Genomic DNA, 564126 nt, shown 5'->3' with positions numbered 1-564126 from the left:
GATTAGCTCTTACATGTATGTTCATCTATTGATACATGCAGAGGAACCAAACCCCAAATACAGTGGCCATGCATGCATTTTTCCGAAGAGTCTGGATCAGCTCTTCGTACGAGGAGAGTAGTAATTACTATTCACTTTCCTTGTACAGGGGCAGTATGAAATGGAATCTGTCCAATGCAGAACATTCCGTTTTAAATATTTTTTCTATTATTTTAATTCCTTCCGCTCAGCATGTAGATAAAATAATCTTGTTTTATCATTTTCTTTTATTTCAAAGAAAGTAATGTCAATAAAATAATCAAATTTCTTGTCTTTCTGTCTCCTTCACTCCGGGGATCCGATTTCTTCCTTTTTAAGCATTGTGTCTCGTCACACCATTTGTGGTTCTGGGTCGTCGTGTGGGAGAGAATGGATCACCTACACGTACGTGTAGGTGAACGTATCTTTGAGAGGCAACCATATGTGTTTTTTGTTTCCATAAATACCCCTTCTCGATCTCCTTGTAATGATAAAAATAGGACATGTGATTACCTCTCACATGTACCCATCTGCACGTACATTGATGGTAGCCTTGGTTCCAATTTGGATCCTCTACTATCTATCCGCTGCATGCAATCTCACACAAGCAAAGGCAAAATGATCGCCCTGCCCACTTCACACAGGCAAGTGGCAGTAGAGGATCCCGATTGGCGTTGGGTCCCTTTAATTAATTAACCATGTATTTTGGCTGGTCACATTAGTAGTCCAATTCTCTAGCATTGTAACATTGAGGATTTGGATCCTCTACAGTGCAGCTAACTGTCCTGCCTGTGCTGCACAGACACAGGGCCGCACACAAAATCCACCTTACCCCTGCGCGAGCACCTTATTTGAATGGAAGTAAGGCGATCTTTGCATGCAACCTTGTTCCTGCACGGCACAGGCAAGATGGGCAGCTACGCCATAGAAGATCTAGATTGCAAGATTGAAGAATGGACATTTGATCCGATTGAAGGATCCAAGTGTGAGATTTACTGCAGTCATCAGTTGCTGGAAAGTTCTATCAAAATAAAAGCAGTTGCTGGAAAGCCTGGAAAGCCGTACACCCATATCCAAATTAGAAAACTGATAAGGGAAGATGAAGGGAGAACTTCATTTGAGTATTGGACAGGTGTCGATCCGTCGTGCTACCACCATACAAAGGAAAAGGTAATGCTCATCCGGACATCTTTCCACGTACGTTTTAACTTTTATTATTATTTTGTGATCTTCTTTAATTTATATTTATCTGTTGTCCGCCGCCAAAAGGGAAAAATGGAAAAAGGATATAAAAACCATCCTCTCTGATCACTTATAAATTTAGACGATTTATTAGTAATGGATTGCTGATCAGTCCAGGCTCCTCTCCCAGCCTGCAAAAATCGCTATTTCTTAAGAACCACAAGAAATGATCATCCAGGTTGGATGGCCGTGGGTGGGCCCCGGCCGGTTTCAGTCGACTGGGGTGGAAGAATTAACGAAGTTTGGTGGGTTCGCTCTGATCACAACGCGAGGTTTTCATTTTTATGGACGACTTTGAAATAATAATAAAACAACCTAACCACTTATCGGAAACGAGAGAGAAATATAGTGAAAAAACCAAAAGAAACGTGTGAAAGAGAAAATCTGGAGTGAACACAGGATTCACAGGCCAACGAAGAGAGAGAGGGGGTTGGGCCGTTGGGGAAGATGGGTTGTGTAAATTACGATTTAATCCTTTATTAAAAATCTTCTTAAATTCTTGAATTTATTCAAATTTTTTTTTTTTTTTTCTATTTCTCACCGTGAATGTGATTTCACTGAACTATCCCATAAAAATTTATTTCGAAGCACATCTTTTATTTTAGTTTTAATTTAAGAGAGTAACTGATGTCTTGTTATATTTGGATAAATAACAAACGTTTATGATGGGCTGGCCTAACAATATTTGCACGTTGCAAGCAGCCATCCAAGGAAGCAGGATTGGGCCAAGCCCACTTCAACAACAGCATTCTTATAACTTTGTATTGTATTAATTTTTTTTTATTAAGCAATAAACACGAAAGATTACCACTTTTCATCGATAAAATAAGTTTTTTATTATTATTATTATTTTTTATTCATGCTCAATCAAGTTCAATCAGGGTCGGGCTAGGCTAGGGTAATCTGGGGCAGAATTGGGCTTGGGTCAAGGGTTTTATTAGGCCCTTACAGTGCTGGGCTGGGTTTGGGCCAATTTTAATACCCATAGCGCCGCGCTAGGCGTTCAAGGGATTTTTATCCTCTAAAGTTCTTTTGCACCTCATTGAAGCATTCAACCGTCCACTCAATATTTGAGAGGACAAAAAGACCGTCATTTTCCATGTTTCTATAGTTGGATGCTTAAGTGAGGTGCACTCACATTTGAAAAGATAAAAATATGTGTCCAATTCCTCTCCAACTACCCATTTAACGGTTGGAGGATTTGAACACGCATTCTAACACCATTGGAAGGGTAGGTTGGAAAGGGGTTGGAGTTGGAGAGGATCTTTTTCTTAGGAGATGAGGGTGGCTGCATAATGGCATGTGATATAGGAAGACTCAAACCCTAGACCAAGCTTAGGACCCTCCATTCAAAAGGTAAGTGTAAACAAATGGTTTCCTTCAAATGAAGAATAAAATTTGGGAAAAAGAACACTATTGACTCGTATGGTTCTTGAGCCAAATACAGGAGTGTGCAAAATTACCATCTAACCCTCTCTTAATAAAAAATCTCATCCTTGCTGATGTTCTTGTGCATGTTCTCCTTGACCCCCACACTGGTGTAGGGATTTCATGACCAAAGCATTGTTCTCTTGCCCATAAAATTTATCAAAGTAACATAGGCAAAAGTTTTCTTTTGTGAAACATCCACTTTTCCAGATTCATTATTACCCCAACCTTTATTATACGTAGTCGATAATACTTCCTCTCCGATACCCTTTGCACGCCATCCAAACCCCTCAATCAAGGGATTTCCCTTTGATTGTGGGTGAAGAAAAATTTAGTCCAACTTAATATATTTTAAACAAACTTTCAAATGAAGTATCCCTTATGATTGAATAAGGGAGGCATGTTTTCACCTCCTATGGGTTTGCTCAGCTGGTTTAAAACAATGTGCTTCGATCACAGGGTTTCAGGTTCCCGGGTTTTTCCCCAAGGCCTGAATTGTAAACCCGGGTGTTTCCAGCCCTGTACATGACCACTCGCACCCTCTATTTTACGAATTCGGATCCTTTACTGTCGAGCTGCCCGGCAGGATCGTGCTACCTAGACATGGTGTTGCGAGCAATGTCCGCCTTACCCCTGCCCAAACGCCTTGCCGAGTGGAGATAAGGCGGTTTTTACATGCAGCACCGTGTCTGGGCCGCACGGTGCTGCTGGGCAGCTCGGCAGTAGAGGTTCTGGAATTCTATTTTACATTTGAATGGAACGCATGAAATCTTACACAGTAAGTCCAATTCCTGAACCGGCTTATTTATTTAAGCGACAACATGATACAGTGAGGAGTATGAACACCCAAGAGGACTTCCATAGTACTCCTCACTAGAAGGAGATGGCGAAGCCACAGCTAACAGAAAAAATTTCCCCATAGACTTGACCCTTTTTTGATTTGTTAAATTTCCCCGAATACTTGCCTTCTCTTTGTTTAAAAATTTCTCCCAAGATTTGTCCTTTTAAAAAAGAAAAAAAAAACATTTTCTGATTTTCTAGTTGCAAACTCTTGTTAGCGTGGGTCAATGGCGAGTCCTTCAGTTGGCCTATTTTCTCTAAACTTTATGGGAAATCACCTCGTTGCTTCACCCACAGAGAAAAAGGTGAGTGGATGAGTGGGGGAAAATAGAAAGGATTTGTCACGCCCAACCAATAGGGAAATAAGAAAGTGAATAATCCATCATCTTCAGTGGCGGCTCAGCTCAACTTTCCATGCATTGATCCCCAGTTCACTATAAATTTAGACTGTTTAGTTCTCAAGCTTGCACTGAAACAGTGATACCATGAAAATGGCTAACAACAACAGCAAGAAATGGTTACTCAGGTTTGATAGCTCTCGCCGTTGGAGAAGACGCCAAAACAGCCATAGTACTACTAAATTCGATTGGAAGAGCAATGTAATGTTTGGGTTTGCTCTCACAATCGTATTAAGTTTTATTGATATCAAATACCAAGGTAGAGGAGGGGAGCTGTTTGGGAGTCATGGTGTGACCATTATCCTTTCCATATCTGCCATGCTTGTGGCTGTCTCTGCTTCCACAGCAGTGAAGTTCTTGAATGGTTTACTTCCACGATGGGCAAGGCTTGCCTTATCTCGTGTCAGTGTTTTCTGTGCATTCCAGACCTTATTCATGCTTGGATCCGTTCTCATATTCGACAAGACTGCACAGGTTGGGTTTATCTTCTGGGTTTTGCCCATTTTATTGTTTTTACCCATTAATCCTTTGAAGCAGCTTAGGGTTCGGGTTAGATTTCTCTGGCCATGGTTAACTGCTAAGCTAGCTTTCTTTTATGAGCTTATCTTTGGAAGAGATGATCAACAATTGTCCATCGAAACTCAGCTGCGTAGTTGCAGTTTCGTAACGGGTCTGTATTTGTTTGTGTCATCTCAGTATCATACCAGATAATAATAATGTGTTTTTCTATGAATTAAGAAGGGTTCTAGCTCTGCTTGTAAGATATGAATCGTCTCAATCTCTTTGGAGTTGCCAAAATTAAGAATCCAATCCAATATTTTGCCAGTGATTTTGTAAAATTTGATCGTGCGTGTAGATACAAATACATGAGAATGGATCATCCGCACATACCAATAGGTGAACGTACATATGAGAGCCAACCACCTGTATCAGTATCGTATCGTCCGTATCGGTTTTGTTGGTCGTCGATACCGTTTCCGTGCTGATATTGTATCGGTAGCACGGTACGGATAAGGGGTAAAATGATCAAAAAAATATTTTTTAAAGAATTTCAAAGGTATTTTTGTCCAATACAGCCGATCCAAGCTGATACTGTATCGATATTATATCGATTTTGTGGGTTACCGATATCAATTCTGATACTGTGCACTAAAACCATGAGGGAAGGAGGGATTTTTATGAAAACAAAATTAAAATGTGATTGGATCTCACATGTATGTTCACCTGATGGTACGTGCAGAGGAACCGAACTCCAAATACAGTGGCCATGCATGCATTTTTCCAAGGAGTCTGGATCAGTGGTAATTACTATTCACTTTCCTGTACACAGGGGGAGTATGAAATGGAATCTGTCCAATGCAGAACATTCCGTTTTAAATATTTTTTCCATTATTTTAATTCCTTCCTCTCAGTATGTTGATAAAATAATCTTGTTTTTTCATTTTCTTTTATTTCCAAGAAAGTAATGTCAATAAAATAATCAAATTTCTTGTCTTCCTGTCTCCGTCACTCTGGAGATCCGATTTCTTGCTTTTTAAGCATTGTGTCTCGTCACACCATTTGTGGTTCTGGGCCGTCGTGTGGGAGAGAATGGATCACCTACACGTATGTGTATGTGAACGTACATTTGAGAGGATGTTTTTTATTTCCATAAATACCCCTCCTTTATCTCCTTGTAAATGATAAAAATAGAACATGTGGTTCACATGTACCCATCTGCACGTACGTTGATGGCAGTATTGGGTCCAATTTGGATCCTCTACTACCTGTCTATGTGATCGCATGCAGCCTCACACAGGCAAAGGTAAAATGATCACCCTATCTACTGCCTGGATGGGGTCTATGCCCATTGCCTGTGTGAGGTTGCATGACAGCCGCACAGGCAAGCAACAACAAAGGATCCCGATTGGCGTTGGGTCCCTTCAATTAATTAACCATGTATTATGGCTGGTCACATTAATGGTCCAATTCTCTAACATTGTAACATTCAATGAGATTTACACAACGCCAAGATTGAGGATTTGGATCTTCTAAGGAGTAGTTGTCTGTCTTGTCTGTGCTACACAGACATTGGGTCGCATGTAAAGACCATCTTACCCCTGTCCGAGTATCTTGTTCAAATAGGGGTAATTAAAGTGGTCTTTTCACACAACCCTGCGTCTGCACAGCACAGACAGGATGGACAGCTACGCCATAGAAAATCTGGATTGCAAGATTAAAGAATGGACATCAATTTGAATCCTCTACTGCTGAACTGCCCAGACACAATGAGATATGCAATAACCGCCTTATCCCTACTCAGGCAAGACACTTGGACAGGAGTAAGATGATCATTTCCCACCTTGTTGTGTCTCGACACTATCGTTCTATCAGCCAACTCCACGAGAAAGGATCTGGATCCAATGGACATTTGATCTGATTGGATCCAAGTATGAGACTTACTGCAGGCATCAGTTAGTTGGAAAGCCGTACACGCATATCCAAATTAGAAAATTGATAAGGAAGATGAGGAGGGGACCTTCAGAATGAGTTGTCCATTTGAATATTGGACAGGTGTCGTGTAAGCACCATTCAAAGGAAAAAAGTAATGCTCATCCGGACATCTTTCCACGTACGTTTTAACTTTTAGTTATTATTATGTGATCTTCTTTAATTTATATCTATCTGTCGTCCGCCGCCAAAAGGGGAAAATGGAAAAAAGATATAAAAACCATCCTCTATTGGACTTGGATCTTGTGCAGCTCCCTGTCCAGCACCAAAACCCACCCTGAATACAGGGGGAGGTAATCATTTCACATGTGAAGCTCAGGTGGGATCCATCTGTGAAATGACTATCTTACCCCTATTTTTCTTGTCATTTAATGGTACTGCACAGGAACAGCTCCCACCATGGCGGAATAAGATTTTTTCCTCTTTTATTGGACTTGGATCTTGTGCAACTGTATTATTCAACTTTATGTTTTATATTTCTCAGATGACATGACTATGCATGCATTTGTGAAACCCCCTAATAACAAACACTTAAAGCGTACTAGGCTTTCCATTTATTTTCCATTTCTATGAAAACAGCTTTTGCATGACTTAGTCTTTATCTATAAAAACATTGATTTCTGCTTTCCATACACTACTACTTGGAGCTAGCGAGATTATGAGAGCTGAGATTAATGCATGATAGGGACGAATAATCATCTTTTTAACAATCTAACGCCCTCTATTTTGTATTTTCATAACAAAATTCCAGCTAGCATTCAAATTAGAAACACAGAAGTGATATATTGGAGGAAACTAAATAACCGTAAATATAATATTTTCATAATTACATTGGAAGGGTGAAAAGGCCAATGCATGATTTTTTGATAAATTGATATCTTGGTACATGAATACCTGATACATAATAGATAATGGTGTAAGTTGATTCGGTTCAGGATAACTATTATCTATTACCTACACAAAAGAAGAAAAGTACAGCTTATATAAGTAAATTCTTTTTTTTTTTTGTTTGTTGATGGATATAATTTAGTTGTTTTTGAATTCTGATGATTTGGGTAATAAAATTCGATGTTGTTTGTCTACCTTTATAAATTAATCGGGTCGGGTTGGGTCTGGATATGGATATAGAAATGCAGAATCCAACACAATACATATCTTGTTATATACTTACTGCAAAGAAGAAATCTATGATTTCTTCTTCAGTCAGTGGGTCCCCCATATGAGAATGTAACGAATAGAATCCACTCATTCATAGCCACTCGTGCCATCTCCGGAGTGAATGGTCATGCCATGGGATTTAAGTTCGACCCAGTTGATTGGGTTGGCAAAGCCGCATCCGGTGGAGGAATATGCGAACCAACGATTAAACCAACTCCTGTAGGCCCACCCAACTGGGGGAGATTGGTCTCTCTTTCGGACAGGCTAACCGGTTCAACCGACAGTCCACGGCCCAGTGGTTGAACACCACTCTCGTCCAAAATGTCCCTAAATATAAGGTTGCAAGCCCCTTCCAAGACTTGCTCGATACCTTCACGGAAGACTTGTCTATTGGCATAAAAATGTTCTAGACTCCAGAGTGAAATCCCGGTCCAAAATATTTGAAATGAGAGGAAGTAGAGTAGTTGAAGAATTTGTCATTTCCTCTGATTCAATGTATGCCAGTGCAGCTTGTGCCTCTGCAGCAACAAGCGTGAGTTTGGTATCATTATCTCTGTGGCTACCTTTTGTATGATTGATGTAGATATGACATGCATTATGGCCAAGCCACTTAAGGAATAACCAATTAAAAGCCAATAATCACCATAGTAGAGCAGACGCTTCTGATTCCATCCATACTAATCACGGAATTAAGATCTGACGTTCAAGGTCGTAGAGGGACAAGATGGTTCCGAATGCATGAATCCATTTCAGTGGATGATCGAGGATTACGATGACTGCGCACTTTATATATATATAAAACAAAATGTGGGGCCAGTCAAGATGATCTGGGCCGTTGGTGCATCAAATATATTTTTTTTAATAGAAGATCGAGTTAATTTGCAAAACTTGGTTACTATACTGTCATTTATAGGAGATCCGATCAAACAGAGGAGTCCCTTCACAAAGGAAGCGTGTATTACTAGTTAGGAAAAGGTATGTTCTCGTTTCGTGGTGGAAATGTGGAATGCATGGCTTGGAGTTAGTAGAAGAAAATGCAAGTATGGTGTTCGTAGATATATAAGTAAATTACTCCCCCCCTCCCCTCGATTATGTTCGAATGATAAATCCCTCCCCTGGATATTGCATAATGACTCTCCCCTCCCTTGCATTAATAAAATTCTATCAATAGTACCCATTTCGTTAAAAATGACTGTTAAGTGATGACATCACCTTAAATATATTCATTTAAGCCCATAAATACCCTTATGATTGTGATATACCAAGATTACCCTCCCTAATGCCCTTCTTCTTCTTCTTCTACCTACAACGCCATTTGCCCCCAACCCAGATGAATTACACGAATAAGAAACCAAAAAACAAAATGATTTGAACAATCAAACAGCACCAACTGGTTTCCACCCAAGTTTTTGTTTTTTACATCGACACCATACTTGATCGCCACGCCTGTAAGGGTATCAAATTTAGAAACATGATGTTCAATATAATTAACGTCACCGTCGGAGAAGAAGATGACATAGGGAACAAAAGCAAATTATTGGACATTGTCGTCTGATTGTTCTCCCTGCTATCACACATTCGATCTAACGCAAACTGGTGATTTCCATTTCCATTGCCCCCACTTTTATCTAACTACATCACTAATAATTTTCCTCAATCCAAGAAAACCCTAAATCGTTCAAATCCTAAAGAACTCTCATCATACCATCACCTATAACCCTTCGAAAACCAAGGATTCTCAAAAGGCCTACAAAATTTTCTCTCGTTTTGCACAGATCAGGAAATGCCACACCAAAATCTTAATAGAATTCACACAAAAAAAAAAAAAAAAAAAAAAAAACCCCACTGGTAAAATTGCAGGAAATGAGGAATTCACAGTTATTCGTAACCTTTTGGTACGACAAATCATGAGGAAAGGGATTAAAAGAACGAAAACCCATAAAACACCAGAGATGGAGCGAAATGGGTTTCTTAGATCTCGGCGCACCGTTATCAGATTTGGATTTAGTCTTGTGTTCCAGTGTAGAATTTTGCTTTGACGATTCTTCCTCTGTTCCAGCCTTTAGGATGCTATTAGGAGGGTCGTTGGCATTTTCTGCATCCAGCAGTAGCCAATTTTGCCGCTGTTCATGGTGGTTTTGGGTTTTGAAATCGGGTTGACAAAGGGACAAAGGGATTATTTAGGTCGTTTTTACCGACAACGATGGCCTGCATTTGGATCACCGTCAATAGGCCGTCTTTTGCCAGGACTGCTCTGATTCATCAAGGGCGATATCGGTCCAAGCCAAGATGGGAGTTGCAGGTCCAAGCCGAGATGGGAGTTGCAGATCCAAGCCGATATGAGTTGCAGGCGGTTTCAACTCCTCATCTTCGAGTTTCTCTTTTCCAATGGTTGAAGACGATAGGGAAAGAGAAAGAAGTAGAATGTCTTAAGACACTAGGGTAATATGGTCTTTTTGTAAGACTTAACTCTCAGAGGGTAATACGGTCTCTTTCTAACACTTAACTTTCAAAGGGTAATATGGTCTTTTACTAACACGTAACAGCCATTTTTAACGGAATGGATACGATTGATAGAATCTTGTTAATGCAGGGGAGGGGAGGATCATTACGCAATACCCAAGGGAGGGGTTTGTCATTTGACCATAATCGAGGGGAGGGGGGAGTAATTTACTGTAGATATATATATGAATCCGAATTGGTCTGGGATTCATTCCTTATCTTTTCCTTTTGTTTTATTTTACTTTTTCAGACGGGTACTCCAAACATTTTGTTTAATTTTCTTATGGTGTTTTTGGCGGGATTCTTGATCGTCGAAAAGGGAGTGGAGGTAATAATCTAAATGTCATATATGAGTCATGTTTTTCTTTTTGTTTCTTTCATTCAAATAGTTTTGTTGTTTCATATGTTATAGATACACTATAGTTTATTGTTTGGTTTAGCCGAGTTCATAAATTTTGTCCAGTGCATGCATTAATTATTAATATGTACTTCCCATTTTCATTTTTGTTTTACTTTTTCAGAAGTTGGTGCATGCATGGCTGGAGCAACTAGAAGACGAAGAGGAGAGAGAAGTAAGAGAAGCGGCAGAGACTCTGTTGATCTTAAAATATGGTAGGCAACAGAAAGAGTGAGCTGCAATTAATTGAAGAGTAAATCGTGGGTTAAGCCAGGTAACAAGTTGGTGACGACTTCGCACACTCGCTCTTTTGACTTAAAAAATCAAACAAAAAATGTGTGTTGTTGGGAAAAAGTGGTGTAGGGATTATTACGTGAAGCTATTAATTATTTGTAAAGTTGTTCATCTTAAACAATGTTGTTTTTCTGCACAAGTTGATTAACCCTAAACAATTAGTTTCTTGTACAGGCTTTATTAGGGCTGCAATAGGGTCAGGTTGGACCAGGATTTATAGAACCCTAGCCCAACCCTAAGTCCCTTTAGCTGGGCCCAGACCTAACCCGATGCTGACTTAGGGCCAGAAAAATCCAACCCTGATCCGCCCTCAGGGTCGGGCCGGGCTGACCCTGATTGGCCCTGATCATGAGGAAGGGAAGGAAATGCGTGGGCTGGATGGGCCAGGGAGAAAAGTATCAATTTTAAATAAAATAACACTGTAATAAAATATAATATATCACTTATTGTCTTCATATATAATATATTATATAACAAAATGTGGGTGACGTTTAAAGTTTATAATATATATTTTATTGTATAACTTAAAACAGGGTTGGGCCGGGCTGGACCAGGCTTAGCCCGAGGCCTCAACCCTAACCCAACCCGACCCTTACTCAGGGCCAAACTGACACCCCCTAGGCTGTATATTTAGGCTGACTTAATTAGCTTACAATCTAGTTGGATTTGGTTATGCAATGAAATAATTCGAGCTAAAATGTTTGTTATTCTTTCTATAATGAAACCCACTCATTTTCCAATCAAATACTAGTATTTATAATTATGGTCATTTTAATATCAAAGACTTTGGTCCATTAAAATTTTTTCTTTGCAATAAGATTGTTAGATCCACTAAAGGGATTTTTCTATCTCGAAGAAAATATACATTGGAGATGCATGCTTAGTGATGCAGGTTCACTTGGATCTATACCAGTCAAATAAAGACTCTTATATTTCGACAAAACAGCGTGGCAAATCTTTTTTACCAAAGCTGTTAGTCAAGAGTAGTACGTATTATTTTCTTCGTAGCAAGTTGGGCTTCCATGATGTTCACACTTCCAACTTGAGGGGGAATGTTGAGTTTTATTAGTTGGGTCAAGACCCGTACCTAGGGAGAGAGGTAAGATCAGTGAAGAACTCAATTTAAGGAGTAATGCAGCCGCGAAACATAAGAATATTGAACTCTCCTCCTCCCGTGGATGTAAGCAAATGCCGAACCATGTAAACCTTCTCATTTTTCCTCTTTCTTTTTTATGTTTCCATTAATTATTAACATATAGGAATCAACTCTTGTAACTCTTACACACAAGAAACCCATTGTAGGAGCTCATGATTTTGTTTTCTTCCATAGCTTTAGAAACTGAAGAGAACTCTCAAGCACACCAAAATCCAACCTCTTCTATGCCAACCCACGAACCCATGTACAATTGGATTCAATCCCTTTTCCTTCAGCTGTTAAACCATCTTGCCCTTTTCTTACTTCGCAATCATCATTTTGAAATTTTATTTTAGGAGAATGTTCTCTAGGCCGCAGCGCAGACACATAAACTTGCCACTCAGGGGGTAGGGAGGTCATTACGCCCACCCCATGTGCAATTTTGACATGTAAATGGAAATTACAGTCATTTTAAGAAAAACCATGTTTGGCATGGCCGGCCAGGCCCACCAAGGGTTCATCAAATACAAATGGACAAACTTGTTTAGGTCTCAAGGAAAAAAGAGCTTTTATAGAAGTTTTTCATTATTCTTACTTATGTTTCATATTTCTCAGATGACTGACAATGCATGCATTTGTGAAACCCCCTAATAACAAACCCTTAAAAGAGCGCTAGGTTTTCCATTTATTTTACATTTCTATGAAAACAGCTTTTGTATGACTAGTCTTTATCTATAAGAACATTGGCTTTTGCTTTTCATACACTACTACTTGGAGCTAGCGAGATTATGAGAGCTGAGATTAATGCATGGTAGGGATGAATAATCATTTTTTTAACAATCTAACACCCTCTATTTTGTATTTTCATAGCAGAGTTCCAGCTAGCATTCAAATTAGAAACACAAAAAGTGATATATTGGAGGAAACTGAATAAGGTAAGTATAATTTTTTCATAATTACATTTGCAGGGTGAAAAAGCCAATGCATGAATTTTTGATAAATTGATCGATATCTTGGTTAAGAAATGAATAACCGATACATAATAGATAAGAGTGTAAGTTGGTTCGGTTCAGGGTCAGTGGTAATGGTGTTCATCAACGAACCCAAGGAGGGTAGTCACTATTTGGGAAAGTATATTTCCGTTCGGCAGTGATGAGAGAATATGTTAAAGCTGTTGGAAAAGGTGCCGGTGTTTCGACCCAAGAAGCAAGTCCAGGGGAGGAGGGCCGAATAGATTATCCGTAATTTCAAAATAGAATTTATAATTAATTATAGGGAAGAAGTTCTCTGTCCGGGAGTGTGGCCTACGCCAACACTCCCATGAGTCTATCTCTCTCCTCCCCATGTGAAAAGACATCTCTGCCCCCTTTTTTTAAAGGAGGAGAGAGATAGACATAAGGGAGTGCTGGCATAGGCCACACTCCCGTAAAGAAAACTACTTCCCTTAATTATAATAGAGGATAACTATTATCTATTAGTAAAGCTTATATAAGTAAATTCTTTTTTTTTTTTTTTTTTTTTTTTTTTTGTTGGTAGATATAATTTAGTTGTTTTTTAATTCTGATTATTTGGGTAATAAAATTCGATGTTGTTTCTCTACCTTCATACCTTAATCGGATCGGGTCAGGTCGGGTCGGGTCTGGATATGGATATAGAAATGCAGAATCCAACACAATACATATATAGTTAGTTATGGGAAACAGTTTTCTGTCAGGGAGTGTGGCCTAGCACTCCCATGTGTCTATCTCTTTCCTTTTTAAAATAAGGGGGTAAAGATGTCTTTTCAAATGGAGAGGAGAGAGATAGGCTCATGGGAGTACCGGCATAGACCACACTCGCCCGGACAGAGAATTTTCTCCCTATAGTTATATACTTACTCAGAAGAAATCACGGATTTCTTCTTCCGTCAGTGCCGAGTGAGTCCCCCCATAAGAGAATGTAACGAATAGAGTCCGCTCATTCAAAGGCGCACTCGTGCCATCTCCGGAGTAAATGGTCGTGTCTGGGTTGGCAAAGCCGCAACCGGTGGAGGAATATCTGAACCAGCGGTAAGTTAAACCAACTCCTGCAGGCCCACCCAACCGGAGGAGACTGATCTCTCCTCAACACAAGCGTGAGTTTGGTGTCTTCATATATCTGAATTGGTTCCGAATGCATGAATCCATTCCAGTGGATGATCGAGGATTACGATGACTCCTCTCCTCGATCGGATCTCCTATAAATAATAGTATAGTAACCAAGTTTTGCAAATTAACTAGATCTTCTATAAAAAAATATATATATTTGACGCACCAACGGCCCAGATCATCTTGACTGGCCCTACATTTTGTTTAATTTTCTTATGCTGTTTTTGGCAGGATTACTGATCGTCAAAATCGTCAAGATTAAGGTTCTAGAGAAGCAGCTCCCCAAATTTCCAATTCTTTGAAGGGAGTGGAGCCAATAACCGAAATGTCATATATGAGTCATTTTTTTTCTTTTTGTTTCTTTCTTTCAAATAATTTTGGTGTTTCATATGTTATAGATCGATAGATACACTAGTTTATTGTTTGGTTAGCCGAGTTCATAAATTTTGTCCAGTGCATGTATTAAATATTAATACGTATTTTCCATTTTCTTTTTTATTTTATTTTATTTTTTCAGAAGCTGATGTATGCATGGCTGGAGCAACTAGAAGAAGAAGAAGAGGAGAAAGAAGTAAGAGAGGTGGCAGAGACTCGGCTCATCTTGAAGTATGGTAGGCAACGGAAAGAGTGAGCTGCAATTAATTGAAGAGTGAATCTTCTGGGTTAAGCCATGTAACTAAGGGTGTTAAATGGTTCGATTTTGGTTAAATGGTTCGGTTCAGTTTGGTTTTGATTGATTGAAGATACAAACCGTAACCAGACCGTCTCTTAATCAAAACCTGGACCATTTGGTAAATGGTTTCGGTTAAATGGTTCTAAACAATTTTTCACGGTTTTGGTTAGACAGTTGTGTACACATTTTCTACTCTATTTATTAATACTTGTTATTAGTTAATAGTTATTGCTCATTACTTACTATGTTATTAGGTTTTTTTTTTTTGGAAAAAGGAAATCATTAATGAAGAAACATAACTGCTTAGTAGTTGTTACTTGCTAGATTTTGACTTTTTGTTTATAAAAAAGAAAAAATTGTTAAGTTTTTGAATAGTTAGACGGTTTGGTTATAATCGGTTTTAATTGAATTACACGATTTAAAACCTTTGGATTAATCGGCCTAAATTGAATCAAATCGATTAAATAAACGATGTCATTTCTAAAATCATAATCGGACCATTTAACTAAACGGTCTATCGATTTCGGTTTAAACGGTTCTGTTTGGTTTCGGTTTAGTGTTGACACCCTTACATGTAACAAGCTGGTGAAGACTTCATTAATTAGGCCGGGTTGCACCTATCACCTTACTGTTCACGTTATTACTAGTAGTAGTAGTAGTACAAGATTTCATTAATTAGGGTTGCAGCCAGGGATATTAGGTCCTGTTTGGCATTTGCCCTTCCACTTGGCTGGGGGAGGTCCAAAAAAATTCATCTTTGAAACTCTTAGACAGACTGCATGTAAATTCTTGAATGAAATATAAATGGATTAACCCACCATGACCACAATCTGGATCGTCTACGGCCTGCCTGCCCGTAGCAGCCTCCTAATGAGGCGTGGTGCAATGACCACCTTACCTCTGCCCGAGTGTCTTGCCTGAGTAGGGTTAAGGAGGTCATTGCGCCGCACCTCATTAGGAAACTGCTACGGCTCCTATGGGCAGCAGGTCGTAGAAGATCCTGATCCGCAGCAGCAAGAACTCCCCACTTACATCTTATTCTGAACCAAAGGAGATCGATCGATGCAAAATATGCAATGTTCTAACAACTATAAATTAAATGCAAAATTATGGAATGTTCTTGTATTATGGTCTTCTAGCTAGCAACTATTAAATATAGGATCTCAATGTAACAAGGTGGGAATTAGAACTGTTTTGTACGTACGGTGTGGCTATAACCACCTTGGAGCATTAATTATTGGACTTGCATAAATTACATTATAGAAATCAAATCTATAGCTTTCCTCCTTAAGATGATGTGCCTCTAATTCAATTTTTGGATCCTCCATCTCTGCTGTCACATGTCAGCCTGATTTTACAAATAAAGGAGGTCATGGATTATGAGAATGGTAGTTGTTGGAACCTGAGTACGTACACTATGTCAATACTCGATCTTTGATTGGATTATATTCAGCTCATCCTAGACTCGACTCGACTCGGAGCAAGTTTTAATGGAAATTGATTTAAAAATGACATAAAAAAGAAAAAAGCACAAACAAAAACAAAGAGGCAATTCCTTGAGTGAAGGAAGGAAAGACCATGAGAGGGAGAGATAGGGGGATACTTGGAGTGTGGAGAGGAGTCGCCACCGCCGCACCGTCATCATCGTCATCGCCGGCAGGTAGTGAGTGAGGAGAGGAGGGTTTGGTCTGCAAAATAAATGCCACGTCAAAACACAGTTGGATTAGATCTAGGGCAAACCATGATTCTTCGAGTGAAATACTCCCATTTACCTGAAGTTGCAAGGGCAGGAGCTTCGTTCGTGCGAGGAAGATGAACGCCTTCGAATCTGAATGTTATGGCAGAGAAGGAGTTAGGGATTTAGAAACAAAGAGGTTCGTGAGGGTGTTTTGTCAACGTGAGGTCGGGCCCAGAATTAGTCGGTCCAATCGGGTGCCGAACGGACCAAGACCCTACACTGGGACTGCCCGGTTATTAAACGTGTCGGGTTCAAGCCCGACATATTTAGTAAACGGGCCGTGCTTTAGTCGGATGGGCTTGGTCAGTATTACCGGGCCGGGCCGGGCCGGGCCTGGAATTGACACCCTTAATTTCCTCTACTCATTTTAAGCTGAAATTGTACCCATAAGATGCACTTGCCTGGTCGTCCATCACATGGATTAACCCATTTCTCTCCCCCCTCTCTCTCTCTTCCTTTCACAGTTTCACGGTTACATCGTCTCTGTCTGTATTAATGAGAGAAAAAGATGTGGATTTCAGATTTCTAACTCTTAGAGAGGTGCAGGAACTGCATCAACCCAAGCAACCAAAATGGGTGGGTGGAATGGGACGTGAAACCATCATAGGACCACCGAACACCCATTTTTGGAAAATTCTAACCTTATTCTCTCTCTTCTTGGTACTACTGTCAAGATAATCATGGATACGTACAGCCAAGTGTCAATTTTCTTTTGACCCAAAACATCGTCTCTCTGATTTTACTCCTTTTTAATAAGAGAGAGAGAAAACCCTCCATCAGATTTCTCACTGCATCTGCATGCAATGTACCTTTTTTAAGTTTCTTTCTTCTTCTTCTTCTTTTTCTTTTTCAAATTTAAATTATGGGAAGCAACCATGTGTCTTCCTTCTTGTTTTGAGAGAGAGAGAGAGAGAGAGAGAGAGAAAAGGGTTTGTACCCTGTAATAGTAAGAGTAGATAAAGTTTATTGGAAGCTCTTGCATCTTTATTGTTACCCATTTATTGCCCCTCTTTTCTTGAACTCTATGTAGAAAGATAGGGTTTATTAGAAAGATACCAAATTTCTCAAGTTTTGATCCTAATTCACTAAAAATACCATGTTTATAGAGAGAGAGAGAGAGAGAGTTAGTTTTCATGAATTGGAAATAAATTGGAGATATCTTTTTATGCCAATAAAGTAGAAGGGTGAAGTGGGAATCCATTAGGCTAGCTGAGTGATAAAGTTGGGAAATCAAATTGGAGGGGACCAAACAGATTTTTAATCCTAATTAGCTTACCTCTTCAGGTAGTTGCTCACATGTATGGATTGAATTCCCTAAAAAATCACTGCCACAACCAAATGATGACCCTTGGCTTGCACTCATTTTTTGCAACTTCACCAATAAATGGTAGAGACAGAATACATGAAACTATTAAAAGAAAAAAAAAAAAGGGAAATTTTTACCAGGAACCTTAAAGAGACATGGAAGAATTACAGAAGTTAATTAACCCTAAACAATTAGTTTCTTGTATAGGCTTTATATTTAGGCTGACTTAAGTAGCTTTACAATCTAGTTGGATTTGGTTATTCAAAGAAATAATTCGAGATAAAATGTTTGTTATTCTTTCTATAATGAAACCCACACATTTTCCAATCAAATATTAGTATTTATAATTATAATTATAATTTGACATTATGGATAACAATCCAAAAGCTTATTTAGAGGTTGCAGCTGGGTCTGGTTTAACAAAATAAAACTTAGTTTAATTCAGTTGCAGATTAGCCCAGATGGCCAGGTTTGAATTTTCCATTCCAATCTGGATCAAATTAACCATCTTTTGTGCCCTAAAATAATTTCAGCCCTCTTTATTTTTTATTCTTTGTCCCTCATTTAAACCCTCATGACTGATAAGAAATATCTCAAGCAGTGACCAATCATTTGTCTTAATTCTAAGCTTACCTAAATAATAATATAGAAATTTTCCAAAACACTTAAAATTGATGCTTGACAGAACCCAAGAAATACCAAATATATTCAGAAAATAGGAGCTGAGAACTCAAGAATGTGATACTCTGTCATTACCTATTATGCCTAGCTAGGGTTTTGGCCAACTTCCCTTTATTTAACCTAATTTGGGTACTATTCTGGTTTCCTACTCTCTGCAAAACTTACTATAATAAGTAATACCCATGAAGAACGAAGCTGCTTGTCAACAAAGAGGCAGTGGGTGGTTAAAGGTCACTTGTTATCTTTTTTTCTTGTTCGAATTTGGACTAGTTAACACAGTAAATTACAACCATACCATTCCACTTCCAATTTAGGTTCACTGATAAGGTGCAATTTGGTAATTTTTAATGAAATAAGTGAGGGGTCAAGTTGGGACTTTATTAAGATGTCTTCTCTTTACACTTCACTCTACAAGTATCACACGCTTCATTTCATTCTCTCTACTCCAACAAGAAACCAAAGCAAGAAGAGGTAATTAACTCAGGCTAGCTGAGCACTCCACCTTCTCTTCCTTCCTCTCTAGCTTTTCTCTTCTTTCATCTCCTTCTCTAAAGCCTTTTGGGTTTTTCAAAGACCAATTAAGTTTCCACTTCTGATGACAGTTCTTTGAGCCTATATTAATCCTTTATTTAAACTTTCTTGCTAAAACCAAAACCTCCATCTTTGTTATTTTCTTGTAATTCTTTTCAAGAATATTGATCTTTAAATTAGTTTTTGTGACTTAAACAAGGATATTCAAGCATAAGAAATAATAATGGGTAAAATTTCCTTTTCTTTTCTTCTTTCCCTAACAGGAAGAGAGACATAGCTACAGTACTGCTGGATAATTATGGGGAGGGGAAAGATAGAGATCAAGAGGATCGAGAATACTACCAACAGGCAAGTTACCTTCTCGAAACGCCGAGGAGGGTTGTTGAAAAAGGCTCATGAACTTGCTGTGTTGTGTGATGCCCAACTTGGGCTCATCATTTTCTCTAGCACTGGCAAGATGTATGAATATTGCAGCTCCCACTGCAGGTCTGCTTCTACCTTTTTTGTTTTCCTTTTTCAATTCTAGTTTTCTAAGGTGGGTTGTGCATATGGGTGATTCTTGTTTTTTTTTTTTTTTATTTGTAAATCTGTGATTCTTCTTGCAGTAGCATCTTTTGTTATATTGTAGTTGGAGTTTGAATTTTGAAGCTTAATAGCTTCATATGATCTAATTAATCTTTCTTTTTTCTTTACTTAAACAGCTTAATCTAAGACTTACATTGTCCCTTCTTTTCAGTCTTACTACATGAGTGTTCTGCATTGCATTGATCTGTGTGTGTATGTGTATGTGAGTGTGTATGTGTGTGTGTAACTTGGATCTTTTGCTAGGTTTTTTTTTTTTTTTTTTTTTTCTCTGCCTTCCTTTTTTATTTCGCGTTTTCATTTCTGATTTTCTAACTGTTAATTATATGAATTGCTACTCTAATTGGGATTCAGTTCAGTTGGTATTAACATGTGTAGGGAATACTATAGTATTCTTGTGGATTGTTTTGTGAAATAATTGTTGAATGTTCATTCTGATATTTTTGTGGATTTTTTGTGAAATAATTCTTGAATGTTGATTCTGATCCTAATAAATTGATGAGAGTCTGTTATACTAAATTTATCAAATTACAACAATAATCTATATATTGCTGATATATAATTCCACATTAGTTATGAGCAAGCCCTTTTTTTTTTTTTTTTTGAATAATCATTAAAGTTTCTTCATCCATTAACCCTTCATTGATGTTGAGATCTCCTAGCCTATTGGAGACATCTTCTTGGGTGAATGTGATCCACTTATCAAAGGATTTCTGTAAATTAAGAACCTTGAATGATGAGTTACTCTTAAATCACAACATTTATGATGATATAAGAAAATTATGTATATACAGTGCTAGTGTACACACTCTCTCCTCTCTGACCCCCTACATCTGAATCATGAGGTTCTTCCTCCAATGCACTCATTGGCTTGGCGTGGGAGATACCAATACACACTGGTAGCGACGATGCTAACATCATTTTACAAAACATTAAAATTTTCATTACCAATTAATTACTATCCCCTAACATTTTGATTTCATTGTGATGTATGTTATAATAGCATGCAACAAATCATGGAAAGATACCAAAAGGTGTCAGGGACTCGTATCCAGGAGTATGACAACAAGGTAAATTAATTAATTCAATCTTAATTAATATTAATATTGTTTATCAAGAAGACTAGCTACTAAAAGATGCATGGGAGGGGTTTAAGATTTTATTTTGAAGTTTTTTATTATTATTGTTTTTGAATTTGTTGGGCAGCAAGTATTCAATGAATTGACAAAGATGAGGAGTGAGACTGATAAGCTTCAAGCAAGCATGAGACATTTCTATGGAGAGGATTTGGGTTCTTTACCTTATAACGACTTGCATCAGCTTGAAGAAACACTTGAGAACTCTGTTAACAAAATAAGAGCCAGGAAGGTAATTAATATTCTAAACCTTTCAATTCCCAAGTGAAATTGGATCTCTCTCTCTCTCTCTCTCTCTCTCTCCTGTTGGGTGGGAGCTACTGGGTTGCTAGAATGAAATTTTGGGTTGAAATCAGACTTTATTAATGTAATCTTTGTTTAACAACTTACAGAACCAGCTAATGCAACAACAGCTTGACAATCTTCGTAGGAAGGTATATATGAACAATCTTTCTCTCTCTCTCTCTTTGTTTTGTTTGATACTGATTAGTCTGTGTCACTTGCAGGAGCAAATCTTACAGGACCAGCACAACCAGATGTACCGTTGTGTAAGTTTAGTTTTACCGTGATGCTTAATTTCTATGCTTTAATTAAAAAATCATTAGGGCAGACCTCGGCGCAACTAAGTTTGCTCCATTGCTACCCAATGGTCAGGAAATAGTCTCTCCCCGAAGCCCCAGCTGGAAGGGGGATAAAAATGCGTAACACCCCTCCCCCCCACCTCTCCTGTGCGAGTTCAGTTTCTCTACACATAAACGTACATGTTCGAGGCAACCACATGTTCCATTTTTTGTCATATACAAGGGGAGGAGAGGTATTTATGAAAACAAAAGAGACATGTCATTGCCTCTCAGACATGCACGTACATGCAGATAATCCATTCTCTCCTATGCTCCTATTGAATTCGCATATCCATCTCCTTTGCCCTAGCCGGCCTTTTAATTATTTTGTAAGGGAAAAAAAAAATAAAACAAAGTTTTATTGTAGTCTGTGGGCCCATTCAAATATAATCAGGTTGAGAATCCTACCATGCAGACCCATTTAGTGGGCCCATTATGGATGATATTACAAGTTCTGAGATGGTGTCACATTGTGGAAATTTATCTCCTTCAGTTTTCTGCACAGCCCAGTTCTTCAGTTCCTCTAATAAGGGGGGTGGACTACACCCGGACAGACTGTTCGGGAAGGAGTAGGGTAGTCATTAAGCCCCCTCCCCACCCCCCTTGTTAGGGGGTGCATTATTTGCATGGTAATATAAATAAGTTAGGTTTTATTTGAAGTTTGAAGATAGGTAGGTAATTAAGTGTGTAATTTAATAAGTGGTGTTTTATGGTGTGATGGATGGCTAATTAAATAGATTCAAGAGCTGGAGCAGCAGCAAGTAGTGATGGAACAGAAGAGCATGGAACAGCAGCAGCAGCAGCAACCAGTATTGGATATTGGGCTTTATGCAGATGATTTGGGGAGAAACATGCTTCATCTCTCCCCTCTCTCTCCACCTCCTCCTCCTCATCATCAGTTTCACACTACTACTCATCCTCATCATCGTCTTCAGCCTACTCAGCCTAACCTCCAAGAAGCTACTACTACTACTCTCCCACGCCATGCTTTGCAGCTTTAATATTAATTGGTACTGATTAATTCCCTACTATGTATATACTCACCCTCCTCTCTTCCCTTGCCAAAATTAGCCCTATACATGTATAGGTCATTTTAGTTTTAGGGTAGGTATCCTAGTTTATTCACATTTTACTACTTATTTTTGCAGGTATGTGAGATCCCATGTAAAAGGGCTTCATCAGATCATGAAGAAGGATTGTCATGAGGAGTTTGCTTGTCAGATCATGAACCTCCATCATCTCAACTACTATAAAGTGTTAATTTGTTAATTGAGTACTATAATATATATAATATTTGGTGTTGATTGTTACTTTGTTTGTGTTGTGTTGTGTTGTGGATTTTATAAACTAATACATTAATTATATATGTAGCATTGTGAGCATATATTATTTTCAGTAATTCTCCATATGTTCCTTACTAGCTTCCTCTAGCTATTACATTCACTTGAATACATATCCATTCTAACTATAATTAAGAATAATTATACTATGACTTAAGGTTTTCTTGGTACTTAAATTTATCAAGTTTTTAATTTACATCTTAATATATCAAATTTGGATCAACAAAAATGACTCAATAAGTCTGAATTGTTAAACCCCGATTGGATTACTTGTAAATTTCAACAAATTATGCATTTTGAAGCCTACATGTAAGGGAGAGAGGATTCTTAATAAAATTTATTGCACGCCCTACCAAATTCGCCATGTTAGAATTTCTCTCACTCACAATACATTTTATTGACAAGTCAATAGTTTGATAAGACTAATTAGTCTAAATGATTTGATTATTCTGACTAATGATTTCATCAGAATTTGTTGAATACATTAATTGTTGGAATAATATTGTACTATTTTTCCAACCAATTTGATTAAGACATAAGTGAAGTATCATAGGTAGTAGTTAAGGTCTCTCTATTTAATTAGCTGATAATAACAAGTGAAAAAAGTCAAGTTTCTAACAAATAAATTAGGCCAATAAAACTTGAAATTAATTTGTCTTGCCCTTGACCCCTAGCTAGCTTGTTGACTTATCTTGCTCTTAGTTTCCAATATAATTAATTTTCCTCTATATATATTAATCTCATTCCCTTAGGATGTCATACCATTTTCTATATTGTTACTGTATATTAATTATTTATATAGTTATAATTAATCTCTTACAATTAAGTAATAAAATACCTTGGTCCTTAATTAATTTGCTAAAACAACATAATTCACACTAAAATACTTGTTTTAAGAGTAGAAAATTGCCATAAACTATCCCTACTTTGAAAGATATAAAATACCAGAGTATAATTGAAGACAATTGATGTCTTGCCTAAATATCCAAATTGTCATGAGAAAGACCTTTTATTATGATTAGGGTAAATTACACATCACCCCTTGATTTTCAAACAAAACTCAGATCATCCCCTGTTTTTTTTAAAAACTCAAATCACCCCCTCTACAGTAACGGTGTTAGTCTGTTGTTAGTTATTGGTGTGAAAGGATTGTTTTACCCTTGTACTAAAACATTAGAATTAAATTTATAATACTACCCATCCTTCATCTTCAACATTGGCCAAGGGTAGAATAGGGATTTAAATTTATTTAACTGGCTCACATCATCACCTAACTACATAAAACGAACGGGAAGGACTAATTTGTCATAGTGGGGTCTAAAGCAGGGGGTGATTTGAGTTTCGTTTGAAAACCAGGGGGTGAAGTGTAATTTACCTTTATGATTATAGAAATTAATTACGGATTACTTATATGCATCTACACTTTTCACCTTTCCATAATGTGTCACTTGAAGGGGGTCTCACCCACTAAGAGAATAACGGTCCCTTAAAAATATATTCAATTGAGATCAAACAGCAGTTCCGATTCTGATTCAAGCTGCAGCGATTAAGATCGGTGGAAATCAGGATTGGTGTCAACCGATTCCGTTATGCATTGGCCGATTTATCAATCCGATTCTCGATTTTTGAAATCCTTTTATAGGGCAGTGACTAAACAGTGACCTTTACAAGGATTATTGGGTATGAAGGAGATCGGTCTTCATTGATCTTGATTTGAATCGTCTTGGTATTTATTGAAAATTGGTTGAACTTCGTGGACTTGGGCAGACTCCACCTAACTCTATTAGATTCAGTTCATGCATAATCGCGATTATTTAAAATCAAACCCGATCAATTCCGAGTCAAATTCAACAACATCCTGATCTGGTTTTTAAAACCATGGGTAAGCTCTTAATACTTGAGTTGCAGCCATTCATCTGGTCAAACCATTTTTTGTTTTCTCCCCCCACCAAGGCCCCAGTCCAGTTGTCGTTGCAAGAATATTGGATTTTTATTCTCAACCTCTCAAAGGGAACCTTTTATCCTTCTCTAGAGAATGAATAAGGAGTTGCCATCTAGATTAAGGTCTAGGATCCATGAAAATGACTCCAATAGAGACTAGTCAAACCAAAAATTGTGATATGAATCATGTTGTGGACCCAGGAAGGTGTTAGGCACCTCGTTCTATCTGTTTCAACCTATTTTCCTATTTACTTGGTCAAAATTAAATTAAACGCAAAACGAGGGCAAGAAAAAAACCAAAATATATAGAACTAAACAGTAGATACATACCTCATGCATTTGGCTTCACAACAATAGATTAGCATCTAAAGAATATAAAATAAAATACACACGCTTAATAAAGGCTAAAAACAATAAACATGCAATATTTACAAGATAACACCATTAACTAATTAAACATGCAAAACCCTAACTAGATGTATGGAATAACAAAGAAATAAAAAGACCTAATCATCGATAGCGAAACTACTAAATAAGAACATAAACACAACCTAAATAATAACAAAAATAATAATAAAATAATTCAGATAAAATGTAAATCATTCTATATGCATAAAATACCTAAAAATGCATGAATTCATCAAAGAAAACTCTAGAAATATAAGAAAATTCAAAATAAAGTGGAGGATCATCCCAAACATTTACTAGCATTAGAGATATGATAAAGATATATAAAATTAATGTCCAAAAAAAATAAAATTGAAAATGACAAAAATACTCTTAAGTCTAAATGAAGCCTAAAATTATAAATAAACATAGAAAAATCTTTAAAATATGAAAAAGAATGAAAAAGGCAGATCCATAACAAAACCTCAAAAGGAATTAAATTCGCATTCGCACTTGAAAACAGAGGAAAACAATCCTATGAAGAAGCTTATATGCAATGAATGAAGTCTATATGTAATATTGAATCATAAATCATGGCAAAGATTGAAATAAAGCAAGATCATTACATGAATGATGAAAAGAGTCTTCTAACATGTACTAAATTACTAAAACATAAAAAAGAAACAAAGAATAAAAAAACAACAACAACAAAATAGGATTTGATCCATAACAATACATCATACTACGATCTAAAGAGGTAATAGCAACATAAACTTCTTAATTACCATGCAAAGTATGAATGAAGTAAACAACTAAATGACTTGAATAAAAGGTAGAAGGCTTTGAAAAACCAACTTGTGATTGAAAAGCCATTGCTTCAAGTTTGGTGGAGATTCAACTTTGCTAGGGATTTCAAACTCTGCACCTTTAACCTCACTTGTTCTAATCTTAAGTAATAAATTAACTTTTTTTCCCTATCCCTCATTTTCCCAAGGATATTCAATTGGCTATTCCATCACGGCCATGAGCTCAGAAGGGTACAATTAATGAAGATCGATCACAATGGGGCACCAACAATGCAACCATATCCCTAGCTATTTGGTTCAGTTGGGCAATGAAGAAACTCTCAGAGATATTTTTCCCCTTTGAAAGATACAGGAGCGAAACAATCAACCTATTGATATTGGAATAAGACCCAAAAGATTCTTCTATGTATCATTTTTGGGGACCACATATGGTTTTGCGACTCAAAGGTAGACTCTTAAGTCTTAGGGCTTGATTAGTTGATGAAGAAAAAGGATGGTTTTTGACTTTGAAGGTAACTATTTTCACCATATTCATTTTTTTCGTTTTTGGAGCTACATGATATTAGCATAAGCTTCTCATTCGAGGTTGAAGTGAAATTTTGTTGTGAAGTTATTTGGACTGGTTCATTCTAGTTTGAACCAAGTTGAGGGCTAGTCCAAATTTATTAAAACTTTGAAAATGTATATTTTTTTCTCTAAAAATTCAAATTGAGTGATTCAAAAGGCATTTTAAAGTGTTTTTCAAACACTTCCAAATGATATTGAGTTTGGGGACTGTATTGATCAATAAAAATTATTTTCAATGTGGACCCCACGTGGTTAAAATAGAATATTTTTCAAATTATGGTGCAAATAAATTGTTTGCAAATAAAATTTAATCATGATGAAATACAGCATGAAAATCATTTTATTTGGAAGTTTGGTTGGATTTTGAGGTCAATTAACTAGAGTTAAATTTTGTCTAACCTCTATCATACCCCTCTCCCCCCCCCCCCCCACCACACACACACAAAAAAACAAAAAAAAAAAATCATGTCTAACTACATGGGTGTTTTGTTCATTTCACCTAGACAATCTCCAACGCCTTCAAAATTATGATGTATTTTTCAAAGTTAAAATAAAACATTTCTTTATTTCTCAAACAAGTGTTCATCATTAGATCTTTATCCCCTCTAGGTCCCTGTTCGGCCTAGTTCACAAGTGCCCCTAACAAAAAAGGCACAATGAACACCTTAACCCTGCCTGAACATTCTATCCGGGTGAGGTCCACCCCCCTTATGAGAGGCACTGGAGAATTAGACCAGACAAAAAACTGGAGGAGATAATTTTTCATTCATCATTACTATATACGTCTTTCGGTGTCACATAATAAAGTACATACAATCATATATTAAATCAGATCCATCATCTGCCACTTGATTAGGCAAAAGGGCTAAGAAATAAATGCCCTTGATGAATCATACCTTCCAATTCCAAAAGGGCAAAAAGGCAAGGTGTATCAGTCAATACCCCTATCCTTTTGAGACAAAAAAAGGATTAAAAATGACGAACATTCTCTTTTACAGATGCCGCGTAAGCTAATAATAATCTATAACTTAAGACTTTTAATTAAGTCGTCAATGATGGAACAGGTAAACGCTTTAGAAGCTCCAAGAGTGGAGGGTCACTCTTAAGTCCCAGTCACCTCGCTTAGAAACTTATGGAAGAGGCAAACCAAGAAACACAACATATATTCCTTCTTTCTTTCATATTTTCATTGAAAGTTATAACGAAGTACTACTACTAACTAGTCAACTGATTTTAGCCAACAAAATGTGTTCCATGGTGATTAAAAAAAAAAAAAAAAAAAAGAAGATAAATAATTACTGTTTTAGGGGTCCTTACACTTACACGTGGGAGAAGACTACTTAGGTTTTTTTTAGTCAATAAAATGTGGGATTGGTCTTAGATTGCCTTTCGTGGGTTCTCTTTGGATTCCAATCGGGTCTAATCCATGGGTTATCCATTATCTAAAATTTATAATAACAAACATTAAAAGGCTTGAATATTTTACAAAACTAAATACCCTAAAATCAAATCAAATAAATAATAAGCACAAGTTATCATGCTCGCATGAGTACATAGACCCGTTTTAATTCAGTCAGATTAGCATAATTGTGTTAGGCCTAAAGGTCAGTATATTTACTGTCTACCCCATGGTTTTAGTGCATAGTATCGAAATGGGTATTGATGACCTGTAAAATCGATATGATATCAATGTGGTATTGGTTTGGATCGGCTGTATCGGACAAAAATACTTTTGAATTCCTTTAAAAAAAATGAGTTTTCTGATTATTTGACCCCTTGTTTGTACCATACTACCGATATAATATCGACATGCTGTCGATATTGATGATTAGCAAAATCGATATGTATCATCCGATACGGATAATACAATACCGATACTTAGAACCATGATCTACCCTACATAAAAAAATAAAATCGTTTCTTCTCTACCATCAATTGATTTTAAGATAGCAATGGACACTTAATCAAAAACTTCAACAATTAATCTCAGAACCAAGATTCCTCGATACCCTTTGAGGGTCAGGTTTTGGGTAATAGGTAATCGGATGGGGTAACAAGGCGGTTGGGGAAACAACAATCTCAAAAATAAATGCTAATTTTTGGATTCATCTTAAAGCGCGTTGTTTGTTGCTTTCACCTTGAAGATTCCCAAACCAATTGGGTCCCTCCCTGACTCAATTTCTCAGAAGTCAGCGTTTTCAATTGCAGAGTAGTTGATAAATTGGATATAAAAATAATTGGAAGAGAACAAGTGCCCAAATAAAACTGGATACTGTTTTCACGCGGCTCCATAACAATTAGATCCGAGTAATCAGAGAAGGGTTGGTCTCTTGTCATTCACATCTTCACCCAAAACTTAATTCCAATTAAAAACCCACAAAAAATTTTTAATTAAATTAATTTCTCTTATAAAATTCACACAATCCAGTCAAAGAAGGATTAACACGAGAAGAGATTCTTTGGTTGTTGGGAATTTGGGTATACAGAGGATTCCAAAAAAGCTGCACATGATATGATTTTCCCAAAATTGGACTTGTTTGATATTATATAATTATATAGGATTAAAATCAAATAATAATTATTATTCAATTAAATGAAGGTATATTCGGAGATGGGTAGAAGTGGGCGATTACGACACGGCATAGCTTCCTCGAAATTCATGTGGTTGTTTGTTTTTGGGTTTTAATCTATCCTAATCTAATTTTTCTTCTTGGTTTTTTTTTATCTCTCTCTCACCAAGAAGGGAAGCTCAGAATTTTTGTTCTTTTGAGCCTTTGGTTGGGTTGGTAGAGAAAGGGCGACGTGGGTTTCTCCTTACTCAGAAATTTCTGTGAGAGCACCACCGGTTTTGAAGCTCTAAGCTGTAGTGATGGTTTTCTGCTTGTTTTTCCTTCTGGGTGGCTGTAGCACTTAACAAAATTGTAAGTCTTTTGATTCATCTCTTGTTTGAACCTTACAAAAGTATGATTTGTCCTTTCTGTTTGTTTTATTTCTAGACTAAGAAAGGAAGTCTTCTTCTTCTTCTTCTTCTGTTACTCTGTTTTTGTTATGGGTTCTTCTCAACATTTATTGGGTTCCACAATACATTGGTTAGGAAGGCTTCATTTGTTTCTATTTTACTTCGCCACTAAGCAAACCTTCTGGTTTCATCTACTGAGTCATTTGGTAGATGACCCATTAAACTTTGCTTCTTCTTCTTCGATGGGTCATGGGTGGGATTCCTATCTAAGGTAGTACGAGCTTACAGGATTTCTAATCTTTCTTAGTTTATTAATTTCAATTATTTTTGTTTTTTCTGCCTTCTTTCCATTCCATTTTCGACAGAGATGTAAAACATTTTTATTTATTTAATTGAGTTTGTGGATTTTATTTTGGGTTCTTTGAGTTAATTCTTCTCCTCCATATCCCTTCCCCCTTTTTATACAGAACTGGAAGAGAGATGGGAGAAAAGGAAATTCTTGAAGCAGAGGACAATATTGCCTTGCCACTTCTTCCACCTTTAACTGTTGCAGTGGCTATTAGTGGTAGTGGACAAAGCAATTCCATTCTCAGATGGGCACTGGAGACGTTCATTCCCGAGGGGAGAATTTTATTCAAGTTGTTGCATGTTCGCCCAAAAGTTTCTACAATCCCTAGTCCCTGTAAGTAGTCTCTTTCATATGGTTCTCCTAAAATATTTAAAAGAAAATAAAAGATCAAATTTTGTTCTAGAATTCTAGACTCAGATTGAATAAAATGGTGAAACTAGTAGATTTACAGAAAGGGGGAAAATAGAAAAGGATAAGAACTTGCAGATGCAGAATCAGTAAAACAGGTCTGAACGAGTGACCCTAGGATTCACCCCCAAATAGGCATGAGCTAACAGAGTCTGTGCTGTACACTGAAATTTTACCCACCATAAGCAAAAACCTTTCAGTTCCAACATGGCTAGCATAAATTAACATTTATGAAAGCTTTCAAACACAAAGATGTTGCCTGTGGAAGATTTGCAGTGCAAAACTATCTTTTCTTCCCAAAAATGGTACAGGTGAAACAATATGACATGGGTAAGTAGGAAGAAATCCTCCTACAGATGGACACACAGAATACATAGTATAACAATTTGGCATTTATGCTACCTAAAATAATTGATAACGTTAGGTTTTCTTTTTGAAATTATTTTTCTTGTCTTAAATAAAACTTCCCTTGATTGTTCAATGGCAAGAACATTTTCCATCTGTTAAAGGGTAGTGTTTGTTTGCTTGTGTGTATAGCCTATCATAAAGTTAATCAGAAGCGGCTCAGGTTTCTGTTTTGATGTAGGTGTTCATACTGTTCCGTTTACCATCTCAAAGAGTAGCTACCAACTTGAAGCTTCTTGTACTCCTGGGGTTTTTTGTCCTTATTAAATCCCATTTTTTTGACAGTTAGGCAATCTCATCTAAGTGACAACAGAAAACAACAATTAATACACAGAACACATCAAACAAACACAAGTTTTGGTTGTTTGAATTGAGTAATGATTATCTGACTATAATGAAAAGTTCTCAAAGAATAAACATTTAAATTAAAATGACTTATTTCTGGTGGGATTTGTCAGTGGGTAACCTTCCTCTCTCTCAAGTACGAGAAAATGTAGCAGCTGGATACATAATGGAAGTGGAAAGAAAAACAAGTGAAATGCTTCTTCCCTACAAGCAAATGTGTACTAAAAGAAAGGTTGAACTCACTCTCTCTCTCTCTCTCTCTCTCTCTCTCTCAGGAAGGCTGATAAATAAGTAAACTGTATTTTCTTGGTCATGGTTGCAGGTGCAAGTAGATGTCGTGGTGATTGAAGCAGATGATGTAGCACGTACAGTATCTGGAGAGGTTGCCAAGTTCACCATCAGCAAGCTTGTCATAGGAGCTTCATCCCATAGCTTGTTCAGAAGGTAACAACACAGGATCCATTCAGTTAGGAAAGTGTGGCCCTTTATGGATTATTGCTGAAGATTATTATCTCCACAGTTTTTTTAATGAAATTTGAACAACACAGGATCCATATTATTGAGCCCTCTGATCTACAGTCATAATCTTGTATCACTTGTTTGATTTCATTACAAGAAAAGAAACTTTTCATAATTTTCCTCATAAATAGATTTGATAATTAAGAGCATGAAGACTTCAATGCCACACATCTCTCCCCCCCCAAAAAAAAAAAAAAAAAGTCTTCTATACTATGATACACTTTAGAATCAGTTTGCTATTCTTTGGAAGTACTCCTGTGATGATGGATGGGTTTGCGGTCCCCTGGTAAGAGCTGCATAGCCAATTTTCTTGTTCTATAGAAGAGGGTATTAGATGTTATAAATATAGGCACTTGTAAATTATTTTCACTGTTACATCTGGTCAGGATGTGCCTAACCCAATCTTGCCCCCCTTCCAACAACTTAGAGACATCATCCACATTCATTTATCTTTGATGCCTCTTTAGTTCTAAGTCTTTTGTGGAATCATTTTTCCATATTACATAATTTTGGTGAACTTTTTATTATTTTACTATCAGTCTATCTCATCATTGTTTTGATCCCCCCCCCCCTTCTTTTTGGTGTTGGTGGGGAGAGTAGGAAAGTTTGTTAGTTTAGTCTTTTTAAGAAGCTAAAAGGATAGGTATGGAAGAATTGAGATTTAGGGGTATCTTTTTTTTATAAAACTTTGTTGGGGGCCTTGGGGCAGTTGAAGTTGCAATTCAATTTACTTTATGTCCATATATCTTCACAGAAAAGCTACCTAGCCAACCTTCATAATTGAATGCCATTACTGTATAGGTAGATGTCATTGTGAAAAGACCTAATTACTGGATAATTCATAGGTAAAGCCAAAGGGTGTGAACTGTAACATTCATTAAATGAGGGAAGGGCCTTGACTCACACTCTGTGGACGAAACTTGCGGAGGATCCCTTAGGCCCCGTTTGTTTAGATGGGAAGGTGGAGTGGGATTGTTGGGAAGATGGGACCCACATGTGGTAGAGTTTTGTTGGGGTGGAAATGTTGAAGTAAAGTTGAGATAAAGTTACTTTTCCCATGAATAGTAACCAAAGTCCCACCAATCTGGTGGGACTTTGGATAGCAAAGGGGTGGGATTTTGATGTGCCGCATCAGCAAACAAAGTAATTATGATGTCCCCTGAGCTTTTGTAAGTTCACCACCCCAAATTAACCAAACAAGATTGGGGTGGTATTTTGAAGTGCCACATCAGCATTTTCCCATCCCACCTAAGTCCCCTCTAAACAAATGGGGCCTTAGGTTTTCAAGGCATTGGATTCTCACCAAAATGTTTCCGTTACTCAAGGCAACATTCTCGCTTCTGCTTCGTCCACACCTGCTCGCGCGGGTACTTCCCTCTAAGGCGGAACGCTCCCCTAGCAATGCATTTTTACATCCCTCAGATTCAGCAGATCGCTTAGCCCCGTTCATCTTTGGCGCAAGAGCGCTCGATCAGTGAGCTATTACGCACTATAACACAAAAGATGTATTATTTATACATAATATGTTGGTGCTGTCAGCATGCAAATATTCACATTTTGACAAGAAGTGAGCATGACTAGAATCCGTAGTTGTTAAGGCGTTGTTGGTCTGGGTTTAGGTTATGGATATTTTTGTGTGTTGCTGTTTGCCATTTTTTTTCTTTATCCTATTTCCCTTTATAACTAAATGTCTTTAGATAATATTTGCTAATAATAGAGAAGATGGGCGACGGACTTATGATGGCTTTCATTCCTTGATTCTTGTTTTCTCCCTTTACTTTCATTCTTCTGTTCCCTTTGTCCTTCTAATTGATCACCAACCCATTAAAACAGTTGATCCATTCTAGAGCCAAGTTCGAAACTTCTTAACTGTGTTTTTTTTATTCTTTATTCTCTCAATTTCATTATTTTCTTTCTTCATGAATCTGTTTATTAATGAAAGAAATATTTATAGGAAACTTAAGGGCCAAAATATATCCTCAAGAATCTCAGAATGCACACCCAGATTTTGTACAGTCTACGTTGTATCAAATGGAAATTTGAAATCTGTGCGTCCATCAACTTCAGAGCCAAACATCAGCACTAAAGGTGAAAGTGGTGATACAAGTGATTCTGACAACAGTTCAAGTTATGGTTTCAGCTTACTAACAGGTATCTATCTCTTTCACTTAATGTTTGACCTTCGTATTTGGAAATCAGATATAAGCACCCGGTAGGACCACTAGTTTCCTTAGTTTAAAAACGATTAGTGAGTTGTACATATGAACACTTGAATTGAAGACCTACTTTATAACAAATGAGAGCTAACCAATATGCCAAAGAATGGATTCTTGCTTAATGCTTTCATCTGACCAATTGGAGACCTACTCTTATCTTTTTTATCTTTCCCAATTTTTAATTTTGTAATTTTTTTCTCCTAACCGCAGTTCAGACTGGGCTAAACTGTTCAAAACCAGATCAAACTGTAACCAAGCCTATTTTTGGTTCAGTGCCTGTTTCGGTCAGTTTCAAAAATTATGTTTGTTAGCTACTTAGCTACCACAGAGTGTTCTACCCTTTCATCTTCCTCACATTGGAAGCCATAACCTTTTCTAGGCTTTAATTTTGGTTGTAAATTATGTTTGGCTGACTTCATGCATCTCCTTGGTTTGTTTATATATAGATGATTAGGCCCATAGCATAATGTGAAGGATTGTACCCTTCCTATTATTTTTTAAGTATCGTGGATGTTATGACGCAATTTTTGTCATTTTAGTTTGCGTGTTTCTCCTATCATCCTGGTTACTGTAAGGAACTTCCAAAATATTCTTGGTAGTACATACTGCATGAACTATCTCTTGGCTTAACTTGAAGTTATAATGAGAAATCTTCATTCAGATATGAAGATATGTCCCCTCTGGTGCCTTCTGAAATCTAAGATAACGTACATAAACTTTTGTTTGAAATTATAAAGAACTTGTTTAAGTTGGGTTGGGTTTAAGAATGCTGAATTTGTTACCAAGCTGAAAAAGCATGGCAATTTTTTGTTAAAACTGATTTAATGCAGTGCTGCAAACTTGCTTTAGTATTTCTCTACTCTTTTGATATTTGGCACGGGAAGACCCATGAAGCAGTTTCATACTCTCATTCCTGTCTTCCTTTTCTACCATATCAGTGGTTTCAAGCCTTTTCAACTATTAACCAGATCCTACTTTATACAGAATCAACTCCAAACCATTCTAGAGGTCCATCTGGGGATACCAATGATGTGGAGGATGTTATGAGTTCATATTCCGGTGATGGAGATATCCGAAATGTTGTAAGTAGATTTTCTAGTTATGAAAGCTTTCAGACAGATTATGGATCATGTGTATCTGCTTGTGCATCCACTTCAGAAGCTCCAACTGACTTTGGTTCATTAGGAGGGCAGGTAATTTTATTTTATTTGTTTTTTAATGTATAAAATTCAGTGCAATGATATTCATTAGTGAATAGGCATTAAGATGAGAAAAGTTCACGACAGGTGTGTGTGAACTGATTAATGGGATTATCATAGCCATCTGGCCTTCTTCTGCTTCTTGTTCTTGCATTTCTAATTTTAAACAAAGAACGTCTTATCCATATGCAGGTTGATATTAACTTTGAGTTAGAAAGGCTGAGAATTGAACTCAGACATGCCAAAGGAATGTATGCAATAGCTCAACAAGAGAAAGTCGATGCATCTCGGAAGGTAAGCTCAGGTCCCTATACTAAAAGAACTGACAAGGAATTTCGAATCTCTTGAGTAATTTATATAGAGGATGAGCAAGAATCAGTCATGAGTTTTATGTGTAATCATGCTTATGCTTATAATTTGAAGCAGCTAAATGATCTAAGTAAACGCTGGAAGGAAGAAGCAGTTAAGGTCATGGAGGTCACCTCCAAGGAGGAGGAAGCTAGAGAATTGGCAAGACAAGAGAAAAAGAAACATGAAGCAGCGACGAAGGAAGCTGAGTACATAAAAGAATGTGCCGAAAGAGAAGCTTTACAAAGGAAGCAATTTGAGATTAAAGCCAACCAGGATGCCAAAGAGAAAGAAAAGCTTGAGAAAGCCCTTACAAGTCCTGATCAGCCATATGAAATTTTCACATGGGAAGAGATTGTATCAGCAACTTCATCATTCTCTGATGATCTTAGGATTGGGATGGGAGCATATGGTTCAGTTTACAAGTGTTGTTTGAATTATACAACCGCAGCTGTGAAAGTCCTTCACTCCAAAGAGAGTCAGTGGACCAAGCAATTCCAACAGGAGGTAAAGAAATTATTTTTTAGAAGAGAACCCTGAATTGATCTTATTTCTTCAACTATAAGCATACGGTCTTTCATGAAGTCATTATGTCTCAAACCCTCATGGCCGTTTGACGAGTTGCAGACCCTTTGATCTTCCAAGTTTAAATGAACAATCAATGTTTAACAGACAACTGGAGTAATAAAACTGTGAGGGGTTAAAAAAGATACAAAGCACATTTTAATCCATTGTAATATGATTCTAAAAAAGATTCAGGTACAAAAAGGTATGGATTGGATCCCCAAGTATCTAAACTAGAAAAATCTGAATTTAAAAAAATTCATCTGGAAAGAAAAAGTACAAATAATAATTTAGAAGCAATCAATGTATTCTTTCATAAAGTGAAGTCTATATGAGGAAATGAGGTGGCACTCATAAATCACCATTAAATATGATAAGCAGTTCACTAGGTCTACCATACTGATGGAGTCACTCTAAAAAGTTGACAAGAAGATGGGAAGAGTGTTATGAGGTTTATTAATTCCTTAAACAAAGCAATTTTTACTATTTTACTGAACATACTGAAACCAAAATGTAAGCTACATAGAATTATTTCATTTTTTCACTCAAACATATTACAACTCTATCATAAGATTCAAGATTCAAATTATAAATTCTTAGTTGCAAGACAGAACATCAGAGGATTTTTATCGAAAGGGATTCATGCATTTCAAATTGTTTAGGTTTTTGAAAATTTAGTAAATATTTGACCTTTAGTGCCTTTAACTTTATTCTGCACTGAGAATTCATTGTTTCCTTTAAACTTCTTGATAAAAAAAAACATTCATGTATGTTTTGTTCATTTCTTTCAGATTGAAGTCTTGAGCAAAATCCGTCATCCCCATTTGCTTCTTCTTCTTGGAGCCTGTCCTGATCATGGCTGCCTAGTTTATGAGTACATGAAGCATGGGAGCCTGGATGAGAGGTTGCTTGGGAAATATAATACACCCCCCATCCCATGGTTTGATCGGTACCGAATAGCTTGGGAAGTAGCCTCTGCCTTGATTTTCCTACACAACTCAAAACCAAAACCAATCATCCATTGTGATCTGAAACCAGCAAACATCTTGCTTGATCATAACTTTGTCAGCAAGATAGGTGATGTAGGCCTTTCCATGTTGCTTCCTTCAGACCCTTCTTCAGTAGCTACCATGTACAGGGATTCAGGCCTTGTTGGGACTCTTTGCTACCTAGATCCCGAGTATCAACGGACTGGGTTGATCTCACCCAAGTCCGATGTTTATGCGTTTGGAATGGTGATCTTGCAGTTGCTAACTGCAAAACCTGCCATTGCATTGACCCGCATAGTGGAAAAGGCTATAGAAGATGGCCGCTTGATGGACATTTTGGATTTGGAGGCTGGGGAGTGGCCAATTGAAGAAACACAAGAATTGGCTGTATTGGGATTGAGCTGCACAGAACTACGCCGCCGTGACAGACCTGATTTGAAGACACAAGTCCTTCCTATTTTGGAGAAATTGAAAGAGATTGCTGATAAGGCCAGAGATTTGGCACCCAGTGTCGGATCATCCCCTCCACAACATTTCCTCTGCCCAATATTTCAAGTATACCTCTTCTCTTACACATAAGTAAAAAATTGTTTGCTTTTATCATCTTCTCCTTGCTATTTTGCAGCACTGGATTGGAATTTTAACATGGGAATTGATTGTTTTCATACAGGATGTAATACATGATCCCTGTGTTGCTGCAGACGGCTACACGTATGACCGCAAAGCAATTGAGTCATGGCTCAAAGACAATGATAACTCACCAATGACTAATTTACCTTTAGCCAATAAGAATCTTATACCAAATTATTCTCTTCTTTCTGCAATTATGGAGTGGAAGTCCAGAAGGTAATGGCACCTGACCCTCTCAATTCAGCTGAACATCCATGGGCTCTCTCTGATCTTCAAGATAATTTTTTTTTTCTTTTTTTTTTTTAACTTGTAAATATATAGTTGTATAGATTATCTGCTTTGTTGAGGCAGTGCTGAGTTGAGTTTGAGTTGTATAGATTAAGTAATTTGAAAAGGTAAATTTTGATTGATTACTCATATCTAGGTAAGTCTTAACCAGGCTGTGGTGCTTAGTTTTAATTTCAACTTCATTTTACACATTTTGATACCTAACACCATGGATCTTGTTGTCACAAAATAAATATCATTAAGGTCCAGCCTAACACCAATGATCTTGTTGTCACATAATAATTATGGTTAAGATCCCACCCAACATCAGGGATCACATAATAATTATCATTAAGACTCCACCCAACACCAGGGACAGTGTGTGTCAACCATTGAACTATTTGCCTTTTTATTCATTATTAGGGAGAAAGAACGCCACATGGTCGCACCTAGACACGCCGCCTACGTGAAATGATCACCTCAGGGCCTTTGTCATGGCACAAGGGTAATTTTTGTACTTGATCGATACGCCAAAAGCTCTAGAGCTGATGGAAGATCTAGGTTGGCCCAATCTAGCATCCATACACTAGAGTAAGCTCATTAGATATGAATTTATTTCCTCTCCTGTCCGTTGTCCGGACAGGACCGTGCTGTCCCCTCACATGGGGGTGCGAAATGATGACTTAACCTCGCCCGAGCAGTGTGTTCAGGTAGGGGTTAGGTTGTCATTTTGTGCCCCCATTTGAGGGGACAGCACGGTCCTGTCCGGGCAGCGGACAGGAGAGGATAACGATTCCATTAAATACATAACAGACCACCATGGTGTGCACTGCTTGACCGGATGGTGTTCTCTTTCCCTTATTATTATTATTTTTTTTTTGGAGAAGGTGAAAAGGTTATATACATGGATGATGGATCTAGTCCATGGTGAAGAGAGAGAATCTCTTCACCATTGGGATGTGATCCTTTGATCAGATCTAAACTAGTCTCTCCAGATTATCAAATTTGATTTCGAAGCTCTGTAGAAACATTGAGGAAGATGGAATTTACGACTTACCCTTGGTCTACACATAACAAGACCCTTATCCAAATAGCCATAAAATTAATCATTATAATTTTACTCCTAATGCAAGCCAATATGATCCGATTCATATCAAACCGGGGCGGTCACCAATACCTATAACTTGGGTCCAACAACCCATTCGAGTGTACCACCAGAGTGATTATTATGTAAATAATTTTACATACTTATTTATATCTTATTATTGAAATAGAATGTGCTTTGGGATTCATTTTCGTTATCTGGGGCTTCATTTGGATAACATGAGATTCTGGTGGGCCCAATTATATGGGATGGTGGTATTCGATTGAATTGGGCTTTCAAATTGAAAAATGGATAATTGACATTAATCGATAAATGTCCAAATGGTTAAATTTATCATATCACTCTTCCACGTGACAAAAATAAAGCATCCGCCATGAAATTCTTTTCTAGGTAGGTTTCTTGGAAAAACTTATCCATAAAATGTTATTAGAAATGAAAAGTAACAAGATTAAACTTGCTCCATTAATGAATATATTAATATTGTAGCATATTGTTATGTGTGTCTTGAATTCTTGTACCTGTTTTGAAGATTGATCCACTCCGACATATCTTGGTGGCGACTCAAATGGAAATTTATATGCCTTACCCATCTTGTTGTAGAGGGAGACGATTTTGGGGTTTGTTTTAACTGAAATTTTACACTATTAAATCTTCCTTGTAACTATCATAGTAGTTGTTTTAGGACCATGGGGGGAGGGGGTTTAAAGGAGATTCATTGAAATACCATTAAGCAAACATCACATGGCTTAGCTAGCTAATTTAGTGAAGATTAATATTTCCAACCAATGATCTTAAATCCAGCCTTACAAGTATGCACTGCACATGGGTAGGTATCACTACATTTATAGATTTGAACAGAAGAGAGATATAAATATATATATATATATTTACAAGTAGTCTAAAATTAAAGGATACTAACATGTTAATATTGATTCTTAATTTGATTATTTTGAGAGGAAGGAGGATGGAAGCTTCATATACTAACAACACCTCAAATACCAAGGCATCTATTCCATATATTCTCCTATAATACTCTACTATGATTCCATATTTTTATTACCTCTTTAACACACTTGGATATGTGTGTGTATGTGTATATGTGCTTGTGCATGTGCCGTATCTCTGGTCGCGATTTTTTTAATATTTTTCGTATATTTCTTACGTGTGAGTGTGTTAATATCATATCATTTGCTTCTCTTAATTACTCATTATTATGTATGTAAAAGCGTGTCTTATCATAAAGTAACATTAACTTAACTCCTCTTTTTAAAAAAAGAAAAAAGGGGGAAAAAAATTAAAGAGAAAAACCAAACAGACCCTTACAAAACAAGCATTCTTATTTTTGTGGTTTAAAAGTAGGTAACACTAACACTAACACACAATCGTATTCCATTACTTTAGGGCACATGTGGGGCTTCAAAATAATAGGTTACAAAATTAATTCATAGAGTAATAATAGACCTTGTAAGCTAGAGCCACCCTACCCAATAGAAACAATCAGATTGGAATCTCTTACAGCATGGTTAGTGCAATCTCTCTTGATTGGGCGGTTGGTCAATGTGGGTCCCTGTCAACTAACCCTCCAGTTTCCCTCGTACCAATCCTTATTAAAAATCATAGAAATTAATGTGGGGATATCATCATAGCTAAGATTATAAAATAAGCTTAGGAAATGATTAGATAAGAATCAGTTTGGGAAATAAATAATTCATAAAACCCTCATGTGCTTCTGCTCATCATTCCCAATTATATCATGGGGGATATTATTAATTTTTTTTTATAGTTTATAATATTGCATTATAATATACCAACCAAATCAACCAAACATGCCTTCCAAGAAGTACACAAGACCTTCTCATCATACTCTCAATTATCTATTATTAATTAGCCCAAGTACATGGGGTATTGTACCGTCTTGAAAGCCTAAAGGGTTAAAAATGTAATTTAGATAAAAGGGCAAGAGATTGATGTCTGGTGATGTATCACCTGCACCACAGCAAGGGCCAATGAGCGTGGTCTTATGCCTGGACGTAGGAACCACGTGACTAGTTAGCGTTCTTTTTCCCTTTAGATGATTACTCCAAAATCTTCGTACTATCCCACACAGTCCAAGCTCACATTGATTCACTATTTCATAGGAGAGGTTTCTTTGAGCAAGTAGAATAGAAGAGTGCACAAATGAGCTGCATTAAAATGGTATTGTACATTTGAGGGTAGCGAAATCATTTCATATGAAGAGAAAAGAGATGGACAGAGAAGTGATAGTGCACCCTACCCCTACATACCCTAGCGATTCAGAGAACTTTTTCTTCTATTTTATTTATGGGATCACTCTCACGCTGCGTGGATTCTGCACTAGCTTGGTGGGCAATGAGAGCGTAGGACAACATCCAATTGGGATTATTTCTTAGGGGTAGGACCCTCCTTATGTCTAGGTGCAAGGGCTATGCAACTTGGCCGTCTCCTTTTTCCCTTTAATTATGGGAAAAAGAACATTGTCAGGTCGTATGGCTCTTGCGCTCAAACATAGAAACACACTTACCGTCCCACCCTCATGAAGTCAAAAACAAGGGCCACGCAACTTGGCAATCTTCATTTTCCCTTTAATTATGGAAAAAAGAACATTGTTAGGTCATATGGCTCTTGCACTTAAACATAGAAACACGTTTACCGCCCCATCCTCGTGAAGTAAAAAACAAGGGTCATGCAACTTGACCGTCTCTTTTTTTCATTTAATTATGGGAAAAAGAACATTGTCAAGTCATATGGCTCTCGATGCTTACCGTCCCACCCTCGTATAATAAAAAAAAGCTCATCCATACTAATGTTTCTACACTCACATTGCTCCACAACACCCTCCCCCCCCGGCCAAAACACACACTGATGTAAGGACCATGCAACCGGACAGCAATCTTTTACCTTTTATTTATTTATGCAAAATATCAGGTATTTAAGTGGGTCACACGAACTGAAGCACCAAAGGGCATAACCGACGGTCACATGATGTACAACTAAGCCCATCACATGGTCAAGGTATAGTAAAAAGCTTCCTCCACACGTGCAGGCCACATCAACACACGAATATGTCTACCTAAACTCGCATGTGCACGTGAGGCTAAAATTACGAAACGGGAAGGAAGGTTACGACTGTTGGGTTTGATCGGACGGTTGGGGGAAGCATCGTACTTATCTGTGGTCACATAAGATAAGACCTACTTGCTGACTGGGCAGGGAATGATTTGCTTCACCGACCTTCACCGGAAAAGAAGGCGAAAAGAAGCAGCGAATTACGATAATTTTGATGATTAAAGAAATCGTGACCAAATGATTTAGTTTCGAGGGGCCCGCCCAGGGGTCTGACCGTTGACCAGATCCTGCAAAAAACAGGGGAAACTTTGACTGCATGTGCACACGTACGGGTTCCGAGATCACACGGTCGCCTCGCTGTCGTCGACTCTGTTCCCCGGATTTCCACGTAGGCTTCACATGAATGCAAACCTATACAATTCACAAGGGAGCTGAAGCCCCTCGGATTAGTAATCTAATTACCTAAATGCCCTCATATAAATAATCTTGGTTAGTACTTGGTAGAAACAATAATGATGATTAGGTATTGGACTATTCAGTTCTTAGTAGTCTTAGGTAAGCCTTTTTGTTACTCAGCTGAAACCCTTTGGAGCATAATCTAATTACCAAAATGCCCTCATGTGTTTTTCTTGAGAGGTTTTCAAGCTATTCCTCGTATCCTTCTCCTATATAGTCTGTTTTGTGATTTGAGCCCATGACGCGTGGTATCCGACTTTGATAACAAATATTAGATACTTGATGATATATCAAAATCTTCAGAATTGATGGAACGCATTAATTCAAGCCCCTTAACCTATCTCATACTAGATTATTCTGTTGACCCCAATCTAATACATATACAATAAATCGAACCGTTTAAACACATAACATTGTCATAGAATCTGTTCCCTCCCGCAATCCCTGATTGGCCAGTGATAGATGATATTAGAGCTAACCCAAAGGTAGTGTGAATATGGGTCCAAGGGCACTATAACATGGGTACCATGCAAGGTTATGGATCCCCTTAGCCTCCCCTGTGAGAATGGTAAGGATTGAGTGGGGAAGCTTTCACAGCCTCACAGACTCCCTTCCCTCCAAGTGAGGACACGAAGGACACTAGTGATTTGAACATATAAACGAGGAAAGGAACCCCCTAGAAGGTAATATCTTTTAGTGTGTGTGGGAGTGGACCCTTGTATCAAGTTCTTGAAAAAAATTATTAAAAATAAGACATTTGTTGACCAATCTTATATCATTGAATCCTAATGCACGAATTGATGGTGGTGATTGGAATGGGTGTACCGTGTACCTATTGCGAGCCAACAAAGAGGGTAATTTAGTAAATAAGGAGAACGAGGACTGAAGTATAAATTATGTGAGAGGGCCAAGGTCACGTGGAAATCACATGGGAGATAAGCCTCGTACGGGGCAAGCGTAAGGGGGAAAAGGTTGTGGGGCCATGAAAAGCCTGAAAGGGAGTTGTCGGATAGCGAAACTGATCCATTATTAGAGGGGAACACGTGGGACAGCTAGCACGCACCTGTGGGGACACTTAATCATTACCCGACAGGTTGCCGGATTTTAATGTTCCATCATAATCCCACTTGATATATTATCAAATCCAAATCTCCCCTAATCTAATCTTATTTATTTAATTAATATAGTAGTATAACTTAAACACTCATAATATCATCATAATCCTCCTGTGACTGTCCTACCTAAATGACGTATATACCCTCACTGTTTCCTTCTATAATGAATGCCGCCGAACACAAGCCTGCTCTGTTTCATGAATGCTATTATTGTGTCTCCACTCATATGGGTTTTTCCCTTATTTGTTTGTGAGTTGTGAAGAAATGATTTCACTTTACTTTACTTGTAATCAAACGGAGGTGATAGGGCAAACTTGTATTATATAATATGGGTTTTAACTTGATGTCACCAAGTTGGTGACATTTGTTTTGGAAAGTGGTAACCGTATATCATTTCTATTATCGGTAATTAACTCAATGGGTTAGAACTTTTTGTAGACAAAAAATGACCCAATGGTCCTCCTATTCACATGTTTAATTTCAATTTAATCATAGTTAGCCACATGGTAAACACAATACTATTTAAAGCTGTCAAACGACAAAATAGGAGTGCATATATGGTCATATATTGGATGATATGGCATTACATGTAGAGGTGTCAATCAGTTGGTTGGGGCTGGTTTTGATCTGTGTTGAATCGATTTCAGTGTGATAAGGGTGAATTTGAAACCAAGCCAATAAAGAAAGCTTTGGCTTTGGATTCTTAATGATTTCTCTAAGCGTTTGTTATTAATTTCGTTTTAGATTCAGTCTGATTTTTTACCCAATTTCTTATAATGATCGGTTTGATTGGTTCGAACTGGTTTCACCGACTAGACTAGGTTTTGACACCCAAAATTACATGAATAGGAAAATGATTAAATATAAAATTAGCCATATGACTACTTCAAATCATTTTTTTAAGGGACTATCTAGATGACACCCTTATAGCTGTATTTAGAACTCGACACCTTCTTTTTAGTGTTCAATGTTTTATTAATAAAAAGTTATCTAAGTTGAGAATAAAAAAAAATAATTAATAATTGAAAATAATTTATCAGTGTCATTATAAAAAAAATTATGAGCTTACATTTTTTTTTCAAATATTAATGAATTTTTTGAGTATAAATAGAAAATGATAAGATTTATTTTCATTAAAAAATTTTATTATATTAAAAAGATTACAAAAAAGTTATAAATTATTTGATGATCAATGGTTAGATTTGCTATAACATTTTTTCAAGTGATAAATAAGGGGGAGGGTTCCTTACACTGTGTAAGTGCAATTTTGGATGAATAAAAGAATACTCTTTCAAATCTGACAAACAAGATAAGGGTTTTTATGACATTTCACCCTCTCATATGAACATTTACATATAAAAAGATGAACAATTTTATTATTATTATTTTTTTTGGGTATAAATGAACAATTTCATTGTTGAGTTGGCGTTGAACAAAATCTTTTTCTGATAAAATAATAACTATGATTATAATGCATGTGTCACCACGAATCAGTGTAAGTGACAACAAAATAAATTTATAATTGTCCCGTCAATTAAAATTGTGCATAAGGGCATTAATGTAATTGATGACGGGGGTGGGGGACTATCTTGGCTGTGCCTGAAAAGAAGAGCGAGAGAGAGAGAGAGAGAGAGTTGGGAGTCCAATGATTGTGAGAAGTGCGTGTCTGGGCTTGGAGGGACAACATGACACGCACGGCTGTAGCTTTGAGGGACCCACATGTCACGTCTTTCTATATCCTCTACGTACGTGTCGGAGCAGGACATGCTTGTTCCACGTGAGTTGGGGCACCGTTTTCTCCTCAATTTTCCCTTCCTCAGCCTCCACCCCCCACCCCCACCCCCACCCCCACCCCCACCCCATTTTGGGTTGTGCGTGTTCTCAGACTCACCTTCCCCACGTGAACGCCACTCTCCCTTGTCCCTCCCCTTTCTGGTTTCTTCCCCCCACCGCTCACTTCTACAGAAGTTCTACTTGGCTCACGTCTTCTCTCCACTTGTGAATTTGAACGTTTAAATTGTAACCATTAGATTGGTATCAGATCCAATACTCACGTCATCCCTACGTTAAGAGGAAAAAAAGGAGTACTGATTGTGGACCGACCCGGATTGATCACGACAACAGAAGTCATGCCGGAGTACCCATCAAAGCCGTCTAATCAACAGTTGATGATTGACAAGTCAGAGATTCCTTCTTTACTTGTGACAGTATGGACCCAGTATTATTAGGATGGGAACAACAGGATGACATAAATCCCAACTCAGAAGTAGTGGCCCACCAACTCAAGAATCCATCTAGATCCAAATCCATTTAAACCATCCGGGTTTGTGGATTGGGTCAAATATTGCCCAATACTCAATGTTTGGACGGAATCACCCTCACTCTATGCGAATTGTTTTTTGTTCCGCTCTATTATGAGGACATTTTTGTCATATAATAAAACCTTGAAACTCCTCCTATAGTCCTATGTCCTTCCTATCTCTAGATATAATTGAAGAAGAATTTATTACCCTCAGAAACGCCAATATTCCTTACAAAGGAAGCATTTTTATTACCAAAAAAAACATAGCAAAATAAATGGCATTTACGGAAGAGAACTTAAGAAAGGTCATTTAAAGCCATAGATATCTTTTGTACACTTTTTTTCTGAAACTGCTTAAGGCAGTTTTGCACTTTGCAGTTTCGGAGTTCCGGAAACCGACGAACGAAAGCATTGAAACCCCTTGAATGTATCTATCACCATTTATATTGTAACTGTTATTATAGTCAACGGTCAACCAGCCAGTGTGGTGAGAATTGTGTGAACTTAACCTGTGATTTAACTATGATTAGGTTAAGGTAAGGGTTAAAGGAGTCTAGAGAGTTATGATTGAGATAATAGGGACGCCAGGGCGCCCTGACATAAGTCATGATTGAACGACACCTCTATAAAAGGCCTTCTCTCTTCACCACTGTACTGGAAAGCTGAAAGCGTTCTCCAAATTCTCCATTCCTCTCTCTCTTTTCCCTGATTCCCTCTCTAAAGTCTTACTCCTCTTCTGTGTGGTTTCTTTCTCAGATTTCAAACCCTAAACTTAACTCTTTTGGTGGAACTAAAAATCTGAAGAAGAAGAAGAAGAAGAACCAGAACGGAAGAAAAGATGATGGTTGAGAAGGAAGATTTAGGGTTGAGCTTGAGCTTGAGCACTTCGGATAGTCGACATCCGTTGCAGCTAAATCTCATGCTTTCCTCTGTTTCGTCTTCGACTCCTCCTCCGTTCATGCTTCAGAAGAATTCCTGGAATGAGGCGTTTGCATCTTCAGGTAATGTTTATCCATGGATTCTTTCTATTTCACTCCTTCGTTTCAATTTTTTTTTTCTTGTAGGAACGTTAGATCCGTTTAACACTTCAGTTTTGGAATCTTAGATCTGGTGTGGCACATGTGATTTTCTCCTTTGTGTTTGTTCTCACAGTCGCACAGATCTCTGGATTCAACTTCCATTCTGTAATTGGTTTTTCTAATCTTCAATCTTAATGTTACATGCAAAGAGCCTCTGCTTCAAATATTCTACCTTTTCCTCATGTTTTCTCCCTTTTTGTTTTAATCTTTACCAAATGAAAAAGTGAGCTTTAAGTCGTTCGTCGCCTTTCCAAAGCCGATGCGTAGTAATCAGAACACAAATCCCCTGTTTTCTTTCCCACTTTCCTTGCTTATCAGATCTATGACCTAAACCGATTCTGGTTTATTTAGTTTTTCTCTTTAATAGTCTTCAATCCTGGAGATCTATTGGATATAAACTTGGCTTCGATGTCCTTTAACCTTGTTTTCTGTTTCTTATTTTCCAGATCGCAACTTAGAAATCTACAGGGGAGATACAAGATCGTTCCTTAAAGGAATTGATGTGAACCGGTTGCCATCAACTGCCGAGTGCGAAGAAGAAACCGGTGTCTCCTCTCCGAACAGCACGATATCGAGCTTGAGCGGAAAGCGAAGTGAGAGGGATACAAACGGAGACGAGCTTGAGATTGAAAGAGCCTGTTCGCGTGGAATCAGTGACGAAGAAGACGGCGACGGATCCAGGAAGAAACTCAGACTGTCCAAGGATCAATCCGCTATTCTCGAAGAAAGTTTCAAAGAACACAACACCCTCAACCCCGTATGTATAAATAGTCGTTCCCCTGTTTAGCAGCATATATAGCTTCTCTTTCAGTTGCGGAGAAAAAGTATTTGGCCGTCTTTAACATTTATTCTATTTGGTATTAACAGAAGCAAAAGCTTGCGTTGGCGAAGCAACTGAACCTTAGACCTCGACAGGTGGAAGTTTGGTTCCAGAACAGGAGAGCAAGGTGAGATACGTCTCTGATTGATGAGTTGAGCTCATAGTGTTTATTCTTGGAAGAAGAAGAAGAAGAAAAAGAAGAAATCTTCAAAATAGCTCAAGTATTAACGTGTTTTATGTAAAATTAATTTACAGGACCAAGTTGAAGCAGACTGAGGTGGACTGCGAGTTCTTGAAGAGATGCTGTGAGAACTTAACAGAGGAGAACAGGAGGTTACAGAAGGAGGTACAAGAGCTAAGGGCACTTAAGCTATCCCCGCAGTTCTACATGCACATGACCCCACCCACCACCCTCACAATGTGCCCCTCATGCGAGCGTGTCGCCGTGTCATCGACGTCCTCTGCTGCAGCTTCGGCTGCGGGAGCAACTGCACCACCGTCGACTCCTCTCAACAGCCATCGATTACTCCGCTCCACCATCGCCCCATCCCCATCAACCCATGGACTTCATCTCCGATCCAGCACCAACACCACCACCACCACCACCACCACCACCACCGACCCTTCCATACCCCTGCTCCTTGGTAGTAATTAGTTTCCAAAGGTAAGGGCATTTCGGTCATGTAGGAATCATCAGTTTGAAACTTGGTAACCGTAGGGGTCGGAACTCTGTCGGGGAGTTGGGGATATTTGTACGGAAGAGGAGGAAGCAGTTTTATTCGCATACTCGCTCTTTTGACTTGAAAAATCAACCCAAAAAATTTGTGTTGTTGGGGAAAAAGTGGTGTAGGGATTATTAGGTGAAAACTGTTAATTAAAGAGTTAAAAAGGCATGAATGAATGAATATATACGAAAGATGATTCGATCGTCCCTTTAAGTCAATTCTGTGGTTTATTGTCGTTCGGGTAGGGGAAAATTATGTCAAAGCGGTTTAAATTTCTGTTGATAATATGTTGTAGGGTTTGTAAAGTTGTTCATCTTAAACACTGTTGTTTTTCTAATCCAAAAATTAAGTAAAACTATATATAGTAGTAGTTACCTATATGAAAATGGTTACTAAGAATTTCCCTTTATATATAATATAATATGTTCTATAAATTAGATTTTTTTTTTTTTTTTTTGGGGGTAAAAGTTCTATGATTAGATTAGTGGTAGACATATCTCGGGTTTTAATAAGACAGGAAATTTAATTATTTCTTATGTACTCTTCAAGTAACTCCAGCTGTTCGGAAGGAAGAGACTCAGATACTTTAAAAAATTGGTTTTGGTGGAGTGAGGTTTTAAGTCCACATAATCACAACTTGTAAAGGGGGAGAAACTACTGGGAATAAAATGATGTAAGAGCGGAATTACTATTAAGTATTAACTCATGGAACCAAAGAGGTATCAGTATCGGATTCGATGGATTGGCCGGATCCTATGGTTTATTGGTCCTCGAGGTCAATATCGACACTTGGTCAATACTGGATTGATTATCGCTATTGCATCAAGAATAAATTGTCCGATCCAAGACAATACCGGCCAATCCGGATCAATATCAATACAGACCGATAAAGATCCTGAAAAATTGATATCTCAATCCCAGCTATAACTTTGTGTTCTACCTATTAAGCAAGAGTAAGGCAAACATCCCTGAGCGCTAAAAGGTAGCATGAGTTAGGTTTACATCATAATATCAGATTTCGTTTGGATATTTATCCAAACTTGTTAAGAGTAAAGACAATTAGGTCTTCATCCATGGTTCTTAATCTCGGGATTGGTCTCAGGGTCGGTCAAGAGCCTCGAGGCTGAAATTGATCTGATACTAATCAAGATCAACCAAAATCAGTCCAGATCGGATAGATTTACCTCTTATTTTTTTTTTTTTAAATAAAAATTGGTTTTTATTATTTTTTCATCCTTCTTTTGACTATACCATTGGGTTAGTATAAGATTCATCAAGATTCATGATCGGCCTCGATCGATACTAATCCAATTCAATTAATATATGCCGATCTTATTCGAGATTACAAACCTTGAAACACTAGAAGCTTATAGAAACTAGAATCAAATCGAAATCAATTAATAAAAATGAAAATAAAAAAATTAATATTGTCACATGGCAGCTCAAATGAGGCCTAAATTAGGCAGGATTCACCCTCCCTCCCCTATTTATTGTGTCAATTTTGATCTCAATTAGTCTCTTCTGCAATGCTAAAACAAAAGAAAATAGTGGAAAAACACAAAACAAATAATAATTCAAAATATACAAGAAAAAAAAATGCAATCCAATTCAGGGTCATTGGATTTTAAAACATAGCTGGCCGGTACATGATTTACGTTTCTCATTAAGCAGTTCACAACAACAACATAGCCTTATCCCAATTAAATGGGACCGGTTACATGGATCCTTGCTCTCTAAACAGTTCTATTCAAAGTCATAGGTTGTAGAAGGCCTAGGCTAAGCATGTCTTTCTTCATCACCTCTATTTGGGTTATTTTAGGATTGCAACTAGCTCTTTTAGATCTTTTAATTTGAATCAAATCACTCCTCTGAACTAGAACAGCCAAAGGCCTCTATTGAATATGGTCATATCACCTCAAACAACTTTCTCATATCTTATGATGAATCGCAGCTATTCCCAACTCAGCTCTAATGTGGACATTCCTTATGTTTTTCCTAATTGTGTTACACATCCATATAAACATCCTTATCTCCGTTGCATTAGTTTAATTATATGCTGCTTCTTAACTGCCTAACATTCCACACCATACATTATAGCTAGTTGTATGATAGTCCTATAAAATTTTCCTTTAAGCTTTAAAAGAATACGCCACAGATCACACAACACTCTGGACACATCTCTCCACTTTAACCAACCTATTTTAATTCTCTAAACAACATAATCCTCGAGATCACCTTTTTTATTAATGCTTGAACCCAGATACCGAAAATAATCAATCACGATCTCCCTCTCCTCAATATCATCTTCATATTTATCTAATTGAAATATACCATGTGGCAGAACGTTGGGACTCTCAAAAATTGCATAAACACTTCCAGTACATGATGGTTCAATGTTCATACTAAAATTTAGTCATATTTATGTATGTAAAAGGATATGTTATCTATGAATCTATCAAAAATGGACTGTTGACAGAACCAACTCTCCAAGTGGGCAAAAAAGATAACAACTCATTAAAAGCAAATATTTTGTTATTTAGCAGTGGAGAAACCTTTTTCCCTTACCATATGAGCAGCAGCAGATTATTTCAGTTAATTGATTGATTCCGATATGGATGGGAGTGTCTACAGAAATGAATGAGAAAAGCTCTGTTACCAGCCTATGCCTCTCACATGGTGGGTGGGTGGTATATCTCTGTTTTAGTAATGGAGAGGAACCCTATATAAATAGCTAGCCTATCACATGGTGGGTCTTTGTATTCAAAGGCATGTGCTATGTCTTGTTTAAACAGGAAAAGCTGCAACTCATCTCTCAGCCCCAGTTCATCATGTCCAATTTAATTCCCTTTTTTTTTTTATAAAAAATTTGTAGATTTTATTGAACAGTTGCTGTTGTTCTTTCCTTGGGACTTTTTCCACCTTTGGTCGGTTCCCTCTTTGTAAAAACCTGAAGAGCTAAAAGGAAGATTCTGTCTTTAAGTACCCTTTTAGAATGATAGACCAGCCCCAGTAGGTACTACTAGGTAGGCAGTAGCTACTATTCAGAAAAGCTTTCTTAAATCCCAATTTCCAATATATTTGTTGTTCTGCTTTTATGCCAACCATAGTAAAATAGGGTATCTATGGATGCCCATCTATTTGTATCACATAGCATAGGGCTGAGATTTTACAAGGAATAAAGCTTCAAAAGTCAGTTGTTCACATGTCAAGTTTTCATTTCAATAAAATTTTTTTTTTTTTTTAAATAATTTTTTCAATGCTCATTCCTAAAGAGAGAATTTTCTTTACATTTTTTCTTCTTCCTCCTCAAGCAATGATGATTAGTAATATAAGTCCATAAGAGAGAATTTCCCAATGTTCATTTTTCACATTCACCTCCGAGGGTCACTCCTGTGACCTGCAAGTATCAAACACGAGTGAAGATCTTGAAATGATATTCTATATCAAACATGGAAGTGAAGATCCTGAAATGATAATCTATCTATATACAACCCACTTTCCTTGCTTTATTTGAAAACTCAGTTACTGGAAATCAGATGACTGACCCCATTTAGTTGAGATAAGACTAAATTGAGTCATCAAAAAGTCTGATCTGGCTCTACCCGTCTACCGAGTCTACCAATGTTTATATGGCCAAATCCTCACCCGTATTAGATTATGATCATTCTATGTATCAGGGTGATATCATAGGCTCGATCTGATCCCAATACTTAGTGGTATGAAAAACCTAAGGTCAGGTTTACCCTAAAAACAAAAAAGAGAACAAAAGCCCAGAGTACACCGTACCAGCAGCACCTGTCGAAAGAAAAGATGCAAATATCCAATGAGTCCAAGATCCAAGGTGATGATTATGATATTGGTCCAGTATGTTGGTGCAGGAAATCTACTGATGCTAGCTAGGGATAACATCCATCAACCAATCTTTCACCTTTCCTTACAAAACCACAAAGTACCAACCATCATAGGACTACAGGAACTTAAACAGACTTACTAATCACACACTTCAATTCCTCAAGGAAGCTGTGGTAGGCAGGGTAGTACGAAACCAATAATCCCAAGAAACAAATGTCCAGTAGAGGAAAGATACAAGACAGAGTGATGGGTCAATAATATTGATGAGCTGAATTATTGGATCCGACAGCATCTTTGATCATGGTAGGAAGCTGTCCGATTCAACCCTCATGTCACTATCACCTTTTCATTGATGAGCTCCAAAGGTGATGAGATATCAAACAGGGTGAAATCTAAATCCACTGTTACTCAGATCTCTAAAAATGAATTGGTGTGACCCACTAAAATATGTATAATGTTTTGATCTCACTACTACTGGCCTCCTTACTCTTCTTCTTCTGCAGGGTTGATGTGGGACTACTAGACCTGGGAGTTCAGTCCAAAATATAAATTCTCAAACAGAAAATGTTTTATTGAAATTATTTCTACAAAATCATCAACCTTCAGACTGCAGCCTATTTGACACAAATAGATGAAAGTTGTATGTAAAAGATAGGATAAATAGCTACAAATGTTTTCTTATCTACACTGTGTTTAACAATGCTGAAGCTCATTTAAGTATCAAACTATGTTGATGGTGTCAGAAAGGGCACGCAATATGCAACCCAACCCAGCTCTCTCAGTCAGCTTTTCATGAATCCGGAGGCACTGATCACATGTTGGACGATCACCGGTAGCCAAACCTCTATACAAGTACCTACATAAAATGATAGGAAATAGTTACTTTGCATTAAGTAATTACAGTTCACAAGACAAGCAACCATCATTAAATTAAAAATAATGATGGAAGACAAATGGTGTAGCTACACCTAAGTAGTTGGGTATAAGTCTTATACTTGTTGAATTTAGAAGAAGCAACCATCAAACTATGAGAGGGCGAGCCTTGGTGCAATGGTAAGGTTGCTCCATTGTGACCAAGTGGTCACAGGTTTGAGTCTGGAAACAGCCTCTGCGAAAGCAGGGGTAAGGTTGTGTAGTAGTAGTTGCTATTTTAGTAGTTGTTTCTATCTTGTAATGTCTCTGTAAGTTAGATCTTAGATTAAAGAATAGTTTCGATTTTAATATTGTATTATCTTGTAATTTGTAGAGGGCTTCTCCACATAAGGGGGGACTCCTAGTTGCTGTTATTAGTAAAAAGGAGGGCTGCTATTACACCCCACAATTTTGAAGTTGAAAAAGTAAGATTGGCTTGAGTGCTGTGAGCAAGGTTTCAGAAGACGAATCGAATCGGTCAGTGCTGATTCTGATCTGAATCGGCCGGAATCAGCCAGAATCGGCTGAAAATAGAGTAAAATTGGCCGGAATTGACTGGACTGTCACAATCGAGACCAATCTGAATCGGCCAATTCACCGATCCGATTCCCGATTTTTATAACCGTGGCTGTGAGAGAGGTGGGGGTTGGAGGCCCTATCGGGTAGTGAGAGACAGTCTATACCCCTGGTAGTACAGAATACTGTCCTCCCACTGTGACACAATAGAGAATCAGAACCCGGTTCTAAAACAGAACTAGACCTCGAACAAAATGGGGCAGACCAATCAAATGTCAAAAGGTCCAGTCAACAGGTACCCTGGTCAGGTTACCGGGTCGACCCAACGGCTCATGTGCATGCCTTGCCGGCACACGTTAGCACACCAGAAATGTACAGTTTGGTTTTATGTCAGGAATATCCATACTATGAATTTATATGAGAGGGTTATCCATAAAACTATTGTCTCATAATATGAAGTTATGTGAGGATTATTGAAACCCACCTGAGAAAAGAAACTACTATTTCGGGTAACCAATTTGGTTTTATGCCAAGAAGATCCATGATGGAAGCTATTTTCTTACTTAAGAGGCTCATGGAAAGATTTAGAGACTGCAAGAAGGATCTCCATATGGTTTTTATGGACCTAGAAAAAACATATGACAAAGTCCCTAGGGAGTTAATCTGGCATATACTAAAGAAGAGAAAAGTTTCAAGCAAAATCCATGGACAAAATTAAAGATATTGTATGATGGTGTGGTGACTAGCGTAAGAATTTTGGGGGGTCTCCCATTACAATTGGGTTACATCAAGTATCCGCTTTAAGCCCTTATTCATTTACGCTTATCATGGATGATTTAACCAGAGACATATAAGATGAGGTTCCTTGGTGTATGTTTTTTGTTGATGATTATGTCTTGGTGGAAGAGACGAGCAGGGATTAACGCCAAGTTAGAGTTACGGAAATCAACCTTGAAATCAAAAGGTCTTAAGATAAGTAGATCAAAGACAAAGTATTTGGTGTGTAACTTTACTTGCACTAGGACGGTTAATGAGGTGGTGAATATTGAGGAGAGGGAGAATCCACAAAGTGATTATTTTAGGTATATAGGCTCAATCATAAATAAAGAATGTGATATAGAGGATGATATTGCTCATAGAATTACAATATGAAGGATGAAATGGAGAGGTGCGTCCTCCGGATGATATTGCTCATAGAATTACAATATGATGGATGAAATGGAGAGGTGCGTCCATCTTATGAGTAGATGATCTGTTATTAATTTGGAGTTGAACTGCAGTGTTGATGCGTGGAAATTGTTAGTGCCTAATTCTGAACTCTTAGTTACAATTTCAATAGCTCTATAATATCTCCAAATCCAACAATGGATTTGAGCCATACTTTGAGAGGGAAGGACTTGAGGAGACCTAGTTATCTTATTAATTTGGGGCTGAACACACTTGTCATTTGGGAGATATCATCAGTTTATTTTGCTGGTTCTGTCCATATGGGATTCTGCCTATGGGAGGATTCTGAAACCTGCTAAGATGTTAGCTTAAATCCACCACCTGTTGTCCTAAACTTGACCAATCCAGGCCAAGGTACTAAAACTCGGGTCTCGGTACCAACTCGACTCTTGGAAAAACCGAGACGAGTCGAGATCTCGCCGAGTTGGTGCATTTTTTTTTTTCAACTCGAAGCCTCAACTTTGGGTCAACCCGAGATCTAGACCCGAGATCCGAGATCTCGCCGAGATATGTCGAGTTTTGTCCAATTAGGTAAGGTATTTAAGTGGTAGGTGGGTTAAAGTAATGGGTCGAAACCGAGATCTAACCAAGATCCAACCGAGATCCGAGATCTCGCCGAGATATTGCACTTTTGAGACTCGAGGCAGTCTCGTCTCGGCTTTTCCAAAAACCAAGAAACTCGGCGAGATCTCGGGAGTTCTCGAACTATGATCCAGGCAAGTATCGGCCGAGTTGCTTAGGGATTGGCATAGACAATCTGATACCCAAGTACTAAATCCTTGACTGGCATCCACCCTCCTATCTGGTTCCATGCACATCATACAAATAACTAAGTCACCATGACCTGGGATTGAATCCCGCCTTCACATGGGGGATTGGCTAGGGGAGGGGGGGTTGATTCCTAAAATGGAATCCCATCAGACTTGTCATATTCTTTTGGATGAAAGAGACAAATACAGTTATTGATTCATTCAAGGGGGACGGGGGAGGGGGGAGAAAGATAATAACAGATGAGTAAAGAGTAAGTTCATCCAATTGGATTATCCAAACGTACAACATCTGTTGGTGGGACCCAGGTTCCAAACTTCCTCAGTCTATGCAACAAAGAATGAATAGGCAAGAAAGGATACATTCGTTATGCTATGAGGTGAGTGTGCCTCATCCATATATATTGTGTGGATCGCTCTATTACATAACTATATGTAAGAAAGATTATACATATAAATATATAAAGATGCACATTTGAATCTAAGCAGAAGAATTCCAGACAAGAAAACAGTTCTTTGAATACCATATTCATTTCGATGTGTTAAATAAGAAACTGCAAAAGCATATTCTCGAACATGGAACTTCAGTATATCCATGTTCCCGAGCCAAAGACCAAACCTGCAGGTTCAGTCCTTGCTTGCTTCTAAATAGGACTTCAACCTCGACATGCAATTTTAACATTCCTCAGTGAAGCCCTCGGTGCATTCTTAAATCTCAGACCCAAACACAATGCAGATTCAAAAATTGACTTCTGTCCTTATGGGTTGTCAATCAAGTCACGTTGGATCAGATCAAAATCTATCCAAAATGGCTGAAATAAGAGCATCATTTGGTCCTAGAGCACAGATAACTGGATCCATATCACATCGTCAGACCATGAATACAAAGAAGCTTCTTGAAAGACCCTCAACTTCTTTTCTCTATTAGCTTCTTAAATGAGTATCAACCTTCCTTTACCATAAGTTTCTACAAATATTATGATCTACCTCTCTTCACTATTAGAAGAAGAAGTTATGCAGACTGTCCTCGATGGGGATACCAAACATAAGTCTATTATTAGGCCTCCATTGAAGCTAGACCCAGATCAACCTTGTTTGCAGAATACTGCACCATATTTAATATAGACTATTTAAGCACTAAATATTTAAGAATTCTTTCATAATGTGAGTCACTTACTAAATTAACCATACCCTCCCTTGATGGAAAGAGATGGATTTTTATTAAATCATTTCACAAGATGGTTTTCATTAAATCATTTCTGAGTACTTGGCCAAAAATATCAACAAATAAGACATGGATTTTATAAAATATTATAAAATTGAAGACAATATGTCTCATGTAAATTACTTAGAGCTTCTCTTTTAAAGGGCATCGTCATACTCTGTTTTGGTTACTTGAAGGGAAGTAGTAGTGATCCATTGTTTCTTTTGTCATGTAGACCAAGTGAGTTTAAACTTTTCCAAGGGAGATCAATTACTTTCAAATATTTGGGAAAGGATGTCTCAACTATACTTCATCCATTTTTAACCACTCTCAATAGCAAATCATTATCTCATTGACTACAAAATTTTCTAATGCCTGTTTGAGTTATGGTAGAAATCAATTTCCTTGAACTCAGAAAAATTAGCAACTATAATTAAAAGATAGCTCCATTCATGAGTAAACATTAATAAGATAAAACCCATCTACGCAAATCAATTTGAAGCTTAGAGGGCCATGGCAGGTTATGGCAGGTTTCCTGAAGATGGGTGGAGCATTCCCAACATGCAAGGGAGAAAGAAAACCCGAATTCTCTCAGTAGTCTTGTGCTAGACCATAGGGCTTGATGCCCAGGAAACTTAAGAAGAACCTAAAATTTAAAGAACAAATCCAAAAGAAGAAGCCCCCAATAAATCACTTTTGATAAGCTAAAACTCAGGTTAATCCAGAAATTCAGGATTAACACAGTTTGTAGAGCAAACAAACCAACACTAGGGTTTGTTCTAAAGTATTGAAGAAGGTGAACTAGCAGAATAATGGACCTTAGTTCCATTATCAACTCTTGGGTTTGTTGATAAGAAATCACTTTTGATAAGCTAAAACTCAGGTTAATCCAGAAATTCAGGATTAACAGAGTTTGTAGAGCAACCAAACCAACACTAGGGTTTGTTCTAAAGTAAAGTAAGAGGAAGGTGAACTAGCAGAATAATGGACCTTAGTTCCACTGAATTTCACATGAATGAATAACTATCAGAATGACCAAACAGTTACGAGTTCCTTGTACAAGGGCTAGGTCTAGTCTCAAAGGGACATAAATGCATAGCAGAATATGTACATCTTTGGATCTTCTTCCCTGTGGACTTGCTTGGCTAGGGTTTTGTTCAAGTATCTGAGATTCAAATAATTCTCTCCATTCCTTCCCTTATATGGAAAGAATCAGATAGGGATATTGCCACTATGCTCCCCTTTCCCATTGTCAAGTTGGGTCTCCTAGACCAGTTAGCATCTTACACATAGACAACAGCCATCCCCAGGGAGCCTACCATAAAGAAATTTTCATGTAGGAGAACTTAGAAGAATATAGTGTCAATAATCCTGCATTTAGGGCTTTCCAAAACATCGATACAAATTGTCCAATAAGGTTAAAATTTTTGTAGGCTAAAAGGACAGATCTGGGACTGAAGAATTCAGGTCAGTTTTCGACTAAAATAAACGATCTAGATTATTTTGATTGTTTTGTGGGATGGTCAAACAGCTTTGAAAGCCAGACATCAGCGGTTTTTAAAATGACGGGGCTATTAAGACCACGAGTGGATTGGTTGAGTGACTAGACTTAGACACTCTTAGATTTAATAGAGTGAGTGATATCTGAAAACACAGCTTACAATTATAAAACAATAGGTCAATATGTGAGAAAACTAGATTTCTAAATCTGTTTGTTTTCAGGTAAAAACCGCATAAAAGGGAAAATTTCAAGCAAAATCCAAACTTCTTGTACTCATTTTACCAGCAAAATTTCCTTCTACATGGTTTTCACCTGGAAAAAAATGGAGACAAACTGTAATAAGGATTTTAGATTTGGGCTCTGGCCCTCAGGTTTATTAGGTATTTAAAAGCTAACATCAGAGCTGAATTTAGTTCACTTTATCTAAAAATACTAGACAAAAACTACATCTTAGCAATCCACCTTACCATTTTCTTTTTCCTTCTTGTTTTCCTTTTTCTTTTCTTTTATCTTTGGGGCAGGAAGGTGTATCATGTAACTCACCACTGGGGTTCATGGGACATGGGAAAGTTACATGTCATGCTGGAGATTTAAGGACTTGCATGCTCTAAAGCTTAAAACCAGTAAATAATTTAACATGGTACATCATTATAGACAACTAAAATACATCTATGCCACTATCAAAGGATCAAGTCACTTTGTGCCACACCTAACAAGCAAGAGAGAGAGAGAGAGAGGGAGAGAGACTAAACCTCTCAAGATTTTCTCATGTACCCCAAGGAGATAGCTCAATTGGCAAGTACCAACATTTCACAATAAAGAGGTCATGAGTTCAACTCACTTTGGGGCCTACCTATCAAAAAAAAGTCTCCTCTACTATATGGACTATTCCTCATATTTACCCTTCATAAATAATAATGGCAAGATATCTTTGGAGCTTTCATTATTTAGACACTCTAGATACTTGGTGCTAGCCACTTGGGACTTCGACAGGGTTTTGAGGTACTGTTTTCTTCCTTAAAGAATGCCATTGCAGTGAGAGGGGGCAGGGGAAGAGGTCACATTGTTATTAAACATACTAATGAAGATTAAAGAAGTAGCAATGGACACAGAAACCATTTAATTATTACTTTGTAAGGAATTTCAAGAGAACTGAATAAGTGGTAAAACCGAACAAACTGTGAATGCACCCAACGATCAAACAAGAACACTTCATTGTTAACATGTCCAAAGGTGGGAAATGTAAATTTTGGTGGTGGCACTGATTTTCTAGGTATGTTCTCAAAGCCCTTGGTGACTACTACTGGTCAAAAAAGGGAAGGGGGGGGGGGGGGAGGGTAGGGTAGAAATGTTTTTAAATTAAAGGGGTGGTATCAGATATTGACAACAACAAAACCACTATACGCAGTAGAACCCAAGACATAAGACAATAAAATCTATGTAAAGAAAATAAATAGAAATAGTATATATTAGTGTGCCTAAGTAGAGAATACCAACAGAATATATGATGAATAATGATAATATTATGGTGGCTGAGCATTAAAATTCAGAGAGTTTTAAAAAATTGATAAATAAATAGCAAAGTCAATAGCCCCATACTGTAAAATCCCTACCTAGTTGTACAAATTTTAGAGGTGATCAGACTCGGACTCAAATCATCAACTAAGAACACCTAGTGAACGGACTAGTGCTTGAACTATTGATGACTCACTCGGTCCATGCTCTAGAAGCCTGGGAGACGTTTTGATACACTGCCTTTACCAACCTAAGTTGGAAATAAGACCACATTTTGCCTTTGGTCAAAGGCTGGCATCGCTTTAAATATGTGGAATGATAACAGAGGATTTACCATGCAAGGCAGAATAAATTCACAGGTTGAGAAGTTGATATACATTAGTCTCCAAATATGTACTCAACTACCCTCCCTTGCCCCACAATGTGAATGTGATAACCCAACCTCTCTCGAGATAAAACTATAAACAGATGACTACCAAAAATTCTAATAACTGATCAATACTCAATAAGGGTTCAAGTAATGAAACAAAAAGAATGAGAAAAGAGAAGGCTTACTTCATGAGGATGTCATAGTACTCAGGATCTAATGCAGAGAACATCCCGTCAACGTCTTTTATAGCCATCATAGCACGATGCACCACAATCCAATTCGCAGACTGAAAGAACAATTCAAATTCTCTTCAGTCCAAAATCTAAAACCCAGACTTAAAAAAAAAAAAACAACTTTCGAATTTTAGAAGGAGGGAAATGAAAACATGAATAGAGAGAATTGATACTTTGCATCTTTCATCTTTGGTCTTCGGGGGTGCGCCTTCGAGAGCCGTTTTGAGAGCCTCAACAGGTTTGTACCTGGTGCAAGGATCAATCTAGGGTTTCAGAAAGAGGAAAGAAAGAAACTTATAAGTTTTAACTTCAATAATACCCGGCCTCTGCAACAAAAGAAATACGATGAGAGGTTTATTGAGGGGACAGATAGGGAGGATAGCTAGTGAACATACTGTTTGAGTAAGCTTTCGATCTTTCGTGACTTGTGTTCAATTCTAACGATGATTGCCTCTGTATTGTCTGCCTCCACAAACCCTTCTTGCCTGGCCATTTCCCTCTCTCTCTCTCTCTCTCTCTCTGCGCTTTTATCTTTTCATCTTTTCAGGTGAAAGAAGACCAAGGCCGGAATCGGTGTAAAGCCTAGTAGAAAAACAAGTTGAATCGGTTCGGTCTGAACAGACTGTAATTTGGATTGGTCTAAGGTCAATTCCGAATCAAATCGGCCAATTCTCATTCCATCGATTTCGGATTCCTTGAACCGGAACTCTTAGAGTGCAGCTCAGATTCTTGTATGGGTTAGAGCCGCACAAATGGAATCAGGATGTGAGATCCACCTCTCTTGGATTCCATCTATGCAGCGGCTCAGATTGTACAAGAACCTGAACCAGCCTCGAACTCTCAAGAGGTCAATCAAGAAGTGGAGTGGTTAGGACCAATTGGCTATAACTTTAAAGTGAACTAAAAGGGAACAACTAACGCTTGAGTGATCAAAAAGGGTTTGGATATATAGCTGCCCTTACTCAACCACCTAAGTAGTTATGAGCATTTTATGTCGGTGGTTGGCCTCTAACAATTCAATAATTAGGCAATTTATATGCCTCACTTTAGAGGGTGGATCTTGGCGCAAGAGTACGTAAAGTTGCTCTATTGTGATCAAATGATCACAGGGGTTTGAATCTCTGTATACAATTTTTCAACTAAACGGGGGGACGAGGTTAAGACTGCGTACGCTATGACCCTCCCTCCCGAGACGAGGGACTTTAACATCAATTTATAGAAGAAAAAAAATAAATAAATAAATTGGTTGATATTAGTTACTTCACTTTCACTCAGTCTACTTCCAACCAAACGTAATGAATTAAATTGAATGAAACAACACTCACGATGCTGAGGTTGTAGATCAGTAGATCTTATCTGGAGTGGAGGGAGAATTATTTATTCCCACAAAGGAAATTGGCTATTAATTATGTAGATATGAATGTATGGCTTGGCTTGGCAAGTAATGATCATTAAGGCTCCTCTATTCTTAGGAATCACATTACCAAAACATTAAGACCACACACACAAATATCGTTTTCAAAAATATCTACATTGTCTAAGTAGGAAAAAAAGTATAATTTGAAAACCCCAAGGAGATAGCTCAGTTGGCAAAGACTAACATTTCACGGTTATATAATTTCGATCGAGATCCAATTATGGATTGTTTCATGGTGATTCAGATCAGTGTCGAATTAATATCGATCGAGATCCGATTTTCAATACCTTAAACCATCCTCCAAAAAGATAGATAAGAAAGAGAGAGAATTATATAGGGAAAAAAAGAGTCTAAAAGCTCAATTAATTTAATTCTGAGCATCTAATCCAAACTTGTGTAGGAGATAGACATGCATGACTAGGAAAGGACAGATTTATGATTTTGTATGATCAGAGGTGGATATCTCATGTGGGTTTCCAATGCAACTTTCGGTCACAAAAATTCTTCACGTAAAGGAAGATGGATACCTTGTCACCCTCCCCCCTTCACCATTGTTTTTACTCTACACTTATTCCCCTCTCTCTCTCTCTCTCTCTCCCCAAGTTACTAACAGACTACCAAATAGGATAGGGTTCTTACAGATGCATGGATGGGTCAGGCTGACCCACTTGGCTGCTGTAAAAATGAATCAATTGAATTATGATAATGGAATCTCCTTTCTTTTTTTTTTTTTTTTTTTTTTTGTGATTTAGTCAAAAACCATAAGGCATTATTAGGTGGAGAGAGAGTTCCTCGACTATATGAAGAAACCAAAGATCTTAACCAACAAATGTGGGATTATACATTTATAACTCCTAACATCTCAACACTCCACTTCATGTATAGCTAGCTTTGGTATATCTGATTTTACACATAAATAAATAGCTTAAGGAGGACAATAAAGAGGTATGATGCAACTGAAAGAAAAAGAAGAATGAGGAAGATGGAAAAGCAGGAGATTATCGACTGTGGCCTACATCCACGAGGAGAACGGAAGGCATTGTTTTCTTTTATTTTCTAAATATGTATTCTAGATACTACATGGTTATGATCCAACCTGATACAATTCAACACAACTATTTTGGAATTTAAAATCGAACAAGAATAAACCTAGAAGGGCCTTGATTAAAAAAAAAAAAAAAACAAAGAAGAAGAAAGAAGAAAGAATTAGAATTTAGATAAGGAATCCTTAATATTGTATGAGAAGACTATACTTTGAATGGTTGGTTGTAAACACACTCTCATTTCAATTAAAAAAAAAAAAGATTTTAGTATCAAATGGAAGCATGACATGTGTTTTAACAAAGGTCTCTCTCTCTCTCTCTCTCTTGGATAACTTACCACAAGAGCATCTAACATTCTTTCTTCTCAAAAATCCATTTCAAAGGTGCATCTGAAAAAATTGGAGAGAAAGGGAGGAAAAGCGTTTTCTCCAAGCACACACCCACCTTTGAGAACTAATGCCCCCAAAAGAAAGCGTAGGCACCCAAAAAAGAAGAATCCTGACCAATTCTCACGCAACTTGACTGTCCCCAATATTTTCCCCATATCCCAACTTTGCCCCTGTTCTTCTGTGTACTTCAAGGATCAATTTATGACTTAATGACAGAGTAATTACCTATATAATAAGATTTTTGTATTCCTCATTGTACTATTCTGACCAAAATATTGTCGATTAACCCCAACAATGACCAAAGGGAATTTAGCTCGTCTCCAGGGAGCCCAGCATGCATAGGGTGCTGTCAGTCGTTGGCTTGTGCCGCACACATCTCTAGGTGTGCACCGAGATCTATGCGGCATAGCTTAGCCGCTGGATGTCCCCTGGCAGCATCTTGGGCGCTAGGCTCCCTAGAGACGTCCCTGATCCAACCAAAGGGGTTTGTGTTAATTTGCAATTCATTTTGGACATGAACAATAGCAATTGATTCGAAGGATTTCTTTTTACACTATTTCGAAAACCTAAATATCGGATTTCCGATCCTAAGAGGAAAGTTACCCCAACCATATTGATCAGCATTACCAAAAATAAATAAATAAAAAAAACAATTGCCCATGTTGAGAAATTTTGATCTTAATCCTGATGTGAGAGAAAGAAGATTGGGTGTATGGATTCCAATAAATCAATGGGAAAGTAGGAAACAGAAAAACTTGCATTGGAACAAAGGGTGGGGGATCAAGAAATTGTTTGGAACAAAGAGTGTGATATGGATTTAGTATATATAACATTCAAGGTCTTTCTTGTTTTTTCACAAAGAGATTTGGATCCTCTGCAGCCTGGGGTTGTGCGGCCATTGTAATACGCGCAACTCCTAGGTCACCACCTCAACACAGATACACATTCAATGGTTGGGCATCGAGCTCCTCAAAAATGTCGTTCAAAATTCAAATTTGAAAGGAGCTCAATGTCCAACAATTGGATGGGCATCTATACTACGGTGGCGACTTGGGAAAATTCAAATGCAGCATAACTCTCACTTGAACCAGTCATGAATGTACTTGGATCTTCATTAATAGGATTTTCCCTTCATCTAATCAGTAAAATAGCAGAAAATCAAGTCTTAGAAAAAAAAATTCATAAAAATATTCACCATAATCATGTACAATTAGATTTTAAAATCTTGGTGCAGCCTTCTATTAAAGAAACTAAGAATTGAAAGGCAAAAGTAGTTGTTTTGTGTTTTTTGTGTTTTTGGTTTTTTAAATTTTCTTCCTCAAGTAATCTTGTCATCCAACATTTATTTAAAAAAAATTAATAAGGGGGGTGAGAGGTTATTTGTGTCATTTAGTTCCAAACGGCAAAAAGGAACCAAAGCTGCAAAGCAAAGCAAAGCTTGAATCTGCTCTCTCATCTCTTCTCAAACATTCCCCTTTTATATCTCTGCTTTTCCATTTTCCTTACACCCGAAGTCTTCTTTATCATTTCTTCATCGTCTCTTCACTCATTCATCTGTGAGAAAGCAAAGTTTCAAGACCCAAAACGAATAAGAGTTTGTCTCTGTTCTTCAATGGAGGATGAAGACAATTCCGCCAAATCCCAACGGCTAGTTTCAGACATGGGCTCTCCAACTGCACAAACCCAACCAAACCCAAGTAAGTTCTACTGGCATTTCCTGTCTAAAGCTGTTCTTGTTACAGTTTTGCTCGTTATTCTTCCACTTTTCCCTTCTCAAGCTCCTGAGTTTGTAAACCAATCAGTTCTAACCAGAAGCTGGGAGCTTTTTCATCTTTTATTCGTTGGTATTGCTGTATCATACGGCCTATTCAGCCGTCGAAATGTGGAAACAGAGAAGGAAAACCAATCAAAAATCGATACTGCACAAAACTATGTCTCTAGAATTCTTCAGGTATCGTCGGTTTTCGATGATGATGTCGATAGCCAATTTGGGTCTGATGAGAACAACAAGGTTCAAACTTGGAATTCTCGTTACTTTAGAGGGGAACCCATGCTTGTAGTTGAGCAAGAAAGTTCAGTTGCTGATGAACAGAATAGCACCGTTACTAAGATCAGTAACAGACCTCTGCTTTTGCCTGTTCGGAGCTTGAAATCGAGGGTTTCAGACTCAGATGCTCTTGAATCCATTAAAGAACCCCATGGGTTCTCTGGTTCGCTTAGTAGGTCCAGTTCTGGTTCGAGAAGTTCTTCTAATGGTTCTGTCAAAACTAGGAATGGGGATATTGGGGCTGTGGATCCTCTAGACTTGGAGGAGAGATTGCAGGAAAATGTTGTTCTTCGTTCCCCAATTCCTTGGAGATCGAGATCTGGAAGGATGGAAATGAAAGAAGAATCTGAAGATGTTACTCCTACTCCTTATTCTCTTCCTCCCTCAGCTGATGAAGCTGAAATCGACAGGGACAGGCTCCGCTCTCAATCTTTTCGATCCGTATCATGGTCATCCCGGACTAATTCGACATCACCCTCACCAAAGAAACACTCTCCTTCACCTTCTCTTTCACCAGAATTGCGAGCCAAGAACGTGGAAGATTCAGGAAGGAAGAAGAATTATTACACTTCTTCTCCCCCTCCTCCCCCTCCACCGCCCCCCCCAGTAAGCCGCAAATCTCCACTGATCACATCGAATTCTAATCCAGTTAGTAATGGATATTCTTCTGAGAATATGGGAATTAAGAAAAGTTTCAAAGATGAATTGGAGGATTTGAGTAGGAGCAGTAGAGGGGATCTCAGGAGCAGAAATGATCCTAGCCTGGACACCTTAAGGGCAGAAGTGAAATCAAGAGTCTATACTGAAGGTACATCAATGGCCAAATCGGTTCGAACAATTAGAGCAAATGAAGCCATTGCAGAGGCCAGGAAAGCAAGAGAATACAGTGGAGAGCGGCTGGAGGACAAAAAAGGGAAAAGATGGAAGGAGGTTGAAGCAATGTTCATGACAAAAACAGGAAGAAGAGCAGGAGGATTTGATCAACTGCCGATAAACACAGAGAACCCGAGTCTAGAGAGTCCCTGCCCCATGCCAAAGTCACCACTCTCCAAGTATCAGATAGAAGAGAAGAAAGAATCCTATGACAAGGTTATCGTGGAAGCTGATGAGGACTCGGATGGCGAGTCTGACACCGAGGCTGATGTTGATGACTCTCAAGGAAGCTTGGACAAAGAAAAAGTTGCCTCCAACAGTGGCACTGATGCAGGGGTTGATAGTGAGGTTGATAAGAAGGCAGCTGAGTTCATAGCCAAGTTTAGAGAGCAAATCAGGCTTCAAAGGATTGAGTCAATCAAGAGAGCAAGTGGGAAAGGCAGTAATAGAGCCTCTTCACAATAAACCCAATGCTTGTTCTGCTTCCAAAGAATTCAAGCAAGATGCATTTGTAGTTGGCATTTCTCTTCTACTTCTTTTCCTGTTTATGTTTTTACTTCTCACCTGAGTATCAAAGTGTTTTTGAATTATAAATCTGGTATATTGGCATATGGAAATCTGCATGGTTTACAGCCTGTGAAACCAGCAGTTTCATTGGAAAAATGTTGCAGTACTTGTTTCTTCATTTTCTTGGTGCTGGCAGCCTTAATGCCTTCAGATCTTTGTACTTATAAATTAAACCACATCTTTTTTTTTTCAAAGCATGTGGTGGCTTATTCAGTTGCCCTCTTCAAAAAAGACTCGTGTCTGTCTATGATGTGTGAAGATGTTGTGTGTGAAAGTGAATGTGTCTATGCAGTAGGCATCTTCAACTAAAACTATCTGCTATGATTAAAAGTTAAATCTATTCTGTTATAAAACGGCTAACTTGTTTGCTTTCTGGTTACAATAAGAGGAAGGAATCCCTCTTTCTGGCATAAGATACATTCAAGGGGGGGGGGTCATAGAGTATGACAACTCATGAGTGGGACTCCATGGATCATACACTGAGTTGTCCCAGCTATCAACTTGTTACAATAAGATTAGTAATGCATCACATACATGAGATTAAAAGAAAATAAGCGAGCAAACCAACCGCCTTTTCCTACAACAGCACTTGTACTACAATCCCCATCATAATTCCTTCAATTACTTGTAGTCATCCATCGAAAGGGAGGGGGAGCAAAGAGATTAGTTCTGTCAATTCTCTTGTACATCTAACGAAAACGATAAATGCTATGTTTGATATGCATTCTCGGACTATGGTCAGAGTGTACAGCCATTGATGGTTGTACACCATCACCACATGGTGAAGGAAAACTTTCCCCTTTTTCTATTTAGCTAGACTGTGTTTGGTATGCATTCTCGGAAGGGAAAAGTTTTCCTTCACCATGTGGTGAGGGTGTACAGCCATCAATGGCTTTACACTCTGACCCATATCTATGAATGGATGATAATACCCTTACCCCTTGCATGATACCCTCTCAAAGCCATCCAAAGGGCCCCGGTCAAGGGATTCTGAACATGGCTGAAGGAAAACTCATCCATAAAAGAATCTATGCACGAAAATACGATCAATTGTATATGGCATTTATTGTTTGTCCCAGAGAATACTCAAAGGATCAATGAGTATCCTAACTACACAAGTAAATAACTTACTAAAAAGTCATTTGATGTACAAACTTGGGCAAGCAAGACACATGGTTCAGAAACCAAACCAAACTAAACTGGACCCTCATCAGAAATTGGGTTGGGTATGTTAGGTTCAAGTTAGACCTGACCGAATTTGAACCTTTGGGTGGTTGCATTAGCCATTCTAGGAATATATATATACAGCCTATGTTATACTTCACAAAACTGATGTGAATCACTAGATCTCCATGGAAGAGAAAAGAAGAGAATAATCTGACAGTGATAGGACGATTTGTAGAAAATGCTGAAAGGGTAAAGGAGATTTATCCAAATTTAAGTGGTGGGGTCTAATTTGGACTCTGAGTTATTTGGGCCCTAAGGATAAAGAAGATAAACCAGAAATCTGCCTCGGTTATCCAGCATTTGCCTTTTTCGGAGGGACAAAGCGAAAAGGTCCAAAGAAGAAAAAGCTGTTAACAAAAGACTAATTACAAGAGCGCAAACTAATAATCTTACTCATGTGGGTTTGCTTCCTCTGTTTCTGGACATAAGTTTTAAAAAACCAGAATTGAACATGGGTTGATTCGAATAGGATAGAAATTGGTTAGAATTGGTTCAGAATTGACTGAAACTCTATAAAGTAAAATTAAGAAGAAGAATCAAGATTTCTAAAAATTTGGGATTTTTTAGAGGTTTTTTTTTATTTTATTCAAAAGACCTATTGTTCTTGCTATAAGAGTTAAGTTTCATTAATTTGATAGCCAAAAATAAAGATAAAAAAGTATTCATGATTGATATCAAAATAGGTTGCAGGAAAAAACCTTCGAATTGGAATCCGAGACCTGCCGCAATGCTTGCATGGCTGGGATTATCATCTTCATAATCCAATGTGAGCGTTGGGATAGCAATTCCCCAGCAATTCCCCATAAACTTGTCTCCTCCTCCTTTACTGATCTCCTCTTCCTTTACTGACCATTGACTTGCTTTCTTTATCCCAAAATGATTGGTTAATCCATTGTTTCAAACAGTTCATAGGCACAAGGGACCCTCTTAGATTTCTTAATGCCCAACCAAAAAAAGCGAAGTGTTAGGCAGAAACATTCACCATTAAAGAGAGGACGAGATGGCACACACATGCAACCCTTTTGAACTACCACAATAACATGTATAAAAATTCCCATCGCAACTAAAACCCTTTTTTGTTATATAAATCAGTCTTGTAAAGCAACTGTCCCCTAAGCCTTCCCTATTTTCCTTTAATATATAAGCTTTCATGTGATATACCTAAAATCAACCCACATATGGCAAGTTGGCACGAGGCAAGGCTAGAACGATGTACTCAACTACTATTATATAGATTAGATTCCCTAAATCAATGTTGCAGTGTGCCAAAGATGACAGGACGCACCACCTTCACGCAGAAAGGTTTGAGTGCACCGTCGTCAAGTAGACAGGTCTAGACACTCCACCGCCATGCTAAGAAGTCAGATTCATTCCCTTTTTCCTTTAATGTATAAGCTTTCACGTGAAAATACCTAAAATCAACCCACTTATGGCAAGTTGACACGAGGCAAGGCTAGAACGATGTACTCAACTACTATTATATAGATTAGATTCACTAAATCAATGTTGCAGTGTGCTAAAGATGACAGGACGCACCACCTTCACGCAGAAAGGTTTGAGTGCACCGTCTTCAAGTGGACAGGTCTAGACACTCGACTGCCATGCTAAGAAGTCAGATTCATTCCATTTTTCCTTTAATGTATACGCTTTCACGTGAAAATACGTAAAATCAACCCATTTATGGCAAGTTGACACGAGGCAAGGCTAGAACGATGTACTCAACTACAATTATGTAGATTAGATTCACAAATCAATGTTGCAGTGTGCCAAAGATGACAGGACGCACCACCTTCACGCAGAAAGGTTTGAGTGCACCGTCCTCAAGTGGACAGGTCTAGACACTCCACTGCCAAGCTAAGAAGTCAAATTCATTCCCTTTTCCTTTAATGTATAAGCTTTCACATGAAAATACCTAAAATCAACCCATTTATGGCAAGTTGACACGAGGCAAGGCTAGAACGATGTATTCGAACTACTATTATATAGATTAGATTCACTTAGTCAACGTTGCAGTGTGCCAAAGATGACAGGATGCACCACCTTCACATAGAAAGGTTTGAGTGCACCACCCTCAAGTAGACAAGTCTAGACACTCCTCCGCCATGCTAAGAAGTCAGATTCCTTCACCATTTCTCATATATATAGGAAGGTTCCTTCACCATTTCTCCTATATGTAGGAAGGTGAAGCTTGAGGTAAACGCTCTAGACAACATATGGAATTATTTCATTCACTACTGCTCTCTTATCATCCCAAACTCTTATCTTGTTGTCTGGGTTCTGATTCAAGCATTGGAGAGTCCCTCGCGGAGTCCAACTCTGTCCATCTCTTGTGTTCACTCCCTAGTTTAAGGTATGCAGGTCTCCCAATGACAAGTCATCCATTTAGATTTCAACGACAACATCACCCATGCTAAGCGATCTCAAAATCATTGTAGCTTTTCTGTTGGATCATAGCATTTGAACTTTATATGATTCTTCTCTAAGCCTTGCTCATGTCGAGATCAAAGGTCTTAAAGGAATAGAAGGTCAATTGACCATTGAACTTGACATGAACGGTGTTATCTCAAGCAAATTATGCTCAAGCTTAGCTTGGAATCAAAATGTGTTCAATCCGTGAACTATGAAGCTCTTATTAACAGGAAGAAGTAAGATCTACTTCTCAAATGTCACAATGGCAAATTTGTTTGGGCTCCTCTTTTACTATCTAGTGAGACCATGGTTCCTAAAAAAATGGTGATTTTTTTATTGGAAAAAGGCTCTCTGAGCCTAAGACGTACACTGCACCTTCTCACATTCAATATTATATTAATTATTTTGAAGAGAGAGAAACAATGATATAAAAAAAGAATGTGATAGGTGCACTGTACCTTGCTTGCTCAGAGAACCTTCAGCCTTTTTTCATACACTCCCCTGAACTTATTGTGTTGAATGCCTCCCTGGTTTCAGACCCAATCTCTTACTTGGGTGGTGGAATGTTGAGGTTCTAAGATCTTCAACCCTACAAAGTTGGAGTGGATTGTTTACATTCCCTTGAGCACTCAAGATATTTCTCACAAATTAATTTGGCACTTCATAAATAATGTTTTTTTTTATTTATGAAAAGACAAATAATGTTTCCTTATACGGTAGGATTAACTTATTATTTGGCTAAAAGGCTCTCTCTCACTCAAGCTTCACCTATCCAATCCAGCTTGGAAAAATATCTGGTCTATCCAAATGCGTCCAAGATAATAAGAGGTCTTTCAAAGGTTTATAGGTTTATTTTTTTTATGTTTCTTATTTTAACTAAAGTGATGAACCGAGAAGTTATAACCTTCTTTTAATTTGTCATTTTGTCTTATTCGCAAAAGTCTTCAAAATAATTTGAAAGCCACTTCTCATTATTTTATTCTATTGTTGCCTTCCACGCTTTTCAAATACACATATAAAATAAAATGATATTACCCGACATTGAAAGAACAAGTACGCTATACTAAAAAGCAAAAAATATATATATACTATAATTACTTTTTCACAAACCTTGATTACAATAAGATTTTTTTTCTTCTAATCTATGTATTTTTCCATGGATCTAATGGAGTATTTGCTAGAGATAGTCTAAGCTAGAGTTCTACCAAAAAAAAAAGAAGCTAGAGAATTCATTTCATAAAGTGGGGATTATAGAGAATAGAATCACATAAATTGACAAATAGCATCTAGAAACAATGACTTTCTTCCATCTGCATCCACTCAGGTTTTTCCCACTCTAATTAAAATCTAGGGCAGATGTTCTCTATGCTGCAGTGCAGCCTACGCCCAGACACATGAGCCTGCCATTGAGAGGGGCAGGGTGGTCCTTCGCCCACCCCCATGTGTCTGGGCGCAACCGACGCCCCCAGCACAGAGAACATTTGGCCTAAAATCTATTAATAACATTCTCTGAGTAGCTAGTGTAGAGTACGCTAGCACACCTCTGTGTCTATCTCTCTCCTCCTTAAATGAAATGACCCCACTACCCTTCAATGTATGATACCATTTTATCTCTTCTCATTGGTGTACTCTTTTATACTTTTTGCTCTGAGAATTCTCCCCCCAAAAAAATTATTAAATGACACAGATTTTTACCATAAATTTGTTGTGGCTCTTAAGAAAGGGTTTTTTTTCTCAACTTTCATATAATGTTCCCTTTGAGGAATCTAGAAAAGGTGCGATTTGAGTCAAGCCACATTCCATTAACAGAGAAAATCCGTACGTCACCACCTACCAAGTTAATTTGTTACGCTAGTGTATCAACCATTGGTTTCAGATAACCTTTTAGGTCTTGAGATCAGACAAGCGAAATTGGTTGGTAATGATATACCAAATCGAGCTCCCTAAAATGACGTTGATGTTAGCTTAGGGCCCACATGACGTTATTAATTGAAATGGTCCCTGGCGAACGGTATTAACCCTCCGGACAAAACTTAGATTCTCTGAAGATTATCTCCAGAAGTAACCGATCTTTTAGGATCCGCATTTAGTGATGCTACTTCATAATTCACAACCATCAGATTGGTATCAGAAGGTGAACGAGATTCTACTTTGACGTAAAATGCTTAATAGCTCAGAATACCATTGGATTTCAACACTGTAATGTGGGACCCAATGGCGGTAGAGCAGGGACAATAAAGTAACTTCACTAGAAGTTAATGAATGGCGTTTTTGCATTTTCAGCTTCATATGATCTCGTTGCCCTTTCCGTTTCCGTTTCCGTTTCCGTTTGTCTCTATTTTATCATTTTTAATCTTTCCCGATCGAGAGAGAGAGAAGAAGAAGAAGTGTGTGGAGCGTGGTTGTTGTTGCTTGTTGTGGAGCGATATTTCGATTTTCAGAGTTTGTTGCAGAAGAGAGAGGACGGTAAAGACTAAAGAGTGAACCTGAAGAATCTGGGGTTTTTTTTATTATCTTTTGAAGCTTTTTGAGGTTCGATTCGATCGATAGGGGGACGGATAAGGCATCGCTTGTTAAAGAGTGAATCTTTTTTTTTTTTTGTTCGTTTCGATCTAGGTTAGATCTGGTGCAATCTGGCGAAGAATATGTTCTGTTTTTGCTTCGATCTCTCTTGGTGAATCAGAATTTGATCTCTTGTCGAAACTTTAGGCTTCATTCGTTGATTCCGTGTTGATTTGGTTTGTTTTGGAGGTTGGGGGAGATAGGAATTCTGAAGCTTTTTGGTGCAGAAGAGAAGCTGACATTGAAGGGAAGAAGAATTGGCTTCTGGGAATTGTGAGTTTTCTTTGTACATATTTTTTGAAATTAAAGATGTCAAAGTTAATTTTTTTCTGTTCAAGGAGAAATTATTTTTTATGACTTGCAATTCGTGGCTGTGGTAGGGATAATTTTTGGTTTCGGGGAAATCTAAGTTTAAACGTCGTTGGTGGAATTGGATTGGAAGCATGTATATTGAGGAATTGAAGAAAGGGGACCTGGAAAGTAGAGAGAAAGAGTCGGTTGCTGATGTTTCCCATAGCGGAATTGCTGTTTCGGATGCGAAAAGGTCTTTGATTGGTGTAGGAGCTCGTGTTCTGTTCTACCCAACTCTGCTGTATAATGTTGTCCGGAACAAGATTCAGTCGGAGTTTCGTTGGTGGGATGGGGTTGATGAGGTACATGATGCATGCATGTCATTTTTCCCTTTGTCTGTTTACTAGACTCTACGTCCTTCGCTCCTTGCTTCTCTCTCTGTCCCTGTGTTGTTTCTTGTGCTAAGGATATTATCTGTGCATCACTGTATCCTGAAACTATCAGTTATATTTTTCTCCTTAGGGCCTACACAATTGTAGTCGATTTGCGAAGAAAATGATAACTTTATAACCCTTTCATCCAAAAGAAAGAGAAATGAAGAGCGCTTGTGGGTGGGGAAAAGTATAAGCATATTGATAGTTCAAAACCATGAGTAAAGGAGTGAGGGTAATCAATTAAGGGATCTAATACCAGATGATGGTTCTTGTAAATTTAGAGAAGACATTAGAAGTAATTGGTCGTATCTGCTCAATATGCTTATGACCTAATGCTAGTAATGTTACTATCTATGCAGAAGGATCAACATGAGGTTTTATTGGCTTGATTCAAGTTTGGCCTCTGTATGATGCAAACCTGAAAATTGAAAGGATAAAACAAACTTTACCAATAAGTATAGTGAGGAGTTTAAATGTGAATAATGAATTTTTGGCTTCACTCTGCTAGCATTCAATCATTAATTAGAGTCTGCGATTTTCCCATTTGATGTGGCTAAACTTCTTAACAGTCATCCATTTCTCACAAGCATTTTTTAGTGGTTTCACATGAAAGGATCTGCTTTTGTATTTGCTTTTCCATTTTTTAAAAATTCAAGCATTTTGTAGCGTAGGTTACTGTTTTTGTGGGTTTAAGTATCTGAAGCCAAGGATTAAAGTATCGGTATCGGGTATCTTATTGGAAGGGTTATTTTAAAAGATGTATCAGATCGTATCGAAGAGATGTGAGATACGTTCAAGATACGCATGTAAATGGTCAAGAAACGTATGGAAATGCTTAGGATACATGAAAAATACAGTTTTGAAGCATCAAACATTATAAATAATTATATAAATATTATGTCTAAAAAGGAAAAAAAATACGACACGACAAATGCATTCAATTGATTATGTATAAAGGATGAGTTTCTTACATGTTACTAACACCAAAAAAGATGTCTTTTTCAGTTTGGGGAAGATTTAGGGTTTAGATGCACACAAGATTGCCAAAAAAAAAAGAAGAAAGAAAAAGAGTTGATGTAATCATTTAGGTTGCAAAATTTGAACTATTAATTCAGAGTTTTGATAAATAAATGTTCTTGCAAAAATCTCATTTTGATCCCTGATTTTAGGTTATGTAATCCCCAAATAATGATGAAATCAACACTACTAGAGCTGCTTTTGCCTGTAGAAGCAAAGAACCAAGTTGATTTTGTCAAAAAAATTAGAATGCCTTATAGGAGCTCTCGTTAAGTGTTTTGCAGTCATGGATCGTGTTCTGTAATTTATAAGTGATGTATCGAGCATGTTGATAGGTATCTGCCATGTATCGACCATATTGGGTCAGTTTCAACCCAATACAGTCGATCCTTTTTTTTTAAGTATTGTATCGGTACCTTAAAGATATGGTACATATCGGTTTGTATCTATCTGCAGATACGGTAGGATACTTAAAACCTTGTCTTAAGCTCTTCATTATTTCTGGTGTTAGTAACATGTAAATCATGCATTGTGTGTGTTAAGAAATATCAACGTTGTAAAACCATCCTTTCCTATTGTTTGCTAATAAATCATTTATCAGTTTATATTGCTAGGGGCTGTTCCATTTCCTACGGATGTTCCCCGCCTTCAACAACTTGGTGTTTGTGGAGTGATCACGCTAAACGAGCCGTATGAGACATTGGTTCCCACTTCACTGTATCGTGTGAGTATTTCTTTTTGGTATTTTATGTTATTTCATCTGAGGTGCAGTTTTCTCTGTTCCCAGTTTTTATTCTACTAGTTCTACCTACTTTTGAGCATGATGTGTACTGCTTTCTTCTTAAAAAAGAACTCTTCTTGAGGTTTCTTAAATTTTGTAAAGTCATTCTGTCATAACTTTACTACAACTCAACTAAGCCTTATCCTGACTAAATGGTGTGTTTACACAGACCCTATTTCTCAATTAAATTCTATTTGAAACCATCTTTTCCTGATTATTTTGTGGTTAACCTAAATGAAGTAGGTGCTTCATTTGGACTTGACCTGGGGCATTAGCAATTTATATGTTAGCGAATACAAAATTTAATTTACCATGTCACCATTTTTATTTTTATTTTTTTTTATACCATCTTTGATGATAGTCCAAAGTTCTGTCCTGCTTGATTAGCTTTTTTAGCTTATGTTTTTGGCTCACTGCATTTTAATATGCTTGGTGGGAATTCTTTTTGTATTATTTATTCTGCTCCATTATATCATCTATTATGCATGTGCTGAGTCCTCAGTCTCCCAACCTTTAAGTTGGTGGATAGCCATGGGTTTTCCTACCTTCTTTAATTAGGTACTATGCCCTGCAAAATTTAGATTCATACATACTTACGTGGATAACCCTTCTAGATGCTGTTCTGCTTTGTTTCACCTGTCCGGTGACTATAGTGATTTCAGTTTGTTGAAATGAGTTCTTATTAGAGAGAAGTTTTTTTAATGCTCACCTTAGTGGATGGATGAAACTTGTCTAAGATTTATGGTCTTCATAATACACATGCACCATTCGTTATGGATTATTTTATCGTTTCTTTGATCCCTATTTTTAGTGCCAGCTGCTATTATGGCCATTTTATTCATCCATTTTCTCAATAAAATTATTGTAGGCTCGTGGAATTGAACATCTGGTAATTCCTACTAGAGATTACCTTTTTGCTCCATCGTTTGGAGATATATGCCAAGCTGTAGACTTCATACACAGTAAGTCTTTTATTTACTCTTTTTTTTTCCCCATCATTTATATTCTTTCGTTTCTCGTCTTCCTATACATGTCAATTTATGCCAACTATTTGTGGCAACATAAACACATCCTTTGCTGCCATTCCACACTATGGAGGAGCATATCGTTAGTTAAACCAGGAGTCCTCTACCCTGACCCAGTTCTTTATGCCCTTTCCTTGTTTGGCTTTCAACCTTGCATCATTTCACTTCAACTTTATCTCCAATTATTATTATTTTTTGTTCTCCAAATTAACCTCTGAAACTTCCATGAGAATGGTGTTATTTTCACCATTAATCAGCAGCTGGGGGATGAACCAGCCTGATCAAATGCAATCTTGGAATTATTACATGGGCTGTCCATAGATACCCATGGACAGGCCCATCCATAAAACCTGCGCCCTCTGATTTTAGTTGTTTGTTCTTTTGTGAAGAGAATGCTTCTTTTGGGAAAACGACATATGTTCACTGTAAAGCAGGCCGGGGACGTAGTACAACTATTGTTCTTTGTTATCTGGTCTGTGCTAAACCCAGATGTCTTTGTTCATGGTTAAATAATCGAGGTTTTCTGCAAGAATATTAAGTGTTTACTCTCCTGGTGGGTATGCAGGTGCAGCACAAGCAGATGACACCTGATGCTGCATATGAATATGTGAGATCTATTAGACCGAGGGTGCTCTTGGCATCTTCACAGTGGGAGGTATGATAGCTTTACTAAATTTTCAACCTCAAATTTCCCTTGGCATATAATTGAACAGTTTATGGTTTCTATAAACTTAAAATCATACTCACAGCATGATTACAGTGTTGCTAGTTTTGCACATGCTTCATTTTACATACACATGTGGGTTATGAAATGAGTCTGCTCAATCATGCTGGATCTAGTGAAACTGTTACTGTTTTATTTATTTATTTATTTTTTATCATGCTGCAATGATGCATGTTAATACACATGCTGGTGCATCTTCAAAGAGTCTGATTAATGATCACAATCTTAGGCATGTGCTTGGTTGCCGCCTGGAATGAAATGATTTCCCTATGGTTCGCCTTAGCATGCGACTATGTTGTTAAAGGGGATGGGCTCATTTCCATTGAAAAAAAGAATAATAGTAGAGGTGGTTTCATTTGGTTCAAGCCAATATGAGCCACCTATCAAAAAACAATCCAATTTGAGCCAGATGAATGAATTGTTGAAGCATTACCATATGCATACAAATGTTATGGGACTCAACATGAAGTAGTTTCATTTTATGTAGCAACAGATGTGCCTTAGTTACAATGTATGAAAATAACAGTAAATTGTTCAGCACAATCACTTCTGTATTTTCAGAGCTAGGTCATCTTTTGAACTTTATAGTTTATAGATGGTAATAAAAGGATTGGATAACCCAATTGTTTCCAATTAAATGGCATTTACTACGTTCTTAGCTCTAATAATTTGGTTGATGAGTTGCAGGCTGTCCAAGAGTACTACCGTCTCAGGGTGAAGGGAGCCTGTGTCTCTAGCTTCTTGCACAATCCATTTGTGAAAGCATTAGCTTCCCCAGCCGCAACCAAAGACTTTGCAGCCTTTGATGACGGCTCTGTAGTAGTTGTAACCAAAGCTGACCTTGATGGATATGATGCTAGCTGCGACTCTAGTATTGTTGGCAATGAGGTATGGGCAGAGCTGAGCCTGGTCTATAGGGTACAGTTTGCTGGTCAAGGAGTCCTGGCAAGGCTTTCATGTCTGTGGCTTCGCTGCCACACACGACAGAGAATATCAGGTGAGAAGCTCAGCAGGGAGAGCAGCTGCTCTGTGGAGGCCGACAAGTTGCGAGGGGTTGGTGTAGACATTCATGTCTATTGAGAGGTGCTGATGTGTTGGTGAAGGTGTACAGAGGTTTTATTGGTCTTTTTTCTTTTGGGAGTGGAGCTCGGCATGCCCTCACCTGGAAGTAAAGTAGCACGCCCTGCAATAACTGTCATGTAGCAGTTTAGGTGGGGCCGAAATTTTGTGTATAGGTGAACCTCAAACTCACCTGTCAAATTCAGGTCCAATCCAAGTCTGTCCAGTGGCAAAACAAGGTATTTACTGCATTGACATACACAAGACGGTATGTCTACATATGAGAGGATACCTTGTGTTTTGGTCTGAAATTTGCCTCGTGGTAAATCCATATCAACGGTCAGAATATTCAGATCACACTTTCACCTGGCAAAAAACACAGGGTGTATTGGTCTGCTTCCAGGTGAGGGCGTGCTTGAATCTCTCGCCCATTTTTTTTTCCTCCCCCCTTCCAAAGGTTGGTGTTATATAAGAAGACAGGCAAAGCAAATAATAAAGGAGTCCTTTTTTCGTATTTGTAAAAGCAAGCAAAAAGATGGAACCAAAGTCTGGCTGAAGGTTGTGGGTCGTTTTCTCCCCCCAACCTCTAAGTTATAATGTTCTGTATGTGTACATAAAGTAATATTCATTTCATTAATGCTTTTCTCTCTCTCTCTCTCTCTCTCTCTCTCTCTCTTGCAAGTAGCTACTATAATACGAAGCTCTGATTGGAGAAAAGGAAAATTGCAAGCATAAGCTGTGATAGTTACACCAGAAGCAGAAACACTTCTGGGTGGAGATGTGTTTAACATTGAGAGACTCGAAGGTTCTTCTGTGTGGTGTGCTAGAAGGAATGGATGTTGTTGGGCTACGTTTTGATGCCTGACAGATGAGGGAAGTAGAATGAAGTGACGGATTAACTCACAAGTTCCCCTCATAATAGTAAAAAGATTGACTTGTTTGGAAAGCAGGGGATAGCAAAGAATGGAATTTTTTTTGTTACACATTGTTCTCTTGTTTTTAACTTTTACAAAATCTATCCCCGACCACTAAATCCTTTGGGAAAATGTGGGTGTCACCATCTTCCTCTCACAAACCAAACGTCCTTGTGTTTCTGTACTCTTCTAACATTAAGTAGTAAAAAGGAAATTGGGAGAGGGTTCTTGAGCAAGTGGCACAGTGGAGCCCATCAATAAGATGTGGCAAATAGAATCTAATATGGGAGGGCAGCAAGGTCTTTTTAGCAGAGGACGAGAGAGAGTGTTACGATTGGAAGAACTCACCCTCATAAATCGGTCTACAAGGGGAGAAAACCCAATATTATATATGCCTACATCCAATCCCTTATGGGACCGATGTAGGACTATTGCACATAACATTACCCCACCCTTTAATGGCCGACGTCCTCGTCGGCCCACTCCGGATCAGGTAGCCCTTTCTAGGCGGTTCCACTCTGCTCCAGGACCCTTTTCTGACAGTAGGTAGCCCTTTCCTGGTGGCAGGTAGCCCTTTCCTAGTGGCTCGCACTCTGGCACCAATTCGCCCCCCCAAGTAGCCAACCGCAAAGGACAGGTCAATGAAAGCACCAATGTTACGATTGGAAGAACTCACCCTCATAAACCGGTCTACAAGGGGAGGGAACCCAATATTATATATGCCCACATCCAATCCCTTATGGGACCGATGTGGGACTATTGCACATAACATTATCCCACCCTTTAACGGCCGACGTCCTCGTCGGCCCACTCCGGATCAGGTAGCCCTTTCTAGGCGACTCCACTCTGCTCCAGGACCCTTTTTCGGCGATAGGTAGCCCTTTCCTAGTGGCTCGCACTCTGGCACCAAGTCGCCCCTCCCAAGTAGCCAATCGCAAAGGACGGGTCAATGAAAGCACCAATGTTACGATTGGAAGAACTCACCCTCATAAACCGGTCTACAAGGGGAGGGAACCCAATATTATATATGCCCACATCCAATCCCTTATGGGACCGATGTGGGACTATTGCACATAACAGATAGACACAGAAGTCCTACTCCAACTTGATTAGAGAGGTTTTAGAAGATTTGAGATTTCACCATGGATGCAGTGTCTCAGCTTGTCTCAAGCCCTGGTGGGAGTTGGAGGATGCAACCCAGCAAAAACAGGGGGGTTTTGATCATTTTATAAGGGGCACCTGTGAAATGACCCAAACACCCCAATTTTTTGGTGGGCTGGATCCTCCACCTCCTGCCTAGACTGGAAGAGATCCGAATACTTTTCCCCAAGAAGTCTCTTCCACTTCCATATTGATTGAAGCACGTTAACAATCTTTTTACTTTAAGTATATTCCGGGGAGAGAGGAACCCAAGTTTAATTTCTTTTCTTATATTTTTCTCTCCCCCTAGCTAACCTCCAGAAAAAGCCTTTTTTTATAGGGGACATAATTCGTTTTTTTTGTTTGTGGGTTAGTGGCCACAACAACTACAACACTTGAGAGGTTGGGTTTCCATAATTAATTCTTGGGGCCAGGGTTCTTGCTTCGAAACCTGGCCCCACCAAATCGTATCTGATTTGTCTACCCAGAATATCCGATCACATCAATTTTCATGACCCTACCTCTAAATAAGCATTAACCATCGGATTGAGACAGAGTAGTGGGGCCTTCTCTCTAATACACGTTTATCCCTGATCTAATGGTCATAAGAGCCCTACTGATGTCAACCTATCTTCACTGATTGAATGATTCCTTTCTATCTCTCGTCGTCCGTTTTCAGGTGGTCCAGTGGTTTCCAGGTGGGTGGGCAGTGGGTCCCCTCGTCGTACGTGGACGGTGGACGTTGGACGTTGGACGTTGGACGTGAATGTTTGTCTTCTTTCCTTCCTGGGGGCCGGCGCGAATGTTTGTCTTCTTTCCCTCCACGGCTCTCTTGCAAATCAATTTTGGTTTTCTGTCACCATCCCTACTTTCTTTACTTCTACGAATACTGTTCAAATGAAGAAACAAATGCCTTAACACAGACCAACCTTGAAACCCTACTGTTTCTCTTCTTCTTCCCAGTTCAATACCTCCATTACTTCTGATCTGTGCTGTCCTGAATCGTTAAGATTTCTTCTTTTAACCATGAATCGTGTTCTGGGTTTTCTGTTCTTATTGGGTCTCTCTTCAATTGCTTTTGCGGAAGAGAAGTTCGATTCTCACCTTCCGAGACCATTAATCCTCGAATACCCTGAAACCCATGAAACTCAATTGAAAGGATTGGATTATGATGAGCTACAGTTACAGTGTTCGAGCTGGAGGTTTGCAGTTGAGGCTAATAACCTAAACCCATGGAAGACGACCCCGCCCGAATGCGCTGACTATGTGAAGGATTACATGACAAGCAAAGCTTACACTTTTGATCTGGAGAGGGTTTCCATAGAAGCGGGTACTTACGCGAGGAGTCTTCAGCTCACTGGAGATGGGATGGATGCCTGGATTTTCGATATCGATGAGACACTGCTCTCAAATCTTCCGTATTATACCGACCATGGGTTCGGGTGAGTTCATTTTTTTTCACCTTTGTTTGTGATTAGATTTTGGTCTGAACTGAAATCTGTTTAATTGATCTTTCTGTGAATTTTTGTTTAATTGAGGTGATGGGTTTTGCAAGAAACTGATTCTCTAACATGGGTTTCAATGGAAATGCAGTTTAGAGGTTTTTGATGGGCGTGAGTTTGATAAATGGGTGGAAAAAGCTGCTGCTCCTGCCATAGAGTCAAGTTCGCAGTTGTATAAAGACGTTTTGGGGTTGGGATTCAAGGTCTTCTTGTTGACGGGGCGGAGTGAAAAGCAGAGGAGTGTTACTGTTGAAAATTTAAGAAATGCAAGATTTCAGGATTGGGACAAGCTTATATTGAGGTATGGATTTTTCTTGTTGATTGAAAGTTCGGGTCCCTCACCTCCTAGTAGAATATTATGTGTTCGAACAATTGGCAAAAATTATTTTTATTGTTGCGTAGAATGATTGATCTTAATAATTGATTTTGAGTTTCTCTGATTAGTATCCGTTGATGCTTAGATCCAAAGATTTTCCTCCCTTAATGGTTAATTTGACAAGGGTTCCATTTGTTGAATCATAAGATCCTTTCATTTTCTTTTTAATTTGATAGCCTATCCATAAAACCTTTCTCTCTCTCCCCCCCCCCCCCCCCCCCCCCCCCAAAAAAAAAAGAAAAAAAAAGAGGCAAGATTTGATTCCAGGTCTCAGCTATCGGCTGCTAGAGACCATAACACCAGAGGGGTGGTTCCTCAAAAGATCCTTCGATTATGGTTGATATTTTTCTTCAATATAAAGGGCTAAAAAGGAAGTTCCATCAGACCAACGATCTAGATATCATGCATTTGTGCTGCAAATAGTGGTTTTAGTCTGGTATTACCTATCTATTTAGTGGTTGATGACTTATATTCTTTGTTACTTTAAGATCTTAGGTTTCTTGTCATAGTTCAGGATTTTGTATGAATTTTATGTGTGAATTATGCTTTGTTACTTTAAGATCTCAGGTTTCTTCCCATAGTTCAGGAATTTGTATGAATTTTAAGTGTGAATCATTCTGCAGTTTGGGTTCTTTGCTTATTGTTAGAGTATGAAAGGACTGATGATTACAGCATACTAGAGAAAGAGAGGGCTTTACCCATGCACTCAATGTATGCCAAGGCTCTCATTTAGGACCTTATATGAAAGATTAGTTTCGTTACTCGTACTTGTTAACAACTCAAGATGGTAACTGGTATATAAATAACCCAAATTTATATCTCAATTGGGATCTCTCACAGAGACAACTTAACATGGTGAACAATACTGTTTTTCAATAATTTCCTTCTTTCGTAACATTTGATGACTGTAAAGTTTTGTTGCTTTCAAAGTACTTCTAAGCTCCTAAAAAGATTTTGTCTTGGTGAAATGAAAACCAAATTAGTTACTAGAAATGTTACATCAACTGTATCAACATACACTTGATCTGCTCATGCTATGAAATCCAGGGTATAATTTACAATCACCACTGTCATATGGTGAATGGTTTTGGCCTTTGATTCTAATACAGTACTAAGATTGTGACTACAATCACCATTATCATATGTTAAATAGTTTGGCCTTTGATTCCTCCAAGTCAATAGTCAAGACTGATTATCTCACTAATTTTAGAAATTGGCACCTAAACTCTTGTTCCTCCATTACAAGCACACAATCGAAATGTAGAGCGCCGTAATTTGTGAACAGGGCACATGTACTAGCTAGGAGAACATTGAGAAACTCATGGATTATTAGTTCATCTAGAGCCTTATCTGGCAAAGCCGTATAATTTCGGATTTTCACATCTTTGAAACTTATGTGCATGGTTCAATGCCATACGGGATATTAGCTCCTGACATCTCAGTTCTTCTAACTCCCCAGAAACTTGAATTTACAGTCGTGAAGTTCCTGGCTAGCTCAGTTGGCAAGGTATATTGTAGACCCGGGACCCTCCCTGCTATTTGTGCTTTCATCAGGTGCACAGGCTGCTGATTAATTTTCTCTCCAGACCCAAAAGAAGAGGGGGAAAACTTTTACAATCTTTAAATTAATCTACAGGTACGATTGATAAAATTTTTTTGTTATGGGACTCGAAGGAAACTTGATTCCCTTCAATTTGGTTGTGTGGAACAAGGTGACAAGAAAAACCTCACTGTCTTAGGTCTTTGCTGTGTTTCGACGTTAGCAATGTGCTTTCTATTCAATATATTGTTACTGTATTCTATTGTTTTCAATTTTTAGTTGCTGTCAACATTATTGATCTAAGATTTATTGCAAATTCATTTTGTGTTATCGACTGGCATTTTTATTCTAGATGTTCAGATATTCGAGGTTCGAACTCTGGACACTGTTCATCATTTTATTTATTTCTCAAGTCATTTACTAGTGTGCCATGCTAGGCATTCAATAATTTCAAGTGATACTTTTTCATTTCTTACCTCTGCAGAGCCTTGGAGGACCATGGAAAAACCGCAACTCTATACAAGTCAGAGAGGAGGAGCGAGATGGTGAAAGAAGGATATAGAATTCTGGGGAACTCTGGAGACCAATGGAGTGATTTACTTGGTTACACCATATCAAATCGTTCCTTCAAGCTTCCAAATCCCATGTACTATATTCCCTGATAAGAATGACAGAAGCAAACTTTTCAATTTTTATCAAAAACCCATTTATAACTGTAGTCAGCTATCTGACTCCTATCAAGTGTAAATCATATAAACTCCAACATATCATTGTGTAAGTAATTTTACATTAGAAAGCGACTCTGACTTTCTCTCTCTTTCTCTCTCTAATATAATTACCAAATATGGTAAGAGTTGAGATTATACAATCATGATTATAAAACTTTACTTTCTCTTTTTCAGGGGTGATTTCAGTACCTTTACAAGTAACCAGATGCTACCGGTATGAAATCAGTACTTGCAAATTAACCCTTGACCAAGGTCTACAAATTGGGTCCATTCTAGCAATATAACTTGTAGAGCTTTCAAATGGGTTGTTCAAGCTCACATGAGCACCACAAAATCTTTTCATTATAGGGTTTTGTGGTTGGCAAGATCTTCATATAGGATCTTTACAAGGTATTTTGCTTAATGCTTTCGATTTGTGAGATTTTGTATAAAATCTTTACAAGATCCAAAGATGTGTAAGTATTCTGAAAATTTTTTAGAATTTATTCACCCAAAAAAATCTTTAAGTCAGATTGAAAACTAAAAAGGAGAAGAAGAAGAGTCTTTAAGCTGGGTAATATGGTTGAATTGGGTAATATGATTGAATTGAATCATCAAAATCTGATGTGATAGATGCAAAAGAAACTGTTGAGCCAACTGTCATTGACCGCATTAGCCATTTAGCCTCCCTATGGCAGAGATAATCATTGACAAAGGAAGCTTTCCTTCCTATAATGTGGAGAAAACCCTTTTTTAGTGATATAATACAGTGGTAGGTTGCCAACTTTTTATCCAACATTCCAGCATGTAAGTTGGGCTGGCTAATATCATAATTCTTTATTGAAGTCAAGTAATGTTTAAGAGTCCATCAGAGTTCTGAGACATGCTTAATAGAATTAAATTATAGATCATAAAATATACTTCCTTGCTATTTATTAGATAATAAACAGCAATATTTATTAGTTAGAAAGTGGGCCTTGGCGCAACAGTAAGGTTGCTCCATTGCGAACTAGTGGTTGCGGGTTCAAGTTTGTAAAATGGGGATAAGGCTGCATACATTATGATCTTCCCCTGACCCTGCAATGGCGGGAGCTTTGTACATTGAATATTCCCTTTTTCTTTAAGGTACTGGATATTAGTTCTTTTTCAAAAATATTTGAAGCAGAGTGCCCTCTAGTCCTCCACAGATCTATTGTAGAGAATTTTTCTTTACAAATTAGATCAATCTATTGCTATTATGAGAGAAGGGGTTTATGTGGTATATCATATGTATTGTGGTGTACATGCTTCATTAAAAATTATGTAATGTAAAAATATAGAAGTGAGTTAAGTCATGAATGTCTTACCCCCCAAAAAAAAAAGAGTTATGAATGCAATTGTATCTTATAGTAATTATGTTTAGTGTATCCTAAAGGTTGTTAATCATCCATTATGGAACCAATTGTTAATTTAATCTAATATATGTATTAGATTAAATTAACAATTCAATCTAACACATATATTTTGCTTATATGTATTAGATTGAATTGTTAATTTCATATTGTATCTATTCTAGGGTCATCTAACCATGATATATAGCATTTAAAATCCACCATGTTAATATGAAAGTACATATGTACGTTCACAAAACCCAACTTTTTTCCTGATTAAATTACATCTAAGATTGGATCGAGTTTCCCTCCACCCACGGTGAATGGGATCTCATTCACCAAGGGGCGTGAGAGGGCGGGAATGGATTTCGGTAAGGTATTTTGGAACATACTAAAACCCTAGGAAGGTTTTGTGAACTCTAATATAGCGGGTGAACCATCGTCATCTATGGGTTTAAGATTTATTAAAATATTTTTTTTTGAGAGAAGGGTGACTGTTTACCTTTTTGTTTAACTTGGACAGGAATTCTAAAGAGCTCAACTTTAATTATCCAAAGCTCAAACTTTAGATATAAAAAAAATTTCTGTTAAATATGAGAAGAGTTGTCAATTTGGGTCAACATTGTGATAGTTACATACATTAGATAGAAATTACAATGAAAAAATACATATTGGCATGTAACATAGACAAGCAAAGTACTATTGCTAAATTTTCTATACATGAATTTACACTAATGGCAACGGACCGTAGAAGATCAAATGAAAGAAATAAAAACTTATTAAACATTAGGCTTTGCCTTTAGACAGTTTTCTTTCACTGCATTAAAAGATTCATCACACCATCCTAGGGTTCACAAACGCCTATTACATTTTAGTATTTTTCTCAAAATACCCTTTGATACCTTTCTGTATGCATCTGAAACCCCGCGATGAATGAATCACCGTGGCCTTAGGAAAACTTAGTCCTTTTCTTTATCCTTATCATAGTTAACATAGACGTGGGCCCAATTAATCACTTTAGCTACCAAATCTAACTTTAAACTACATTTCATCATAGTGTACACTTCTAGAAAAAGTAGAAATAATCACTAATTACTTTATGGATCATTTTCACTATGGATTTAACCACAAATGTCCCTACTTAGTCATTAATCATGATTAAAGTCAATGTACAAGAGTTCGACAAGTTTTATCTTTTTAATAAACTCTTTGACTTTCGAATGTTGGTTTCTAATATCAACATTCTTCTTTTTCTCGAAATTCATTCTACATGCTAAGTTGCTAACCAATCATGTAGCCCCAATACCAGCGTAGTAGCTAACGAAATTGCATATAGAGGTATTGATTTGTGTCTAGGTATAGGAATCACGCTAACCATGTGATGGGATGGATTTGATTTTAAATCTGATATTCGATTGAAAAAAAATAAGGAAAATAGTTTTCTGTACGAGTCTATCTCTCTTTTTCCCATGTGAAACAACACCTCTGCCCCCTTGTTTTAAGAAGGAGAGACATGGGAGTGCTGACATAGGTCACACTTCCGTACAGAAATCTTTTTCCCAAAAATAAAATAAAATAAAATATAATTCTCTTCTTTATAATTGTTAAAAATGGAATTGTAGTAGTTCACATCTAAGATTGGAATTTGGATCGTCTGCAATTGCCCGTCTTGCCTGCGCTGCGTAGACACAGGGCCATGCACAAAGACCGCCTTACCCTTTCTCGAGCACCTTGCCTGATTGGGGGTAAGGCGGTCTTTACGTGCGACTCTATATCTGTGTAGCACAAGTAGAACGGGCAGCTGCGCCGTAGACGATCTGCATCCGTGAGAGAGATCGGTTGCATGGAATCATTCTCTACCTGAGTTACCGACCCGAGTAACTAACGGCAACGATTGGGCTAAAACCCTAGCCTGACAGACGGCAGACATGTCAACCGTCACGATGTAACCATCAATTACCTCACATGGCTGGGGCCACTGTTTTGCTGGAGTGTATGAGAAAATAACACGTGTCATTCAATTTTCACATCAGATGATCAATCACATGCCGAAAGGATTTTTTCGTCATTTCAACACCGATAGAAACTTGTCTTACGTACAGCTGTGCAGACCAGTTAAATCAATTAGATTCTGCCACGTGTTTTTTTACCCTGTTTCATCAACAAGGGATTCCTTTTCTTCCTTCTGAGTTCTCTTCTCCTCCTTTTTCTCTTTACCGGAAACAAAAAAAAAAAATTCTCCTCCTTTTCCTCCTCTGCAAATTAAGCATCTCCCTCAAGGAAGCTCTCCTTCCATACTCCATACCAAGAACTCAAGAAGGGCCCAGTTTCCAGAAATAGAAGCTTTTTCCATCTCAACTTCTCTGAAACCTCAAAAGGTTTTTCTTTTATCTTTCAGACGCTCAGAGCTCTTTAACCTGGAATCTGCATTTTTTTCTTCTAGGTTTTAAAGTAAACTTCTTTATGTCTAATTTTTGTACTATTCAGTTGGAAACAAATGAAACTGATCTTACTTGTTTAGGGTTTTGAATTCTTTCATTACCCTTGATTGAGGCTGGATCTTCATTTATGCACTCTGAAATGGGATTCGACCACCTTCTCAAAATCTTCATTGGTTTGCTCTCTGCAATTTTTTTGATTGGTCTTGTATACGCCATCTACTTCGTTCGTAAGAGAAGGTTGAAAGATGGGTATTCAGAGAAGAGGAGCTCTGGAAGGAAAGAAGAATTTGAAGTGGAAACAGAGGATTTGTTCAGTTTCCCAGGTGTTGAGAATCTCACAATCCATGACATCTTGGATGCTCCAGGAGAGGTTGTGGGTAAATCGAGGTATGGAACACTGTATAAAGCTTCTATAGAAAGGCTCAATTTGGATGTGCTGCTTCGGTTTCTTAGGCCAACCTGCACAAGAAGGTTGAAAGAGATTCTTCCTGCAATTCAGATGCTGGGGTTCATCAGACATCCCAATTTGGTGCCTCTTCAGGCTTTCTATGCGGGGCCAAGAGGAGAGAAGCTTTTTGTCCACCCCTTCATAGGCCATGGAAATCTGGCCCAGTTCATTCGAGGTAATCTGCTTAGTTTTCTTTCTAATTTTGATAATTCGTGTTCGTCTCCATTGGTGTTCAAATCTCTTTTGGAAAAAAAAATCTAGAATTTTTATCGTATTTGGCAATTATTCATGACAGAGTAACACAGCTGTATCTTGACTCCTACCTATCTATTCAAGTATGGGAACTCAAATTGCTTTCACAGTATTAACTCATTGTTGAAAGAGATAGCTGAAAATCTCAAATTTTCCCTCCTGGCTTCTGGGTTTTGTTTTTAATGTTTTGCATTACTTCATCCTTTTATATCGTTAAAAAACAATCTTTCTGTTCATGTTTGTATGGTACTCCTGTAAATGGTAAATCATTTTCTTTCACAATTTCTTCGATCTCCCTCTGTCTCCTTAAAATTTTGTTTTTTGTTTATGATATTCCACTTAACTTTCTTTCCTTATTTATTTACTTTTATTGGGTCTGATCTACTTCTCTCATTCTTCAGCCTTTATTGTCCTAGAGGATTTTGGTTTACCAGGTTCCAGCTCAAATAGAAAATATGAATTTTTCTTTAGGGTGGCTTTTTTTACTTCATCATTCTGCAAAATTCAATATGTTAAATGGGGGACAATGTTTTCTTATGAACAGATGGAAATGGTGAATCACACAAATGGGCTGTCATTTATAGGATCACACTTGGTATTGTCAAAGGACTTGATCATCTACACTCTGGATTGCCATTTCCCATTCTCCATGGAAATCTGAAGTCAAAGAACATTTTGCTTGATGAGAATCATCAACCTTATGTGTCTGATTTTGGCCTGCATCTTCTATTAAATTCATCAACCAGTCAAGAAATTGTCGACATTTCTGCAAGTCAGGGGTACAAAGCCCCTGAGCTCATGAAGATTAAGGAAGCAAGCAAAGAGAGTGATATATACAGCCTTGGGGTCATTTTACTTGAAATACTTACAGGGAAGGAGCCTATTGGTGCAAATGCATCTTCTCGTCCAGATGTGTATCTGCCCAACTCCATGAGAAAAGCTATCCTTGAACATAGAATATCAAATATGTTTCACCCCAGTATACTTAGTAACAGAGGCAATGATCAAAACCCAATTACTGAGGAACGTCTTCTCATGTTCTTTCAGTTGGCAATGACTTGTTGTTCTCCTTCCCCTGCTTTGAGACCAGATATCAAGCAAGTCCTCAAAAAGCTCGAAGAAATTGGGCACTGAGAAACCTTTGGTTTAGTGCACTATAGTCTGGTTTCTCTCTTGATGTGTTCATGATCCAGATGGTAGAAAATGGATAAAAATATAGTTCCATGATTTAATGCTGACTGGATGGGCAATTTGCTGAGAGTGATTGTAATGGGGAAGGCATTATCTGTGGGTGAGGAAACAGGACAGCTCTTGAACATCAGTTAAAACTCCAGCCATCCGAAGAGGATGTTGGATTGAATTGGTGATTGGATGTGTTGGGTTCAGGGTTTTATTATTGCCAAGAGTTCAGTACCACAGGATTGTAGATTCAGTCGTGGCCCAGATTGGATATTGTCGATAGCTTAATCGACCCAAACATTACAGTGAGGAAGAACAAAATAGGGACAGCCAAAATACCCAAGAAGGTTTGTTTCAATACTCAAGAAACTTTAACCCTGAATTGGGAGTGTACACTGGTTAGTTGGGACGATGAAGTAGAGTTCAAATGAATTGTGAAGGTTAAGTAACAGGAAGACAAAGAAGCAAATGTTCCAAAAATTTTTTGTACCATTGATATCAGGCAACTCATAAAAATCTAAAGAATCCATTGATGATACTGCTTCATTTGTTTTTCTGTTTCATTGTCCACTACATTGGCCTCTATATCAGTAGCGAAGTTAATGGGAAAAGGCATTTCCATCGCGCAAAGGATTCAATCCAGCCATAGGTTTCCCTATGGCTACCTTGTTACGACTTCACCCTAGTTAAAGACCCCACCATGATGTGCACCAATAAGACCACCAAAAAGCCTTTGTAAACGTGCAATGTGTAATAACCTGGTCCCTTCGTCCTCCCTCTAATAATTATTTAACAAATGCACAAGAAATCTCTACTTGGTTGCATGATCTCTACACAAGCGTCTAGGCCAATAGGTGCGCATACCTGGGTATTTATCCAGGGGGTCGAGGCATCATCTCACGGTGCCCTGTGAGAGGACATACGAAACACCACCAAATAGAGATCTTTTTTCCTTAAAAATATATGTTGACAGAGAAAATGGTCACTACAGGTTAGTGGAAAGAATTTATTTCCACACCTACTAGTCTTTTGCTACGTGGACAACTATTATGAATATTTTGACGTTTGATAGAAACGTCATAGTCTCATTTAATTATATGTTAAATTTTAGAGCCTAACTCAATCAAATATCCTTTTCTGTATTGGTATGCATTCAAAATACTCCAACCACTTACTGTGTTGTCTCCCATATCTCTCTTTTCAAAACTTTGTTTGCCGTATGACAAATTCCATTTGATTGAAACCTAACGAACAAAGCCTAGATGTGCCACATGGTGGTTGTTGGCATTTAAAGTGAGTGAGTGTGTAGAATAGACTCCATTTAGGATAAGTGAAATCAGAAACACATAAATCATAAAATTGAGTTCTTACAACAATTAAAGAATCCATATCCGATTATCATCTGGATATCAAAAGCTATCAGAATTCACATTCTAAATTTGATTATCCCAATAAATGGATATGAATTCGAATCAAATTCAGATTTTTGACTATCCATTTATACCTCCAGCCAATATAAAAGAGACCCAATTGAAATTAAGAAAATGAAACAAAAGAGAAAATTAAGAATCAATTTGAGATTGTTCCAGGAATGTTCCAATATAACAATTCCAAACCAATCCTACAAGATTAAAAACAAAAAAAAAGTTAGTCAAACACTTGCACCAAACTAAAGAAAAAGAAACAAAGAAATAAAGAGAACAGGTCCCAACTCCCAACAATCCAACAACACATTCCTTAAGTCACGGATAACATTCAAAGTATTCTGTCGTTATAAGGAAAATTTTATAACGTGGAACAGATTTAACAACAACCTCTTTATATTTTCATGTTCGATCATTATAATACATTATTAGGTGACCAAGAGCGACCGATCATGGACCACTTATATCTATTGTAGAGTTTCAATAATAGTATATGATTGAAATTTTCTTGAACTTTTTGATGTAGAAATCTACAGCACCAAAAATATGTTCTCTTGTTGGGTTGAAAACGATGACATGTAATTGAGTTGAATCATATCGAAACGATATTCTTCTTAACGTTTTTAATGCTCGTGTAATCGGATTAATATTATGTTTATACCTCCAAGATAAAACAACTCTCTAATCATCACTTAAAACACACATAGGGTTGGTCTTCTCTCTGCCGAAGGAGGAACAGGACTGGTTCGTTTTTTCGCTGGAGACAGGAATGGTGAGGTATGAGGAAGACGATTGATTTGTTAAGGATAGGATGAAAGGGTATAAGAGTCATTTTATATCCAAAGTAATGACGTGAATGTTTACTTCCTAACGGACTATTCTTTTACCACAATCAGAGACTAGACCGAAACAAAACTCTTGGAAGGGAATTAATCTCGACAGTGTCTGAACAAATCCTTATGCCAAGTATTACTAATAATGAACAGAGAAAGTTGTTTTGGAAGCTCACTTTAACCGTGAGTGGTGCCTTTGTATTTATAATTGAATTGGTATACTGTTCAATTAAAGTTTGTTACAACCAAGTAATGAGAGTCTTAAACAATTGTGAGTCTTCAAGTGAGAGTCCTCAGGGTGGAAAACAGGTGGAAAACAGGGGATCGGTTGAGGTTGTTTTGCTGATAAGGTTTGCTGAGTCAAACCTTATCACTTGGTTCAAGGTTTGTTAAACCTTATCATTTGAATCACTTGGATCGTTATCATCCCCCTGCAAACTATTCGGCAGTAGGCGCAAAAGTTTGGAACGATGTACTGTGAACAACGGCTTGTCCAGACCTTTAGTGAAGATGTCTGCAAGTTGGTTGTTGGAACGAACAAACTGGAGCCGAACCGTGTTATTGAGAACCAAGTCACGAACAAAGTAATAGTCGACCTCAATATGTTTTGTTCTAGCATGTAGAACAGGGTTGGCAGCCATCTGTGTCACGGAAAGGTTATCACAGTGTACGACCACAGGCAGCCCAATCGATACCCGAAGATCCTTTAGCAGGTAGGAGACCCATAGAAGTTCTGAAACTGTAATAGCCAAGGCCTTGTATTCGGCTTCGGCGCTTGATCGAGACACAGTGGGCTGATTTTTGGATCCCCAAGACAATAAATTTGGACCGAGAAATGTGCAAAACCTGGTTGTAGATCGACGGGTGTCGGAGTAGCTAGCCCAATCGGCATCGGAGAAAGCAGCAACAAGATTCAGTGGGCCTGCTCTTATTGGTAACCCAGCCCCCATGGTGTGCTTAAGATATCTTAGAATACGTTTGACAGCATGAAGATGCACCGTTCTGGGGGCGTGCATGAATTGGCACACTTGATTGACTGCATAAGAGATATCTAGACGTGTCATTGTAAGGTATTGTAAAGCACCAACAACTTGACGCTATTCTTTTGGATCTGGAAGTAAAGTGCCATCAGCTGTTGAGATTTTAGAATCGGATGGAACAGGAGTAGCACATGGTTTGCAGTTTGTCATGCCGGTTCGCTGAAGAAGCTCTAGTGTGTATTTTGTTTGTGAGAGAACAAGTTCAGATGAGTGGCGTTTTGCCTCAATACCCAAAAAATAGTGTAGCTCGCCTAGATTAGACAGAGAAAATTCCTTGTCGAGACGAGCGATAAAGTGGTCAACATGAGTGCCTTTGTCACCGGTAAGAATTATATCATCAACATATAATAACAAAATGAGAATACCGGTGGTAGAGTGATTGACAAACATCGAGCTATCTGCCTGGCTTTGGGTAAACCCGTCCTTAAGTAAGAAGCACCTAAACCTGTGAAACCATGCACAAGGTGCTTGGCGAAGGCCATACAGTGCCTTATGGAGGCGACACACATGGGAGGGTGCTGTTTTATCAACAAAACCGGGGGGCTGCTACATATAGACCTCTTCCTGTAAATGGTCATGTAAGAATGCATTTTTCTCGTCAAGTTGGCGAAGTGGCCAATTGTGAGTCACAGCCAAGGATAGCACAACATGGACTATGGCAGGCTTGATGACGGGGCTGAAGGTTTTTGAGAAATCAAGGCCAGGCTGTTGGTGAAAGCCTTTGGCCACAAGTCGTGCTTTATACCGCTGTATAGATCCATCACTGTGAGTCTTTGTCCTATAGACCCACTTGCATCCAACGTTGTTCATGTCCTTTGTAGAAGGTACTAGAGACCAAGTATTATTTTTCTTCAGTGCATTATATTCTTCACACATTGCTTGAACCCAGTGGGGTTGTTTGGCTGCTTTTGCAAATGAGACAGGATCAGGTGGTGTGGAACTGGCAATGGCAGAAAATGCTTGTGGTAGTGGGTGCTTGGTGGTGAGTAGAGAGATGGGCACTCGTGGACGCCGTGTACCTGTTTGGCTGCGAGTGACCATGGGATGTGGTGGTGGGGGTGATGGAGGAGGTGGGGGAGGTGGTGGCGAACTGATGGCTGGTTGAAGGTTCGATGATTCAGAGTGATTAGAAGTGGTGGGTGGAGAAGAAGCTGAAGTATTGGAAGAAGAGGATTGATTGTGGGTGGTGTTGATGGATGTGTCAGTAGTGGGTAGGGGTGTCAACCGGTCGGGCTCGGTCGGTCTTGGTCGGGCCTAGCCAATTTTACAGGCTGCACCGTGTTCGACCATTTAGGCATTCGGGCTTGCCTTGGGCGGACATGGTACGGTTTCATTTCGGTCGGTAGGTGTTGGGTCTTTAATCGGGGCAGCCTTATTCGGGCTAAACGGGCCTAAACGGCTCAAAACGGGCTAATGAGCCGTTCAACTCTAAACGGTCTCTAAACGGTGTGGGTTTACTAACTGACATGCAACTAGAATTTTAAGTTCAAACCATCACACCATTGGACAATCACGGTACACCTCAACTCAAAGTCAAATAAAGCTTAACCCAACTAAAATAGTAGCACAAAACGAATAGAAGCACATCTAACAAAGTAAGCAGAGGGATAAAAAATAGCAGCACAACACCGAATAGAAGACACATCTAACAAAGTAATATCTAAAAACTAAAAACTAAGCCGCATTTCACCTATGTTAGTGTATGTAACCAATAAATGTCAAACCAACAAAGAAACAAACAAAAACAAGAAATTCGGAGGGAAGGGGAGGGGAAATTTATAAGTTAAAGGGTCGGGCTGTAACCAGTCGGTCTAGGTCGGGCCTAGAATTGGTCGGTCCGATCGGGCGCCCGACAGGCTAGGACCTCACACCAGGACCGCCCAATTACTAAACGTGTCGGGCCTAGCCCAGGTCAGGCTAGGCTTTAACCGGACGGGCTCGATCGAGGCTACCGGGCTGGGCCTAGAATTGACACCCCTAGTAGTGGGTGGAGAGGGAGAGGGTGAAAATGGTGGTGGTAAGGTAAAGGTAACAGTGGTTGGGGATGGTGATGTAGGTGCAGCTTGTTGTCTAGAATTTGCAAAGGGAAAAATTGTCTCATTAAATAGAACATGCCGAGACACATATACCCTGCCAGTTGTAATGTCAAGGCAACGATAGCCTTTGTGATAAAGGCTGTAGCCTAGGAAAACACACTCTTGTGACTTTGGTGAGAGCTTGTCATGGCGATATGGGCGGAGATTTGGGAAGCACTGGCAGCCGAAGACACGCATTGTAGAGTAGTCAGGACATGAACCAAATAATACTTTATGAAGGGAACGGTCTTGTAGAACAGTTGTAGGCAACCGATTAATAATATAGATGGCTGTTGTGAAGGCTTTAAGCCAATACCGTTTGGGCATTTTTGCTTGGAACAGTAATGTCAATCCCATCTCCGTTATATGACGATGCTTTCGTTCTGAAACCCCGTTTTGTTCAGGGGTATGCGGACATGAGATCCTTGAAACAATACCACATTTGTCGAGGTAATCCTTAAATGAACCACGTGTGAGCTGAAGTCCTCCATCACTTTGAAAACATTTGATGGTGGAGGAGAGAATATTTTCTGCCATGCTTTTAAAATGTTGAAAACAAGTAAGTGCATCAGATTTTGATTTTAACGGGTAAAGCCATGAGAACCGACTGAAATCATCTATAAAGACAATGTAGGAATTATAACCACTAATTGATAAATGTCTTGTAGGACCCCAGAGATCACAATGAACAATGTCCAAAGGAAAATAAGATTGACGAGTAGACAATGAAAAAGGAAGTTTATGATGCTTGCCCATTTGGCATGGGCCACAGAGCTTATTTTTGTCCTCACGACCAACAAAACCAATGCCTTTTGATTGCTGTAATTGAAGAAGAGTTCTAGAAGAGGAGTGTCCTAGTCGGTTGTGCCAAACTGAAGCTGGTAATTGAGCTCCAAGGAAAGCCATGGAATGAGCCACCGGAGCTGGCATGGTGTAGAGATCATCAATGAGAGGGCCCGTCATGTGTGTCATTCCTGTTTGTAAATCCTTAACATAGAACCCCCAAGGAAAGAATTCAACAGAACAGTCATTATCCTGAGTAAGCTTTGAAATGGAAACCAGATTCTTAGCAATTTGAGGAACAACTAGCACATTTTGAGTTGCAAAGATGAGGTAGTAGTTGGTAAATTAGTATTGCCAATGCGAGAGATAGGTAAGCTCTTACCATCACCAACTGCAACCTGATCGGTGCCTGTGTAAGGAAGAGACTGTTGAAGTAAAGAAGTATCGAATGTCATGTGAGAGGTGGCCCCCGTGTCTGGAATCCATTGCTGTTCATTTAGTGGTGGCGGTGGGAAGGGAGAATTTGTATGAAGACCAGCATAAGGAGAGGGTGGAGTTTGGGCAGCACTGTTTCGACTTGCTGCATAGCGGAAATAACATTTGCTTGCAGGGTGGCCAAACTTCGCACAGATCTGGCATTTGACTGCATTTGAAGGAGATGACGGGCGAGGGGACTGATTTGAGCCACCACGGAATGCAGGATTGTAATTGTTACGGCCCTGATTTTGCTTGTAGTTGCCATAGTTGCGGCCCAAATTCTGTTTGGGTTTGTGCACGGGAGGACCCAAACTGGGCTTCAAGTCAGCAGGCTGCTGGGTTTCAACATGCAGTAATGCCGTCTAGGAAGATGGATCAGGCATCGGAGAGGAACTAGTGCCATACCCGCGTCGGAGTTGCTGCTCATGAGTCAAGAGTTTGGCTCGAAGGTCAGAGAAAGTCACTGGAGTGATGTTCTCAATAGTGATGATGAAGGGACTGTATTCTTGGCCAAGACCATTGAGTGTGTAACCAACTAAATCAGAATCTTTAACCTTTTCATCAATGGCAGCAAGGGAATCAGCAATTGATTTGACTTTGTGAAGATAGTCGGAGATTGTAGAAGAGACTTTGGTAATGGTTTGCAATTCACTTCGCAAGAAGGACTTGCGTGCAGTGGATTGTTGTTGGAAGAGCTCAGCCAGTGAGTCCCACGCTTCCTTTGCTGTCCGTAGACCATGAATGTGGGAAGACAGAGACTGGCGTAGTGTGGCATTAATGCAAGCACGCACAAAGTGGTTTTGTTTGCGCCAGGTTTTGTACGTGGGGTTGGGAGTGGTGGTGACAATGCCGGATTCTGAAGTGGTGGTGATGTGTTGTGGCGGTTTTGTGATAGTGCCATCAACATAGTCCATGAGATCGCAGCTTATAAAGATTGATTCAAGCTGCTCCTTCCATAGTAAGTAGTTGTCTCCTTCAAGTTTTACGGCTACAAGGTTGGAGAGGTTGGTTATGGGAAAAGGGTTGTTACCGATAGGTGTGGTATCCATTGGAGAAGGTGTAGAAAGGAAAAAAAAAAACAGGAAATTCAGGTGCTTACAGTGCTGGCTCGGATACCATAATAATGAACAGAGAAAGTTGTTTTGGAAGCTCACTTTAACCGTGAGTGGTGTCTTTGTATTTATAATTGAATTGGTATACTGTTCAATTAAAGTTTGTTACAACCAAGTAATGAGAGTCTTAAACAATTGTGAGTCTTCAAGTGAGAGTCCTCAGGGTGGAAAACAGGTGGAAAACAGGGGATCGGTTGAGGTTGTTTTGCTCAGCTAACCTTATCACTTGGTTCAAGGTTTGTTAAACCTTATCATTTGAATCAATTGGATCGTTATCAATTACTATGGGAGAGGCTATGGCGATATGAAGTGGACTCTTACAAGCTTTATCGAAGGGAATTGAAGACTCGGAGGTTGAATCAGATTGCATGGAAATCATCTCGCCTCTAAATAGAAGTGATCACTCAGCCAATTTTGATCTACAACCAATAGTAAATGATATTACCCTGTTAACCTCCTATTTTCATCACTGTAAGTTCCAATTTACCTTACCCCCTGAGTGTGCAACAACTCGACTGACTCGTTGGCTCGGAAGGTCCTATCTATGATGGATAGGATAGAATGACCATATTCCAATCCATGGATTCAGGATCTATGTAATTCTGATCTCATGAGTTCTACTCATTCGGATGAATAAATTTATATTTACCCTAAAAAAAAACAAGGTAGTTTTTTGAAACTTCGAATTTATTATTGTTTTAGGTAAAGTATAGGGGTGATTCTGATACGACGGATCCAAAAAACATAGTTATAGGGATTCTTCCTCCATTACTTTTGCCAATTATATTATGGAAAAGTTCCTTACATGGGACGTAGGGGCACACCCAGACACATTGAGGGCAAAAATGACTGCCCCACCCACATTGGTGGAATTTTTGCCCCCCAGTATGCCAGCACGCACCCTATCATTGTGGCTACCACACGTGCATGGCCCCGACGCTGCTATGCAAAGAATGGTTCCCCATTATATTAAACCACACCTTCGGAAAATTATCTCCTGCAATTCGCTACCCAGTCCATTTCCCCAAGTCCCTCTAATAGGGGAGGTGGACCCCACCTAGGCAATGTGTTTAGGTAGGGGGAAGGGTGGTCATTCCTCCCCCCCCCCCCCACAATGAGAGGAATTGCAAGAAATGGACGAACAGGGAATTGTAGGGGGGATAAAGATCCCACCCTCTTCCCCCAAAACTCCCTAACTCCCTCTCCTTGGTGAAGCTGATCCCATGACTTCCCACCGTCCTACCTACTGTTTTCCACGTGTCCCTCTTTCCTACATCGACCCGAAATTAGAAGATCCCAGCCACTCAACCCAAGGATCCCTTCTGGAAGGTCAGAGGCAGTTCAGCGATCCACCAATGATCCTTCTGAGTTCTGACCCTAAACTGATATAACAATCCCAACCTCCGTCCTGATTCGGTATGTCCAGTACCACAACACTACCGTGATCCTTACAATTCTTCACTTCGTAGTCAGTATCTCCCCCTCAGTACCAACGTTCTCTATCTATGTATCGATAATTCCTATCATCGTACGGTTGATTCGTCAACGCATCATCTTCATCACCGCTTCCTCACCAATAGATCAGAATATTTTTCTAACAGAAACAAATACCGGTCGAACCATTCACCTTTTTTATCTCTTTCCCGGGAATCCAGTATATTTTATGTATATACAACACCTTCTCCCTTTTACAGCAGTTTTCTTCGTGCCTGAATTCCGTCGGTGATTGAAGATCTCCTGCGTAATCTCCTTCTTTAGGTAATTGGAATCCGAAACACTTTAATTTTTAGGGAATAATTTTTATTTGTATCTTCGAGTCTGGATCTTGAGGCGTACGATTATCTGCTCTGCATCTATTGATTGGCCGTAAAAGATTGAACTTTTATTGTTCTTATTCAGTTTATCTTGAGGCTTACGATTTGATTTCAATCTATATGTCTTTGGTTTGATGGAAAAGCTTCTTTCACATGTATGTCTTTGGTTTGATTGATATGGTTTAAGGAAAAATCCCCCCTTAAGAAAAAAAAAATAAGGTTTATTAGGGGGCTAGTGCTTCAAACTGTCGAATTTTGTTAACTTTAGGAGAAATATCTGAAATTCGCATGGACATCTTGTTATTTGGATAAATTTATACGTTTTTGCATGGGTGATACAATATTTCAAGTGGGTTCAAATTTGTTTATCTAAAAACCCTTTAATCCACAAGAAATTTTCATGTGAAAATTTCTCTCGAAGAATTTTTAGATGAAAGGATGGATTTTTCTTTTCGGGAGGGCAGGTTATGGCTTTTTAGAAGTTTTTTATGACTCAATGCCTTTTCCAGATGCATTGCACAATGGTGATGTTGGTCTGTTCTGTTGATTTTGCAGGGGACTTGAATTTTTACAAAATGGCAAATAATAAGGGGGAGGAAGCTTCCTCCCGTGGCAATGGATGGGAAGTTGTATCACTTACGGCATCGGCATATTCTTCTGCTCCAGGTCCAAATAGAGTTGATGATGATAAAGGCAATGAGTTCGGTCAGTATGATGAGGAAACCTCTAGTGCAATGTTCATGTCTGATCACTTTGTGTTTCCACCTAGCGAGCATGAGAACTTACCACTGGAGCCAGACATGAATGAGATTGATAATGTACCAAAGGGTGAAGGTGTAGCTTCCTACGAGCTGCAAAGAATTGATATGAATAAATCTGACAAGAAAAATGTAGAAAATCGGAATGTCAAAGAGTTGCGAGTACCAGATGAGTTTCCTGGAATAATGTTCTTTGATGAAAAGGGTAATAGGCTATCTGTTCGTGGTGCAGAGTTTGAAGAAGGCATGGGCTCACAAGGGCCAAATCCGGTTGGTGAAGAGAAGAGCATGTACAGCTCTGCTAAGTATAGTTCTTTCAATAGTGAAGCAGATACTAGTGGATCGACTGTTTATGATGGGCATGCAGCTGTCACTGAATCATGTGATCCTTCTCAGAGAAGTTTAGATTCCCCTTCAGATTTTTCAAAGTCAATAAGTCATACAAAAGAAGTTCAATTTAATAAGTCTGGGCTTCCATGCAAGGCATGGTGGAAGAAAAGGGTAGCTTCCTTGTACACGAATGCGAAGGAGGTGAATGCATTTTGGTCTATTTTTGTCGCTGCAACTCTGATGGGCCTTGTTATTCTTGGTCAGCGGAGGCAGAAAAATAATGTGGCAAGCTCAGCCACTTAAGTGGTAATTCAGCATGCTACTCTTCTCCTTGAAACAGGAAATGAATCAGTCAGGATAATTGAGTCATGAAGCTTTGCTGATAAGTATTACTTCTGTTTGTGTTTGTGCTTATGTGTTTCACTGTTTATGCATTTGTCTGTGTATGCTTGACCATTTATGGACCAGTTCATCTCCTGAACTTTAAATCTTTGACATGTGTGTGGGTGTGTGAGTGGCAAGTAAGATCTCTCAAAATACCTCATGGTTGTAATATGTTATACATAGTAACAAAATCATTATAAGTACATGGTTTTACGTTATTTGAAATGTCAAGTTCAAACAGAGTTATTTCATGCGTACAGGGATCCGCATGGGAAAAATAGATGTAGGTAGAAAAATTGAAGTTGGTTTGGGAAGTTCTGTTCTTATGTTGCCATTGTTCAGGAGACTAGAAAACTTAGACATTCATTGTATCACAGATAAACATGGAGCAGGGTACTTGATACATGCCAGTAGGACGTTTGACTGTGTATGTGATATATTTCCATGCTATTGATGTAGTGTGTGGCAATGCTGGTTAGTTCACGTGCTGAAAGAAATGAAGCGCAGATATCTCCTTGTGTCTAGCTTTGCATTTGGGTGCTTTTGCCACATCATCTTCTCATCTAGGTGATATAATTCTCAGTTTTACCTGTGGGTTATTACTGCCAGTAACATGTTGCTGGAACTAGAAGTGTAATCGTAAGTGCTATTCCATTGAAGAGCTGCCAACTCCTCTTTCTGACCATCTCTTGTATGGTGGACATAGATAGCATTTACAACAAGAAAAAAAACTGGGAACGATGTCAAACAAATAGCCTGAGATGGTTTCGAGTTCTAGAAACACTAACTGTGAAACTTGAGGTTACTCAAGAAAATAACCATGTTTGGGACACTTTTCTCCATATGTTGAATTGTTGATCCATCCTTAGGAAGCTGCATTTAGCTGATGTGTTAGTGGGATTGAGTTGATGGCTGGAACTTAGTTTTTTCTTATTTTACAAGATCATGGCACATGATAAGCCTCAGGTGTCAAGCCATTGGGACCTTAGCTTCAGTTCCCTTACTGATTATTCATGTCAGGTCTAAACACTGGGAATTTTCCATCATGATGCAGGACTACCAGGCTGTGATTCCAAACTGGTGCAGAACTTATCCAGGAAGGGGCTTAATCAGGTGATTCTATGTTTAGGTTATTATTGACAGAACCTGATAAATCCTGCTGCATCAAAAGAAAAATTGCTGTAGTTGAGTTTTCTATATGGATCATTGGGTAGATAGGACATACCAGTTAAAAGGCTTTGATGCATTTCTAAGACTTAGAACAACTAAAAGGCAGAATGAACATGGATTAAGGAATTGGAAAAGGAACTTTACAATTCTGTTCTGAAAATTAAGGCACAATGGTGAAACAGAATTTTGTTGCTTAACCTCAGTAATTGGGATAAGCCTTTGACCGTGCTGGTCATGATGTTAGTGCTGATGTGAGGGAAATTCATTGATGATCATGCAGTTGAACACATTGATAGTTCCAGGGCTGTGAGTTTGCAGTTCACATTGTAATGCTTGACTACTTACAGCTCTGAGGCTGTAACTCATCGTGATTGATGTCATTGTGGGAATCCATAACCTGGATTACTTGTGATCATAAATTGCAGGGAGTGTCTGCCCAGACCCAAAACCCCCTCCTCTAGACTTGGGAGTTGGAGCTGGACTATGGAGTCCTCATAGAAGGCAAAGAGATACTCTTCCCCTATTTAGGGGGGAATAAAAGGCCTCTGGTAATTGGAAATGATTACAACAAGGTTGGTATTTCTCTATAAGCAGAACAACAATTAAAAAACATGTTCATATGACACTAACAGACACAATAAGGTGCTGATATTGAGATGAGAAAATGGGGCAAGTCGGCAACTGGGTTACACAGAACCAGAAATTAATGCCTGCAGAGAAGGTAGGAAAATATTTGGCTCTTCAGCTGACTCAAACATGTAAAGACCATTGCTCTGTTGCAGGTTCAAGACTCAAAAAAGCTTGTAAATGCCTATTAGTTTGTGGATTATAGTGAGAAAAGACATGAGATTCATGCTTAATGAAATTAATTGATCGATTTATAATAGAATGTCGATCGGTAGAACGTGCCAAATGTTGCTGAACCTGAAGACTGGGATATGAAACTGATGATATGAGGTAGTAGTTCCCCAAAATTGCTTTGGTAGCTCTCCATGGTGGAGGATGGCTGCTAATGTTAGTATGTAGGCTTCAGGGACCATCTGGCAGGCTACGCTTGGAAATTATAAACATTTTGGGGGACATTAGATATGAGTATATACCGAACTGCTTTTTGTGTATACTCATACTTGGAGATGAAAGGCAATGTTCAAACTTGCAAGGACAAATTGCTGTTCTCTCACTCTCTCTTAGTAAAACAGTATTTTCTTTCATATAATTGTTGTAAAATAGATAACTAAACACATTTCTATGATAAAATATTGGATGTAAAGCTATAACATGTCTCTATTGTTTTAAGTGCATAGCGTGTGACATGCCTTTTATATTTATGTAGGGACTAAGGATATATGGACAGCACCATCCACATTTCCTAGTTGTGCCATCTGACAAGTCAGATGGGCTGAATTTGGTGAACAAGTAGACCACCCCTCCCCCTTCTCACATGTCAAAATTCAGCCGAAACAGAGTTTGCCACATTTCAAAATAGTTGATAGATTCAGGACTACCAAGTGTGTGTGTTTATGTATTGAGTATGGACCATAAGTGGTGCATGGACATACAAGGGAGGGTATGTTATTTCTTGGGAGGAAAAATTGCCACATCATCGTTCCACTTGGAATAAGTAGCCGTGACACCCAGATAAGGAAAAGGAAATGTGGGCAGACTGCCCATATTTTATTCCCCCCCCCCCCCTTTGTGTAGAATAAATTGTATTAGTCAAAAAACTTGAAACCTAAAACGATACACGATCTATTTAGGTTTTAAAACCATAGAATCACTTCGGATGATTTTCTTTGGTTTCTAATAGTTCAAAGGTGTGTATTTATGTATTCATTGCAAAATTTCAAAGGATATCCCACATTTAACCATGTTTTACCAATTTTTTTTTGACCCATTTTGCACATTTGGACAATATTTTGATTTGATCATGCAGGAAATGAGCTGTTCTGTCAAAATATGAAACCTTGGATGAAGGGTAAATATTGAGCGGAGGGCTTATATACTGAAGAGAGAGAGAAAGAGAGGGTCATCCCCAAACTGCATTTATTTTTCTTCCCTAATGACTGACCTTTTATTTTGATTGCAGTGAGCAGAAGATGAAGTGGGTACCCAGAGTTCCAAAGATGTAATTGTGGGCAGAGCCCCAGAGAGTTCTACTACGGCCCTCCAAAGAATTACAATGACGATGGAAAAGGCAGAGAGATATTGAAGAAGCTAATTAAGAGTCTCAACGTGTTAGGAGTCCCAACTCCTAATTTGTAAAGCGTTGGAGATAATATAAAAAGAGGCGTGTACCATTATTGAATTATTGGATATATATTCTCTGTATATATATATTTATATATCTCTTCATTTGTTAATGCAGGTAATAGAAACTGGCATGATGCTTTTGACTCAAGAAACTTAACAAACAGATTCATCTTTTAGTATAAAACAAATCATCAATTGTAGTTTTTGTTTTTGGTAATAATCATCTTTGTACTTTTAATGGGAGCTGTAGACATATATAAGGCCTAGAGCAATCAATCTTCCAACCCTGAATCTAAGGAACATATTTAGACATATCATCAATCATCATCTAATCATAGATTAATTTTTAAATTAAATTAATATCTCCATTTGTAAATATAATGTTTTCAAAATTATTTAAGAAATCCAGGATTTTAAAAGAAAAAAGAAAAAAGAAAAAAGAAAAAACCCTATTCCTGACCCTTTTGCGCATGGAATCTGTGATCAAGGGTTTCCTCCATGGTTTCACTTTGGGAGCATTGATCTTTTCCCCATATTGTAAATCCAAAATTTTATATTCCTTAATTGATTGCATATTAGATTTTGAGTAGATCAGCACTAATTCAAGTATCATCAAATATACATTGACCCAAACATACACCCAGACTGATCTTGTTGCACCTTATTCAGTCCTAATTCCTCGGAAAAGAATATTTGATAACAACATTTGATTGGATCCATTTATACAGAAATTCAATTCATTAAACCTATTATGTAGTTCTCAAACACAATATTGATTCATTTCACTAACAAAAAGACTGGAAAAATAACCAAAAATAAATGAAAACCAAATACCTTCCACAGTGACCTCACACAATAATGGTGAAGAAATTTATTTCCAAGTCATAAGAAAGAATTAATCACTATCTTGGAATATATACCCCACCTCCCCCCCCCCCCAAAAAACCAAAAACAAACAAAAAAGCAAAAGAACCATTACAATTGTTTTAATAAGTGATTAGGAAGCCTGTTTCAAAACTAGTTAAAAGCAAGAACCTATGTTTTGATCACAGTATTACTGGAACCTCAACCTGATCTCTTCGTCCGCTAATTATCTCGTGCCATCAGGTGATAGGTTCTGTAAGGAGGTAAACATGAAGTTGCCAGAAAATATAGCCTCTTTATCTGTCAATCCACAGGTACTTACATTAGACATCAGGAAAATTGAAAACCATGGTGGTGACTGGTGAAGGCTTCCAAATACCTTCTCCCATGCAGAAAGGAAGGCATCTGAATGAGAGGACTTGTATGGTTTCAATTGGGTAGAGCAGAAGAGTAGCCATACAGGTTTAAGTGGCTTGCATGCAAGGGAATGTGTGACTACTATTCAATTCATCCAATATAATGGTGCAATCTATCCCACATTTAGAATGTAAATAGAAACATGGAATATCCAGCATGTGAACTCATATGCTGCCAGTAAAACATTCCAATGGCCTTTCAAGACCAATAACTGTACTCCCTTTTTTATTTCGGAGACAAGCTGGGCTCAGTGTCAGGAAACTGACAGGTGCATAATTTTACCCAAATAAGCTACAAGCTCAAGAAACATGGGTAAAACAATGAGGCAATCAAATATAATTTTCTTACGATGAATACAAAGATACAAATGGAATTAGAAAATGGGATGAGGAAAACCTACCTGTCAATGTCAAGCAATAAGATTCCCGGCGAACATATCTGGACATTGCCTGAAAACATAAGCAAGGGCACAGTTGTTTTAGTTCTTCAATACTTGGTCAGGAAACAGGCTTGGCTTGTGAATACATGAAGCCGCAATATGATTATGAACTTGGGTGTAACACTTCATGAAAGTCCATGATAGGATATGTGCAAAGGTACCATATTCAAAATTAAGGGGTGTCTAAAGAAAAGAGAGTGAAGCCAGGAAGAATAGCTTGTAGCAGGCATCAAATAATTAAGACATGATCCATTTACATAAGCCATGTATCAGTTACAGAGTAAGGGCTCACAACAGTAGTTATCTATCAAAGGGCGGCCCTTGGTTGGGTCTCAACACTCTCTGGCCTAACCACAACTAATCATCCGGCCAAAGCAATATCTGCTGAGCCAGATCAAATTGTTAGTCTCATCACCACCTCGTATGACAACTGTACCGTTATGATATACAGTTTACCATTCAGATGCTCTTAGAAAGATAGGCAACAAATGGCAGCAAGGCGACACTAACTGAATTAACAGAGAAGAATACAAGAGCATACCTGGATGACAACTGATGCGGCATCATTTGGCTTTGATGAACCATCATCGGAGAACACATTCCTGTAACAAGAGTGGGCATCATAACAGAGCATCAAAGTAACAAGGCGACAAGCAAATGCCATTGCCAAGATGTACGTCTGTATATGTATGTGTATGTGTTTGTGAGTGTGTGTGCATGTGTGTTTTATGTAACTATAGAACCTTTGTATAATTTGCAAGATTGGGTGTATTTGGCTGCAATATTGGATATGCTTCCATTATTTTGCAGGAAGGACGTCATGTCAAGTCACAAGCATTTGGATGCAATTGGCCTTCTGCCTTTTTACTGGCCAACAGCTAAAGGAATGCTGATGCCAGTCACCCAATGGGAACAACCCCCCACCCGCAAAAAAAAAAAAAAAAATTGTTCTGTGTTTTCCAGATTTCACGGACATGAAAATGCTGGCCATCATCTCAACCAATAAAATTTTTTGTAACTAAAATGAGAGGTTCAGATTAAATAATGGCTTGCGAAATGGAAAGTTACCTCCAAATCACATTCTCAAGCTCATCCTGTTTAGCCTCAGGAAGCATTGCAGCATTATATGCAACAACATTCCCATAGAATATCTTCTCCAGATCCTTCATCCATCTAGTCAAAAGTAAGTTGACCTGTAAATGAAAGGAGAAAAGAAACATAAACCATTTGTTAGTCAGTAAAAAACAAAAAAATAAAAAAAAGAAGTAAAAGTACCAAATCACTCTACTAAGGGCTTATTCAAGTGAAATTATTGATTGACACCCTAACAGCTTTCCACCAAATTACCAACCCAACCTCTTCCTGGTCATAACTAGAGCTCTGATGCTCAACAAAAAAGAAATAAAATTCAGCCATAGAATGGAACTTCCCACAACGTAAGGAGGTAGGTAGATCTGGAAGAAATGCAGAGTGAATGCATCTTTTCACACAAGTTCAAACTCAATATTCATTTGATCAAGGTAAGAATGGATTAACCGTGACATTGTGGATGGTTTTCAAAACTGATATGAAATGGTGCATTCACCCTGTGTTTCTTCCAGATCTACCCTCTTCCCACAAGGCAAGGGGTAGATCTGGAAGCATGGAAAGAGAACTAGGTCGAAACCTGTCGAAACAACCGAGACGAGATGTGGGTGGAGTCAAAAAAGTCACTGGTTTCGACCAGTTTCGACCTATATTTCGAAAGTTCCGACACTCATGCCCATCGAAACTTGAGGAAACTTGGCTCGAAACCAGGACAAACAGTTATTTATGCCTGAAACTATGACAGACACTTATTTAAATAAATGTTTAACTTAAGATATTATTCACAAATAAGCAAATACCCCCTATTTGAATCCAATAAAAATAGTTAAAAAATTCAAATTCCAAAAGGATAAAAAGTCAACCCCCCCAGTTCAAGAACAAAAATTGGATTTTCGGTGGTAGGTGCAATTTTCAACTTTTAAATGTTGGGGTTTTTCTCAAATCTAAAAATTTCATAAATCTTAATATGGTAAAACATTGCTAAAAACCAAAAGTGCGGTAAATTATTCATTTGTTTTGATGTCTAAAAAATGTTTTCATTTAGAGCGATTTTGACAGCATTTGCACACACCAAATTAAGTTTGACCATTACATAACTCCTTCAATACAAATCAGATTTAAGCAATCTCGGTTTCTAGCTGGTCAAAACCCGAATTTTGGAACCTTGTCTGGAAGAAGTGAAGAGTGAATGCACCATTTCTCACCAGTTCAATCTCAATCAAGGTACTAAAACTCAGGTCTCGGTACCATCGACTCTTGGAAAAACCAAGACGAGTCGAGATCTCGGCGAGATCGGAGTTGGTGCATTTTTTTTTTTTCAACTCGAAGCCTCAACTTTGGGTCAACCCGAGATCTGGACCCGAGATCCGAGATCTCGCCGAGATATGTCGAGTTTTGTCCAATTAGGTAAGGTATTTAAGTGGTAGGTGGGTTAAAATAATGGGTCGAAACCGAGATCTCGCCGAGATATTGCACTTTTGAGACTCGTAGGCAGTCTCGTCTCGGCTTTTTCAAAAACCGAGAAACTCGGCGAGATCTCGAACTATGATCTCAATATTCATTTGATCAGGTAGGAATGGAATATCCATGACATAGATTCATTGTGGATGGTTTGCAAAACTACAAAATGATACAAAATCATGAAATGGTGTTAGACTTTGTGATGCAGTTCAGAAGAACAAGAAGGCCAGCAGCAAACCAGGCCATCGGTTGAGTCAAATTGGGCCAAGAATGGACCAATAGGCTTAATTTTGAGTGCCTAATAGGTTACCATGGGCTGACTATTTTTGGGTTTTCTATAGTAATGAGTCAATTCTATAAGCCCAAATGGGATTAAACAATTAGTTTCTATTTTGTTAAGATTCTAGAATAGTTTCTATTTCGAAGAAGACTTGGGATTCTACCTACCATATATAGGGGTATCCTACAACAACAACAACAACAACAACTCAGCCTTACCCCAACCAAGGTACTAAAACTTGGGTATCGGTACCAACTCGGCTCTTGGAAAAACCGAGACGAGTCGAGATCTGGCCGAGTTGGTGCATTTTTTTTTTTCCAACTCGAAGCCTCAACTTTGGGTCAACTCGAGATCTGGACCTAAGATCCGAGATCTCGCCGAGATATGTCGAGTTAGGTGAGGTATTTAAGTGGTAGGTGGGTTAAAAAAATGGGTCGAAACCGAGATCCGAGATCTCGCCGAGATATTGCACTTTTGAGACTCGCAGGTAGTATCGTCTCGGCTTTTCCAAAAAACCGAGAAACTCGGCGAGATCTCGCGAGTTCTCGAACTATGATCCCAACTAAATGGGGTCGGCTACATGGATCCTAGCAAAGACAAAATAATAAAGATAAAAGAAAAGAAATTGAACACAGCAACAACAAATCAGTCTTATACAAACTAACTGGGGTCGACAACACGGATCCTTTCCCTCCAATCAGCTCTATTCGACGTCATACTTGAAACAAGACCTAAACTATGCATGTTTTTCCTCACCACTTCTCCTAGGGTCATTTTAGGCCTGCCCCTAGCTCTTTTAGGACCTTCAATCATAATCGAGTCACTCCTCCGAACTGGAGCATCCGAAGGCCTCCGTTGAACATGGGCATGCCACCTCAAACAACTTTCTCGTAGCTTGTCTTGAACCGAGGTTACTCCTAAACCACCCCTCCATACATAGGGTTTCCTATTTTGCTTATTTCCATGAAGTTATAAATAAAGAGTAAGGGATCATACCCACTACCAACGATTTGAACAATTTATTAAGCTTATGTTTGCTGATTACTGAGAGATTTAGAACTCTTTTGCTGTGAGATGCAGTGAAGCCCTCGGTGGGATGGCAACGTAGTTTCGTGGGACGCCACGTTGGATTGGTGAGATGCTAATCAAGTTCTATGTGGGAAGCCTAGTTCATATCCTTCATCTTCTATCTTATAACTTCTTCTTCTCTTTTTCCATTGATTCCTGTCATTGATAGCAGTATCCTGCCATAGTTTGAACCTTGTGACAGCACCATTCTTGGCCTTGTTTCTAGTATTCCTTTTAGTTACAGTTAAGGATAATTGTGTTTAATGAACTCTGAATTCTATTATCTAGTTTCTATTCTGTTGGGTTAATGAACTGTGAATTCTGGCTATCGGCTTAAGATGATTCTTACATATTGTGTTCCATATGACGAGTGGAGAATCTGATCTTTGTTTGATGCTGTGCTGCTGTGTGGTTGTGAAGTTATAGCTTTGTTTCTAATTCTAGAACGTAGTTTCCATTTTGATTCACTTGCCCATATCTTACATCCAACAATTATATTGGAATAAACTTTAAGGGTTTGAAGTACAGGGGAGACCTAGTTTCAGTAGTAATTTGGGAATTATCTGAGTTCTATTTTGGGAGTTATAGAAGATCTACTGCTGGTTTGAGTTTCTATGATTCTGCCTGTGGGTGGGCTTCTCAAATCTACTATTTTGTTAGATTGAATCCATTAAAAAGCTAAATAAGATAGTATACAACAACAAGATGAAGGCCAAGGCCTATGCACAAAGGGAAGAAAAAAAGGGATGGGGGTTACTGATCTCTTTCTCTCTGACAGAGACATTTCTTTGAGCTAGAAGAGATCAGCCTTTCTGGATCAGATGAATATGCTTCCAAGGGGCTCCAAAGGGAACCTTCATTCATCCAATTATTCTTTGCATACACACACAAGTGATGCCAATACATTTTAAACCGGTAGCATGATAATGGTCATGTAAGTAAATGGCTGAACCATATTAGGTTACAAAAGTGTGTAGTAAGAAGGTACTAATCACTTAATGATCACTTACCCCTGCCTTGGATACTCTCAGCTCTAAGTCATGATTGTAAATCTCATACACATATTGCCCAAGCTCAACACCCTCCTTTCCTTCTTCTTTCAAGCGGTGCAAGCAAAGCCACATGTGAAGTACAAGCAAAGAAAACGTTGTTTTGAAGTTTTTCTCCAAGTTAAATACTGCATATGAAAGAGAGCATTAACATCAGTCATTATTTGATATTTGGAGACAACAATATGCCAGGTTAAGGATAGCTAATTGACAATGATTATCATTATCTAAGTCCATAACGAAAGGCAAAATCCCTTGTTAGAACAAACGACGGATTACAACAAAGGGCCTGGAAATATTCTTGTTGGGATAAACAAAGAAAACGAAAGAAAATAGTTATGTTCTTAAGACGTATACTGAGGTACTTCGAAGTTTGAAGTCATCTCCAGATCACATATTCATTGCTCCAGAAGAGAGATTTTTGGAGCTGAGATGTGCTCAATATAGGAGAGAATTGCTCAAAATCTTCATTGTCGAGCAAGTTCCTCTCCTCCAAGTTAACTTGGCCTATCTTCGGAGCTATTTGCAGAAACAATAGCATGTGGAAACTGGTGATTGAAGACTAAAAATGAAGATAACAGATTGGCAGTATGTATTTCTTGAAAGGGGGCAAAACTTTATCAAGTACTCTGACATACTCTTGCTCATTGCATTTCTCGTGTCCATCACTGCTAGGACGGAGATGGATCACCATAGTGGAGTGGAACCCAGTGCACAAACCTAGAAGACCTGGGGGTGAGCAAGGGCCATTGGCTGCTTTTTCCTCCTACAATTCTTATCTAGCAGGCTCCTGCCAGATGACTTTCACCCTTTTCCACTGTTTTGGCCATGCAATCTGCAGAAAACATTTTCATCCCACACAACCAACACACCATAACTTGAGTACTCAAACCTGTCCCCATGGAAGCATTTCAGCCCAAGCATCCAAACACAACCTAAGCCACACAAAAAATGACAAGGCTCTCTTGTTATTGGTTGTGTCAATTTACATGGAAAATGAAAGCATTCGAGGATCTGTCATAGCTACAGTAAAGGCCAATGAGTGGAAAAGCAGAAGGTTAAATTAGTCATGAAGTTTTTGGAAAGTTATCGTGAACCTGCAGATAGCATTAGTAATATAAGGTTCTAGAATCCAAGTAAAAGGGTTTGGCTATGGTTTTTTCAGGTACCGGCTGTCGACCTGACGAACCAACCCTCCTCCTTTATCCGGTCTTGGGACTGGCAGCAAGTACTAGAGAAAATAAGTGTTTCAAGTAAATATGTGGACATAAATAAAGATATGTATGGTGTTCTGGTTACTAGTGTAAGAACTAAGAACTGCGGGGGATCAAGGTGCGTCCGGAGTGTTATGTGATCTACGTATTCCTTTAAAACATAAAGGAAAATTTTATAAGACAGTCATACAACGGCTATGATGTATGGGGCAGAATGTTGGGCAATTAAAAAGCATCATATAGATAAACTCAATGTAGCGGAGATGAGGATGTTGAAATGGATGAGTAGCAAAACTAGGAAGGATTAAGTAAGGAATGATCATATTAGAGCTGATTTGGGAGTAGCTCTAATACATGATAAGCTACGAGAAAATCGTTTGAGGTGGCATGACAGAGGCCTGTGGATGCTCCAACACAGAGGAGTGATTTGATTCAGATTGAAGGAACTAAAAGAGTCAGAAGGAGAAGCGGTCAGGAAAGAAATGCATAGCTTAGACCTTGTATCAAGTATGACCTTGAATACAGTTGATTGAAGGGCAAGGATCCATGTAGCCGACCCCATTTGATTGGGATAAGGCTGAATTGTTGTTGTTGTTGTCGTTGTTGACAAAAATTCTCCATACTGAGTAAGGGCGGGCTTTGGGAGTAGATGATCAAGGGTCTGTTCAGAATAACTTTTCATGAAAAAATGGTAGGGATTTCTAGATTGTCTGCTTGACAGAATAAATTTCAGGATAAGTTGGAGGTATTCACAAATAAGTTGCTTTGGAGGTATTCCAAGACAAGTTAGTTTGGTTCATCCAGCTTGATTAGACAAGAAGAAAAGTTTCAATTATCAATATTTGGTTAAAGTATCCAAATTTCCCATGAGAGGCATAGTGCATCATTTGAACTTCCATTGCAAAGAAGCAATAAAAATTTTAAAAATAAAAACAAGAAGTTATCTAAGAATTTTTAGCCTTTACAAAAGAAATCATAAGTGTAGTCTAAACTTCTAACATCATGAATCCTTTTAAAATTAAGACTACTACTCCATCTAATTACTTCATTTTCCAAAGAAAAGAAGAAAATCACCATCATAAATAGGCTGTTTGTCAACTTGTGAAATGATACGCCGGTATATCACGTTTGCCCCTCGAATGGATTTACTTTGCTTGCTATAAAACAACAATAGCTTCAAGATAGTACGCCGAAAGCCCTCATATTTTGGCTCCTCAATTCTCAGAGGTGAGTCTGGTGCCAAAGCCAATGAAGAGGGTTTAGACCAAAACAACTTATTTAAGTTCACCTGACAATAGGAAATACAGAAATACAGAATTTCAGCAACTAAGAAGCTCTAAATAGAGTTTGAAACAATTTAATGAGTTTGGGAAATGCACCAGTGACCAAGTGAAATATAAGAATATACAAGTCCAATTGTAACATGCAAGTAAGCTTGTACTTGCATACACTGCTGTGTTATTTTTAGTGGGCTTCTTGACTGGACAAGGTTTTCATATATTTTTTCAGCAATCCATTCACTTAAAAGGAGGGGGAAGGACCCAAATTACAAGTTAAAAATTCACATGACACAAAAATGAATGAAATTAAAACGTGAGTTTTTTTTTTTTTTTTTTTTTTGGGGGGGGGGGGGGAGGAGGAGGATGTTAGAACTGAGATTCCAATCACAATCATGCGAACGGAAACTATATAAAATGTTATCAGCAAACTGAATAAAACGATTTTTCATAGAATTCTTAGAAAACCACAACGATGGTCAGTGAATTCAATCATGGTTTTGCTTCATACCTCCGGCTTGGTTGAGACCCCATGAAGTGGAGAATTTACCACAGTTGCAGTTGCAGCTGCAGCAACCTTGGAATAGTTTCTAGACCCATCATAAAGATATTTTGAGAATTCCATGTTCTTCCGTAGTCCAACCTTGGAGAGCTGGCTAATTGCTGTGCTCCACCTCGGCAACATTGTTGGCTATCTCTATCTCAATTTGAAGACAGCTCTATTTCGTCGTAACCTTAAAGGTACAGGTTTGATCACTCACCTACCAAATACGATGAAAACATAACAAGGGTTAATCGATTTCTCCACAACTTGAAATGGGTTTTCAAGATCTATTGACTGAAATCGTAAATTTTCGATGAGAATCAAACAACATTTTTTCAAAGGTTGTAGTACTTGAAAATATACAAACAAGTACACCAATACCAACCTCCGAGTTCAAGTGAGAGAAGAAAGTAGAAAGGGTTCTTCTTCTTCCTTCCTTCTTCGATTCGATAAAACTGTGCCAACTGCAAACGAACTGCGTTTTACGCCATTAATGGAGGGAAAGGGTTTGCTTTGCTCTCCTGGGGAGGCTTCCTGTTTCTAAGGCATCAATGCCCGTACATCCGTTTGAGAGGTTCACCATCAGGACACGTGTCTAACTTAGAGTGGATTAGAACCCGGACCCACGCTTCCCTCACGGAGTAACGGGGTTTTTCTCCTATGAAGATTTATAGGGACTTCGTCGTGGATCAGATGAAACCCTAATGGCTGTGTTTGGTTGGATAGAAAAAGAAAAGAAAAAAAACCTAGAAAAAAATAAAAAGCAAAAAAAAAAATTTAAACACGTGTGTGAGAGAGTTCCCCAGTCCCTAAAAAGTTCAACTTTTGAGTTGTAACATTTCAACAATTCCAACCGACTCTCATCCCAATTCTCTGTTCCTGAGTAAAAGAAAGCCAACTAGATAGATGCTGGAAGCTTGAAAACTCAGAGAAGCTATGCAGCTAATCTCAACCACTTCTCTTAACTATTCCTCCTCGTTTCCATGTAAGGCCTCTCTCTCTCTCTCTCTCTCATTGTCTCTGTGTCTGTGTTTCCCATATCTGGTGAAGATGAGGTCGAAATGGGCCTTCGAACTCACAATGTTTATTCTGATAAGGGATAAAAAGGACTTTTGAATCATGGGTTTTGCTCAAAAAAAGTTTGTGGGTATCTGGAGCATTATTTTTCTCATAACCTGCTCATGTAGAATTTTCTCTGGTTCTTCTGCCTTAAATGACTTCCAGAAATTGATTCTCTTTTTCTTGCTAACGAACGCTCTTCGTGCAGGCAGAACTCCGTCGCTAGACCCGACACTCAGGTCCTTCTTCTGCTTCCAGAAGAAACAAACTCTGTTATGCTGCTTCAGTCGCAATCACAATGATGAAAAGTAAGAATTTTGGGTGAATATTGTTTTTAAATCCTTTTGTGGTGTGTCTTTAAAGATGGTCTAATTGCTTACGATGAATAGCTTATGTACGAGCAGAGAATTCTCCAGATACACACTGTGTTCCGGAGAGAATTTGAGCAGGAGGTTTCTCCTGTTCTTTTTAGTCACGTCAGGCTTGTTTCCTACATCTGCATCTGGAAAGACGAAGAGTAAGAGCACATACGATGAAAAGCGCTTGCTTGAACAGAACAGGCGGATGCAAGAAGCCAATAATGTCCCTCCAGACTTCCCAAATTTTGTTAGAGAAGGTTTATCTTGTTCCTTTAATACCCTTCTTAGATAAAAAGAAGTGTGTGATGAGATGTTAATAATACTATGAGCTAGTTCACTTTAATTTATTCATAAACATTCACAATCTGTGTAATTAATGAATTTGCATCTTATGTTTTACATTCACCCGAAGGATATTGATGTCGCTATATTTGCACTATGAATCTAATTATATGAAACGAGTTCTGTATCATACCCTTGTTTTCTGCTGCTACTGAGGCTTAAAATTACAGCAGTAAGATTGATTCCTCAGCTCACACTCACCTTGATCTTTGTAAGGTAGAACCACTTGTTTCTAAAAATTATAATTTTTTTCTATGAAATATTATTCAAGTATATTGCCCATAGATCCTGTGAAAAACTAATAATTTCAATGGGAGGTCTACATTTTTTTTTTTTAAGAATGAGTCTGGGTTTATGTTATTTCATATTGTAACTGCACAATTTCTTTATTTAAACGACTGTTAGTTTGCTATCACATAGTTTGGCCAGACTGACTTGAGCAATGTTGCCTCTAGGTATGTTACACTAAGTTCGACTTAAATAGTGCATTCCATGTTTGAATTCTCCAGCTTCATGAATTAGATATGCTGATATATGGAGTTTATTTGAAAGATTCAGAAATGCCCATTAGGAAAGCTCATTTTGAAACTAGTTGTTACCGACTGTTGTACAGAAGGTTGGCACCTTCTGCTCAACTCCATATGGTTAACAACAATGTTTGGAAAATATTCAGGTTTCCAGGTGAAGGTTGTGGCATCTGACAACTACATCAAGCGTGACTCAGGACTTATATACTCGGATATTGAAGTTGGTAAAGGTGATTGCCCAAAGGCTGGTCAACAGGTTTTTACTTTCATCGTCTTTTAAAGTTAGGCTTCCTTTCTTGATAATTACTACTCATTGCACAAAAGGCCTTCAAAGTTCAAACATAGGATGAAAATGGTCCGTCGTGAGAAAGTTACTGGCTTTTCATGGCATATGCTAGCATGTTGATCTCATTGAAGTTAAACTGACTCTAATAATTGTAATGTATGAAATGCGTATGAACGGAAGAATAAAGAAGTTCATAAATATTTATTATCAAGTAACATTTCTCTTTGTGATATTAAAAAAGAGCAGTTCATAAATATCACCCAAAGTCAATTCATTTGAAGGCCAAGTTTAGTGAATCAAGATCTGATGATTTGGCAAAGAGGGGTTAGGGGTGAGTTGAGCACTATATATTTGCGGACTCTATTAACACAGCTTGTAAGAATCATGTAGTTTTTGGGTGATTACAGTGATCACCCTATTAGGGTCAAATCACTATTCTTATTCTCTGCCCCTAACTCTTCCTCCAGCCTATTTTGTTTAAGTAAATCGTCATCCTGTTCCAAAGATCCACACGTCATTCACTGACAATCTGATTGTCCTCTTGCTGCACTTGATTTTGCTTCAATCATTTTTTAAGACTATTACTTCCTTTTGTTCTATGAAGACAGGAAGATTTACTTTGTGAAGTCTTTAAAGCACAGGTTTCATGCATGACAATTCACATGGATCCCCAAAAAACCCAAAAAAATGTGATTTGCTACAGTTTCCAACTGAAATTTAGTGAAATTACCAATCAATGTTAATACACTTCAAAAAATTCAATCAAGGTTGGCTAAGATGGTGTTCTCTAGACATTCCTTGTATTTGGGCCCCTAACCCATTGTGTAGTATTTCTGTGGGTTCTTGGCCTTTGCTCCCTGTTGTTGTGTTGTTTTTGTCTTTTGGGATTTTTTTCTTCGCTCCTAGTAAAGTTTTTGGTTAATTATCCGCCCTGAAAAAAGAAAAAGGTTTAATTCAGGTACTTTGATGACAGGTGACTTTTCACTATATTGGCTTTAATGAATCAGGCCGTCGTATTGATAGCACATACTTACGGGGTTCTCCTGCAAAAATCCGGATGGGCACCAATGCATTGGTTCCAGGTGAAAAATAATGCTCAAAAATAGATAATCATTCTTGTTTCTTTCTTCATGAATACCGTGACTATTGTTAACAGATAGAATCAATGGATTCAATGCAGGATTTGAGGAAGGAATCCAGGACATGAGACCTGGAGGGAAGAGAAGAATAATCATTCCACCAGAACTTGGACCACCAGTATGTTTGGGATTTTTTTATCTTGCTGTTGAATGGCACTGTTGCTCTTATTTTCCTTTTAAGCAGTGCCATCGACACTCCAATTTTTTGCTCTGAACACTTAATCTGCCTTTCTTCAGGACAGTGGGTTAAAAGGTTGGAGTGTTAGTACTCCCCCTTTTATTTTCCATCTTTGGTTTGGTGAAATATCAATGACACTGCTGACTATCTGCACTCCTATAGTTGTGGACTCTGTAGGTCTGTGCTGGTGTAGGTTCAGTGAAACAGTTGAAACATGGACACTGTTGGTTTCAGCTGTGGATTTGACCCCTCCCCCCTAGATCATTTTAATTCGCCTTCCAGCAAGAAGCCAAAAATTGCTATGGTTCATTGGAGTTTATTTTAACATCCCCCCCCCCCCTACAAATGGCAGCTCGTACAAACAACTTTTTGAGTGGATGGAAAATTATATTAAAGGGAAAAAAAAAAGATTACAATAGCTAGATAAGCTAGACAAGGGACGGATCACGGATCCCTAACCAGAGAGACAAAACCACCATCAAAAAGATGATACAACAAAAGACGGGGGAAGAAACAACTAGCGAAAAAGGAGGATACATAAAAAAACAGGGGTAGGGGAAAGTACAAAGAGTAAAGGATACAGTAAAAGCTAGGGGAGCAAACAATAGTATAAAGGATGATACATCAAAAGCCAGGGGAGAAATAAGAGGAAGATCCCAAAAAGAGGCAAGATACCTATTTCGAATAGTATCTAGGCATAGTGATCGAATGGGAAGAAGTTTGTTTCTAATCTCAAATGTGATGGCTTCCCAAATTTGCTCAATAGAACGCGTCAAGGATGACCATTTATTTTATTTCTTACCAAACATAATGAATCACAATACTACAAGCCAACTTACCAATGGTGTCATATGATGATTTACCACTGAAGTTTTTCAAAATCCACCGCCATTCTATGTTGAACAGAAGGATAACTCTAGGGTGAGGCCAAAATTTCCTAAAACGATAGGAAAATATAGGTGATCCACACTTTCCAAGGAATTCCAACAAAGGCAACAGATAGGGATTGACAAATTTCTTTGAAGAAGAAAATCCTGCGTAGGAGGCGAATTGGTCATAAGTCATAACTCTCTAAACAGTAAAATGATGTCTAGGGATACTGACTCCAAACCAAACCATCCTATACCAGGGAACTTTAGGGCCCATAGATCTGATCACGTTCCAAGAAGATGAAGGGGAGAACTTTTTGGAAGAATTTGCAGCCTAATGAAAAGAGTCTCGACTACCTCTAGGTTTCAATCTAATGCTAGGAAGTTTACTCCAACCCTCAATGCGATTAAGAGAATTGCTAGGGCCGGAAAGCCAAGAACCATCACAGATAATGGAAGACACTTTATCTGATCTACTTGAGGCCAACATCATACCAATTCTATCACCATATTTGGAATGAGAACACCATCAAGATGCCAATTGTTGAGCCAAAGAAAAGTGTCAGAACCATCATCAATACTAGTCTGAGGAATTGCTGACGAGATGTCTATATTTAAGAATCTTCCTCCAAGCCCAGGAAGTATCAATAGGATACAAGAGAGTCTAGATGGAGATAGATTTCAGGAATCTAGAATAAATCCAATCAACCCAAATACTCTTCTTTTTTGAAGCAATATTCCAGATAAGCTTAATGATACCAGCAATATTAGATTCCTAGACCCTAGGAAGCCCCAGCCCACCTTCATCTTTTGGAGACAAACCTTAGCCCAACTCATGTAATGAAGAAAATTGGGGCTCTCCTGCCCTTCCAAAGAAAAAGGACATGATTAACTCAATCTTAGAAGAAATAGAAGCTGGTTGACCAAAAACTCTCGACCAAATTGCTGCATAATTGATCTAATAAGTTCAAGTCTACCAGCAAAAGAGAGGATCTTACTCTTCCATAATTAAAGAATCTTCCTAAGCCTATCAAGAATAGGGGAATAGTGATGAGCAGAAACCATGGAAGAAATCAAAGCAAGACCCAAATAGGTAACAAGAAGACCTTCAAGGGAACCAAAATATCCCTAAGCTGAGCTTTCTCATTAGAAACACTTGCAGAGAATGAAAGTGATCTCTGGGTGTTAATGGAAAGGCCAAACATCACCTCGAGAAAAGATTCAATGCCTCAGAAATTGCTAACACGGAGGGAGGGATGCTTTGGCGAAAATTATAAGATCATCAGCAAAAGCTAAATGAGTGATCATTAAAGCCTTACATTTAGGGATAGGCTGAAATCGGCTGAATGAAATTTGCCTCAGTTCTAATCGACAAGATTCTAGAATTGCCCTCCATAGTGAAAGAGAAAAGCAACGGAGAGATAGGACAACCCTGGTGAATCCTCAATTTAGATTGGAAGAAACCCTGAAGGGAACCATTGACTAGGACTGAAAAATTAGTTGATGAAATACAACAGTGGATCCAATGAATGCAATTCGGTGGGAAGTCCATTCTAAACAGAATGTGATCAATATATTCTCATCTGATTGAATCAAAAGCTTTATGAATGTCAAACTTAAGGAGGATAGCAACATGATGATTTTTCCTATCAAAACCCCTAAGAATTTTATGACATAGAAGGATATTATCTGTAATATTCCTACCGGGGATAAATGCTGCTTGATTATGGCTCACTAAAACATCAATTACCAATTCAAGTCTGTTGACAATGATTTCAGCAATAAACTTATATAGAAGATGTTGAGATTGACTACTTTACCCAATAGGGGTAATTTAGTCCTTATTAGTTTAGTTATTTTATGCTTTAATTCTTCCTTTTTTCTGTTTTTTATCCCTTCTATCCGATCTCTATTTGGGAGTCCTAGTTGTACTTGGAATTCCTAATAGGAATAGGATTGGGGATTCATACTTTGATTGTAACTTGATATTATTATAAATAAGGGGTTGGGTGATCGATCTAAGACACTCAAGCATTCATATTCAAAGCTGCTTACATGGTATCAAAGCAAACATAAGAGCCCTAGCCACCTCCAAGAGGTGGCGGTTTTTCCTCTCAACCACACCATTTTGGGCTGGAGTGTCGACACAGCTGGTCTAATGGAGGATTCCATGGGCAACAAAGTATTTTTGGAACTAACCTTCTATATACTCTTTCCCATTGTCACTCCTCAAAATTTGAAGAGTGGCATTAAATTGGGTCTTAACCAACTGATGAAAGTGCTGAAAACATGTAAAAACTTCATTTTTTGTGTGCATAAGGTATAGCCAAGTGAGCCTAGAATTGCAGTCAATAAAAGTGACATAGCACCGATGGCTAGACAAGGAAGTTTTCCTACTAGGACCCCACACATCAGTATGAACAACATGAAATAAGGAAGAGGATCTTTTATTAGAAATAGGATAAGTTGAACTTGTCTGTTTAGCCAAGACACAAGGCTCACAAAAAAAGTCTTCCGTATTACCGTCTTTAACTAATGCTGGAAATAAATTTGATAAAGTACCTAAAGGAGGATGGCCTAGCCTAGAGTGCCATTTATGTAATTCAGAAGAGAAAGATGTCAAAGGTAAAGCCTAGGTAGTTGTAGGATCGCCATCAAGCAGATACAATCCGCCATGCACTTTACCCGATCCAATCGTCTTCCCCAAGTTCAGTTCCTGAAAAACACAGTAAGTGGGAAAAAAGGTCACTTTACAATTCAGGGATTTAGTGATACTGCTAATGGAAAGAAGATTAGTTGTAAATTTGGGAATATGCAACACAGATGACAGGGTAAGTAAGGGAAGGAGAACAACCAATGGATTCTTTCCCTGAGATGGAGGAGAGGGACCCATCAGTAATTTTGACTTTATCATTACCAGAAGCAGGAGAATATATATTAAAAAGGCTGGAAGAACCTGTCATGTGATCAGTAGCACCGGAGTCTATGATCCATGAAGTGGAAACTACTGATGCACAATGTCCAACAAAGGAAATACCTGTAAGGGCAAAGAAGGAACCTGAATTGGCAGCAGATGCAGTAGAGGCAGCGGATGTGTTCAACATTCGACGTAGAGCCTGGAGTTCTTCCTAGGAGAAACCGATATCAGGAGTGGGAGTTGGAGCTACACTTTCAGTGTGATTGGCTTTGTTTTTAGATTTAGCATGACCACGTTTGGCCTCAAAATCCGCAGGCTTCCCATGTAATTTCCAACACTGAGCCTTAATGTGATATGGTTTGTGACAATGCTCACACTTCACAGGCTCTTTGGTGGTAGTAATAGTAGCAACACTGTCAGAAGAAGTAACAGGGGTGAAGCCAGCAGTCTGTAAGGCGAATCTCTCAACTTTGGGAGTAAGCATCATGGCAGCCCTTCGTGTCTCTTCACTGTGAACATAAGAAAAGGTCTCCTCTAGAGTGGGGAAAGGAACCCGACCAAGGACTTGTATCCGGATAGGGTCATAATCATCATTGAGTCCAACCAGGAAATTATAGACCCGAAAGTAATCAACATAAGAATGATAGGCAGTAATGTCAGTAGTAGTAGTAGGTTGAAACCTAGCATAATGATCCAATTGCTGCCATAAACACTTGAGGGCAGCATAGAATTTAGTGATAGACATCTCCTTCTGAGTAGTGTTTTGGAGTGTTTTCCTTATTTCATAAACTTGAGCACCACTTCCTGATCGACCATAAATTCCCTTGACAGCAGTCCATATCTGAGTAGCAGTGTCAAGGAGGAGATATTGACTGGAAAGGTCAGTGGTCATATAATTTAGAACAAATGACATCACCATAGCATCGTTGGCAGCCCATTTAGTACGGGCAGCACTTTCTTCAGCAGGCTGTTTGGTGGTGCCGGTAAGATGGCCAATGAGTCCCCTACCAGCCACAGTCAAGGATAATGATCTGGCCCAAATTAAGTAATTTGTACCATCAAGCTTAATGGCAGCAGCATAGGGAAGGAAGTCATTCCTAGTCTGACCATCCCCTCCAGAAGTAGCAGTAGTTGTCTCTGAATCACCCATAGTTCAGGTAGAAACCGATCCACAAATTTGAAAAAAACAAATCTTCAAAAACTGAATCAGATCTGAAGTATGGGTTTTGAAGTTGCAGCAATTTCAGCCGTCAGAATAGGCTGAAACTGGGATTGAATTCCCTGTAGGTGGTGGGGAATAAGCCTTCAAAAAATCAGAAAATTCTGATGATGGAATAAGAAACCCTAATAGGGTTGGTTACACAATCGAGTAGAACCCTGGGTTTTGAAACTGTATGAGTTTCAGCCGTCAGAACAGGTTGCAACAGTGATCGAATAGTTCCCTTGTAGTGGAGAAGGTACCCTCCAAAAATTGACCCCTTCTGATGAGCCAATAAGAAGCCCTAAATTTGAAGAAATTAAGGAATAGTTGAATGCAAAGGAATTACAGGTTTAAATCTGATGTAGTTTGGATTCAAATATGCAGTCTTGAAAGCGAGTAAGATGTAGATCAATAAGGGCAGGGATTAATCTCCAAAAAAAACACAGAAATCCTGCTTGTAAAAGACAGCAGCTCGATCTCCAAGGTTTGGAAGAAACCTGCGGCAGATTTTGATCACACCAATTTGTAGAAGCTTCAGTGAGGTGTCATTGAGGGCAGCAGCTAAATCTTCATTGGATCACCTCAAAGTTGCTGCCCTGAATGAGATAGAGAGTCTGAGAGAGTTGGAGAAGAAGAAAACCAATAGCCGAGAGAGTTGAGAAGAAAACCAAAAAAAAATCGTGGGGGGGGGGGGGTTGCTCTTCAGATCAGATGAGGCTCTAATACCATGTAAGCAACTTTGAATATGAATGCTTGAGTGTCTTAGATCGATCACCCAACCCCTTATTTATAATAATATCAAGTTACAATCAAAGTATGAATCCCCAATCTATCCCTGTTCAGACTCCTATCCAGAGGACTATTAGTGAATTTCAGAGGAGGATTGATGATAGTACTGTGAAGACCTATGTAAGGAAACATGAGCAGGTTCAATCAACTGTTGCTCCAGTACCAATCCAACTGTCGACCTCGGATCCAGAACCTGCCTCTCCACCTCGCAATGTCCCTTCCCTTTATTGGGGGGAATGCTGTCCTTACTGCGGCCTATTTAATTAATAGGCTGCCCGTATTCTTCTTTCCAAAGCCCTTATTGAGCTATTACTTGGCTCTTCTTCCTTTATAGTCCCACCTAAGGTGTTTGGCTACGTTTGTTATGCTAGGGATACACGGTCCCCTGGTAAACTTGAACCACATAGTCTCCGCTGCATTTTCTTGGGTTACTCTGCTACACAGAAGGGGTACAAATGTTATTACCCTCCATCCCGCAGGACTTTTGTCAGCATGGATGTTGTCTTTCATGAAAGTGTTCCATATTATATAACCCCACCTCTTCAGGGGGAGAGTGTTAGTGAAGATGTGCTGACTCTTGACTCTCCACCTCCACTTCAGTCTATTTACCACGAGTCTGAACCAGTTCGGGCTGTCCCTAGTACTCCCTCTGAGTCAGGGAGAGAGCTTCCTATACAAGGGGAGACTATTTCTATTCAGGGGGAGCAATCTATCCCTGTTCAGACTCCTATCCAGAGGACTATTAGTGAATTTCAGAGGAGGATTGATGACAGTACTGTGAAGACCTATGCAAGGAAACATAAGCAGGTTCAATCAACTGTTGCTCCAGTACCCATCCAACTGTCGACCTCGGATCCAAAACCTGCCTCTCCACCTGGTAATGTTCCTTCTCCTTCAGAGGAGGATTGATGACAGTACTGTGAAAACCTATGCAAGGAAACATAAGCAGGTTCAATCAACTGTTGCTCCAGTACCCATCCAACTGTCAACCTCGGATCCAGAACCTGCCTCTCCACTTGCTAATGTTCCTTCTCCTGAATTACCTATTGTTCTTCGCAAAGGTGTCAGAACCTGCACTTAGCATCCCATATCTCATGTTGTTTCTTATGATTCCCTTTCCCCATCCTTTCGTGCTTTTATTTCCTCTCTTTCTTCTGTTCGTATTCCTAACACTTGGCAGGAAGCTCTATCAGATGGAAAGTGGAAGGCAGCTATGATGGAAGAAATGGAAGCCTTAAAGAAAAATACCACATGGGAGCTTGTGGTTCTTCCACCTGGGAAGAAAACCGTTGGATGTAAATGGGTGTTTGTGGTGAAACAGAAGGTGGATGGCACTATGGATAGGTATAAGGCACGACTTGTTGTCAAGGGGTTCACTCAGACATACGGTATTGATTACCAGGAAACTTTTGCACCTGTTGCAAAGTTGAATACTGTTCGTGTGTTATTATCTTGTGCAGTCAACCTTGGATGGGACGTACAGCAGCTAAATGTAAAAAATGCCTTCCTAAATGGAGCACTGGATGAGGAGGTGTATATGGACATTCCACCAGGGTTCTCTTGTGATAGAAACCAAGGAAAAGTGTGTAGGTTGAAGCGTGCACTTTATGGGCTGAAGCAGTCACCTCGAGCATGGTTTGGCCGGTTCCACAAGGCCATGATTTTTGTGGGCTATAAGCAGAGTAATGCTGATCACACACTCTTTATAAAGAGGGCTGGTGAAAAACTCACTGTTCTTATGGTCTACGTTGATGATATAGTGGTTATTGGCAATGATGGTGACGAGATCAGACGATTGAAGACCTTCCTTGGACAAGAATTTGAGATTAAAGATCTAGGTAAACTATGATACTTTCTTGGGATTGAAGTGGCCAGATCTTCTAAAGGCAGTTTTCTCTCCCAGGGGAAGTATGTCCTAGACTTGTTGGCTGACACCGGGTTGCTAGGCTGCCATCCTTTAGATACTCCTATGGATCCTACTGTTCGACTCAAGGAGAAAGAGGGTGAGCCTGTTGATAAAGGCCGGTACCAAAGACTTGTGGGGAAGCTGATTTATCTCTCACATACTCGTCCTGACATTGCTGTCACCGTGAGTACTGTGAGCCAGTTTATACATGATCCCTACTCTTCTCATATGGAGGTTGTTCTTCGTATCTTGCACTATTTGAAGTCAACTCCTGGAAAAGGAATTCTTCTGTCTACGCATGGTCATCTACGGATAGAAGCATACACTGATGCTGATTGGGCTGGTTCTGTAGATTGCAAATCTATTTCTGGGTATTGCTCCTTTGTAGGTGGAAATCTTGTCACATGGCGTAGCAAGAAGCAAAATGTAGTTGCTCGTTCTAGTGCAGAAGCTGAGTTTCGAGCTATGGCACAAGGTATTTGTGAGTTACTCTGGCTTAAAGGTTTGCTACAAGATCTTGGTGTTCCTATTCGTCTTCTTATGATGTTGTACTGCGACAACAAGGCTGCAACCAGCATAGCACACAACTCAGTACAGCATGATCGTACCAAGCATGTTGAGGTGGATAGGCATTTCATCAAAGAGAAGTTAGAAGATGGGCTGATTTGTATTCCCTTTGTGACATCTACTGATCAACTTGCTGATATCTTCACCAAGGGATTGTCTAGGAAATTGTTTCATCCCAATCTAGTCAAGTTGGGCATGATCGACATCTTTGCTCCAACTTGAGGGGGAGTGTTGAGATTGACTACTTTACCCGATAGGGGTAATTTAGTCCTTATTAGTTTAGTTATTTTATGCTTTAATTCTTCCTTTTTTCTATTTTTTATCCCTTCTATCCGATCTCTATTTGGGAGTCCTAGTTGTACTAGGAATTCCTAATAGGAATAGGATTTGGGATTCATACTTTGATTGTAACTTGATATTATTATAAATAAGGGGTTGGGTGATCGATCTAAGACACTCAAGCATTCATATTCAAAGCTGCTTACAGAAGATTTGCTTAGGGACAAGGCAAATATAAGTATGATTAATGCTTCTTATCTTTGGCTGAAAAAAGAAGCAACGAATTTCCTTAATAAGATCTTTAATATTGTCCTAGGAAGAAAGGAAAAGCCTGTCACACCCCGGCCCGGTTAGTAAGGGCAAGGTGTGACCGAATGCCAACTGGCATTCAATCGATCCCCCAGGATCAATTAGTGCAGTACTCCATATCACAGTTCATAAACACAGTAAATCATTACAGCGGAAGAGAATAAACAGTGATAATAACAATAATAATAAAGGAATTAAATGATAACTGAGTATTTATATTATGTGAAACCTGTGATACATGTATAATTCTCAAAAGGCACCACAAGTACAAAAGTAGAATAGTAACTACATATTATATTTCACAAAAAGTTTATAAACACAAAAAGATTAGCCTGCTCCATCAGGCCAAATCAAGTGAACGCGCATGCATCGCATCCACAGAAGGTTTCATGAACTTCAAACTTTTGTACTGCACGGTCTCCCTCGGTGTGGAAGTCAGAAGCAGTAATATCAACATCATCTGGTTTCTCAAAACTAGCAGCACTATCTGAAAAAGAAGAGGTACCACAGGGGTGAGCTCCACTGAGCCCAGTAAGGAAAATATGCAAACACAAGCATATAGTCCATGATGCATGACCTATATCTAAGAATGCTACTAACATCAATGTCTAGGTCTCATGAGGTATAAATGCTACTGTAGTAGGTATGATATTCCCAGTCACAGAATGAACTCATCGGTCTTCCCAAGAATACCACTCTACTACAGTGGAGACCCGCCAGTTCCGGAATATACACATCAAACCCCAACGAACCCCCAGTGATAACCCTACTGTTGTTCCCATTCCGGTATGTACTCATTAGACCTGGGACAATGAATGACATTCCGGTATTAACCCTTCAGACCTGCCACGGGTTATCCAACACCGTACCCTTGTTGGCAAGGGTCGTAGCATTTGGGTTAATGATAGCCTAACCATATGCATTTCTAAACATGATGTCATATGAGGCAGCGATAGATAGTAATTTAGAAGTCCAACATCATTTCTCAACACATCACAATAGATCATAGTAAAAGTATGCAAATGCAAAAATGAGATGACACCTATAACTTGCATACTTCTAATGCAAAGCAAAAGCTATAAAAACTACATGAATATACTATTAGGATGATGGATGTAAATGGCAGCCAGCATAAATAAAAATTAAAGAAGAAACATTCCTAAGAAAGTCAGAATTCCCTTACCTGTACTGGAGAATATCCCTAGACAAATGAAGCTCCAATACACACCAAATACCTGACCACTTGATGTTATTAGTCCCTAAATAACCAATATATAACAAATATTAGGTCTAATATAGTCCTAGGTAAAATCCTAAGGCACCCAAGAACCCAAACCAAGCCAATAGGTAGAACCAGATTCAGAACTGGCTGATCCGGTTCACTTGGCAGTGTCTGTTTTGGGATCCAAAGTCCATGGATCATTGAAGTATGGGGCTACTTTCCCAAAATTAGTTTAGGGCTTTGATAGATTACAGCAATTGGAAGGTTTTGACCCATTTGCATGTAGGATCAGATTAGGGTTTCAAATAAAATTTTAATAATTATTAATTCTGCAAGTTTTCTTAAGAAAATGGCTGAAATGAGAGAAGGAGATGAGGGATTGATATTACAGCCTGGTTTTAGTAACCTACCAAGCTATAACTAAGTCTTAAATGGGGATTTTATCAAAAGCCATCTAAGCTATTAGGTCTAGGCTGAAATAGGTCTTAATTCTAAGAAGAAATCAGCATGTCATATAGAGAAAAAATAGGGATTTAGGGTTACAGGTTGTTCCTAGAATAATAAATTGGTTAATTAGGTCTTCAATTTAGGGTTTTGAACAACCCAATTTAGGGTTTATCATGTTAGGGTTGATATGGGTCAATGATTCATCCATTAGAGAAGAGAGAAGAGAGTAATTTGGGAAAAACAGGTTCAGGTTTAGAGGCTTTACCTGAATTGAGAGGGTTCTTGATGATGACAGCCCCAATATCCAATTCCAATTGAATCTCAAGGTTGGAAGAGAGTAATCCCAGCTTTTCTTCTCCTTTTCTTAGTTTTCTTCTAAGCTCCCAAGGCTGGAACGATTTCTATTTGGTGTAAAAATGAAATCCTAAGCTAAGGATTTCTTATATATAAAATCTACTAAGGGCTGTTTGTTACTTATTAGTTAAAATCAGTTTTTAAAATGTAATTTCCTAATCTATTTTTAAAGTAATTTAATTACTTAATTCTAATTTTTAAGTTGTAATTTAGGATTTTAAAAGTAATGGAAGTGGGCCCGGGTATGTTGGCACCTAAGCAGTCTAGATCTACAAAGGGGTGTGGGTCCCACTAGGTAAAATGTACCATTCTGCCCCTAGTACAGTAATTAAACAAGAACAGTATATATATATACATAGAATGGGGTTCTTACCTATATACCAGCCTAGGATATGGTGAGGTTCCGCATATGCTCGACCCAGCATGTCTGGCATAAGAAACTGATGTGCTGGAACCCGACAGGATTTTCAGACTCAAGGATAGCTAGCTGTCCTGGCTCCTCGGAATCCTCTATAGGTGTGTCAAAGGATTGATCTGAAACCATCAGGCCCAGGAGCTTTCTGAGCCTTATGAGTTTTAATAGCAAAAATAATCTCCTCCTCAGAAGGGATGGCAGTAAGACTCCTCTGAAGGTCAGGAGGGACCTTCAAAATTTGAATGTCCTCAGGAATTGGATCAATGGGATTGAGAGTAGAGGGATTAAACTGGTAGAGAAGTGGGATACAAAAGCAATTTAATCAATTCCGGATTAGAAATGAAGGAATCCTATGAGTTTCCAAGTCTATAAATGGAATTGAGACTCTGCTAGCCCTCATAGACTAATGAAATAGGTCGTATTAGAGTCCCCAAGAGATAACCAATTAATTCTGGTTTTTTTCTTGAAGAAACTTTCATCTTGCTTAAGAAGAGCTCCTAATCTAGAAGAAATAGCCCTCTCATTCTCTGCTAAACCTGGATTCTGAAGGTCATCTTGAAGTTTAGATTGAATATCAAAAAGAAGAGACCTACAATCATGAATAGCCTGAGAAATATTCTCAAAACTATTCTTGTTCCAATCCCCGAGAGCTAGTTTAATAGCTTTTATTTTTTGGGCGAAAATGATGAGAGGACAAAGTCCTTCACCGGAGAGCTCCAAGCCCTGGCTAACAAGAGGGAGAAAATAACTATGGCTGGTCCACATGTCAAAAAATTTGAATGGCTTTGGACCGAAGGAGGCATATAGGCTGATCAAAATAATTGCAGGACTATGATCAGAAATACCAAGGGGTTCAAATTAGCATGAGAAGCAGGAAAGGAAGAAGTCAGCTATCATTGACAAGGACACGGTCTAATTTGCAAGAAATTTTAGAATCTGAAATTCCCCTATTAGACGAAGTAAATTTGAAACTGTCCATCGAAGGTCTGAAACATCAACAGAACTAAGACAAGTAGCAAATTCAGAAAGAGAAATATCATCAACAGGACCCCCCCCCCCCCCAATTTTTCATGTGAAGAAAGCACAGCATTAAAATCCCCAGCTAGACACCAATTATCAGACCCAACCTAACTAGAAAGGTTAACAAGGGAAGACTATAGATTACCCCTTTCAGACAGAATTGGATGCATAAATGGCAGGGAAGAAGAAATCATGATTACTCTGCAAAACAGTGACTATGAAGTGCATGAACTGATCAGAAGTAGATAACAATTGAATAGCAACCTTACCTTTGTTCCAAAAGCACCAAATTTGACCATTCTGATGGTGATGATAGTTATGATTAAATCCCCATGATGGCACAATCGAAGAACAAATAGAATCAGAATTCAGCTCCTTAATCTTTGTTTCCAAAAGAACTCATAATAAAAAACGTTGGTGCTGCAAATGATTCCTGATTTCTGCCCAAATAACTTGAGTTCTTGTCTATAGATTACAATATGTCAATGGTCAGCATCATTTGTGTCTTACAAATGAGTAAACCCGTAAGACTAATAAATAAATTAGTAAGTCGATAAGGCCACATTTGGTTATCTACTCAGAGAAAGTGGAAAAGAAAGTTTAGTTATTGAGTGAATATAAGAGGAAATTATTAAGAAAACAAGTTTTTGTTGTTTGGTTGTATTAGAAACCATCAATGAAGTTTCTGTCCCTCCTCAGAGGCAGAAGCAAAGGTAACTAGAGCGGGGAGCAAAATCCATAACCATTCAAACAACCCTCCGATTGTGCTATGAGATTCATTAGTGCGACACGGCCAGTGAGGCACAGGCAAGCTATCAAGAGAAAAAAGGGGCAATCGGACTCAATGCCACAGGGCAAAGAGCGCCTTTGTGCTGCATGGTGGCCTGCATTACACCTTTCGGAAAAGGAAAAGCTTTGTGTATGGCGCGCCACACCAGCCTGCAGAGCCCTTTCCGGATCAATTGCCCTCTTGAATCCGAAGTTCGCAGGTTTCTTATTCCAATTTTATGAGTAAGGTTGCTTGCCTAGAGATGTTCATGCAAAATGGAAATGGTATCTTCTCAATTCCTTTCCCCACTTTTTCCAACAGAACAGGTGGGACAATTTTTTGGAGATGGGTTTCCCTTAAATAGTTATGTTTTTCTCCTAACCTTATCTTCAAAAAGACAACCTAATGACCATATCCCTTGATGTTCCCACAGCATATGGGAGAACAATCAATCACAGCCTAAAGGGGAAGATAATCAAAATAAGTGCTCTTTTGAATGAAAGGCATTTACATCAATTTGTTTGCTTTTCTAGGTAATTTTGATCATTGAAGTAGCAATGGTGATGAAGTGTTTTTGTATTTTACAGGTGGGCCCATCTACATTTTTCAGCTCAAAACAATTTGAGGTTTTCGACGTGGAATTACTCGACATTCAAGATTGTCAGAGGAGGACAATAGGTTTTTATTCTGATGTTGTGTGCAACTAAGATCAGTTGCATTTTCTTTATCCTCATGTCCAAACAATGACCTATTTACAGATTTTGAATCGAGTTTCAAGAAAGCAGTTATCATCTCCCCCCCCCCCCCCCGCCTTCTATTTTTTTTGGTTTGGCAATGAATGTGGAATAAGCAATTACAAAAAGCGAAGTAGTTTACTTTAGTGGGCCAAGAAAGCTGAATGGTCACCAGATGATAGTGCCATACTGATTTGGGATTCACATCTTGAGTATAAGGTACCTCATTTGTTCTTCAGCCCTTTATTTGAACATCTATTGCTCCAGCAAGATCTGATTCCTGTACTTCTTGTTTTAAACTTTCATACACAATATCAGAATTCTTCAGATGGAGCTACAGTAGCATCAAATTGTATCATTTCGCTTTCAATGCTTGATTCTGTAATCCTATATTGGCAATACCACCTCTTCTGCAATTTGTTGTTGCTGCACTTGTTCAATCTCCTATTACAACCTTAATGTACAATTGGGATAACTGTGTAGAACACAAAATTTCCCAAGCTTCTTTATTTACTGCAAATCCTGGTCTCTTGTGGGAAATTGGAATTCTCCTTTCTATGGGCCTGAAGCAAAGTGATCTCCTAGACCAAACATCTTCTTTATTCAGATGATTCTGACTAGTATTATTTTGCAGTAGAAAATGTAGAATGTTTCCCAAACAAAGCCCGTTCAAATGATTAAGATCATGTAACAAAATTTGATTTAACTGTTTTTGTTTGCATCCACTGAATGGAAGATCCTAATCCCGTGTGAATGTGCCTCATGTATTAAAATGTAGGAATATGGAAAGTCCTGTGTTCAAATTAATTCTTGTGTTCACTTCGCAAGACATTACTACTACTCTTTCCCCTCTTCAAGCATTAGGTCGTTTTTATTGTGTAAATTTTGTTTCTGGTTTGGTTTGTTGTTGAGAAGAAAAACATAGCTATCTTCTGTTCATGGAAGATATTTGCTGAATTTATGCACCTATCTTCTGTTCATGGTCCTTGCAGTGCAGCTGTTTTCAAGGTATTTATTTTTTTCTCTTTTAGTTCCATTATTCATATAATATAAGTATTATTTTGTTCTTTTTGGAGAATTCTACTTACTTGAGGTCTTGGGGTTCATTTCTTAAAATTCCTAGGAGGTGGATGAGCCTTTGCAACTTGATATGTCAAGACTACATTTGAGTGATGATTTTATACAAGGCAATTCTGGTGAGCATTTCCCAGTGCTCATTAAAATCCATTTTCATTTATCAATAGACAAGCTGCACAAATGCCAATAAATAAATAAATAAATAATAGAATAATAATAATAATAAGCTCTATATTATTAGTCTGTTAAATTTAAGTATATTATTAAGTTATTAAGGTGTGCTTAGAAAGCTCCTCACTTGTTTTTTGATTGAGATAGGCCAAAACCAAGTAAGATCAGAATTAATATGGGCATGCTGGAACTTGGGTTGTGTCCATATGTAGTAAATATATAATTGAATTGAAAGATATATCTAGATCCAGTAAAGATGTTTCTGGAATCTGGCTTTATTTGGATCAAGGTTATCAGGTTGTGGTTTCGAGCCTGATTTTGACCAGGTTTGAAATCGAAATAATTTGCAAAATCGTGAAATTTTGGTTGAAACCTGGAGGGTTTCAGTGGATGGTTTCAAGGTCCAAATAGCCAAATTAGGTCCAAAATTTCTAGGTAACCCTATTTTAGGTCCTAGGTTGATAGTGGAACCCTTAGATTGTGAAAAAAAAAATACACTCAATATTGTAATTTGATTTTGGACCCTAGGTTGATAGTATTTACCCTATTTTTTGCAACAATTCATTTTCAGAGAAAAGTTATATAACTTCAATTTTGAATTCTACACAAAACTTCAACAAATGCCACAAATCGTCGCTTTTGATACGTTCCATTACTGCCCAACAATTTTTCCACGCTTGTATGAGAGTGATTTGGCTAAAAACCACCAAAAAAAAAAAAAGGCCATAGTTTCCAGAAGCCTTAAGAGTCGAAACCAATGAAATGTTCGAAACTATACATTTTAAATCAAATGTTTGTATCATTTCGGTCGAAACAATACCAATACCATATATATCATCGTCAAAATCTTGCACTTTTCACACATCGCATGGAGTTTCGTTTTGACATTTTGTGAACTTGAAATATTTCACGAAATTTCAGCGAAACCTTGAACATTGATTTGGATTCTTCAGTAATGGGAAAATAGGTTCAAAGCAAGTGGGTTTGAAAACTATGATTTTCATCTTTTTTGAAGTAATTGCCTTGGAAAAATACAATGGGTACTTATTGTGCTTCTTTCTAGTCTGTGTTCCATTTTCCACTCTGTTTTTGCCTGCTTTCTTTCTTTCGTTCTCTTTTTCTTGTACTTCTATCTTTGGGGGTTTGGGGCTGTGATTGGATCACAACAATTCTTCCATTTTCTTCCTGTCCTTGTTCCTTCTCTGTAAAATAGGATGTTCTAATTAGACATAAAATTAAATCGTATAGAATGAAGTCTTACTAGTCGGGAAGAAATAAATTATACAAGCAATAAGTAAGAATTTAAAAGTCATAAAATATTAGTGTTGATTTTGAGTGAAATGCTAAGAAGATATACTATTTTCAGAAACCCAAAGTTAACAGTTCCTATTGTTATGGAACAATGACAGCCAGTATCTCTTCACCCGCAGCGATAGCATGCCCAACCATTCTATGGATATGGGCATCTGCAAATTTTTATCCTCTGCTGTCCGCTGCCCAGACAGCAGAGTGCTGTCCCCTCACATGGGCACGAAATGACGATTTAACCATTCTCGGGCAGTGTGTTTGGGCAGGGTGGTTAAATCGTCATTTCGCACCCATGTGAGGGGACAGCACTTTGCTGTCCGGGCAGCGGACAGCAGTGGATAACGATTCGGCATCTGCCACCTTGAACTTGTGGCTATCCTGCTGGTGCAGAAAGAACCAATCCGTGCAGTTGCTTGGGATCCATCTTGCCTGCTTCTTGTTCTGTGCACTGGTAGTTCCCACTTGTATATGTGTAACCCCTCTGGTGCCTAATGTGTGAGTATTCCATTGTCACAGTTTACCATCACTGATCTGAAATGGAATTTAGATGGAAGGTGTGAATGACCGCTAATGAAAGGAAACACTTAACGAAAGGATTAGTGAGTTTAAATTTGATTTTAGTTGTATGTTTGCTCTCAATTTTATACATTATGGAAAAAGCAATTTACAGATACATTCTCGAGTTTTAATGTATGACGAAGACATCTGTGACTTTGTTGTAAAATTGCTATCTAAGTTCTCTCGCTGTAAGATACTGCTATCAGTGTTCACAACCATAGTAGTCAATTCTGAATGGATTTACGAAGCCCCAGGTGAATCAGTTTCAGTTTCTTTCGTAAATTTTCGAAGAGGTTGAAGTTGCGCAACATTCTTGACAGGAATCTGTCATTACCCTTTGAAGATATGCTTAACTGTTTGGGAGGTGAATCAGTACCAAATCCATATTTTCCTAGAGAGGAGCATAGCACCTCTTTTATTTACCATATCCCCTAGTCATGCTCAAGGAGTATAAGCTGCAATTTTTAGCTAACGATGATAATGTTTTTGCACCTGGAGCGAGCGCTTTTCATTTCAATGTAAAGATTGCATTCCAAGTAAGGGGCACTACTTCAAGTGTTTCAAGTCGTGTGCAATGTTCCTACACATCGTACGCATCAAATGCTATGGAAATTCAAAATGAAGTGGCTTCATTTGGAAGGACAACCAATTATATGAATACATAATAACTGGTCAAATTACATCTTCCCTCCTATAAAAAGGAGGGGAAGGGGTGAGGGACATGATTCCTGGAGACAATCAACAAGCCATGCGTAAGCTAAAAATTGCAGCTTCACATTCTTATGCCTGCAAAGAACTCAAACACGGCCACAAATTTTTTCTCCCCAGCTAGTCAGCCATTTAAACCAAGTCACAAAGGGTCAGCTTCCTGCAGCCAGACAAGAAAAGAAGAGAGTGGTTTCAGGTATGGAAAGCAGAAGTTACAGGGCCCCAGCAAAGTCCTTTTCTTCATGCGGGCAGCACAAAATCTTTATCATCACCCACAGAGAAGTGGTTGCCAAGTTATTAATCAATGCTCTGTGCAGATTTGAAGGAGAGCTGGTGCGGTATTTATACAGTCACTTTAACCAGATATAACCGTATAAAAATAGATGATCGGCTGGGCACTGTAGAAGGAGAGAAACTTCTGGATATCTTTTAAGGTCCTCCATTGTGGAAAGTTGACTATCCCCCCAAAGAAGTTGGGAAGATTTTCCATCAGACAATTTTTATGTTTACATTTTGTTACTCAAAAATCGATACATGAGAGCTCTACAGACAATCATTTTGAATTTTGCGCCCCTATTTGCTTCTTTATGATATACAACCTTTATGACTGTGCACTGAAAAATACAATGCAGGGCTTGCCGGTAAAACTAATAATACAGAAATACAGCATAAGCCCAATCAAGTAGAAAAGTAACCATCCAAAAAATTTGTTGGTTATTAACCTTCTTCTGTTGGTGCCCGATGATAAATTATTTTTTCTTTTGAACTTACCGGATCCGCATGATATTGCCCATAAAATGCATAGATACCAACTGAGACAATGCTGAGGATGACAAATCTTATCCATGCTTCATAGTGTAGCTGCAGAAAGAACACAAATGGTTATAAATCTTTGAATTATTTCCCTTTTCGTTTTAGCCTCAATTTCATCCAGAATTAGTTGTCAAACAATGTTTCATCATGTCCATATGTATTGAAAGCAAACCTGAGCAAACAAGAAGATGTTGAAGAATATGCAAGCAACTGGAACGATGGGAACTCCTGGACAAGAAAACCCTGAAGCTTCCATATAGGCCTGAAAGTAGAACAGAAAGATGCATGTTAGTGAAAAGAAAGAAGGGGATTATTTAAACACTATTTCTTCCTGATCCATTCATATACAACATGAACAGGTTACACCATACATGCAAATATTATTTGGTAAGGTCCTGGTTCTATGCTGCCTTATTGCCACAACTAGAAGAAAGGCTTAATTCTACCTTGTTTTTTCAATCTACAGATACAGAAACAATAACCAGATTAGCAAGAGAACCTCTTGTTTCCTGGAAACTACAGTCCCAAAAGAGAATACCCAGTAGAGAAAAAAATGCAGCATTCCACCAAATATTCAAGTTACTTATTCAAAGCCATTCTGTGAACATGGACATGAAAAATATAAAAAATGATGGCATACATAGAAGGTGAAGGGCCTGGAAGGAATTAGTTTATCAACCAGGATTAGGAAGAGCCAAGTGAGATTTCGAGCAAGTCCAATTCCCAATGCTTCAGTTGAATAGAAATAAAATGGATAGCAGCAAAAGACCTTCCATGGTCTGAGTATACTGATAAACATGGTATTTGATAAAGATTCCACCCAAAAATGAGAGGAATGATTGGCTTTGGAGAATCATAAAGGTAGCATAATGCACCTTTTTCTGTGTGAGTGAGTGTTGGGTTGATTGATATTTCCAACTTCATTACTGCTGAACTAAAGGCAATTATCAATGGCTCTGGAGTCTCATCCTCCCATGGTTGGATTTCAGTCTTGGTCATTAGGAGGCTGACTTCCAACTCTGATGGTCAATGGAGGTTCCTTCTCATTAGGAGAGCTAATTTTTTCTGGGTGGGAACTTTTCTTTCTTTAGAATAAGTGGAGGGGTGTAAATAGGGTTTTCTTTTATTTCGGCTATTATCAATCATGTTACAGCCTTTCTTAATTGATGACCTTTGGCCTACCTGTTTTTTGTATCAAATACGTTCATAGTTCCCCCCCCCCCTCCCCCCCCATTTTTCTCTTTAGAAAAAATCAGTTAATTCTTATAGAGAAAATTCAAGGGTATATGACCAGCTAGCCACCAATATCATTAACTTATTCTCTCCCACCTGGTCCAGAAGAAAAGGCCATTAGTTCCCATCAGAACATCGAAAGTCCCGCTGTATTGTACCATGCAGCTATCATAGATCACCATCTTCTTGCCCCTTCCTTCTTTTTTTACCCCCTAGAACTAATATTTCCAATCAATTATTTGGTTACAGTTTGGCCCACTCAATTTCTTTTTCCTTCTGTTGGAGGGGGATTTTGCTCCATTAAATAACTTCCCAAATATTCATTAGTTGGTATGTAAAAATGCACAACTGCACAAGTTCACGAAAAAATTGAAGTGAATATCATTGATGAACTACATTAAGAAAATAAATAATAAATATAATTTGGAAATGGTACTCACTTGACGATAATAAAGAGCAACTGCACCAAGTATTCCCGTTATTATAGGTACCAGCAACCAGATAAGAGCATCAAAACGGTAGCAAAGTCCTGCAACAAACCCACTGCAGGCAACTGCGACAAGGCACATGACACCTTCCTGCCAATTTGAAATCCACCTTGAAGAAACTAAACTTGATGCTTTATCCTTCCAACGAAGGCTTACAACACATGCTGAAACAACAGAGTAGCCTGTCTGCAGAAAAAGTGATATCATGTCAGGCATGTGAAACAATTTTAAAACTTATAAAACAAATATCTCAGTACGTCAAAGAGAAAGGTTCAAACTCCATACCAACGAGCCAACCGAAAGGATGTGTGATAGTACATGCACATTAAATAGCCCTCCCAAGATGCCAGCAACCACTCCAACCCACACCTGAGAGTGAATAGGAGTGTGACGCGTAGGATGTACTTTGGCAAATATTGAAGGCAGTAGACCATCCCTTCCAAGCCCAAAATATAACCGAGACTGCTTAAGAGAAACATGCAATCATTAAATACACAGAATCACATACTATGCCATTAACACAAGGCAATCACATTAAATTCGGAAGTGATTCACCTGAACATACAAGCCAACTAGAAGGGTTGTAGTAAGCCCAGCAACAGCACCTATGCTTATCAAAATAGTAACCCATTTCAAGCCCTTGGATGCAAAAGCTTCAGATAATGGAGCATCTTCACCAAGAAACTTGTAGGGTACCATTCCAGTGATCACTAAGCAGACAGCAACATATAATATTGCACAAGCAAGAAGACTTCCAAGAATTCCTATTGGTAAATCTCTCTGAAGGTTCACAAGAGGTCAGAAAAAAACAGATAAAAGGAGTTAAAAAGAATCAAATAGCTCTACAACTAGGAGAACAAAGTAAACATGCACTAAGGTGGGACGCCTAGTAAGGAAGGATGTTGACATACCTGTGGTTTTTTAGATTCTTCAGCTGAATTAGCTACTGCATCAAATCCAACATATGCAAAAAATACTACTGTTGCTCCAGTCATTACTGCTTTAAACCCATTTGGAGCAAAAGGAGACCAATTTGATACATCAACCTTAAAAGAACCAACTACAATGACCAGAAGAACAATAATTATCTGCATCAAAATTTCAAAGGTATCAGTTTCTCAGGACAGAAAACTTCTTATTAAAAATTCATCATTATCTTATTTTGAAAGGAAATTTTGGAGATCATACAAAGGTCAATGATGCAGTTTATGAGCATGACACAGGTCCAAGAATATGAGAAAAATAGGAAGAGTATTGAAACACAGTTCCTAATATCAATAAAATAGAAGACTAATAACCAATATGGGCCACAAAGTGGGTTAGCAGGTGTGTGTGTCAGTGTGTGTGGGTGTGTATGGGTGTGGGTGGGTGTGGGTGGGTGTGTGTGTGTGTGTGAGAGAGATAGAGAGAGAACCACAAAGAGCAAACCTTGTGTAAACGATAACTTGTCAAAAATGTTCGTTATTGGCAATTTCAACCCAGAAGTATGAGGATGCATATGCATAACAGTTTACCGATGGGGTCATGACATATGGTATAGAAATAGCATAACAATGCCTAATAAATACTAGTGCTTTTGTGGTACATGGTGGACATGGAGAGTGTATTCCTCTTTCTTTCTTTTTCTTTTTTTTTTTTGGGGGGGGGGGGGGTGTGGGTTTCCAGTGTGAGACAACTGGTGGATCCCAACTCTACAGCAGAAGCACAGATAATCCCAATGTTTAATAAAACAGGTACCTCTCTCTTTTTCCAAACCATATTTCACAAGACAGGTACACTGACAAAAAAGCCCATCAATGGAAGTAAAGTTTTAGGATAAAAGAACCACCTTTGTTGTAGTCATAATTGAGTTCAAAGCAGATGATTCCCGAACACCAAGGCAGAGAATTATTGTCAAGACTGCTAAGAGAATTGGAGCTAATATGTTAATCGATAAAGTTCCTCCAAAGAACTCTTTGCCACCATGGCCAATCCAACTTGGAATGTGATTCTTGAATAAGGGAAAGAGCTCCAGTATGTTCACAAAATAATTTGCCAAGCTTCGTGCTATGCTAGCTGCCCCAATATGGTAGTCAAGCATCAGTTGTCCAAACACGAGAAATGCTGTAAGCTCATTGAATGCTGTGTATGAATACAAGTATGCTCCCCCAACAACAGCAGGAAAACGGGACGCCAGTTCGGCATAACAGAGTGCATTAAGCACACAAGATGCTCCAGCCAGAATGAAACTAACTGTGACAGCTGCATCAGAGCAGACAAGGGCAGATAACAGAAACAGGTGAACGATCAGCTAAATACATGCCAAATATCATGCTTTGAGGAAGTTAACTACAGAGCTGTATTGCATCTCATTCTTCTTAAAAAAAAACAAACAAAAAAGAAGATTCCAATGCTTGATGGATTCTATGTTTCTAACGCCCCATCGCATTCCAGAATGAACATTTCAGATTTCCTTCCTTTACCTCACTGGAATGACATAAATTAGCATCCATCATAGGTGGTGACTTGTGACTTACCTTTCCAATATTTCTGAGATGCAAAAATAATAAAAAGAGAAATATCGAAGAATTGTATTCACCTTAAATCAACAACCCACATTATTATGTAAAATATCCACAAATTAAACAACTACGTTTTAGTTTTTAATAAACAAATCAAAATGAAAAAGAAAGAAAAACAGAGGAAAAGAGAAGGCAGAAAAGGTGCCTATCTTATTGGAAACTAAACAACAATTTGAAACCAAACATGGCACAAAACAATAAAAAACATATCAGAGATAAGTCGTCTTCCCAACAAATAAGATGAGAGGATCCAAACTAACAAAGAACATAATTCCAAAAAAATAAGTAGGTGCAGAACTTCAAAGTTATCTGTTTACAAAATATTGTTCCAAGTACAGAATTCACACCCAAAAAAAAATTTGTAATTTCCAGTCTAAATCGAACTGAACCACCTTCCAGAAAGAGATTCAGATGAATATTGATACAGAAACGATAACACTAAATTAAAATTTAACAAGGAGCCAATTCCAAATCGAAGAAAACAAATAAAACCAGGGCGAATTCCAGTACTCCAAACTATGTAATTAAGGAAAAGAGATGACTGTACCAGGTCCAGCATCGCGAGCAACAGTTCCGGTGACGACAAAGATGCCAGCACCAATTGATGCACCGATACCTAAAAGAATAAGATCGAATAGGCCGAGACGGCGAACGAGAACTTCACCGGAACTTGTATGGACAGTAGTGTCCAAGGAAGAACTAACGAGAGGCTTGGATCTAATAGCTGAAGACCGAAAGTGAGCGAACCAAGAAGACGCAGAAGACGAAGATGAACCAGAGTATCTCTTCTGCTCTGCCATTATTATCGACAAAACGACCAAGATAGAGAGAGATGATCGGAAACGAACTGCCACGCAGATTCCAACTTAATCCTTAATAATAATATATAAAACAACAAAAAATGATTTTTTTGGTCAAACAACAAAAAATAATAGAACACCAGTGAGCATGTTTGCTTTTGTGACTTCTGACGCAATTACGACCAAGTTCAGTTGATCCCGTATCGACGGCTAGAGAAAGATACTAGCCAAAAGAATGATGCTGATCTAACGGTTATCAAGATGGGTATTAGAACATGGATTCGAAGCGATGATTTGGAATCTAGAAAATAAAGGAAGCCGAGATACAAGGGTCTTCCATGATGATGGATCTGCTGCTGAAGGACCTCGACCTTCAGTGGGTCCTGTGGGTCTGATCTAACGGTTCTCAAGATGGGTATTAGAACATGGATTCGAAGCGATGATTTGGAATCTAGAAAACAAAGGAAGCCGAGATACAAGGGTCTTCCATGATGGTGGATCTGCTGCTGAAGGACCTCGATCTTCAGTGGGTCCTTTGGGTCAAGGTTTGATGATGGGTGTCTTGATTGGACATGTTCCTACCACCACTCTTCCCTCCCAAGCAGGGTTTTAATAATTGGTATCGGTATCGATTGACATCGATTTGGATCGGATCGGCCCGTATAGGTCTCAAATCGAGGGGGTTCTTCTCCTACCCGCAATGATATGGGGTCTTGAATCTTGAATGCATAGGACAAATAAATGTCAACCATTGGATTTTAAGATGTCACATGTCATCCAACGAAGCCCCTCATTGCACCTTACTGGTAGAGATGAAGGCGCCGGAGGGGATTTTTATTTTTTTATCCAAGAAAAGGCAAGAAAAGGAAAAATATTTCCAAAGAAAATTAGAAGTTAGCTCATTGTGAGGTGGGGGATGAGGGAGGTATTTGGATCCTCTGTGGCCTGAAGTTGAGTGGCCATTGTGTTGTGCTCAACTCACAGGCTGCCACGTGGATTTAATACCGATCTAATGATCGATAGATGACGGTCTGGCATTTTTTTATTTTGAGTAATAATTTTGAATTGAGCTCCTCTACCAACCATTGGATTAACATGAAATCCACGTGGTGGCATGTGAGTTGAGCGCAACACGATGGCTGCTCAACTCTAGGCCGTAGAGGATCCAAATCCGGTTAGGGGGCCTTGATAGAAAAGTGGAAGAGAGAGAGAAATCAAACTACAGGACCTTATGGGGAAGTGGTAGGTGGAGATAAGATTTGCATCCAAACTTGCCTTTTACTTCATGGTTGAATGTGACAGAAAATGTTTTTTTCTCATGAACTTGATATATATATGCTTACAGTAAGGTGGTGTTCCGAAATAGAAAACCAAACTTGAATAAGCTGCCACAAGTTAAAGCAATATTGTCATCCACCAGATCAATTCTGAAAGCAGTAATAAGAACAACACTAGCAAGGGTGGTGTGGGAAGAAAATCCAAGTTTGGTCACAACTCACTACTGAAACTACTGGAAGTTGAGCTTCTGAGAAAGGAATAATACAAGTAGTTCTTGGATCTTAACTTTGAAACAGCAATGGTTGATGAGTCTGATGTAAAAGAGGTTTTGTAGTGGACTTGTCAATGGTCTGCTACACTAAAAATGGTACAGATTTAAAAGTGAAGGAAAAGTAAAAGGGAAAAGGATTTCCAACATCAAAAAAGGTTGAAAGCTCATTATGATAACTATCAATAGAACCATTGGCAATTTGGTAGCTTTACTTTACAATTAACTATTGAAGGGAGAGAAAAATTTCTGCTTAATGGCTACGTGACGTGGGGGTGAGGGGGCTGAGTTAGAACTAGAAGGAGATTTTTTGTTTTGGTGAATAAAGAATTCATTACCAAAGAGAAAGGAGATACAGTAAAGGAAAATAAATACAGCAAAGCAACCAAAGCTAAACCACTTTGGTATCTGAAAGGAGATTATCTAATAGAGACATGGAAGGGGACTTGGAATCTGGAATCAAGAGTAACTTATAAGAGTTTCACATTGTGGAAATGGAGGGAAGTGTTGAAGAGAGAAAAATTAAACAATAAGATCTTCAGGGACTTGGGAGGGGAAGATATTTTCTATATCCAAACTTGCTTTGTACTTCATGGTTGGATGTGACACAGAATTTTTCTTAACTTGGCAAGGCGTGAGAATCACAAATTACTAGCAGAAATAGCCATCCTTGGTCTAGGAACTTGATATGCTCACAGTAAGGTGTTCAGAAATAGAAAACCAAAACTAAAAATGTCTCTGTTTAGCAACAGAAGGAATTCCATGTTCATCCACAGCTGAAACTGTTGAAAGTTGAGCTTTTGAGAAAGCATTAGAAGCAGTTATTGGTTCTTAACGTGGACCAGCAATTGTTAAGGATGATGCAAAAGAGGTTTTGTAGTGGCCTTGTCTGGAATAATTAAGCAGTTTGGCTGTGGCCCTTTGCCCCATTTACTCCTTTTAGATGTTAAAAAGTTTTCATGAATTCTATAAAAGATTTAAGTTGTTTGATTGCCCGTGAGATAGCTAATATTGAGGTTATATGTTTAAATGTTAATGCATGAGAAAAATTATACTTGTTCCAGTCAATTCAAACATTCCAACCAAGTCTGGCAGGGTCAACTCTATCGGATAAAAAGAGAAGATCTAAAAGAAGATGAGAAGTGAGACCTCAACATTAATTCACAAACATAGAAGGGCAAAAATTGGAAGGGGGGGGGGGAAAGGAGGAGACGAGGAATTTATGAGTGAGAATTAAGTAATAGGATAGGGTTTGCTTGTTGAGGTTTTGGTGTCTTGACTTCTGATGATGGACTATTGTGTGGAGCCTCCAGGGGCCAATTGTTTCACTATATGGGTATTTCGGTAAATTTCCTGTATAGGGTTTCGCTATAAATCTGTAGCTAGAGTTCTTTCTCTGTATTGAAAATCTTGCGACTGTAACCCTATTCTCCATTGATAGTGAAACATATCTCATCTCACCGTGGACGTAGGCAATCCTGCCGAACCACATAAATCTTTGTGCGCATTGTGTGATTGTATTTGCGATTTCCATTCTTCTCTGCATCGTGTTAGGTTTTACATTTCTAAGATAATAAGATGGTTGGAATCTGTTGCTAGATATACTTGGGATTATCTTTCAAAAGATATTGCCACATACACAGTCCATTATGAAGACATTTACATACCATCACAGCTGTTCAATTCCAAGTATAACCTGCCAACAGATACAATCCTTTACAATACAACATCCTGACTGCACCAGCCTCTTAAATTGAGCAACAGAAGGAAAGAGACATTGTTAGGTATAAGAAAAAACTCCAAACAAGCTGAATTAAATCTATCCCAAGAATGCTTGGTAATTAGAGCTTCTTCTGCAGCTGGCTCATGAAAACTGTTATCTGATCTGAAATTTCCAGATAAGCATGGTAATGTCATAAAATGCGTAGATGCGACTGAGATGATGATTAGAACAAAAAATATTAGCCATGCTTCATGGAGTAGCTGGAGAAAAAAGAACACCACATGGTTACTTATCTTTGTTTCCTTCCATCAAATTTTATCCAATCCGACTATGGTTATATGTTGATATGAGCAAGATGCATAGAATTCAGAAGCAAACCTAAGCAAACAAAAAGAAAATGTTGTAGAATATGAAAATACCTGAAAAAACAGGAACCATTAGGCAAGAAAACCTGGGAAAGTCCACATTAGACCTGAACAGTAAAAACAGAAAGAAGCAGAATGAAATTTGAAACAATATGACCTGCAAGATGCAATTGTAGGTCACTGCAGTAAATATGGTGCAACTCAAATAAATCCACCCCAGATCCTGCAAAAAAATGCCACTGACAGCCTGCACACAAATATTATTCCCACTGATTAATGTATTGCTACAATTAACTGAACTTTTCGATCTATAAATACAAGAAATTACAGAGCCAAACAATTCATAATCACCATTAGTCCCGATACTTAAGGCAGCAGAAGATAAGAATAGTCAAAAGAGGCAAGGGAATTTCCATCTCCTGTTTATCCAATTTCTGGATATCCCATAGAAATGAAAAGTGATCTGTTTCATATTGCTGTACGCATGAAAGACTATAAGAGCCACCCCAAAAAAATAATAAAAATTAATTAATTAATTATGAAATCTTTTTTTCAGTTGGTTCAAGTTTCTAAAGCGGAAATAATCAAGAATAGAGCATTTTGAGACCTGATTGAAGTGCAAGCTAGTATTATGGCTTTTTCTAGCTGCAATCATTTCAGCCAATGGACAGGAGGCTATTCCAATTTGCACAGACCACAATTATTTTGCCTTAATTATTGCGAACAACAATGCGAAAAACTGATAGTCTGTTAGAAGCCACGAAATATAATGCTTGAGTGATCATAATCGATCACACATGCCCTGTATTTATATTAAGCTAAATAATAAAGAATCCAAGTACAAATAGGAATCTACCTCAGTCCTAATCCTATTAGGGATTCCTAGTACAACTAGGAATACCAAACTAGGACTCGGCTGAGGGAGAAAAACAATAAAAAAAGAGAAAAATAAAAGAGGGAATAAAGAGGGAAAATCCTAATATGACTAGGAGTACTTCCCCAATCGGGTAGGGGACAGTCCTAATAGAATTAGGACTGCTTACCCCAATCGGGTAAGTGATAAGTAGCCTATTTCAACACTCCCCCTCAAGTTGGAGTAAATATGTCGATCATGACCAACTTGACTAGATTAGGATGAAACAATTTTCCAAATAATCCCTTGGTGAAGATATCAGCAAGTTGATCAGCAGATGTCACAAAGGGAATACAAATCAGCCCATCTTCCAACTTCTCTTTGATGAAATGCCTATCCACCTCAACATGCTTGGTACGATCATGCTGTACTGGGTTGTGTGCTATACTGATTGCAGCATTGTTGTCACAGTACAACATCATAGGAAGACGAATAGGAACACCAAGATCTTGTAGCAAACCTTTAAGCCAGAGTAACTCACAAATACCTTGTGCCATAGCTCGAAACTCAGCTTCAGCACTAGAACGAGCAACTACATCTTGCTTTTTGCTACGCCAAGTGACAAGATTTCCACCTACAAAGGAGCAATACCCAGAGATAGACTTACGATTCGCAGAACCAGCCCAATCGGCATCAGTGTATGCCTCAATCCGTAGGTGACCATGTGCAAACAGAAGAATTCCTTTTCCAGGAGCTGACTTCAGATAGTGCAGAATACGAAGAACAGCCCCCATATGAGAAGAGTAGGGATCATGCATAAACTAACTCACAGTACTCATAGCGACAGCAATGTCAGGACGAGTATGTGAGAGATAAATCAGCTTCCCTACAAGCCTTTGATACCGGCCTTTATCAACAGGCTCACCCTCTTTTTCTTTGAGACGAACAGTAGGATCCATAGGAGTATCTGAAGGGTGACAGCCTAACAACCCGGTTTCAGCCAATAAGTCTAGGATATACTTTCTTTGGGAGAGAAAGATGCCCTTAGAAGATCTGGCAACCTCAATCCCGAGAAAGTATCGTAGTTTCCCTAGATCTTTAATCTCAAATTCTTGTCCAAGGAAGGTTTTCAACCATCTGATCTCATCACTATCATTGCCAGTAACCACTATATCATCCACGTAGACTATAAGAACAGTGAGTTTTTCACCAACCCGCTTTAGAAAGAGTGTGTGATCAGCATTACTCTGCTTATAGCCCACAGAAATCATCGCCTTGTGGAACCGGCCAAACCATGCTCGAGGTGATTGCTTCAGCCCATATAGTGCACGCTTCAATTTGCACATTTTACCTTGGTTTTTTTCACAAGAAAAACCTGGTGGAATATCCATGTACACCTCCTCATCCAATTCCCCATTCAGGAAAGCATTTTTTACATCCAGCTGTTGTAAATCCCATCCAAGGTTGACTGCAAAAGATAACAACACACGAACAGTATTCAGCTTTGCAACAAGTGCAAAGGTTTCCTGATAATCAATGCCGTATGTCTGAGTAAACCCCTTGTCCACTAGTCGTGCCTTATACCTATCCACGGTGCCATCCATCTTCTGTTTCACTACAAACACCCACTTACATCCAACTGTTCTCTTCCCAGGTGGAAGAACCACAAGCTCCCACGTGTTATTTTTCTTCAAGGCCTCCATTTCTTCCATCATTGCTGCCTTCCACTTTCCATCTGATAGAGCTTCCTACCAATGGTTAGGAATACAAACAGAAGAAAGAGAAGAAACAAAATCATAAAAGGATGGAGAAAGGGAGTCATAAGATACAACAAGGGATATGGGATGTTGAGTGCAAGCCCTGACACCTTTGCGAAGAGCAATAGGTAAATCAGGAGAAGGAACATTACCAGGTGGAGAGGTAGGTTCTGGATCCAGGTTCGGCAATTGGATGGGTACTGGAGCAACAGTTGATTGAACATGCTTATGTTTCCTTGCATAGGTCTGTACACCACTGTCATCAATCATCCTCTGAAATTCACTAATAGTTCTCTGGACAGGGGTAGTTCTCTGGACAGGAGTCTGGACTAGGGTAGATTGCTCCCCCTGAATAGGGATGGTCTCCCCCTGTATAGGGACCTCTCCCCCTGACTCAAAGGGAGGACTAGGGGAGAAAGAACTAGGAGCAGGCCGATCAGGCTCATTGTAAACAGACTGAAGTGGAGGTGGAGAGTCTATAGTCAGCACATCTTCACTAACACTCTTCCCCTGAAGAGGAGGGGACACATAATAGGATGCATTCTCATGAAAGACGACATCTATGCTGACGAAGGTCCTACGGGATGGAGGGTAATAACATTTGTACCCCTTCTAAGTAGCAGAGTAACCTAAGAAAATGCAACGGAGACTACGTGGTTCAAGTTTACCAAGGGACCGTGTATCCCTGGCATAACAGACGCATCCAAACACCCTAGGGGGGACAACAAAGGATGAAGAGCCAAGTAGGAGCTCAATGGGGGGTCGGGATTGAAGAACCCGACTAGGCAGCCTATTAATTAAATAGGTTGCAGTAAGGACAGCATCCCCCCAATAAAAGGGAGGTACATTGCGAGCAAACATAAGTGCTCTAGCGACCTCCAAGAGGTGGTGATTTTTCCTCTCAGCCACACCATTTTGGGCTGGAGTGTCAACACAGCTGGTCTGGTGGAGGATCCCATGGGTAGCAAGGTAATTTTGGAACTAACCGTCCATGTACTCTGTCCCATTGTCACTCCGCAAAATGCGAAGAGTGGCACTGAACTGGGTTTTAACCATCTGGTGAAAATGTTGAAAACATGAAAAGACCTCACTCTTTGTGTACATGAGGTAGACCCAAGTAAATCTAGAAAAACAATCAATAAATGTGACATACCACCGATGACCCAAAAGTGAAACTTTTCTACTAGGACCCCACACATCAATATGAACAACATGAAATAAGTAAGAAGACCTATTATTATAAATGGGATAATTTGAACGTGTCTGTTTGGCCAAGACACAAGGCTCACAAAAAAAATCTTCCTTATTACATTCTTTAACTAATGCAGGAAATAAAGTGGATAAGGTTCCTAGAGGTGGATGACCTAGTCTAGAGTGCCATTTATGTAATTTAGAAGAAAAAGATGCCGGGTGATAAAGCCTAGAAGGTAATGCCTGGGTAGGAGCAGGGTCGCCATCAAGCAGGTACAATCCGCCATGCACTTTATCCGATCCAATCGTCTTCCCCAAGTCCAGTTCCTGAAAAACACAATGAGTAGGAAAAAAAGTCACTTTGCAATTTAGAGATTTGGTAACACTGCTAATGGAAAGAAGGTTAGTGGTAAACTTGGGAATATGCAGCACAGAAGACAAAGTAAGGGAAGGGGAACATCCGATGGATCCTTTCCCTGAGATAGAGGAGAGGGACCCATCAGCAATTTTAACCTTATCTTTCCCAGAAGCAGGAAAATATGAATGGAAGAGGTCAGAAGAACCTGTCATATGATCAGTGGCACCAGAGTCTATAATCCATGGAGTAGAGACAACCGATGCGCAATGACCAGCTAAGGAAATACCTGTACGGGCAAAGAAGGAACCTGTATTGGCAGCAGATGTAGTAGAGGCAGGGGAAGTGTGTAACAGACGCCGGAGAGCTTGGAGTTCTTCCTGGGAGAAACCAATATCAGTAGTGGGGCCTAGAGGTACACTTTCAGTACGATTGGCTTTGTTTTTAGGCTTAGCATGACCCCGTTTGGCCTCAAAATCAGCAGGCTTCCCATATAGTTTCCATTACTGTGCCTTAGTGTGATATGGTTTGTGGCAATGACCACACTTCACAGGCTCTTTGGCTATAGCAGCGGTAGCAATACTCTCAGAAGAAGGAGTTGAGGTGGAGTCAGAAGCCTGTAAGGCTGATCTCTCAACTTTAGGAGTAACCATCATAGCAGCCCATCGAGTCTCTTCACTGTGAACATATGAAAAAGTTTCCTCTAAAGAGGGGAAAGGAACCCTACCAAGGACCTGCACCCGAATAGGATCATAATCATCATCAAGGCCAGCCAAAAAATCAAACACCCGAAACTGGTCCACATAGGAGTGATAGGCAGTAATGTCGGCAGTAGTAGTAGGCTGAAATCGAGCATAATGATCCAGTTGTTGCCATAAGCATTTGAGGGCAGCATAGTACTTAGTGACAGATAACTCCTTCTGAGTAGTGTTCTGAAGGGTCTTCTTGACCTCATAAACCTGTGCACCACTTCCTGATCGGCCATAGGTTCCCTTGACAGCAGTCCATATCTGAGTAGCAGTGTCAAGGAGGAGATACTGGCTAGAGAGGTCAGTGTGCATAGAATTCAAAACAAAGGACATGACCATAGCATCGTTGGCAGCCCATTTAGTACGGGCAGCACCTTCCTCGATGGGTTGTTTGGTGGTGCCGAAGGTGTCCAATGGAGGTTTCTACCAGCCACAGTCAAGGAGAGAGATCTGGCCCATATGAGATAATTGGTGCCATCTAGTTTAATGGCGGCAGCATAAGGGAGGAATTCTGTCCGGGACTGAGAATCCCCTCCAGAGTTGGCTGTGGTAACATCTGAATCTCCCATGGTGTATAAAACTTGGGCAGCAATGATGTAAAAAAAAAACCAGTAACTTCTGATGAGGGAATAAGAAACCCTAAATTTGAAAAAAATTAGGAATAGCTTAAAAAAGTTGCAGGTCTGAATCTGATTTAGTTTGGATTCAAAAAACTGCAATCTGAAAGTATGCAGGTGTAGATCAACAAGTGCAGGAACCAATCTCCAAGAAAAATACAGAAATCCAGCTTGAAAAAGGTAGTAGCTCAATCTCCAAGGCTGGGAGGAAACCTGCGGCAGATTCTGATCACGCCCAAGTTTATATAATCTTCAGTGAGGTGGCATTGAGGGCAGCAGCTAAACCTTCATTGGATCACCTCAAAGGTGCTGCCCTGAATGAGAGATAGAGTCCGAGAGTGGGGGAGAAGAAGAAGACCTGTAGCCGAGAGAGTTGGAGAAGAAGAAGAACCAGAAAATTTGAGGGGAGGAGCTGCTCTTCAGATCAGATCAGAGGTGGCTCTGATACCATGTTAGAAGCCACGAAATATAATGCTTGAGCGATCATAATCGATCACACAGGCCCTGTATTTATATTAAGCTGAATAATAAAGAATCTAAGTACAAATAGGAATCTACCTCAGTCCTAATCCTATTGGGGATTCCTAGTACAACTAGGAATACCAAACAAGGACTCGGCTGAGGGAGAAAAACAATAAAAAAAGAGAAAAATAAAAGAGGGAATAAAGAGGGAAAATCCTAATATGACTAGGAGTACTTCCCCAATCGGGTAGGGGACAGTCCTAATAAAATTAGGACTGCTTACCCCAATCGGGTAAGTGATAAGTAGCCTATTTCAACATAGTCCCTGGCTTAAATTATTAGAGCAATGTGTTGACCCATCAAAATTAATTTTGAATACATTTGGCACAGGAAACTCCAAGCTATAAACCAAACATGTGAGCTCATAGTTCTGTTGTTGTGCAAATTGTGCATGGAAGAATGGATTGACATAATCTTTCTGAAAGCTTGCTGTGCTTTCACTGGTAGCCTCTTTAGGTTGCAATAGTTGTCAGAATAAAGCATGGAATTTAAAAAGAGACAGTAATCTCCGGAAGCTGTGAATTTCCAAAGTAGGACATCTTCACAGCTATGATGAGGAGAGGGGGATGGAGGAATAGCTATTAGGCTGGAAACAATTGGAGCAGGCCATTGTTGCTGTAATAGATTCTAAGTTCTATTGGGAAGAATCAGATTAGATACCTTCCTCGAAAAGAGAAATACACCTTAGTGAGATGGCGGAGACAGAGACTAACTCAGATTGGGCACCCACAGTTGTGTCTATATGTCAATGCAATCTCCATTGCCATGTCTCCAAGTAAGACCTTTCCACTAGAGAGGCCTTGTTTAACAAATTGCTTTGAAAGCCCAAGAATCAGCCTTTTTAGATATGTAATCCAAGAAAGAGGAGGTTGGAAAGTGTTTCTTTTTCATCTGCTGCGGCCAAATTGATTGAATTTGCTGCACAACAGCACAAGGGACCAAGCTCTTTGTCTAAAGAGTCTTTGCAAAGTGGCCCTGCCAAGTGCCAACTTGAGATTTAAACCCCTCGGAACTTTTGGCTTGAAACACTCGGTGCCATTGTGAATAATAAATTCATTATCAAAGGGAAGAGGACTACAGCAGCCCCCGAAAAGGGGAGAAAAGAAAAATCAAAATACAAATACACAAGCGAATCTGAGTCTCAAACAAAAGAGGCAGAGACTTGGAGGGGGACAGAGGGGAGACCCCAAGATACAACAATATGCCTGTTCCTTGGGGTGTCTTTACATATAGAGGGAGCAGCCAAGAGCTTGGTTTTAATTTCAGAAGAAATGGAGTCCCAAATCTGTTGGAGAGGTTCAGAGTTGGAGGTCCATTTCCTGATATTGCATTCCATCCAAATGTGATTGATAACAGCACAAAAAGACAGCTTGCCTATCGAATCACAAAGAGAAGACCCGGCAAAGGACATATCTACCCAATCCACTCCCTATCAAAAGGAAGAATTCTCAGCCTTCTAAGCCATCATTTAACTAAGATACCTATCCAAATGGATGAGGAAAGGGGGCAGCCAAAAAATAGATGATCTATATCTTCCATAGCATTCCAGCAAAGGCAACAACATAGGAGAGACAGCAATCTTCCGATGGCGAAGGAAGGACTGTGTTGGAAGGCAGTTGGAAAATACCCGTCAGGTCATAAATCAATGCCTAGGAATGTGGTGCTTGAACCAGACTAATTTCCTCCAAGGAGACAGAGAGCCTCTAGTACGAATGAAATCTCATGCAGCCTTGGAGTTGGAGGAACCCGAGGAGTTCGGGGACCAAATAACACAATCACCTCTCCCAGAGGGTCAACTGTCTTTTTCTGTGACTCTTCATGTTTCAATAAAAATATTTCATTCCTGCTAATCTAAAAGATCAAGTGTCTACCACAACTAAATATTTTGAGTTCTAAAATAGCACCATTGTACGTCTTATACGTATATAGGTACGTCAGGTAATTATGAAAACCTTATACGAACTTCAGGAGGTTGATTAATGGAAATAGAACAGTTAACCTAATAAAATTAACATGATCAGAGTACGGTAAAAACTTTCGCAGAAGTAATATGACCAAATAGGTGCACTTCGTTCACAAATAATATCCATTATTTCTAAGCTGAAAAGCCAATAATAAAATTAACATGATCAGAGTCTTATTGGATCTAATGGAAAATCTTTTGCTGAACCCCTGATGTTGCAACTCCTATTCTCGCAAATTTTCCATGTTAAATGTTATGTCTCAGAAAAAAAAATCTCAGATCAAACAAGAAGAGCTTATTGAGGTAAGAACTCAACAAAAATTCACCAATAAAGAAGGAAGGGGGGAAAAGGAAATAGAAAAGATAAATTCATGATTACCATTTAATAGTAGGACAAATTTCTGTAAACTGATCAGAATGTATGAACAGGTTGCTAGATAAAACTTAGAATGACCTATTAGAAGATATTGACACATATACATTACATTTTCAAACATATCTACATAGCCATTGCAACTGCTCAATTACAAGTAAAGCCCGGGTGACAGATACAATATGATATAACACAACATCATGTCAGCACCAGTTTCTTGAATTGAGCAACAGAAGGAAAGGCACGTGGTTGAAATTAATAGTACAATAATACAGTCCCATCAAGTTTCGATACTATCCCGAGTCTGGTTGGTAATTAGAGCTTCTTCTATAGATGGCTGGTCATAAGCAAGTATCTGATTTGAACTTTCAGGATTAGCATGGTATTGCCCATAAACTGCATAGATAACGACTGAGATGATGATGACAACTACAAATCTCAACCATGCTTCCTGGTGCAGCTGGAAAAGAAAACCACATATTGTTAATCTATCAATCTCAAATTCCTTTCTTTTTCCTATCAAATTTTATGGACAATCAATCCAATGATAGTTATATATTGATATGTACAAGCACTTTACACTTTAGAAACAAACCTGAGCAAACAAAAAGATGTTGAAGAAGATGCAAGTAACTGGAAAAACAGGAACTACTGGACAAGAAAACCCAGGTGGGTCCACATAAACCTGAACAGAAAAAACAGAGAGAAGATAGTTAAAAGAAAGGAGGCAGAGTGAAATTTGAAATAGTATGACCTACAACATATACTAGTAGGCCAAGATACTGCATCAGGAAACATGCTGCAAGTCAGCTGCACAAAAATATTATTCCCTCTGATTTACATTCCCTTCCAAACTTGCCTTTTCGATTTATAAAAGTAATAAAAGAGCATCACAACTCATAACCAAATTTAGTCCCATGAGAGGATTACTTCAAGCAGAAGGAAATCAGAGAAATGTAAAAAGAGGCAACAGGAATTACACTTCCTGTTTTTCCCATCACTTGATATCCTAATCAAGTTGAGTGTTGCATAAAGGATCGAACAAGACAATTTCACACAAGTGACTAGATACTGACACCATGATCTCTATCCTTTATTCTTTAATGTAATTTTCCCCTTTCTCTCTGATTAAAAAACTCATGCTTTTAATGAGTGCTTAGAAGGCAGACCGATCGACTCTCCCTCCGTTCTTGCTTTTCATGAGTGCTTAGAAGATCTTGGCCTTGATGACCTTCGGTGGACTGGCTCCCCCCTCAGCTGGAACAACCGCCGCTCGGGCCTTGACTGCATCGCCTGCAAGCTTGATCGCTTCATTTCTAATGAGGCTTGGCTCTCCTCCTTTCCCCACTCTCTTGCCAATTTCCTTCTTCAAGGCTTGTCTGATCACTGCCCCTGCCACAACCAAATCCATTCCTATTCTTCTTTTGGTCCCAAGCCTTCCAAATTTTTTGACATGTGGACTTCCCACCATCTTTTCCTCCCCACCGTCCTAAAGGCTTGGCGCACCCCGGTCTCCTCTCCTTCCCTCCCCCTCATCGCTCTTTCCAGGAAGCTCCGCAATACCATAGCTGCCCTGAAAAGGTGGAATCTCTCCACCTTTGGTAACATCAACTCCAGGCTCTCCTCTTGTAATTCCAATCTCTCTTCCTTCCAGGTCAGACTTCAATTTGACCCTCTCAACCCTTCTCTTGCCTCTGAGGAAAAAACCCTCTCTAAGGAATTGCATTCCCTTTCCTCCCTTGAGGAAAGCTTTCTTCGCCAGAAAGCCCGCATCAAGTGGCTTGAGCTTAAAGACTCTAACTCTGCCTATTTCCACAGATCTCTAAAAGCTCGCCTCAATTCTAACTCCATCACCCTTCTTCACTCCTCTGATAGCTCCCCCCTCACATCGGTCCATGACATCAAATCTGCCTCCATCTCTTTCTTCGCCAATCTTTTCAATCCCCCCCTTTCTCTGCCCCCTCGATTCCCCCGAATCTAATAAATAAGTTCCCCCCCCCCCCAAGTCGCGGACTCCCTCATTAGTATCCCCTCGGATGATGAGATCTCTAACGCTATCCGCTCCCATAAGTCCAACAAAGCTCCTGGCCCTGATGGCTTCAGTATGGGTTTCTTCCTCAGTTGCTGGGATTCCATCAGGGGTGACCTCTTCAAAGCCATCCGCAGCTTCTTCTACAAGCCCAGCCAGCTGGCCCAAGTTAATCAGACTTTCATCTGTCTCATCCCCAAAAATGAGGGAGTCACCTCTCTCTCGGATTTCAGGCCCATTTCCCTCTGCAACCTCATTTACAAATTCATTGCCAAAATCCTTGCCAACAGAATTAAGGCTGTGATCCCCACTCTTGTTAGCCCGAACCAATCCGCCTTCATTTCTGGTCGTAGCATTGTAGACAACATCATCCTCTGCTCCGAGATCGTGAGGGGTTTTGACCGCAAATCTCATTCTCCGGCCGCCCTCATGAAGATTGACCTCCATAAAGCTTTTGACTCCCTTCGTTGGGGGGTTTTGACCGCAAATCTCATTCTCCGGCCGCCCTCATGAAGATTGACCTCCATAAAGCTTTTGACTCCCTTCGTTGGGACTTCATTTGTGGAGTGCTCTCCCAAATGGGCTTTCCCCCTGCCTTTGTCCGTTGGATTCATGCTTGTATCTCTTCTCCCTCCTTCTCCGTTCCTGTCAATGGTTCCCCTACTGGCTTCTTCCATTCCAAAGTGGGTATCCGTCAAGGTTGTCCCCTTTCCCCCTTCCTCTTCTCCATCGCCTTGGAAATCAAACGAATCTCCATCTCATCTCTCCCATCCCTAAATGCAAGCATATCAACCTCACCCATCTCGCTTTTGCTGATGATCTGATAATCTTCTCTAAAGCTTCTCACTCTTCATCTCTGCTATCATGGATTCCCTTCACCTATTTGAATCCCTCTCTGGTCTCCGCATCAATCTCCTCAAATCTAAAATCCTTCTCTCTAGTATTCCTGATTTGGATAGAGACTCCCTCCTTCACCTGACCGGCTTCACCTTAGGCTCCCTCCCAGTTAAGTACCTTGGTCTCCCCCTCATTCCGGCCCGGCTCTCTAAGTACCATTGCATTCCTATGCTGGACAACATCCACAAGCGTCTACAGTTATGGAAAAGCAAACTCCTTTCCTATGCCGGCCGCCTCGGTTGTATTCGCTCCGTCCTCCAAGCTACTTACATCTACTGGTGTGGGATCTTTGCCTTACCTAAAGCTACGTCTCAAGAGATGGAGCGCCTCTTCTGCGCCTTCCTCTGGAAAGGGGCCGAAACCTCCAGGTTTCTCCACCCTGTCTCTTGGAAGTCCATCTGCCTTCCCAAATCTGAGGGAGGCCTTGGGATTCGTCATATCAAAGATTCTAATACCGCTGGCATCCTCAAGTTGATCTGGAAAATCTCCTCCCGCCAGGATTCCATCTGGGTCAACTAGGTCTACTCTCATCTTCTCAAGTCCGACTCCTTATGGACTGCCTCCATCCCCTCTGATGCCTCCTGGATTTAGAGAAAGATCCTTGCCCTCCGCCCCCTGGCCCTTCGTGGAATCTCTACCTCCATTGCCCGAGGATCCTCTACCTTCCTCTAACTTGACCCTTGGCCCCCCTTGGTATCCTGTTCTACGTTCTGGGCCCCAAGTCCATCTATTCCTCTAGTTTTCCAAAAAATGCCCCCCTTTCCATTCTCATTTCCTCTGGGTCCTGGTCCCCCCCTTGCTCAACCCCTCTATTGTTGATCAGATTTGGCCTGCTCTCCCCCCCCCCCCCCCCCCCCAATGATGACAAACTTTTGTGGTTGCCCTCTCCCAATGGCCTCTTCACCTCCTCCTCTGCTTGGAACTTCGTCCGCCTCTCCGCCCCCTCAGTCCCCTGGCACAACCTTGTCTGGTTCAAAGGACACATTCCTCGCCATAGCCTTACCACCTAGAGAGCCCTCCGCCATTGCCTCCCAACCCAAGCCTTCCTTAACCACCACCACATCCATCCCCCACCTGCTCCCTTTGTTGGAATGGTCTTGAGGACATCCCCCACCTCTTCTTTGACTACCCTTTCACCACTACCATCTGGAAAAAAGCCCTTTCATCCATTTGGCACCATTGTAGGAGACCCCTACCCTTTGACAGAGAATGGCCCTGGGTGACTAAGTCCTTCGCAGGGACCTCGATCTGTGACACCATAGGCAAGCTAATCTTTGGAGCTGCTTTACACCACATCTGGATGGAGCGTAACATTAGGAGACGGACTTCCAACTCTCGATCCTTCGATATGATTTGGAAAGCCATCTCCTTTGACGTCTCTTCCAAGCTCAGCCATATCCCTCTTCGAGCTATCAGAGACACCCCTAGGAACAGGCACATTGCAGTCTTTTGGGGTCTTGATCTGGACTCTCTTTTTATTTCCACCTCTGTGTAGGTCGACTGTTGTTTCTCCCCTCCCCCCCTTTTCCCTTGTATATTCTTTTCTCCCTTTCTCCCTGCCCCCCCCCCCCCGGGGTAAGGTATTACATTTTATTCACCCAAAAAAAAAACTCATTGCTCCTGAAATGTATAAATTGTGGAAATACTTCCACTTCCCAAGATCATTTCCATTACAGAGCCTTGCAACATTCAAAACACTTGCTAATCAAGTGAATGAAATATTGGTACTAACTTCAAGCAAGTTAAGTAGCAATCGGACAAAAATAAACTTGATGAATGATATTTATGCAAAAGAAACATCTTAACATGTAAAGCATACATAATACTCACATGACGATAATGAAGAGCAACAGCAGCAATTACTGCTATCACTGCAGTCACTAGGTACAAAACAAATGAAGCACCAAAACGGAAGCAAAGTCCTGCTCCAAAGCCACAGCAGGCAATTGTGAGAAGGCAAAGGACACCTTCCAGCCAGGCTGAAATCCACCTTGTAGAAACTTCACTTTCTGCTGCATCCTTCCAACGAAGAGTTACAACACATGCTGAAACAACAGAATAGCTACTCTGTAAATAAACCAGGTAGGTGTAAGTGAGGTGGCTTAATTATGAATAGAACAAAATTCAGCTTCGATCAACCATAAAAAATAATTAAAAAGAAACATCAGACTGAACAACATCCCAAACATGTTAGACAGAAAGCTAAAACAAGATCATACCAATGAACCAACAGAAAGAATGTGTGAGAGCAGATGCACATCAAATAGCCCTGCCAAGATGCCAGCAATCACCCCAACAAATATTTGAGAAAAAATAGGAGTCCGACGTGTTTGGTGTACTTTTGCGAACACTGAAGGTAGTAAACCATCCCTTCCAAGTCCCAGATAAAACCTAGACTGCTCACAATAGACACCTGATCAGTAACTACGGAGGAATAAATGCTGTGCAAGGGTGGCATGTTACTTAAAATAAAATCTGAAGAGACTCACATGAACATACAAATGAACCAGAAGCGTTGTGGTAAGCCCAACAATAGCACCAATGCTGACAAAAATAGAAACGAATTTCAAGCCCTTAAGTTCAAAAGCTTGAGCCAAAGGAGCATCACCAGCAAGAACCTTGTATGAAACCATCCCAGTAATCACGAAGCAGACACCAATATATAAGGTTGCACAGATAAGAAAACTCCCAAGAATTGCTATTGGTAAATCCCTCTGAAAGTTAAAAAAAAAGTAGATGAAAGTAGTTAGAAGAATTGGATTGAAGCATAACCTAAAAAATACATCAAATACGCATTGGTTAGGAATGCCTAGCACCAAAAGGCATCAGGCTATTGTCAAGTTGACATACCTGTGGTCTTTTACATTCTTCAGCTGAACTAGTCACTGCATCATATCCTAAATATGAGAAGAATACTACACTTGCTCCGGTTACTATTGAAGTAAACCCATTTGGAGCAAATGGAGACCAATTTGATACATCAACCTCAAAAGCACCAATAATGATGACAAGGAGAACGATGATTATCTGCAAAAGAAGCATTGTCATACCAGTATATCAAGACACAGCCAACTTAGCCTCTATAATGCACTACTGATTGTGACATGGAAGCTTGAACATTAATAAGGGCCACTGATGCAATCAAAAGCATTATAAAGGTGCAATGATATGGGGAAAATAGGAATATTATAAAGCCTGAGGAGCATCAGTTCTGGATATACTACTTTCAAATTGTTCAAACTGAAAATTTGAAGGTCCAAATATAAACTTTTGTATGTAATCATGTGCAAGATGAATGAATGCATACCCACACAGCATTAAATGAATAGTATTATATAAGAAAAATCAATCTGGTCTACTAGAGTAAACAGGGCACCTTTGTTAAAGTCATAAATAAGTTCAAAATAGACAATCCTCCAACACCTCTGCACAGAACTATTGTCAAGAGTGCAACAAGAATTGAAGCTAATATATTAATTGACATAACTCCTCCAAAGAACTCTTTGCCTCCTCCATGTCCCAACCAGCTTGGAATATTTTCCTTGAAAAATGGAAATATCTCTAGCATGTTCACCATATAGCTTGCCAAACTCCTTGCTACGCTTGCTGACCCAATATGGCCATCAAAAATAAGTTGAGTAAAAACAATGAAAGCTGTGAGTTCATTGAATGCTGTATATGAATACATGTATGGCCCCCCAACAACAGCAGGAAAACGAGATGCCAGTTCGGCGAAACCAAAAGCATTTAGTGCACTCACAATTCCAGCAAAAGCATAACTAACTGTGACACCTGCAGTTGAAAAATCAGATAATATCCAAGTTATACAATCCTGACATTCCTTTCAGTTATATCTAATCAGAAAAATTTTAAGTTTTGAGAAAGAGAAAGTTAAACAGAGCAAAATTCTACAGATTATCCGAAACCAGTAAAGCATAAGTGTTTCCATCAAGATTTTTTTTTTTTCCCCATTCCCCAATTCCCTAGAATGCTTGAAATAATTAAAAGCAATTCTCCATAAGTTTTGTTTGAAAGAAGGATCTAAGTCCAAACAAAAGGACCCAGATTCTTAGGAGCTCTTCTGTTTAAAAACAAACAACCAAAAGGACCGATTCTGAACTTGGAAGATAGTATGCAAAGAAAGAACTCAAGAATCGCCCAGGGAAGAGGGGAGGGGGGAGGGGGAAGAAAAAAGACAATTTTTCTGTTGGTTTTAAAATTTCCAAAGAGGATTTCACAGTTCAAATTATACTTGGGCCAACATCATGAGCGACTGCGCCAGTAATGGCAAAGATTCCTGCACCAATTGTTCCTCCAGCACCAAGAAGGATAAGATCAAAAAGATTCAAACGACGAAGAAGGCCTTCGCCTGACACCGTGGATGTATAAGCTTCCGAAGAATAAGGAGTTAGAGTTTTGGCCCTGAGAGCTGAAGAACAGAAACGGGACAGCCACGATGAAGAAGAAGACGAACCCATTAACAATAACGAAGAGAAAACAAAAAAAAAAAATCAAAATCTTGATTCGTTTCTGTTTCTTCCAACTTCCCATTTTTATAAATTCAAAAGCTCAGATCAACAAACAGAGACTGACGTCAAGCGACAGGGAATACAGACGTTGTTCCTTACGTTCGCTGTGGCGCCCTTTTTGATTTTTTCCCTCAAAATGAGTGTTGAGAAGGATGTTTAGAGTGGTACAACCCAACACGGCACTTAGGTGCGCCCCAAATTCCGTGTGTTGGAATAAGTAATCAATGCAATGATGCCGTCATTCTGAAAGTGGAACTGACACCTCTATTCATTGGCGTATTTTGCACTTGACAGGACACTTTATTTTAATTTTTTTTGTTTTACTTTTAAAAATTATTAAATATTAAAATAAGGAGTATAAACGGATTTGAAAGTGATTTATCGTTCTATTATTTTTATAGAGGTTTTTCGAATATATATGTGAAATGATAAAATTTATTTTCAGCAGAAAAATATGTTATAGTAGAAAACTAAAAAAGATAAAATTGTAGAGGGGCGTTGTTCTCTGTGCCGTAGTGCAAGGGTGTCAATTGATTCGGTTTCGATCATTCGGTTCAATTTTGGTTCGATTTCATGAAGTGATAGTGTGATCCAAATCCGAACCGAAAATCACCTCAGTTCTAGAATTAAATCCAAATCCGCACTTGCTCGATTTGGTTCGATTACAATTCCAATTCAATTCTTGATACGATTTTAATTCAGTTATACAACTCGGTTCATATTCGGTTTGCTAAACAATTCTACTATTTAGCTTTAAATTCCAAACAACATCTGTTAGTAAAAGTCTTACAAATGCCCATCTTGTATTTAGGAGTATATATAAATTGTAAAATTATAAGAATGCATTTGAATAAATGGGTATTTTGAGGGAGGCATTTGATAAAAACCCTTAATTTTTTTGGGAGAATTTTCACAGCGGAACTATTACTCCGTCAATTTAAACCACCATCTTTCTTTCAAAAACATAAGGGAAATTTCGGCGCCACCCCCTCTGTTGGACCGTTATCTTAATGTCACATCACTAAGGTCTAAAATTTCAATTCCGACCCAAAAACTAACGGGTTATGTGTGTAAGTTAAATGACTAATATACCTCTTACAAGACCCCGGGAGAATTTTCACAGCGGAACTACTACTCCGTCAATTTAAACCACCATCTTTCTTTCAAAAACATAAGGGAAATTTCGGCGCCACCTCCTCTGTTGACCGTTATCTTAATGTCACATCACTAAGGTCTAAAATTTCAATTCTGACCCAAAAACTAACGGGGTTACCTGTGTGTAAGTTAAATGACTAATATACCTTTTACAAGACCCCGCCCCTGTTCCTGGGCTCCTCCGCCGCTGCTGCCATTCGCGCCTAACAAATACAACACCATCGCTGCTGCAAACGCATACCCAATCCCAGGGAAAGAACCATGGCTGAAACAATGGGGATCGGTGATGTGGAGCTAAAACAATGGAGGTCAGTCCACTCTGAGGCAGGGAAAAGGGGAAAATACCATGGCTGCATCACCTCTTCCATCTCCGGTGAGGTTGGATTCCCTCCCCCGGACGCCTTTCCTCTCTCTCTCTGATTTTCTTCTCTGATCTGTGGGCGGGGGGCCAGTTGGCACCGACAGCCGGAATCTCAAATCGCTGCAACGATGCCTGGCGGCGATGATGCCTATGTTCATCTCCTTCCCATCGATAATGCCGATGACCTCCCGGATGGGTGCCTGTCCTACATCTTCAAGTCCCTGGGTTCCCTAGATCGCGAAAGGTGCTCTCTTGTCTGCCGCTTTTGGCTCCGTGTAGAGAGTCAGTGTCGACATCGCCTCTTCCTCAAGGCTGAATCCAATCTCCTCACCAGCATCACTTCTCTCTTCACTCACTACGACGCCGTCACCACACTCGCCCTCAAATGTGTTCGCAAAAGCAGACCCATCCACATCAGCGACGACGCTCTTGTCCTCTTCTCTCTCCACTGCCGTAACCTCACTTCCCTCAAGCTCCATTCTTGCCGCAAGTTAACCGATGTAGGCATGGCCGCTGTCACCGTCAATTGCCAGGGATTGAAGAAGCTCTATTGTAATTCCTGCAAATTTGGTGCCAAGGGCATGAACGCTGTCCTCGATCACTCTTCTTCCCTCGAAGAGCTCTCCGTCGTGAGTCTTGGCAAGCTCTATTGTAATTCCTCCATTGGTAAGTTCTTCTCCTGATTTTTCCCTTTCTCTTCTTTATTCTTCTGCTGTTTCCTGGGTTTTTTTTGGCTTGATGTCTGCATTTTCTGTTTTTTTGGCTGTAAAATCAATCTGATGGTAGATGCCTCTTCTTTCAGCTGCAAGAGCTCAGAGATCTGTGTTGAAAAAATTCTTGATGGCTTTGTTCCGCAGGCACAAAAGGAGAGAAGTAGGGTCTGAGAAAAAAACAAGAAAGTTCAGTGGGAGATGGGTTCGGTTAAGGTCGAGTAAAGCTATAGGTAAATCCAGTGGTGGCTATGGTGGTTTCAATCGGTGGGTTTTGGATGTAGAAGAAAAGATAATAAAAAATATAAAAAAATTAGAAAACCAGAAGAAGAAAAAGAAGAAACAGAAGTTATAGAAGAAGAAGTCGTAGGGTCTAGTTCTTCCTCGGCTCGGTGAAGGTCCGGCGATGGTGTCTCAGCTTCTTTGTCTCCCCAAAACCCTTTTGCTATTTTTCTTTTGTTTTTTAAATCTCTCTCTCAGTTGCAGAGAGGTGAGAGGTGACTAAATGAGTGTCTGCAAGGGTGCAGAGGTGAGAGCTGGCAGCGGTGACCAGTTGCCCAGTGGCAGAGATGGGGAGTGAAGAAGAAGACTAGGTTTCAGCCCTTTTAAGGGGAAGGGCAAAATAGTCTTTAACAAAAATCTAACCTGCTGACATCACTAATTAACAGAACAAATGCTAACCCCGTTAATTTTTGGGTCAAAATTGATATTTTGGTGCTTAGTGGTATGACATTAATATAACGGTCCAATAGAGGGGGTGTCGCTGAAAATTTCCCAAAAAATAAAAACTTGAAAAAGGAATCCTACTCAAGAAGAAAATTGTATCATGAGGATAAAAATCCTCTACAATACTAGCGGGGCGACAGTGCACATCCGATGGTACAGCAGAGGCTATGTGTGCCACCTGGCCTCTGTTGTACCGTCGGATGTGCACTACAGCCCTACCGGGATTGTAGAGGATCCTGGTCCGTCCATGATACTCTGGTGGATGAAAACTATTTCTCCCCATTTATGAAAAGTAAATGGTTTCTTGCAACAGCCAACATAAGAAGGCCTTTTATGTGTTTTCCACTTTTATTCTGTCATGTAAAGGAATATGAGAAAATTCTATCTATTGAATAAGAGATTTTCTTATTGACAACCTTAAGGTGTAAAATGCTTTATAATTTTATTTTTTTTACCTTTGTAAGTCACTTACACATTTTTCCTATTCAATATTGCATGTTATTTTCAAATTATTTTGAAAACCATTATTTATCCGTCAGAAGAATTTTTTTTTTAAATAATACAAAGGGCACTCAAAAGAAGGTGTTAAATATTAAATACACCAATAGAGGTAAGGGTGTTAAACGGTCCGATTTCGGTTAAATGGTTCAGTTCGGTTCGATTTTGGTTGTTTGAGGGTAGAAACCGTAACCAGACCGTTTAACTAAATGGTCTCATAATCAAAACTATGACCGTTTGGTAAACGGTTTCGATTAAATGGTTCTATACGGTTTTACACGGTTTCGGTTAGACGATTATTAAATGGTTTCATAAACCATTTACTAAGTCTAATTTACATTGGTTACCTGTTGCATTTTTTAATAGAAAATGGATTTTCTATTAATCTTTCCAATCAGAAATTCCACCTAATGCATCTCTTTTAATCTCCCTATTTCCTGATAGCTTCTTTAAAATCCACAACTTTTTTAGAACCTGTAATATTTATACATTAGAACACCTGAGATAAAATTATGGTCCTAATTTCTCTATGAAAAAAAACAAATTAAATCTTAAAACTTAGTTTAGAGATTTAACTAAAGATAACAGCAAAAAACGAAGTTGTTTGAAAGAACATCCACTAGGTCTCTATAAATTGGGGGCAAGAAGAAGATAAAAATTAAGAATGGTTGGATCCCCATTGATATCGGCAGCTGCAGCTTCCATGGCGCCTTTCGCATCTCTACTAATGACAAAATCAAACGTAAAGGCCACACCAACGTTCACAATTGGGGGCCTTTGGCAGTGCACATAACCATTAAGGAAGACGCTTATAAAAATTAAGAATGAATAGGAACAACGGATTGAAGTGGTAGCTAGTATTATGGCTTTTTCTAGCTGCAATCATTTCAGCCAATAGACAGGAGGTTATTCCAATTTGCACAGACCACAATTATTTTACCTTGATCCCTGCGAACAACAATGCCAATAACTGATAGTCCTTGGCTTAAATTATCAGAGCAATGTGTTGACCCATCAAAATTAATTTTGAATACATTTGGCACAGGAAACTCCAAGCTATAAACCAAACATGTGAACCCATAGTTCTGTTGTTGTGCAAATTGTGTATGGAAGAATGGATTGACATAATATTTCTGAAAGCTTGCTGTGCTTTCACTGGTAGCCTCTTTAGGTTGCAATAGTTGTCAGAATAAAGCATGGAATTTAAAAAGAGAGTAATCTCCGGGAGCTGTGAATTTCCAAAGTAGGACATCTTCACAGCTATGATGAGGAGAGGGGGATGGAGGAATAGCTATTAGGCTGGAAACAATTGGAGCAGGCCATTGTTGCTGTAATAGATTCTAAGTTCTATTGGGAAGAATCATATTAGATACCTTCCTCGGAAAAAGAAATACACCTGAGTGAGATGGTTGAGGCAGAGACTAACTCAGATTGGGCACCCACAGTTGTGTCCATATATCAATGCTATCTCCATTGCCAAGTCTCCAAGTAAGACCTTTCCACTAGAGAGGCCTTGTTTTACAAATTGCTATGAAAGCCCAAGAATCAGCCTTTTTAGATATGTAATCCAAGAAAGAGGAGGTTGGAAAGTGTTTCTTTTTCATCTGCTGCGACCAAATTGATTGAATTTGCTGCACAACAGCACAAGGGACCAAGCTCTTTGTTTAAAGAGTCTTTGCAAAGTGGCCCTGCCAAGTGCCAACTTGAGATTTAAACCCCTCGGGACTTTTGGCTTGAAACAGTCGGTGCCATTGTGAATAATAAATTCATTACCAAAGGGAAGGGGACTACAGCAGCCCCCAAAAGGGGGGGAAATAAAAATCAAAATACAAATACACAAGCGAATCTGAGCCTCAAACAAAGAAGGCAGAGGCTTGAAGGGAGACAAAGGGGAAACCCCAAGATACAACAATATGCCTGTTCCTTGGGTGTCTTTATATATAGAGGGAGTAGCCAAGGGCTTGGCTTTAATTTCAGAGGAAATGGAGTCCCAAATCTGTTGGAGAGGCCAAGAGTTGGAGGTTCATTTCCTGATATTGCATTCCATCCAAATGTGATTGATAACAACACAAAAAGACAGCTTGCCTATCGAATCACAAAGAGAAGACCCGGCGAAGGACATGTCTACCCAATCCACTCCCTATCAAAAGGAAGAATTCTCCACCTTCTAAGCCATCATTTAGCTAAGATACCTATCCAAATGGATGAGGAGAGGGGGCAGGCAAAAAATAGATGATCTATATCTTCCACTGCATTCCAGCAAAGGCAACACATAGGAGAGACAGCAATCTTCCGATGGTGAAGGAAGGACTGCGTAGGAAGGCAGTTGGAAAATACCCGCCAGGTCGTAAGCAATGCCTAGGAATGTGGTGCTTGAACCAGACTAATTTCCTCCAAGGAGACAGAGAGCCTCTAGTACGAATGAAATCCCATGCAGCCTTGAAGTTGAAGGAACCCGAGGAGTTCGGGGACCAAATAACACAATCGCCTCTCCCAGAGGGTCAACTGTCTTTTTCTGTGACTCTTCATGTTTCAATAAAAATATTTCATCCCTGCTAATCTAAAAGATCAAGTGGCTACCACAACTAAATATTTTGAGTTCTAAAATAGCACCATTGTACGTCTTATACGTATATAGGTACGTCAGGTAATTATGAAAACCTTATACGAACTTCAGGAGGTTGATTAATAGAAATAGAACAGTTAACCTAACTAGGAGGAAAGAACCAAAAGGGAAAAAGGAGAAGGGGCAGAGAGGGAGGAAGAATGTGCAATAATAACTCCATTTGGGTGTTCTCAATTTCCCATAGTTCAACAAAGTACGGCAAAAACTTTCACAGAAGTAATATGACCAAATAGATGCACTTCGTTCACAAATAATATCCATTATTCCTAAGCTGAAAAGCCAAAAATAAAATTAACATGATCAGAGTCTTATTGGATCTAATGGAAAATCTTTTGCTGAACCCCTGATGTTGCAACTCCTATACTCGCAAATTTTCCATGTTAAATGTTATGTCTCAGAAAAAAAAATCTCAGATAAAGAAGAGCTTATTGAGGTAAGAACTCAACAAAAATTCACCAATAAAGAAGGAAGGGGGAAAAGGAAATAGAAAAGATACATTCATAATTACCATTTAATAATAGGACAAATTTCTCTAAACTGATCAGAAGGTATGAACAGGTTGCTGGATAAAACTTAGAATGACCTATCAGAAGATATTGACACATATACTACATTTTCAAACATATCTACATAGCCATTGCAACTGCTCAATTACAAGTAAAGCCAGTGTGACAGATACAATATGATACAACACATCATGTCAGCACCAGTCTCTTGAATTGAGGAACAGAAGGAAAGGCACGTGGTTGAAATTAATAGTACAATAATACAGTCCCATCAAGTTTCTATACTATCCCGAGTCTGGTTGGTAATTAGAGCTTCTTCTATAGATGGCTGGTCATAAGCAAGTATCTGATTTGAACTTTCGGGATTAGCATGGTATTGTCCATAAACTGCATAGATAACGACTGAGATGATGATGACAACTACAAATCTCAACCATGCTTCCTGGTGTAGCTGGAAAAGAAAACCAAATATTGTTAATCTATGAATCCCAAATTCCTTTCTTTTTCCTATCAAATTTTATGGACAATCAATCCAATGATAGTTATATATTGATATGTACAAGCACTTTACACTTTAGAAACAAACCTGAGCAAACAAAAAGATGTTGAAGAAGATGCAAGTAACTGGAAAAACAGGAACTACTGGACAAGAAAACCCAGGTGGGTCCACATAAACCTGAACAGAAAAAACATAGAGAAGAGAGTTAAAAGAAAGGAGGTAGAGTGAAATTTGAAATAGTAGGACCTACAACATATACTAGTAGACCAAGGTACTGCATCAGAAAACATGCTGCAAGTCAGCTGCACAAAAATATTATTCCCTCTGATTTACATTCCCTTCCAAACTTGCCTTTTCGATTTATAAAAGCAATAAAAGATCCTCACAACTCATAACAAAATTTAGTCCCATGAGAGGATTACTTCAAGCAGACCAAAATCAGAGAATCGTAAAAAGAGGCACCAGGAATTACACTTCCTGTGTTTCCCATCACTTGATATCCTAATCAAGTCGAGTGTTACATATACAACCAAAAAAAAAAGTCGAGTGTTACATAAAGGTTCGAACAAGACAATTTCACACAAGTGGCTAGATACTGACACCATGACCTCTATCATTTGTTCTTTAATGTAATTTTCCCCTTTCTCTCTGATAAAAAAACTCATTGCTCCTGAAATGTATAAATTGTGGAAATACTTCCACTTCCCAAGATCATTTCCATTACAGAGCCTTGCAACATTCAAAACACTTGCTAATCAAGTGAATGAAATATTGGTACTAACTTCAAGCAAGTTAAGTAGCAATCGGACAAAAATAAACTTGATGAATGATATTTATGCAAAAGAAACATCTTAACATGTAAAGCATACATAATACTCACATGACGATAATGAAGAGGAACAGCAGCAATTACTGCTATCACTGCAGTCACTAGGTACAAGACAAATGAAGCACCAAAACGGAAGCATAGTCCTGCTCCAAAGCCACAGCAGGCAATTGTGAGAAGGCAAAGGACACCTTCCAGCCAGGCTGAAATCCACCTTGTAGAAACTTCACTTTCTGCTGCATCCTTCCAACGAAGAGTTACAACACATGCTGAAACAACAGAATAGCTAGTCTGTAAATAAACCAGGTAGGTGTAAGTGAGGTGGCTTAATTATGAATAGAACAAAATTCAGCTTTGATCAACCATAAAAAATAATTAAAAATAAACATCAGACTGAACAACATCCCAAACATGTTAGACAGAAAGCTAAAACAAGATCATACCAACGAACCGACAGAAAGAATGTGTGAGAGCAGATGCACATCAAATAGCCCTGCCAAGATGCCAGCAATCACCCCAACAAATATTTGAGAAAAAATAGGAGTCCGACGTGTTTGGTGTACTTTTGCGAACACTGAAGGTAGTAAACCATCCCTTCCAAGTCCCAGATAAAACCTAGACTGCTCACAATAGACACCTGATCAGTAACTACGAAGGAATAAATGCTGTGCAAGGGTGGCATGTTACTTAAAATGAAATCTGAAGAGACTCACATGAACATACAAAGAAACCAGAAGCGTTGTGGTAAGCCCAACAATAGCACCGAAGCTGACGAAAATAGAAACGAATTTCAAGCCCTTAAGTTCAAAAGCTTGAGCCAAAGGAGCATCACCACCAAGAACCTTGTATGAAACCATTCCAGTAATCACGAAGCAAACACCAATATATAAGGTTGCACAGATAAGAAAACTCCCAAGAATTGCTATTGGTAAATCCCTCTGAAATTTAAAAAAGAGTAGATGAAAGGAGTTAGAAGAATTGGATTGAAGCATAACTTCAAAAATACATCAAATACGCATTGGTTAGGAATGCCTAGCACCAAAAGGCATCAGGCTATTGTCAAGTTGACATACCTGTGGTCTTTTACATTCTTCAGCTGAACTAGTCACTGCATCATATCCTAAATATGAGAAGAATACTACACTTGCTCCGGTTACTATTGAAGTAAACCCATTTGGAGCAAATGGAGACCAATTTGATACATCAACCTCTAAAGCACCAATAATGATGACAAGGAGAACGATGATTATCTGCAAAAGAAGCAGTGTCATACCAGTATATCAAGACAAAGCCAACTTAGCCTCTATAATGCGCTACTGATTGTGACATGGAAGCTTGAACATTAATAAGGGCCACTGATGCAATCAAAAGCATTATAAAGGTGCAATGATATGGGGAAAATAGGAATATTATAAAGCCTGAGGAGCATCAGTTCTGGATATACTACTTTCAAATTGTTCAAACTGAAAATTTGAAGGTCCAAATATAAACTTTTGTATGTAATCATCTGCAAGATGAATGAATACATACCCACACAGCATTAAATGAATAGTATTATATAAGAAAAATCAACCTGTTTCATACCCACACAGCATTAAATGAATAGTATTATATAAGAAAAATCAATCTGTTCCACTAGAGTAAACAGGGCACCTTTGTTAAAGTCATAAATAAGTTCAAAATAGACAATCCTCCAACACCTCTGCACAGAACTATTGTCAAGAGTGCAACAATAATTGGAGCTAATATATTAATTGATATAACTCCTCCAAAGAACTCTTTGCCTCCTCCATGTCCCATCCAGCTTGGATTATTTTCCTTGAAAAATGGAAATATCTCTAGCATGTTCACCAGATAGCTTGCCAAACTCCTTGCGACGCTTGCTGACCCAATATGGCCATCAAAAATAAGTTGAGTAAAAACAATGAAAGCTGTGAGCTCATTGAATGCTGTATATGAATACATGTATGGCCCCCCAACAACAGCAGGAAACCGAGATGCCAGTTCGGCGAAACCGAAAGCATTTAGTGCATTCACAATTCCAGCAAAAGCATAACTAACTGTGACACCTGCAGTTGAAAAATCAGATAATATACAAGTCATACAATACATTCCTTTCAGTTATATCTAATCAGAAAAATTTTAAGTTTTGAGAAAGAGAAAGTTAAACAGATCAGAATTGTATAGATTATCCTAAACCAGTAAAGCATCAGCGATTCCATTAAGAATTTTTTTTTCCCATTCCCCACTTCCCTAGAATGCTTGAAATAATTAAAGTAATTCTCCATAAGTTTTGTTTTAAAGAAGGATCTAAGTCCAAATAAAAGGACCCAGATTCTTAGGAGCTCTTCTGTTTAAAAACAAACAACCAAAAGGACCGATTCTGAACTTGGAAGATAGTATGCAAAGAAAGAACTCAAGAATCGCCCAGGGAAGAGGGGAGGGGGGAGGGGGAAGAAAAAAGACAATTTTTCTGTTGGTTTTAAAATTTCCAAAGAGGATTTCACAGTTCAAATTATACTTGGGCCAACATCATGAGCGACTGCGCCAGTAATGGCAAAGATTCCTGCACCAATTGTTCCTCCAACACCAAGAAGGATAAGATCAAAAAGATTCAAACGACGAAGAAGGCCTTCGCCTGACACCGTGGATGTATAAGCTTCCGAAGAATAAGGAGTAAGAGTTTTGGCTCTAAGAGCTGAAGAACAGAAACGGGACAGCCACGATGAAGAAGAAGACGAACCCATTAACAATAACGAAGAGAAAACAAAAAAAAATCAAAATTTTGATTCTTTTCTGTTTCTTCCAACTTCCCATTTTTATAAATTCAAAATCTCAGATCAACAAACAGAGAGTGACGTCAAGCGACCGGGAATGTAGACGTTATTCCTTCTGTTCGCTGTCGCGCCATTTTTGGTTTTTTCCCTCAAAATGAATGTTCAGAACGATGTTTAAAGTGGTACAACCTAGCACGGTACTTAGGTGCGCCCTAAGATGAATTTTTATCCGTTACTGTGTGCATCGTGCTACGCAGCAGCGGCCATGTATGTACAGTGACCCACTCCAATTACAGCAGTAGATAAAAGTCCACCTAAAATTCCATTTGTTGGAAGAAGTAATCAATGCAGTCACCACTATGATGCCGTCATTCTGAAAGTGGAAATTTGACGAGGATATTTATTACACCTCTTGGCGTATTTTTCACTTGACAGTTACACCTTATTTTAATTCTTTGTTGTTTTACTTGTAAAAATTATTAAAATAGAAAATTTAATCGGATTTGAAAGTGATTTATCGCTCTATCATTTTTATACATACTTTTCAAGTACACATGTGAAATAATAATATTTATCTCTATCAAAAAATATGTGTAAGTAAGTATCTTTTTTCCATCTCTTGATTCATCATTTGATTTAGTGGATGTAGAGGCTTAGCCAAATAAAAAATTGCTTGTGTAATATAAATGCCCCTTTTTAGAATTGCAAAGTTTCAATGGTTGCGGTTACTCTATTGATTTTAGGATTTTTCTTTTCCAAATGGTTTAAGGTTTGATTTTCAGTTTAAAACACTAAATGATTTGAAGAAGATGAGGGCAATTTAATCACTTTACTCTTTAATTTTGGTGGGTTTTTGTTAGAAGGGCATTTTGGTAATTATATTTTCTGAAACTAATGTTTAACGTCTCAAACTAACGAACTGGACTAAAATGTTACAATGTTTTGAAAGTAAAAAAACACATGTCAATTGTAAAATTATAAGGGTGCATTTGAATAAATGGATATTTTGACAGGAGCATTTGACAAAAACCTGAACTACTATGTCAATTTAAACCACAATCTTTATTTCAAAAAACAAAAAACTTAAAAAAGGAATCCTTCTCAGGTAGAAAATTGTATCATGGTTCATGAGCCCATGATACTCTGGTGGATGAAAACTATTTCTCCCCATTTATGAAAAGCAAATGGTTTCTTGCAACAGCCAACATAAGAAGGCCTTTTATGTGTTTTTCATTTTTACTGTGTCATATAAAGGAATATGAGAAAATTCTATCTATTGAATAAGAGATTTTTTTATTGACCACCTTAAGGTGTCAAATGCTTTATAATTTTATTTTTTCACCTTTGTAAATAGTCTACACATTTTTTCTTTTCAATATGTTTTCAAATTATTTTGAAAACCATTATTTATCCTTCTGAATAATTTTTTTTTAAATAATACAAAGGGCACTCAAAAGAAAGTGTTAAGTATTAAATACACCAATAGAGGTAAGGGTGTTAAACGTTCCGATTTCGGTTAAATGGTTCAGTTCGGTTCGATTTTGGCTGCTTGAGGGTAAAAATCGTAACTGACTTAAATGGTCTCATAATCAAAACCAGGACCGTTTGATAAACGATTTCGGTTAAATGGTTTTATACGATTTTACACGGTTTCTGTTAGACGGTTACTAAATGGTTTCATAAACCATTTACCAAATCTAATTTACATTGGTTACCTACTGTATTTTTTAATAGAAAATAATAAAAAAATATATTTTCTTTTAATCTTTCCAATCAGAAATTCCACCTAATGCATCTCTTTTAATCTCCCTATTTCCTGATAGCTTCTTTAAAATCCACAACTCTCCTAGAACTTGTAGTATTTATACATTAGAACACCTGAGATAAAATTATGGTTTTAATTTCTAGATGGAAAAAAACAAATTGAATCTTAAAACTTAGTTTAGAGATTTAACTAAGATAACAGCAGAAAACGAAGTTGTTTGAAAGAACATCCACTAGGTCTCTACACATTGGGGGCAAGAAGAAGATAAAAATTAAGAATTGTTGGATCCCAATTGATATCGACAGCTGCAGCTTCTATGGCGCCTTTCGCATCTCTACCGATGACAGAATCAAACGTAAAGACCACACCAACATTCACAATTGGGGGCCTTTGGTAGTCCACATAATCATAAGACACTTATAAAAATTAAGAATGAAATAGGAACAATGGAAGCCATAGTTAGTGCTTCAAAATACGGAGACCCATAAGCACATAATAGTATGAATCAACAGCTCCCCTAAAACTGAGGTTTTTAAATGGTTAGACAGTTTGGTTTTAATAGGTTTTAATTGGATTACACGGTTTGAAATTTTTGGATTAATTGATCTAAATCAAATCGAATCGATTAAATAAACGATATCATTTCTAAAATCATAATCGAACCATTTCCCAAAATGGTCTACCGATTTTGATTTAAACGGTTCAATTCAATTTCAGTAAACAGTTTTGATTTGGCTTTGTTACCCTTAAATAGAGGTATCATTTATACAATCTCATTTGGTTGGAATAAGACTAACATGTTGCTTTTGTTGTATGAAATATCAATCCATCTGTTTTCAACTATTTTTTTAAAGAAAAAATAATATATACGCAACCCCAAATTTATACGCCCTCTCACGTATTCTTTTTCGTTTCCTATCTCTCATGTCCCATCATTATGATGTAGATCCTTGTGGAGTACACTCCAACATCCACTGAAACAGATGTTTCCGTCTCTAGCACTTTCAATTTCCCTCCTCTTTTTCTCAACTTGTCTCTTTTTCATTTTAAGATTTCCACTTCCACATCTTTAATTTACAACATGCCAAACTACAATTGTTTTTTCCTAAGAGAAATTGCATAATTTACGAGGCTCCCGCCACTGCAGGTTTAGGGAGAATCATAATGCACGTAGTCTTACCCCTGTTTTTACAAAAAAAAAACTATTTCTATACTAGATCCCATGACCCCTTGATCACAATGGAGCAAACTTTTCCACCTTCTTCCTAACAGACATTGCACCTATATCAATTTCCTCGCGCATGTACAATAACAACTCAGCCTTATCCCAACTTAATGTGGTTGGGTACATAACTACATCCTTCCTTGCCCTCCAATCAGATTTATTTGAAGTCATACTTGATACAAGGCCTAAACTATGCATGTCTTTGCTCACTACTTCTCGGTCATTTTAGGCCTACCCCTAAAAGTAAAGGTCTAAGTCTCTTGGCTAAAAGTTTATAAATAATTTTATATACAACATTACACTGACTGATTGGGCAAAAAAGATCCACTTTATTAGCAGCTAACTGTTTCAGGACAAAAGTATGTAATGTGTTATTAATCTCAACAGAAAAAAAACACTTGGTGAAAAAATCAAAGAGAAGATTAAAAAGATCACGATGGACAATGTCCCAACAATGTTGAAAGAGAAAGACCTAAAACCCATCAGGCCAGGGGCTTTACAGAGACTCATACTAAAACACTACATCTTTGATTTCCTCAAGGGATGGAATTTGAATGAGTGCATCATTCTCTACAGAGGAAAGAACATTAACAAAGAGATCCTCCAAATAGGTGGGATCTAGAGGATTGAGATGGTGAAAAGCTGATGAGAATGGTCAGAGAAGATCCTACCAATCTCAGAGGGATTAGAAACTAAGACACCGGAGTCGGTACAAATTGAGAGAATTTGATTACATAATTATCCCTAGACTTCTGCATCTAGAAAATTTCCTCTGGTTTCAATAAATAGTTGAGCTGAAGTTCGAATGCGGATATGAGCTCAAGATTGGAGGGAGGAGGGTCAGAGTATTGAGAAAGTTGTGATTGAACAAAGAAAGACTCCTTAAGAGAAGGAATAATACCAAAACCCTCTTTATTCCTATTGCAAATTGAAACTCTAACACCATCAAAAGGAGAGAGATGGGCTCGCAAGATGATCATTTAGAGGTGCTTATGGCTTCATTCAAGCAAATTGCAAATATTGCAAGTAGTAAAAACATATGAAATGTCTTCCAAACTAGAACAACAGCACAGGAAATAGGGTATTAGAACTGAGAAACAGAAAGAATTATAACCTGTTATGACTGAATTTCAGAACCAGAAAACCCTATTAATAAAAGTGGAATTCAAAGAAGAATGAAGAAGAGAGATTGCAGAGAATGTAATTTGGTGTGGTGATGCAGTTGCTTTCCATATACTTGAAGAGAAGTCTGATGGATGGGGATGCAATTGCGTTTCCACCGCAACTGCAACTCCCTTCCAAACCAGGATCCAGTCTTCGGTTAAGGCAATGACGCTGGAGGGGATATTGCAGGAAGAGGGAGGGGTTGGGGCAGGGGAGAGAAACCGGCAGGGAGAGAGAAAAGAGGGAGGAAGGAGATGAGCTGGTGGGTTGCAGGACGAGAGAGAGAGACAGGAGTGGTGGTGGAGAAAATGGTATTGCACCAACTTACGAATTTAATGGCTGAGAAACAGCAAGGGGATCCAATGATCAATAAAACACAAGCATGTAATATTCTATTATAGTATTATACAGCACTAGTGTATAGATCTCCCTCCCATAAATTTTCAAATACTTCATATGCCTAGACTTACAAAATACGCAACAAAAGTTACAAAGCAATTAGCTCCACACCTCCACCTCTAAGTTGTAGGCTCTTGAACAAAGTAACTACTTGAACTGAATTTCGTTTCGATGCCAGCTACATGCAAATGCTAGAAGAGGTTAAACACCTTCAGGGTCACCAGTGCGTGTTGGCTCAAATAGATGTAAACCTTTTTTCCAATTAAAGACTTTTCACCTCCCTTGACACTTATATATTTGGAAAAATAGAAGAGAGAAATCTTGATCCAGCAAAGCTTACAATTAATCTCTTTCACAAGTCAATATGTGAAGCATGATGGACGCAAATAAACCACTGACCATCAATCTTCTCAAATACATTTGTCACAAACTGTTTCCCCCAACTGCTGCCTTTGGTCTTGACCACTTCAATGCATGTCACATACCCAACATCGCCTCTGACATGAACTTGAGCATCTTTTACCTCAATCTCAAATGGGAATTCGTAGTCTGCCCACACAAACTCCCAGCTTCCCATGACGAGATCATAACCAGATATCCCACCGACACCAGGATGCACAACACACACATGATCCCCTTTTGCCCACAGGGCTTGCATGGCAGCCATATCCCCTTTCCTGAATGAATTGTAGAACCGATTATTTGCTGCTAGAACAGAAGCCTTGCTGTCCTCATGAAGAAGCCGGAGGCTATCCCTGATTTTTGCTGCTCGAGCATAGTTTTCTTCCTCAATGGCTATCTGAAGGTCCCGTTCTAATGTTTGCTCATCCAAGACAATGCTCTCACCGCTCCAAGCCCCCTCTGAATTTTCACCTTTAACATGGCAACGTCTCCAAGAAAGCAGGTGATGTGGTACTGTACCAAGTGACAACATAACTAGAAGTCGGAACCACTTTCAGCTTTTGAATATAAGAACTGATTTATTGGATACCAATTAAAGAGAAAACATGCACTTGAAGGAAGCTCAGAACAGATTCAACAGTTGCATATTATCTAGTTCATAACTTAAATATTCTATTCCTCCACTGATCTTGTGGTTTGTGGGGAAAAACAAAAAACCCCATAACATAAAAATAAGAGCAAGAGGTCGCTGTCTGGTCGTGTCCTGCACTGGCGTGGAGGCCAATGAGAGCAATCCCAGGAGCATATACATCGATGGGACTTTTTATTTCACAGAGGGTGGGAGACTGGGAGGTAATTTCAGCACTTGTGTATCTGGGCGCAGGGGCTACGTGACCAAGCAGCATTCTTTTTTCCCAAAAATAAAATATCCAATTTCTATTTTACCGGATAAATTGTTTATATTCCATCCAGAACTGGTAAAACCAACATTTAACAGAAACAACAAATACGGTTCAAACCCTGTTCAAACAATCACTATCTAGTGCAATCTTAAAACTTGTAAAGAATGACAATGACAATCCAATTCACGCTCATCATATCAATTCAATTTAAAAAAAAAAAAAACAATTCAGGCTAATAATAAGAACCACATGGATGTACCTCAACTCTTCAATTGCATTGATTCATGACGAAAACAATATAGGATGATCACTTGTGCCATTTGATATTTGGGAACATGATGTAAATGTTGGCTCATGTGGCCCAAACTGTCACCTCAGCTGTCTCTATTAAAGCCGTTGTTGTTTTGAGTGGTTAAAGGTTCAATGGTTACATGGGATAAGTCGCATTTTTTTAAGAGGTTGCATCACCCCCACTTTCCTTGATTGGAGGAGTGGATTGAGATGATAGTTACACACAACAGTCCTGGTTTTGCAATTGAGTTTCAGATTATCCATCAGTCTCTACATCTGAAAAGTTTGAAAAAACTAGAAAACCAACAGTTGACTTAAGAGATAAGTCACTTTAGGAGAGACCCTTAAGAGGTTTTATGCAACCAAACTACTAGTAGATAGGAATCAGCAAGTTGGACAGTGATGGCGGGGATGATTGGTCCAACTGGAAGGAAGTACAATTTATTATTCTAATTCTAGGTTTATTTTTGTAAACCAATATGATAATGGATAATTCCTTGAACCCCAACAGTACACATTGGTGGTAGTACATGTCCCCTTACACACACTCTCCTCCTTGACACTCTCTCCTCCCTGGCCATGTGGGCCCCCCTTGATTACGAATTGTGAGGCACTTCCTCCGGTGCACCCATTGGCTTGGCGTTGGAGATGTCAATACACGCGGATGGTGCGTAGGTCTCCCCCTGTTGATATTTATACTTTTCTCAATAATTAGGTCTTTGATAGTTTGATATGATGATTATTTTTCCCCCCCAAGAAAATAACTCCTGACGATTGAACAAATAGAAACAATGCTTCTCAACAGTGCAACAAACCTACTTCATTCTCATAGGGATAACATAATATTCAGATCTATCATGGGGCATGGGGTGCTTCTTGGTATGCTTCCAGCGAAGATCAGTTGTTGCTTATCTTCCTTCATCTACGTATAATCTGATTCTGATTTTTTTTTATTTAAAAAAAAAAGGGGATGTATACTCTTGGTAGGAAGCAAATAAGTCATATTTAATAGGACTGAATGATAAATCAAGTGATCTCTCATAAAATTACCAAGCGTTCAACTCAAAAAACAGAAGAAATGGGCAAAAAACCATCAACAAGTTTAAAAAGGATAACTCAGAAAGCCAGAAATTGGTTAGCTGAAGATCACATGGAGCTGTCAGATAAAACAAGAGGAATTCATAAAAGGAAATAGCTATATATCTTATGTCATGTTTACTGAAAATTTGGACAAGGATAAGTTAAAGACACAGGGAAAGAACACTTACTATTTGGAGAAGGATAAGTCAAAGAGACAGGGAAATGGCACTTACTTACTTGGACCATGGGTTTTACCCATAAACTAAGACGATGATGACCTCGCAAGCACCAGATCCCTTCTCCACTCCCACGAGAAATTGCTAGAACTGTATTGCTGTGCTTTGTGAGAAATGGAGAATGATAACAGGGCAGCCAAAGATTATTTGCAGATGAGCACGGCATGGTGTTGAGCTCCCAATGATCACAAAGGCATACCTAGAACAGAGCATTTTTTAAATGTCAAAAAACAATAGAATATAAAACGAAACACCACAATTTTCCAAAAAGCATACAAATTTTGAATGTTTAGGCAAATAGCATAGAGGCAGAGAGTGATTAGATCTCCATTGTCAAACACCCAATACTCCAAGAAACCATTTTCTATCAAACAAGATTAAAGCATCACCAATCATTCAATCAGTCAAGTAGTCCGTTATACATTATCCACCACCAATAAACAGATATCTGGAAGCTTGAAATCAGGATAATGGAATATCATAGACAGTCACATGACACTTCTAATCTTATATCCTGTTTTGTTGGACCGATATTATGGAATTAGTAAAGAAAGTTTAATATTAAATAGTGACCAGAATAACTACGAGATCAGTACGGCTAAGATTAACGCATGGGGATAATCTACAAGCATATACAGATGAAGAACAACTCACAATACTGACACTTCACTTCCTTAAAGAGAGAGGAATGAGACACTGAGCCCTAATTTCAAAACACAAAAACCAACCATTAGAGACAACCAATAAAAACTCATACTCGACACTCTAAAGGGCAGCCATTACGACTCCAAACTAAGAACAAAACCGCGCAATCCGTCAACTACCTACGCAATTCAGGCATGAATGAAACTGATGAAAGGGAAGAAAAAGAAAACGAATTTATGTACAAGTACAATTCAGTGATTATTGAAACAAAATGTTGGAAGAAAAGAGGAAGAAGAATAAGAAAAGAAAAATGTTATCGATGATGAAAGAAAAAGAGAAGTATAGGAGTAGGAACCTTCTCTCTCTCCGTTTCTCCGTTCTCCGAAGAACAAAACTATGGCGTGCTACAATTGCTCTAACCAGACAAGACCACCTATTGGGTTGATCGAACGGAACATAGATTAGGGTTTTGATTCGGAAGCTCTGAGCTGCAGATGGTTTTTGAGCTGTTGGTGATAACGACTTCTTTGAGCGCTCTAATTCTTACTGTTAATTTTATGGTAAATGAGTAAATCTGTCGTAAATATCTGAGGCAATTGAAAGGAACAAAATTTTGGGGGAGGGTCGGTTCGGTCTGGTTTTGATAGAGTTAAATAGGTTTTGGGCTGATAATGAGCCAAACCAAAATTAAACTGGAGTCCAATTTCGGTTTCACTTCGGTTCGATCTGAGTTGAAAATAATGATTTTTTATCGATTTTTGGGTTTAGTTCAATTTCTGATTTCGATCAATCAGTTTCGTGTTTTGTCGGTTTTGATTTGGACTAAATTGGTTGTTTCAGTCTATCAGATGGTTCGGGCGAAGAATACTCACAAAATCGGTTGAATCATATAAACATTTCCGTTGATAACGATTTATGATTTCGACCAATTCCATCATTCTAAGGATCAACATAAAAAAGGGTGGGTCAAACAGAATGTACTGACTACTGATTCAACCTCATATTCAGAATTTAAAATCATTGTATCAACACCACCTAGCAATTGGCATATGTGTTTAGCATAGAAAAAAGGGAGAATGTTCTCTGTGCCGCAGCGCAGACTGTGTCCAGGCACATGGGCCTGCCACTCAGGGGGGGCAGGGTGGTCATTGTGCCCACCCCCATGTGCCTGGGCGCAGCCTGCGCTACAACACAGAGAACAACGCCCATACTAAACTCATAATAATACTATTGTAAGACATTTTGTGTGTGTGTGTGTGTGTTAGGCCCCACACCACTAGCCAGACAAGGATCCACTAAGGGACAAAAACAGACCCACAAGGATCAATCTGTTTTGTTTTTTGTCGGTTTTGATTTGGACTAAGTTGGTTGTTTCAGTCTATCAAATGGTTTGGGCGAAGAATACTCACAAAATCGGTTGAATCATATAAACATTTCCATTGATAACGATTTATGATTTCGACCAATTCCATCATTCTAAGGATCAACATAAAAAAGGGTGGGCCAAACAGAATGTACTGACTACCGATTCAACCTCAGATTCAAAATTTAAAATCATTGTATCAACACCACCTAGCAATTGGCATATGTGTTTAGTATAGAAAAAAAAGGAGAATGTTCTCTGTGCCGCAGTGCAGACTATGTCCAGGCACATGGGCCTGCCACTCAGGGGGCAGGGTGGTCATTGCACCCACCCCATGTGCCTGGGCGCAGCCTGCACTACGGCACAGAGAACAACGCCCATACTAAACTCATAATAATACTGTTGTAAGACATTTTGTGTGTGTGTGTGTGTGTGTGTTAGGCCCCACACCATTAGCTAGACAAGGATCCACTAAGGGACAAAAAAGGACCCACAAGGGGTCACCAAGGAGGCTTTGGGCCACAATTTTTACTACACTACTGCATTATTGCTATTATTTTTAAACTATGTGTTATACCTAAATTTAACCACCCAATAGGATCGAGCCAGGCTGACAAGATAAGGCAACCCGAGGTCCAATGGACCACTACCACGATCCGAACCAAAGAATGGGAAGCCAAAGGTGGCCTCGAGCACCACATGGTCACAAAACAAACCTTCCTTAGGTCCGTCCATTCCTACATGGAACTACCAAAATAAAAGCAGGAAAAGAGGAAAGGAGGGATCACTCCCCTAAAGAGATTCTTTTAGAAATATTCTCACAAAGAAAAGAAACTACCATATCGGGACTCTCTCAAGGACTGCCTAGCTCTTGACTAACGCTATATATACTCAGGTATAACCTCTTACAACCTTAACTTGATTGTTTTTAATTGTTGCTCAGAGAGATCTGACTTAAGCATCGGAGAGTCCCCTACTAGTGTGAACCGACTCTCTGGTGTCTACCTTATTCTTCTGTGCAGGTCCAAACCCAGGAGAATCCTTAGAGGAGATTTCTCGACGCAACACTATGGATGATCATCATATATTGCATTAATTATAATTTACGACACTGATACAATTGCCAAACTCATTATTATCTATTATTGTTTTGAACTTGAAGCACAACTATCACTTTTAAAAAAAGTAAATATAGAGTACCACCTAATAAACATAAATATCTTTGTTTTTGAATTACAATTATGGGAATGTGATAATAACCTTGAGTCACTGCTAGTTATGACTTTGCATTTGGTCTCTATCAATAAAATTAGTAGTTATTACTTTGGGGCGATATATTATGGGGCACAGGCTGCACCTAGACACATGGGGTAGGACGTAGCGGTCATTTTTGCCATTTAGGGGGGCTAGAGCGGTCAAAATGACCGCCCCATTTGTCTAGGTGCATCATGCGTTCCAAGTGCAAAGAACATTTCCCCTATTACTTATTAGGGAGTTATTTCTTTTAGGTTTTAAAAAACTATGTATTTTGAGATGAAAGGAAAGGGAAATAAGTTAGAACTTGTGAGATATTGTCACAACCTCTACAATCATTCCTTGCAAACCTTAGAATGAATCCAAGTTGGTGTGAAGCAATCGGACCTTTATCCGCTGTTGTAACTGGAGCACTGCTGTGCTCATCGTGCGGTGCAGCAACGACCATGCGTGCATAGTGGGGCCCGCTATGCACATATGGCCGTTGTTGCGCCGCACGATGCGCACAGCAGCGCTCCAATTACAGCAGCAGATAAAAATCTCTTCCCTATTTCTTCTTTTTTTGGCTACCGCTTCCCTTTTTGTTTCTTATTTCTTATTTCATAGGCCTTTGCCCAGTCTCTCCCCCTATTCATTTTCTCTATGGGTTACAATAAGACTGGTTTATGGTTTGATGTGGATTCCCAAACCTGCTTTCACCATATTTTGACTCCAAAACTTCAGGAAATCCAACTTTTTCTATTAGCCTAAACTTGATTTACACCATTTTTCACACCAGCCCTAGTTTTTCCCACTTTTAATTTAAATTACAACTCCCGACCACTATGAGGTTCATCAATTAAGCAATGAGGCAGAAACATTCTTTGGAGTGTGTGAAACTAAGAGATTTAAGGTTCAAGGCTTGGTTGAGAAGAAGATTCGTTAGAGTTCGGTAGTGACTTAGCACTTTATCACAACATTCTAACTCGTCGGACAACAAAGGAAATCACTAACCTATCATGTATCGTTTATTAAATTTTCTAATCCTCATAATGAATTTTCTGTACTTGTATTTGGAAATTTTTGTCATTTATGGCTGTTGTTTGACCTAATTTTATGGATGTACATTGTGAATTTAGTGTGAATATACCTTCCCAAACTTGTCATCCTGCATACTAGCCAATTACGAAAAATAATTGAACTTGAGTACACTCCAATTATAACCTATTTTAGAGCACAATTACTGCATTGGAGGAAATGCAATAATCGATATTAGTTACTAATTGGTGATCAATAATGTAATTAGATTGTCAAGAAGATGATTTACATTTCCAATATGGTAGACATGTTTAACATCATCTCATAAAAAAAAAAAAAGCTTAATCCTTAAGTAAAGATAATTGTACCTGAACACATTCAATTGAGTCGTCCTCGAACAATCAAATTACAGATATTGGATTATCTCACTAACCTAATCACATCAATAAACAAAAGATGATCATCAATGGAGTTACCACATTGATTGAAGAGGTAATCTTATCTTGAAGTATAATTACAACGACAATATACAGAGTATTATACTTATTAATAAAGCTGACATATTATGTTAGTACTCATGGCTTTAAGTTTGTCATATTTGTGTGTTTTTTTTTTTCTCCATGATATAAAGAGCAACTGCTTTACTTTTTGGTTTACAACATACTTCACACAGGGAGATTAAGATCAAGGAAGGCTGGATTTCAACAAAGGAGCTTCTTCAGCACCTCCCACAACCATGGCCATGGGAGATGGTGCCTTTGTTGATTGATCTTAATGGATATCTTCAAGACAATGTACCTCCTTTTGTAATTGAGGACAGTTCTATCTTGTTTTGGTTAACTAACTTTGCTAGGAAGGCAGTGCAATACCATCGGCTATTTATGTATGGCGTTGATGATGTAAACAGTTTGTTTATCCTTTAATTTATAAAGTTTTCTTTTTTCCATCCAAAAAAAAAAAAGAGCTCTATGTTGGGGAGTGTGGCCCTTGCGTGTGTGTAAGGGCCAATGAGAACGCACATGAAGCATCATGGGGGCGGAGTTTTTGTCTTTCATTGGGGCCGAGGTGGACATAACCCTCCCCCCACAGGAAACTTTTCTCCATAATTTTATTTATCAACAATGCAACCTATACCTGAATTATGAATTGCGACTAAAATATGATCAAGTACATATAATTCAACCATTATAAACCATGTATCTATACATGTAGTAAGTATAATACAATTCTTCTTTTTGCATTCAACAATTAACAAGTATATTCTTGTCCTCTTTATTTACAAGGATTAATAGGGTCCATTTGTACTTTAGGAAAAAATGTTTTTTATGTAAAAACTGTAGATTTTGCCTAAGATTTTCACTTTTTGTTCTTATACGATTTCATTTGAGCCACAAACTTATCCTTCTAGTTAGATTATTCTTGGAAACAAATAGATTGTAATAAAATAAGGAAGAGGGATAGGCACACCGCCTGTGTGCGGTAAGTGGGTGACAACAATGGGGGCGCGAGACGGGGCATGGGAGTCATTTGAGAGAGAGAGAGAGAGAGAGAGAGAGAGAGAGAGAGAGAGAGAGAGAGAGAGAGAGAGAGAGAGAGCTGGCACGAGCTTGTGGCATTTCGACGGTGTGCCAACCCATTCCCATAAAATATATAGAGATTCCGCAATGACAATAGTACATTAAAGCAACACAATCAAAATGATAAAACATATGTACAACACTGTTGTTTATTTATTTATGTTTTAATTTTCATATATGCCAAAGCCCAAATCGAGCTATCACCCTGCAACTTCGCCCTATCAATGAAGACATCTGTCTCCTGGCTAACTTTGATCATTGTCAGTTTAGTTTTATCCCAAGGGATGTGACTTGAGTTGCGCACTCCTGTGCCCAGAAGGCTTTGTCGATGACATGTAAGATAGATTGGCCAAATTCTACTCCTTGGCTTCATGAATTATGTGTAAATGTAGTCTCGTGCTATTCATGTCCTCCTTAATAAATTCTTCTTTACCAAAAGAAAAAAAATTCTCAAATGTGAGATAACATGCCTATGATATGTAAGCATAATTTGATCAAAGTGTGTATGTTAAAACTCTAAATTGACCTAATTATCAAAGTGTAACATACACAAACACAACTTTAAATGTATTGATATCAAATTTTTTTTTTTTTGAATTTAAAATTTTACCAACAAATTTTGATTCAACTATAATGTTGAAACAATCTTATAAGAAGGTCTTTTTGATCCTCTTGCAAACCCAAGTCAAGTGTGTATTGCCAACATTCCCTCGCACCCATAAAAATGGAAGTTTCAAAAATCCCAAGGATTCCTAAAATATAGTCCATTAGTCCCTGGAAACAAATATATGAATTTGCATTTGATGTATTGGCATTTAGTAGAAATTAGCACTAGAAAGTATATAAACTCATATATAGACCATCACCCCTACCACAGCCCCTCCTGACCTCCTCACACCACCAAAGGCAGAATTCTGTGCCTTCCTGTGATGCTACTATCAAATTACAAGAAAGGAGAGAAGGGCAGACAGTTTTGAGGGTTTGGCTTCTGCTTCTCTGCATTATCATCTACACCTTTTCTTTCCAATTCTTGCTTAGCTTCACCGCCCTTTTCTCCTCTTCTTCTCTAAATTTCATTTTCGTGGAAACCGCCGAAAGAAAGGGCACGGATTGTGATTACGGTAGCTTGGAAGATTAGGGTTTTACATAGAATACCAAAACTGGAAGAAGATTATGTTTTGAGGTACGAGAATAATGAATCTGTTTCTGCTATGTGCTATTGATTTTATTCCTCATAAAGGCATTAGAATTTAAGAAAAAAGATTTTGTTGGGTTGGATATTTATGCTCGAATTTGTATAGCTTATACGCCCACATCTCTATATAACATGTAAATCTTTGTTTTTGTGGCAATTCAGTCGCTGGTTTGAGGGTTAGGGTTGATGAGGTTGCCTTGCTTTGTTTTGGTGGGTTAAATTGTTCAGTAAGTCTGTGGGAATTGAAGGGTTTTTGGTTAAGATATGACTCGAAGGGTGAGGAGGAAGGGACCACAGTCGAAGGACAAGGAGAAGACAATTGCGCCAGGTCACTCGGGAATCGGTGATGAGAGCACCAGTTCGGAGAGGGATGGGGAGGTTGATTGGACGAGCTTGCCTGATGATACCGTTGTGCAGCTGTTTTCATGTCTGAATTATCGAGACCGGGCAAGCTTGGCTTCGACCTGTAGAACATGGCGGGCTTTGGGTTCTTCTGCTTGTTTATGGAACTCTTTGGATCTTCGTGCCCACAAGTGTGATGCTACTACAGCAACTTCCATGGCTTCCCGTTGTGTGAAGCTTCAGAAGCTCCGATTTCGAGGGGCTGAGGCGGCCAATGCTATAATTAATCTCCAGGCACGTGGTTTACGCGAAATCAGTGGAGATTTCTGTCGTGATATTAGTGATGCAACTCTCTCTGTGATGGCAGCTCGGCATGAGGCACTTGAAAGCCTCCAGCTTGGGCCAGATTTCTGCGACAGGATCAGTAGTGATGCTATCAAAGTAGTTGCTCTCTGTTGCCTTAAGTTGAAGAGGCTGCGGCTTTCGGGCATTCGGGACATTGATGGAGATGCTATCAATGCATTGGCAAAGAATTGTGGGCAGCTGACAGAGATTGGTTTCATGGACTGTGTGAATGTTGATGAGGTGGCATTGGGAAATTTAGTCACAGTTCGTTTTCTATCAGTTGCGGGGACAAGAAACATCAAATGGAGTTCAGCTTCGCAGATTTGGAGTAAGCTGCCCAACTTGATTGGGTTAGATGTTTGTAGAACTGATATAAGCTCCAGTGCTGTTTCGAGATTGTTGTCCTCATCACAGAGCTTGAAGGTCTTGTGTGCCCTTAACTGTACCCTTCTTGAAGAAGGCGGCAACTATATGGCATATAATCACAAGGGTAAGTTATTACTTGCTCTTTTCAATGACATTTTCAAAGCAGTGGCTTCATTATTCGCCGATATTACAAACAATGATAGAAGTGTATTCTCGGATTGGAGGAATTTGAAGATTGGGGATAAAAGCTTAAATGAGCTTATGACTTGGCTTGAATGGATTCTCTCGCATTCACTGCTGCGTATTGCTGAGTGCAACCCACAGGGGTTGGATAGTTTCTGGCTCAGGCAAGGGGCTGCATTGTTACTGAATCTAATTCAGAGCTCACAGGAGGATGTTCAAGAAAGAGCGGCTACAGGACTTGCTACGTTTGTTGTCATTGATGATGAAAATGCTACAGTCCATTGTGGAAGAGCTGAGGCAGTTATGCGGGATGGTGGAATACGTCTACTTCTAGATCTTGCAAAATCTTATCGAGAAGGTCTGCAGTCAGAATCTGCAAAGGTAAGAGTGTTGGTCTGAGTTTAACAGAGTTTCTGAGCTTGCTTCTTGCATGTAATCAGGGAAATTCAGATGACTGTTTTACACTCTTGAGATATGCAGGCTATAGCAAACTTGTCTGTTAATGCGAAAGTTGCAAAAGCTGTTGCAGAAGAAGGAGGGATCAATATACTTGCTGGTTTAGCAAGGTCTATGAATAGGTTGGTTGCTGAAGAGGCTGCTGGCGGACTTTGGAATCTTTCTGTAGGAGAGGAGCACAAGGTTACTTTTGCTGCAGCTCCTTGATGATGCTTTATTCCAATTTTTTTGGTTATTATATATCAATTCTCTCTCTCTCTCTCTCCCTTCTCCCCCCAGGGTGCCATTGCTGAGGCAGGTGGTGTAAAAGCTCTAGTGGATCTTATCTTCAAGTGGCCTTCCTCCGGTGGTGATGGAGTTCTTGTATGTGCTTGCTTATTGTGGATCATTTACGTTCTGATGATGGAATGTTTTTGTGCTTGGTTCTGGTGCTGCTGTATGAGAAGATTAAATTGATTTGGTGTTTTTTTGGTTGATGTCAGGAACGTGCTGCTGGTGCGCTCGCAAATTTGGCAGCTGATGATAAATGTAGCATGGAAGTTGCTCTAGCAGGTGGTGTACATGCTTTGGTGATGCTTGCTCGGTCTTGCAAGTACGAGGGAGTGCAAGAACAGGTATCACTGTTCTCCTTTTGTTTGAGAAATTATTGACCTTTCATCTTATGGTGCATGGAATGGGATCTGTAAGACAACAACTATTCCGACACGAAGTCATTGTGGATGTATTATGTTTAGGTTGAGATGCGCTTATTATCTTCTGAACTTAAATCAGCTGGCCTCCCATTCCTCTTGTAGGGTTTCCCCCTCATGAATATTCCTTTCTTAGACCTATTGAAAAACAATTTATTCCTATATTAGATCTTTATTGGAAAAGATATATTCCTTATTTTGGTAGGTTTGGTCTCAGGGGCCTCCAAGTTATCCCTGTAGAACTTTCTGTTATTTCTTTCAATATCTTCTTTGTTACAGTAAAAAGAGGTTGTTGGTACTGATTTCTTTCTAGGCTGCTCGTGCTTTAGCTAATTTGGCTGCTCACGGAGATAGTAACAGTAACAATGCTGCAGTTGGACAAGAAGCAGGTGCACTTGAAGCACTTGTGCAACTAACTTGCTCCCAACATGAAGGTGTCAGGTAATTTACTCTGTTTCTTCTAAAATTACTAAGCATAAAACAACGCATTGATGCTGATCCGGGGTTCAAAACCCTACTCGGATTGCTTATGGGCCCACCCAATCAGCATAAGTCTAAATGATAGAAGGGCAATGGCAATCTAGTTTAATAACCAGAATTTCCTAAGGGTTAAATTCATAGGTAAAAAAAGTAGGATCTAATAGGAGTTAGATTTATTGTGTAAGGACATACTTGGAAGCAAAGTTAAGGTAAGGGACAAGTTATAATTATTAGAGAAGAGAAGGGTAATTATGGAAAGTGGGTGAATAAAATAAGATCACAAGAATCGTGGGGAAGGACTTTGTGTTCAACCTGGAAAGAATTGCAGACGGTGGAACCAGCAGGGGAGAAGATGGTTTCGAGCAACAATACTCCTTCAAGCAAGATCGATTTGAACTCAAATTTCAGGGGAGGATTCCTCACCCGCTAACCTGTTAAACCAACTCAACAGTCACTCGAATCTGCCACCAGAAACTAGGTAATAAATCTCTGAAACAAGGCCTGGCAGTAACAGTAGGTCTGGGCCTGAAACTTAACTTCAATCTCTGGTTGGAGGAAGGCTTAGGAATTGAAACTTGGGTAGTTGGTTCGCTCAAGGGAAAGAAGCCTACGGCTTGGGGCCAATCGACTAGGTTTAGTGATTCAGCGAGGCCTTATCCTGAATCTGGTGATACCGTCCAGCAAGGAGTAACTCAAGAGAGGGAAAATAAAAGGGAAGAACTTGGAGGAGGAGAGAGGTTCAAAATAGAAGAAAAGAGAAGAACAATGAGGCGAGAGAGATAGGGAGGAGAGGTCTCACAACCTGATTCGTACTGTTCTGGTAACCAATCCATTCAACACTTTCATTCCAAAATCTACTTCCATCGTTGGGTTACACATCTATTTATAAAACCTAGAAAATAAAGACTCCTAGTTACTTCCTAAAACTTAGACTAACAAAACTAGAAACTAAATAAAACTCAAAATGGAAACTTCCTTACATGTCTAATAGCTACCCTAAAATAAAAGATTACATATATTTTCCAAATAAAATAATTCCTAAATATCCTACTGACCTTAAAAATCCACTTCGATCTGGTTCGTTTTCATATGGGTCCCCTAACGGGTTTAGCCTGGTCCAAGAAATTGCTCCTTCATCATGCATGCTGTTCTCAAATATGTGGAGTATTTATTGTAGTTATTGTTGTCGTTCACAGAATTTTTTTCTGATCATTAGTGGATAGCCGCATGGTTTTTTTTTTTTTTTTTTTTTTTGGGAGGTTGGGGGGGGGGGGGTTGGTCATTATGACTTGATTTAAGTCTATCTTGGGCCTTTCCATTGATGCATGTATCTCTAGTCATTCTTTGGCTCTGATTGCATTTAGTTTCCAGTATTTCCCTCATTTCTAGCCATGTGACCTGGAAATTTGAAACAGGACCAGTACAAAATGCTTTGCTCTATCCTTCCTTCTTGTATCCACCTGTCCAGGCAACTTAGCATTTACTGCTTTTGGCCTGCATTGGAGGTCTAGTTATCAACAGTGGTGACGTTCATTTTAGTTGAGCCTGATCAAGCTATCTCAATTGAATTTCATATTGGGGTTGCCACCCCTAGGTTTGCCCCTTTATTTTCTCTGTTTTAGTCAACTGAATTATAAAATGTGATTTTCTCAGCTAAATTTGGCATCAAATACGTTTTACTGTTTCACACCAATTTGCTCTTCAAGTAAGAACTGTTCCTATTGGTGTTCCTCTCTCTCTCTCTTTCTCTCCCCTTAGATCAGTATATGTTGGTCCTGATTCATAAAAAAGAAGAGTGTATGTTGGCCTTGCAGAACTCTGGTTGACATTTTACTGAATAATCAATCTATCCTTTATCATAGATAATTTTAACTGTGATAATGGAAACAGTCACTTTGGGAGTATAATTTGAATTGACAATCTTGACAAATATCCTCTATCCATCCACTATTGTAGTTGCACCACTTATACACTTCCCTTCCCTCTCTTTGGGCATTTCGATTTAAAAGACTGACAATCTGAGTTTTTTTGCATTTATCCCTGGAAAAAAATAAGGAAAAATCTGGGTTATATTCTCTTCATCAAAATTGTTCTCTTTCTCTCTCTCTCTAATTAAAAATTGGTGTATTGACATTGCTATTTTATTTGGTTATCTCAAATGGAATGTCTAAGTTTAATGTATCAATTGGTTTCCTAATTTAGCCGATCTGATTACATAGAAATAGAAAATTTCTCACATTCTTATCCTGTTACCTTTACTTTGTGGGTTTAAATAGTTTAATTGATATATTGGTCTCTAATTCTAAACTTTATGTGCTTTAATTCTTTGTAGAAGGGAGAGAGAATTTTTTGGGGGGGGGGGGAGGTGCTTTATTTACCTGTTTTGGTGCCATGACAACTTCATATTTACTCATAAAACAGGCAAGAGGCTGCTGGCGCTTTGTGGAATTTGTCATTTGATGACAGAAATCGAGAAGCAATTGCTGCAGCTGGTGGTGTTGAGGCTTTGGTATGTTTATATCTTTTGTGTAAACCGGACCTTAGTAGTCCTGTTCAACCTTTATTTGAGTTTACTAATATACTTACAATTTTTTATATTCAATTTACATACAAAACGATTGCTTGAATAAATGTTTCATGCCCTTGTCCATTTGCAGAAATTGTAATTCAGATTCTTTTGCCCTCCCACTCTTTTTGGTATTTGGGTGTACACATAATGAGGAATAAATCAATTGCTCATCCCATTTGCCTTTCCCCAAAAACAGAAAAAAAGAAAAGAATGAATGAGGAATATAAATACTCACTGGTGCTAAGTGGGATCAACGGAGTGTAATGAACTCTTCTATGGCCTGTCCACTTTAAGTTTACCTTTATATCTTAGTTGCAACTTTTCTGCTTCTCTTTTAGCTTATTTTCTGTTGAACTTAAAATCAATATGAAGAACAAATATTTGGTCTATAGGTTTCTCTTGCACAGAATTGCTCAAATGCTTCCCAAGGTCTTCAGGAACGAGCTGCAGGTGCTTTGTGGGGATTGTCAGTGTCAGAAGCTAATAGGTATGTCTGGAAAATATTATTTTTCTTCCTGGTATTGTCACATTGTGCATTACTTTATACATTTTCTTTCCTAAAACAAGTTTTGGATGTGCCTGAAAGCATTTCTTTTGGTTGTTGCATGCTCTGTTTTTTAGAATAGATTCTTGAAATTTAGTGCATGGTTGAAGAGCATTCTGGCTTCAATTACCAGATTTTTAGTTTTCTTAGTTCTACTAACCTATGTTACTTTCTTGAGCTCTCAATGAGTGTTTGCATTTTCCTGTGCCCTTGTTGGAGTTGATACAAACAATAGGCTGGGAGTAAAATGAACAAGTACCCTTGAGCCTTTCTCTTTATGAGGAATCGTCAATGAATTGGCTAAGCAATGGGAAAGAAGAAGAAATCCCAGCATTAAATTTTGCAGCAAGCATAAATAGATAAATAAATGAATAAATCTGGTAATAGAAAATGTCCTACAAGATTTCTTAATACTTCCCCATGGATACTTAATAATACCTGACAAAACAAATGATTTTTGAAGGAGGAGAATGCTAGTAGATTGTTCGGTGGGGGAAACTTTTGCCAAGTCTTTTCAATGAATCCGGACTTGATATTTTGTGTTTTTCTGACAATATTATCATTGATGAGGACATCACTCAAGGATTTAGGACTTATCAGAGGAGACACAGACACATGCAGCAACATGTCACTTCATTATGGCTAGATGACCAGTGTTATGTGTAGTTATTTTTATTATTTTGTTGTACTTCTATTTGAGGCCAGATTATTATCTTATTTTGTTGTAGTGTTGTTATTATGTTGTAGTTATATGGGTAGTTATTTTAGGAAATAATTGTTTAGAGGTTTTATATGTAGGTTATATGGGTAGTTATTTTAGACAAGGATTGAGGTTTTGGTTTCAAGGCTGGTTACGGCCATGGCCGAAACCAAGATATCTCGGGTTCTAACTGAAATTTGGGATTTTTCGGGCCAATCAAAACCTAGATTTTGAGGCCCAGAAAATGGTTTTTTGACCAGTTTTTTTGTGCTTCCTATTTGTTCCATTTTACACCTATTCCATGAATTAGTTTCACAAAAAAACCACCCAAAATGGTTCTTGCAGTTTGGACTCAAGTTTGCTAGTGTATGCTGAAATGCTGCTGTACACACTCTCTTTTATAAACACTGATTACATATAATTTAGCCACTGGAAATGTAAATATGCAATTAAAACAATCAAAACATTCATTAGGTTAGGGAAATACATGTATTGAACTCTCACCACTCAATATATGGAGTGTCTTGGCGGGTCTAATCCACTAGCTGCATACCACTGAAGATGTTGGTGACGTTCCGCCGAATGCAGCACATATGTATCCCATGACAGATTTTGTGCCCAACACTATGTCTATGTACTAATTCTTCCAAAAATTAGATTTGAGGGAAAAAAGTAAAAAAACATTACCTTCAAGCTTCAATCACACAAATCCAAGCTGTAGAAGGTTGAATGAGTAGAAGAATACCAAAAAGTAGGAGGGAGTCAAGTGATTTGGCAAAAAACTGCAATTTTTTGGCAAAATCCCCCTTAGCAGTGTCAAAACTTGCAAAAGTTGGGAAACCTGTCGAAATAGGATCAGAACCTGGTACATACTAGTTTTGACATTGGTTTCGTCTTGGATAAGGTTGAAACAAGTTTTGACCGAAACTTAAAAGTTAAAACCCATGATTTTAGGAAATAACTGTTTTTGTTGTGTAATGTTATGAGGCCCTTTGTACTCATTAACGGAAGAATGAAAGTATTTGGAACTTGTGACACTTTTTCTTTCTGCAGCATGAGTGACTATGCAATTCTTGGAGTGAATCCAAGATGGTTTGAAGGCAAGATACAAATTTATCTTCTTCTCTGTATCTACAACAAACCATCCTTGTTCAATCCCCAAAATTCATTGTTGTTCTTTCAACTTTAGTAGCCCCATAAACCCAAATAAATCATACATGTACTGATTGTGATGAAAGATGTGGTATCCCAAATTCCATTGACCCTCCTTAGCCAATTGTCCAAGAAACCCAATTTTTCCTTCTTGCCCAGACTTGATTATTGCAAAATTTCTTACCAGTTCTTGTATCAGTCCCATATTTTCCAATTTTTGTCTCAACTTCAGCCTCCCAAATAGCTTGGATATTCTTCTACTAACAACGAGGCCTTCTAAACACATTCAAAACCTTTGCTTGGATGGGTTGATTTCTTGATGAATCGTGAAATAAAAAAGATCTTTTTTATCCATTTTCTCTATTATTTGTATTTGATTATGATAATAATCTGTCCCAGTCTTAGTATTTTTTTGAGATGAAAGATGTGGTATCCCAAATTCCATTGACCCTACTTAACCAGTTGTCCAAGAAACCCAATTTTTCCTTCTTGCCCAGATGTGATTATTGCAAAATTTCTTACCAGTTCTTGTATCAGTCCCAAAATTTCCAATTTTTTTCTCAACTTCAGCCCCCTTAATACCTTGGATATTCTTCTACCAACAACAAGGAGACCTTCAGAATACATTCTGTGGAGTTAGGTAGTGATTTAGCACTTATTCACAGCATTCTAACCCGTGGGACAGTAAAGAAGGTACTGATCTCATGTTTCTTTTATTAAATTTTCCTTTGCATACATAACATCAAATTCTGTACATATAATTTTTTTTTATTTCTTTATTTATGTCTGTACTTGTTGAGAATTTCTGCTCTTTATGCTGAGATGTATGAGTTGGATACCCATCTCAGCCTTCCTACCTTCCAGATTTCCAGTTAGGATAATTTTCTAGGTTTCCCAGACCTGTCCACCAATCATCTTATCACTTCCTAGCTATTTGGGGTCCGCTACATTAAAAAACTTGTATCAGAGGCTTTAAAGGTAATTTAGTTATGATTTTCTGTTTAACCGTGTTATACTTTTTTAAGCTTGCAGTTTCAAATTTTAGTAAAATCTTTCTCAAGGAATTTTAATTATGATTCTATTGGCAATTTGGAATTGTCCTTTTATTATTGTATTCTGTGTAAAATTCTCCCATAATCTGAGAAGGAAATCACCTTTCACCTTTCTACTACTATTTATTTATTCTCTTTTTTTAGCATTGCTATTGGACGGGAAGGAGGTGTTGCACCCCTTATTGCACTGGCACGGTCAGATGTTGAAGTAAGTATTCCATCTTGGTTAATATCTTCTTTCTGTCCTTGTGAAGGTTTTTATTTTCCTTCATTATTGGTATTGTTTGCTTTGTTTTTATTTATTCACTGTTCTAGTTAGTTATTGGGCAAGAGGGTTGGTCAACCGGCATGTGTACATATGGGACTGCCTCCTGAATGCTTTTAGATTGGAATCTATGTATCTTACTGAATTATGCATATATTTCTTCTGTGGGGAATGGAAGTGTGTTATTTGTTCTGGAACTTTTGGTTATCTGTGACCAATTAAGGCCATGTTTGGGAGAGATTTATGGCATCTGGAAGCCAAAAATTGTTGTTTTATTGCTTCCGGAAGCCAAAAAGTTGCTTCCAAAAGCTCATCCAGGCTGCCCTGAAGTTTTTATAAATTTTGTGTCTATTAAATCTTGTTTTTAGTGTTGGTCAAATCAAAGTTAGGAATAGTCTGTGGGATCAGAATTTATGTATCTTATTTCTACGGGGAATGGAAAGATTACAGCACTGTTTTTGACACTATTAAGCGTGCATAAAATGACATTACGTGTTTCATGGGTTATGAGTTGAAGTAATAAAAGATGTTGTAGTCTTGGCCTTCTTTTAATCTTTATAATAATATTAAAAAAAAGGAAATGAAGGATTTATATAAGTGTTACTGTGTTCTCCCAGCATATGATGTTTTACACTGCAGCACTTCACGCCTTTGGCTGGTCATGAGCCTCTCATGTATTGTATATGGTGCTGGTGCTGGTGCTGCAAAATTAACCATTGCAAAAAAATAAGACAAAAGAAATTAAAAATAATATAGAAATAAATAAATAAAGTAATTTTCCATTGATTAACATACTCTTGTTTACGATGCAGCTGTTGCAAGCTGTTGTAAATTAGTGAACAAATGGTGATCTTTTGTAACCACTGATATGCGTCTGGACTCCCTTTAGTATGGAGATGCCAGTACTTCTCTTTTCTTTTTCTTGTCCTTTTCTTGCTGGTTAGAGGCTGAGCTTTCTGAGCCATGTTCCATCTTTCTATCTTCTGTTTTTCTTTAATAAATTTTTTATTTAATTTATGATTTAAAAGAAAAGGGACCTGCAATTATTCCTGTATCATTTTTCTGTCTTTTATGAACCAAGGTCTAGATCATTTATTGACCAAGTTCTTAGATACAAAGGTGCTGCATGTGCTTGTGAGCATGCATGTGTGTTTTTGTTGTAGGAGCTTTTACTCAACTCAAAGATGAAATAAGGTTGCTTGCTCTTGTTATCTGTGCAACTATACTTCTCTAATAAGTGATATAGTCGGGTTTTAGCTTTAAGTAGCTGCATAATGCATGTTCATTCTTGCTTTCAGTGTGTCCCATGGTATTACATATTAAAACTTTTGCCTTACCTAGTAATGCTTGGGGTTGAAGCATTGAATACTATATCTTCTGAGAAAGTGGTACCTGAGGTCTGCAAATACAAGTCTGTGTGCTTTTATCTTTGTACAGATACTCATATAAGTGTATATTGACTAGAACCCTTATGTGAGAAATGTTATCATTTGGCCTTGAATGGAAGTACTTTTTGCATACTAAGAGACTGTAAATTAAGCAATTTTTACTTTTACAGGATGTGCATGAGACTGCAGCTGGGGCACTATGGAACCTTGCTTTTAATCCAGGCAATGCTCTTCGTATTGTTGAGGAAGGGGGAGTTCCAGCTCTTGTTCATCTATGTTCTTCGTCAGAATCAAAAATGGCTCGCTTTATGGCTGCTTTGGCATTAGCTTACATGTTTGATGGGAGGTACATTATTAGTTTGGTTATGCTGCTTAACATGATCACCTTGTCTATGTTCACTGCTCCCCAACCGAAACTCCTTTTCTGTATGCGTTTGTGTGCTTGTATGTTCCCGAGTTTACTTATCATCAAGGTCCCCATTTTTCAACCTAATGTCACTCTATCCATTTGTCAACATGCTGCTATAATTCTAACAGGGAAGCCAAAAGTTGGTAAATGGTATGAAATGTATTTGTTCCGTGGTGTCAATGCATGATGATGTGAATGGTGCCCTCAGGTACAAAATCATGGTATCTAACTGAGAGCATGGTATAAAGGGTTGGTCAGCTGGGGCTGTTCCTACTTGTATCAGAGGTCCAATGATCAATCCAAATCCAGATTGGCTAATCCATCATGGATTGGGTTGGTGTTAGCTGGACTGATCTGTGATGTATGCATATTTGGGGCATTTGCATGGTCTACTGCTTAACTGATGATTAACTTTGGATGATGTGCTGACTGCTGAAAACATTAGTACACATACTTTTTGGATTGGCTTAATGGTCTATATACTTTCTAAAATGTTATGCATATTCTGTGCAGGATGGATGAAATTGCATTGATAGGGTCTTCATCAGAAGGTGTTTCAAAGAGTGTCAGCTTAGATGGTGCTAGGAGGATGGCCTTGAAGCACATTGAAGCCTTTGTGCTTACATTTTCTGATCCACAAACCTTCTACACAGCTGCTTCATCATCAGCTCCTGCAGCCTTGGCACAAGTAGCTGAAGGAGCACGTATTCAGGAAGCTGGGCATCTGAGATGCAGGTTTTTATTTCATTCACATTTCATTCGTATACATACAAATTTTTCTATTGATTGCTTTACTGCTGTAATTCTATGTTCCCCATTTTTGTTGGACATCATTGCCAGTATGAGGAGTAAACATGCAGTGCTCGACTGACCCGAAAATTTTGTATTGTTAGTAATTTTTGGATTTTTGTACCAATCATAGTTCATGTGAACATCCTATACATTAACATATTGAAGCCTAAAAACAATGTTTAAACAAGAAAAATTTACTTGTGGAATTTTTATGTTGGTCTTCTTTGATACATGCTTCCTATTTCTGTAATGATTTCATTTTTATTTGTTCATCCTTTCTTATCATATGAACCAATGTCGGTCTGACGTATTAGCGTGTGTTATCATGGGGCATTGTCATTTCAATATGTTACTGGTGCCTAGCAGGATTGATGTACTATTTTGGAACTTAATGTGTTCCACTCCTTAAATATTTATGGCTTTTATTTTTATCTTTGTAATTGGATAAGGCTATGTTGTTGTTGTTGTTATCTTTATTATTATTTATTTTGTTTATCGATTTTTCAGCGGAGCTGAGATTGGAAGGTTTGTTACCATGCTTCGAAATTCTTCTTCCATACTAAAGGCCTGTGCAGCTTTTGCTCTTCTCCAGGTAAGGACAGTATGTCTGTTACCTAGATCTGCTTTGTTTGGAGTCAATTTCTTTGATTTTTGTTTCCAAGTGTTGGTGAAAATGACAAAAATATTTCTTGTCTTAAATGAATTCCTTTACTCTTGTTGCAGTTTACCATCCCAGGGGGCCGGCATGCAGTGCACCACGCTGGTCTCTTGCAGAAGGCTGGAGCAGCTAGGGTGCTACGTGCTGCAGCTGCAGCGGCCACGGCTCCTATTGAAGCCAAAACATTTGCAAGGATTGTACTCCGGAATCTTGAGCACCATAATGTAGAGCCGTCCTTATGAAGGACTGATATGACAGAAGCAAAAAGTTCAACTGCTACCTCAGGTGCCAATGGCTTTCTGCTCTTGAGTAGTCCTACAAGGTGGTGGTGGTATATATTCTGCACAAATGTAAACTAAATTTGTCAAGAAGTGGTGTGTGGCTTGCTCCCATGTGCTCATGTGGATCTTTCTGCACAATTAGTTCCGGTCTTTGGTGTTCTTGAGAATCAAGAAACAGGGATGTGGATTTGGTCTTATCTCATACCCCGCCCCCCCTTTTTTGTTGCTTTTTACCTTTTCTAGTCCTTAGAAATTTGGTGTGCGAGTGATTTTTCCTCCCTCTTTTTTTTGTTCATTTTGTTCTTAGCATGTACAAGGTACTGGGGTGTCAATAGACCAGTATCAATCATTTTTGCATTCTATATTCATTAGAAAGGTGTTATATCATAATTATATGTTTTTAAGTTATTTAGGATTTAAAAACTCTTGCAGAAAATATTTATCAGTTTCTGATTGTTGGCTTCATTTTTGAGTACTTTCTTTCTTGCAAATGAGTGAGTAGGGCCTGGATTGGTGCCTTGATGTTTGCACTAAGGTGTTGCTGCTGATGGCTTTACTCATTCTTATAAATGCCAAGACTCCTTGGTTTCCTCAGTGCACCATGATGCCTTTGTTGGTTCAGTAGCCATACATATTATCCAACAGTAATTTGTAGTTTGTCCATCCCTGGCATTCATGGAGAGTTGGAGACAATAATCTCTCTGACAGACTCATTTGCAATTTTTCTGGCTTAAAGGTTACTACTACATTTCTAAGTTATCCATAGGTCATATATGACCCTTTAGATCCTCTTGCATTTTTGTGCTCTATTCATAGATCAGATATGATATGATCCTTTAAATCATTAATCTTCTCTTGTTGTTATATAGGGAGACTTTCCTTGAACCTTCCTTGCACCATCACACTCATGCACACTGATTAGTTTTTGTTGTAGTTGATGTTAACTTCTCATGGGTCTTGTCTCCCTTCTTTTTTGTTTTTTTCTTTTTGCCCCTGAAGTGATTCCAGTCACACGTATTGCAGTGATGCATTTATCTTTCCTTGTATAAATCCTCCTTTCAAGTCCTGTCCAGTGTCCACCATCTGCCTCATTCAGTATCTTTATGTCAGCTCTGTAATAGCACATCTTTGCATCATTCATCCTTCTTTAAGTCTCTAATCCTAAAGATAGAATTATATCCTTATGGATGACACAAGCCACAGAACTCAAGATATTGGAAATGGTAATTCATGGTAATCTGCCTCCCTTTTTGACTTTAAAATTTGTTATGGGCAATGGTTCAGTTAGAATGTGAACAGGTGCAGGGAGGATGGTTTTTAATTAGTTAAGAGTTTGAATCTAGCAGTTTCATTGTTTGTTAGCCAAACAGTGATGAACCCTTGCCCTCATGGATGATCAATTATCCACATGAACTCAAATTCCTAGTTATCCACAATTATTCCATTTTTAGCAAACCTGCCCAAGCTTTTCTTTCTCTAATTTGGGCCAATTGGCATTTTCCCACTCGATTATTAAAATGGGATAGGTTTAGGTTAGCCCTTAATATGTTTATATTAGTGGTCCCAAAGATCATTTTCTTCTCTCTCAATGACCAGTACGGTTGGTATGTTCTTTCTTAAATATGTTAGTGGTTTTTTGAAACAAAAAGCGTGATAACCTAGGAAAAAGAATGCTTCTTGGTCTCTCTCTCCCCCAAGCTTTAATAGACAAATGAAATAAAGATATTTTCCATACAACTATATGGGCTTTTTTTGTTAATCATTTCCTCTATCCTTTCTTGACCATCTGGGTTTCGTAAAGATGATATCATTTTCTGTGCCACCATTAGTATAGGGGAGACTCCCCCACGTTGACAGCATAGGGAACCCTTTCCTTAGATTTTCCCTATATATAAGACATAAGTTTCCCATGCTATTAGCGTGGGGGGAATCTCCCATGTCACACCAATCACATTGTGAGGTGATTCCGTTCAATAGTCGCCTAGTGGGACTTAGATGGTATATGAGGAGAGAGAGTGTCGTTGCAAGGACTACAATTCATTATGTGAGAGGGCTAGGGAACATGCGGTTTAATTAATCGAAATTAAATCGATGATTTGACCGATCAGAATCGGCTGTGACTGATCTGAATTCCAACAGATTCATGCCAAGAAACTCTAGAAGGCTGATTCATGCCAAGAAACACCATAATCACTGAGTTTTCAGATCTGAGGTCTGATTCTAAGATTTACCACACGCATAGATTGCATATATTTTTCTCATAAGTAGGCATACATACCTTCATGTATCTGTTTATTTTTTATGGGGTAAACATCTTCTATCCCAACCACAGAAATAACTGGACCCCATGATGGACTAATGTGGGTCCCACTATTTCAATGGCTAGGATCGCCGTACCAGAGTGTTGTTCCTCTAAGGCGAGTCTGGTTAACATTTTCTCCCATTTATCTAATAATTTTTTTGGTAACCCCATTTATCTAATAATAACATAAATAAAATCCTAATCCTATTTATTCTGTTCATTTGTAGTTAAGTTAGGTACCCAGTACACACAGGGCCCACTGTATTTATTTTAATTAAACTTAATTAATTAAATATCCGATCTAAAAAAATCACATTAAATCAGATTAACCGTTTCTGTCAGTTCACCTCTCTCTTGTCTCTTATAAGATAAGATTCTCACCTACACATGTCGGCGACGCGTCTACGCTTTCATTTCTTAGGCTTTTCGTTAAGTTATTGTGAGACCGACACCTTCTGCTCTCTCTCTCTCTCTCTCTCGGTTGTTTTCTTAAGTCGTTGGTCTCACACTCTCCACTATAAACAACGAAGTAAAGCTTTATCGTGGTTTTCTTTTTCTCTTGTGGGGGTTAATGAACTTACTCGTTTTCCTCTCTCTTCTTCAATTTTTTCTTCGTTTCGCTTGTTTGATCAGAGTTTTCGAGATTTTTGAAGAAAAGGATCGACCATTTCTGTTCAGTTTGACTCTGTAAATTAAGTTTTTTTTTGGCTTTCTCTGTTTCAAATTATCTTTGATTTCTTCTTGTTTTTGAATTGGGAATGCGGAGTTAATACTTTGAGATTATGGATTGTGGTCCTAGAGAGAATGTTGTTTGCTCGGAATCCATTAATGGCGGTCGGGATGTTTGGAGTTCCAAAGATTCTGCTTCTTCTGCTGATCATCTTGTCGTTATGGCCAACGGTATCCTCGGACGGTAATTCTGTTTGGGAAAAAGGTTTTATCGATTATTGTTTCGTTTTCTAGTTCTGAGACTATGTTTTTTTTTAGGAGAACTCTTTTGATTTTGTTTCTCGTTTTTTAGTTCTGAGACACACTGTTTTTTTTTTAAAAGGAAATTACTGGTTTGTTTTTTTTTTTTTTGACGGTTTAGGGTTTACCTTGGTTTGATGTTGAAGAAAGTGTGTAAAACTTTGATTTTTAAGATTAAATTGTTGGATTTGAGTTTGTATAAACTATGTGATGTTCGCTGAGATCAGAATTAATTTCTCTCATTAGCTTGTTTGTTTTATTATCGTCATCATCAACACATCAACACCTAGATTGGGTTATTAGGCTTGTGTTTTAGAGGCTTCTAATATATTGTTTACACTGTGGCTACTTTTCTTTTTTCCTTGCAGTTCAAAAGACTGGAAGTTTGCAGCTGAGCAGTTTGCTAGAATGCTTCCTGACAAAGTGATTGTTCATTGTAAGAATTGTTTCTTGATACTTCCACTTGCTGATACTGATCATTATTCTATTACTGTGTTTGGGTGTCTTTGAATTCCATGAAATAAGAATACAGATTCCAGTGGTTCATTCTTCATAATAGAAAGAGATAAGCATGCATCACATTATGAGTAATTTATTTACTGACATTATCTTAATTTGCATTGGTTTAAAATGTAATTTATATCTTAAAGAAGAGAAGCATAGGAGGAAATCAATTAATGAACAAATTGCCACCACAGACCTCTGGTGGTTCATATTGTATTTTAGCTTGCTTGTTGAACTTGGTTGCCTGTTTTGCAGGTAGTGAACGCAATGAGTCTAAGATGACGTTAGATGGTGTGGATGTTATGGGCGAGAGATTGGTTGAGGAGGTTGGTGTAGCTCCAACATTCATTCTATGTACTGTTTTATGTATTTAAAATATATGATTAATGTCCCTGCCATATTCTTTGATTTTATTGAAACAAAATGTGTCTACTTTTGGAATTTTATTTTTATTTTATTTGATAACTATGTAAAGTTTAGGTTGTTGAAGTAATTAAACGGAAGCCACATGTACGGAAAATTTCTTTCATTGCACATTCTATGGGAGGTTTAGTGGCAAGATATGCAATTGGGAGACTGTATAGACCTCCTAAGACAGAACCTGTGGAGGGTGCACGTTGCGAAGATTCAAGAGGCACTATCTATGGTTTAGAGGCAATGAATTTTATCACTGTTGCTACGCCTCATCTTGGATCTAGGGGCAACAAACAGGTATTCTTTCTATCTTTGTATCCATCCTGAAGATATTTGGATTTCATAGCAGCATGTCTGTGGGTACCATGTAAGGAAGGTTAAACTGAATTTACCAGTAGTGTTCTCCTACATCTTTTGTGGTGTACCAGATGGGATTTAGAGAAAAGGATAGGTTATTAGGTTTTATGAATATATTGGAAAAATATCTAAATTTCTATTTCTCACTTTTCCTTTATGCGAATAACAAAAAGTTATTGGGAAGAGAAGATACCAAAGTACAAAAGGATGTCATAACTCATAAAGATTCAAAAAACACTACAAAACAGTATATGGTGCACGCTAAATGGGTGTAAAAGAAGGCAATATGTGTTCCAACCATACCCCCCACTAGAAAGTATTGTTCTCCGCAAAATAGACCTATTAACCAACTTGCAGGAAGTCTGGGATGAAAACTGTTACAAAAAGTTTTGCATTGCTGCATGTAGAAATGTTGTGTTGCAAAATAGATATAGTAACCTACTTGCAGGGAAAAGTTTTGCATCAGTGTTAGAACTACAAGCTTGGAATAATGCCTTGGCCTTTGCTTCTGAGTTGCCAAATACAGTGTGGGATCTTAATCTTCCTCTTTTTCTAGTTGACCTCTTGCCTGGGACTGCTGTGGTGGAGGATGCATCGACTCATTCCTCAAAAATCAAAATCCAATTGTTCTAGTTGTTGAAAATCCTAGCAGGGGGTTTGGGGGGGGGGGGCGCTTAAAAGAAAGAACAAACAGATCCCTTTTGGAGAGAAAAGGGGGAAAATTTTCCAAGACCCTTTAAATACCTAACTTATTTTAGTAGAATTTAATACGAAAATATGGCAATTCACTCCCCATAAGAAGCTATCTTGTACATAAATACTTTTGGGCAAACTTAATACTCAGTCCAAAAATTAAATATTATGAGAACTGTTTACACTAAAAGGACAGAAGATCAAAATCTATTGAGACTTGGACCTGAGTGGTCCTCACTAGACCCCAAAATCTGGAATGACAGAGATGGGCCACTTTTCTGATGGATATCTGGCCTGATAAGAGAGGGAGAGATTAGTTCATCAGAAAGGTATTTATTGGCATTCAATTTTTGAATAAATCATTCCAATGGGGAAGTGATTTTCTTCTTCTTCTTTTTTTTGCTGCTTAATATAATACCTCTTGATTGTTTACGACTAGATCTTCTTGCCTTATCAAGCACTTGGGAATTCTTCTACATTTGCAGGTTCCATTTCTTTTTGGTGTATCTGCATTTGAGAAAGCTGCATGTCTTATTATTCATTGGATATTTGGGAGAACTGGCCGACATCTTTTTCTTACCGACTTTGAGGAAGGGAAACCTCCATTGCTTCAACGCATGGTGGATGATTGGGGTGACCTTTATTTCATGTACGACATTTATTTTCCTCGTTGAAAGTTAATATGGTAGATAATTTGCTTTTTTATGTGTTTTTATTTCTAGCGAAAAGGAAATCAAAATTATGATGCCAATTCTCTCTAATGTAGGTCTGCACTTCGTGCATTCAAACGGCGGGTGGCATATTCCAATGTTGGCTATGATCGTATCCTTTTTCTTCCATTAACCTGACTTGATGTTTGAGTAATCCCCCTCCCCTTCCCCCCCCCCACCCCAAATAAAATAAAATAAAAAAAAATAAAAAAAATCTGACTCATGTTTATGCATTCTTTTCAAGAAATAAGTCAATCTATTTTCTTAACTGAATGCTATTTAGATATTGTGGGCTGGAGAACATCATCAATTAGACGTGATAGGGAACTGCCAAAGGTAATATTTGAAGCTCACATAATCCATGCATACGGATGATACATATCGAGATTAGCCATGACGATACGATATAGAATTGATATGGTACCGATACAGACCAATACACTCGATATACAGGCTGCCAAAACCTAAGTGGATCCCATTTACATTCAAAAAACGATGTAAGAGGAGTGATTAAACAAACAAAATTTTGAATTAAAGCTCATCAAAGTGGAGATCAAACATCAAAGCCGGGGTTGAACTATGTTAGAAAAGATTGATTTTTTGCTTGAATCTTGGTTTTCTTGCTTATTTTTACCAAGTATCACATCTAAACTGGAAAACTGACATAGATTTAGATCATCTTGAATGATTTGTGATCTATAATAACTTGAGGCCCTCATGAGCCGCCTCCTCTGCCTTCTTCTCCGTTGACATTTGCCAATTGGAGAGGTATACTTATATATTTCTTGCTTGGTTTGGACCTTTAGAGGTTATTTTAAGCCAGTATCCTAATATGCAAATAGATGTTTCTTTTTCAAATCTTCTTGCTTTATTGTTTTCTATTACTTATTGTAGGTCTGATAATTGATATTGTACTTGCCAATGAAAATTTGAATCACATAGATGCCATTAAGATAGAGATAACATGACATTGGTTTGGCATTGTTATTTTTTGCTTATTTATGGTGCATAATGCTTAAACCACTTATTTTGCACATGTCATAGGCAAATGTATACTTATGAAAACATATATAGTGTCTCTAAGCATCTCTCCAATACGTCTCTTAAAACAAGCTTTCCTATACGATGCTCAATACCGATGCTTGACATCTTGCAGATACTATCTCTTTTCTACATGTCACTTTGCAATTCCATGACTGGCATCTTATTTTGTTCTTTGTTTTTCATTGCTAGTGGGAGGATTCTCTTAATGAGAAGTATCCACATATTGTGTATGAAGAATACTCGGAAGCAAAAGATGGTGAGCAGCCCATCTCAGTGGAAGATAAAGGTTCTGATATGCTTGAAGGTTTGTATCTTTGGTGTTGGTTTTAACAAGCCCCCAAAAAGTTAATTGGGAGATTGTTTCTCTTCAGTATTGTTCACATATTTGGTTTTAGAGCATATTTTATGTTCTTCCAATTCCCTTTGGTTCTATCTCAGACTGCAGTTCCCCTCCCCCCCTCGACAGTTATGGTTTTCCTACTTAGTATGTTTGGTGTATTCTGATTATTTCACTTATTGGACTATTATATCAAGTAGGATGATTTTGTTATAACTTATAAACCACTACAAGCCTTGCTAATGTAAGGCTAGAAGCAGAATAGGTCCAATCCCAGGCAGGATGAAATAAAAAATCTCCAAAGAACAAGAAAGAGAGCAATGGGATCCCAAAGAGAACAATGGGATCTCAAATTGGTTGGAGAAGAATGATGAGACTTCAAAAAAGAAAACCAAAAGAAATATTCCCACAAAGTTAATAACATGTTGAAGCTGCAATTGGAGTTGAATGGTCTTGAAGTTGTAGAATGAAACCTCAAATCAGAAGATCACAATCAGCACTTTAGGGTTTTGAAACCCAAGATTCCTTCCAAGAATCAATGTTGGGGAATTGATCTCTGCAGTGACAATGGATCTTGGACTTGGCAACAACTTGAAATTGATAAGAATACCCAAGAGATTGATGTGAACAACTTGCAGAGAATTTCCAGCAAACTTGAAGGACTTCTTTATATCGGCTGGACTGAATAGGGTTTGGAATCAAGAACCGATGGAAGGGGACGGGGGAATGGAATGGGGCATCTCACCCTTGGCCTCTCACCTATCCTATCTTAGGATTTCAACATTGCATAGACAACTTTCAATTCAATCAAAGTCGTGTACAATGCTGGCCTCCCTTACAAACTTATATAAAATACTCAAAAGTAGACTAAGACACTAAAAAGGAAAGGCCTAACCCAATCCTTAAGTAATAAGGTATCCTAAATTGACTAGGAAAGTGAAATAATAAAGAAAACAGTTTCAAAATAGGACTCTAACTAAACTAATGAAGCAAATCCCGTTTTCTCACTTTCTACCCCTATTTTAGGCTCATTAAATAGGCCAATTACAAAAACACATAGAATCAAAGGCCCAATACATACATAACCCATCCCCAAGGCTTATTTCCACTAAAATAAGCCCTCTAAGTGACTTATCTGCATCACTTAGCTATTGGATATAGTTATGGACTTATGGGTATTAGAAGAGAAAGTCAGGGGCATAATAGTTTTCTTAACAGTTTCAACTTCTTGTGATTTGTTTGGAGTCTTTTGGCCTTATTGTAATGTAGAACCAATTTAACTAAGAACCAAATTTACAGGAGGATCTCCCTATTATGCCAACAGTATAACATAACACCAGTTCCAGCAGTATTAGAAACACTAAACAGTTCCAAACAGTAGGGTATCTAACTCGTAAGACTCAGAATATGCACCGAAACCATGAACCTGGTCTGGAGATCTGATGCTCGAAGCCTGCTACACTAGATCACCAATTACAGTAGCTGCAAGGTATCTTCTTAAAGCTTTAGTCATTGCTTGATGGAGCAGCAATAGAATAGTCTTCTCAGGCCAAGCAGCAACTTCCAGCAGCAACAATGAAGCTTCAATTGTGTCTCAGATGTAGATGAACTCACAGAACAATAAAATAGAAACTAAGAACAAAACAGAAAATATTGAAGAAGGGGATAGGGAAGGGATAGATGGTTTGAGTCCCTCACTCGCACCTAGGCATGTCACCTCACATAGGACTCTCTCCTACACTGCTTTACACAGTTATTAGCAAAAGCCATAAACTCCATCTTCATTAAATCTTGGGGGAGGACTCATAAGGTCCATTACATATAAAGTGGCTGTAGCCAGCAATAAAAGGGAAAGGCAACATAATAGAAAGTCTTGAACTGAAAGTAACTAAGATCCTAACTATTAAATAAAATAGGAAAGTATCTAATAGAAATATTGAAACAATAAAAGATCCTAACTAACTAGTGTCATTACAATAAAGAATATCTACTTTCTAAAAGTGAAATTAGAAACTATATAGTGACAGCAATAAAATCTGATCTTCCTCCACTTGATATCTCTAATTGGAGCCTACAGGGTCTTCTAGAAATTATCCCCATGCAAGGCATCAACTATTTCTGAACAGTATTATGTGAACAGTACCTTGAACTGCATCATGTCGGAGCAGCATGAGAAGAAACATAGGACACAATAGATTCAGTGTTGTAAAAAAAAAAAAAATAGATAAATAAAAAAATAAATAAAAATATATATATATATATATATATATATTTTGCTTTAAGCCAGCAAAAAAGGTCTCTTTATGTTGTAGATGACTCCTGAAATCAAGCTTTGAAATAAAATAGAATTTAGAGATGATATACAAGGTCCATATTTTTAGATCTGAATACAGTTCATATAATCATATCCTGATTTACAAGAAAATCGTAGTCGATTGAAAGGAATCAATATTTTTTATTGATTCAAACTGGTATATGTCAAAAGTAGAACTTATCTGCAATGAAGTGTTCTATTAGATTTAAGAAAAGAAAAAATTTGAAACAGAAGGAACAGTAGCATATGTTTTCCCATCAAACCTTTGGATGAAAGAGAACCATTTCCTTCCAAACATATAGATTCCATTCTGTAAATCTCTATAAAAATGTTTGATTACAGATTATAAAGATCCACATACAAACCTTTCTAGAACTCTAGTTGAAACTTTGCTTGTAGAATAGGTCTATTACGTTATTCTCTCTAAACAAAACCAATTTATCAGATGATTATGAGAAAACCTTAAAAACGTAAGATAGAGAAATCTGATCCATCAGAACACTTCAAATAATTCTTATCTATTGGAATAGATAATTGATTTGCCTTCTGCAGCTGGACTCTTTTCCAATAATAAAGGACTTACAATTAAACACCCCACGCTTAACACAAAATCCCATGCTTTTGGCCTACAGTGCTACTGTACTCCCCATGACCAAAACAGCTTCTAATATGATCTTTTGAAATATTTATTCTGCTGAAAGCTGACAGTAATACTGTAGGTGTCAACTATTTGATTCATGTGGTAAAATTAGACTCCTTGAACTTTGGGAGGAGTTAAATTCATGCAACACAAATAATAGATCAAATTTGGTATTTGGCATGTTTGTTTTGGGATATAGTCCCTAATGGGTCAATTGGAAGAGGTAATTCACTTGCTCCCGTTGGATTCCTTATGAATGACCAGATCACTCCTTCCCCCAACAAGAGGTGGGAAAATCTATTTGCTTAGTGAACTCTCTCTACCTACCTGTCAACTGAGCTTGATTACATAACCAGGAGAGAACAATTGACCAAAATGATTGAGGTAAGTAGGTAAAAATGTCATTATATGGAGTATTAATTATAAGTAGATCAGTAGAATAAGGTAGGGCTCTGTGGCTGAGAAACTAGTGATAAAAGAACCAAGGAGATGCTTTTAGCATGATGGTATTAGAATCAAATGGCTAGGAGCATGTACATGTCCTCTTAACGCTGGAAGGAAGGTAATGATTACTAACTCTGAGAAAACATAGCCATTCCTTACAGTGATTGGCTAGACCAAGCCTGAAATTGCATTACAAGGTCTAGTTTAGAATAATATGGTAGCCTTACTGCAAATCAAGGATCAGAGCCATGCAGAAATAGTGGTGCCCATGAAGTTTTGTGTTGGCATTATTTAGTTTTTCTCAACTTTCCGGGTGATAGTAATTCCTTCCTGCATGGAAAGCCATTTTACAAGGAGCGTTGGATTGAACGGTGTTGCAGCATATGATGTTTGGCCTTTTGATGGTTTTGCCCCCCTTTTTTTTGGGGGGGGGGGGGTTTGTGTTGGTGGGGGCACAAAGTTGCAATAACACGGAGAGAGACCATGGGAGGCTGTCAACAATTACCAACTCTGATCAGCAATGCCTAGTGCTTTTTTACAGGGAACTAAGGAGATGAGTGCCCTCAAGAATTGATCGAATTGATCGAATTGATCGAATTGATCATACTCGTCTCATACTTGGGGTAGTTGCACAGACTTGGTCAGTGTAAACAGCTTTGAATATGCTCCTACTAGGAATTCCTAATACAACTAGGAATGCCAGAATAGGACTCGGCTGAGGAGAATAACAATAAAAAGAGAAAAAATAAAGAAAAGAAAAGATAATATGACTAGGACTAGTTACCCCAATCGGGTAAGTAGCCTATTTCAACACTCCCCCTCAAGTTGGAGCATAAATATCAACCATGCCCAACTTGACCAGAATAGGATGAAAAACCTTTCCACTTAAACCCTTAGTGAACACATCAGCAAGCTGGTCAGCGGATTGCACAAAAGGAACACACACCAACCCTCCTTCTAACTTTTCTTTAATAAAATGCCTGTCAACCTCCACATGCTTGGTACGATCATGTTGAACAGGGTTGTGAGCAATGCTAATAGCAGCCTTGTTGTCACAATACAACATCATGGGAAGAGGAACAGGAGTACCAATATCTTGCAATAAACCTTTGAACCATAACATCTCACAAATACCTTGTGCCATAGCACGAAACTCTGCTTCAGCACTAGACCTTGCCACGACGTTCTGCTTTTTACTACGCCACGTAACAAGATTGCCACCAACAAATGAGCAATAGCCAGAAATGGACTTTCTGTCAGAGGAACCAGCCCAATCTGCATCAGTATATGTTTCAACACGAAGATGACCATTCGGAGACAAAAGAATACCTTTACCCGGTGCTGATTTTAAATACCGAAGGATCCGGATAACAACATCCATGTGAGAGGAATGTGGGTCATGAATGAACTGACTAACCATACTCACAGATACTGCTATGTCAGGTCTTGTATGAGACACATAAATGAGCTTACCAACCAATCTTTGATAACGACCTTTGTCGACAAGAGTACCCTCCTTTTCTTTAAGTCTGGTAGTAGCATCCATAGGTGTATCAGAAGGATGACACCCTAGCATCCCAGTCTCGGTTAATAAATCTAGGATGTACTTTCTTTGAGAAAGAAAGATGCCTTTAGAAGACCTAGCAACTTCTATCCCTAGAAAGTACTTTAGTTTTCCTGGATCTTTTATTTCAAATTCTCGCCCAAGATAAGTTTTCAACTGGGTGATTTCATGATTGTCATTCCTGGTCACCACAATAGCATCCACATAAACTATTAGAAGAGTTACCTTTTCAATATTTTTCTTGATAAACAAGGTATGATCAACGTTGCTCTGCTTATAACTTGCAGAGACCATTGCCTTATGAAATCGTCCAAACCAAGCACGGGGGGACTGTTTCAGCCCGTATAAAGCACGCTTCAGTTTACAAACTTTCCTGCTGGTTTTATCACAAGAGAAACCAGGTGGAATGTCCATGTACACTTCCTCGTCAAGTTCTCCATGGAGGAAGGCATTCTTCACATCTAATTGTTGTAACTCCCAGCCAAGATTCACTGCACAAGAAAGTAGCACTCTGACGGTGTTTAATTTCACAACTGGTGCAAAAGTCTCCTGATAATCGATCCCATAAGTCTGAGTAAATCCCTTTGCAACCGAACGTGCTTTGTATCGATCCACAGTGCCATCTACCTTCTGTTTCACCACAAACACCCACTTACATCCAACTGGTTTCTTTCCTGGAGGAAAAACCACAAGTTTCCATGTATCATTCTTTTTTAAGGCTTGCATTTCTTCCATCATTGCTGCTTTCCACTTTCCATCGGTAAAAGCTTCCTGCCAATTTTGGGGAATACGAACAGAAGAAAGAGAGAAGACAAATGTACAAAATGATGGAGAAAGGGAGTCATAAGAGACTACATGAGAAATGGGGTGCTGGGTACAAGCCCGAATACCTTTACGATGAGCAATAGGTAAATCAGGAGACGAAGGAGAAGATATGTTACCTGGAGATTGATCTGGTTCCAGAGCCGACAACTATGGTGGTGTTGATGCTACAGTGGATGGAAGCTGCTTGTATTTGGAATGTCCCCTGTGATATGTTTTGAGATTAGAGTCGTTAATTTTCTTTTGAAATTCCCTGATGGTATGTTGGACTGGAGTCATCTCCCCCTGAAGGGAATTGTCACTCATAGGATTTTCAGCAACCTCTAAGTTCTCCCCCTGGGGAAAATCCGGTGGGGAACCATTAGAGGGAAGAGGGGAGGAAACAATAGTCGGTTGAGGGGTGGGAGAAACAGGTGGTTGGACTCGAGTCTGTGTCTGTATGGGAAGGTCAACCATCACATCTTCACTGAAAGTCTCCCCCTGAAGAGGTGTGGATGGATAATAGGAGAGAGTTTCATGAAAGACAACATTCATACTGGTGAAGGTACGACGTGTAGCTCTGATACCAACTGTTCCAATGTAGGGAAAGGATCTTTGCCTAGAATTTGAACCCTAATTGGGTCGTATTCCACATTAAGGCCAGCCAAAAAATCATAAACCCTAATTTTGTCAACATGCTTTTTGTAAGTAGCAATGTCAGTGGCATTAGTGGGCTAATAATCAGAGTAATGATCAAGTTCTTGCCAACACTTGCGGAGTTCAGCATAGTATTGAGGGATGGATAAATCATTCTGCTTGGTGTCATGGATTTTCTTCCTTAATTCGTAGACCTGAGCATCATTCCCTACTTGTGAATAGGTGTCTCTGGCAGCCTTCCATATCTGGGCAGCAGTGTCTAGGAGAAGGTAGCCCGGTGCAATTGAAGGATGCATGGAATGAATAAGATATGACATGACCATGGAGTCAGTAGATAACCATTTAGTCTTGGCAGCTCCTTCTTTAATAGGGATAGGAGTAGTGCCTGTAAGGTGTCCTGTGTAGCCACGGCCAGCAACTGTAAGTTAAGTGGATCTGGACCACATTAAATAATTTGTCCCATCTAGTTTGGTGGGAGAAGCAAAAGGAAGATACTCTGGTCGAGAAGATCCATCAAAGTCAGTTGAAGTGATGTCAGACATCATGTATGGGTTTGTAAATTCCCACAAATTTAGTCGTCAGAAATGGCTCAAACTGGGATCGAATTCCTTGCAGGTGGTGGGGAATAAGCCTTCAAAATTTCAGAAGCTTCTGATGATGAAATAAGAAACCCTAATAGGGCTGGTTACAAAATCGAGTGAAACCCTAGGTTTTGAAACTGTATGAGTTTCAGCCGTCAGAACAGGCTGAAATAAGGATCAAGTATCTCCCTTGTAGTGGAGAAGAGACCCTCCAAAAATTAGCCCCTTCGGATGAGCCAATAAAAAGCCCTAAATTTAAGAAAATTTAGGTATATCTGAATGCAGGTAATTGCAGGTTTGAATCTGATGTGGATTGGATTCAAATCTGTAATCTGAAATATGTAAGGTGTAGATCAGCAAGTGCAGGGATCAATCTCCAAATAAAAACCAGAAATCCAGCTTGAATAAGGCAGCAGCTCGATCTCCAAGGATTGGAGGACACCTGCGGCAGTTTCAGATCACACCAGTCTTTGTATAATCTTCAGGGAGGTGTCATTGAGGGCAGCAGCTAATTCTTCATTGAATCACCTCAAAGATGCTGCCCTTGATGAAATAGAGAGTCTGAGAGAGTTGGAGAAGAAGGAAACCAGTAGCCAAGAGAGTTGGAGAAGAAAACCAGAAAAAATCAAGGGGAAGGCTGCTCTTCAGATCAGAGATGGCTCTGATACCATGTAAACAGCTTTGAATATGAATGCTTGTCTCAAGCCCTTTATTTATAATAACTTGAAGTACAATTGATCAAAGTGAAATTAGGAATAATAATACCTCAGTCCTAATCCTACTAGGAATTCCTAATACAACTAGGAATGCCAGAATAGGACTCGGCTGAGGAGAATAACAATAAAAAGAGAAAAAATAAAGAAAGGAAAAGATAATATGACTAGGACTAGTTACCCCAATCGGGTAAGTAGCCTATTTCAACAGTCAGTTTAAACTATGAAAGTTTGGGACGGAGGTAGACATGGTTCATTCTATTTCCTTTCACTGAGAAACTTAAAGGAGGTAATGGCTATCTCATTACCCATAGCTAGGAACCATTAGCCTACAAAGATCTTAAACAACTGGTCTCTCAATAACCCTTCGAAATAGCAAAATCAGCAACTTGGTCAAAGGATGATAGAATCTGGTTGCAACTCTGATAACAAGGCCTAACTGTGGAAAAGGAATCCCACCAACTCCAACCTTGGCATCCCACCAAGGTTTCACTATTGCATCCCATGGTAGAGCAGCTCTGAATCCCACAGAACTCACACAAGCTCATGGCTAATATTTTTCCCCAAATCGTTGGGGTGGGTCAAGGTTCATGAAGTCAGTTTCGATCTTTGTGAAACCACCAACTTTCGGTCAAAACTCTGCTTATTTCGGTGATCAAATGAACATATTTTGGCCCGAAACTTCATGGAGATCCTAACTAAGCATCCCTAAACACAATGGAACCTTTATATTGTTAAAGAACACACTCAAAATATTAGTTTGGTTTTATATCGTAGGTTGGTAGTGTATGGTGTACCTTGGATGTATATTTCTCAAATATAGCCTATGCTACGTAGTTTAGTATTATAATATACAAGAATAAACTAAAATAGGCCATTGCAATACCAAAAAAAAAAAGTTGTACCCAGTGCACAAGGCTCCCGCTACTGCGGGGTCTGGGGAGGGTCATAATGTACGCAGTCTTACTCCTGCTTACGCAGAGAGTTGTTTCCAGACTCGAACTCGTGACCACTTGGTCAGTTGGTCAGAATGGAGCAACCTTACCATTGCACCAAGGCCCGCCCTCATGCAATTGCAATACAAATGGAGAAAAATCATTTCACATTATTAATGTCAAATGTTACAACTACAAGTACACTATACATGTACAAGTGTTACAACTATAAAGTGAACAGTCAACCACTAAGTATGAACCCTATTTAAAAAAAAAAGTGTTATAAGAAAATCAAATTTTAAATCAGAAAAAAAAAAAAAATAAATCTGGCTTCGTGAAGCCTAATCACTAGATATTTACCCTATTTTTTTGCGAAAATTAACCTTGAGGAAAAAGGGTATACCTCAAACTGTGAGTCTTCAAAAAATCTAACTCAAATGCATCAAATTCACTGTAGATGCGTTGTAGAAGCCTCCAAGATTGGCAAGTGAAATGGCCAAAAAACTCAAAAGCTATGTGTTGGAGCTGATTCGTAGGTTTCAGTCGAAATGGGTCGAAACAGCAACCCATTTCGACTGAGATTTGGTATTTACATCAAACGAAAGTACCAGTTCGGTGGAACGAAACGTTGCATGCAGTTTCATTTCGATCAAATTTTTTCGCAAGATTTCGGTCGTTTTGAGCGAAATCTCAAACCATGGGGTGGTTATGATCCCCTCTTCTTTATTTATAACTTCGATGAAATAATCAATATAGGAAACCCCTAATTTATGGTAGGAAGAATCCCTTACAACTTAAGGTTTTTGACAAAATAGAAACTAACACTAACCCCGTATAGGACTCATCCCTCATGTTCGAGCTTATAGAATTGGCACATTACAATGGTAAACCCAAAAATACTAAGCCCATAGCCCATATTATCCATTAGACGCTCAAAATTAAACATATTGGTCCAGTTTGACCCAACCAATGATCTGGTTTGTTGCTGGCCTTCTTGTTTTTCTAAACTACATCTGGAGGGAACTAGATTCTTTATCAGTTTGTAGTGCTCCTTTAAATAAATTTTGATAATAAATCTGGTTAGTCTCATTTTTGTTTTTCATTTTTATGTTTTTGTTTTTGTTTTTTTTTTTTTTGGGGGGGGGTGGGGGAAGGGATAAGAGATTATATTAAAAACAAAAAAGGGTACCATGCAAGTATATTGCACAAGAACATGATAAGGCTTCAGATGGCAAGCCAGTTGGTGGATCTCATTCTCAACTTGAAAGAGACATTCCTAGCTGCAGTAAAGAATATAACTCTCCTTATGATATTCAAATATCTCCATGAACCTCTGATTAATTACCTACAAATGTTACCCCTCAAATCAGAATCCCAGGATACAACCCCTGAGAGGAAGATGTAATTTATGAGTTTGCAAATATTTGTGTAATTTATGCTCTTGCTCAGTTAGATGTTCTTAGTTCTCCAGAAAGTTTTGCTTGAATCACTCACTTGTTTTTTAGGTGAATAAATTTTATTGGCCAGGATCATGTATGATTGCAAAAATTTTGATGTATTATTTTATATCTGCTCAATGATTGTTATTAACATGTTCCTTCACTTGGACTCTTGCCATGCAAAAGAGATAGTGAGAGGTCTCTCTCGTGTGACATGGGAGAAGGTAGATGTTAGCTTTCACAGCAGTAGGCAGAGAAATGCTGCACATAGTATCATTCAGGTAGCTCTCTCTTTCTCTGAGCATTCAATTTCCAGTTATTATGCACCACTTAAATTGCAATAATTCTTACAGGGGAATGCAGTGTTTTTTTTTTAGGGGGGGGGGTGTTCCTAGACATCATACATATGCACATTGGTAGGAGGTCTTGCCATTTAAGAGACCATTTATAGTAGAGAAGTTATTTTATTATATTGTTTTGTTAAAGATGTTATATTCAACTGTATGAGCATAGTATGATAAAATGGCCAAAGTAGACGACTTAAAATAGTAGCTAAAATTGTATAATTTAGTGATTGGTTAATGACAAAGAAAAAAAAAGATATAGTTGGTAACTGTGTCTGAATGTTTGACTCACCTTTCTTTTTCTTCTCCTCACTTTCTTCCCCACCCCCTTGCCCTTTATTTGGTTCATGTGTTCTCATGCCACTGCAATGTTATTGCAACCGGCCAACTTGTGTACACGCATGAGGGCATGCTCCCATATGCGGACACATGGAAATATTTACACAACCTTACTCCTTGATCTGATGCTTCAATCCCAATGCATGCATTAGTATGTCCAGTGTCATTCTTGGTACTCTCTGTATTTGAACTTGCCTGTCAATTCAGTTCAGCATGATTCTAACTAATTGATGAAGAGACTTTATTTTGGATTGTAAAGAATAGCTTACCATTTCTCATACTTCCATTAATCAAAATTCTGGTAGGTCCACAAAATGGGTATGCTTTGTTTCTGATGCTTTGCTTGTATCTGTGTTAGAGTACACCATCGTATTTGTGCTAGTTGAATTTAAGACAGACTACTGCTTCATGCCTTGTCTGCTCATTCACTGCCATGCCTTATTCCTCATTTTTTATGATGTCCTTTATTTTGGGATCAGTATAGTACTAACTAAAATAATCCCTTTGTGAATGTTTTGTCTTTTGCCCTGTGTGCCTTTTCTTCATAGGGGGTGAAAATCCAATTATCCCCTTCTGACCAAATATTTCTTTCAGGTCAAGGATCACTTCATGCACTCAGAAGGTGAAGATGTTATACAGCACATGATAGACCATTTCCTTACATAGAAGTCGAGCAACTGTAAACTATTAGACTGCTCGTGGTGTTAATTCCAGATCATTTCAACGATTGTTAGATCTGGTGAACTGCTCTCTCTCTTGGACTCTTGGTCCCGGTTTGAAGAGCATTCTGTTCTACCAGAAGCTCTTGTTGTCCCAGGTTGAAGGCCATCTAGTCTCATGCTATCATATGTTCTGAGGGAAATAAGAATATGAAATAAAATTTTGCTGATTCATTATTTGTTGTATTGTGCATGTACATGAATATGTATCTGTCAATAAGCGCACATGCTATTTTCAAATGAGAAGGATCAGGCTCTGCAAGGCTGTTTGATCAAAAGTTCCCTTAGGTATCCAATCAAAACATTTATGTTTGCCATTCTATGGAAATCCAAGTTGCCTGTCTTAGTTGTTGTTGCTAACAAAAAAGGGGCGCTGTTCTCTGTGTCGCAGTGCAACCTGCGCCCAGGCACATGGGGGTGGGCGCAATAACCACCCTGCCCCCCTGCACAGGCTGCTCATGTGCAACTAAACCAGCAAAGAGCTCTACATGGGGCTCTCCACGTCTTTTTGTAAGAAGCAAGGTGGGAGGAACCACTGATGTTGTCACCTAGACCAACCAAACACAATGAGTAGCACATGCAAAGTTATGAATTGTATTACTATATGTGAAACCCAGGTTAATGGAAACATTCATTGATGCAAATTGGATAAATAATTGACAACAATTTGATATTCAGCTCCAGATTTTCTAAACATTATAATAATATCAAGGGAGAGAATTCGCTACACTATCCGAGTGCAGTTTCAGGTGAATGAGATAACCCTGTTAGAATCTGACAATAGGGGAAAGGGTATTTATGACATATCATCCTCTCACATGAACAGTTCTATGTCAAGAGTGTGCAATATCATTTTTCAACTGGCATTGTGCACAACTTTTAGCCTAACATCAAGTATGGTAAGTAGAGCTTTAAGTGCTAACAATCATGATTCTAAAACTTTTCTTTTTCTTTGATTTCACTCCCCTACCCTTTCCCCTAACTTGCAACCAGCCGGAGTCCAAAGAATTATAGAAGCTCATTGTTTTAAACCATATAAGTTTTTGTACACATGCTAATAGTGTCTGATTGATCTCTGATGCAAATACTGCCTTACAGCCCTTGATCTGTGACCAAATTCCCTAATTCGACCTTACAGTCCCAACAATAAATATTACAACCCAGAAAATCCGGTATGATACATGCAGTAGATACAAACAAACCCATAAATTTTAGGTTCATTTCCCATCCATTGGTAAACAAACCATGGTCATATATGTACTTTTGGATCAAGTGTGAAGCAATACTCCATTCCAAGTGTCCTTAACTACTTTAATGAAACTCCAGATTGAAGGCCACTGATATGGCGACAATTCTACAATCATCCCTTTGGTTGATGCCGCCTCCAAATATGGCACAATATATTTCTTCATATCACTATCGGAAATTCCAAGATGAAACAAACCCATAAATTTTAGGTTCATTTCCCATCCATTGGTAAACAAACCATGGTCATATATGTACTTTTGGATCAAGTGTGAAGCAATACTCCATTCCAAGTGTCCTCAACTACTTTAATGAAACTCCAGATTGAAGGCCACTGATATGGCGACAATTCTACAATCATCCCTTTGGTTGATGCCGCCTCCAAATATGGCACAATATATTTCTTCATATCACTATCGGAAATTCCAAGATGATTTCCTGATACACTGACGTATTTAACCTTTCCAGCGTCGTCCAGGGTTTTCAGACCAATCCAGTCTTCAACATACAGTGCTGTCTGCATGGGCAATGGGGTCAGTCAAATCATAGTAGGCAAACACAAAAAACAAAAATCAGTTATAACAGAATGTGAGATCCTAAATTGTCTCACTACTCATCCTGGAAGGAAAACATAAAAAACACTTCGGTTGCTGCATTTGAAAGTAGCCTTCATGTTCTTAATTTCAATGCGTTAGGAAAATGCAGATATTAGAACTATGCTTGAGAATGAACCAAATAATTCATACTTACATCAGTTGTGAGATAGTCATAAATTACGATTCCTGTATTTCCTTCTCTTTACTTCTTCTATTCTCTATTTTCTGTGATCTTTACATACAACTCAACTATACTTTATCTCATCTAGATGGGGTCACCTACACGGATCATGTTTTGCCATTCAACTCTATTTAGGGGCATACTTGCTCTATAATCTTTACATATTCTGGAAAAGTCAAGGATATTATTATAATATTATAACAGTGCAATCTAATTATGATTTATGAACCCGAAAAGAATTCAACTGGGATCAGGTGACAACAAAGGATGTTTTGAATATATATAATTAGCACTTCTAAATTTTTATATCACGGAACCAATATTTTCCTTATCCTGGAAAACTATAGGGGCAAACTCAATCAACATTAAAAAGCTGTCTGACAAGGAATATGATAACCGAGTAGCTATTACTCATAGGACTGAGTTATCCTTCACCCACGATGAAGATAGAATCTCTTCATCCACCACTGGTGGTTGGAAGTGACTCCCAGAAGGCTGGAACAGTGCCAAGGGCATTTCAGACTTCGTACAATGAGGGGGAAGTAATTATGATATCCCAGTGGTGGGAGATTCTTCACCCATAGTGAAAAACTTTTTTCTCCTTAATCATAAATCATAATACTGAAAGCTACATACTTTGACCATTTTGTGTGCTGTCAAACTCATGGGCCATCTTCCCATAAACCCACTGGGAATTCAAAACCATGCAACTTGGGGTGGCCCGAATCCTCTTAGGTACTCAGAACTGCAAAACACAGGTGCTTCTCCTGGCATATCGAGTGCTATTCCCCAAATGCCTGATGGTTTCAGTGCCCCTGAATTGCCAATGAAGTCCCAGCAGACATTCAACACAAAATCTATTCTATTTGTAGGACAGCTTGGTCAATAAATATGGATGGAAGGCTATAGAGCAGAATAAATTTTCTTAGGGCCGCACTATTTTACCATTGTTAAGAACAAAAATTCCTTTGTGTGGCTTAAGTATAGAAATTCCTTTAAACATGGCAAATTCCAAGTTTAACCAAAAGAAAATGACTGCGCGAAATTAAAAACAAAAAGCAACTGAAAGCAAATAGGCTTGTCAAATTGTCAGATCATAAGCTGTTAACCTCCAGCTAAGCATTAAAATCTGAAACAAAAAAACTTACTTCTTGTGGAGGTAAAACTGAATTGAAGGCCCCATCTGGATAGTATCCAAACCAGGAAGTTTCACGAGGTATTAAAACCGTGTCATCTTCAAACTGGTGAGCATAGAAAGATAAAAAAAAGAAAATGAATGAAAATGTCAGAAAGATTAAAATACTGACATATGTTCAGTAGCAGAGATAGATCAGCTAGAACCTAAGCAGACATGATTGACAGCAGCAAGATAAAAGCACTTTCCGCTCACCATGACAAGCACCAAATTCTGCAAGCTACTGAATCGTTCCTTATAAGTGGCATTCCTCTTGTTAGGAAGTTCATTGTTGAGCTTAGGGAGAAACCTACAGCCTTTTAGATAATCGGGAATATCCTACAAATGGAAAAGCTTATTCTCATGCTTCCTTATTGTAAGAGCAAAATTGATATATTCCACATGAAGTTGGTGATGGGCAAATCAAATTCTATTGAAGGACAAGAAACACATGTAAACTACTCTATGCAATCCTAATAGGTGAAACATTTGTCCCTGTAAATTATTGACATGCGTGTACCTATGTAAGATTTACGTAGAGTTGGCAGATTTAGATGATAAAAATGGAGCTGCATACAGCAATTTAATTGAATGGCATGATAGAATTAACTAACATCAAACATCACCATATCTAAATAATTCCAAAATGATTAGAACATGTACAAACATTTAACCCCTCCCCCCACCCCCCCCAAGGGATGAGTGGATGACAGGGATATGCCCAGGATGGATTATGCTTTCTTCTGAATCATCCCCTTTTCATAAAAGTTTTCTTTCTTTAAAAAATGAAAAAAACTGAATGATTGATGATCATAAATCCTTTGAAATAAATAAAAAAAATAGCTAGAGAGTATATCACTGAAAAAAATTATGATGTAAGAGATCAGCTGGTCAAAACATCTCTTACACACAGTGAAAAGGATTTTACTCACCGTCGGAATTTTAAGATAACCACTGGGAGCCAAGTGAGCCTGCAACTCCATTGAATCAAAGTCAGGTACTGATATCTATCTCACAGATAACATAATAGGGACAAAATTGGAAAATTTTAAAAGGGCAATAACTTGCCAAACAGGAAAGAATTCAAATACTACAGCAAACTCAAATGCTAAAAGTAACATAGAAGGTCTAACAAAGAAGAGACCTGGACATAGTCGGAGTATATCTCTAACTTGATTAAGTTGTCAACGATGATGCAGAATAAACCAGACTGCAAAAGGAAGATGGATCTTTAACAACCTAAACAAGACTTCAAATTGGCTAAAAAAATGCTCTAAATTAAAATACTAAGTTCTATGGATTTCTAATCAGATATAATTCCAGAAGTAATTGGATCAAATTTGACACAGATACACCAGCATCTGAATTATAATCCAATTAGTACATATGCTGTCAGATTTCAATCTGGTATCTGAACGACATTTAATTTTAGTCCCAAATTCGAATCCACTGATACCCCCAAAAGTTAAAGAGTTAATAAAAATAACACGACATAGAATACACTATACTTACTAAAGATAACTATTATATGATTGGGAAAAAGATTCCTGCCAGGTTGCGTAGATCCTGCGCCCAGACACAGGAGCGCACAAAATTACTGCTCCACACCCAGTGAAATAAAAAAAAATCCCATCCATATTGATTCTCCTGTGTACAATCATTGGCCCCAGCGCTGATGCAGGGGCTATGCAACCTGGCAGCAATCTCTTGCCCTAAGGATTATATAACTTTGAAATAGTAGTGGAGTGTATATATCAATATGTGATTGCATCTGATACTACCCTGATACCAAAAAAATCCAGATTTGATCTAATATCATAATCTGATAATCCAGATAAAGAGACGTCAACTCAGACTGGAGTTGGATATGGGGCTATCAATTTACACCCTTAGATCTACATTGGACCTCAACGTTTTAGCAGACACCCAGAAAAATTTATATCACAAGACATGTGACCAGCTGTCAACCACAAGTGGAGAACTTCAGGTACTCCTCCATGACCTGTGTTTGAATCCTATCAGAAGTAGTCAATATTGGGGCACCTAGAGGATCTCTTTAGTAGAGAGAGAGAGAGAGAGAGAGAGACTGTTAGGACCATTCCATTAGATCAATCTTCACCTCTTCTCCCCTTCTAGGAAGATAGTTTTCCTGGTAAGGTGATTAATTAACAAAAAAAAACTCTCTCTCCTCTCTCTTGGTGTGGTGGAGTTCACGAACGGTTGTTTCAGTGCACTGGATATACAGTGATAATCATGAAAATGCCGACAGAACACTTACTCCACAAAGTGGTACAGAAGCAGTGCCAGCATGAGGACCACCTAGTGAGACAAAATTCTTAACCTGTTTCCAAGATGAAAAAGGGGGAGGGAATCAAGGAACCACCAACAATATTAATTTTAACTTCAAAGGAAAAAATTGGAAGAATATAATTGAAAGATGAATGATAGTTGTAAAGGACCTCTGAAATGGAAAGCTACAATCACTCATAAGAAACAGATTAGAATCAATTCCATGTATTCTTAGAGATATCCGAAATAGGCGATCTTGATATATGTTGAACCAGTCAATGGTATAGAATATCAGAAGCAAAAGAAAACCTAAATAGATGTGGTTAAAAATATCAATTGTAACGTATAAATGGACAAATGTGTCAATATTAGAACATAGAAGAATACAAAATACCACTCTGGGATCAATTAGTGATTCATAAAGCTTCAGCTACATTTGCAGAGTAGAACAAAAAAAATGAATTAGCACTATTGACCCCGTGATCAACCATTAACACCTTCCTTGTTGGGGCTCCGCACACTGGGAAAACGCTCTAGCAATGGGAAACTGGCCACTAGTTATGAATCTCCAATAAGGTATCAAGAGGTCTATCACAGTCAGGTGCGAAGCAATTGCCCCTAATTGTACAATACCCCTCTTCCATTTTGGGGGGTTGAGACTTTCATTTCATAGCGTAACAGTAAGGTTTAAATCTATTATCCCTTTCAATAAATCTATACTCAGCATCGATATCTATCTATCTATCTATAGATTCTTTACATAGCACACAAAGACGGGATGGCATTTCCATAATTAACAAAAGCCATTCATTTGTGATATTACAGATATAGTTGGGTTTTCAGTTCTTGTAGTTTTAGATCCATGGTTATATCCTTGTTGCTTTTGTTGTACTCCTAGTTTGTTCTCTACTCTTTCCATATCAATAAATTGCAAATTATAGATTTATAAAAAAAATCATCATAGTTAAAGAGAAAGCTAAACTAAAAGGTTGATAGAGCTGTCATCAGGGAAGAAACTCAAATGGATCATGTGGGGGGTATTTTATGCTTAATGGGTGCAGTTTTATTAAAACCATGGAGATGTCAAATTTCACAAAATGATGGCCTATTTGGGATTCATTCATTAAGAAATACTCGTCATAATTCTTAACAATTCCACTAGGGCATACCCAATGCACGAGGCTCCCGCCACTGCGGGGTCTGGGGAGGGTCATAATGTACACAGCGTACCCAATGCAGAGGCTCGTCATAATTTAACAATTCCACCATTGAAAATAAAATAACTTTCCACAGGAGAAGTGCTCTTAGGAAATCATTTTTTTGTCTTAAAAAATCTTTTTTATTTGACAGGACATGTCCTCAGAATGCTGACCAAAGGCACAGAAAGCAAATCATCTATCAGTGCTCTCGACTTAAAATCCATGCATTCGCTTAAGGGACCACAGTTCAAAGTCCAAAATAGGTTCTCATTACCATGATGCTGGGAAATCTGATGATAATTCCTATAAGAAAAGAATAAAGTGACAGTGTGGTTAGGTAATCAGAGTTGTGATAGTATGGATGATCAGGTTAACTATTCTGAGCATTTGCTATCTGATACCAGAAATGCTCACTTTATAAACAGAAATTCAACACTTAAAAATAAGGCAAAAACAGGCCAACCATGATTGCTTCCTAGTTGGCACACCTATTTGTGCTCCCTATAATAGTTCTCCGCTAGTATAAACTTTTACGTTTAATAATTTAGGGGTCCACCAATACTTCCACTGAAGAAACATTGCACCAATGAGTGCCCTGCTAGTGCATTAATCAATTTTTATATGATCACTTAGAGATCCTTTATCACTTGAAGAAAGTAAAACCTCCGACCCGTTTAGCCTCCTTCACTCCTTACGAAGCTGCTACAAATTAATGCAATTAATATGGCAATGTAATATTCCATCAAGAACAGCCTCCTTTTCAGTTCAGTGAGGCAATTATGCATGCAAAAGTTAACTTCAAGATGAAAAAAGAAAGCCTTAGAAATTTATAAATTAAATTGAACAATTGAAAAGATAATATAGCAAATTAATAAAATTTCTTACAGGTGGCCCCCCTTCACAAAACTCGACAACCCCTCGACCAATTAAGTTGCCCTGAAAACAAAAGAACAATTTAAGCTGTTGTATACCATAACTGTCAGTTGCTTCAGCATCACAAACAAAAAGAAATTTTGAAGTAAGAATGGAGAAACTAATGAGAAATAAAAATAGCATTCCATTAAAAAAGGTCAACACAAACTAGAAGGAGCTTCTTTTTGCAAGCAGATTAGAACTTCACTTTCTGGGAGAAAATTCCGTGAAATATACTGGCTTCGTCCAGAGTCTGTTCCCTCGAGTTGTTCAGAGGATCCTCTACAACATATCATCCTCCTTAACATTCATGGTATCTTTTTAAAAAAATTGAACATAATCATGAATGAAAATCCATCCTGGGCATGTTGTGGAAGTCAAGGACATGACAAGTTCAGTAATTAAGTAGTCCAAGAACTACCCAAACATGGATTCTATGCAATACAGATAATAAAAAAAAGGGCGTACCCAGTGCACGAGGCTCCCACCATTGCAGGGTCTGGGGAGAGTTATAATGTATGTAGCCTTACCCCCGCTTTATGGAGACGTTGTTTCTCTTAAAAGTTTTTCGTTTTGATAATGCTTTTGAATATACTCAAAGTGAGATTTCCTCTTCTTGTTTTGAATGTGGTATTATTCATCAAACCAATTGCTCATAAATTCCTCACCAGAATGGTGTGGCTAAATGGAAAAATCGCCATTTGTTGGAAGTTGCTCATTCTTTGTTAATCCATATGAATGTTCCCAAGAGTTTTGGGGGGGATGCTATTTTGACAGCTTGTTACTTGATTAATACAATGCCCTCATCTGTTCTTGACAATAAATTTCTTGTGCATGTTGTTTTTCCTAATTCTACACTATGTTCCATACCATCTCGTGTTTTTGGATGCACTTGTTTTGTCCAAAATTTACGCCCAGGTTTTGATAAATTGTCTCAATGAGCTATCAAGTGTGTTTTTCTTGGGTATATTCTTGCACTCAAAATGATTATCGCTGTTATAATCATGTTTCTTGACAGCAGTTTATCAATGCAGATATTTCATTCTTTGAGTGTACACCATATTTTTCTACTGAGAGTCATGACTTGAACATTGAAGTTTTCAGTTCTCTTTCTCTTGTTCCCTCTTTCAGAGTCCTCGACTAATTCTCGGTCAGTACCACTACATGTGTCGACGGCACCCTAAGCTGTCACCTCCTTCTGTACAGCCCTCTACATAGTCCAATTCCTTGTTGTGCAATCCTTCGACTGCTGACTTATCAGTTGTTCTACGAAAAAGTACTTGTTCTTGTACTCATCAATATATGGTTGCATATCCTATTGAAAATTTTGTTTCTATCTCACATCTCCCATCCTCTGTTCATAACTTTGCCTAATCTTTATCTACACAATCAGTTCCTCAAACATACTAGGAAGCGTTATCTCATTCTGGATGGAAGACGGCTATGGATGTGGAAATGGATGCTTTACTTTCTCGACAGGCATGGACTCTGGTTGACTTACCCCCAGATAAGGAACTCATAAAGTGTCGTTGGGTGTATACCATTAAGTATAATCCTGATGGTTTTGTTGAGCGGCTCAAAGCCCAATTGGTGGCTAAGGGTTATACTTAAAACAATGGAATGAATTATTTTGAGACCTTTTCTCTTGTTGTTCATTTGAACTCTACTCTCGTGTTGATTTCTTTGATTGTTAATCTTGATTGGCCCTTATTTCAGTTTGACATTAAGAATGCTTTTCTATATAGTGACCTACATAAAGAGGTGTATATGACGTAACCTCCCAGGTATGTTGCTAAGGGGGGAATTCACAGAAAGTTTGTAGGATGTGCAAGGCTATTTATGGGTTGAAACAGTTTATGGGAGCTTGGTTTGATGAGTTTAGCCAGGTTGTTTCTAGTTTTGGTTTTTCCCAATGCTATTCTTGATCATTTTATATTTGTTCATCGTCAGGGTTTTAAGGTGATTGTGTTGGTGGCTTATGTTGATGATATCATTGTTTGTTTCTGGTAATGACTTATTTGGTATTGAAGCTGTGAAAGCTTATTTACAGCAGCATTTTCAAATGAAGGACTTGGGAGCTCTTTGGTATTTTCTGGGCAATGAGGTAATTTGTAGCTGGAAGGGTATTAGTTTGTCTCATAGGAAACATATTCTTGATCTTCTATCAGAGACTGGTAGACTTGGTTGTAAACCTATTTGAAACTTGGGGCTTATAGGAGGCTAGTTGGTAAACTAATTTTATTGTTACTAGACCTAACATCTCCTTTGTTGTTGGTATTATAAGCATAGTTGTCAAGGAGGCGCCTAGGCGTCCAGGCAGATCGGTAGGGGCCTAGGCGATTGCCGCCATAGTGTAGGGCGCCTTGCACTGGTTTAATTGGTATCGGACCAGGTTCTGGCACTTATTTATGTCAAATATCATTTAAGTAAATGTTTTATATTTGTATTTCATTTATTTAAGATATTATTCATAAATAAGAAAATATCCCCTTATTTGAATCCAATAAAAATAGTTAAAAAATCAAATTCCAAAAGGATAATAAGTCAACCCCAAGTTCAAGAACAAAAACTAAATTTTTAGCAGTAGGTGAAAATTTCAACTTTCTAATGCTGAGTTTTTTTTTCTGAAATCTAAAAATTACATAAATCTTAATATGGTAAAAAACATTGCTAAAAAGCCAAAGTGCGGTAAAATATTCATTTGTATTGATATTTAAAAATATTTTTTCATTCAGAGCGATTTTGACACCATTCGCGGGCACCAAATAAGGTTTGACCGTAACATAAATCCTTCACTATAAATCAGATTTAAGCAATCTTGGATTTGTTGGAAAGCTGGTTTTGTGTTCTACCTAATACAAAAAGTCTCATGTAAAAATAAAATCATTTGATCAGTCAAACATCTTAGAGAACAATAACATTTCTTTAAATCGCCATTTGTTGGAAGTTGCTCATTCTTTGTTAATCCATATGAATGTTCCCAAGAGTTTTGGGGGGGATGCTATTTTGACAGCTTGTTACTTGATTAATACAATGCCCTCATCTGTTCTTGACAATAAATTTCTTGTGCATGTTGTTTTTCCTAATTCTACACTATGTTCCATACCATCTCGTGTTTTTGGATGCACTTGTTTTGTCCAAAATTTACGCCGAGTTTTGATAAATTGTCTCAATGAGCTATCAAGTGTGTTTTTCTTGGGTGTATTCTTGCACTCAAAATGATTATCATTATTATAATCATGTTTCTTGACAGATTTATCAATGCGAGATATTTCATTCTTTGAGTGTACACCATATTTTTCTCTTTGAGTCAGACTTGAACATTGAAGTTTTCGGTTCTCTTTCTCTTGTTCCCTCTTTCGAGTCCTCGACTAATTCTCAGTCAGTACCACTACATGTGTCGACGGCACCCTAAGTGTCACCTCCTTCAGACCCTCTACATAGTCCAATTCCTTGTTGTGCAATCCTTCATCTTGACTTATCGGTTGTTCTACGAAAAAGTACTTGTTCTTGTACTCATCAATATATGGTTGCATATCCTATTGAAAATTTTGTTTCTATCTCACATCTCCCATCCTCTGTTCATAACTTTGCCTAATCTTTATCTACACAATCGTTCCTCAAACATACTAGGAAGCGTTATCTCATTACGGATGGAAGACGGCTATGGATGTGGAAATGGATGCTTTACTTTCTCGACAGGCATGGACTCGGTTGACTTACCCCGGATAAGGAACTCATAAAGTGTCGTTGGGTGTATACCATTAAGTATAATCCTGATGGTTTTGTTGAGCGGCTCAAAGCCCAATTGGTGGCTAAGGGTTATACTTAAAACAATGGAATGAATTATTTTGAGACCTTTTCTCTTGTTGTTCATTTGAACTCTACTCTCGTGTTGATTTCTTTGATTGTTAATCTTGATTGGCCCTTATTTGATTTGACATTAAGAATGCTTTTCTATATAGTGACCTACATAAAGAGGTGTATATGACGTAACCTCCGTGTATGTTGCTAAGGGGAATTCACGAGAAAGTTTGTAGGATGTGCGAGGCTATTTATGGGTTGAAGCTTTTTATGGGAGCTTGGTTTGATGAGTTTAGCCAGGTTGTTTCTAGTTTTGGTTTTTCCCAATGCTATTCTTGATCATTTTATATTTGTTCATCGTCAGGGTTTTAAGGTGATTGTGTTGGTGGCTTATGTTGATGATATCATTGTTTGTTTCTGGTAATGACTTATTTGGTATTGAAGCTGTGAAAGCTTATTTACAGCAGCATTTTCAAATGAAGGACTTGGGAGCTCTTTGGTATTTTCGGCAATGAGGTAATTTGTAGGCTGGAAGGGTATTAGTTTGTCTCATAGGAAACATATTCTTGATCTTCTATCGAGAGTAGACTTGGTTGTAAACCTATTTGAAACTTGGGGCTTATAGGAGGCTAGTTGGTAAACTAATTTTATTGTTACTAGACCTAACATCTCCTTTGTTGTTGGTATTATAAGCATAGTTGTCAAGGAGGCGCCTAGGCGTCCGGGCGGATCGGTAGGGGCCTAGGCGATTGCCGCCATAGTGTAGGGCGCCTTGCAGACCGGTTTAATTGGTATCGGACCAGGTTACGGCACTTATTTATGTCAAATATCATTTAAGTAAATGTTTTATATTTGTATTTCATTTATTTAAGATATTATTCATAAATAAGAAAATATCCCCTTATTTGAATCCAATAAAAATAGTTAAAAATCAAATTCCAAAAGGATAATAAGTCGACCCCAAGTTCAAGAACAAAAACTAAATTTTTAGCGGTAGGTGAAAATTTCAACTTTCTAATCTTGAGTTTTTTTTGAAATCTAAAATTACATAAATCTTAATATGGTAAAAAACATTGCTAAAAAGCCAAAGTGCGGTAAAATATTCATTTGTATTGATATTTAAAAATATTTTTTCATTCAGAGCGATTTTGACACCATTCGCGGGCACCAAATAAGGTTTGACCGTAACATAAATCCTTCACTATAAATCAGATTTAAGCAATCTTGGATTTGTTGGAAAGCTGGTTTTGTGTTCTACCTAATACAAAAAGTCTCATGTAAAAATAAAATCATTTGATCAGTCAAACATCTTAGAGAACAATAACATTTCTTTAAATCGCCATTTGTTGGAAGTTGCTCATTCTTTGTTAATCCATATGAATGTTCCCAAGAGTTTTGGGGGGGATGCTATTTTGACAGCTTGTTACTTGATTAATACAATGCCCTCATCTGTTCTTGACAATAAATTTCTTGTGCATGTTGTTTTTCCTAATTCTACACTATGTTCCATACCATCTCGTGTTTTTGGATGCACTTGTTTTGTCCAAAATTTACGCCCAGGTTTTGATAAATTGTCTCAATGAGCTATCAAGTGTGTTTTTCTTGGGTGTATTCTTGCACTCAAAATGATTATCGCTGTTATAATCATGTTTCTTGACAGCAGTTTATCAATGCAGATATTTCATTCTTTGAGTGTACACCATATTTTTCTACTGAGAGTCATGACTTGAACATTGAAGTTTTCAGTTCTCTTTCTCTTGTTCCCTCTTTCAGAGTCCTCGACTAATTCTCGGTCAGTACCACTACATGTGTCGACGGCACCCTAAGCTGTCACCTCCTTCTTTACAGCCCTCTACATAGTCCAATTCCTTGTTGTGCAATCCTTCGACTGCTGACTTATCAGTTGTTCTACGAAAAAGTACTTGTTCTTGTACTCATCAATATATGGTTGCATATCCTATTGAAAATTTTGTTTCTATCTCACATCTCCCATCCTCTGTTCATAACTTTGCCTAATCTTTATCTACACAATCAGTTCCTCAAACATACTAGGAAGCGTTATCTCATTCTGGATGGAAGACGGCTATGGATGTGGAAATGGATGCTTTACTTTCTCGACAGGCATGGACTCTGGTTGACTTACCCCCAGATAAGGAACTCATAAAGTGTCGTTGGGTGTATACCATTAAGTATAATCCTGATGGTTTTGTTGAGCGGCTCAAAGCCCAATTGGTGGCTAAGGGTTATACTTAAAACAATGGAATGAATTATTTTGAGACCTTTTCTCTTGTTGTTCATTTGAACTCTACTCTCGTGTTGATTTCTTTGATTGTTAATCTTGATTGGCCCTTATTTCAGTTTGACATTAAGAATGCTTTTCTATATAGTGACCTACATAAAGAGGTGTATATGACGTAACCTCCCAGGTATGTTGCTAAGGGGGGAATTCACAGAAAGTTTGTAGGATGTGCAAGGCTATTTATGGGTTGAAACAGTTTATGGGAGCTTGGTTTGATGAGTTTAGCCAGGTTGTTTCTAGTTTTGGTTTTTCCCAATGCTATTCTTGATCATTTTATATTTGTTCATCGTCAGGGTTTTAAGGTGATTGTGTTGGTGGCTTATGTTGATGATATCATTGTTTGTTTCTGGTAATGACTTATTTGGTATTGAAGTCTGTGAAAGCTTATTTACAGCAGCATTTTCAAATGAAGGACTTGGGAGCTCTTTGGTATTTTCTGGGCAATGAGGTAATTTGTAGCTGGAAGGGTATTAGTTTGTCTCATAGGAAACATATTCTTGATCTTCTATCAGAGACTGGTAGACTTGGTTGTAAACCTATTTGAAACTTGGGGCTTATAGGAGGCTAGTTGGTAAACTAATTTTATTGTTACTAGACCTAACATCTCCTTTGTTGTTGGTATTATAAGCATAGTTGTCAAGGAGGCGCCTAGGCGTCCAGGCAGATCGGTAGGGGCCTAGGCGATTGCCGCCATAGTGTGGGCGCCTTCCTGGTTTAATTGGTATCGGACCAGGTTCGCACTTATTTATGTCAAATATCATTTAAGTAAATGTTTTATATTTGTATTTCATTTATTTAAGATATTATTCATAAATAAGAAAATATCCCCTTATTTGAATCCAATAAAAATAGTTAAAAAATCAAATTCCAAAAGGATAATAAGTCAACCCCAAGTTCAAGAACAAAAACTAAATTTTTAGCAGTAGGTGAAAATTTCAACTTTCTAATGCTGAGTTTTTTTTTCTGAAATCTAAAAATTACATAAATCTTAATATGGTAAAAAACATTGCTAAAAAGCCAAAGTGCGGTAAAATATTCATTTGTATTGATATTTAAAAATATTTTTTCATTCAGAGCGATTTTGACACCATTCGCGGGCACCAAATAAGGTTTGACCGTAACATAAATCCTTCACTATAAATCAGATTTAAGCAATCTTGGATTTGTTGGAAAGCTGGTTTTGTGTTCTACCTAATACAAAAAGTCTCATGTAAAAATAAAATCATTTGATCAGTCAAACATCTTAGAGAACAATAACATTTCTTTAAATCGAAAGCAGTTCAATTACTTATTGACAAGATCATATTTTCAAAGAACAGTATAAACCAAATGCATGTTTTGATTGTCTCAAACTTCCAATGGTTTCTTTAGTTCTGCTGTCTTCTAGTTCTATGTTCATTTTTGATAACTTTATGTGGCTTAATATTGATTTTTGATTATTTAATGTGACTTAATGTTGATTTTTGATGATATAAGGTAGATATTGTAGCATACTAAATAATGTTAGAAAAGATGGAAAATAATTAATAACACTTGGGCACCTAGGCAACGCCTAGGCGGGCGCCTTGTCGCCTAAGCGCTTAGGCACCCCTCTACCACCTTAGGTCGCCTTACCGCCTTGACAACTATGGTTATAAGTCAGTTTATGGAAAAACCTAAGCAGCCCTATTGGGAGGCAGTGTGTCGTATCTTGAAGTATCTTAAGGGTTCTTTAAGGAAAAGTCTTATTTATAGCCGTTAGGGTCATACTGATAACAACAACAACATAGCATTATCCAATTAAATGGGCTCGACCACATGGATCCTTGCTCTCCAATCAGCTCTATTCGAAGTCATTCATGGTACAAGACTTAAGCTAATCATGTCTTTCCTCACCACTTCTCCTATGGTTAATTTAGGCCTCCCCCTGGCTCTTTTGGTTCCCTCAATCTAAATCAAGTCACTCTGTACTGAGGCATCCGAAGGCCTTCATTGAACATGGTCATGCCACCTCAAACGACTCTCTTTAAGATTATCATGGATTGGAGCTACTCCCAACCCAGCTCTAATATGGTCATTCTTTACTTTATCCTTCTTAGTTTTCCCACACATCCATTTCAACATCTTCATCTCCGCTATGGATAGTTTATTTATATGATACTTCTTAACAGCCCAACATTCTGCACCATCAATCATAGCTGGTCAAATGATAAAAAAAAGAACGTACCGAGTACGCGAGGCTCCCACCATTGCAGGGTCTGGGGAGGGTCATAATGTACGCAGCCTTACCTCTGCTTTCGTAGAGAGGCTATTTCCAGACTCCAACCCGTATCCACTTGGTCACAATGGAGCAACCTTACCATTGCACTGAGGTCCGCCCTCTGATAATTGGTCGAATGATAGTCATATAAAATTTCCCTTTAAGCTTTAAAGGAATACATAATGTAGTTCTAGATAGGGTAAAGCCCTACTAGAAGCCAATTAAACCAGGACCAATAACAAGGAACTAAGGGGTTGTTGGTTCTGCAGCTTCAATAGGACAGAATTGCAGTTTTAGGTCAAATCTAGGGCTTAGGTTAGGCTAATGGAAGGGGGGTTTAGGGGGTATGGCTAGGTAGGTTTATAGGACTCTAATAATGTAGGTATTATAGAGTTTTAAGTGTTTTGAAAATTCTATAAAACTCGGCAGTAAGTCAGGATCGACTATGGGTTTTGGGGAAATTAATGAAGGATGAGGGGATTAGGGTTTTGATGGACAAATATGGCTGAGCAACAAAATCTAGAGTTTAATGGAATTAGGGTTTAATGGAATTCAAGCAAAAATAAAGGGGGATCAATTGGGGAAGGGAGTAGAGGATTAGAAGAAGAAATTAATGAACAAGTTGCAGCAGAAATCCACTAGCAGCAGCTTGGGATCCTCCCGGCCGTCACGGCGCAAGGAGTTGATCGGATTCCACCAATCCCTTTCCACCTTGATAGAACCACAAGGATGCACACTCACAAGGAGCACAGGAGCAGCAACAATGGCAACCAACAAGCAAAAGTTTTTTTTCATTAATCAAATTCGTGTTCAATGCTGGCATCTCTTACAAACTTATATAGAAGACTAAAAAATAGACTTAGACACTAAAAAGGAATGGCCTAACCCTATCCCTAACCTATTAGGTAACTTAAACTGACTAGGAAACTAAAATACTAAAAGAAATAGACTCAAAACCTAGCTGAACTTATAGAATCCTAATCCATCTCAACTTACATCACATGACCACTTAAGTTATCACATGATCACTTAAGTGATCACATGACCACTAATTACATAAAAATCAAAACTAAGGAATTAAAACAGCTAATCTCGTATGCAACCTAATTACCCATATTTTAGGCCCATAAAAGTGGCCTATTACATAGAAAACTCATGGGATCAAAGGCCCAACATATATATATCCCAACCCTAGACTTATTTCTAAAGAAATAAGCCCATTTCGGTGATGAATCTGCATCAATACACCGATCACACAGTACTCCAGGCTCACCTTTCCACTTTATCTACCCTATTTTAATCCTCTGGGCAACGTCAACTTCTATGCATAGTTGTCATGGCGCCGCCATGGAGTCCTGGCGCTGGATAAACTGGCATATCGACCTTCGACATGGCTCATGTATAAATATCGCCCGATATGGCGTATATGGCGACGCCATGGACGCCATATCACGATATATGGGCATATCGGTCGATATAAGTGTAAAAAACTCAGGTTTTAAATTTTTTTTTTTTAAAAGCTTAAATGCTTTTTCCTTCATTTGTATTGGTCACATTAACATTAAAAATTAAAACCATTAAAGATTAAACAGTACACTTTAGTAGTATTCCCTAAATCCCTAATTGGAATTGAAATTTGGGGATTTTAGAAATCACAAAGTTTGTCAAGACAGAAGAGAGACTTCGTGAGACGTCTGGAGACTGAAGGAGTCAAGAAGACGAAGAAGTGAGAAGAAGAAGAAGAACTGAAGCTGCAAGTCCGCAACTCTCGGCAAGTTTGAACCCCTCCGTGAACCTCCAGGTAAGTAATTTTTATTTTTTATTTATTTGGTTCTTCTTCTTCTTCTCCAATCTCCACCAGTCCTCCGTGAGTGCGACTCGATCCTTCTTCTTGAGTTCTTCTTCTTCTTCTTCTTCTTGATTCTTCTCACTTCTTCGTCTTCTTCACTTCCAAGCAACTTTCTCCGTCAGTTCTTCTTCGTCTTCTTACCTTGCGATTGCGAGTTTGCACACGATGGACCTCTCGTTTTTTTTTTTTTTTCCTTTTTCTTCTTTTTGCCTTGTAGTTGCAGGCTTGCTTACGATCGCAGACCTCCCAGTTTTTTTTTTTTTTCTTCTTCTTGCCTTGCATTTGCAGGCTTGCACACAATCATAGACCTCTCGGTTTTTTTTTCTTCTTCTTGCCTTGCGATTGCGAGGCTTGCACATAGAAAGAGAAGGTGTTTTTTTTCGTCTCCTTCTTGCCCTGCACACGCCCACATACACAATTACACACACAGAGACAGGAGAGAGTCGATAGACGAATGGGGGTGGAGGGATTTATTATAGCCAGTAGTTCTCTCGGTTTTTTTTTCCCCTTCTTCTTGCCTTGCGATTGCAGGCTTGCACGATCACAGAGATGGTGTTTTTTATATTTTTCTTCTTCTTACCTTGCACACAGGCACACAGGCACACATACACAGTTATTTGATAGGCTAATCTATGTTTTCATACTTTCATGTACACTAATGGATATTACACTTTCATGAATTAAACCATAGTATATTAGTAGTACACTTTCATGCTGATTTTTGATGTTATAGGATATATACTATAGCATACTAAATGACATTAAAAATAGAGAAAATAAAAAATAAAACATGGTCGACATGCTCGCCATGGCGGGCGACATGTCGATATATCGACGTGACACCCCTCCACCGACTTGGATCGCCGTGACGCCGTGACAACTATGCTTCTATGTCACCCTTCTCATTTATGATTAATCCCATGTATAAAAAAAATCACTTCACAGGATCTACCTGTCACCAATATTCACCACCTAATTATCTGTCCCAATGTTGCCAAAGTTACACACCATATATTTCATCTTAGTTTTACTTATCTTCAGAGTTCAGACCTTTTGATTCCAAGGTTGATCTCCATACTTCCACCTTGGTGTTAATCCTGCTTTTATCTCATCCACCAAAAAAATATCATCCGCAAAAATCATACACCAAGGAACCTCATCTTGTATACCTCTGGTTAAGTCATCCATAAGGGCTTACGGCCGATCCTTGATGTAACTCAATTGAAATTGGGAATTCATTGCCTTGGCCCCCTACAGTTCTGACGCTAGTCACCACACCCAATTGTTATGGTCATATTGATATCATTGGTTATTCTAATGTTGACTGGGCTGGTGCTGATGGTGATCAGAGACTCCACAATTGGGTACTAGAAGTTTGTTGGTGGTAATCTTATTACTTTGTAGAGTAAGAAACAAACTACAATAGCTCGGTCTAGTGTTGAAGTAGAGTATAGAGCTACGGATCATACTGCAATTGAGTTGATGTGGTTAAAGTCTTTGCTTCAAGAGCTTGGTTTCCAATTAGTAAACATGTTGATATGTATTGCAATAATCAAGCTGCTATGATACATTGCTAGTAATCTGGTATTTCATGAACAGACCAAGCATATTGAGGTTGATTGCCATTTTGTGCAAGATGTTGTGATATGGAAGTTGTTTTCTACTACTTTTGTTGGTTTTTCCAATCAACTGGATGACTTGTTTACCAAAGCAATGTTCCGGAATGTGTTTCTTCAAGGGTGTTCCAAGCTGGGCAGGGATGATATTTATGCTCCAGCTTGATGGGGAGCGTTGAACTTGCTGATTATAGACCAGTATTATTGTCTGTTGTAACTAGTTTTAGTTCTTTTGTATTTCTTTCTTATGGTCTACTCTAGGACTTAAGTAGGGGCTTATGTGTAATATCATGTTGATACACATAAGCAGTCCTCATCTTGCACTCTCCTTCTCTAAGTTATAAATAAACATCATAAGCTCACGGTTGGGATATCCCTCTCACAACCGTGAGTTATTCTTCTTCTGTTACTTCTCCTTTTCTTCTCATACACAGGTGATGTTCTTCCTATCTCTAATTCTGTCACAGGTTCAACTTATTTTTGGCCAACATGTGATGCAGCTAGTATTGCTTCTTTGCAACTGAAAATCATTACTGTTCTTAAAAAGCAGCAACTACTTTCCTTCATACTACAAGACTTCCAGAAAAATATTATGGGAGAATATTTAAATCTGTGTTTTATCATAGTTATAGTTCTTCACAATAAATTTTGTGGCCAAGAGCTAGAAGATACTGTAGGAGGTGTATAGACCACAATCTTTAGTAGCAAAATTTCCTTTAGTATTTTTTGGATACTTTCTGATTTGAGAGCTTGATTACTGATGTTCCATGATTAAATCTTATTTGTGTATTGCTACCAGACATTTCTTCTTAAGCTCCTACTCTTCTCCTTTTTCTTTTAACAGATCACATAACAGGATGACAGGGATAAATAAAACAATGGCTCTGTTGAAGTCAGTGCAGATGCATCAAACAAGAAATAATTCAAGTTTAATAGAATGTTCAAGGATCAAAGTAACACATTTCAGAAGAAGATAAATAACAAATGCACAAACAGCAGTTAGGTGGCAACATTCAAGGATCATAGTGACACATTTCAGACGCAGATAAATAACAAATGCATGAACAGCAGCTAGGTGGCCAAAACAATAACTGTAAACAATCCAACAAGGAATATACTCCATTTTTCTTTCTATGAATGCAAGAATTGTACTTTTGACTATTGCATTTCACAAAATCATTTAGGTCCAGGCATCCAGCCCATGATAACAAATTTAGTTGCATTTTCAAATATAACTTTATAAGTTTTTTCTTTCCACAGTATTAGCTTCTTCCAGTTGCTTCTAGCTCATATCATAGGGATGGAAAAAATATATATTCATGGAACCGGTTAAAGCACTTAAGCATATAAAGCCATGAGGCATACTTTGATAAAATCCAAGTAGAATTGATCTGGATATGATGCATTACAAATAATTACAAAATAGAAATAATCCAATCAACCTGGGATAATCCAACGATGTTGTATCCCTCACTGAGTTTTTCAATTTTCTTCACCTGTAAATCCAATAATGGACTTCTAAGAAGAATGTGTCAAACCTCAAACACCAGAAGAAGCAAATATAGGCATGTTACCAAAACAGCTTTACCACCTTATTACAAACAATTTCAGCCTGCAAATACATGACACAGTTAAAGTTAGAACCAGAAGACTAGTAAAACACTATTAATCATAAGTGATGACATTCCACCTGCTCCTGAAGCGGCAACATCCAGGAATCCCATGTGCCACTTCCGATTTCTCTACAAGGGAGAAAAGAGAAATAAGATCGGATATTTTCTTCTCCTGATAAGTAAAAGCAGAGGAACAGTTATTGAAATGCAAATGAAAACCGGAAATCCTCACACATGGGCATGATCCAAAAAGATAAAGATAAAAGCAAGGGATCTTATTTCTTTGACAATATGAGTAAAATCTTACAATAGAGAGAGGCGAGAGGAGTAAAATCATAATATCTATCTATATCTACATAGAAATATATTAACATGTATTCTGGATTTAAAATGATTCCAAACTATATTCAATGTCTTTTGTATGAAAAAAATGCAGCAAAAATTCAATTGGTTGAAGTTCAAAACTCTTTCCTCTTTTAAAGGGGGTTAGCTCAAAGCCCTTGTCTAGATATGGTTCATCTGATATGCAAAGTAAAACAAGCAGTGAAAGCATGATACAAAGAACAAAAGAAAATTTTACTTTCTGAGTCCAGATCAGAAATATGGTTACAAATTATTAGTATGCAACATTCTTATAAACAAGTCAGAACATAAGGCAGTCTTATAAAAGATAAGACAGAAGTCACAGAACATACATGCAGTATCCCTTAGAACCAGACCAATTACTTAGAAGTTCAGTGAACTTTGAAACTCCCCGATTGGAGCATTGATCACCAATACCTGACATCAAATAATGCACATTAGAGTGTAAGTATGACTTAAGGTTCTAGATGAAATTAGCATCGAAATTCATATCTTTTCCTCAATTTTAAACAATATAAAATTACATTGTTCTACAGATTCACATGTAACAAGCTAGCAAATGATTAAACTATGCATAGAAGCGTGAGGAGGATTCCACAGAATGTCAGCAATCAGCAAACAGAAAAATTAATAGATAAACAATCTAGTGTTAAAAAATCTGCTGATGGAACCCTCTGATCCATTTCAGAAATAAAATTTTGCCAATGCAGAAAACAGCACATATGCTGATTGACGCTCACGTACAATAATCCTCAAATTATTCTATTCTCATTATAATTATTACAAACCACTTAAATTGTTTTAGAAGTAATATATTCGCTAGAATGATGTTCAATGCACTTTCCACCAAACACTAGACATAATTCTGTCCATTCTAAAGCAGTTTCTACTAGTCAATAAAGAGTCTCTGCTTCAATTTTATTCTTCCCTTTCTGCATATCAAAGCAAGTAATCATCTACAAGTACCATTTAAAGCACAAAATGAAAAGATTTTGCAACTTAGGTTTCAGTTATTGCTCTACTCATCACATTTTAGCATAAAGAAGGTAAAGCAGGAAAGTACCATTTAAAGCAAAGATTCTCAATAAAAGAATTTGATATAGTTCAGCTGTACAGCTTTGTAGATCATCTGCAAATCTAAATATCTGGTTCTCTCCACATACACACACGCCCCCAACCCGTATATGTACACAACTAAAACAGCAGAAATATGGTGATATGGTCTCTTCAGGATGGAAAATTTCAGCCTTAACTTCCTGAAAAAAACTCTTAAGTTGGGACTAGGTTATAAAACTAACAGCCTGACTCATCGAGAATAATTCACATGGAAAAATGAACTCTGTCCAGGAGCGTAGCGTACGCTTCTGCTCCCTGAGTCTATCTCTCTCCTCCCCCTATGAAATGGCATATCTGCCCCTCTGTTGTAGGAGAAGAGACTCAGGGAGCGCTAGCATAAGGCTACCCTCCCGGACAAAGAACTACTTCCCCATTCACATTTACTGTGAAGAATTGATACATGTACAATAGTCAATTTTCTTTAATTTATATGGGAAAATATTGCAAAGTATTTGATGGGTTTAGGAAAGTGAAAATATTAGAATCCCACCAGAATGCCTCATTCCAATGTTTTCTAGGTCTGTCACATTCTAGTGAATTAGTAAACAGTTGATGGATCATTTATATATTTCTTCAGCACTCTCCCTATCCTCGGATAGGAGTATAGCACCTTTGTAATGTTTCATCTTTTCTGCAAATAAAGTTCAGTTTGTTAATGAAATTAAAAGGGCGTGAAAAGGGAAATATGAGTCAGAAATGACTCAACTTCCAGAGATCAACTTGAAGAATGAATTGATTGTGAAAGGGTTAACATAAAATGTACTGAGGTGATAACCTAAAATGCCCAAAAAGAAAGAACCCTAATACATGAAATGAAAAAATGTACACTAGCATCTCAGCACTTCCTCAAATTCCAGAATTCTTTATCGAACACATCTTCAAGTTCAACATCCACACTTACACAATGCCACAATGACATCCTTAGCAACAAACATAACAATGTTCAGAGAAGCAAAATTGGTGCACGAGGGCTATCATATTACGTTCTGCCCTTACAAGATACCAATTTAATGAGTGCAACTAGCTTTTTAGTGGTTCCAATATAGACTAAAATATTAACTTCAACTGCCAATTAGAATGTAGTCTTCATCAACTTCACCCATTTGCAAAACACATGGTTGATGGGCCATCATATCATACATCAAAAACCATAATCACTTACACATAGCATGGGCTATCCAAACATGCCCAGATTGCACGACCTTTAAGAGTATTTCATCATTACTAGTGACATGGCTGCTGGCTGGGTTTTTCTTTCTTTTTTTTTTTTCTTTTTTTTTTTTGGGGGGGTGGGGGGGTGGTGGGTGAGAAAATTGAAAAAAGAACCGTCCGATACTGCAAAAATGGACGCATAGCTGTGTGAGAAACAAGAACTCAATCTGCATATGTATCTAATAAAAGGTCAACACTAATTTTAGCTAACAAGAGCCCTCGGACCAAAAAGAAATTATTTTTTGCATCCTTGCCTACAAAGAGGCTAGTGGGTTGCAGTTCTTCGAGACCCACCATTAAACATAATAGCAATTAAGAAAGGGAGAGAAGAACAAATCGAAGACTCGCCCGATAACTAGTTTCCAGCGTAAAACCAGTCCCTGCACTTCGTATCTATGTAGTATGGTGTTGAGCACAAAAAAAGAATTTCGGATAGTTCACCAGCAAGAGCTGAACTACCGCAAACTTTCAAAAATTTTGAACAATATCCAAGTGTTCTTTATTAAAAATAAAAGAAACAAGGTCGAGGACAAATTCAATAATAGAATTCACTAGATTAATCAGCGAGACCATCTTCGACTAAAGCATAAAAATTCTTCAACCAAATGAATCAAAAGACAGCCCAAAAAAAAAAAACGCCAGTTAAACTTATACTTATACCGATGAAGCTAACAAATTCACACAACGAAAAATCGTAAAGATGCTCACCGTGTAACACAATGAAAGGAACAGAATACGAAACCGGAATGAAGAGTAAGAAGAAGATGAAGATGGAGACGATCGGGATTAGTGGAGGAGCGGCCATTAAGGATGCGGTAATTAATTACAGTTAATCTGCCCGAACCAGATTTTCAATTCCACAAGAATCTAGTGTTTTGATCTTTCTTCTTCTGCAAGGAAGTTTTGAGGGTTCAGATCAGGAATATCTCTCCCAGAGATTCCTTTCGAGAAGAGAAGAGAAGACCCGGGAGATGACGAGGCAGTTGCAAAGTCTAGTCTATTTTTGATGACTTGGTTACACAGGACAGTGAGCGACTGTTAGTTTTGGGAAATGTTCTCTGAACCGCCGGGTAAGGGTATGCTAAGTACTCTTGCGTTTATTTCACTCCTTATCACATGATACCTGCCCTAGACAATCAGGAAAGGGGTAGGACGATCATTTCGCCCATCTTGTGTCTGTGCAGGTCCCAAGTAACTTCAGTCTTTTTTTTTTTTTTTTTTAATTATTTGACAAAAGAACGCTAATTGGTTACGTGGTTCTTGCACCAATGGGCCAATGAGAGCATGCGCAAACATCATGGGGCATTAATTATGTTTTTCCATGGGGGCGAGGTGGTCATTTTGATTCCATCTGGGATCTAGGTGCAGGGGCCACACGACCAGGTAACATTCACACAATGAGAATAGATTTAGAAACTTATGCAATGATCTTAGGCCATCTTTGGTATAATTTTTATTTTTGATTTTTGTCTCAAAAAACGTTTTTGATTGCATTTGATATCTTTTATGGAGCCTATTTCTATTTTTTTAAAAATGAAAAAAACCAAAAACCACAAGTAAATCAAAAACTATTTATGGTTTTTGACCAAAAAATCATTTTTGACCAATTATGCGAGACTTTAATGAGCACATGCTCATAGGTCTCAAAATCTAAGGGTAAGAGCCTCATTTCCACGTTTAATTAGAAATATCAACCCTTCTTCTTCTTCTTCCTACGATCCCATCCGTCACTTCATCAAAATTATATTTTTCCCCTTCAGTTTCTATTCGAGATTCCATTTATTTTCTTTGCATCTTCTTCACAATTTCCGTTTCTTTCTCGATTCCAGACATAATCACGAAAATTAAGAGCAGATGATCCAATCTTTATCAAAGCCCATCGAGGGTTTGATGGGTTTGATGAGAATGTGTAGATAGATAGGAAAGATACAGGGAAAGAGAAAGCAAAAGGGAGATAAAGCCCTCTTCTCCTTTTTTTGAAATTCTTTATCTTCATCTTATAAATTAAAAGAAGAACTAGTTGGATTCATGTTCAGTATGCCCAGATCTGGAGCTGTAATGGCTTGGAATGTGTTCAAGTTCTGTACAGCCCTGTGTGGTCTTGGCTCTATAATGATTTTATTAGTCCTCGGAATAAAAAGATTGATAACTGATCATTTTGTCTTTAATGATCCACATAAGGGTTTTAAGGAGTTCTTTTGGCTCTGTAGTTGGCAATGCTTCTATGGAACTACTTTTCTGTCGTTATAACAGATCCAGGTTCTGTTCCACCAAATTGGAGGCCTGTTATGGATGAGGAAAGAGGAGAGAGTGATCCATTAATAGGTTCAGAGTATGGTGGCACAGGCATAGGTGTGCAGCAGTTAGTGATGACTGCTACAATTCAGTTCTGAGTTTATGCTTTGGGAAGGAAGATGAGTAAATGTGGCATCACCACTTCAAAAAACTATTATGCACATAGTATGCCAAACATATTTCTTTGTCTACAATCTATTATGTGTAATGGTTACCAAACGATTTTTATGTTTTGACAAAAAATGGTTTTCATTAATGATTTTTGTTAAATAATTAAAAATAAAAAATAAAAACTAGTAGGCAAGGGACGAGGCCTAAGGAAGCTGAAGGTTCTAAGTTCGACTCCACCTCCCCCCCCTTGGGCCCAAAAAGATCCTATCCAGACGCTTGGGTAGGGGTGAAGCGGTCTTTTCACGCCTTACTCTGTCCAGCGCTGCATGTGCAGCTCGGGCAGAGTACTGGACAAGAGCCAAGTCCCCCTTGGGCCCACCTGCCTGAGAGGAAACTCCCTCATGAACATGGGGGGCCCAATATCTCCATGATCCCTAGGGGAATTTGTCGGCCCACCTCCAGTTCCAAAAAAAATAAATAGAATATTTGAAAATCTTTACCACAAAAAAAAAATTGAATAATTGAAAATCCAAATTTGTTGAATCCTTCTTTTTTTTGGGAAATAGTTTTCTATCAGGGAGTGTGGCCTACACCAGCACTACTATGTGTCTATATCTCTCCTCTTCAAAACAAAAGGGTAGAGATGTCTTTTTAAATAAAGAAGAGAGAGATAAACTCATGGGAGTACTGGCAATCTGGCATAGGCCACTCTCTCTTGCATAGAGCTTTCACCCTTTTATTTTTTCTTTTTTTCTATAAATCCTTTCTGCCAAATCAATGGATCCTAATCCAAATAAACCATCTAGGTAGGCCACGGCATTGAGGAGATAAATCCATCTGCCACGTATACATCCCCAATGGTAATACAAAGTAAGGATACACCATGCTTTGCCAATCGACTGAGTTTACAGGGTGCAAATGGTTCTCGAATCACACAGATTCCAAATTAAAATCATTGTTGCACCACTTTCTTTAGTCCTTACTAGCTAAAATGGTTTTCTAAGTATTTGTATCTCTGCCTTCTTATGTCAGACATGGTGGTCAGATCGTTATCCATCAAGAATCCTTGTGCATTTTTTTGAAGGATAGGTGAGAGATAATTGGAATGAATGATCAGACAACCAGCTGGCCGGAACTGTCAGATACCACATTTATTTTTTTTCTCAACAAGATATATTCATGGCTTAAAGGTCGCAGCGCTTGAGTACTGCCATTATAAAACAATGATGGCAGTGCTCCATCAATTTCAATCATTGATTTTCTGACATAAGATCTGAGTAGTTCAATTTTTAGTTCAATTTTTTAAAGCACAAATGTTGTTTGTGAAATTCGGTTGATCCCAGCAAACCAAACCGGACCGGTCGTAAACTGAAACCGATCAAACCCACTAGGGTTTTGTTTTGAAGAGAAGGGAAAATCGTTCGAGAAACCAGCTCGTCTTCTTCCTCTCACGCTCATGGAAACCCCTCTTCGTCCTCTCACGCATCTGGTTCTGGTTTGTCCATGGCAGAAATTTCGAGTCTTCTTCTTCTCACGCATCTGGTTTTGATTTGAGTAGCAAAAATTGAAAGTTTTATTCCTCTCACGCATCAGGTTCCATTTGAGTAGCAGAAAAAAGGGGATTTTGAAGCCTTCCTCTCCAAAGGCCGTTGTCTGTAAATCGTAATTGTTCAAGAACATTCATCAACTTCTCTAATTCAAGAAATACTATTTTTAAAGCCAGCACCAGCAGAATAACATCTGAAATGTACAAAGAAGTGGATGGATCGATTGAATGAAACCGCAAAGACACTGCTTCAAATTTGTATCAGAAGTTGTAAAAGGATGATTCCATTATTTTCATTGCCACTAAAAGGGGAAAAAGAAGAACCCAATTACGGATTTCTCAATTCCTGTATCAGAGTTTCTTCCAACAAATTCTCTGACTCCTCCATCAATTCTTGGCTCAATCTAAACATTAAAATACAAAATTCCATCTGATTAAGAGCATCATCACTATCCAAATCACCTTCTCTCAACATAGACAACAATTAATCATCTTTCAAACCCTGCAACCCTAGTCAATCAACGTTCCTTTCAAGCTTTCAAACATGATGACTTCCTTGTTAGGGGCCATCAATAAATGAAACCCATTACAAAGCTCTCAAATCAATCCTTCCCCATCCAATTTCTCAGCCATAGTCGGCAAGAAATCTTCAAAATCAACTGCCTTTCGTCTTGCCATTCCTGAATCTTCAAGTTCTTGAATGAAATCGAAGAAGAGAAGATAAGAGAGATTTCAACTGAATTGGGAATGAGGAGAAGTGAGAGGAGGCAAGAGAGCTAAATAATGGAGAAAACAAAAGGGATTCGTGCAAAGAGAGTCCATGAATGCCAATGAAAAGTCTGTGAGGTTGGATGGGGTTTCTTTGGATTCAGCAGCGTGAGAAGAAGAAGACGAGCTTCCATACCCACGTATCAACCGACGAAGTCTGCGAGGTTGGGTGGTTTCGGTTTGACTGGCCGGTCCGGCTGGTTTGGTGGATCAATCGAGTTTCACAAACAATATTTGAAAATGTTAAAATTGACCGTTTGATTTTCACGTGTCACTTAATTTGTGCTTTAAAAAATTGAACGGCTCAGATTTTATGTCAGAAAATCAATGACTCAGATTGATGGAGCACTACCATCATTGTTTTATAATGGCAGTGCTCAAGCGCTGCTACCGCTCCCCCTATATTCATATACCTAACATGATGAGTCATTGAAACAACGTTTCTTCTGAATCAACCATTTCAAGAATAAAAATTTCATGTTCCTAATGCATTGTACATGGTGCAAAGACACAAAACTAAGAGATACATGTACTACTATACACAAACAAATGTGGGCATCAGAATCCGCAAGAGGCCATTAGAGAAGAACTATGGCTAGTATTGACTTGTGAACTGAAACAGAAGGGTTTATCGATACAATTGAAAATCATATACTACTAGTACAGACAACAAAAAAGGCACAAGGGTGAAACAAAGGTTTGATTAATCATAGAAGCTCCTTTGCAAGCCTCATTGGTCTCTCATTTATAAATGCCACGTCACCATTTGGCGAAGCAAGCAGGTGATGATCTGAGTCCTCCTCACTGTCTTCTGCTGCTGATGACGCAATAGAATCAGACCCATCTTCTGTTGATTCAAATTTGAAACAAAAAATGTCAGAGAGGGAGAGAGAGTCCAAAAGAAGAAGAATCCTGTGATGGTTCTGAACCAACATACAAGGACTCCTAGTTGGATGGTACATGGTTGCGAGTCCTGCGATAGTTCTGAAACCAATGTGCAGAGATTCCACCATCCCCCCACCCCCCCCCCCAAAAAAAAAACACATAATTGGTGTGAGGTATATATATACCAATCATGGATGTCTAAGTAACCACCGACGGTGTCTAACACAATTTGCATCCTCCAAATGGTGTGAGGTATATATATACCAATCATGGGTGTCTAAGGAACCACCAATGGTGTCTAACACAATCATGCATCCTCCAAATTGAGGTATATATATACCAATCATGGATGTCTAAGGAACCACCGATGGTGTCTAACACAATTTGCATCCTCCAAACCCCACCCCCCCACCCCCCTCCGGTCCAAAAAAAAAAAAAATCTTGGGGCTGCCCAGAACTTTTAATGACTTACCAGGGTTCAAGTAGCCAAATCCATTTAGCTGGCTTATGACATGCTTGAGTTTTGAACGAATGTAAAGACTAAAGAGTAATTCAGAAACAAATACAAGGATTACCAAGAATTAAAAGAATATGAGAAGAAATACGATGGAACGAAGAAGGACCAGAGATTAAGGCTGCGTTTGGTATACATTCTTGGAATAGAATCTATACCAAACACAGCCCAAGTGACCAAAAGGGAAAGACACACGTGCACACGTACAGAAACAAATGGAGAAAGAATCTGAAAAGAAAAAAAAAATAGAAGTAACCAAGGATAAAAAGATGAGACATCATGGGCATGTGCACACATTGAGACACTAGAATAACATACAAAACATGGTTGGGAAAGCTCACTGTGCTGAGCCAATTTTCGTTGCTTTCCTACCATGTCAAAAGAGTTGGACAAAACAAGTATGGCCGTAAGCAGACCGAATTATCTACTTGATCATTAGGACAAAGAGCCAATGGTCAACTTTCAAGGCATTAAACAGGACACTGGAACTAAATGATGAACTGATTTTTTTTTCTGGGGAAGTTCAACCACTGAATTTAATCAAATCAGATTTTTAACTTCCTAATGGCCAACATGAGAACCATAGAAGATTAGCTTCTCATACAAGAAACAAATAGAGAAAATATTCAACTAATTGGTATGAAGTCTTTGATCAAGAAGCAACATGGTCAGTGCCAGAAAAGAAACTTACCAGAATATGCTGGATGATCAGGTAGATGCCTAATTGCTGTAACCTGAATATTCTCTGGTAGTAGACAGTTGCAAAAGGAACCTGAAACTTCAAGATTATCCAGATCAAAATAAAGTAAAAGCTCCCATACTTTCGAAGAAAATAAGAAAAGGAAATCTGCTGTAAATTGTGCCTTTAAGGTGTATGCATTCACATTGGCTGGGAAAATGCAGGCCTCATGTCTCATGCATGGACCCCAACTAGTTAATAGGAACTGTCCAGAAGCCACAACTTAGGCTCAGAGAGGTTTCAGTGTAGAAAAAGAATTTTCTCTCTTACCTAATCTAGCTAACCGATTCACCCAACCAGGAATAGGTTTTCCAGTGAGACGCATGCAAACATCATCAGTAAAATGGTTGCAGTTCTTTGCAATCAAATGATAGGAATCCCCATGATATTTTCCAGCAAAATGTTCCATGAATAACCGGAACTCTGAACGGGACATATCAGTACTGCCCAATAGCACTGACCGTCGGAAGACAAAACCAGGACAGCATCTTGGCTCCACCTCAAACACTCCACTTGTAGGGTACTCATGGGCTCCAAATGCATACTCCATACCATGTACTGCAAACCAGACTGGTATCAACACTCCATTCATGTTCACTAAGAAAGTCATTAAATGTGTACATATATATACCAAGAGTAGATGTAACCAGTATATTATCAACTTTTGCATAACATTCATCAGTCATAGTAATCATTTCATTTTTATTTTTTTTTATGAATAACCTTTCCTAAGCAAGATTGTCTCAAATGTTAGGTCCTGGCTTTCACATGCCAACCCACAAACCCACACTCCAAAATAAATAATAAGGGTAATATCTACAAGTGCATTACATTAGCTAGAGACTGTAGAAATGTCACCAAATGAAGCTAGCCAAGCATGTAAAACAAGCATGATGAGCACAGCCCACAAGTTGAAGGTGCCATCACGTAGTTACTTGCACCAAAATAAAGCCAATGAAATGGATGCAACCACCTGCTTAAACGCTCCTTTTCCTTTTTTGATTCATTCAATGTACAAATTTATGAACTTTAAAATTAATTAAATGATAAGCTTGATTTTCTAGCTGAAGAATACATTTAGTGGGGTTCCCTATAGTTCCTTACAGACCAAAATATGTTGATTTAGCATTCATGCTACCAATAAAAGGTTCAATGATAATAAACAATAAAGGTCTGCAAGAAGATCCAACTAAGGTAATGCCTCCTAAGCAGGATAAAAAGTCGATCCATGGAAGGCCTCACTCTACAGGTCTTAGATTTATGAACGAAATTTCTTTTAAATCCATGCACCTAATACATACACCCCAATTGATTGACAAAATAATACTTGCTAATTGCTTTATCATTCTTAAAAGTATAATAGCAAGCATCAGCTGATGTAACAACTCTCATTTTTTGTTGTAGTCAGATTTAACAACTGAGTGTTCCATTAAAGAAAAGTATCTCAGGAAGTGTGAGGCATAAAAAAGTGAATGTGGAGATGATGCAGAAAGGATGCAGAACAAATCCTTTGGTTAATTGTTGGTAACGGGCCACATATCACCCCCCAAAAAAATCTTAAGTATTTGTTTCCTTAGTATTTCTTACTTTTTGGTTTTGTTTGAATTATGAGGCTTGCCAAGAAAGGATAGTAGTTAAATTGTCGATTCATTTCATATTTTCAATATGGATATTTTGTGAATAAAGAATGTGGAGATGATGCAGAACAAATCCTTTGGTTAATTGTTGGTAACGGGCCACATACCACCCCCAAAAAAAATCTTAAGTATTTGTTTCCTTAGTATTTCTTACTTTTTTGGTTTTGTTTGAATTTATGGGCCACTTTTTCCTTCCCCACCCCCCCAAAAAATTGAATGGAGCCCTGAACCCAAAGTCTTGCGTTTTGTGGGTTTTGGATTCCAAACACTGTTTTTTTAGCTGGTTGACCTTTGGATTCCAATTATGGATTTTTAACTGGTTGATTCGTGACTATTTTGGGTTGCAAGATCTGGACAAGGATGCTGTAAGGAGTTGTTTGGTCTATTAACAAATTTTGCATACAATAAGTGCAATAATATTTCCTCAATAGTGTTCTTATGGGATTTCAACAGCGCTATAACATTGCTAAAACATGATTATTTTCCAGCATGGTGAGGATATCAAGCATTGCTCAAACATTTTCTCCAATATTGTTCTAAGAAGTGCAATGACAACCGCCCACAGAGAAAACAGCACTTCATAGCCACTGCACCTTTCACATCAGAGCCTTCAACAACAAGGTTACTCAAACTTGAGATATTATGAGACATGATTTTATTCTCACAAGCTCTGTCCTTGAGGATGATGAGATTGTCAATAATGAATTGTCCAGCAACAGCAAACCGTAACCTTAAAAATTCAAGAACTGAAGCTTCCAGGAGCTTTGCAAGTAATGTGGAAATCGAAATCTTCCAGCCTCAAGATGACAGAGAACAATGCTGCAATACGACACATACAGAAGCAATAGATAAAGTTCCCATACCTTCAATTCCGGAGTGGTAGATTCCAAGCCCAAACCAGTAAAGGTAGTTGTTTATGGGCGTTAGATCATAGACATTGAGGTACAACTGAACACGATTGCCTCTTCCATTACTCTGCTCCTTCGTAGCTAACGAGCGCGACAAAAACGGGCGCATGTTATAAATTCCACACCACCAATTCTCCCCAAGTAGAGTATTTCTAAAATTCCAACCTCAGCTTGTCCAAAGAAGCGAACCAAAACCCTAAAGAAAGCAATTATGCAACAAATCAACAACAAATTTGAATTCAAAGTGAAAGAAACAAAAAAATTCGAAATCACACCAAAACAAGAACCCTAGCAGAATCAATACCACGAGTAACATAAATTATAACGAGAAAGAAAGATGGATTAAAACCAGAAGCCCTAGAAACCAAAAAAAATGCGAGAGGAGAATCAAACGAAAAAGAGTGAGAACATTTAAAGTTTGAAGAGGAAAGTGAGATCTTACCATGAATGCAAGTTCAAATGCCTTCTTGTTTTTCTCTTTCTTGTAAATCTTTACGAGCGAAAGCCGCGAAAGAAGAAATGGCGGCTCTCGCTCTCAGATCGGAGAAGAATGTCAGAGTTTTTGAGTTTGATTTCAGGAAGAAAATGATTTGAAACTGAGGATTGAAGACTAAAAATTAGTTGATAAATTGAAGTAGAATAGATGGCAACTGGCAAGAAATTAGAAAAAACCAAAGAATGCCCTCATGAAAATACCAAGTTACCCCCTTTTCAAAGCCAGTGATTGCCACAGTTTTGCCCTTTCAAACCGTTAAAGCTACCATTTAATTAATTTAATTTAATATAACGCTTAGTTGTCACCAATCACCATAGGTTCTCCTTTTGGTAAGAGAAAATGTATAATGGAAAAAAAAATTAAAAAAAATTGTATAATGAGATACAAAAGAGTGGGTTGATGCTTGCACGCAAGGTTCAAATAAGTTAATCGACTCAACAAGGTCGGACCGGGTTTAAAAATAAAGAATTGGGATCCGGATGAGTTCGGGCTGATTTCAAACCAATTCTATGGAAATCAGTTAAAAAAAACATCCAAACCCTAGTTTCCATACAGTATCAGTCCTATCCGGATCAGCTACAATCAGAATCAACATCGGTCGACTTTGATCCAGATCGGCCTGAATCAGCCGAGCCAATACTATCTGATTTTTCAAATCCTGATGAACCAAATTGTTACCCACCAATAAAATAGAGACATGTGGCAGAATTGGATCATCCCAAGCCCATCGTTGAACCACTACTATAGTCAGACCGACCACTGTGGGAGGACCATCAAGGATGACTCGATCTCGAAGGTCGGCTTTGACGTGTGACTCATGTCAAAAAGGTGAGGCTAAACAGATCAAGATCGGCTAGGAATCAACAAAGATTGATCCGACCTAACAAGGCGGTCAACTGACACTCCAGAACTCATCGAGGACGAATCGTGAGGTCAGCTTTGGAGATCATGTCCGACACGAAGAACAAGACAACGAGTCACCTCATCAGATCAATCCTAGAACGTCTAGGCCGACCCTTATAGATCGGCATTGGAACTAATCAGATCGACTTGATCATCAACCTAACCACCGCCTAATCATACACTAAGATATCAGCAAACCCACCCGACAAGTTAGTGGCCAGTGTCATGTCCTAACTAAGGAATGACTCTTCCCAAAGAGGAAGCCTTCTCCCAAAAGGAATCCACAACAGATCTCCTATCATAACCAGAATCCCCACTAAACTGGGACTCTTCACAACAGCCTCACCCTCGGCTCTAGTCTAAAAATAATCAAGTACACCCCAGGTACTAGGGATTCGACTCATTCCTTCTCTAACAATTTATTTGTTGCATTAAAGTCTGTCTTAGACATCAGAGAGTCCCCCACCTGTCGAAGCCGACTCTCCTTTACTTGTTTGCTCTCCGGTGCAGGCCATATTCGGAGGAACCACCGGATTCCAAGCTACAACAAATCCTCGAGTACATATGCACATGGGAAGATGTGATTAGATGTTGAAATTTATCAGATCTATTAATGGTGACTTGCACAATAATAGGGGCAGAAATTGAGTTCCAATAAAGCTACCATGTTTCAAATACGTAAGCTCACAAGGCAAGGCATTGTGAATAGGGGTGTAAATGAATAGCCGAAATCTGTTTTCGTATTCGTGTTCGTATCCGTTTAGCACTATCCGAATCCGTCCGAAAGCTAAACGGGTGCGGATATGGATAGACTATAGCTATCCGAAAAGCTATATTTACATGTAAACGGATAAAATATCCGATCCGTATCCGTGTCTGTATCTGTTTAGCACTATCCGAATCCGTTCGATAGCTAATTGGATGCGGATGCGGATATAGCACTATCCGAGCCGAATCCGATCCGTTTACAGCCCTAATTGTGAAGGTAGACCTCTTAAATCTAACTATTGGGCTGATTGGCTGGCTATGGTCACACACAGTAAACATGAGATACTTTTTTAGGCTGATGTTCTCTGTGCCACAGTGCAGCCTATGCCCAGACACATGGGTCTGCCATTCAGGGGGCAGGGTAGTCATTTTACCTGCATCCCTGGCACAGAGAATATTGGGCCTCCTTTTTTATAGAAAACTTTCCTCTTCCATCCCACCCCCACCCCCACCCCTACCCCCAACCCCAACTCCAACCCCAACCCCAACCCCCCACAATTCAAGGATTGAGATATCAGTATCGGTATGAGTATCGACAATAATATCGGTCTCTGTCGATAGTCGATACCAATCTGCATCAACTGATATTGGTCTTTGTCGATACCGATCTGGATTGACCGATATTGAATTGGATTCAATCAATTTTATCTCTATTTTTCATTAAAAATTGAGTTTTTTTTTTTTTTTTGATGATTTTACCCTTGATCAAATACCAATACCCAATCTAGGATCGGTCATGTATCCGTGTCGATCTCGACCAATATGATCTAGCCAATCCGATATCGATAGCGTAATCCATGTCTTAAGTTCCCTTATCTATAAAGAAGCCAGGGACATAACCACATTAGGATATAATTTCTTCTATATTTATTGGTTTTTTAAGGAAAAGGAGTATGACTCTTGCGTCCAGAAAAAGGCCCCATGAAAGATGAAAATGCCATTCTTGTTGATTCTTCCGCGTATATTCCCATTGGCCTCCCATGTTGGTGAGGAGACCACACTCCCAATGTTGGTGAGGAGACCACGCTCCCAGGCAGAAAATAATCTTTCTTTAGCTGTCATGTGGATTTATATCATAGAATCTGTTAAATGGACAAATGAATGATAAACAATTGTGTTTGGTTAAGAAGAACAGAAATTAGATTCTTACCAGAAAGAACAATCAGTAATACTCTTGAGAATGATCCATTTAGAAAAAAAGAGTCAAAATCGGACGCAGGAATGCAGGACCACCATCTTCAAATGGTCCCGTCACGTGCTTTCAATGTCCAACTTACAAGGAGAAGGGATCAGTTCTCGTACGAGAACGTGCAAGAACGCCTCACAGGTCACCTGATTTGGATTTCATTTGTACGCTTGTGAGGCGTTCTAGTACGTTCGTGTACGCTGATTCCACAAGTCGTCGGGTGGCAATAGGTTGGTTTGGATCTCGGACGCCGGAATGCAGGACCACCATCTTCAAATGGTCCCGTCACGTGCTTTCAATGTCCGACTTACAAGGAGAAGAAGGGATCAAGTTCTCGTACGAGGACGTGCAAGAACGCCTCACAGGTCACCTGGTGTGGATTCCATCTGTACGCTTGTGAGGCGTTCTAATAAGTTCTTGTACGCTGATTCCACAAGTTGTCCTAAGGGGTGTCAATAGGTTGGTTTGGATCGGTTTTGGTGTGAAATGAGTTGGTCTGAAACATGATCCTTTAAGGATGCACCTGTTTTGGTTTGGTTTCTATTTCTTATCGGTTTGGTTTCAATTTACCATATAAATATATTAATAACTATAGAAAAAAAATATGTTTTATACGAATTTTGGGCTACTATCTGTTTATTATCGGGTTATTTCAGTTTCGATGTCACAAAAGCCCAGTCCGAGACATGATCTAATATGCTTCATATCGGTTTCAATTCGACTCAACTTCGGTCGATTTGGCTTGGTTTCACCAGTTCAGACTAGATTTTGACATCCCTAGTCCTAAATTCCGACATTTCTCGTCAACTGTGGTGGGCACGGTTCAAAGAATCGGGATCAGATTAGTCATATTATGATCGATTCTTGCTGATTTGGATTGGAATCGATTGCAAGTGCTGATACCAATCTCTTGAACCATGATGGCAGGTGAGTGGCCAACTGCAGCTACGCTGGCCTAAGGTGATGGGCTCATCATATTGGACTAGGTTGTGATAAGAGACAATGGAATGGTATCCCTTGTGGATTCAGGGTGACCCTACTATAAAATCTGGAATGGAAATATATCATTTATAATCTTTCTCTGATGGATTTTGTTTCTAGAGTTACTACTTCTTCATGGTCTATTAAGGTAATGCATATGGCCTCAAAATTTTGCCGCTAGGCAGTTTAGTTGGTGCTCAAATTTCATTAAACATGTCAACTTGAGGTTTCAGTGGAAGCACAATTTTTCATGTCGCAATATAAAGTTTTGAACAATAGTTGAAAAGTCAAAATCTTCATTTATAATTTCACACCATAAAATACAATGATAGAACTATAAAAATTCAATACATGGAAGGTCATATGGTTGAGATGAGACCACAAAATCACTTGTAAAACACGTGAAAAAGAATAACCAAAGAGGAAATGGCAATGGACTCCTCACGAGTTTAAAAGTAAATAAAGTGATTTTAAAATAGGAAACAGATATCCTTTCTTGAAACTCAGAAGAAAACCAAACCATTGGGGGATTTTGGTTTGACTAAATAATTACTAGGATTTCTCTGTATCACAGTTTAATTGTTTTTTCCATTATTTGAAATTAATGTCAATCTTTCTTTTGGGTACTCAAAAATCTTTGTCACCTACAAAGAAACTGACTCAAAAAAGCTGCAACTACCATAAGCAATCAGTTTTGTTTTAGATGTCCTAGGTCTACAATAGACCCATTTGTTGTTTGTAGGTTAGGACATAGGTCTACGATAGAAAAACGTACTATGATGTATACAACAAAGTAAATCTTTGCTCACAGAATTACAACTAACACTGAAGATTAATGGGAGGAAGATTTCCAAATTTAATGTCCAAGAAATGAAATATAAATCTCAATTCTGTTCTGTTTTCCATCCACTCATACACAGTAAATTACATTAAGAGAACTAAGATATATATACAATGAAAATGTCATGTGTACATAGTATACATGATACATCATCTGTAATACCTGAATTAATGGTATTACTCTGTGTAATGAGCCCACATACTTGCAGCCGGGTCCCAACTTTTTGATGTATTGGTTATAAGTCCATGGCTGACTTAAAGCTGAATAGAGATAAAAAAGATAAAAATACATATCGTAAAGGGCCCAAGGGAGTAGGGAGAATGACATTATTAACCACCTAGACAGTTGAAATCTGTAGCCTCAACAACATTGTAATACAGGGAGGATGACTTTCCATCAAACTTTGAGATCACTTGATGGGCAGCTAATGCACAATAACGTTTCTTCAGTCGTGCAATGCAGATATCAATGATTTTCTTGAACATACTGTCCCCTTGGATGATTGGTTGCCTCAGAAATTCAGTCAGCGGCATCCACTGAAAGAATGCACAAGAACACTTATCAGAAGTTCATTACAGTATTTTACACAAGCAATTAACTAGGCCTGATTTGATGGTTCCATAAAGAAAGCAAACAGTTCATAGTTCAAAGTAGAAAGTTCAAACACCAGGGATTCACGTTGAGATAGGTCAAAACAACTTAGAAGAAATTGTATGTAGCAGGACATATTGCATTTGAACCCTCTGACATAATTTTAATTTGAAGATTTTCAGATAGAGACATGATTAACTTCTCTCAAACATTGTAATTTTAATTTGGATATTTTCACATAGAGACAGGATTAACTTCTCTCAAGCATAGAGTCATGGGATTGATCATAAATCTTGAATGGAATAATATATAGCTCCCTTATACAGATTCTTTTTTGGCAATTAACCAAATCTTATTGAGAGAAAAGAGAAATACAATACTAACATAACAATACCAGTCATCAAGGGCAATGAAACCTCAACACCCTAGTAACCCCTGACTAGCCAATTTATCAGCTAATAAATTGACAGATTGCATCCTCTACACATAAGAAAACGATGATGAACGCATAATGATCCAGCTTTCCTGATTAGATGATTGATATTTCCAAGACCATTAAATCTCCTTATACAGTTATCTTTCTACAATCAGGTTATCAACTTAACAATTAAATGAAAGATTTACTAAGCAGTACCGTGTCATCGTCAAACAGTTATCAGTGATTCAGTGGTGAGGCAAGCCACTTTGTAATGCACAATGATGTTGAGCAATATACAAGAAATGCTGGAGTCTAATAGCGACACTTCTAGTCCATGAACAATGTTATAATAGTTTGCAATGGATTAGTAAGGAGACTATAGTGTTACAGATCACATATAAATTAATTGCTTTACGGTAGTGGTTGGTGGTAGTAGTGATTAGCGAATGCTGTAAAAGGTAGCAAGAGATATTAAGAGTATAAAGCTACTTCTCTACAGATCTGGTGAAGACATTTACCTTGGCAGCTTGAATTTCAAGGTCATCTACTTTGATCTCAGTTGATAACGGTCTTAGCATGCATATGAAGAACAAATCTGATTTTCTGAAAGCCACATTGTGTGCATGTCTGAAATTGAAGTGAAACAGATCATGTTAAAACATTGATACTTAAAAATGCAAAACTAGTAGGCACTTGACTAATGATTTCAAAAGGTAAGAAGATATTCAGACTCAAGCACAACGAAAATACAAACTTTTGGATGGATTATGGATCCAAACCAATTGGTCACAGTTTGGAAGAACCAACATCAAAATTTAAACTAGGTACCGAAGATTGAGGTAGCCACCTAAATTCTGGTAGATACGGGTCTACACTTCAAATAACTTGGATGACTTGGGACATCTTTTCTGAGTAATGGCGAATGAAGAGAGACTACAATCTAACGGTACACATCATCCCAAGTTATTTAAAAGCAGTAAAAATTGGCCACTCCTCACCCTCCCCTTTGGTAATTTCAGTGACACTCAAAATTTTATTGATTCAATATAGGGGTAAGGCGGGTATGTCCCCCCCTCTTGTACAACCATTCATTTTGATTGAATTAATAAAATCGTAGGGGCTGGCCCGGGTCCCAGAGAATATTTGGGGTATAAAAAAAAATTAAAAAAAAAAAAAGAAAAAAAGAAGAAAAAAAAGTAGGCAGGACATATTACCTAAAAGCAATCACTTCCTCAAATTGTGTATCAATCTGCAATTGCATCACAAAATGCAGTCATATAACAAGGACAGTCTTTGTTAAACTGTGAATATTGGATGTAATATCATAGATTTTTGATACTGATAAGGAATAAAAACAGAAATAAATAGAGATACTGGAGACAAACAGTATAAAGTTATTGGATTCTTACACCAGTTTCCTCCTTGACTTCTCTCACTACTCCAGTAAAAATCTCCTCTGACTGTTTAAAGATCAACAACACAATTAGAATGGAATAGGATAGATATTTCTAATTTTGGATATGCATGTATGCCAGTGGTAGTGGTATGTTATTTAAGATGTATTTCAACCCATGTGTGAGGAATGAACCTGCACTACTTTAGAAACTTGAGAAGCCGGCATAATGCCTTGTCAATTTTCTGGTAAGTTGCAATCAGACTGGGATCCAAAGCTCCAAATAATTGAGGTACAGGGAAAACTCCATAAGTTTAACATAATGTTCCAGTGTACCTCAAGAATGAAACCTGTTGGTAATTTCCAAGAGCCAACAAACTCTGGGGCACAATGCTTCTCTTGAACAACAAGGACCTGAAGATAGTATCATAAAAAGTATGCATTTGCATTAGAAAGATAATATTCTCGGAATACACTAATTAAGCATAAGAATTGGGCGAATTTGAAGATACTATACTAATCAAATTGAATATGCTGCATTCAAGAAAGAACTCATTTTACCTCATTTTTGTCATTTAGAGCAAATCCTCCAACTCCCACTTGATGTGAAGCATTAGCAGGAAGCAGACCAGGTCCTCCAGGAATCCAGTATGTTAACATTATGTATTCTCGCTCTGCATGGTGGTACTGGAAACCTTGCTGCCATCAATTAAGCTTTCAGAACCATCGATTACAAAAACAAACCCAAGATGTAGGTAAGACAGCATTTTCTACCTAGAACCATTAGTAAAAGTAATCAATGGTGTTAAAGACTGAGTGTACCTCATAGAAGCCTGAAAGAGGGGTTACATATATGTTTCATTATATTATGTTATTTTCTTCAGATAAAGAGTTTACTACTTCAACGCTTAGCTCATAAGATTACCTTCACTGCAATAGGAACAAGCTCAGATTGTTCCACGGGTAACTTGAGCCAAACTCCCTTCTTTCCCTATGATGCAATCACGTGAAATTTTAGGTTAAGTACGCACAGGTTTGTCGGCTGATTCAAAACAAGGAAGAAGATAAAATATTACATAAAAGGACACTCCAATTTTTCAAAACCTAGCAACATCAGACCCATGGCAGCACTTCCTATTTAGACAAGAACCTAGCTTTTAATTACTCCCTTCTTGCTTGTATGCCATCAACAATTTATTCTATGAACAAACTTTTCATTTGCACAATTTTTATGACCTACATGGGCATGATTCTGTTGTGGATCTCCAAACTCATTGTATTGGCTACTTTGTATCATTTTCCTCAAAATACTGAAACTTGGTCATCTCATACATTGTGCATAAAAGTGAAAACCAAATTATAGATGTATGTAGAAACATTTGCAGTTGTGTCACTTGGGGTCTCTAATTATACGGTCATGTATCTCATAAGTTAGAAGTCTGAAGTAGATCACAGTCTACAATGCATAGTTCCTCCAAAACAGTGAATAAATTAGTGAACAGAAACATTTCATCAATTTTCAGATTGGTATTGAAAATGCACCCCAAAAGAGATAGCAAACAAAAAAGACTTCTTTGAGATCAGGGTACAAGATACTTGGGTGTTCCATTAGAATGAGAATGGTGAGCCATTATCCAAGAGTTCTTTTTTCTTTCTGGATTCTTTTGAGGTATTTCTTTTGTGTAAGATTTACTGGTTTCTTTAACCCCCTCAATGCTTAGTTTTTGGAGCTTGGGGCTGCTTGCCACTCTCTTTTTTCCTGTCTAATAAAATTGTAAGAAAGAGAGGACATGAGATAATATGCAGGTATATAATTTTACATTCAATTATATATGGTGTACAAATGGACGTGTTAAAAGGCCAAGGGGAAAGTATGAACCATGAACTTGTGTAGCCAATCCAAAGCAGTTGGGATAAGTTGTATGTGTGAAGCCAATAGCAGAGAAATAGACAGAGGTGCTAGTGTACCGATAACAACAAAACATTAATGCAGTAGATACTATGATCTTGCAGGAAATCAAAGATACCTCTCGTTTCCACCGAGAAAGAGAAGACTGCAGGATAGAAGCAAAGGCACGTGAATTAGATGGTAATCTTTCTGAATTAACAACAATTCCTTCATATTCATCTTCAAAGGCATCCAGTACACGTGTTTCTCTGGAAAAAGGAATTGAGCACACCCCATTTCCTCCAAAGATCTGACATGAACCATTTGCCACCGCAAATTTTTCTTGGTCAACTGAATTGAAAGCTTGGTTTGAAGTTCTTGTATTTGAATAAGAAGCCTTCAGAAAAATAACTGCACAAGGAAATTGGAGAGTAGGAGAAATGCTTCCGCTTCAATTTCTTAATATAGATGCCAATGCAGACCAATTAAGTGAGCAAGTGATATAATTTTATAAACTAATATTTCAAAGTGAATAAGCCCATTGTTGCACACAGGGCCAAGGATTAGAAAGCAATAGCTAGGACTCCAACTACAAAGTCAAAGTTTTCACAAGTACTCTCCTATATCTGGCTCTCCAGTCTTTCCAACAAGAGAAAATAAGTTGAAAGCAATATCAAATTACTGAAAGCATCAAGTTGTAAGATTGTTCTTGAAGTTCCAAAATCATACAATTAGCAGGTGACAAAGAACAATCTAGAATTATTTCACTTTTCACCAAAAGAATATAACTGGGAAATGTAGATCCTTAGCTGACATTCACAAACTCAACCAACCTTACAGGCTACTTTCCATAAATACAGTTCAGGAAACTTAAACACCCATAAACCCAAAAAATTCCAGCAAAATTTTGACAAGTGCCATGCTCGAAGCTTCAATTGAAGCCATATATGCATGACCAGAGGTCGAAAATAGTGAATTGTCCCAAAAAAGAAACAGGATACTAATCCTACCTAACAGAACAAAGTACAAATTTTACCTCTGCAAGAACAGAACTGTCGTGTGAATTTAACACCACCCAGATGTCCCGGAAACACATTTGAGCAAGTTCTCCCCACCGAGCATGCTATCTTCGGAGCAGATAACGTCCTCAAATCAAACAAGTGCTGCCCCATCACCAACAACAACAACACCCAATCTCCAATACAGTCCGATTCTATATAAAAAATGCAAGAACAAACAAAGCAAAAGGAAAATCTAAATCCTGTGCACCTCCCTCTCTAAATCAACTCGTGTTGCTCAAGAACAAGCGACTAACATGGAGTACATCATCAATCGGTGTAAACTAGAGGGCTAGAAGCTCGGATAAAAGCTTTAGGTGGAACCATAACAGTCAAAGATGCCATGATCAAGTATGGCAGAAAACTACACAGATATAATCAACCCAGGCCAAATTTTAAGTTGCTGTAAAATCCAAAACCCAGAATTTGTGAAGTGGGTTCTTGCTGGTTTAAGTGGTCTGAAATGGGATTTGTGTAAGAGAGACATCCATGGCCGAACTCAGAGAGCACGGAACACTGAGAACTTATAGGAAGGAAAGCGAGCCTGAGAGAGAGAGAGAGAGAGAGAGAGAGAGAGGGGGGGGGAGAGAGAGAGAATCAGAAATAAAAAAGAAGAAGTTATATGTATAACGGAGACGCGTGAACCGCATAAAAGCACGTGAAGTTCACAACCCAAATGTATAGCTTCAGATTTTTAGTGGATAAACGGTAGGCCCCACAAGGAGAACTAATTGGATTAGAATATTTTATCTGCAGATTTGCTTTTCATAGAGAAGATCTCCATCCAACTGTAGATATTCTCTGGTTAATCTATTGCGTTGCAGGGTAGATACTCTGGTCGATTTATTTCTAGTGGATTCTGAGGTGGAGGCTTTTGCGGGTTCATGTCTTACGGCTAAAAGATGATTACACGTGGCATGTGCGGACTAGTGAGTCTTTGAGGTGGAGATGTTGACACTTGGCAGTTCGGACATCCAATAGTGTAGAGCTCGAGAAGAAAGAAAAAAATTAGAACTCAATGAGCTTTGACCGTTGGATGTCCGAGTTGTCATGTGTCAACATCTTTACCCCAAAAGAATATAGTTCATCTCTAGGGTGCTCAGCACGCCCAGGGTGTTGCCAACCGTTGGGTTGTGCCGCATACATCCTAGGCATGAGCTGAGATATGTGTGGCACAACTCAACCGTTGGATGCCCCCTGGTAGCACCCTGGGCGCTGGGCTCCCTGGAGACGATCCTGATCCACCCCGAAAAGTGTCGCATTGCACACTTTTAGGGAATTGGAGAGGATTAAAATCAGAGAATCATCATAACAATTGTGTGATGTTGGTGGACATGGGTTTGCCTTAAGTCCTAAGTAACTAACTTGTCCTTTTTCTTTTTATCTGTTTTTTACTTTGATTTTAAACTTTTTTTTTCTTCTTATAAATGACATTTTACATGAAAAATTTTACTATATAGGCTCTGTTTGGTTGCAGGGAAAAATAAAGTGAACTAAAAAAGAAAATGTTTGTAATCATTATCTCCATGATTACAAAATACGTTTTAGATGTAATTTTGATTTTTTTTTTTAGATACAAAGAATTTGAATGTAAAGTAAAGTGAAATTTAATAACTAAATATGGAATCATTTAATCTTGTAGGTTAATGATTACAAAAATTGATTATTTAGATTTGTAAATTTGATTTCCCTTTCCTTTAATATCCTTACAACCAAATGGAGTCTATGTAAAGGTTAGAGATTGGATTGATGAATATTTAAGCTTCAATATTTGTGAAACCCTATCATGAAAATAACAATTACAATTAACAAAAAAAAAAAAGGAATTTGTAGCTAAGGCCCAAGTCTCAAATTTAAGCTCAGATTTAGACTTCAGAGTACAAACGACCAAAGCCCAATGCTATTTGGAGTTGCCTACATCATTTAATTATTTTAAGAGTACTGCTTGTTATCACCAAAATGACGAACTAAGAAGTTGTAACCTTCTTTTAATTGCTTGAGAAAAAATGAAATATAATATAAGGGTAGAAAAGGTCTTTACAAAATTGAAAGCTATTTAATATAATATTTAAGTTTAATCGCAAAATTTATCCTCATTGAAAAAAAAAATACTATCTTCAAAAAAATAAAATTTCAACTTGTTAGTTCACCATTTTAATTACAATAAGGTTTTTCCTTACATTAAAATGACCCTACTGGAATGGATAAGGATGGATTGGAGAAATTATAAAGATATATGATGGGAGAATGAAAGCTAGTGGGGCCTTAATGCCTTACGAAGCTGGAAAGATTATAGGATTTCACAATCAATTGGCCCCAGAGATTATGACTTGTTTGTTTGTTTTCTCTTTAAAAAAAAATGGAAAAAAGGTTTGTCTGTGTTTCTCCTAAATGGCATGACACATGATTGTTGTATGGATAATGTTTTCAAATGCTTTATAAGGAGTGGCAGATGAATATATCTCCACCATTATAAAAAGCTTCCTAAATTAGCAACATATTCACGTGATCAGTGAGTGACCTTTATATAATTATATATAGTAGAGTTGTTTAATATATGTCTTGAGGGTAAGAGATCGTTGTCTGATCGAGTAGCTTTTGCAAAATAAGAGTTTTTGCTAAAATATCAACATGGATAGGATTTTTGTTTTCTAGAGATCACTGTGTAGGCGCAACAGACGAAGATCGATCAGCGACCTCTTTCTGGCGTCGTGCACCCGAATATAGGAGGTGCCAAAATTCAGCGTCTATACACTGCCTTATCGTGTAGCCCCTACAACAATGAGGGGTCAAATGAGAGCATACATAAGGGCATCAACATAGATGGGATTTTTTATTTCACAGAAGATTGGGATAATAATTTCATCAACTCCTAACTTTAGGCGTAGAGTCTACACAGCCAGACAACGCTCTTTACCCTTTTTTTTTATATATGAAAAAATGTTACTGGACCAATAATAGACTAATAAGAGACCATTAAAAGAAATCGATAGTGAACCACAATAACTGAACCGATAGCGAACCAAAACAACAATCCAGAGAATATATTATATACTAATGGTCTGATTTGCCACGTCATTAAGAACAATGATTACAATGTATTTGTGACCAACAATATTGTCGGTATATTAACATGTTTTTTTTAATTGATTGTCCATTTGATCCTGAGTATAGGGTTGGCATTGTACAATAACATACTGCAATTGGTCTTGGAGCCATGCACATTCAATAAGTTAAAAACTAGGTAGATCCACGTAATGTAGGTTTTCTATTAAAATTTAATTACATTATTTAATGGCAAAAGTTTTCCTTCAGCAATGAAGGAAGAATCCCCTCACCATTAGTGATGTGATAATGTGAAGGGACTCTTATCCAATGAGAGACTATTACATCTTATATATATATATATATCTTGTTTACCTTTATTAGGATAAATGATTCGTATCACTTGTATTATTAAATTATCCTTTCACGCCATTAAACTATTATATATGTGCTTAGAAATATTAATGTACTATTTTGTACACACGAATGATGTGAATTATACGTATATTGTGTATCAGTAATGTTGTACGTGAATTTTATGGGAGAGTGTTCTCTACGATGTCAATATGGGGAGGAATGTACACACCACACTAATGACTATTTTGAATAAAAATATTATCCATATGGAACTCACATATTTAGAGTAGGAGAGAGAAAGAGAGAGAGAGAGAGATTCCATGTGTGATGGAAATTAGTAAACATGGATGTGTTGCGTGTGGGAAATATATTAAAGTTACATAAACCTACTTAGTTAAGTGCTTAAACGACATGAAGACATTTAATATTACAATGAAACAAGTATTCCTTCATCATCATTGGCATTATAAATTATTTTTTAAAAATATCTTTTAGGGTTGGATTAACTTGGGGGTTGCAAAATCATAAAAAAATTTATGTTTTAAGTCATTCATTGATACCATGGTCTCACAAATTGGAACATAAATTGACGGATTTGGCTGATTCTGATTCCAATTATTCCTGATTTTAAATTATTCTTTTAAAATTTTCTTTAATGTACTTATATATTTATTTTAGATCATTTCGTCCATTTATTTAGTTAGTAAATAATTTGAAAATTAATGAAATTTACATCCTGGAGCTAGATCTATAAGTATTTTATTCAAAATCTTTAAAAAATCACCGATGTATGAAAATATTTGCTTCTTTTAGATTCCAATTTCTAAGTTTCGACCAATTTTGATATGATTTTTTTTTTTTTTTTTGATAGAAATTTTGATATGATTTGAATTATAATGGATGGAGACTGGATCTCGTGTCATGTTCTAGGTTTTTAGCTTTGCTTGATACCCTCCAAAATTGCTAACCTCACAAATTTGTGAGCTTCACAATATCATCACATGTTCCAATAGGCTGTTTCTATGAAATTAGAAACCCCTAAAACTATGTCTATTCTATTACAATTGATAGACATATATACAAGAGATGGCCAAATAAACATGACAACATCTAACAAGGAAATAGAATCAATGAAAATATCACATACAGAGAAATATACAGAATTTTAAAAGAATATTACAACTAATACCCACCTCAAACTCGAGGTGGATCAAAGAAAACCAACTTGAGTTAGGACACCAATGAACGAAAAATGATCAGGAGGATGCGTTTTGGTAAATAAGTCTACATGTTGATGCACGGATGGAAAAAAAAGTAAGAGTGAGAAAACCTAAGAGCAAATGATAACAAACAAAATGACAATTTATCTCAATATGTTTGGTGCATTCGTGAAACACATCATTGTGAGCAATTTGAGTAACACTCTCGTTGTCATAGTAATAGGACCATTAGATTGGAGGGAAGTAATTGACGAGTCTGCATCCGATGAATTTGTAGGCATGACAATAGAGGAGTTAAGGGTAGGTGCAGTTGTAGGAACGACATGGTCATCATGAGCTGATGGGGGAGGAGAGCTAGCGGGTTAGGCACAAGGAGAAAGTTGAGTCAAGGATGAGAACTTTCAGAGACATTAGAGACAAGAGTGTTCTCTTGAAAGACAACATGACGAGATATCACGAGATGACCAACAATAAAGTCATAACACCATAACCCTTTTGTTCAATGCCATAACCAAGGAAACAACATTGTGCAATGCAAGGGGAGAGTTTATTATGATATCTGTTAGGAAAAAGAACATAACAAACACAATCAAAAACATGAAGAATAGAATAATCTGGAGGAGTACCATATAAATGTTCATAAGGGGAAATGTGTTGAGTTATCGAAGATGGAGTATGATTGGTAGTAAAAATAGAAATTAGGGCATCTTCTCCCCAAAAAGATGAAGGAAGTTTGTCAAAAAAAGACACGAGTAGCGTTTAAGTTGTGACAGTGTTTGTGTTTAGCGAAACCAAGTTAGGATGTATCTATGAAAGAAAATTAACTAAGGGTACCATTTTGCTAAAGTAAAGTACAAAATGGGTGGAAAGTTTATTCTCCGACGGAATCAGAGCAAAAAACGTATGTATTTGGAAAGTCAGGTAAGAACCATACGAGCAAATTTTAATAAATGAACAAAAGCTCAGATTAAGAATGAAAGAGGTAAATCCAGGTATAATGAGGATAATCATCAATAAAGTAATAATCCTAAGTTGGATGCGAGTAATCTGATGTGGAGGCTTATAGGTACTTGAGCACCCTCTCCTTAACGGCTAGCTTTCAAAGATGACTTCTCCTTTCTAAGCTATTATAATACTCTGTTATAGTTTTGTGAAGCAATTGAGATGGAAGATGGGTGAATAGGAAAATCCCTTCACCCATTACTTAAAGTCTATATGGGCTTTGGACCCATTTCTTCATAAAAAGCTAACTTTAATGTTAACTTAGGTAGAATTTCTTAAAAAATGTTATAAAACAAATATGAGAAAGAGATTGTTGCCTGGGCCTAGAGCATGATTCCCCTTCATCCACTACTTAAACTATATATGGGCTTTGGGCCCATTTCTTCATAAAAGGCTAATTTTAATGTTAACTTTCTAGTTGAGCACATTTATTCAAACATGTTATAAAAATTATGAGAAAGAGACTGCTGCCTGGGCCTCTAGAGCCTGCACGCACATTGGCCAATGGGAGCGCACATGCAAGCATCGCTCTAGGCAGGATTTCCACCTTTCCCCGAGGGCAGTCCGGTACTATCACACGCTTCTATGTCTATGTATAGGAGCCACACCGGCCATGCGACCAAGTAGCTAGCATTCAATTCCTCAAAATTTATTTACACCTAGGTAGTTACCAAACGGTTTCTCATTCCAAACTCCATTATGTATAATATTTACCAAATGATTTTCATTTTTGATAAAAATGGTTTTTATTAATGATTTTTTATTTTTTTATTTTTAAAAAAGGTAAGTTATAAATAAAAATAAAAATGATACCAAAGAGAATACCACAAGAAAATCCCTTCTGAATTCCCCAATTGAGCAAGTCATAATATGAGGTGCAATAGATTGGATTTAGGGGCCAGTATGCAGCTTCCACTATTGTCTGTCATTGTGTGCATATACTTATTTGCATGATACTTCTTGTGCTACGGTGAGTCCATGAAAGAAAAGGTTGATAACATAATGCATGCAATTGAGGTCTGGCACATGAGATTTTCTATACTGAATATGCCTATTATCCACCTTGGTATTGTGGTTTATCCCTTTTATGTACTCAAAACTATAGAGAAACAAGAATTGTGGTTTCACCATAGGTTACAAAGGCAATCGACTTGTATAAAGCAAAAATAAACACATACAACAAATTAACTCTTCCCATACACATAGGGCAGTTATTTTGACCATTCCGAGGGTGGGGTGCTCATTTTGCCCATCCTTCATGTGTCTGGTGGTCCCAACACAGAGAACATTTGGTCAAAAATTAACTATACTCAATTACTCGATCTTTTCATTAGATAAAAATGTATTATCCAAAACAAATGCGTGGATTAGAAAATATAAAAAAAAAATACAAATTGAAGGAATATTCTGATTCAAAACTGTAGAAATTGAAATCGATCCTGATCAATTCCAATACGAATCAACCAATTCCCATCTGATTCATCGATTTTGAAACCCTAACCGAGACCCATGCGTACACCATGATGTGGCCAGCCACTGAAGCAATTCCGTTTTTTGAAACCTTGTGGCCAACTCACTGGACCATATTTTGGCTTTTTTTTTTCTTCCACTTGTTAGACCTTAGAAGTTTGAACACGTAAACTGACTTAATTTGGGATGATTAAGGTCCATGCCCAGCCCAGGGCTCGTTTGGTTCTGGCACGTTGATGGAGAACAGAATCCTCTGCAGTATTGCTGGGTTTGCGGTGCACATACTGTAGTATAGTAAAAGTCACGTAATATACATGACATACATGGCCTCTGCTGTGCCGTAAGATGTGCACCGCACACCCGGCGGTACTGCAGAGAATTTTTATCCCGTTGACGGTTGAGATCTGAGATCCACAACCATTGTTGGTCAATAGTCAACAATTTAGATTCCATAACAAAATCCCGACACGTAAACGGCTTCCTCGCCTGTCGCACTCACTGAAATATATCTCCCGTAACACTTACGTCGCAGTTTTTCTCGAATCTCCCCTTTTCCCACTCCCCCTGCTTTTGGGAAGCTCCGTTCTCCCTCTCTCTCTCTCATTCATTCATTCATGGAGCTCTCAAATCCCCCAACTCTCTCTCTTTCCTCATGTTCTCGCTGTCCTTCTTCTTCTTTATTCATCTGCAGATCGCAGAAGCAAACAAATAATTCGATCTTAGTGAAATCAAACTTCGTAGCGAGCAAGCTCAGCTTTAGTTTCCTCAAAAAACCGTTAATTTGGCTCCAAAAAAACGCTATCAGAGCTCAAACATCGAACCGGGCTGGAGATGCAGGTTTCTTCCTCGAAGATGTTCCTCACTTAACCGACTTCCTCCCCGATTTACCTGTAAATTTTGTCACTCCACATTCCCTTACTTCTATTAACGTTTATTTTCAGCATTTCTTTACTGAACTTTAGCTTCCGCAACTGTTCATAAGTTATGTATCTTATGATTCATCTCATGTCTTTGTTTCCTATATCGAATTCATTTTACTTTTGTGACTTAGCTGTTGTAGTTTGTAATTGCTAGAAGATCACTTTGTTTTCAGCTTCGAAATCTCTGTAGGTTTGATATAGGTTGATTAGTAAAGCTAATTTTTGAATATTCTGTTTTAATGTAATGGTCGGAAGTAAACCACTTTCGTCCTTACTGAGTTATCACAATGAAACGGAAAGTTAATAGAAAGTCGGCTAGAATTTCATCAGGTTACAATTGAAGAAAAGCGAAACTAAATTAAAAAAATTGCAAATCTCTGTAATTATGATTGTGTAGCTAACCTAAAATCTTTCCGAATTTGATAATTAAAATTTTCAAATAAATTCCTTATCTCTATCTATATTTTCCTATTCAAATAAGGAATTTGGTTGAACAGTGGAGTAAATAAGGCAGCGCAGCATTGTCTGGAAGGGCTGATGTATTATTTAAAAATGTCATTCTATGATGGTCTTCACACACGTTCTTGTAGGATTCATACTTCTCTTTAATTTTCTTCAGGCATACCCAAATCCTTTGCAGAAGAGTTCAGCGTATGCAATTGTTCAGTAAGTCCATAAATTTCTTCGGAAACCTTGTCAATCAGTTTTGGTTTTCTACATACGCATTTGTTAGTTTATCTCAGAGATTTTTCAGACCCTGAGAACTGCTTTTCTTAGATATGAAAGAGATAAAAGTTATTCTTTTTATTCCAGGCAGCACTTTGTTGACCAAGAAGATGCGGTAGCACAAAAAGTAGGTAACCCTTTTCTTTTATTCTTTTGAATGCATGGTGTTAACTAGTTTACAAATAGGTTTTAATATGCATTATTTGCATCCAGATTGTTGTACAGAGGAACAGCCCAAGAGGAGGACACTTTCGGCGTGCAGGTCCTCGAGAAAAGGTTCATTTCCTTTTCAGAACCATAATAACTTGGGATTTTCGTACATCTGGTTCAAAGATCTTTCCTGTGTTTCAGGTTTATTTCAAGGATGAAGAAGTAAGAGCTTGCATAGTGACATGTGGTGGCTTGTGCCCGGGTATTAATACTGTGATTCGTGAGATAGTAGGTGGCCTGAATTATATGTATGGCGTTGATGACATCCTCGGAATTGAGGTGAGTTTAGTTTAGTCTCAGTAGTTTTGGTTCTGCTGCATCTCTGTCATATGGCCATACTTATTCACACTGTACATCCAAAGGAAGGTTAGCTAGCACTCCTAATGATAGTTATTTAAGAATGGTCCAGCCTATTTAGTATTCATTTTGAAGATATTGAAGAATCTGAAGCATGCAGTGTTGCAACATTTTGCAGTCCCTGTGCTAGTTGCATTCTATTCCAGTACTTGCTCCTTTACAGAATTCCATATGATAAAATTCCATCTTTGCAGATGCATTTCTTATTTGCAGTTATACATTTATATATAAGTATATACATTCATAAATATACCTGCGAGCCATTCTTTCATCGGAATCTTACTTGTAGATCTTTTTAATTGTGTTGAAGGAGGTAGAAAACTACTTCTGGTTCCATGGATATAAAGTCTACTTGGCTAGGAAAAGAAAAGAAAAAGGATTTACCAACAAAAAAATTTCAAATCCAATCTCTGGTTGTATTGAAATTATGTGGATACAGCATTCTTCATAGTTCTATCATATTTTTTTTAATCCAATTTCTCTCTTTTTTTTAATTGAATATAATTTTGATCTGGTGTTCTTCTATCGTAAGTTAATTAGAGTTTACACAATTGATTTTGTGGGAAACTTTCCAGGGAGGGTATAAAGGCTTCTACTCTAGGAATACCATGCGTTTGACCCCAAAAGTTGTCAATGATATCCATAAACGTGGTGGGACTTTTCTTCGCACTTCACGAGGAGGTCATGACACCAAAAAGATAGTTGATAGCATTCAAGACCGGGGGATTAATCAGGTGGATTCCCTTTTTCCTGTCAGTCATTCTGCTGAGGTTTTGGAGGGGTTTATGTCTTATTTTCTTTGCTGTGTTGTGCTTCTAGGTGTATATAATTGGAGGTGATGGTACTCAAAAAGGAGCTGCTGCTATTTACAAGGTACTTAGTTCTTCTATGGTGCATTTTTTCTGACCCAATGATTATTGATGAAGCAATAGTTTCATGACATAACATCATTGTAATATGAAAATTTGTATCTCAAGGAAGTAGAGAAACGTGGTCTCCGAGTTGCAGTTGCCGGAATCCCCAAGACAATTGATAATGATATTGCAGTAAGTTTATTAACCATAATAATCTGATGGTAAATGGCATGCATATTTTGTTCTTTTCTATTATGGCTGTTGAATGTGTATTGTAAGAGTCTAAGATTCACTTTTGTTGAGGTTTTTTTTTCCCTTACTTGTTCCTTCCCACCCTCCAACCCCTCTCCTCCCCCCCCCCCCCAAAAAAAAAAAAAAAGAAACAGCAGGAAACCATATTAGTGCATAAAGTATAAAAGAACTGCACAATTAGAGAGCCAAAGCTCAGAAAAATGGAAAAACAAAGTGAAGGAAAAAGGAGCAAAGCTAAATACTGAATGGCAAAAGAACCCCCAATCTACCCCTCCCCCAAACCTAGCAATTCCCATATGGTCATCCTGCTCATTCTATCACACCATGTTCACCTCCTGCCTCCCTCCTCCAATTCCAGTTAAGACGAGCCACTTACGGGTTTATCAACTCAACTCAACTCGATTCAACCTTATCCCAACTAAATGGGGTCGGCCACATGGATCCTTTTTCTCCAATCAGCTCTATTCAAATTTATACATGTTACAGTCTTAAGCTATGCACGTCTTTCCTCACCACTTCTCCAAGAGTCATTTTACATCTACCCTCCACTCTTTAGCTCCTTCAATAAGTATCAAATCACCCCTCCATACTGGAACATTTAAAGGCCTCCATTGCACATATCCACGTCACCTCAAATGAATTTCTTGCAGCTTATTATGTATCAGAGCCACACCTAAATTAGTTCTATTTTTTCATTCCTTATTTTATCTTTTCTAGTTTTACCACTCATCCCCAGATAGCAAGGTTGCTCCATTGTAACCAAGTGGTCATGGGTTCGAGTTGGGAAACAGCTTCTCTGCAAAAGCAGGGGTAAGGCTGCGTACATTATGATTCTCCCAGACCCTCAGTGGCAGGAGCCTCGTGCACTCGGTACACCTTTTTTTTTTCCTTCTAGTTTTACTACTCATCCATCTCAACATCCTCATTTTAGCTACACTAAATTTATTTGTATGTTATTTTTTACATATCATTGTTGGTCGTATAACTATCCTAGAAATTTTCCTTTTGAGTTTTAAAAAAATACGTTGATCACACAACACTTCGGAGGCGCCCTTCCACTTCATCCATCTTATTCTAATTCTTTATGCTACACCATCCTCTATTTCTCTTTCTTTATCTATGATTGAACCGGTACCTAAAATTTTCACTTTGCAGTATCTCCCTACCATCAATTTTCAGCACTTTACTTTCAGTCCTATTGCTACTAAAGTTACACAGCATATACTCTGCTTTTGTTCTGTGTGGATAAGCCCTCCAAGAAATTAAATGTTCTTGTGAAAGTTTTCCATTGTCAATTAAAGGGAAGAGTTGAATCACAGGTCAGCATTTGCATAATGAATTTTCTTTAAATATTTATCCTCTTCTTTTTTTCAATCCACATCATATTTATTAGTTAAACAAAGTACTGTTTCTCGATCTTTAATATGGTTTTAAGTTTTCATGCCTGGTTTTAGGTGATAGACAAATCTTTCGGTTTTGATACTGCTGTAGAGGAAGCACAGAGAGCCATAAATGCTGCACATGTTGAGGTTGAAAGTGTGGACAATGGAATTGGTATTGTGAAGCTTATGGGCCGCTACTGTGGTAAGGAGACTAGTAATAATTTCTCATTATCTAGGCAGAATTCCTGCATAAATTTGGGTTAAAGTAATGCTGAGTTATGAGAGAATAATTACACAGGGTTTCTAATATAAGATCTTTCAATTTCCTGATTCAGGGTTCATTGCTATGTTTGCAACTTTGGCAAGTCGTGATGTGGTAAGACTATATAACATGGTACTGTACATTTGCATGCTCACTCAAAACCACAAAGATTTGTGGATCCAATGTCTATCACAGAATAGGTGATGGCATACTTACAAATTGAGGAAATTGAAGATAATTATTGTTGGACCGTAGTATGAATTGCAATCAGGCAGGCTGCTTCACTTGTGAGTAGTGATGTATGGGTCAGCTAGTTTTGCAAAGTCTAACCTGTTGGGTTGTCAACCCAGGAGGCCTATTGTTTCATTGGACTCTACTCACCTCTTTAAAGTATTTTGAGATTAGAAATAGAATTAGAAACCCTTGGTCCTTCATAGGACTACCTCTTCCTAGTTTGAAGCCTTATCATATATATTGTATCTAAATATGTAATTTGACTATTGTGCTGCTATATTTCCTAGTTATCTGTTTAGTTGAGTTATCTGCTTATGGTTTAAAATAGAGGAATGGTAAAAACGGATTTGTGTAGCTGACCTAGTTGGGATAGTTGAGTTAGTTGGAGAATTTGGGTAGGACTTGACTTTTTTTTTTCTCCTTTCTAGAAGTGATGATAAAGGTTATGAAGTTAATGGTGTCAGCATCCCTTAGATCACCAAAAAATTACTTTACTTTTCCAGTTCTGATGCCATTTATCTAGGATAGTGAATCTGAAGGAGTTATAAATAACACCTTTTTTTTTGGTTGGCAGGATTGTTGCTTGATTCCTGAGTCTCCATTTTATCTTGAGGGCCAGGATGGACTTTTCAAATATATTGAACAGCGGCTTAAAGAAAATGGGCACATCGTTATTGTGCTGGCAGAAGGTGCTGGACAAGAGATGGTTGCTCAAAGCATGGATGCAGTTGATGCGAAAGATGCATCAGGGAATAGGCTACTCCTAGACGTTGGGCCATGGCTTTCTCAAAAGATCAAGGTTAGTACACAATTGTCTTTTTCTTCCTTTGCTCGTCATTATCCTCATCTTCATTCTGGGTTTTTGTTTCATAAAATTTGCTCATGTCAATTGATACTGCTTCTCCTTCATGCAAGAAAATAAGCTGGATCTGTTTGAATTAGTCTCGACTCTTGATATCTCTCATGATATTGAAAACTAAGAAGTTAACCTTGTATTTGTCTGTCATGTACTGGTTCATGATTGTTTTGGTCACTGGGCCATAAATAAAGGTCTTAGCAGTTTTATTTCACGTATTTAATTTTTTTTAAATGAAAATTTCAGCAGTTGGCCCCTAGTTTCTTACCCATCCTCTCTCTGGCCTAAAGGCAGTTTTATTTTTGTGCCCCTGTGTGTGCGTGTTTGTAAGGCTTCTGTGTCTTTGTGTGTGTGTGTTTGTGTGAGAGAGAGAGAGAGATTGTGCCTTCCCTCCGTCGTGATCATTCCCAAGAGATCTTGAATTTCTTTGGTTTGGCTGATTGAGAACTAAAGGAGGTCATGGTCAAGGACTATCTTAACGTCCATGCCCTGATCAAGCGGTTTTCTTGTCATTCAACCGGCAGCAAAGGGTACATCAATTGCCGTGACAATGCCTTCCTCGTTTGTGTTATTTCCTGGTACCTTCTTCGAACCGGTAGATGTGGTGCTTCACCCATTATTCTCTGATCACAGTATTGTATATGTCTGACACCATCTCAAAGTACCCATATTTGTGAGAGAACTTTGTTTTTAAAATGTAGCCCTCAAACAACAAGAAGAAAACCTCAAAAGGGGAGAGAAGGGAGAAATATTCCAGCCAAGTGACAATTTTAAATAAAATCTAATTACAATCTCTCAATCAGATGTATCCATACACTCTTAAGGCCTACTTAGACTTATACCTATGACTAACTTAAAGGACTAAAATAACCCCACAAGAACTCCTAAACTAATTAAAATCCAAAAAGAGAAATGGTGCCATAGACTAACACTTAGTAAATCATTTATAACCCCCTGGTACAACTTGGAATTGCAAGATCTTGGTCTTGTTGGATAGTTAACTTGATAACCTTTCAAATGCAAGCAAAAAGCATACAAAACGTAAGTTTTTACCTTCCAAAAATAACCCTTAAGATCTGTTCCCTCCCCCAACCCCACCCCCTCCCCCCCCTCCCCCCCAAAAAAAAAAAAAAAAAAAAAAAAAAAAAACTAAAGTAACATGGTGGAGGGGGAACACTAATTGTAGATGAACAAGGATTCTCTACTTCCACTTGATTCTGATGACTTCTGTCCATCAGCGAGAGAGGAATATGCAGACATACGGTGACACATAACACATCCATATGCATGTTCCTTCATTGATCTTAGATGGTGTTCAATATCTTCTTTGGACCAGGACAACAAGATAAAGATAACCAAAACAGCTCGAACAGAAGAGTTGAACACTTAATATTTGTCCATTTATTTAATGGTCAGTAATTCTATTGGTTAAGAAGGATATCCCAAGATATTCCAAAAGGCTCGAGTGAATCCAGGAGAGAGAAAATAGAAATAGAGAACCCTAGCCTCTAGTACTCCCAAAACTATCTAGCAGTAGAACCCCAAAACAGCTCAGAACCCAAATAAATTCAGTAAAATGTTAAGTATACTGAGCAATCGCAAATATAAACCAATCAAAACAACACCTTACTCTAATAAGTGAACCAAATCTAAGATACAAATTTGAAGCTCTGCCCCTGCTTTGACAGCCCAATGTTAAGGACCCTCTTCTTCCCGTGCTCAGTACGTTTTATATTTTCCTTATTTTTTTGCCCCCCTCCCCCCTGGGAATGAGGGGTGACAACATACGGAACACAAAATCTGAAAACCATAAGCACATTATACTGCTGTAGAGGAGAAGACACTCCAAAAAAGAAGATAAAACGAAAGATAAAAACAGAGAGAAACAATGGAGAAAGACTGTCAATTCCAGCATCCCATCCCACTTCAAACCTGCCACTCCCACATCCAACACCAACTCCTACTTCAGGTATCTGCTCAGCCAAAACATTTTACCCTCCCTGAACATCCTTTCATCCTGCTAACACCCCACTCCTGGTCCCCAAGACACCTCCCCTTTCCTTGACCTCTAACAGAGGAGCTCCTGGAACTTCCTCTTTCTTTGTGCCCAGCAGACTCACTAGATCAGGTCTCAAACATGTCTTGTCCGAACCTCAACATAAACTGTTTTTTGCTGCTAATCAAGAGGGTCTTAATGGAGTCACTGTACTTGAGTTGAGAGGCTGAACCATGTCAACTCCTTCTAATGCCTCCCTCTGAAGCTTGTTTCTCATTTCCTCTTACACTTAGTGGTTGTGTGCAGACTACCAGCTTTATAATCTTGTCTGTTATATATTATTTTATTCCCAACCAAAATCTTACTATCTGCATCCGTTATTTTGTTAATTTTATGATGTGTTATATCTTTTGCATGGACTTTTGAGTTTTGAATATTCTTCTTTATGGTGTGTTTATACATATATATGTAGGATCTCAGTCTCTTTTTTCTTCTTTCCTTCCCTCTTCTTCCACTTCTTTGTTGCCTTATTGATTCCTATTTTTCTTCCACAGGATCATTTCGCAACGAACCCAAAGATGGCAGTAAATCTCAAGTATATAGGTAATTATTAAGATAATACTAAATTTTACCTTTTGCCTGTGTATTTGGTTTCATTTGAAATTCTCTATGCAGATCCAACATACATGATCCGAGCTATTCCAAGTAATGCATCGGACAATATCTACTGCACTCTTCTTGCACATAGTGCAGTTCATGGAGCCATGGCAGGGTTCACAGGCTTCACAGTTGGACCGGTAAACAGTAGACATGCGTACATACCAATCAATGTAAGTATCCACTTGGCTCCTATTTTTTGGTAGTTCCTGTCTATGTTCACAAATTCTAAAGTCATGCATGGGATTTCAACTCACGGACTTGATTTAGATGTCATATTGGGTAGTTTTGAACAAAGGATCTTGGAAAATAAAAGCTCTATGATGTTACTTTGTGAATTATCATTATCTTCTTTATCACTGTACATCTTCGTTGTGTCACATTCCTGGCATGAAATTGTTATTTCACTAGGAAATTTCCAAAAAGGAGTTTAAACAAACATCAGAAGTAACACCTCCCTCTCGATCACAAGAAAATCTCTTCTGAATCCCCCAATTGGGCAAGTCATAATAGGAGGTGCTACAGATAGGATTTAGGAGCCAGCAGAATACTAGAATACGGCTCACAAGGCTCCCACTGTTGTGTATCATTGTGTATATGCATGATAATAGGGCCTTTTACATGATTCTAATGCATATACTTGTTCTTGAATCTGTTACACTAGTGGTTCCATCTCTAGTAGTGGTTTTACATACTTGGGTTTGACAGTTTTGATATGTTCTAGCGTGGAACTGAGTTTTAGCTATTATGGAAATGTAATATTAGTTGGTGTCCTATGGTTGTACAGCGTGTGACTGAGACTCAAAACACAGTTAAGCTGACAGACAGGATGTGGGCTAGACTTCTTGCCTCAACAAACCAACCAAGTTTCTCGCGCTATGATGAGGTCATGAAGCAAAAGGTTGATCAAGAAACTGTTCAAATGCTTGACAACATGACAAACTCTTCTGTGCAGTTGCCATGAACATGTGCAGCGAAATTGGCAAAACCTGCATGAAGTAGCATCATCTCTTATTTTTTGCTAGCCAAATAAAATAAGAGCACTTCACTGCCTGGTGCAGCTCCATGGTCGTCTTTTAACCTAATGTGATATACAATACAGGTTCATGAGGACCATCTTTTTTAAACAGTGCTTTACTTGAGTGTTAGCCTTTTTAGCCTCAATGTTTATATCTTAACTACATTTCAGTTGGTATTTTATGCAATTGTTCGCTTCTTGACTTGGTTAGGAGTTACGTCGGCAGCAGTGTAATCCATATTTTATTTTTTTACTGTTTGTATGCCATGATGCAATAAAAGAGCAGTTAACCACTTGAACCTCCAATGCAGTGAAAACTGATGAGAAATCCAGAAGCATTCTCATTGATTTGAAGATTCTGCCGAGGCTCGCTTTTTCCCAACATAAAATGGGCAGAATTAAAAAAAAAAATAGTTCTACAGTAGGAAATACTATTTTATATCCAAAGCGTATAATGTAAAGTGACTACCATCCTCAACATGATGATATAATGTCTGCATTAATCAAGGAAAAGGGGAATGCTGCCTTTTAGTGCTTTGCTGATGAATAAAGAAACTTCTTAGTTTTTTATGAAATAGATCTTTGTTTTCAGAGATTTTATCAAACAGATATCTTACAGCTACAAAATTCTCATTATCCTAAGTGCGAAGGTACCACTCTGTGTTAACCACCACATATTCCCTATAAAAAGTGTTTGTTAAACATTACTCATAAGAATCATTGTTAGAGGTCTGTCTCGAGTTTGGTCACTTCTTATGCTCTCTTGAGTTGTAATGGGTAATAGGTCTCAATTGTCATTCCATGTATACATAATCAAGTGGTTTCTCCCCTCATATGTACCAATAATTGACCCAGCACCCAATTTATCAAATGCCACTGGGGGTGCACTCTGTCCCCTGCTACAAATTCCCAAGTGCCTCCATTAACCTTGATGACACTGCAACCAGCCTCTTTCCTGGCGCTGTTCCTCCTCATCAATCCCTTAATATCCTCCGCATCCTTCCATCTTCTCTCCCCAGCATACAAATTCCTCAACATGACATAATTCCCATCATTCTTTGGCTCCATTTCAAATGCTCTTTTCATCATCCTCTCAGCCCTAAGAACATCTCCACGGCAGCCACAAGCAAACAGAAAAGAGCTCAAGATTATCCCATTAATCTCACAAGGCATTTTCTCAATCAATTGCTCAGCTTCCTCCAAATGCCCTGCCCTCCCCAAAAGATCTATAAGGCAACCATAATGCTCGACTCCTGGGGAGAGGCCATGCCCCTCCATTTCTTGAAACCACTTCTTCCCTTCCTTGACCAGGCCACCATGATTACAAGCAGACAAGACCCCAAGCATGGTTATCTCATTTGGCTCAACTCCTTCCTTCTGCATCTCCAAGAACACTTCTAGTGCCTCCTTGGCACATCCATTGATGGCAAACCCATTGATCATGGCATTCCAAGAAGCTGCTTCTCTATCATGCATCTTGTCAAAAACTTGTTTTGCTTTCAGAACTTCACCACATTTAGCATACATGTCCACCAGTGCAGTGCAAACGTTCCTGACTTTATCAAGTTTCTTTCTCCTGACAAATCTGTGAATCCAACCACCCAAATCTAATGCTCCTAAATCAGCAATAGCTGGAAGAATGCTCACAATAGTAACTTTATCTGGCTCAAGAGAAGCATATGATTGCATCTCCCTGAACAATTCTAATGCCTCTTGAGGTTGCTTGTTCTGGCAGTAACCCCCAATGATTGCATTCCATGAGATCAGATTCTTCTCTGGCATTGCATTGAAGAGTAATCTAGCAGCTTTGAGATCACCATTCTTGCAATACCCATAAATCAAAGTAGTCCAAGAGACAACGTTCCTGTCTGGCATCTCATTAAACAACTCCCTTGCAGAATCCACATTCCCTGATTTGACAAAAGCATCTATCATTGCATTGAAGGCTGCGGCATCTTTCTGAGGCATATGATTGAATAGCTCCCTTGCAATTTCCACCTTCCCTGTCCGTGCATATCCAACTAGTATAGCTGTCCAAGACACTTGACTTTTGTAAGGCATTTCATCGAACAAGGTTCTGGCCAATGTCATATTTCCAAGTTTAGCATACATATCGACAATTCCAGTTGATACGATCAAATCATAACCAAAACCCATCTTCAACACCTGATTATGGAGCTGCTGTCCTTCTTTAATGGCCAAATTGAATCCACAGGACTTCACTAAGGATGAGAACGTGTAGTCATCTGGGGCGAAAAGGGTTTTGCTCCGAAGGCCTCTATAAAGGGTCACAGACTCTTTAAATTGGTTTCTGTCGACGTGAGCTCTAATCATGGAATTGCAGAGAAATGTGTCATCCCTGTGACATCGATGATCAAATACACAGCGAGCATGCCTGATTCCAGCCGCTGGGTCACACTGTCTAACATTAACTGCAACCGAAGAGCACACAATGATGAATTTGGTGAGCAAATTAACATTTGTTTGAAGGTCATTTCTGAGCATAAAAGCATGGATTTGAAGAAGAAAATTCCAGGTGTTCCGTCTTTGCAGAAGAGAGAGGCATTTCCTCTCTATTGGACTCCACAAGGACTGTTCTTCTCTCATGTCTGTGCATTCGATATCGAAACGTTTGATCCAACGAGATTACGAGGAACAAGGAACCACCCAGTGACAAGAAGAATGAGAGCTTTCTCTCCCTCACCTCCATTCCCTGAAGGAAGTTGTCTCAGTCTGGGTTGCGGGTTCGTTTCACGAAGACCTTCATTGCCATTTGAAACCGTTCTCAGCATAGTCCACGGAACAAGTATATCAAGTCACTTATTCCAATCCAACCGTAGAAGTTTAAAAAAAAAAAAAAAATCCAATTTTATGATAAATTGAGCCCAAAACTATTTTGTCCGCCATTAGGAACAGTTGAATTCCCCAACCCTAGTGTGTTTTGCTTAGCTTTGGAATGGGATGCTGCATTGTCCCGTACATTGTTTAACTACACATGAAACAAGATTATTTAACTTTTGAAATTAGCGTAATTAGGCATTCAATCGAATTAAGTAATGATTTTATGTTTGATTTTGTGTCTGTTTAATAGTTTATGTTTTTTTTTTTGATAAAAAGTATAGTAGTTTATGTTAATACCAATAAAACAAACTCAACTTTGTCTTAACTTAATAGGATCGGCTACATGGCTCCAAATAGAATGAAAAATAAGAGTTAGAAAAAAAATCTGCTACGAAAAGAGGAAAGAGGATCACTCAGAAAGTCAAGAAAATCTCAGTTAAATGGAGTCTATTAGATGGATCCTTGCCTTGCAATAGGTTTTATCTGAACTCATACTTGGTTCAAGTCCTAGATTAATAAGACTGCATGTTCTTCCTCACAACTTCTCGTATAGTTAACACCTTTAATTAAATAGTCAATATCTATCAGCTTGCTAGCTTCCTTTTTCCTTTTTTTTTGGGTTGGGAGAGTGTAGTAGCAGAATAGTTGAGGAATCAACGAAGATCAAAATGCCCATGATAGTATAATGGGCATCACTTTTAATTGGTGATCATCCAAATAACGGATAATGGCTTCAATCTCTAGGGGCAGTAGTCTTAAAAAACAAAGGACATCCAAATAACGGATAATGGCCTCAATCTCTAGGGGCAGTAGTCTTCCAAAAAAAGGAAAGGCGGGCAGGGACTTAGCACTTGGTAGCAGATCCTGTCTCCATCGATATTGATCCAATACGGATCCTGGTTGAGCCGTATTGGGCAGATTTGCCACTGGTTTTAATTAAAAATCATTTATTTTTTAACCATTTTGCCCTAAGTCCATACGAATCCATTGATACGGGATCAACCAGAAATCGACATCAGTTAAATCATCTAGGATCCAAACATCATCCGGTAAACAAAACCCATAGCATCAATATGTAAACTATAGTTAATTTCAAATGAGAGCAGGATTTATAGGTGGGTGAGCAGTGCTCCAATTTTATTGGGAGATAGACCCCAAGGTCCCTTGCTCACATGTAGGAGTATATATGAATAGCCAAAATCTGTTTCCATTATCCGTTTAACACTATTCAGATCCGTCCGAAAGCTAAACGGATGCGGATATTGATAGGCTATAGCTATCCAAAAAACTATATTTACATGTAAACGGATACGGATAAAATATCCGTATCCGTATCCATTTAGCACTATTCAAATCCATCCAAAAGCTAATCAGATGTAGAAGCGGATATAGCACTATTTGAGCCGAATCCGATCCGTTAGCATCCCTACTCACATGTCATGTTTCATCAACACAGAGTTGGCCATATACCAAAACAAATCATTAAAAGGTTCAAAAGAGAAAGGCATACAATTACACAGAAGAGTAAATTATTGAGTTTCAGGCTAAAATCTAGCACCTGGTCAATCCAATCCATTCTCTAGATATCCATTAATTAGAAATACATCAGTCTTTCACATGATAAAAAGATAAATCCATCCATCCATACTGCGTATAGGTCGGTCTGCTTACCCATAAAACCTTGTCATTCTGGATTCTAACACAATTAAACAAATACCACTAACAATCGATCTCAGATCTGATCCACTTATAAACCATGAGAATCGATTTCAAGGCTCAATGGATCTCAGGGTCTCGTCAAGTCAGAAGCAAAGCATAGTTCAATGTACAAAAGTATAGCTGCATCCTTAAGACTGTCAAGACTGCTGGCCAAGGGGGCACCACTGTCACCCACAGGAAACACAGCAATTCCAGACATAACTTGAAATATTTTGTAATGAAAAATACCTTGCATAAATCTCAATGTACAAGTCAATGGTTCCACGCCTAAAATAGACAATTTGCAAACTAAAGAGTACATGGTGCTATGTACGCCATATAAAGAAAGAAACAGTTTCGCTTAACTACTCCAAAAAATAGATTAGACATGCTTCCATTAACATAAATGAAGGTCCAGGCCTAATCAAGCTGCCGAAGGAAATCCAATACATTCATTCAACGTTCGTAGCACACATATCTAGGCGGCTTGGTTTAGGAAAGGAAAAGAAAGGAGAAAAATAAAAAACCTAAAACTCGAGCAATCATGCCAAACCTAAGACATTTTGTAGTCAGATGTCTCCAATTTCCAAATCACCCACAAGCAATCTTGAAATGTCCCAAACCAGTGGATTGCACACACCAAGCTCATAGAGGGGAATCTACTACCAATCATGTGATCGAAGCAATCTACTATGCAGAAGCTGGTTTCTCATTCCCACAACCCTTGCGATTACAAACCGTTCGGAATGGATAGTTGAGGTTGTCACATTTGGTACATGTCCAGCTGCCTTCTGGGACACCTGAATCTGACTGATTTGGACCCTTAAAAAAAGAATGTCATGAAAAATTTAGTACAAGTACCCACATGTGCATGTGTATGTCAATAAATGAGCATGCATTAACATAAACTATCACTACCATGTGTGAGAAACTAGTGCACAACTTCCATAGAGAAATCTGGGCAGGGCATAGATAAATATAAAGATGAATACAAAACAAACAAATTAATATATATCCAGCATCCATACAAGAGAGCACCAAGGCAAAATATTATGTACACAGACAAGCACATCCAAAAGCTATCCTTTTTTTCCCCCCCCCCTTCTACGAGGGGATTCAATAGCAGGCAGCTGCAATACTGTATGTTGCCCCTCAAACTTTGAAGCTTAAAAACAAGCAGCTTAGGGTGTCTTTGGTATGCTTTTTATTTTTGATTTTTGGTTGCGTTTGGTACCATTTATGGAGTCTATTTCTATTTAAAAAGGATTGAAAAATTACAAAAACCAAAAACAGGTTGAAAGTCATTTATGATTTTTTCGCTATTTTTGCACCCAACTTAAGAATTCTAATATGCACATGTTTGCAATGGCTCTTTTTTGAGGTTAAAAATGTAAAATGCCAAGAAATATATTTATACTTCCCAAAACCCTCCTCTCACTCTCTCTCGTCTCTCATCTCTCACCCCTCTTCTCTTCTCGTTTCAACTCTAAACTTAACTCTCTGCCGCCTCTGATTTCCCTCCATTACAGCACCATCTGGCCCTCCATTACACCATCCTTGGAAACATCATCGTTGTCATTGTAGGCACCGATGTCTTAGGCCTCCCTTACGCTTTCAGGGTTGCAGGTTGGCTTGCCAGAGCTCTCGGAGTAACCATCGCCAGTATCTCCATTTACTACTGTATGCTTCTCCTTGTTCAGTGTAGGGACAAATTAGCTTCTTCTTCATCTGATGATGAATCCGATAAAGTACACACACATGGCGATCTGGGTTTCGCATTATTGTTATGAGCAATTTCCGGAATATGGCGACCTGGATTTCTAGAGAAATTTCAGTTGAATGACCAAATTCCTGGTACCTGAGCTGGGTCCATCAAATTGCTTGAGACGAAATCATTCACCCAAAAGGCCTTCACCATCATTAGTTGCATTTAGACCAAGACCTAATCGAGTAAAAGCAACCTTGTGCACCATGTTTAAGCAGGTTAATGAACAGTTCCGCCATCTGCTTACATTCATAAGGTGCAAAACAATCAGTTAATAAGAAATAGGGAAATATACATGAATAGTTCACTGTAGCTACTTCAATGGATTAAATATTCCGGAAATTGCTCATATTGGATTCGTTCCCTATCTGCTCTTGCCCCATTTAGTATCTTTGCCGATATCTGTAACACTCTGGCCATGGCGATCGTGGTCAAGCAAGACCTCCAATTGTTCGACGGTTGTTCTCAGAGAAACATGATAACGAGCCTAGCTGCGCTGCCATTTGCCGGAGGCGTTGTGGTGTTCTGTTATGAAGGTTTTAGTTTGGCCTTGGCATTAGAGTTGTCGATGAGTGAGCGGAGAAAATTTCCATGGGTTCTCACAATGGCTTCCTCAGGGATAACGGTTGTGTATGTGTTGTTTGGGTTCTTCGGATACTTGGCTTACAGTGACCAGACAAAAGAAATTATAAAAATCATTTCGCACAGGTATACCAAACCTATTTCTTTGTACACAATCTATTATGTCTATTGGTTACCAAACGATTTTTATGTTTTGACCAAAAATAGTTTTCACAAATGATTTTTGTTAAATAGGCAAAAATAAAAAATACAAATGATACCAAAGAGAGCCTTAGATGTATCCCTTGACCCTTGAGACATGTTTTCAACAATTGAGAAAATGAGATCGTCCAAATTTTCCGAATGGTTCAAAAACTTGTCTCGAACAGCCATCTCGACCAGGTCGAATTTTTGGCGAGACAGTGTATTTTTTTTTTTTGGGAACTATGTTTCTGTGGGCAAATGGCCACAGTTGGCTCCGAAACTTTAAGGGAAGCTTGTTTAAGTCTTAATAAACATATTTAAAACTTCAAATTGGAAAAAAAAAAACACCCAATTTGATGTTTTGGATTTGCACCCTTGGTTAGCAATAAAGGCCGAACCCTTAATGTAATATTGCCTATTCTACACATTGTTTGAATGATATGAGACATAATTGGCAAGTAAAACAAGTAAATTATGCAATAATGGATGAAGACACATAATATTGAATAATTATTTAAGAAATAGTTAAAGACTTAAAGCTTATACTACAAACCACAAGATACAGTGAAGTGTTCACAATGCATATTACATAGACACCCAACCCAAGTACAATGAATAATACACAATTCACAATGCAAATTACATAGTCCCATGTCTCAACAATACAATACTATGACTCTAGGAGTACTTAGGAGGCCGAGATTCTTGAAATATTTGAGATTTCACTGAGATTTCTCAAAATATTCGAAATCCTGGTCGAGTTTTTTGAAACAATGCATTTTTTTATTTCGCATGCTATCTCGTCTCGACCAGATTGAGTTTTCCGAGTTTTCGGCGAGTTTTAGAACTATACTCCCCTACATATTGACTAATGATACTCCCCTCCTCCCCTAAAATGGAAAGATTCTATCAACCGTACCCATATTGGCTGACGTGTTAGAAATGCAATGAAAAAGACAATAATACCCTGATCTCTATCCTCATACCCGTCTTTCTTCCTTCTTCTTCGTCCTCCTCCTGCAACCCCACCTGCCCCCCCATCCCTCTGCAAAGGCCATTCTCCAGGACAGGTTCCCTTTTTTTCATAAGTTTCTGATGAATTTCAATTGTTTCGAATGGTGAAGAAAATGAGATTGTCCAAATGTTCCGCATGCCAAGTCCCCAGAATGCCTCCGTGCACCTGACCACAAATCTCAAACGGCCAAGGAATGACCCCTCTGTTCGTGCATTGGATGAGAGGTTTATGAGGATTTTGAAGATATTCAAGTGGGGCCCTAATGCTGAGAAGGCCTTGGAAGTACTAATGCTGAAGGTTGATCATGGTCTGGTCCATGAGGTCATGAAGATAAATGTCGAGATCAACGTTAAGATACAGTTCTTTAAGTGGGCTGCCAAGAGGAAGAATTTTGAACACGACTCGACCACTTACATGGCTCTGATCCGTTGCTTGTATGAAGCTGGGTTGGTTGGTGAAATGTGGAAGACAATCCAAGACATGGTTCGTAGTAATTCTGTTGTTGGACTGGCTCAGTTATCTGAGATTGTTTGGATTTTAGGCAAGGCGAAGATGGTTAATAAGGCACACTCCATCTTCTACCAGGTCAAGGCCCGTGAGTGCAAATCGACATCAAGCACTTATAATGCCATGATCTTGATGCTAATGCAGGAGGGTCATAGTGAGAAGGTTTATGAGCTCTACAATGATGCGTAATGAGGGAAATTGTTTCCCTGACACCATGACCTACATTGCACTTGTATCTGCATTTAGCAAGTTGGGTCGTGAGGAGACTGCTATTAGACTGTTTGATGAAAAGAAGGAGAATGGATTGGAGCCCACAGCAAGTATTTATACTACTCTGATTGAGATATTTTTCAAGTTGCGAAGGGTTGAGAAAACTTTGGCTTTGTTCCATGAGATGAAAGGGAAGTGTTGTACTCCCAGTGCTTTTACTTATTCCATTCTTATTGATGGATTTTGCAAGACAAATAGAATTGAGAAAAAGCTTTTGCTTGAGGAGATGGATGAGAAGGGTTTCCCTCCTTGCCCTGCTGCCTAATGCAGTCTGATTGATGCTCTTGGGAAAGCAAAACGGTATGAAGCTGCAAATGAGTTATTTCAGGAACTAAAAGAGAGCTGTGTATCATTGAGTGCTCGGATATACGCTGTGATGATCAAACACTTCGGAAAATGTGGACACTTCAGTGAGGCTGTAGATCTTTTCAATGAAATGAAGAGTCTTGGGTGCAATCCTGATGTTCATGCTTACAATGCCCTTATGTCAGGGATGGTGAGGGTTGGCATGATAGATGAAACTCATTCCTTGCTTCAAACAATGGAAGAGCAGGGTTGCTTTCCGGATTTAAACTCACACAGCATTATCTTGAACAGCTTGGCAAAGACAGGTGGCCCTAAATGGGCAATGGAGATGTTTACAAAGATGAAGCATTCAAAGATTAAGTCAAATGCTGCCTCATACAACACAGTTGAGTAATGAAGATTACCACCGGAGAGTGTTTGAACGAAGAAGAAGAACTTCTTCGTTTCGTTTAATTCTCTTATTATTGGGGAGGGTAATCTTGGAATCTCACACTATAAGGGTATTTTTGGGTTTAAATGAATATATTAAGGCTGATGTCATCACTTAACAGTGTTTTTTCACAGACTGGATACAGTTGATAAAATCTTTCCATTTTAGGGGAGGGAAATGTAATTTTCCCTAAAATAATATAACACATAATATATTCTTCATTTAAGCATAACAAACCTATTTTTCATTGTATAATCTATTATGTCTTGTAGTGACCAAATGATTATTGTTTATAGCCATAACCTATTATCATTTTCATAAATAGGTCATAAATATGAATATAAGAGATGCCAAAGAGAGCCTAAATCACCTAAATGGTTTTATTTTATTAGAAATAAGCCTAGGGTTGGGTTATATATGTGTTGGGTCTTTGTCCAAAGGGTTTTCATTGTATTGGGCCACTTTAATGGGCCTATAATATGGGCAGAGACTAGGCATACGGGATTAATGAAGTTAGTATCTCTATTTCTTTGTTTTAGTTGTTATTAAGTGTTTAATTAGGCTGGATTAAAATTCTATAAGCCCAGTCCTGTGTAGACTGTTGAGTTAGTTTCCTTTATTATTTCAATTTCCTAGTCAATTTATGTTACCTTATTAGTCAAGGATTGGATTAGTGCTTTCCTTTTTAATTTTTAAATCTGTTTTTTTAGTTTTCTATATAAGTTTGTAAGAGGTCCAGCATTCTACACGAATTTTGATTAATGAAAAGCTTTGGTTGTTCTTCTTCTCCATTGGTGAAGAACCTTGTGTCAAGTATCCTTGTGTTCAATCCTTCCAACCACCTTGCGGTGTAAAGCCAGGGTTTTCTGTTGCTATTATTCTTCTTCCCCCATTTTCTTCTCCATTAATTCAAGTAAGTGCTTCTCTGAATTTTTTGCAATTCCAAGTTTGATCTGAAATTCATATGTAAGACTTTTTTACACGAATTTCAGTTGAGGGAATCTGGCCACCGGATCATCCTTAAAATTTAAGGAGCCCTTCTTAAACCTAAAGGAAGCCTTCGACAAGATTTTGACTTAGATCAGACCAGATATGGAGTTATTTCATTATTGCATTTCTCTCCTTATTTCTTAACTGATATTCTGTGCATCAGTATATTGATTCGGGTTTTAGTTTTTACTGATCTGCTATAGCTGATTTTTATGGTCTATGTTCCGAATCGATTGTTCATCATATTCCTATATTCTGATTTCTATTTTGGATGGTGAATTTACAGATATACCCCTCTCCTAATGCTACTAGGATTGACTCATAACTTCTGATGCAGCCCTAGGTTCGAGTTAAGAATTTCAGCAAGTGTTCAGCACCTTATTTCCTGAATTCAACCTGAGTTTAGAGACCATCTGATCCCTTGATCTTGATTTATGTGATTTCTCCCTAATCTGGTTTTATATTCTCTGGAAATTTGATTCTGTTTAGTACCTTTTTGATTACTCAATTACAGTATTACATGAGATGGAGATCAAGGATCAAATTGGTCGCAACCAATCTCAACCCAGGTTGGTCTGGACTCTGGATAGGCCAATCCATGGCTTGTCCTCAGCTGAAGTTGATAGGATGGACTGATTCTAACTAAAGAATATTGCCACAAAACAGAAATAATGAAAAAAGAGATAGCTATTATTGTCCATGACCCTGAATGAGCTTCTACGTGATGGGTGAAAATCCACCATAACATTTTAAAACCCATAAAAGTAAGGAGAACTTACCGAAGATGGTCGCGGAGCTCCACATTTCTTCATGTTGCATGTGGTTCTAAAAGCGAAGTTAACATTGTCACATTTTGGACAAACCCAATCGCCTTCGGATAAGCCATCTGGTCCTGCAAACATTCAAAACCAGTTTATGAAGATAGACTGACCATGCAAATGAGGATAGAATTGCTTACAAAACACAGAGAGAGAGAGAGAGAGAGAGATTGCCAAGGTTTATCCCATCATCAATAGGCCCACACAATCAACCATTACAAGCAAGTAATAACAGAAGGCGTGGTGACTAAATTAATTATTGGAAAAGAGAATCAATACTACAAAATGTATTCACCTGATGAGAATGGACAAGTATCAATCAAACAAAAACTAAAAACTTAATAAGAAGAATTTGCGCCCACCCCCCCCCCCCCCCCCCAAAAAAAAAAAAAAAAAAGACAAGGTAGTACAAGAAGATAATAAAGAGTAGCATATGTATGCCATATAAGAGCATCCTCACAGTAATAATACCAATTCTTTATCATGAAAAATAGTACACTGCAAAACAATCAGCAAAAGTACAACCATAGTTAAAGACAGCATAATCACCTCCGCGACGTTTCCGAGAGGCGCCGTTATCAGGAATACCTCCACCGGACCATGAACCTGCCACCTGGAATAATAAAATAAAGGAAAATCAGATTAACTATGAAATAATTTTAAAGAGGGTTAAAACTATAGGAATATGAAAGTAAGCACAGTACTATACCGGCAAGGGGGATCCCCGATACCCAAAGCCATATCCGTCCATAGCAGATCCATGACCATAACCCACACCTAAAAAGACAATCAGTCAACAACTATTGCATTGTGTATGAATGCAATTTTGCACATATGTACAAAAAAGATAAAGAAAAAAGAATGTTTTTATGCATGTGTACATGGATTTACAGACAAAAAGAACATACCTCCCAAAGGTCCAGGTGGATATGCAGCCATAAGTCCATACGGCCCAGTTGCATTTCCATGTGCTCCGTAGTCATATCGCATTCCAGACAGTGAGAGTGGAGGCCCATAACTGCCAGGCATTCCAAGTGGCATAGGTGGAGGAGCCCCAACACCTCCAAGATAATAGGGAGGGGGATTATTGAAGGGACTAGGGACAGGAACCGATCCCATTCTCTGCCACATCAAAATCCCCGAATCAATAAAATAGATCATAAATCAAATTGAAATGAAAATAGAAATGCCAAAACCACTGACCACTAATTCAATACAAACTATGTATCAATTTCAAAATTAATGTGATAAAGAAACTAATAAGACTCACATATAGAGTTAATATTTTCAACATGTGAGTCTTGACAATATAAAATAAATTTATCAACTCTGATCATGCACATATATATAGCTTAAGGATGAGATTCACAAATAACTTTTAATCATATGATCTCATGGTATGGTTTGCCATCAAAAGTTATCCAGCCAAGTGAATTTGATGAGTGATAGATAAGGTCAGCTAACAGTGATTATTTCTGCGAGATAGGAGAATGATGTTTTTGCATAGGGTCAAAACAATTTCGGTTGATCAAATTTCCCCTGATATTTAAATGCCTGTTACAAAATTGTTTTTTATTACAGTAGATTAGAACATAAATGTATGAAACTAGTAAACAGCATCTTACATTTTCCTGCTTTTGTTTGTGTGAGAAAGCCATAGTACTAGCCTTTAAATAAAGGACGTACCCAGTGCACGAGGCTCCCGCCACTGCAGGGTCTGGGGAGGGTCATAATTTACGCAGCCTTACCCCTGCTTTCACAGAGAGGCTGTTTCCAGACTTGAACCCGTGACCACTTAGTCACAATGGGTCATAATACTTGGCCTTTAATATGCTCTTGGAAAACCAAGAGAAGCAATTTTCTCTCAAGTGATAAGGGGAAAGAGGGGGGGGGGGGGATTCCAACTATTATTGAATTTTGCAAAAGAAAATTTTAGTTTGCTCACATATGATGCCTTCTGAAAATAGCTTTCCAAGATGCCCAACTTGTCCCTAATCTCTGCCTCCCTTGGAACAGAAATGGTAGCAGCTCCCTTCTCGCCTGGAGAGAGCAAATCCATAGTTTTCATGGCAACAATGCGAGCCACAGCACTGGCAACTCTTGATGCCTAAGCAACACTTTGGCAATGCCAAGGCGCCCAAGGGACTTGATGCCTAAGCGATACCTTGGCAATGCCAAGGCTCCCAAGGGAAATGCCACAAGTTACATCTCAAGCCATATTATCCAGGTACTTCTCATCTTTTAAGAATAACTATATGTATAACGTAGAATTATAAGGGTCAAAATATAGAACGTAAGGGGATAGAAGTGATATCACAGAAACATATAACGGTAGAAAGGAGAAACGAATTGCAATTTATATCATGAGACAAAATCATCAGAGTTAGGATCTGGGAACCATGGCACACAAGGCCACTGGTCCACTGGTCACCTTTGACCTCAAGTGGTGCCTTGTCATGTAGGCAAGGTGATGCAGATACACTACCTTGGACCGACCCGAACCCATTTGGGCATCCAGATGGAGATGAACCGGGTCCAGTTTGAGTTTTTAGATCTAGTAGGATTTTAGGAATTCATGTTATTTGGAGAAATTATGTCTTTTAGTTTATTTTAGAAGTTAGCTACATAAGGAATTTGGTTTCCCAATTATTCTTAGTTTCCTTATTGAATAAGTTTCCTAGATAGAGAGTTGGTCTTTATTTTTAGGAGTCTTTTATTTCTCTTTATATATGGTGTAATTCCCCATCGTTGAATAGATTGAAAAGATGATTTGAGTTGATTATGTTCGAGAGCCTGCGTGGCTGTGAACGTGTGCGAGTTTGTAATTCCCCATCGTTGAATTTTCCCTTTCTTATGTGATTTCCTCTCCTCCCCTATAACACTGAGACCCCTCTTACGTTTCCTCTTCTTCCCTAACCGGCCCTCCACCAATTTTGGTATCAAAGAGCTGAAGGATCCATCTCCTTCTCTGCCCATTAATTCTGTTTCTCCTCCCTCTGTACGATCCCTTTCCTTTCCCCTGTAACCCTCTTCCCATCGACTCCCACAGCAACCTAATCTTCTCTCCCGACTATTGCAACACCACCCCACCTCCTTTTTGTTTTTCCCGCTGTGACAGCGAACACATCATCCAAAAAAAAAAAAAAACAAAGAGTCAAAAGGCTTTTCCCAACCCACTGCTACCGCTGAAACCCCAATCCACCTCCTTTCAACCCCCTTCTGTTACAGTGCAAAAACCCCACTGCCTCCTTTTTTTCCCCCCATAATTCCAATTGATTCCCCTTCACCCTAGTGTTCCGCCAGCAACCAAAAAAAGAGAGGAAGAAAACAAAGAATGCGAGAGACACAAAAAGAGAGAGAAAACAGAATAGAAGAGAGAAAACGAGAAGCAAAGAACCGAAGCAAAAAACAAAGGAAACATACATGGGTTCCATCAAAGTTGGCATCCCTTGTTGAAATCCAAGTGTGTGTCGAACTCCTTGTCGGACTCGCACACCACTGCTGGCTTCTTCTCATTGAAGCTCTCCTCCGCAAGTCACGAATTCGCCTCCTTCGTGTTGAGGTCTGCACCGCTTCAATTTTTTTGAGTAGCAGACACCCACGATTCACTTTTATATCTCTTTATGTTCCTAAACTGCCCCTTTCCTTCTTCTTATCCCCTTTTGTCCTTTATTATCTTTAGTTTCCAAGTTTATCTTTTCCCATACGTAATACGCCCTTGTTGGTTATCATTGAACTACCCATAATTACGATACTGCCACCTTAATATAATTTTCACTCTATTTACAATTCTGCCATTGTTATCATAAACCCACTACATCATGGAGGTTGAACGATACGATTTACTCTTTTCGATTAGTGATGGGTTCCGTAAATTGCAAACAGAACTTTTTAATTTGAAAACAGGTTTTCGAGAGCTTGCCAAAAGTAATAACACCTTCTATGATACGGTGTCAAGCATGATATAATCTTTAGAAGGTGGATCAGATGTGGAAGAAAATATGGACAATGAAAGCGATGATCAAACTGAAGTACACGGTCCGATCAAGGTTGCAATTGAAGAACTGATCGATGGTCCAAACGATCAGATTCTCATCGAAGAGACATTGTTTGCTACCAACTATCAGAAGATTGTGACGGTTGATCATGAGATGCACTGGATCATCACCCCATCAAAGTTGATATTTCTGGATGCCGATCGAATGGTGCTGATTCTCTCATTTTACAAAACCTGTTGGCGAGTTTTTCTCAACACCGGGGGAATGGATGCAGATACACTACCTTGGACTGACCCAAACCCATTTGGGTATCCAGATGGAGATGAACCGGGTACAGTTTGAGTTTTTGGATCTAATAGGAATTTATGTTATTTGGGGAAATAATGTCTTTAGTTTATTTTAGTCTGTTTACTTTAGAAGTTAGCTACGTAGGGTATTTGGTTTCCCAATTATTGTTAGTTTCCTTATTTGAATAAGTTTCCTAGTTAGAGAGTTGGTCTTTATGTTTAGGAGTCTTTTATTTCTCTCTCTATATATAGTGTGATTCCCCAACGTTGAATAGATTCAAAAGATGATTTGAGTTGATTGTGTTTGAGAACATGTGTGGCTGTGAGCATGTGCAAGTTTCTTCTTTCCCCCCCCCCCCTACAACACTGAGACCCGTCTCAGGTTTCCTCTTCTTCCCTAAACGGCTCTCCACATGGCCTTGACAACTATGAATAAATCCAACCTTTCCCTCACATTGAAAGTATGGGATACTGCCTCATCAATGGGGCAGTTGTCCACATAGCTTATCCCAGAGACAACACGGTTCAAATTAGAAGTCAGCAGCCCCTCACTTCTCCCACTTCCAATCAACTATTTCCAAATACTATTGAATTTAGAAAATAAAAATTAGTTCAATCACGTATGGTGCCCTCTGAAAACAAATCCCCTAGATGCCCAATTTGTCCCCAACATCTCTCTCTGGGAACAGAAATGGCAGCATCCCTCTTCCTGTCTGGAGAGAATAAATCCATAGTTTTCATGGTACCAAGGAGAACGACAGTAGTGGCCGACAGCCTTGATGCCCAAGCAACACTTTGGCTAGGCAAGGTACCCAAAAGAATCACCATATGTTGCATCCCAAGCCAATATTATCCAGGTACTTGTCATCTTTAAGTGTGAGTACATGTATAATGTAGACTTATAAAAGGTTAAAATATAGAACTAAGTCGGCTAGAAGGGAGATTACAGAAACATATAAAGGTAAAAATGAGAAAAGATTGGAATTTATAACATGTAAAGACAAGCTCTTCAGGTTTATGGTCCGGGTGCCATGGCACATTAGGCCATTGGTCATCTTGGACCTCAAGGGGTGCCTTGTAACCAAGACGACGCCTTGACAATCCAACCTTTTCACATCCAAAACATTGGATACTGACTCATCTATGGGACATTTGACCTCATAGCTCTTCCCAGCCGTAACTTGGTCCAGTTTAAACCACTCACAAACCCACCTGCCTCACTTCTATCTAATCCCATCAACAAGCTAGATCAAGAATTGTATTCTCATGTCTCATTGTACGACCCTCTCACCTTAGGTTTGCCTTTCTCATTCAACTACCTTATATACATCAAAGATAGCAGCAAATAATGGGATGGAATTTACCCAAAAAAAAAAAAAATGGGATGTAAAAAAGACGACGTCAACACAGAAAGTTGAAGAAGTGTTTGTTTCCTGTACAAGCATCAGTTACCAATACCTAGCACGTACACTTGAGGGCATTTTGTTTCTTAATAATAACAAGCACATCTAACATATCCAAGTGAAGCATGAAAAAATAAAGTCAAGTCAGGCAGTGAATAGGATTGAATGTAAGTCCCATAATAGGAAAAGACAAAACAATAGAAATAGACAAGCTTTTTCCCTAATAAACTGAATATACATTCAAATTTAGCTACACTCCAGCTTAAGGAGCCCATAATTCTGTACAACATTTCGGACCACGCAGGATTATGTTATGGATGGAAAAACTAAAACTGACGTACCGGAGTAGAGGGTGGACGGGCAGCCCCACATTTTCCACGATTGCAAACAGTTCTGAAAGCAAAGTTCACATTTCCACATTGTAGACAGGTCCAATCACCATCATTCCGTGTAGCTGGCATGAATAAATATGATTTTAGGAAAACTAAATAGTATCACAAACTGACACATTGAACAGCCAATGCTACAGGTAGTGACAAACGAAGTACCAATAGAATGTCAGAGAATTAGAATCTTTTCAAATGAAAAATCAATCAAACCCAACTACAAAAAGGATAATCAAATGCAGATCTCTTATTCAAATATTAATCCCAATTTGGATGAGTTCACATGATTTCCAATGAGCTTAGTGATGGGTATCTTAATCAACACACTATTAATGACCAGGAAACCAGGACATAACCAGAATTGCAGGTCAAAGATAAACCAGAAATAATATGTATAATGTCCCAACAGGGAAATTTGGTGGGGACAAAATTCTGGTCAAATGTACCTGCGGGTATGACAAAGCCCCTAAATTTGATCAACATCCAATGGCTGGATGTGGGATTATAAGTCCATCACAGAATTAGAAAGTAGGCCAAAACTAGTTTTAGAAAGTCAGAAAACAGCATGTAAACAGAGATCAGTAATCTGGCCAAGGACAACAATTGAATAACTAAAAGAAACCCAGCAAACCAAATTAGAAAGTGAAAAAATAGAAGTTACTAAATTGGGAACAATGGATGAAAAACAGTAATTACACACACCTCTAACCCTGTAGCACCATGCACAGGTTAATGGAATGGAAGTATGTGATTCAAATAATAGAACAGAAGGGTCAGATGTATTTCAGTAGAAACAAAGTGAGAAAGAAGAAATGAAAGAAAAAGAAAAGAAGAAGAAGAGTAGAGAAAGGATATGTTGGTCTCCCACCAACTAGGAGATGGCTTTTCACCAAGGTTTGCTGTCTCTCACACTCGCACAAATGCACAAAACACATATTAAATGGCTGTCAAATCATGGGAGGCTAGGAGCTGCCTCCTTTATTTATAAATTGCCTTGTTACAAAAAAAGAAACTCCCTTTGGCTAATGGAGAGAATTACAAATTAACAAACAAAGAAAACTTACAAGGAAATAGAAACTTAAAATATAGAAACCTAATATTCTATGACTAAGAAACAGAAAATAGAAACTAATTACTTAATCCCGTATAGGACCTCAATCCCTAATATTTTGACTTATAGAATTGGCCCATTTACAAAAGTAAACCCAAAATTATCAAGCCCATGGCCCATACAACCAATTGGACACTCAAAATTACACATATTAGTCCATTCTTGGTCCAGTTTGAGGGTCTAGTTAGTTGTTGGCTTTCTTGTTCTTTTCTTGTTCTTCTGAACTACATCACTTATCTTGTACAAGTCAAACAAAACATGTCACTGTCTGGCACATTATATTTGGATTGATATCAATCTTTTTAGGAGTAAGACCAACAGAACCAACAGATTGATACCAAACTTTTTGGAGTAGAATCAGCTCACAATTTTCAAACTATTCTGTAACTATCTTTTCCCAATTTTTTACTATCAGGAACAAACATGGATTTTTTCACTGAAATTCTTTTCTTTGGGAGTTTTTTTTTCTTTTCTTTTTTGGATGAGGGGAGGGGAGGGGAGGGGGGGGAGGGGGGATGGGGGTGGGAGGAGAGGAGATGAGCAACATCATTCTGTTAAGAATTGAAAAAGAATCTTAAAAAGACACCATCCTTACTTTGTACATACTAATTGTGTTTACTAAAGATAGATAAGAAACCCTAAATTTCTTTCAAGCCATGAATATGAAGATGAAGTATGTTCAAGCCAGAGAGCAACCACTTTGTGCATAAAATGCAGAGTTAGGACTCTATCCAATCCACCACTCCTCGGGCCCTGCAAAAGCAGGTCTTGCACCAGGTTAGGCCTGGGCCATGAATATGAAGTGGGAAACGATACCTCTACTCTAACATACTATGTATATTCCTCAGTTCAACTAGTGCTCCTCTAGCTCTCTTCATGCTACATGCACGATTCTTAGCCATTCTTATGTTTGTTCTTTAAAAGACAACATAACATATTTCCCCCCATCTGATATCCTAAGACTACCTCTCTCCTAAACTAGAGACTTTTTTTTGTTTTTTTTCCTGTGGGTGGGGGGTGGGGGTGGGGGTGGGGGTGGGGGGGGAGGGGGAAGGCATGAGAGGATCTAGTTATGAATGAGACGCTCATTGAATAACTAAAAGATTTAGGCTTCCAAACGAGGCAATGTCATTGACTAGCTCCCTGAGTTGAAGGATACCAACCAATCACTATAGAGGAGTCAGTCCCTTCAATCCCCAAAGACCCAAAAAATCCCAGAGAGAAGATATAAAATCCAAATTAGAGCGCCCATATTCTGGAGTATATATGGTTTCCTTCATAAAATCCCCACATTCAACATCAACCAAAAACAACGACATGCACCAACTCTTTTTTCACATGGTTCCCCTCATAAAGCAAATAACTTATAACCATAAATAGACATACACCTTAAAATTCAATAATGAAATGTCAATCAAATTTTTTAAATCGCACCCCTATCCTTATTTCCAGTTTTAGTATCGGTTGATACCCAACCATGCTTAAGTATCAAAATTAAATGTGTAAAAATCAAGCAGGCTAGCATACAATTTCCACAACATTTTGTGCAATATTCAATATATGCCATGAACGCCTCAACCAGTAATAAGAATTGGCATGAAGACAGCGCCACAGTCAAAACAACCTCCAACAGAAAACCACTATAGAACTTACCATCATTGCGGGACCTTTTTGAACCAAATGAACCTCGATTGTCAACCTATACAAGTAGCCACTCAAAAAAGAAATTATTTCGAGACCGCAACCAAATGCATACAAAAAGAAAGACGAAAATTTTAAAATAAACAAAAAAAGAACACCGTACTGGGAATATAATCTATAAAGGAACCACTCTAGGAAACCTTAATACGGTAAGACGACCAAGAAACTCCAAAGCTAAAACCTAGGTTCAACATTGCAGCCGAAAACCCCGTTTCTCCGTCTTCAGCTGGTGAATGCTTGATTTCATGGTAGGATTTGGATTGGGAAGAAAGAAAACCAACCAAAAAAAAAAAAGACGAGTGAAGAGAGATGGAGGAGCTGAGTTAGCTAACCTTGGCGGAAGCCATTAATCAGTAGATGAGGCTAGAGCAGAAGATCGTTGCCTCGCTGGGGCTTTCTTCGCAAGGCCACGGATCCTCTCCAGTCACGTCAGTTGAAAGTACAACTGAAACAAATCAAGGAGGGGTGAGGGAGAAGACCTGGAGAGAAGCCGCCGACCTCTTCGCCAAGAGTTAAAGAGTCTCCAAGAGCGAATTCGGGTTTGTGGCAACGAAGATCACCATAATGACCAATTTTGCTTTTTATTTCTCTCTTCAGTCTTCTCACTCTTCTTCGGTTCTCCCCGTACGCTCTTCACTATTTTAATTAAGGCCCGTTTGTTTATCGAGGTTGTGCTTGATGCCAAACCAAATGTTTTTTCCTTTTTGGTAGAATGATGCCAAACCAAGTTTAGTATACTTTTAGGTAGCAAAACCAAACCGAAAAATGAAATCAAATTTAATTAAACAAAACCGTTGATAAAATGGTTGGTTTTGATTTCAAAACTCAAATCGTTTAAAAATTGGTTCGGTAATGGTTTTGACTTTGAACCATTTAAACCGATTAAATAGGTGAATCTGCCTGGGCCTCTAGAGCCTCCACATGCGCTTGTCAATGGGAGCACACATACAAGTATAGTACTTTTGCACACTTCTATATCTACTTATAGGATCCACGTAGGCCATGCGGCTAGGTAGCATTCTTTTTCCTTATATATAACAAGGGAACAAGGGAAAAAGAAAGATGTTTGGTTGCTAAGTTGTTGTTGATGTTGTTGTGTCATTTTCCTTTTACTATTGTTTTTATGGGAGAGAGTTCTCCAAAAGGCACCATAGTTGTTGCATTGGCGCAGGGGGCAAATGGGAGCACGTGACGACGTGAGACAGCATCAACAAGACAGTCATTACCACCCTTCATGGGGGGCGGGGTGATCATTTTGCCCCTCGATGTCTGGGCACAACAGTAAGAACTAGACTTCACTAACCCACCAACACTAATTTGATTTTGAACTAACAATGTTATTTTTTTTGGGGGAGGAGGGGGGGGGGGGGAAGATGTACATTACTTTCACACTTGCTCTCTCCTCTCTAACCATGTTCGCCCCACTGCAAATCATGAGGCATCCCTCCTGTGCACCCATTGGCTTGGTGTGGGTGATCATTACATGCGAGTGACATGCAATTCCTTTCCCTTTAAAGAAATATTCATTTGAATGGTGCAATCTTGATAAGCAAAACGATGATAGGACAATTCCGACTATAGGATAGCTACTACATTCCTTGAATTAGCCGTATATCATATTTCAAAGTATAATTCAATCAAGGCTTGCATTTTCCCATTTGTATAAACACGCTTATAGCATTCCAACCACCAAAATTATCCTCTCCAATTCCTTAAAGTGTGGCAATGCGGTAATGCTAGGTGGAGCAGCGGCTGCCAAATGTCGACATCCACCTAACACTACCACACTACCACAATTTAGGAATTGGAGAGGATAATAATCCTTCCAACCGCTACTATTGGGCGCCCTCAAACTGTCCCGTTAAAATCTGGATTCGATTTGTGCCATTACTAAATGGGATTGTTTTGGGATTTGGTTTTGGGCTTCAATTATTAAATGGGATGAGACGGTTCTAGGATAGGTTTCCCAACGAGTCAAGAACCAAAAGCCTAACAAGTAACCAACTAGAACCAGAACCATTAGGACCTGTTTAACATGCCTAAATTACTTATTTAGGATTAATTAATACTTAATAGTTAATAACTTATATAAGAGTTATATTATAACTACAAATAATTAGGGGTTTATAACAAGAGTTATACTGTCCAAAAATGGTAACCGTCCCAATTACCTAAACCTAAAAGGCTAAAACCGTCCCATTGGACAACCTTAAATGGAAGCACGTCCATCAACTTCAACAAACCATTTTAGGGGTCTTCTTAAAATAATAGGATTAATAAAATAAACTCTCTTATTCCAATGACCATAAAAATCTTGCTACCCAAATAGTACTAATTCGCAAGGGCAAATGATAAATAAAGAAAGAATCTCCTTGTAAGAGGGTATATATATTGCATTGTATCCTTACATAACATATGCTGGTTTTGGGATTCAATGATCTGTGCAAAATTATAGCTCAGTGTCAATCATTCTGACTCTGATATTCAAATCAAACAGTACCAAGATCCGGAGGCATTAATAACTATGCTGAAGCTTTGTATATCAGACATCGTCGATTTTCTTCAGCAGAAGCATGAAGGTACATGAATGAAAAAGTTTATGCATAATGAGATTATGCAGGTTATTCTTCGGATTACAATGTTGAATTCTAGGGTTATCAAAAAGTAAAAATATTGGGTTTATTGCAAAATCATTGAAATATCAGAGATTACACATTTTAATGGTGGTAATGGTAAAAAAATTGAAGGCATCAAGTCTTTTTGCTGTTGATCTATGGAAGCATGTTATGCCCCACATGCCAGACAAACTCTTATCACATAACAAGGCAATTTTTGGAGCATTCCACTTCTGAAGGATCCTTTAATATGAAAAACTCATCACATAGTAAGGCAAATTTGGGGTTTCCACCTGTGAAGAAAATCCTTGAATGTGAGAAACAATTTTTTATCCACTCAAAATCACAATGAATTATAGGTGGTTTGTGTCACCTTTTCACTACGGCCTTTTGAAGACTTAGCTAACTGCTGCCATTTCAGGAGACAATTGGATGTTAACGACATTATAACAACGGCAACAGAGCGTGGGATGCTCAGTGAAGGAACCAACTTCCGTTGAGTAGTTCCAGCATCTTTCACATTTTGAACCCTCAGCACGAGACACACCAATCCAAACTCTGCTCCTCCCTTGAATTAGATATTCTCCCTTGTATGTAATGCTTTTGATCAGTTCATTCTCCAACGAAGCAAGGATTTCGACCTGCAGGTCTCCACTTTAGTTCATGGGTTTAAGATCCTTTGTTTGAAAGAGATTGTGCATGGGTAAATGCAAAGAATTGTTCCCCCTCCTCACACCACACCTACAAAATTTAGATGGACAAGGGAATCTACAACTATGAATAGTTGGTGGGACTCCTTTCTTTCCCCAAATAAGAAGAAAGGGAGGGGGAGTCGGTGCAACATTGGTAATATGCTGCCCTACAGAACTATTTTCGGACTATTTAATTTTTGGTCAACAGCTGAAATCTACTTCAGTGCAAATTCAGCTGAACCTGGAAGAAGGTGTCCTGTGGAGTCAATGTGTGCACTGCACAAGAAGAGTAGAATTATTAGCACAAGTGACAGTTCAACATACCTGAGATGTTATGAATATCCGATGCAAGGCATCTGCATCATTGCTGGCCACACATATTCCATGTAATCTGGATGCTAGGTCTGCATCTGTAGTGTATAGATAAACCTTTGCATCTAGACTGGAACCTATTAGCTTCCCACCACGAGCAGTTTCTAGAACCTTATTCACCTCGGTCCTTAGCTGGTCAAAGATGGATCACTTCATAAAAATTTTGACATAAACCAAGAGGGGGGGGGGGGGGAGAACTGATATCCACTGCATTTACTGCAGTATTAGAGTTTTCCATGTCTACAGTTTTCATACTGGTGAATGTCAGGTTGATCTAAAATCTATTATGCTGATAAAATGCAGTGTTCTTATATGCTTGAGGACTGAAAATATACAAAGTGGACTATTAGCGAATATTTTAACGACTGTTTGTTTTCAATAACCAACAGAATGCAAATGATAAAAATAAATCTCTTGTTACAAGTTTCAGTCCTTCCCCTAACACATCCCTGGAAATGATAAATTAATGTCTTGTTGTGTGTTTCCCCACCCCCCCCCCCCCCCTCTATTTACCCCTTCAAATTTTCTTCTACACAATTCTGAAATAGTGAGGATTTAAGAAAATTTGACCCTTAAAGTTACTATTAAACTCATGGTACCTTTCCTTAAGGAACTGGAGAAAAGCTTCAAAAGCTCCTCAGCTCCTTGAATGAAAGTTCTTTATGAGCAAATCTACTTTGACTTACAAGAGGTTAAACTGAAGTATCTTACTCAAACAGACCTTCATGGAGAAGCAATTATACATCAGTAAGTGGCTAACTGTCGGAGTTGGTCATTACCTCAAGAACTTTCTCCCAGAGATCAACGTCTTCAACTGGCATGGCCCGCCATCTTTCATCTTTATCTGGCCATCCTGCCTCGAAAACAAATTTAGCAACCGAACCATCTTCAATGGCATACTCAAAGGGAAGGTGTTGCCACACATCCTCAGCTAAATGAGGCAATATTGGAGCAATTATTCTCACAATAGAGAGAAGATGAGCTGCAAGAACTGTTTGACAACTTCTCCTGGAAAAGCTTGCAGTGCCCCTGATATATATTACTCGTAAGTATAGGACTAAACCAGAGAATTATAACAACATACTTCCATCAGCAGGCTTTCAACCTTCTAATCATAGGCCCAACCTTGTACGCATGAATCTCAGAATTCTTAATAATACGAGACTGACAAATAATGTTGCCAATTTTGCAATGAATAGTGGACAAGACATTGATTGGTGAATTCTAGATAAATCTAAATAAGATTTAATAAACTAAAACAACCACAGGACAGAATCAAAATAAACTAGCTTAAGAAAGCTAAAGGGCATAAAATAGAAGGTTTAATACCTCCCAAACCAGCCAGCTGATGGGGCTAAAATTATGGTCTAAAGCTGGTCCTAACTTGCTGGTCTTGTATCAAAATATCATAGAGATCCAATGGTTAAATGAGAAATAATGGAGGTGGGCAAAAATTAGAAATTTTATGAAAACAGAAAATAGAAAGTTAATAGAACACGACAAACTCCCACTCTCCAAATCCGATGGTGCTGCAACTTAGGCCAGATGTAATCTGAATAGGGAAGAACATCATATCCAAAATAGGGTTTTATCCAACAGTAGGAAAGGATGGGATCTTTAAGATAAGACTGCGAGCACAAGTGGACAGAAACTGACATGCATGAACAGAAACTTAGAAATAAGATTAGTAGAACAAGGAGAGAATATAAACCAAACCAAAACAAAGAGAATGGAAGCAAAGATGCAAGAATCAAGTTCACTGAAGAGGGTTTCATATTTACCTTGATCGACATGTACACATTCACCTTGTAGCTTGCTGAAACAGAACAAGCTGGAGAGAAAAGAGGGGAAAGAGAGGACATGACCTATGACCTGGTTTCACCATCAGAAGGCTTATGGGAGGCTTCACCATCAACCAACCTGGAATTCACCATCCAGGGTTGCTGCTGAATCACCACAGTAGCATGTAATCACAATAGAGAACACAAGTATTCCATTAGCCAAAATCGTTGGGAGGGCTGCTGTTAACTTTAAAGCTATGCCATCCTAAGGTGCTGCTAAATGGAAGGTCTCTTGTATTTATAAAATTAAAAGCATGTAGTACAAGAATAGTAAGTCTTAGCTACCAAGTAGCTTAGAACTTGATAAAATAGCGCCTCCATTGAAGATCTAGTTTCAATATAACACAAAAAGGAAAGAGACAAACCAAAAAAGAAACTACTAAGTTGCTAATGACTTAGCAACTAAATCTATTACAAAAATAAATATTAACTACTTAATCCCATATAGGACCTACATCCCTAATAAACAATAACGACAACAACTCAGCCTTATCCCAACTAAATGGGTCGACTAAATTGATCCTTACCCGCCAATCAGCTTTATTCGAGGTCATACTTGATACAAGAACTAAGCTATGCATGTCTTTCCTCACCACTTCTCCTAGAGTCATTTTAGGCCTGCCCCTGCCTCTTTCAGCTCCCATCAATCTGAATCAAATCACTCCTCTGTATAGGAGCATCTAAAGGCCTCCATTGAACATGACCATGCCACCTCAAACGACTCTCATAGCTATCATGTATTGGAGCGACTATTCCCAAAGCAGCTCAAATTTGATCATTCCTTACTTTATCCTTAGTTTTTTCCCACATGCATCTCAACATCCTCATCTCAGCTACACTGAGTTTATCAATATGATGCTTCGTAACTACCCAACATTCCGCATCATACATGATGGTTGTATGACTGTCCTATAAATTTTTCCTAATATTTTGGTTTATAGAATAGGCCCATTACAATAGAAACTTAAAAAATACTAAGCCCATGGCCCATATAGCCCATTGGGCACTCAAATTAATCCTAACTTAAACCAAACTTAACCCATAGGCTAAGTTGTGCCGAATAAATTAAACCAAATCCAAAACAGCAAGCCCATCTTCTCTTCATGCTGGAACTCTGCATCATGCATGTAGTGCAAATGTGCAATTACACATGTACAGGATGCCATTACTTGACAGGGGCAAGGCCAAAGAGTTATCAAGGGTCTTTGGGACAGCAATTGAACCATTAGGTGAGCCAAAAGATCTAGGCAGTCTGTTCCATGATCATGACTTTCTTTTCTGAGAATGATTCGCTGGTTGTAGGATTGCTTGGTTTGAACAGTCAGACCATTTGGACAGTTCGAGCTAGATGATCAGACCCGTTTTAAGTCCATATGTATGTTGATATCAATATATCTCTGTTACAAGACATTGAATTTGTGGATTCCATACATGGCAGAAGGTTTCAAGGTCTGGCAGTCCAATAAGGGAAGCCATGGTTGGGTGCATGGTTCTTACATGGTGCAGGTTGGATTGGGCTGAAAATTTGTGGACAGGTAGATGCTTGGTGCCTAGGTCCCCTACTCACATGGTCACATTTCACCACCAGGGAGTACATTTCAAGTTTCAACCCAAACAGTTGACCACCTAGCAAAACAAACCACTGAAGAATTGAGGACTATGGACAAGGTGCACAGGGCTACCAGGGAGTCCGTGGACATACATGGGAGGGTAAATGATTGAATTTGAGTGTGAAGTTTGATATGTCGCCAATCCGGACTATTCTTTAGATGTCCAACATCAGATTTTCCATGTCACTCTTCAATATGGAAAGAGAACTTGGTCGAAACCCACCGGAACCTCCGAGGTATCTCAGTTTCGCAAGAAACCGAGACGAGTTAAGGTGGGAGTTTAAAAAGTATAGGGTTTCGGTCGAAACTGGTTGAAACCAGTTGAACCAACCCAAACTGACATATAAAAATGACAAGTTTCGATCGAAACATACACTGTCTCGGTGGTTTCAACATAGAGAGTGGGAGTTTGGCTCAAAAGTGTGGATTTCTTCGAGAGGTTTCTTTGTTTGGTGCATCTACAAGCTACATCAACTCTCTTAATCCAGTGTTCGAACCTTTCTTGTCAAAGGTAATGGGGCTTATAGATGGGCAGTTATGGACTATCAGAACAATTGGGCCCAAAGCATGTCATGGGATACATATGTGGTACATTCAGAGGAACGGCTCCAAAATATTCAGTGGTACGTAGCTCATGGATTGGACCCACCAAGAAACTATGCATGGAATTGAGAAAGGAGCACCTTAGGACGTGTTTGGTTGGAGGCTTCTTCGGAGACGGATTCTAATATTGGATCAGCTTCTTAAGAATCTGGTTCATGTGGATTTGGATTCGGAAAAAAAAACTGTTTGGTTACCCTGGGTCTGTCAGGTGGAATCAAACAAACACGCCCTTCTTCTACCTACCTTCTTCTTCTTCCCTGTTACCTATTAATGCCGTTGGGTTGAGTACAAACTGCTAGAACTCGGAACCTCTCTCTCTCTTTCTCTACCTACCTACCTTCTTCTTCCTTGTTACATGTTGATGTTGTTGGGTTGATTACAAACTACTAGAACTCGGAATCTACTAAGAGTTTATTTGGGAGTTTATTTGCTACCTCTAGGCGACCTGATCTTTAGATTTCCTGCACCTTAATGGCACTTCCACTGAGAGATCAAACTCTACAACCAGATCTGGTAGCTACAGCTGCGTCTGGTCTGATTTCAGAAGATTTGATTTGATCCTACAGTTGATTAACTGACTTGGTTGTTGGTTGCCCTCCATAGGTTCTTGAGTCCATTACCTATTTTCAGATTTGTAGGTTGATTGGAGCTCTTGATTTGGATACCTTCACATTGAAACCTAAGCCCTTTCTGCCGCTTGTTCTACGCCAAGTTTGAAGACGATGTTGGTTCCCCTTCTTTTATTAGATTTAATTAATTCCCTGGTAATCGCAGCGATGAACCATTTGGACCTGAAAATAGAGCTCTTCAGGAGAACAAAAGACGGCAAATTCCGAGTGTTCAATGCATCGTCAATTTCAAGGTGAGGCCTTTGAAGGAGGAGGAGGTGCCATGGCTGCTGCCCCAGTAACCGGCGGTTGAGTTGCAGAGATGGTTACCTGTGAGATAGTTGCAGAGATGGTTGAAGACGATCGTGAGAGAAACCCTAGAATTCTAGGTTGAGTGAAGTTCAGTCTCGATTTTTTGAGTCCACTAGAATCCATCGTATATATACCAGGTCCAAGAACTTGGATTCGTTTTAGAATTCGCCCCTTGGGGTGAATTCTTGTGGATTCCAAAATTACACTGTAAAATGGATTTTCGTGGATTCTTAGAATCCAACACGGAACCAGGTTCCGAGAAACCAAACACGAAAAAAGTTAAGGAATCCAGATGCCGTCGAATCCGTCTCCGAAGAAACCTCCAACCAAACACGACCTTAATGTTTTATTTGGATAACATGCATTATTCAGAGTTCTTGTACTTTAACTTTATGTGATCTAAGTACTCATAATACCAGCTTTAGTGTATCCTTCAACGTACACTAGTAAACTTGGGTCAATAACCACAAGTACCATTTTGGGTGTTTTTTTTTTTTAATGAAAATAGTTCATGCATTGTGTTTAGAATGTCAAAAATAGGCTGTGTACAAAAAATTACACCTAAAAAACTATTTATTGGTCTCGAAACCACAGTCTCAAGCTGGCTGGGAAAAAGTACCAGGTTTTGACATGGTTTCGACCATATCTGGGTTTCGGGCTGGTTGAAACCAGGTCGAAACCCAAGATTTAGAACCTTGTTCTTCAACATGGCAGGAACAACTGTCCTAACCATGGATACCCTGACCTGGTCTGCCAACCAGGAAAACTTAGGCCTCACATATTACATGTTAAAAAATGCACGAGTTTTACAACCGAGAACACCTGAAACCATCGTAGCAATGAACATAGCATTTAAGCAACCATGCCATAAGATTATTTCATGGAAAATATACCTTTTATTCAGTAACTATGTTCTGCTTCCGCGATATACGGTCGTGTTTAGATAGGGGTACCGTACAAACTGCCAACAACCAGACCAGAATGACTCAGTGGTTCTTCCGTTTCTAAAACAGTGGGCTACACATGCAATCACAGGCATCAAACAAACATCGTAACTTATAACATTAACTAGGCAGGAAATTACAGGGTACAAATCTAAATACCGTGTCGGTTGGGACATAAACTTTTATTTAAGGGGAAATTACATTTACCACCCCTGTAGTTTGAATCTATTACGTCTACCACCCTTGAAAATTTATCTATTTCAAAAACCTCCCCTGTATTTTGAAAAAAACCTTACAACCGTACCCCTACTGTTAGATTAGAACAGTTAAGCGATGATGTCATTGCCCAATTTTAATCTAAATGTCCATATTACCCTTAATAAAACCTCATTCCTTATTTAGCCTTACTTGAAATAAAGTAATATTACTTTTTTACCCCCAAAACATCATCTTCTCAAAATGAAAAAAAAAAGAAGCGAAAAACAGAGAGAAACCTTCATTGCTTCTGAACAACCGAGAGAACCTCCGCCTCCATTCCCATCTCTGATCAACCGACGCCACCATCGCCGAGGACCGCCACTATTTCTCAACCGCGAGCTCTCTCAATCTTAAATCGATGACAGATTCTGACAAATTCTCGGAGACAGCTGCGGAATTTCCATTGGTAGCAGAAGGAAATGAACGACTAGAGTCATTTTGGAAGAGATTGGAACAAATCGTTCGCATGGATCGACCGGGAGTCCTCTGAACCTTAGAATTATGGAGAGAAGAGATGGCGGGGGAAGAGTAGTGAGTCAGAGTTGTTGAGAGAAATCGATTGGAGTGGGTATCTCCTGCTAGCGAAACCATGGCAGAACCAGAGATCAGCTTGAAATCGCCAGCGACGATAACCCCTTCATCCTTTTCATACACCATTTAAGTAGTATTTCTTCATCTGCCTTCACCTATCATGTATCCCACTTAATAATTTTTTTTTCTCCTGGATTATTTAAGAAGTGGTTTTCGCAGAGATAGTAAGATACTGACAGAGAGTCAAAGGTAGTCCCATGTTTGTCTGTTTCTTCTCCTAATCCTTTTTATTGCCTACATTCCTCAATTTGTCTCTAAATTTGGGGCGAGGTCTTGTCGTTTCCCTGATGAATGAGTTAATTTCTGGTTTTGTGAAGGATGATCTTCTAACAAACTGAAACCCAGATCATTTCGAGCCTTGAGAAGCAGGTCTCGAAGCATTCAAACCTTTCAGGGAGACGGGTTCTTGAGTATTTTTTTTTCTTCCAAGTCCTGTAGTTTGTTTGGGTTCAATCTCTGCTGCGGAAGAAAGATCAGCTTTTTATTGGTTTACATGGTGTGAGCAGTCGATTGGATTCAGCTAATTTCATCTTCAGACTTGTGGCAATGCTGGAATTCTATTTTTGGAGAGATGTCAATTATCAAGATCTTCAATTAAGTTTTATCCACACAGCAGACCATCATCAAATTTTCAGGGTAAATTCATCTTCACTAGAAGGCCACTCGACGTCTCGACCTACTTCTGGAGCTGACCTTGCTGATCCTATGTTTTTGCTGTCACACACACTCCATGCGATACCCTATTTTAGGGTAGTTTTTCAGGAAGGTTAGTTTTACAATTACTCTTGATCTGGCTAGCAGATCTTATTGAATTTTAGGGGTTTTATTTACCCTTTATAAAGGGTCCTTCTATACCAATTTGAAGCCAATATGGACTCATGTTCTCTAGTAAACTTTTCTCCCTATCCAGCCAGCGGTCCCTGTTTTCACCCTTTTTTTTTGGGTAATCAATTTCAGCAGTATCTTTAGTTTATCAGATCAATCCGAGATTTCAGGGCTTTGTTCGGTACTCTGGTGGACCTTTCGATCATAGTTTGGTGGTTTCTTCTTGAAGAATTCTCTTGGCAAGGCAAATTTTTATCTCTCTGTTGGTTCATACAACATATGATTGGGAAAGACCATCATAGTTTGGTGGTTTCTTTCTTGAAGAATTCTCTTGGCTAGGCAAATTTTTCTCTCTCTGTTGATTCATACAACATATGATTGGGACCTTTCCTCTGCTAAATTTGGATCTGGGCCGGAGATATTGGAGGGTTTTTACGTGGCGGTGGTCGTTGAGAGGGAGATGGTTCTTTTGCTTGGGGATTTGAGTAAAGTGGCATACAAGAAGACCAACGCAGCTTCTGTTTCTTCCAATATCATCTTCATGGCCAAGAGAGAGCACATTTTTGGGAAGGAGGTCTATGGTACCAAGGCTCAGTTCTGTGACAATGGGCAGATCCATAATGTCAGAATCGAGTGTGACATGGTAGGCCTGAGTGACCCATGCCTTTCGATCCGCATAGACAGTAAGATGGTGATGCAGGTGAAGCGCCTTAGGTGGAAATTCAGGGGCAACCAGACCATCTTAGTGGATGGGCTCCTTGAAGGGGAAGGGGTGGTTACGGTGGTGGAGGTTACAGCAGTGGTGGTGGTGGATGTTACATTTGCGGTGAGATAGGGCACTTGGCTAGGGACGGTCAGCAGGGAGGGGGAAGGTATGGCGGCGGTGGAAGAAAGAAGAAGAAGAAGAAAGAAGAAGAGAGAAGAAGAAGAATAGGACAAGGGCAAAATGGTCATTTCCTTCCAAAACTAAGAGTTAGTACTCAGGGGTAGGGAAGTAATTTTTGAAATTTCAGGGGTGGTAGATGTAATAGATTCAAACTGCAGGGGTGGTAAATGTAATTTTCCCTTTATTTAATTCATTTTTTTAAAAAAAATTTCTGAGTTACTTTAACTTTATAACTTTATTTGAACTTTGACTTTGGTTTCTAGTTAAGAAGTCGAATGTATTGACTAGATAACTTTATTTTTTTTTTATTCATCATTCCAGTTGATGAATTTAAGCAGATAGTCATATGAGTGAAACAAAACAGCTTAAAAATTCGCAGTGTGCAAAAAAAAAGTACAAGCTAACTACATAAAAGTACAATAATTATGCCTTAAAAAACAAATTCAGATGATATTAAGCCCAATGTTCTTAATGCACTTCTAAAAGAGAAGGAAGCAGGAGACTTAATCACATGGTAAAGTCATTCTCAACAATTGATAAATAGGCCACAAATAGATCAACCGTCTCCTATAAACCAGTCATTTCGAGCACTAGTGCACCATAGAAAAGTCCACACATTGCTCTGAACCCTCGCTTCCCAGCCAACATTCCCTGAGGTAGGCCCTTGTCAATGTCCATTAATAAATCAATTGGTTGGGCTTTGGCCCTTGCTTACCCATCCCAAAACCGGAAATGCGGAGCGGATGAATCATGAAGTCAAGCTGGCCTGGCTGTTTGCTGATTCTGTGATGACCTAAGATACACTATGTGTGTTGAGGTTCTTGAAGAGCCTCCTTTGAAACCATATACAAAATTTTAACAGATTTTACATGTAATAAATGAGTAACAATGATTAAACTGGAAATAGGAAAAGACTTACCCAACATAAAGTCGGTCTTTAGCAATGTCAAAGTAGAAATTTGATAGATCTACAATGGCAAACCGTTGTATGATCTTAAACAGGAAAAAAAAAATTGGTTAATTCAATATATCATACATAACAAAATTTAGTAACTAATCAGATAAAACAGAAAATAATATAAGCTAAGCAAAATTTCAACCAGTCATAGATATAGTGAAGCTGATGCAGATACAACATAGAATTGGGCTTATTTTAGTGAAAACAAGTCTTGGGTTGGGTAATATATGTGTTGGGCCTTTGGTCCAATGGGCAGTAGGTATTCTTTGCAATAGGCCACTTTAATGGACCTAAATTAAGGGTAGGAGGAAGGAATACGGGATACAGCGATTCCTGTGCGACCACTCCGAAGAGAAGCAAACCTGAGAGGTTTTTGGGATTTTGAGATGCATTCTGGAACATTTTCCTGCAGATGCATATGTGGAGCGAAAGATCTCCTTGTCACGAGCATGGTGGCAAAGATGAAACTCAAAAATTCGTTGAATAGAGTGAGATATGGCCTAGATTCCATTCTGGGCAATTTTTGTTGGCTGGGAGGACCAAGTTTGGTGTATATGTGCTACACCAGATCATGTGATATATGAAAGCAAACCGCTGGATGGGAATATTCCAAGGAATATTCAAATCGGTCGATTCCTGTGAATATGTTCTGAGGCGCATGGTCAAGTGATGCAGCAGATTCCATCGCACACCATCTGATTGGCTGGGTGTATCGTGTGACAGATAGACCGAATAACACAGAATCGGAACCTGTTTCCATGTGATTGTGCATACAGATGATAGCTGAAAAGATTCCTATTACCTGTTTATAGCAGAAGCTGTGATTTGAATTTCAAATGAACGGCTGATATTTGATCTGTGTGTGCACCCATGGTCTCTCTAAGGTGTATGACGGAGTACAGTACACCAGCACTTAGATTCCATTTTATAGGCTGGAATCAAACCCATGTTCCGCGTGATGAAACGAATTGGATCCAACGGCCGAAAAGCAATCCCATCTTTTTGGGCGATCGGACGGTCTACAAATTGTCCGTGCGGCCGGACCAATAGGAGGCCAAAACACGGCCCTATGTATGGTGTAGTGACGTTCTGTCCTGTTACGAAAAACTGAATAAAAAGGATCAGATTTAGCACGAATCACGCTGATGTTCTGACACATCGTATGACTGCTATTTAAGGTGTATTTTTAGGATTCCGATCTGATGGCCTCAGATCAACTTGTGATTCGGTACAGCGCGGGGGCACTGAACGACCCTGAAAGATTCCAAACAAAAATCACCGGTTGGCTGAGATTAAAAACGCTATATCTCCCTAACCACACCTCCGGTTGAGGTGATTCAAGTTGTAGATTCTTCGTCTCACCAAGCTCTATCTCCCCAGAACCAAAAAACAAAGAGGAAGAAGCCTGCAGGGGTGCGGATTTGGTGGAAAACAAATCCCCCTTATGTTGTATGCATTTACTATATACTCCACCCATGTTCTTGCAGCTTTTGAGCTTCATTGTAAAATCCAGCAGGATGTGAACCCTCTCTGTAGTTTTTATGTGAGTTTAGCATAAAAAGAAAAGGAAGAGAAGGAAAAGGAAAGAAAGGGAAGAAGAACAGGAAAAAAGGAAGAAAGAGAAGAAAGAAAGAAGAAAAAGAGAAAAACAGAAAAAGAGAAAAAAAGGGAGGAAAAAGGAAAGAGAAGCAGAAGGACAACGAAAGAAGAGAGAAGATAAATTATCTGGTAACAACCTACTGCCAGGGTTTACTAGCTGAGGGTTCCGATTAGTGCACACTTAAAGATTCCAGTTCTCCAGACAGAGGAGGAGTTGAAGATTCCAGTGGCAGCCAGGGTTCTCAGTTCCATCTCCAGATACTAGAAATCAGAGACACTATATGGTTGTGAGTATCTCTATCATTTGGTCCTGTCTTCCGTATTGCTAGAATCATTTACATATGCTAGGTCTAGGTTGTTGACTGTTAAATACCTAGACTTGAAAGAGTTTCATTGTAGAGCAATTATATAAGTCCGGTTGATTGTGTTGAATTGTCCAGTTGCATCTGGTTTTAGTGGGGGGAAGCACCCTTGCCCATGTGCTCATCAGGGGTTGAAGCAGGTTTGGTGTCCTGTGTCAGTGTATTGACTAAAACATCATTGCGGGTAACACCCTCTGATGCAGGAGCAATTGATTGGCCAGACCGGACTGACCCAATTTGACAGCCCACGCCTACCCGCAACCAACCATGCACCAACCAGTCTTTGCATGGACCAGCCAAGTACCAGCCACCCTATATGCGTGGAGCATCTGCTGGCTAAAACCAGTCCCTTTTTGGCCCTAGATATTCTCAAGAAATATTTAGTAGGATTGAGTCTTGCATCAAAGCCTGGGTGAGGGAGTTGCTCTACCCGACCAAGGTAGGCACCCACGGATCTGCTAGGGAAACCTTGATCTTACAGTGTCTGGGTCTTGCAGCTCCCATCGTAAAGTGCAAACGGCCCATCCCAGTATACTGGTGCCCCCCCTTCTACTCGGTAAAGTTGAACGTTGACGGAGCTTGTTCTGGTAACCCTGGCCTGGGTGGAGGAGGTGGGATCATTAGAGACCGGAATGGGAAAGCGCGGCAGCGTAAGGATTTGGGGTTCACGGATGTTGTGATTAATCGTGACTCGTGACTCGAGGCAACGGTTAGAGCAGTCAATCAGAGGAGGGGTAACTTATGGGAAGGATGGTATCACTACAAGGAGATTCATGAATTATTAGCTTGTACTCGGGCCAACATCACTTTTGCCTACTGGGAGAGAAACAGAGCGGCTGATTGGTTGGCCAAGCACTCTTGTCTTGCGATGACTTCTATTGTTTATCAACCGGAGAGCTTGTCGGGTGGTCCCTTTCAGGCCATTCTCCGTGAGGACAAGGCTGGCCTTCCTGTCCTACGAAGCTAATGGCTTGGTTGTTTTTACTCTTGTATGGGGTGGCTGTTCATTGAGAGGTGAGATGTTGTCTTGGGAAGGGGTTAGGTGGAATGTCCCCCCCTGTATTCTTTATTATTTGCTCATTGATTTTAATAAAGGTTTAGGGGCCAACCCGGGTCCCAGGTAATATTCGGGTTAAAAAAAAGAAAAGGATTGAGTCTTTTATATTTTCTTTAGTCTTTTCGTATCCTTAGGTGTATTAATGTATGTCTTCAAATTCTTAGATTAGGAGTCCAAGAGATTGAAGGCTAGTATTTAATGTTTTATGGAAGGTAGTTTCTAGTTGAGTAATTAGTTTAGAACAGTGTGTTAGTCATTAATATTTCTTGATTTTAGTTTTTAGGAATATAACAGTCCAAGAGCCATTTTCTTCTTTAAATACCCATGTATCCAACCTATTATAACATGCTGAATTTAATTATTGAATGAAGCAAAAGTTGGAGCCTTGGTGGCCAGACCTGCGTTGAAGCAGTCCTCTCCCCCTCCCTCACGTTTTTTGTGAGTCTTTCCCACCCCTCTCCTCAACGTCTTCTCTTCTTTCCCTCTCCCCTCTCAATCTCATCTCTTCTCCTCTCTCTCACGATACTCCCTCTTCCCCCCCCCCCCCCGGTCTCTGCTTCTATCTTCATCCACAACCCTCCTAGCTATCTCCTTCTTTACATCTTCTTCAACTTCCAACCCATCTCCATTAAACCTGCAACTCAACTTAACTTTTCATCTTCCATTCCTTTAAACAGCCTTACCACCCTTAAACCTAACCCCTTTTATTCCTCATCTCTTCCACAACACAGCAGCCCCTTCCCTCACCTATCCCTCAAAACCGTGGTCTGTTTTGAACTTGAATGTTCACCTCCCAACAGCCTCCAACTTCTCTCTTCATCCATGATCAGAATCTGATCTTGAAACCTCGTCTTCTCCCTTTATACTATCCCTAAGCTCCCTATAAACTAGATCTGATCTCTCTATTACAGATCTGAACCTTCCGCTTGTGTCACCCTTGCCCTTGAGTATCAGGTGTGGAAGAAGGTAGTGTAGGGCCCGGACGGTAGGTGCAGTTGAAACCAAGTGTTGAGTAAATACTAAGTCCAGTTGAGGGCATTACCCTGTGCATGTAGGCAAACTGCCGAAGCATGTATCAATTGTGCTTGTGTGGATGTGATTATTGTATGCTGTTTATTGGAGTGCTTGTCTGCAAGATGTGTGCACACCGGGTAGACCTTGCCACAGGAATTGTATGTCTGCCTGTGGTTGAGAGGGAAGGTGTGTCACACGACTGTGTGTGATTGAGATTGCTAGTACGTATGCCACTGATAGTTACCAGTGTGAGTGCTATCAGTAGTTATTGTCAGCATAGACATATCAGATCTGGGCCGCCTTATGTATATCAGCTCTTGACAGCAGTTGTGATTGTGAGTGTCTACAGTGAGTGCAAACAGTGCCAGTAGTTTGGGGAACACCAAAGGTATGTTGGGAAGAGTGCTGGGAATATTTGGATAGATTTTTATTGACCTTGATTCAGCCCCTCTCAGTGTCAACCTGGGAAAAACACGATCAACTCCTTGAAGCGTAGAAAATCAGTGTGCAAGCAAATTCCAGTCTTTGAAGTAGTTTTCATAATCAATCAAGCAAGGTTTTCGGCAGAAAAAACGTATCTCTTCACCTTTTCTGCTCCCACAAGTTGCTCTATCTAATTCTCCTCTTAATTCTGAAAATTCTGAAAAACACAGTGGCTGATTTAGCCTCCAAACGAGCAAGATATGGCTCCCCAAAGTTCCCTGTCCAAATTAGAAAATGGAATGGCAAAATCCATAATTTTGAGAGATTCTTGTGACATTCGGAACCTCATGAGGCAGCAGTGTGACAATTCGAAACGTAATGAGCTTGGCAGATGAGCTTTTAGCCATCGGATTGCTCCTCCAGAACCCGTGTGTGATCTGGTTCGTAGGATCGTGGTGATTCCGTCGACTATCTGTAGAGAAATCCTAGTGCAACCAAAGGGAATCTTGTGTGGTGTACGATACACCTACATCACACAGAATCATAGAACTCAGCTCCAGCATGCGGCTTAAGCCGTGACCATTGGATGAAGATCTTAACAACACGGGTTGATGCAGATCCGGAGTTCCAAAACCCGTTTTGGATCGCTTGTGGACCCACTCAGACAATTATAACCCAAGTACAAGAAGTGATGGTAAATTTTGTAATTACATAGAAACTCTAAACCCAATCAAAGGAACAATGGGCAAATCTGTAAATAAGGTGAACAGTGGAAAGTCTTTTGGAAGATAAGACACAGTAAGACTAAGATCTAAGCTGGAATAAGATTATTATGCCGAGGGTAAGAACAACTTCAGAAAGTAGGGACTGTTCTGTAATTTTACAAACAGTGCCTTCTTCTAGCTCTCAACAAACAGCAAGGGCGGTAGAATCTGCAGTTATTTCAACACAGCCAACTCCCTCATATGAACACTAATGGATTCGAAATTTTAGAAGTAAAGGACCCCCTCGCAGATCTCTGAAAACCACCATATCACAGCCCAAAACAACAACCAGAAATAAATTAAAAAAATCACTGAAATTAGAACTGGCGGTAAAACAGAACCAACAATAGTTTCAACTCTGTAACAACAGAAGGGTCTGTCCAGCATGATCTTCTGGGGTTTGTATCGCTTATGAAAACCCTACCCTCGACCAAAATCTTGTGTCAAACTATTCAGTAACGGTGAAGATCGAACTCGACAGTTGGGACAACAAGTACTGCCCAGAAACAGAGAACATAATAGTTTTAAAGAAAACTGAAACTAAAGAAGTGGAAGAGGAAGAAATATAAGATTTAGAATAGAGCTCAAACCTGGTAGAAGAACCAGACTGATTCAAGCGAAGGAGAGAGAAGAAGAAATGAAGACAAGAGAGGTATGCGCAGCTCACGGCATCTCCATTGCTTCAACCCAAAATAAATTTTCATTCCAAAAACTCTAATCCCAAACGTGGGAGTACATGCTCTTTTATACAATTAAACAAAAAGAAATCCTATTCCTATTTTGAAACTGAAATCGAGTTTGACTCTATCTTGAACTCAAAGTAAAACAAATTCTACTCTTACTCTATCTACGACTCTAACAAAAGATAAAATAATAACAGTAAATTACAAAAAGACAAGTCCTAATTCCTACACATAATTGCATCACAGGTGAAAATCTGTGTCTGATTGATCTCATCGCTTCACCGACTTGCAGGGCTCATGAGAGCCAGTTATTCGGAATCTCCTCGGGCGTTACGGTACTGTCGCATTGTACACTAGAAAAGTCAAACGGTGGCAATAAATAAAACCGTCCGACCTAAGGTCGACATCTCCTCCAGGCAGAACACGGGGGCGACGAAATTCAATTACTTGGAACCTCAAGTATGCACACAGTGTTATGTGGAACACCGAAACGACCTCAGATGGCAACTTGATATCATGCTTCACGGCGTAGAAATATTGATATTCCCGACCAACGGCAGGAGTCGCAATAGAATCTTTGCCATCAAGAATTCACGCCTAAATCCGAGCTTTCAAAGTGTAATCTAACAATGTGGCTTAATCCTGACCGTCTGAAACTTAATTCAACGCACCGAATTTACAGTAATAAAATGGTCCAACCTCTTAAATCACCCGAAATGGTATCTAGACCATAACTTCCTCATTTCAGAGAATTTTTGAGTGCGGTTTTCACCGCCATGCTCTTGACAGTTGGGAGCTCAACTCTGCTTATGTAATTGCAGGAAAAACTGGAGGAGAACAACTTAAAAATCCGAAATTCCCCCCAATTTGCTTCTTTCCGACACCATGTTACAGAAATTGCTCTAACTTTCTCGTCCAGTATTGAAACGATGCGATTCCAGTTGCGTTGGAAAGATAACTCGAAGGTCTACAATTCTCCAGTTTATGCCTCCTCCCAAATCTGTCACTGGCCTTCCCAAATTAGCTTCAAAGGGGATGCATCTGCTGAGAACCTATGAAATCTTCAATCAAACTGTGAGGGGCCTTCGCCTGATGCTGCCACATGCTGCCAATGCCTGTATAAACATGTAATAAACTGCCAACACCTGCCATATGCGCCCGGAAACCTCTGTAACCTTGCAAAATACTGTCCGCACTAAATTTGACCTGTCTGCACAACACCTGTACATCATTCGGACATCACCAAACACTGCCAGATATATCCGGATGCCTCTATAACTGTCCAGTCATTATCTGACATCTCTAGTACTGCCATGACATCTGTACGTCATCAGAACTGTCTGTAGTTGCCAACAATGACAACCTACACTCTAGTTGACCAACAGGCTAATTGGGGCTGGTCTAGCTGATATAGTAGCATTAGACTATGATCACATATGGAGGCCTAGGTGTAAGCCTGGGATGACCACAAGGTACTGGTGGCAATCTAATGGGCTGAAATTGAGTTTTGTATAGTTATAATATAGGTTGAGCATTTTTATTTTTATTAGTATCACTGAAATGGGCCTCAATTGTAAGCCCATAAAGTGAAGGTGAAGTCAGTACACGAAATTAGTGTCTTTAGTGTTTGAGTTAGATTAGGAATATATCACATATATATATATATACACACACACACCGTCAACTAAGCATGATTTGAATAATAGAATTGAAGGTTTTTTTGAGAGTTTTTGAGCTGTTGAGTGCTGCAATCGTAGCTCTTCTTTTGGAGGGGTGTCAATTGGTTCAGTTCTGGGCTATCGGTTCGGATCCTTAGCGGTTCCGGCTCTAAGGTGTCAAGACCATAACCGGACCAATAAGCTTACCGGATCCAATTCTAAGACCCAGACCATTAACTAATGGATGGTCTGGTTCCTAATTGTTTCCAAACATTATTGAGCCCAAAACAAGGACAATGAGAGTTTCTCTAAGAAAATTGGAGCTCCATCATGCATAGGTATAGTCTTGTAGAGCCCAAAATAAAGACATTGATGCATATATAAATAAAGAGACAACTTTAAGAGTTCATGATTTCCATTTCAAACTCAACTCATATACTCATGACTTAAAGAGCAACAAAAGAGCGCCACTTAAAAGTCCCAAGCAATGTAATACTATTAATAGGTTAGGGTTTAAAGCCTTTTAGAGTTTCAGATTTCCAATTTCCCATTCGATTTGTTTACATGTCATCCGGTTCCAACGGTTTCGGTGCTACTGGGTCCTTAATGGGCTATCGGTTCTGGAACCGTTGGGAGACCCGGACCAATAGTATATCACTAGGACCAGATCTGTCCCAATAAGCTATTGGGTGGTCCCGTTCCGGTTCCGGTTCCTGTCGGTCCGGATCGGTTCCGGTTTCCAGTTCTGGTCCTAAATTGACACCCTAATTTGGCCTACTGTTTTCTTCTTTTTTTTCTTATTCAGATCTGCTAGTCAAGCATGGTAGTGGTCTTTCCTCTACGTCATCTTAGTCTGACTGCTGCTATTGATCTCTAATTCTCCTCCTTATTCCTCCAGTGATCTGCTGATACTTCCCATCATTGTCTACTTTCTTCTCTAGTTGATTACTACTTCTGATTGCTAAACTCAACATCTGTGATCTAATCAAGTCATTCCAGATTTGTTCCTAAGATCTGTGATCCTGTTGATCCTAGTCTCATACTGGGTTTTCTGCCTTCAGTACCAGGCAGGGCCTTATTTCAGTGTTCAATGGGCTTACAGGAAGTATAGGCGTATAGCACGCACCAATGGATGAGTGTGATGGAAGGTATAACTTGATTAGAGTCTTTCAAGCAGAATACAGTTTAAAATTAATATTAAAATTCTAAATAGCAACAAAATTGCAGGACATCATATAGAGATAGAGAAACTAGATGAGAAAATGCAGTATCAGATTCAATGTTATGTGAACATTGTCATCAAGGATTCAATCAATTAATCTCCAAGGTTCAACGTTAGACCTTTTTTTTTTTCCTTTTTCTTTTTCTTTATTTCTATATTTTATTGTAACATATGTTACACCAAGGTTATCTGCAAAATAAGCCCTTCTAGGATATACAACTTTTTTTCTTTAGTCATTTTCTGATCTTGTTTTGCAAATTCATTGAATACATCATCATTTACATTATTCCTCTCTCCATCTGTAGAACTTTGCTTACATCATCCCTCAAATTCCTGCTCAAAGCGGTCATTGACTTCTTTTTGCTAAGAGCATATCCCAAATAAACATGCAATTTACATTTTAGTGAAATAATGCAGCATACCATATCCTATGAACAAACTATCTTCATTACCTAACATTAGAAGGAGAGCTGCTAATCTGGTGCATCCGTTATACAATCAAAACATTCTTTAAACCAGATTAGGAAATGGTACTTCTTCCTTAGGGAATTCAAAGCTGAAGCTGCAGAGGAATAGGTAAGAATTATTAAAAGAAATATATTACCTGGAAAATCTTGTAGAACTGATAAATTTCATAGCACTCTCTGATGTTTGTTACAACATTTTCAAGCTGGAAGAGAGCATGCTGGTCGATTTTAGGAAGATCACTATACGGAACAGCATTATCCGGCTACCAATGAACAAGAAAAAGATACTCGTAATTAGGAATTTTGGAAAGAAATATTGAAAGCACTAGCATATGCAAACTCTGCCAGTGTCTTTTGTACAGAAAGTCACAACCCAGATAAAGAAGGGTTGATGTGTTAGGAAGGCCACCAGAACAGTAAAATACAAGGGTGATAAACAAGTAACATACTTTCCAATCATGCAGATTTGCCAATAAATATCGCAATGTGCCACGAAGCTTCCTATATATGTCTGACATTTGACGGAGGATTTGAGGCCCAATCAGTACATCACCAGAATAATCTACACTTGAAACCCAAAGCCGCAGTACATCTGCTCCATAAGCAGGTGATTCCTGCCAAGAAGCAAAACCACCATGAGCCATACAAGATTAGTACAAGTATACAACATTTGAAAGCACACCAGTGCCAGACCTTGGGGTTTTTCCCTCCTTCAATGACAATACTTGGATCCACGACATTACCCAAAGACTTGCTCATCTTTAAGCCTTTCTCATCTAGCACAAATCCATGTGTTACGACACAAGAATATGGAGCTTTTCCTGTAAATATTGAAGAACTATACATTATTATATTGATCTGGATGTAACAGTCCATGTGAGTGAATAGGAAATGTCAGTATCAGTGGGCACAACCTCAGAAAAACAGAAAGATTAAAGAACTAGAATAATGATGGCTTTAAGATGAAACCCACTGTCAATGCAGGGCCCATGGCTTCTGACCATCCTAAAGGTGTAAACAAGAAGAAACACACAGAACTAAAACTGTCTTTTTAAATGTTATCTGGTCTCAATCCTTAGTATAACCTTGCTGAAACACAATATTTTGAACTACTTACAACAACTACAAATGATTCTTTCATTTCCAGAATAATATTTATCCGACACATTTCATAAATAAAATTTAACCAATTACTGACCAACAAAACTACTTGTTTTAAACAACATCTTTTTGCTGCACCAGAACATATAAATGCTGACTGATCTGGCTAGCATTGAATATACAAAAATAAGAGTATTAATAATAAAGCTAGACTTGTTAAAGGGCAAGTTAGAAATAGAAAAGTTCCTTATATTGTGTAAGGTTTGCCCTGGGTGATATGAGCTTGTATGCATTATCACAAAGCAGGGATGTAGATCGCTATATGTTTTTTTCTTTTGTTCAACTTCAAAGAGAAGTGCAACTGGTACCAACTCCAGAGCACAGAAAAGCAACTTCTATGTCAGTAGGTAGTCAAAATCCCTAGTTATATATATTCACTAACCTCATTGATTTCCAACAAAATGAACTCCAACGCATCATATTTTTTGGCATGAGATAGGGCGGGGTTGTCTACTGGTGAGAGCCAGAAGGGAAAGACATACATGGCACCAATCTAATACCAAGAACTCGGATTCAACCATTTCTGCGTCACTGATTGGGGTCTTCCCCCTCTGGCGAATCCATTGAAAGCAAAACAATTCCATGAAGTGACAATTTCAGCTATAGTTGCCAAGGCGGCAAGGCAGTGGAGGGGTGCCTAAGCGCTTAGGCGACAAGAACCCGCCTAGGCGACCCAGGCGCCCCCAAGTATTATTTTTATTTCCCCCTTTTCTAACATTATTTAGTATGCTACAATATATACCTTATATCATCAAAAATCAACATTAAGCCTCCTCAAGTCATCAAAAATCAACATTAAGTCTCCTCAAGTCATCAAAAATCAACATTAAGTCACATCAAGTCATCAAAACTCAATATTAAGCCACATCAAGTCATCCAAGATCAACATAGAACTAGAAGAAAGCAGAACTGAAGAAGCAAGCTATTGGAAGTTTGAAACAATCAAAACATACATTTGGTTTATACTAGCCTCACAAAGGGTTTATATTGTTCTTAGAAAATATGATCGTATCTATAAGTAATTAAACTGCTCTCCATTTAGAGTAATGTTCTTGTTCCCTAAGAAGTTTGACTAGTCAAATGAATTTATTTTTACATGAAACTTTTTGTATTAGGTAAAGCACAAAACCAATTCGGATTTATGCCAGGAAAATCCTCCATGGAGGCAATTTTCTTACTGAGGAGACTCATGGAAAGATATAAAGAGGGAAAGAAAGATCTCAACATGGTCTTTATAGATCCAAAAAAAGTCTACAACAGAGTCCCAAGAGAAATCTGGAATATTTTAGTGAGGAGAAGGGTGTCATGTAAATACGTTAACATAATTAAAGATATGTATGCTGATGTGGTGACTAGTGTTAGAACGGCGGGGGGCCAAGGTAGTGAATTCCCAATCTCAGTCGGGTTACACCAAGGATCAGCCTTAAGCCTTTATTTGTTAGCGCTTATCATGGTCGTACAAGATGAGGTCCCATGTGTATAATCTTTGCAAATGATATTGTCTTGGTAGATGAGACAAAAGCAGGGATTAACGCCAAAGTGGAGCTATAATGAATCACCTTGGAACATAGTTGTCATCTGTCAAGGCGTCGCCTAGCGTCCAGGCACCTTGGACGCCTTGTTGGTGTTGCCTTGATTTTGGACCATCTCCAACGCCTTGGGTCACCTAGAAGCCGTGATAACTATGCCTTGAAATCAAAAGGTCTGAATATAAGTAGAACTAAGACCGAATATGGTATGTAACTTTAGCGCTCTGGGATAGATAATGTGGCGGTAAATATTGATGAGAGGGAGATCCCACAAAGTGACCACTTTAGATATCTGGGATCAATTGTAAACAAGGAGGGCAAAGTAGATGACAACGTTTTCCAAAGGATTAAAATAGGGTGGATGAAGTGGAGAGATGCGACCGGAGTTCTGTGTTATCGGCGTATCCCTTTAAAGCTTAAAGTAAAGTTTTATAGGACTATCATTAGACCAGTTATAATGTACGGGACGGAATGTTGGGCAGTGAAGAAGTGTCATATAAATAAACTGGGTGTTGTAGAGCTGAGGATGTTGAGATGGATGAGTGGGAAAACTAGGAAGGATAAAGTGAGGAATGACCATATTAGAGCTGGGTTGGGAGTAGCTCTGATACATGACAAACTTAAAGAGAGTCGTTTAAGATGGTATGGCCATGTCCAACGGAGGCCTATAGATGCTTCTGTTCGAAGGAGTGACATGATCCTGATTGAGGGAACCAAAAGAATCAGGGGCAGGCCTAGGATAACCATAGGAGAAGTGGTGAAGGACATGCTTAATGTAGGCCTTGTTCCTGGTATGACCTCAAATAGAGCTGATTGGAGAGCAAAGATCCATGTGGTGGATCTCATTTAGTTGGACCATAATGATGTGATGCTATTGTTGTATTACACCATTTTGAGGCCTAGTGCGGAATGTTGAGCAGTTAAGAAGCGGTATGTAGCTAATAAGGGACGATGCCCTAGAGTTTGTGTCGATGTTGTTTGCCCCCAACGCCCCCCCTTTTTATTTTTCTATTATTATTTTGTGGTCTTTGCTAGGATCCATGTAGCCGACCCTATTAAGTTGGGATAAAGCTATGATGTTGTTGTAGAGCCAAGGTACTAAAACTTGGATCTCGGTGCCATCTCGGTCCCTCAAAAAACCGAGTCGAGTCGAGATCTCGACGAGTTGGAGCATTTTTTTTTTCTGACTCGAAGCCTCAACTCGATGGGTTTTAGACCTATTTTGGGTCTGAAACTTGGTTTTCAGCCTATTTTAGGCCATTTAAACATAATGGTATTATCAGATTTTGCAAAAACAAAGTCCAAATAAGGCTTTTACATCAGACCTTAAGTTGGTAGGCGACGACGTACTAAAATACCCTACTGTACACATAAATGACATAATTTAGTAATAGAAAGCTAGCAAAACATTCAATTAATAGTAAAACAACTTAATAAGCAATAGAAATGTCAAAGTGATACATCAAATTGTTTAACAATGTTACAACTATCATCACATAAACTGAGATTAAATCACGTATTCAGTTCCCACTCGTGCCACATAGTCTTCCCATGACATAATGTTGCTACACTGTTGCATATAGTGCTCCACAACATTCATATAAAAGTTGTCATCAGCATATTCCAAGTTCCCTATCCTAGGGTATAGTTGTTGCCATGAGGCGTGAGACGATTGCCATGAAGCGTGAGATCCACTGCTACTGTCATATTGAGGCATGTATGGGACTGGGAATATGTGCCTAAAACCAGACCCAGTGCTTTGATTGTCGAACTCATGTGTTGACTGGCCAAATTGACCATAGGTACTATATTTAGAACCGGTGCTCTCCTGGCCATAATCATAGTCATGATGAGGCTAAGATGAATGCCACGACTGATGCTCACTACTAGTATCTATACTCATGCTTCCGAATGCTAATGTACTCCAGTTGGGAAGAAGAGAGGATTTTTGGGGGTTTTGGACAGAACTCGCCGAGATATGGCGAATTCTGTCGAGTTAGGTGGGCTTTTTAACTGTTAGGTGGGTAAAAAAGTGGACCGAAACCGAGATCCAATATCTCGTCGAGATCTCGACGAGAAATTGGACTTTTTAATATCGCCTATGGTCTTGTCTCGGTTTTTCAAAATACCGAGAAACTCGGCGAGATCTCGCGAGTTCTCGAACTATGTGTAGAGCACAAAACCAGCTTTCCAACAAATCCAAATTTATTTAAATGAGTTCAATCTTGAGTTATATTGAAGAAGTTATGTTCCGGTCAAACCTTATTTGGTATGTGTGAATGCTGTCAAAATCTAAATGAAAATATTTTTTTAGATATCAAAACAAATGAATATTTTACTGCACTATTGGTTTTTAGCAATATTTTACCACATTAAGATTTATAAAATTTTTAGATTTGAGAAAAAACCCAATAATTAAAAGTTGAAAATGTCACCTACCACCAAAAATCCAGTTTTTGTTCTTGAATTGGGGGTTGACTTTTTATCCTTTTGGAATTTTGTTTTTTTTAACTATTTTTATTGGATTCAAATAGGGGGTATTTGCTTTATGAATAATATATTAAGAAAATGATGATATTTAGCATAAATAAGTGCTAGTACAGGGTCTACCACAACTAGTGCAAAGTGCCTTGCACTAAGGCGACAGTTGCCTAGACCCCTACAAAACCACCTGGACGCCAAGGCGGTGCCTTGACAACTATGATTTCAGCTATTACTGTCGGTCTCAATCCATTCTCTTTTCAGTCTGACCATGGCATTTTATGTAATCAACAAGAATTCCAACTTTTACTCTTTGGCTTGGCTTGCTGATGTAAGTAGTTGAAGCTGTGGTTAAACAAAGGCCAGTTTAGTAGATGTGAAGTAAAATAAAATTTCACTTACAAACCAAAATGAGATAAGTGAATGAATGTGTGAATGTATATAGCCAAAAGAAGAATGTAATCAAGACATATTGCATTCAAAGGAGAAACAGCTCTCAACCCGGAGCTTGCCCTGGAGGAGAAACAGCTCTCGGAGGAGCTCTCCTCCCTTGAGGAAAGGTTCTTGCGCCAAAAATCCTGCATTAAATGGTTGGAGCTGGGAGACTCCAATTCTGCCTACTTCCACAGATTTTTGAAAGCTAGAGTTAACTCTAATTCCATCACCCTCTTGCATTCCCCTGATGGCACTCCCCTATCCTCGGTTCACGATATCAAATCGGCAACCATCTCTTTCTTCTCCAACCAGTTCAATCCTCCCCCCTTTTCCCCATCTCCCCTCCCTCCTGACCTCATTAACAAGTTTATTCACCCTCTCCTTGAGGATTCCCTCCTTGCCATCCCCTCCGATGATGAGACCTCTAAGGCAATCCTCTCCCACAAATCCAACAAAGCCCCTGGCCCTGACGGGTTCAGCATGGGTTTCTTTCTGAGCTACTGTCTATTAAAGGAGACCTTTTCAAAGCCATTTGTAGCTTCTTCTTCAAGCCTAGCCAGCTGGCTCAGGTCAATCAGACCTTCATCTGCCTCATCCCTAAAAAAGATGGAGCCACCTCACTTTCTGATTTTAGACCTATATCCCTCTGCAACCTCTTATAGAAGTTCATTGCCAAGATCCTTGCCAACAGAATAAAGGCTGTGATTCCCTCCCTGGTCAGCCCCAACCAATCCGCCTTCATTTCTGGAAGAAGCATTGCCGACAACATCATCCTCTCCTCTGAAATCGTGCGAGGATTTGACCGTAAAGCCTACTCTCTAGCTGCCCTTTTGAAAATTGACCTTCACAAAGCTTTTGACTCCCTCCGTTGGGACTTCATCTGCGATGTGCTTTCTCAAATGGGCTTTCCCCCTGCCTTCCTCCGTTGGATATATGCCTGCATCTCCTCCCCCTCCTTCTCCGTTCTTGTCAATGGCTCTCCGGCCGGGTTCTTCCACTCCAAAGTGGGCATTCGCCAAGGTTGCCCCCTCTCCCCCTTCCTGTTCTCCCTAGCTTTGGAAGTTCTCTCTAGAAGTCTTCAATCCAAAACGGATCTTCATCTCATCTCTCCTATTCCCAAATGCAAACATATCAACCTTACCCATTTGGCTTTTGCGGATGATTTGATGATCTTCTCAAAGGCCTCTCATTCTTCTATTTCCAATCATGGATTCCCTCCACCTCTTCGAGTCGCTCTCAGGCCTCCGCATTAATCTCATCAAATCCAAAATCTTCTCCCCGGCATCCTTGACTCTGATAAAGATTCCCCTCCCCTCTGCATCTGACTAGGTTCTCCATTGGCTCCCTCCTAGTTAAATATCTCGGTCTCCCTCTCATCCCAGCCAGGCTTTCTAACCACCATTGTGCTCCTATGCTGGATAATATCCGCAAGCGCCACCAGCTATGGAAAAGCAAACTCCTATCCTATGTTGGTCGTCTTGTTTGCATCCGTTCTGTCCTCCAAGCTTCCTACATCTACTGGAATGGGATCTTTGGATTGCCCAAAGCCACCATCCAGGCCATGGAGCGCCTCTTCTGTGCTTTCCCCTGGAAAGGGAATGATTCTTAAAGATTCCTCCATCCTACTAGCTGGAAGTCTATCTGTCTCCCCAAATCCGAGGGAGGTCTGGGAATCCGGCGCATCCGTGACTCCAACTCCGTAGGCATTCTTAAGTTTATTTGGAAAATCTCCTCCCGCCAGGATTCCATCTGGGTCAATTGGGTCTACTCCCACCTTCTCAAGTCTGACTCCATCTGGACTGTTGCCATTTCCTCCAATTCTTCCTAGATTTGGCGCAAGATCCTTGCCCTCCGCTCCCTTGCCCTTCGTGGTATCTCTTCTTCTATCGTTGATGGCACCACCACTTCCCTCTGGCTTGACCCTTGGCATCCTCTTGGAGTTCTTTATTGTGTCTTTGGCCCCAGAATGGTCTATTCTTCTGGTTTTCCCAAAGATTCCTCTCTATCCTCCCTCATTTCCTTAGGCTCCGGGTCCCCCTCCCCCACGTTAATCCCTTTATAGCCTCTCAGATTTGGCCAGCTCTCCCCCCTTTCCCATGCGGACAAGATCCTTTGGCTGCTTTCCCCCAATGGCCTCTTTAGCACTAGCTCAGCCTAGAACTTTGTTCGTGAGCCTGCTCCCACCGTTCCCTGGCACAAATTTATTTGGTTCAAAGGCTAATACCTCGCCATAGCTTCACAGCCTGGAGATCCCTTCGCCTGTGCCTCCCAACCCAAGCCTTCCTGCTTCACCGAAACATCCTTGTCCCCCCTACTTGCGCCCTTTGTTGGAATGGTATTGAGGACACTCCCCACCTTTTCTTTGCTTACCCTTTTACTTCTATCGTCTGGAAAAAAGCCCTCTCCTCGATATGGCCCCATAGTAGGAGACCTTTACCCTTTGAGCGAGAATGGCTTTGGTTGGACATGACTTTTTCTGGGTCCTCTATATGCGACACCATTGGTAAGCTGGTCTCTGGAGCTGCTATCTACCATATTTGGATGGAGCGGAACCTTGGGAGATGGACTTCCAACTCTCAATCTTATGATTTAATTTGGAAAGCCATCTCCTTCGATGTCTCTTCTAAGCTCAGCTGTACCCGTCATCGTCCGGTTTTGGATTCCCCAAGGAACAGGCATATCGCTGTCTCCTGGGGTCTTGATTTGTCTATTTTATTTCCCTCCACCTCTGCGTAGGTTGGCTTGTTGTTTCTCCCCCCCCCCTCTTTTTCCCTTCTTTGTGTATCCCTTCCCCTCTTTTCCTTCCCCCTCCTGGGGTATGGAAATCTATTTGTTCACCCAAAAAAAAAAGTCAGTTTCCATGTGTTAGGTTGTAGCAAATTTTTTATGTCTCAATATGTTTTTTTTTTTGTGGATAATAATTTACCTAGAATGACTATTTTCTATTTATATGTCTGCATCTCCTCCCCCTTCTCCGTTCTTGTCAATGGCTCTCCGGCCGGGTTCTTCCACTCCAAAGTGGGCATTCGCCAAGGTTGCCCCCTCTCCCCCTTCCTGTTCTCCCTCGCTCTGGAAGTTCTCTCTAGAAGTCTTCAATCCAAAACGGATCTTCATCTCATCTCTCCTATTCCCAAATGCAAGCATATCAACCTTACCCATCTGGCTTTTGCGGATGATTTGATGATCTTCTCAAAGGCCTCTCATTCTTCTATTTCCAATCATGGATTCCCTCCACCTCTTTGAGTCGCTCTAGGGAGGATTTGTCTACATGGACTATTTTTCACTGCCTCCATTTTCCACTGTCCCATGCAGACAGATTTTCCTGTTGGGTATTTCTCATTTGTGCTTAACTTCCATGTTATTTCTAGCTTTACTAAAATTCATGGTCGAGTATTTTCTGGTTCTGAAGCTCTTTTTACACTTACCGGCCATGGATTGAGATTTTTGTTGCTGCCCCTAGCACTTTTTGTAGAGCTCATGACTCTTCATGATCCTCTTTGTTGATTATATCTGGTAAGCCCCCTCATCTCCTCCCTTATCCTTATTCTTTCTTTTCTGCATGCATTGAGGACACTGCATGAATTAAGTGTGGGAGGGTGTGTTGGACTTAATTGGTGAATTTTGTGAATTTTGATTGTGGCGGTAGTTTGGTTTTGTGCATATGTTTCTTTGATTGCAAAGCGAGAGAAAGAGGGAATTAGGTGCCCTAGCATGCGAAATAATAAAAAATCCCTTTTCAAGGACGGTAATTGGTGTGTATCTTGTAAGAGGGATTGAGTTGGAAAATATGAGCACTATTTCGTTTGATGGCTAGATTTCTCTATGTATTTTATGGACCCTTTGATCTTTTGGCCAGTAATTGAGATCAATTTGTTTGTGGCAAGGCAAGGCATGGAAGTGAAAGTGAAAGAGAAAAAAAAAAAGAAAGGAAAGTGGAATTCCTTGGGACTAGACAGGGCATTGTAGCCTCAGGAAGCAGGGTGACTTGTTCGAAATTCCTTGGAAGGAAACTCAAAAAAAAAGAAAAAAAATTCTAGCATCAATGTCTCAAAGCCTTTATTATATGCAAAAAGCGAAGCTACCAAGTATTTGGGTGTTTGGTGTATGCTCCACCATGTCATTCAGAGAACAGTAGTGGAGCAGAAATAGAGTTTATGTTGTGAAAGAAAGGTGTTTTTTTTGCCTTAATGCCTGAAAAGAAAGTATGGTAAAAAATACTCAAAGCCTAAGTCTTTGGTTCCATCGATGCTATGAGTGGTTTACTTGAAGGTGAGTAGTGTTCAGAAGATATGAGGAGATCCCTTGATCATGATGCATGCTTGTTACTTGAATTGATGTGGGGTGACAAAATTCAAGTGTGGGGGAATCTTTGGCTCCTTAATCTTTAGTTGAGCATTCTTAGAGCTTGTATGCACTATCCTACTCATGCCATGATTAAAATTTGCAGCATATTTTTGGCTTATTGAATTTTCGGTGTACATTCACTGCAAACACCCACGAGACTAAACTCGTTCACTAGGGGTAACCTAGGGGTTTAAAGGCTTGTTGCACATGCTAAGTGCAACCGTGATTCCTACGAAAGCGATTTACGATTTTTGCATTCTAGATTAGTTTTTGTTTTTGTTTACTTGAGGACAAGTAACGTTCAAGTGTGGGGGAATCTGATGAGCACATTTATGTGTGAAATCTTAGGGCATAAAGCATACATTTTACCACATTGGATAGAGTTACTCGGTGCTTTCTTGTGCTTTTCAGGTTTTTAGGCTATTTATTACTATTCTGGACTATCGGGGGCTACATCTCCAAATTTACACGTAAAGCTGCCCAATGTTTTTGCATGGCCGTGTTCAAGGCTAAATTTTGAGCTAAATGGACGTGACGGAATCCAAGTACGCATTCGTTTAGGCCATAATGCAAGCAATTATCATTTTCAAGCCGTAAGAGAATAATGGACCAGAAATGAGCCGAACTGCAAGCCTAGGCCAGTCTGAATTTTTGGAGAGTTATATTTGGCATCAAGGAAGACAATTATGATCAAGGGTTGAGATCCTCTCAAGCATTTACCCTCTTTTTGCATTCTTCACTATTGGAGGAGAGAGAAAAGCCACATGGGACCTACACCTATTCACATGTGACCTAGGGTAGGATGGGAATAATTCTCACTGAAGCAACCAAGGACAAAGGAGGAATTTCATATCCAAATTAGAAGTTTGACTAGAAAGTGGGCTGCAAGCAAGGATCGGCCAAGATGGGAATTGCGCAAGAAAGAAAGGAGAAATAATAGGAGAGATAGGAGAGGAGGAAAGAAAGAAAAAAAGAAAAAAGAAAAGATACTCTCTCACCATTCCATCTCTCACGGATTCTCTCTCTCTCTCTCTCCCTCTTTCCTAATCTATCTCTCACAATTTCATCCCACTCACGGCTCTCACCACCTCTCCCCTATTTTTTCTCTCTTCCATCTCAATTCCCACTCATGGTCTCTCATCTCACACACACCCATCTCTCTCACGTTTCTCTCTTCTTTCCTATTCCCTCCACTAAATTCTTTCCATTTCTCTTATGCCACCTCACCTTCCCACCTCTAATCCCTAACTAACTCCCATATCCCCAACTCCCTTCTACTTGCGTAATCTCTCCCATATCTTTATTCTATCTTATTTTTTTTCCTATTTATCTCTTTCTCTTTTTCTTCCCTCTCACCTAAAATCTCTCCTCCCACACAAGGCTCCATGATTTTTAGAAGACATGATGGGTATTGTATTATTTGTTGAGTGGGAAGCCTAGTCATCACTCTCTCTCTCTCCAAAGGCACTTTTGAGATTTTACTTTGGATAGATTTCTTTTGGAGAAGACTCCTACAAGGAAAAGGAAGCACAAGTTTAGAATTAGAAAGTTATTTTTTGAAAAATAGAAGGTTTATGTAGCTAGGATTTATATTTCTCTTAGTTTCTATTTTTTCTTGGGGATCAAGTCTTATTGTAAAGGAAGGAGAAGGGAATATTCCCTTATTTTTGGATTTCTCTCCTCCTTTCTCTCTCCCCTCCACGGTTTTAGAAGGAGGCCTCTCTCCCAAAACCATGGGCTGTCTCCCTCTCTTCTCCTCTCCTCCCCTTCCCCCTATAAATACCCCTAGCCTCTCTCTTGTAAAGTTGTTCAATTCATGAGTGAAATTTCTTCTCTTCTTCTAGTTTTTGGCTTTCTAAGTTCTAGTTTGATTTTATGATTTCAATTCCATGGTTGTAATGCTTTTGATTCATGCTTTAATTTTATGTCTTCAATTGGGTTGTAATAATTTAATTCTAGTTTAGTTTTAAAGCTTTCTAGTCTAGGCTTCTAATTCTAGTGAGAAGAATTAGAGACTTGGAAGAGGAAGCCATGCAAGGATTGTTCAAGTGTTCAAGCTTCTTCAACTATATTCATGCAAAGCCTAATTAGTTCATGCACTTTCAACTTTGGTAGAAGGGAGTATCAATTTCTTATTTTTATTTTTATGTTCTTCTTCTTCTTAACCTCTTAATTCTTCTAGTTTCTAATTTCTTCTTCTTATTCTCTACCTCTTCCTTCTTCTAGTAGCTTTATTTTATTAGTATTCTCATCTCCATTAATCCCTCCATTCTATTAGGAATTTTAATTATCTTATTCTCATTCTCTACCTCCCTAATTCAATCATGCTTTTAGGATTTTATTTTTATTCACTATTATTATCATGCATTATGTTAGGATTTTAATTTAATTATTTTTTGTTTTAATTTCAGATTTGGTAGCGCCATTTCAAGTGTGAGAAGCAAGCAAATTCAGTCCGGTTCAAGCACCTTCAGGTTTACATCTCTAATCTCTTAGTCTCATTCTCCCTCTCTAATCTCTTTCTTCTTTTATTTTCTTTTATGTGGTTGTGGTGTGAGGCTGCAATTTATTTCTTCCAATCCGCGTTAGTTTTGATAGGTTAGATGGATATGTGTTAGGACGTCAATTCAATTCATGCCAATTTAATTCGTTAGATGCTTGTGAGTTAGGACGCGTTAGTTTAATTATCATTAGTTTAATCTACACTTTAATTTGGTTCACTTTGCATTACTTTAAAGTGAGTAAGATAGAGTGGCATACATCTCCTTGAGTTCAACCCGTAGCTACAACTGATCCGTACGCTTGCGGTTATTATTTCTTGCAAACAGTAAGCTGGTCTCTGGAGCTGCTATCTACCATATTTGGATGGAGCGGAACCTTAGGAGATGGACTTCCAACTCTCAATCTTATGATTTGATTTGGAAAGCCATCTCCTTCGATGTCTCTTCTAAGCTCAGCTGTACCTGTCATCGTCTTGTTTTGGATTCCCCAAGGAACAGGCATATCGCTGTCTCCTGGGGTCTTGATTTGTCTATTTTATTTCCCTCCACCTCTGCGTAGGTTGGCTTGTTGTTTCTCCCCCTCCCCATCTTTTTTCCCTTCTTTGTATATCCCTTCCCCTCTTTTCCTTCCCCCTCCTGAGCTATGGTAATATATTTGTTCACCCAAAAAAAAAGTCAGTTTCCATGTGTTAGGTTGTAGCAAATTTTTTATGTCTCAATATGTTTTTTTTGGTGGATAATAATTTACCTAGAATGACTATTTTCCATTTTCTACAAAGATATTATCAGAAGAGTTTCAACTCATTATTTTTCTATGTCGTGGCTCCTACATGTTTCTCAATTCTAATACCACTTTACATCTAAGAGACCCAATTAAAAGTTCCTTTATATTAACCCTTTCATTTCACTTTAATACCAATGAAATTTTTATTTAACTTCACATCTAACCAAATGGGGCCAACGCTTATGTTTTGTGCATGAAAACAAATTCATATAAATGATATTGAGACTCTTCGTGCACCCTGACTCCCCCGCTTACAAGGCAGTCATTAACTTTTTTTATTTCATTAGTAGTATGCATTTAAAATTGAATACGGATCTAATTTAAATGTCAGGGAAAAGGATAAGTGAGATCAATCCATAAACATGTTGAGCAATACTGATTAACACATTTAAACATCTATTACCTCTTGTACCAATACTTGTCAACAAGGAACTTTGGAACCATCCTCGATGTTGATCTGTACCTTCAAGGTACAAATCTGCAGGGAAATTAAGGCCATCTCTTTTCTCCAATACAGCAGCCCAAGAAGAGCCTAAAACAGAAATATTATGAACTGAGGTGCTGGTACATAGGAACATAATGCAACTTTTGATTAAGTTTTGGACAATTGCCAATTCACCAACAGAAAAAGACTAAAAGTGGATATCACCATGCATGAAGCATACACAGAATATCACAAAATTGTCAGACAAGCCACTGTAATAGTAATGTCTATATAGATTAATACAACTAACTATTACAGAACAAACAGTCCTCTTACTGATCACAGATATATATGCCTCTAAAGGCAAATTGATCATAGAAGTTGCAGCCCTAGTTAGCAAGTTGGAGTATCATGCATGAGTTGTTTAGGTAACCCAATTAATGTGGCTCTATTGCATTTTTTTCAAAATATGTATAATAATGTAACAGCTAGTACCAAAAAATCAACAACATGCTGGAAGCATGCTCATATTCATTGATATTCTTCGAGCACCATTCACACAAGTAGCCAAGGATTAGAAGGATTGCCGACTCCTGATAGACAGTTCTGAGTGGTAAGAGATTTATTTTACCCCTTATAAGGGGAAGCAATTTAAGTCCACTATAAGCATCCTAGAATGCAAATAATACCTTGGGCAATTCGTGGATAACTTGTTTCCAATACATGAACCTGGGTTTATATTGAGTTGATGACCATAAATGTCATACCATTTGATAGATATAGAATGACAATTCCAATTTAAAACTTGATAACATTGACAGTACCCATACATTTAGTGATCAGGAAGGAGAGAGGGGGGAAGATAATACATTAATACCCATACATCAATGCCCTATAATAAATGAATATATCCATTAATGGTCTGCTTTCTTTTCTTTTCTGAAAAGGTAATTGATCAAGAAACCAAAAAGCTTCCTGTACACACAGGAACTATACAAAGAAACTCATAGCCCACCCAAGGCCCTCCACAAAACATAAAAATTCCTACCTTATATGATCCAAAAACAGTGAGAGACCAGAATAGAGAAACCATCCCACAATCAGATCATTATACTAGTCCCTTACAAAATGCCTATGTTTACAAAGTATTCACTCCCCTAAAGTGGGGGACAACCGAACACGAACTTGACACCATCTACATAGCTTTCGATGCAACATCCAGCCATTTCCTCCTTGGCCACAAAACAAGGTTTAAGAAGTCGGTTTCGACCAGGGTTGAAACACTGGTCAAAACCGAATTATTTCGGGTTTTGACCAATATCAGGTCAATACTACAGAGTTTCCAGTGGGCTTGAAAGATGAGGAAGATTACTGCTGCTGATGAAACTGTTCCTCTGACTCTTTCGCAAAGGATGACCATGTCATGGTATGTTGGAAGGAAGACTCGAAGTCCATCACAACAGTCTGATATGTCTCATCATACACATACTCTAGGTACCCCAACCTTGGATATAAGTCACTAGGTTTGAAAGATGATGCAAACGTGCCTCCGCTGTGTTTGCTTGGTGGACTGGACTGATAGGGCTATTGGGGGCCTGGGAAGGAGAAGATGCAATCCATGAAAGATGCCACACCCTGTGACAGTCTGACAGATCATCATAAGTAGTGCAAACTAAAGATGATGAAGAGCCATGCTGATCAAACACACCATACCCGACATTAGATTTGTCTATGGGAAATGATGGTGCATGTCACTGTCCTGGCTGCCTGAACCCACTACTCCAAGTGTGTTAAACATGGAAGAAACATCTATCTCCATGTCAATGTTGTCATGCTCTCATCTGGTCTGAACTTGCGGCGTGGGCCTTTGGTATAACCTGCACATGCGGGGGAGGTGCACCATGGTCAGCACAGGTCTCTGGTACAACCTGGACGTGTGGGGCACATACATCATGGCCAGCATCTTGGGTAGCATGGTTAAACTGAGTCAATGTTGTGAATCGGATAGACTCTGGCTCTGGCTCCATCATCACAACCACCATCATCATCATCAAGGATTTTGTATCAGGTATCATATTGGAGGGTGATTTTAAGAGACACATCATATCGTATCAAAGAGCACTAGGTTATAGTTTAATATGATCTTAAATCCTTTTTATTTTTCTCCACCGCCAGTAGGGTCACCATCACAAGATCTTAGGCTCTGGCCTCTGCAGTCAAGCATGGTAGACTGAACATGCTCTAACGTATGTCGCACCACTGCCTGACCCACTGTCCTCCACCTAACTGCACTGACCACCAAATGTCACAGCACCTATTCCACTTACTCCCCGTCGCCGCCCGCCTAACGCTGGGCTCCACTAGCCTCCGCTAGACCTCCTAGGTTGTTGCTACCCCACCACTGGCATCCCTAGCCCCCTGCCTCCATCACTGCCTGCACCCCAACCGCCCTATCTACCCTCACATGCCCTAGTCGGGCATCTGTGGTCCTCCCGACATCACCTCCAGGCCCTACAACCTCTGTTGGCCCTTCACTAGGACTCCTAGGCCCTTACCAACAACCTACTGAGCCTTCTTGGCCTCTAACGACGCACTGCCAGACTTTCCAGGTCCATGTGCTCTTTGTCGCAGCCCCTCCAAGCCTTGCCTAGGCTCTGCACTCTCCATCAAGCCCCAACAGGCCCCTGATGCCAAGCCCCAACGGCTTAACCGAGGCCCTCTCGCACCCTTGCACCCTCATCAAGGCCCTCACTCCTTTGAATTTTTCTAGTGTTGATTTTTTTGCGTGCTTCTATGATATGTTAGACATACCCAGACCCTCTTTACCTTTTTTGTATCAATATTTCAGTAGCCCATTACTTGCTGGTGATTACAGCTCTATGACAAAGAGTAGCATTACTGGCACCACCTTAGGGGGACTTGGGAGTAGTGAGGTGAGCCGTGTTGGGACTCATGGCCATAACCCATCGCTCCAGCCGAGTCCGACAAAGCTAAATGGGTCTAATTACCTTGCCTGGTCAAGGGCCTGACTACTGACTATTCGTAGTAATCACTTTTCAAGGTACCTGACGAGTAACACCCCTATGTCAACTGTAGGCATTGCAAAAAATCCTTCGTTAGCTAATGATGCACTTGTTATGTTCTTTCTCCTCAATTTCATGGAACCTATAATCAGCTCTAGCTTTGTTCTTATGAATTTTGGAAAGGAGTTATGGGATGCCGTACAACAAACATATGCCTACACTAGTAATTATGCACAAATCTATGAGCTCCTTCGACAGGTTTGCGAGACTACTCAAAAGGATTTGTCCCTTACAGCCCATTATGCTGCATTTAATGCTCTCTAGCAACAATTGGATTTCTATCATCCTATTCCCATGCCTTATACGATTGATGCCATTGCCTTTCAGCGTAAGCATGAGATGGAACGGATCTATAACTTTCTTAACGGCCTGAATCCGGAGTATGATCAGATTTGTGTTCATTCTCGGTAGAGACACACTCCCTACACTCCTTCAGGCGTATGACTTGGTTCAGCATGAAGCCCGTCGCCGCTCTGTCATGATGCCTTCTATTATTCCCACTTACTCTGCTTTGGTTACTACTCCTAGAAGCATAGAATCTTCGGGTGCTAAGTTTGCCCCCTCGCAAGGGAAACCATTAAAAGTGACTATTGTGGCAAGCCCCGCCACACCCGTGAGACATGTTGGAAACTTCGTGGTCGTCCTAAGGGAGTTTGTGGTGGGAAACAAGGTTCTACCTGCTACCAGGCACTTCTCTCTTAGACTGCTAACAACTTCCAGCTTGGGACCGCTGATGCAGAATGATCACCAAATAGGGCTTATTTCTTTAGAAATAGGCCTAGGGTTGGGTTATATACATGTTGGGCCTTTGTTCCCAAGGGTTTTTTATGTATTAGGCCACTTTAATGAGCCTAAACTATGGGCATATAGGTTGCATACGGGATTAACCCAATACTTAGTTTATTTTCCTATTTTTAAATTGAACCGGTTTAGAATTGGTTGCATCCAATTGGTTCAATTGGTTTAATTTAAGTGAAGTGATCCTATTGGCTAAGAGGTTCTTATATCCTATTAGCTAGTAGGGAATCTTCTTTATTTTAAGTAGTTTAAGTTTTTAAGTCATTAGGACTCTATTTTGAGTCTATTTTAGTTTCCTAATCAGTTTAAGTTATCTAATAGGTTAGGGATTGGGTTAGGCCTTTCGTTTTTAGAATAAAAGTCTATTTTTGAGTCTTTTATATAAGGTTGTAAGAGGGCAAAGCCTTGAGCACGAATTTGATTAATGAAAAGCTTTTTGTTTGCTGCCATAGTTGCTACCTTGCTCTGTTGAGTGTTGCTCTGTTGAGTGTGCATCCTTGTGGTTCTATCAAGGTGGAAAGGGACTGGTGGAATCCGGTTGACTCCTTACGCCGTGACGGCTGGGAGGATCTTCTTTTTTCGAAGGTGGCTTCATCCTTCAACCATTCAAACTGCTGTTAGAGGATTCGAGAGTGAGTTTGAATTTATTATTTTCTGTTTATCCTTTCTTCCCTTCCCCAATCAATTCCTTTTCTCTTCTGTCCTATTTTCATAAACCCTAGAAGACTCTAAACTCTGATTCAGATCTGCTCCTCCATTGGAATCTGATCAGATTTGGACCATAACTTCCCCTCATCACCATCTCCACTCGACCCTAGCTGCTGCCCATTCTGTCCATCCAAACCCTAAGATCCCTCTTCTCCATTGACCCTAAAAACCCTAATTTTCTGCTGGGACACATTCAGCCATCAGAAACCTTACATATTACCGAATCTTCCCCCTAGCCACCCTCTAACAGTCGACCTTAACCCCTGCCCCTAAATCCTACTTTAAATCATAATTTTAGTTGTTTACCTTATTTACAAAACCCGAAACCTAACCCTAATTTCTGCAGGAAATTAAAACTTATTCAAATCCAGATATTTTTATACCATAATGACCCTCTAAACCTGCAGATTAAAACCCTATAAACCCCATTCCCAAATTCCCATCCTAAACCCTAATTTTGCCCTAAAACAGCCCCTAATCAGCCCTAAACAGCAGGCTTACCCTAAGCTTGGTTCTACTTAGTTCCTAGTGGGATTAATTCCTATTCTAGGACTACATTAACCGCTCCTCCGGTGCCTACCTCTGCATCTACAAAACCTTTCTCTTTGGATCAGCTCCTTGCTCTATAGTGTATGATGTCTCAAATTAGGACCTCTCCTTTTGCGTCTAACATTGCCTCTGCTTCTCATCTTACCTAGTCAGGTATTTTTCATGTCTCTTCCAGTTCTAGTCCTTCCTAACTCCTTGATTCACGAGCGTAAGATCATATGACTAGTTCTTTAGACCTATTTTGTTCATACCTTCCTTGTTCGGGTAAGGACAAAGTTCGAATTGTTGATGGATCCTAATCATTAAATGTTCTCCTACCATATCCTTGTCCTCTATTCTTCATGTCCCTACTCTTTGTGCTAATTTGCTTTCCATTTATCGTCTCACAGTTGAACTAAATTGTTGTGTCTTGTTTTATTCCACCTACTATCCTTTTCAGGATCTGGTGATGGGAGCAACGATTGGATACGGTAGGGTACGAGATGGGCTATACTATTTGGATCTGGTTCTCACTGCTATGCCTCCACAGATTTCAGCTCATACTCTTCGGACAGATAGTGCTCTCCAGAAAGTGCACCAATGGCACCAAAGTCTTGGTTCCCTCTTTACCTACTTTGGGTTTATTGTTTCCTTCTTTAATGAAGGAATGTAGCCCAGACAAATTTCACTATGAAACTTGTGAGTTGGCTAAACATACCCATTCTTCTTATTCCCCAAGTTTGAATAAAAATGAAATTCCTAAACCATTATTCACTCAGATGTGTGGGGACCCTTTTGGTGTTGTAGCTAGGGGGGGGTTTCAAATGGTTTATTTCCTTTATTGATAACTGCACTCGCCTAACATGGGCATATCTCCTCCGCACTAAATCTAAGGCCTTGTTTCCGCTCCTTTCTCATCATGATTTGACACAGTTTAATGCCCAAGTTCAGATTTTTCACAAAGATAATGATACCGAATATATTGACAACAGCTCTCGCCAATATCTTGATGAGAATGGTATCATATACCAAACTTCATGTGTTCGCACCTCCGAACAAAATGGAATTCCTGAGCAGAAGAATCGCTATCTCCTCGAAGTTACCACTCTCTTCTATTCACCATGAATGTTCCGAAATTTTATTGGGGGGATGCTGTCCTAACTACGGCTTATTTCATAAACAGAGTTCCTTCGAGTGTTCTTAACTTTGAAACCCCAATTGGTCTTCTTCCAGATCCCTCCATTGCCTCCCATCTTCCACCACAGGTATTTGATTGTGTTTGTTTTCCTCACAACTCCACCTCCTCACAGTTAAGCTCTCCGGGATTTTTGTTGTATCTTCCTTGGATACTCTGCTTCACGAAAGGGTTACAAGTGTTATCACCCTCTCTCCCGCCTCTCTCTTTGTTACCATGGATGTTACCTTCCATACCATACTTCAATTCATCTCTTGAAGGGGAGAGTATTATGCCAAAGATTCTTTCTAGTCCCTTTGTTATTGAGAATGCTCGTATTAAAGGGGAGATCTCAGTCTCAAGAAGACAATAGTGAGGAGGAGAATGTTCCAATACCAGAATTACCCAAACCAGACTTGCTCACATACTCACGGCGGAAGGATCGGACAAGGTAGCCTACGACTGACCTACCACGTCAATCGATACTCCCTGATTCACCTCCTCCATCTCAGTCAAATAATAAGGATCTTCCCATTGATAGGGGGGGGGGGGGGGGGGGGGGGGGGGGGGGGGGGGGTTTTTTTTTTTTTTTTTTTTTTTTTTTTTTTTTTTTTTTTTTTTTTTTTTTTTTTTTTTTTTTTTTTTTTTTTTTTTTTTTTTTTTTTTTTTTTTTTTTTTTTTTTTTTTTTTTTTTTTTTTTTTTTTTTTTTTTTTTTTTTTTTTTTTTTTTTTTTTTTTTTTTTTTTTTTTTTTTTTTTTTTTTTTTTTTTTTTTTTTTTTTTTTTTTTCTGATGACACTAGAGAAAAAAAAACTGGGTTGAGTATACTCATTAACAAAAAATAGTGTTCTTATTGCTATTAGGAAAGGAGTTAGAACATTACTGAACATCCCATTTCTGACTTTGTTCCCTATGAGTCTCTGTCCCCATCCTATTGGGCCTTTGTTTCCTCCCTATCCTCTATTCCTATTCCTTAGGGCTGGAAAGATGTTATATCTGAACCTAAGTGGAAGGATGCTATTGTAGAGAAAATGCAGGCTTTGAGGAATGGCACAAGGTGTCTATGAGCTTATATGGCTCAAGGCAGCAATCGGTATATGGCTCATAACCTGGTCCAACACGACAGGACCAAGCATGTTGAGATTGAAACATACTTTATCAAAGAGAAGCTTGAACAAGGCTCAATTTGCATTCTTTTGTCACCTCCGAGAATCAGTTAACTAATGTGTTCACAAAGGGTTTAGATTGTAAGGTGTTTCATCCTATTGTATGCAACTTGGGCATGAGAGACATCTATACACCAAACTTGAAGGGGGGGGGGGTGTTAAAGATAAGGGTTGTATGTCTAGATTCGTTGTATATATGATATGATAAGGACTATGACTCATTCTTTTCCGTGGATGCATCAGCAGACTTGAGCAACAGTCCTCCCATCACAATTCAACATGAAGTTGATGATAGATGTCTAATGGATCTAGTCCAACCATCTGCCATCAGTCACTCTATAATGCTCACACATCGGCGGCTTCAACCCATCAATATACTCCATCCAATCTTCCTTTTGGTGGGGCAAGTAAACATTGTACATCTCATAAGGTGTTGGCCCCTTCACTCCTGGGTCAGCCGACCCTATCTCATCTAACATGTGCTGCTAGTATGGCCCTCAGTTAACATTGGCTGGAATGTTGTGGTAGAAAGCCCACTTGGAGAAAGCAAGCCCCACTTTCTCCTTCAAATTAGTCCACGTCTGTTTCAAACTCTTTTGTTTATACTTGGGGTTTGGAAAGAGTGCAAGATCCATCTAAAGTACCTCAACATCTGGGTTATAGACTAGGGGTGGGGGTGTAACCTGTCGGGCTGGGGGCGGGTCTGGTTCTAGGGTCCACACACACTGGCTCCTCCTGAGTAGAATCTTTGGTTCTCTATGTCTCAACCTCCTCCTCCAGGGTGGGGGTGGAGCTTGTCACATTCCTATCTCCACCAGCAAGATGCCCCTTCAATCTAGTGGCTCCATCTCCCATTATTTGCTTCTTACAATAATTACACTTTGACTTCTTGTCAGCTGAAAGGAGTCTCTCATGCAGCCATGCAATGTCCCTCATTATGTAACACTAGTTTTGACCAACTTGTTGCAACAAGAACACTACAAATATGACTCCTAAACAACAGAGCATATTTTAAATTTCCCCCAAAGTATGCAATTTTTAGCCTTTAAATTTATTTTTAATAATTAATTAATCAAAGAACATAACATTACTAATCAAATACAGTTGAAAACATATTCTACAAACTTTAATTATTTTTCTATTTTGTTAAACAAAAAAATAATATTTTTCCTATTTCTTTTTAATTTCAGCAATTATTTTTCAAAAATCAGAAATTTAAATAAATAAATAGGAACAGGAAAAAAAATTTGACACCGTCACGCCATAGATCGGCCAACAGTGTCTAACACATTAAATTGGTGTCCACCCATCATATATAAATCATATTTTTATCAAAAATATATTGTAAGAAAATAGTTTTTATACAACAGAAAATTAAAAAAAATAATTCACCTACAAAAAAAAAAATCCGGCTCCTTAGAGTCGTAGATCGGGCCATTATTGCTAATATATATAAATTTGAAAGAATTATAGCATGTATTCCCATGTGTTGTACAAAAAATTTGATTTTTGGGAAGAGAATACTATTACCTTTGAGATTGAAGGTTCAAACATTTTTCTAGGAAGCTTGATACAGCTTCTAGAAGCACAAAACGTCGAAGTTGTGTGAAAAAATCCGAAGTTTTGGGCCAAAATACCCTCCTTGTGTCAAAACCACCGAAACCTCTGTTCTCGGTAGAAACTGTAGTTATCAAGGCGTCACCTAGCGTCTAGGCTCCTTGGTCGCCTTGGATGCCTAGGCGGGCGCCTTGCCGCCATGGCGGTGTCGCCTTGTTTTTTGACCCTCCAAAGCGCCATGGTCGCCTTCCCGGCTTGATAACTATGGTAGAAACTTGTGCGAAATAAGCAACTTTTGATCGAAACTTGATATCATATAGGGCTGGTTCAACCAAGTTTCCGAAACTACTGTTTCAGTCGAAACAGGTTGAAACAGGTCAAAACTTTGTATTTTTTAAACTCCCCAGCCATCTCATCTCGGCTACCTGTGAAACCAAGACATCTCTTTCAACCGAGACATTTGTTTCCATACTCGCACGTAATCCACATGCATGTCCACTACATAAATGCATGTTTTTGCATTCTAACTTTATGGTTTTGTATGTCATGACAGCCCCATGAAAGCTATCTTGATTAACATTTATGATACACCAATCCCAATTAATGTTTATACTACTTTATCAAAGGAAGAAAAAATCAAGAGGACTCTATAACCTTAAAGGAAAAAGTATTAATCAAAAAGATCAGAAAGGAAATTATCAGAAATTAGAGCCTCATAAAGGAGATCGAAGGATCAATTTTTGGCAGTTAAGGGGTAAACAATCCATAAGCATGTCAAAAAACACACCAAAGAATATATACTAAATAACTGAATATTGTCATTCTAGGGAAGTACCTGAATCAAACCAAACATCCATTGTATCAATTCCTTTCTGATAATCTGATGCCTTATCACGGTATTTTTCTGGGAGTAGATCTTCCACTGACATGTACCACCATGCATCACTTCCCTTTTGGGATATTACAGCTGTAAAGAAATAACTAGATCTAAATTAATGACGGAATTCTAGGATTTAATGTTTTGATGACATCATACTCCACAAAAACTTCAAAGTAGGATATTTTAACAGGCATAAATGAATGGTGAAGAATAATCACAACATGGAATGAAAAGAATTTAAACAGTATTCCATATTGAAATCTAGTCCTATAAAAGCAAAAGAAGAGTCATAGTCTCATTGACACTAACATGTCAATCCAAAACTTGAACATTGGAAATTATACAAAGAAAATATGCATATTATTTGATCATAATACTTTTTAACAGCCACAGAATTGAAAGCAGTAAGCCCACACTTTACTATGGCTATGGAAGTTTAATGCTTCACAACATGCCACATGGAAGTAAACACGTGGCACCCATCTCATTTGTAAAATTTCAGACACAAAGCAGAGGACATGGCTAAAAGCTACAAAGATGCCATTTTGAAATCTTGTATTCATTGTCCTCTTATGGCAATTTTGTAACTTTGAAACCTTGGATCAAAATTTTGAGCTGAAATTTTGCCCCAGTGAGATTGATGTGGGGACCTTTATCACATGCATAGTTGTCATGGTGCCGGAGAAGCAAGCCGGTGCCCAAGCGCCTTGGCGCCTTGTTGCCAGGGCAAGTGCTGATGCAGTTGCATTAGACATTAATCCCATATGGAGGCCTATGCCCAAGCTTGGGAGGCCCACAAGGTGATGATGGCAGTCCAATGGGCAGAAATTAACCTTTGGATAGTGATATTATAGGTTAGGCCTTTTATTTTCTTGGTTTCATTGTAATGGGCCGGATTTATAAGCCCATAAAGTGGGGATAAATTTAGTACACGGGATTAGTGTTAAGTGTTTAATTTAGATTAGAATACTTGATAACTAGATACAGTTCTGTTTGATAGAGTTCTGTTTTAAGTTTATTCATTTTATTGTGGGTTTTAGTGGGATGAGGAGTTCTTTTAAGAGTCAATTTAGGAATCTTAGAAGGTCTTTATATATGTAATACACCCCCATCAATTAGAGATTATTTGAGTAAGAATTTTGGTGTTGTTGAGCAGTGCATACGGGATTGGTATCCCAAACCTAATTTCTTCTCTTCACTTTTGAACATTGGGCCTGCTTGCATCTAAGATCGATAATCTAGATTTTCACATTGTTTCATTTCGTATCAGAGCTGAACCTAGCCATGTATATCTATGTTTTCAAAACCAAAGTTCGTTTTCCCAATAGAAAAACTGCTATATACACAAAGATGACGGTCAGAATGACAATTTCATATTGCAGCCTGTGTTGGAGACGTTGTCAAAGACCAACAAGGTCATCATTGAGTCTAAGGACGATGTCTTCCTCAAATTCTCAATTTCCCAATATTGTGATGTTGCTTATTGTGAGATATTTGAATCTTCTGAACACATGACAGATCATTAAAGTTGGCCGACAATGATTGGAAAAGAGAAAAGATGTAGTTGATCGTGATAACAATTTGTGCATTTTAAAGCCTTCTCTTCTATGGAAGATGATTGTTTTTTTAAGTATTATTTGATGAAGTATCCTCGAAGCCAAAGGAGGCGAGTGCAGCAACAGGAAGAGCAATAAGACATGCCATCGATGATGGAAGACAAAGTGGCTCCAGTTATCGTTGAAGAACCACCAATAGAGGAGCATAAACTGGTTGATATTGAATCATGATCAATATCATTGACTTCACTAGACAGAGGAGGATGGTTGTTGATTGTGCGTCAAAGATCCTCCAATGCTACAAAACTCGAGGACGAACTTTCTTAACCTGAGGGGGAATTGATGCAGTTGCATCAGACCTTAATCCCATATGGAGGCCTATTCCCAAGCTTGGGAGGCTTACAAGGTGATGATGGCAGTCCAATGGGCTGAAATTCACCTTTGGATAGTTATACTACAGGTTGCGCCTTTTATTTTCCTGGGTTTCATTGTAATGGGACGATTTTATAAGCCGGGAAGCTTGCATAGGGATAAAGTTAGTATGCGACCCGCCATGGTGACATACTCTCTTCCTCTGATTTCTTCTTCTCTTGATTTCTTCTTCCCTCTTGATTTCTTCTTTCCTCTTCAATTTCTTCATTTCTTCTTGATTTCTTCTTTCTTCTTTCCTCTTGATTAGTACTTAATACATCTATTAACACATTAAAAATAGAAAATGTTTAAGTTCACCCTCCAACTTGGAGGTGGCGTGACACTATGAGGATTAGTACTTAAGTGTTTAAGTTCACTTCTATGGCCCTTCGTCGAGCAATTTAGATTTTCTTTCTCAGGATGTGCCTTTATCTTCACCGGTAGATTGGATTACTTATTGTGAACTTTTGTATGCGATTCCTGCTGTTCGTTACCAGTAAGTTTAGATTAGAATACTTACTAGCTAGATACAGTTTTATTTGACAGAGTTTAGTTTTGAGTTTATTTACTTTAATGAGGGTTTTAATGTCATTAAGAGTCCTTTTAAGAGTCACTTTAGGAATTTTAGGTCTTTATGTATGTAATACATCCCCCATCAATTAGAGATGGCTTGAGTAAAGAATGAGGTCTTTTTTAAGAGTTTAGGTGCTGTTGAGCAGTGCATGCGGGAATGGTATCCCAAACCTGATTTCTTCTCTTCTTCCTCCAAAGAAGATCAATCTCATCTTTTACCATCACCTTCCATCGATCTGATTTCTTCCGCTCACAACACAGTTGCTTCCTTTTTCACCAATCTGATGACAGATGGGATCATTGGACCTGCTTGCATCTAAGATCCATAATCTGGATTTATTGCATTAGGCGCCTTGGTGCAATAGGTGTTCCTTTAAAATACAGGGGGAAGGAACTTAGTTCAATGATTCTAATATAATAAAGTTCGTTGGGAATATGTACTTTTGGTTGTGTACCCTCACCAATCATATTCATATATTAAATAGATGTGCTTTTTGTCTTTTCCCTTCCCCATCCACGGAACTAAAATCCTAACCCCTCCTCGCCCTCGTCTCTGCAACTTGTTGAAGTTCAGCAAAGTTTCAAGGAGCAAGTAACAGGTATGCCTCTCTTTGTTCTTCTTCTCCGCTAGCGGAAGTGATTGCAATTGTTTTTGCTGCTGCAGCCTCTTCTTTTTTTTCTTCTCCAAGATTGGAAGACAAATTATCTTCATTGGATTTCATCTCCTTTTTTTTTCATAAATCCACCAGATTTTTTATTTTTTATCCCACCAATTCCCCTTGGATATCAAATTTGGGTGCATAGACAACTTGGCAACCAGTCTCCCAGGACCTTGAAAGCCGCCTTGTTAACTATGTGATACCCAAGGTTCTTAATCTTGGTTTCGACCCTGGTAGAAACCTGGTATTTTTTGGGCAAAACTTGAGATGTCATGGGCTGGTCAAAACTGGTCGGAACAACCAAACCGGTAGAAACTGGGCTGATCGAAATTGGTTAAAATTGTTTAAAATTGGTAGAAACTTGGTATTGCGTTGTCGAAACTATCGAAATTTCCGAAATATTGTCAAAATATGCCGAAACTTGGTCAAAACCAAGACCAATACAATATCGCTTTTATGAGTTTCATCTCAGAAACTTGCCAAACCGAGATCTTGAATCATGGTGACACCTTGACAACTATGATCACATGGACCCATCCATGTAACCTGATGCAGTATCCTTTCCGTGGACTAGGCCAAATCCAATCAAAAACCCAGATCAAGATCTAGTTGGGTCTAGTAGGATAAATTAGACATTTATTTTCTTTATTAGAATGATATGTAATCTTTTATTTATTTTACTTGATTTTCTTTAGTAGGAGAAAGCTACGTAGGTAGGTAGTAGTTTCATAGTTGATTTAGTTTCCTATTTAGAGTTGATTTCTTATTTTTAGGAGTTCTAATATGTTATAGGAAAAGGCTCTCTGAGCCGCTAGGGTAGGTATGCTTGCACTTCTGTGTCTGTCTCTCTCCTTGTCACATGAAATGACCTCACAGCCTTCCAATGTATGATATCATTTTCTCGCATCTCATTGGTGCATTTCTCAATGCCGCTTGTTCAGAACCCTCACCCTATCTTATATATGTGGTAACTACAATGGAATTTTCAGATATGAAGAATGAATACCATTTTTTATTTTTTAGTTGAAGCCTGCATGGCCTACATCAGTTTGGTTGTCATTCCTTTTCTTCCCCATCTTCCCTGCTATCCGGTTCCCCTCCTCTTCTCATTTTCTTCTTTTCCTTCTTCTTCCCTCATTTCTCTACTCCTACGCTGTTCTGGGAGACTGGTACAGCCCCTTGCTACTGACCTATCCCTTTTATTCCTTTCACTTTTGACCTGAAACTTTGTGGAGAAGTAGCAAACCTGGGTGATTCACACTATAGAAGTGGAACCTAAAGCCACCCAGATCTATGAATCCCAAACAAAAACTCAGACCTGGCTCTAGTTTTGTTATACCATAAATGGCCACCCAAATGGCACGAGACGTGGCACCCGCAAAGGTAGTCGGTCGGGTAAACCGGGTAGATTATACCCACACAAGACCCGTACCGAAGACCCACACGAAGTAGCAAAAGTGAGCTGGTGCACCTATCGGATCAATTAGCCCGAGTCCCGGACTAGGCCAAAACTACACACCTTGGCACATCATCTTCCACTAAGCGTGGTTACTCCATAAAGGCCTCGGCACATCGTCACCCACTAAGTAGGGTTATCCTGCAAAGGAAACCATCTCCCACACCGCAACAGCATTAATGGGTATTCATTGATACTCACCAAACAAGGCTCCCAGGCATGTAGGAGACCTTATCAGATAGGGACTCTCCATAACCTGATGAACAGGCACACTCCACCTCCTGCCAATAGGAGGGCTCCACCATCGGTCAAATCAGGACCTATACGTTACCATGTCAACCAAAGGGATCAACCCTATAAATTGGAAGGTAACACCCCATGCAAGGGGATCGCATTCTTGAAACTCTTACTGTTTCATCTGTTTACTAAAAAGACCTACCTTAGGCATCGGAGAGTTTCCCGCCGGTACCTGTCGTCACTTATCTCCCTTGTCTGTTTGCTATTTTGTGCAAGTCCGATCCTTGGAGGACCCACTAGAGGTTTCTTGACGCAAAAAGTTTCCACCAGTTGCAGGAATTAAATACCTGCTTTTTCCTTGTTATTCTGGGATTTTGGACTATTGATGGTGTAGGATCAGTAGGCCACTAGGCCTAGTTGATATCGACTTCCCCCTTCAGTTTCAAATCCCTCAAAGTTCCGTCAAGAGAGATCCTTCGCTCGAAAGACCTTCCCCTTGTAGCTGGTTCTTCCGCCTCTTTGCTTTGGCTCGAGGTTGAAGACAACCTTCATCTCCCCCCCCCCAACAACAATGCTATCTCTATCTTTTTCTTTTATTGTATTTCCTATAATACCCCTCCATTCTTCCTTATTTCTAGTCTATGCTTTATTTTATTTTACTGCCAAGTCTGTTTCTAAACAACAAATTTCTAATTCCCTTTGTGTCCTCCCTACTTTTACATACCAAGTATTCCCTCTAATATTCTGGTTAATGACCAAATAGCCAGTCCCCCATTTGCAACTTCAATTTGTTTATTTACCGTTTTTCCACTAATGCTCTTGATTTGAGTCTTCTGTTACTTGGGCAGGCCCATAGCGAACCGAAATAGGGTTTTTCGAACCCTAGATCGTATCAGATCTGAACCTAAAGTCTACATAATGGAGGTTGATGTCTTGATGATTCACTCCGTTTGACAATTGAAGATCCGTGTGCTACAAGAAAGTTTGCAAACGAGACTTCGTGATCTCCAAATAGGGCTTTTTCATCTCAGACAGGTTGTCAAAAGATTGTTGATAATACTGGCAGCTTCTGTGATGAGGTGAAGAGCATGATAGAAGCATCAAAGGATGGATCAGAGGTGGCAGAAAAGGTGGACAACGTAAGTGACGTTCCAGATCAAGTAAACGGTCCGATTAAGATTGATGCTGAGGAATTGATCAATGGTCCAATTGCAAATGTGAAGTCCCACAATCAGTTTCCAATCAGAGAGATATCGTTTGCCTATGATCGTGAGATGCGTTGGATCAACGCCCCATCAAAGCCGATGATTGTGGATGTCGATCGAGTAATGCTGATTCTCCCACTTTACAAAACTCGAGCGTGAGTTTTTCTCAACGGGGAAATCGATGCAGTATCATTTCTGTGAACCAGGCAGAATCAAATAAAAAAGCCAACCAAGAACCGGATCCAGATCTGGTTGGGTCTAGTAGGATAAATTAGATATTTTTTTCTTTATAGGATGATATGCCATCTTTTATTTATTTTATTTGATTTTTTTAGTAGGAGATGCTACATAGGGAGGTGTAGTTTCCTACTTAGAGTTGGTTTATAAATTTTTAGGAGTTTTAATTTCGTATATAAGTTATAACTACAATAGAGTTTTCAGATTTGAAGAATGAATTGAGTTTTGGTTTTAGTTGAAGCCTGAGTAGCCTAGGACAGCTTGGCTGTCATTCCTTTTCTTCCCCCTCTTCCCTGCAATCTGGTTCCCCTCCTCTTCTCTTTCCCTCGTTTCTCAACTCCTACACTGTTCTGGGCGACTGGTACATCCCCTTGCTACCGACCTATCCCTTTTACTCCTTTCCCTTATGACCTGGAACTTTTTGGAGAAGTAGAAAACCTAGGGCGATTCATACTGCAGAAGTGGAACCTAAAGCCCCCCAGGTCTGTGAATCCCAAACAGAAACTCAGATCTGCTTCTAGTTTCTGCCAGTTGTAGGAATTAAAAACCTTCTTCTTCCTTGTTATTCTAGGAGTTTGGACTGTTGATGGTGAAGGGCCTCTCAATATCGACTTTCCCCTTCAGTTTCAAGTTCGTCGAAATTACTTCAAGAGAGATCCTTTGTTCGCAAGCCCTTCCCCTTGTTGCCACTGTTCCAAAAAATGGGAATCAAATCAGTCGAATCGACCGATTCAGATCAGAATTAGATCGGTCGATTCGGATCGGAATTGGCCGTGACTCATCCTGATTCCAGCTGATTCTTTGTCCAAAACCCTAGAATTGTCGAGTTTTTCAGATCTGAGGGCCGATTCAGATCCGAATTGGATCGGAATCAGCAAGGACAGAGCCAATCCCCGATTCCGTGTTTTGAAACCTTGCTGGTCGCTGGTTGTTCCACCTCCTTGCTTTGGCTAGAGGTTGAAGACAACCTTCAACCCCCCAGGGATACTAATATCTATCCTTTTATTTTCTTGTATTTCCTATAATGCCCCTCCCTTCTTCCTTATTTCTAGTCTATCCTTTATTTTAATTTACTTCCAGGTCTGTCCCTAAACAATAAATTCTAATTCTCTTTGTGTCCTCTATCCTTTTACGTACCGAGTACCCCCTTTGTTATTCTGGTTAGTTCCAGATTGCCACTCCCCCCCTGAGCAACTTTAATTTATTTCCTGTTTTGCCACTAATGCTTGAATTAAATTTTCTATTACTTGGGTGGGCCCATAGTGAACCCAAATAGGGTTTTTCGAACAAGGGGTCATATCATAACCCCACAGGGCAGGTCAAGAACTAGTATAGGACCCAACTGAAAACAAGAAAAGCAATTTTGATATTAAATTTTGTGGCAATGAAAAGCAGTCTCTGGGTTGAACAATTACTTACACTTGATATGATTGATAGTCTCTTCATTCATCAGATATTCCTTTGAATCTACATGATAAAAAACTGGAATGGGAACTCCCCAATTCCTTTGACGTGAAATACACCAATCAGAGCGGCTAGAAGTCATTGCAGAAATTCTGTTTTGAGCCTGCACAACAATCATGTGGTTGAAGAAAAGAAAACAATACCTACAAGAAAGAGAAACAATCCATAATAACACCATAGGGAAGAGCCAACTTCTGCATTAACAAATACTTAATTTCCCCATTATGGCAAGATTTTTCAAACAAAAACATTAAAAAAAAAAGCAAACATGGCGTCATTAAACAACGCATGCAGAGAAGGGAGAATGTCACACTCGCCTCCCACTCTGCCGCCTACCCTCTCCTCTTCTACCTTCTCCCCCTGCTAACCAGCCACCTCCTCAAAGGAGTGCCCTCTTTAGTCCCGCCCCTCCACCTTCTAGAGAAGTTCTCCCCCTTCATTTCATTGCTCCTTCCCTTGATGGTGTAACAAAATTTGCCCTCTGCCCTCCTGGTCTGCTTGATGATGAAGCTAAGTTTTGGGATAAATGTATGGTAGGCCATTAGCCATTTCCTGGGTTTTCGTCCTCCATTTCATATTGTGAAGTTCTCTCTGTCCAAGCAATGGAGACCCCAAGGAAATCTTCAAACTTTTATATTGGACAACGGGTATTTCGTCTTTAAGTTCTCTGAGAAACTCACCAAAATCCAGGTACTTGAAGGAGGTCCCTGGCAAGTGGGGAAAAAACCAAATTTCCTCCGACAATGGCATCATCAGCTACAACTGAATAGGGTGGATTTATCATCCATCCCACTGTGGATCTCTCTTCCCAGGCTACCACTTCACTTCTGCTGCACCGAAGAACTTAGCAGTGTTGGTTCGGTAGTGGGCACTCCACTCTTCTCAGATGTAAGAACCATGAGAAAGGATCGTCTAGCCTATGCTAGAATATGCATTGAGTTTTCTGCAGATAACTCTCTTCCTTCCATAGTTCAAAATCTCATTTCGTTTCAGTCGAAATTTTGAATATTTCAAGTATTTCCATTGATTCGAAATGAAATGCAACATCAAATTGAAAAAAGGCAATATTTCAAAATTTTCGATGAAATTTCGGTCATCTTGTTTCGGAAATTTCGGTCTAAAAAATGCACGGTTTCGTCGGAATTTCGGTTATTTCGATCATTTCGGCATTTTACACCCAAAAATGGTCAAGCAAAACTCATACAAAAATATCATATTTCAATGAAATTTTGGTATCTCGAAAATTTTGGTCAGACCGAAACACCAAAACAAAATGAGATTTTAAACCTTGCTTCCTTCTTTCGTCAAGGTAAATGACGAAAATGGTTATTCCTTTGAACAAGAAGTACACTACATCTAGAATCCTCCACACCGTCTCTTTTGTAAGTCCTTCAGCCATAACTCAAACCTATGTGCCCCAAAGGAAGATTCTTCCACTCCTGCAGACCTTGATCCCCACCGCTTTAGGTGAGTTACATCCGCAAGAGCATACTCAGGAGCACCATATACCATCTCAAGGGATGACCAGAACCAGACCTTGCCGGAAAAAGCAGGGGCAGAAAGAAAAGACGGTATCAGCTTCCCCAGCTTGACTGCCCAATGGTCACAATCAAACCTCTGCTTTATCCACTGGGCATAATCACTTTGCAATTCTGTCGTCTAACATTGAAGTAGACCCAAATCCTCCGCTCAAGAAGCCCTCCGATCGAGACGCCTCGACAAGTCGCACTCAGTCTTCTCCCCAGCAGTTGACCTCGAAAAGGCTTCTCCATTGGTGCCCGCCTCCTCCATGCCTCTGCTGTCCTCTGTGCAACTGCAGTTCGATGCTCCCCTGCAGTCCACTTCTCTTGACACTGTGCCTCCAGGTAGACTGGTTATGCGTGAATCCTCCTCTTTTATCCTCTCTTCCCTTGTGGGACCCACCATTCTTATTCAGCCTTCTCTTTCTCCCACCTTGCTTGATGGTCCCACCATTTCTGGCCCACCCTCTCTTAGCCCTTCTAATCTCTCATGGGATTCACGGGTTCCTCCTTTCGGGCCATTTCATAACCCAAACCCAATTGATGCATCCTCTCTCTCGCCTGATATTAATGCCTCTTGCCGCTATCCTCTGGCTTCCTATTCCTCTTTCTGCCATCCTCTTCCTTCACCCTCTGCCTCCTGCTATGCTTTGCGCTCCTACCAAAGACGCCATAGAAGCTCCTCTCAAGCTCAGAAGCTCTTCCCCAGCTCCTTTGGGCTTTAGTTCCATTCTCCCAAACTGTTCCAATGAACCAGGCTGTTATCTGGAACACCAGGGGTCTTAACTCCCCTTCCAAACAGTCTGCTGCTCGTGCCTTTATCGAGCTTCATCACCCCAGTCTTTGCTGCCTCTTAGAAACTCTTATCAAAGAGGCAACTGCCCCAAAATTCTCTAACTCCATTGCCTCAGGTTGGACTCTGTTAACCAACTATGTCCACCATCCTAATGGCCGTATCTGGGTCATCTGGGATTCTAAAATCAAAGTCACTCTCCACTCTTCCTCCTCTCAGTTTCTTCATCTTAATATTTCAACCACTTGGTCTTTCCAGTTCGGTGTTCTCAGTCATTTAGGCCTCTAATATCCCTACTGAAAGAATTGCTTTATGGGACGATCTTCGTTCTATTGCGGGTCAGATTGGTTCTCTCCCTTGCGGAATGGGAGGCTATTTCAATGTTGTTCACTATGATCACGCGAAGCAAGGTGGCGATCATTTGGACTTGGATTCAGTGGATGCTTTCAACTCCTGTATTGAGGATATTGGAGCTAGTGATTTAAGATGGTATGGCCCAAAATTTTCTTGGAATAACAAAAGAGTTGGTAGTGCCCATATTGCTTGCAAGCTTGACAGAGTGCTAGTAAATGAAGCTTGGATCTCCTCCTTCCCCTCCTCCCATGCCACTTTTGACAACCCAAGTATCTCTGATCACAGCCCCATCCCCTTGTTCATCCAACCCTACAGATCTTAACCCACTTTTGACAACCCAGGACTCCTAAGCCCTTTAAATATTTTGATATGTGGTCTTCTCACCCTACTTCCCTCCCTACTGTCAAAGAAGCCTGGGATAGGCCATTCCAAGCTTTTTCTTCTCCTCTTATAGCTTTTGCAAGGAAGCTCAGAAATGTCAAATATGCTCTCAAGGACTGGAATATCTACTACTTTGGTAATATTTCTCAGCATGTCTTGGACTGTTAGGACAAGCTCTCAGCCATTCAGTCTCGGCTCCAATCTGACTATCTTAATGTCCCTCTGGCGGATGAAGAAAAAGAGGTTTCCTATGAGCTCACCAAGGTTCTATAACTTGGTCTCGACCAGGTTGAGTTTTCCGAGAACTTGGCGAGACAGTGTATTTTTTTTTTATGTTTTGGTGGGCATATGGCCATAGTTGGCTCCGAAACTTTAAGGTAAGCTTGTTTTAGGCTTAATAAACATATTTAAAGGTTCAAATTGAAGAAGAAAAAAAACCAAATTTGGTGTTTTGGATTTGCATCCTTGGTTGGCAGTAAAGGCCAAACCCTTAATGTAATATTGCCTATTGTACACATTGTTTGAATGATATGAGACATAATTGGCAAGTAAAACAAGTAAATTATGTACTACAAACCACAAGATAGAATGAAGTGTTCACAATGCATATTACATAGACACCCAACCTGAATACACATAAGTCATAAACACCTTACTACCCTAGTCTTCCACGTCTCAACTCCTAAGTCCCAACAATACAATACTATGACTCTATGAGTACTGAGGAGGTCGAGATTTCACCTAGATTTCTTCGAGATTCTCGAAATATTCGAAATCTCGGTAGAGTTTTTGAACTATGGAGCTCACATCTCTTCTCTCTCAAGAGGAAAGTTTCCTAAGGCAGAAATCTAGAATCAAATGGCCGGAATTAGGGGATTCTAATACGGCTTATTTTCACCGATCCATGAAATCTAGAACCAATACCAACCCTATTTTGCAGCCTACAACTCCAGATGGGTCTTTAGTTCACAAAGTTAAAGACATCAAAGACTTGGCTGCCAGTTATTTTAAGGAGCTATTTAATGGTTCTTTGAGGGATTCTGGGCAATCCAGATTATTTACTCAATAAATTTATCCCTAGTGAGATCCTTTCTTTTTTGCAGTCTATCCCATCTGAAGTTGATATCGTGGCAGCTATTCGGTCTCTCAAAACTAACAGAGCTCCAGGGCCAAATGGTTTCAGTTTGAGGTTCTTTCTTGCTACTTGGGACAATGTCAAGGAGGATCTTATTAATGCTATCAGGAGTTTCTTCTTCAACCCCAGTCAAATTAAAGGGGTAAATCATACTTTTCTTTATCTCATTCCCAAGAAGGAAGGTGCCTCGGCCATGTCTGACTTTTGTCCTATTGCTCTTTGCAACTTGTTATACAAATTCATTGCCAAGATCCTTGTTATCAAGCTAAATTCAGTAGTGAATCTTCTTGTTAGTGATAATCAGTCCGCTTTTATCCCTGGGAGAAGTATAGCAGACCTTCTTCTTTGCTATGAAATTGTTAAGAGGATTTGATAGGAAAACTCACCCCCCTTGTTGTGCTCATGAAGATTGATATTCACAAGGATTTTGATTCTTTGAGATGAGATTACATTGTTAAACAAGATAGGATTCCCTCCAGTATTTACCCATACGATTCACCAATGCATATCCACGGCAAAATTTTCTGTTTTTGTCAATGATAGCCCAGCGGGGTTCTTTGTCTCGTTAATGGGTATTCGCTACGGTTGCACCCTCTCCCCATATATCTTCACATTGGCTTTGGAAGTTCTATCTAGGGATATTCATGTTGCACTGATCAGCAGCTCATCGCTCCTATTCCCAAATGCAAGGCTCTCAACTTATCCCACCTGGCTTTTGCAGATGACCTCATGATCTTCTCAAAGGCCTCCATTGAATCCTTTGAGACCATCATGTCTTGTTTGCAGCACTTTGAAGAGCTCTCGGGGCTTCTTATTAACCCTTCGAAATCTCTCCTATTTCTCGATGGGGTCACTGATTGAGAAAGCCTCTTCGATGAAATATCGGGATTTTCTCTTGGTCACTTTCCAGTCAAGTACTTGGGTTGCCTTTGATTCCGGCCATGCTTACTGCGTACCATTGCTCTCCTATGCTGGATCTCATCAGAAAAAAGTTGCAGCTCTGGAAAGGCGAGCTGCTTTCTTATGCGAGTCCGTTGGTTCTTATCAAATAAGTGCTCCAATCTTCTTATATCTATTGGACGAGTATTTATCGTCTTCCATCATCAACTATCAAGTCATTAGAATCTCTTATGGCTTCTTTTCTTTGGAAAGGCTCGGAATCTTCTAGATTCCTTCACCCCATCAGCTGGGCCTTTGTCTGCCTTCCCAAAGAGGAGGGGGGCTTGGGGCTTTGCCACATTAAAGATGTGAACTCAGAAGATATCATTAAGCTGATCTGGAAGATTGTCTCAAAAATGCACAATATTTGGGTCGACTGGATTTACTCTGGGATTCTCCGCTCCAATTCTATTTGGACTGTCTTGTCCTCTTCAGATGCCTCCTGGGTTTGGCGCAAGATTCTCGCTCTTAGACCGACTGCCCCTGGAGCCATCTACTCTAAGATTGGTGATGGTACCTCTACAGCTCTTTGGTTGGATCACTGACACCCAAGGAGAATCCTTTTTCACTCCGTCAATTCAAGAGCTATTTATAGCTAGGGTCTGAGCAGACAATCTTTAGTCGCGAACATTATCACCAATAACAATTGGAATCCTCCCCCCCTCTCTCCACCCATTGCTTAATGAAGTTTGGGACACTTTGCCTTCCATTCCTAGTAGACCCTCAAGGAGGGGTGATTGTGTTACTTGGGCCCCTTCCATCTCCTGCTTGTTTAGTTCTAAAGATGCCTGGAAGCTTATTCGGCCCAGAGGTTCTTTATCCCCTTGGAGGAAGCTTGTCCGGTTCAAGCTCCGCATCCCTCGCTATAGCTTCACTGTCTAGCGTGTCTTCTCAAACTGCCTCCCAACGTAGTCCTTTCTTTGCCTCTGTCAAATCCCAATCTCTCCTTTGTGCTGCCTTTGCTGAAATGTCATGGAAAATGTGGACCATCTCTTCTTTGCTTGCCCACTCTCTTTGTCCATCTGGAAGGATATCCTTGCTAAATGTTGGTCCCATAAGCGGAGAATTCTCAATTTCTCAAGGGAGTGGATTTGGATAGACATGACTTTTGCTGGCTCTTCTATTTGTGACACAGTTGGTAAGCTAGCTTTTTGTGCTACCATCAATCATATTTGGATGGAGCGTAATATTAGGAAATGGACCCCCAACTCACGGCCTCTTCATCAGATTTGGGACTCCATTTCCTTCAACATGTTACTTCTTGTAATGACACCCCAAGGAACAGGAATATCGTTGTATCCTGGGGTCTTTCTCCCTCCTCTCTCCAGCTGGCCGCTATCAAACATACAGGGTTTCCCTTCACTCGATAAGGCCAAAAGACACCGGCATTAATCAATTTCCACTCTCTTCCACCTTCCTTTGAGAGCATTAATTACCATATGGCCAGTTAGCTCACCTCCTTTGGATTGACCAAAGCTCATATCAAATGTGAATAAGCTATCATGCCACACCTTTGAGTAAAAGTCACAACGGATCAACAAGTGTGGAACAGTCTCCTCAACCTTCAATCACAAAATGCACACTTGGTAAAAACCAGGAATAGGAATCAGGTGGTCTCACATCAGATTGGTGGATGACAAATACTTGGCAGTTAATGAGGACAGTTTAACGTTGCCCCTAGTGCTTGGAAGAAAAAAGAAGAACCTGAAGTACAGACATTTAATATTGTTTAAGGGAACCAATTAGTTTATTGAACCAATGAAAATTATAATATTTGTGCCTGCTGTATTACAGCCATCTTTGAAAGTTTACGGAATAGAGTAATACCATAGACACCACAAAATATGGCTCAACATGTTCAAATGCTGGTATTTTACAAAACATGTAAATGAACATTACTAATCAAAAGAAAATAAATTAATATATAAACTAACCATATAATGCACAGACAAAGACCACTGTTATTATGAAACAGATTCTGCTAGAAGGCAGGTAGAAATATATCTGTTCAAAAAAAGTAGGTAAAAATATTGTGCAAAAGGTTAAAGACTTCATAAACACCTGTGCCGGTATCCATTTGACTTGTCCGATTGCATCCATAGCAGCCTGTCGAAACCCTTCAACTGAAGCAAACCATTGCTCTGTTGTTCTAAATATTGTCGGCTTTTTTGTTCTCCAGTCATATGGGTACTTGTGCTCTACATCAGAAAACACGGAAATGGAAGATTTTACAACCAAATGCTAACTTCATGACGGAAAAAGAAACGAAATTCGCATGATCTCAAGGTTTAAAGTATTGGTATCGGGTATCGTATCGGAAGGGTGATTTTAAGAGATGCATTGTATCGTATCAGAGAGAGATGCAAGATAAGATACATATGGAAATGGTCAAGAAAAGTATGGAAATGCTTAGGATATATGCAACATACAGTTTTGAAGCACAAAACACTATATATAAGTAATATGTAAAATAAATTATGTACAAAAAGGAGAACAAAATACGAAAAGACAAGTGCATTCAATTGATTATGTACAAAGGACGAGATTTCATACTTATACCAATTTTTTTTAGGTGTTGTATCGGTACCTTAAAGATACGATACGTTTAGGTTAATATCAGCAAATACAGTAGGATAGTTAAAACCTTGCATGATCTTTCGAACATCTATTAGAAGAGTATTAAACTTACTGTAAGGTTCTTCCATAATAATCAACAACTGTTCATCCAAGTATTTTACCACGGCATCAGTACCATCACTGAGGACATCTAATCCACTAAATTGACGAGCTTCTTCAGTAAACCTCCCTTCATCATCTACTGGAGAAAGTATAGGCAGTCCATACTTCAGGCCAGTTACGTAATCCTCCTGACCATGACCAGGGGCTGTGTGGACCAGTCCAGTTCCAGACTCAGTTGTTATATAGTCTCCCCCAATTACAACGGGACATTCCTGTTTATCTATTGGATGCAGATACCTGACTCCATGTTCAGAAGCAACAGTATCAGAGACAATACTGCAGGTTCATCTAATAGATCACCATAATGACAACGATGCAGTTTTTATTCTAGAAACTTAAAAGATAAAAAGCTTAAACCAAAATGAAAGAGCTGTAATTGTATTCCAAGGATCCAGTAAGAACATCATCTTTCTATTTTCAGTTCCAACCTGCAATTTTCAAGATCAGAACCAGATAGAGTTTTCTTGACTGCAAGCTTCACACCCCATTTTGATTCTAATGCCGGCACAAGATCTGACGCCACAATGAGGAATAGATTCCTGGTCCATTGTCCATTCAGAACATTACCAAGCTTCCGTTTTCCACTTCCCAGTGATTCAGAAGCATCGCTCATTGGTAATACTTCGACCACAGCATAATGAAGCTTAGCATTCACCGCCACAGCTGAGCAACAGGAAAGAATATTATTGCATACTCAATATTAAAAGGAACCTTTTATTCATGAAAGGATTAGATTTGCCATATGTGCCAAACAGGAGAAAATATCATGGAACATTCAAATCAATAATTTTAGCCAAAGCAAATTTGGAAACAATAGATTAATAGCATGATTTTAATATCTTAAATTTTGTAAGAAAACCCTATATATCAACTGAACATTGAGCAAGTTTTACAGAACTGCAAAAAGGATAAAAAAGAAAGAAAAAAAAAAACTCAAAACTGAGCTAAACGAAACAAATAACACTGAAAGAACTATGAATTATTCTTTTTTTTTCACAATAACCAAAAATAGGAAGTGGGGAAAATTCGATTTTAATGCTATTAATGCATGATTCTTGTGTGAATAATTTATATGTTGTTTTGAAAGAAGAGATCTATGATACATGTAATAATAAGTTTTTAGAGAAATTTTGTATTTTAAATTTTTTTTTCTAATTTCGGGAAATCAAAAAAAAAAAAATCTAGGGGAAAAGGTGAAAATACACATGAAAATCAGTTGAAATCTGTATATGTTGTCACTCTTGCATGGATCCATGACTTGGATGAAATTGATAATTATTGATTTTTTTTTTCAATTTCAGGAATTTAAAAAGGGCAAATGCTTCCTAGTCGGACCACCAAGGGAAGCTTATCTTGGTGGTCCTAGTGAATCTACCATGTAGCATGTCGGATGCAGAACAAATTTTGTGGACATGTAGACTGCAAGGTCCTTTGCCCACATGTCAAATTTCAGCCCCAACAGAGTTGGCCAAATGGTGAAATAGAGCTTTGAGAAATCCAGGACCATGGGAGAGTGCACAGTAGTGGTCGGACCGTTGGAATACCATAGGCGTGCATGGACACACACGGAAATGCATGCCAATACACCGGTAGTTATTTGAATGAATTTGAGTCAGAAAATTGGCACATCATCCCGCCATGCGGCAGAATTAGGCGAACCATCAGGGGAAAACTGGACCGTGTAATGCATTTTCCCTTTAATAATAGTATAATTAATGTAAATTTGTGGGTTCTTTACTTTCAAATGATCTATAAATTTGTAATAAATTGCCTTTGATAGTTCTTCAATGAACTGTGAATGTTCAATTGCTCCCAATACTTTCAATTTTTATATATTGTTGGGGAATTTTAAAAATTACACACTTATGGATTTGTCAGTTATTTTGGCTCATTAATTGAACCGAAATTGAAGAAATTGCATAAATAGCTAGATTTGGATCATCTTACATGATGTTCTTGACTTCTTAGAAGCTTTTTGCTAATTACATGTTGGTAAGAGTGACATGTCAATGAAAATTTGTTTAATACGTTACTAGTAGTATAGTTTATTGTTTCTTATTACTAATTACTTACTGGGTTTGATATTGCAATGTTCATTGAAGACTTGAATAGGAAAGATGCTGCCAAAGGCCCAAAACAGAGTCCTTGACATTGGTTCGCAATATTTTTAGAAAATAAGGGCAATAGATTACACACAAGATGCAATCTCGGCGGTACTGCATATTAAGGGGTAACAAGACAAAAGGAACACATGGTAGGAGGGTATTCAAATGCACATATTTGTACAAAGTGCCCCCCAAAACTAAGTGCAGCAGTGACTCAGTGAGAAAGCATTTGCAGTGAACTAAGCAGTCCACGTAGAAGGGGAAGCAAGCAGCTCAGTATAACCAATTAACAATAAACAGACATACAAGGCAGCAGGAGTGCAGTAAGATTTATAAACATCTACACAGAGGTCTGAGGAGTTCAAATAACACTGAGGCTGATAGATCCTTAGACCTTTCGTTTCCTAATTGGAAATGATAAAAAACATATATTATTGTGTGCATAGTTATCATGATGGCTAAGCAACTCTAGGTGCTGGGAACCCGCTTGGATACCTAGGGGTCACTTAGGCAGGGACTCTATTTTAGTGGTATCAGTAGAAAATATATTGGAGGAATGTGGGCAGTTAAATATTACAATAAAGAATGGACTAACATGTAGAGACAACATTCAAGGACAAAATCATAAATCTGATATCATCCTATAGTTTTCAAGGCAACTAGCCGATCCAAGGTGTTGGAGGGGCTCTGGATGCCTAGGCGACCCAAGAAGGCATCCAGCAAGGGACTCCTGGACGCCTAAGTAACACCTTGACAACTACATATAATGTACTCCTAGAACAGAACCAAATAAAATTTACAAGAGAAACGCTTACCAGCATTTGCTGGGACAGTCCAAGGAGTTGTTGTCCATATAGCCAAGCACAAATGTGGAAAAAATTCCTCCAATAAGTTATATGAAGTGGGAGGTGCACTAGCCAATTTGAAAATAGCGTATATACTTCTCGAAATGTGCCCCTCAGGATACTGCACAGTGCATACAATTGTATGTGTAAGTAACAAATAAATCAAGCCAAACTAAGAACATGATGGAGAGAGATTGAATGAATGATACAGTCAGTTTAGGGGGGTTGTGTGTATTAAGGAAAATTATCAAACAGACATCCTCAAGACTTTTTATACAGATATAACAATCATATGAATCTTTAAAAATGAGAGAGGCAGGAGTAGAACACATATGTTAGAAAGTGCATATAAATAACCACCACCAATAGACATATGCAAAAACAAGTCAAAAGTCATAGCTTAAAAAATTGAGCGCAAGAGTTGAAAAACACACAGGCAAAGAGTTGAGCATTTCCAAACAATAACCAGCATTTCACTGCTAAATGGTGATGAATTTTCAGTTTAGATTTGTACTAGTGTGAATTTTCAGCTTCTTATCTTCATCAGATTTTGGGTAGAGAGGGGCAGGAGTTGTCTCACTCATCTGTTATCCTCCGGGTGAGATATTCCTTTTGCAGCTTCTTATCTTTCTCCAATTGTTCCTTTCATTTGCAACCCTCGAGATAGAAACTAGTCCTTAACCCTATGTAGGATGATGAAAAAGCTAAGAGGATGAGTTGTCCTATAAAAGGTTTTGGAGTTGGATAACCAATACTAGGGTACTGGATTTCAGTTAGCAAAGACATTTTAAATATAAGTTGTAGTGGTCATGGCGACAAGGCGAGCCCAAGTGGTGGCCAGGCACCACAGTGCCATGATGCCAGGGCGGGCATCTAAACAACTCAGATGTACTACCTAAGGGGGGTTTTGATGTAAAATATTTCTGTGGGGGAGTTTTAAATACCAAGTTTTGGGGACAGGATTAATGTGTATAATTTAAAACCTGTCCTTAACTGTTAAAATGTAGACGCAATATTTTAAACCAAAGTCAAGTCGCCTTGGTTAAGATAAACGACCATCTCCTTCCCCTTCCCCTTCCCTTGCTCAGTGCCGGATGACTGCAGAAGATCGATCGGACAGCACTGCAAAAGAGCAATCGACAGGTCAATCAGACAGCACTGCAAGATTGATTGATAGGTAGGTAGTCATAGTTGTCAAGGCGTCGACTAGGCAACGCCTAGGTGTCCAGTCGCTTTGGTTGACTTGGGCGCCTTGGTCACCTTGGTTTTTTAGCCTTTCCACCGCCTTGGGTCGCCTAACCGCCATGACAACTATGGTAGGTACCTTGCACTGGCTGACTGGCTGATGGTAACAGTAGCAGTGGCAAATCCCTTTTCCTGTAGCTGCTGCTGGTGTGATGGTGGCAGTAGGATTGTGGCTGCTGCTCTTCTTCTCCATTGGTGAAGAACCCAGTGTTTGAACAAGGAAACTTGTGTTTGATCAAGACTGGTTGGTGTTTGATTCATCCAACCACCTTACGTTATGAAGCCCAGGTGTTTCTTCTTTAATGTTATTCTTCTTCTTCCATCTTCTTCCCCAGTGACTAAGTAAGTTTCTGATTTTCTACAACTCAAGTTCTAATCAGGAGTTCACATACAAGCATTTTTTTTTTTTTTTTTTTTTGCATGAATTACGGTTGAGGGAATCTGGCCATCAGATCATCCCCAACTTTTGAAGAATTGTTCATCTCAAGGAAGACTATCAACCTTAGTTTGACCTAGAACAGACCTGCTAATCTGGATTTATTCGATAGTTCCAGTTTTGCCCCTGCATTCTAGATTATTACCTTCTACAGGATTGTGCCTTGAGCTACTGTTTCTATTTGTTTAATATTTTGCTGATAATTTGTCACATAAATCAGAATCGATTATATCTTATTTCAAGTTATCTGAATTTCAATCTGATTAGTGAAATACTGACATACCCCTCTCTTCGTGCAACTAGACTTGATCCATATTTTCATATCCAACATTGGATCGAACTCAAACTTTCAACACGTGTTCTTCAGTCTTAAGAACAGAACTCAGCCTGAATTTCAGGTACATCTGAACTCTGGATTTTGTCTTATGCAATTCTCCTTAATCTGAACTTTGTTTCTCTGAAAAAAAATTCTGTATTGGTACTATTTTAATTCTTCAATTTCACTTCTACATTAAGTGGTATCTGAGCATGGCAGAGAATAGTTCAAGAACTCCAGACCCACCTGATCCTATGGCTAGGGTGTTGAAGATGTTTCAGCAGCTAACCTCTGATCAAAAAGCCATTGTTGATCGGTTGACAGCAATACAGAACTGAATGGCAACCCCTATACAAGGCAGTTATGCACCGTCTGAAGGTGAGTAAGATATCCGGAACGTTCTATAACAAACAATCACAATCAGAGGTTTCTAGGAAGAGGTCCACAAAGGGTTCATACAGTTCAACCGACTTTTGAAGAACACGTACGGACTTATTTTAATGCTGATAATGGTGCACCCTATCGAAACTCTGACGATACACAGAAGGTCAAGCTCGAACTGAAGGAATACAATGGAAGACATGATCCACAGGTATTTTATGACTAGTTGGCAAGCCTGGAAAACTATTTTGACTAGTTCAAACTCTCTGAAACAAGAAAGATGAAGTTGGCTCGAACTAAGTCAGTTGGTGCAGCACATGAGTGGTGAAGGACCTACGAGAGAAACCTTGAGAACCATGGTAGAGCATCCACTAAATGGGAGGAGATGAAAGAAGAGCTGAAGACGCCTTTGATGATTTGAAGAAGGCCATCATGAAGGAACCAATACTTGCCTTGCCAAACAATGGCAAGCCCTTTGAGGTGCACACAGATGCATCCGACTTTGCAATTGGAGGGATGTTAATGCAAGAAAGGCATCCAGTCGCATATGAGAGCCACAAGCTCAATGACACGGAGCGGCACTACATAATCCATGAGAAGGAGACGACCGCGGTGGTGCATTGCCTAAGGACATGGCAATAATACTAATTGGGTTCGAGGTTCGTGGTGAAGACTGACAATGTTGCCACTAGCTACTTCCAGATCTATAAGAAATTAAGTCCCAAGCAGGCTAGATGGCAAGACTTCTTGGCAAAGTTCGATTTTGTTTTTTAGTACAAGTCGGGTAAGGCCAACGAGGTGGCCGGTACATTAAGCAAGAAGGCGAAGTTGGTATCTCTTAGCCAACCATAGGGAGAGCTCATAGACTTGATCAAAGAAGGCCTACAATATGACCCAATGGCTAAGAGCTTGCTTGTCCTTACACGAGAGGGCAAGACACAAAGGCTTGGGGAGCAAGACGGCTTGCTCTATGCCAAGAAGAGAAGGTTATATGTTCCTACGTGGAACAACGAAAGGACGAATTTGATTCACAAGTGTCATGATACCAAATGGGATGGTCACCCAAGGCAGTGACGCACTCGGGCGTTGTTGGAGACGGCATACTATTGGCCTCATATGAGAAATGACATCGAGGCCTATGTGAGAACTTGTCTTGTGTGCCAACAAGACAAGGTGGAGCAAAAACCACCTAGGGGATTGTTGGAGTCACTCCCCACACCCAAGAGACCATGGGAGAGTGCCTCCATGGACTCCATCAATACCCTACCCAAGTTGGAGGGGTATGGGTCAATCATGGTGGTTGTAGACAGATTCTCTCTAAGTACGGCACATTCGTGGTTGCACCAAGAGATTGCACGGCAGAAGAGGCGGCAAGGATATTCCTAAAGCATGTCATAAAGCATTGGGGCATGCCATAGTCGATCATCAGTGATCGAGTCATCGAGACCCTCACTTCACGAGGAGGTTTTGGACGGAGCTATTTAAGTTGATGGAAGATTCTCTAAGTATGGCACATTCGTGGTTGCACCAAGAGATTGCACAGTCGAAGAGGCAGCAAGGATATTCCTAAAACATGTCATAAAGCGTTGGGGCATGCCACAGTCAATCATCACTAATCGAGTCATTGAGACCCTCACTTCACGGGGAGGTTTTGGACAGAGCTATTTAAGTTGATGGGGTCGACGCTACACTTCTCTACAAGTTTCCATCCACAAACTGATGGGTAGACGGAGCGCATCAACAATTTGTAAGAGTTGTACCTAAGACATTTCGTGAGTGCCAACAAACGAGATTGGGCCAAGTTACTTGATGTGGCTCAATTCTTTTACAATTTCCAAAGCAGCAAGGCAACAAACCAAAGTCCGTTCGAGATTGCCACGGGATAGCAACCTTTTATGCCACACACAGTAACGACAGGCTACACAAAGAAGAGCCCCTCGGCATTCAAGTTTGCCAAGGAGTGGAAAGAGAAGGTGGATGTGGCTAAGTCATACTTATAGAAGGCCACTAAGAAGATGAAGAAATAGGCTGAGAAGGATAGGCGGCCAACAAACTTCGAAGTTGGGGATTTGGTGCTTGTGAAACTTCTACCTCAACAATTCAAGTTGTCGGTTTGAAGGCCCGTTTGAGATCACAAGGAAGGTGAGCAAGGTGTCCTACGAGGTAAGCCTACCTCCCAAACTCAAGATACATCCGGTCTTCCATGCAAGCATGCTCAAGCCTTACCATGGAGACATGGAAGACCCAAGTCGTAGGACTTCAATGAGAATGCCAATGAGTGTTACTACTTCCTACGATAAGGAGGTTGAGTACGTGATCAAAGACCAAGTCATTCGGCGATAAGGCGTACCTACTAGTAGGGTGTACTTCGACAAGTGGAAGGGACAAAAAGAGAGCGAGGCAAGTTGGGAGCCAGCAGACACTTTGTGGCAGTTCCAGGGGGTTAAACAAAGGTTCCACGAGGAAGACGCAATGAGGACATCGCCAACTTAGGCGGGGGGGCACAGCCCACCCAACAAAGGCCCACGGGCCTAGCTTACAAGCCCATGGACCTAGACATCGGGCCAAGACAAAGTCCATTAACTAGAACTCTTCATACTTGTAGAGAGTCTAGGCATACTCTAGAACCTCTGGAAGCAAGGAAGGTTCTAGAGAAGCTTCTAGAGAACAATGTACACAGTCTAGAAAGAGGGAGGTTTCTAAAGTCCTCCAAATTGCTAGAACCCTCTACAAAGGAGGTGGGAAAGTTCTAGGTTTCAATGCTAGAATGTTCTCCACCATTGGATGGAGGGCACATGTAAAGATCCTAACCATTCATTGTTGGTTAAGGTGCCTATAAATAGAAGTGGTCTCATTTGGCCAAGGCACCAAGCAAGTACGCATTCAAGCATTATACTCAAAGCTTTATAGTGCACATCAAGTTTCCATTCTTTAAAACCCTCTTGTGTTCATTCTAGCTCCCTTCCTAAGTCCCTCAAGGAGTGAAGAAAGGCTGATTTAGTGCTAACAAGAGTGTTAAGTGTCGGCGCGGTTGCTTAGTCCCGGATGAGGTCCTAATAGAAGTGTGGAAGAGCTTACGAATTTGTGGTTTATCTTGGCTTACCAAGTTGTTTAATAAGATTATGAGCACAAGAAAAATGTCAAATAGAGGAGAAGTATTATGGTTCTGATTTATAAAAATAAAGGTGATATTCAGAGCTGCAATAACTATAAAGGCATAAAACTAATGAGTCATACTACGAAATTATGGTAGAGGGTTAGTGAAACCCACCTGAGACAAGAAACCAATATTACGGAGAAGCAATTTGGTTTTATACCGGAAAGATCCACGACAAAAGCAATTTATTTACTTAGAAGACTCGTGGAAAAATTTAGAGATTGCAAGAAAAATCTCCATATGATCTTTAGTTCTTTATTGACCAAAGAAAGTTATGATAGAGTCGCTAGAGAACTAATTTGGCAAGTACTAGAGAAGAGAATCGTTTCAAATAAATGTGGACATAATTAAGGACATGTATGATGATGTAGTGACTAATGTAAGAATTGTGGGGGGTCAAGGTAGTGAATTCCCAATTACAATTGGGTTACATAAAGGATCTGCTTTAGCTCTTTATTTGTTTGCGCTGATCATGGATGATTAAACTAGAGACATTCAAGATGAGGTTCCTTGGTGTATGACTTTTACTGATGATAATGTTTTGGTGGATGAGAAAAAATCAGGGATTAATGCTAAGTTGAAGTTATGGAGATCAACCTTGGAATCAAAAGGCTTTAAGATAAGTAGAGCAAAGACAGAGTATATGGTGTGTAACTTTAGTTACACTACGACGGATAATGGGGAGGTGAAAATTGATGAGATGAAAATTCCACATAGTGATTATTTAAGGTATCTGGGCTCAACCATAAATAAAGAAGGTGATATAGAGGATGATGTTTCAAAGAGAATTAAAATAGAATAGATGAAGTGGAGAGGTGCGACAGAAGTGTTGTGTAATTGACGTATTCCACTAAAACTTAAAAGGAAAATTTTTTAAGACAGTCATACGACTAGCTATGATGTATGGTGCGCAATGTTGGGCAGTTAAGAATCTTCATGTTGATAAACTCAGTGTAGCAGAGATGAGGATGTTGAGATAGATGTGTGGCAAAACTAGGAAAGATAAAGTAATGTATGGTCATATTAGAGCTGATTTAGAGTAGCTCTGATATATGATAAGCTACGAGAAGGTCGTTTGAGGTGGCATGGTCATATTCAACAGAGCCCCTTGAATGCTCCAATACAGCATAGTTGTCACATCATCACTGCGATCCAAGTCGGTGGAGGGGTGTCATGTCGATATATCGACATGTCGCCCGCCATGGCGTTGCCATGGCGATCATATCGACCATGTTTTATTTTTTATTTTCTCTATTTTAAATGTCATTTAGTATGCTATAATATATACCCTATAACATCAAAAATTAACATTAAAGCGTACTACTAGTCTACTATGGTTTAATTCATGAAAGTGTAATATCCATTAGTGTATATGAAATCATGGATTATCAAATAATTGATAACAATAGTCTTGCTGATAATAAAGTTGAAAAATCATGAGAGTTGAGATATAATTCATATGAAAGTGACTACAAAAGTAACAAAACAAAAAAAAACAATTACAAGAACGTAATTTATATTGAGTGAATAAAGCTAATAAACAACCCATCTAAATAAAAAAAAATTTGCTTATGGGAATATGTGATTGTGTATTATTAGTCAATCGTGTATTAGTGATTTCTGTTTGATGTTTTTTAGTTTTTTTTTATGTTAAGGAAAAAGCATTAAAATAAAAAATGGTTAAAAAAATTATTGTTAAAAAATTAAGTTTTATAATTTAAAACAACCATGTCGCCCGATATGGCCATATGTCATGGTATGGTGTCCATGGCGACGACATGGAGGCCATATCGGTCGATATTCTTCCATCATCCATATCGGTAGTCGATATGCCCACTTCTCCAGCGATATGACGCCATGGCGTCGATATGGCGACACCATGACAACTATGCAATACAGAGGAGTGATTTGATTCAAATTGAAGGAACTAAAAGAGCCAGGGGTAGACAAAAAAATGATCCTAGGAGAAGTGGTGAGGAAAGACATACATAGCTTAGGCCTTGTATCAAGTATGACCTCGAATAGAGCTGATAAGAGGACAAGGATCCATGTAGCGGACCCCATTTAGTTGGGATAATGATGAGTTGTTGCTATATATATTTTATTTTTCTAGTTTCAAAAATGTGAAAAAATTCGGGTTAAAATCAACTAGATGGAGCTCAGAAATATCAGACACCATTTTGCTTTGATTCTTACCACATCACCACAACAACAAAAAATTTAGAGAAAATGCATGTGCACCATCGGCCCATGTGTGGGCTTGATCCTCCATGTCATAGTTCGTGGTATTAGCCATTAGGATGGCCTAAGGGGTCCACTTTGTAGTTTGTACTCATGTATTTGCAGATAGTATTATATTCTTGGAACTTGGGTGTTTATGTTACATGTACTTTGTACTATTTCATAAATAATTATTCAATATTATGTTTATTTATTCATGGTGCATAATTTACTTGTTTTACTTGCATTTTCTGTCTTATAGTCATGGTTCTAAATCTCAGTTGAAACTACATTTCGCAAAAAACTGAGACGAGATAAGGTGCGACTTTAAAAAATCCCTTAACTTGACAAGTTTCAACCTGTTTTGACCAAGATGTTGGTAATTTCACAAGTTTCGACACTCATGCCCATCGAAACTTGAAGAAGCCTGGCTCGAAACCAGGACAGACACTTATTTATGCATAATATCATTTAAGTAAATTTTTTTATATTTACTTAAGATATTATCCATACCCCCTTATTTGAATCCAATAAAAATAGTTAAAAAAATCAAATTCCAAAAAGGATAAAAAGTCAATCCCCCAATTCAAGAACAAAAACTGGATTTTCAACGACAGGTGCAATTTTGAACTTCTAATGCTAGGGGTTTTCTCAAATCTATATATTCCATAAATCTTAATATGGTAAAATATTGTTAAAAACCAAAAGTGCGGTAAAATATTCATTTGTTTTAATGTCTAAAAAAATATTTTCATTCAGAACGATTTTGAAAACATTAACGGCTTAGCGCCCACCAAATTAAGTTTGACCGAAACATAACTCCCTCAATATAAATTTGATTTAAGCAATCGTGGATTTGTTGGAAAGTTCAAAGCGATTTTGACAGCATTCGCGCACACCTAATAAGGTTTTCCTAGTACATAACTCCTTCAATATAAATCAGATTCAACCAAATCCATGGAAAGGTAATGCTTTCAAAATCGCTCTGAATGAAAAAAAAAAATTTATAAACTTGATTCTGGATAGCAACACTGAATTGGAGTGACTAATACCTTACCCAACACAAAGACTCAAAACAAAATCAAACTTAACTAAACGGACCTGTCACCCAGCTCGAAGGGATCCTATTCCAACTAGGACTCTATGAAAACTATCATAAAAATCAAACAGGAAAAGTACTAAGATAATTCCAGTAATTTCTAGGACACCAACTAATAATCAAAAATCAAAGTAACTCCTAAACTAACCCATGGCCAGACTGACCAGACAGACTCCTATACTCCATAGGAAAGAACATATGTGGTTAAAGTCTCCTTTTCTTCTTCGTAACTGCATCAAAGAGTTTTCTTACCAACTTCACAGTATCACATTTGATATAACATATATTTCTGGATTTGGTTTGGTGATAGAAATTTAAACAATCATTAACTTTCTTACCTCTAACTCAGCCTCTGCTAGAGCAGTGCGTGATGACGGACTCCAATGGACTGGCTTACGGCCTCTATAAATATATCCTTGTATAACCATTTGACCGAACACTTCAATCTAGCAGTACAAAAAGATGCAAGAGTAAAAAAGTTTTAGTAACCCTGCTGATGAAACAGGAAGCCATACAAGTCCTTTAATATAATGCAAATTGGACTTTCTGCAACCATCTAAGATTTCTTGTTCAGGTATGGCATGACAATCCAGTACACCAAGAGTAGTCTCAAAAGTTGATAGGGATCATTAGATGCATTGTTGAACAAAAATCACTAACACTCACATAAAACAACTATCTTCAACATCATTTGAAGACACTGATTTCAAGCATCCAAAATAGGAAAAAGAGAAACAAGTAGTAAAACCCACCTGAGCAGCTTCATATTCTGGATTAAGAGTTAAATAAGGATTATTCCAGTCACCCCAAATCCCAAAGCGCTGCAAGAATTCAAAGAAGGAAAACTTAGCATTCAACCCTTCCCCTCAATAAATGAACACATTTATTTGTAGCAGAATATTTGCATTATTCACCTATATTTCAATGTGTGTACATTAAAATTTAAAACTGGAGATATAAAACCAGCAATAAAAAGAAAAATCTAAAGATAAAAATAAAAAACACCTTGAATGATTTCATCTGAGTTTTAACAGTGTCTTTTGCAAATTTGGCAGCCTTAGCTCTCAACTTCAATGGTGTGAGCTCCCTTCTGGCATCTTGATCCATTGACTGTAGAACTGAAACTCAACAGAGTCACTAAATTACCTATGTGGAGAATGTAAAGAATAAAAGAAATAGTATTGGACAAAGACTATAATCTCTCCTCATTCCAGTTCAGGTCAAAATGTTTTCGATATTATTCTTTCAGCCCCCTCAGGCCTCCAAATCGTAATTTCCTTAATTGAACGTGAAAATTTGCACAATTAGATTCAGTAAGTAGTTTCAGAGAGAAATAGTGCAAGTTGATTGATTAAAGGAGAAACTTCAAGGGGAAACTTTTGATTGATAAGACCAGTACAGTAACCAAAATTTAAATGTAGACTCTACCTACAATGCTAACTGATGATATAAGAAAAAGCAGGGATAAAATCGCTAGCATCAACACCTAAATATAATACAAGAGAGGGGAAATATTTTGGCAAAACAAGTATGAGAAAACATTTAAAAAGGAGATAGTTATCAAATAAGAACCAACCATTGATGAAGTTTAAGGGCTTGATGTAGGATGATTTTAAGATCCAACCTGTTTGGGTAGTGGGCTAATGAAAACAATCCCTACCTTATAAAATCAAGGGTAAGTTTGTTAAGTTAGCATGCACATTTAAGAATCACAAGGACAGTAGTCAAGAACATAAGTCGAAATCTTGGTCAAAACCACTGAGGTTTCGCAAAATATTTCGGTTTCAACAAAGGTCAAAACAAAACTGGGTGTGACTCAGTAGAAATGCAAGGTTTTGACTCGGTTTTGCATATAAAAGCACTGTTTCATGAGTTTCCAGTGGTATTGCTTGTTAGAGGGGAAAAACTTGGACAAAAATATAAATGATTCGGTATTTTTGGCCAAATCACCTATATTTCTTGGTGGAACAAAGTGTTAGGGACTAATACAAGTCTACGGCGACGATTTGCCGCATTTGAGCATGATTTGTATAAGATTCAAACTTAAATGTATACCCTTTTTCCCCAAAGGTTTTGAGCCTTGTCGGACTCTAAGTGATACTGACATAGAGTTGGAGGAACGGTTTCGTAGAGGTGTTTTATCCTTTGTTGTTCACTTGTACTTGACAGCTTGTACTCGTAACATTTTAACATTGTGTAATATTAAATGGTTTTTCTTCAGCCTTTGTTTCTTATTAAATAAAGTAGCCACTATTAGTCTATTACAAAAATAGAACTATTATGTGGTTATAACAGCAATAATTAAAAGTAGAAACAAAATAGTAAAGATCCTACTTAAACCTCCTACGTAAGACATGGTAAAGGGCGGCCCATTAATTGGGCCTAAAACTTAAAACATAAATGACTTAAACAGCTGGGCTTGAAAGCTGGGTTGAAGGCTGGCCCTATGGAGCTTTAAAGTTAGCTGCTGCAAGCTGTCTCTTCTTCCTAGGAATGTACCACTGTTTGAACCTTGGATTTCAGTACTTCAATAGCAGTAGGACTCATTCAGAAAACCACTATTCTATTGTCAGAATCACATCAGATTCTGCAGGTAATTCTGTCAGCAGAACAGACCCATCAACTGTAATTTTAACCCATTCTGATTTGTTTGACACAAGCTACAGAAATTTTCCCTATTTTGGTTCTGTTTACTGTGTCTGTGATCCTGCTGTTCTGTCTTCTATTAGAACTTTTCGGGTTGAAGATTAGATCAAATTACCTTCGAGTCTACCTGTCCACAAAATTCGGGTCTCATCCAAGCTGACATGGCAGATATTGTGTACAGACTACGTAAGGATCATGAGGACTATAAAGCATTGTGGTGAAAAATTGACACGGAATATTCAACAAATTAATATCCTCATTTTACGTCTAATATTTTCCATATATACTAGGAAATTGATCATGCCATCATATGATAATGATGTTGACAATCCCATATCCCACTATTTTAAAAGAACTGGTCAAGGTCATTAAGAAGGTGATAAAAATTAGCAGAGCATCTACTCTATACTTAAATACATACAACCATAGTTGTCACGGCGTCTAGGCGACCCAAGGCATTGAAGAGGGTCCAAAACCAAGACAACACCAATTAGGCGACAAAGGCACCCAAGTCGACCAAGGTGCCTGGACGCCTAGGCGGCGCCTGTGATGCCTTGACAACTATGCATACAACAGATGTTCATGTAGTAGTTGGACATTTCTATCTAGCAGGTTATCATATTTGGAGTTAAAAAGTAACCAGCATCATGATAAGCAAAATATAAATATAAATCTTTTTTTTATAGTTAGGCCTTGAGGAGAGTTGAACTCATAACCTCTTATTTGTGAGGTGTTGGTCCTTGCCAACTGGACAACCCCTTAGGGTAAAATATAAATAAAAATCTTGGCAAGCTAGAAAGTAACATATGATGCAGAAATAGATGCCAACACTAACAAGGCCAGCAAACCAAGCAATACTTGCCTTTCAACTCAATTGGAAGGCCATGGCAATCCCAGCCAGGGACATAATGGACCTTATAATTTTGAAGAAGCTGCAAATATTCAAAAAAACATAGATGAATAATAATGAATGAGGACAGCATGAAAAGAATTTGCAAACAAAAATGTGCTCACATAAAAAATAACCATGTACATAAATACAAGTTTCCACCTCAACCTTGTTAAAGAAATTAATCAATAGATATGCTTACTGTTTTTGAGATTTTGTCCATGCATATTCTAGCATCTCAACATCTAAAGAGTTTACAGGCTGTAACAACAAAATGCAAATGTGCATGGATTTGGGATTAATACAAAATTTTACCTCTGCCCCCCCCCCCCCCCCTGCCTCTTTTGTGGAGAGAGAAACGATAAGTATAGGAAGGTGGGACAGAATCAGATCAATTATTCTCATATATATATACTTCAAGGAAAACAAAATAGAACAGTACTGGATTTTGTTTTAAATTGGACCAGATGGTGAAGCATTCAGGACCATAAGGCATAACAGCATGCTTGACACCTATCTCTTCAGGAGGATCACATCGCTTAAGCAGCAGACGTCTCACCCAGTTGATTTGCTAGATTGAGGCATGATAAAGTAGCCATGCTGAGAACATCAAGGATGATAGCTTGGGAGTTGTTGACAATTAGGTGCCCTGTGTAAGGGTAATCAAGAATGTTGAGGAATTGATGATAACTATCCAGCGGGGCAAAATTAATCAACACTTTCAGGAAAAAGTGTCAGTACAAATCATAGATGGATCAAAGTTAAATAACTAAATATAATGTGGGTAAAACTTTGGAAGTTAAAAGAGAGACCAAATTGAACTAGAAGCTGAATTTTAGTTGTTGAGGAAAGAATTTAAATTGTCAAGGGGAGCAACTGAACCCAGCATAGGGTGATGTCACAGAAGGTTATCTATTAGAACTAGGCAAAGGTGGGAGGCGAAGTCAATTTAGAAATATTCTCCAAGTACTTTATTTGGTTAGAAATCTATGTGGAGTAGCGTCGTTGCAACGCCATTTTTAGTAATGGATTGCCCCTAGTCTATATTAAGGTTTGAAATTTTGATAAGTAAGCCATTTCACCCCCTGCCGAAAACCGAAATGTTTTGGCAAAAGGGCAAGTGGGGTTGCAATTTGGTCCATTTGAGCAACTTCAGTGATTTTTATTTAAGCATGACTATATAGGTTAAGAATCATTATATTGGCCTATTGGGGGGGGACTAAAAGTGGTAGTTTGGCTTCAGACCCTATGTTTCTACTGTATAGCATAGCCCACTGTATCCTTTCCCTTATAATTTATATAAACTATTCCACACATAATTTAGGCTTAGAAAACACAACATTCAATCAAAACAATTGAAATACACATTAGAATGAAAAGCCATAAAATTAGCAAGCATTCCACAATTATCGAAGAGTAAAACCATTTAACATTATAATCATACATGAATCCACAATCCATTGTCAAAAAGTGTCATCATAGATGCTTAATAAAGTACAAATTGCCAATTATTTGACATTCAATAATACAAGTTTACAACCCTAGGCCTAATTCAATACCACATACTATGGGAACGTCAAAATCACTACTAGATTGATGCTTGGACTCTGACATATGAGGAACATGTCATAATCTGCCTGAAGAATCTCTCAAAGTCCACCACAGCAGTGCTATAAATGGAAGCAACAACATATGCAAGGTAACCTAACCTAGAATATAGATCATAGGGCTGTGAAAGGGCATATTTGGACCCACTGTAACTGTTTGGTGGAGCAGGCATATATGTTTACAGGGTCAAGTATGAGAAGAGGCTCTCCACAAAAGATGACCCATCTTGTGACTGATCCTGGATTAAGGGAGGAATGAAGAGCCATCACTATACTGGCCATATCCATCATACCAGAACTGCACGTATCTCAGGCAAAGAAGGGTGCACGCCATTTCCCATACCGAGTATATCCACCACCCTCCTCAAGACTCAGGCCTTCAAAAGCACCAGACAACCTCATAATGTCTGCATCTATCTTCTTCCTCTTGCATGAACTTACAACGTGGACCTCTCAAGTAGCCTCACGTGCACCATGGCCTACATCTTGTATGGCTCATCAATCTGCTACATGTTGTATTGTTGTTCTTCCTCCATCCTTCATCCTGAATATCACCTACAACTGCAGGTTGATCACCCCCATCATCATCATCACTAGCAGTACAAGCACCAGCAAATGCAGATGGTGTTGGTGTGTTAGTGACGGTTGATGCAGGCCAGTCGATATCTTCCTCATCATCTCCCAAGCTAGGTTGGGATTGAAACGGTTATGATGGCTGTGTGAACCTGGCCCCCGCATGAGTGCATGACATAAATATGTTGACACAAGCATCCATCTGCTCTGCAATCTCGGCATGGTGGAGAACCAGTTAGAGGAGAGGGGAAATATGAGAAGAAACTCTGCAGGGGGAGAGGGAGCATACATCCACACACTCACGTTGAGCAACCAACACCTTCTATTTTCAAATCTCTACTCCCATTATTGGAATACAATGTATAAATAAGGAATATCAAAAGAATCCTAGTGGGAATGTAAAATTCTCTCCTAATCCAACTCTAAAAAAGAAAATAACCTGTAACCAAAGCTTATCTATCTCCAACATATCCTACCCAAAACAAATGAAAGACATAAAAAGTAACTAAAGTACTTCCAACCATTGTTGGACCAAAAGCCTGGGTTGGACCGGTTCTGTCTGGGATTGGGATTCCAAAGCCAGTCGTGCTTGTCCAACCAGACAAATGCTACTGCATCACGGAGTTAGATCTACCTCCAGGCTCATCTAAATCAGGGGCACTAATGTAGACTTGTAGAGCTAAGTCACAAGCAACTCCACTCTAGAATAGGATCTTCAATACAACCAGATCAGACACTAATTTTAGTCTCAGCAACAGTATATGAAACAGCCACCAACAGTAAATAAACAATAGGGTAACAAACCCAAACAACCCTTAACAATAACCCATACAGGTTTAAAATACCTCAGCCAAAGAATAAATCAAACAGCAGCCTAATAAGGCCTATCCCGGAGCATAAAACTGGGGTTGAAACCCAGAAATTCTGAGAACCTCAGGTAAGCAACAAACAGCCACTTGATGGGCCCTCCCATCGAGTTTAGGTTCCTATGGGGTGGTTTGGTCCTCCAAATCTCAGATTAATCCAATGGCCTGATGCTGAGTTATAAGCAGGTCATGAAATGGGAAAGTGGGTTTCAGAAATAGAAAGTAAATGGTCAGATGTACAGAACAGTGGAGTCGAAGCTGCAGCAGGATCCATGAAGAAACACAGAACCGTAGGCTTGTTTTGGGACATTCTCCAATCAACCTAGATCACAGCATCCAAAATGACATTCTTTGATGGATCCACAGGAGGTTTCAGCACCAATAATTACTTTCAGTTGAACTCAGTCACGTAGGAGACAAAATTCACAATATGCAAGTAGAGTAAGGTAACGATTGGCTAGAAAGATAAGATAGATTGGATCAAGCTTCTCACTCTATCCTAGGCATCTCACCCACAAGGTCTCTCACCTCAGTGTTTCACACAGCTATCTTGCATAAAGCAAAATTTTCATTCATCTAAAATTGTGGGGAGAGCTCTATGGCTCATACAATTATATAGACTTGCTGAAATACAAAAAAAAAAAAAAAAAATAGAAAGTATTGAAAAGGATAGTACTATAAGCCCCTTACAAGGGAATTTTGAGACTTGCACACTAAGAAAACTAAAGTCTTAGCTAAGTAAACAAAGGCTGAACTAAATTAGAATGTAAATAAACAAAAAGATAACAAGAATCTTCAGCCAGCTGTCCCCCATGATCTGCCTTTGAGTGAGCCAGATACACCCAACCTGCAAGGGTTGGCACCAAGGCTGGTTGGCCCGATGGCCCGTGGTTCTGGTCCACTTATGGTGAATCTTGATTCTTGAGCCAGACCCTTTGAGTTCTTGCGACTGTACTTGCGGCCCAAGAACTTGTCTACATCAGGCACCTCACTCCTTCATCCACTTGTAGAGGGATTTTCCTCTTCTGAATCCTCCTAGAAATTATTGGTGAGCTCAATTGAGTCAGTGTACTTCTCCAAGCCCATCTGTATATAACCCCCCTCTTTAGCCTAATGTTATAGTGCACAACTGCACATACACCAACTTCTGTAGCCATTCGTGACCCAATCAGTTCCTTTTTTAGTGTACAAGGGAAAAAGTACTCCGCAATCGACAACCAAACCGGCAAGCCTTGATTCAGCAGCAAATCAAATGTTTTTGGTGAAAAAAATTGTGGTTCCCAAGCAATTTTGCAGCTTTCAGGTGAAATGCTAGAAATATCCAACAAAATGAGTTGAAATTTTGTTGAAATCTGGCTTTCGGATAAGGAGTACGTATTGTTTCACTGAAATGACCAAAACTATACATTGTTTCGGTCATTTCAATAAAAAGTTTCGGCAAAAGTTTCGCCTAATATTGCATCCCTTTTAACTCGACGGCTACTTCATAATATTCCGTAATTTCACCAAAATTTCGAAGATTGGTCTTTATGTTTTGCACAATTACAGGTGCACTTTAAGAAATGTTTAGAATAGAAAAAGAAACATGCTGGCAATAGTATATATGTTGACTAAACTTCCCAAAAAACTACTCATCATGAAACGAGGTCTCGCCGAGATCTCGGCAAGATCTCGGAAATATCTCAGTTTTTTGCAAACCGAGACGAGACCAGTTACAAAATGAGAATAGTGCATTGTCTCAGCCGAGATCTTGAACGGTTCGACTGAGACTAAACAAAACCCAGAAATAAAATGGCCTTCAACTCGACTCAGACCAATCAAAATCTCGACTGCTCTCGGTCGTCTTGCTGGTTTCGGCAGAGAACCTCCAAAAAACTTGGTTTTGACCCCATTTTTCGACCGAAAATCGCCAGATTGAGCGGAGATACTTCGGCAAACATCGAACTTGCAAGATCTACAACAAATCCAAAGAACTTTGAAAAAGATTTGAACATTCCAAGGTAAACTTTTCCCTAAATCTCTCTTTCTCCAAAAAATATGTTCAAATCTTGGTGGTCAGGTGTCAATTTAATATATGTTACACAGCTTTAGCCGATCTATGACTTGATGGAGTCCGATTTATTTAAGTTGTTTTACATTAATTGTATGCTTTGATTGCTTTCTATTACTAAGTTATGTGTAGAATAGGGCCTATTAGTACATCATAGCCTACCAACCTAGGGTCCAAAGTCAAACTCCTATGACCAAACTAGGTCAAGAAACTACTGAAACCACCAAACGAGTTCAAAAAAAAAAAGTGCACCAACTCGCCGAGATCTCGGTCCAACTTGGTGTTTGGCCTTAACTAAAACCAGGTCCGAAACAGAGTTCTCGAACCATACTACTCAATAATTTCTAAAGTTCAATGGAAATATCAACAAGTCAGTAGCAATGCTTATTCTCTTCCCTGCATCGAAAAGCTATGTTTATCCATAAAATAATCACAACTTTAATTCTACTTTACATAGATAAACCATAGGTACATTAAAAATAGTATATCGAATTGTATCGGCCAATACAATACGATTGATAAATGGGTTCATGGGTGCATTAATACATATCAATGTGTTTCGGCCGATGCAGCTCGATACATCTCAATACATACCGATACCATCGATACCATCGATACATTCCATAAAAAAAACCCTTTTCACTCACAGACTCAATCAGAAGCTTAATAGAACATGGATGTCTCAGTCAGTGGGTCAGAGCATCAAACACCATCACCCAGTTAAAAACTCTCAGCAACTTCTAAAACCTCAATACCCCCCCCACCCAAACAGTTCCCTATCTTCAATCGAGCCACAACAGTGACGATAGCAAAGAGACTCATTGAATTGAACACCATCCTTAGAACCGAAGAAGAAGAAAATAAGAAGAAAAAAAGAGAACAAAACCGGAGAAGAAGACTGGAAAAAAAAAAAGGCAGAGAGAAACAGAGAAGAAGAGGAGGAATAAGAATAAGAAAAAAGAGGGGAAAAAGGACTTATCGGTTGGGTCGCTGCCAGTTGGATCACAGTTGTAAGGGTTTCTTCTCCTTCTCCTCTTCTTCTATTCTGTTGCTGTTAAGGATTTCTTCTCAGCCTCTTCTCTTCTTCTATTTCCATAAGTTTTTTTTTTATTCATATTACATGCATGTGATTCCATGTACTTGGTGTACGGTGTACCAAAAGTTTGTACAAAAAACACAATGAAACAATTAGGCAACCACAAGCCTGTGTGGCCAAAAGTGCCTGGGCATCTAGGTGACGCCTTGACAATTATACATGCACTTAGAAACTATAGGATTACAAATGAATGCATTCAGGAATGTACAATAGCACGAACAGGTGACAAGATGAAATAAAGACAATTGAGATGGTCATGTCAGGTAAAATGGAGGTAGGTGACTGCATCAATGACTTACAAGACACAATAGGAAGTCTCTAAAAGACATCGGAATAGCCAAAAGGCTTGCATAAGATAATTAGAAAAGACATAAGCACATCATTAAAGAAGACATGGCCAAAATAAAGATGAAAAGCAGAACTGGATATTCTACACAACCTTAGTATTAGGGATACAGCTTTATTTGACACATGAGTTATTTACGCACATGTAGATTTATTCATTAATGTACACATGTATATACATATGTATGCATGACTCCATGTACATACATGCATCCAGGCATTATCTTTTATGCATATATGTACACAAGTATTGTATTTCTGTACCTAAAATGCATGTGGAAGTAGAGGCTACTGGAACTAATACTCATTACTGCATAAGCTAAATGTTGAAAACACTATAAATTCGAAATTTAAAATGTGAGTTAAGAAACAACAAGACCTTATACCGATTGATAATATCTTTCAGAATCTTATTTAAAGCATGGCCACAATGTAGAATTCCATTGGCATATGGTGGACCATCATGAATGATGAAGCTTCCCTGCCAAAGTAATTCGAAGTCATCAGTTAAATTCATGCAAAATTTACGAAAGGAACACGAGGTAAGCTATGAACCCACCCCATTATTCCTATCGACAACTCTCTTGAAGACCTGATTATCATCCCATAGCTTCTGAATTTGAGGCTCCCTAACAACAGCATTTGCCCTTAGATCAAATTTTGTCTTGGGCAGATCAACAGTGTCCTTATACTTTCCATTTTCTTGCTTCGTACCTGAAGCAGCTGAAACATGCTAACCAATCATAGAAGAAACTTCTTGTTTCTTGAAAACAGATTATGAATGCCTCTTAGGAAGAATATAGACCCAAGGCAGTACAAACATATGAAGAAACTTTTATGGAATGATGCTATGCAAACTGGAAAATGGTACAAAACTAGACCTTCTGATGCCTTCCTTGCTGCAATGATTAGTCCACTATATCTTCTCTTTGAAATGGTAGCACAGTCTTCACCCAAAAAAGTAGAATAATGCATGGCATTCAAGATAGGGAAGACTTTATTCAAAGAGCTCTTTCTAAAACCTGTCCTTTTTCCACCATTTATATGAGTTCTCTGCGACAAAATCTGGTCATAAAGAACATTCAATCAGTTAAAGGATGCTACTTTAATATTGAAAGAGAAGAACCTCTTCCCCCCCCCCCCCCCACAACACCACTTTTTTATGGTGAATAAAGAGAATGATCAATCCATGATTTAAAATACCAAGGCAGTGGACACCTAAACATGTGTAAAAACTAATATATTTCTCCCCCATCACTCAAAAGAAGTATGGCCAGCCTATCGCATATAGCGTACTTTCGGAAAGGTATGCATTTTGCAGGTATCAGAGTTCATCATTACTGCACACACATGACAATCCTGTGCCTATAGATATAGATATTACTCCTGAGTAGAGACAATGAGGAGAAAGTCAATATGCGTGGCTAACATTGAGCAAATTCCCTAAAATCTTATGGTTTTTTATTAAAGCTTATTTAATCTTTGTTCCACGATAGAGTTTAGGTGTAGACACCAAAGATCTTCTGTTTAGAGGGATAGGGGAGAGGAAGGATTTGGTACTAACTATAACTACATATATGCCACAGCCAAGGGGATTCGGACACATCTTTAATAACGCTTGGGCTTCCAAACTCACCCAAGACTTGTTCATCATCAATCGTAGATAAATACGAATCCTATGAATGTAATGAATGAACTCACATTGCAACCACATATTAACAGACGACAACCAAATCTCCCATCTTCATGTATATCATTTGACAGCTTAAATTCCTTATCAGAGATGAACATGTGATTCTGAAGATTATCTTAGAAGCATTTTAAATCATTTGACGAACAATCAACTCTGTTCAAAATGTTCGATCAGTATATACATTTTTAAAAAAGCACTGTGGATTGCCAAATATATAATAAATAAAAATCAATAGAGGCATGGGTCGTGTGGATTAATTGAAGTATATAGAACAGTTCATGATCTTGTAATGTAAGCAATGATAGAAGCATGAGAGGATACCCTGTACGGAGAGGTTTGCATCGCCATTTTTGCTTCTATATTGGGAGCAGATGCAGACGGGTATCCTGTGAAAAAAGTGATTAGGCGCACTACTGTCATTTATTTGCTAAGCTGCTTTGTTGAAGTGTGCATTGAGAGTCAAGACCATTATTAATACAGGAATGGCAAAAAAACAGGTGTCCAGACATGTTTAAAATGGTTCAAAACTTGAATGGGACAGTCAAAAATCCGATCAAATATTTTGAGAATGGAAAAAATTCAAAAACAGAAACTTTGAATATTAAACATTTAAATTTAAAAAATTCGAGACCAAAAATAAGGCAATATATTCAAATAAATGGAGGAATTATTACCTAAATGCTTGCATCCAAAGTAAAACATCCAACAAAAAATGCATATAATATTCATAGTCCATCCCAAATATCATAGCCCTTTCTAAACTCCAAAATCCAAGCACCATATAAAAGATATAGGGTTTTCTTCCCCATCACTATGCCTAGTGAAGTATAACGCTTCACAATTTGCCACATGGTAGTACATGGGTTAGAAGTATGTGGGGTCCTCTATCACATGGACTAACCCATGTACTGCTAAGCAGCAAATAGTGGAATGTCATACTTCACTAGGAATAGTGACGCCTAGAAGAACCCAAAGATATATTACAACTTCAAAGATACATTTCACATTAAAAAAAGAAAAAATATCAAAGATTTGCTTTTGTCTACCCAATCACACTGAGATATCACATGTTATTGAAAGAACCGTCTTCAACATAGGCTTAGAACAAATATGCCCCCCCACATGAAGGTAGAGCTTTGTTTATCAAAATGACCGCGAACAATTGAGATTTGGGCTGCTATTACCTTTGATGTCAGGAACAAGCTACTTCCAATCCACTCATTTTGTCCTAACACTGAGAGGAATCGGCATCTTGCTTCTGCTTCGGATCTCCCTCTTATTGCTGCTCCTCACCCTTAATTTTGTAACCACCCTCTATTTTGATTACTTTTTCATTTAACTGTCTTGTTTGTATTTATTGTTTTTTCCTAATTAATATAATTTTCCATTCACCCAAAAAAAATTAATTCTAAATATATGATCACATACATTTCTCCATAATTTAATTCCGCTAGTGTTTGCAACCGGTCCTAACCCAAATAAAGGAGGTTTGGTGCGTCAAGTCGGCAGCTGGCACCAAAAAAACCCTAACCAAACCTTTTTACTTGGATTCTACAACCTTATATTATCAATGTTATGCTAGGGCATTCCCACCAGAATAAGCGACATGCTACACTATGACCAAGGTGTACTGAAAAGTGAGCAAGAGCTAGGGCGCCCAGATAAGGTGACAAGTAGGTAAGGGTTCTCGCACCGTAAACGAGTGCAGGTAAAGAAGCTAGTCCAAAAGTGCAGGAATAGACTAGCATCTTCGAAAATTAGATCTTTAATAGGTAAGAGTCTAGAATTGATAGATGTTATGAGAAGAAGGAGGATTAACATAGCATGTATTTAAGAGACTAGATGGTAGGGTAAAAAAGCTAAGGAGTTGAATGACTTTAAACTTTGGTATACGGGGGATAAAAGTAATAGAAGTGGAGTGGGCACAGTAGTTTATAAAGAATTAAAGAATGAGGTGGTGGATGTGAAAAGATTTGGATATAGGATTATATCCATCAAGCTTGTGTTGGAGAAAGAGGTTGTCAATATAATTCGCGCTTACGCACCTCAAGTAGGATTAGATGAAAGTAGTAAGTTACAATTCTAGGAACACATGGGCGGATTAATGTAAAGTTTTGGTCAAATAGAAAAGATTATTATAGGTGGTGATCTGAATGGACATGTTGGGAAAGATCGTAGAGTCTATGAAGACATATATGGAGGAAATGGTTTTGGAGAGAGGAATGAAGGGATCTCAGTTTTAGATTTTGTTGTGCCTTATGATTTATCCATTGTAAATACTTACTTTGAAGGAGAAGAACGTTTAGATACCTTCAAAAGTGTGCATCATAGTAAGTTGGCAGCCAAATTGATTTCTTCCTAACTAGAAGGTCCAATAGACTGTTATGTGAGGACTGTAAGGTTATACCAAGGGAGAGCCTAACCATACAACATAGATTAGTGGTCATGGATATGTAGCTCACTATGCAGAATCGTAAGAAAGGTGAGCTTATTTACCCTAGGATAAGGTGGTGGAGCTTAAAGGAGATACTTTGAAATCATTTACTGATAAAGTGGTCAAACAAGTGTGACTTTAAGGGAGACACTAATACGATGTGGAACGATATGACTATTTGTATTAACAAGATTGCTAAAGATGTCTTGGGTGAATCGAAAGGAAAACATCACTCCTTTAGTGAGACTTGGTGGTGGGATGATGAGATTCAAGCAGCCATTAAGACTAAGAAAGCTAGTTTCAAGACATGGCAAAGGACGAAGGATGTAGAGGATCTGCAAAGGTTGAAGTTTGCCAAAAATGAAGCTAAAAAGATTATGGGAAAAGCAAGGGCAAAGAAATATGAATATCTCTATAACAATCTGAGCACAAAGGAGAAAAAGATATCCATAAAATAGCTAAAATGAGCAAAAGGAAGAGTAGAGATAACCATGTTAGATGTATTAAATGTGAAGATGGTAAGTACTAATAAGGGTTGAGGACATTAAGGAGAGAAGGAAAGTTTATTTCTGCAGCCTAAAATGAAGAATTCCGAGTAATAGCGTCCCGAAGACTGCGTTACCCATCAAGACACACATGACGTAGATGTATACGAAAAATTAGGGTGTCTAAAGTGAAAGAAACTTTAATGAGGATGAAAGTAGGCAAGGCACTAGGGCCAAATGAGGTCCCAATAGAAGTGTGGAAGAGCTTAGGAATCTGTGGTTTATCTTGACTAACCAAGTTGTTTAATAAGATTATGAGCACAAGGAAAATGCCAGATGAACGGAGGAAAGCATTGTGGTTTCGATTTACAAAAATAAAGGTGATATTTAGAGCTACAATAACTATAGAGGCATAAAACTAATGAGTCGTACTATAAATTATTGGAGAGGGTTATTGAAACCCACATGAGACAACAAACTACTATTACAGAGAACCAATTTGGTTTTATACCAGGTTGACCCAACAGGAGCTCTTTATTTAGGAGACTAGTGGAAAGATTTAGAGATTGCAAGAAGGATATCCATATGGTCTTTATTGACCTAGAAAAAGCGTGTGATAGAGTCCCTAGAGAGTTAATTTGGCAAGTATTAAAGAAGAGAAGTGTTTCAAGTAAATATGTGGACATAATATCTATGATGGTGTGATGATTAATGTACGAACTGTGGGGTGTTAAGTTAGTGGATTCAATATGAGGTTCCTTAGTGTATGCTTTATGTTGATGATATTGTTTTGGTGGACGAGACACAAGCAGGGATTAACGCTAAGTTGGAGTTATGGAGATCAACCTAGGAATCAAAAGGTTTTAAGTGAAGCAAAACGAAGACGGAGTATATGGTGTGAAACTTTAGTTACACGAGGACGGATACTGAGATGGTGAGATTTGATGAGAGGGCGATTCCGCAAAGTGATAGTTTTAGTTATTTGGACTCAATCATAAATAAAGAAGGTGATATAAAGGATGACGTTTCACAGAAAATTAAAATAGAAACGTTTCACAGAGAATTAAAATAGGATAGATGAAGTGGAGAAGTGCATCCAGAGTATTGTGTGATTGACGAATTCCTTTAGAACTTAAACAGTTAAAAGAAAGTTTTATATGAAGTAGAGAGGTGCATCTCGAGTGTTGTGTGATTCACAACAGAATGTTTAAGGTCTAGAGTTTTTTTTTGGGGGGGGGGGGTGAATAAATAAATATATAAAACACCAAAGAAGAAAGAAATATTACACGGCAAAGATGCCACCAAGAAGCACTAGGCCCCAGACAAACAAAGAGAAAAGCAATAGGAACAAAACAACAACCCAAGGACTGATGGATAATCAAAACTGGATCATCCCAAAAGGAGCAATAACGAGCCCACACTTCTGATCTTCCAAGGGCATCAGATTTTCCAATCGCCAGTTAAGAAAATAAGGGGCAAACCTAATATAGTGACTTTTCCCCCCTACACCAAGCAGAGACTTGAGTGTCTTCCCAATGGAGCTCTTCCTTGTTTTGCTTTAACTCTGACCCTTCCTCCAGATTGTCAACATGTTGGATCAACTCTTCAGTATGGTTCAACTCTAGATCTTCCACTTGAGAGAGACCAACCAAGGAGACGACATTTCAGTCTCAGATATGAAGGAATGATTTTCCCTTCTGACTCCAAACTGGCCTCACAAGGGATAGAGTTATCATCCATATTTGCAACCTTAGACATATCATCAACTAGTTGATCCAAGATGTCAATCAAAAAAGTCTCATTGTTGGGATCCTCAACATTTTCAACCTGCCCATGGAGAAGGGGCTTGTGAGAGGAAGAAGACTTCTTTTCTCTTTGTTTTTTCCTATTCTTTTTCTTTTTCTTGAGCTTATCATCATGAGCGAACCAGATATCTTCAGTCCATTCTTCAACCTTGTCCACCATATCATAAATTTGACCAGCCTCAAATGTATTTCCATGATTTGATCAAAAGTTTTCTTATCTATTTTTTTGATATTTAGAATCGATTGGTTGTACCTATACCTATAATAATAGGAATGACTCGCTATTCACTTAGTTTCTGGGTCATAATTATTATGGAGGAGAGAGATGGTCAAGTGGTTTAAGGTGTATGAGTTGTTGATTGCTTATCCGCAACCAATAACACCTCCAAATGATTCACATGAGCTGACTCAACATCCTTTAATGTAGGAGGAAGATCAATTAATTTTGAAATTTGCTCATCTCCTACATTCACCACCTCATTATTGGATACCACATCCATTCCCACATTCATAGGAGCAAATCTGCTAAAGAAAGAAGAGTTCAAATTCTTCTTCATCGCTTGTCGCTTTTTAGGATTCCCCTCAATGACCACCAACAAATCTGCCAAATCTCTTAAGAGTCCCAAATCTATTACTCCATTTGATTTGTTATTCCATCTTCTTTATTTTAACTTCGATTCGAAGTTTGAAATCTGTCCGCCATTACACTAGTTTGGCTTTCACCAGCCATCACACCATGTGGAGGAGCACCGCCACCAGATTCTAGCCTAACAAATTAATGAAATGGAGAAAAAGGGTTGGAGAGAATAATAACTTGTGTCTAAAGAGAGCACAGCCATGTTCTATTTATAATAGAAGGGAAAAAGAAACAAATTACAAATATACCCTTAGGGCGACGCATACTTACAAGTATACCCAAAAAAACCCTTCAACCCAAATTACAACACTCCCCCTCAAGTTGGTGCATAGATGCCACACATGCCCAACTTGCATAGAATAGAATGGAAGACCTTCCTACTAAGCCCTTTAGTAAAGACATCAGCCAAGTGATCACCGGACTGAACAAATGGGATACATATAACTCCTTGATGAAATGACGGTCTATCTCCACATGCTTCGTCTTGTCATGCTGAACTGGATTATGGGCAATACTAATAGCAGACTTGCTATCACAGTACAGTGTCATGGGAGGATTAGAACTAATACCAAGGTCTTGAAGAAGATCCTTAAGCCATAACAACTCACATATACCCTGTGCCATGGCACGAAACTCAGTCTCTGCACTTGATCGAGTAACCAAAGCTTGCTTCTTACTACGCCAGGTCACAAGGTTACCTCCTACAAAGGAACAATAGCCAGATGTGGATCTTCGATCATCTGGGGAACCTGTCCAATCAGCATCTATGAAGGCCTCTATACACATGTGATTGTGAGGAGAGAAAAGGATCCCTTTTCCTGGAGCCGACTTCAAGTACCTTAGAATACGATTCACAGCATCTAGATGAGTTGAATATGGATCATGCATCTACTGACTCACCAAACTTACAGCATGAGTAATGTCTGGTCGAGTATGTGAGAGATATATCAATCTCCCAACTAGTCGTTGGTATCCTCCTTTGTCAACAGGTTCACCATCCTCACTCTTTAGATGTGTGTTTGCTTCAAGAGGAGTATCAACAAAACGACAGCCAAGCATCCCAGTCTCAGATAAGAGATCTAAGATATATTTTCTTTGAGAGAGAAAGATATCACTAGAAGAGTGAGCAACTTCAATACCAAGGAAATATCGTAGTTGCCCCAAATCTTTAATCTCAAACTCCTGTCCCAAAAAGAATTTCAACTTGGTAATTTCAGCTGAGTCGCTTCCAGTGATGACAATGCCATCAACATAAACTATGGGGAGTGTAATGTGAACACCATATCTCTTAATGAACAAGGTATGATCAACATTACTTTGAGTGTACCTGGCTGTGATCATAGCCTTATGGAAACGACCGAACCATGCTCTAGGTGACTACTTCAACCCATATAATGCATGCTTCAGTTTGCAGACTTTCCCATGGGTTTCTTTACTTGTGAATCCTTGGGGAACTTCCATATATACCTCTTCTTCAAGCTCACCATGAAGGAAGGCATTTCTAACATCAAGTTGTTGTAGCTCCCAGCCCGAGTTAATAGCACATGAAAGAATGACCCGAATAGTGTTCAACTTTTCAATTGGTGCAAACATCTCCTAATAGGCAATCCCATAAGTTTGGATAAACCCCTTTGCAACAAGTCTCTGGCTTTATATCGGTCCTCTGTTCCATCAGCTCTCTGTTTCACACTTTCACTGTGTACACCCATTTGCAACCCACTGGTCTCTTGCCATGTGTCATTTTTGTTTAGGGCTCTCATCTCCTCTATCATATCATCTTTTCATCTCAAATCTGCCATTGCAACCTACCAAGACAGGGGAACAGAAATAGAAGACAAGGAAGATACAAATGCTCGATAGGAAGGAGAGAGAGAATCGAAAGACACAGTATAACATATAGGATGTTGAGTGCAACTCCTAGTTCCTTTCCGGACAGCAATAGGTAAATTCAAATGATCTATATCACTAGAAAGAAGAGGATTACCGAGCTCAAGGGAAACGGGATGTCCTGGATCTGAGGAGAGCAGTTGGCAAGGTACTGTAGTAGTAGTGATGATATCTATCGAATCCTTGCGAGAAAGAGACCGAGACCGAAAGAACACCTACAATGGTGATGCAGAATTATCACCAAACTGGGCTTCTTTTATTAAGAATAAGTCTAGGGTTGGGATATATATATGTTGGTCCTTTGATCCCAAGAGTTTTCAATGTAATAAGCCACTTTAATGAGCCTAAACTAGGGGTATATAGGTTGCATACGGGATTAGCCCAATACTGAGTTTATTTTTATGTCTTTTAACTAAACCGGTTCAAATTGGTTGCATCCAATTGGATCAATTTAAGTGATCATGTGACTTGGTTAAGTGATCATGTGATGTAAGTTGGGCTGGATTAGGACTCTATAAGTCCAGTCATGTTTTGAGTCTATTTCCTTTAGATTCTAGTTTCCTAGTTAATTTAAATTACCTAATAGGTTAGGGATAGGATTAGGCCTTTCCTTTTTAGTGTCTAAGTCTATTTTTGAGTCTTCTATATAAGTTTGTAAGGGAGGCCAGCATTGAACACAAATTTTGATTAATTAAAACTCAGCTTTATACTTGCTGCCTTTGTTGCTGCTATTGCTCCCTTGTGTGAGTGTTGCCTTGTGGATCTCAAGGTGCTAGGGTGAGTAGACTCTCACGACTCCTTGCGTCTGTCCAGTACCGGGAGGTTCTTCTTCTTCTTCAATCGAGCTTCTTCAAGCTGCTAATGCTGTGCTGCCTTTGAAGGAGATCAAACCAGTAAGTAATTTTAGTTTCCTACATATATCCTTCCCCTCTTCATCCTCTAACCTAATCCATCCTTTCCCATCGACCCAATCAGATCACTACAGCCAGCCTTCCATCCCCTCCATTAAACCTGCAACTATTCCTTCGAATTTTAGCTTGATCCCCAAGCATTCACCTTCCAACCATCAGATCTGTGCCAAACTTCCAGCAAACATCCCTCCCTCTCCCTCCTATACTCGATCCCAATTTGAGTCCCATCTGACCATCTAAACCCTAGTTTTGAGCCTAGATCCTTAAACCTAAAACCCGAAACCCTAACCCTAATTCTGCAGATTTTCAAACTTAACCAAATCCAATTATTTTTATCCCATAATAACCCCCTAGACCTGCATATTAAACCTATATAAGACCCATTCCCAAATTCCCATCCTAAACCCTAGAATTAACCCAAAACCTAGTGTTGTCCATTCGAACCAGCAACCCCTTTTGCTATTGATCCTGTTATCTGGCTCCTAGTAGGTCTCCTACCTAGCTAGGACTACATTAAATGGTCTAGTACTAGGTTCATTGTCAGTATTTGGCTGTCCCCCCTTAATAGAGTCCACATCAAGCTTAGGAAGAAATAAGGAGCGGCTGTCGAGAGGAACAACAAGAGGCACATCATCAGTACAACACTACCCCTCAAGAGGAGCCGCGGAAGACTAGTAGGCAGCGGACTCGTGAAACACGATATCCATAGAGACCAAAAGACGACAGGAAGGTGGATGATAGCATTTATAGCCCTTATGAGTACCAGAGTAGCCAACAAAGATGCACCAAAGCCCCAAAGGATCAAGTTTGCCAGCAAGGCGATGATTGTGTGCAAAACACACAACCAAAAATCCGCAGAGGAAGAGTAAAGGCGGAGTTGTGTTAAAGAACATCCAAAGGGGTACGGGAACCTAACACACGAGAAGGCATGCGGTTGATTAGGTAAGCAGTAGTAAGGACACCATCACTCCAATAATGTTTGGGTACATGCATTTCAAACATTAGAGCACGTGCGACCTCCAATAGGTGGCAGTTTTTATGTTCCGCAACACGATTCAGGGTTGGAGTATCCACACAGCTAGTCTGATGAACGATGCCAGCAGCAACAAGATAAGACTGAAAAAGAGATGAATGATGCCAGCAGTAAGCCAATAACAAGATAAGATTGAAAAGAGCCCTCACAATATTCCCGACCATTATCACTGCGGAGAACTTTAACTATAGCATTAAACTGTATTTTAATCATGCTATGAAAAAGTTGAAAACATTGAAACAATTCACTTTTATGATGCATCAAATAAACCTAAGTTGTACGGGAATGGCAATCAATAAAAGTCACAAACCAACGATAACCAGAAATAGATGCACAACAGGAAGGACCCCAAATATCAGAGTGAATGAGAGTAAAAGGAGCATTACTTATATTATCAGAAAGAGGATAAACAGCACAAGTTTGCTTGGCAAAAACACAAGCATCACAAAAAAAAATCTTCAGGGTTACATTTCTGAAAGAGATATGAAAACAAAAGATCAAGTTCTAATAGGAGGATGGCCCAAATTCTGATGCCATCGATGCAACTCCGATAGAGCGGAAGCAGAAGTAGACGAATCCAACTGATAAGCCTAAGCAATAAGAGCTAAAGCTGCAAGGTGAATGTCCTCAAGCAAATAGAAACCACCACTCAACCGTGTAACTTCCAACAAAACTCCTTCGTGTGGTGTTCTTTCCCACAATACTCACACTTCACAGGATCACGGTCAGATGAAGAACGATCAAAAGAGAGACCAAAACCTCCTCGAAACTGAGGACCAGAACCAGTATAGAGAGCAAATCTCTCTTGCAGAACCAGCTGAAGCATAGTTGTACGTCGACTCTCCTCAAGGTGAACAAGAGCATAAGACTTTTCCAAGGTAGGAAAAGGATCCCGACTGAGCACCTAGGATCGAATGTGATAATACTCCACATTCAAACCAGCCAAAATGTCATACACACGAACCATATCTTCATGTTTCTTGAAACCAACAGCATCAATAAAGCAAGTAGCCTGAAAGGTCTCATAGAAGTCAAGTTCCTGCCACATGTTGCGCAAATCATAATAGTACTGGGACAGAGACATCTCCTTCTGAGTGGTGCTATGAATCCTCTTACACAACTTATAGACTTGAGCTGCGTTTCCAACCTGGGAATAAGTCTCCTTTGCAACCTTCCAAATCTTCTCAGCAGAATCCAAGAGAAGATAACCACGAGCAATAGTCGAGGGCATAGAGTTGATCAGGAATGACATTACAAGGGAGTCATCCGAGATCCACTTCTGAAATGGACCAACAATTGTAAGCTTAGCAACATCACCCAAAAGATACCCAGTGAGGCCACGAGCAGTAGTAGGAAAAAAAAAGCCACGAGCAGCAGTAGAAAGAAAGCAAGAGCGAGACCACATCAAATAGTTGCTCCCATCCAACCTGATGGAGCTAACAAGGAATGGGGTAAACTCGCTATGGGGGCTGCGACTCACTCTGTCAATGGGTGTGGAGAGAGTATTATTTCCGTCGAACATGACTACTGATCAAAAGGAATCCCTACAACTCGCTATTAGCAGAACGAAGAAGGAAAAAAAGTTGTAGCATGGAAACGGATCCTACAATGCTAAACCCTTCTTCACACCAAAGATGAAAAGGGAGACCTGGAAGAGAAACCCAAATGGCAAGTTTTCAGATCAGCCTTCTGGAGCTGCATGCTTCATTCCCAGTGCCTAAGAATAATAGGACGACAAGCAAGGCCCAATGTTCACCTTCATGAACAGATGAGTTATCTTCTTCATCCGAGAATTTAAAGATAAAAATCCCATTTTCTAACAAAAAGGTGTTGACGATCCCTTTCAGCCTCCACATCCTAGATACAGCATCTTTAACCACTGAGAATGGAGGGCGACTGTCTACAAAGTGGCCTACGAGCGTGTTCTTCCATTTAAGAATTTCATCTTCAAAAGCACTGTTAGAGTATCTTGCAACTTTTCTTTCCCCAGACAAGGAAGGGGGCACATAATGGAGGTTTAAACCCTCATATCTCTTACCAACATCTACCCCCAAAACAACGACCTCCAAGGAACTCCCACTGACCTGCTGATCACCCTCTCACTCTCCGGCCCAGACCCAATTACACTCACCCGATTAGCACCTGCAACCCCTTCTCCCATCTCAGGAGCCTTCTCAACTAAGAATGCATCCATAGAACCAACCCTCATTCCAACAGCACCATTACTTTCACAACCCTTCAACCCTCAACCAGGACTGGACAATCAACCATCCTCTCACCCTCCGATTCCACCCTCCCAAACAGGGTAGGGAAAGCATTCCCATCAAACAAGGAAATCATGGCCAAAGCCATCCTCCCGTTAACAGACCTTTCCCATTCTCCAGGTGCCCATCCATTCGCATAACAATAAAAACAAAAAAAAAAGAGGAAGTGCTCGGTAGAAGAAGATACCTCAAACACACTCTCTCGCGATCTCTGCTCTGATTTGCTCTCTCAGATGAAGAATGGGGCTTGCATCTGCTAGGGCTCTGAACTCAATGTCTGTGATCTTCTTATTTCAATCTCTGGTTTCACGTTGCTTTCAGTTTCAGAATTCGATGGATTCAGATTGTGATCGGTTTCAGGGTTGCGATGGGGACAATGGGTTTTCAGAGTTACGATAGAATTTAGGTTGCAATGGGGACGTTGGGATTCAGGTTGTGATGGGGACGATGGGCTTCAGGGTAGCAATGGGGAAAATGGGTTTCAGAGTTAAGTTAGGATTAAGGTTGCAATGGACAATGGGTTCCAGAGTTACAATGGGATTCAGGTTGCGATGGGGACAATAGGTTTCAGGGTTAGGTTTCAGCTTTTTTTTGTCCTTCTCATTTTTGTCTTTCCATCTCTATTTCGAATCTGGGAGACCTCTACGCTGTTTGTACAGTTTCAATCATCACATGGAAGTATATCAGAACTGAAAGGAGAAGAGAAGAGGACGGATTTCATTTTTTTTTTTTCATTCCAAATTTCTTCTTTATTTAGTCTTCGAAAGCGGTGAAGATGATTTTAATTTTAAAGTGCTACTGGCAAAGAATGTTCAGCCCCAGAAATACATCTCCCTTCGGATATCAATTGGAGAATGCTGGACAAACGCTCTTCTCTGGAATCTCTGCTATCCTTAACCCTGTTGTCGTCCTTGAGACTCGATAACAGGTATTGACAACGCAGGTCTCTTGCATCAGAACGGCCTTTGGTATCTTGTGCCACAAGGGCATCAGAGACCTCTATAGAGGCTTTGGCACTTTCCTGATGGGAACCGTCCTTGCTCGTGCACTGTATATGACGGTGCTCGAGCTCACTAAGACCAGTGTGGGAACCTCAACGGTCCGCTGGGTTTCCCAAAACCGACGACCGCTATGATAGCCAACGCCGCCGCAGCGGGGCTGAGTGCTGCCAGCTCGTTTGGACACCGATGGCTGTCGTCAGCCAACGGCTCATGGTCCCAGGCAGCATCGTCAATCCCAACAGCCCCAGTATAACCCTTTGTAAATATCGTGGTGCATTCAAGAAATTTTTCAACGCTGGCTTGCGGGGTCTGTACAGGGGATTTGGAATGTATATATTGAATTACACAGAGAGAGATAGAGTGAGAAATTGTGACCTTTTCCTGTTATAAGAAGTCAGCTATCGCACGTTGTAACATTGTCGCTCGCTCTTCCCCCCGCTGGCTTTGTCGCAGAGTCAGAGACGAAGAACAGAGAAGGATGAGGGAGCTGCCGCTGCCTCACTTGCAGAGTAAACTCATATTGTAAGTGGAAAAAAAATAAAAAAACCACTCCTAGCGGATCACCTTATCGACTGCCCAAAAAGAAGGGGCGCAAACGTGCACACAGCTAATGGCCAAACACACCTTGAAAGTAGGGTTGTAAATGGATAAAATCTAAAATTCGAATCCGATCCGTATCCGTATATGTTTAAGGATATCCGTATTCATTTAAAAATATCCGAAAAAAAATCCAAATACTTCGATAAAAATAATCCAAAAAAAATCTAAATACTTAATAATAAAAAATAGGGAAGGTATTGGTACAAGGTAGATGCCGTGCATCAATGCATTCAATAGGGGGGGGGGGGCTTTATGGTCATTTCAAATGGGCATTTATAGTCATTTCAGACGGGCAATTATGCCCATCTGGTGGTACTTCTCATATAGGCCGTGTACATACACAATCGTGTATAAAAACTTATGCCATAAAAAATTAAGTAAATAATGATCTTGAGGGTTTTTTAAGATTAAACATGTTCTAGAATATGAGGAAAAGGGAAACATGATATAAGAGATATGGATTGAGAGTGAATTGTATCTGTTAGGGGGAGGAAGGTTCGGGTTACACAAGGCACAGATGTAAACGGATGGTCAGAAATCCAAATTAGATCTGCATCCGAATCCATTTAGAGGTATTCGTATTCAGCTAGGGAATATCCAGATCCAATCACATCCGAGTCGGATACGATCCGTTTACAGACCTACTTGGAAGCACACTGGGCGGGTGTAATGAAATTCCCCACACAATACGAGACTCATAATTGGACCAAGTTTCACCATATATTCGGGCCATTGATTTCCTACAAGTTTTTGTTTAAGTAGGGAGGTTCACATAGTGGGCCTCATTGGACCAACGTTCGCCATATATAATGGGCAAGGGATCTCATGCTGCCCCTTTATTATCAATTTATCAATTATTATTTTTTGGAAAGTAGTTTTCTGTCTAGGCCATTTTTTTGGACAGTAGTTTTCTGTCCAGGAGTGTGGCCAACGCCAGCACTCCCATGTGTCTATCTTTTGGCATCGATTATTCAGTTCAAGTTAGAGAATGCATAAACCAAAATTGTATTGTACCGATAATATGAACCTATTTTCAATATCGAAACTGTGCCAACTCAATTCAGTTCAGTTCGGGTTCTATTCGATTTTTTACCTATTTTTGTTGTTACATATTATTCAATTGAAGTTTAACAACAATATATATTAGGGGTTGATTGGAACAAGGTTTGGAAAGTATGTGTAGTTCGTGTAATTATTAGAAACATAAGGGAGGTCAATGTAATTAAGGCTTAGTACAAGGGAGATCCATGCAATTTACTCAAATAACGTTTCATTGGATGAAGACAAAGTTTTTAGTGGGTACGAATAGTAATTTACCAAGCCTAGGTCCGCCTTATATTCGGGTCAGGTTTGGTTTCCTATAAGTTTTCATGAATTGCATATATCTTATGAGAAATGGGGTATAGTTGCCATGTTGTATGGCAAGTGCACTAGTGCCGAAACCAATAAGATTGTGTAAGACTACAGGGCATCTCACAAAGGTGGGATTTAATTTCATGGATGGCGGGGTGATCATTTGGCCCTTCCTACATCTGGGGGCAGGATCCATGAAGCCTACCAGCCTTCTTTTTCCCTATGGGGGCAAAAATTTTCCTCACCCATGAGGTGGGGAAAATTCCCACATCATTGGTGATGTGATCATGCGATAGTACTCTTTTCCCATAAGAAACTTTCACCCCCCCTACTTTTTGGATTAAAAGTACATCTCTCCTTAAACATCCTACAGTATAGATGCCCATGGCATAGGTGAATGGAAACCCGGTCCTATTATGGACAAGGGATTCCCATGCTACCCCCTCATGAAATAAAATCTCCACGCCATGTTAACTTAGCATGGGAGTAATGTGCGTCCATCAACTCAAAAAACCAATCTAGGATACGCCAGCACTCCCATGTGTCTATCTTTTGATATCGAAACTCTACCAACTCAATTCAGTTCAGTTTCAACTTCTATTCGATTTTTACCTATTTTTGTTGTTACATATTATTCAATTGAAGTTTAACAACAATATATATTAGGGATTGACTGTAACAAGATTTGGAAAGTAGGGGTAGTTCGTGTAATTGTTAGAAACACAAGGGAGGTCAATATAATTAAGGCTTAGTACAAAGGAGGTCCATGCAATTTAATCAAACAATGTTTCATTGGATGAGGACAAAGCTTTTAGTAGGTACGAGTAGTAATTTACCAAACCTAAGTCCACCTTGTATTCGGGCCGGCTTGGTTTCCTATAAGTTTTCATGAATTACATACATCTTATGGGAAAGGGGGTATAGTTGTCATGTTGTATGGCCTGTGCACTAGTGTCCAAACCAATAAGATTGTGTAGGACTACAGGGCATCTCACAAAGGTGGGATTTAATTTCATGGATGGCGGGGTGATCATTTGGCCCTTCCTACATCTGGGGGCAGGATCCATGAAGCCTACCAGCCTTCTTTTTCCCTATGGGGGCAAAAATTTTCCTCATCCATGAGGTGGGGAAAATTCCCACGATCATGCGATAGTACTCTTTTCCCATAAGAAACTTTCACCCCCCCCTATTTTTTGGATTAAAAGTACACCTCTCCTTAAACATCCTACAATATAGATGCTCATGGCATAGGTGAATGGAAACCCGGTCCTATTATGGACATGGGATTCCCATGCTGCCCCTCATGAAATAAAATCTCCCAGCCATGCCAACTTAGCATGCGAGTAATGTGCGTCCATCAACTCAAAAAACCAATCTAGAGGTCTTCCTACAATTAAAAAGTCACATTACACAGTCGTGTGGCTCTTGCACCAATATAGAGTCCAATGAGAGGACGCACAGGGGCATCGACCAAAGAGGGTTTTTCTTATTGTAGGTAGCGGGGCGGTCATTTTAAGGCAGTTGTGTCTCAACGCAGGCTGCATGCAACCTAATAGCGTTCTATTGTCCTAAAAAAGAAAATAAGACTTGTAAAAAAAAAAAAAAAAAAAAAACCACTCTTATTCCAATCATTATGAAAGTCCCTTTACTTAAATAGTAGCACTTCATTAAAGGCCAATGATCCTTTCTGTTGAGGCAAAGCATGAGGTTTAGGGGTGTAGAACATGTTGTAAGACTCTCTCCTTTCCATGCAAGTAGCTTATTACTTTTTTTTTTTTGGTGAATAAGTAGCTTATTATTTTCATAGACCACATACGAGAGCTTTAGGCTCCAAAACATACACAAGATTGGAAACATCTTGAATCCTTTCCAAAGGATATTAAGTGATTAAATAGTTACTTATGATCAAATAATTATATATATATATATAAGAAGAGAAAAAAAAAATAATAAAAAAAATTTTGAAACACTAATGTAAGCCCACTTTGATGTTGCACCAAGCATAATGGTACTAACCCCAATAGAGTGGCAAATCATCTTGCGGAAAAACATCTGAACTCACATGATTGATTGGTGAATCAAAAACGTTAGTAATTTATGTAGGGAATATTACTTTCCTTGAGTCTAACTAGTGTGTGGGCTAACAATATCTACACCTGTCAAAGGTAACCTCTCAAGCAAGCCTCCAGATCAGCTAGCATTAGGGATTGGAACAATCTGCTTCAAGGATGGTGGACTGAACTCCTCAAAATCAACTGGACTGAGCTCAGTGGTCCCTGAATCAAATATCTGTACAGCTTGTGCTCACTTGTCCCCCTGGTACTTGATATAATTTACCATAGAGGTAGTAAGTTTATGCAGTAATGCATGGAAGACCTGTATGGAAAAATAGTAAACTCAGTAGAAACCCAATAGCCTATAGCACAAGATGCCGTAGTAGTCATTTCTTCAAAGAAGTGAAGTTTGATGATATTCCTGTTGCAAACCATTGATGACTCAGGCTATACATGTACATATATGAAGTTTACAAGATTAATATAAGCAACACCTATACTGATGCAATACAAAGTTTCTTCACGGTATTTAAAAGTCGATAAGAAGCTTATTAATTTATTCTCAACCATAGCTTCCCTTACAACAAGAACAACTCAATAACAACAACCCCTAATGTGCTGATGAGAAGTTATAGTCAACATAGCCTAAAGTCAGCATATCTTTATTGCCCAATTCCATCTTTCATAAAATATATAGAAAGAAAAAGATATACATGCACATACCAATGGATACAGGTATCACGAGAAAGGAATCTTCACCTTGGGCTGGACCTATTAATGGGATTCTATACTTCTACACTATAACAAAAGAATGGAAGAATAAAAACATAAGATCCAGGTTATAGGAATAAACACCAAAAACAGAGAAAAGTAAATAATTTTATCGACACAAATCAGATATGTTTGAAAATGCAGTTGAAGACTTAAATCAGCAAATAGAATAGGTCTACAATATTCGAATGAAATCAGGAATCAGGTAATTAATGACAGCAGTATTCTTAGAAATCCTACTGCCACTAGGAAAACTGAAAGCATGCAGAAATTAAAACAGAAATTCATCTAGAATGGCATTCATAAATTATAGAGGCTATCTGAATGTAGACTATGATGCAAATCAGAAAGGTCAAAATGGAAGGGTTTGAAAGAAAGACATGACATTACTTTAGTGCTGACCAGCTGTTCTGAGTTTCCCTACTTTCAAAAGAAAGACATGACAAACCATATATATTCCATAAAACTCATCTATGGAATCAAACCAAACCACCAAACCCTTTTGTTTGAAATAAAAACTTAAGAAGATGGTTCACTGATATGACCAACACAATTGTGATATTCCCTCAACTAGAAACCAGTAGAACAACCTGATCAATATCAATTAAATAGAGAAAATCCAGCTAGTGTCTCAACCATAGATGTATGAGTTGCTATAAGAGAAGGAAAACATCAACAACATGGAATGTTTACCTGTACAAATTCAATCAGCAGACTCAAGGCAGCTTCTGCAATGGCCTCAATCATCAGCTGGTCGAACGATCACAATTAGTCGTATATAAGTTGTAATAAAATAAACATACAATAAAATTGGGTAAACTACATTTAAGGTGCCCAATGTTTGATTGAAGTACCTATGAGGTACCTCAAGTTTTAAAGGGATGTTTGGGGTTCTTTGTGAGCTTCTTAGTCCTACCCCAAATTGAATATTTTAACCAAATTTGCCCTTCTAACATTTCACCCACTCCCATCTCTGCCCTCTGCACTCCCACCCCTCTGTGCCAAATCGATCTCACTGTCTCTATTCCTCTCCCTCTCTCACTCTGCAACTTGGAACGGTGGTGCATATCAGGACTGCAACCAACACATTAACTCCTCTCTTCTCTGTGTCATGTTGAGAGTAACAGAAGGCCTTAGAGATCTTCTAATGGGGATATAGTAACAACAAAACAGTAAGCAGAACATCTCGCTAAAGTTTATTTGACAGAAAAACCAACTCATAAAGGAACATTTCAAACCTTGGCTTGGAAAAAACGATAAAGAGGGTCTGAGCAGAAATAGCATGAGAAGCAGTGGCAAGGACTCCAAGATGCGTGCTTTGGCTTGATATCACAGACGATGGCATGGTACTTTGTTGACGAGCAAGACGCCTAACTCCAACACGTAATTCTCCATTCTCCCCCCTACATAATCAGTTAGTAAAAGTACAAAGTATAACTACTGAAAATCGGCGGAGAGAAGATGTGATCATATTAAAGCCCTCTGCACAAATACCTCAGGAAAACAAAAGCATCCCCTGCAACCAATCTCTTAGAAGTGACAAACGTACTCCATCCCGTTGTAAGCAACTGCCTGTGGGGTTGACGTGGTACATTCAATTTGAAAGACATAGGGCTCCTCAGTCATTTACATGTCCGCATACGTACTCCATCCCGTTGTAAGCAACTGCCTGTGGGGTTGAGGTGGTACATTCACTTTGAAAGACATAGGGCTCCTCAGTCATTTACATGTCCGCATACCACCGTGTCTAATACTATTTGGAATGGAAAATTTAGCTTTGATTTGTTTGACAATGTTTCTGAAATAACTTGGACATCAATAACAACCAAAATATAATTGCCATAATAGAAAAGAAAAAAATGCAACTGCAGGTACCTCTGAAGATATGCTTAAATCGCCACTTGTAACCATGAAGAACCTTTGAAGTCAATTGCTGGGTTGGTGTTGGCTGGTTCATGTCCTTCAAGAAAGAAAACCACAGTGAAGTAAGAAAACCACTCAAGGAAGCGAAGTACATAGAAACAACAAAATAGAATGAGAAATACCAATGGAGGAAGGCATTCGTTAGCATATTTTCGAAGAACAGAGAAGCCGCCCTGAGTACTTGTATCAGACACAGTTAAAATCTTGCAGAAAGAGTGAACGGTATGTCGCAAAGGTTCAGGAGTGCTTGGAACAGTACTCCTGGGCTCACTTTGCTGTACAAATTATATCAGAAAACTTAAAATTAAATTTTCTCCACTTGCAACTTCACAATTGAATGGTTTGACATTTGAAAAGTAAGTCTTACATCTGCTTCAGGTTGTAAGGTAATTTGCGCATAAACTTCATCTGTTTCTTGTTCAGCCTGGAAATAGTAGAAATCAACAAAAATACAAAACACCCAAAGACAGAAAGAGAGGAGAATTTACAAAGAGGAATACCAGCAACTCAATGTGTATAACACGGCAAAGGATATTTGAAGGAAGATTAAACATAGGAATTTGCTGATTCAATTCCTGGTTTGTTGATGCTTCTAGCTGTAAAATTCCGAATGGGAAAAAATAAAGGGAAAAAATTCATGTCAGAAAGGAAGAGAGATCGAGGAAGAAATAGACCTTGATTCCAGAAACGAGAAACAAAAAAAAAAAAAAAAAAGAGCTCAAATTTAAAAGAAATAGAGAATCACTCACTTGTTCCCACCATTACAATCTCTTTTTCTCACTCAAAGGTAGTCCTGGGATAGCACCGGTTCTATTATACCCGTGCCCAAATCAGTCCTAATTTACACTTGATGCGTAGGTGCTATGCCAATAGCTGTCCTAGCTGGCAACAAGTGTGAGGAGATTTGAAGTAGACAACCTAATCCATTCCGGATGTATGATCGTGAAGTAACCTAAACTCCTCATTTAAACCTTCGCATGCGTAACAGGGCACATCTATATTACTGAGCACAAACGCCTCTAGTAATATCCTTGCGAGCAGACGAGAGCTCCGGTCGAATCCCAGACAAAACAATGCTGGAATTCATCAACCGGTCCATCACCCTAGGCAGGCCCTGATCAGTCAGCTACATCAACCGGTGGGTCCTGCTGACCTATTTTGGACTGTTGTGTGTGGGTCGGTGGGACCCCCAAATCCTGCATCGTGTCAACCCTCGAGTGCGTGGACTTATGATATGACCTACCTCTAGCTTCACGACCACTATGGAGGCAAGGTGGGGAGTCTACAGGGTCAAATCAGAGAATTAATCCGTTTTGACCCCAATAGGTGTGCAGGCAAACGGACGCTAGTGCCTTTTGCCTATATAAGAGAGAATGAGCTTTTAAAGCTCATTATTCAAAACCTAACCGAGGGAGAAAGAAGAAAAGAGAGAAATGAAAAGAAGAAAGGAGAAGAAGAGGAAGAGGCGAGCTTGGAGCATGGACTGTCGGCTGCTACTTCACAGTTGCTGTCCGCAACCCCCCCCCCCCAAGGTAGGCTTGTGCTGCTCCTCCTTTGTTCCTATTTTACAAACTAGGGTTTGTAGTTCCAGGTCGGGTTTCGCCCGAAACTCCGTGCCGACACCAGGAATCAGTAGATTTTGCATTGGTTGCTGATTTGACGTCTATGTGCACGTAAACCAATTAATGAACAGATTGAATTCCGGCGGTTTCAGGTCAAAACCGCCAAGACCTAGAAGTTAGGGTTTTGATCGGAGATTCAATCGTATCTCCAACTTCACCCGGTGAAATGCGATGCAAATAGACTCTATGCGTAGACGGAGTGATCCCCCACAATCTGTATGGAGTGGAAATAAACCCGACAAGGTGTCAAAGTACTTCTAAGCTAAATGATAGCTCCCGGAGCATCCACCAGTCGATGACTGGGGATCCACCGGTCGATGATCACATCAACCGGTGACTCTGCTCACTGGTTGATCATAGGCATCCACCGATGGATCAATCACATCAACCGGCTGGCTCCCAATGGGGGATTGTGATCTGCCCTTCTATGAAAGACCTTCGACACTTGTTTAATATTGGGTTTAATACTTTGTTAACATTAATAGGTCAACCCTAGTACATCAGTGAGGCGTGTCTTGGGATCGCTTGGGCATCCATTGGGTTGTGATCACCTAGTCTACCGACAAAGTGAGTGGGTGTAGTTTGAACTTCTTTTGGCGTGTTTCTCATTAGTTAGGATTGTATTTACATTCATAGCATGTTCTAATATAAGTTAAACATGTATGATTTTATTGCTTGATGTTGAGATTATGTATTGTGAGACAAATAGAATCCGGTGTAGCCGAGGAGGTTCCAGTACCAAGATTGCCATATTGATATACATTCATATTGCATCATGTACATTAGCCGTAGAAGTGGAAATGGGTTACGGTGTGGCCCAAGTCATTCCGGTACCGTATTCACCATACAAATTATGGCATCAGAACTTGTATGCTAGGATTGGAAATGGGTTGCGGTGTGGCCGAGGTTGTTCTGGTACCGTATACGCCATACTCTATTGTATGTGTATGTATATGTTAGAGGAGATGGGAGGACAGTGTGGCCGAGAAATGATTCCGGTACTATGGCCCCGGTCTATTTACATATATGTATATATGCGCCACATATTGTACATATAGATGGATGTTGGTTAGGATAACTAACTTGGTTACTACAACCCTAGCCAACAGGGGGTTACGTGTTAGTTGGACCTTCGTGGTATGTCGGATGATGATTTTCTTGAATGCTACATCGGTACGATGTGATTATTGCCAGAGGCGGTTCCGAGCCGGGTAACTGAGGCTGTTTCCAGGACCGACGGGGTTTATCAGGGTTTGCTGGGCGACCCAAGTCGCATTCGGGGACTAGCAAGCTCCCTTCCGCAACTAGGACTATATCAATGGGTGACCTAGGTCGCATTCGAGGACCAGCGATGCATCCTAATGTGTTGCAGTAGAACCTAACCCATGACTTAGTTGTCTTGTTTATGATAATTAAAGGAATTGAATTCATGCACCGCATCATTATGTTTGTGTATGCTTGCATGTCCCCATCCCTCATTGAGCTTAGTAAAGCTCGCCCCTCGTGTACACACTCTTTTAGTTGTGAATGCAGATGTTTTGGTGTCAATAAGTGAGAACCTCTTATCCTGTGCTGATGTCGGCAAGATGTCTGATGGGACCTAGAGTCTGTGGAGCATAACTCGGGATGCATTATGGGTATTGTGCCCATGGTGGGCAGTGGTCGTGAATGTGGCATTCCATCCCCTCTTTTGTTAATTTGACGTTAAATGGTTGTATATTTCCATGGTGAGCTATTGGACATCTGAGAATGGGTTCTTTGGGCTGTAAGAGAAATCTATTGAGAACAATATAAGCAACAATAGATTAAGATTCATGGGAAAGAATTTATACACATTGAATGAAGCCTATAATGTCTAGGACATGATGAAACGGATTTGCAAAGAGGGGACAAAGATGTCATTCCACCTGATGACAGAGAGAGAGTCCTAGTAGGGGTGTCAACCAGTCGGGACTGGTCAGGACTAATCCGTTCCCACCAAGTTAAGGCCATGCACTGATTCTACCATTTAGGTAATCAGCCCTTGTAGGGCATGGACACATTTGTATTCGATTGGCCCAGCTCCTTAGTTCGCCTTTTACTTTAAAGCCTTAAACTCCTTCCTTGGTAGGGACTATCTCTCTTTCCCTTTTCTTGTTATTTGATTGGTTTGTATTCGTGCTCTCTTCCTCTTTGGCTCAAGCCTTTCCACTCCCTTGCCGTTGCCATGGATAAAGCTTTGAACCAATGGATGAACATCATGGTCAAAGAAGATCCTGAGGGGTTGGGAATATTCCACTTACATCCTATTTATGAGATGCAAAAGGTGAAACTAAGCTGGAGGCTACTTTTTGGTGCCACATCTACAGGTTGTCACTTTTTTTTTCTTATGAGTGATAACAAAGATATCCGACCTGCTCAGCCCCGCACTCCCAGGGTTCTCCTTAACAAAGGACTATGAGTGTTGGATCAAAACAATGATTCAAAAGTACCTTATACACTTTCCAAAGTTCGTACTTATGCATGAAAATGTACCTTCTCTTCTGCAATCCGTGCAAAACTCTTCCTCCCAGCACAACTGGTACGTTATATTTGACCTACAAGACATTGAAGAAATATGAGACATTAAGTATCTACAACAGAAACCACAATACATTTTTGAGGTGATTTAAATATTGAATCCTATAATGGGCTATCACCATACTAGAAGGTGGTTCCAAACATGTTCCTTATAGCGGTTGTAAGTATTAAAGGTGGAATTGCTCAATCATTAATGAGGACAGCTAACCTTGCTTCACCTTTATTCTCAAGTGTTTAATAGTAGGGTGAAACTATTAAGAGCTTTAATTCGGAGCAGTGGAAATTTCTTTGGTGCTGAATCAGAAAAAGCATCCAGGCTCGAACATTACCTATCCTGGTTGTCTTCTAATTCAACAGCTTAAAGTATATGTAATCTTAAATGGGCTATTAATCAGGCATGTATACGACGAGTGCGTCAACTCTCACCGACTATAAACTGATTACCTTCTTCACTTTTATGTGAAAGGGGGCCTTGATAAAAGGAAACAACCCTTAGTTAATATATGTATATATTTTCATTTTGTGAATGGCCCACATGAAGTATGAAAGGGCCTTGTGGATCTCATATTTTGGACTTCATAGCCTTAAAGCTTAAAACTTTTTTTTTTGGGGGTAAGATTAAATCTTAAACATGGATCACTTGAGAAGCACATCCTTGGCTAGCTGAAGCTGAAACATTATATATCAATTCATCATCAAACTCAATCCACTCTCCTACTTTATATAGAGCCACAGTTCAATATATAACTACAGAAGACCACCAGCAAATGAGAGACCTTCATATACAGAATTCGTGCCACGTCTTTCTCAAGATGTTTCCTTTCTAGAAGCATTGGACAGTAAAGAGGGGTTGAAATGGGAAGTCATCGAAGATCCAAAGACACCTTTCTTCATATTCTAATTCATTTAAATTTTATTGGTGTTTATTCTTACAAAAAAATAAAAGATGCCTGGCTTCCTGTATCATCGGTTGACATGATAACCCTCTAAACAACTACTAAACTTCCAAGGCTTACTATATCATCGGTTGACATGATAACACTCTAACAACTACTTAACTTCCAATCCAGTTATAAAACACACACCATATATAGCACAGAAAAATGTAGGCAATCAAAACCCAGTCAGAACGTACATCTAGTCAAAGAACTGGTTGGATCAAGTCAACCTGGTTTCAACCCATCTTCTTCTCTGGTTTCTCAATGAGGCTGCATGGATCATAGTATCATATGTTCTTCATCAAACAATCATGTTAAACTGATTGTTATTAGGACCATTTTGATAACTGTTCATATAGATTTCTGTACTTACTGCACAGTAAGTGAAACCAAGCTCACTCATCTATTGCAGTCAACCAACTGACCATATCATGGACTCACATTTTTAAAGCTACTGACAACAATAACAACAGCAAAAACAACAACAATTACAATAGGGAAACAAACAGAAGAGAGGAGAAAATCCCCAAATAAATATGGAAAAAGTTTCCCTGCTCAGTAATAGCAGAGAAAGAGAGGGAGAGTCTGGCCATGGCGTGTGTTCTTTTTGTTCTTCATTGGTTTGTGCAGAAAGAGCTCAGAGAGAAAGAGATTGAGATAGGAGATCAGAGAAAGATTGAAAGAGATCGGAGAGTGATTGAGAATAGGAGAGAGAGAGAGAGAGAGAGAGAGAGAGACGGAGATGCTGAGCGGGAGAAGCGTTTTGTGGGGAGAGTGTGTAGTGCAGGAAATGAAGAGGGGTAAAGGGCGTATAACAAAATTAGGGCATGTAATAATTAGCTGCCAATAAATACTTACACACATAGAACCAATAATAGAGTACCAAATATTAAAACAAATAGAGGAAGTTATACGTTCTAATACTCCATCCGAGAGTTATCAGTATTTATCAAATCTGTTCCTATTGAACGTTCAATAAATCTTAGCTTAGTATCTAGTATCTTGGGATGCTGTCAGTTTTAACAATGGACTTTCGTGCAGTTTAAGTTACCCCGAAATGGAAGAGTTGGAACTATTTAGTTCTGTCCTAAATTTAGGCATAGAACTACTAAAATTGTCTCTAAATATAGAGTATCACATTCACTCAAGTTGTGGTTAAAATTATACCGCTTTTAATCAGGACAAATGAGAGGCTGTCCATAACAACCGCTACCAAATGGTGCCAAAAGGAGGCGGTTATATTTTACCGCTTGTACATACTCACATTAAAAAGCGGTGGTAATACAATCACTGTTAAATATAAAAAATAGTTCACTCTAGTTGTGGTTAAAACTTACCGCTTTTAATTAGGACCAATCAGAGGCGGTAATTTAATGCCGCTGCTAACTCCTTACAAATAGGAGCGGTGAAATATTACCGCCGCTAAATATATAATACCACATTCACTTCCATTGAGGTTAATGCTATACCACTTTTAATTAGGACCAATCATAGGCGATCTATAATAACTGCTGCCAAATAGTCACAAATGGAGGCGGTAATATGTCACCACTGCTGAAGACCAATACATAGTGACTGTAATATATTAGCACTCCCGAAATTTATAGCGATGCTATTGTTCAACTACCGTTTAATGAGGCATATAACAGAGGTAAAATTTAACGCCACTATATATTCCACCTAAGTGCAGCCACTGCCCCCTTTTGTTATGGTGGACTGATCCTAAAAAAGTATCTGAAGCGATTCTTCCTCTCCTATGGACAAAGGATAACTTTTGCCTAGTATTTATTAGATAAAAGAAATCTTGCATCTGGTGTTGGACTGTTTCTGCTCCAGGGGTTATAGAATGCCATCTCAAATGTTCCCACAAGCACACCCGCACGTAGCACACACACACAGACACAGAATAAAGGTTCTAATTGAAAAAACATTGATAAAGTAAAAAAGAAATAAACAAACCTTATAATTTTCTGGTAAATCGTTGATCCAATTTGCGCACACATCCTCTACATTGTTGATTAACTGAGATGGGAAAGATCATAATCACTACCATGCATGACACTATTTAACAACTAGATTGAGCAGGGATTTAGGATGGGATAAATAAGAACTGACAATACCTTGTTATTATAATGCAAGAGATGTGATTGTTCTACGGGAAACTCCGCTTCAGCGATAACTATGATGCCCCAATTAATAGAATGGTTTGGCCCCATAGCTATTTGACTTTAAATTATCTGCAAAACAAAAATTATAAGGTAAATCATTGTAGAAAATAAGATCTGAATCTTCAATCATATACAATTGTTGACACCACTCTCATCCTTCGAAGGGGGATGCCATCACACAGTTATTGTTTTCTACTTGGTGGGTGCTCTAATTTGCCTAAAATGAAAAAGGCCACGGTGGGTTCCCCTTCGCAATCTCAATTATAGGATAAACGAAGAAACGGGTGCTAATACGTATAGCTCAAAACAGTTTCTGAGGATGAACTGTTCAGCTTAAGCTTGCATTTCACCTTAGGGTAGATTCTGCCCAGTTAACAGACTTCTTCCTCCAAGAACCGACTGCAGCATCAATTCTACCTTGTAAATTTGTAATCTCCAAGGTAAATATGAAACATGGAAAAAGAAAAACCAGACTAAAAATCACAAAAGAATGGAAGAATAACAAGAGAGTTTTTTCCTCCAGACAAAACAAAGATGGTGGCGGCCATCATAGCAGATGTAGATTGGAGACCCTTCGTCAACCCCAAAACTACATTATATAGTCTAGGGCAGATGGAGGTGTCGCTTTCCTGTGCTTATGACTATTACTCCCGTACCCCTTAAAGCTAAGAGTATTAGTCAAAAAGATATATTAACATTTTTACCTTTTCATTTAAGAGTTAAAATGGAAAAAAATTCTTTGCAGTGCCCTAATCTACAGTGCAGTGCAGTGCAAGCTTGAGAGCTTGACATGTGGAAGATGCAACATCCAACAGTGCACACGAGAAAAGAAAACCTGTCTTGCTTGAAACTCCCACCACTGGATGAAGCTTCTTCCAAATTGTACCAGAAATGTTTCTACTACCTGCTAGTAGGCAAGGAAATGGAATAATTCACTTCACCTTTGATTCATAAATACCCTCGTTTTTATATTTTCTAGAATTATCCTTTAAGATTCCATTTCGTTGGCTGCCAACAGGGTAGCAGGAACATTTTTTTCCCTTATTCGACTACCTGCATGCGCCGTCACCAAAGAAAATCTCGCGTGAAGTCGAGAGAGAGCGAGAGAGCGAAGACATAATCATCTTCTCCTCTTTACCGATGCTCGGACAATCAAGCGGACGCCCCAAATCGTTATTCCATATCAAGCAGCCCCCCATTCTTCTTGTCCTTCGTTTTCTGCTCCAAGCTCTGTTCTTGGAGGATTCTGTCGACAACGAAACCCACAGCAATTTCTATAGCTCCACCTAGTGTACGTTCCATCTTTGTCTGGATCCCTTGTGGGAACCATCTTAGCTGAGGGAAGAAGTCGGTCATGTTGAGTTTGGCCGAAAGCTCCACAAGTTTAATAGTTAATTGAAATTTCTCCTCCAAGCCCAACTCTGCTTCCTTCCTTGACCAATCCTACTCTGTCCGCCATGATTACTCATTCTCTAAGATACCTTTATTCTCCCGCAGTGGTTCCGCCAAGAAACTCTGCGACTCCTTTGAACCCACCTGGAAAAGAGGGACAAAATCGAAACCTATACCAGGGCGACAGGGTCTCCATGTGTTGGAGAGCATGAACCTTAAGACCAGCTGACAGCTGGCTGCCACTGCAGCTGCCGAGCACTAGGGAGTGAAGCGAGGCATCTCGTGGCTTTCAACCTGGGCGAGAGGCGTGTCGCTGCAATCTTCTTCTGCTACCCGCACCAGTCAATTAAACAGCAATAGCAATCTGATTCCACTAGAGGGCCAAGGGTGGGCAGCAGGTCCAGCCCTTGCTTGGTTTATAGGGGTAAATTGAAGGATATGGTGAGTTTGTCGACCAGAGAGCCAGCTGAGCAGTCTCTCTCTCTTTTAGGTTTTCTGTCTAGCTTTTCGCCTGATGCACAGTTGATGTTAAACTTGGATTATGTTTATGTTAAAGGAAGAACATAGGGTCGGAGGGGGGGGGGGGGGTTTTTTGGGGTGGGTTTTTTTGTTTTGTTTGGCAAGTAAGGTGGGGAATGACCGCCTCACCCCTGCCTGAGCGCCTTGCTCGAACAGGGTTAAGGAGGTCATTCTTCACCTCGCTGTGTTTCGACAGGACGGTCCTGTCACACAGCTCGGCAGTAGATGATCCAAATTGGGGTTTGAAGTCACTTACAACAGTTTCATTTTTGGAAATAAGATGTATGTGTTTGTTTTCACGATAAAATTACTTGGCTTTATGTGTAGAGGGAAAATTATCTCCTCCAATTCCCTACCCAGCCCAGTTTCCCAGTTCCTGTTTTTTGGTTCTTTGAGATACTCTTGATGCAATACTTCGCAGAATCGTTATCCCCTCCAAATCGCTGCCCCCCTCCAATTCCTCACATGGGGCCGGAAATGACCACCTTACTCCTTGCCCAAAAACAATGCCCAAGGTGGGGTCCACTCCCCCTTATTAGAGGAATTGGAGGTGCCCGTGAATTGGAGGTGATAATTATTCTTCTTTTCAGCCCTCTCTATTAGTTAAGGGTGAGTTGTAAGTTCTCATGTTAAAAATGATTTGGTCGAGCAAGGTAAGGGGGTAAATCGGTAACTTTATCCTTCTAGGATTCCTCTCAATCCATAGCGATATGATTTTACTTTCCTGTTCAGATTAAGATTATGCTTTAGTTTTTATAAATAGGTTGTTAAGAGCCAAGGCTCATGGATGATTAAATGAATAATGAGGGTGGGATATCCTTGGAAGATAGTGAGATTCTGATCCTTGTTTTTGGTGGGAAGCCAATATCTATCATTTGAATTTTCTCTGTTTTTTTTGCCCCCTTCAAGTAAATATTTTTTTTATTTTTGTGGTTCTAGCTTGCTGGAGACTGTTTTAAGCTGAGTTTGGTGTGGAAGATCATATTTTTAAGTTGTTGTTTTAGTGCTCTGTTTTTTTAAACATGTCGGAGATGCTCTGATTTTTTAGCCGTTTTACTGAAATCGAAATTTCTTGTACTGGAGAAAATGTCCATCAGATTTCCCAACTTTGGGCAATTCAAGGACCACCCAAGAAGGACCTTTGACCTAGGATAATTGCTGATCCGAGTTACTGATATGGTATTATTAGAAACTCCTGATTCAGCCTATTTACTGTTTCAGACTTGGAAGTTCTTTCAATTACTTTCAATCAATCCATTAACTTTGCATCAGTTTTGGGGTTTGCATTAGCTGGCCAAGAAGTGAACTCAATTCGAATCTTAGGCTGATCTGACATTCTGATTGTGATTAATTAGAAATATCTTATTTTCTGAATTTCAATTCAAATTTGATTCTCTTCTAATTACTCTTAATCTGACCAGTTGATTTCTGCGAATTGTTGTCCTCTCCAATTTGCTGCCCCCTCCATTTCCTCCAATTCCTCACATGGGGGGCGGAAATGATCACCCTACCCCCTGCCCGAAAACACTGCCCAAGATGGGGTCCACTCCCTCCTATTAGAGGAATTGGAGGAATTGGAGGTGCCCGCAAATTGGAGGTAATAATTATTCGATCTCTGCTAACTTAAGGACCCTTGGGGGGGAGTTCAAGAAAGGGGGTGACTCGGCTGGGCACCCAAGTGTGAAGGTGGCAATTGGAACTCAAGTACAAGCCTTAGCCAAACCTTCGACAAGCAAAGGCACAACCAATCAACCAGTTGTCTATTGTCTGCATTATTTATGATATTTCTTTTCTAGTGATAGTTAAGAGTTTGAACTTCATTTGAGAAGGTTGACTTTCATTGACTTAATCATGGTTAAATATCTAATACCAATCATTTCCAATGCAGTTAATGCTACACCACTTTTAAATATGACTAATCACACGTGGTCTGTAATAACCAATGCCAAATAGTGAAAAATGGAGGTGGTAATATTTTACCATTGCTGAATACTTATGTATAGTGGTGTTAATATATTACCGCTCCTGAATAGTGACACTATTTTTTGAATGCCGTTGAATGAGGTATATAGCAACAATAAAATTTACCACCACTATGTACATCCTCTATATTGTTGACTAACAGATGTAAAGATCATAATCACTTTCAGGAATGAGACTATTTCACGACTAAATTTAGAAAGGATTTAGAATGAGGTTAAATGAGAAAAGACGATACCTTGTAATAATAATGCAAGAGATGTGATTGTTCTATGGGAAACTCTGTAGCAACTATAACTACGATGCACCAATTAATAGAATGGTTTGGCCACATAGCTATTTGGCTATCGATTATTTGCAAGGCAACAATTATAGGATAACTCATTATAGAAAAGATTTGAATCTTCCATCTTATATGGTTGTTGCTACCACTCTCATACTTCCAAGGAGGATGCCAACACACAATTGCTGTTTTCAATTCAATGGGCACTCTAATTTGTCTTAAATGAAAACGACCATGGTGAGTAAAAATAGAATTCACAAGTACCCTATCATTATCTAATGCATATATCTGCACAAAAGGCTTCCTCCCAGGACTATGACTAGTAAGGGCTTTTCTGTCAACTTAATTTTTAACATTAATACAACAACAACAACAACTACTCAGACTTATCTCAATTAAATGGGATTGGCTACATAGATCCTTGCAAAACAAAGTAGAGAAAAACTGAGGTCCTCACAAAGGTAAAAGAAAGTAAGAGGAAAGAGGTACATCCCGCGAAATCAGGAAAATCTAAGCTACATGGTGTCGACAACGTGCATCCTTGCCCTTCAATAGGGGCTTTATTTGAGGTCATATTTGGTCCAAGACCCAGACAATGCATGTCATTGTTCTAACATTAATCTCCTACCATATTGGAAACAATCATTAAAATATGTTGGTTCAAAATTATAACTTATCAACGCATTTTAAGAAGAAAATTTACCTGCTTTTTGTGACTTCCAAATAGATATGTTTTCCTCCCACTGGTCATGTGGAATCTGATAATCGCAAAATTGGAAGTTAAAAAATGTAATGGAACAAAGAGAGAATAAAGTAGAAGGTTAAAGAAGATGAGAGATGATGGTGGAATGTTGTCAGTTAGAGAAATGATCTCTACAATACAGTCCAAACCTATAATACTTCACTAATATAACATATAGAATTACATACAACTCGCTAGAGAGGTAAAAAATGATAAATACAAAGACAATAAGTAACTGACCTAGTTCCCAAAGTACCCTTAATACATAACTCTAACACACAATGGGTATCACATCATCAAAATTACCATATTGCTCCAATGTTTAACTATTTAATATTTTTTAGAGAAATATTTTAGACATTAAACACAATACATTTTAACGTGCTAGAGAGAGATTAGAACCCTCAATAGGCTATTAGGGTAGTTTTCTCCACACCCTGTCTTTTCTATAATCTAACACATGCGCTCAAGTATGTAGTGAAGTTAGTGCGGTTAGTGCCAACAAATTGATTATGGTCATTTATCCTCAACAACTTCTTTTCTTCGAGCTTCATGGCTAGTGTTTCGAAGGCTCTTGAATGCAATCTCTTCTGGTTGGCGCCTATAATTAATGATTAGATTGGATTAGTCATTAGTGTAGTGCCAATTTTCTATAATTAAACCAATGATAATATCTTTTCAAACTTAAAAAAAGAGGGTTATACCTGATGAGGCCCTCAACTTACGGGTACTATTAGAATGCGAGGTTTCCATTTGCTTAACCTGCATTGCAAGAAGATCCCAATGACAGTAAGTATATTTATTTGTAAACTATTAACTTAAACGAAAAAGTAAAGTTTTGCACGATTATATTATATAATAAGTGTCTTAGTGCATTAGGCTCCCGCAACTATAGAGTCAAGGAGGGGAAAATGTAAGAAGTCTTACCCTTTGCTTCGTAAGAGAGGCTATTTTCAATTTTCGAAACCACATCCTTCAATGCATGGGTGTGAAAGATTTAACAAATTCCATATACATAAAATGCAAAGCAAGGTGGAGAAGAAAGAGGACGAGGAATCATGATGTTCGGCTTCAGATGATTGTGTCATCTTTCCTTACACTTTTTCCTATTCTTCCAATTTTTGGGAAATTTCTCCCCCACTAAGTTGCACTAAAAGTCTATACATAAAAAGTTGTGTGATCAATTACTTGTTCTTGAAGAGTAAAGAAGCAAAAAAAAGAAGGAAACCAAGTATCTTCTTTGAATGAAAACTAAACATTCTATACAAGATTATTCAACATCATTCAAGATAAGAAATATAGTAGCAATAAAGAGTGAAGAATATAACAACAATATCCAGCTATAAAGTAAAGTGTAGATTGGTTAACGGGTCTCATAGATGTCTGGAATTGACTCTATGAGAGTAGCAGAAACCTTTAACAAATATAAAGAGAAAAAAACTTACTATTTCAAAGAGAAAAATAAAAGGGGAGAGGGGGGGAAGACAATAATAGAGATGTCGTAAGTATTAAAGGTATAATTGCTCAGTGATTACTTAGGACAGCTAACCCTACTTCACTTTCATTCTTAAGTGTTTAATAGTAGAGTGAAAGTATTAACATCTTCTAATTTGGAACAGTGAAGATTTCTTTGTTGCAGAATAAGAAAAAGCATCCCCGCTCGAACATTACCTATCCTAGTTCAAATTCAACCGTTTAAAGTAAAAGTTTTCTTAAATGGACCATTAATCAGGCCTTGTATACGACGAGTGCCTCAACTCTCACCCACTAAAATATGATTACCTTCTTCACTTTTATGCGAATGGGTCTTAATAAAAGTATCAAACACATGAAAGTGTAAGGAAACAACCTTTAGTAAATGATATACATACTGTCATTTGTGAATGGCCCACATGAAGTATGAAAGTGACGTGTAAATCTCATACTTTGGACTTGATAGTCTTAAAGTTTAAGCATGGAGTCACTTGAGAAACACATCGTTACGCTAGCTGAAGCTGAAGCATCAAATACCAACTCATCATCCAACCATAGTTGTCACGGCGTCCCAAGGCGTTGGGGAGGGTCTAAATTCAAGTCGACATCAATAAATCAGTCAAGACGTGCAAGGCACCTGCCTAGGCAGCCAAGGCGGCCTTGACAACTATGCATCCAACCCACAAACCTTGATCCCACTGTCCTACTTTATATAGAGCAACAGTTCAATATATAATATATAAAACCACCAGTATATGAAAGATAAGCTACTTTTAGATCATCAAACTTATGAATTTGATTCCAAAGGTTTCTAAGAGGCTTCATAAACAGAATAGTCTTTTTCAAGATGTTTCGGAATGAGAAGTCAGCAAAGCCAAAGAACCTCTATTCTTGTACTAATTCATTTCAAATTTTATTAGTGTTTATTCCTTAGAAGGATAAATGATGGCTTGCACCCTAAACCATCAGTTGAAATGATAACCCTCTAAATCACTAATGAACTTCCAATCCAGTAATAAGCACACAAAGGATATATAGCACAGGACAACAACGGTACTCAAAAACCAGAGAAGAACTGGTTGGTTCAAGTCATCCAATGTTCAACCACATCTTCTTTGGTTTCTTAATGAGGGTGGGTGGGTCATAGTATATCATATGTTCTTAATCAAACAACCATGTTAAACTGATTTTTATTCTGACCATTTTCATAATCTGTATATATATAGATTTCTTTACATACTGCATAGCAAGTGAAACCAATCTCTCTCTCTCTCTCTCTCTCTCTCTCTCATAGTTATCAAGGCGTCACCTAGGCAAGTGACTTGCCGCCATGGTGGTTTTGCCCATGAATGTTCCTTGAGCCTCACTTGCCTATCTTTAATGTCTAGCAACTCTTGCAATCGAGACTTCACTGGATTAGCTTGAAATCCAAGAGTTTCCAGTTCTACAAGAGCCATCAGTTTGTTTTCAAGCATGCTCCTTGGGTCATACCCATCTCTTGTTCAGCATGGTTAGAGATTGTAGTAGCTCCTTCATCTTCCAATTTATCTCATCAATTTCAGCATCAATTGTACTGCTCACATGCTTCTTCTCAATTATCAGACCTTCTACTGCCCTTGAATGTTCCTTGAGCTTCACTTGCCTATCTTTAATGTCTAGCAACTCCTGCAGTCGAGACTTCACTGGATTAGCTTGAAATCCGAGAGTTTCCAGTTCTGCAAGAGCCTTCAGTTTGTTTTCAAGCATGCTCCTTGGGTCATCAACCTGTGATTTGCACGACCTCTCCACCAAGTTTGCAAAGGCCACCATGTACCCTATAGCCAGTCCTCCATGCAACTCTTCATTATACTGATCTAGGGTACTAAAATATGGTCTTTGTGGCAGTAGTTGAAAAGCTTCCATGGACTCAACTTTCTCCCGTGTGCGGGATTTAATGAAATCCAAATACATAAAGTGAAAACAAGGTGGAAGAAGACGAGGAATCGTGATGTTTTCAGCTTCAGATGATTGTGTCATCTTTCGTTACATTGTTTTCCTATTCTTCCAACTTTTGGGAAATTTCTCCCCCACCAAGTTGCACTAAAAGCCTGCGCATAAAAAACTTTGTGATGAATGCTTGTTCTTGAAGAATAAAGAAGCAAATAAAGAAGGAAATCAAGTTTTTTCTTTGAATGCAAACTAAACATTCTATACAAGATGAGAAATACAGCAACAATAAAGAGTGAAGAATGTAACAACAATATAAAGCTATAAAGTTAAGTGTAGATTGGTTAACTGGTCTCATAGATGTCTGGAATTGATTCTATAAGAGTATAAGAAATGTTTTACAATAATAAAGAGAGAAGAAAGAGAGAATAATTTACTATTTAAAAAATAAAAATAAAGGGGGGGCGGGGGAGGAGAGAGAATAATAGAGAGGTTGTAAGTATTAAAGGTATAATTGCTCAATCGTTAATGAGGACAGCTAACCCTGCTTCTCTTTCATTCTCAAGTGTACGGAAACGACCTTTAGTAAATGATTTATATATTGTCATTTGTGAATGGCCCGCATGAAGTATGAAAGTGATGTGTAAATCTCATATTTGGGACTAGATAGCCTTAAAAGTTTAAACATGGAGTCACTTGAGAAGCAAATCATTAGCCAGCTGAAGCTGAAACAACAAATGTCAACTCGTCGTCCAATTCACAAAGCTTGATCCCACTGTCCTACTATATATAGAGCTACAGTTCAATATATAATTATATAAGAACACCAGCATATGAAAGATGGGCTACTTTTAGATCATCAAACTTGTGACTTTGAATCCAAAGGTTTCTAAGAGGCTTCAGATACAAAATTAGATACAGGTATTTTTCAAAATGAGAAGTCAGCAAAGAGGGCCAAAGAACCTTTCTGCTTGTTCTAATTCATTTCAAATTTTATTGGTGTTCATTCCTTAGAAGAATTTGCTGGCTCCCTATACCATAGGTTGACATGATAACCCTCTAAACTCCTAATTATCTTCCAATCCAGAAATAAGAAACAGGATATATAGCACAGTACAATCAAGGTAATAAAAAACCAGACAGAACGTACATCAAGCCAAAGAACTGGTTGGATGAAGTCATCCTATGTGCAATCACATCTTCTTCTCTGGTTTCTCAATAAGGGTGGGTGGATCACAGTATAATATGTTCTTAATCAAACAATCATGTTAAACTGATTATTATTCTGACCATTTTAATAATCTGTATATATAGATTTCTTTACAAACTGCATAGCAAGTGAAACCAAGTGCTCTCCCTCTTCTGCAGTCAACCAACTGACCATACCATGAACTCACATTTTTAAAGCTACTAACAACAAGAAGAAGAACAATTACAATGGAGAAACAAACAAGATAGAGGAGAAAATCCCCAAATAAAGATGGAAAATGTTTCCCTACTCAGCAATTGGAGAGATAGAGAGAGAGAGAGAGCAGACATAAACTTAATCAAATATAGAAACAGAAATATATTACCGCTGCTAAATACTAACAAATCAGAGGCGGCCCAAAAAAACCGCTGCCAAATAGTGCTAAGCAGAGGTGGTTATGCATTACTACTTGTGGATACTCGCATTAAAAGCAGTGGTAATATAATATCACCATTAAATATAAAAAATAATTCACTCCAGTTATGATTAAAACTTTACCGTTTTTAATTAAGACCAATCAGAGGCAGTAATTTAATGACATTGCTAACTCCCTACAAATAGGAGCGGTAAAATATACCGCCGTTAAATAACTAATACTGCATAAACTTCAGTTGAGGTTAACGGCTTAACGCTACGCCACTTTTAATTAGGACCAATCATATGTTGTCTAAAATAACTTATGCCAAATAGTGAGAAATGGAGGCAGCCGCTGCCCCCATTTCTTGAAGTGGACGGATCCTAAAAAAGTGACTGTAGGGATTCTTCCTCTCCTACAGACTAAGTATAACTTTTGTCAAGAATTTATTAAATGTAAGAAATCTTGTATCTGGTGTTGGGCTGTTTTCTCTTTTGCGTTATAAATGAATTCTAGGTTTCTGCTTCAGAAGTTATAGAATGTCATCTCAATGTTCCCACATGCACGATCACAAGCACACCATCATGCACGCACGCAAACACACACATAGAGAATATAAATTCTATTTGGAAAAACATTGGTTACATAAGAATTCATCATTTGTAACCAATGTTACAAATGAATTCTAGGTTTCTGCTTCAGGAGTTATAGAATGTCATTTCAATGTTCCCACATGCACGATCACAAGCACACCATCATGCACGCACGCAAACACACACATAGAGAATATAAATTCTATTTGAAAAAACATTGGTTACATAAGAATTCATCATTTGTAACCAATGTTACAAATGAATTCTAGGTTTCTGCTTCAGGAGTTATAGAATGTCATTTCAATGTTCCCACATGCACGATCACAAGCACACCATCATGCACGCACGCAAACACACATGTAGAGAATATAAATTCTATTTGAAAAAACATTGGTTACATAAGAAAGAGATAAACAAACCTGATAATCCCCTGGTAAATCGTTGATTCGATTTGTGCAAACATTCTCCATATCATTGATTAACTGAGATGGAAAGATCATAATCACTTCCATGCATGACAAAATTAAACGATTAGATGGAAAGGATTCAAGATGGGTTAAACGAGAACAGCCAATACCTTGTATTCATAATGCAGGAGGTGTGATCGTTCAATGGGAACCTCTGCATCAGCGATTACTACGATGAGCCCATCAAAAGAATGGTTCGGCCTCATAGCTATTTCGCTTTAAATAATCTGCAAGAAAACAATTATAGTGTAACTCATTCTAGAAAATAAGATCTGAATCTTCCATCATATACAATTGTTACCACCACTCTCAATTCAATTGGAACTATAATTTGCTCAAAAGGAGAAACATGGGAAAGACAGAATGGAAAAGGGAAAAAGGAATACCGAAAATGATTCAATATTTCAATCTCAAATCTATAATGCCTTTAGAAGCCAAGAGGCAAACTCAATTAAACGTTAAGGACAGGATGCTTTCCAACATCAAACCAGTTAGCTTACTACTGTAGCACTTTAAATATCATAATTCCAACACTTAGATTGAGGATCCATACCTTATGTTGTTAAAGCTTGAGATGAAGAAAGAGTGAAGACGCAGATGAAGAAGAAAGAAGAAAGAACAAAAAGCATACTAAAAGAATCAAGAGGATGGAGAAGCCGGAAGAACGGCAGAGACTGTTATATTAGACGCAGATGGGAAACCCTACCTCACCCCAAACCACCTTATGTCGGCGGAGCCATTCAACCCCTCAAAATAACATTATATAGGAGGTTAAAAGTAGGGATCCAGATCTTCTATGGTGCGCTGTCCGTAACAGCCTGTGCGATGCAGATTGGGTCACGCATGCAATGACCGCCTTATTGCGTTTGGACAAGGGTAAGGTGATAATTACACATACGACTCAGTCTGAATCGCCCAGACCCCTATGGGTAACGCGCCATAGAAGATTTGAATTGTAAAAATAATGGGTACCAATAGTAATTTACAAGGCCCAGAACAGCCTACTCTATTATGGGCCTTATTCTCATAATTAAGCCCAAATCCACCTTATATTCAGGCCTGACTTTAGTTTCCCAAAAGCCTTATTTGTTTTGAAGGGTTTTGGTGAGATGTAATTAACTAATGGGAGAATGGTACGGATTTATCATGGAATACCAAATATATAATAAATCAGGTGGGATTTTCATCCTCTTAAGTGCGTAAAACCATGGGTAGTGACGTCTTTTTATTCTCTCAAGTGTTAAGTGGACGGTTGGATTCTTAAGTGTGGTGCACTTGAGAAGATAAATTTCCAATAGGGTTGAATTTAAGTTTCTTTGTTTGACAACATCCACACTTTGGTGCAAATATCTACATGAAGATAGAAGACGTCCGCAACTTGGTGTAGACATCCACAAGTATTGAGTAGACGTCTGCACTCGTGTCAGAACAATGAATAATTATGGCTATATTTTTTAGCATTAGAATTTAAACAATTATATTTTTTTGACCATTAGAGGTCGACAAACATCCCACAAGTGTTTTAAGTTTCTTTCGAGCTAATGTTATCAGAAACAATTGTGGCCTATGATAAGGGACTTGGGGACCTTTAAGAGCTAATGATCAACATTACTCACCAACACTTTAGCTGAGCATTCTTTTTTCTATGGCCTTTACAGGTTTTTAGAGATCTTGTGCTTTAAACCTGTAAATCTATCTTGTCTAAAGGTTGTACTTTTTTTCTTTCTTTTTGAGTAGTTGTTACATTATGTGTTAAGTATGTCCTACACAAAAAGAATCAATTGGTGTTTGATTTTGTAAGGATTTTAATGAACCATATTTTTTTAATGAAAACAAGAAGGATCACAAAAAAAAATGCAATAATAAATTCAAAGAACCTCGCACCAAAAAAGAGTGGCTTTGATACAAAACTGTGGAGAAAATGACCCAAGTGCAGCTTGTCCCTCCCAATGCGAGGCATTTCAATCACAACGAACTTAAAAATTAACTGGAGATTTGTTATCTCTTGAAGTTCAAAAATGCTAACTCTCCTTAGAATCTTAACTTTTCCACAAATCTTTCACATTTTTTTATTTTTGTTGAATGACCACTCAACAACACTTTAACATATGGGTTTTTTCGTTTACCAAAAAAAAAAAGGGTATTCTCAAAACCCTTTTCTCAACTATAAGAGAGAGAGGGGGGGGGGGGGTGTAATGAAGAGAATTAATAATCTACCGAATCTTGTCCCCCTTCTCCTTGCCTTCCATAAACCCCAAATTAGATATGATTTTATTTTCCTTCTCCTTGCTTTCCATAACCCCCTAATTGGATATGATTTTATTACCATAAAAAAAAAAGACATGATTTTAATCACATTGAAATTATACCAATTAGGTCAATGAAATCTTATCTCACTATACTGTGATTTCAATCACATTGAAATCATATCAAATAAAGTTGTCAATAAAAAAAAATATTCCTTAGCTAACAATAATCATGGGAAGAGGTAGGATCCTAATAGAATATCTATCGAAACGAACACTTCTAGATAATTATAACAAATAATTGCCAAAGTAGAAGTTATTTACGAAATAGGCTCTTCACATTCCAATATCACATTATAGACTATAAGTCCTGTAATTAATTACTGTCAGGCCCATTCTACTGAAATTACTTGTTTTGGGTTTCTGTAATTGATTGGACCAATAAAATATTTTCAAAAAATATTTGATAAAATAATTTTAATTTAAAAAAAATTGTACACAATTTATGAAAATGTCACCGGATCCGAATTTGTGTCCATTCAAATACAGACATTCTCTCTCTATTTGATATTCTCCCATATGGCAACTGATTCCTTTTAAGGGTACCTCATTTGACTTTTATCAGACTTTGCAAATCAGCACACCGACGTATAGTCAGTGTGACATCATCTATTGTTGCCCCAAAATTCAAAATGCGTGGCTGCATGGATAAGGACCCCTGCGACTCAACATACACTACTAACAAGAATTTCATCCCAAATCAACCAACATAACACATGCAAAATTCTCGTATGATCCGATTTAATGTACGCACAATATATACACACACTTGCGTCATAGAATCTCCATTCATAAGAACACGTAGTATGACAACCATATGAAAGGGTTGCCCAGTCTCTTCCCTAGTCGTGAACTTTTTTAGGTTAAAACTTAGGAACAAACAAGGCCTAATTTGATTTAGAAGATATAAAAATGTAGTTGATGGCCTCACGTCCAACATCAAGTCCATCCTATATTATCCCAAATTGTGTGACAATGGCTTTCAACTAATAAGAAACTATACTTCTTTTTTTTTCACTTTTACATTTTAATTCCATTATACAAATATTGGAAGAAAAATGGAATTCATCATGTCTTTATCATAAATCTTATTCAGTAGTGTAGTGAACTGTTGTCGCATCAGTTTCAATTCAATCCTTTATAAACCCAAACTTAGTATGACAATGGCTTTCAATCAAGAAACCAGAAACACATTGTCTTACTTTTAATTGCATTTTCAGATATTGTTAGAGACATTGCTCTCCAGTAGAACCATTTGATTCTACTCGTGTTTACAAAGATGAGGGTCAACAGCTACCAATTCCTTTGGTCGACTAGAACACCTCTAGGAGATAACATGCCCATGAACAAAAGGGGCTACCAGATGGCCTGGTTCTTCTTCTTCTGAAAGGTAGGGAACCTCTGCCAAATGGGGTTATTTCAATAGCTTCAAACAAAACAAGTGACGATTAACGCTTTGTCACTGATCCATTGCAACTCATGATATTAGATTCCTATCAATTACATATCTCTACAAGATCTCAGCTCAATCCTTGATCCATTGCAACACATGATATGATATTACAATCCTATCAATTATCGATGGCTACAAAACCCCAAGTCTGAGTGACTCAATTGAAAGATCAATCCAATGTTGGATTAAAAAGAAAAATACTAATGGAGACACTCTGATCTGTACTTTCAAAACTCATTCCCTGCCATGTTCCTCTTTCTCCTACAAGAAATCAGTGTAATGTCAACACAGCCAAGGATGGGCTGTAGAGATCACCACTAATCTCTTCTTACCAAGGCACAGATCAACATGGAAACGAACACCAAAACTTGATGCCAGTTCACAAACCCTGCAGGGTAAGTAGGTAAACAGGAAGGGACATAAAATTTACTGATAATAGGGGAGAATATAAATAAAGACAACATTAATGAACCCCATAGAAAATTTTATGAAATACCATGGTATGTCGAAACTCACATTCTCACACACTTCAATGGGATCAATAATGTAGTGTGGATACCCCAAGTGCAGATCCAACTATCTGAGAAAACATGAATTCATGTACAGCTAGGTTTTGGAAAGTCTAAACCAAGTCTACTATAGGATCTCCCAAATACAACACTAGTACAATATTATATCAGTCTACAGCAACAAACAGTAGTAATCCAGCAACAGAGAATTATCAAATTAACCATAACAGCACTTGATTATCAAAATCCTTAACACCCATCAATATCAATCAATATTTATAAAAGGGAGGAACATAAACAAAGCCAGAACTTGACTATCGGCTAACAGTTATAGAGAGAACTTCTGACAGAATTAACCAACCATTAAAATAGAAACTAATTCCCAGATGGGATCAAGACATTGGTAGAAGGTAGGTAGAAAGGGAATAAAACATTCCTCAAAGTCTGTACCACACCTATATTACTTCATTAATATAATGTAAGACAATAACTAAAGAAATTCCCAAAATACCCTTAATAACTCTAACACACAATGGGAATGACACCATCAAAATTACCAAATTTCTCCAATGTTTCGCTATTTAATATTTTTCCTACAAGATAATGGAGAAATATTTTAGACATTAAACACAATACATTTTTAATATGCCTGAGAGATTGGATCCCTCAATGGGCTATCAGGGTAGTTGACTGACAAATCTTTGGCTGTCCTAACACGTGCTAAAGTATGTACTGATGTCAGTGCGGTTAGTGCCAACTAATTGATTTTGGTCATTGATTCTCAACGGCTTCTTTTCTCCGGGCTTCATGGCTAATGTTTGCAAGGCTCTTGAATGCCATCTCTTTTGGTTGGCACCTACAATTAATGATTAGACCGGATTAGTAATTGGTGTAGTGTCAATTTTCTTAATTAAAACAATGATAATATCTTTTCAAACTTTAAAAAAGAGGGTTATACCTGATAAGGCAACTAGCATACTAGTACAATCAGAAAGTAGGATTTCCATTTGCTTAACCTGCATTGCAACAAGATCACAATGATAGTAAGTATATTTACTTGCTACCTATTAACTTAAATGAAAAAGTAGAGTTTTGCACAAATATATTATATAATAAGAGTGCCCCAATGCACGAGCCTCCCGCTACTGTAGGGTTTGGGAGGGGAAAATATAAGAAGTCTTACCCTTAGCTTCACAAGAGAAGCTATTCCCAATTTTTGAAACCACAACCTCCAATGCATGGGTGTGCTTCGAGGCCATTATCATCTACTCGCCGTTGAAATTATCGTTGAGGAGGAAGAGGTGGCTACTTGTGGAGTACTTGAGCCCGTTGGAGGACGAAGGAGGTTCCAAACCACTTAACGAGTACGTTGATTTGTTCAATGTTAGGGCTCGTCCTCCTATGCGCACTGATCACTATTTCAAACTCAACGATGTGGTCAATGCTTACCACAACGATGGATGGTGGAGACGAGTCAATATCGAGGTTATTGAAGACTCTAGATCTTCGGTCTTCTTCCACAGCATCAACTATGAAAAATCAGACTTACGTGACCACCTGGGATGGATTCAATGATTGCTAACATATAAGGAAGAAGAAGGGGAATCTTGATGTTCAGCCTCAGATGATTGTGTCATCTTTCCCTACACTGTTTTCCTATTCTTCTGACTTTTGGGCAATTTGTCCACCCGACCAAGTAGGACTAAAAATCTGCACATAAAAAGCTTTATGATCAATGCTTGTTCTTGAAGAATAAAGAAGAAAAGAAAGAACGAAACCTAGTTTTTTATTTGGTTGAAAACTAAACATTCTATACAAGATGATTCATCATTATTCATGATAAGAAGAAAAAAAACTTTTACTTGTCTTCTTCTGCTGTCCATCAGATTAGATCAGATTAGCCTTCTTTTGGGCTTCACCTGTCCTCCACTAAAAGTCTGCACATAAAAAGCTTGGTGATCAATGCTTGTTCTTGAAGTATAAAGACGAAAAGAAAGAAAGAAACCTAGTATTTTCTTTGAATGAAAACTAAACATTCTATACAAGATGATTCACCATCATTAATGACGAGAAAAAAAAACTTTTACACGTCTTCTTTTGTTGTCCATGTTATTTGATCAGATTAGCCTTCTTTTGGGCTTTGCATGACCTCTCCTAATTGGATAATTCTTTCTAACCATGCACATCTTCCTACAAAACCTATTTTCTTCAGTAATGAATGTCCCTAATCCCCTACAAAAATCACAAAGTAGAGTTGCCCTTCAACAGAGGGAGTAGGGGAATGACGCCAGATATCACTATAGACTAAATCCAGAGGAAGCAAGCAGCGAGAATGACACTCGCTAACGGTAACCTACTGGGCTTGCAAAGTTGACAGGCCGGAAAGACTGAAGGGAGACGAGTGGACTGATATTGGTGCACAACAAGAAATAAAGGACATACTCATGGGGGTGGCCTACACAGTGATGCCAACCGTCAACGGAGGCGATTGCAGCGACTTAAGGAGAGGAGGCATGCGTCACAAGGCTAAGGAATCAAATGTCCTTACTCCTCAGCATACAGACCGAAACAGAAGATCATACAAAATTTGCCCCCCCCCCCCCCAAAACAAAAAAAACCGACCACCATTATGCTCCAGCAGAACAAGATCAGAGGAATCACTCCACGGGGTGCAACCAAATGCAGCCTATACGTACTCTCAAGGAAAAATGATGATCAGAATTAGACGAAAACTTAAGTTTCAGATTTGGGATTATAGAGCAAAGCAATAAAGAGTGAAGAATATAATATCAATATGAAGCTACAAATTGTTACGTGTAGATTGGTTAACTGGTATCATAGATGTATGGAAGTGATTCTAAGAGAGTAGCAGAAATCCTTTTACAATAGTAGGGAGATAAGAAAACAAGAATAACTTACAATTTCAAAAAGGAAAATACAGGGGGGGGGGGGAGAGAATAATAAAGAGGTTGCAAGTATTAAAGGTATAAGTGCTCAATCATTAATGAGGATAGCTAACACTGCTTCACTTTATGCTTAAGTGTTTAATAATAGAGTGAAACTATTAACAGATTCTAATTCGGAGCAGCTGGTGGAGATTTCTTCGCTGCAGAATAAGAAAGAGCATCCAGGCTCGAACATTACCTGACCTGGTTGTCTTCTAATTCAACTGCTTAAAGTAAAAGTTTTCTTAAATGGACTAATCAGGCCTTGTACACAACGAGTGCCTCAACTCTCACCCACAATAATCTGATTACCTTCTTCACTTTTATGTGAATAGGTTTTGATACAAGTATCAAGCACATGAAAGTTAAAGGAAACAACGTTTAGTAAATGTATTTATATATTGTCATTTGTGAATGGCCCACATGAAGTATGAAAGTGATGCGTAAATCTCATATTTTGGACTTGATAGCCTTAAAGTTAAAACATGGAATCACTTGAGAAACACATCATTAACTAGCTGAAGCTGAAACATCAAATATCAACTCATCATCCAACTCACAAAGCTTGATACCACTGTCATACTTTATATAGAGCTACAGTTCAATATATAATTATATAAGACCACCAGCACATGAAAGATGGGCTACTTTGGATCATCAAACTTGTGAATTTGAATCCAAAATTTTCTAAGAGGCTTCATATACAGAATTCGATCAAGGTCTTTTTCAAGATGTTTCGGAATGAGAAGTCAGCAAAGAGCCAAAGAACCTTTTTTCTTGTTCTAATTCATTTCAAATTTTATTAGTGTTTATTCCTTGGAAGGGTAAACAATGGCTTGCTCCCTATACCATCAATTGACATGATAACCCTCTAAACCACTAATAAACTTCCAATCCGGTAACAAGAACACAGAGGATAAGCACAGGACAATCAAGAAAATAAAAAACCAGACAGAGCGTACATCAAGCAAAAGAACTGGTTGGATGAAATCATCCTATGTTCAACCACATCTTCTTCTCTGGTTTCTCAATGAGGGTCGGAGTATCATAGTATCATATGTTTTTAATGAAACATTCATGTTAAAATGATAATTATTCTGAACATTTTAATAATCTATATATATATTTACATACTGCATAGCAAGTGAAACCAAGCGCTCTCTCTCTCTCTCTACTGCAGTCAACCAACTGACCATATCATGAACTCAAAATTTTAAAGCTACTAACAACAAGAAGAACAATTACAATGGAGAAACATACAAAATAGAGGAGAAAATCCACAAATAAACAAAGGCCGTACCCATTGCACAAGTCTCCCGAGTTTAGCAGGGTCTGGGGAAGGTCAAATGAACACAGCCTTACCCCATAAAGATGGAAAATGTTTCCCTGCTCAGCAATTGGGGAGAAAGAGAGAGAGAGAGAGAGAGAGCCAATATATACTTAACCAAATAGAAGTAGTAACATATTACCGCAGCTAAATACTAACAAATAGAGGCAGTTATATATTACCACCGCTAAATAAATAATATAACATTCCCTCCAGTAACGGTTATAATATTACAACTTTTAATCAAGACAAATCAGCGGCCAATAATAACCGCTGCCAAATAGTTCCAAACAGAGGTGGTTATATATTACCGCTTGTGCATACTCGCATTAAAAGCGGTGGTAATTTAATATCACCATTAAATATAAAAAATAGTTCACTCCAGTTGTGATTAAAACTTTACCATTTTCAATTAAGACCAACCAGAGGCAGTAATTTAATGCCATTGCCAACTCCCTACAAATAGGGGCGGTAAAATATACCGCCGTTAAACATATAATACTGCATTAGCTTCCGTTGCGGTTAATGCTATGCCACTTTTAATTAGGACCAATCATATGCGATCTAGAATAACTGATGCCAAATAGTGACAAATGGAGGCGGTAATATGTTACCATTGCTGAATACTTATATATAGTGGCAGTAATATATTACGGTTCCTGAAATTTTTTTCTAAAATGACTCTGTTTGTTTAACTGCCGTTTAACGAGGCATATTACACAGGTAAAAATTTACCGCAACCATATATGCCACCTAAGTGCAGCCGCTGCCCCCTTTTCTTGAAATGGACGGATCCTAAAAAAGTGGCTGACGGGATTCTTCCTCTCCTACATACTTAGTATAACTTTTGTCAAGATTTTATTAGATCGAAGAAATCTTGTATCTGGTGTTGGGCTGTTTTCTCTTTTGCATTATAAATGAATTCTAGCTTTCTGCTTCAGGAGTTATAAAATGTCATCTCAATATTCCCACATGCACGACCACAAGTACACCGTCATGCACGCACGCAAACACACACACACACACGTAGAGAATATAAATTCTAATTAAAAAATCATTGATTACATAAGAAAGAGATAAACAAACCTTATAATCCCCTGGTAAATCGTTGATTCGATTTGTGCACACATTCTCCATATCATTGATTAACTGAGATGGAAAGATCATAATCACTTCCATGCATGACATAATTTAACGACTAGATTAAACAAGGATTTAAGATGGGTTAAATGAGAACAGCCAATACCTTGTAATCATAATGCAGGAGGTGTGATCGTTCTATGGGAACCTCTGCATCAGCGAGCCCATCAAAAGAATGGTTCGGCCCCATAGCTATTTAGCTTTTAAATAATCTGCTAGAAAACAATAATAGGGTAACTCATTCTAGAAAATAAGATCTGAATCTTCCATCATATACAGTTGTTACCACCACTCTAATCTTTCCAAGGAAAATGCCAACAAACAATTGTTGTTTTCAATTCAATCCGCTCTCTAATTTGCCTTCAATGAAAAAGGCCAAGGTGGTTTCCACCTTCCACCTTGAGCTTAAGAGTGCATTTCATCTTAAGGAATAATCCCACCTTGTAATCTCCAGGGTAAAAGAGAAAAATGGGAAAGGAAAACGGAAAACGGAAAACGGAAAACGGAAAAAGAAATAACGAAAATGATTCAATATTTCAACATCAATTCTATATACCTTTAGAAGCCAAGAGGAAAACTCAAAACATTAAGAACAGCACACCTTCCAACATAAACCCCTAACTACAGTAGCACTTTCAATGCATAATTCCAAAACTTAGATTGAGGATTCATACCTTATGCTGTTAAACCTTGAGATGAAGAAAGAATGAAGATGCAGATGAAGAAGAAAGAGGAAGAACCATACTAAAAGAATCAAAAGGATGGAAGAGTCGCAAGGACGGTAGTGGCTGTTATAGCAGACGAAGATGAGATACCCTACCGCACCCCCAAAACACCTTATGTCGGCCAGGGCGGACGGAGGCATCCAACTCCTCAAAATAACATTATATAGGTAGGTTAAAGTAGTGAGTTCGGTTCTTCTAAACGTACCAACAGGTGAACGTATATGTACTAATTAACCATCTGTCCTATTTTTTTCATTTATAAAAAAAGACGTTACATGGGGACGAGTGGGGACACATCTGAACCAATCTCCATGGGGTTATAGGAATCATCTCGTACAAAGGCCAGCTGGGCCTACTCTAGTATGGGCCTCATTCTCATAATTAAGCCCAGATCCACCTTATATTTAGGCCTGGCTTGGTTTCCTAAAACCCTGTTTGTTTTGATGGGTTTTGGTGAGATGGGATGAAATAGGAGAATGGTACGGATTTATCATGGAATACCAAATATGTAGTCGTATAGATAAATCGAGTGTAACTTTATACTAATACAATAATATGTTGTACTGGTATTGGGTATTGTAACTTTTTTATTCTAAACCAACATAGTATGTGTGTGCTTAGAGCTTATGGTCCAAAATATCCCAACCAAAAGAATCCTATATATGGGGGGACAAGCCAAAGAACCCAACCTTAAAATAAATGTTATTTTATTTTTGGTGAAATATTTTATATGTGGTAATGTATGAATACGGTTAATACTTTGGTTTTTGAATAATTTTATTCAATTGAGTTTGACTCGGTTACATTCGCCCAAAATCAATTAAATCCTAGATATCTAATCAAGAAAATTTATTATTAGTATTAAGCCTTGTGCAATGGGTACGAACTTTCCCTCAGTGCCATTTTTTTTTTAGTTAAGAGGAACATCTATTGATGATCACGGTTAACATTCAAGGCTTCTGTAACAGTGTCTACAGATAGGCAAGGGTCGGAATAGTAGTAATAGTAATAAAGTTGCTTCTACCAAAAATAAAATAATAATAATAGTAATGTTGCAAATATATTATTTTTAAGAGTTGTTATTCATATAAGAAGGGTGGGTTTCGTTTGGAAAAATAACAAAATGTTGAAAAGACCACAATACCTAAGAAGCAATGGAAGATTGACGGATCAATTCCGACAGAATTCGTGATTCTTTGGTGCTAGATAAGTTAGGGTTTTGTTTTTCTTACATCGAAGCCTCCTTGGTGCTGCAACGATCATCGTCTTAATCTTGCTCTCTCTCTTTGTTGCCTAACTCCACACGAGAGAGCAGGCACTCTCTTCGTGAGTAGCAAAAAAGCCTCCTCCTAAAACTAATTGCCCTCTATGATGCTCTGGGTTCCTTTGCTTCATCTGGAGAAGATAGTGTGTCTTACTTGCTACTTGGTAGATTGAGGTTTTGTTTTTTAACTTTCTAATATATTTCACTACTGATGAATTATATACCTGAATCATTCCAGATTGTGAGATTAATGATGGATTGGGCAAAATGAATCATCCCCCTTTGTCAAGGTTTTGTTTCCCCGAGATTGTGAGAGAGGAATCGATAGATTGAGAGGGGGGGGGGGGGGAAGGAGGGAGTCCAAGGATCGAGGGAGAGAGTGAAGCTTTGGAGGATAATTTAGAAAGCCATTGTCAAGAACCTTATCCTCCGCTAGAAAAAAGAGAGAGAGGTTGGGTACATGATTTTGGGGGAAAAAACCGGAAAATGGATTGTTAAATTACATTTTAACCCTTATGTGAAAAATCTAATTAAAGTTTTTGGTTTCTTCGATTTTCCAGTAGTGGATGCGATTTCACTCAATTATCCTGGTAAATTTATTTCCATCAATGTCTCTCACCGTAGTTCTAAGAGAATAATATGTGTCTCATTATGTTTGGATAAATAATAGACCCTTGTTACGTTAATATTTCCCCTCTTTTTAATCAAAAATAAAATTTTGCCACGACTTGCACATGATCGGGTAGTGTTCTATTACCTAATTAGAAAAAAGGAAGAAAGTTCTTTGTGGGGCAGTGTGCCGCCCAGACTCAAATGAAAGATGGTAATGATTGTCCTATAGATGACATTGTGCCTATAGGGGCCACATTCCATCTCATAGAGAACTCTTTCCTTTAAAAGGAATGGGAAAAACTTGCCCACGATGCCAAATTGCAATTTTCCTCTAAAATGGATTTTTTTTAATGATTTTCTCTCTTACTTTGAATATGTGAGTCCCATGTGAATTATAATTTTTTCATGACATCTATTGGTATGGCATGAAGATTCTTCCCACACTAGCATCACGGGGAACCGTCTCCCTAAAAATAAAATCGAAAAAGACTTATTTAGAAGACAGCTGCTAGAACAGCTAATTAGTCCTTGCCCCTAGGTGGTCTCGGTTCTTTGAGTTGTCAGGGCAGGTTTGCTAGCACCTTTATTTCTCTCTCCTCCTCACATGAAAATTCGATACCATTTTACCACATCTCATTGGTGTCTTCTCTTTGCTGCTTACTCAGATAACCCTTTCCCAAAAGAAAAATAGGGTTAAGAAAATAAAAACCATCCAGAGAATTAGGGAAACCCTATTCATGGAGGTAATATAGTTGGGAGGGGGGACAGTTTCCGATGCCCATAGATAGGCTATAGAGATTCTGAATTAGTTGATTAACACGCCGCAAGCATTCCAATAACCCACAGCCCACTAATCTACAATCTTACAAGACATGTAACAGAAATGATTAGTTAACAAGTACAGAACAAGATGATAACAAGTAGTCAATGCGGTTGTGACCATGATTAAAACTTATTCAGATCATATCATTATCCATATCCAAAGTTCAAATCAATTACATATCTCGACAAGATCTCGGCTCAATCCCTGATCCATTGCAACTCATGAAATTACAATCCTATCAATTACAGATGTCTACAAAACCACAAGTCTGAGTGACTAAACTGAAGGATCAAACCAATGTTGGATTCCCAAAAAAATAAAAAAACACTAATGAAATCACTGTGATCTCTACTTTGAAAACCCCCCATCCCTGCCTTTTTTCCTCTTTCTCCTATAAGAAATCAGTGTAATGTCAATACAGTCATGGATGGTGGATGGGTAGTAGAGATCACTACTAATCTCTTCTTACCAATGCACAAATCAACATGGAAACGAATTCTAAATCTTGATGCCAATTCACAAAGTTCCTGGCTCCTGCACAATAAGTAGGAATGGAGGAAAGGACAAAACATTTAGTGATAATAGGGGAGAACATGAAAAAAAGACAACATTAATGAACCCAATAGAAAATTTTATGAAATACCATGGTATGTCAAAACTCACATTCTCACATACTTCAATGGGATCAATAATGTTGTGTGGGTACACCAAGTGCAAATCCAACTATCTGAGAAAACATGAATTCAGGTTATTTGATGCAAACTAAAGAAAGAAAGAAAAGCAAATCTTGACAATGACATCATGATAATAACCAACCACCAAAGTAGAAACTACTTCCCAGATGGGATCAATGCATTGGTTGAAGGTAGGTAGTAAGGAAATAAAACAGTCCTCAAAGTTTAATAAAAAGTTAGTGGTTAGATGCCTGAGATATCAACAAGTCATGGAATTAGAAAGTAGGATTCGGAAATAGTAACTAACTAATATTGGAGAACTCAGCTGTTGGATCAGCACCAAAACACCATCGCAGGAAGGGGTTGTTGAGTTGATTAAATATTCAAAACTCAGCAGCAACTGTTTAGTGGATATGCAGATCAAAGAGGAAGAAAAAATATCTCAGCAAACTCCTTGGATTTTTTTAATCACAATGGACAGTTTTGTATCCTCCAATTAGCAACCGTTGCAGCCACAACAGGGTATTCATCTCAGTAATCAGTAAGGTTCCCAGCAGCGATGAAACACCTTCGTTAAAATCTCAGGTATGCAACAAATAGCAGAACAGAGCAGTAGTGTATTGAAAGGTAAGGGAAGAAGATAGAAAGGATAGAAGGGTGAATCGAGCCTCTCACTCACTCCTAGGAATCTCACCCCACATAGGACTCTCTCCTTCTCTACGGTCTCTCACAGCACTCATGGTTGTAACACAACTTTTTCTTTTAATCATCAAAATCGTTGGAGGCTGAAGTAAAGCCTTCCCTTTTATTTATAACTTCAGAAATCACCTATTGCGTGGGGACCGAGGGAGTACTCATTACAATCCAACAAAATTAAAACTTCTTAAACTGAGATTCAATTTCCAAAATAGAAACAAGAATAAAAATGGACTCATGACTCGTAACCAAGTGGTACTATCCCCACACCTTCCCCCACTTTCTAATCTTGTCCTGCATCACTCATCATACTGGGGAAAAACAAAACAGAATACAGCAGCAACATCAAGGGCTTGGACCAGATCATTATGACACAAGAAATTGAAATCATACACACTAGAGAGAATTCTGCATCAAATATTCGTATCTTATACAGTTGTTGCCACCACTCCCATACTTCCAAGGAGGATGCCAACACACAATTGTTTTCAATTCAGTGGGCACTCTAATTTGCCTTTAAATGAAAAAGGCCACGGTGGTTCCACCTTCACAACCTCAGTTATAGGATAAAGGTCGAAACGAATGCTAATACATGAAACTCAAAACAGTGTCCAAGTATGAACAGTTGAGCATAAGTGCGCATTTCATCTTAAGGTGGATTCTGTATCCTTTAGTGGACTTCTTCCTCCAAGAACTGACAGCAGCAGAAACCTTTCTTTAGTACAGGGAGTCATTTCTATAGGGTAATGGAATAGTTTAGGATCAATCCCACCTTGTAATCTCCAGGGTAGAAAATAAACAAAAAAATACATAAAATGATTCAATATTTCCATCTCAATTCTATTTGCCTTTCGAAGCCAAGAGGCAAATTCAATTTGAATTGTGGATAGCATGCTTTCCTAAATAAGCCCAGTTAGCTACCTATTGTAGTGCTCAAAATGGCCCAGGTAGATAAATCCGATTAAAGCAAAAAATAGAAAGGCCATTCTAGTCCCATTAGCAGATGAGGCAATGTCTATTCGTCTGTCCTTAATTTATAGCATATGATCCCCCCTAAATAACTCCACCAGGCTAAATTATTTCAAAGCTTAGACTAACATGCTTTGTTTTTTCATCCCAAAAAAAATTAACATGCTTTCCAAAATAAAACTAATTAGCAAAAGAGAAACAATAGTGTCATTGGGATTGCAAACCTGCCATCTCCTCCTTCCTCTGCTACTCTTGCTCTGCCAACTTTTTCTCCCACTTACTTTCTTGTTCGGCAAACTGTTGGCGACCTTCAACTCCTCCAGCATCCTTTTTTCATGCTCTTTCAGTCGGTTTTTGGCTTCAACATTGGTTTTTGTAAGCCCAGCTTCCTTCGGGCTTACACCAAACCCTAATCAATGCACTCGGCCATGACCCTCATTACCTAATACTTCTCGTAAGACGTCGTCCATGGTGTCCCTGTCTTTCCTCGATCCTGGTGCCACCTAAGGTATTTACTCACAGAGCAGTGCCTATAACTTAATGTAATCCAAGTTAAAAAATATACAAGTTTTAACAGTGGTGGTATTGGTTACATACAACATAATACTTACCATCTTTTTCACCTCATTTCACATCTAATACTTCTCCATTTTTCAGCTGATGGGTGATAAAAAAACATATCAAACCTCGAAGGACTCTCACCTTCAGGGTCCTCTCTCGGCTGAACAAACAGCTAGAAGTGTTAGACAAAACAAGAATTCACAAGGACCCAATCATTATCTAATGTACGTACTTGTTCAACAAACATACCTCATCTTCATATATTTGCACAAAAGGCTACCTCCCAAGACTATGACTAGCCAGGGCTTTTCTGCCAACTTTATTTTACACATTAATCTCCTACCATATTGGAAAAAATCATCAAAATATGTTGGGTCAAAATTACAACTTATCAATGCATTTTAGGAATAAAATTTACCTGTTTTTTTCTCAGACTTCCAAATAGATATGAGTTCCTCCCAATGGTCTTGTGGTAGTCAATCATCACAATGGGCTATGGCATCATCAAAATTGCCATATTTCTCAAATGGTTCGTTCTTCAACTCGAGTTTGAAGGACCGCCACATTGTTCCCATTTTTTTATACACAAATTCCTTAGAATCTTCCAGTATTTCATATTTTTCCTACAAGACAATGGAGAAATATTTTAGACATTAAACACAATACATTTTTATTGTGCTTTAGAGATTGGATCCCTCAATAGGTTATCAGGGTAGTTTTCTCCACACCGTATGTCCGTATCTTTGCTATAATCTGGCACATATCTCCAATCAAGGTGGTTGACGGACAAATCGTTGTTGGTCCAAACACATGTAGTGACGTCAGTGCGGTTAGTGCCAACTAACTGATTATGGTCATTTACTCTCAACGGCTTTTTTCTCCGGGTTTCGTGGCTAGTGTTTCGAAGGCTCTTGAATGCCATCTCTTTTGCTTGGCGCCTACAATTAATGATTAGACCGGATTAGTCATTAGTGTAGTCTCAATTTCTTTGTAATTAAACCAATGATAATATCTTTTCAAACTTAAAAATAGGGGGTTATACTAGATGAGGTCCCCGGCGTACTATTACCATCAGAATGGGAGATTTTCATTCGCTTAACCTGCATTGCTACAAGATCCCAATGTATAGGAAATATATTTATTAGCTAACTATGAACTTAAATATAAAAGTAAAGTTTTGCAGAATAACTACATGCAAATAAAAACAGGTATATATTCAATTATAAGAGCGTCCGAATGCATGGGGCTCACGGTACCACAACCTTCAATGCATGGGTGTGCTGGATTCAATGAATTCCAAATACAGAAAATACAAAGCAAAGAGGAAGAAGTAGAGGAATCTTGATGTTCGGCCTCATATGATTGTTCCAACTTTCCCTGCACTGTTTTTATGTTCTTCCTTTCAAACTTTTTTGCAATATGACCCAAAATTTCCAACCTTTGCTCCCCCCCACCAAGTTGCACTAAAAGTCTGCATATAAACAGTTTTGTGATCAATGCTTGTTTTTGAAGAATAAAAAAGCAAAGAAAGAAGGAAACCAAGTTTTTTCCTAGGATGAAAACAAAACATTGTATACAAGATGATTCACCAACATGAGAAAGAAAAAAAAAAAACTTTTTACCTATCTTCTTCAGTTGTCCCTTTGATCAGATTAGACTTCTTTTGCGCTTTGTCTGTCCTCCCCTAATTGGATAATCCTTTCTAACCATGTCCATCTTTCTAGAAAACCTATTAATGGGGGACTGGAAAGGAGAAAAATCAGAGTTGCAGGGGGAAGGAAGGATCGCATATGAAGAAAAGGGGGGGGGGGGAGGGGAGGGGAGAGAAGAGTGTACATGCACACAGCCACAAACTCTATTCATTCTATGCTTTTTTTCAATACGTTGGTTACAAGTGTATAAATAAGAAAACTATCTCAGCCTGAGTATCTCACCCATCCTATCTCAAGATTTCAACATTGCATAAGAAACTTTTCTATTAATTCAAATTCATGTACAATGTTAGCCTCCTCAAACTTATATAGAAGGCTCAAAAATACACTAAAAAGGAAAGGCCTAACCCTATCCTTAACTAATAAGGTAACCTAAATTGACTATGAAAATGAAATAATAATGAAAACATACTCAAAATAGGACTCTAACTAACCTAGTGAAGCAAATCACGTTTTCCTACTTTCTACCCATATTTTAGGATAATTAAATTGGCCAATTACAAGATATAAAAATAGGGGGGGGGGGGAGAGAATAATAGAGAGGTTGTAAGTATTAAAGGTATAATTGCTAAGTCATTAATGAGGACGGCTAACCCTGCTTCACTTTTATTCTTAAGTGTTTAAATAGTAGGTTGAAGCTATTAACAGCTTCTAATTCGGAACAGTGGCGAATTCTTAGCTGCACAATAAGAAAAAGCATCCAGGCTTGAACATTACCTATCTTAGTTGTCTTCTAATTCAACCGCTTAAAGTAAAAGTTTTGTTAAATGGACTATTAATTAGGCCTCGTATACGACGAGTGACTCAACTCTCACCCACTATAATCCGATTACCTTCTTCACTTTTAGGGCGAATGAGTCTTGATAAAAGTAGCAAGCACATGAAAGTGAAAGGAAACAACCTTTAGTAAATGTATTTATATATTGTCATTTTGTGAATGGCCCATATTAAGTATGAAAGTGACGCATAAATCTCATATTTTGGACTTGATAGCCTTAAAGTTTAAACATGGAGTCACTTGAGAAGCACATCATTAGCTAGCTGATGCTGAAACATCAAATATCAACTCATCATCCAACTCACAAAGCTTGATCCCACTGCCCTACTTTATATAGCTAGAGCCACAATTCAATACATAATTATATAAGACCACCAGCATATGAAAGCTGGGCTACTTTTAGATCATCAAACTTGTGAATTTGTGTCCAAAGGTTTTAGGAGGCTTCATACACAGAATTCTATCCAGGTCTTTTTCAAGATGTTTCGGAATGAGAAGTCAGCAATGATCCAAAGAACCTTTCTTCTTCTTCTAATTCATTTCAAATTTTAAAGAGTTTATTGCTTAGAAGGATAAAAGATGGCTGGCTCCCTATACCATCAGTTGACATGATAACCCTCTAAACCACTAATTAACTTCCAATCCAGTAATAAGAACACACAGGACATACGGCACAGGAAAATCTAGGTAATAAAAAACCAGACAGAACGTACATCTAGCCAAAAAACTGGTTGGATCAAGTCATACTAGGTTCAACCACATCTTCTCTGGTTTCTCATGTTAAACTGATTATTATTTGGACCATTTTAATAGTCTGTATATATAGATTTGTTTACATACTGTCTAGAGAGTGAAACCAAGCCCTCTCATCTATTGCAGTCAACCAACTAACCATATCATGAACTCACATTTTTAAAGCTATTGACAACAAAAAGAAGAACAATTACAATAGGGAAACAAACAGAATAGAGGAGAAAAGACCCAAATAAAAATGGAAATAGTTTCCCTGCTCAGTTATAGCAGAGAAAGAGGGAGAGAGCCTGGTCATGGCATGTGTACATACCTTGTTCTTTATTGGTTTGTATGCAGAAAGAGATTGAGATAAGAGATCAAAGAGAGATTGGAGAGTGATTGAGAACAGGATAGAGATCGGAGATCGAGAGACTCCGAGCAGGAGAAGGGTTTTGCAAGGAGACTGTCTAGTACATGAAATGAAGAAGGGAAAAGGGCATGTAACAAAATTATGGTGTATAACAATTAGCGGTAGTTAAATCTAACCACTACCAATAAATACTTACACACATAGAAGCAGTAATATATTACCGCTGCTAAATATATAATATCACATTCACTCCAGTTGCGGTTAAAATGATATTACTTTTAATCAAGACAAATCAGAGGAGGTAGAAAATAATCGCTACCAAATAGTGGCAAACAGAGGAGGTTATATATTATTGCTTCCGTATACTCACATTAAAAGTGGCAATAATATAATATCACCGTTAAATATAAAAAATAGTTCACTCCAGTTGCTGTTAAAACTTTAACGCTTTTCATTAGGACCAATCAAATGCGGTAATTTAACAAATAGCTGCAGTAAAACATTACTGCCGTTAAATATATAACACTGCATTCACTTCCGTTGCAGTTAATGCCATACCACTTTTAATTAGGACCAATCATAGGTAGTCTATAATAACAGCTGCCAAATATTGACAATTGGAAGCTGTAATATGTTATAACTGCTGAATACTTTTATATAGTTGCTGTAATATATTACCGCTCCGTTGAATGAGGTATATAGCAACGGTAAGCCGCTATATTTATTAGATGTAAGAAACATTGTATCTGGTGTTGGGCTGTTTTTCCTTTTGAGTTATAAATGAATTACTGCTTTCTGCTTCAGGGTTTATAGAATGTCATCCCAATGCTACGCATGCACACACCTATGTTAGCATGCACGTGTGCACGCTCACACACACAAGTATATATATATATATAGAGAGAGAGAGAATATAAGTTCTAATTGAAGAACATGAAACAAACCTTATAATCCTCTGGTAAATCGTTAATCCAATTTTTGCACACATCCTCCATATCATTGATTAACTGAGAAGGAAAGTTCATAATCACTTCCATGCATTACACTATTTAATGACAAAATGTCGCAAGGATTTAGGATGGATCAAATGAGAACAACCAACCTTGTAATTACAATGCAAGAGATGTGATCTTTCCATGGGAAACTCCACATCAGCAATAACTATGATGCGCCAATTAATAGAACAGTTTGGCCCCATAGCAATTTGGCTATTAATTATCTGCAAGACAATAATTGTAGGGTAAATCATTCTAGAAAATAAGATCTAAATCTTCCATCATATAAAGTTGTTGCCGCCACTCCCGGTCCTTCCAAGGATGCCAACACACAATTTTTGTTTTCAAATCAGTTGGTACTCTAATTTGCCTTAAATGAACTGTTGAGCTTAAGCGTGCATTTCACCTTAAGGCAGATTCTGCCCCCTCTAATGGACTTCTTCCTCTAAGGACAGGTAGTAGCAACAACCTTTCTTTAGTAAGGGGGAGTCATTTCTATCGGGTAATGAATGCAATTGTTTAGGACCAATCCCACATTGTAAATGAGGAGTGTGATATGTGATCGACCATGAAATCTCTTATATGGCGTAAGTCCAACATTTAGATTAAACCAAAAAATAGAAGAGGTTATTCTAATCCCATTAGCAAATGAGGCAATGTTTATTCATTTTGCCTTGATTTATATGCATATGATTTTCCTACATAACTCTACCAAGATAAAATATTTAACAGCTTACAGCCTTACACTAACATGCTTTGTTTTTCATTCAAAAAAAAATTAACATGCTTTTCAAAACAAGACTAATTAGCAAAAGAGAAAAAGGTTGTCCAATATCATATAAATGATAGTAAAGCAAAAAAGAGGGGTAGGGGGATGAAACCAAGGAGATTGATTGCCAATGATCAAGATACTTATATCGATTTTCGAATTCCAACCAAGATCTATTTCGTTTTCATAATAAGAATCAGGAAGGAAAGATAGAAATAAAGATTATAACAGCCATACCTTAATATTGCTAAAACTTGATGATGAAGAAAGATAGAATCAGACTAAAAGCCCTGAAAGAAGAATCAAAGAGTAACAAGAGAGCTTCCTCCATATAAAGCAATGATGAAAGCTGTCGTCATAGCAGATGTAGATTGAAGACCCTATCTCATTTCAAAATCACCTTATATATGCTAGGGTAGACAGAGTCGTTCTCTCCCCTCGATACAACATTTCCTTAGATAAAGACAAAGCAATTACCCAAAAAAAGAAGGACAAAGGTTATAGTGGGTAGTGGGTACGACTGATAATTCACCAGGTAGGACCAGCTGGGCCTAACCTAGTACAGGCCTCATAATTAATCCCAGGTTCGCCTTACATTTGGGCCTGGCTTGGTGTCAGTAGTTCCAGATTCTCTTCTTTCAAGTCTACGTTCCTACACTTTTCCGACTGGTTTAAGCCATTCCCATTATTTCTTGGCCCAACGAATGAAGGAGAAAGAAATCTTGGCAAGGATTACTCATTTCCACAGCCGAAGAAACTAAACAGCAGATGTGTAGGAGATTATTCTCGCTTAAAAAGCGATGATAGCACCGATCGATTGGAGAAGAAGATGTTTTCTTGATAGTTTGGTTACTCTCAGCGATATAGCATTGGGTTAGGGCCGTTAGGCCTGATGTCCTGATGAGACCCAGAGAAGGCAACCGCAAGACATATCCAGCGCATGACTCCTAATTAAGTAAGAGTCCATGGGCACAAACCCATATTGATCATTAGGGACCAACACTTTGAACCCGGCCCAGAACCCAAAATTACTTGTTAGGTTGTGAAATCATGTAAAAAGGTACCCACCAAAATTCTAACAATCTAGGTCAAGATAACATGTTGATGATGAGATGCTTATCTACATATATATTGAAAAAGAAGGTTGCTTGGCTGCGCCCCCTAGGCCCAGACACATGAGTGGTGAAATGACCATTCACCCCCATATTGGATGCTTGGCCGTGTGCTTCCATTGGTCCCTGTGTTGGCACAAGGCCACGCGAGCAAGTTGCGTTCCTTCTCTCTCTCTCTCTCATATTTATTTATAAGGGAGAATGTTCTTTGTGCCGGGGGCGCAGGCTGCGCCCAGACACATGGGGGTGAGCGCAATGACCACCCTGCCCTCTTAAGTGGCAGGCCCATGTGTCTGGGCGTAGTCCTATTTATAAATAACGTATTATATCTCACAGACGATAGAATAAGCTTGTCAAGGTTTGTTCAATAATGGGCTTTGATTAGTCAAGAAATGACATTTCTTTATGACTTTATATAGATAGATGGAGAGAAGTGAAGGGGTTGTCATGTTGTATTAGACTTATTTAGACGTGAGCCTCACTAGGACTTTGACTGATATATTGTTGCTTTGACCATATTAATTAAGGGCTCATGTTCTCTGTGCCGCAACACAAGCTGCGCCCAGACACATGGGCTTACCATTCAGGGGGGTAGGGTGGTCATTGCGCCCACCCCCATGTGTCTGGGCGCAGCCTACGCCCCCGGCACAGAGAACATTCTCCCATTAATTAAATATAAACTATATCGATTTTGTATTCTCGGATGATAAAAATAACATCGACCTAGAATGCGTTCCAAGAATACATACCAAACATAACACAAGATTACTATGAGTTGCATTGTAACTTATAGTTAATGATACAAGTACAACCTTAATTAATTAATTAATTAATTATATTGTAAATGGACTAATTACATTATTACAAGTAGTCAAGGAGTGTGATATATGATCAACCATGAAATCTCTGTTTGGTGATTCTTTCCTTCACGTCTTATACCATCCAATCCATAGAAGTAATCTACCAGAATGATCAATGATTTGGACCTTTTAGTTTATTTAGCCAAATAATTTATACTTCTCTATTTATTTATCAATATATCTTTTGATAGGCAAGCAGGTTGGTGGTTGAATACTTGTGTCATGTCCCATGCATGTGTGACCATCTCTAGATTTACTTACATTGGCTGACTAGAACAATTTATTTATATGGGGCACTGTTCTCTGTGCCGCAGCGCAAGCTGCACCCAGGCATATTGGGGCGGGCGCAATGACCACCTTGCTCCCCTGAATGGCAGGCCCATGTACCTGGGCGTAGCCTGTGATGCAGCCCAGAGAACATTCTCCCTATTATATATATCAAATGCAAACTTTATATTTCTTGTGAGAGGAAATGGTTGATGCAAGGAAAAAATCTATGGAAAATAAATAAATAAATGCTTTAAAAAATAAGAAAATTTATCCCCCACCAACTAAAATTTGAATGCCAATTAAGATAAAAGTCCCTTTACATGGCTTTCTTTCTTTGGGTAGTGATGCAGTCGGAAGTATCAGGGCTAGATTTCATTCTAGTGCTAACAAAACCCTTGGATCCACAAAGTTAAAAAAATCTTAATTCCACGGGAAGAAGAATCGTAAAACGAATTTCTTTGTCATAAATTTCCAGAATATTTTATTGAATCCAAAACGACCTTAATATAAGTAGATTAGGTTACTAAGAAGGAAAAAAAAATACCATTACTAATTATGCAAAAATAGGAAGCTAGCCAAAAAAAAAAAAACAATTTAAGCACAAAACTTTATATTATGGGTAGAGAGGACATTGGTATACTTACAGGTTATTTGGGCAACTTGGGCAAAGTGGGCTCCATTCATTGTCTAAAAAAATGAATCCCTTAATTTCTTCTAGTTCTTATCAAAGAAACCACTTGAGATTCTCTTTCTTTGTTGGCACAATTTAAATACATTGTTTTGGGTAGTCAGTCTTTTGTCAAAGAAAAGGCGTATCCAATGAAAGAGGGTCCCACCATTGCAGAGTTTGGAAAGGGTCATACTGTATGCAATCTTACTCTTGCTTCACAAAAAGTTTGTTTCTATAGACTCAAACCCGTGATCACTTTGTACAAATGATGTCATTTGTGAACCCATATATATAGTTTGATGAATGGATTTGATTAGAAAGAAAAGTTGGTCGCACCAAAGATAAACAATGTATAGATAAGAACTTACTATAAATAATTTCTTGAACTAATTAGTTTATCAATGCCACAGAAGTCATTCTATGCGTTTTCAAAGAACATAACTAAATAATTTATTTGGTAGATGAGATAAAGTTAATATATTTTGCTTACAAAAGTCAGTGTCAACTAACTTTGAAAATTGTTATCATCCTATATATATATATATATATATATATTATCAAAAGATTTTTTCATGTTTGAAGTTTGAACATATGGGGTTTATCTTACAGGATCTATTTCCATATTTCTTTGAATTAGAGTTCCTTGAAGTTTTTTTTTTTTTTGTTTTTTTAATTCAGAAAAATTCTTGTTATCACATTCAATACATGGTGATCAAGTTTAGTTTAAGGTGAACTATAGGTATGGCTTAATTAGTCACAACATCTTGGAACCCTTAATTAAACTAACTAAAGACAAATTCAAATGTGGGCTCAACCTAAGGGTGTAAGTTTGGCCCTGTCGGTCCGAGCTCACCCTGAGCCCGAATAGGGTCTGGTTGGATTTTTCAACCATAAGGACGGGTTAGGGTTGAAATTTTCAGGCCTTAGGTCAGGGTTGAGGCTTCGGGCTAAGCCCAGCCCGGCCCAGCTCTGTGTTAGGTTATGCTTTATAATTTATTGTTTATATTTCGTAATTTTTGTTAGTATCTAATTATCTATTGACTTATAAAAAAAAAAAGACTAATTATCTATTGAACGAAAATATTTACAATTTTAAGATTGGATTAAGTTTTTTAACCCAAAGAAAGCCTAATAATAAATTGAATATGAAACAAACCAATACTCAATCGCATGTGTCTCATTTTTTTAATGCATAGGAGGATCTAAATGGCAAAAAAGTAAGGCAAGTCACAGGGCCAACCGAGCCCTAGCATAATTTAGGATCAATTAGGGCCAACCCGGCCCAGCCCGATCAGAGTCAACCAGGGCTGTGTTGGGCTGGGCTGAGCCTTGGCTGAGATATCTCAGCCTGACCTAGGACTAGGTTGAGCTAAGAGGACTCAGGGTTAGGCTAGGGTTTTAAAAAACCCGACCGTGTTTCACCCGTAGGCTCAGCCAAAACAGTCTGGGTGATTTAGTATATATGTTTTTAATTATCCTCCTTGATTTGAATCCATCGAATTAAAAGTCATAGTTATCAAGACCACATGGAAAGGTTCTGAGATGCTTAGTATCAGGACAGCAAGGTAGCCATTAACGTATAGGAGTCTCTTAATGCATCTCCATTAATAGCAAGGTTTCATTAGTCAAAAGATGTGATAGATTTGTGTTTTTTAATTTCTGTATAGATAAGAGTGATTGATGGTGATTGTGCCTTCAATGACTTTTTCTTTTTAACTCTTATTCTCTTAATCATCCCTATAATATTGTTTGGAAGGGTAAATTTTCTGCTTTATCTCCACAGTGATGGACAAATAAAAAATCACAAATGCAAGTTTAGAGCTAGAGTGGAAGCAAGAACATCAAAGTAAAATATATTTTGGAGGATTTTAAGCTTCATTTAGTTAGAAATTAATGGATGAGCAAATGAAGAACCTCTAATGGTTGGATTAATATGGATTTTAAGCTTTATAGATTTAGATTCTCTTCAAGTGGGTGATTTGATGTTATGATTGTACTCTACGAAGAGTGAACTCATCATTAACTCTCATCCCCTAATTTTAAAGGTCTAAAATATCTTTTCTAATCCAATAAGAGTGTCAAAAGTCGTGGATGAAGAGGTCCTCTCTCTCCATTGCATGAAATATTGACTATAGAAAAAAGGTGAAAAATTAAACTCTCCTCAGAAAGACTCGAAGACAGTGTGTGAAAGAAGAAAACCAATCAATTACAATGCCAAAATTTTGCTCTTCGTCCTCCTACCAAAGATAAACAAATTATATGTGCATAGAACCATGCATCTCATGAATATTATAAAATTTTGTATTATTCCCATTTTTTTCTATAATAATTCAACTAAGGATTCAAGACTAGATTATACGATCCATTAATTAGAGCATAAGTAGTATTAAAACATGAGAGGAAGAACATAATAAAAACAAGGTAGTCAAGGGTAATATTCTTTTATCTCAAAAAACTCAGAGAAGAAAGAAAAAACTGAATTTGTTTGGAAAAATGAGGCCAGTTTAAATTTAAAAACTATATATATTAAAAAAAAAAATCAAAGCTTTGAAGGATTGATAACTAATGAAGCTTCTACTACTTATTTGTATATTTTAAGCAACTGGTAGCAGAGTAGTCTCTTTATTTATTTATTTATTTATTTTGGGGTTAGGGAGGGGGGAGGGGTCAGCACTAGAAGTAGTCAAGGAGTTGGATGTGTGAACAACCATGGAAACACTAGTAAGTAATCTGTATTGAAATTTTCAAATGATTTGGGGTAACATTTACTCTATATGAGCCATGTCATGGAAGGGTCAGCTCAACTCTAACAAGAGGTGAATCAGTGTATAAAAATTGGGATCAGAATTGGTTGGATTGACCGATTCAATTCATCGGAATCAATCAATCTGATTGTATCAAATCCAACCAAGTTAGACTGAGTTCAATCGATTTCGAAAAGAAAATGGCTTTCTCCCTTTCCTATTTTGCAATTTTGTTGAGGCTGGGGTGACTTGTAAGGGTCATTTGGAAAGCTATGTATAAGTCAGCATAGAATTAGACTAGAGGACCCCAATGGGATAGTTCAGTTGGCAAGGACGGGTGCAGCTCAGGTTCTTGTATGAGAACCATTCTCATAAGGACCTGAGTTGCACAAATGAAATTCAAGAGTGGGACCACCTCTTTTGGATTTCATACGAGAACCTAAGCCAGCCTCACAACGGCACCTCATAATTAAGAGATTATCTTGGGGCTATCTGTTGCGTCAAGAAATCATCGAGTGGTCCGGCGAGTGCCTTCACCTGTAAAAAGGACAAAGGGATCACCAGAGAGAACCGGTGTGGTTCCGGCCTAGGGCTTTCCGATGCCAAAGTGAGATCTCCTGAGCAAACAGATGAATATAGATTATTCAAGATGGGTTGAGGGTGTCAGATACCTCTTCTTTTATAGTGGTATTTGGCGGAGTGGAGAGTCCCTAGTTGATGTGGAGTCTTCTTCGTGGGTGGAGGAGTCCTGAATAGCAGGGCTCCTCCCTGGTTGGTTGTCTTTCCGTGAGACTTAGTATCCCAGTAGGGTTGTCCTTCTTGGTGGATAGATCCTTCTACGTGGTAGATAAGGTCCCTGGTGCTTGAGTCCATTTGGGTTACGTAGGTGGTAGGTGATGGCCCAAAGTCCTCGCGGTGGTGTACATCTTGTTGGCGACGTGGTGGTGGTGTCGTCCGGCTTGTACCTGCACCTTGTCGAGGTCTCAACACCTCAGTGGATGAGGCCTGAGAGGGAAAGATGTCCAGGTGGTCCTTGGCCCAAGGTGGGAGGTGCCCAGGGCGGCTAGCGCCCTGGGGGATGGGGATGGCGCCCAAGGTGTAGCTGGTGTTCGGGTGGATCTCCTGCTGTTAGTGTCCGGGTGGATCTCCTGCTGTTAGTGTCCGGGTGGATCTCCTGCTGTTGGTGTCCAGGTGGATCCAGGTGGATGGCGGATGGCGATCACGCAGATGGCGGATCCGGGTGGATGGCGCCCAAGGTGTGGATGGTGGTCATGCGGATGACCGTCTGTGGAGGGTGGTCCGCGCCCGTGCCCGGTTTGGGTCGGGGCTGTCCTTGGTTTACCGGTATAGTTCCGATCTGGCCCTGAGTTGGTCTTCATCCCTGGGTTAGGACACGTGGCAGCCCCTGATTGGTTGGCGTGAATTTGGGTTTATCATTTGCCCCCCACTCTCTTGGAACGGAGTGCTCAAGAGAGTATCCGTCGTATTTTTGTTTTGGAGCTTTGTCTCCCTTGCTCACTTCTGGTTTCTTCCTTTCTTGGCTATTAGTCATTGGCCTTCCCAATGGCTTGCCCAACCTTGGCCTTCTCAGTGTTGCTTACTCTTGATCTTGATCACGTTCGCGGTCTCGGTCATGAGCTTGTCGCCTCCTTGTGCTCGTGTCGCCCATGCCTCGGTCTCACGTTCTTTGCTCGCACCTCGGCCTATTTATGCTCATCAGCGCCCGTTGGGGCCTCTCGATTGTCTGCACCCGTTAGCGCCGCTCCTATTCGATCCGCTCCTATTCGGGCATCCTTCGATCCGCGTCCTGCTTCGATCCACGATCAGATCTGCGCCTTGCTTCGATCCGCGATCCGATCTGCACCTTGCTTCAATTCCTGATCCGATCCACTCCCGTTCCCTCGGTCTGCGCCTGGTGCTTCGATCCGCGCCTATTGGCGTTGTTCGACCGCAGCCAAGGTAAAAAACCCCTTTTTTTTTTTTCTTTTTACTTTTTCTCCTTCTCTCTCTTATTCTTTTTCTTCTTTTCTCGTTCCTACGTTTCTTCCTTCTCTCTCCTACTTTTCCTTTTCCCTCTTCTCTCTCCTTGTCTTCTCACACATGAGTACATGATGCCCATTGATGGCGCCATTTAATGTTTTTTTTTTTTTTTTTCACACCTTCTCCTCTCTCTTCTCTCTCCTTAGTCCACGCCCTAGGGGTTGACGGCTTCACGCCCATGGCCTTTGGCTATGGCCCCTTAATAGATTTTTTTTTTCACTCCTTCTCTCTCTTCTTTCTCACGCCCAAGGGGTTGACGCCCATGGCCTTTAGCTGTGGCCCGTGAAGGGTCTCCTTCTTATTTTCTTCTTTTTTTTTTTTTTTTTTTACTTTCCAAGTGTTGGCGCCCATGCTTTGGACGTGGACCCTTATCTCCCTTCTCTCTCCTTGAGTTGACGCCCATTGATGGCGCCCATGGTCCTTCGGTCGTGGCTTCTTGACTGTGGTCTCTTGGACCTTTTTTTTTTTTTTTTCGAGGTAACCCTTCGTGACTGATTTGCATGTTGGTGGTTGCAGGTTGGCATCCACTCTCCTGGGTCGGTGGCTTGACGTTGGGGGACTACTACTCAAGTAAGTAGCCTTCCTTGCCATTGTCCATGACGTATAGGGAATCTGACTCTGCCACTGTTGTGGTTGGATCCGCACCCCTTTGTGTATTGCTCTTCATCACTCGTATATGGTTGATAGGCCTTAGTGGTCATTCAACCTTGGTGGTTTTGAGCCTTGATAGTTCTTGGACTTTGGTGATCTGTGGATGGTGGTCCGTGGACCCGGGTGGCATTGTACTTGGACTTTGGTGGTTGGCGGACTTTGGCAGTAGGTGGACCTTAACGGTCGGCGAACATTGGTGGTCAACGGACCTTGGTGGTCAATGGACTTTGGTGGTCGACGGACCTTGGTGGTCGGCGGACCTTGGCGGTTGGCGGACCTTGGCGATCGGTGAACCTTGGCGGTCGACGAACCTTAGTGGTCATTGGACCTTGGTGGTCATCTGACCTTGGTGGTCGGCGGACCTTGGCGGTTGGCGGACCTTGAGGAAGGTGCAACACTGACCAGGTCTGGCGTACCTCTGGAGTGGCTGGACAAGGGGAGGCTTCCGACTGAGAGTTCAGCCCTATAGGAGCTTAGTGATGCTTCTCTGACGCATGCCCTCTATCCTGACATGGCTTCTGTGAGTTATTCTTCTCTCATCTGTTATCCTTAGTCTTGCTACCCCTCTTGCTCTTGGTATGGCTCTTATGGGTTGGTGTTGTTTGTAGGTCTTCCATCATATTACGGAGGCTGTGCTCCGACTTGACAGATGTGCCTTCCGTGAGGTTCAGTTGGCCCACAAGGTACATGGTCTGGAGAGGGAGCTCCAGGGCCTTAAGGCTGCCAATGCGGCTTGTAAGAGGAGTTTGGAGGATGAGCTTAGTGCGGCGTCGACGGAGGTGACCCAGAGCTCGATCAGACTTCGTGCTTCCGAGGAGGAGGTCCATGCTTTGAGGCAGAGTTATGCAGATAAGCTAGTTGAGGCGGGCGAGCTGGCAGTGGCGGAGTTTCAGAGTTCTCCCGCGCTGACGACACTGTTCCATGAGCGTATGTAGAAGGTATATGAGGGGGGGTATCCGGGACCTGGGTGCTCATGTCCTGGTGGAGACCCCTGGCTATGACTTCTCGGGGTTCACCGAGTTCGCTACAGTGCTGTCTGGGACCGTAGCGACGACTAGTGTTTCTGTTGGAGATGGCGGCGTGGTGTCCGACGGAGGTACTTGCTTGAGGATGTACCGGCTTGCGCCCCTGACATGATCTCCCCTACTGGGTCGAGTGTGGCCTCTCCTTCTGATGCCTCTTGATCTCATTGATGTGTGTATGTTGATACTTGGATTCATTGGGTGTGGAACTTGTATTGCTGTAACTTCCTTGTTTTTCATGATTGACTTCTCTTCCATTTAGTCACACTTGTTCCTTGATAATTGCTTGCTCTTGGTGGTCTGCGGACCTTGGGGGTCCTCGGACCCTGGTGGTTTATGGACCTGGGTGGCGTTGTGCCCTGGTGGTTCTTGGACATTGGTGGTCGTCAGACCTTGCGACCTAGTGGTCAGCGGACCTTGCGCCGAGGTGGCCAATGGGCCTTGGTGGTCATCGGACCTTGCACCTTGGTGGTCAGCGGATTTTGGTCATCAGACCTTGCGTCGGGTAGCCAAAGGGCCTTGGTGGTCATCGGACCTTGCGCTTTGGTGATCTGCGGACCTTGCGCCAGGGTGGCCAACGGGCCTTGGTGACATTATGCCTTGGTGGTCAACGAACCTTGCGCTTTGGTGGTTAGCGGACCATTGGTCATCGGACCTTGCGCCGGGGTGGCCTACGGGCCTTGGTGGCATTATGCCTTGGTGGTCAAAGGACCTTGTGCTTTGGTGGTCAGCGAACCTTTGGTTGTCGGACCTTGCGTGGGGGTGGCCAACGGGCCTTGGTGGTCATCGGACCTTGCGCCTTAGTGGTCAATAGATTTTGGTCATCGGACCTTGCGCCGGGGTGGCCAACGGGCCTTGGTGGCATTATGCCTTGGTGGTCAACGGACCTTGCGCTTTGGTGGTCAACGGACCTTTGATCATTGGACCTTGCGCCGGGGTGGCCTTCGGGCCTTGGTGGCATTATGCCTTGGTGGTCAACGGACCTTGTGCTTTGGTGGTCAGTGGACCTTTGGTCATCAGACCTTGCGCCTAGGCGGCCTACGGGCCTTGGTGGTATTATGCCTTGGTGGTCAACGAACCTTGTGCTTTGTTGGTCAGCGGACCATTGGTCATCGGACCTTTCGCCGGGGTGGCCTACGGGCCTTGGTGGCATTATGCCTTGGTGGTCAACGGACCTTGTGCTTTGGTGGTTAGCGGACCTTTGGTCATCGGACCTTACGCCAGGGTGGCCTACGGACCTTGGTGCTTTGGTGGTAGTCGATCAACAGGTAGGAGTAGATGAACGTATCCCAATCACCAAATATCTTCTATAAATCTCAAAATAAAGTTTCAAATTGCCCTTGAAAATCAAAACCATGGTTGACTGCCTACTCTGCTACTGCTACTATTATTGCTACTACTCTTGGTGATGCTTCTTGGGTACTTCTACTGGTGGTACTTCTTCGGGTGTTCTGAGTTCCAGGTGCGGTCTATCTTCTTGCCCCCCGGAGTCTTCAAGCGGTAGGTCTCCGGATGTATCTGCTTGGAGACTATGTATGGTCATTCTCAGTTGACTGAAAGCTTGCCTTCCTTTCTTGGTTGTGATGCAGTTGCCCTTCGCAGGACTAGGTCTGCCTGGTGGAGCAACCTTTCTCTGACCCTGGCAAACGGTATGGGGTTGAGTATCGATGTTACTTTGGTGGTAGGTAGATGGGGTACTGGGGCAAACAACTGACATTGCTCGCATACTGTATGGCTTTCTCTTGCATTCGTGGCCAATAGAGTCCCTGGTGGAGGACTTTGTAAGTTAGGGCTCGTCCCCCCATGGACCTCTGCCAGGGCGTACTCGGCTCCCTTGGGTCCTAGGCACCGGAGCCGTAGCGCTGTGACCCCCTTTTTGCATAGTACCCCATCCAGGAGGGTGTACTTTGCAGCTCTCATCCTTATCTTCCTTGCCTCGACCTTGTCATCTGGTAAGACGTCGTTCTATAGGTAAGTGAGTATAGGGTCCATCCAGCTAGGCTCTTCCTCGATGCCATTGACTTACTTTTCCTGGTATGCTAGCTCATGTAGTACCTCAATGTATACCGCCCTTGCCAGGTTTCAGAACTCATCATTGGCTAGCCTCGATAGAGCATCGGCGGTGGTGTTCTCGATCCTGGGAACGCGAACCATCTCTAACGTCATGAACCCCTCGATCAATGACCGAGCACGTGCTAGGTATGCCACCATTCGCTCGTCCTTTGCCTCATATTCTTCATTTACCTGGTTCACCATAAGCTGGGAGTCACTCCGAATGGATAGGTGTGCGATTTGGACGGCCTTGGCCACCCGGAGTCCGGCTAGCAGTGCCGCGTACTCAGCTTCATTGTTGGGTGCTTGGAAGGTGAACCGGAGGGCATACTGGATCCGGTATCCCTCGGGGCTGGTGAGTATGAAGCCAGCCCTACTTCCCGTGGCGTTACTTGAACCATCCATGAATATCTCCCACGATCCACGATCATGTTCCTCTGGCTCCTCTGCTTCTGGATCTATCTCAGGTAGGGTGCACTCGACGATAAAGTCTGCCAGAGCTTGACCCTTGATGGCGGTCCTGGGTTGGAACCTGATGTCATGCTCACTCAGCTCCACTGCTCAGGCTATGAGTAGTCCGGAGATGTCTGGCTTGTGGAGTACCTTCTTCAGAGGTAGGTCCGTGAGGACTATGATGGTATAGGCTTGGAAGTATGGTCGTAGCTTCCTGGCCGCCACCACCAGGGCGTAGGCTACCTTCTCTATCTCTTCCTTGATGGCTGTTTGTCGGTCAAGGGCGAAGTTACGCCTCTTCTGCTGGATGGGCTTCCATGTTAGGTCTACATATAGACGGTGTTTTGCAATGGACCTGGGTATGCCTGGCATGTCAAAGGTTGACCATGCAAAGACATCCATGTTTGATTGGAGCAAGTGTCCCAGCTCCTCCTCCTGCACAACCTTGGAGGGGTCATCGTTGCTGAGTGGCCATGGTACGAGGTCCTCCACTGGCCTTCCTCTTCTTTCTGTCAGTTCATCCCTCTGGTCGCTGACTAGGTTCTCTATGCAGAGTGCCATTCTGTGGGTATTGCCATTATTCTTCTTTATGAAGGTCGCGTAGCACTCCCTTTGCTTTCTTCTGATCTCTTCGGACCTCGCCTACCCCATTCTCGGTGGAGAAATTCATCTTTAGGTGGAGTGGTGACACAACTCTTCTAAGGGCTATTAGAGATGGTCGCCCTAGGAGGCCGTTGAATGACACCACGGACTTGACGACCATGAAGTTTACCATTATGGTCACTTGCTGTGGGTGTGCTTCGAAGGTGACGGGTAGCTCTATAGTGCCTAATAGAGGCGGTGGCTCCCGAGAATCGATGGAGGTAGGTGGGTTCTGGCTTGAGTTGGTCGTCCTCGAACCCGAACTGTCGATAGGCGTCTAAGGAGAGCACATCTACTGACGCCCCTGTATCTACCAGCACCCTGTGTACAGGTCGGTTGGCTATCTCCACCTGTATCACCAGGGCATCCTCATGTGGGAAGCTTAGTCCTTCCAAGTCTTCATCCGAGAAGGAGATCACCGTCTCGGTCTTGGCTATCTTGCTTGGCTTCTCTGTAACTCCCACGAACCAGGCATGGGCTTTGGCCTTCTTGGTGGACTCCTGCCCCGGTCCTCCTAGTATGGTGAGGATGGGGGCTCCCTTAATGCCACTAGGCCCTGCCGTGTCTCTCTGCTCTTCTGGGCGGTCTCTTTCTTAATTTGACCTCCTTTCTTCTCTTCTGGGTTCTTCTCTTTCTTGGTCACGACCTCTATCACATTGACCCGAACGTCCATCACGTCTCCCTTTCATGTATTTGTTCAAACTCCCTGCTTTCACAAGGCCTTCTATCTCCCTCTTCAGTTGGTAGCAGTCCTCTATATCATGTCCATTCTCCTTGTGGAAGAGACAGTACTTATTAGGGTTTCGCTTCTTTGGTCCTGCTAGCATAGGTTGTGGCCAACGGAGTAGGTCACGGTCTTGGATCTGCATAAGGATCTGAGACCTGGTGGTGTTCAGTGGTGTGAACTCTGGGCTGCCTGCTCTCTCACTCCTCTCTAGTCGACGGTCAGTCTGCCTAGATGGGCGGTTGTCCTTCTCTTATCGTCGCTCGGTCCTCGATCTCTTACTTTCTTTACGGTCATCTGGTGCTGACCTCTTGTTGTCTTACGGCTTCCTTCCTGGCTTGTAGTACCTCGGTCATATTGGCAAATTCATTACATCGCTCCAGGAGCTCTTTCATGGTCCTGGTCATTGGGATCCGTGGTGCCACTGTAGAGTTCAAAGGTAGGCAGCTTGAACCTGGAAGGGAGTGTGGCTGACATGATCTCCACTGAGAATGGGTGTTGCCCAGGTATGGAATGTGTCTCACCCTTAGTCTGCTTCTTCAACCCTTCCAGCTTCTCATTCAGGTTACGCAGTCTTCGATCTAGCTCCTCACCTCGTATCTGTCCTTCATGCCTGGAAGGACGTTCACTGCGACCTCACTCCCGTCCTCTCCTAGAAGTTTCCTCCCGCCTTGAGTGCTGGCAGGATGGTGAGTGGTCACGCCATGACGAACCCTGGCGTGAAGGTAAGGGTCACTCCTCCCTGTAGGTCTGGCTACGTGGTGGTATGTGACTTCCTCCCAGTCGACCTTCGAACTTGGACCTCCGGATGGATCTCTCCGGGCTTGGCACCCTTGTCCTGGCTGTTGGTGTCCTCCCACGCTCTGACCTTACTGGGAGGTCTGCCGTTCTTCTGGGATGTTGGGAAGGATCCCCTGCTGGTGTACAAGACTTACTCGTCCTGCAACTCTCCCCGATCTGTCACCCCTGGGAGAAGACCTCCTAGGGTTTGATTCTTGTCAGGGTACGGGCTTTGCTCTTAGTGATGACGATGTTCTACGGTGGTGGGACGTGGCCCGCTGCCTTAGGTAGTCTCGAAAGAGTCGCTGTTCATCGAGGATTTATCTCTACAGGTCATTAATCTGACCCATGGTGGCTTGTACATTGGGGTCAGGTACCACCTCCACCAATACGTCATTTGTAGGGTCGGTTTTGGGCTCGTCGATCGTGATTTGGTCGTCATGAGGGATCTCTTCCTCCAGAGGGACATGGTCCTGGCCATTGGCTCTACGACGAGAGCACTCTGGAGGGGGTGATCCGTTCCTTGTAACATTGTTGGTGGAGGCAGTGGTCTTCCTTCGTGGCAGCATTGTATGAGTATGGAAGCGAGCTAGTAGGTATGATGGCTAGCGTCGTTCCCATAGACGGCGCCAATCTGTTACGTCAAGAAATCATCAAGCGGTCCTGCGAGTACCATCACCTGTAAAAAGGACTAAGGGGTCACCAGAGAGAACTGGTGTAGCTTCGGCCTAGAGCTCTCCGATGCCAAAGTGAGATCTCCTGAGCAAACAGATGAATATAGATTATTCAGGTTGGGTTGAGGGTGTGAGATACCTCTTCTTTTATAGTGGTCTGTGGCGGAGTGGAGAGTCCCTAGTTGATGTGGAGTCTTCTTTGTGGGTGGAGGAGTCCTGAATAGCAGGGCTCCTCCCTGGTTGGTTGTCTTCCCGTGAGACTTAGTATCCCAGTAGGATTGTCGTTCTTGGTGGATAGATCCTTCTATGTGGTAGATAAGGTTCCTGGTGCTTGAGTCCATCTGGGTTACGTAGGTGGTAGGTGATGGCCCAGAGTCCTCGCGGTGGTGTATATCTTGTTGGCGAGGGTGGTGTCGTCCAGCTTGTACCTACACCCTGTCGAGGTCTCAACACCTCAATGGATGAGGCCTGAGAGGGAAAGATGTCCAGGTGGTCCTTGGCCCAAGGTGGGAGGTGCCCAGGGCGGCTGGCGCCCTGGTGGATGGCGCCCAAGTGCGGGTGATGGCGCCTAAGGTGTAGCTGGTGTCCGGGTGGATCTCCTACTGTTACTGTCCGGATGGATCTCGTGCTGTTGGTGTCCGGGTGGATCTCCTGCTGTTGGTGTCCAGGTGGATCCAGGTGGATGGCGCCCAAGGTGTGGATGGCGATCACGCGGATGGCGGTCATGCAGATGGCGGATCCGGGTGGATGGCGCCCAAGGTGTGGATGGTGGTCATGCGGATGACCGTCTGTGGAGGGTGGTCCGCGCCCGTACCCGGTTTGGGTCGGGTCCGTCCTTGGTTAACCGATTTAGTTCCAGTCCGACCCTGAGTTGGTCTTCATCCCTAGGTTAGGACACGTGGCAACCCCTGATTGGTTGGTGTGAATTTGGGTTTATCACTATCTATCCAATAATTAAAAAATAAAAATACAAAAAATGGGTTGAACAAAGACTTTTGGAGTGAGTTTTTCTTCACTCACAATAAATGGGTTGAATTTATTATTCAAGTGTCCATATCATACGTGAAAACTTTCTCTTAAAATTTTTAATTTAAGAGAGATCTACACGTTTGTCTGTTTGTATTGGTATCTTACATGTCAAAGTGAAGAGAAGAGAAACCAATATTTAATGAGGAGAAAAACAGAGACATAAACTGATTTTTTTTCTCTAATTTTTAATTGTAAAATTTGTTTAACCATAAATATTAAACCTAAAAAATATTTAGACTCAAATGGTTAAACAAAAAAAAAAATTGGTAAACTAAAGTATTGTGAACACAAACAGAGCCTTGACTGATTTGACTTGCCTGACTTGGAGTAAGGCGGTACTTTTTATCAAGGTTTAATATTTTGCGATATCTTGGTATCTCGGGCCTACCGAGATATCCGAGATACTTGAAATATGGCAAAATATGACCGAAATATTGTATTTTTTTTGTAATATTTCGGGGGTCCATCTCGGGGGGTATTTGGCCATATCTGGGCCTGAAACTTCATGGACAGCCTTATTTAAGCTTAATAAACACATTTAAACTATAAAATTATAAAAATGTGAATTCAAATTGATGTTTTGGACTTGCACCTTGATTGACATACGGTCGCCGACCCTAATGTATAAATAGTTAAATACACATAGATTAGGCAGTTAATATTTAATAATAGTATTTAACTTCATCACATATCAAGTTAAAGCCAATATACATTGATGAGTACCATGATTCTCATAAACTCCATAATATTCAATAACTCGCTTAAAGCCTTAAAGGCAATACACTAAGTGTCAAAGTCAATAAGTCACAAGACTCGCAACTTGCAAGTCACAACTCACAAGTTCATAGATCAATGAAATTACAACTTAAGTTACAAATTACAAGTGCTAAACTGCTAATAGTAATTGTTGTGCCTCCCTGGATCAATCCCACACATGCCTCGCTGGAGTCGACATCCATTGCTCTCTGTTTGAAGGACATATGTGGACCACGGTATAGAATCAGAGAAGAAACGAGTGTAGTCATCCACAAGTGTCACGTAAATAGAATCATCAACATACTGTAGGTAACCTATCATAGGATATAAGCTAGGGTTACCAATCGATCCAGTTCGTGAAGAAGATGATCCACTGTGATATGATGTTGGCGCCGGCGCAAGAGGCGATGGCATTGGCTGCATGTATGGCTGGTGAGGTTGGTAGCTAGGTCCGTTAGGGTATGCAAAGATGTTATCTACAAAAGATGATCCAGTATGTCCCTAGGACTGGGACTGGTAGTCATAGTCCCCTACCCCACTAAATTGCCCATATGATGATGATCCATATCCATATCCACCGTAAGGTTGTGATGCACCATAATCCGATGCTAATGGAGTGGTATGTGCGTCAAAAGATGGGGCACGCCAATGTCCAGTCGGTCCTCCCTCCCTATCACCCATACTCAAACCACCAACAGAGCTAGATAGGTTATCAATGTCCATGTGATCAGGTTGCAATTGTGTTTGTCGACCCCTACGCTTCCTGTTGTATGTATGTAGGGGGCCTCTTGAGGGTGGGGGGTACGGCGGCACGTGCTCCGTGTTCCGTATCTTGGGTGGGGATGTGGGGGCACGTGCTCTGTGGTTCGTATACTTGTTTACTGCAATGTAAGTAACACAAATAATTAAAAAACTTAATGTAGATGCACTTCAATTGACACTTTTAGATTACTAATACACTTGTATAGTTATTTAATATTTTTCTCCTAACTCTTATATTTTTCACATAATTAAAACCATGTTTTTTATATATAATGTTAATATAAGTATTGACTTAACACAACAAAATAAAAAATTAGTAAACATAATATACATGTAATGCATTTCAAAACATATAGAAATAACTTTCATATTTTTTCATTATTTTTTAAACTTAAAACTCATATTTTTTCTTATTTATTTATTTTTTTTTATATATATATTTTTCTTAATTTTTAAAAATTAAAATAATTATTTAAGAGCAGAAAAATAAATCCGACACCGTGAAGCAGTAGATCGGCCATTGGTGTCTAACATATATTTAATTCATTACCATCTAAGTCATATTACCCCTAATTATTTTCTATTTTAATTGTAGAAAAATGAATTTTTAAAACCAGAAAAAAAAAAGTACATATGAAAAAAAAAATTCGACACCGTGAGGCTATAGATCGGCTTCCGGTGTTTAACATATATTAATATCATCACCATCCAACAAAATTTGTATATAGTCTTTTCAAAAAAATAGTTTTAGAGAAATAGAATTTACCTTAAATAGTGGAAAAATGCTTGGATGATGAGCTTAGATGACCCTCCAATGAGTTTATCGGTAAAAATCCGACAACAATGCGCTTGAACAATGGCTAGAGTGTTGGATGAGAGCTTGGAAGAGTGGAAGAATAGGCAAAAGACTGAAATTCCTTAGCAAATGCAGCTCTCGGTCGAAATATGGACCGAAATCTGTGAAATATTATATTAAAGCCCCCCTTCACGTGACACTTTAAGCCAAAATATCATATTTCGTCGATATCTCATGAGATATCGAGATATCGATGAAATATGATATTTTTTTATTTCGACCTGATTCCGCATCTCGATAAACTCCAGATATATGAAATTAAATGAGATTTCGTGAGATTTTGATCCATGCTTTTTATCATGTTTATGTATGAGAGCGTACAACAATACCAGACAGACAGAGACACAAGAGTCGAATTCAAAAATTTTGGAACCGTTGGCTGGAGAGGGTTCAAAACTGAAAACTCGATAGAGGAAATTTTATTAAAGAAAATGAGTACTCCATGGACTGTTGACCAAAGTACAAGAATTTCATTTTGTGTGGAAAATAATCTTGGAATTGTGGTTGTGGATGTAAAAAACTTGGAATTGTGGGGTTTTCTGTTTTAAGTGTCAAAAGTTGTCAACGTTGGGTTACGGTACGGAAAAGGATTGTAGCGCACCTGGGGTCACACTTTGCCATTGGGCATCTACGTAGGAAGGTGACTGCCTGCCATATATGTGATGACAGTGATGTGTTGCTGCCGCCGTGGTTTAAGACTTTGGAATCGATTAAGAATCGGCCGATTTTTTCAAATCAATCCATTTTTAAAGAATGATTATGGAATTATTAAAAACAGGGGAGAAAAAACGCTAACCAGTGTTGTGGCTTGGCGTATACGTGTGTCAGGCATAGCCATGCACGAAATGATTGATATACCAATGATTTTTTTCGCCTTTCAGGGGATGCGTCGATCATTTTGCACATGACTAGGGGTGCAAGTTTGGCCCTTGCCTGCCTGGAGCCTAAACATGGCCTAGGTTGAGATACCTGGCCCTGAGGGCTGGTTAAGGCTAAAAATTTCTAACCCTGAGTCAGGGTCAGGTTGGGCCAGGGTTGAGGCCTCGGGCTAAGCCTAGCCTAGCCCAGTCCGACCCTGTTTTAATATATTATAAATATATATTGATATATTTATATATATTATAATCTTTAAACGCCACACATATTTTGTTATATATGAAAATAATAAGTAATACTGTATATTATTATAGTGTTATTTTATGTAAAACTAATAATTTTCTCCTCAACCCAGCCCAACATAGTCCAGTCCATGCATCTCTCCCTTCCCTCACTCTATGACCAGGGCCAATTAGGGTCAGCCAGACCCGACCCTGTTTTAATATACTATAAATATATATTGATATATTATATATATTATAATCTTTAAATGTCACACATATTTTGGTATATAATATATTATATATGAAAGAGCAAATTACTTAGACCTGCCCTAACCTTTCTAACAATTCAGGGAACCTCCCCTACCCTTCTGACAACTACTCAGACTTCCCTACTTTTCAAACTTGGATTCACTGAACCTCGATCCGTTAACACCTTAACGGTGTTAGTAAAATAATAAGTGATTATAATTATTAAAGTGTTATTTTATGTAAAATTAATAATTTTCTCCTCAACCCAGCCCAACTTAGTCCAATCCATGCATCTCTCCTTTCCCCCATTCCATGATCAGGGCCAATTAGGGTCAACCCGACCCGACCTTGAGAACGGGTCAGGGTTGGATTTTCTAGGCCTTGAGTCAAGGTCGATAGGGCCTGGGCCCAGCTACGGGGACTTAGGGTTGGGTTGGGGTTTTAAAAAACCTGGCCCAACCTAACCCCCTGTTGCAGCCCTACGTGCGGCTGTGTCTAGGCGTAGGTATATGCCAAGACATAACACCATTTAACGTTCCTTTTCTTTTCAAAACATAGCAAAAAATGAAAAAGAAAGGGGGGAAAATCGTCTCCATGAAATTGCCAGTAACCATATTTGTTGATAGAGATGCTTCAACAACCATGGTTTGAGGTATCAATATTGCACGACCTGTATTAGGCGATATGTATTGGTTTTGCAAGTGATCGGTCTTGATACTGTGGCGATACAATATTGGTGACACAATACGAACAAGGGGTAAAATAGTAAAAATAATTCTTTTAAAAAAAGAATCAAGGGCAAATTTTTTCAATACAACCGAGCCATGCGAATACCAATCCAATACTCGTTCCAATACTATGCACTAAAACCATGTCGGAAACAATGAAATGAAAATAAACTCCTCTCTCAGAAATCAGAATCTCTCTCCGGCACTACTCCCCGGATTAGATGGAACCGATTAACCAGTTAAATTTATGGGATGGAGGCCGAACGATATCAGAATCGCCGCTCTCCAATCCGAGTCTCATTCCTCGAACCATGATTGCTTGGTCGCGTATATTTCGCTGAGCTGTCCTTTTCTTTGAATTTTGAACACCCATTTCAATGTGGACTAAGTCAAAGTCTCAAAGAACTTGGCAAACAAGTTACAAGCTTACTCCTCCAATAAGCGATCTCATAACTCACAAGAATTAATATGTTTCCAAAGAACGAAGAGAGAGAGAGATACCTAACGTACTAGTGGGAAGATCGAAGAGAGACAAGAAAACACACTAAACAAACTGAAAGAGAGAGAGAGAGACACCTTGTGGTTATTCTTTTAATCAAAGAAAGACGTACAAGAAAGGGCCATAGTGTTGACTTAAAGCATTTACAAGTGCTACATGTGGTCTTTGGTTGGGAAAATTAGAAGCTTCATGTTAGAAAATAGAAACCTAGATCAAGATCTAAAAGAAAGCCATTGTTGTTGGCGACGAATGCATGATTACAAAGGAAGTGAATCTAAGCAACCAAGCAACCAAGCAATCACACATAATACAAGGAATTTAGTATGGTTTGACAAAATTATCTATATTCATTTGAGAGATTCAGAGATTTTTACTATTTCCTGACAAACTTTTCACACCATGTTCCGCTTCACAAAATACTCACCTTTGCTCGTGACTAGGATTTTCCACAAAGGGATAATATATAGAGAATCCTAAAATTCTAATCCTCACATAATTACAATTATACTCCTATACATGTAATGGATACAATATCTGTCTCAATTACAAATACAAGACCAATAATAATTATGTGGAACCGCAGAATTCAGGACACACCCAACCCCAACAATTGGGATCCCGATTAATCCAGTCGATTCCTATCTGAATTAGATTGGATTGGAATCAATCTTGAACAATCAACATTTCTCTACGAACTTACGGTCATGGAAATGCTCACAAAGTCTACTTTCTCACAACCGTTGCTACGTTTTTGGCTTAGTTGAAATGCAAGTAATCATCAATTAATTCATGTATTAATTTCAATCACGTGGAGCTATAGGGTACCCCCTAAAATGCACCCAATATTCTTTGGCAAATCAAAAGAGGAGACAGAAACGGATGATGGTGGTGGGGGGGGGGATATGTAAAAGACGATGATGATTTGGGGAAGATGAGGACATTTTGGTCTTTTCAAATTTTAGCAAATAGGTCAAGGCAATTAGGTCTTTTTAAATTTTAGAAAAGATAGAAGAAAGGGTAGCTTGGTCATTTTTTAGCATTTAACACCTGGTGTGGACTTAAATGACTTTAGGGGAGTAAAGTAGGGGTGGTATGTGGAATTTTCAAGGGTGGTACATGGGCTTGTCAGAACCTTAGGGGCGTATGAGGAATATTGGGTGCATTTTAGGGGGTACACGTATGTAACCCTTCTTTTTATTTATTTATTTATGATACTAGATACTTTAAATAAGATGTATTGTTAAAGTTCAACTTCCAATTTGATAAGAACTTGCAGAACATAATAGATGAGTAACCTAAAAGATATAGTTTATGAGCCAATAGTTCATTATCTTCTAGACAACTTATGAGTTGTTTTTTCTCATAAACATTTTTTTATACAGGATGCTTAAAAAAGTTAGTGTCAAAGTTCAACTTCGAATTTGATAAGAACTTATACAACATAATAGATGAATAAACTAAAAGGTCTATCAATAAATAAAAGGGAAAGGAAGTACATTGTACTTTGTACTTCCTTATCAGAGTCTCTCTCTCCTCAATGAATATATTGTTTTGCATCTTACTATTGACTTAACATATAAGATGTTTCACCAAAAAAAAAAAAAACATGTAAAATGTTAATATAAACTTGCAGCGTGCAATCCCTCTTCCATAAAGACAAGGTCTTTCTTTGTGTAATCAAAATTGGTTATACTATTGTCAATATAACGAATTTGTCCTTCTTGGAAGGAAGAATAGAAATGATATTGCACATCATAATAAAAAAATAGATTTTTTTATCGACACCCCTCAAAGTGTCAAATAATTTGTAACTTTACATTTTTGCCCTTTAGTATAACATACAATTTGTTTCCTATAAGGGTAAATGTTGTCAATTCATATGTATACTCGAAAAATGTGCAGTGCATGGCAGTGCCACATTTTGATAATGATTTAAGAATATGTTACTTTGAAATTATTTTTGAAAACCCCTTTGTATCCTTCACTTAAAAGAACTTTTAGAAATAAGACAAGGGTCAATTTAAAAAAAATGTCAAGTTCTAAATACACCTATAGAAATGTCATTTAGACATTCCTATAAAAAAATTTCCTTACCATACAACATTGTCATATTACATTTGAGTTACTTTGCCTTATTGTCCATGTCAAATCATGAGGGGCACAAAAAGATGATTACAAATTTTGTGTCTAATTACACAGAAAGGAGGCCCAGATCCTCTCCAGCATGTCAGTGCGTCCAACATGCATCTGGCATGTATCCCAATGCACTGTCCAATCGTCGAATGCTCATTGGCGCATTGAAGAGGATCTGATTCCAGAAAAAAAAAACCCAAAAGAATGATTTAGACTAACCCAAGGTTATCCAGTAAGATTATTGGTTTTTACCCTAGATCATTTGTTCAAATTAAACAAAGCAAAGTGCTTTCGTTATTCTAAAAGAACCTATGCCTTTTAACCACCCAGTCCTGTTTTAACCAACAAAAGAATGCCTTGACTTCAAAGAACTTGAATACTTTATTAGGTGAATGGAATAAAATTGATCTAACTAAAACTTGTTTAAATGTAGAAAATAAATGAAAGCAGCCTAGAAAACTTTACCATACATCCATTAAAGAGATTTTCAATGTTAGAACAGATGGGAACAGATGGGAAATGCCAGAATCCATATTTCCACGTTTCATTCAATGCATGTTGATGTTTTGAAAATCCTTATAGTCATATATAACAAATGCTGTGGTATTTTTATATAATTCTTTTTTGTCATGTTTCATTCAATATTCTAATCTTTCTCAGTATCTTCAAGATTGGCACCTAAACCGCCCATGCAAAATTCTCAATTTGAGCCCCAAGTGTATATAAAAAAAACATATATTTATTTAGGTCGATGTTCTCTGTACTATAGTGCAAGCTGCACCTAGACATATGGAGGCGACGCAGTCATTTACCCCCTCCCCTCATGTATCTGGGCGTAGTTGGTGTCCTAGAACATTGACCTATTTCTTTAGGGAAAGAGTTCTCTGCGGAGTCCGGATCAGCTACCCACATGGGGACAGGTGGGGATAGATCTGACCTCTTCATGGGGCATGGGTCCCAAACCCCCATAGAGGGTTCAGATCTGTCCCCACCCTCCCCCATGTGGGTAGCAAATCTAAACTCTTCTCAAGTCTGTGGGGGAGCATGGTCCCTGTGCATGTGCATGGGCCAATAGAAATACGCAAAGAGAAATTTTCATCCTTTATTGGGGGTGGAGCGGTTATTTCACATTTGCACCCCCTCTATGTCTGGACGTGAGCGGCACTCCCCCCACAATAAATTTTTCTCCATTTATTAAAGAATCTTACAGCTTCTGCAAGCCGGTAGTTGGGGGAAAAGAAGTGAAGTGATGTGATGTGCAGCTTATTTGACCAAATTTGGGCTCCATATTTTATTCATTCTCTTCAATGAGTACATATATATTGACATTTTCATACATCTCTTTATTTTGGATAGTTAAATAAACTTCATTAATGGAACCCATACTGTTATTGATCCACTGTAGTACGTATATATATTGACATTCTGATGCTTGCATCTCTTCTTTGATGGCTTCTAGAGGCCAAACAACAAGAGGATGAACAAAATTTCAATTTAAGCCACAATAACAATAGTATTGAAGGCACAAATTCTATGACTTTGTTTTTCTTTTGGTTTCACACTTTTTTTTTTGGACATAAAACAATAGAGTTCAAGGGATGTACAGATTTAGAATGAGGTCTAATAAATATAAAATTAGCCGAAAGCAACCAGTTGAAGAGAGAATCAATCTATTCATCCACCGTGATTTGATGTTGTGATTTGACTTCTTAAATAGCGAGTCTTATCATATCTTCTTCTGCATCCTATCGTCAAAGGTTTAATATACCCTTCTTTCGTTCAATTAAAAGATTAAATCACGTGAATTAAAAGATTCTCTCTACATCACGGGTGAAGCAAAACTCGATCCATTACGAAATTAAGTTGAGAAAGTATTTTACTTCTAAGCATTTTGTGTTTTAATAAATGGAGATGAAATTTCCATCTCCAGCAATTATAACCATTTATTCCTATCTTCTCGAAATGAGCAAAATTAGTATGCATACCACTAAGAAACCCACAGGGGGGAGGGGGGGGACAGAGAAGAAAATTAAGTTCTACCTTCGGGTGAACCATCTTCTCATAGAATGAATGAGCTTTAGCTATCTTTAGCGGCTCACAAGTGCTTTATCAATTACAAAGGAAATATAATGAAGGCAGAAAGAAAGTGAAATTAAATCTAAATTAAAGTATAAAATTTTGTAATCAAATCCTAATATGTTGATAACTAAATTGATTTTTTTTTTCAAATATAATTATTAAATTTTTATTTTACTTTTCAACCAAATCCTATAAACTTCAAAGAGAAAATAAAGAATATATCTAAAAAGTTAATTACAAAATGGGAGAGGTTTCCTGCGATGTCACAGTGCAGTTTTGCACCAATAGGGGGGGTGGGTGGGTGATGAATCGTACAATAGGGAGAATTTATTGAGGATGTCAAGTCCACGGGTGGGATGTGAGACAGTGTGCACAAGAATATGCACACTAGCGTCGTATGCTTCCTATTCCTTGGCAAAACATAGTAAGAGTTTTAATTGGATTACACAAAAATTAGGGTAAGAGATCGATATCTGGTCGTGCAGCGCCTACATCATCATGAGGGCCAATGAAAAATTGCATGCAAGGGATCAACATAGAGACAATTTTTTATTTCATGGGGGCAGGGCGGTATTTCACACACTCCTGTGTCTAGGTGCAGGAGCCATGTGACCAAGTTGCTTATTTTTTTTTTTTCCAAAAATTATTACAAAACTCTTATCTTTTTTGTAGTTATCCATTTTTATGCTTTTTTTTTTAAAATCTAAACTGTCTACTCCCACTCAGAGTTGAGAGAGTGCAAAGTAATGTCTAGAGTATTGGTACATACGCATGGACATACACAACATGTGTGTGCATAAAAAATGGAGTATTTGATTGAATTAGACTTTGAAATTTGACAAAGGCTAATCTAGATTGTTTCATCTCTACTTGAATATATCATCTATCAAAATGGCATAATAGATGCCTTATGACATTTGAAAAAAAATAACAAACCTTTGCAACAATAATAATTCACATTTTTTTAAAACATTTTCACTTCAATTTCCTTCCATTGTACTTGCATTTTGACCAAGAAAACATGACCATATGTAATTATTGGATGGGGGGGGGGGGGGGGATGATAACCCTTTGCCTATATTTTCATCCAAGGCTACAAAATTAGAGAGGAAAGCGACTAGCTAGTGCAATAAAGTTTAGCCCCCTAGAAGTTTCGAGTTCGAGACCTTCTATTACTCATCTAATCTAAGGATCCCCTCCCACCACTCCATCAAGAAAAAAAGAAAGGTTATGAAATTAGAGATTTCAGTGCACGCCTTTGACTTACTCTGGTTCAACTGGGTTGATGGTTCAACCAGCTAGGCCACTGATCTTGAATTTGTAGAAAACTCCAATTTTAGCACCCAAAAATTAGAAATTTATCCAAAAAAATTATTAAAAAATATCCCAAAGAAGATTACTATGATAAATCAATGGTTAACTCAACTTGCTTGATCCAACCTGGTTGCATCTAAGGTTACAAAATTAAAGAGGACAGCTACTAGTTTGTTCTGTAAAGCTTAACACCTAGAGGCTTCGAGTTCGAGACCTCCTGTTCCTCATCTAATCTAAGGATCCCCACCCACCACTGTATAAGGCCTATAAGCCCTGATCTTGAATTTGTCAAAACTCCAATTATAGCTCCCAAAAATAGGAATTTATCCAAAAAAATATTTAAAAATATCAAGAAGAATACTATGATAGGTCAACGGTCAACTCAACTCGCTTGATCCAACCCTGTTGCATAGGGTCCGGAAGATCCAGTAACTATTGGGCTGCTTATCAATCGACCAACCCTAATCGAAATACTTAAATGCTCTATGATAGGGTCACTGTAGATATGAAAGAAAATCAAATTTTCTATTTCCAAAAAATAATTGATTTATTATTTTACTTTATCAATAGTAGATACTGTACACCGCAGATCTACGTCATTAGCTCAAATTTGAAACTTTAAACGTTGCCCAGTTGCCTTCCTCTTTAAAAAATTCATAAACTGAGAAATAAAATTAAAAGAATATATTCTCAATCATTTTTTATTTATTTTTTAAAAAATTGAGGTACTAAAACGTATGTACATACGCTTCTGTGTACGTATACAGGCGTATAACGACCAGTAAGAAGACTCAGAAGTCTGAACCGCGAAATGTACAATACAATCTCTAAGCGAACTGACAGCACCGTTTAACCCTTTAGTTGACCAGGAGTCGATGACACCCGAACGGAGATAACGGTGACAGTGGAGGCACGTTAAAGATTCCCATAACATCCCCGCTTTCCCAAACGGCCGTCCAACTTGACGGCGTTAATGGGCATCCTGCCGGAGCCGTTACCGTGACATCATATTCCGGTGACCACTCTGTTTTCACCGACTTCATTGGTGGTGCTTCTTCTTCTACTTCTTGTTTTTGTTTTCGTTGTTGTGGGTGTTCTTGTGTTTCCTCTGTTTCAGCTTCTCTGCGTCTTTTCCTGCAATTGCTTGACACTGGTTCTAATGTCTTACCAGCCTCGAGAGGAAAGTTGAGAATGGCTTTGCTTCCACGCATCTTGAACGCCGCTCTGTCGTAAGCTCTAGCGGCTTCAATGGCGGTTTCATAAGTCCCAAGCCAAACTCTGGAACCTTTCCGACTAGGGTCTCGAATCTCTGCCGCGAATTTTCCCCATGGACGTTGTCTTACGCCTCTGTAATGCCTTCTCTCCCCTGAATAAGAAGGCTTTGGGTTCGGAGCTGGAGCAGGAGCAGGAGCAGGAACGGGTTTAGGTTCGCTGAAGTCGAACCACTCGATTTTCTGTGCCGGAGGAAGAGAAATCTTCAGAGATGGTCGACGAGAAGCAGAGCTTGGAGTGTTTGTTTTCGTCAATTCGATAGTTTGAGGTTTGGCCTCGCATTGAAAGAAACCATTTTGATAATTAGTGCCGAAAGAAAACATATTGACATCTCCATTCTCCTGTTTCCCGCTGAGGTCTATATAATCAAAGACTGATATTTCTGAATCTGGAACCAGAGGTTTCGACAGAGATGTAAAGATGTCATCAAACACCTCAGTTTCAAGCTTAGGAGGAGGTAGAGACCCAGAGCTCACTGTTCCAGAACAGAACGAATAGGATTCTACGCTCGATGATTTTAACGTCTCTCCAGTAATCGATTCTTTCTCTGCAGGCATGTTCGAAAAATAGTTCGGGATTTCATTAATGAAATTTTCAAGTAAGGCGTAATCGTCGAGACAATGATTCCTGACGAGATCCAGAGCTGCAACTTCCTCATGAGTGGCCATTAGGGATAGAGAGATAGCTCAAGCGAAGTTCTTTAAGCTTTGGATTCAAAGTGAAAACCAGAGCGAGAGAGAGAGAGAGAGGAAAGAGAGAACGAATTCGAAAATGAGAGTTTTTGGGAAGAGACTTGGCAGTGGATAGGACGAACTGCAAGGGGATTGGGTTATGTGTATTTAAAGTGAACCAATTCGTCCTTGGGAGAGGAGAGAGAGAAGTCGACTTTTTCAACCAGGCTTCGCAGATACACGGACGAAACAACGTTTCCTGGATTATTTAAAATCTCGTGGCCCCAAACAAAACCTATTTCCAGGTTTCTTCCATAAAGTGCAAAAATAATTTATTAATTCACCAATGTATCCTACTAAAGTACTAATTACCACTATAAGAAACAAGTTTGATAATCATGGATTACTTTACTATTAAAAATTCACTTAGGTTTAATTAATTATGTGATTAAGAGTGGTAAACATGAATGAGTCTTCTTGTTTAGTACTCTTGTCTGTCTTGGGCCTTTTTTTTTTTGTTCTTTTTCTTTTTTGTGGCAAATCTAGTACAAATGATGGAATTATTGAATTAGAAGCTACAAGTTATGAAGCACACCACAACATTGATTTCAAACATGTGGTAAATGAGTCTTATATCCTAATTGGAACAGTATTAAACAGTCAACTTCAACTATAATATTACTCAAAAGAATTGTTTTTAAGTCAAAAGTCAAAATGTTCAACTAAATATAGAGAGAATCATTAACTTTGTTCAAACATATTTCTCGAAGGCGCGTATTTGATCTTAAATTATCCTTGTAAATTATAAATAAATCTACCCATAGAATCATGTTTAACAGAAAAAAGGTGCTTACTGATTAAGGTTAACTTAATTATTAGATGGTTAATATAAGTAATTATGAGACAAAGACAGACGAGAATAATATTGTATTAATTAGTACAGTGAATTTGGTTAGCGACCTTTTGTATAGGTTCTATGAATGCCACAACGCAAGCTTATCCAGACGAAGTCAGCCTTTAGCCATGCATCTATCTAATCATTAAATACGTCCACTTGCTAAGTGACCGCAGAATGATCCAATCTTTGCATCAGAGTAAAGTTCCTGTTTCACCTAGGTTTTAAAATTCAGAATCAAACATGGGAACAGCCTCTATTGAATTAAATCAAAATGGAATTGGTCTGAAAGGGTTGGGAATCAACTGAAAGCTTAGAAACCAGAATGATGTAGGAAAACGAATGGAAATCAAAGCGAAAATCACACAATGCACGCAAGGATTTACGTGGTCGGCAAGATTGCTTATGTCCACGGTGCGATGAGACCTTCAATATCAATGGAGAATAGGGTTACAGTCACTTGTCCTCACACCTCTCATATTGAATTACAGAGAAAGAACCCTCGAGGACTTGGGCCCGAACTCTTAACTGCCCTTTAGAATCAGCCGACGGAATACAAGATATCGTACCCCCAACAATTCAAACCTTCTAAAATCCAAATACAAACCAATGGTGTAGGGTGTAGATTGTAGAAGGATGTTTCCTCAGTCCTTTAGGACCACAATATTTTCCTCATCAGCACAATAACCCAATATAGCGTTCTTGTATTTTGTCGTCGTCATTATCGTTGTTGTTGGTTTGTTCTTTTGCTTATGCTTTTTGGGTGGTAGTAATAAGGTTGATTTATCCTAACCTGCTTAGTTTTTGTCTGACATAATCTTGTTATTCATGCATCAATCAGTGAATACAAAACTCAGAAAGAAGCAGTTTTCATCTACCATCATGATCAAATAGAGTAGCTGAATAGTCACTGCTCGTACACTGGAAACTTCGCCGATATTGAAGTCTTAAAGTTGTTGAGGAAGCAACGGAAGCAATCCTAGTCTAATCCATGTGATTAGAAAAGGAAGTAGTTCATAAGAAGACTCAAGAGTCTTTCACTGAGTAAAGACTTGGGAAACTAAACATCCGGGTCAATCCTGGTTAAGCATGGAAAAATCATCATTTTGAAACAGAATCCAATGGAGATGGGGAAAGGTAGTGTCCTTTGTTAAGGATCTTTAAAGTAATTCGAAGGAAGAAAAGGAGGTAGTTCATGAGAAGACTCAAGAGTCTTTCACTAAGTGAAGAATTGGGAAACTAAACATCCGGGTCAATCCTAAGCATGGAAACAGAATCCAACGGAGATGGGGAAGGGTAGTGTCCTTTGATAAGGATCTTAAAAGAAATTCGAAGGAAGACGAAAGCTGTGGTCCTCAGAAAAATCAAAATAATCAGATTGTTTGGGCAACTCCTCAACTGAAACTGGTTTCTCTCAAAAAGGAAGATTCCAAGAACAAAACCACTTGAGAGTAGTAAACACTGCAACAAGTAGTAACTGGTACAATTTTACTGGAAGCAGAATATGGTTTTCAGACTTTTCACCCAACGTGAGGAAAAAAAAATTGTTAGTACCAAACTGGAAAAAAGAACACTGAATAGGAAATCAGCCAGGAATATCTTGTCAAGAGAATTATCTAGACAGGTCAGCCCCTTCCAAAGAGTCAAATTGTGGGATTATTTACAGAACTACTGATGTGCTAATGCATGCAGAAAGCGTGCACGTGGCAATATTTGCTTATTACCTCTAGCCAAAGCTCAAAAACACTCATCTGGATTCAGCCAGCACAGCTGGCCGGGCAACCTCTGTGCATGGTAAGGTCCATCTACACATCATACTGAAAAACCTAACTGATGTTATCTATTGCTCCAACTCCAAGGACCACCCCAACTGAGTGCAATTGAAAATGTGGACCTTGGTCCCCCCCCCCCCCCCCCCTTGTTTTTCTTTCTAATCCTCTTTATTTCTGTATAAATCCCCTTCAGTTTATGTTTCAACAACAAGCACATGGAAAAAGTAAAAGATATTATAAGAGTAATCTGATAATTAACAATCCGATTTTTATTGCATAAAAAAAATCCCAATTTTTACATACAGGAGAGCTCATTGAACTGTATGTATTATGCATATCCACCCCCTCCAAAAAAAAAAATATTCTTCCTTTTTAGTCAAATTGAAATTGACTGTACATTACATAAAGAGGTATGAATCATGCATACCTACTCCACCCCCCCCCCCCCCCCAAACAAAAAAAAAATCTTCTTTTCTCAGCTTGATTATTTCCCTAGTTGTAACTGAAAGATGTTTCTTTTTTTATTCTTTTCCCCAAGTGGTGAGAATCTGCTTGGCCACTAACCAGCATGATAATCACCAGGCTTGAGTGCTTGACCCAGAGTCTGGGAAACAGTGACTAGTAGCTTGATTAATGACCTCCAATCCAGTACATTGACTTGGAGTTCAATCTCCTGACAGGTTCTCATTCCCTGGGTTGCAATTGACACCGTAAAGAGGGTGTTCAAGTGCTCAAATGGAGGGGTATGTTTTCAAAGTATATGATCAGTTATGAAAGGCAGCACTGAAATATTTATTTATTTATTTTTGCATTTTTAGCCTATCATTGCATACTTCCATATCTGCTCATTCCAAAGAGAGACCACATAAGCATCCAGAGCCACTTCCTTCATCTACTATAACCTGGAGTCTTGACAACACTAGTTTGTTTTGGGACACAATATCTTGGAAAAACTCTGGACTTTATGTGACAGCAAGAAAACTCGAATTCCCCACTTGACTTGGGAGTAATTTCATTAAAGCGTGATACAGAAATCTGGAGATTCACCACTTTACTTAGGAGTTCAAGATAATTCTGTAAGATCCTCTCCTGCCATCACCCAATCCAAAATTGGGATCCAATGAACCACTAAAACATTCCCTTACCTATTTTCCTGCTTTAAAAAATCCTTCCAAATATCCCATTATGTTAGAAAACGTACCATTTTGTTCCAAATATTTCCTTTTCCTCAAAAGATACCACTGAATCAGGTCAACTCATATGACTGAGTCAGTATATATTAAATCATCAAGAAAAAACCAGGTCACACAGAATAGACTAAGAACCCAGTCAAATCAAGACTCTACTAGCTTGAGGGAGGCCCTACACTTCATGGATCAACTATTGACCAAGACTTCATGTCATTAATGACGAACCAAGGTTTAGGTTTAGGAGGACACTTAGATTCAATATATACAAAGCGTGATCTCAAAAAACAAAAAAAAATGGAAACGATGTCAGAGTGGCTAGGTTGATGACCAAGTTAAAACTCAACTCCCTCCACCAACATGGCCAAGAAATATTGAGTGAGTCCTAAGCATCATTGAGAGGAAAATAGAAGGTGAAAAGGTCAGTACACCTCTTCATTGTCACCAAAGGATAGTTTCTCATAAGCCCTAATGATGTGTCAAATGCTTGACGGTTCATCTATTGTATAATTTGAGAAGTAAAGATTTAGGCGCAGCTCAGATCAAATTGCCAGGACAGAGTAGCTAACTCTAGAACATCACAATAATTATTTGGCTAATTAAGAACCATATATACATGGTTAGCTCTTAATGTGGCATCTATGATTCATAATTCACCATATCTTCGTGAAGAAAGAATAACTGCAGAATCACATAAAAGTTTGGTCTGAATGATTAATCAATTACAAGGTAGATTTTCAAATATAAGGCTAAGAACAACAGCAGAATCATATGTTTTCATTATCCGATCAAACTTCAGAAAATGTTGACAAATTTACAGCATTCAACCTCATATCAAATCTTTAAATAATTTTAAAATGCATCTATTGATCAGGAGTCTTAACAGAAAAATACAATCTCTCACATACCTGTAATTCCATCCCCCCCCCCCCCCCCCCCCACCAACTCTTCTGAGTAGCATCTTCAAGGTGCTGACACAACTGATCTTTCTCATTCTTGATCCAAGGCCTCCTAATGTCACACCACTGGCTCGATGTTCCATGAAGAACAAAACGAATTGCAACAGCTCCTAGAACAAGGAGTTCAGACATTCTGTCGATCATGGAATGATCAGTAAGATATGCTCCAGCAGTAATTTAAACAAACATTCACATAATGGATCTCAGTAATGCTGCTTAGAATGTCCTCTTTTGTCCTGGGTATTATTTGATTTCTTCCTGGGTTTTTCCTTCTATCAGTTGCGCTTCCACAATAATCAAAATTTTAGGCAAGTTCAGTAACTAGCTGGTTAATTACAGCACATCCCCTGATAAATCTGAGGACAACTGTATTGGACTCACAGTGCATTGATTCAGATACCCCAGTTGAATTTGGTTTCTGTACTCCTGGAATTACATTTTTAGCCTGTCAACAACAACAACAACTCAGCCTTATCCCAACTAAATAGGGTCAGCTACATGATCCTTACCCTCCATCATCTCTATTTGAGGTCATACTTGATACAAGACCTAAGCTATGCAACTCTTTCCTCACCACTTCTCCTATAGTCATATTAGGTCTGTCTCTGACTCTCTAGCTACTTCAATCTTAATAAAATTGCTACTCCGTACTGGAGCATCTAAATGCCGCCGTTGAACATGGCCATGCCACCTCAAACGATTTTCTTGTAGCTTGTCATTTATAGGCCATTCCTTACTTTATCCTTCTTAGTTTTGCCACACACTTATCTCAATATACTCATCTCCATTACACTTAGTTTATCTACATGACACTTCTTAATTACCCAACATTCCGCACCATACATCATAGTCAATCCTATGACTATCCTATAAATTTTCCTTTAAGCTTTAAAGAAAAACGTCAATCACACAACACTCCGGACATACCTCTCCACTTCATCCATCCTATTTTAATTCTCTGTGAAGCATCGTCCTCTATATCATCTTCTTTATGTATGATTAAACACAAATACCTAAAATAGTCACTTTGCGGAATCTCCATTTATCAATTTTCACCATCTCATAATCCCATCATAGTGTAACTAAATACTCTGTTTTTTATGCCCATAACATTGTTTTTGATCTCCATAACGCCAACTTAGCATTAATCCCTGTTTTTGTCAACATCTTCATCTCCGTCACACTTAGTTTATCTACGTGACGCTTCTTACTTGCCCAACATTCACTATACATCATAGCCAGTCATATGACCTATAAAATTTTCATTTAAGCTTTAAAAGGATACGTCAATCACACAACACTCCAAAAAATGCTGTCAATCAGGAATAAAATGTTGTGCATTTAGAACATAAATCAAATTACAGATAATTTATTGAATTTCAATCAACTGGAACTTAGAGATGATTTATCATACAATTAAAGAGTATCATATAGGTGGCTCGTTAAATACAACGGTCAGGATCAAAACATAATAAACTTTGGTTCTAGATCAAAGAATTGAACTAAAAATAAGATCCTTTAGGAATTAAAACGGGGAAATGAGGAGGAGAAAGCTTACAGTTAGGGTTCCAGTAAGAAAGAAAAAGGCAGCTAGAAGCTCCAACTCTGTAAGGGGCCCTACTGGTAGGGGCGAGGATGACTTTCAAAACTCCACTCCAATGTTCCATTTTTTAATCGATCCGATCCTTAGATCTGTTAAAATTTAAACAAAAGCCGAAGCACTGATACCCCCGTGGGATTCTCAAATCGGTAAAATCAACTGCTAACTCAAAGCTCTCCAGTCTTGTCTAGTATACCTAAAATACTGTCTATAATACTAATTTGCTGGGCCGGTTCACATTATGATGGGAATAAAGTAGAATCAGACCGCAGGATTATAAATAACCGGGCCTGTAAGAAAATGAAACCGAAGTAGCGAAACTTATACCTTCTCGTAAGATCACAATCTTGCCATGCTGTCAATCCGGTTCAGTTAAACTGTTTAATTAAACGGTCTCAATTTCTGTTTGCTTTTGTCACATTTATGTAAATCTATCTAAAAGTGTTAAATGGTCTATTTCAGTTAAGTGGTTTGATTCGATTTAAAATGTTTAATCAAATGGTCTTACTTGTGAACCACAATCGAACCATTTAAATGGTTTCACGGTTTTGATTTTATTTTAACACCATTATGCTGTCTAATGTGCCTTCACCACCTATCAAGATCATTTTCAGAGATAATCTTCTAGCTTTTAAGCGTCTTTCAAGTGCATAAGGGTGATGGTGATTTTCTATCTCGCCCCTATTCTAGGGAAGGAATATAATACGATGAAGGGGTGACTAGGACGATGCGTGTCATCCTACAAAGCCGCCCGGATCACTAACACAGTGTCCCAATGCACAGTCACAACCAATATTAAACAATATAACATTAGAGAACGGACGGAAATATTACATTCCCAATAGATCAATAATTATGCGGAAGCGTATAAGATCAATAGTTACAAGATGTTCAAAGGCTAGATGATAAATACATTAGTTAATTACAGTTCTCCAATGAACATCTAATGACTATCAAAAAAGGGTATAACAGTAATTATTTATACATGGGCCTAAGCCCCAAAAGTAAATCAAAAGGGACCAAGTCCCGAATATCCTCACCGCCCGTAGGCGCAATCATCACAAGGACACCCGTCGCCATGTTCCTCTAACACAGCTTTCGGCTCCTCCGTACCAATGTCATCATAATCCGACAACTGGACCTCGAGTCCCACGAGATACCCGTCATCTGCATTATAATCTAAAAAGTGTGCGCATGAGGGGGTTAGCTCCACTGAGCCAGTGAGGGGATGGGGATGCACAAACACGCAATTCACATAGTCCAATGATGCATACACATGTTAATTCCATTTTTATTCCACCTATCACACAACTAAGTCAGAGGTATATGCTACTGTGACAACTCGGAAGACACTGTGGGTCACTTATCTTATCACCACAATGAATTCTCAATTGCACCAGGGGGCCTACGCCGATCGAAGCCTCCAAGACCACTCAGTGGCAGACCCCGATAACCAATACTACCATGACTGGCCTCTCTCCCCTCCACAGAATCCGATGTACTGATTACCCAACACCTAAACCCCTGTTGGTAAGGGTCGTAGCATAAGGGTGCAAAAATCCTAGCCGCAGATATACTACATGCAAGTCTTATCGTCTCGGGAGGTAATCCAGGCGCATCAATTTTTCATCTGGTTTAGTGCCCGGTTACCAGCACGGCACGACGCATACAGTTCAATATGACATTCAACAAAATTACTTCATAAATATATAATATTCGGGGTTCCGGCACCGGCACCGTGATCCATTAAAATGTAATAACAACCACAACCATAATCATGTTCATCATTTAATAAAGTATGCAAATGCACAAATCATGCCAAATTAATTATACTAATAGCATGGTAAAATTATGCAAGTAATAGTAGCAAACCCAAACAAACCAAACCCACTCACCCTAGGTTTTATATCCCGAAGTTAGAAGATGTCGCCGTGATTAAGTAGCACGTTGCAAAAACGGGAGATTTAACCTAGTGAAAGAGTGAGAATAGGGTTAATTATGTCAAAGGGGAGGATCCCCAAAAAGGTCCCCCATAAATTACCTAAGGTTCTCTTTGGTATGTTTTTTTTTTTTTTTTTTTGCCTATTTAACAAAAATCATTTGTGAAAACTAATTTTAATCAAAGCATAAAAATCGTTTGGTAACCACTATACATAATAGATTGTAGACAAAGAAATATGTTTGGCATACCTATATGCATAATAGTTTTTTGAAGTGAGTGGATGGAGAGATGCCACCTTTACCCATCTTCCTTCCCAAAGCATAAACTTAGAACCGAGTTGTTGGGTATCAATCTCTTTGGATTTTCCTTATTTCATTTTTAGATTTTGGGTTTAGATCACCCATCCATTTGCAATTTAATCCCCAAAGATCCAAATCCGAAAGGTTTCTGCAAATCAAAATTGAAATAGAACTGTTCATTTCCACCCAAGATCTCATTTTTATTGACACTCATTCATCCTCGGTAAAGGAAAACTAACCCCATGGCAATTCTTTAGCTGAAACGGTGAGAAGGAGATGGAGGTTGAAAGGACAGGTGGTAGGTGGGCTGGTTCGGCTGAAGTGCAGGTGTTGAAAGGTGATGGTATAGGTGGATCAAGTAACAGATCTGTAAACAGATCAAGAAGGTTGAGTTTGACTGCAACTCCTTATCTCTTCTATGTCATGAGCTTCCTTCTGCGGCAACGAATCCTGCAAGTCTCCTCCTCTCTCCGTATTCCAATCCAAGACGAGAACCAAACTAAACTTTCAAGACCGAAAAGAAAACCAGATCTGAGTCCTATCGTCAAAAGAACGAAACAATAAAGCAGAGCTACATCCTAAGCCAGACAGATCGGACAGAGAGTTGCTCAAAAAGATCTATCAAACCCTCAGAACAATTGAATCTAAACCAGAGAACAGAACCAAAGTCAAACACGAAGACCGATCAAACCCTCTATCTCAACACTAAATTTAGTCCACCTAAAGTAGATCCTTTCTTTACAACCCACGGTTGCAGTAAGTGTGTGTGTGTGTGTGTGCGACAACCTCATACCAGAGACTTTTTATTTTTCTTTCCCAAATCAGGAAGACAGATCTTGCAAATTGGGATAAGGTGCCATTTGGATTTCATCAGTACAGGCACAAATTGCTCCATGGCAGGACCAAAAAGAAATAACATAATAAAATCAGGACTGAGTTTCCCTTCATCTATGGCGAAGAACGAATTCCTCATCCTGGCATTGGTATCGTCAGATTGCCAGAGATTGCAGAGGGAGAGTAGTTTCATTTTTTTTTTTTTTTTTTTTTTGGTGAAAGAGTAGTTGCAGGAAAGATAAGAAGATGAGGGTCGCAGGAACACGAAGATGAGGAGGCGGATGAAGTTGCAGGAAAAAAAAAATGGGAAGTGACGGATGGGGTCGCAGGGGGAGGAGGGTCGATATTTCTAATTAAACAAGAAAATGATGGTCTTACCCTTCGATTTTGTGACCTATGAGCACGTGCTCATTAAAGTCCCCGAATAAATGATCAAAAGTGATTTTTGGCCAAAAACCATAAACAGCTTTCAATCTCTTTTTGGTTTTTGATTTTTTTCAATCTTTTTAAAATAGAAATAGGCTCCATAAACGATACCAAACGCAACCAAAAACATTTTTTAAGGCAAAAATCAAAAATAAAAACTATACCAAAGATGCCCTAAGTTGTAGACTTTAAAGGTAGGGTGGTTTTATGGGTGGTTTCATGCCCAAACTTAAAACCACATGTAAATCTTAACAGGGGCTTAGAAAGGGTTCTGCTAGGTGTGATTTTACGTGTGGTTTCTCAGGGTATATGAAACCGCAGGTAAAACCAATTTTAATAGAAAGCTTCTTAAGAGGATGGTCTCAGGGTGGTTGCAGGGGCGGTTTCTCGTAGGTCTTGAAACCGCAGGTAAAACCGAGTGTCTCCAAACCCCAAAATCAAAGGATTCTTCATCAAAGCTTCCATTTCCAAGTAGATTGGAGGAAAGGAATCACCAAGAGGACTTTCTCCTTGGCACATTAGGGTCCTAAGACCCCATTAGGCCTATGCAACCCATGGATTCAATAAAGAAAAGCAAGGAGAACTTCATTTAGGGCATAATAGGGTAGAAACCCTATGTCTATCGATGGGGATGGGATTGGGAGCTTTGGGGTTAGCCAATGGAGTCAAATAGCTTCACAAAATCAAGGCCATGAGTTCTCATCGATTTTTGGGTCTCAAGACAAACCCTAGACCGATTCTCCACCATCTCCCAACCCCAAAAATCAAAAATAAAGAAGGAAGGGAGGGCCTTAAAGGCTTACCTACCTCAAGGAAGTAGCACCCACGTTGAGGCTCCAAGAAGCAAGATCCCCAAGCCTCCCTAACAAGCTCCTCCACACCTCTTCTCCTTTCTCTCCTTCCTCTTTCTCTCCTCCACGTTTTAGGTTAGGTGAGAATAGTAATGAGAAGTAAATGCCTTTAGTTCTAAATAGACAAAAATGATCTTAGGACCCGTTTGGTTGGGTAACACTAGAATAGAAACCCATTCTTAGCTCATTAAGCCCAATGAGCCTAATGGGCTAAATGGTTCATGAGAGCTAAATGGGTCCTTAAGTTAAATGGTCACTTAAGCCCAATGGGCCTCTCATGCTAAATAGGGCTGCCCACAGGTTTCAAACAGAATAGAATCCACTTAGGGATGGGTCCATCTACCATGGGATTATAAGCCCATCACACGCTCCCTTAAATAAGTGGGACCCACAATTGAAATATTCTCTATTCAATCATAATAGCTCGGGTAGTTCAAACTCCGACCCGCACTTCGAGGACACCGAAGGGAGGGGTAAGTAATTAAATTAAAGGTTAGAACTTACATCTCCCTTATCATGGTTTATCACTCGTGACCCCAAATAGCTTCGCCACAGCAATGCCAAGCTCATCACCGAACGAAGTGTCCAACTAAGGCGACGGTCCAGGATGCTCTCTCCTAAACTCCTCGCTTCCCGGGCTGGTACTTGGAGGATAGTCAACAAAGTCGCCATCAACGAACTTTTCCCACTGGCGATTGAGGAACCTTTCCTCCACCGGTAAGCCCGTACTGTGGTCAATGATTTTGTAGCTGAGTTTGACCATCATGGAGAACAGGTCACCAGCATATATGACAGCGGTATCTACACGTCACGAGAGAAAATAATATTTAATTGCATCCCGGGGTGTGGGTATAACATTTTCTGTCATCTGAACATAAAGCGAGAGACCGTCTTTTATACCACTCTAATTGTAATGGCTTCCATACCTTCCATCAATGTAATGGAAGATTACAATTACCATTTAATAAAGAGGTTATAACCCCTACTTAATATTCGTCAAATTTTTTTTTTTTTTTTTGGGTAAGTGCAAGTTTTTTTAAGAGAGACGAGAGGAACTCATGGATGCCAAACATTACTCTTGGATCTAAGGATCGAAATTAGTCCAAGCTGTCCTCGTCACGGATAGGGTTTTGGTTATTTGAGATGTTGACTTGATATGGAAACTGTTAATTTGAATTATTTGGTGTTGATGATTTGAAAGTGTAAAATTTTGAATTTATTTGTATGCTTAATATTTGAGATTTTCTCTTCTAAGTATTTGATTTGTATGCTTATAATTGGATATTAATATTATTTTTTTTCAGGTAGGCTCAATGAGAGTTCACGCATGATCTCTTTGGATCACCTGCACATACCAACAGGTGAACGTACATGTGAGAGTCAACCACCTGTCCTATTTTTGCCATTTACAAGGGGAGGAGGGGTTTTTATGGAAACAAAAATTAAAATATGATTGGCTCTCACATGTGCGTTCACCTGTTGGTACGTGCAGAGGAACCAAACTCTTTCTTGTGCCATGTTAGTTCTCTCCGACTGAACTAACTTGTTTAGCTAGTTGGTTCGGCGGTGATGGAGGTAGTTTGCTATGGAGGTAGTTTGCTATGGAATTGATATTTGATTATTTGTATGTTTAGAAATATATATTTATTTTTTTAATTCTTAAAAATATATTTTGAAAATTTGTAACATATAACAAATCGAAAACCATTTAAAAACCAAAATTGAACCGTCTAATTAATACTTGATTTCAATTAATTAGCAGATTTAGAAGTGCAGTAACATGACATCCTAATGAATAGGGGTGCGCTGCCCGAGCCTGCCTAAGCCCAGGGCTTGGGATGAAGCCTCAGGCTAAGTCCGATCCTAATTTTATATAATTATATATGGGAGAATGTTCTCTGTGCCGCAGTGTAGTCTATGCCTAGGCATATGGGCAGCCTGTGTATGGGGGTAGGGTGGTCATTGCACCCACCCCTTGTGTCTGGGCACAGGCTGCGCTGCGGCACAGAGAACCCATTAACTATTTCATATTACTCTTAATGCTCTAAGTCTTTGGGATTATTTTTAAGAATGATTGATGTTGATGATGTCTCAAAAAAAATAAAAATTTATTTTTTAATGTATATGAGGACAGAAATGATAAAATAAAAAATAAAAAATAAAAAAAACATCAGTCAAGGTCTATCAAGGCTAGCCCGACCCTGATAAAAATTAGGGCCAACTTGACCCAACCTAGCTTGATTAGGATCAATCAAAAATGGGCTGGGCTGGGCTGGGCTGGGCTGAACGCGACAGAGTTGAGCCTAGCCTGAGATACACAGCCCGACCTCAAAGTCAGGTTGGGCTTGAACTGAGCTAAAATGATTTACTGTTAGATTAGGGTTTAAAAAAAACCCTGCCCAACCGACCTTGTTTCACACCCCCCTACGCATGAACAAGTGTCACTACTCAAATGTGTGTCATCCACCCTCCCTTGTTCCAGAAATAAATTGTGAATTGTCCTATCATCTGTATCACTGCATATGAATTCGTGCCATAGTTGAATCATCTAATTTTTAATTTTTTTTTTTTGGAAGAAGAAATAGATAATATATTAAATAAAAATTAATAGAACATTACACGGAAAAAGATAATCTATCATGTTTCAATAAAAGCTGCATCATCAACCGCATCGCATTCCATGTGTCTTACCGTTCGATCTCCACATTAACCCATTACATGTCTCCAAATGGACAAATGCCACATGCCACTAGAACAAGGGCAACACCATGCTCTCAGCAACCCTTCCCTACCCTATACACGGACTTGGTACCCTAACCCCACCTCTTGGTCCCACCCTTATTCCTACTCCCATATTCTTCCTCCCAACCCACCCCCTTGCAAATATGCCCTTAGTAGGTGCTATGCAGATTAATGGTGCTTCTGTAAATATAATAGTTTTATTGTTTTTTATTTATTCATATATATGTTTTATTTTATTTTTCAGTGCACTAACTTTTGTTTTGTAACTAAACATTTCGAACATGAGCATTATCTCCACTAGAGATTTAATTTATTTTTATGTTTTATGTTATTTTAATTAATTTTGATCAAATAAATAAGAAGATCGGTTTAACCAGGTGGACCAGTGTTAAACTCCATCCTTAATCCGCAACCTAGCTCGAACCTATCATTTGGTTTGATCGATCTCTATTTGAACTGTCGTGGAATCATATTTTTATTTTGTAAGTTGTATACCCTAAATCTAAGCGGCAACTCATTACACTATTCCCTCTCCCCAAAAGAATAAATATGTTAATTTCCATCAATAAAGAACAAATTCTTTGTTCTCACATTGTGTAGTTGTTTTGTTGGGTGCAGGTCATGTCTAGACATAGTTGAGGGTCGCCCCCAACCCCATGAAAGATGGAAATCCTGCATTCTCAGTGGCTGTCGCACACACGTGGCCTTATGCTCTCTACAAAGAACACCCGACCCCAAAAAATAAATAAATAAACATACAAACATTAAAATAATAAATTTATTTAAGCCCGTACATGCATCTAAAGGATTCTCAATGCACCCAATACATCTAGATATATCTGATCTTTAAGTATCAGCTATAGATTTTTAATTTATCTATCAACTTCCTGATTCTTAATAAATTCTTTTTACCCAATCTGCACATGTCTATAAACCATATTATATTATAGTTTAAAAAAAATTAAACCAACCGCATATAATCTATTAATACTTTAATAATATATTACGCTATTGTCCTGTTTATCCAAGAAATAATTAAAAGAAAAATCTCCTACCGCATATATGAGTGATTTTTTTATTTTTTTTTGGTATAATAAGTGAGGATAAGTCAACAATATTATTATATAAACTTTATAAACGTGATAATATTTTGTATTTTATTAAGCCTTAATATTTCTTTATACGCTTTACAAGAAAGTTTTTAAGCAACCATATACTTAGAATTGAATCTACCTCTCGCTATCACTTGTTACATACTTGGTTGGATCAAGAATGCGTAGACAAGTTATTTTAGATTTGAGAGCTCTATCAACTTTAGCAGTTACAGAAAGCTCCAAGAGACTCTACGTATATGTGTGTGTGTATGTGAGTGAGAGAGTGAGTCTACCCCACGAGTATGTTATTATATCAATCGTAACTTTTAAAAGAAGGAATTATCTGAATGACACTTCTCTAGGTGTATTTAGAATTGAATATCCATCAACCTTCTTTTGATTGCGTCACTTGATTTACTCCTAAAAACTTTTGAAGTCAAGGATTTTAAATTTATGGAAAAAGAATGTTGTCCAATTGTGTGGCCTTGCACCAACGTAAAAGGCTAATGAGGGGCCGCATAAGGGCATCCAACAGGAGGAGGAATAGGGATGTGGATGGGGATGGGAAGAATACGACTTGACTTTGTTCTTTTTCCCTAAAATTATTTAAAAATGATTACCATTATTTTATCATTGTCTCTAAATATTTTTTTTTCAAGTACACATGTGAGATGTCAGATTTTATCATTGTTGCGCCAAGAAATCGCTTGGTGGTCCCTTCGAGTGCCGCAACTTGCAAAAGGACTTGGGTGACAAGGGAGAATCGGTGTGGTTCCGGCCTAGGACTCTCTGATGCCTAAGTTAGATCTCTCTGAGAAAACAGATGAATAGTTAGAATTCAAGATGAGTTAATGGGGTAGACTACCTTGGAATTTATAGTGGAGTGAGGCAGTGTGGAGAGTCCCAGCTTGGTAACAAGTAGTCCTCGTAGTAGATAGACATTCCTAGTTGGTAGGATTCATCGATCTCTTGGTTGGTTGCTCCCCCATGGGAGGTAGAGTCCCAGTAGGGAAGATGTTCTCGGTAGATAAACATGCATGCGCCCTTGTATATTGGATAAGATCCTTGATGCATGAGTCCGTTTGGAATTGTACCTCTTGTAGGTGGTACCTTCAACTGGTGAGGTGATGTATATCTCATCGGTGATGCTAGTAGTTTGCGTGTAGTACTTGGTCTTGGACCTTGGACGTCCTTGTTGGTTCTTTGCCTTTTGGGCCAATCAAGTGAGACGTAAGGTGGCCGAGCTTGGGATGGTCTTCCCTCTTGGGCCAGGACACGTGGTGGCTCACAATTGACCGGTATAATTTTGGTTTATCAATCATCATCGAAAGAAAAAAATATATATTAAACTAAAAAAAAAGAAGAAAGGAACTAAGTTTCCCGGCCTCCACCCATAGAGGACGGTTCACCAACCATACTAGGTTTCACAAACCCCTCCTTGAGTTTTAGTATGTTTCAAAATGCCCTCCCTATACCCTTTCTCGCCCTCTCCTACACCACGGTGATAGGGGTAGAAGAAAACTCAGATAAAAAAAATTAAGATTACAACTCATTTGACACCTAAGCCACTTGCCATGTCAGTTTTAAGCTTAATTGTTTTGAAGTGGAATTGATACTCTCTCTCTCTCTCTCCTTCTTCTTTCATTTTTTTTTTTTTGGAATAATTAACCTTTAAATATCCTTTTGAGAGGGGAAGATACCTAATATGCCTAATCATATATATATAAAGTATATAAAACACAATAGAGTAATAATGGAATCTTTTTCTTATTTTTTTTTCCTTTTTGAATGGAAGCATGTGGTGGTTTTGGTAATGAATTCATCGTTTTTTTTCTTTTTTGTTTTTTTCATTCTAATGTATTATTTATCACACTTATACTGTGTTTGATATGCATTCTAGGTTGATTTCATATTCTCGAACAATAAAAACATTATTTTTATAATCCAATACTGCAAAATCGACTTAGAACGTATTCCAAGAATGCATACCAATCATTGCCTTATATTTTGAATATCTTGACGTATTAATCCGCAGGAATTCTAAGCTAGTAACCTTCTACTGTCGGAGGTTTACTAGACTTTAATTTCCTCATTAATTTTCTGAACCATGAACTTCACGGTTCATTCTAACTCCAGAGCTAGATGTACTTAACCCTTAAATTGAACCATCAAATAGCACAAAGCAATCAACCAGGCCAGACCGGGTCAACCGACCAGCTTGATAACAGGGTTAATTTGTTGGACCAATGAACCGGACATTTTTATCAATAAAATAGCCATACAGCTAGCTAGCTGACAATTGCATCCAGAAGTAAAATATTTGATTCCAATGCCTAGTGGGAACACTAGTGCACTTGGGGGATCCCACATTTATAATTCTCACCTTATCAAAAAGGTTGAAAGGTAAAGTAAACGTACAACTTTATCCAACTTTGTGATTCAACCAAGTGAATAGCTCAGCTGACTAATCGACATAGATTATTAAACAAAGAGAAATTCAACTTGCATAATCAACCAAGTTAGGTGTTCTTGACAATTAGTTTTGTGACTTTGTTCATGTAAGTACTCAACCAGAAAGAACATATCTGATTTGTTTTATATGGATTACTTTGAGATTTTATATTCCCTTATTACTTATTGGGAGAGTGTTTCTTGTCCGGGAGTGTAGCCTACATCGGTCGACATGAAGCACCAATGATTGCCCCTGAAGAGGAATCATTTCTGAGGTAGAGAGGTCACTTCAGGCAGGGCAGGGAAGGGGAGAGACAGACACAAGGGAGGGAAAAAGATTTCTGTCTAGAAACAGTAGCGTTCCCTATATCTATCTTTACTTAAAATGATTCTTTTTTTTAGGGTAGTCATCGGGTGTTTTCCTGCCGACGTAGGCTACCTCTTAGACAAGAAACACTCTCCCTTTAGGAAAAAAAGAACGTTGTCTGGTCGCGTGCAGCCTATGCCCAGACACAACCCCTTGAAATAACCGTACGTCCCCTTACAAAATGAAAATCCCCCTAATTGATGCCTATGTGCATGATCCCATTGGCCCCTACTTTATGTAGGAGCCATGCAGTCTGGCACTGACCTCTTGCCTGTTCGTCCCCTATAAGAAGAAAAATCCCCCTGATCGATGCCTATGTACATGCTCCCTTAGACCCCTGCATTGGTGCAGGGGCCATGCAGCTTGGCTGCGATCCCCTCGCCCTCCCTTTATTTTAACAATTAATGTACTCTAGTGCTTATAGTCATTGTCAGCGTCATCATCAAGCTTAAACAAATCTTAGAATTAGACAAACTCAAGATCTTACATTCGATAGGATGTAACCTAAGCTTTTGTTTAGGGTCTAATAGATTACCATAAACAATTTTTCTAATGGATAAATCATCCACTTATATGGTTTCTCATTGAACCGTCGGCTAAGCCTAGATTATCCTAATTCCATAACCCTAAATTCTTCTAAAATAACAGAAGAAGAGAAGAACTCTAGCTGTCCGACACCAGACCTAAAATTTAGGACAAATTATTGGATGATGCATTAACATTAATCCCATAATTACTACACTTAAACAAATTCTCTAATTAACCAATAAAGGAGGAAAAAACGGTACATTCACATTCCATGGTTTTCTATTTGTCCATCTTCTATGTATCTAATAATAATTTCATATACAATAATAAATAATAAAGGTAAATATTTTAATAAGAGAGTGGAATTCAAAGTATTCATTCAACAACAGATATTTTTATATATTATCATTTTCTTATATAATACAAGAAAACTAACCTTCGGGGTACCCTCGTTTTCAGTCACGTGGGGATTTAATAGTTTTATAGTTATATTTTTCAAATTTTCGTTTTTGTGGTAACGTCTTTCTTAATGTGGGCTCCACAACATATTTTATCATGTAGCAGCTAATTATCAACGGTTGCCTACTGCACACGTGAGGTCAGGTTAGAAGGCTTACCAAATTTTCCAAATTTGGTGTGTCTGTGGTCAAAGTCTTATATGACCAAGCCGGTCAATTTCAACCGTTGAATCTTCGTTTTGTTTTCTACTTATCCATTTATCGGACGGTTGGTGAGAAAGGGTGTATGGAATAAGTGAGCTTGTTACAGTAATTGCGTAATATTCGGGCAAAACCAATAATAACCCTATTTAACTTTTTCTTTTGACAATAATCATATGAAAAGGATGAAAAGGCAAATTAGGATACTAAGGAGGAGGTTACTTCGAGGAAGGACAATCTCTATAATCATATCAATGGTTCAGATTCAGGATAAAGAGATGTTTATAATTCTCAAAGCATTCTTTGTCTGAATTTCTTGGAAAGATCATACCGACTTACTTGGATCTTAGTCAATCAAGCCATTGAATGGTTGGACCACTGAGTCATCTGGTTGAATCCACTGGATTAAAAAGATTGTCTTGACCAATATAAACCAACCAAAGGGCTGAATCCCAAAGAACCCCTATAAAAAATCTCACATTATCTGATGATGTGTCATGGAATACGCATATATGTCATGGTCTCTTTTATTTGATATGATACGTTTTAAAGTCATGAAACCCATCTACCAAAATCGACGAATCTCAAAAAACCCCAATAAAAATCTCACATTGTGGATGTGTCATAGAATGCACATATATGTTATAGTCTCTCTTATTTGGTATAGTACGTTTTAAAATCGTGAAACCCATCTACCAAATAAACAAGATGAGGCCAAAGTTCATGGTACTTCATATGAAACTCGATTTAAGAGGCTAATTGTAATATTGAATTTTATGTATTAATAACTGATAAGAGACGTATAAGAAATCGAAACCAATCGAACTGATATCTAATTGGTTTTGATTTTAAGGACCGATTAGCTTGTCTATCAATTTTGGTCAGGATCTATGAGTGCTAAGGGATTCAAACGATTAACTCAGATTGAAACCAACCATTTGACACCTCTACCTATACTATGCATGGTTTGAGGTACCAGTATTGGATCGCCCGATATGGCTGACACTGTACGATTTTGGAGGTGACCGATACCATATCGGTGGAATGGTATGAACGAAGGATAGAATAGTAAACAAAATCCATTTTTTTTTTAAAAACAAGGGATAAATTCGTTTGATACAACCATCCATATCGATATTATATCGATTTTAAAGGTGGCCGATACCCGATTCGACACCGTGCACTAAGACCGTACGTGATACCATTTGTAGACTAGGAAACTCCAGGGATAGATGAGGCATCCAATTAAAGTGGTCAATAAGCAAAAGTTGAGACCATAGTCCATACCACCAACATGTGCAACACATATACAGTATTTTTCTTGGAAAATCTGAACGGGCTAGCGCACCAAATAGGCAAATTAGAAGACTCTCCCTAGACGTCTCTATGATTTGTCGGGTTTGTTAAGAGTGACATTAGGCCTAAAATGGAAATCCTGATCTAACCCTTGATTTGCCAGGTTAATTAAGCGTACCATACTACCTTTAGTCCCACAAACGAATATACCATTTTTTTGTTCGGATTTAACCCTTGATTAGCTAGAAGACAAGAGTTTGAGACCACGAAAGGCTAAACTATATCGGAAAATGGCTTTTGGCTCTTTAGAATCCAAATCCAAGGCGCTAAAGGGCCGTGGACCCAAAAAAAAATTAATTACAAATGTTAATGAGGGCCAAGTGGGCTATGGCAAGTAAATAAAGGAGGATTGAGTTTCTCTTCACCCACCATGATGTGATTTCCTACAATAATAGAGAGATTATGACAACCGGTTTGGTTCTAGTTTAAACGGTTCTGTTTGGTTCATATTGTAATTGACAAAATCCGAAACCAAAATTGGTTTGATGTTCCTAAATCAAAATCGATTTGTAATTGTTTCAGATTATATGGTTTATTATAGGTTCAATTTTTTTTTATGAAAAGAAAATATAATGGCTGAAGAAGAAATTTCAAAACATTCATAGTGCCATCATTGAAACTACCTTGAACCTTCTCTGTTCTAGCCTTACGGGCTAATGTATGAGCAATTCCTACCATATCTCTCTGTTGTTTGTTCTTTTCTTTTAGGTTACATTTCCAAATTTCTTCGTAAAATTATAAATATAAAAAAGAATTGGAAAACGCTTCTAGAAATAGATAGTATCATTTCTTCTTTGATATCCAATGCACCAAACATTGCAGATCTATCCATGCTTCTTCGATGTTGTAGCCCAAAGACTTTGCTCCTTGTATTCCTTGGAGTAACCCCCTTGCTTCGTCCCCATTTATTGTTAGTATTTTGTTAAACAATTAGTAGTTTATTCGGTCTAATAGGTTTATTTTCAATTTAAAGGTTTATCGATTTTAAAAATTTATAAATCATTTAGGCAACATTTGGTAAATTCTTAGAATATATTCTCAGATGATAAAAATAATTGTTTTTATCGTTCGAGAATGGAAAATCGACTTAAAATATATTCCCAGAATACATACCAAACATAACTTATAAAAATCAATGATTTAACAATTCAAAACTAAAACCAAATTAATTACTTTTTACAATAAATAAAACTAAATTAATTCAAAAGGAATAATAAGACGAAGAGAAGAAATTTCTCACAAAAACAGACATGAGGAATCAACTTCAACATCTTCGTCTTAACTTCCTTGAAGCAACATAAAAGTAACAAATTGGGCCATTGAGGGTACAAAAAGGGGGCCCACCACCACCTCTTTCTTAATCATGTAGACCTACTTTTTGTGGGTCTTATCCAATCCACCCATTCATTCATAAAGACTTTTATGTCTTGGGTCGATGTATCCGTATCATCCTGGTAATATCCTCCACCAATGACTATTCCCAACCCAAGTCTTCCTTTCCTCTTCGATGATTTCGTAACCACGTCACCTTTTAGGTGGGACCATCTATCTTTATAATGGTAGTGAAACATTACATCTCTGTGGATCCCACCAGATCACGGTAATCACATCAAATCAACGGCTCTCATTAAATAACGATCTCATACGTCACAAATGAGGAGAGGAGAGGTTACTCTAATACTAGTCTACTACTATAGTGCCCCGTGACATGTTTCGTTCGATGACATAGCGTGCTGTGAAAAGTGATGTCACGAGGTTTAAGGATTAAAAAACGTGGAATTAAATCACGTGTCGTAAAAAAATCAAAATCTCCTCTCTGTCCACTTGCTCGCTAAACTCCAAAGAAAGAAAACCATTTAGATTCAAAAAACGGCACGGTTCATGCACCATCTTCACTATATAAACCCCTAAACCTCTTCTTCTTTCCAAATCGATCGTCTCTGCTATCTATCTATCTACCTGAGACTCATAATTCATAAACGAAGAACACAGAAAAAAAAAAAAAAGAGGGAAAGAATTATAGAAATGTTAGGGCTTGAATTCGAAGGATCGGATTTCGCTCTTCTTGAATCAATTAGGAGACATCTGCTAGAAGAATCGGACTCATCGGCTAGTTGTTCAATGAATTTTCCGGCCAGGAATTCCGGTGGTGCTATGGGGTATTGCAGGAGCTCGAGCTTCAGCAGTCTTTTCCCTTGCTTGACAGAGAATTGGGGAGATCTGCCATTAAAGGTCGATGATTCAGAGGATATGGTAGTCTATGATTTCCTTCGCGATGCCGTTAATGTTGGATGGATTCCATCACTCTCAGATGAGCTATCCAATAGCAGCAACAGCAGCAGCAGCGTGTTCAGTGATTTAACGGCGATTACCGTTAAATCAGAACCTCAGGAGACGACGACGACGACTCCACCGGTTGGGGCTTTGTTTCAGGAGCAGCCAACGGATTCGGCTTCATCTGCTCTGATGACTACTGTCTCGACTGTACAGCAGCAGAAATCGATTTCGTCCGCTGCTTCAGCTGCGGCAGCATCGAAGGAGAAGCATTACAGAGGTGTACGGCGCCGTCCTTGGGGAAAATTCGCGGCGGAGATCAGAGATCCAGCGAAGAACGGTGCCAGAGTCTGGCTTGGAACGTTCGAAACTGCTGAGGACGCGGCACTGGCTTATGACCGAGCTGCTTACAGGATGCGCGGTTCACGCGCCCTTCTCAATTTCCCTCTACGAATCGGCTCATCCGATTCAGATCCGGTTCCTGTTACTTCAAAGCGCGCTTCTCCGGAACCTTCGTCTTCTTCGTCATCGTCTTCGGTGTCTGACAATGGTTCGCCAAAGAGGAGTAAAAAAGGGATCGTTGCTTCAGAGGCGGTGGCAGCTTAAGCCGGTGTTTAGAAACAGGGAGTCAATCGGAGGTTTTCCAGGTTGGGCATCAGGTGGGCCCACTTAGATGTGGAGAGCAGCTATTGGTCAGTTAATTCTCCAGGAGAGAGAGAGAGAGAGAGAGAGAGAAAAAAACTTGAGAGAGAAAAAGAGAGAGATCTATAGAAGCCGATTAGATTTCTTTCCATAATTTTGGGGACTAAAATAGACAAAAAATAGTAATTGGGGAGAGAAAAAGCCTGGCTTTTAGTGTATACTGTGTATGTGTGTTTGGGTGGATGAAACTGTGGAGGGTTTTGTGCAGTTTCCAATTTTGTGAATATGAGCTCAGATTTATGATTGGTTAAATCAGATTTCTCTAAAATTAAGAATCTAACTAATGAACCAGCAAGGAAGGAGATGATTATGATCACTAGAGGGTTTAGAGGTAAAAGAAGATACCAAGTATCAACTGAAATCCACTTTTGACTTCAGCTTCATTGCTACCCTCTTGAGCTACACAGTAATGTATGGTCTTGGAAAGCATTAAATCAACAGTGCAGGATTGAGAAAAATTGTCCTGCTAAGACATAACTAGACCCTACAAGAAAATCTGATTCAGAAGCTCAAAATCAAGCAAACCAAAGTGACATTTTGAGTTTCTCACAAGGCTCAATGAATTACACTGCTACCCTGGTTGGGTACATGTCCATTTTATAATTTGGTTCTTGACATGGTGGAAACAGAAAATAAATGTATAAGCTTAATTCATAGGCCCTAATCCAACTTCCACTTTGTTTAATGTCACTTGGGAGTGATTACATGTTCAATCTGAAATGTTTGAATGGATAGGGTGTCCTTGGAGTGGCTAAATGTCGAACTCAAAAATATAAAAATAAAAAATCAGGACCTAAAAGTTTAATCCCTGGAACTTGAATCATAAGATAAAAAGATAGGATTATTATGATGTACGTGAGGTTATTTTCGACTTTATCTAATAAAAGGTAAAATAATTATTACTTCAGATCATGGGTGTTTCGTTTACCCATGGTATAGAAAGCCTTTCTACAAAAAAACTAGACTATAGTATCCATGATTAGATTATCACCTTTTAAAAGATGTCGCGAACCAACGATGTCTTGGTCAAACTTATGAAATTTGTAGAAGAATTAATTCCAAATGATGTCTTGGTCGAACCTTGTGAAGATCATAGTAGTAAAAAAAGTCATTTACATTTTGATGAATATTATTCAACTAAACCAAACTATATCTGACATAGATGAATCAAAAATAAAAGAAAAAGAGAAAGGAGTCCCCCACTCCGGTGGTAAAGTGAGGAGGGGGGGGGGGATCTCTCATATCACACCAATAGTGATACAATAAACTGTGTCATCCACATGGGGTCCGTATATTCAGATAGAAGTGATGGAAAAAACATGTGAGAGGGTATAGGTATATTAAATGCATGAGAAAAAAAAAACATTATTGATAAAAAAAAATAGACTCAAGTTGTGTCAAGCGAGGATTATAATATGGTATAAATGAGAAGAGGTCTTTGATTGAATATAAGATATTAAATTGTCCAAATTCCCAATAACTGCCACATTGTGCAAGCTATATAAGTATAAAAGGAAAATCTTGTTGTAACCAAGGTTGGTTAAAAAAAGGGTTGGGAATTTTTTTTCTCCGATGAAAGTAAATCTTATCATTAGATTGATTTCACATAATTACTTCATCAAATACTACACTAAAAATTTTTCAATTTTTTAAAAACTCTTTTTTACCATGCATTAAATTATTCATTAAATAACTTTTAGAAAGAAGACAAAATGGAACTAGAAGAGAAACAACAGGTCTCGAAATCAAGACTTTCCAGGGACTAGAGTCAAATGCATAGCCTCAAACCAGCTACGCTAGCAGCTGTCCTCTAAGTCATTCATATTTTGGTGAATATTATTCAACTAAATCTTATCCTAATTACATCCAATGTCAATGAATTAAAAATTAACCAAGTCCAATTAGACTAAAGTTGTATTATTATTTTTTTTTGGGTGAATGACTAAAGTTGTATTAAACCGTTAAAAGCGATGATTGCAATAAGGTTTGAAAATCAATAGGTATAATCGTTATTATAATGTTTAATGATGCATCATTTAGCAAACAATGAGCTGCAAAGTCTTTTGATGTGAAAACATCCAAACCCCTGCAACACATGAGACGTTTGAACACACATTTACTTTGTAAAAGATCCCTTTGCTGCTCCTTACGCTTTCAAACTAATAAAGTAACAATCAATATGAATTTTCAGAAGGAAAACAGCGGTCGATGCAAAGTCCCTTGATGTGAATTGAAGGTTTTCTTTGTATTAAGTGGTATTCAGTAGTTAGTGACAGCACAAGAAGAAGAAATCCCATATTTAACTTTGGAAAAAGTTTTCATACACGATCGTGTAAGTCCTGTATGTGAGAAAATTGAAAAAATCATAAATCCCCACCCATTAATTAATGCCTTGAAACTCCCACCCTCTCACATACACGGCACGTGTATGAAAACTTTCCCCTTTAACTTTATGGGTCTGTCTCTTTCTTATTTATTTCTAAAAGGTCCTTAAAATGATACTTAAAGCGGATAGTAGATGAAGAGATTCAGTTTAACCATGGATTGAGGTATCCGAATTGGATACTGCATGGTTTTGAAGGTGACCGATACCGTATCGGTGACATGGTACTGGCAAGGTGTGTAATAGTAAAAAACAAAAACCATTTTTTTAAGGAAAATGAGGAATAAACTTGTCCGATACAACCAATCCGAATCGGTTTTGAAGGTGACCGATATCGATCCAATACCATGCACTAAAACCATGGATTTAACGCCATGATTGGACTCTGAAAAGAGTGAACGTCATCATTAAACCGGTCCCAATTGTTGAAGGTCCAAAATAGCCTTTTCCAATCATCCAAACAGAATATTAGATCTTGTGGATGAAGAGATTCTCTCTTCACCAACCTTGGTTTACAATAGAGTAAGAGCAAGAAATTCTGACAGTATATATGTCAATATGTACCCTATATTCACAGCTGTACGATGGATTGACTTTAATCACTGAGCATGGACCATTGACCATTGACCATTGACCATTGACCATTGACCATTTCCAATAATAAAACCCTTCCCAACCCATAGTTTTAAACTCTGGAATTTGAAACCCTCAACTGGGTTGACATTTTGATGGACATTAATGTTGGATGGCAATGTTGAAGAGGGGAGGAGGCACAAGGCTAAAGTCCACCCACAACGTGCATTTGAATTGTCAAACATGAGCTGTGTTGAATGAACCAGGTCAAACCAGGATCCAACCTACCCAAACTTAAAAGGCCCAATTCAAAATTGTGTTTTCAGAAGAAAGATTGATTCAAAATGGCCATGCCAGCAACGATACAGCCTTAATGAACAAAGAGATGAGAGTAAAATGTAACCAATTGAGTTCCAAACAACTTCCTAAAACCATTCAATGAGTCAACCTCATGCCATAAAAAAACAGCAGATAGATAAAATTACACTCTTCAATGCATTGTAACTTTGTATGATTTTCCCAGCCTCACTTCAATATATGACCTTTGTTCTCTCCGATGACGCCCATCGGATTCGACTCACAATAATCAAATTTAAACAAAAAAGCATGTCATGAATCATCATCAGTACAGTGAATATACTCAGCTTGTACAGATTGACCGCAAGTCCACACAATGCTTTGAAAAGCAAACACTAAAAGATGCTGCAATGCCATCAATAAAATCTGGCAAACCACATGAAAGAAACTGTCGAATGGGTCACACCTAATTTTCTTTTCTTTTCACCTCAAGATATGGGTGGCCGTCTCCTGCATTTTCCAACCCATGGCAAGATCAAATGGTAGAATGAGAAATTGAGGATGTAAGTATACAATGTAGACCAGAATATGGAATCTATGTTAGGAATAATTTCTACGGTTGTACACTACAACATTAAGTCCCTAAGGCATACTTGTAAAGCTAAGAGAACTGCCAACAACAACCTATTAATCGCTCACATTTGTGCAAGGTTCACATACACGAATGCTAGCATGTGCAGGTTTCTTTTAGAGGCCAGATATTGTTAGGTAAGAAGATGAGCATATATCATGAACCCATTGAAAGTATTTCAGGTCCTCCTGGTGTAGCTACTGAACATATAACCTTTCTTAATATGATACAATAGATCCTTCCTTTTTCACCAAAGGAAAGAATAAGATATTTCGGGTCCCTAAGGTTATTTTTTCTGGCTGGGGGGGGTATTAGTCCCCCACAGCTTGTTAAGCAAGTGGAATCATAATCTATAGAGCAAAGTTACCTCTTGGGACGGCTACGATCTTCCTCATAATCCATCACTCCACCAGGTTCAGAGTAGATGATCTCCTCATGTCCCCGGAATTCCATGTCTGCCTGCTTACAGTGTGTAACTTCTGCCACCACGTAAGTAAAACACATCGACCAACACATCCCAATATTTCTTTCTTATCGATGATGAAAAATAATTTGTTACAAGAAAAATAAATATGAGGAAACATACGATGAAAACCCAGTAATTCTAATTTCTAACTTATGCTTGATAAATAACCTCTGAATTTTCTGGTTCAATACCCGCTACATTTTTTTTTTTTTGGAGGGGGGGGAGGAAGCTGCTGTCTTCTTTTTATTTTAGAGATCAAGTGAATCAGTAGAATGCCACACATGATAGCATATTAACGGCAAAGAAGTCTTTAACAAAGTAACATTTGAAGCCTCAAAAATGGCAAATACACAATTCCAAACTATCAAAACTCCCCCATCTCTGTTCCCCACACACAGTAAAAATCAATCATCAACAGTAACAGAAAAATCAGGCTAAACTCACTCTCAAGGTCCCGTTTTGACAAGCTTATCAGAATGGCCCACTCTCACTGTGCCACGTGGACAAAGGATGTGGTATTCTATCGTTGGATAAAGAGGACATGGTCTGGATTAGCCAATGTAGCAAATTTTTCAGACCAAATTCAATCAAATACCTACCATATATTTCCATGCATGCCTATGGTACTCCAATCAGGACTTTGCACTCTCCTAAGCTGTTTTGATAGCCCACGTTGGATGGTTTGCCCAAAAATTATATATAACCCTTCCCCCCCCCCCCCCCAAAAAAAAAAAAAAAAAAAAATCAATCTAACCAAAAATGATCTTCTCTTCCTCCTCTATTATTGCTTCTGAACTTATCCTATTTGAGTTTGAGTACACAATATGTTATGCTAACCAAATAGCCCCCCTGACAGTCACCCCAAATTACATAAGGAATCAATAACTAGCTCATCCCTCAGCCATGACTCTCAGTGCATTCACCAATATCACGCAATAAGATAGAGTGACATTACATCTTGTTAGTATTGATCATTAGCTTCTGCTGTACTGCAAATGCTACATACAAATATACAATAGATCATGTAGCTGCATTTTCTCTAATCCCACTCTGCCATGACATTCTATCTGGGGTCATATCCTCTCATAAACTCCTGCTCAAAATAAGGCATAAAGTACTTACTGACCTATTTTACAATATAACCAATGTCCTATACCCATAAGATGAGAATTTAGAGCTCAATAATTAGTTCAAAATGCAAAATAAGTCAGCCTAGGGGATCATCTAATGATTTATTCAAACTAAGTGGTGGCCCTAATCAACCACATCACCAGTCCAATTAGTAGTTTAAGCAGTGCCTAGTCAGGGACTTAGCTGGGCTTTGTCTTCCATTTAATATACACAAATAACCAAGATTTCAAACAAACAAATAAATACATAAACTAAGTTATTATTCATACCTAACATTCTATAGCTTACTTTTATTTACTTTCATTACATGGAAACCTAGATCAACACTAGAACATAATACCAGAGCAGAATAAACTACTAGGGAATACAAATTCAATTGACCAATTAGTCAAAACATAAAACTATTGAAAAGCCTGGACAACTATTCATATTCACCATGAAAACAGGATCCATTAGACCTACCAAAAGCCTAAATAAGATTTCTGGCACATTAGATCCTGTGAGTTATTAAGACTTGTTTATTAGTCCTTTTCTTTAGTTGAGATAAGGCTTGGATGTTGTTGTTTTAGTGAGTAATGACACCTAAAGCCGTAACAGTTTTGCAATTAGAATAATAAGTTGATGCGTGTATCCTACATTTTCATGTGTATAAACCAGTATGAAGCAATATTGACATCTCAGTATTTAATGGTCTCAAACCAGTATTCCAAAGTTTAAACCATGCCTAGCTGATCTCCAAGATACATATATTTGAATAACCTGCTTGTCTGCAGACTCCAACTTACCATGTCCAACAAAGGAGCTCCCCATTTTGAGAGTATAACATTGTATTAGTGGAGTGTTTGAAGAAAAAAAGACTACCATGGCGAAAGGAAAGAAATAATGTATAACATAAGAAACATAGTACTGGAGTAGGAGTTTTAATTTTCTTTAAATACCAGTTTGTAACAACGCAAGTGGCAGATTTGATGACTAGAATTTTAAGTATTGTTTATTGCTACCGGTGAAGAACAATGGCTTAGCATTAGTTGTGTGACCATCTTCCTCTGTCTCTGTTACACCCGTGCCCAAAATCCAGGTCTAATTTGAACCTTGTATCTAGGACCGGCAGCGGAGTAACAAAGCATGGTCCCAGAACCTTTTTCAGGAGTCTAAAGGGTGAATCTGTCCATGATTTATTTGAATGAGTTATACTTTTCAAAATGTGTAATTGGATCATATAAACGATCTAGGCACAGTACCCTTACATGTGCGAATATCCTCGAGAAGACCTCACACCATTTGGAGTTCAAACCTGGCCCAAATATCCCCTGCGGATGATGGCTGGCCAGCCTGCGGTGCATCATCCGCAAGGATCGTCCGCAGAGACCAAAAACAACCCAGTTCTGTGATTTTTTTTATTGGTTCACTTAGGTCCGAGCCTAGGGCTCAACCCTAAGCTAACCTAGACTAATTGTGACCTAAATGACCTAACCAAACCCTAGGATGGATAACCTAAGACCTATTTGGGATCTAATGTGTTATAAACACATTCTAAATCCTAAACCCAAGCCCAACCAAACAACCCTTTGAATCCTTAGCCAAATTAGGTAAGAACCTAGCTCCTCCTCATTTCTTCCCTTCCCAACACCTGAGAGAGAGTGGAAAACATGGAGAGCAAGAAAGGAAGAGGAAGAAGAGGGAAATGACCAATTGCTGTCCCAACCTCCATTGCTGCCATTCTTGAGCTTATTATCCATTCCAGCCGATTGAGAGCTAATCTCCTACCTTGGAGCTCATGGTAGAGAAGAAGTTTGAGCCATTTCCAGCCCTGAAGTGCTCCCTTTGCTGCTTCCATTGATTCCCCATTGTAAGCAACCCTTTCCCTCTCTATTTCCATTGTTTTCACTTAGGTTTTAGCTTGTGGATTGCAAATTTGAGTTCAAACCTTAGGGATTTTCTTTCTAATTTATTTTTTTATCTAATTGAGTGCTGGAAGCACCTAATGCCAACCCTAATCTACTAATCCCCAGCCCCTTGACCTATCCACCATGAAAGCCCCATCAAAGCACCTTGAAATTTGGGGATTTTTTATTGGAAACTCCAATCTATTATTAGACCCTAATTGGATTGGATTCCTGTGCTAATTAGTGACCCTAGAAGACTAGGATATATGCCCAATTGAGGCCTTGAAGCTCCCAAGCTTGTAGACCACCCACAGCCCTTGAGTTTTGCTGAAAAACAACAAAAATAAGTTGTGCAGACAATGCATGAGGATGATGGAACCATCATCCGCAGACAGTCCTCAGGGATTAAAATGCTGCTGTTTCAAGGTTGACCTCTGCCCCCTGTTTCGACCATAACTCGGTTGATACATAAGCAAACGACGCGATTCAAAATGCGTTGTAAACTAGACTTAAAAGGCTACATTTCCTATGAAGAAACCTTTGACCCAATCAGAGGGGAAGGCTCATTAAAATGGGTTCAAATCTGGCTGTTGTGCATTGACAGCATAAGTGAAACTGAAATTAGTCTGGTGACCTTGCCCACTTCTAGGATGTTTAAGCAAGGGTTGTGAGGGAATTTAATGGGAGTTGTTTACAACTATTAACATCATCTAAACATATTAAATTAGGCAAACACAACTGTCTGAAGACTCCGGACAGATCATACGGGTGCACGCGGGAATCGGATTTTGGTTAGAATCACCGGTTCGAAGAACAAGGTGAGTGGATTAGATACTTGACTTCAATTTGGGAATGTTTCTCATTGATGAATGATGTATGCCATTCATGCATTGCTATGATAACATGACTTGATGCTATATTCACAATGAATGTTTGCTCAGATTGTTTCTTGTCATGAATGTTAGTTTAAGGTTAGCAATGATAGGATGCTATCATGTTGAATGCTAGAGATTTCGGAGATATTATATGTTGAAATGTTATGGTGAAATCAAGAATGTGGATATTAGATGTGTTGTGAGACGTGAATATGAGATGTGGTTATGCGATGAGATGTGGATGTGAATGATGGTTATGTGTTGGATATGCGATGTTTATGATGAATGTGAGAGTTGGGACCCAAGTGTTGTGAGTGGGCGGCGGACTTGGGATCGCCATGAGTTGTAAGGGTTTGTAACCGGTCGACCATGATTTCGGTATCACATCCCCCGTATCCTTGCATGTGTATGTGTAAGCTAGAGGGGGCGAGAGGATAGCCAGGCCGACCGGTATTTCGGCACCATGGACTCGACCTCTGGCCTATATGTATGCATGCACCTTCATTCATTTAGATGTATATGGTTTGGAGCATACCTCCCCAATGCTACACCCCTTGTCAACAGGGGTAAGGTGGTGGGTAATCGGTGGTGACTTCTGACGGACTGGGGTGCCATTCTCAACAGACCGGTGTCTGGCGATTCCAATTTAGGTACTAGAACCGGGTGAGAGTTAGGGTTATATCGAGGGTTTGCCGTACAGGTCTACGTACACGTGTATGGCAAGCTTCCAACCGCAACTCGGGTTGCTATCGCCGGATGGTCATCCGTGTTTTAACTCTAGAAGCCAGGGATGCAACCTAGGGTGTTGCAGTAGCACTTTCCCTCATAGACTTGGGCATTTGATTGTTCGGTGGATGCATGTTAAAACTTGAATTCATTCATGTGTATGGCTGTAAGCTGAATCTGACATACGAATTGTCCGTGTGGAATGGGACGTTGTGGGATTCGTTTATCAGGTCTGGGTTGCGTCCTTGTGAGATGTGCATTCATGATTATATGTGTATGCTTCCATGATCTAATTGTTCATTAGGTTTGGTGGAAGCTCATCCCTCGAGGGTCATCTCTTTTTAGATATGGATGCAGGTGATGCTGTAGCGGCGGATGTGGATCCTCCCTACCCGTGAGTTGATAGACTTGATATTTGGGGTGTTCCAGTGAGGAGGAGCATTGGCCGGAGTGCACATGTGAGGCTTGTGCCTATAGAGCGGTGTAGTGTGACTTGAGGTCCCTTTGGGATATTTGAGCATTTTGTTTAACTATTGGATTGTAATTAAATACTCTTTAACTCTCTTTATTGGTTTAGACTTGTATACTTGTATATTTAGTACTTTTGTTAAACAATGTTATGATAGAATAAGATTCAACCTACTTATATAAGATCATCCTATTAGCTTTCATACGCTGATATTTATGTTTATGTTATTATGCTTCCACTGTTACTCTGATTAAGGTTATATCGTTGGTCAGTGTTCATGGCACTGTAAAGTGTAGATCCTAGTGTTGGTGTGGAATACAAGGGGTATTCCAGTCACACTGCCCTAGGTGTAGGGAGCGGGGTGTGACAATCTCTTTCCTTCTTCTAATTCCTTTCTGTCTTTTGTTTCCACTGATTGTGTATTATCACTGTGCGACAACAATACCAGATAAAAGAAACCCATTGCTGCCCCTTTATCCCCAATCGATTGGCCTTGAGCTTTGGGTTGTTGAGTCATCACCCTAAGGCGATTCATACGTTGGAGACTCATGCCCAGAAGCTTACTTTGCTGCCAAGATCGAGCACTTGTAGAAACCTGCAACAGTGAAGGTCGCCTGGTCTGGTTTCAGATCTGTCCAAACCATTTTATAGTTTCTTATTCCCCCTCGATATGGATCTCATTTAGGAGGGCCAGTTGCAAGGATCTTGCCCTAGTAATTTCAGGTCAAGTGGATCCCAATCGAAGGAGTTCTCCTCTTCGAATCAAATTTGATTCCCTCTCTGGTTTGTGCTAGAGGTAAGAGACGATACCCCACTTCCACGGTTTCTTTCTTCCTCTTTTTATTAAACCCCTTTAATCCCCTTTCCTATACTGCCCTTCTCAAACCCATTTAATCCCCTTTCCTATATTGCCCTTCTCTTTATCCCCAAGTCTATTTTATCCTTATTTTCCATTTGTTCCAAGTATACCCTTTACCCAAAAAACATGCTATCACACTTCCTGGTTTATTTTCTTTATTAAGTTGATTTCATTAATTATAATACTACCAACCTATTATAAGCTTCTGTTTGTAACTGCCATTGTCCTTATAAACCCACAAGTTATTTGCTGTTTTGCCACTTGTCCCCGGATCTGCATTATATCTTATACCAAGGGATATTGCCGAAACAATCTGTGCAGCTAGGTGTGCATTTCTACAACCAAGACCAGCTAATAGTTTTGAATAACGTAAAGTGAAAATATCAGCAAAGAGGAATGAATTCAACTGACCTTGAGGGAGAGAGATTTCTTCACTTCCTCCACCCTGTCTTCAACTTCCTTCTGGTGCTTCTTGTCCAACTCACTCATCGTATCTGCCCATTTTATCTTCTCTTGGATTGAGAGGAGGAGACTATCTGAAGTAGTTAACCTGCAATATATTTATCCGTAAGTGAAGGCAGCTAATTGAACTATAGAAATAAAAAAAAAATTAACTAAACCACTCCATATCTGCAAAAGAGATTTCAGCATGACCAATTGAATGAAGCAACAGAGAGGCGGACAAAAAATAGCAAGATAGAAAATCTTACTACAAAAAAATCAGCTTTATTGCTTGACACTTGCAAGACCAAAGCTAAATGGATGTCCAACGGATGCAGATGTACTTAAAGTGACACAAACCAAACTGACTTGAATGGCTGACTGATCCAGATTTTGGGAGAAAGTAGATCACAAGTAAATGTCACTTGTGAAAGCAAAAAACTCAAAATTAGCAAAATCAGAGCTCAACAACGAAAAATGCAGGCATACTGGTTTTGCATACTGAGATGTGAATGCTTTCAGCAGCACAATGTACCAACAACAACAACAACATAGCCTTATCCCAACTAAATGGGGTCGGCCACATGGATCCTCTCTCTCCAATCAGTTCTATTCAAAGTAATACATGCTATGAGGCTTAAGCTATGCATGTCTTTCCACACCACTGCTCCTATGGTTATTTAGGCCTGCCCCTAGCTCTTTTAGAACTTTCAATCTGAATCAAATCACTCCTCCGTACTAGAGCATCCCAAGGCCTTCATTGAACATGGTCATGCCACCTCAAACGACTCTCACGTAGCATATCATGAATCAAAGCTACATCTACCTCAGCTCTAATATGTCATTCCTTACTTTATCCTTACTCGTCTTGCCACACATCCATCTCAAAATCCTCATTTCAGCCACACTTTTTATCTACATGACGCTTCTTAACTGCCCAACAGTCCATACAATATATAATAGCCGATCGTATGACAGTCCTATAAAATTTTCCTTAAAGCTTTAAAGGGATAAGACAAACACACAGCACTCCAGATGTACCTCTCCACTTCATCCATCCTATTTTAATCCTCTCTGAGCAACATTATCCTCTATATCACCTTCTTTATTTACTATTGAGTTCAGATATCTAAAATAATCACTTTGTGGAATCTACCTCTCATCAATATTCACCACCTCATTAACCGTCCTAATGTAGCCAAAGTTGCACACCATATATTCTGCCTTTGTTCTACTTATTTTAAGACATTTTGACTCCAAGGTTGATCTCCATACCTCCAACTTGTTGTTATTCCTTATTTTGTCTCATCCACCAAAACATCATCATCAGCAAAAAGCATACACCAAGGAACTTCATCTTGTATACCTCTGGTTAAGTCATACATGATACGTGCAAACAAAAAAGGGCTTAAAGCTGATCCTTGACGTAACCCCGTTGTAATTGGGAATTCACTACTTTGACCCCCTACAGTCCTTACGCTAGTCACAGTATCATCATACATATCTTTAATTATGTCCACATATTTACATGACACCCTTCTCTTCTCTAGTATATATCAGATTAAGTCTCTAGGGACTCTGTCGTAGGCTTTTTCTAGGTCAATAAATACCATATGGAGATCCTTCTTGCCCTCTCTATATCTTTCCATGAGTTTCCTAAGTAAGAAAATAGCTTCCATCGTGGATCTTCCTAGCATAAAACCAATTGGTTCTCTGAAACAATAGTTTCCTTTCTCAGGTGGGTAGGACTTCAATAATTCTCTCCCATAACTTCATTATATGACTCATTAGTTTTATGTCTCTATAGTTATTGCAGCTCTGAATATCACCCTTATTTTTATAAATCGGGACCACAATGGTTCTCCTCCATTCATCTGGCATTTTCTTTGTGCTCATAATCTTGTTAAATAACTTGGTCAGCCAAGATAAACCACAAATTCCTAAGCTCTTCCACACTTCTATCGGGATCCCGTATGGACCTAGGGCCTTGCCTACTTTCATCTTTCTTAAAGCTTTTTCACTTGAGAAACCCTAATTTTGCATATATATCTACGCCATGCGGTGTCGAGATGAGTAGTGCAGCCTTGCATGGACCTACTGCTCAAAGAATCTTCTTTAAGTAGGTTGTAGAAATACTCTTTCCATCTCTCCTTAATGTCCTCATCCCTTATTAGTACTCTAACATCATCACTTTTAATACATCAAACATGGTCTAAATCTCTACTCTTCCTTTCTCCCACTTTAGTTATCTTATAGATAGCTGCACAATGTACCCACTCTTCAAAATTCTTTAATTTGTTGGGGCGGATAGTGGTTTTCCTAATCAAAGAAATTTTGGATTGATGAGATGCTTTGAAATCATTACTGCATTTACGAGGAAAGCTATGAGAAGCAGGGTTAGCTAAATAGGGGGCATTGGGAGATTAACTAAATGCCAGACTCTAGTATTAACTCTGGTAAATGTGCTTTTAAGTCAAATGCCACATAGCATAATGAAATTTACCCCTCTTCTCTGAAGAAATTTAGAGGAAAAATAATTAATTTATATATCTAGGAACTGTAAGATAGCACCAGGCACCTTTTGGTGACACAACTCAATGAATATGAATGGCCACCTGGATGAAACATTTCAATCAGCCATAGTAATCAAATGACCTGAAATCATCAAATACAAGGCCTAATCCTCAATATTTTGATGGATGTTTAATAGGTTGTCATTTGAACCGAAAAAAGTAATATTCCTTTGACATTAATTAAACCCAAGTGTTACCAGCTTGTTAACGTTTGTATCATACACCCAAGCTGCCCGGGTCTCAGATCCCTCCCAGCAGCAAATTGCACCTACAACCACATCAATGAGGTTAATATAAAAATACAGGGCTCCATTCATGTTCTAAAATAGAATAATACAGTTTAAAATGAAGCCAAGGCAGTGACTAAACCTCAAAGCATCTCCGCAACTGATCCAGCTTTCCTCTAACTATGCCCTACAAAAAGCCCAATGAGAAGAACTCAATCATATACTTATTTTACCCACTCTCTCTTCAATGCTCTCAAATGTGAAGTGCAAAATCTGAGGGTGCTCATTGACCAAGCATGGGCTGGTACAAGAAAAGTCTGAGCTCAAACTAGAACCAAGGAGCAAAACCCAAGGCTTACACGGGCCAAACACATTCAAATTTCAAGGTTTATAGAGTACTCTAGGCAGTTCACCGAGATATAGATTAAGCTCCAAGCCCAAGCTTGACCCTCCCATATAACAACCTAGAATTTTAGCTAATGTCGGCTTATCAAAAAAGAAAATAATCTTAAGGTCATGTCCTGCCAAGTAGGTTGGGCATCTGGGCCAATTGGCCAGCCTGGCCCATGCACACCCTGCCATATTTAAGCCTCAAATAAATGAATACTTTGAATAATAATTTGACGAACTCATTGCACAATATAAGAATAAAATACATATGACCAAACATATCAAAGAAGAAGACAGATAAATGAGCATTGTAAACTTCAAAATGGAAGCTATATTCCTTTACATGCGATGGAAAAGGAAGAAAAAACTTGATGACAAGGCAAAGCTAGCATAAAAGGGAAAAGAAACAAGCATTTAATAATTTAATCAATTAATGAAAGAAAATGGTATTCCAAAAGAGAACAGAAGCAATTATAAATACTAAAAGTTGCAAATACAAAGACTAGAAAGTAAAGATAGGTATAAAAGGAGAGGAATTAATCACTAAGTGCATCTCAACAAATTTTGCATTATTTTATCAAATTTAAATGGAAAGAGTATTGACGATCACACTCCTGAGTCAATTCGATTAATTCTCCTATTAAGTGTTGCCAATATCACTTTGCTTCCTAGCCCACAGTATAGATAAATTTATTTGCGGGAGTTGATAAATCACAAAATTGTATCAGAGTGGACAAAGAACCTACCGCATACATGCACTCATTAATAAGGAAATCTTCAAGTTCACGTACATTTGTAACATCCAGTTCCTGCATTAATTGATCATAGGGGAGTACCTGGAAAGTACTACAATTAGAGCCTACACTAATGAGGTATAACATACGAGGAACAGTAGATGAAGAAAAATCTCAAAAACCAAAAATGTGACTCAATACTAATTGATTCCAAGAAAGAGATATTAACAAAGCAGAAAGCATAGAAATCATTTGCTTAAAACAGAAAATGTTGTTGGAAAATGACTTGAATCAACTTTCCAAGATTGACATGCTTGCCAATAATTTTATGAGAAACATTAAACAGAAAGTAACCATAAGGTTCAAATTGCATATGAAACTACTAGTTGCTTACATATTGTTACAAATATAGTTCCATGTTTTGGTTTCAAGCCTGGTTTTGACAAAGCTCAAAACCGAGAAATTTTCCAGGTTTTGGTGGATTGTTTCGAGTGACAGTTTCCCAAATTAGATCCTGAAACTTCTAGGAAACCCTATTTTAGGCCCTCTAAATATAGTGGAACCTTAGATTTTAAGAACACACCCAAAATGGTAGTTTGACTTTGGATCCTGAGTTGGTAGTATATGTTGTACTAAGTATTTACCCTATTTTTTTTCATTTTTTTGTAAAAAATTATTTTTAGGAAAGGGAAAATTTGTTTAGTAACCAAGCCGGTTACAACAGACTCTTGTGACCTCTTTTTATTGCCCATGGCCATATAACTTACAATATCTCTTTTAGTAAGGTTATTGTAGTAATTTTATTGTCCTTCTCCCCTTCTCATTCTCTCATTGTTAGACCCTCTGCAATCCAACTAACCTCTTCCGGTTATCCCTGATCCCTCCCTCTCTGGCCACTGCCGCCCCCTCCAAGCAATGGTGTCGTACTCCAGTTACAGTGGATGGACTACAAAATGGTTGGAGTGAGCTTAGGAGGGAGAAGAAGCAACTGAAAGCTCTGTGATAGTTCACAACAGCTGGTGGGGTAGAAGGTTGAGAGAGAGGTGATAGAAGTCGAATCTAGATCTGTTCTCCAAGTGCCTTCTTGTGTTCCGTTGGAGCATCTCTTAGTCAGTCTTACAAGTTATTAGAAATGCAATTATGAAATATCAGGTGGGGGTTATCTAGGGATATATTCAGTAACAATGGATTACAAATTATAAAAGGTCATGTTGTGGGGTATCTGCAACAAATACGACCTGCTAGCAACCATCAGGAGCAAGAAAAAGGAAGCTTGTTTCTGGAATAGTGATAGCAACAGCGACCAAAGCCAGCTGGCCTCCCACCATAACAATGACGAACCCACCTGTCCTTTCCCCATTTGCGTTGGGAAGAAGGCTAAGACATCGACAATGGTAGTTGGAGAAGAAGGGAGAAAGGAGAGCAAGAAATTGAAATCACCTAAATGTGTGCATTGGAAGTAATCTACGCCACTCCTACAAGAGATATAGTATTGGTTGTAGTAATTTGAAGAGGACTTCGGTGGGATGTGAAGCAGAAACAGAGTGATGGTGTTGGACTGAGATTTATCGATGGCTTTGGCTGCAATGGACTCCATACATGTGAAGCAGAAACAAAAACAGAGAACCATTCCAAAATTGCAAAACAGAAGGTTCTGAATAGAGTTCAGTTCCGCTCCACTGCCATTAATCCTCCTGGCGAAAACTGCTCCAAGGGTTACTCCCGATTTCAAGGCCCTCACCTCCTCCGCAGCCTTTGATCCTTTACCTGATACATCACCCTGGGCCCTTCCAACACTTCCTCAAGCTCTGGTTACTTGTCAAGCTCCTGGTCGCTAGAAACAGAATGATTTCTTCTACTGCCCTGTTAGATGGATAAAATCTCCATGTCCGCTATAAAATAGCTAGAAACCATATAAAATATTTCCAGAGATGGAGATGCCATCTCAGAGTTTTCTTGTCAGTAAGATATTGGAATGCTTCATTCTCAGATGCTGGCTTTTGCAGAGATCATTTTATTGTTCTAGGAGAAAGAAGAAGCAGTGAAGCCCAAGAAGAAGGGGGGAGCGGTCGGACTGTTTGGATTGGATTACAACACCAACATCCAACCAAAAGGAAGAGAAGTGGTTCATGGAGGGAGAGAGGAAAGGGGAGGTTGGACTATCTTATACAATTACATCAATAGACACCTTATTAAAGTGCCACATCATTGTATAAAGGATGAAAATGTCTAGTTACAAATTCTGTTTGTAACCTAACAGACGTACCCTAAACCCTTTAGAAAAAGTGATATACCTTCAACTTTGAATCTTGCACAAATCTTCTACAAATGCAGAACACCGTCGCTTCTGATGCATTCTAAAGGAATGTCAAAATAATACCGAAATAATACATTTCGTCAACGTTTTGCCCAAACAGCAAAATTTCGACCAAAAAACTGCATTTTTTGTATATCGCATAAGGTTTCATTTCGACAACTATCAAAACCGAAATATTTCGTGAAATTTCAGTGAAACCTTGAAGTATGATCCCAAACTCGAGCTATTAAGTAAGAGCCACAACAATGTATATCAACACCGAACACTCTCCCCCCCCCCCCCCACATGCAGACCTGCACACACACATAACAAAAAAACCCTCGCACTTACTAGGGATCGAACACCCAACCTCCTAGGCTCTAATAACATGTTACAACCGCTTATCCCAAAAGCTCAAGCTATTAAGTAAGGGCCACAAAAATGTAGATCAACACACAACGCATATTACCTTAAATAATAATAGGACATCTGATAGTCATCAATAAGCCAAGTTAATGATCACACAAGAACTCTAGAAACACAGCACCTGGTCGCAAGGCATTTTCAAGCCTTGACAAACATGGCGAACTTTGACTAGGATGTGCTTGAAAACAGGCAAAGCTAAGCCATTGATAAAGTTTACTCGCCAAATTCAGCAACTGTGCTTTGCAAACATATCAAAGTGCACCTTAATTAACAAAATGGGTGTGGTGGACTAATTAAACATACGGGAGAAAGTTAAGAACTACGATACAGTCGTTTCAAATAGATGTCATTTGCCTTCAATTAAAATGAAATGAAAACCCTGCTCAAGTTACACAACAGTTATAATCAGGTTATTCTAGGAAACTTGCCATGTACAAGCAAGATATAAGCAATCACAAGTTCACTGAGGAACATGCCTGAGACCAAAAAAAAAAAAACTTATAGAAACTTATAAACCATCAACAGCTGGGAGAATAATTAGCAAACATGTGATGAATAAAATACCTTGTTTATTTCAGCAAGGGTAAGCACACTAAGTTGCTTTAGCTTGCGGACTTGATCAGGTACTAGTGGTAGGAGACGGGAGGCATTACCTATCAGCCATACATACTGAATAGTAAGAAGCCAACATGACATATGTAATATGTATTTCATCTCTGTAAATAAGAATCAATATAACAGAGAAATGGAACCAGCATTAACAAGGTCATAAATTTGTAAAATGGCTAACAGTAGTTTAGAAACATGATGGCCCAGAGATAACATACCCAAAGCTTTCCAAGTAACAGAAACTTTTAAAGGTACCTGAACCTGAATTTTGGACCAATATCCCTCCAGAACAGCCAGTCTAAAATCCAAGCCAGAGGTAGCAAATTTAAGTGGAAACTCATGCTAGATGGTCGAAGCATATCCAAGGCTTGGAGTCCAAAAAAGGAGTAATCTCTTACATGACCTCCACAGTGATTCAACACATCAGACAACCACAGAGTCTACATGACTGCCACACAAGGTCCTTAAATAAGAGACCCCAAATAATGCCACAAATATAGGATGTGGAGCAAGGACCCGAACCAACAGGCCCGATCAGACTCAATGGAATAAGCCCAAAACCAGATCAACTGTTTATTAAACAGTCCGGTTCCGGTTTCAGTTGCTCCAACTCCAATCATCCAATGGACAGATTGAAAGAAACAGACAATAACAGAAACAGAAAGTTAAGGAACAGAAAATTAGAAAGTGATTTAAAAAAAATGAGCCTTCGATTCTGCAGTCGGATGAATCCCAAACTAGGATCAAAGGGAACTGACCAGGGGAGGAATAACATATTAAAAATCCAAACAATCTGATGGTCAGATCTTCAGAACTCATAAGGTGGAAGTGCAGGTTAGAAAACTGGCAATCAGGCTATCGCAGACATAAAACAGGACATAAGAACTTCAGAACAGATTAAGGCATTGAAGCACAATGTTAGTTATCCAATCAAGCATTAAAATAAGGCATTGATATTACCTGATAAGGCCTGCGACACTAATGGAAGACTACTGAATTATCGCTGGACAGGGAATGAGAGAGTTAGAGGAAGATACGAGAATAGGAGATATGACCTTGGCTTCACCACCAAAGGCCTGCAGTAAGGCTTCCCCACCTACAAAACCAATTGCTTCACCACAACAGGGCTGTCACTACTTCACCATAGGAGCACACACTCACAAGAGCATAATTTTCTCAACATCAAAATCGATGGGAATGTTCGCATTTCTTTTATTTATAAAATAAAGTAATACAATTACATGAATAAAGCTCTCCAGGCATGGGAGAGTGTTAACAGCAATAGAAACTCCTACCTATCTAATATCTTCTTAGCAATGACAAGGAAATAACAAAATAAAAAGAAACTAGATAAACCAGAGATCTCCTCTTGCAACTCTAAAACTTCCCCCACGGAAGCTGGCTCCATGGGGGGGCCCACAAAGATCTTCTAAGAATCTTCTACCACAAGGAAACAATCTCTCCAGCAAAACCTCCATGCAACAGCCAGACTGGGCCCCAGTAAATCTGATAAAATCTCATCCTGAAAACCTGCTAAGCAATGGGATACTCGGGGCAGAAACATGGGTTGAACCTGGGGCTCCATGGGGCCCACAAAGATCTTCTAAGAATCTTCTACCACAAGGAAAAAATCTCTCCAGCAAAACCTCCACGCAACAGCCAGAATGGACCCACTAAATCTAATAAAATCGCATCCTTAAAACCTGCTAATCAATAGATCCTTGGGGCAGAAAGATGGTTGGACTTGGGGCTAAACCAAAATATGGTTCGTTTTCGGCGAAAAAACTGAAACAATGAAAGACCCCTCAATTCACATGCCATTTCGTCAAAACCAAAATATGACGTCAAAATTTCGAACTATAGGACCTACCATTTATACAAATTTCATGTACATAAGCATATACAGAGTATAAGCGATCAAAACACCGTGTCCAATGAGGAAGGCATCATTAATTGAATGGTTGTAGTTTCTCATAGTTCCTTTCCCCTCCAATTACAAATGGAATTTTCAAATCCTCTCAAGTCCCACTTTGAGTCCTGAGTCCTTATCAAGGTTCTAAATCTCAGTTTTGATTGAAACCTGGTATTTTTCTGGGCCAAACTCGAAATGTCATGGGCTGGTTGAAACTAGTCAACTGGTCAAAACTATTGAAACTGATCGAAATTGGTCGAAACTCGGTACTTTTTGGTCAAAACTGGTCGAAAATATAGAAATAATTGAAGAAATATTGTCAAAATCTGGTACGATCCAGTATCGACCTTAAGTTTTGTCTCGGTTTCTCTCGAAACCAAGATATTGTTCCATGGTCCTCATACATTAACATGTTTGAACCCAATCCTATAAGTACATTACTACAAACTCCTATAAAGGCACTAATTGAGAAACAACCAACAAAATCAATTAGAGAACAGTCTAAAATGACAATATGGAGTTTGAAACTAAACAATATGTCATGACCTGGACCAAAGTAAACTTCGGTCAATCAAGAATCATACACTAACCAAAGGACTGATAATTATCGACTCTTTGATGCACAAAAGAAGCCCGTGTGATTTAGGGTTGGGTCAGTTTGGTTAAGTTTTTTGTTCAAATCTGATCCATGGTTCAAGTTTTGGTTCAGATCTGGTTAAGTGAACCAGACAAAGCCTATCTAATTAGTGGGGCCCAATTGGAAGATATTTACAGCTTGAGGTTCAAGGTTTCCTGAATTTCAGGAACCTTATCTTCCAACAAGCCGTGGGAACTCTGTGGAAGTCTTTCCTTTTTATTTATTGTTGTTTGATTTTATTATGCCGAGAAGAGACGGTTATTACAATGGTTGGGTCAATTAGGGACTCTTCTTTAGCTTGCGGTTGGAAGAGGGAGCGTAGTAGTTGGTTTGGATTCTGTTTTATTTTATTATTCTTAGTATACAGGTCAGTTTAGGACCCCAACAGGGAGAGTAGTAGTTGGTTTGGATTCTGTTTTATTTTATTATTCTTAGTATACAGGTCAGTTTAGGACCTCCTTCACAACCTGCAGTTGGGAGTTTCCTAGTTATTCTCTGTTTCTTTTTAAAAACAATGTAAAGGCTTAACATCCCCCATTATTTGATTATGGAATAGAAATTAGTTTGTTTTGGTAATTTGAGGTTGTTGCCTCTCCTCTCTCCCCTATCTCTTCCCCCACGTTTTCTCCCTTCTCTCCCCTCCTTGTAATCTCTTTTTCCTTTTTTTTTCCTTTGCTGTTGGTCTTCTCTGTAGGTAGCAGAATTCAGATCTTGTCACTTTCAGCCCATCACCAGCAGATCCTTCTATCCGATCTGCATCACTCTTTGTGGGGAGGGATGTATACCCCACTTACCCTCTAAGAGTGACCACTAGCCAGTTGATCTGCACCACAGCCACTCTTTCAGAATCCCAATAACTTACCTGTTTTAGGTGAAAACATATTTTTGCAACTGCTCTCATGCACCCACTTTATTATGAAATGCTTCCTCATCGGTTCAAAAGTAAACAAGCTCAAAACAATCATAATTGTAGCATAGAGATCACCTCCATGCCAATCAGAACTATGAGATACTTTTTTCTCTTCCACCACCCCTTTCAGAAAAAGCAAGGATACCAAAGGTAGCAAGGACCAGGAAAAACAGTGACAAGGAAACATAAAGATCTAAATTAACCCAAATGCCAAGTGATATTTAATGGATATATAAAGCATGTAACATAGTTGTCAATGCGTCGCCTAGGTGATCGCCTTGGCATCCAAGCGCATTGACAACTAGTGTCGCCTTGGTCGCCTTGCACCCATGCCCCCTCCAACAACTTGAGTCGCCTAGACACCGTGACAACTATGGCATGTAGTCTGAGGTATCACACTGTTTCTTCCATACCAATCATCATATTCCGTTTTTCCACCTATTTCAATCTCATATAACACTCATAAAATAGCATGGTACATAAGGTTTATAAGTAAGACAGTCAGTAGAAGCGGACTGTTTGTGGATTCTTTTCTGTAACATTTCTAGTACGTTCTTTTTACTACTTCCAATAGCCATTCCAATTTCCAATATCAACATTATCCAATCATTTTCAAGTAATCACAAGTTATATAATCAAAGTGAACTCATTTGATAAGCAGTGATGTAAATCCTTCCAGAATCTATATCATAAGAATCTTGCTCAAACAGATAACTAGACAATTGAAAATTCACAGACAAATGATATAGCATCAGATATATTGCTAATTTAGCATCGATGATGAAGTTATTATCCTTCAATTTAGTGCCTAGGTCTGCTAATGGAGTGCCAGCAAGCGGTTTGTTATACTTCTCTTTTCATTCTATCAATTAGGAGGGGGGGGGGGGAGGAGTTCTGGAAGCATACTCTTGTAATCACTCCATGTGCCATGAGCAAACAGACGAAGCACATCAAGAAACATGGAGTACTCAGTCCCCTGAAGCTGCATCAAGTTATCAGTAAAGTATGTAAGAGATCTGCTAGACTATACTAGTGCAACAAATGAAAAGCATTTATAGGATGAAATAAATTGTTCTTGTTTTTAATATTTAAAATAGCAAGTAGTAACATTAACAAGCTTGAAAACATATAATCAGGTAGTAAGCATGATATGGGACAGTTAAAAGTTTAAAATGTAGCCGCTTCGAAACACAATTCTAACTATAGTAAGTAATAACATGAAACAGCAAATTGATATATAAGTATATATGCTATAGAATTTGTATATGTATGTGAATTTTTTATAGATTTACCAGCTCTAGGAGTATATTCTATTTTAGACAGTCTTTGAGATAATTATTTTATCAGAAACTACTAATGATGGTCAATCCCGTGTCTCATGCCGCTCAAGCCACAGCTTGGCGATAAGCAGCTCCAACTTCCAAACGTAAAGCATGAGTCGCCCTTGGCCGCCGCCCGACTCCTGCCCGCTTCTGCCAGTTCGTACCTAGATGCTCGAGTAAGGGAAGAGAGCCTTGTTCTTGCATATCCCTACCAGTTTCCCAAATTAATCCCGCAGGTACATATAATTCAGAAGAATATGTGAGTGATTAATACACAGCATCTCTTTCTTTTATCAAGGGTTCTACCAACTAATATGTTTTCACAAATAATTGAAATTTCATTTCTTGATCCGTATCTTCAATTTTTTGAAACTTATAAAGTTCTTCCATCAAACCCTGATCAATGAACCTACAAAATTCTTCAAATCGTATCTGACTAAACCCAGGTATTGTAGACATTCCTTCATTTCCATCCATTTAATTTTATTGAAGACGAAAACCTTGAAGGATTCGACAGAGAAGAGTAGTATTCTGGTTCAGAAGGAACAGATTTTTCAGAACCAACATTTACTAGTATAGTGAGTAGCCTTCTATTTATTTCTATAATTATTTTGTTTCTTATTGGACTTATAAGGTTTAGACGATTTAGGTTCTTCACATTTTTTATAATAAGGTCTACAAGATTTTATAAATTTATCTTGAGAAGATTTAGGCTTTTTAGGCTTTAATTTGTATATCCAAATTGATAATAGACAATTCCTAATTCATACCATGAAACATAAAACTAAGTGAAACAACGAAACCCTCTCCGAATCAATACACGTTGAGAGTAACATTTTTTCTAATAAGAGGAAAGCCCCAAAACCCAGAAAGAAGAAGATTATCTGCTTCTTGGATCAAAAACTTTTAATGCGAATAAAAAACACTGAAAAACGAATTAAGATGCAGAAAAGAAAAAAAAAATTAATCCATTGAAGGTCGATGAATTTCATTACATGGAACGGCCAAATACAAAAAAACAGGAGCATACGGTCCCCAAAAGTGGGGAAGAACAGTAAAAATAAAAAAGGAAAAGGGAATAATTAAATGACCATCGAATAGAATCTGACCTCGGCAACGTTAGGAACGGCAAGAATCTCTGAAAACGCAAAGAGAGACGAATGCGAAGTTGCTTCAACTATTACATTCGCAAGAGATGCCTCTTTGTGATTCTCTGCTTGCTTGACGAAGTACTCAATCAGCTCCGCTTGCTTCTGCTCGATATCCATTTAGTACTACCTAAATAGAAGGACAAGTAAAGCTTCAAACAAGCAGATATAACTAAGGACCCATCAAACCAAAAGACAACGATTTTGATTTGATCTCTGCATAGAAATCAATTCGAATAGAGGATTTGAGAGATGGGTTTAGCGAAGGATTCCAGTCTCTTCCCTCTTTCCCTCCCTACACTTCCCGGTTAGGTGTCTCAGTATATATTGGGGGTTTAGCGGAAGGCAGTGCTCTTGCTTAGTTGTCTACGGCTGTGACCCGCACGTTAATATAAAGCCACGACCCACGATGCGCCTCCTTTTAGTGGTCGCAGTTTCGGACCATTTGGATTTATAACTGAGGGGAAGAGTTTACTAACCGGGAGTGCAGCTCCTCCGCTAGCACCAAGGGGCCAATAGGAATGTACATGAAAACATCAACTTGGGTGGGATTTTTTGCTTTTCATGGGTGTGGGGTGGTCATTTCACCTATCATGTGTTTTGATGTACGGTCCCAAATAGAGTCTTTTTCCCGTATAATTGAAGGGCAAGAGACCGTTGTCTGGTCGTCTGGCCCTTTACCAATGTGGGGCCAATTAGAGCATACAGAGGATCAACATGGATGGAATCTCTTATTTCAGAGAGGTGCGGCGGTAATTTCATGCCTTCATGTGTCTAGGTGCGGAGCCACATGACCAAGCAATGTTCTTTTTCCCATAATTGAAAAATAAGATTGTGTGGTGCCCAAAACACCAGACGAGTGAAATTATGACTACAATAGTGTCGGGTTAGGTTCGGCTTTTCAAAAGCCCTACCCAACCCTGAGTCCCCTTAATTGAGCCCAAGTTCAGCCAAGCCATGACTTGGGACTTGAAAAATCCAACCCAAATCTGCCCTCACCAGGACGGGCTGACCTTGATTGGTCCTAACCATGGGGAGGGGAAAGGGAGATGCAGAGTTTGGGCCAAGCTGGGGAGAAGAAGAAGAATTAAGAAGAAGAAACAAGAGTAACAAGAAGAAGGCAAGTTAGGTTCAGTCCAAGACCTCAACCTTGGCCTAGCCCTGGTCCACCCTGAAGGCCCTGTGAAGCTCGGATTTACACTCGGTTTCGAGTTTTAAAACCACATCCTGCAACCGACCTTGACTAAAGCGTCACGAACCCTGGTTTCCTAGGATTTACATGTGGTTGCGAGAATTTGGGCATGAAACCACTCCTGCAACCATTTTGTTTACGAAACCTTATACTTAAGTGATTATGGGAGACCTTTTGGGGATCCTTTCCTTCCTTCTCGTTTAACCTTATTTCACTCTTTGTTTAGGTTAATATATTCATCTTGTGGCTTATTGCTTGATCGATACGACAAGCGATAATCTTGGTGCTTAGCGTATACATTGTGAGTGGGTTTGGTTGGTTGGGCTTGTTATTATTATTGCATTATATATTATGTAATCATTATAATTAATAAACATGTTTGCGCATATTGCATACTTTTATATATAATTGTTATAATGTTGATTGGTAATGTTGTACCTTGATGGGTCTCGGTGCTGGTGGGTACGGTGTGTGGGGGCGTGACACAGGGAATCTCAACCCAAGCTTGTTTAGGCTCAGGGCGGGCCAAGTCAGGCTTGGTCTGACAAGACCAAACTTACACACCTACACAAAATGACCATCCCACCCTTGAAATGAAATATCTCACCCATGTTGGATGCCCCTGTGCTGGAACAGTATCATGCAATTAATGATCAATAAGGATATCGCACTCTCCCACAGTCCCACCCCTTATGTATTATATGCCTTTTTCCTCCTAATCATGGTAGCAACAAATAAAACAGGTGATATCAATTGAATTTAATGGAATTGTTATGCTCTACTTGCAATCTTGTTTGATGACTATCAATTGGACATACCAATTATCAAGTTTGGTCGTCAACAATTACAAATGGACCAGTCCTTACATATATGTAGTAGTGAAATCTTTCTCTAACGTATCTTAAGACTACATAGGGGAAGAGGGAAGGAAACCTTATACTTAGGGTCCAAGGACCACTGTACTTGGGTGTGGCAATAAGTGTGTTTGAAGCATAAGCAAAGGGGACTTCTTCAAGGGATCCAAGGACCACTGTACTTGGGTGGCAAATCCTTAGAAGCCTGGATTGATCTGACAATGCTAGTTCAAATGATTCATAAGTTGGATGAGATCTCATGGGCATGAGATGGTTTTAATGTCTTGTATGATGTGAATTGCTTTATTAATTATTTTACAAAAAAAAATATATGGTTTGTTAATTGTTTTGGTACTTTTAGTTTGAAGAAACAACCTAAGAAGTTTGTAAGTATTGCTCATGCTCTATCAGCCTAAATAGTAATGGTACACGTGTGAACAATCTTCTAAAAGAAGAGACACATGTGCAACATATACTCTAACAAAAGAAGGCAACATACAAGGGGGGATTATTTGGCATAACCCCTCATCTACTAACTTTGGGACCTTAGATGACTTCATTTACTAGTTGGACCTCTCTACCTTTGTTAACTAAAAAATTTATCATTTGATGTCACTTTTGTACATAAACGTATAAGGAGGATATATAGGGTTACATTAATAATGGTTGTTGTGGGGGTGGTTATTTGGGCCGTCATCTGGCAACTTAGAGGATTCATATCATGATCAAAACTGTTAATGTCTTTTACAACTATTGATTAAGCTATGAACTACTGATTCAAATGGTCGAACCAAGTAGATTAAATGATCAAACTTATTGAACCGCATTATTTTGATGTACATTACAATTAACTTTATCCAAAACATGCACAACCAAGAGGGTTTGAAATCACAATCGTATATTTTTTTCCCCTCTTATATAATTTTGTTCCACAATGAAAATAGATTTGTATTTATTCAAATAAGAAAGGATCCACATCCCTCAAAGATGAAGAAGGAGAGTGAAACACAATGATTGGTGGAACTTGAAGCCACCATACCTTGGAAATACAAGGTTCAATATTATGTTTGGTGTGCATTATTATAAATACATTCTCATTATGTAGTTCACAGCCAAAATGCAAAACAGGCTAGATAATGTGTTCCATGATGGAACGCATTTTCTAGCATCCATGAACGAGAATGCATACTAAATAACTATTTTTCTTTTAATTACCTTAAAATATATTATCGGCCTATAATGCATTAAATGAATACATTCCAAACACAACCCAAGATTGCATCGAGCAAGGAAATGTGCTTTCCTCGTATGCTCTTAGAAAACATGGTAGAAAGTGAAAGATAAAAAAGATTGTAGCAAAGGGCAAACATATGAAAATTGATACTCCAATTAATCACCAAAATGGAACAAGCCCTTGATTTGATGTTTTAAGGAAGGAAGTCCAAGCCTAAATAATCCAAGGACAAGGAAACCCTTGAGTCTTGACCAACATGAGAAGTTGCTCTCACAAGAACAACTTCCTATTACCATTGGTAGTGTGTGGTACAATAAAACCCAACCCATCCTATTAGGAGGTCTTGGGTTCAAGCCTTCTGGTTTTCACTTTCCTTCTCTTATAACATGGGATGGAATAAGAACCGATAAAACAAATGTTCTTAATGTAACCCCAAGGGGCAATGTAGTTGGCAAGGGACGAGGCCTAAGGAAGTTGAAGGTTCTGAGTTCGACTCTGCCTCCCCCCTTGGGGCCACCCGCCTGAGAGGAAACTCATTGGTGAACATGGGGGCCCTAGTATCTCTTGGCTTGTGGTGTTGCGGGGTAGTGGATGAGCCATGGAGGATTTAGTCGGCCAAAGGCCGAATACCTCATGTTCCAAAGAAGAAAAAAATTCTTATTGCTTCGAGCTCCCGCTGATTTAACCATAAAAACAAGATGCTTTGACTGCTAAAAAAGGACCGCTAGGACCCTTTATCACAACCCCAAGACAAGGCCTTGAATATGCCTTTGGAAAGAGCCATCAACAAACAATGAATACGAGTCAAGTTCAGAATTACAAACCTAAACAAAAATGGAGCAAATTTGAGATGAGGCAGCTCGAGATGTGAGAATTACTTATATATTTTTCCAACCCACCCGAACCAGACTGGACTAGTTAGACAGATATTAGACCGCAAATCCCAGAGGTCGTCTGATTTTAGGAATGTTCATGCATTGTTGGCACCATAGCAATATCTCAATGTACGGACTAGGGAGAGGGATCCCTCCGACATGTGTAGTTTCGGTCGAAGGAGATTAGAGAAAACCTATAAAATAAAGGTAGTATTAAGACAACCCTAGGAATGCTATAGTGTTTTAGGTGGAGGCATGTAGTTTCAATTTTAAGCAACGTCATGGGAAACATCAAGAAATAGATCCTCTACTATGTGCCAGACCGTCCCACGTGTATCCAACGACTGGAGACACTCGGGATGCATGCCCGACTGCCTCCAGCCATTGCATGCGCACTGGAGAGGATCCAAGTCCAACATTGAACCCACTAAGGTATTATCATACCACCACAAACGTACAACTCAAAGAGCGTATGTACGAGTTGGACAGTGCGTTTTACAACCACATCATTGGTGAGGTTTTCATTTTGGTAAGAAGCAGTGATTTATTGGAACATGCAACAACTCATGGATTTGAGTGTTAACATAGCTCTCGTAGCCAAGGATTAGAAATTGGCCAAACCCGAGCATGTAATCAACAGAGCCTTCCAAATCAGGGAGTCAACCACAATGTTTTATCTCCCATGGAACATAATAGAAAGGGAAGAGAACTTTCTCCCTTAATAGAAAATACAAATAGAAAACAAGTATGATAAATGTAAAATATTATCAACAATCGGACGGATAAGAGTGACCTAGGGGTGTAAATGAATAGTCGAAATCCGTTTCCGTATCCGTTTAGCATTATTCGAATCCGTCCGAAACTAAACGGATGCGGATATGGATAGGCTATAGCTATCCGAAAAGCTACATTTACATGTAAACGGATAAAATATCCGAATCCGTATCCGTGTCCATATCCGTTTAACATTATCCGAATCCGTCCGATAGCTAATCGGATGCGGATACGAATATAGCACTATCCAAGCCGAATCCGATCCGTTTACAGCCCTAGATAAGACCTAGAAAACGTTGTTCTCATATAAGACCTAGAAATAATTCATACGGACTAAACCGACCCATTCCCTCCATCTCTTCGCTATATTTCTCGATTCCCAAAATTTGGAAAACAATGGCGAAAAGAGTGCCGGATTCTCATAGCAACACAGTAGCCGTTCAAGCTACCAATGACGATGCTTCTGCAAGTAAACTGTGCGTAAATAAAATCTCTCTCTCTCTATGGATTCTTTGATGTTTCATTGGGATAATTTGTTTATGAAATTGTCGGATTGATTTCGCATCAATGAAAGAAGAGTTTGTGTTTGAAGCCAAAGAGATTACGATTATCGCCTTAGTCGTCATTCTTAGATTTCTCACTAAATAGTGATGATAACCAATATTAGATGCATTTGGAACTCTCAATTAGTTTGTATCACAGAGTACTTATGTTCTGTAAGTACTAGACCACTGGAAGTGCGTTCATCCAGTATAGTATTGTAAAAGAAGGGCCGGCTCATTTGGGATGTTTTCAAATTCGAACTTCAAAGGTTTAAAGGCGGGAGGAACAAAGAGTGCATAAACTATTTAAAATTAGAAGAACATGACATGGATATATATGTAATTAACTGAGTACAAATTCTATCTTGTAAGTAGTTACATTAATGTTTTTGAGGAAATTAGATTCACTGCCAGCAAAATCGAGCTAGATAACACAAGATTTTTTAATATTGTAGCTTGCTTCTGTGATTATCTGCAAACATTCATTTATCATAGTTATCATTTCCTGAATAATGCTTTTTGTACCATTGATCTGTATAATGTGTTTATAGTGATGAATAAACAGTGTTAAGCTGCATATAATTTGTCAACCGGAAGTAGTTCCCGTCCTTTTTCTATTAACTCTCTCCATCTCTTTGTATTTCTCTTGCTTATCACCTTCCTTTTTTGTTGTTTTGGTACTTTCGCATGAACATGTCTAGCTTGACAAAAGGTACTCTTTTCTTACTTTCTTATCTATTTCACAGTCTAGGCACTACCTTCATCGGCCCATGAGAAATTTTTCTTAATTATCTTTTCAGTTAAAACAAGAAAAGGAACCTTACTGGGTGGGGGTTTGCGGAACTGCCAAATCTGATAGCGTAGCTTAATGGGTGACATATATGTCATGACGCAGCTCAGCTGGGGCCCAAAGGAAAACAGGGTAGCCCCTATTCCTGGTTAAATTTAGTCCAGAAGGACTTAACATATGGAGAAATAATCTGGGCAAAAAGTTTTCTACGTGGGCATTGTAGAGATGAATGTCCACACAGCCATCTGATGAGAGAATATATCTGCAATGTGGAGGGCTGTCTGGCCAAGGTTACTCACTGGTGAAATCTCATTGCCTGTCTCTATTATAGGGCCCACCATGTATTAAGATCTTTCCCACTATTCTCAACTGACAAGCTGCTGGAAGGCTGATATGGCCATTATGGCTCTTGGATAGATATGGTATGACTTGCTGGTCATATGTCAAATTCCACTATTTCTTTGGTTGAGGATATTCAGATTATTTCAAAATAAGAAAATTTTGAGACAGCGTACTAATGGATGAATAGGAAGACATTATGTTATTAGTACTCATATGTACATCTTCTGTTCCTTGTGTCCATGTTTTCAGCTACAAAGAAAAAGCAAAATAATATGTATGTCACGATGACCTTACATGAGCTATCTTTTTAGGAACCAGGGGTCTTGACTAATGTAATACTGATTTAAAGAGTTAAAACAGTACTAAAACAGAATGAAAAAACAGAGATATCAAATTCTAGATTAAGGAGAAAATCAATAGATTCAAATCAGATGGTTGGATCAGGCTGAAAGCCTGGTTGAGTTCCTCTTTAAAGGGGCTACTAATGCTTCTGAAAAGCTCAGCTTGATCCAATGGATTTATGGAGGATTCGTAGTACTACTACTAGGACGGGCAAAACTGTCAAACCAGAACTCAGATTAAAGAGCAAATTGCAGAATTAGTAAATCCAACAGAATATTAGTATGTACTAACCATTTCAGACTTAACAGATTTGAACATAGACCATGTCAATTTCAGGTTTTAGGCCTTCAAAAGCAATCCTACTTGAGGTAGGACTGTGTGAAATAACCAACATAACTGAAATTTGAAAACAAAATCTGGAAGAGTGCAATATCGATGGAAGGATTCTGAAATCAGAACTTAGCTCAACAACCGATATCATCTTCAAATTAGCAATCCTACTGAGAGTAGGATTGATGAATAGGAAGAACAAAATATGGACAGAATATCAGAAAATAGAATTGAAGAACAGTACCTTTAAGTAGAATAGAGAAAGAGCAATGGTACCCGGGCTTCCTGCCGCAAGGTGTTGACTGGATTCACACCAATCACACCTTGGTTCACACAAGGAAGAGCATACCATAATAGGCAGCAAGGACAAAGTTTTGGTAATATTAACTGACTAGGAAATTGAAATAATAAAGGAAACTGACTTAAAACAGGACTAGACTTACAGAATTCAATCCAGTCTAGCTAAAACACTTGATAACAATTAAAATAAAGAAATAAAGACACTTAAGTAATCCAGTATCCGTAGGCTCTACCCATAGTTTAAAAAATCGTTGAGATCTCGACCTGGTCGAGACAAGATTGTATACGAGATCTCAAACTTACATAGTTTCAGTCGAGCTGACCAAAATTTCGGCGAGATCTCGAAAATCTCGGCTAAATCTTGCAAATCTTGGATATCTCAACCTTGCGAAGAAACTACTCTCGTTTCTTCTTGAACACTATGACGTGGCATTCATATGTCATGTAGATGGAGGACAATGCAGGTCGGCTCCATCAAACCATGAGTGGACTCGATCCAGCACGTCATAGTTCATATCAATAGACAATCACGTGACTCATAAAATTTTGTATTGTTGGGACATGGAAGACTAGGGTGTCTATGACATATGTATTGTTCACTGTACTTGGGTGTCTTTGTAATATTCATTGTTCAGTGTACTTTGTAATTTCTACTTAAAGTCTTTAGCTATTTCTTAAATATAATTATTCAATATCATGTGTCTTCATCCATTATTGCATAATTTACTTGTTTTACTTGCCAATTATGTCTCATAACACTCAAACAATGTATGGAATAGGCAATAATACATTAGGGTTCGACGTTTACTGCCAACCAAGGGTGCAGATCCAAAACACCAAATTGGTTGTTGTTCCCCCCCCTACAATTTGAAGATTTAAATATGTTTATTTAAAACAAGCTTCCCTTAAAGTTTTGGAGACAACTATGGCCATTTGCCCACCGAACATCAAACCGGAAAGAAAAAAAATACATTGTCTCGCTGAGATCTCGAGATCTCAGTTGTCTCGACCTGGTCGTGATACCGAGTCGAGACAAGTTTTTGAACCTTGCTTCTACCCATATTATAGGCTCATTACAATGAAAAGCCATTGGATCAAACCCAACATGTACATAATCCAACCCAAAGCTTATTTTTAATAAAATAAGCCCATTTAGGTGATTTAACTGCTCACTGACCTAGAAAAGTTTTTTCCTGGATGATGATTTTGCTACATGTTGCAAATCTTAATTAAGTTCTAAAGCTTTATTCCTTGAGACTGAGATGCAGTCTTATCCAATTCAAACTATCAAGAGGAGGTTCACTAATCATTTCACAGTCAATTTCCGTTTAACTTATTTTTGCCCTTGGCATCACTTTGTTGCTACATAAATGAGTTCTCAGTTCTTCAATGTATTTCTCTGTGACAAAAATTTGAAAAAAAAAAAAACAGAATCATTGACTTTGCATGCTTAGGATTTATGGTAGATATGAAAAATTGGGTGCTGTTTTCTTTTGGTAGGATAATAAATTAATAATAGTAATTTTCTCTTTTTTGACTGAAAGATCGTGTGTGTGGGCTGTTTGCTGTGAGGGATGGTTAGTGGCAGGGCCTTCTTTAGGCATTGTCTTGTTTGCTGTTGGTTCTGTTGGGAGAGGCTTGGTAATTACTTTGTTTCTCTTCTCTAATACATGCCTTTTTTTGGCTGCCCACTCTCCTCCCAAAAAAAGGTCCTGCGTTAAGAAGGGATACATGAAAGATGACTATATCCACTTGTTTGTGAGAAGACCTGTGAGGAGATCCCCAATAATCAACCGTGGTATGGATCATTTTGATTCCAGAAATTTGAGTTGGAATATGTTTTTTTCATCGCACATGCTTATGCTTGTCTGAGCTCACTTAATTTTAGTTTGAAAATGATGTCATGAAGGTTACTATGCTCGTTGGGCTGCTCTTCGGAAGCTTCTCCTTCAGTTCCTCACTTACGAAAGGCATTCAGGTGAAAACGGACATCTGAAAAAGCAGATATTGTCCCTCGGAGCTGGCTTTGATACAACCTTTTTCCAGTTGCAGGTGCATGAATTTTCAGTGAGCTAATTGAGACTCATCAACATACTCCCTCATGAGCCTATCTGACCTTTGTTATCTTTTTGTTTTGGCTTTTCAATTGGACACACAATGTGTAAAAAAGCAGTCAAAGTGCCATGTAACGCGTGAGTGAAGAATACTTTGGCTATCTAGGATCCCTAGTGCCTGTAAACCTCATAATATGTGGTCACTAGGCAACAAAGTTGGAGACCCTTTTATAGAAAGGGTTTTTGAACCTGGTAAAATGGGAGGCAGTATTTGAGGGTGTTCCTTTTTGTGGGTGCTTGCATGCATGGCATTCACATCGTTTTATGTGTGTGTTATCAAGCTAAATTTCTTTCCACATCAGCTCTTGTGTTTGTGTGTTGGTGGGGAGGGGTAATTACTTTGTATTCTTCTTAATGAGGTGTTGATTTTTGTTTGTTATAACTTATATGTATTTTTTTCTTAAATTTAAATAATATCTCAAAACCTTCGTTCTAATGTGTCATCAACTAAGCTTCTATTGCCTTACATTGATTACATTGTGTACTGTTAGTCTGTTACTGATTCTTGATATCAATTTGTTGGTTCAGGTATTTTGACAAGTTTTCATGAATACTTTGATCTATCATATACTTTTCTGTTAGTTTGCATTCTTTGTCAGTCAATTAAGTCTTATAAATGCTATAATGCATATTTTTTTATGGAGCATATATATTTTTCTGATTGGATTTTTCCCACCAGGAAGAAGGGAATGCGCCATATTTGTATGTGGAATTGGATTTTAAGGAGGTGAGGATTTAAAATATTTGCTATCTCATGGCTTCTGTGTGCAATTCTGTGGCTCAATTTCTTGATCGGATGTCCAGTGACTGATTAAGGTGAGAACTGTGTAGAATGTGGAAGAAATTGTTTGGTTTATCTATCCAGGGCAAAAGGCCCCTTCATGGCGGTTTAGATGTCCCCTTTTACGTGGGACCCAGGTCTTCCATGTGGCAGATTGGATGGGGCCCAAAATTTGGGCTCAGGTAGGCCCCTAGGTTCCTTGCTCACATGTCATATTTCAGCCCAAATGGAGTTTGCCAACTGGAAAATTAGGGCTTCAAAAAAATCCAGGAAATGGGAGAGTGCACAGTTCTGGTCAGAGCGTGTACACGTGCATGAACGTGCTTTGGTATGCATGGCAATACACAGTGGGGAATATGGTTGAATTTTAGTCTGAAATTTGACATGTGGCCTATCTTGATCATCCCCTATATATCCAATGGTTCAAAATTGCCACATCATTTTGAAATGTGTCAGAATCCTCTCCACACTGGACCGTGTAAAGGCAAAACTGCCAATGCATTTTATTTGCTATAGGATCGGTTTATTTGTTTGCCATCAGTATATCAAAAGTTTTTTTTTTTTTGGTTCTTTCTAATGTTATATGTAAAGTAAACTTTATTTATCCGTTATTAGAAAATTTTATTCATTTTTTCCTGTTTATAGGTCACTAGTAAGAAGGCTGCTCTTATAGATACTTCCAATCAGTTGAAGGATAAAATTGGCTCTACTGCATTCATTTCACCGGGTAAGAAATTTGAATTGCAAGTATGCTTAAATCATGAACGTTTATCTAAATGGTTTCACATGTCATGGAAATTTTATGAGTTATGTCCCTTCATTTTCCTGATATTTTAGCTATAGATTGGTCTAGAGTGACTAAACAACAAAGTATAAAATCCAACCCAACAACATAACCCATGGTGCAGATTCACAGAAAGGAAAACTATTCTTAACAGCAGCGATAGGGTAGTATTAAGCTTAACCATCAGACCAACAGAATAGGGAACTGACACAAGATTAAACAACAGAATAGTCTTCAGTCCAGAGACTAATCTAACACTGAACAGTACAGTTACTGTAATGACAACCTGCTGTTCAAATTAGTAACTAGGGAAACCCTTGTTCCATAGGTCAGAATAGAGAATACTGTCAATATGTTGTAAAACAGTAATTGACAAACACAGTAAGATATTCCCACACTCTCGGTTGCAACAGTAAACCAGAAACTGAGTTGACAGAATAACTCTCAAAATAGCAACTTAGTGAAGATCAACAGGAATAGCCCTAAGGCCACCTCTGATGAACCTCTACTCCCAGTTCGAACGTAGGGTTTGAGGAGATCTTCAACCCTTAAAAAAATTAGCCACATCTGATGGCTAGATCACCAATTATGAATGTAAATAAAAAATTATAAACATAAGACTTCAATTTAAAAACTTAATAACACAAGTTTATAGCCATTGGATGGCCTTAAAAGTACTGTCAAAGATGGCCATGGGTAGGGTGAACAACATACTAGAAGATGAGCTTTAGTTAATGGATGGACGAAGAAATATAGCCAGCAGCAGGGTATGTCTTGGCTTCCATTAGGTTCCCAATAAAACTTGATGGAACATGGTAAAGCCATTAACATCAGCTTTAGATACTCTCCAATAAGGGCTTGGTGGCCTCCAACAGATCACAGTTGCAGAGTATAAAGCTGAAACTGAAAAGGAGAAAAATAGAGAAGGGGAACAAGAAAGGAGGGGGGGGGGGATATGACCAAGGCCTCTCACCTATGGTCTTTGTCATTCTCTCACCATAGTTGAATCTAACAACAAACAAAGCAAAAAGCTTCCTTTTTTTCAATACTTCAAATTGTGGGGTCCTGTGTAGACAGCCCCTCTTTTATTGATAAACAGAAACTGGATCCCTCCTTGCGTAGGAAAAGAGATCTCCTTACAATTTGGCATTCCTCTAATTAGAAACTAAATACAAAAGGAAATTTAACTTGTAGCTAAATTACAAAATAGAATCAATCCTTAAATTAGTAACTACTACATAAAAGAATCTATATTAAAATAGTAACTAAATAAAACTAATAGAAGTCCCTCCACACACATGGACTGTCTATCCCAATCCCAAAAGTGCGTTCTTCAGTTTCGCCTTTTGGGAATCGGATGATGAGAGGACCAAGGCTAGATGATCGTGTCTCCAGGTCAGCTAGTGGAGGAACATATGCCTGTCAGCGGGTGAAGAATCCCTTTCAGGTAAGGGAGAATGAATGTCCCTTTGGATGGAAGAGAATAAATGCTTCAGGTGGAGAATGAATGCCGGCACAGTAGTGGGCCTCAATCTGGTACACGAAAGTGGACTAACAGCTGTCCCAAAGTCTTGGTTGGCTGGCTTGATGGGCCAGGCTCGATGGTCTGGTTGTTGCTGGCTCTCTCTTCTCTTCAAGCTCCACTGACATGCATCATTTATGGCTCCCACATGTGGACATAAGATGGGAACTTTATTAGAAATTATGTATTTATTATTTACGAGTTCTTTACTATCAATAGAGGAGGTGCTCGGGCTACTCGAAACACTTCCCTTGGAATTTAGTGTTTGTGAAATGTGTTTAGCATCAACTATGTGGTTAGTGACTTTATAAAACTTATAAATCATTTATATGAGAAAACTGAGATCATTTTAATTGTGCAGAAAATGAAAATATTTTGTGTTTGTATTTGCAAAGGATCTAGATTTCTCTTTGTAGTGCTAAGTTTTATTTATTTATTTTTATTTTTTATATCAATTTTCAAAAGACAACGCTGCCATCACTGTCCCAGTTGAATTTTAAACCCAAATTAAAGAGCTATTCTTTTAATGTTTCCCCTCCCGAAATATGTGTCATTTGGCAAGACCAATGGCAAAAGAGAGTCCAGCAAGACAGATCTAAGGCATGATAGACTTGTTTAGAATGAGAAAGAGCAGTTACACAAAAGCACAAACCAGAACGCCACGACGATTACCGTCAAGGAGCAACTTTGATAGACTGCTAGGTGTTTTCAGATCTCGTCTTCCAAACTGTAGCTATAGCAATGATAGAAGCCACCCAATTTCATTTTCTCAAATTATGAACCTTAACATTTTTTCTTCCAACACCAAATCAACTTTTCTTCTCCTTTCAATTAGCATTTTTCTTGTCTCGTCCTCTCTTTGTATCTTTAGGCTCCAGTTGTTTCCATGTAAAAGGGTGGAAAAAGAAAAGTTTCTGTAAAGTAGGATTTCCACTGTTTGTCTTCATGTAAAAAAAGGCATTGAAAAAGTAGGAAAATTTACATGGAGGAATTTTTTAATGTAAAATATCATTTGCTTGGATTTACAATAAAACAAACAAGGTCTCAATTGAACCCAAATAGGTTCAGCCTGTCTTTTTTTTTGAGTCCATTTTCCAGCCTGTTCTAATTTTGTAGGTTGTAATTCCAGAATTACACTCATGTTTTAAATACTGCCGTTTGGAGACAACCCCAATTCTCAGGTTTAATGCAAGCCACAGTTTTGGTTACTGTTACCCCTTTTTTAGATGTTTCCATGCTAGAAAGCTGTTGAACCAATAGTATATGAAATATTGGGAAGTTTCCGAACCACATGCTGATATGGGGCCCATACGGTTTCCTCCATTCTTTTGCTAGCCAGCTTATGTAATGAAACTGCACCCTACTGTTCCATGCTACTCCTATTTTAGTCCTATTTGAACTCCTAGTACAATGATTTGAGCTCTTAGGTCATTGTTACTCAAAAGGTTGAAGTGTAGGAGCTATTCCAATACGACCCCAAAACAAAGAAGACAATAGAGGTTCCTCTACAAACTCCCAAAACAGGTATTTGTGGTGCACACAGAAGATGTTATGTGAGAATATTGGAGGTGAAGCTAATTCATTATATCTGTACTCATTAAAAGAAATTGTCATTCCCAAAAACATAAGTGAATGTCCCTTCCAGTACAGGAAAAATATCAGCTCAAATGGCTCCCATTATAAAAAATATTGGAAATAAAATTTTTTCTTCTTTTGGTAGAAAATGCTGAGGTGTTCAGTGAACTATATGTCTAGATCTGTATAGCTTTTCAAAATTCTCCCAAGTTCTACTACCAGTTTTCCGGCGCTTGCTCTTGCTTAGAAGTGAAACAAAAACCAGGAAATTGTTAAACCAATAATCTGTTAAACTTACTGCATCCATTTTTCATATTTCTACTTATGGTTCTTGAAAGATAACGCGGAAATCTATTTTCATGTGTATGCTGGCAAGACAATTGTGATATATATTATGAAGGGGGTGATGCATGTACTTGGCTGGACTGATTTGACCCATTGGGATTCCTAGACCACAAGGAACCGATTCCAAACTGGGTTGTTGGTTCAGTAGGATATTTAGAGATTTATTTGTTTATTCAGGGTTATCTTGTAATCTTTATTTTTATGGGAATTAGGATAACGCAAGAGATTGGTTTCTTTATTTGACGTTGTTGTTCCCAGGTTGACACTGAGGGGGGGGGGGTTGAATCAGGGTTACAAAATTTTCTCCCAAATTTCACTCCCACTACTGTTCCCTAACTCACACTGAGGATCCCTCTATATGATGGCACACAGAACACACACTGGCACTCACCCAAACCTGCTGCCAAGAGCTGAGATACCTGATGCTGCCTTGAGCTGATATCTAGGCACTATCCCACTGACAACCACTGTATCCTGTATCACTCTCTACACTGGCAATGGATTGCTGTAAACGGCCCCCCACAAACACATACGCAAAATTGTAACTGGCTGGGCCACTCTCAATTTTACTAGTTTGCGCACATAGTCGTGTGACACACCTTTCCTCTCAACCACAGACATGCGTACAATTTTGTGGCAAGATATACCTGGTGTGTACACCCATCTTGCAACAGAGCACTCCAATATCCAACATAACAAGCATTCACAACACAAAGATATACGTGCTTTGGCAAGCTGCCTACGTGAATGGGGTAATACCCTAACCAAGTTTTCATATTATACACAATACACAACACTATTTTGACTGCTGCAACGGCCTAGGTGCCTTTACACCTGCTTCAACTCTTGCAGTGCAAGAGCAAGGGCTTCAACACCAAGGTTTACACTACTTCAACAGTGAAGGCACTACAACGTCTGTAGGTCCAGCTGAACACCCCCAAATATAAACTAAAGTGGGCTCACAAAGCCCTAATCACGAACATGACTTAACCTCCATCTGGTCGACTACCAAGATAATTCGGTTGACTGCTTGAGGCATCCGCAACAGGACTTGGACATCTGGAGGCTTACCGGTCGACCACCACTTCGTCTGGATGGATCCGATTGGCCGCTTGGGCACACAATTGATGCTAGTTTCTCTCAGGAAGATTTATCTACACATACTGGTCGATCGCTTGTGCAATCCGGTCGGCCAGACTAGCCTCTGAAACCTGTTTGACCCTTTTTTAGAACTCTGTCCACTCAACTTCCTTGTCTCCTTGGTCCGAACGCCAAATGACTCGTTTCCAACGACATTGGGAAGAAGACTCGAAGGGATACATTTCATATGAAGACATCTTCAACCCAGATTGAGTTCACGGTTCTCAAAAATTGGCTTGAACCTGACTGATGTGAAACCATTGCTGTTTTCAACTAGTGCACCATACTTGAAGATCATGCCATGACTTCACACTCTGATATCGGTTTATCGATGTTTGTTGCTCTCGGGAAGTTTGCTCTACACATACCGGTCGACCGCTTGTGCAATCCGGTCAGCCAGACTAGCATTTGAAACCGGTTTGACCCTTTTTCAGACCTTTGTCCAGTCAAACTTCCATCTCTCCCTGGTCTGAACTCCAAATGACCTGTTTCCAAAGACATTGGGAAGAAGACTCGAAGGGGTACATTTCATATGAAGACATCTTCAACCCAAATTGAGTTCATGGTTCCCAAAAATTGGCTTCAACCTGACTTATGTGCAACCACTGTTGTCTTCCAACTAGCGCGCCATACTTGAAGATCCTGCCATAACTTCCCACTTCGATATCGGTTTGTCTTGATTCAAATTTTACGGGAAAACTGACTCAGAGATCTTCACTTTTCATGTTTTGAGCTCCTCCAAATTATTGCTAGAAGGTATCTCAAAAATTCCATGAAGCTGCTGCACCAATACCAAATGGCTTAGCTGCCTTGGCCATGAGACCCGGCTGCCATCAAGCCAGACTTGTCACCAAAGCTTCTAACACCTGGCTTCCCCCCATCTTTCTCCTTTTCTGAGCAATGATATAGCAACCTCCATATCTTCTTCATCTGACCTCAGAATGGGGTGATTCTAGTTGCATTGGAAAGATGACCCATCTTTCCTAAATTGGCTCCTAAGTTGACCCCTCCACATAAATCTATCAAGTCACCATGGGAAGTTGCACGTACACTATCCCCAATGCTATTGCCAACCACTGAATAACATTGTAACACACTGCCAATTGCCTTTATACACTACCACATGAGTCCTGACCCTCTGAATCATTGCCACTGTACTTCTGCACTGTCAACTCTGCTAAAACACCTATGATCCCTGTAACATCACATCTGATGCCTTGCCACACCTGTACACTGGTTGTACACCTCTGTACTCAAAGCTGCCCATCTGTACTGCTGCTCTGCTGACTGTATTGCACCAAGATGCACTTTGTTGACAACAATGACAACCAACACACGGACAATGCCATCTGTACTGTGTGTTCAACAGAGGTAGTTACCTAGTTTACTACAGTTTCTATTTTAGGATAGAGCTAGGAGTATTATTCTTTCTTTATGTTTGGATATAACCCAACGAAATACACGAGAGAATGGAATATTGAGTTTGGTTTGGCTGTGCTGTTCTTCCTTCCCCCCCCCCCCCACCTCTTTCTGGTCTCCTCTTCCCCCTGTTCCCTTTCCTTTCTCTGCTTTTCTTCTCTTCTTCCCCTGCCCTGCTACCAGCGACACCTACACCAGGCACATCTGGTTTTCAATCTCGATCCTCCCTCTTTGTTTATTCCTGAAATTTGGGTCATAAGTGTCCCTCCCTTAGTAAACCCAAATCCTCTAGTCTCAACTCCTATGTCGTCTTCTTTTGAGAGATTCAAACTGAAGTTCAGATTGGTTCCAGAACTACTGTCAGACCTGAGTTGCAGGGATTTTCTTTGATCCTCTGATACCTGATTGGATTGTTTCTCAGTTGGAATCAACTCATCCTTAAGTTGTATGGCTCACAAAAAGTTTCGGGTCGATTGCTGCCCAAGTGACGGAGTTCTTTCTATCCAAGTGATTCTGGTTTCCGCCGTTGGTTTTCGTTTGAAGGAAGAAGATAATCTTTATGTCGGTATTTTAAATGTCACCATCTTCCCATTCTTTCCTAAACTATCCATTGCTTTCATCTTTATCCCTGCTTTTATCCTTATTTATTGTTAATGCCCAGTATACCCTTATTCTTTAAATACTAATTCCTTTTGTGTCCCAATACCTAGTCATCTACCAAACTACCCCTTTAAGGTTCTGTTTATTTACCAGATTGCTACTCTCCTTTGTAAACTTGAGATAGTTTACAAATTGCCATTATATTATATCTTTTAGCTATTATACCCTTGGATTGGCCCTAAGCAATCCGAACCAGGGTTTTGGTCTTAAAGAAAAAAAATGGAACTGTGCATAATTTGGGAAACAACAATGTTTGTCATGCGACTAAGTGAATCATTTATTTCTATTGTTCTTTTTATGCTAATTATAAACAACTTGATTGTGTAGAGAAAGGCGAAGTACTAAGTGATCATTACAAACTACTTCCTGTTGATTTGCGTGACATACAAAAGTTGGATGATGCCATAACTCAGGCTCAGTTGGATCCAAGGTATGCTTTTGTGATCATCTCGTCCTCTAATAAACTTCTAACCACTATTTGTATAGGTTTGATATTAGAGAAAATTTCATGGCCTCTAGGTCTTCCTTTTCTAATAAACTATATTTTGGTAACATTCAAAGTTCGATTCTTGATATTTGTACTGTTCCATTGTTGGACTTTGGAAAGAAGTTGATCGAAAATGAATGAGAGGATGAAAGAATAGAATTAGAGAAAGGCATGTTCCCATCTCACTCTTTACCTGCCTCCAGATTTGGTTTCATTTTGTTTGAAATAACTTGAATATGACAAAGATGCGTTCATTGCAAATGGGAAGGAAGGAAAGAATAGTGTATTAGGGCATGTAAGGACAATTACTCCCTTTGTTTTGCACTTTTGCAAAGACAGTCCTTACCATACTTTACCCGTCTCAAATTTTTTTCCCATCTTAAAATTAAGTAATAAATTTTTATGAGATTTGCTATTACCCCATGTTGATTACCCAACTTATGGAGATTTTAGATATAGTACACCTCCCAAAAAAACGAGAGTTTAAATAAAAATGGGAGGGCAATATTGAGAAATGAGAGTTCATAATGCTTTAACCACTCCTCCTTTAGGCTTTCTTGAATGGGACAGTTGTTGTGGGATGCAGGGAGTAGGACATAAGAAACTTCAATATGCCTCTTTGTTGGAGCTGTATATATCATGCTTGCCTAACTTGGAATTAATATTCCCTAGTCAAGTACATCCATAAGACTTAGCATATATACATGTTAATTGGTCCTTCGATTTGACAAATGGTGTGACAACTTACGTGCCAAACTAGACTTTGACAAAGTGGCAATCAACTATAACAGGTGGTGTGATAGATTTTTGAAAGACAAGGTTGCTTGCTATGTGTCCAGTTGATTGTGTCATCGAGCAGTTTCTTAGGTTTACTGCTAATGAACCTCTTGTATTAGTGACCATTACCATATTGACTTCATATGTGCTTTGGGTTACAGCTTTATAATCTGCTTCTACACTTGCTTGGTAGTTGGTACTCTTACAGGTCACCAGAATTTCTCCAATACTATTGAAAATTTGAAACCACCAATAGATCTCCTATCAGATGGTTTATCTGCTCATTCATCATCCTATAATCCTAAATTAAGGGATGTCATGTTGCCTCTAGGTAATCTCCTTCCAAGGAGTATACTTTGGAGACCACAAATTGCACCTCAGCCATATCAGGTTCCCAGGAGCAGGTGTCACACTTCTATTGCTCCAAGCACCATGTGCATGGCTTTAAAGATTGTATCGTAGTCTGGATCATTCCTGGAAACCCTGGTGATATGGATCTGGATTCTGGAACGAGTGATCCAGACCGGAAAAATTTACGAAAATAACGTAGATCAGTGATCCTTTCCATCCCAGATTGGCTCGCTATGGAATGTCTTTGATTTGGAACCGTGACCAGTCGTGCCACAGAGCCAAACTCGCCCAAATCCTCAAGAATATTTAGAACTCTTTGGCATATTTTGAATGACTATCCCCATTCCATTGGTAGGTTTCTCTCTCACACTAATCCTTCTTGTACCTCACTAAATGTTTGGCTTCTCTGTTGCTCACCTCTTCTCCTCCAAAGTTAGTCATATCTACCTAGTCTATCAAGATTCATCTTTAGAGACTTACCTATAGGTAGTCCTTATTTATTTATTTGTTTTTTAATGTTTTGCAATACCCTTGGTAATTCCTAGAAGTGTGAATTTTCTCAGCTTCCATTTGGTGGGAAAGAATGAAAAGGAACGATGATAAGAATATAAACTTTCTCTATTTTTTTTTTTTTTTTTTTAAACCCGAATATTACCTGGGACCCGGGCTGGCCCCTAAGCTTTTATTAAAAACAAATCAAATAATAAAGAATATAGGGGGGGACATTCCGCCTTACCCCAACCCACAACATGAAGAAGACCCTCCACTCTAAAAACCTGACCCTCCCTTACAAGAGCTAGAAACCACCACTTTCTCTAATTTTTGAGGGTATGGCTTCATTTTTTTTTGGCTATATGCACTCAAACACCACCCACTATCAATCTTGGGTGGTAACTTGGGCTTGCCCCCAGTCTGCTGCGCATTCCTAGATCTATAATTAAATTGCTTTGGTCTGCCATTGACTTACTATTAGTATCTTGCTCCTACTCCTATTTTGATTTAAAGTTCTATCACATATTTCTATTATGACGTACTGATTTTTCTTTCCTTGGCTTTTGCTTCCCCAATTTATTGGAAGTACCTCAACTTGGTATAATAATTGCTCTCAATGTATTGCTGAAGGCTTTCTTAAATTTCAATACACTGTAACAGTGCAACTAACACTTCCTGTGACATTAATATTGTTTTCATATAGCTCCAGGACTTCAGTTCTCATCTTCTATTGAATTATCAACTTCATTCATGTGATCCCACTGACTGTAATCATTGCACTGAAATGTTTAACAAAGCTTGAGGGGTTTGGTTGCGACCATAAATGATGCAGGCATGTCACATAAATGGACTTATTTTACTGGAAATTAGCTCTGGGTTCGATTATATATGTGTTGGGCCTTTGGTCCAAGGGGGTTTCAGTGTAATTGGCCACTTTAATGAGCCTACAATATGGGTAGAAGCTAAAACTACAAGATTCACTAGGAGTTATTTGGGTCAGTCTTATGTTATAAGTTAGTTGAGTCAATGCCTAGAGTTATTAAGAAATCTTTTCAGTTTATGCTATGATTAATTGGTTCTAAAGTCCTAGTTTGAGTTCGTTATGTCAAATACTAGTCTGTTTTGGCTATTCCGACTAGTAGTTGAATTCCAAGCCATAGGATTATTTGAGAGTCAGTTTGACAAATCTACATATAGATGTACTGGCCTATGGCCTAGTTTTCATTTTTTTTCAAAACTATGTTAACTTTAGAGATTCATAGTGTTTCTGGTTGGTGGATTCTTAGTGGGTTGCTTCTTGTGTTCCTGTTCTGCTTTATCTCTTTTGTTTTCTAGTTCCTTATATCTCACTTCCAGGTAGTAACATCTAATAGTAGTCTGCAGCACCCCTGTTTTTTACCTCTATTTCTGTTTGCTTTCTAGCTTCTTATCTTTCTCATATCTGCATTATTTCATATATTAGCTTTTCCCTTTTGGATATATTTTCTAGTAAATGCTGGTCTGCAACTCTGATTATTACTGTCGAAATTTCAGCTCTATACAACATGCTTTATTTTCCTAGTTACACTAGGATTCTCTGCACACTTGAAATTTGATCTCAGATTCCTGAGATCTTTTGCAGATCAGTAAAGTCTCCATAGTAGAGTACTCGACATGAATATTGCATCAATCTGAACTTCAATTGCCTAGTTTTCTCTGTTCTGGAAATCCCGTTCTTGCAAATCAGTCTCTAGTTTGTAGCTTGGGATTGGGTTTGCAATAATAATCATCTTCTCTGGCTGACACATTTCTGTTGTCCCCTGAGCAATCATTGTTGATGTACAACACCTCCTATAAATCTTCCTGAAATAAATCATACTTCACACTGAAGTTGTTGTAGACTTGTTGGGGCTTTAGAAACTTTAACGTAACAATATTTTGGTGTGCACAGGAATGGTGATTCATGGTTTGCATACACTTCACTTTTATCTATCTGTCATTGCTGCAAGTTGTTGCATTGATAGCACCGGGGAAGCTTGTTTCCCCTTTCTGAAACACGTATTATTTGTTTGATTTACCCATGGTTAGACTAGGATTGTCAGCATTCATGGTGAGTGAAAATGATAAAGCTGCTTCATTTTGATGTTGTCATCAGCCTGCCGACATTTATAATTGCAGAGTGCGTTCTAATATACTTGGATCCAGATTCAAGCTGTGCTATAGTTGGTTGGGCTTCGAAGACATTCTCTACTGCAATATTTTTCTTATATGAACAGGTCCTTCCTCTTTACGAAGCTTCTGTATCAGTGTCTTAAGGGGATGTTTGGGATTCCTGGCAGTGGGCCCAACCGTCTCCTGTCCTTTGGAGTTTGGTGGTTGGGACACCATCCGGGATGGCAAAAATGCCTGGCAGTGAGCCCAACTGTTTTCCATCCTTTGGTGGTTGGGACACTGTCCTTTGTTTGTTCCTTGCATTTGTCTTCTTGATATTCACCTAGTTTGAGATGTTATGTTTTACATTATGTGCCATTTATGTAATAAATAATAATATATATTTTGCTTTTGCTCGACAGATACATCCAGATGATGCTTTTGGGCAGCAAATGATCAGAAATTTGGAGGTATTGGGATTTTACTCTTATTTCCAGGAAAATGTGGTGGCTTCCTCTTTTATTTTCCTATGTATTTGCACTATCATTTATTGCAAAATTATTATGTTATATTCGGAGAAAATTTGCTGGGAAACAAAATTATCATTTTGAACTTTTTCTGTCTTCATTAGATGGTTTGACAGACTGCTCTAAGTAGTGGGCGAGCTGTGGTACAGCGGTTAAGTTGCGCTATTGCAACCATCAGGTTGCAGGTTCAAAACATGGAAACAGCCTCTCCGCGGAGCTGGAGTAAGGCTGCATACATTTGCCCTTCCCAGACCCTGCAGTAGTGGGAGTCTTGTGCACCGGGATGCTCTTTTTACAGAATGCTCTTAGTGTGATGCAGATCTGAAGGCCTACCGCAGGAGAACCAAGAGAGAGGCCAAGTTTAGACGTGGCCTATTGTGTTTAGTTCTTTTTATTTCCAGTTTTAAATTGTTTTGGTTCAGACTGGTTGAACCATGGTCCAATTTAAGTTATGGTTCAATTTAAGTATGCCTTTTTTTTTAATGGTTTTAAAGTTGGTCCACATCCCTTTAAAGTTTACATAAGTTAGTTAGACTTTAAAAGGGCTTGTGTTTTGTAAAGAGGAGTCGGCTAAGGATTTCCCAAGCTAACTCAAACACTACTTTTAGTTTTTTAAAATAGAACTTTTTTTTGGGGGGGTCTTTCCACAATTTTAATATCCAAAGTTGAAGCTGCTGCTCTCCTGTCTTCCTGCGTGAAGACACTGTGTTTGATCAAGGATCCTTGTGTGTGATCAAGGCTGGTTGGTGTTTGATCCCATAGTTATCAAGGCGACAAGGTGACAAGATGTTGGAGAAGGTCCAAAATTAAGGCGACACCAACAAGGTTGACCAAGGCGTCCGCCTAGGCGCCCAAGGCGATGCCTTGATAACGTTTGATCCTTCCAACTACCTTTGCGGTGGAAAGCTCAGGTGTTTTACTTTGTTCTTATTCTTCTTCTTCCTCCATTAATCAAGTAAGTATATTTCTGGTTTTCTGCAATTCATGTTCTGATCTGGGATCTTTCTTATGCAAGTGTTTTTTGACTTGAAATTCAATTGAGGGAATTTGGCCATCAAATCTTCCTCAATTTTTCAAGGATTGTTCTTCATCCTCAAGGAGACCTTCAACCAGAAATTTTCGTTGATCAGACATGCTGATCTGGAGATAATTAAATCTCCCAATTCTTCCTCTGTTTTCCAGATCTAATACCATCTATCTAATTGTTGAATCGAGTTACTGTTTCTATTGATTTCTTATTGCTGATATTTCTGTCATAAGATCAGAATCGATTGGTAATTAAAATTTTGTCTTCTGAATATTATTCTGGTTTGTGATTTTAGTGTTATACCCCTCCTAGGGCAACTAAGTTTAATTCATAATTTCAGATCCGCCCATCGGATTGATCTGAAACTTTCAGCAAGGATTCCCTATCCTTAGACCAGAACTCATTCTGACCATCTGATTTTGTCTTATGATTATTTCCCCTAATCTAGTTTTCTATTCTCTGAAAAAAGATTCTGTTTGGTACTGTTTTGAGTCTTCAATTACCATACTACAGCACAGTATGTGCTTTGTTACAATGTTACTTCTGTTCTGTATTCAAAAGGTCGAGAGCCTTTTGATTAATCTTTATTTGCAAAAATTATTGGAAAGTTAACCTCTATATTCAACATGAGAGTTTCAATGACAGAAATGCAGAGTCAGAAAATATGGAACGGAATATGTAATGTGGGGAATACATGGTAAAAAAATATGCAGTATGGGAATTCCATTATGCTCAGGAGGATGCCTTGTATTGCATAGTATGGATTTTTCAATTGATTGCTTCTTACATTCAATGTTTTTGACCGTGCATTTTGATCATGGAATAACGACGTCATTTTCCTAAAATGTTTCCTTGTTCACCAGACAATGAAGCCATTCATTGTCCACTTTCTTGCCATGTGCGGAATAGATTGGGGTATTCTTTGGAATGACTATATGTCAAATTTGGTGGCCCATCTCAAGCATATGGCCCACCACCCACTATGTAGAGGAGTCTTCCTCTTGTATATTTGGTGGTCCAAATTAAAGCTTGTTGCAAACCAGAACCTGACTGATCAAACCAAAAGTAGAAGAAGAAGAGGGAAGAAGAAGAAGGAGAGAAGGGAGGAGGAGATGCCGCAAGCAAGGAGAAGAGAAGCCTGCGAGAGAATAGAATAGTTCTCTAGCAGGCAGTCTTCAATTTTATAAAAAGGACTGAGTCGTAAAAGGTAAGTTGGTTAGGAGTTTATGAAATTACTCCTAACCCCTTTACTTGTTACAGAATTACATATAAGGACTGAAGAAATAAAAAATAACAGAAAACCCTACAAAACCAGAACTAAAGTACTGAAGTACCCCTAGTTTCGACACTCCCCCTCAAGTTGGAGCATATAGGTCACCCATGCTCAGCTTGTTACAATAGGTGCGAAAACTTGGAGCAAACAGAGACTTAGTAAACATGTTTGCAAGCTGATTTGAAGATGAAACAAAGGGAGTCTCAACAAGCTTTTTCAAAACAGGATCTCTAACAAAGTGACAGTCCACCTCAATATGCTTGGTCCGTTCGTGATAGATTGGATTGCTAGTAATATATATGGCAGTCTGGTTATCACAATATATCTTCATAGGCATTGGCACAGACAACCCCATTTCAAGAAGGAGAGACCTGAGCCACATCAACTCTACAGTAGTGTGAGCCATAGCTCTATACTCCGCTTCAGCACTCGACCTGGCGATTGTAGTCTGTTTCTTACTCTGCCATGTAATAAGATTTCCTCAAACAAACGTACAATAGCCTGTGGTTGAGCGACGATCACTAGCTGACCCGGCCCAGTCAGCATCTGAATAGGCAACAAGATCTATATGTCTATGTGGACAGTAAATCAACCCTTTACCAGGTGCACCCTTCAAATACCGAAAAATGCGAACAACTCCATCCCAATGAGCCTTCCGTGGTGATTGCATAAACTGGCTAAGAACATCCACGACAAAGGAAATATTTGGTCTGGTAACTGTAAAATAGATCAGCTTGCCGACCAGACTCCTGTAGTGTTGTACATCTGTAAGAAGATCACCATCATTTGTATCAAACTTCTGATGAGGATCCATAGGAACATCTACTGGCTTTAAAGCAAGCATGCCAGTGTCGGTCAAAAGATCTAGAACATACTTCCTCTGTGATAAGCTTACACCTTTCTTGCTTCTCACAACTTCAATACCGAGAAAATAGTGAAGAGCATCCAAATCCTTGGTCTGAAAATGTTGTTGTAAATATGTCTTCACTTCTGCAATACCTGCCACATCATCACCAGAAATAATAATATCGTCCACATAGACAACCAAGACTACCACCTTGCCCCCTTGGCGACGAACAAAGACCGAGTGGTCGGAATAACACTGTGAGAAGCTACAAGATACTACCGTAGCACTGAACTTCTCAAACCATGCTCTGGGTGACTGTTTGAGACCATAGGTAGCCTTTCGTAACTTTCAAACCCGTGTACAGTTCTTCCCCTGAGCAACATACCCAGGAGGTTACTCCATATAGACTTCCTCATGCAGATCACCATATAAAAAGGCATTTTTAATGTAAAGCTGATACAATGGCCAATCAAAATTCACTGCTAGGGAAATAAGTAATCGTACAGAATTTAGTCGGGCGACTGGAGAGAAGGTCTCAAAGTAGTCCACCCCATAAGTTTGAGTGTATCCCTTGGCAACCAAGCGGGCTTTGAGCCGCTCAACAGAACCGTCTGGAAGATACTTAATAGTGTAAACCCAACAACACTTAACAAGGTCTTTACCAGGTGGCAGATCAACAAGACTCCAAGTGTTACGAGTCAAGAGGGCATCCATTTCAACATCCATGGCAGTCTTCCAACTAGGAAGACGAAGGGCCTCAACATGATTTTTAGGCACAACAGTGGTGGATAAGGACAAGGCAAAACTATGAACAGAGGAAGGTAAATGGGACAAGGAAACAAACTTGTCAATAGGATACACGACATTAGACTTTTAAGTACAGGAGCGTGTACCTTTACGCAAAGCGACTGGTAAGTCGGTAGGCGAGGAGGGAGGCGGATCGTCACTAGAGGATGAGGCCAGTGCAGGAGGTGAAACCACCGGTACAGTAGGAAGCTCACTTGGGGCCGCGTACTTGTCCCGTTACTGATACACCTGTAAGGGGGGTGAAAAAGGAATTAAGACAGGAACAGGAGGCGACACAATAGTCTGCAGGTCACTCGCAGAGGACTGGGATGACGGAGAAAAGTAAGGACTACCCTAAAAAAAGGTGACATCAGCACTCACAAAATGCTTGTGAGTGACAGGATCATAACACTTGTACCCTTTCTGGGTACAAGAATAGCCTAAGAAGACACACTTGGTAGACCTAGGGGCAAGCTTGTCACTAGAGCCATGCAAGTTATGAACAAAGCAAATACACCCAAAAACACGTGGCGACAAAGAAAACACAGGAGATCTCGGAAAAATAATAGGAAAAGGGGATTTATTCCCAAGAATGGGAGAATGCATGCGGTTAATCAAATAACAAGCAGTCAACACGCCTTCACACCAAAAGTGCTTTGGAACATGCATATGAAACATAACTGTGTGAGCTACCTCAAGAAGGTGCCTGTTTTTGCGTTCAGCCACCCCATTTTGTTTTGGGGTATAGAAACAACTAGTCTGATGAATCATGCCACGATCAACAAAAAAAAGCAGAAATATCATTTTGGACATAATCTAATGCATTGTTAGAACAAAAAACCTTAATAGAAGCACCAAATTGAGTTTTTATTTCATTATAAAATTCTTTGAATACTGATAAGAACGCGGAACGGTCCTCAAAAGATACAACCAGGTAAGACGGGAATGGTCGTCCACAAGGGTGACAAAATACATAAAACCTCGGTTATTTTTAACACGACATAGACCCCAAATGTCCGAATGGACTAAAGCAAATAAGGACGAACTACGAGCCACAGAACGAGAAGGAAAAGACACATGGTGGTGTTTTCCTAACTCGTAAACTTCGCACTCTAACCTAGACACAGATTGAAAAGACGGAAATAACAATTTTAACCTAGCTAAAGACAAATGACCTAACCGACAATACCACTGGAAAGGAGTCACCCCACCAACAAATGCAACAGAAGCAGAAGAAGAAGTAGCGGGACCACTGGTGAGATAGTACAGTCCATCCTTTTCACGCCCTCTACCAATCGTCGTCCTCGTGTGAAGATCCCAAAAAACAAGTAAGTTGACTAACAGAGAGAAGACTTAATGGAAATTGGGGAACATGCAATACAGAGGAAAGACTAATGGAGGAGGTTGGAGTGACTGTACCAGAACCAGTAATAGGGGCAGCAGACCCATTAGCCAATATAACAGATGAAGGATATGAGGTATTGGAAAAAGAAGTAAATAAGGTAGATTCAGATGATTCGAACTCTGCCTATTTCCATCGCTCTCTTAAAGCCAGGCAGAACTCTAACTCCATCTCCCAGCTCACCGCCGCTGATGGATCCTCCCTCACCTCCCCCTCTGATATTAAAGAGGCTGCCTCCTCCTTCTTCTCCTCTCTCTTCAACCCCTCCCTCCCCCCTACCCCTATCCCGTTGGGGCTCATTGATAAATTCATCCCCTCTTCCCTCTTCGATTCCCTCATCGTCATCCCCTCCGATGAGGAAATCTCTTTGGCCGTTCTCTCCCACAAGGCCAACAAAGCCCCTGGCCCAGATGGCTTCAGCATGGGGTTTTTTCTCAGCCGCTGGGACTCTATCAAAGGGGAGGTGTTCAAAGCTATCCGCAGTTTCTTCTTCAAACTGGGTCAGCTTCCTCAGATCAACCAGACCTTCATTTGCCTCATCCCCACAAAAGACGGGGCTTCCTCTTTGTCCGATTTTAGGCCCATCTCTCTCTGCAACCTCATCTACAAGTTCATCGCTAAGATTCTCGCCAACCGAATCAAGCTTGTCATCCCCTCCCTTGTCAGTCCCAACCAATCGGCCTTCATTTCTGGCCGAAGCATTGCGGACAACATCATTCTCTGCTCTGAGATTGTTCGTGGTTTTGACCGCAAATCTCACTCCCCCGCAGCCCTCCTGAAAATATATCTCCACAAGGCCTTTGACTCGATCCGTTGGGACTTCATTTGTAAGGTTCTCACCCTCATGGGTTTCCCCCCAGTCTTTGTTCGCTGGATCTATGCCTGCGTCTCTTCCCCTTCCTTCTCTGTGCTAGTTAATGGCACCCCTGCAGGCTTCTTCCGCTCCAAGGTTGGCATCTGCCAAGGATGCCCTCTCTCTCCTTTCCTCTTCTCCCTCGCTTTGGATGTCCTGTCCAGAAGCCTCCAAGCCAAGACAGATCTCCACCTCATTTTTCCCCTCCCTAAATGCAAACACATCAATCTTTCCCATCTGGCCTTTGCAGACGACCTGATGATCTTCTCCAAGGCCTCCCACTCGTCTTGCTCTGCCATCATGGACTCTCTCCATCTCTTTGAGTCTCTCTCCGGTCTTCGTGTCAACCTCCTCAAGTCCAAAATCTTCCTCTCTGGTATCCCGGATTCCTCCAAAGAGGCTCTTCGCCAGCTCACTGGCTTCACTATTGGCTCCCTTCCTGTCACCTACCTAGGCCTTCCCCTGATCACTGCCAGGCTTTCTAGCCACCACTGCACTCCTATGCTCGATAACATTCGCAAGCGCCTCCAGCTCTGGAAAGGTAAGCTCCTCTCCTATGCAGGAAGACTCGAATGTATTCGATCGGTCCTCCAAGCATCTTACACCTACTGGACCGGTATTTTCAACATCCCTAACTCCACCACCAGGGCCATTGAACGCATCTTCTGTGCCTTCCTCTGGAAAGGAAAAGAAACCACCAGATTTCTTCACCCTACCAACTGGGAGTCCATCTGTCTTCCTAAATCGGAGGGTGGTCTGGGGATTTGCCGCATCCGTGACTCTAACACGGCAGGCATTCTCAAGCTTTTGTGGAAAATCGCCTCCCACCACGACTCTATCTGGGTCACCTGGGTCCGATCCTACCTCCTCAAGTCTGAATCCATTTGGATAGTTAAAACCCTGTCTGACTCCTTTTGGATCTGGAGGAAGATCCTCTCCCTCCGCCCCCTTGCCCTCCAGGGAATCTCTTGCTCTATTGCGGATGGCTCATCCACTTCCCTCTGGCTTGACCCTTGGCACCCTATTGGGATCCTCTACAATCTACTTGGTCCTAGAGCCATCTATTCCTCTGGTCTCCCCAAGGATTCAAAGGTCTCCGCCCTCATTTCTGAAGGCCGCTGGTCTCCCCCTCCTAACCTTAATATAACCATCATCACTCAGATTTGGGCAACTCTACCCCCCATCCAGCCAAACTCTTCCCTTCTTGCGGACCGAGTCAACTGGCTTCCCTCTTCCAAAGGCATCTTCACCTCTTCTTCTGCTTGGGATCTCTCTAGGGACCCTAGCCCTCCTGTTCCCTGGCACAAACTAGTCTGGTTCAAGGGCCACATTCCCCGCCACAGCCTCACTGTTTGGAGAACCCTCAGAAACTGCCTGCCCACCCAAGCCTTCCTCATCCACCGCACCATCCCAGCTTCCCCCTCTTGTAACCTTTGCTGGATTGGCCGAGAAGACATCACACACCTCTTCTTTGACTGCCTCTTCACCTCCACCATCTGGAACAAGACCTTGTCTTCTATCTGGCCGCGGACCAGAAGAGTTAGGAGTTTCGACCGTGAATGGCTTTGGTTGCTCAAGAATTTCCCAGGGAACTCTATTTGTGACACTATTGGGAAGCTTGTTTTTAGTGCTGCAATTCACCATATCTGGTTGGAGAGGAATATTAGGAGATGGACTTCCAAATCTAGATCTTTCGATACGATTTAGAAAGCCATCTCCTCCGATGTTTCTTCCAAGCTTAGTTGTATCCGGCAGCGACATTGTAAAGATAATTTCAGGAATAGACACATTTTGATTTTTTGGGGCCTTGATACTGCCCTTCTGCGGACCCCCTCCTCTGCGTAGGCTGGCTGGCCGCCTCCCCCCCCCCTCTTTTTTTTTTCTCCCGTCTCTCTTTCTTTTCTTTCCTTCTTGTACATTGGTTCCCCTCTCCTTTCCCCCTTTTGGGGTTTGGTAATATATTCATTTACCAAAAAAAAGGTAGACTCACCAGTCATATGAGAAGAAGCCCCAGAGTCAATAATCCAGGGAGAAGAAGGTGTGGAGAAGAAGGCAGATGAACCTGCATGAGCTAAGGTAGCAGATGAAGAGGAAGGTCCAGAGGATGTGTCACTAGATGCCTCAAGACTTTTTTACCGCTGTAATATTTGAGAGAGATCATTTGATCATCACGGTTAGTAGAGGTAGATGAGCTGCCACTAGTAGTCTGACCAGGTCGAGAATCACCAGTAGGTAAACAATCAGTACTCCCATCAGATACTGCATGATTGGCTGATTGGGTTGCCCAATCTGGCTTACCATGCTTGTCCCAACAATAATCAACCGTATGACCAGATTTACCACAATGTGTACATCTCCTATTGGAGCAATCACCAGATTGGCTTCCAGTACCACGACCACCACCACCACGACCTCCCCCTGCACCCTGGCCACGGGTATTAATAAAAGCAGAATTATCCTTGGGAGAGGAGTCAACCTTAGTAGGAGCAGCAATGCGTCGGGAAAATGTGTCAGCAAGTGTGGGCACTGTTTCACCAGCATGTAAGTGGCCCTTCACAGCCTTCAAATCAGAATTCAACCCAGCCAGAAACTTGGATACAAAGAACTCATTACGATGAGATTTCAGTTTCTCAATGTCAGTGGTGAGAGGCTGAAAAACATTCAACTCCTCGACCAACCCTTTGAAGGAACTGTAGTACTCTTGAAGTGATTTAGTAGACTGTTGAGGCTGAAACAATTTTTCATATAGATCATAGACACGGTTCATATTTTTCTCTTGAGAATAAGTATCCTTTAAATCGTCCCAAACACCTTTGGCCACTGTATGGAACATAACATTGGCTGCTATATCAGGTTCCATGCTGTTCCATAACCAAATGAGAGTGATGGCATTCTCCTTTTGCCACTCACTATATCCACTATCACTTGAAGCAGGTGGGTCAGATGTAATGTATTTTAGTTTGTCTCTGGCCATGATATACACACGCACAGCTTGTGCCTATAGGCTATAACAGGTAATTTGAACTACCCTTGAGTTTGATGGACATAATGGTCACATTCACATTGTCAGTAGGAGATGGGGCAGTAGTAGAGGAGACAGACTTATTTTCACCCATAATGCGTACACAGTAGCAACAATATCAAATAAAGAACCAAGGATAGCAGGAACAATGAACCAGCAACCAAAAACCAGACAAAAACCAGCACACTCGATTAGGGTTTTTGTAAAAAAAATTGTAAGAAGAGAAGATAACACCTGGAGGAAGATTGGAAGCTGTAACTCTAGACAAATAAGTTCCAGCAGCAGTATAATATCCTTCCAGGAGCAGAGTCTCAACAGCAGCCATTGATTTTCAGCAACAGAATTTGATAGCCATAGGGGTCCTGGATTGCTTCCTTATTTGAAGAAAGACTTTCAAGTAAGAACTTAATTATATAAATCCGGTAAAGGGGATCTGAATTGCTTCCTTACTTGAGAATATCTTTCTTCACGTATGTACTCCTAAAATTCTTTGCCTTACGTGAATTTGGAGCCACAACCTTCCCTCAAATTATGCTTCTTGTCAAAGGAATGTAATATACTCTTTACATTCTTTACCTGATAGGTCAGGCTTTTACATATATATGTGTAACACATAAACCTAATATCGATGGTGAAGAATCCACCATTGTTTAGTCACCAATCGATTTCTTCAAAAGGAGAGAAGAACAGTCTGATTTATCAGGCCTTCAACTAGGAAAAAAAAAAAATAAAAAAAAAAAAATAAAAAAAATAAAAAATAAAAAAAAAAAAAAAAATAAAAAAAAATATATATATATATATATAATCCAATCAGTCACTCTGATTAAGTCTTCATGCAGGTCCACAGTCTTCATCGGTTTCTGAAAAAACAGAGCACACCAGAGCTTCGATCTTCACAAAAAAAAATTGATCTCCCAAAGAAATCTTCACACCAGCAAGCAACCTTCAACCACCATCAATAACAGCACTCCTATTCATGAAAGAAGGAGTCTCTAATCCATGCACACCAGAAGCAGCAACCGATGGCTGCACACCACACAAATCTGGAAACCGAGATTTGTATTCAGCAGAAGAGAATTGAAGAGAAACCTTGATTTGATCAATACAGCTCTGATACCATGTTGCAAACCAGAACCTGACTGATCAAACCCATTGCCCTTTGCAACTAGCTCTGCAAGTTTATAGCCAAGATCCTTGCCAGAAGACTAAAAGGTGTTGTGGACCCGCTTGTTAGTGACAACCAATCTGCCTTTATTCCTGGTAGAAATATTGCGGGCAACATCCTTTTGTGCAATGACATTGTGAGAGGCTTTGACAGGAAAAACCATGCTCCTTCTATTCTTACGAAGATTGATATCCACTAGGCCTTTAACTCGCTCAGGTGGGATTCATTGCTCAAGTTATGAACAAGATGGGGTTTCCTATGGTCTTTGTCAATTGGATCTCCTCTTGCATCTCGACCCCAATGTTCTCGGTTCTGGTGAATGGCAGCCCGGCTGGCTACTTTGGTGCTTCGGTGGGTATTCGCCAAGGCTGCCCCCTCTCCCCCTACGGCCCTACCTGTTTACTTTGGCATTGGAAGTCCTCTCCAGACTCCAGAGAAATCCAGATTAGCACTGATCAGAAACATATCTCCCCGCTGGCCAAGTGCAAAGCTCTCAAGCTTACTCATTTGGCCTTCGCGGATGACTTGATGTTTTTCTCAAAGGCATCGTTAGCCTCTCTTGAGTCCATCTTGCTCTGTCTTCAGCACTTCCATGAGCTCTCTGACTTTTGCATCAATCCGGCCAAGTCTTTATTATTCTTTGCAGGGGTTCCAGAGCCTGACAAATCAGCCTTCTTGGAGAAATCTGGATTTCTTGAAGGCCGTTTGCCTGTCAAATACTTGGGCCTTCGTTTGATCCCGGCAAGGTTCTCTGCTCATCACTGCACCCCTATGCTTGATCTTATTAGGAAGAGGCTTCAACTTTGGAAGGGTAAACTTCTCTCCTATGCTGGCAGATTGGTTCTCATCAAATCAGTTCTGGAATCATCTTACATTTATTGGTTAGGCATCTTTGGGCTTCCTCAATCTGTTATTAAATCCATGGAGTCCCTCATGGCCTCTTTCCTTTGGAAGGGCTCTGAATTAGCTAGATTCCTGCACCCTACCAGTTGGGTAGCTGTGTGTCTCCCTAAAAAAGAAGGTGGCCTAGGCATTCGCAGAATAAAAGATGTGAACTCTGCGGGTATCATCAAGCTCATTTGGAAGGTTGCCTCAAAGCAGAAGAGTATTTGGGTCGACTGGTTATATTCAGGCCTTCTTCGACAGGACGCCATCTGGACTGCTTCAGCCTCCTCCGATGCCTCTTGGGTCTAGCGTAAGATCCTAGCTAGCCGTCCACTGGTCCTACAAGCTATTAGCTCTAGTATTGGTGATGGGCTCTCCTCCTACCTGTGGTTGGACCACTGGTACCCTATGGGAATCCTCCTCCATTTGGTCCCTCCAAGAACCATCTATGCTTCGGGTCTCCACAGGCTATCTCTCGTGGCCGATATTATTGATCAAGCTGGCTGGTCCCCTCCTCCCTCTCCCTTCCTCAATCTCATCTGGAATGAGCTCCACACCATCACTAGGAGGCCTGCTTATAGAGGTGACTGTGTTACTTGGAAGACCAGCAACTCTTGCTCCTTCTCTTCCAAGGCTGCCTAGAATCTCATCCGTCTGCATGGCTCTTTAGCTCCTTGGCGCAAGCTGCTCTGGTTCAAGCTCCACATCCCCCGCCACTGCTTCACAGCTTGGAGAATCTTCACCAAATGCCTCCCAACCCAGGTTTTTCTTCGCTCTAGGCAGATCTCAGTCTCTCCTGCCTGTTGCCTCTGCTGGAACAATACTGAAGACTTGGATCACCTCTTTTTTGAGTGCCCTACTGCTGCTGCCATCTGGAAAGGCATCCTCTCCAAGTGCTGGCCTTCTCGAAGAAGAATCCTCCCTTTCTCAAGGGAATGGATCTGGATTGACATGACCTTTACGGGCAGCTCTATTTGTGACACTGTTGGCCGATTAGCTTTTTGTGCTACTCTCAACCACATTTGGATGGAGCGCAATATTAGGAAATGGACCTCCAATTCTCGCTCCTATCAGAAGATTTGGGATTCCATTTCCTTTGAAATCAAAGCAAAGTTAATGCTAGCCCCTCCCTCTTGCTGCTCGGATACCCCAAGGAACAGGCTCATTGTTGATTCCTGAGGCTTATCAAATGTTTCTTTTGCTGTTTCTGCCGGTCTTTAGCTAAGCTAGGGCTTGGCTTTTTCTATTTTTCCTTCTTCCCCTCGGGGTCCCTTGTTTTCTTCTCTCTTTTGGTAATGGATTTCTTATTCACCCAAAAAAAAAGGAGGAGAGAAGGGAGGAAGAGATGCCACAAGCAAGGAGAAGAGAAGCCTGCGAGAGAATAGAATAGTTCTCTGGCAGGCAGCCTTCTATTTTATAAAAAGGACTTATGAGTCGTAAAAGGTAAGTTGGTTAGGAGTTTATGAAATTACTCCTAACCCCTTACTTGTTATAGAATTACATATAAGGACTGAAGAAATAAAAAAATAACAGAAAACCCCACAAAACCAGCACTAAAGTACTAAAGTACCCCTAGTTTCCAACAATGCTGACTTTTTGAACCTTAGTTTCAGACATGAAGTCCTATAGGGTTGAAACCTGACACATGAATAGAAGATGCCATGGACAGAATGTCAATAGTTTGAGCAGCAAGCAGGTTCTCATGTGGCAAATACACCCGCTGGATAATGAATGTTGCACCAAACACGGAAAATCACTTAACTTTATTGTATTATTCTTTCTGGGGATAAGTCTGTTGATTATAGTCTCATCAACTGTTACCATACAAGGGGCATACTGTGATTTCCCTTATTCTCTTCGGACTGTTTACTCATGACTGGTCTTATTTCACTACCTTTATTTTTCAGGCTTCAAATCTAGGAACTCCTACATTTTTATTTTAGAAAGTAACATTGCTAACATTCAAGGAGGCAGCGAAGTCTATATTTTGGTTATTTGACAACTAGGAAATGTAATTTACCATCTACGTGCAGGCTGTCTGACCGACTGTTCAACAAATTAAATTTGTCCTCTTCGATGTTACCATCTGATATCTCCTCTTTTTTTTCTTTTTTTTTTCTTTCAAATTTTTGCAATGAAACACTTTAATAAATCTCTTCCAAAATGGGTGGATAAGGCCATTGCTATCCTGATGGTATGTTGGTGGCTGGTCCTACTCATGTGTGTGGCTCAGGTACAGTTTGATCTGTTATCCATTGTACCAATAATTGATGTATTCAATAGATCAATAGCCATGAAAGGCTTTGTTGAACTTTGTATTATATGCTCCTGTTGTAATATGGGTATAAGGGTAGAATTGTCCTAGGGGCAGTTTTGTACTTGTACTTATTCTATTCTATTATAAAGTCTAGGTCTCTATCAATTGACAAGCCATTATTCCTCCCCAAATCACAACATGGTATCAGAGCAAGGATCCACCTTGGGATCCAAACCCTAATACCAACCTGCGCAACTCCTAGCATTGGCCTTCCCCTCCTCTTTCCTCCTCTTCCTCTCGGTTTCACTTTCTCTCGTCCTCTCTTCCTCTCGCTTCTCTCTTTCTCACCTTTCTTGATCTAGTGCTGAAGCAGAGTTTCGTTTTATGGCCCACGGTATTTGTGAGTTGTTGTGGCTTCAGAGTCTTCTCCAAGATCTTGATGTTGCAGTTCACCTCTCTATGATGCGATATTGTGATAGTAAGTCAGCCATTAGTATAGCTCATAACCCTGTTCAGCATGATCAGACAAAGCATGTAGAGATTGATCGTCATTTCATCAAAGAAAAGCTAGAACTTGGTGATATTTTTGTTCCTTTTGTTTAGTCTGTTGATCAGTTAGCTGATGTTTTTACTAAAGGTCTTAGTAGTATGGTATTTCATCCGACTGTATGCAAGTTGGGCATGTTTGATATCTATGCACCAACTTGAGGGGGAGTGTTGTAATATGGGTATAAGGGTAGAATTGTCCTAGGGGAAGTACTGTACTTATACCTATTCTATTCTATTATAAAGCCTAGGCCTCTGTCAATTGACAAGCCATTATTCCCCAAATCACAACAGCTCCGTTCTGCTTCAAGTATGAATATGCTGTTGCTGGTCACTCTGGAAATTGATTATTCTTTTTGATGTGAGGATTCATCTGTTGACATCTCTCATGCACAAATACGTTGGTTCATTTGATGAAGTGTGTTTTAAACTGCGTAGGATGTATATCTTTCATATTAGAAAATTTATTTTATGTTTCTTCATTAAGATAAATTTAAAAGATGTAGTAAACAGCCTCTGTGTTCTCTACAAGCTACAAATGTTGACAATTTTTGACAATCTTTTGTCCGATTTACTTTTCAGAGTCGAGGCTGTGCACTTTTGGGAATACATGCTACACCTACTTTATTAGCCAAGGAAAAACTCTTTCTTGACCAGGGATGGCAGGTATGTGTTCTGTTCACTCATTGTCTCAACAATAGATAATTTCACAGAAATTAAATTACTTTACCATCCAGATGCTCTGAACCCCTCCCCCTCCTCCCCAACAAAAAAAAAAGAAGGAAAGGGGGGGGGGTGTAGAAGGTGAGAAAATGAGAGACTCTCAACGTTTTAGTGTCCATCTCCCAGTATCCGAAGGAATATAGCCTATTTGGAATGACACAAATAAACTAGGATGACACCCTCCTTGCTTCTATGCTAAACAAGCACCCATTTGATGGGACATGTATTTGAGGGAGATCTCAAAGTTAGGGAATCAATGCCATTGAAGATGCTGAACACTATATATTCATTTGAATGGTCAGAATTCAAGAAGAATTATGTGGTTATGGACCTATAAAAGATTCTGATAGTCAGATTGTTCATGATGAAAAGAACAGACCAAATATTTGCACTTGGGATTAGGGGTGTCAATGGGTCGGGTTGGGCCGGGCCTGCCTAAACCCTGACCCTGACCCTAGAGGCCTTAACCTAAACCCTGACCCTGACCCTGACCCAACCCTGGCAGGGCCAAGAAATCCTCAACCCTGACCCGACCCTGCCAGGGTTTTCCCTAACCCGGCCCGACCCGACCCTGATTGAGCCTGTCCCTGAACTGACTTGACTTTAATTTTTTTTTTTTTTTTTTAAATGGTTGTTATGCCTGTAATTTTTACTATGCCAAAGTTGATCAGATTGTAAGTTTTTAAAATTGTCTGCACTGCGAATGTCATATTCCACCTCTTGCAAGTAAAATATTTTAACTTAATTTAAAGCAGTAAAAATGAAAAGATTATAAACAGTGCACTCAATGAATCTCGTTAGCTTGAGATCTGAAATTTCTCTCCATTCTGCTCCTTTCTAAGCTTAATTATGTACAAATGCAACAGGGAAAGAAAAACCGTGAAAATCAAAAGATAGAAGATGGATTACAAGAAGAAAAATAAAAGCAGTACTACAAGTCCTCAGTAATAAAATCAAACATGTTCATACCATCACACTAACCCGAAAGTCGGGTTCCTAAAAGCCACACAAAAAATATTCAATAATCTAAAATAAATTTAAGAAAGAAAATTATCTAAGAAAAGACCTGGTTTTGGTATGTATCCGTTTCCATCCATTAATTCAAAAGTTCAAGAGATCTCTGTTTTACATTCTACACCTCCATGCCTTTGGCCTCTGCCACAGAGAGCTGTAAAAAAATTTATCTACAACAGCCCCATCTCCCCAACCCCCTTCTGATTCCAACAGTAACAACCTATTCTCCTTTTATTACCCCCTGCTGTAAGCCTATAACAGCGAACAAACAAACAAGCAAACAAAAACCCTGGACTTCCATAGCAAAACACTCCTCCCTTCGACTCTCATTCCCATCTAATTACTTGACCCCAAATCAGATAACCTCTTAAATTTTCACTGAAAATCACCCCACCCATTTGACTTAAAAAAAAAAAAACCACTGTCGATTCCCAGCGAAAACGCCCACCACCCCTTTTTTTTCCTCTAAAACTTCGATTAAACCCTTCTAGGGTTCAACCCAACGAAAAGAAAAAAAAGAAAAAAAAAAAGAAAAAGGAGAAAGGGCAAAGAGAAGAGAGCGAGGGACAAAACCAAGAGAGAGATACACAAGAAGAAGAACAATCGGACATACCTAATTGGTCCAAACTCGCCTTGCAGTTCTCCTCCTCAGCCTTCTCCTCCAAAGTCCAAACGAGAACGATAGATGAAGCTAATCCAGCATTCCAGATATCCAGACATCACAAGGGGTTCTGTTACAACTTCCCTTCCAGCATCACCTTCGAAGCTGCAGATGTTCAACTCCTTCAGACTTCAAAACTCCTTCAGGTTCAATGATTCTTCCCTATTATTTTTCGATGTGGGGATAATTTGCAGAAATCGCACAATGGGAAGATGGAAGGCCGAAGGGAAAGAGAAGGGGGAAAGAGAAGAGAAACAGAAGGGAAAGAGAATGTATTTTAGCCATTTAGGCTGTTTCGTTTGGAGAAGATTTGGAGAAGATTGCAGAAACGGCGTGAAGGAACAGAGATGGGGTGAGTGAAATGTGATAGGGATTTGAGGGTTTTGAGTGTTTTTTTATTATTTTTTATTTCTTTAGTGTTAGGATAAAGAAAAAGTATAATATAAATAAATATAAATATCTATATAAGTATATATTGTATATATAAAAAAATATAAACATGCTTATAAACAATACAGGGTCGGGTCGGGCCGGGCTTAATCCGAGGGTTAAACTCGATCCCGACCCGACCCTGCCAGGGTCAAGCAATTTTTAAACCCTGACCCGCCCTTCGGGGTGAAAAATCAGGGTCGGGTCCGGGCCGAGCGGGCTTTATTGACACCCCTACTTGGGATCTCCTGGGTAGGACCATAAGTTCTCAGATTTTGATCCAATAACATTCATGCTGATTTTATGTGAAGAAGAATGGGGAATGGCTTTTCACCCTCTACAGTCTTGAATCTTGATCGTAATTTTATGTGTATGGGTGTATAGCATTCAAGAGTTGTGACTATTGGCTGTTGAAGCTTGCTTGGTATCATGGTTTGCTTTGCATGCATGTGTGGTGAATTTCTTCCCTTTTTTGTGTGTGTGTGTGTGTTGGGGGGGGGGGGGGTGGGGTGGGGTGGGGGGCGCTTGTGCATTTCTGTTTGCAGTTTAGTTTGTCTGTTTGCAACCGTTTCACCTAAAAGCTCGAACTGTTAGGAAAGGGCAGCGTGAATGTATACATCAACACTCTCCCGCACGTGCATGCCATAGTCCTTTGCACGTGGGGGAGAGGATTTGTTGGGAAAACTCTTCTGATGCACTTCCTAGGAGTTGAACACTTGACCTCCCTGCTCTGATACCATTTTGCAACTGTTTCACCTAAAAGCTCAAACTATTAGGGAAGGGCAGCGTCAATGTATACATCAACATTGTCCTCTCTATGAGGTTTTCCACAGTGCATTTGAATTTCCCATTACTTTTTGGTTCTTTTTTCCTGCTAATGTTTTTTCACTGTTTTGCATGTGTTTCAGAAAGCTGTTGCTTGGGACATGCTGAGGGTTTATAGTAACTTTATTGATGCTCAAGAGAGACACAGGTAAACTGTTCATTCTTTTATTGCTGGCTGGTAGTGGTTACTGCTTCCTCCCCCATCGGACTGCAACTGGGGACCAGCTGATACATCTGCTAAGAGAAAATTGGAACCTTAGGCCATTGAAGATGGCAAGGTGGAAAGCTAGACATGATGAAGTAAACATAAGGAAAGCAAAGAGAACCCTATTGGGATAGATGACTGTTGGGACATTTTAGTCTTTGTCCGAGTTTACTAAAACACTACCTCATGCCAAAAACTTTGGAATAATGCAGTGTGAATCCCAAACCAATGAAATCCAGTGGGAGATTAGCTTGCGACAGGATCGCAGGGAATAAGGACAAACCAGAATCGAGAGAATTCAAAAATCAAGATATCAAAGGATCTGATCTAGTCAATATAGTGGTTGATCGCTCTTAGGTATAGGGAACAAATCATCAAAATTATAAAGCAATCCAACGGTCAGATTTTAAAATATGTCAAAATCCTTCTTAAGATACGAAACTGAAATTTTTGACAAGGAACCAGAATTCGACTGCAGGAAATTAGGGAGTTCAGAACAGAATCAGTTAAGGGGTGATATGCTGATTAAGCACTAAACAAGATCCTTAATTGAATCAGAATTGAAAGATCGTTCTAGAATCTAGGAGATTTTGAAGAAGCAGAAACAAAGTAGGAATCTTAAAAAACTATTTTTTTTGGGGTTTTTTAAATTGAAATGGAAACTAAATAAAAAGAAATGATAGAATGGATATGATCAAGAATCACCACCTGATCTGCAGGGCTGGCATCTGGAATCACCACCAGGGAGCCTACTAAATCACCACATCAAGGAGGTCTGAATCACCCTGAAACCAAAGGCAATATGCCAATTTCATTCATCAAATGTGTGTCCACGGCTGTAGACCTTACAAACGTATATAGAAGACTCAAAAAATAGACTTAAAAAACAGAAGGCCTAAACCAATCCTCAACTGATAAGGTAGCTAAACTAACTAAGGAACTGAAAAAATAAAGGAAAGAGACAAAATAAGGTTGGACTCTTAGAGACCTATTCCAACCTAACTAAAACAGTTAATAACAAATAAAATAAAGAAATGGGACTCTAACTAGACTAACTAATAAAGTGAATCCCGTATTCACTCCTCCTACCCATATTTTAGGCCCATTAAAGTGGCACATTACAATAAAAACCCATTGGACCAAAGGCCCAACATGTAAAGAACTTAACCCAAGGCTTATTCCATTAAAATAAGACCGCTTTTGCTGATTCATCTACATCATGGGGGTAATCCAAGGAGATCTGGATCAGAATGAAGCATGTGTCATTGAATGGTAATCTATATCTTTAAGATTTACTTTCATATTTTGTTCATTTATGCCCAAGTAGTTGCCATGCTAGTGACCCGCTTAAAAATTATCATATCTATTTAATGTGTTCTATACATGCTTGGTTGATGGTTCAACTTATGGGGTGCATATAAGTTAAGATTATATGAAATCCATTATTGTCTTATCCACGAGCAAACTATCTAAATATTGGTGAAGTTGTACCAAAAGTACAAGTGAAAAAAGTTGGGACTTGGATGCTAAGGGCTTATTGTTGTATTCTTCATTCATCTGGGATACAAGAGATTCCCCATCAATTGGGGCTGTCTGGATTGAAGGAGGTGTGCACCACCTGGTTCTTTTGTGTCTTATCCTGTGGCACCATTGAAAACTAATTTCCATCCTTATTTCCTCATAAAGTTGCCTTTCACATTCCTACAGTTCCTAGGGTCATGCCTCAGCTTTCCTTGTGCTTTTCTTTTCTTCAGTACTGTATGGAACCATTTCGGCTGATATGGTTTTCTCTGGCCATGCAATTAGTTAATTCTGAATTCAGAGTAAATCATTAAAACTAAAAGTAGTATTCCTTGATTATCCCTGGAGGATGCTATACACGTAGCGTATCAGGTAGAAGAAAGTCTGAAGTGGCCATAAACTTGGAAGACTTCTATAGATACTTTCTTGGGGGGGTGATAGCTCTAGTCAACAACAATCTTCTCCCCAAGGAAAGTCATTCAGCAAGCCACAGGTTGGTGGTTCATGTATGGCATCTTCATCACCAAACTAACCTTACTCTCCACCTCGGTGGCTCGGTGTGGTTTTGACAGACCTCCTGTGATGCCAAAGGCTACCATTTAGTGCTTCACGTGCAAAGGGTACGAGCATGGCTTAGTGTCCTAACCGTTTGGTAGCCTATATTGATAAGGATTCATTATACCTCTTACCCTGGAAGGAAAACCAAATCTTGAGCTAGTTTGTTTGGAGGTAGAGCACGAGCCATCAACGACAATGGCAGTGATGGAGAACGACAACCTTGTTATGTTTTTCGTCCTGTTTTGACCACTCACAAGGTCTCTGACGATGAAGATTGGCGCCGTAACAATATCTTCCAGGCTCGAGTGTAGTGTAATGACCAATTATGCATCATGGTGATTGATAGAGGTAATTGTACTAATGTCTTCTCTGAAGATGTTCGTAAGCTTGGGTTGCAGACAAAGCTGCATCCAAATCTCTATAAAGTTGCATGAGTGAATAACACCAATCTCAAGATTACTGATATGTATTTGCTCACATAATCTATCGGTGGGTTCATGGATACAATGCAATGTGACGTCCTCCCTCTGAAGGTGTCCCTTTTTTCTTGGACGACTCTGGCTGTTTGATAAAAAGGCGTAACATTGTGGATATGCGAATACTTACTCTTTCAAGCACGGTGGAGAAGAAATGAAGCTTCTTCCTGCCAAGGACCTCCTCGAAATTAAGCTCAAGATGGTAAGGGGATCGTTCCTCCTCCAACAAGTGGACTTAGATGGCATCCTTGTTCCTCATCCAAACTCGATAGAGTTGAATTCTTTTCAGAGGAAGAGAGTTGATGTAGTGGTTCTAGAGTGGTTGGACCAATACGATCAGGGTTGGAAACCCAAGCCCAAACAAAATTGGCCCAACCCGGCTTTTTGGGCCAACAAGGATTGGTACGGTTATTTGGGTTTATCTTTATTCTTTTATTTTGTTGTGTTTTACTTTGAGCTGATTACGTAGGAGGTTGAGTTCGATTCCATTTTAGTTAGAGAGTTTGAATATGACTCTTTGTTTCTTTACTTCTTTCTTACATATAACCAACGAAGGAATTGAATTAAAAAGAGAGAGTTGCTGTTACCATGGTTGGGAGCCAAGCATTGGCTGTTGTGGTTTCTTCCTTGTCCCCATCGATCCTCTCTTTCCCTCCCCCAGTCTTCGCTTCCATCTTCCCCATTCACAGGTGTGATCTATTTTCATCTACTGTAGTTCTCTTTCATTCCGTATTACTATTTTGTCTTCACTTTTCCCTGCTGTTGGTGTACTGTTCGAACCTTGAGAGATTGTTCAATCCCTCTCGTGCTTTCCCCATTCATCTACCAACTTGAGGGTTAGGTTAAACACCCCTGGGCAACTCTACCTGCAAAACCCCTGCTTTAATAAAGAGGTTGATATCAAAACCCACAACGGGTTCCTCTGCTTACTGCCAGGTGTAGTTGCAGGTCCTAAAACTCTTCTCTTTGTGAACTGATTAGGCCAGCTGGTACTGGATTTATATAGGGCCCTTTGCTGTGATTCCAACTTTAAAGCCCTAGTTCGATTGAGGTTCTCGGAAGGGAGGTCTCCTCTTTGAAAATTCCTTCCTTGCTGCTGGTTGTATAGTCTGGAGGTTGAAGACAACCTCCTTTCCCACTACAATTCAATTTCTTATCCCCACTTTCCATTATTAATCCCCTCTTCTCCTTATTCCTATTATATCCTTTACCGATATCATTCCAAGATTATTCAATTCAACTCAACTCAGCCTTTTCGCAACCAATTTAAGTACTTGGTATCATTCTAAGTTTACCTCTATTAGCTAAATAAAATCCCTTGTGCATCCTTTTCCTATTTAGTTACCAAGTAACCCTTGGAGAATCTGGTTTATTACCCGATTTGCACCTCCTTATACGCCTAGGAATATTTATTGTTTGCCGCTATTCTTAAATTGGGCCCACGGCAAACCCAAACAGGGTTTTCGAACCCTGGATTGCGTCGCATACCCTGTAGGCCCAAGGCCTGATGAAGAATGCCATACCTAGAAATGGTGGGGATGGTTGAAAAAGAAAAAGCAGAATTGGTATCCTTGCTCTCGCTTTTTCCTCCTCTTACTAGCTGAAGTTTCTTTGCTGTTCTTATATTGTACTTGCATTGAAGTGCACCTGTTCTTTTAAGATTCTCAAATTGGTTTATGCACCCATCTGCTAAGCTTCAACTATCCTTCTCTGGCTATTATTTGTCCTTATCCATTTCAAAGTTGTTCCCACCCTTTGTATTGCTCAGACCGTCTACTGTTGCCACTTTTGCTTCTGGAGTCCAGGATCCTTGATTTTTTGTTTTATGCCACTGTTTGCAGTATTTGCTGCTCAATTTAGGTTATGCAGGACTGGATGGCTGTTAATAAACCAAACCAACTTTACAAAAGGTTCCGAAGTGTCCAATCTGTTTGTTCAAAAACAAGGAGATTTCTTCTTTTTGTGATTCCTTTGCAAACTTACCATCCCTAAACTTATATCTTAATGGACCCCCTTTTCTTGTAAAAAGCATTTCAATTATCACAAACATTCTCCCAGAGATTCTCATATATTATCTTTTTTGGACTAGGATTGAACGGCTCGAGTTATTTGATGAATTCGAAGAGTGGCACATGATGCAGGTAAGTCTCTAGATCTTATTGTGCCCCGAAAGGGACTGAAGATGGTCAAGAACCAGGGATACTTCATTCACTGTGATGCACATCCCAGTCACTTTTGGGCCCAAACAAGGGCATTTATTCTTTTATTTTTAAATTGAATCATCCTGATCATCTTAATATTTACATTTTCTACACAGCCATGAAAATACCAGAGATGGTGTATGGTTTGGGAATCATGCAGCAGCTATAGTGGCCCTGTTTAGTGGGGACCGATAAACTTTTAAAGAAGTTGATATAGAATTGCATATAGCAAACATGTTGCCACTAGACCCACCACCACCACCACCTCCACCTCCATGGCTTTAAATGGGGTTTGTTCTAACTTGCGCCAATTGGACACGAGTCACACAGTGACTGCATGGTAGTTAGTTATTGTGATCCCAAGTATTCTATGCTGCCAATGATTCTTGCCCGTTATAGACATTGGAGCCTGAACACTGGGCCCCACCTGTTTGCTTTTCTTATCGTACGTTGAATTGTACAGATTACACAGAATAGCATTGGTTTCTGATACGTTGATTTATTTTTTGGGAACAAAACTACTGGTTTGCAGGAACATTACTGCGTGGCTTATGCAATCAATGATACCATGGTACGTCCCCCACCTTCCCCCTTGGAAAAATATTACACTTCACTATGCCAAGTGGGGGTGTAGTTTTTCTACAAGTACTCAATAGTCTTCACTGTGCATGGTGAATTGTCACACTTAACTAATCACTTCCCACAAAGCCACTTGGTATCTAACGATCCAAAACTGTAACGCAGGGCTTGTTCGGTGGCTTCGGGTTTCCAACCGATGATCAACGAGGAGACATGACGGCATAGGTCGACTTCGCCGCCGTGAGCAGAAGCCGACAAAAGGTTGCTGTAATCGTAAGAGTAATTTCAGTTATTTTCTGAGAATCTGAGAACAGTGAGAAGTAATCTTTGTTTTTTGGAGTCACTTGCATCTGACACGTGTTGTGCTAACCATTTTGTAGAAGGGCAATAGGAGTGTAATAGTGTGAGTCAGAGACAGCATATCTTTTCTTTGCTAGCTGGTTGGATAAGACCACGTACCGGTTCTGTGGGGTTTATGCTTTTCTTTTTCATATTATCTGAAATAATTGATAATCTTGATATTAGGCTTAATGTCGGGGCTTAAGAGGTTCGCCCCACCGTGGGTGAAAGGATATTCTACTTCCCTTTTTGAAAAAAAGTAGATAAGCGTGGCTTTTTTTTTTTTTGACAAAGAACTACCATGCATAATCGTGCCAGAAGGGATTCAGCATTCCAGCTCCAACGGGGGTTGAGGTTAATTTTGTCATTTGACAGGATTCATATTATTTAAGGCATGAGAGAGAAGTCAAGGTCC

The 564126-nt window shown here is 39.0% G+C and overlaps 30 protein-coding genes and 2 long non-coding RNA genes across 54 annotated transcripts; 14 read left to right on the top strand and 18 right to left on the bottom strand.

Annotated features, from left to right (window-relative positions):
* Nucleotides 1-18792: 18792 nt before the first annotated feature.
* LOC122665968 (MADS-box protein GGM13-like) lies at nt 18793-22296 on the top strand. The gene is made up of 7 exons (XM_043862087.1): nt 18793-18897; nt 19221-19443; nt 20543-20609; nt 20746-20907; nt 21068-21109; nt 21182-21223; nt 22033-22296. The coding sequence occupies exons 2-7, from the start codon at nt 19256-19258 to the stop codon at nt 22294-22296; spliced, it is 765 nt and encodes a 254-aa protein (XP_043718022.1). The 5' UTR covers nt 18793-18897; nt 19221-19255.
* Nucleotides 22297-29124: 6828 nt separating this feature from the next.
* Nucleotides 29125-37557, top strand: LOC122664379 (U-box domain-containing protein 35-like). 2 transcript variants are annotated; one of them, XM_043860174.1, is made up of 10 exons: nt 29125-29239; nt 29761-29977; nt 30916-31034; nt 31125-31246; nt 33276-33472; nt 34564-34730; nt 34929-35030; nt 35163-35591; nt 36440-37192; nt 37308-37557. In XM_043860174.1, exons 2-10 carry the CDS (start codon nt 29776-29778, stop codon nt 37485-37487), a joined length of 2271 nt encoding a protein of 756 aa, XP_043716109.1. In that variant the 5' UTR covers nt 29125-29239; nt 29761-29775; the 3' UTR covers nt 37488-37557. The 2 variants fall into 2 exon arrangements, with proteins under 2 accessions (XP_043716109.1, XP_043716108.1); XM_043860173.1 differs by having other exon boundaries at nt 34522-34730.
* An 8841-nt stretch (nt 37558-46398) lies between these two features.
* On the top strand, nt 46399-48153 carry LOC122665966 (homeobox-leucine zipper protein HAT4). Its single transcript, XM_043862086.1, has 4 exons — nt 46399-46600; nt 47125-47435; nt 47546-47625; nt 47754-48153. Exons 1-4 carry the CDS (start codon nt 46438-46440, stop codon nt 48151-48153), a joined length of 954 nt encoding a protein of 317 aa, XP_043718021.1. The 5' UTR covers nt 46399-46437.
* Nucleotides 48154-51818: 3665 nt separating this feature from the next.
* Nucleotides 51819-52446, bottom strand: LOC122664382. The gene is made up of 3 exons (XR_006333331.1): nt 52215-52446; nt 51988-52018; nt 51819-51950 (listed from the first exon to the last, which is right to left on the bottom strand). It is a non-coding gene; the product is annotated as an uncharacterized LOC122664382 (long non-coding RNA).
* A 167-nt stretch (nt 52447-52613) lies between these two features.
* Nucleotides 52614-60887, bottom strand: LOC122664381 (actin-related protein 2/3 complex subunit 5A). The gene is made up of 4 exons (XM_043860175.1): nt 60716-60887; nt 60494-60566; nt 60273-60373; nt 52614-52931 (listed from the first exon to the last, which is right to left on the bottom strand). The coding sequence occupies exons 1-4, from the start codon at nt 60811-60813 to the stop codon at nt 52796-52798; spliced, it is 408 nt and encodes a 135-aa protein (XP_043716110.1). The 5' UTR covers nt 60814-60887; the 3' UTR covers nt 52614-52795.
* A 3707-nt stretch (nt 60888-64594) lies between these two features.
* Nucleotides 64595-66731, top strand: LOC122665107 (serine/arginine repetitive matrix protein 1). The gene has a single exon (XM_043861175.1). It carries the CDS (start codon nt 64782-64784, stop codon nt 66552-66554), a length of 1773 nt encoding a protein of 590 aa, XP_043717110.1. The 5' UTR covers nt 64595-64781; the 3' UTR covers nt 66555-66731.
* A 6475-nt stretch (nt 66732-73206) lies between these two features.
* LOC122665221 (phosphatidylglycerophosphate phosphatase PTPMT2-like) lies at nt 73207-78420 on the top strand. The gene is made up of 6 exons (XM_043861312.1): nt 73207-73507; nt 75198-75320; nt 76246-76339; nt 76792-76874; nt 76968-77057; nt 77814-78420. The coding sequence occupies exons 1-6, from the start codon at nt 73298-73300 to the stop codon at nt 78204-78206; spliced, it is 993 nt and encodes a 330-aa protein (XP_043717247.1). The 5' UTR covers nt 73207-73297; the 3' UTR covers nt 78207-78420.
* Nucleotides 78421-81148: 2728 nt separating this feature from the next.
* On the top strand, nt 81149-84442 carry LOC122665224 (acid phosphatase 1). The gene is made up of 3 exons (XM_043861316.1): nt 81149-81681; nt 81833-82042; nt 84142-84442. Exons 1-3 carry the CDS (start codon nt 81266-81268, stop codon nt 84317-84319), a joined length of 804 nt encoding a protein of 267 aa, XP_043717251.1. The 5' UTR covers nt 81149-81265; the 3' UTR covers nt 84320-84442.
* Nucleotides 84443-88313: 3871 nt separating this feature from the next.
* LOC122665220 (putative kinase-like protein TMKL1) lies at nt 88314-90610 on the top strand. The gene is made up of 2 exons (XM_043861310.1): nt 88314-88798; nt 89420-90610. Exons 1-2 carry the CDS (start codon nt 88315-88317, stop codon nt 90007-90009), a joined length of 1074 nt encoding a protein of 357 aa, XP_043717245.1. The 5' UTR covers nt 88314; the 3' UTR covers nt 90010-90610.
* An 8866-nt stretch (nt 90611-99476) lies between these two features.
* Nucleotides 99477-104451, top strand: LOC122665223 (ATG8-interacting protein 1-like). Of its 2 annotated transcripts, none has more exons than XM_043861314.1 (3): nt 99477-99553; nt 100166-101006; nt 104341-104451. In XM_043861314.1, exon 2 carries the CDS (start codon nt 100188-100190, stop codon nt 101001-101003), a length of 816 nt encoding a protein of 271 aa, XP_043717249.1. In that variant the 5' UTR covers nt 99477-99553; nt 100166-100187; the 3' UTR covers nt 101004-101006; nt 104341-104451. The 2 variants fall into 2 exon arrangements, with proteins under 2 accessions (XP_043717249.1, XP_043717250.1); XM_043861315.1 differs by lacking the exon at nt 104341-104451 and adding an exon at nt 101345-101800.
* Nucleotides 104452-105467: 1016 nt separating this feature from the next.
* On the bottom strand, nt 105468-114667 carry LOC122665222 (ubiquinol-cytochrome-c reductase complex assembly factor 1). The gene is made up of 8 exons (XM_043861313.1): nt 114589-114667; nt 114171-114420; nt 113457-113670; nt 111130-111296; nt 107293-107417; nt 106766-106826; nt 106186-106234; nt 105468-105668 (listed from the first exon to the last, which is right to left on the bottom strand). Exons 2-8 carry the CDS (start codon nt 114342-114344, stop codon nt 105595-105597), a joined length of 864 nt encoding a protein of 287 aa, XP_043717248.1. The 5' UTR covers nt 114345-114420; nt 114589-114667; the 3' UTR covers nt 105468-105594.
* Nucleotides 114668-115032: 365 nt separating this feature from the next.
* On the top strand, nt 115033-131952 carry LOC122664657 (peptidyl-prolyl cis-trans isomerase FKBP20-2, chloroplastic). 2 transcript variants are annotated; one of them, XM_043860579.1, is made up of 7 exons: nt 115033-115188; nt 115471-115570; nt 115667-115878; nt 116637-116746; nt 117750-117858; nt 117957-118033; nt 131745-131952. In XM_043860579.1, exons 1-7 carry the CDS (start codon nt 115140-115142, stop codon nt 131862-131864), a joined length of 777 nt encoding a protein of 258 aa, XP_043716514.1. In that variant the 5' UTR covers nt 115033-115139; the 3' UTR covers nt 131865-131952. The 2 variants fall into 2 exon arrangements, with proteins under 2 accessions (XP_043716514.1, XP_043716513.1); XM_043860578.1 differs by having other exon boundaries at nt 115652-115878.
* Nucleotides 131953-134122: 2170 nt separating this feature from the next.
* On the bottom strand, nt 134123-141649 carry LOC122664656 (cationic amino acid transporter 9, chloroplastic-like). Of its 3 annotated transcripts, none has more exons than XM_043860576.1 (9): nt 141356-141649; nt 140076-140488; nt 139159-139335; nt 138803-139027; nt 138533-138709; nt 138200-138433; nt 136699-136788; nt 136485-136574; nt 134123-134341 (listed from the first exon to the last, which is right to left on the bottom strand). In XM_043860576.1, the coding sequence occupies exons 1-9, from the start codon at nt 141606-141608 to the stop codon at nt 134300-134302; spliced, it is 1701 nt and encodes a 566-aa protein (XP_043716511.1). In that variant the 5' UTR covers nt 141609-141649; the 3' UTR covers nt 134123-134299. The 3 variants fall into 3 exon arrangements, with proteins under 3 accessions (XP_043716511.1, XP_043716512.1, XP_043716510.1); XM_043860577.1 differs by lacking the exon at nt 134123-134341 and adding an exon at nt 135703-135873; XM_043860575.1 differs by lacking the exon at nt 134123-134341 and having other exon boundaries at nt 136203-136574.
* A 12056-nt stretch (nt 141650-153705) lies between these two features.
* On the bottom strand, nt 153706-161033 carry LOC122664654 (cationic amino acid transporter 9, chloroplastic-like). Its single transcript, XM_043860572.1, has 8 exons — nt 160801-161033; nt 159925-160340; nt 159399-159575; nt 159038-159262; nt 158768-158944; nt 158379-158615; nt 154218-154307; nt 153706-154082 (listed from the first exon to the last, which is right to left on the bottom strand). Exons 1-8 carry the CDS (start codon nt 161024-161026, stop codon nt 153903-153905), a joined length of 1728 nt encoding a protein of 575 aa, XP_043716507.1. The 5' UTR covers nt 161027-161033; the 3' UTR covers nt 153706-153902.
* A 6800-nt stretch (nt 161034-167833) lies between these two features.
* LOC122664655 (cationic amino acid transporter 9, chloroplastic-like) lies at nt 167834-171752 on the bottom strand. Its single transcript, XM_043860574.1, has 8 exons — nt 171506-171752; nt 170638-171053; nt 170058-170234; nt 169698-169922; nt 169428-169604; nt 169039-169275; nt 168246-168335; nt 167834-168110 (listed from the first exon to the last, which is right to left on the bottom strand). Exons 1-8 carry the CDS (start codon nt 171729-171731, stop codon nt 167931-167933), a joined length of 1728 nt encoding a protein of 575 aa, XP_043716509.1. The 5' UTR covers nt 171732-171752; the 3' UTR covers nt 167834-167930.
* Nucleotides 171753-176385: 4633 nt separating this feature from the next.
* Nucleotides 176386-180413, bottom strand: LOC122664658. Of its 2 annotated transcripts, XM_043860580.1 has the most exons (3): nt 180226-180413; nt 179223-179424; nt 176386-177229 (listed from the first exon to the last, which is right to left on the bottom strand). In XM_043860580.1, the coding sequence occupies exons 2-3, from the start codon at nt 179389-179391 to the stop codon at nt 176667-176669; spliced, it is 732 nt and encodes a 243-aa protein (XP_043716515.1). In that variant the 5' UTR covers nt 179392-179424; nt 180226-180413; the 3' UTR covers nt 176386-176666. The 2 variants fall into 2 exon arrangements, with proteins under 2 accessions (XP_043716515.1, XP_043716516.1); XM_043860581.1 differs by lacking the exon at nt 180226-180413 and having other exon boundaries at nt 179227-179389.
* Nucleotides 180414-185946: 5533 nt separating this feature from the next.
* Nucleotides 185947-199352, top strand: LOC122664098 (protein ARABIDILLO 1-like). The gene is made up of 12 exons (XM_043859787.1): nt 185947-187893; nt 187993-188151; nt 188248-188331; nt 188451-188582; nt 188971-189098; nt 191559-191646; nt 192099-192193; nt 195299-195362; nt 196978-197153; nt 197730-197951; nt 198516-198600; nt 198732-199352. The coding sequence occupies exons 1-12, from the start codon at nt 186541-186543 to the stop codon at nt 198906-198908; spliced, it is 2763 nt and encodes a 920-aa protein (XP_043715722.1). The 5' UTR covers nt 185947-186540; the 3' UTR covers nt 198909-199352.
* A 2624-nt stretch (nt 199353-201976) lies between these two features.
* Nucleotides 201977-218101, top strand: LOC122664303 (lipid droplet phospholipase 1-like). Of its 3 annotated transcripts, none has more exons than XM_043860064.1 (10): nt 201977-202162; nt 202587-202654; nt 202978-203048; nt 203203-203433; nt 204672-204835; nt 204953-205008; nt 205180-205232; nt 206130-206244; nt 216552-216646; nt 217643-218101. In XM_043860064.1, the coding sequence occupies exons 1-10, from the start codon at nt 202032-202034 to the stop codon at nt 217712-217714; spliced, it is 1056 nt and encodes a 351-aa protein (XP_043715999.1). In that variant the 5' UTR covers nt 201977-202031; the 3' UTR covers nt 217715-218101. The 3 variants fall into 3 exon arrangements, with proteins under 3 accessions (XP_043715999.1, XP_043715998.1, XP_043716000.1); XM_043860063.1 differs by having other exon boundaries at nt 216549-216646; XM_043860065.1 differs by lacking the exons at nt 201977-202162; nt 202587-202654 and adding an exon at nt 202677-202805 and having other exon boundaries at nt 216549-216646.
* A 794-nt stretch (nt 218102-218895) lies between these two features.
* On the bottom strand, nt 218896-242416 carry LOC122664304 (palmitoyl-protein thioesterase 1). Its single transcript, XM_043860066.1, has 12 exons — nt 242183-242416; nt 239479-239563; nt 238861-238912; nt 238762-238782; nt 238613-238666; nt 225337-225387; nt 223242-223304; nt 222108-222173; nt 221896-221934; nt 221180-221302; nt 220938-221030; nt 218896-219529 (listed from the first exon to the last, which is right to left on the bottom strand). Exons 1-12 carry the CDS (start codon nt 242277-242279, stop codon nt 219278-219280), a joined length of 996 nt encoding a protein of 331 aa, XP_043716001.1. The 5' UTR covers nt 242280-242416; the 3' UTR covers nt 218896-219277.
* A 4286-nt stretch (nt 242417-246702) lies between these two features.
* LOC122666307 (deSI-like protein At4g17486) lies at nt 246703-251481 on the bottom strand. 8 transcript variants are annotated; one of them, XM_043862501.1, is made up of 5 exons: nt 251320-251481; nt 250833-251073; nt 248603-248890; nt 248285-248371; nt 246703-247041 (listed from the first exon to the last, which is right to left on the bottom strand). In XM_043862501.1, exons 2-5 carry the CDS (start codon nt 250984-250986, stop codon nt 246902-246904), a joined length of 669 nt encoding a protein of 222 aa, XP_043718436.1. In that variant the 5' UTR covers nt 250987-251073; nt 251320-251481; the 3' UTR covers nt 246703-246901. The 8 variants fall into 8 exon arrangements, with proteins under 8 accessions (XP_043718436.1, XP_043718435.1, XP_043718437.1 ...); XM_043862500.1 differs by having other exon boundaries at nt 251341-251481; XM_043862502.1 differs by having other exon boundaries at nt 246703-247038; nt 251341-251481.
* A 4543-nt stretch (nt 251482-256024) lies between these two features.
* LOC122666269 (nudix hydrolase 8-like) lies at nt 256025-261647 on the bottom strand. Its single transcript, XM_043862442.1, has 9 exons — nt 261379-261647; nt 260482-260753; nt 259380-259445; nt 259016-259153; nt 258791-258868; nt 258471-258521; nt 258276-258310; nt 257580-257688; nt 256025-256588 (listed from the first exon to the last, which is right to left on the bottom strand). The coding sequence occupies exons 1-9, from the start codon at nt 261512-261514 to the stop codon at nt 256382-256384; spliced, it is 1092 nt and encodes a 363-aa protein (XP_043718377.1). The 5' UTR covers nt 261515-261647; the 3' UTR covers nt 256025-256381.
* A 7446-nt stretch (nt 261648-269093) lies between these two features.
* On the top strand, nt 269094-278364 carry LOC122665026 (ATP-dependent 6-phosphofructokinase 6-like). The gene is made up of 14 exons (XM_043861083.1): nt 269094-269384; nt 270034-270080; nt 270228-270267; nt 270354-270416; nt 270492-270629; nt 271283-271441; nt 271527-271580; nt 271685-271753; nt 273268-273397; nt 273531-273571; nt 274266-274490; nt 277098-277146; nt 277219-277373; nt 277988-278364. Exons 1-14 carry the CDS (start codon nt 269109-269111, stop codon nt 278162-278164), a joined length of 1623 nt encoding a protein of 540 aa, XP_043717018.1. The 5' UTR covers nt 269094-269108; the 3' UTR covers nt 278165-278364.
* Nucleotides 278365-278759: 395 nt separating this feature from the next.
* On the bottom strand, nt 278760-280979 carry LOC122663947 (pentatricopeptide repeat-containing protein At2g44880-like). Its single transcript, XM_043859620.1, has one exon. It carries the CDS (start codon nt 280823-280825, stop codon nt 279032-279034), a length of 1794 nt encoding a protein of 597 aa, XP_043715555.1. The 5' UTR covers nt 280826-280979; the 3' UTR covers nt 278760-279031.
* A 2039-nt stretch (nt 280980-283018) lies between these two features.
* LOC122665109 (ranBP2-type zinc finger protein At1g67325-like) lies at nt 283019-298904 on the bottom strand. The gene is made up of 8 exons (XM_043861177.1): nt 298842-298904; nt 298462-298507; nt 295653-295765; nt 290532-290745; nt 290333-290400; nt 290173-290236; nt 289585-289697; nt 283019-283579 (listed from the first exon to the last, which is right to left on the bottom strand). The coding sequence occupies exons 1-8, from the start codon at nt 298854-298856 to the stop codon at nt 283448-283450; spliced, it is 765 nt and encodes a 254-aa protein (XP_043717112.1). The 5' UTR covers nt 298857-298904; the 3' UTR covers nt 283019-283447.
* Nucleotides 298905-301456: 2552 nt separating this feature from the next.
* On the bottom strand, nt 301457-396540 carry LOC122664050 (isoleucine--tRNA ligase, chloroplastic/mitochondrial). 2 transcript variants are annotated; one of them, XM_043859731.1, is made up of 24 exons: nt 396486-396540; nt 393262-393268; nt 383975-384039; nt 382842-383025; nt 382520-382683; nt 382340-382441; nt 375397-375466; nt 372894-373006; nt 372641-372709; nt 372227-372334; nt 363005-363155; nt 360513-360747; nt 360035-360321; nt 359407-359543; nt 352179-352326; nt 344381-344512; nt 334512-334640; nt 321567-321694; nt 321323-321487; nt 321011-321136; nt 311586-311659; nt 302968-303217; nt 302141-302320; nt 301457-301765 (listed from the first exon to the last, which is right to left on the bottom strand). In XM_043859731.1, exons 3-24 carry the CDS (start codon nt 383999-384001, stop codon nt 301523-301525), a joined length of 3222 nt encoding a protein of 1073 aa, XP_043715666.1. In that variant the 5' UTR covers nt 384002-384039; nt 393262-393268; nt 396486-396540; the 3' UTR covers nt 301457-301522. The 2 variants fall into 2 exon arrangements, with proteins under 2 accessions (XP_043715666.1, XP_043715667.1); XM_043859732.1 differs by having other exon boundaries at nt 382520-382674; nt 396486-396528.
* Nucleotides 388178-393671, bottom strand: LOC122665965 (uncharacterized mitochondrial protein AtMg00810-like). Its single transcript, XM_043862085.1, has 4 exons — nt 393554-393671; nt 389924-390270; nt 389453-389842; nt 388178-388399 (listed from the first exon to the last, which is right to left on the bottom strand). Exons 1-4 carry the CDS (start codon nt 393669-393671, stop codon nt 388178-388180), a joined length of 1077 nt encoding a protein of 358 aa, XP_043718020.1.
* Nucleotides 396541-402603: 6063 nt separating the features above from the next.
* LOC122665964 (auxin response factor 11-like) lies at nt 402604-403428 on the bottom strand (the record flags this gene model as incomplete). The annotated part of the gene is made up of 5 exons (XM_043862084.1): nt 402604-402686; nt 402764-402848; nt 402934-403086; nt 403179-403235; nt 403312-403428. Coding segments are annotated over 5 exons (495 nt in total), but the record flags the coding sequence as incomplete, so codon positions are not given.
* A 6456-nt stretch (nt 403429-409884) lies between these two features.
* On the bottom strand, nt 409885-441964 carry LOC122664983. Its single transcript, XR_006333409.1, has 3 exons — nt 441776-441964; nt 421578-421587; nt 409885-409936 (listed from the first exon to the last, which is right to left on the bottom strand). It is a non-coding gene; the product is annotated as an uncharacterized LOC122664983 (long non-coding RNA).
* Nucleotides 441965-469476: 27512 nt separating this feature from the next.
* Nucleotides 469477-470627, bottom strand: LOC122663973 (ethylene-responsive transcription factor 5-like). Of its 2 annotated transcripts, XM_043859645.1 has the most exons (2): nt 469729-470627; nt 469477-469698 (listed from the first exon to the last, which is right to left on the bottom strand). In XM_043859645.1, the coding sequence occupies exons 1-2, from the start codon at nt 470574-470576 to the stop codon at nt 469494-469496; spliced, it is 1053 nt and encodes a 350-aa protein (XP_043715580.1). In that variant the 5' UTR covers nt 470577-470627; the 3' UTR covers nt 469477-469493. The 2 variants fall into 2 exon arrangements, with proteins under 2 accessions (XP_043715580.1, XP_043715579.1); XM_043859644.1 differs by having other exon boundaries at nt 469477-470627.
* A 21853-nt stretch (nt 470628-492480) lies between these two features.
* Nucleotides 492481-493534, top strand: LOC122663804 (ethylene-responsive transcription factor 2-like). The gene has a single exon (XM_043859449.1). It carries the CDS (start codon nt 492567-492569, stop codon nt 493419-493421), a length of 855 nt encoding a protein of 284 aa, XP_043715384.1. The 5' UTR covers nt 492481-492566; the 3' UTR covers nt 493422-493534.
* A 3414-nt stretch (nt 493535-496948) lies between these two features.
* LOC122664938 (COP9 signalosome complex subunit 7-like) lies at nt 496949-517765 on the bottom strand. Of its 6 annotated transcripts, none has more exons than XR_006333401.1 (9): nt 517400-517763; nt 515875-515950; nt 511465-511553; nt 508191-508280; nt 507197-507241; nt 507025-507095; nt 504221-504363; nt 497769-497860; nt 496949-497280 (listed from the first exon to the last, which is right to left on the bottom strand). XR_006333401.1 is itself a non-coding variant. In XM_043860981.1 (9 exons), the coding sequence occupies exons 1-8, from the start codon at nt 517556-517558 to the stop codon at nt 497803-497805; spliced, it is 798 nt and encodes a 265-aa protein (XP_043716916.1). In that variant the 5' UTR covers nt 517559-517765; the 3' UTR covers nt 496949-497280; nt 497769-497802. The 6 variants fall into 6 exon arrangements, 5 of the variants coding, with proteins under 5 accessions (XP_043716916.1, XP_043716920.1, XP_043716918.1 ...); XM_043860981.1 differs by having other exon boundaries at nt 497769-497931; nt 504225-504363; nt 517400-517765; XM_043860985.1 differs by having other exon boundaries at nt 497769-497877; nt 504225-504363; nt 517400-517764.
* A 4914-nt stretch (nt 517766-522679) lies between these two features.
* LOC122666183 (leucine carboxyl methyltransferase 1 homolog) lies at nt 522680-563612 on the top strand. The gene is made up of 13 exons (XM_043862323.1): nt 522680-522843; nt 526723-526811; nt 526923-527065; nt 527807-527854; nt 528554-528635; nt 535681-535783; nt 539595-539715; nt 540013-540060; nt 554763-554846; nt 557916-557980; nt 562682-562733; nt 563326-563364; nt 563538-563612. Exons 1-13 carry the CDS (start codon nt 522764-522766, stop codon nt 563595-563597), a joined length of 1014 nt encoding a protein of 337 aa, XP_043718258.1. The 5' UTR covers nt 522680-522763; the 3' UTR covers nt 563598-563612.
* The last annotated feature ends 514 nt before the right edge of the window (nt 563613-564126 follow it).

Source organism: Telopea speciosissima, chromosome 6, assembly GCF_018873765.1.
Source record: "Telopea speciosissima isolate NSW1024214 ecotype Mountain lineage chromosome 6, Tspe_v1, whole genome shotgun sequence".
Lineage (NCBI taxonomy): Eukaryota > Viridiplantae > Streptophyta > Magnoliopsida > Proteales > Proteaceae > Telopea > Telopea speciosissima.
Note: the sequence above shows the minus strand (reverse complement) of the source record. Positions and strands in the feature narration are given on the sequence as shown.

Bases quoted from the DNA above. Each gene is read 5' to 3' on its own strand.
- LOC122664654 (XM_043860572.1), bottom strand. From the start codon at position 161,026: ATGGGTTCGTCTTCTTCTTCATCGTGGCTGTCCCGTTTCTGTTCTTCA. The intron at 158,945-159,037 runs GTGAGTCTCTTC...TATTGTGAGCAG, and splicing joins TGGTTCATTTGTATGTTCAT to TCTAGGTTTTATCTGGGACT. The intron at 158,616-158,767 runs GTATGATCTTGT...GTTTATTTACAG, and splicing joins TTCTTTCTGTTGGTTCATTG to AGTAGCTATTCTGTTGTTTC.
- LOC122665107 (XM_043861175.1), top strand. From the start codon at position 64,782: ATGGAGGATGAAGACAATTCCGCCAAATCCCAACGGCTAGTTTCAGAC.
- LOC122665968 (XM_043862087.1), top strand. From the start codon at position 19,256: ATGGGGAGGGGAAAGATAGAGATCAAGAGGATCGAGAATACTACCAAC. The intron at 19,444-20,542 runs GTCTGCTTCTAC...ATGTTATAATAG, and splicing joins TATTGCAGCTCCCACTGCAG to CATGCAACAAATCATGGAAA. The intron at 20,908-21,067 runs GTAATTAATATT...AACAACTTACAG, and splicing joins ACAAAATAAGAGCCAGGAAG to AACCAGCTAATGCAACAACA.
- LOC122666307 (XM_043862501.1), bottom strand. From the start codon at position 250,986: ATGCGCCCGTTTTTGTCGCGCTCGTTAGCTACGAAGGAGCAGAGTAAT. The intron at 248,891-250,832 runs GTATGGGAACTT...TCTGGTTTGCAG, and splicing joins CTACCACTCCGGAATTGAAG to TACATGGTATGGAGTATGCA. The intron at 248,372-248,602 runs GTAAGAGAGAAA...ATAATCTTGAAG, and splicing joins GAATCGGTTAGCTAGATTAG to TTTCAGGTTCCTTTTGCAAC.
- LOC122664304 (XM_043860066.1), bottom strand. From the start codon at position 242,279: ATGGCCGCTCCTCCACTAATCCCGATCGTCTCCATCTTCATCTTCTTC. The intron at 239,564-242,182 runs GTGAGCATCTTT...ATTTGATGTCAG, and splicing joins TCCTTTCATTGTGTTACACG to GTATTGGTGATCAATGCTCC. The intron at 221,935-222,107 runs GTCTCTTCTTTG...ATGGAGTTGCAG, and splicing joins TATACTCCGACTATGTCCAG to GCTCACTTGGCTCCCAGTGG.
- LOC122663947 (XM_043859620.1), bottom strand. From the start codon at position 280,825: ATGAGAGAAGAACAGTCCTTGTGGAGTCCAATAGAGAGGAAATGCCTC.
- LOC122664381 (XM_043860175.1), bottom strand. From the start codon at position 60,813: ATGGCCAGGCAAGAAGGGTTTGTGGAGGCAGACAATACAGAGGCAATC. The intron at 60,567-60,715 runs GTATGTTCACTA...TCCTTGCACCAG, and splicing joins ATCGAAAGCTTACTCAAACA to GTACAAACCTGTTGAGGCTC. The intron at 52,932-60,272 runs GTAAGCCTTCTC...CATTTTATGTAG, and splicing joins TACTATGACATCCTCATGAA to GTACTTGTATAGAGGTTTGG.
- LOC122664098 (XM_043859787.1), top strand. From the start codon at position 186,541: ATGACTCGAAGGGTGAGGAGGAAGGGACCACAGTCGAAGGACAAGGAG. The intron at 188,583-188,970 runs GTATCACTGTTC...ATTTCTTTCTAG, and splicing joins ACGAGGGAGTGCAAGAACAG to GCTGCTCGTGCTTTAGCTAA. The intron at 198,601-198,731 runs GTAAGGACAGTA...CTCTTGTTGCAG, and splicing joins CAGCTTTTGCTCTTCTCCAG to TTTACCATCCCAGGGGGCCG.
- LOC122664050 (XM_043859731.1), bottom strand. From the start codon at position 384,001: ATGGCGATGCAAACCTCTCCGTACAGG. The intron at 382,684-382,841 runs GTCTAGTTTTGT...AGCATGTTTCAG, and splicing joins AGCAAGGAAGGCATCAGAAG to CTGCTTCAGGTACGAAGCAA. The intron at 372,710-372,893 runs GTGTTTTTTATT...GAATTCTTGCAG, and splicing joins CTCAGATGAAATCATTCAAG to CGCTTTGGGATTTGGGGTGA.
- LOC122664655 (XM_043860574.1), bottom strand. From the start codon at position 171,731: ATGGGTTCGTCTTCTTCTTCATCGTGGCTGTCCCGTTTCTGTTCTTCA. The intron at 169,276-169,427 runs GTATGATCTTGT...GTTTATTTACAG, and splicing joins TTCTTTCTGTCGGTTCGTTG to ACTAGCTATTCTGTTGTTTC. The intron at 168,336-169,038 runs GTGAGTATTATG...TTTTCTGTTCAG, and splicing joins TTCCTCTTCATTATCGTCAT to GTTTATGTGGACCCACCTGG.
- LOC122664656 (XM_043860575.1), bottom strand. From the start codon at position 141,608: ATGGCAGAGCAGAAGAGATACTCTGGTTCATCTTCGTCTTCTGCGTCT. The intron at 139,028-139,158 runs GTATGTCAACAT...GTGAACCTTCAG, and splicing joins AAGAATCTAAAAAACCACAG to AGAGATTTACCAATAGGAAT. The intron at 136,789-138,199 runs GTGAGTACCATT...TTCTACTTTCAG, and splicing joins TTGCTCTTTATTATCGTCAA to GCCTATATGGAAGCTTCAGG.
- LOC122666269 (XM_043862442.1), bottom strand. From the start codon at position 261,514: ATGGGGCAGCACTTGTTTGATTTGAGGACGTTATCTGCTCCGAAGATA. The intron at 260,754-261,378 runs GTAAAATTTGTA...TTCCTTGTGCAG, and splicing joins ACAGTTCTGTTCTTGCAGAG to TTATTTTTCTGAAGGCTTCT. The intron at 258,311-258,470 runs GTAAGAATCCAA...ATGCAATTGCAG, and splicing joins AAGTCAAGGAGGAAACTGGT to ATTGATACACAATTTGAGGA.
- LOC122664657 (XM_043860578.1), top strand. From the start codon at position 115,140: ATGCAGCTAATCTCAACCACTTCTCTTAACTATTCCTCCTCGTTTCCA. The intron at 115,189-115,470 runs GTAAGGCCTCTC...CTCTTCGTGCAG, and splicing joins CTATTCCTCCTCGTTTCCAT to GCAGAACTCCGTCGCTAGAC. The intron at 117,859-117,956 runs GTGAAAAATAAT...GATTCAATGCAG, and splicing joins CACCAATGCATTGGTTCCAG to GATTTGAGGAAGGAATCCAG.
- LOC122663973 (XM_043859644.1), bottom strand. From the start codon at position 470,576: ATGGCCACTCATGAGGAAGTTGCAGCTCTGGATCTCGTCAGGAATCAT.
- LOC122663804 (XM_043859449.1), top strand. From the start codon at position 492,567: ATGTTAGGGCTTGAATTCGAAGGATCGGATTTCGCTCTTCTTGAATCA.
- LOC122665222 (XM_043861313.1), bottom strand. From the start codon at position 114,344: ATGTTGCCGAGGTGGAGCACAGCAATTAGCCAGCTCTCCAAGGTTGGA. The intron at 113,671-114,170 runs GTATGAAGCAAA...TCCTATTGTCAG, and splicing joins GGGTCTCAACCAAGCCGGAG to GTGAACTTAAATAAGTTGTT. The intron at 106,827-107,292 runs GTAACTTTCCAT...CTCTTGTTACAG, and splicing joins CTTGAGAATGTGATTTGGAG to GAATGTGTTCTCCGATGATG.
- LOC122664658 (XM_043860580.1), bottom strand. From the start codon at position 179,391: ATGCCGTGCTCATCTGCAAATAATCTTTGGCTGCCCTGTTATCATTCT. The intron at 177,230-179,222 runs GTAAGTGCCATT...CACTTGGTACAG, and splicing joins AAAACCCATGGTCCAAGTAA to TACCACATCACCTGCTTTCT.
- LOC122665109 (XM_043861177.1), bottom strand. The intron at 295,766-298,461 runs GTAAGTTCTATA...TATTCATGCCAG, and splicing joins AAAAAGGTCCCGCAATGATG to CTACACGGAATGATGGTGAT. The intron at 283,580-289,584 runs GTAAGTTCTCCT...TCTTTTTTTAAG, and splicing joins GAGCTCCGCGACCATCTTCG to GGTCCAAATCAGTCAGATTC.
- LOC122665966 (XM_043862086.1), top strand. From the start codon at position 46,438: ATGATGGTTGAGAAGGAAGATTTAGGGTTGAGCTTGAGCTTGAGCACT. The intron at 46,601-47,124 runs GTAATGTTTATC...CTTATTTTCCAG, and splicing joins TGAGGCGTTTGCATCTTCAG to ATCGCAACTTAGAAATCTAC. The intron at 47,626-47,753 runs GTGAGATACGTC...ATTAATTTACAG, and splicing joins TTCCAGAACAGGAGAGCAAG to GACCAAGTTGAAGCAGACTG.
- LOC122664379 (XM_043860173.1), top strand. From the start codon at position 29,776: ATGGGAGAAAAGGAAATTCTTGAAGCAGAGGACAATATTGCCTTGCCA. The intron at 29,978-30,915 runs GTAAGTAGTCTC...GGGATTTGTCAG, and splicing joins TTCTACAATCCCTAGTCCCT to TGGGTAACCTTCCTCTCTCT. The intron at 34,731-34,928 runs GTAATTTTATTT...ATCCATATGCAG, and splicing joins TTGGTTCATTAGGAGGGCAG to GTTGATATTAACTTTGAGTT.
- LOC122665965 (XM_043862085.1), bottom strand. From the start codon at position 393,671: ATGCTTCAGCTGGTTCTGCAAGAGAGATTTGCTCTCTATACTGGTTCT. The intron at 390,271-393,553 runs GTGAGTATTGTG...CACTCCCCATAG, and splicing joins TGACCGTGATCCTGTGAAGT to TTTATGTTGATGGCATTGTC. The intron at 389,843-389,923 runs GTAAGTTTGGTG...AGGTACTTGAAG, and splicing joins GACCAGACATTACTCATGCT to TCGGCTCCAGGAAAAGGGAT.
- LOC122665220 (XM_043861310.1), top strand. From the start codon at position 88,315: ATGGGATTCGACCACCTTCTCAAAATCTTCATTGGTTTGCTCTCTGCA. The intron at 88,799-89,419 runs GTAATCTGCTTA...TCTTATGAACAG, and splicing joins TCTGGCCCAGTTCATTCGAG to ATGGAAATGGTGAATCACAC.
- LOC122666183 (XM_043862323.1), top strand. From the start codon at position 522,764: ATGGCGAAAAGAGTGCCGGATTCTCATAGCAACACAGTAGCCGTTCAA. The intron at 526,812-526,922 runs GTATGGATCATT...GATGTCATGAAG, and splicing joins ATCCCCAATAATCAACCGTG to GTTACTATGCTCGTTGGGCT. The intron at 562,734-563,325 runs GTAAGTCTCTAG...ACTGGTTTGCAG, and splicing joins AAGAGTGGCACATGATGCAG to GAACATTACTGCGTGGCTTA.
- LOC122665221 (XM_043861312.1), top strand. From the start codon at position 73,298: ATGTATATTGAGGAATTGAAGAAAGGGGACCTGGAAAGTAGAGAGAAA. The intron at 76,875-76,967 runs GTCTGTGCTAAA...GTGGGTATGCAG, and splicing joins CTATTGTTCTTTGTTATCTG to GTGCAGCACAAGCAGATGAC. The intron at 77,058-77,813 runs GTATGATAGCTT...GATGAGTTGCAG, and splicing joins TGGCATCTTCACAGTGGGAG to GCTGTCCAAGAGTACTACCG.
- LOC122664303 (XM_043860063.1), top strand. From the start codon at position 202,032: ATGGATTGTGGTCCTAGAGAGAATGTTGTTTGCTCGGAATCCATTAAT. The intron at 202,655-202,977 runs GTAAGAATTGTT...CCTGTTTTGCAG, and splicing joins TGACAAAGTGATTGTTCATT to GTAGTGAACGCAATGAGTCT. The intron at 206,245-216,548 runs GTTTGTATCTTT...CTTGCCATGCAA, and splicing joins AGGTTCTGATATGCTTGAAG to AAGAGATAGTGAGAGGTCTC.
- LOC122665223 (XM_043861314.1), top strand. From the start codon at position 100,188: ATGGCAAATAATAAGGGGGAGGAAGCTTCCTCCCGTGGCAATGGATGG.
- LOC122664938 (XM_043860981.1), bottom strand. From the start codon at position 517,558: ATGGATATCGAGCAGAAGCAAGCGGAGCTGATTGAGTACTTCGTCAAG. The intron at 507,096-507,196 runs GTTTAGTCACTG...ATGTGGTTGTAG, and splicing joins AGTTGCGGAGATGCTTTGAG to GTGCAATTTGCTGCTGGGAG. The intron at 504,364-507,024 runs GTAACACTTGGG...AATATATTGCAG, and splicing joins ATACAAACGTTAACAAGCTG to GTTAACTACTTCAGATAGTC.
- LOC122665026 (XM_043861083.1), top strand. From the start codon at position 269,109: ATGGAGCTCTCAAATCCCCCAACTCTCTCTCTTTCCTCATGTTCTCGC. The intron at 269,385-270,033 runs GTAAATTTTGTC...AATTTTCTTCAG, and splicing joins ACTTCCTCCCCGATTTACCT to GCATACCCAAATCCTTTGCA. The intron at 270,081-270,227 runs GTAAGTCCATAA...TTTTTATTCCAG, and splicing joins TCAGCGTATGCAATTGTTCA to GCAGCACTTTGTTGACCAAG.
- LOC122665224 (XM_043861316.1), top strand. From the start codon at position 81,266: ATGAATCGTGTTCTGGGTTTTCTGTTCTTATTGGGTCTCTCTTCAATT. The intron at 81,682-81,832 runs GTGAGTTCATTT...ATGGAAATGCAG, and splicing joins TATACCGACCATGGGTTCGG to TTTAGAGGTTTTTGATGGGC. The intron at 82,043-84,141 runs GTATGGATTTTT...TTACCTCTGCAG, and splicing joins TGGGACAAGCTTATATTGAG to AGCCTTGGAGGACCATGGAA.